At 34.5% G+C, this 576,716-nt stretch overlaps 1 protein-coding gene across 4 annotated transcripts; it reads left to right on the plus strand.

The window, feature by feature from the left end:
* Nucleotides 1-79,168: 79,168 nt before the first annotated feature.
* On the plus strand, nt 79,169-339,749 carry KHDRBS3 (KH RNA binding domain containing, signal transduction associated 3). Of its 4 annotated transcripts, XR_004231106.1 has the most exons (11): nt 79,169-79,348; nt 174,172-174,290; nt 206,767-206,883; nt 214,984-215,130; nt 232,492-232,631; nt 260,202-260,391; nt 283,099-283,181; nt 315,392-315,450; nt 318,386-318,535; nt 319,922-319,980; nt 339,505-339,749. XR_004231106.1 is itself a non-coding variant. In XM_031947233.1 (9 exons), the coding sequence occupies exons 1-9, from the start codon at nt 79,261-79,263 to the stop codon at nt 318,475-318,477; spliced, it is 1,035 nt and encodes a 344-aa protein (XP_031803093.1). In that variant the 5' UTR covers nt 79,169-79,260; the 3' UTR covers nt 318,478-318,985. The 4 variants fall into 4 exon arrangements, 2 of the variants coding, with proteins under 2 accessions (XP_031803093.1, XP_031803094.1); XR_004231107.1 differs by lacking the exons at nt 319,922-319,980; nt 339,505-339,749 and adding an exon at nt 295,414-295,489 and having other exon boundaries at nt 318,386-318,443; XM_031947233.1 differs by lacking the exons at nt 319,922-319,980; nt 339,505-339,749 and having other exon boundaries at nt 318,386-318,985.
* Nucleotides 339,750-576,716: the final 236,967 nt, after the last annotated feature.

Consider the following 576,716-nt stretch of genomic DNA (forward strand, 5'->3'; position numbering starts at 1 on the left):
GGGGGAACAGAGCGGTGATGAGGTCCCCTGACTTTAGAGATCTCCTAACAATCAGTCTGTCAATGATTCTAAAGTCTTCTGGCCTTAGGATAGTCCTACAGACATTGCTGACTGTCATATAGAAAATCTGCTGGTCAGTGATAACCAAGTTCCTGAGACAATAATGAATAGACCCCTCTTCAGCTATACTTCTGGACCATAAAATTATCATATCAGTGGCACAAAGAACTGGATAAATTTGTCTCCTTGCTCCTGGTTCTTTGTTAAATCCTTTTGAAACTTAGCCTGTTTCAATTGGCTTTACAATTACAATAAACTTTGCCTCTTGACTTGGAGATGCGTTCAAGCCTGCAAATTCTTTTGAGGCACCTTGGGACACTGCTCTGTGACCCCAATCTTTTGGGGTCTCCTTCTGAATTTCATCTGAACATCATCTGAACCTTCTGAATTCTCTAGAGTCAAACTTACTCCCTTCCTTAATCAGTTGATATTTAGGTCCTAAGAATTAGTCTGTGTAAAATACTGTCATTGGGCAGAAGCTACAAGGAGAAAGGTTTTTAGTTTAGTATAAGGAAAAAATCTGTTCAATAAATGGAATTTTTTACAAAATGATAGTGCATCCTGATATTAGCAAGTCAAGAAATGAGACCCATCATTCAAAGTTGTTGTAGAAGAGTACCCAAAGTCTTTAATCATTCTTTCATTCAACAAGGTTTTTCCATTTCTTTTCTAAAATTTGAATCGATATATTTTGTTTTTACATTATTTCCCAATATTTTCTCTTTTCCCATCCATATGAAGTCAGCCATCCTTTATATCAAAGATTTTAAAAAAGTGAAAACATTAATTCAGAAAAGTTAATGAATCTACCAAGTTCAACAACACATGCACTGTTTCACACCTATAGTCCCTTATCTCTACAAGTCTGAAAGGTATCTGCATAGTCATATCTCTCATTCAATACTATAAACATGTGCATTATTATTTTTAAATGCTTAAGGTTTTTGTTAATAATGTTTTTATTCTATTTACATTTTTTAACTATGGTGTTAGTATATGTGTATACATATTCTTTATAAACTCATATATTATGTGTGTATATATGTTTATGTATAGTTTTACAAATTTGCTTATTTCATCTTGACAAAAATCTGCTTTTCAGAAAATATTTGTTAGTAATGTTAGCTAGCACATGAAGAACAGTGCTAGCTACTATGACAACAAAATCATACCTTTCTGTAATCTTCCATTGTCAACCATCCTCTTCTTGACATTTTCTTCCCCTTAGGTTTTCAGGATATTACCACTCTTTCTTCTGGTTCTCCTTTCACCTCTGACCATTCCTCAGTGTGCTTTACTAATTCTTCATCCAGATCGCATCCACTACCCCTAAATCTCCCTCAGAGCTCTGTACTAATCCCTATTCTCTTCTTCTAAAATATTTCATTTTATTGATTACATCAGTTCTGAGAGATACAATTATCATTTCAAGATTCTCATAATTTCCAGGTATTTTCCAATTTTAACCTTTCTATTGATCTTTGATTTTGAATTTCCAACTTCCTTTCAAACAATTCAAATTAAAGTCCAGTAGATATTTTAAACTTATAAGGTCCAAACTGAACTCATTATATTCCCCCAAAATCCCTTTCCCTGTCCAAATTTCCCTCTTACTACTTACTATCCTTTTAATTACCCAAACCTGCAAAATAGATATCATCTTCAACTCTCCTCACTATCTCTATTTCTCCTCCCTTTATGCAATACTAACTTCTATAACTAGTGCCTTATCCTTATTATCATTTATTTAGCTTGTTTATACTTAGCTGTTTGTATGATGATTCCCCATTATACTGTGAGCTCCTTGAGAGCAGGTATTATCTTTTTTTATTCTTTTTGTCCCCAGTCCTTAGCAGAGTACCTTGTATATACTGGACAATTATTAAATGTCTATTTACTAAGCTAAACAATAGTCTGTACTTTCAAAGAAATATAGACTAATAGGGAGGTGAAGCAAAAATAGAAACATATTGCAGTTGTTGTTTCAGTAATGTTCAACTCTTTGGGATTCCCTTAGGGTTTTCTTGGCAAAGATTTTGCATTTTCTTTCTCAGCTTATTTTATACACGAGGAAAATCAGGTAAATGGGGATAAGTGTCTTGCCCAGGGTCACCAAACTATTAAGTGTCTGAGTTTGGATTTGAATTCAGGTGTTCCCAACTCTAGGGCCTGTGCTTTATTTATTGTACCACCTAGCTGCAAATACCTAGTGTATATTCATAAACATAATACTTTAAGTATATCTGAAAGTTTAAAAGTTAAATGCCTTTTAAGGTCTGAAAAAGAAGTCATTTTGGGTCAGAGGAAACAAGGAAGGCTTCATGAATGCACTGATATTTCTTTTAGTTTTTAGAGAAAGAAAGAGACTAGATGCTTTCCACCTTTACAATTGTCTAATTGTGTAATTGGCACTTTCTAGTGAATCGACTTAATAAATTCTTTTCTATGAATTTTTTTATGTAGAAGAAGGTTCAAAAAGCTTAAATGAATGATCTTGCCTGAGGTGGAAAGGAGGTAGAAAGGTGAGCAATGGAGAATCTTGAAATCTTGAGATTGATTTTCCCAACTTTACAATTTTCACTAGGGCCAGCTCTGCTCAAAAGAATTAAGCTAAGCAAAATTGATTAATTTTCCTTCAATATAGCATTTCTTAATTTTTTTTTACTTCTCCATTTCAGTGTCTACATATGTCAAGACTCTGAAGCTATACTTAAATTACTATGAGCATGCTGGGTCCCCAGAGTGGGATCGCTTCACCTTTTCCTTAGGATTTTAAGAGAGAGTGACTTTCTTCTAATGGTCTTGGCTTAACTTGTCCTCTCCAAATTAATGGAATGTGATTTCCCAATATTAAATACTAGTAATTAGTGCCATGAAATAATTTGCCAATGTTGGTTGATTTTTCTGGGTAGTTATTAAAAATAATTAATAGAAATCAACAAATACTCAGAAGATATAGCAAAAATTGAAGCAAAAGCAAATATATCTGAACCAGGGAAAACACTGCCCTCTATTACCTTGGTCCCTGAAGAAAATGAGTTCAGACTTAAAGTGGTTATCACCAAATATTTATCCTACCCAATTTCCTTCTGAATATTAGCCTAGCCACTGAACAAGTAACGTCTTTGCCTGCAGGACACATTTCTGGGATGAGTAGTAGTCAATTTTCTTCTGGTCACTTACTCTTCAGAGATGTACTGATTTCTCATTCTGCTTGGGTGTGTCTGCCATGGCAAATTCTGCATTGCATCTTTAGTCCTTTCCAAGTTTACAAGGACACAGCCTCTTCCTTTATGTCTTTTTTTTTAAGTATTAATTATTAAAGCTTTTTATTTACAAAACACATTCATGGGTAATTTTTCAACACTGACGCTTGCAAAACCTTCTGTTCACAATTTTTCCCTCCTTCACCCCAATAGTCCAATACATATTAAATATGTTAAATCCCATATACATACACACACACACACACACACACACACACACACACATTTATACAGTTATCTTGCTGCACAAGAAAAATCAAATCAAGAATGGAAAAAAAAATACTGAGAAAGAAAACAAAATGCAAGCAAACAACAACAAAAAGAGTGACAATACTGTGTTGTGGTGCACACTCATTTCCCATGGTTGTCTCTCTGGGTATAGATGGCTCTCTTCATCACTGAACAATTGGGACTGATTTGAATCATCTCATTGTTGAAAAGAGCCACGTCCATCAGAATTAATCATCATAGAGTCTTCTTGTCGCCATGTATAATGATCTCCTGGTCCTGCTCATTTCACTCAGCATCAGTTCATATAAGTTTCTCCAAGGCCTCTCTGAAATCATCCTGCTGGTTGTTTCTTACAGAACAATAATATTCCATAACATTCATTTACCACAGTTTATTCAGCCATTCCCCAACTGATGGACATTCACTCAGTTTCCAGTTTCTTGCCACTACAAAAAGGGCTACCACAACATTTTTGCACATGTGGGACCCTTTTCCTCCTTTAAGATCTCTTTGGGGTATAAGCCCAGTAGAAACACTGCTGGATCAAAGGGTATGCACAGTTTGATAACTTTTTGAGCATAGTTCCAAATTGCTCTCCAGAATGGTTGGATCCATTCACAGTTCCACTAACAATGTATCAGTGTCCCAGTTTTCCCACAACCCCCTCCAACACTGATCATTATCGTTTCCTATCATCTTACCCAATCTGATAGGTGTGTAGTGGCATCTCAGAGTTGTCTTAATTTGCATTTATCTGACCAATAGTGATTTGGAACACCTTTTCATATGACTACAAATAATTTCAATTTTTTCATCTGAAAATTGTTGATATCCTTTGACCATTTATCAATTGGAGAATGGCTTGAACTATTATAAATGTGAGTCAATTTTCTATATATTTTTAGAGATGAGGTCTTTATCAGAACCTTTGAATGTAAAAATGTTTCCCAGTTTATTGCTTCCCTTCTAATCATGTCTGCATTAGTTTTGTTTGTACAAAAACTTTTTAACTTAATTTAATCAAAATTTTCTATTTTGTAGTCAATAGTGATCTCTAGTTCTTCTTTGGTCACAAATTCCTTTCTCTTCCACAGATCTGAGAGGTAAACTATCCTATGTTCTTCGAATTTGTTTATAACATCATTCTTTATGTCTAAATAATGTACCCATTTCGATCTGATCTTGATATATGATGTTAGATATGGATCTATGCCTACTTTCTGCCATACTAGTTTCCAATATTCCCAATAGTTTTTGTCAAATAGCGAATGCTTATCCCAAAAGCTGGGGTCTTTGGATTTCTCAAACAGTAGATTGCTATAGTTATTAACTATTTTGTCCTGCGAACCTAACCTATTCCACTAATCAACTTCTCTATTTCTTAACCAGTACCAAATGGTTTTGATGACCGCTGCTTTATAACATAGTTTTAGATCTGGTATAGCTAGGCAACCTTAATTTGCTTTGTTTTTTCATTAATTCCCTTGAAATTCTTGACCTTTTTTCCTTCCAGATCTATTTTGTTGTTATTTTTTCTAGGTCAGTAAGATAGTTTCTTAGGAGTTTGACTGATATAACACTAAATAAATAAATTAATTTAGTAGTATATTCACTTGATATTTTTCCAGTTGTTTAGATCTCAATTTATTTGTGTGGAAAGTGTTTTGTAATTTTTTCACCATACAGCATACATAGAAGAAACCATTATAAAATATTTATAGGTATGCTCAACATATATCATACATTTCTAGAAGTAGGATCACCAAGCCACAACATGGGCTCATAGCAGGAAAAGTCTCATACATATACTCTGAAGGCCAATCAGTTCCCCATTATAAGTGAATAAAAAGCAACTATTTTGTCCTCTCTGGTTCAACTGTCTGTTTCAGGGATAGGGAACCTTCAGCTGATTAGTGAGAATGGACAAACCAAACAGGAGTTGAAACAGTCTTTTGACTAATATTTACAAGGCTTCATGGTCTTTATGGCCTTTATCTTTATTATGCGTTTTATATTTTTATATATATTTATAACATATTCTGTTATATTTTATATTATATATATGAGTCATACAGAATTCTGTGAGGTATATAATTAAAGTATTATTCCCATCTTACCTGAAAGATTTCATCCACCAATATGGACTCTAACTCTTCCAAATTTTGGATGAATTTTCTTAAATTACTAAGTCACGATAGTCAATAAATAATAATCAAATTCTTGGTGATAAGACCCTCCAGATTTAGCTGGACTGGTCTCTGAATGATAGACTTTTTTGAGATTGTACTCCTTTGTACTCATTGTAGTTTGTTAGAAAGGACTAGAGCTTGGATTCTATTGAAATACCCTGTAAGAATACAGGAACTCCTCTGGGATGTATTGAGCTAACATAGAAGCACTTTTCTGTATACAACGATTTAGACTCAAAGTAGTTAAACCATTTGCTCAAGGTGATGTAGCTGGTAATTGTCAGGGTAAGAATTTGAACTCATGACTTTGGATGGAATCCTAACTTTATTCCACTGTTTAGGCTATCTCTGTAATTAAACAAGTTTTTATTAAGCACTGAGCTGGATGATAAGAGAGTTGTGAAAAAAAAGTAAATTTAGGAAATTCCCTTGTCTTTAGCAAGCTTAGAATTGTGCTCAAATACATTATTTTGTCTGTCCAACTACTTACTAAAAAACTGCCATAACTGAAAGTCTGCATTTGATTTGAGTTTTGTTCTGGCTCCGTATTGGTTGCATTAGTAGTATAATAATATCTATACCTGTTTATTCAGTGTTATGTGCTCTATACTTGATGGTGTGTATGTATTTATGTTTTTGTACTTTATATATATTTATATATATATATATTCTTTGTATTTATATATAATACTTTTATACATAATATATGGGCATATATTTATACACATATGGAGAAGCTACTAATATTTATATATAGTGCTTTAAGGTTTGCAAAGCACTTTTTAAATATTATCTCATTTTATCCCCATAACCTCAAGAGAGGTAAGTGCTACTATTATTCCCATTTTACAGATGGGTCAGACAATGGCTAAATGATTGACCCACACTCATTATATCATAAAAAATGTCTGTTGTTGAGTTTGAATTGAAGTCTTGCTGACTCCATACCTATATCTAGCTTCCTCTCTCTCCACATACACACATACATAAAGATGTACATATACATAGATGTATATATGTGTACATGAAATCCATATTCTTGTATAGACAATTGTTGCTCTCAAAAAATTTACAATTTACTTGGAAAATTCAATACGTACATAAATAATATTGATAAGAGTATAATGAAAGGGAAAGTGGTCAGTTAGTCAACAAACTAAGCTACTGGGGAAAGAAAGACAAATATAGTTCCTGCTTTCAAGAGGTTTACATTCTAATAGGAGAGAAAATATAAAAATGTAATGAATATAATAGGTGCCTACTTTTTCCACACATTTCCACCCACAGGTACTGCAGTTAATCTCTCATTGAGCAAATTTTTATTGAATACCTGAGTTAATTTCTGTAAAATTACAGAGAAGAAATGATAGTTTTGCTTTCCTCCTTCAACCTCTGATATCATTCAGAGAGCTTTAAATTTAATTAAATCCTATCCATGTTGGTGACTCTCCTAAAATTCTGGGTTCTCACATCAACACCCTCAACTCTCCTCTACTTCTCAACCACTTACAAGGAAAGTCCTTAATTTAGAACTCACCATCACCCCACACTGTTGTCCAACCAATATTGTGTTTTCTGGAATTCTCTCCCCTAGTTGTATTATCTTGTTTTTCTAAATCTTCCATTGTTTCATTCCTCCTGTATCTGCTCTTTGCCCTGATCATGATTTTCCTGCTCTGTTCCCCCAGTCCATTATCCAAACCCAATGCTTCTATCTAGAATTATCTACTTCAACAAATTATTTCTCTTAACTCAAAAACCTTACATTCCTTATCCTTTAATTCTTTTATCATGTTAGCCCTCAAGCCTGGATCTTATTTTTCATCTTCACTTTCCAAATGGTCTCTGAGGTCCTTTCCAGCTCTGAGGTGCTGTAATTTTATAACTCTATGCTCTCAAGTCACAGAGAACTGCTGAAGAGAGGCTTGATAGCATGCTGGCTGGATGCTAACGAATCTCACCTGGGTCTTCAGTAATTCATGACAATTCTTTTATAAATCTCTGATTGACTATCCTATCACATTCCCCACAATGACTCTTTTGTTCAAGCCTCCAGCAGTCTCCAAGCTCACCTCTCAGTAGGTGCCTTTTGTTGCTATTTTAATGATATTCAAGTAATTCATTATGAATTCCTTCATTTCTCAACTCCCATACCTCAAAATCTCCCTGTATTTTTATCCAGATTCCTTTCCTTCTTACTAGTCTCAGAGGATGATGTGGACCTAGAATTAATTTTTTTCATCTATTCTAGAATTTTGTTCCATCAATCATTTCTTCTGTCTCTCATCTTCAACACTTTCCTCACTAGTGCTCTTTCCCCCTGTCCTAAAAGAAAATCTTTCCCTAGACTGCACCATGCCCTCAATCTTTCCCTCTATGTCCTTCATGTCCTTTACAAGTCAGTTTCTATAAAGAGTACTTAGAAAAAAATGTGGAGGTGGAATTTAAAGGACTTGACAATAGCACGATATGGGCGATAAAGATAAAGAAAAGCCAGAAGTGACTTTACAATTTTAAGGACTCTGGAACCATAAAAATGGAAAAGAAATTTAAGAAAAGGAACAGGTTTGGTGAGTAAGATGAGTTAAGTTTTTGCTATGTTGAATTTTAAATCCTTCTATTTCACTACTAAATTATCCTCAAATCCATTCTAATTTCTGACCAAATGCTTTTCCTGAAAATTCTCTCTCCAAGGTCTCCAAAATTCTTTTAATTATTAAATGACTTTTTTCGTCTCTTTCCACTTACTACAATATTGAACATTATTGATAATCTTATTTTTCATAATCTCTCCTTACTTAGTTTCTATAATACTAATTTCTATTGGTTCACTTTCTATCTATCTGATCATTCCTTCTTAATATACTTTGCTCATTCATATTCCTTCAATTCTCTAAGCATCTGTTTCTCAAAATTCTTTTTCAACCTTCTCCTTTCTGTGTTCTTTCCCTTAGAGATTTCATTCTTCCCCATGGTTTCAATCAATGCTCCTGCAGAGATAAACTATCTATATCTATTTATCTAACTAGCTCTTATCTCTCATCTCAACCCAAGTTTCACATATCACCACTTGAATGTTCTTCTAGAACCTGAAATTCAATATAATAAAAACTTAATTCACTTTCATCCAAAAAAAACTCTCCTCTTTTCCCCCAAATTCCATATTATTTTTTTTGTACCACTAATCTATTAGTCATCATGGTTGAAATCTGGAATTACTGCCAAGTTAAGTCAAGTCAGGTAAACAAGTATTTATTAAGTGCTTACTATATATGAGAGTGCTTACTATTTGTCAAGGACCAGATCTAGTCAAAGATTATGTCTGTGATATAATTGCTTTATATTATGTTCCAAGTCCACTCATGAATTAAATCCTGTGGATACAAAAAAAGACAAAAGAAATCTTTCTTCTTGCTTTGCCTTACCACTACAATTAAAACATAATTTTAATGAGAAAGACAACTTTAAAATAAAAATTTACATATGAGAGTAATTTAAAGGTAATACCAAACAGAAGGCATTAACACCAAAAGTGGAAAAAAAGCTTTTTTCAGAAGATTAGATTCCATAAGTAGTGGTTTGAAGAAAGCCAGGGAAGTCAGGAGACAAAAACAAGGAGAGATATCACCTCAAGTGTGAGGAACAGCAAGTAAAGGTGCCCCCAAAGTGCTAGGAACATCAAGGAGACTAGTGGATTATGAAGTACATAAAGGACTGTAAATTAAAAGATGACTGGAAAACTATGAAGGATCATAAAGGTAGTTTTAAACAACAAACAAAATGTTATATCTGATGCTAGAATTATTAAAAAGAGAAATGGGGGAAGTGAAATTCAATTTAAAATTACTGCCAATAGTATAAAATATTTGAGGTATCTGCCAAGGGAAAGTCAGGAACTACATGAGCAAAATTACAAAACACTTTCTACAAATACAGTCAGATCTAACCAATTGGAAAAATATTAAATGCTGCTGGATAGGTCGAGCGAATATAATAATGACAATACTATGTAAACTAATCTATTTATTTAGTGCTATACCAATCAGATTCCCAAGAAACTATTTTAATGACCTAGGAAAAAATAACAACAAAATTCATCTGGAAAAACAAAAGGTCAAGAATTTTAAGGGAACTAATGAAAAAAAAATCAAATGAAAATGACCTAGCTATACCAGATCTAAAATTATATTATAAAGCAGCAGTCATTTGGTATTGGCTAAGAAATAGACTAATTGATCAGTGGAATAGCTTAGGTCCACAGGATAAAATAGTCAATAACAATAGCAATCTAGTGTTTGACAAACCCCAAAACCCCAGCTTTGGGGATAAGAATTCATTATTTGACAAAAATTGCTGGGAATATTGAAAATCAGTATGGCAGAAACTAGGCATTGACCCACACTTAACACCATACAACAAGAAAAGATCAAAATGAGTACATGATCTAGGCATAAAGAATGAGATTATAAATAAATTAGAATAACATGGGATCATTTACCTCTCAGACCTGTGAAGGAGGAAGGAATTTGTGACCAAAGAAGAACTAGAGGTCATTATTGATCACAAAATAGAAAATTTCAATTATATTAAGTTAAAAAGCCTTTGTACAAACAAAACTAATGAAAACAAGATTAGAAGAGAAGTAATAAACTGGGAAAACATTTTTTACACCTAAAGATTCTGATAAAGGCCTCATTTATAAAATATATAGATAATGAATTCTAATTTATAAGAAATTGAGCCATTCTCCAATTGATAAATGGTCAAAGATATGAACAGAGAATTTTTGGATGAAGAAATTGAAACTATTTCTAGTCATATGAAAAGGTGTTCCAAATCATTATTGATCAGAGAAATACAAATTAACACAACTCTGAGATACCACTACACACTTGTCAGATTGGCTAAGATGACAAGAAAAGACAATGACGAATGTTGGAGGGAATGGCGGAAAATAGGGACACTGATGTATTGTTGGTGGAATTGTGAATGACTCCAACCATTCTGGAGAGCAATTTGGAACTATGCTCAAAAAGGTATCAAACTGTGCATATCCTATGATCCATCAGTGTTACTACTGGGCTTATACCCCAATGAGATATTAAAGAAGGGAAAGGGACCCACATGTGCAAAAATGTTTGTGGCAGCCCTGTTTGTAGTGTCTAGAAACTGGAAGTTGAAGGGATGCCCATCAATTGGAGAATGGCTGAATAAATTGTGGTATATGAATGTTATGGAGTATTATTGTTCTATAAGAAATGACCAACAGGATGATTTCAGAAAGGACTGGAGAGACTTACACGAACTGATGCTCATTTAGTGAAATGAGCAGGACCAGGAGATCATTATACATTTCAACAACAATACTACATGATGATCAATTCTGATGGACATGGCTCTCTTCAACAATGAGAGGGTCCAAATCAGTTCCAATTGATCTGTAATGAACAGAACCAGCTACACCCAGAGAAAGAAGACAGGAAAATGAGAATGGACCACAACATAACATTTCCACTATTTCTGTTATTGTTTGCTTGCATTTTTGTTTTTTCTTCTCAGGTTATTTTTACCTTCTTTCTAAATCCAATCTTTCTTGTGCAACAAGATAACTGTATAATATATTGTATTTAACATATACTTTAACATATTTAACATGTATAGGACTACCTGCCATCTAGGGAAGGGGGTGGAAGTAAGGAGGGGAAAAGTTGAAATAGAAGTTTTTGCAAGCATCAATGTTGAAAAATTACCCATGCATATATTTTTAATATATAAAAAGCTATAATAAATTTTTGTCTTCATCTGAAAAAATGTCTATTCATATCCTTTGACCCAATTTATCGATTGGAGAATGGCTTGAATTGTTAAAAATTTAAGTCAATTCTTTGCATATTATATGAATGAGGCCTTTATCAGAATCTTAAATGTAAAAATGTTTTCCCAATTTATTAATTCCTTTCTAATCTTGTGTGCATTAGCTTTGTTAGTACAAAAACTATTCTACTTAATATAATCAAAATTATCTATTTGGTATTTACTAATGAGGTCCAGTTCTTCTTTGGTTACAAATTCCTTCCTTCTCCACAGATCTGAGAGTTACGCTATCTGTTGTTCTTCTAATTTGCTTATAATAATACTCTTTATGTCTAAATCATGGACCCATTTTGACCTTATCTTGATATATAGTGTTAGGTGTGGGTCAATGCCTAGTTTCTGCCGTACTAGTTTCCAATTTTCCCAGCAGTTTTTGTCAAATAGTGAGTTCTTATCCCAGAAGCTGGGGTCTTTGGGTTTATCAAATATTAGATTACTATAGTTATTGTTTATTATTTCTTGTGATCCTAACCTATTCCACTGATCTACTATTCTATTTCTTAGCCAGTACCAAATGATTTTCATGACTGATACTTTATAATATAGTTTTAAGTCTGGCACAACTAGGTCATCTTCATTGACATTTTTTTAAAAAATTAATTTCCTTGAAACTCTTGACCTTTTGTTCTTCCAGATAAATTGTGTTATTATTTTTTCTAGATTTATAATATAATTTCTTGGGATTTTGATTTGCATAGCATTAAATAAGTAAATTAATTTAGGTAGTACTGTTATTTTTTATTATATTCTTTCAGCCTACCCATGAGCACTTGATATTTTTCCAATTGTTTAAATCTGACTTTGTTTGTGTAGAAAGTGTTTTGTAGTTGTGTTCATTTAGTTCCTGACTTTCTCTTGGCAGGTAAATTCCCAAATATTTTATACTATAAACAGTTATATTACAGGGAATTTCTCTTTGTATCTCTTGTTGTTGGACTTTGTTGGTTATATATTAAAATGCTGATGGTTTCTGCGGATTTATTTTGTATATTCAACCGTTAGGATTCTTACAAGATGCTAAGTCAGTTATCTAATTTAGCATGGTACTTAACAGTTCTCTAGTTAACTAATGTACTTAGTACTCATTAGAGTTCCACAAGATTCACACCTTTAAGAGAGCATATATAAGGAAGAGCTCTCAGGGCCAAGGGACAAGCCCACTAAAGGACAAGCCCACTCTCGGAAGTGGAGACAGATTCATTCCATTTTTCACCTTTGTGCTGGCTGGTGGCTGAAGTACAAACCTTTGGATTCGAAGACATTTGGAGGGAGCTAGAAACCGAAGCTGGCAGAGGCAAAGGACTAGAGGCAAGATCCGGAAGACCTCCAGAAAACGAGCTGAGCCCCAAGTGAAGAAGACAAGACTTTAAAGGAGACAATAAAGGATTTGGACTCCTTGCTGCATTTGAGGTGATTATTAAACTGAATTGAAACTAAAGCTGCCTCCAGAAGCCCCCTAGGACACTTGCTCCCAAAGGACATTAGAGAATATTACACTCAACTTTACTAAAGTTGTAGATTATTTCTAATAGTTTTTTTTTTAGTTAATTCTCTAGGGTTGTCTAAGAATACCATCATATCGTCTGCAAAGAGTAATAATTTGGTTTCTTCATTACCTACTCTAATTCTTTTCATTTCTTTTTCTTCTCTTATTGCCAAAGCTAACATTTCTAATACAATATTGAATAGTAATGGTGATAGTGGGCAACCTTGTTTAAATCCTGATGTTAATGGGAATAGTTCTAGTTTGTCCACATTATATAGGATGTTTGCTGATTGTTTTATTTTATTTTATTTTAATTTTTTTATTATAGCTTTTTATTTACAAGTTATATGCATGGGTAATTTTACAGCATTGACAATTGCCAAACCTTTTGATCCAATTTTTCCCCTCCTTCCTCCCATCCTCTCCCCCCAATAGCAGGTTGATCAATACATGTTATTGCTGATGGTTTTAAATAGATGCTATTGATCATTTTAAGGAAAAACCCACTTAAAGAACATCCTTTCTTAACAAAGCCCCCCACTTGCAGTGGCCCCTGTAGGCCCCTACCACTGGACATCCTGTAATCCACTATTCTAGGCAAGCTTGGGGACATCACCAGATGCAGTACATCCTTGCCCACCTTGCCATAGCAGAGTGCTAAGCACTTGTCTCAGCAGTGCCTGGCTCCCAAACTCTAGCTATTGGGTGGTCAAGCCCCATGTCCAGTATCCTTTCGCCCTTCCATCAGAAACTACAACCAATGGGGAGAGCCTGACACTATTCTAGGATTACCATTCTGCATCTAATGCCCTCTGCCACATCCCCAAAGTGTCTCCAAGCCCTTAGTCGGCCTTTGCCAGCTGCTGCCCAAGAAGGATCTGGTGCCTCAGGCAGTGTCCAGCATATCAGTATAAGATGGGAAGGGGACAGAATCTTTTGCTCTTGATAAGCCCACTCTTCTCTGTTCAAATGCAGAAATTAATTAGCTGTATAATCTTAGGCAAATTTTCTTATCTCTCTTTACCCCAGTTTCCTGATTTGTAAAGAGAAAAATAATAAAGGTACCCATCTCCCAGGATTGTTGTGAGATCAAAATTATACAATGATTGTAATATGCTTACCATTAAGCACTGCATTATTACTATTTCTTTAATTGCATGTAATCCATACCTGGTAATGCTAAAGTGGTTTTAAAATGCTGAAGGTAATAAGATTAAGGATTTTTATATGAGATAACTTGAAAAAGCAGATTATGTCATCAGAAATTTTGTTTCATGTGGTAAATATATGGTATTGTTTGTATTGTTATTGTATTTCTAAATTCTCTTTTTTTGCAAAATTTGAGAGACCATTGTAATAGAAATGTTGCTAGATAAAACAACTTTTTAATCTGGATGCTATTATACGTGAATTGGTCTTTTTAATGGATGTGATTAAAAAACAGATATTTGAAAACTGTTAAATATTTAATGAAGTTTTTTGTTATAAAGCAGATATAATAATAATATAATAGCAAATAATCATTTGCAATTCTTGGCTATTATGAGAGTGTATAGGCTGCTTTAAATATGTAACCTCAGCATATTAGTGATGAGTCAATGAATCATTGTTATCTGTCTGAAGTCCCAGATTAAAGATAATTTTAACTTATAAATAAAAGATAAATGAAATATCAGTGATTAAGGAAACATTAGGAAAAATATCAACCCTTAAGTTATGGTTAGTTAAATTTTTCTATGTAAAAATTCCCTGGACTATATTTTATTATTTTTTGAGCTTTGATTACCAAACAACCAAGTCTGAATTGTCATGAAACCAACAGTAGAAAACGGCACGTGCTACAATTTAGAAACTGGTAGGGTGGTTGTCTTGCCTCAGAAAAATTTGGGGGATGACCTGGCCCAACTGGAATAAGCATATTTCTTCACTGTGATATTTCCTTCTGAAAAGGAAAATTTCCATCTGGTTAAAATTGAACCTTGCCCTGTAACTACATGATTAGCTGTCAGATATGAATCATGCCTGAAATCAAATAGAGCCAATAAAGTTTTTTTTCTCTGTTATGATATGTGACATTATTATAACTATGTTCTTCTTTTTTCTTTTATAGAAAATGTCTATAACCAAGAAGTTTTGTGATTACAATACTAAATCTATTAAATAATATATTGATATTGGAACATTTCTAAGCTACTATAATAGGAATACAAGTGTGACTATCTTACAATTTTAACCTATATTTGTGGTCAAATTATAATTTAGGGATGATATTCTCCTAAGGGGCAAATGATTAGACAAAGATGTAATATTAAAATTTTCTAATTAAATGGAACAGTAAATTTTAAGAAAAATAACAAAATTAGTCTGTTTTCTCTAAGAACTATGTCTATAAATATACAATTGGCTTTTGAATTTATTTATCATGGAAATTCATGCCTTGATTATGTTTTTAGTAATTTTTTAAATTGGATTAAGGAGTTACTAATTAAAAATTTAAGATTTTACACCTAAATTATGTTCATAATGGTAAAAACAGTGAAATTATTTCCCCATTATTAAGGTATCTGTATGATAATTTTTAAAAGGCAGAAGAGCTAATTTTGTTGTTGGACACTCATAATTTTTTTTAAATTCTTATATCAGGTATAGGATTGATATAAGGATACAAAAACAGTAAATGGTATATAAACTGAAATTTTCTGAAGTTTCAAAACTAGAGAACTAAATTTAAATAGTGTATTAAGCTATATTGAGTAAGAAGTACCTAGGAACTTCTAGATTTGGAACTAGAGGAGCAGAGTTCCCTTCAGAAATGTCCTGAGAATAAGCATATTGTCCAAAAAAGTTATCTCAGAACCAGAAAAGGAACTGAGACATCTGGGACTCAAAATGTACTGATTAAATGGACATTGAGAATGGGTTACTAAGACACAAAAACCCTTAATGCCAGTTAATATTGGTGATAACTATTTTATTCCTTCGTTTTGTTCTGTTTTGTTTCCAAATGTTTTTTGGTTAACTATCTCCCTTCTCAAAATTACTCTACTGTAAAATCTCTAAGTATTTTAATCCATACCTTACTTAATGTGATTATTCAATTATGAAAATTGTTCAAAAAACTTTATTACATTATCTGAACCTGATCTTGGGTATCTGGGAAATTGGACCATCTCTATGCATTGTTTGAGACTCTTAAAGGCCTATGCCAGAAACTCAGATTCAAATATTGATGTAAGTTTTCTCTAAGGTCCCTACCAGATACTTGTGACTACTCCCACAGCTGTCAAATCTGTCCATTCAAGAGCTGGATTATCTGAAAAAAAAATCCTGCTCTTGAATGGACAGAAGAACCTCCAGGGACCACAAGATTCCTTTAGTATGGACCCAGAAGCAGCCAACACCCGGATGAGACAACTATCCCAAGATTCTGGATGAGGACTTAGTATACTATTTTAGTTTTTTTTTTCCTTCCCTTTTTTTTCGGAACCCCTCCCTTTGGCCAAGAGAGGAAATGTCAAAATTTTAGGAGGCATTCTGTTTTTCAGAGGTAAGACCCAGAAAGCAGGACACCATAATAACAATGGTATAACAACAATCCTTTGCATTCATCCTCTGGATGATTTCAGCCACTGCAAAACCCCAGAATTAGGGTCCTTATTTCCCAGGGGATGTTGACCTGAGAGCTAGAACTGCAGCTAATAGACTACAGCAGAAAGTGATACATCACATCTCCTCATACTTTGACTACTTCCTGTGCTTGTAACCACTTAGTGAACTGAACCAGGTGCTGTGCTCCTATTATCATCATGCAAATTCTGGTTCTCTATTCCACTGAATGATCACAAGCCTTAACGACTTTTAAGATTTGAGACAATCACAAGGCTTAATGATTCTAATATTTTGGAAACTGTTCTCACAAGATCCAAAAATACCTACATTGTCACAAAAATGTCTTCACATATGGGCCTGCCATAGAAACTATTTACTCAAAACCTAAGAATGAATAGTCATTCTAACTTTTTGGGTTCTATCTTTTTATGATTTTCATTTTTGAAAACCCTACTCTTACCATAAACCATAAGCTCTCTTTCCTAGGAAGTTTTGCTCTTTTAAACATTTTCCTCCTTTGAAATTAAATTTCTATTTGAATGCTGACTCTCCTGTCTCTAACCTGCTTTGCTCAGTTGACCACCAACAGGTTAGAGACCAGTCCCTGTCTGATTGACAACTTAAAGGTCTCCATAATCTAACTTAATTCTATTTCCAATCTTATTTCTCTCCATTCTTCAACCATTCTGTGATCTAGTAAAATGGTCTGCTAAATGCTTTCTGACTTTATTGTGTTTGATATTGCTACTATGCATTCACTCAGATCATCTCACATTTCTAAAATACATTATCGCTTCTTTCAAGGCACTGGTCATCTGCCATTACATCCATAAAGCCTTTTCTGATCTCTCTCATCTCATTTTTCTTATTATTTTGTCAATATCTCTCCTTTCCTCTCATAATATACTACCTTTTATCATGTTTGCCCTTCACCTCTGACCTTATCATTAGATTGGTAAGCTACTTGTGAGTGAGATCTACATCATATACATATACATATGTTTGTATCCCCAGCATCTATTATATCCTATCTCTGTAGTGGGTGTTCAATGTTCAATAGAAGTTTTAAAAATGGAAAGTGAAGGATAGAAATAATAGGAATTCAAAGGAAACAGGAGTCCTTACTATTTGGAGGAACCAGAAAAAAGGCTTTAGAGTCTGATCAAAACTCAGTTGCTTGTATTTGTTTATATGTATTAGAATATATTCGAATGATTTTTTCCGTGAGTGAGATCTACATCATATACATATATATATGTTTGTATCCCCAACATCTATTATATCCTATCTCTGTAGTGGGTGTTCAATGTTCAATAGAAGTTTTAAAAATGGAAAGTGAAGGATAGAAATAATAGGAATTCAAAGGAAACAGGAGTCCTTACTATTTGGAGGAACCAGAAAAAAGGCTTTAGAGTCTGATCAAAACTCAGTTGCTTGCATTTGTTTATATGTATTAGAATATATTCGTATGATTTTTTCCATATCTGTCAACTGTCATGCAGATATAGCTATTTCCAATGTGGGAAATGTAGGAGGAAATATAAATAACACTTTTTTAGAGTCAGATGTTAGAAGGAGATATTGTTATATACCAGGGTTAAAACAGGACTCAACCCTGCTCAAGCACTATGTTCATATTCCCTACAAACTTCTTTGTATGAGTTCAGACTAGAATAACTTGTTTCTTGATCTTGTGCTTAGCATCAGACCATAATATTTCTCTCTCCTTTGGATCTCATTACTACTTCATCATTGACCAGTTGTCTATTTCATTAACACCTTCTGCCTCTTGACCATTTTTAAGTGTTTTATGCTGACTGACTCTTGCAAAAAAATGACTATCCTCTTGCTTCTAAATAAATTGCAAACTATTCTATCCATGCCAGATGAATGTCTTGCATATAGTGAGTGCTTCCTAAATGCTTGTGGATTTGACTATTGCATTTCACAGAAGTCTTCAACTTATGCCCTTGGCTAGTCTTAATCCTTAACTGCCACCCAAGACAAAATGGGTACTTCTGCCCATTTTCAGCCCTGCTACCTAGCCCAGTGCTCTGTCCAGTTCTACAATGGCTAGCTGCTCTCTCTGCTATTGCTCTCTATGGAAAAAAAAGTCCTATACGCAATCAAAAGTTATGTTTGCAGTGATATAATTGATGAATTTCATGTTCCCAGCTTACTCGTGAAATTCACTGAGAGGCTAAAATCCATTGAATCTCTCCCCAGAGAAGTAATTGTCTGAGATATTAAATATACTCTCCCTCCACTCAAACCCTGCAGCTAAATTCCATGAAAGAAAACCACAAGATGCTGCATAAGCTGCCCCATGAAGTCATGGAATTGTCAGATCTGGTATTTCTTGAATCCTTGGCAAGATCTTAATCTGTCACCAGTGAAAGGCACCCCAAAGATATTTGTTTTTTTTTAAATAACTTTTTATTGACAGAACATATGCCTGGGTAATTTTTTACAACATTATCCCTTGCACTCACTTCTGTTCCGATTTTTCCCTTTCCTCCCTCTACCCCCTCCCCCAGATGGCAAGCAGTCCTATACATGTTAAATAGGTTACAGTTGATTCTAGATACAATATATGTGTGCAGAAGCGAACAGTTCTCTTGTTCCTCAGGGAGAATTGGATTCAGAAGGTATAAATAACTCAGGAAGAAGAACAAAAATGCAAGCAGTTTACATTCATTTCCTAGTATTCTTTCTTTGGGTGTAGTTGCTTCTGTCCATCCTTGATCAATTGAAACTAAGTTAGATCTTCTCTTTGTTGAAGAAATCCACTTCCATCAGAATACATCCTCATACAGTATCGTTGGTGAGGTATATAATGATCTCCTGGTTCTGCTCATTTCACTCAGCATCAGTTCCTGTAAGTTTCTCCAATCTTCTCTGTATTCATCCTGCTGGTCATTTCTTACAGAATAATAGTATTCCATGACATTCATATACCACAATTTACCCAACCATTCTTCAATGATGGGCATCCATTCATTTTCCAGTTTCTAGCCACCACAAACAGGATTGCCACAAACATTCTTGCACATACAGGTCCCTTTCCCTCCTTTAAGATCTCTTTGGGGTATAAGCCCAGTAGTAACACTGCTGGGTCAAAGGGTATGCACAGTTTGATAACGTTTTGAGCATAGTTCCAAATTGCTCTCCAGAATGGCTGGATGTATTCACAATTTCACCAACAATGTATCAGTGTCCCAGTTTTCCCACATCCCCTCCAACATTCTGCATTATCTTTCCTTGTCATTCTAGCCAATCTGACAGGTGTGTGGTGGTATCTCAGAGTTGTCTTAATTTGCATTTCTCTGATTAATAATGATTTGGATCATATTTTCATATGGCTAGAAATAGTTTTAATTTCTTCATCTGAGAATTGTCCGTTTATATCCTTTGACCATATTTATCAATTGGAGAATGGCTTGATTTCTTATAAATTAGAGTCAATTCTCTCTATATTTTGGAAATGAGGCCTTTATCAGAACCTTTGACTGTAACAATGTTTTCCCAGTTTATTGTTTCCCTTCTAATCTTGTCTGCATTAGTTTTGTTTATACAAAAACTTTTCAATTTGATATAATCAAATTTTCTATTTTCTATTCAATAGTGATCTCTAGTTCTTCTTCAGTCATAAATTCCTTCCTCTTCCACAGGTCTGAGAGGTAAACTATCCTATGCTCTTCCAATTTATTTATAATCTCATTCTTTATGCCTAGGTCATGAACCTATTTTGACCTTATCTTGGTATACGGTGTTAAGTGACTCCAAAGATATTTGTAAATGGAATCTTAGAACCAGAGCTTCATGGATCTCCCTGAGAAGCCATCTAATTAAAATGCCTCATTTTGCAGATGATTTTGAGCCAAAAGGAACCTTGAAGAGCATCTTATCCAAGTCCATCATTTTACAAATGAGGAAGGAAACTGAGACCCAGTGACTTTTCCAGGGTCCTATAGATAATAAGTGTCAGAAATTTGAATCTTACTTCTGATTCCAAAGCTAGTACCATACTTTCTTTAAAACAAATCTACAGTCTGAATAATCATTATTACTATTAAAACTCTGACACAATCTTTCATGCATTATTTTCAATACTTCTAAGAATCTTTAATGGAAAACAACCTCAGATTGATAGTAACCTTCTCCCCATACTTATGTCTTCATGATCTATGCTGGCATCTTGTCTAATGATGCAGGAAGGATGATTTACCTTACCTCCTTTCAATTGTTTATCTAAATTTACTGATATATAGACCCTGAATTCAGGCTGTTACTATGATAATAATACACATTTTATGCAAGTCTTAGAATGGTTTTGGATAACAATCCTTGAAAATTGATGAATTAAATATCCAATAATTACCATACATTGTAGATACTTAATGAATTGTGATCTCTATTTGGAAGCTTTTCATTTGAAGAGTATAATTTATTCAGATTTGTCATACTGATATAATTGACACTTTAATGAATTTATGATTTCCATCAACTAATAAATACAGGTTTTACAATTCCAATGCTTTCTCATTCTTTGTGACTTTTGTCCATTTCAGAATTCCATAATCTCAGAGTTAAGAGGGACATGAATGATCATCTAAGCCACTCTATATGAAAAATACAAATGTTTTCTGAAACATTCTTAAGTGATCATACAGATTTTGTTTGAAGAAACTTAATAACAGGGAAACCCACCATTTCTGAGAGATCATTTTATGACAGGTCTGATAAACAAAGAGTTTCTTTTTACATCAAACCTAAATCTCAATTTCCCCCCCAACTTCCACACACATTTCTAATTTTGCACTCTGAGAGCATAAAAAAATAAATTAAATCTCTTATCCACAAAATACTTTTCCACACTTCACATACTTGAAAACTATTATATTGCTTCTAAGCATCCCTCAGTAAAGGATATACTTGATGCATTGGAAACCTTCCTCTCTAGTTCAGGGGTAGGCAAACTTTTTTTTTTTTTTTTAGCCAAAGACTATTTGGATATTTATAACATCATTCATGGGCCATACGAAAATCAGTGGCAGGTTGTTGTGCCTAATTTTCATTTGATTATTGCTTGCAGTTGCCTTAGCCCATGGGCCAGACATTCCATAGTCCCACTCCAGTTGCATAAATATTTCAGATGACTAGTATATCCCTTGCACTGTCCACTTACTCTATATTATTCTCATTCTAAGAACAACCAATGTAATTTTGCTGTCATATATGTTCTTGATAATGAATAACTTTTAATGTCTTTCTCATTTGCAAATGTTCATGAGTGTGGCATTTACTAATCTTTGTCTTAGTCTTTCTTTTGGCTTTGTTATGCAGAGATAACATATAGTCAGTTCTTAGCAATTGCCAACTGGTTGATTAACAGCACATTGAATACTATTTTCTGACTTGCATATTGCAATCTTTGAATTGCTTTTGCTTTTGCTTTTTCTCCTATACTATTTTTCCATAGTTTGTGGCCACATAAAAGTACCAGAAGAATTTTGAGTAAGACAATAGACTTTTGAGACAGAATGTAGCATGGGATGGTTACAGAAAGCACAATACAGTTTTCTAAATGCAATCCAGCTCATTTCCCCTTACCAAACCATTTTAGGTCTAATTATTCATGTGTGTCACCAATCAAAAGACATATATGGGGGAGGGGGTGCAGAACTAAGAAGTGAGAGAAAAGACAGGAACTTGCATAAGCTTTCCTAAATTGCCCTTCAAACTATTTTAAATAACACCTCAAAATAAATTTGAAGTAGTAGAGTGAACAAAGGAATGAGACAAAACAATTTTCCAGTCCAAAACAACTTAGAAGATTATCAGGAAAAGTCTGGTATACTAAGGTGAGAATGGACAATACCCCAGCATGCTAGCAGAAGGCTTTGGAGGGCAACTGAATAGACAATTAAGTACAATTCACACACAAATTAAAGCATCACCCTTGTGATGTCATTGGTCCTCTTAGAGAACAAAGAAGAACAAGAACAATGAAAGCAGCAGCTTCCAAAGCTCTCAGCACACAGATAGTAAGAGGGTCAGTCAACTGGTCAAAGATTATAGGGGCCCTTTTGTTGGCACTAAGTCCAGGACTCTATGGTATTGTGAATGCATGGATCCAGATCTCAATTCCAGGGTGTGAAGAAGCATTAGCACCCCAGATATTGCAGCACCTGGGGAGTCAGGATCCTGGATATGGCTCCAGGAAGGAAAAGAGAACTTTGTGATTTTTCACAGAAAATGTCATAGTCCAGGAGAATAGTAAACACAATTCTTAGATCATATCACTTTGGAAGAAGTAAAAACTTATCATTTCCAGAATCCATTATGAAATCTGCTTCAAAAACCTGAATTCTCAGACAGTACCCCAAAAGCAGAGGCAAACTTTGATATAAAGTTAAAAGTTAAGAGTTAGAATAGAAAAAATGCTAAACAAAATTGACTTAGTTATTATGATAACAAGGAAGATCAAAAGAAACTCAAAAGAAGACAACAAAGTAAAAATTGCTGTTCTGCTCACTTAAGGAAATATCAGTTCATGTTACTTTTTCCAGGCTTTTCTGAAATCAGCCTGCTCACCATTTCTTATAGAATAATAATATTCTATCACCTTCATATATCACAATTTATTCAGCTATACCCCACTTGATGGGCATTTAGTCAATTATCAATTCCTTGAAACTGCAGAAAGAACTTCTACAAAAGCTTTTGCATATATGAGTCCTTTTTCCTTCGGTAAAATAAAACTTGAAAGAATCCACTGATCACCTCCTGAGAGAGATCTCAAAATAAAAACACCCAGCAATATTACGGCCAAATTCCAGTTGTCAGGTCAAAGAGAAAATATTGCAAGCACTCAGAAACAATTCAGTTATCATAGAATCACAGGATAAAATAAAATTTAGCAGTTTCTACATTAAAGAATCAAAACAATTGTAATATAGTATTCCAGAGGACAAAGGAACTAGGATTACAAACAAGAATCACCTGCCCAGCAAAACTGAATATAATCCTTCAAGAGAAAAAAATGGAAATTCATTGAAATAGAATATTTCTGATTAAATACTATGGCTGAGTAGAAAATCTTCTTTCTCAGTACAAAACTTAAGAGAAGTATAAAAAGGTAAATGGGAAAGAGAAATTATAAGGGATTCAATGGAACTAAACTGTTTGTATTCTAACATGGGGAGGTGACATATATAACTGAAGAATTTTCTCATTATTAGTGCAATTAGAGGAAGTATATATAGATGTGAGTTGAGTAAGTTAAGATAATATCTTAAAAATTAAAATTAAAGGTGAGAAAGAGGAATGTCTGGAAGAAGGAGAGCGAATGTATAAATTATCTCACATAAAAGAGGTGCAAAAAAGCTTTTACAGTGAATGGGGAAAATGGGAAATGATGAGAGCAGTTCAACTGTACTCTAACTGTAATTGGCTCAAAGAGGGAATAATATACACACTCAAATCTATCTTATTCTACAGGAAAGGAGAATGGAATAGAATGATAGAAAGGAGGGCAAATTAGGGAAGATGATAGTCAGAGGTAGAATGCATTTAAGAATGGATAGGCTTAAAGGAGAAAGAGAGAAAGTGAATAAGATAAACAGAGTGGGAAATAAGATGGAAGGAATACACAGCAGTCACAACTGTGAAAAAAGATAAAAGCCTCATTTTTCAAATATATAGAGAACTGAGTCACATTTACAAAAATAAGAGCCATTCCCAAATTGATAAATGATCAAAATATATGAAAAAATAGTTTTAAGATGAAGTAATCAAAACTGACCATACACATGAAAAAAAATCTCAAAATCACTATTGATTAGAGAAATAGATATTAAAACAACTCTGGGCTAACCACATCTATCCAATTGCCTAATATGACAGATTAGGTAAATGACAAATTTTAAAGAGGATGTTGGAAAACTGAGACATTAATGTATCATTAGTGGAGTTGTGAAATGATTCAACCATTCTGGGGAGTAAGTTTAAACTATGCTCAAGGAATATAAAATTGTGCATTCTCTATAACACATCAATACCATTACTGGGTTTATATCACAAAGAAATTTTAAAAAAAGGAAAAGAAAAAAATTGTACAAAAATATTTATAGCACCTCTTTTTTGTAGTGATTGGAAATGGAAGGGATGTCCATCAATGAGGAAATGACTGGACAAGTTGTTGTATATCACTGAGATGGAATATTATTGTACTATAAGCAATGATGAGCAGGATGCTCTCAGAATCTAAAATGATATAAAATGATGATTTTACTTATGTGAAATGAGCAAAGTAAAATGAACATTGTATACAATACATTGTATACAACAGAACATTGTATACAACAGAAAATTGTATACAGTAATAACAATGTTGTATGATGATCAACTGTGAATGATTCAGCTATTCTCAGCAATGCAATGATCCAAGATAATTCTAAAATATGCTCTCCATCACCAGGGAAAAAACTTATGGAGCCTAAATGCAAATTGAAAGGGTGGGGGGTAGAGACAAGATAGCAAAGAACAGATAGATCTTTGTCTGAGTTCTTCCTGGATTCCTGCACATCAACACCAGATCAAACCTCCAAACTGATTTTGGAGTGACAGAACCACAAATATTTGGAGTGTAACAAATTTTCCAGTAGAAATATATTTTGGAAGAACTTCAGAAAACTTCAATCAAGCAGGAGATGGGGTGAAGAGGAAGATGGAAGGAAGAGGGGGAGGCAGCCCAGGGTGACATCCACACATTGGGGAAATCTCTTAGGAGGCTCTTAGCCAAAATACAGCAATGTTGGCTGCTCTGTCCTGGTTCAGAAACCAGTGGATCAGCAAACTAGTTGTGAGACCTCCAATGCAACTACAGAAGGCAAATAGTGAGCCACTGAATAACAGAATAATGTGGAACATGGCCACATCCACCCAGCACAGTAAGAACATCAGCAGCATTGGTCAATCTGAAGCTGCTATCCCCTGTAGAAGAAGCTTGGAACAATCTCCTCATTTGCTGCAAGAACACAACTCAACCTTTAAAAATGAGTGAAAAAAGAAAAAAGAACTCTTATCATAAATGGTTTTTATGGAGGCAGAAAAGAACAGACCTCAAACTCTGAGGACTCTGAAGGCAAATAGTCTCCAGATGAACCCTCAAAGAGGGATATGAGTTGCTCCCCATCTCACAAAGCTCTCTTGGAAGAATTCAAAAAGGATCTTAAAAGAGAGTTAGAAGAAAAATGGGGAAAGGAAATGAGAACATGGCAGGAGAGATTGGAAAAGGAAACACAGAAATTATCTGAAGAAAACTCCTTAAAAATAAATTTAGAGAAATGGGAAAAGCATATAACTACTTACAAAATAGATTTGATGAAATGGAAAAAGAAACAAACTCATTGAAAAATGGAATTTATAAAATAGGAAAAAAGCACAATGAACAAAACCACTCATTTACTAGTTCAATTGCACTATTTGACAAAAAAAAAAAAAATTGTTGGGAAAACTGGAAAACAATATATCAGAAACTTGGCATAGATCTATATCTTACCCCCTCATCAAAATAAGGTCAAAATAGATACATGATATGGACATAAAGGATGATTCCATAAACAAATTAAGAGAACAAGGGATAATGTACATATCAGATTTTTGGAGAAGGGAGGAATTTATGACCCAAGAAGAACTAGAGAACATTATGAAAGGAAAATGGACAACTTTGATTACATTAAATTAAAAAGGGACAAAATCGACAGAAACAAGATTAAAAGGGAAGTACAAAGCTGGGAAAAAATCTTCACAGCCAGTGTTTCTGATAAAAAGCTCATTTCTAAAATATATAAAGAACTGTGCCAAATACAAAATTGATTAATGTTCAAAGGATATGAACAGTTTTCAGATGTTGAAATTAAAGTCATTTATAGTTATATGAAAAAATGCTATAAATCATTATTCATTCGAGAAATGCAAATTAAAACAACTTGAGGTACCACTGCACACTTCTCAGATTGGCTAAGATGACGAGAAAAGATAATAATAAATATTGGAGAGATGTGGGAAAACTGGAACACTAATGTATAATTAGTGGAGTTGTAAAATGATCCAACAATTCTGGAGAGCAATCTGGAACTATGTCCAAAGGGTTATAGAACTTTGAATATCTTTGGACCTAGCAATATCGTTACTGGGTCTGTAATCCAAGAAAATCATAAAAGAAGGAAAAGGACCCACATGTGCAAAAATTGTTTATAGCAGCTCTTTTTGTGGTAGCAAAGAATTGGAAAAGGAGTGGATACCCATCAATTGGGGAATGGCTGAAAAAGTTGTGCTGTATGAAGGTAATGTAATATTATTGTTCTATAAAAAATGATGAGCAAGCTGATTATAGAAAGAATTGGAAAAGTTTACATGAATTGCTTCTGAGCAAAACAAGCAGAACCAGGAGTACACTGTACATAATAACAAGAAGAATATTCAATGATCAGCTATGAAAGGCTTGGTTCTTTTCAGTAGTTCAGTGATTCAAAGCAATCCTACAGGCTTTGTTTATTTTTTTTATTTAATAGCCTTTTATTTACAGGTTATATGCATGGGTAACTTTACAGCATTAACAATTGCCAAACCTCTTGTTCCAATTTTTCACCTCTTACCCCCCACCCCCTCCCCCAGATGGCAAGATGATCAGTAGATGTTAAATATATTAAAATATAAATTAGATACACAATAAGTATACATGACCAAACCATTATTTTGCTGTACAAAAAGAACCAGACTCTGAAATATTGTACAATTAGCTTGCGAAGGAAATCAAAAATGCAGGTGGGCATAAATATAGGGATTGGGAATTCAATGTAATGGTTTTTAGTCATCTCCCAGAGTTCTTTTTCTGGGCATAGCTAGTTCAGTTCATTACTGCTCCATTAGAAATGATTTGGTTGATCTCGTTGCTGAGGATGGCCTGGTCCATCAGAACTGGTCATCATATAGTATTGTTGTTGAAGTATATAATGATCTCCTGGTCCTGCTCATTTCACTCAGCATCAGTTCATGTAAGTCTCTCCAGGCCTTTCTGAAATCATCCTGTTGGTCATTTCTTACAGAATAATAATATTCCATAATATTCATATACCACAATTTATTCAGCCATTCTCCAACTGATGGGCATCCGTTCAGTTTCCAGTTTCTGGCCACTACAAAGAGGGCTGCCACAAACATTCGTGCACATACAGTTCCCTTTCCCTTCTTCATAATCTCTTTGGGATATAAACCCAGTAGTAACACTGCTGGATCAAAGGGTATGCACAGTTTGATAACTTTTTGAGCATGGAACTAAGTTCTTTTTAAAAATTTTTAATAGCTTTTTATTTACAAGTTATATGCATGGGTAATTTTACAGCATTAACAATTGCGAAACATTTCATTCCAATTTTTCCCCTCCGTTCCCTCACCCCCTCCCCTAGATGGCAGGATGACCAAAACATGTTAAATATGTTAAAATATAAGTTAAATACAAAATAAGTATACTGTCCAAACCGTTATTTTGCTGTACAAAAAGAATCGGACTCTGAAATATTGTACAATTAGCCTGAGAAGGAAATCAAAAATGCAGCCAGGCAAAAATATAGGGATTGGGAATTCTATGTAATGGTTCTTAGTCATCTCCCAGAGTTCTTTTGCTGGGTGTAGCTGGTTCAGTTCATTACTCTCCACTGGAACTTATTTGGTTCATCTCATTGCTGAAGATGGCCAGGTGCATCAGAATTGATCATCATATAGTATTGTTGTTGAAGTATGTAATGATCTCCTGGTCCTGCTCATTTCACTCAGCATCAGTTCATGTAAGTCTCTCCAGGCCTTTCTGGTTTCATAGTGTTTTCAATTTCGTTGTTCACATGTATTTTGTTTTCTTTTTCATTTTTTTTCCTTTTTGGTCTGATTTTTCTTGTGCAGCATGACAAATGTGGAAATATATATATAAAAGAATTGCACATATCTAACATATATTGGATTATTTGCCATATAGAAAAAGGGATGGGGCAAGGGAGGAAAAAAATTGGAACACAAGATTTTGCAAGGGTGAATGTTGAAAAGGATGAATATATTTTGAAAATAAAAAGCTAAAAAATACCACCCCAAAGACATCACCCTATTATTCATCTTCTAGCAAAAATCAAAGTATTTCTTGAAAGAACTGGGTAAGAAGGAGGAAACTCTACAGACATCTTTTCTTGCTTCCTTGTGAGTCCTATCTAGACAGATCCATGAAGACATGTGGCCTACATGGATAAAACAGAACAAAACACACATAATTCCATAAGGGATAATGATTTACTTCACCTAGTGTTTTAAAGAGTGTTACCTCATAAGCCTCATAACATTCCTGTAAGGTCCACACCAGATATGCAGGTAGAGGATTTAAGTTTAAATTCTTGAACTTGGACATGGCTCTTTTCAACAATGCGATAATTTGGGCCAGTTCCAATGATCTTATGATGAAGAGAGCCATTTGCACCCAGAGAGAAGAGTGTGGGAACTGAGTGGGGATCACAACATGACATTCTCTCTTTTTGTTTGTTGTTGTTTGCTTGCATTTTGTTTTTTTTCTCATTTTTTCATTTTTAATTTCAGTTTTCTTGAGCAGCACAATAATTGCATAAATATGTATACATATATTGAATTTAACATATATTTTTAATATGTTTAACATATATTATGATTGTTTGCCATCTAGGGGAGTGGGTGAGAAGAGAGTAAAAATTTGAAACACAAGGTTTTGCAAGGGTCAATGTTGAAAAATTATCCATGCATATGTTTTGAAGATTAAAAAGCTGTATTAAAATATTTTTATATGTGTAAAATATATATATATATAAATTATTGATCTTCTAGAAATAAGATGATATATGTGACCTTGTTGAAATACTTTAACTTTTCTGAGTTTCAGATTTCATTTGAAAATTGAGAATATTCAAATAGAAGACTTCTAAAATCACTTTCAGCTTTAAATCTATGATCCCATGAGCTTTCAATCAGTTATGAATGTTTGGCACATTGAACATTCAGATAATCTCTGCTGAGTCAGGCTTCAGATAGTGAATTTTTTGAGTTCAGAAACTCTGAGACAACATAGGGTTAATGCCAAATTGTTGTCTGCACTCAATCTGGCATTATTATAAGCCTCTTGGCAATACACTAGGCTGCCTGAAGAGGGACAAAACAGCCCACCTTGGAAACGCAAAGCAGATGAAAATTGCCATAAAAATCATTATTGAGTTAAACTAGTCAGTAGTCACTATAATTCCAATCTGGATTAGATAGGGATTCTTAAACTCAATAATAATAATAATTGTTATCCATATTTTACAGATAATAAACAGAGAGGGGTGAAGGTACCATAGTTATATAGAAATAAGATTTTAAGTCAGATCTTTCTGATTCCAAATCTTGCAATTTACCCATTATATAACAGTAATTCTCAAAAGCCTATTTACATAGCTTAAAGAAAAATGAGTTCTTGGATGGTTAAAGTGAGTAATTACTTAGTTAACTTCATCATTGTAGACAACTATAAAAGTAAATCCACTATGGAATTCAGATTATTTGTTATTCTTATTAGTACTAAGTAATTTTCCCAACAATGCCTCATTCATTATTTTAATAATGACTCATTTATATATTATTTTACAATGTGCTTTCTTCACTACTCAGTGAGATAAATAATGCAAGTACTATTGTCATAACCACTTAAAATATTTGGAAACTATAGCTTAAATTGGTTAAGTAACTTGGCTATCTTATGAAAATGAGAGGAGCCTGAATTCTCTATATTAAAGTCTTATGTTCTTTGAACTCTTCTTTCAATGAAAATTAACTTTAACGTATTTATTATTCTAGGCATGATTTGCTTTAAAAATACCAATGTAAAAATCCAACTCATTAAAAATAAAGATAAATCTACTGATTTTTCTTGATACAAAAGAATTAATTTCTGAATAATGCAGCCTGCAGGGTTTCTTTTGAACAATACATTCTTCTATGTTATTTGACTTTATTTTATAAAAATTCAACCCACCCACATTTTTGGAAACGTATTTCCTGAATAAAGTTTGTCACCACTTTATGGGGAGAAGGAGTAATAGTGGGGGTGAGGAGTGGGTAGGAGAACAAAGATACGAAGTTGTTATTCCTAAAATGACAGCACATTTTAGTCATTTGGGATATATTGACAATGCACAAAACAAAGCAAAGGTAAGTTGATTATTTTGTAATCTAAAGAGTGTAGACAGAATTTTCAAAAGAAAATTTGTTGATTCTGAATCACCCAAATTAGTTTTATGCACTAATGAAGGAATTTCCTCATTCTCTGGTAATATTTAATTTTGGAAGGGCTCTCCCCAAACACGTAGCATTGCTGTGTCATCATTGTATGGCTCAAAAGAAGACAGAATAAAAATTTCTAGCCTCTTCTCTCTCCCAACCCAACTACAAGGAAGATTTAATTCCCTCTGGAAGAGGAAACAGGAGGTTAGGGACTACAGAGTTTGTCCACTCTGCTCTCTTCTGAGCAGAGGGAAGGGATACTATACTAAAATTACTTTCTTAAATATTGTTAGTGTAAGACATGTAGTATTCAGGTTCAAACTAAATTCTGATTGAGGTTTCATTATTGGAGAGATGAAGTTTGCAAAAGAATTATATGGGGACTACACAAAGATGCTCCTTTAGAGGAGATCATATGACGCTGTACCACAGTGGGCACAAATGCTTATTATACCCAGACCATGATGAACATGGAAAGACAGGGTCCCTCTTGGCATGGGACTTCTAGAGAAACTCGTAGATGTTTTCATTATGGAAAAGTTGGACATCTTATAGCTCAGTGTAGATACAGAGATAGAGTGAGAAGACAGGATGAAAGAAAACCCAAACCCCCATGTCCAAAATGCAACTGAGGCTTTCACTGGGCCTGAGAATGTAGAGTGACCCAGGGACATGAGAGGCAGGGCCCAGCTTCAGGGCCCCAGGTGGGGTAAGATGGCAGCCGAGGTTACACCCAGAGTGTCTTTAGAAGGTCAGTACTCTAATGTGATCTATCAGGCAAAAAGCAATCAGATGAGAGAAAGGGATTACAATGGAAGAGAATACAGGCCTTTTAACTCAACAGGACAGTGTCCAGTGGAAACAGCTCCAATACAATAGCCAGGTGATGAGGTGAGAGCTAGAAAGTGGTAAATAGAAGGGACTAGAGAGGTTAACTACTTGGGGGAGAGTGTTTGCTTGTATCTCTGCAGGTGGAGAAGGAAATAGATGGGTGGCAATGAACATCTGAAGAGAGACAGAAAAGGAGAAAAACCTAGAAACAAAGAAGATCTAAGAAACATCTGACACTGAAAGAGCATGGCTGATAATGAGACTGTTGCAGGACTTGAAAACCAGCAGGAATCATTGGATTCCCTAACACAAGATGAGACTATTGCAGGACTTCAAAGCTTGCAGGAATTATTGGATTCCTGGCACATGAACTAATGGATAATAGATTGGTTTTGGACTATTTCTAGGACTTATAGACATGTATGATTCCTCATGTTGATTCATGTTATTTGTTACATCACTACTAGCCTGTGTTATATTGCCATGTGCTTATGTAATTTATGTAATTATGTGTAATACTGCCCTTATTGATGGATTTATGTACACCTTGTTTCACACCTCTTTTAAGAGTGAGCTCCTTCAGAAACCCACTAGTCTGATTTGATTTCCCATTTTCTCTGGTGTTTTCATCCCTTTCTGAGCTGTCAGGGAGGGCGTGATCACCTCCTTTTTATGGTGTTTTCACTCCTTTTTTGAGTAGTCAGGGAAGGCATGATCACCTTCTTTTTTGGGGTTCTCACCTCCTTGAGAAGTCAGGGAAGTCATGACCACCTTATGTTCTAAATCAAAAGAAAGCAGATGTTAGAATTCTTACAAGTCAGTAGAATTGATGGAGACAACGGTTGTTTAGCAAGGTGCTTAACAGGTCTCTAGATGTACTTAGTACTTATTAGAATTCCAGAAGATTCACACCTTTAAGAGATCATATATAAGCTAGGAGCCTCATCCAGGATTGACTAGGGGAGATTAACAAGCCAGGATTCAGTCAAGGAGATTCACAAGTCGGGCAGAACGAAGAAAGACAGAGAAGAGGTGACAGGCTGTCCTGGGGAGAACACTGAAACCAAGATCCGGAAGGCCTCCAGAAAACTAGCTGAGCCCCAAGTGAAGGAGACAATAAAGGATTTGGACTTAAACTCCTGGCTGCATTTGAAGTGATTATTACTTTGAGCTGAAACTAAGGCTGCTCCCAGAAGCCTCCGAGAAACCTACTCCCAGAGAACATTATATTTTAGAGAAGAACATTACAGGAAATGATGACCAACATGCTCTCAGAAAAACCTTGAAAGTCCTCCATGAGCTTGTGCAAAGTGAGATAGACCATGTACAAAGTAATAGCAATGCTGAGGGATAGTCAGATGTGAATGTCTTTGTTATTCTCAGCAATACAATGACCCAGAATTACTCTGAAGGACTATCCACATCAAGAGAAAAGACTGATTGTGTTAGAGTGTGAATTGAAGTATGCTTTTTCTTAAACTTTTTTTTCTTCAGGTTATTTTTAGGGGGAAGGAGTTTATGTTTTCTTTCTCTTTTATGGAAATTACTTCACATGTGCCTTCCCAAAGGGAGAGGGGAGAAGGAGAAAGGAATAGAATCTGGAACTCAAAATTTTAAAAACAAATGTTTAAAAATTGTTTTAAATGTAATTGGGAAGATAATTCTTACAAAGAACAGGATTATAGAATTTTAAAGCTCAGAGATAAATAGTTCCAAAGCACTGATTTTGTAGATGAAAAATTTAAGTCCTTTAGAAGCCAAAAGAATTCCAATCTATAAAGGAAATAAAAAGAAGAGGTAGAATTTGACTCAGGTGCTCTAACTCTAAAATTGGAACTCTACATACCACGCCAAATTAGTCTTTATTTTTCTTTTAAAAGAGAATCCTAATACCATAAAAGATGCTTAGTTTTCTCTGGCTTTAATTAGAGTACTATAACCTCTTTTTCATCTAAATTTAATGTGAAATCTGACCCTCACAACTAAAACAGTATCTAAAATTGTCCTATTGTGCCACAGAGTTCTACACTAATCAATTTTCAGATTTGCTGAAGTTGTCCTTTAAGTGTTATCAACAATTATTTGAAATGAAGTTGGCAACAATTTGATTATTGGATCGTTGACTCATATCCTAGTAGAATATAAAAAATAAAAACAATTTCATCTAGTTAAATATAAGCCATTACTGTCACTGTAGGAAAAAAGGTTTGGGAACTGGGACTGAGAACATGGGTTGGGAACAAATCTGCACTGATAGAAAACTTAGATTTAAAATCCTTCTATACCATTTTTTTCAAGTTAATAAGTCAATGTCAGAACGTTATTAAACATCAGACTTTTGGTCTTTCTCAATACAAGCCTCTATATCTATAGTTCTTACAAATTAATATTGAATATTTTGTGAATGTATTATAAACTTTCATCCACTGAATTCTTACTTTGATAATAGAATTGACCCCATATTCTTAAAGACCATGTCACTGAAGTACCAACCTTGATAAATAAATTGTAAAGGCATCAAGTACAGCCACACCTTGGATGACATCATATCTATTGTCCTAGAACCAGATAACTTTGGAGATTATCTTTAGAAGACTGATTACTAGATGACCCATAAAGATATCCTCAATGCTGTGAAAGTGATAAAATGGTGGAAAAGCAGGCAGAGGCTACAAGGCATCTTCTAGTGTTTAGACTGTCTGATTTTCCGAATATTATTCTTAATATGAGAAAATTAAACAAAAATTAGAGTCAATATACTGCTAGAAGAACTGAATCACTTTGATACTGATAGTCTCACTAAAAATGAGATCAGAAGACATAAAGAAGTTCCTGCTAAGTAGATGGACAGATCATAGTTTTTCTCTCAGAAAAGAATAAAAAAGAGTTGGCAGAGTTCATGTCATCATACCCCAAACATGATTAAAAAAATACTTGGTCATCTTAACCTTGATGAATTTATGTCAAAGCATAAACAAAAAGTTCACTAAAAAGACAATTACAACCTATGTTCCAACATCTCTCTAGGATGAAGAAGTAGAAAAATTTTATGCAAAATTTAAAAGTTCATTCAAATGAAGTCAACATTTAACTTGATCCTCAGTAACTTGAATATAAAGTTAGGTATAGAAGAGAATATTTTTAAAAAATGTTTGAAAATATGGCAATCTTGGGTTAAGAAATGAAATAAGCCAGAGGCTTACAAAGTTCTTGGAAAGATTCATGGTTGCAGATCATGAATACATTCTTTAAGATGATCATGGAAAAGCACTGAACATGGCAAAGGGAAAATAAAGTCATGAAAACATAAATTGACTATACTTTAACAGACAGAAAGTAACTGGTATCTGAGGAATACAGCTTTATATCTAGCTGTCTCAGTGTATGTGCAGTCAATTCATTAACTAGTCATGTTCCAGATTAGAAGCAAAAATGAAGATAAGAAACCCCATTGCATGCAATTATAATAGCTCTAATCCAACTTATCTTTGCAAATTGTTGACTGAAAAGTGAGATGGGGAAAAAACAAAGTCCATGGCTCTTATTATCAGCAGGTCTTAAATATGTCTAATAACTATAAAAACAACTGCTTAAAAAAAAAAGGCCAAAATAATTCAGGAAATGCCTCAGGAGAAAAATTCCTTTCTAAGCAAAGAAACAGCAGCTAGGGCACATGAATTTGGAGCACAAAGTCAAATTCAAAAAAAAAAAAAAAATCCAAGAGGAAGAAAAAGATTGGATGATTGTGTCATCAACTAATAAAACAGCATAATAATAATAATGGAGGGGGAAATGAATCTAAAATATGCTTGGTATGAGTTCACACTAAACTCCATTACCCCTATGACTTTTATAGGTTAAATAAAAAGGGGAAAATAAATAGACACGGTCTGTTTGAGAAAAATACATTGGTGGACTAGGTCTATGATTACCCAACCATATCATAGTTTGGAAAAATAGACATTTTTCATTCATTTCATTTTAGTCAAGTGAATAATCAGGCCAAAGTAATGTTTTGAGAAATATAATTCTCATTTAGGAGACTCCAAAACATCCTGAAGCTTAATGCAAAATGAAGGAAAATAATAACTACATCTGTGGAAGGAAGTTAGTCAGAGTACAAAGGCCTTTCATTGCCAATCACAGGACTTTGCACTTGAGGGAGCCATTGGAGTTTATTGAATATGGTAGTTACATAGATCTGTGCATTGGGGGAAATTACAATGATAGCTATGTGAAAGATGGATTAGAATTGAAAGAGACTTGAGACAGACACCAATTCAGAGTTTATTGAAATAATCTAAATGAAAGATTATGATAAAGAGTTAAACTAAAGTAATGGCCACAAGGGGAAAAAAAAAAGGATGTATAAGAAATATGTAAAGGTCATTAAACAAGTCTTGCCAGCTGATTGGATGTGAAAGATGAGAAAAAAAAAAAAAAAAAAGATATGAATTTCAATGACTAGTAGAAAGGTGGTAGAAATAGAGAAGTTCAGCAGAGAGAATTTTTAGGGAAAAATAATGACTTTAATTTTGCATATGTTGAGTTTGAGATGCCATTCAAAGACAGACCATTCAAAATGCCCAATAGGCAATCCTTGATACAGGACTCTATCATGATATGTGATATTATTTTAATGTATGCATTTGAGACATCTTGTTGGAAGAGAAACATTTTGTTCTAGCAAATAAAATGCCTTTTATAGATAAATTTTAAAATGAACACAATAGGATCTTGAATTCTTTGTACCTTTTAGCCAATTATTATGCAGTGATCTGAAGAGATATAGAATATCATTTGTGAAAATCTGCCATTCCTTTCTTATATTTTCATTAGGTTATATTCAATAAATTTACAAATTATTTTCATAAAGATTTTATAGAAGACAGGCTCAATACTACAGTATTTGTGGAACTGTAAATTGATTCATTTATTCTGGAGAACTATTTGGAATCTTGCAAAAAGGAGCCTAAATGGTTATCCCTTTTTGACACAGATTTCATTACTATGTTAAACAGCCTGAAGTCAGAAACAGAAAGAAAGCTTCTAAGTGTCTAAAGATATCTATAGGATTGCTATTTGTGGTAATAGAGAAGAAGACACAAAGTGGGTACCCATCAATTGGAGAATAGCTAAGCAAATTGTATTACACGGATATAATGGAACATGGGAGGTATGGATTACATAAATATTGTTGTACTGAAAGAAACAATGAATGTAGGGAATTAAGGGACCTTTTCTCAATTTTCATCTTCAGTGCTCTTTCTATAGCATTTGACACTGTTTCTTTCTACAAATTTCTCCAATGATAACACCTCAAAAGAAATGAATTATGTACCAAATATAGAAAAATCATATCTGAATCTTCAAGGTAAGAAGAGTTTTTTGCATGAAATAAAGAGTTTATCAATGTTACACACCAATTAAAACTCTTCTGATGACACAGCTTCCCTGGCTACTCTTTCTAGTACTGGTTTCATTTTCAATCATAATCCCAGACAAGGTGGTCATGTTGGAATAGTCCTTGTTCTCCATTGTGACTTCCAAATTCTCCTTCTACTGTTATTACTCACTAATCTCTCCTCTTTTAAGGTTAATTATCAGCCAATCAAGATTCCAGTGACTATTGTGTATGGAATTCCAGGATAATCTCTTCTTTCTCAATGAGTTTAATGGTTGATGGTCTTTCTATCTTCTCAACTACTGTCCTGATACTAGGGGGCTTCAATACACATTAATATTCCTGCAAATACCCTGAACTGGCCATTCTTTCTTCCTTTGGCATTAAAACCCTTTTGAAGAACCATTTTAATATTACACTGACCTCTTCTGTCAAGTTTTCAAGTTTCTTATCTCTTTGATCTGTTTAAAGATAATATACTAACCTTCAGCTTTAGATTACTTCCATCTCTACTGCTTCTATTCATGTTCTGTTGATTAAGCTGGAGAAAACCATGAAATTATACTGTCTGGGTTATGTTGCACAATCTGAACTGGGTCCTTACTGAAGCAAGATAATTATTTCATATCTCCCTGATCAATTTACTCTCCCACTCATCATGGTAACTTTTCCAGACTTTTTAAAATGCCTGCTCAAATTTCTCACAACATTTTCCTACCAATTTAACTAAGAATTTTACATCATTTTTCACTGAAAATGTTGAATCCATTAGTAAAGAGCTTCTTTTTCCCCCTGTTTCTCATCTCATGTCACTCAGGTAACTTAAGTAACAAATTCTTCCTTCAGCCCTGATTCATATGAAGACACAACCCTTCTGATTTCCAAGACTGACGTCTCTATGTACCTTTCAATCTGTCTTCCCTGACAATAGCCTCATTTATCATAATTACTCTTTCACTGATCTTCAATCACTTTCTATCCAATGGATCTTTCCCAACTGCCTCCAAAAATGCCTATGTCTCCCCTATTCTCAAAACTCCTTACTTGATCTGTTCATTCCCACTGTCATACTATATTTCCTCTCTTCCATGTTGAAACTACTTGGAAAGTTTATTTATAGCAGTATCCTTCACTTGCTTTTTTCTCTCTTTCTTCTTAAGTACACATTCTGGTTTCCAAGTTCATCATTCAATTGAAATTTCTTTCTTAAAAATGATGAATAATTAATTGCCAAAACAGAAATTGCCTTTTCTTAATTCTTATCCTTCTTGACTTGTCTGCAGCCTTCACATTGTCAATCACCCTCTTCTTCTTGAAATACTATGCTATTTCACTTGATGACCTTATCATTTGCAATTATTATTTCCATTCTAATGGTTTTTAGGTCTACTTGTCCAGCCCCAGCCTCTCTCCCAAACTCCCAGTCTCACATTGCCAACAGCACATTGAACATTTAGAATTGATCCATATTGCCAATTGGCACTAGCCTATTATTGCTCTTTGTTTGGATTTTGATGATTTAAAACAAGTGTAAATAGGTAGATTGAGTCTTTTGTAAAGGCAAACTAGGCCAGACTCTGGAGGAGAAAGTGAGACTAATGGTTTTGCATGGACCTGCCTCACTCAAACACAACTCACTTGCAAATCCAACTAAACTAAATATAGGAGGTCAATCTCCTGATGTCATTGGTCCTGACAAGTATGAACAACTGAAATATGAACAACCACTGTCAAATAGACAATTTAAATTCAACATATCCCAAATTGAACTTGTTATCTTTCATCCAAACCCTCCACTTTCAGGAAAAATAAAGGACATAGAGAGCGAGGCAGAGAAAGAAAGAGAGAGTGAAAAATGGAGAGAGAGAGACACAGAGAAAGAGAAAGAGAGAGACAGAGGGAGAGAAAGATTGAGAGAGAGAGAGAGAGAGAGGGAGAGAGAGAGAGAGAGGATGTTTCAATCTGTTTTCAGATACAATCAATTTTTTTTCTTTTTCATCATAAATCCCCCAGATTAGTCATGGATAATTGCTGAGAATAGCAGTCATTTATAGCTGATCCTCCCACAACATTGCTATTGCTTTGTTCACAATACATTTCACTTTGCTTGAGTTAATGAAGGAGTTTTTAGATTTTTCTGATAACATTCTGCTTATCATTTCCTACAGAACAATAATTTTCCATCAATCTCACATTTATTGAATCATTCTTCAATTGATGGGCATCCCTTCAGTTTCTATGTATTTTGTCCTGAGAAGAGAATTGTTTTAAATATTTTTGTACATATAGGTCCTTTTCCTTTTAAAAAAATCTTTTTACAATTAATGTCTAGTAAAAATATTGTTAGGTCAAAGGATATATATACGTGATTTTATAGTTCATTGAGAATAGTTCATATATTTTGATATTTATCAATTGGGGAATGGCTCTTATTTTTATTAATTTGATTCAATCCCCCATATGTTTGAGAAATGAGGCCTTATTAAAAAAACTTGCTTCAAAATTATTTTCTCTACTACTATTGCTAACTGTATTACCCTTCCCCCATTTAGTGTATTGCTCTCTCCTTTCATCCTGTCTCTCCTCAAAAGTTTTTTGCTATTAATCACTCCCTCCCCCAATATGCCCTTTCTTCTATTATTCTCTCCTTTCCCATATTCCCTTCCTCTTCTAATTTCATGCAAGGTAAGATAGATTTTTAAATCCATATTGAGTGTGTATGTTATTTCCTCTTTGAGCCAATTCTGATGAGAGTAAGATTTGACTCATTTTCTCTTCCCCTTAATTGTAAAAGCTTTTTTTTGTCTCTTTTAAGGCAGATAATTTATACCAATTCAACATTCCTTTCCCTTCTCCCAATACATTCCTCTCTCATCCCTTGATTTTGATTTTTTTAGATATTATCCCATCATAATCAGCTCCTATCTGTGCCTTCTGTCTATAATTACTTTTTCTAACTCCAATAATAATGAGAAAATTCCAATGAGGCACAAGCATCATCCTTCCATGTAGAAATGTAAATAGTTAAACACTATGAAGTCCCTTATAATACCACTTTTCTGATTATCTCCTTATGCTTTTCATGAGTTCTGTATTTGAAAATCAAAGTTTTTATTCTGGTCTGGTCTTTTCATCATAAATGTTTAAAAATTCTATATTTCATTAAATTTCTACCTTTTCCCCTGAAGGATTATTATATTTAGTTTTGCTGGCTAGGTAATTCATAGTTGTAATCCTAGCTCCATTGCTCTTCAGAATATCATTTTCCAAGCCCTCCAGTCCTTTAATGTACAAGCTGTTAAATCATGTATTATCCTGACTTTGGATCCATTATACTTCAATTGTTTCTTTCTGAATGCTTGCAATATTTTCTCCTTGACCTGGAAGTTCCAGAACTTAACTATAATATTTCTGAGAGTTATTTTTGGGATCTCTTTCAGGAATTGATGAGTAAATTACTTTAATTTCTATTTTATTTTCTGGTTCTAAAATATCAGGACAGTTTTCCTTGATAATTTCTTGAAAGATGCTGTCCAGGCTTTTTTGTGATGATGACTTAAAGGGTAGACCAATAATTCCAAAACTATCTCTCATAAGACTATTTTCCAGGTTGTTTTTTCCAATGAGCTATTTTGTATTTTTTCCATAAAATCATTAACTTCCATTTGCTCAATTCTACTTTTTAATGAATTATTTTCCTCAGTGAGTTTTTATATCTCCTTTTCCAATTGGTCAGTTTTCCTTTTTAAGACATTCTTTTCCTCATTAATTTTTTGTATTTTCTTTTGTATCCCTCCTATTTGTCTTCTGAATTTTTTTCTGTCTCTCCTACTTGAATTTTAAAATTCCTTTTGAACTCTTCTAGAACTTGAAACCAATTTTTATTTTTCTTGGAGACTTGGATGTAGAAGAGGAAGACAGATAAAGGCAGAAACTTGCTGTATTCTTCCCCAAACCACTCCAAGTTCCTTTAAGTAACGACTCTAAATGAATTTTAGCATCAGAACATGCAAAACAATGGAGTAGAACAATTTTCCAGCTGTTGACAACTTAGACCAGCAGGAAATGTCTGTGGCAACATGGTGGCAGTCCACCTGTGGTCCCAGTGCAGGGGTCCAGCTTTTGCTTCAGTTTTAGCAAAGTAGGGACTGAACTAGGCATCTCCAGATCAGCAGCAGTCCTAGTAGCTTCCAGACCTTTCAGCCCAGAGACATTCAAAAAGACTTGGAAGGTCAGAAGGAAAAGTTTGTCAGTAGAGTGAGAGGACTAATTTTAATGTGTTGCTGAATTGGGTTGAATAGACTATAATGAAGATTTGTATATGAGTTTGTAGCAGGAAATATCAATAAATAAATCAGCATTTTCTTTATATATAGATTTCCTGGACAATTCAAAGAACAATTAATACAATTTCCTTATTTGATAAATACATAATCAGAGCCCAAAAGAGACAAAGTTATTCCCAAGGAGAGGAAAGGAAGGATAGGAGTCATAGTTATTTTGCAATAATTAAACCTGTAGAAATCTCCCCAATCACTTGATGGCTTAAAATTAGAAAGTCCTCAACACATTCAGCAAAGTAAATAGTTTTATACACTGTTCTAACAACTTTGGATGAGACCCTTCAGGTATGTCTACAAGAACTTTCAAATTTTTAAAAAGTATTTCATCTGATGCTGAATGAAATGAGCAGAACCAGGAGATCATTATATACTTCAACAGCAGTACTATATGATGATCAATTCTAATGGACCTGGCCCTCTTCAATAATAAGATGAACCAAATCAGTTCCAATAGAGCAGTAATGAACTGAACCAGCTACACCCAGTGAAAGAACTCTGGGAGATGACTATGAACCATTACATAGAATTCCCAATCCCTATGTTTTTGTCTGCCTTCATTTTTAATTTCCTTCACAGGCTAATAGTACACTATTTCAAAGTCTGATTCTTTCTGTACAGCAAAATAACTGTTAAGACATGTATACGTATACTGTATATATTTAACATGTATTGGTCAACCTGCCATCAAGAGGAGGGAATAGGGGGAAGCAGGGGAAAAGTGGAACAAAAGGTTTGGCAATTGTCAATGCTGTAAAATTACCCATGCATATAACTTGTAAATAAAAAGCTATTAAAAAAAAGTATTTCATGTCTTTCCCTTATCTCTTACTTTTGAACAAGGATTATTTTGTTATTCTGATAACAAATCCTTGCATTCCAAATACTCTTCCTTTCTTCCTTGGCTGATTCTGCTCTTCCCTTTCCTGTGAAATGCTTTATTTAGCTTTTTTATCCTTAGCTGCCACAAAATGATGCTAATCAGATGTTTTTCTTAAGTGGATCTAAAAGGTTGTAAAAATCAGATCTCTAGGTTAGAAAGATGAATCTGCTGGTAGTGAGAGCAGACACCTTAGACACTCATAAATCTCTTTGCTTTCAGATTTTTTTTTTTAACCTTTGACCAATAGTCTCTGAATATACCTCTCCTGAGAGGTAGGGAGAATTGCTTGACACCTGATATAAGTCACACAGAGAATAAGTGGCAGAGTCAGGATTCTATCCCATGCTTTCTAACTCCAAATTTTGATATTTTTTTCATCATTTGTATCACTTTACCATTACTTTTTAGTAATCATAGAATCCTATGAATCATAATATTTAGAGCTGGGTAGGATAATTAAATGGCACCATAGTGCCTGAGGTGAGGAAAATTAATCTTCTTCATTTCAAATTCTGCCTCAGACACTTATTAGCTGTATGACTCTGGGCAAGTCGCTTAACTATTTTCTTCAGTTTCTTCATCTGTTAAATGAGTTATAAAAGGCAATGGCAAACCATTGAAATATCTTTGTGAAGAAAATTCCAAATGGAGTCAGGAAGAGTAGGTCATAACTGAAACATCCAAACAACAACAAAGGACCTTAAGGATCATCTACCCTAACCCACTTATTTTATAGATGAAGAAAAAGATGAAGAAGATGAAATTGTTATCCCAGGATCAAACACTCAGACATTTAATAGAAGCTTTTACTCTGAAGCCCAGGCTTTTTTCATAATAATTCTAAACTTTGATTATAGATGTTAAAACATAGGAGAAATGAAAATATTTATAATTTATGTCTCTAATTAAAATTTTCTTTTTACATTTAGGTGTTGGGTTGAAGAAAAGAATCTTTTAATAAGATCACCTATCGGAGAAATTCAGAAGCAATAAGTTCTTTTTTGGCATTTGGACCAGAACAATCAGAATGATTATGCTGAGCCAGGAATAAATTAACTAGGATATGGGGAGCCGAGTAGAGAAGTCAGAAAGAAGAGTCAGTGTACAAGTCAGCAGTGTCAGTGCTCGAATGTTGGTTTCCAATGGTTTTTGCTCTGTAAAATCCTTTCAACAATATCCAAAAAATGTGCTGTGAAACTCCCAGGGCAACTTCATATACTGTTCACAATATTATTTTAGATATATTCATTAAGTGCTCTTAATATCTATAATGAGAATTTTTGCCCCAAAAGCCACAAGTTAAAATTTATGTTTTATAATTATAAAATACAAACTTTTTTCTCCCTCTAATTATGAAAGCTCTAACTATAAAATTATAAAACTCTAATGATAAAATAATAACAAATATTTTATGTGAGATATTTTTTATAAATTAAAAGAATTAATCCAGTAAAACCTCATATGACTATGTTTTGCAAGTCTTCATATTAAATTTATATATTTTATAAATTTTGTTGAATATAAATACCGTTTTAATTAAGTAAATTATAACTTGGAAAGGGTTTAACATAATATAATAATCATATGGTTTGTGTATATACTTAATTACTATATTGGACTTTTCCAGTTGAACAAAAGTTTGAAATATTTGACACAATACTAGACAAAGACAGTTTTAAATTTGTTTCCACATCAATTTCATTTCTGTATTTTGATTTAAAGCAGACATAAAGTGAAAATACTTGCTCAAATAAACATGTGGTAGAAAAAATGGTAGGAGGATTTTACCAGATCTCTTGCTAATAGAAGGGTTTTTTTTCATTTTTAGTCAACTAACCAATGAAAAATTTTAGTCAACTAATCAATGAAAATGAATATATAATTGTGATATACTTTTCTAGTACTGTACTGCATGATAAATGTATTTCAGTACAATTACATATATTTCTTTTTATATAAACTAAACTTTGTTGAGAAAAATTTGAGAAGTAATTTTCTCAAAAAATTAAGATTTTAAAAAAAAATTTCTAAACCACTGGAATATTGACTATATTCTCACATTGTTGTTATTGCTGGTACTGCTGCTGCTTTATCTTTTGTTCTTGAAGAGGAGGAAGATGTCAGGAAAGTTATGTCATGGCATACAAGTAAATTGGATTGAGGTAAGAGAGGACTGGGCAAAGTAACCAGTCACACTTTTTCTTCCAGAACATCTGGGTCCAGTGGCAAGATCCAGATAAGCATGAATGAAATGGCCCCAGACGTACTGAGAGACTTTAGCCTTTTTAAACTAAATTAGACTGAAGCCACTAAAGTTTGATTTTCAGTGATTAAGGCTAGATAAAAAATAAGGCAAAGATTGATTTCCTTTACCAATTAAAAAAAAAATTCAGTCTACTGAATGACTAACCAGTGTTGCCAACCATTTCATTTGAAAATCTCCATTTCATTTGAAAATCTCCCTGATAGAAAAATAGAGTAACATAAATCTCCCATTTGACTGAAATCACACCATTTCAGTGATTAAGACTAGATTTTAAAAAATGAGGCAAAAAATGATCTCTTTGGCCAAGTCAAAAAAAAATTCAATCTACTCAATGATTAATCAGAATTGTCAACCATTTCATTTGAAATTTTCTCTGATAGAAATATAGTGACATAAAGCAAAACTAATTTTAAATCAGAAAAGAGCTTTACCACTAAAATGAGAGTCAATATAAGATTTATTTCTTCAAAACATTTGTGATGGTCAGTGATGACTTCAAGATGATTTATAATGAGCATATTCAACCACGATGTTTTTCAACTGCCTGCATCTATTCTTCAAGTATAAAAATATTAATCACATATGATTACAATGTAATAGGAATAAGAGAGCTATTTTGATTCAATGTATATAATATAAATGTAGTTATGTTTATGTGTGACTATCCATTGAGAATCAGATTGTTCTTGAATATCTAACTCTTGGGGCCATTTTATAAATTTTTTTTTCTTTTTTTTTGTTTTTGTTGGGGCAGTTGGGATTAAGTGACTTGCCCAGGGTCACACAGCTAGGAAATGCTAAGTGTCCGAGACCAAATTTGAACTCGGAATCTCCTGACTTCAGGGCTGGTGCTCTATCCACTGTACCACCTCGCTACCCCATTTTATAATTTTTTTTTTAAAAATTGGTGATAGATTGAGAAATTGCAAGAATACATTGCACTGTCATAAGTGATCTGGCTTTGATGTAATTACTGTACAAGCATGAAAATTGTTGGGTATCAGAACAAAATCTAACCTATAATGAATGCTTAAAATATCCACACATTTCTGTCACAAAGTAAATAATATATTTACAAAATAAATAGATAATTATTAACTGCTTAAATTATCATTAAATATTTTAACACAAACCCCATGTACCATTATTGCAAATGTTCTAAGAAGTTCCCAAATCACTAAATACGATTCACTATACTAGAAAGTCACAGTGCTTGAGGAAAATGGAAGGAAGCAAAGCCTGGGCAGTAAGAAGTTTCGAATACTAGAAAAAGAAAGAGAGTTTGAATTTCATGAGGAATATGAGGCATTGTTAGCATTTGGAGTCTTCTGGCTGCTTGCATGACACAACATAGTCACAAGTTTAGATTTAGAACTGAATGGTCAGTCAGTTTTTCAAAGCTTATTGAGAAGAAAGTACTTTATCAAATTTGTGCTAAGTTATGATTAAATTTTCTTCAGATATAAATTTACATAAATATATTTTGGATACACATTTATTATCAAAATAGATTTATTTATAACTAAGAATTAATTGTTAAAACATAAATATAAGGAAAACTGCTAATGAATATAGTCCTAAAATAAAAAATCACATGGATCTGTAATCTCATCAATTTGGTAATCTCATTTGATAGTACATAACATAATTCATCTCTAATTGAATATCCTATCTCTAGATTCTGATTTTTTTTCTTTTCTTTATCCTATGTCATTTCTCTAATCTACAATTTCTTTATGATTAAATTGAAAATTTTAGACTGAATGATTTGTAAGGTAATATCTAGCTCTCAATGTAGTCTGTTTCCATAATGCTGAAAAATAAACTAGTCTTTTTTCCCTAGATCTATACAGATCACCCTCAGGACCTGATGATTGAACTTTAGAAACTCCAAAACAAGATTATTTTTCTTATTCTTAATCTTTTGGTGTCTTAAGCTACAAACACTAAATGGGGATGATAAATTAGACCCAGGATTAGACCAAGTGTTATATTTAAGTATCTTTGCCAAAGCAGACCACTTACCGTTGGTTCAACATTCTGGCCTATAAATGCATATTGTTTGCTAGTTCATTATTTCACAATGAGGATCTAGTTCTAGGAATAGCTTTATGAGTCAGTGGAGAACATAGACTGTGTAAAGCATTCATTCCTCAGGTGGACTAGAAATTGTTCAATAAATCTGCAAGCACTGATTAAGTGACAGTCATATTCCAGGAATTGTACTTGGCACAAGAAATACAAAGAAAAATTAAACAGTCTTTATTCTTAAGAATCTTACATTTTAATAGGAAAGAAAAAATATTTGGGTATATAGAGGGTATCTCAAAAGTCTTGGTATAGTTTTAAGCTTTAATAATCTCAGGCATACATGCTATAAGTAATAAAGAAATTTGGGAGTTTTATTATTTACACATCTTTTATATTTATTTGACTATGAATTTTGAATAGAGTTTTATTTTAAAATTCCTTGTTTCGGTCTCTTTGATTGAAGATGATAAATTCTAATAAAAAAGTTAACTTCCTTCTCTGGTTAGTTAAAATTAAGTCCATAACTTTAGTAAAAAGAAAATTCATTTCCCATTATAAGGAGACTCTATATAGAAATTTAATTATCAACTGAATAAAAAAATAATCAAGGGAAGTGACTCAATTATGACTAGTCAAGAAAGAGGAGAAGCCAAGCAAACAAAGAGATTGACTAGAGTAATATATAGCACATGACAGTGCATATGGTAAATTTTAATAAGAAATACATAAATATTTTTACATTTAAATAAGTAACCTTTCAATTTTTTTCAAAGTAGATTGCTTCTATACTTTTGAAGTTATTAAGGCTTACTATTGCACTAAACCATTTTTGGACACTCTTTAAAATAACATACATGCCTAGTTTATATTCTATCCATGCTCATGGTGAAAAAATGTATGATTTGATGATAACTAAAGATGTCTCTTTGTCTAATCCTTTACTTAGCCTTGAAATTCCACTCTTTCTTTCTTTCATCTTTACTCTTACTGTTTATGTATTTCTTATAAAATATAATTATTCAGTGTTCTGTGAGCTGCAATGCTTGGGTCATTAATTGATCCAAAGGGTAGTAGAAGCTACTAAATTCAACCCCTTAGAGTTATAAAGACCTAGGACACAGCAAAGTTAAGTATCACAAAGTGTTAAATAGTAAAGGATTTGAATCCAGGTCAACTACTTCATATAGTAGAGTGCCCTAAAATGCATTTAACATAAAATTGAATTTAAAATACATTTTAATAAGTTTAATTAAAGTATAACTTTATAAATCTTAGCTAGTTCTTCAACAACACTATGGATAATTGCAGAGCCCAAATTATAGAGTCAGATGATCTGGGTTGCATTCTCAGTTTTGCTATTTAATGTCATTCCATCACACCTCTTCTTACATAAAATAAAAGTATTTAATTAGATAATTATAAAGTCACATTCAGCTTCTAATCTTGTAATCCTATCAACAAATAGTTGTCAAGGGTTAATATATGCTGGGGACTGTGCAAGGCTATGTGGAAGGATATAAAAAAGAATAAGACAACAGTATCTTTATTGACTTTGTTTTCTGCTTTTAAAAATCCCTGATGGTGGCAGAGGTCAAAATAGTGTGCATTTTAAAAGTTGTTGAATTGAATTTTTAAAATGTAAAATACATTGATGTTTATAAAAAGTGTATATGTGTTGATGACTTATGTCATCCCTCCATCTACATAGAGCTATAAAGTAAAGGAAACAGGAGAGGTAAATATCTTATTCTTCCCTATTCCTGACAACAAACAGGTAGAGCCGACTGAAATGCAAAGTACTCTGGGCTTTTGTTTTGTCTTCCCTGTCATCTCTTATTTAATTGAGTTATCTTATGTTTGTTAACAATAAAGAAGTTAAGTGAGTAAATAAAAAATATTGGCAATACTTGATAAGGGGTAGGGGTGGTAGAGAAAGAGTAAATTGATGAAGTGGCAAGGGAGGGAGTTCAATTTTGCAATGTTAAGTTGATATGTCTTTTTTTTCCCTTCCTATTCAATCTCTAAGTCAGTCAAGACTTTCTTAAAAGAAACAATGCTCACATTTTTACAATGTTTTAGGATTTATAGAACTCTATATCTGGGTAAATGGGGTAATATTAGCATCTCTTTTGCAGATCAATCAATTAGAAAACATTTATTAATTGTTCCTTATATATTAGGCCCTAGGCAAATTACTTGGAAAACAAAGACAAAAAATCCTAAATAGACTCCACTCACAGAACAGTCAGTATTTATATATATGAATATACAAGATATAAACAGAGTAGATATGAAGGCACTTGGAGCTGGGGCAACTAGGAGGGACTCCTGGCATTTGACCTAAGTCCTTTCCTGTGGTGCAAAATATTCCATTACCTTTCTGTACCTTATTTTGTTCAACCATTTCCTAATAAATGTGCACCTCCTGAATTTTCAAAGTTTTTCCAAAATAAAAAGAATTATTGTATGCCCAAAGAACTAGAAAACTGTGCTTACAATTCGATCTAGCAGTGCCTCAAAGCCTAGAAAGACTTGCATGAACTGATGCTGAGTGAAATGAGAAGAACCAGGAAAAAAAAGACTGTAAACAGTAACAGCATTATGTGATAATCAGCTGTAATGGACTTAGCTCTTCTCAGCTATTTGGTAATTCAAGACAATCTTGATTTGGTTTGGAAAATGCCATCCTCATCCAGAGAGAGAACTATGAAGAATGAATGTAGATTGAAGCATAGTGTTTTAATTTTTTTGTTTGTTTTTTTTTTCCTTTTTCTTCTGATTTGTCTTATACAACATGACAAGTACGAAACTATGTTTAAAAAGATTGCCTGTGTTGAACTTATATCTGATTGATATCTGTCTTAAGAAAGGTAGAAGTAAGGAAGAGAGGAAGAAAAATTTGGAACACCAAGTCTTACAAAAATGAATGTTGAAAACTATTTTTACATGTATTTGGAATAATAAAATACTATTAAATGCAGAAAATAAAATAAAAAGAGCTGCTATAAATAGTTTTGTACATAAAGAATCTTCTTTTTTTGATTTCTTAAGGTAGATACTTAGTAGGAAAATAGCAGGGTCAAAGGACATGCACATTTTAGAAATTTTCTGGACATAGTTCCAAATTATTTACCAGAACATCTAGACCAATTTAGAATTTCAACAAAGGAATTAATGTGCCATTATTCTATAGCCCCTCCAATTTTTTTTTCATTTTTCTCTTTTGTCATCTTTGGTAATTTAATGGCAAAACCTCAGAGTTGTTTTAATTTGCATGTCTGTCATTATCAATTATTTGGAGCATTTGTATGGCTTTTCATAGCTTAGATTTCTTTATTACATAACTGCCTATTCATATCATTTGACCAATTCTCTAATAAGAAATAGCTCTGATTTTTATAAATTTAAATTAGTTCGTTATATATTATGGGTACAAAATCTTTATCAGACAAACTCTACAAAGGTTTTTCCTCTTGTTTTCTTTTTTCCTCTAACTACCTGTTTTCCTTCTAATTTTAGCAACTTTGGTTGGATTTGCATTCTGAACTCTTAGCCATCTATCAAAAAGGTAATTTCTTCCTTGTTCCTCTAATTTGCTTATAATGTGACCTTTTATGTACATCATTCAACATATTTTTCATTTTCCCCCAGTTATAAATTAAATTCGCTGAATATAAAATGATGATTCAATATGGATGCCTTGCCCAGTTTTTCACAGAATATCTCTACCTTCCAATTCTTTGCAAAAACTATTGCCAAACCAATTGCAATTATTGTCATGGTTGTTTTTTGTTTGTTCATTTTGCTCATCATGAGTATTCTAGGACAAGATGGTCAATTGTTTTATTAACTTATATTTCTTGTTTCCTTTTGATGAATTGTAAAATGAAATCCATAAATCCTTTATTAAATCTCCAAGGAGAATTTATGAACAATATTTCCTTGTCCCTAAAATTTTTGATTTCACTTATAACATGGATATCAGTATAGATATTATTCAACTCTTCCAGTGTTATGTTAACAAGAATCTCGTATTGACAATACACTAAGTTAATGTTTCCAAGTAGTCTAAAAATCACTATTTTTAGAACCTTTTCCCTCCCACATACACACATTCCATAGGAGCAGAAAGGGGTTCCACAGCATCTACTGTTACCTTTTTCTACTTGTCTTTGTTCCAAAATCATATCTTTTAAAATATAAGTGCACACAACAAAAAATGGACCAAATAGTCAACAAATTCAATTTTTCCAAAAGTTCAAGGGCACGGTTCTCAGCACTAGAAATACAAAAAGAAAAAATATATATTTCTTTCTTTTAAGAAGTTTGTTGATGGACAGGAAGCATGGCAAAGAATAGGATTTAGAGTTGAGAAGGCCTGCATTCAAATTTTGTTTTCACCATTTATTAGCCATGGGATCATGTGAGGTAGGCCACATTACAAGGGAAGAACCAGGTCTGAAAGAGTAGCTATAATTACAAAGGAAAAATGTTTAGGTTTCATATGGGTAGAATTTCAAAGAAGTTGCCAGGATATAGATGGTGGCCAACGCTATACTAGCAACTAAAGCAAGACTTTTCTTTGTCTCATGAAAGATAGAATGGTTTGTGGTGTTGAATGATCCTTATCTTATCCCTAACCCTACAAAAGATCCTTCCCAAGGCAATTTCCCGCCAGCTGTGACCTGCTAAAATCAGTTTATGTTGGCAACATTCATTTGCCACCACTTAAACATCATCCCTATTTGGAGGAAAAGAAGCAAAAGAAGATCTTGACTTTCAATAAAGCAAGCAGCATAATATAAGGGCCTTGGATAGTTCTCTTCTGGCAATCTACTGGAGAACTTATTCTAAGGTGAAATGCAACAATTAATAAATATTTTGGCAGTTCAATCATTATAGACCAATTTTCCCTTATGAGATTGATGCAAAAAAATCTTAAATAAAATATTAGCAAAGAAATTATTGCAAGTTATTACCAGGTTAATACACCATGACCAACTAAGATTTATACCAGGAATATAGGGCTAGTTTAATATGAGGGAAAGTATTGTGATAATTGATTATATATAATATATATATATTATATATGCATATATTTATATATATATATATATTATATATAATCAATTATATAAAATTAGTCTATAATTTTCTTTCTCTATTTTCACCCTATCTGGTTTAGGTATCAGCACCATATCTGTGTCACAAAGGAATTTGGGAGTATTTCTTCTTTCCCTATTTTTCCAAATACTTTGCATACTATTGGGATTAATTGTTCTTTAAATATTTGGTAGAATTTACTTGTAAATCATCTGACCATGAAGATTTTTTCTTAGGGACTTGATTAATAGCTTGTTCAATTATTATATATTAATATTATATATTATTCAATTCTTCAATTATTGAATTGAACAATTAATTGAACAATGAATATATATATATATATATATTATGATAATTTTGATTATATTGAGTTAAAAAATTTAAAACCAATTCTGAGAAGAAGGGAAGCAGAAAACTGGGGGGGGAAACTTTTATATTCAATATATATTTATATTTTATACGAAAAGCCTCATTTTATAAATATATGGTGAATTGACTCAAATTTATAAGAATAAAAGCCATTCTCCAAATCATAAATGGTTAAAAGGATATAAACAGACAATTTTCAGACGAAAAAATTAAAACCATTTTAGTCATCTGAAAAAATGCTCTAAATCACTGTTGATTTGGAGAAATGCAAATTAAGACAACTCTGAGGTACCACTGTTGTTTGCCACAGTTTCCAGTTTCCATAATTATCCTCACCCAGTCCTGACTCAGTTTCCCTGCTTCTCAAAGCTCAGTTCTGCAAAACCTCCCCTCCCTCTTTATCAGAATATTTGATAAGGATAAAAAATTTTATGTTTTAGAATATCAGAATGCCTCTCCCCATCCCAAACTACCAGAATGTCAGATACCATCTTATCAAGATGCCTCTCCCCATTTCCAAGTTTCCTTCCCCCATGTCTCCCCTCACCCTGTCAGAACCTGATTGTCAGAGTCCCACTCTCAGTACCTGACTCAGCCCCCTCCTCAGTCTACCCCCTAAGTCTGAGCCACGTGTATATAGGTCATTGAGAGCTCTCATTGTTGGCTGGATTCTTGGAGACGATAGTCTCATTCAGCCCTGGGACCAAACCATGGATCCATTTGGTCCCAGTAAATCTCTCCCTTTCAAATAAAATATTATAACTCTCTAATCTCTATCCTTCTTCAGTTTCTCCAGGATTACACTTTACATCTTTCAAACTGGCTAAGATGACAGGAAAAGATAATGACAAATATTAGAAGGGATGTGAGAAAACTGGGCCACTAATACATTGTTAGTGAAGTTGTGAAGTGATCCAACTATTCTGAAGAGCAATTGGAAGTACACCCAAAGAGCTATCAAACTTGGATTCAACAATTTCTTTTCTGGGCCTGTATTTCTTTTTTTTAATTTAATAGCTTTTTATTTACAGGTTATATGTATGGGTAACTTTACAGCATTAACAATTGCCAAACCTCTTGTTCCAATTTTTCACCTCTTACCCCCCCACCCCCTCCCCTAGATGGCAGGATGACCAGTAGATGTTAAATATATTAAAATATAAATTAGATACACAATAAGTATACATGACCAAAACGTTATTTTGCTGTACAAAAAGAATCAGACTCTGAAATATTGTACAATTAGCTTGTGAAGGAAATCAAAAATGCAGGTGTGCATAAATATAAGGATTGGGAATTCAATGTAATGGTTTTTAGTCATCTCCCAGAGTTCTTTCTCTGGGCGTAGCTGGTTCAGTTCATTACTGCTCCATTGGAAATGATTTGATTGATCTCATTGCTGAGGATGGCCAGGGCCATCAGAACTGGTCATTATATAGTATTGTTGTTGAAGTATATAATGATCTCCTGGTCCTGCTTGTTTCACTTAGCATCAGTTCGTGTAAGTCTCTCTAGGCCTTTCTGAAATCATCCTGTTGGTCATTTCTTACAGAACAATAATATTCCATTGTATTCATATACCACAATTTATTCAGCCATTCTCCAATTGATGGGCATCCACTCAGTTTCCAGTTTCTAGCCACTACAAAGAGGGCTTCCTGGGCCTGTATTTCAAAGAGATCATAAAAAAAGAAAAGCAAGTATGTTCATACATATTGTGGCAGCCCTTTTTGTAGTATCAAGAAATTGGAAACTGAATTGATGCCCATCAAGTGGAGAATGGCTAAATAAATGATGGTATATGAATGTTATGGAATATTATTGTTGTGTAAGAAACAATCAGCAGGATGATTTCAGAAAGGCCTGGAGAGACTTACATGAACTCATGCTAAGTGAAATGAGCAGAATCAGGAGATCATTATACAAGGCAACAATAACAGCAAGATTATATGATTATCAATTCTGATGAACGAGGCTCTTTTCAACATTGAAATGATTCAGGCCAGTTCCAATGGTGTTGTGATGGAGAGAGTCATCTGCATATAAAGAAAGGACTGCAGGGATTGAATGTGAATCACAGCATAGTATTTTCACCTTTTTGTTGTTGCTTGCTTTTTGTTTTCTTTTTTACTTCTTTTCCTTTTTTTGATCTGATTTTTCTTGTGCAGCATAATTACAGAAATATGTATATAAGAATTACACATGGTTAACATACTTGCTGTCTAAGGGAGGTAGTGGGGGGAAAGGAGGAACAAAAAATTGGTACACAAGGTTTTGCAATAGTGAATGTTGAAAACTATGCATACATTTTGAAAATAAAAAGCTAAAAATGCATATGACAACTCCAAAGACATCAAAAATATTTGTGCAAAAATATTTTTAGCAGCACTTTTTATGGTGGCTAAGAATTGAAGGATGTTCATCAATTGGGCTATGGATAAACAAATTGTGGTATATGATTATGACAGAATATTACTTTGCTATAAAAAATCGCAAGTGGTATCATTTCAGATAAATCTGGAAAGATTTACATGAACTGATACAAAGTGAAATAAGAAGAGCCAAGATAATGTTGCATACAGTAACAAAAATATTGTATGATGAAGAACTGTGCAAAATTTACTTATTCTCAGAAATACAAGTGATCCAAGACAATCCTGAAGGATTCATGACAAAACATGCTAACTGCCTCTCTGGAAAGAATTGACACTGTCTGAATACACACTGAAACACATTATTGTTCACTTTATTTTTTTTTGACTCGAATTTACTTGGACAAAATGACTAATATGAAAATGTTTTACATGATAGCATGTGCACAAACTATGTTAAATTACTATCAAGGGGTAAATGAGGAGGCAAGATAAAATTTGAAAGTGATAATTTTAAAAATGTGCTTTTAAAATTGTTTTAATAGGTAGTTGGAGAAAAAGCAAAGTGCTATTTTAAAAATGCCTTTGACATATTTAACCTTTATCAAATTGCTTACTGTCTCGGAAAGGAGGGAGGAAAGGGAAGGAAAGAGAGAGAAAAAAATCAAAACCCAAAGTTTTACAAAAATAAATGTTGTGTTTAATATACATTAGATCATTTGCTGTCTAGGGAAGAAGGCGGGGAGTCAGAAGGGAGGGAAAATTAGAACACAAGGTTTTGTAAGGGTAAAAAAGCTTTAATTAAAAAATGAATGTTGAAAAAACTGACCTCATGTATTTGAAAAATAAAATACTATACTATGCTAAAATACTAACTATATGTTAATAAAATACTATTAAAATGTATAAAAGGAATAGTTTGAGAGAAGTTTGGTAAAATCTGTGCAAAGTGATATAGAAAGAAATGTGCAAAAAGCCAGGAGAACAATCTATACAATAAAAAGAGATTATAAAGACAAATAACCTAGAAAGATTCAGCATAATGACTAATCATAATTCCAGAAGCCTGAAAATGATACCTGTTATCCATTTCCTGACAAAGAAGTAACAGATTTGTGGTGCAAAATGAGACACACATGTGTATGCTCAATGTAGGAATGCTCCACTATGCATATTAGTTGTAAGGGTTTTGGTCCTCTCCAAATGTGCCCCACTTCCTCCATGGAACAGTGAGAGAGAAAGGAGGGTGAATGAATGAGAAATTAATACTTTTTAATTAAAAAGAAAAAAGTTTTAAATGACAGAATAAAACAGAAGGAAAGCCAGAAGGAGAGGGCTGTGAAAGTTACTTGCAAGCTGTACATAATCAAGATTCACAGTTTCAAGTACAATCCTTTCTGTGGTCTATTTTGTATATGGAAATGCTCATTTTATTTGGTGTTTGTTAAATTCAGAATTTCAAAAGTACATTTTTTTTTTGCAAGATGGGGAGGTTTATAAGAGCTATAGTGATACCTAAACTTCTTTAAACATTTGCAGTGACAGAAAAATCATCAGAAAGAATGTTCCATTGTACAGCAGTTGTAATGATTAGAAATCTCTTATAGAAAACTGAAAGCTGTCTCCCAGTATCTTCCTTGTTTGAATGTTTGGGACCAAGCAGGATAAATGCAATTCCTTGTCTACATACCAATTTAATATGTAGATCAATGATTTTATCTTTCATGTCTTCTCTTTGCTAAACATTCTTTCAACATGACGTGTTTTTAGGGACTCTGAACATCCTAGTCACCTTTCTGTGGCCATGGCCAAGCTTGGGAATGCTCTTTTTAAAAAGGGAAAAGTATTTTTACACAGTTTGCTTAACCTGAATAAATATTTGATGGGGCAATCACATCTATACCATTTGAAATATCTTCCTTACAAAAGGTTTTGCAATTGTCAATGCTGAAACATTACCCATGCATATATCTTGTAAATAAAAAGCTATAATAAAAGAGAAAAAGAAATATCTTCCTTAGCTAACTTTAAGATGTAACAAAAGATAGCAATTGTTTTAATGTAACAGACTGTCTCCTAATTAGCATGTGTGAAAGTATTATTGTAGGTTTTTTAGAAAAACAAAACACCTAAGTGACACAGAGATTAATAACTTTCTGATATACCATTAATTCATGCAAAGAAAAAAGAGTCTACCATAGTGATGATTTTCAAGGATGTCTTTTTGGTCACTGAAGTTAAAGGACTTGAATTCATTCAATCTTTTGTCTATCCATCTATCTATTCATTCATGCACTCATTAAACCATCAAAAAATTTTTTTTACTAAAAATGAATAAATGAATGAATGAAAAATGCATTGGACTAATCTTTATTGACTTTGTATATGAAACCAAAAATTCCAGGTTTGGGCAATGAATATATCCATTTGTCAAATTTTGTCAGGACTGGCAGATGCTGGTTTGATGCTTTAACAGCTTTTAATAAAAACAACAGTTATTAATTAAAGAAACTATACTTTTGGATTAGATACTGCCTGAGCCTTTGACATTCTTTGTTTTAGACTTTGTGACTCTTCAAATGTTGCCTGAAATTGTTAGTATTTTTACTCTCCTATCACATTGTCAATTTATATAAAATTTAGGATCCACTAAATTACCAGATACTCTTTTTGCCAAATCATGATTTAGCCATGGCTTCTCCATTCGATACTTGTGAACTTGTTTTTTTGAACAAAATATAGTACTTCACATTTGTACTTATTAAATTTCTTCTTTTTAGATGAAATATTAAATAGCAAAGTTCAAATTCCCTAAGACACTTACTTAGGGACCAAATTTCAGTAGGAATGACAACCTATTGCAGTAATTAAAAAAATCACAGTGACAAAAACATTTGTAACATAATTAAATATTTTTGCATCTATATAAACAAACTTGATTGTAACATGGTCTCACATTGCTGAGTTAAATCTAGCTTATTCCCTATCTGTGTGTAGGGTAATTTGACTCCTTTACATAAGTCATTCCCAAATGTGGAATATTTTCTCATTTGTACTATCCCCAGATTGTCTCAGGGCCAAGCTGAATTGCTAGGTCAACTCAAATATTAATTACACATACCAACTATCTTACTAATACTATAATTTTGCTGCCCGGGAAATATCATGTCACTATACTTATATAATAGTTTTTGCATATAATGTTCAATGGAAATCACCTTTTAGAGGGTCACTTCTTGTATTTTTTTATGTTTTAAATTTATTTATTTTAATATCCATTGCTTTATGAATCATGTTGGGAGAAAAAAATCAGAACAAAAGGAAAAAAAAAACATGGGAGAGAAAAAAAGAAATGAATATAGTACATGTTGATTTATATTTAATTTCCACAGTTCTTTTTCTGGATGACATTTTCTGTCCAGTCTATTGGAATTGCTGTGGATCATTGAACCACTGAGAAGAAGAACCAATTCTTTCATAGCTGATCATCACACATTCTTGCTGTTATTGTGTACAATGTACTCCTGGTTCTGCTTGTTTTACTCAGCATCAGTGCATGTCCATTTCTCCTGGCCTTTCTAAAATCAGCTTGTTCATCATTTTTTAATATAAGAATAACATCCCATTACCTTTATATACCACAGTTTATTCAGCCATTCCCCAATTGATGGGCATCTACTCATTTTACAATTTTTCGCTACCGCACAAAGAGGTGCTACAAACATTTTTGCACATATAGGTTCTTTTCCCTCTTTTATAATTTTCTTGGGATACAGACTCAATAGTGGCATCCTTTGGGCATAGTTCCAAATTGCTCTCCAGAATGGTTTAATCATTTCATAACTTCACCAACAATGCATTAGTTTCCCATTTTTCCCACATCTCCTCCACATTATCATTAACTTTTCCTGTCATTTTAGCCAATCTGAGAGATGTGAGGTATTCTAATTTGCATTTCTTTAATCAATACTGAATAAGAGCATTTTTTCATATGACTTTAGATGGTTTTAGTTTTGTCATTTGAAATTTGTCTGTTCATTTCCTTTGACCATTTATCAACTGGGGGATGACTTGTATTCTTAAAAATTTAACACAGTTCTTTATATATTTTCGAAATAAGACCTTTATTAGAAATGTCTGTAAAATTTTTTTCTCAGCTTCATTCTTCCCTTTTAATTTTGTTTCTGCAGATTTTGTTTATGCAAAATCTTTTTAATTTAATGTAATCAAAGTTGCCCATTCTCCCTTTCATAATGTTCTCTAGTTCTTCTTTGGTCATAAATTCCTTTCTTCTCCAAAGATTTGATAGATAAATTATACCTTGTTCTCTTAACTTGTTTATAGTATCAAATCAGCTACCCATTTTGATCGTATTTTGATATGTAGTGTGAGATGCAGGTCTATGCTGAATTTCTGACATATCATTTTCCAATTTTCTGATCCCTTCTTTATAGACTCTAGTTCAATCTTTTATTATTTGTAATAATATAATAATCACTTATGATAATAATCACTACCGCCTCTATCTGGGCTATCATTTCCTCCATTCTCTACTATATAAATTGGAAAGATAATTTTCCTAATGTATAGATTGGCTCATATGCCATCCCATTGCTCAATTATCTCCATGCAGATAATCTGAGAAACATTCTTGAATCACCAGCTGCCTTTGGAATATCTCAAAATGAAGGATCTGTGGGCATCCCAAACTCACCCTACAACAGAATTCATTATTTTTCCCTTCCAAACCTTTCCCTCTTCGCTGGGGGGACTTTCCTATCACTGTTGAGTCACTATCACCCTCCCAGTCACCAGACTCAAACTTCAGTATTATCCTTGTCTCCATATTCTTAACCCTACATATTCTTTTGGTTTTTTAAACTCTTCATAACTTGACTGCTTACTGCCTTTCAAGTCTACTTAGGTTTTTCTTTATTCCACCCACTTATGAGTCAGCTACATTGTTTCTCTCCCAGACACTCCATCTCCAGTTTTGTGTCTTTGTTTGCTGTTATTATCTAGAACATTTTGCTTTATCCCCTCAGTCTCTTCATTTGTCTGGTTTCCTTCAAAGCTTACCTCAAAGCTCACCTTCAGTAGGATACAATAAACATCCCTTTAAATGTTACTTCTCTCAGTGCTTTCTTTTACGCCTGAAATGATCGTCTCTCTATTGTGTACTTAACTTGTTATTTACATACAACTTCCCATATGAAAATGTAAGTTCATTGAGGATAAATTGGGTTTTTTTGGTTTTATTTTTATTATGTATGTCTAATACTTAGCAGGGAATCTGGTACACAGGAACTTTTTCACCAAATGCTTGTTTACGAATTGACTGATTCACATCACAGAAAATCTGTAGCTTATAGTTTTATATGTTTACTCTAGGTTCAAAACGCTAAATTGACATGCCCATGATATAAGAGCTAGAATGTCAGAGTTGGGATTTGAACTTTATTACAAATTATAAATTTAGCACTTTATAGACTATTCTATACTACCTCTTATTTTATTTTAAATATACACACATATGTATATATATACATATATATATATATATAAAATTATCCCTACAAGATTATAAACAAAGAATCTAAACATTATATTTCCCTTAATGCTGAGTATCATAATAATAGGTTCATAATAAATGTGGAATGAATGAATGAAATTCAATCACTTAAACCTGCATTCTACAAAATCTTGCCTACTTTTATAAAAACAAAAATAATAATATTGATGATAGGCGGTATTTATGCAATGCTTTAAGGGAGCCTTTTATATGTATTATCTCTTTTGATCCTTAGAAACCTAAGCAAGAGCTGAAGAAGCTTTGGAAAAGTTACTTGGGGTGCCAAAGGTTAAGCACTTGATTTTATGAGTTCTTAAGGTTAAGTACTAGGTATAGAAGGTTTTTTTTTTTTAAGGTTAAGTAATATATTTACATACTTGAATTCCTATTTCATCAATTCCTTTTACAGAAAGCTATTCCTTTGGAGTTTGCTATCTTTATCAATTGAGTTCTAGTCATTAGACATTCTGATAATAACATTAGGAAGAAACACCAGAGGAAATAAATGATCAAACCAGTTTGTTTATTGTCATTGACCTTAGTAATTTATTTTCAGAGAAAACATTTCTGTACCACTGAATCATTTGTTATTTTTTTCCTATTTAAAATGTTTTTGGATTGTCCTAAAAAGAGAAACTGAGAATTAGGCAAGAGATTATAATAAGTAACCACTACAATAGGACAATATATCAAATGTGAAGTTAAGAGAAAGATAAGATTCTTTCCAACTGAGAGGATTAGTGAAGATTTCATGTAGTTGTATATGAGCTGAGCCTTTAAAAATGGTTCAGTAACTACATGGACCTGATATATGCTTCTGTATTACTTCCATTCACTAGAAGTTCTTCTCCTTTGGTCTCCATTAAAAAAATAAGTTGTGTTTTTATTTCATAAAGATAAAGACAACTATCACATGTGTCTTTGCTTCCCTTTCCCTCAAGAATATTCTCCAGGTTAAACATTTCTAACATTTCTAGACACTTCCATATATTTATTACTTTTCATGAATAATCGTCATAGTCATTTAGTCCCTTCACCAACTTAGTCTCCCTTCTGTAGAATACTCTGGTTTATCAATGTCCTTCCTAATATCTTGCACTTATTTGTTTGGCATTTAAAGCCCTTTTGCAGTCTTCTTATACTTACTTCCTACCCATCCCCACCATATACTCTACAATCCAGTGATCCTGGGCCTCTTTGCTGTTTCTCACACATTTTATCTCTCACCTGTGTATTTTCACTCGCTGTCCCTTCATGTCTAGAATTCTCTCTCCTCATCTCTTGTCTCCTGTTGTATTTGACTTTCCTCAAGTCTCAGTTTCAAATCATCCCTTCTACAAAAAGTCTTTCCTGATCCACTTCAATGTAATGTCTTCCTTCATTATTTCCATTTTTCTTATAATTAAGCTTATCTGTATACAGTAATTTGCACATTATCTTTCTTGTTAGCCTATGAGTTCCTTGAGAACATGGATGCTTTTTTTCCCCTCTTTCCTTTTTTTTTTTTTCAGTATCCTTAGGACTTAACACATAACATGGAACTTAGATAGTGCTTCATAAATATTTTTGATGACTCAGAACTGACCACAGCTCTTCAGATGAAACCTTATTAGAAGAGTTCAGAAGAGTCCAATAATCAATAAACAATTATGACACATCTAGTATGTTCCAACTACTGTGCTAAATGCTGGGGGTACAGTCACTGCCTTACAGTCTAAAGGGAGAAAAACATCACACAAAAAGAAGCTGAAAAAGAGGAGTTGGAGGAAGATGAAGGAAGGTACTTAAGTGTGAGAAAAAAAAAATCTAAAAGGATGCAACCAGGCAGGAAATGAAGAGAAAACTAGCTTGGACATTCTCCTTAAATGGATGTTCTGGGAGGAGCTCTCTGTTCTGCCCTTAAGAGGGTCCAGAGACAAGGTACTGCTGAGATACAAATACCAGAGCTGATGTTACTTTACAGTAAGGTGGAAGACCTATAGCAGATCTCACTGTAGACAATAGGCATATATTGATTTAGGCCAGAAATTTTCAGTGAATTCTTCAAAGTTTTATTTCCATGCTTTATTGTGGCAGGGAAGTGAGGGATTCTGAAAGACTGTTAGTAGAACAAAAAATAGAAAGAAAATGTGTGGGCTCATTTAAAGTCTGTATGTTCTTCCTGATTAGCAGCCTAAATAAGTCTACTTGGAAGACATCACTAGAAAATGAGCTAGCACATGATTTTTTGAGGGCCCATGGCAACTCATAAAATTTTCTATGAAGTTATGATGGGGTTGAGATTTGTGCATCTTTTGAAATATAGAAGATTTATAGTAGGTTTTTTGACTGCTATTTCTTTTTTTTATTATAGCTTTTTATTGACATAACATGAATGGGTAATTTTTCAACACTGACCCTTTCAATCACTTCTATTCCAGCTTTTCCCTTCCTTCCCTCCACCTTCTCCCCTAGATGGCAGGCCATCACATACATGTTAAAGATGTTAAAGCACATCTTAAATAACATATAAGTATATCTTAAAAACATATATATTAAATACATGTGAAGACATTTATACAACAAGTTGCAAGATCTTGTTGCACAAGAAAAATCGGATTTAGAAAGGTAAAAATAACCTGAGAAGAAAAACAAAAATGCAAGCAGTCCACACTCATTTCCCAGTGTTTTTTATTTTGGGTGTAGCTTGTTCTGTTCATCACTGATCAATTGCAACTGAATCGGATCCTCTCATTGCAGAAGATAGCCATTTTCATCAGAATATATCCTCATATAGTATTGTTGTTGAAGTTTATAATGATTTCCTAGCCCTGCTTGTTTCACTCAGCATCAGTTCCTGTATGTCTCCAAGTCTCTCTGAAATCATTCTGCTGGTCATTTCTTACAGAAAAATAATATTCCATAATATTCATATAACGTAATTTACTCAGCCATTCTCCAATTGATGGGCATCCATTCAATTTCCAGTTTCCAGCCTCTACGAAAAGGGCTGTTTTGGCTGCTATTTCATATTGTTGACTCATTTTTACAATCTCTTAAAATGCCAGGTTTGTTTTCTGGCCACCTTTTCTAGGTCACATAGTTGCATAGTGGATTTTTTAAATTTAAATGTAGGATTTTTATGGCAATGAAAAAGGAGGCCAATGAATTAGTAGTTGCCTTTTTTGGTAGTGATCCTTTTAATAATCCATTTATATTCTTTTGGAATTTTAAACTCAATTAATCAGTAAGCATTTAGGAAGCTTCTCTGATGTGCCAGGCACTGTGCTAAGTACTGGGATAGTGTATAGAGCTATTAAACTCTTTGGGATATCTTAAAAAACTGATCATTGAATGTCTTCAATACTGTGTTCCAATAGCATGAATTTCTTCTTTATATATTTGGTCAGGAACAGCTACTTTACTCCTTTGAATCATGAGCCATTGATTTATAGTTGGAAGAGAACACAAAAATCACACAGTCAAACCTCTTCATTTTACGGAAGAAAGATGAGGGTCGAGAGATTAAATGGCTCATCCAATGTCAGATAGCTAGTAAGTGACAGAGGCAGGATTTGAAGCCAGGTTATCTGATTCCAACTTTACTGTTATGTTCACTATATCTTACTTCCTCTTTTATGTTCAAATTCCATTTTTAAAGGATTATACATTGTATTTTGAGGTGTAAAAATCTAAATATGGTGATTCACTATATTAATGATGAAAATGGGTTATTTAATATTGCAACACTTCAAATTTATTTTATGCTCCTTCCACTTGCATCTCTAAATTTTCAAGGGATAATATAGATTAATGGGGTCTCTTCCCATGCTTTCTGTAGAGTTGCTTTTCCCTCCATGGATTTTTCTTGATATTAAGAGCTGATACTTCTTACATACCTATCTATACACTTTTTCATCATAATGTTTTGCAGATGAACTAGTATTCTAAACTGGTATCTCTATATACTTTAAGGACTCTACTTAGCAAGAAGATCAAGTGTTTGCTAGCTGAGACAGTTTCTGGGCTCTTCTGTCCTTCTTGTTGTAGCAACTGTTTTAAATATGTTCAGAGAGAATTATTTTATATATATTGCTATGTTTTCATATTTTGCATAAGGTTTAAAAAGCATAGTTTGGTGGCATAATTAGTATAAGCAGTGTTTTCTCATCTTGATTTTTTCTCTAATTTGATATTGATTTTGATTGCAGCTAGCTGATAGTCAGATTGCACATACATAACTGATTCAGAAATGATTCATCAGAAATCAATTGTTTTCCTAACTGCTAAAACTAGAGTCAATTTAATTTTTGTAACTTTGGTCAGTGGCTGCCGTATCTAGTGATTTACTCTTTTCTTGAAGCATTTATGATTAATAAGCATGAAATCAGCTTCTGGGTAATTCACAAACTTTTAGCTTCTTTTATTTACTTCTCAAAAATTTTTCACCACAATACTCTCCTATGCCTACATTCACATTGAAGTCACTGATTACAAAACATTTGGTTTTTGGTCTGGATAATCCTAATTGTTCATAGTATTTATCTACAAACATAGTATTTATTTACAAATATCTGTGAGAAAATGAAATGTAGAAAAATGAAGCAATGTGTCCAAATATCAGAGGCAGAATTTGAACCCAGGTTTCCTGACTTCAGGAGTTTTTTCCCCCATCTATATCATTCAGTTTCTCCAGAATGTGTCAGCTCCCTAATAAATGGACAATGATGTCACAGAATATCAACAGTTACATAGGATTAAATATGTGGAATTTTTATCATCCTCTTCTTTTTTGGGTGAATATTTATGAGAATATTCCATTCACTTTTCAAAGTTATCCTTGGAGAAAATATAGGAAGGGACAATTGGGCTTTCTGGATCAATTTTTTTTATAGCAGACCACGTTTTCATATTCACATACCTAGGAGAGATATAGGGATTATAAGATCATCTTTTGGATAATAAAACTCTGCTTTGTTTATTGCTTAATGAATATAAAAAGCATTTTAAAATAACAAAGTCATCCTCAAAGACTTTCTTCAAGAAGATATACTTTATTAACATGTAAAAAGATTACACACCTCAGAAATCCTATCACAAAACTAACTCTGATAAATGCTGCCTGTGTGATCTTGCAGAAGTCATTTTATAGACATTGATTTTGTTAACTGTAAAATAAAGAGGCTAAACCAGATGGCCTTTGAAGTATTTTCTGTATCTAGGATCCTATGATCAAATTATTCTATTATCAATAACTAGTAAAGCATAAAACAGGAGGCACATAATCTTCAACATTTTTCTAATGAATATGAAGGATGTCTTGTGAACAGTCCAAACAGAAGAATGATTCCTTAAGTGAATGGTAAGTTTCTGTCAGTTATCTTATGGGAAACAATTCCTGTTGAATTCATTACAAAGATCCTTGCAACACTTCAAAGGCTCTTTAAAGATCTCAGTAATGACTACAAAAATACTAGTCTGGGAATCTTATATAAGATTTAGAGGTAGAAGAAATATAAGTCATCTAATCTGATCCCCTTATTTAATAAACAAGGAAATGGAGACCTACTGATCAAAGTGACTATTGAATTTTTTCCAAAGTTACCAACAATATTTAATTGCCAAACCCAATGGCCTTTTCTTGATCTTTACACTTCTTGACTTCTTTGGAGTCTTGGACAAAATCAGTCATTCTCTTCTAGGTGTTGTCTTCTCTCTAGATTTTCTTTCTAATGCTGTAACCTGGTATTCTTCCAATCTGTCCTCCCTATCTTTAGTATCCTTTCTTGAATCATCATCATCTGGGCTATAATCACATCCACTGTGGATGTCCACAATGGTTATGTCTCAGTCCATTTTCTCTTCTCCCTCTCTATTATCTCTTTTTGAATTCTTCCAAGAGACTCTTTTAAGATGGAGATAAGTTCATATCCCTCTTTGAGGTTTTATCTAGAGGCATTATGCCTTCAGTGTCTTTAGGGTTTGAGGTCTATTCTTTCTTTATATTATCTCACTTGATTTTCTAATGTGGTCCCCTAGTTTCTATTATTATTGATACAACTTTTCATATATCTAGCCCAAGTCTTAAATCATATAGACACCTCAAATTCAACCACAAACAGAACATCATTTTCCCCAATATCCAGCCCTCTTTTGACCTTTTATTACAAATGAGAGTGCCAATCTGCCCAGTTACTCCTGCTTGCTGTTTCTGTACCATCTTTTCCTCACTCACACTTACCTCACATCCCCAATCTATTGCTCTGTTTTACTATTTCTAATTCACAATATTTTTGTATACATCTTCTCTCTCTCTTTATGCACAAAGCTGCTATCTTAAAGGAAGCTCTCATCATTTGATTCCTAGACTACTGAAATCGCCTGCTTCAAGTCTCTTCTCATTCCAGGATATCTTTCATTCAATCATCAAAGTGATTTCCCCAAAGTATAGATATATATACATATATATATATATATATATATATATATATATATATATATAGAGAGAGAGAGAGAGAGAGAGAGAGAGAGAGAGAGAGAAATGGAGAGAGAGAGAGAAAGTCTTTTTTCTCTTTCTCTCTCTCTCTCTCTCTTTTTCTCTCTCTTTCTCATATGGTCTTTTTGCAACTGGTGTTAAGTGACTTGCCCAGGGTCGCACAGCTAGAAAGTGTTAAGTGTCTGAGACCACATTTGAACTCAGGTCCTCCTGATTTCAGGGCTGGTATTTAGCTGCCTAGCTGTCCTAACACATATATTCTTTATATTTATGTTTATATATTGATATATAGTCTTTATATCTATAGCTATATATCTCATTCACATCCATCATCATTATTAACACACACATATACATATATACACACATGGCACAATATTCAGACACTGCTGATTTTTGATTATTTCTAGGATCAAATATAAAAACCTCTTTTTAGTTTTTAAAAACTCTATATAGCCAGCCCCACCCTGTCTTTTCAGGCTCCTTATACTTTATTATTCTTTATATATTCTATAATCCAACAATAAACGGTATCTCATTCCTGATTCTACCTTTTAACTATCTGTCTTCTATATCTGGAATTCTCTCCTTCTTCCATTCTGCCTCTTGATTTCTGTGGTTTTATTCATGACTAAGCCTAAAACTTCCCCAGAAAACCTTTTCCCTCACCTCTCCACCCTTTACTGCTAGTCACAACCTCAGAGAATATTTCTTATTTATCTGGTATAGATTTTATATGTAGGTTTTTTTTAAAATTTGCTTCCCCCACTGGAATATGAGCTCCTTAATGAAATGACCATGTGTTTGCTTTTCTTTTTATCTCCAGTGCATATGCATTTTTAGTGCTTTATGAATGCGTGTTGACAACTGCCTATGGTCATAGGGAAAGTAAGTAGCAAATCTAAGACTTTGGTCTAGGTCTTTGCATTCCAAATGCAGAGTTTATTTCCCAATGTTCCGTAATGTCTCAAAAAGAATTTATGGGGTATTCAGAAAGGATTAGCACTTCTAGAGTGAGGGCATTCTGAACCCTTTCCAGGGATACTCATCCAACTTTGGTATACACCTGTCACCCAACTTTCACCTTAGCCTCTTAGACTCTGTAACATGCATAGTGGCCACATCTCAATAAAACCATCTCAGAAAACAAGCTAAACCAGATTGAGGGTAATCAACAGACTTCAAACCTGTAGAAGTAGGGAGATATCTGTTCCAAGTATGGGAAGACTTACCCTGGCAGAGTAGGCTGATAAGAACAACTTGTTCCAATGGCTATAAAGGCAGTTGAATCAGATGCTAAGGGAATCTTAAAGTTTGGACAAATATCAAAGAAGTCAAGATCATTCTCTGCATCCCTGGCCTTTAATTACTCTGGAAATAAGAATGATACTGATGATTTTGTGTGACTCTGCCTTACTTAAATGGAATTCATGAGCAAGTTAAGATATCATCCTGTGATGTCACTGATCCTCTTCAAAAACTACAGATAAACAACAATGTCTGAAGAATCAAGTGATGAAGAATACATGGTGTCTAGAGTATGACATACATTTGGGTGGGCAATCCATTGTATTAATTTACCATTATACATAGGTTGGCTAGACATGACATATGGACCAGACCCAGAATTGAACTGAATTGGAGGAGTAGGAGAATGGCTTGGATTGCTTTTGGGAAATGCCATGATGCTTTTGATCCATAATTATGTTTCCTTGAATATTTTTAAAATGTGAAAATTATTGTTTTAAAAAATATGATAAATATTTTCATAAATATAAATAACAAAAATTTCAATAAACTTTTAAAACATGAAAATATTGAAGTATGAAATCTATGAGACTCAGTGACATTCTTCTCTGTTTTTGAGAGACATACAAGTCCCCGTTACTTTTGGATTGACTTCCCCTGCCCCTCATGATTTCCTTTAGGATTGACTACTTGTCTCATGCATTAGGAGAGTTTTGTGTAAAATTTAAGAGGATTGGCTAGAAACACAGATTAGATATACATCAATAGTTTCCTGGTGATACAACTGAGTCATGGAACACCATGAAGACATCAGAATTACAATTGCAGGTCATTGTAAAGACATAAAAAGGATCGATGATTGGTGTGAAAAGGCTAAAACATATTACTAACGATAACTTACTTGTAAAAAGTGATGAAAAAACACCATGAAGACAATATGTGATCAGGTTTGATCAAATAATAGTGAGATGGGGATGTATAGTCCTGGTATTCCCAAAATAAATAAATAAATACAAATAAATTCCCTGGAATTAAGAAGGGTTAAATCATGTTGAGAAATATGCTTTGGAGGCTTTATGGAAAAACAGTAAGAATCATGCAGAATAAGAAGGCATGGATAGGCAATCATTTGTATCAATGAGTGTAGGGAGCACCAACACGAGGAAATTGTGGCTCCATCTAAGTATTGGTGTGTGGAGATCACTGCAGGATTTTTTCTTTCTTGCTATTCAATTTTAGGTTGTTAGTTTCTACTCAACGTTCTAGCCTGCTGAGATCTTTATGAATCTTGATTCTGTACCCTGTTGCTAAGTCTTATCCAAGTATGAGTTTGGCTGGCAAGGCAACAAAATTTTATTGAAAAAAGTCAGCCAGTATGTTAGAAGCTAGGTCTAGACATATATTCTGTGGTCTATGACCACATAGACATAGACAACCTTGAATCTTGGGCCCATCAAGATCATTTAATATCCTATCTCCCTGAATCCAGAGAGTTTGGGAAATAAAATAAATCAAAGCACAAAACTAGATGGAAGCTGATAAGGAATATGAATTGGTAATCTAAAAAAGATATTTATGAGAAGATTTGGTGCATATTAAAGTGATTCCCCAAGATTTGCAGATATTTAGTTTGCAAGTAGCTAAAACCAAACAAAGCTATCTCATTTTTTTATTTTGAGATTTTATCTAGTAATATAATGATCTCATAGAAGTTGTAAGCCTTCACCTTTCTTTTGAGTATCCTTTAGTGGTTTAAGCAATCATCTCTGTCAATTCTTCTTCCTCTCCCTCCCCCCCAACTTAGCAGAAAATAAGTGCAAGTTTGCATTTTTATATGAACTGGATATTTTTATTTTTGAAGTGTTTTCTGAGAATTTCATTACCCCCTAGGTAACCATTTCAATAGTGTTAGTAACTTGACATTGTAAAAAAAATGTTTTGTTTCTGATAATTTTGCAGAACTTCAATGTCTGTTGTTTTATTGTACAACTTCTGCTAATGTGGGAGGGATTGTTTTGTGTGAGACTCTGACAAGACACAGTGGGTTAGAAGTTGGACATATCTCACTTTATTACTGTTGCAATAATGATTTACATTTCTGCAGGGCTTTTCAAATAAGAACACTTTACAAATCACGATAGGCAGGGATAACTTGATTCATTATTGAAATACAGCAATAGCGTTTTAATGTTCCACAATCGCATATAACCTTTAAGGGCAGGAGGTAAAGGAATAGATTATTGTTCCAGGGGAAATAATAAACCATTTTACTTACAAGATGATTACTGCAGAAAGCTCAAATCACTTTCAAGGTTCTCTTCCACACTCTTCTTCAAATTTTTATTACATTCATCAGTCTGTTGCATAACAGGTAGAAGAGAGTCATTGTGACATTCCCAAACAAACCTGGAGAATTGGGTTCAGGAAGATTCTGATTTTGAAAGAACCTAAAGTACTCAATAATATGGCCATGAAATAGTTCAGGGTGTCTTTTGTCCCTGAAATTCCATACATAGAACCATGCAGTAGATAAGCTTATTTCTTGTAGATAGTCTAATTACTGAGAATTTTTGTTTGGTATTATTTAGTGAACATTTATTAAAAATTTACTATTATAGAGAACTGTACTAGTTGCTTGAGAAGTAAAAATTGTACCTGAGATAGTCTTTTCCTTCATGGAGTTTATAGTCTAGTTGGGAAAGATAATGGGAATGCAGATAACTATGATATTCTCAGTGTCCTTATTTGGATCTTTTTTCAGATTCACCCTCTAACTGAATGTGGGGGTCACAAAATTATGATTTATTCTTAGCAAATAGTTGATTTGCATACTCATTTTATATATCCATATATCTGGGGTCACATAATTTCTCTGGTGAAAAGGGTCAAAAGTGTAAAAAGTTTAAGGACTGTTTTAGAGGACATCAAACTCCCGTGGCTCCCTAACCTTCTAGCATAAAATAAAAAAATCCTTTTTTTGGTGTTCAAAGCCCTTCAAAATCTAGTTCCATTTTACTTTTCCAGTCTTTTTACATCTTTTACTGCTGCCTCTTACTCTGATGAGCATTAGTGATACTGGCCTGTTTCCTATTGAACATATAAAACACTCCATTTCTCAATTTTGGTCCTTTTCTTTAGCCATCCTCTACATCTTCTGGATGCCTTAGCTTTCTTATTTATTTTCTATTTATCCTGTCTATAGCTTGGTTTTGTGTGTGTGTGTGTGTGTGTGTGTGTGTGTGTGTGTCTGTATTTTTTTTTTACTTGTTGCATTCCCCCCTAAAATTGTGACATCCTTGAAGATACTGACTTTCACTTCTTTGCATGGCACATGCTACTTTTATTTCTACTGACTATAAAATAGTGTACATATTAAATTTCATTTGCATTCATTAATGCAAAGTATTCTTCCCCCACCTATGAAACCTGTTCAGTCACCAGTCTTGGATCTGGGAGACCTTGCAAAAGTTTTTTTTTTTTACTTATTTTTTTGGGGGGGTGCCAGCCATGGAAGTAGGGATTTATACTGTGAGGGGGAGAAAAGTCTTCTTATTGATTGTGGAACTGGAGTTAATGACTTATTGGATATTAATCTCTGAGCTCCTTAACAGAATGGACTATTTTTGTCTTTCTTTGCAATCTCAGTGTTGATCACAATATTTGGCACATAATAGGTACTTGACAAATGCTTGTTGACCAACTATTGACTGACTTGACATAGAAAAGCTAGCTACTCACCTCTTATGAGTGTTTCCTTTTCTTGTTGGGAGCACAATGGGACTGTGTTGAGCAGGTGCTTCCGAAGGGCCCCATCCGTAAACCTGCTCTTATCTGTCCTAGGCAAACTTAATTGGGGGTTTTCATTTCTCACTCTTGGTCTTCACTAGACTTAGGCAAGTAGGTACCGATCCTGAGAATGTGTAGGGACCAGAGGCAACCTCATGAGGAGGAAAGGTCCCTCAATTAGCAGGGCAGCAAGAAAAGTTTCTACATTCAAGAGGACTTCCATATAACAAATGTGATGGGCCCAAAGCACGTATGTTTGGCCACCTGATAAGTACTAAGTACTGCTTGTTAAGAGCCTAGCTAAAGTGAAATGTAAAAGATCTAATTAGTTGTCATGTACACTGCTTTATGTTCTGATGAATTGGGGGCATCCATCTCCCAGCTGATTGTAAAGGTATTCATGTTCAATTTAAAGTCATTCAGTTAATTTAGGCTAAGTTCTATATTCTTTTTGTGTATAATAATAAATTACCTGTTCCATATTTGATTCATATTGTACACTGAAAACCTTACTTTATTTCTTCTTTTGGAGGAAAATCTAGACACAAGTATAAATATAAACTTAAAGACTTTTCCTCTGGGTCCCTCAGATGAAACATTTATTGAACCAGTGAGTATGGAAAAGGAACATTCCTTTGCCCTCCATTAAGGGCAGACACCTGTAAGACTAAATCTGATCCAAGTTCAAGCTTGGGCATAGAACAGGGAGCTGGGGGTGTTCCAGCCTCTCAGTAGTTCCTCATTGTTAGATTATTTTGGTTTCCTGAGAATTTGTCTTTGAAAATTTGTCTCAGGAAAAAATTCCTGAGAATTTACCTAGAAAAGCAAATGGAGGAAAGGAATAAACACTAAATATCTACCATGTGCCAGGCCTTGTGCTCATCACTTTACAAATATTGTTTCATTTGATTTCACAATAATCCTGTGAGACAGGTACTATCCGTGTTTCCATTTTACAGTAGAGAAAATGGGGACAGACGGAGGTTAAATGGTTTGCCCAGGGTTTGAACTTGGAACTTCCTAACCTCAGGTCCGGCATTCTATCCATGAGGTGACCTAGCTGCCTCTGAAAGAAAAATTTCCATTTCTACTGTTAGCATTTCCCTCCCTCCTTCCCTCCTTCCTCTTCTTTTCCATTTCCCAAATAAGACTTGGACCACGAATTTTACAAAGTTGCACTTTTTCCACGCAATCCAATTCTACCCAAGTGGCTACCGTCAGAAATCACAATACAAGCCTCAGATCGACTGTCAATCAAAGAATGTCACAATGCAATAACGGACAAAAAAAAATTTTTTTTTAAGCTTTCAGGGTGTGTTTCCAATTTTGGCCACAAAGGGGCGTGTGCGCAATGCCTGTAGTTTCATTAGCAGCTGGAACAGTCAGTGAGATGCCCACTGCTTGTTAGCTGGAGGAGAGTGGCTGGAGCATTTAGATAGCCAGGCGTCATAGAGAATAAGGATGAAGTTTAGATTTATGGGGTGGGAGAAACTCAGGAGAAGAAGATGGGTGACAGACATGGGAAATGAAGAATAAGCTGGATATTGATCCAAGAAGGGCATTTAGGGTTAGGGCAAGTACTTAGCAAACCTTAGTTATCTATCTGGCCACATGACTCTTGTCTCTCAAATTCTATCCAAGATGTGGGTTTGTAGATTTGAGCTGAAAAGAACTTCAGAGGTTATCAAGTCCAACATTTTCATTTTTCAGATGAGGAAACTGAGGACCAGAGTGACGTGTCAAAATTCAAACAGGTAACTCTGAGAACTAGGATTTCAACTCTGATCCTCTGACTTCAAATTCATTGTCTTTCAGTTTTTTATTTATAGTAGGAATTTGATGAACTCTACATTATGTTCTCTTTCTCTTCCTCTCTCTCTCACTTCCTCTCTTTCTCTTTTTCTCTGTCTCTTAAATTTGCTGTTAGGTGAAAGACTTCGTCTTGCAATTGTGGGTTTTTTTTTTTTTTTTAATTTGGAGTACGATACACTCTTCTCCTGTATATGGAAGTATGACATGCTTCAAAGTGTTCAAGGGCAAAGTTCAAGAGATTGATGACCAGATTCTGGCTTATAGTTAATTTCACAATGAGAAGTTAAGCAAATTTCTGAATAATTCTTGGCCTTTGTTTCTCATTCTGGTGAGCAGGCTGGATTAGTTTGCTCAATGTCATTTCCAGAACTCTGACTCTATAAACTGAACATATGTAGCATTAAGAGATGTGGCAAATACAGTACAGGAACAGAGAACAACAGATCAATCGCATTAGTCCTTATTAAGGGAAATATTTATTTATGGAAGTTTTCTACTTTCTGAGGTTAGAGAACTTTAAAAGTTTTCTCAATGTCCCTCCTTAATCTCTTATAAAGCATTTTCAATTTTTTTTACTTGTCTGAAAAATAGTCTCTTTTTTACCAGACTGTAGTCAAAGATCTGATAGAACATTTCCTTGATTTCTTTCTTTCCTACATATCAGTGACTTATTTCTAGGGAAGGTTGTGCCATCTTTTGGTGTTTGTCCTGCATGACAAACTCATTTATGTCATGACTTTACTATTAGCCTGAAATATGTACAGGAAGGGGAACATCTCATTCTCTGACTCCCTGCTTAGCTCTTCAACCTTTTGGGATAGGTGTTTCCCATGACTTTGCCCTTGATCTTCTCTTCTCGATACACTCATGTCTTTTGTCACCCCAACTCTCTTTGGAGCTCCAGACCCATATCTACAATTGCCTATAGTCTTATAGCACCTCAAAGTCAAGATCCCAAACTTAGCTTATTAGATCATTTCTTATTCTACTCTTACTTTGTCAATGTACCATTATTTACAGAAGTTCCAAATCTAGCTGCTACCTTTGGCTCCTTCTTCCTTACTGCTAATACCCAATTAGTTACTAATTTTAAAGGATTCTACTTGTATATTTCTTCTTGCATATGTTAATTGACATCCCAAGTGTATCTTGCATCTCCTCTCTGTTTCTACTGCCAATAGCTTAGTAAGGCTGTTACTAACATCCACTTATACTATTCTAGCAGTCACCTTACAAGGCTTTCTTGTCACTGTTCTCTTCCTACTCCAATCCATTCCTTCTACTGTTGTTGAACTAATCTTCTTTATGATAAACTCTTAGATTTGGGCTTCATTCCTTTGTTTAAAAAAAAAAAAAGAACAAAAAAAACCCCACTTAAATGGTTCCCTATTGCTTACTAATTAAATTTCAAACACCCTAGCCTGGCATTCAAGGCTCTTCACAGTCTATTTAATCTTTCTAACATTTTATCAAATTAGTTTTTATACCATAAACTGCAGTCAAACTGTGTTACTTATATAGGACTCTTGCTTTTCTGCTCTGGTTCTTGATCCATGGAACACTCTGTCTCCTGCCTCTCAACTTCATCAGTTGCATTTCTACTTATCCCATAACACACTCAAGAGTCACCTCTTTGGAAAAACTTCCTTGGTTCTTTCAGATTCTTCTTTACATGTCACAGACTTTATATGTCATTCCCCTACCAACTCTTTTCAATCTTATATACATTTGTCATATATTTTTTCTATAGTTATTTTCTATAGAATCATAGCATCTTCCCAAGATGTATATACCTCTCTCAAAGGTTATAAGCAAAACAAAGGCAAGTTTTCTGTTTTATCTAAACTTTTTTATCTTACCTAGTCTCTAAGATAATGCTCTCTACATGACAGACATTTAATACTTAAAAAAATTGAACGGAGTTAATTGATTTCTGAATAGAATTTTAGAATAGAGTTGACAGGTTATAGGAAAATTTGGTTGGGGCTTATACATTTTTGAAATAGAATAAAAGACAAAAAAGGGAAGTATTTACAAAAATGTGGACAGTCCCTACTATAGTGCATTTTAGAAATTCAGCTTCTTCTTATTCAAATCATTAATTTAGAACTGCTGAAGTCATCTTTGTTCATGCCCTCACTTTACTGAGGAAACTGAGGAGCAGAGAGATGAAGTGATTTATTTAACATTCACACAGGTAGTAACTAGCAGGTAGTAGTATCAGAACCCAGATTTTCTGACAACAAATCCGTTATTTATTCCATTATAGGATGGTAAATAAGGAGTATAGTTTAATACATTAAACACACACTAGATTACAGGCAAGTAATCTGATGACTTCTGGAAGTAGAAGCAAATTCTCCAGTTAAAATCCAGGTGGTTTAATCTGTGGAGCATATGGATCCGAGGAGAATAAAATGGATTTTCTAAATGTAGTCTTTAGCATAGGGAAAATTCATTTCTAAACTAGGATTCATATTCAGCCTGGAATGGATACTCATCCTAGTATGGAGCCAATAATATAATCCTGTAAGATTCCAACATAGTGAAGTCAGAAATACCTTGTAGTGAGAAGGGAATTGCAGGGGAGGTGCCCCATAGCCAACAACTTTGGCAGGTTTGTGGGTGGAAACTATTTTCTGGCCATCTCAAGGAGACATTTATCACCTTCTCCCCCAAAGGGCTTGAGACTGGTCATTAACACACTGTTGGGTATCTGCCCTCTTGGAGGGAGCAAAGAGAAGGAGGGTCAGGAGCATAAGATTCAGTGTCTTTACTGACAGTTTCTCCATGCACAGCCCTCCTTCCCAGCTGCTTTCAGAACACTAATGCCAAATACAACGTGAAAATAAGAGAACAAATAGCCAGCCAGAAGTCTCAAGTACAACTGACTGAAATGTTCAACTGCCCAGTGGGAGTCAAGAATTGTTAAAAAAAAAAAAAAAAAAAAAAAAAAAAAAGCCTGCTTGGATGAGGTAGGGAGAAGGGAGGAAAAAAATGGGAAATGGTACTGGCCAGAGATGGGACTAGCAATGGCCCTGGGCAAAACTATGAAGCTGGAAAGACTATCATTAGTGCCCTTGACCTCTTTTTTGCATCTCTCCTTTCTTCTCCTTTCCTTAAGATACTTTGCCTTCATGCTCTCCCTTCTCTCCAGTTCCCTATCAAAACTTGCCTTGAAAAGATCTATTAACTGTCACTTAGACCTTATTTAGAGAGAATTGAAGTCATTGTGCTACTTTTCCTGGACATTAATATTAATTTACAGTATTGCAATACTCAGTTATTGCAGTACGATGAATGAATGAATAAAAAAAAAATTATGAATCAAGTGCTATGCTAAATACCAGGAATATAAATACAAAAGCAAAGAGATTCCTTGTCTTCAAGGACCTTACCTTTTAATAAGAGGAGTAACATATAAGGAAAGGATAACCAGGGCATTTTAGTCCCGATAATTATTAAAATAATGAGTGATAGAGGGTAAGAATGGCACACCTCATCTAGGAAAATGGGCAGAATTCCAGAACTGGATATTGGGGATCGTGAGGGAGGGAAGGGAGAGGTAAATCAGAGTCAGAAAGGCAATTAACTAGGCTACAGAATCAGCCTGAGAATAAGGAGTGAGGTGAAGTATGCTTAGTGTTTGTCTGAAACAGTGGGCCCTGAAGAAGAGGTTATCAGTCAGGACCGTAGGCCATAGTTCAGAGAGATCCTTCTCTGTTGGAGAGAGCACAGTGGAGAACCACTAGGGAAGGCATTATTCTAGGTTTGGAAAACTTCAGAAAACTAAGAAGAAGGTCAGGGATATTTGTTTTTTGTTTGTGTACATGTTTTTTAGTGAGGACCTCTCCCAGGAACAACTTATATTAATGATTCCTAGTGATGATAGTAAAGATGATACACCGATTTTCAGGGATAAGACTCTTTAAGGTCAATTTTTTTCTCTATATCCATGAATCCTCAGACATCCTTTAATTAGAATTTTGTGTTCAAAAACTGCTTCAGGTTATGGGAGTGAAAATGAGGGAGCAAAAGGAGAAATTCGCAAACTTTAAGAAATCTGAGCAATCTTGGGAGCTGGGAAGGGGAGAGGCTGGTCAGAGGCTGTGCTGGAGAAGCTATGCCCCAAGCATCTGGAGGAACGCTATTTCCGGATACAGGCATTTCAGCCCGGCTGTTATTCATCACACCCTGGACACATACAGTTCTATTTGTGAAACGAATGACAACTTGGGGTAATTTGAGAGATTCCTGTGGAGAAAGCCACCAACAAGGGCATTTCTCTTTACGGCGTTGACCTCCACAGTGGTTCTCCCATTATGAAGCCCACTACTATGGGGCTGGGGGGACTAGGAAGCGAGACAGAAAGCCTCAATCGTGCCCCCTGCAGGTACTGGGTGATTTCCTTGCAAACACAAGGGGCAAGCGATGCCATCCGACTTGGAGATGGAGCCGAGGAAGGACGAATAAAGGGGACTGCTCGGTACTCCGCACTCCATCACTATGTATGCTGGCGTCCCCCAGCTGCGTTTCCCTCGGCTTTCACTGGGGTTTACTCCCCAGGTTTCACCTGCCCGTGGGCTGGAGCACCTGGGACGGCCGGCCCCGGAGGCGGGGGGCAGACAGGGCTCCCCAGGTCACTCCCCCCGCCGTGGGGTGCTGGTCCCCGCGGGATTAAGGAGGCTTTCAGAGGAGGGGGGCCTTCTCAGTGACCACCCTTTTCTCTCAGGGCCCTTGTCCCCCTCCCAGCCCCGAGCCGTCCCCTGGCCCACCCCCCCTTCAGCGCCCCTCTCGCGCCTCCCAGTCGGCCTTCAGAACGCCAGGCCGCGCGCCCCCTCCCTCCGGCCCCCATTCAGTCCCACAAGGGCTGCGGGGAAAATCCGGAGCCCCGGAACGGAGCAGGGAGGCGCGCGGCCGGGCGCCGCGGCCGGGACTGGGGAGCCGGCGGCGGCGGCACTGAGCATGCTCCGTGGCGCCGGCGGCGGGGGCGGGGGAGGGGTAGGAGGAGGGGAGCCGGAGCACCCGGGCGGCCAGTTCAGTCTGCGCGGGGCAGGCGCGCAGGGTGGATGTTCCTGCTGCAGCTGCTGAGGCGGCGGCGGAGGCTGCAGCGGCGGCAGCGGCGAGCGGCGGCGGTCCCCCGCGCCTGATCGGGGGCTCCGGCTTGGGGGCGGAAGGGAGAAGCGGAGGAGAGGAGGGGGCTGCGGCGAGCTGTCATCCCCCGGGGGGCCGGCGCCGTCTTCTCCGCCCAGTGCTCCTTTCCTCCTCGCCCGTTTTTCGGCGTCCCTTGCCCCTCTGCCCCCCGCTCCCCCTGCGCCGCGCCCGCTTCACGAGCCGGGCCCGGGCTCCGGGAGGCGGCAGCGGTATCGCGCAGCCTCGGCGGCTGCCGCTGGCTCTCCGCCGCCGCCCGGACGGCCGCCCGGATTGAGCTCGGCGCTGCCCCTGGGGGCCGGGGCACTTTTCTCCCTCCCCGCGGGACGCGGGCTGCGGAGCCCAGCAGCGGGCGTCGGCGGAAGGGCGGGCGGGCGGCCGCCGCACTCCGTTTTATCCCGCTTCGGGGGTTCGATACTTTTCCATTTTCCGGAGGGGAGGGCGAGCGAGCTCGGAGGTGGGCGCCGCCGCCGCCAGTCCGGAGGTCCAGCCGCCTGTTCGGCCGCGCCGCCGTCCTCCTCCCACCCCCAGGGGCCGGCCCGGGAGCGAGCCAGGAGCCGAGAGGATGGAGGAGAAGTACCTGCCCGAGCTGATGGCGGAGAAGGACTCGCTGGACCCATCCTTCACTCACGCGCTGCGGCTGGTGAACCAAGGTAAGTATTCTGCGGAGCCGCTCCCCGACCCCCAGCCCCGCCCCGAGCCCCCGGGGGCTTGAGCTCCAGATCCTCGCCCCTTTGGGGAGCCCCGCAGGGGCGACCGTTAACGAGTGCACAGTGGCCGTTGAGAGGGGGATCGGGAACTGAGCATTTTGGGTTAAAGGATCGCAGAGAAATCCTGGGGGGACAGGAGGGGATAAGGGAGAAACTTGGGGGATGGCAAAGGACTCGGAGGCGGGTGGTGAAAATTTGGTCGGGGTCCTTGGTTTAATCTGGAAGACGTGACGGGAGGCGCTTAGGAAAGAGATAATCTGGGGTCGGCATCAGAGAGAAGGGCTTGGGGGGACTCTGACCAGGGAGAAATGTGGGAGATTTAGAAAATATTTGGATAATAGGCTAGGGGAAAATATGACACTGAGTCTTAGAACTAGGAGAGATGTTGGGTTGGACACGGGTTGGAGAATCAGGGTTTGGGAAATCTGGGTGATGGGAAAGAAGGTGCAAACATAACGGAGAGACTTGAATCTGGGATCTTGGTAGAGAAAACTGGAAAAAGATTGGGAAACTTGTTGGTTGGGGGTTACTGGCTAAAGGGAATGATGTGTCCCTTCCAGCCAGGAGATGGGAGGAAATGTTATGGTGACTGAAATTGAAGGTTCTTAAGGGATGAAGTTAGGGATTCCCCTAGCAGAGAGAGAGAGTTTATTTAATGAGGTTTAAGGATAAGGACCAGTGTTCTGGGACTGTCCAGAGTGGGGTGAAGTTTCTATCTCCGTTTCATTCCTGCCCGGGGTTTCCTGAATTGGGTGTAGAAGAGAAGTGAGAAAAGAATTTTTAAAGACCAAATCCTCGGGGGTGCCATTTAAAAGGGGTGGGGGGATGGGAGGGCAGGTAAAGGACAAGGAAGACCTTCTTGAGGTATCTTTTCCGTGCTTTGGGGGTTTGGGATATCCGGAGAGAAAATTTGTTTCAGGTATCATTTTAGTAACACTTCAGTTTAGGGCAGAATAATAATGGGACTTGGAAGGCAAGGGAAGGGGAGAAAAGGGGGTTTTGTAGAGAGAGTAACACCTGCTAAGGACAGAAATTTCCTTAGCAGTGTTCATCTCAAATGTTTTTTTACAGGCAGTCTGCAGGGATGAATGATGAATTAACCCTTCAGCAAGCAGTCCACTTCTCTACAGCCCTTTGTGCTTTCTAGTAAAATATACTGCCCATAAAGAGGGGTTCTGGAGCTACTGATTTTTCTTCTCAATGTGTTAGCATAAAATTTCTCGAAGTATTATATTTTGTGTGAGCTTTGTCATATGCAAAGGGCCATTAGAGTCCATATGTAAAATTGGATCTGTTGATTTCAAAACTGGTTTTGTTAATTTCATTGTTGTAACTGTTTCTAAGTGGGATTTCCCGCTTACATTACCATTTAATGATTAGGAATGTTTCAAGCAAACTGAAAAGAGAATATTTTATGAATTGAACAAAATTGGATTTCAAAATTAATTTCTGGTTCTTTCCAATGTATGTCTTCGTTTAAAATAAAAAAAGAGAGGGTGAGCATATTAAAAATGACGTATATTACATAAACATTGTAAAAGAAAATATATGTATCTTTTCAATTTATTAAGGTTTTTTTATTAAGGTCTGCAATTGAGTTCAGTACTCCTTACCCTTTGTGATTTACTTAAATCTTTTCTTGCCTCTTCTGGGCTGTCTTTTCTTTGAGAAAAAAATTTATATATTGTGTAAACAGAGGCATTAGAGATACATCTTGGGTTACACAAAATATAATTTTCTTAAGAAGGGTTGTTATCAATAAAAAAAGACAAGGGAGTTTAAAAGTAGAATGAATTAGTTTTTAAAGTTTAAATTTACTTTTCATAAGCTGTAGTCTAGATTACCTAAATTTTCAGTATTTAATATTTATAAACTTTAATTTTAATATGAAACTGTTTCTTCTAGATTGTCTTATAAATATAGCTATCTAGTTTGATATAGTCTTAGAGTTAACCAAATTGGTTAGCTTCCCTGCTAAAAATGAGACTCCAGTGAGAACTGCCGTTCTCAAACTGCATATTTAAATGAGGATGGTAGATGTTATTTCTCTTACTGTTATTAAGTATGATTTAGTCCATCACAGATAGGATAAGATATTTTAGAATATAGTACCCTAGATATATAATTTGCCTGAGTTGTATTTTTAAGTAAAATATGAATATGTTATCTAGTCAATTAATAGTCTCAAATAAAAATAAAAAAGGATATTGATTTCCAAAAAGTTAGAAAACCTTGACTTTGACCTCAGATAATCATTTTGTCATTGGCTCTTGGAAAATATTTTTATTTACTTAGCTGCTTGTGGCTTTCAGAAACAATTTCATATCAGTTGTTTTTAATCTCAGTGCTTGAACCTGTGACAGTAGAGAACCTGACCAGCAGTGATTGTACAGTCATGTAGAGAAGGAAAATGCCACAGGTTTTGTTGGTTGCTTGTTTGAAGGTTAAATCTATGACATAGGAACTAGTTTATGTTAATTAAAATTTAAACTTTTTAACGTTAGTTTTAACATGTCTTGGAAATGGGTGCACAACACTACTTGTACTGTTTATTTTGAAAAGTTTTTAATTTAATAACTTATTTTTTCCATGTCTTTTTTGGAGGACATAATGATTCATTAGGGACTTTGCTTAAAGAATTATAATTTGTCAGAGTATCGCATTAGATTTTTAGCAGTTGTTTGAGAATGTTTAATAACTTTTTAAAAATAGTCATTTATTCTAATGGAATTTATAAACAAGTTTTAGCTAAGTCAGATTAGACTAATTAGAACTAATAATTTTCATTTTAGTATTATGTTAGTCAATTTTTACAACCCCATTATGATCTTAATTCAGGTACCCTTATGGCCACTAAGTTAACTTCATAGGAGTTCTCAAAGAAGTGAATCAAGTCTGACCCCAAATCATGGAATTATATACATAATGGAGTCTTTTAGTATTATAGATAGGATCATCAGTCTTCTGATCAAAAGATGATGGACTTGAAATGCAGGGAGAGATAGACATTTGGTGGCATGACTGTTGTGGGAATTTGGTTTTGCTGGGCTATGTGGATGTTGAGGGATATTTTTTCCTCCTTAGTGTAGCAGGATAATGTTGGGAGGGATAGACTGATAGAAAAAATTGGTTCTTGTTTGAAAAGGGAAGAGATAATTAAAATATTTTACATGGCAGATACATATTGGATTTTGTGTTTCAAAGCATGTTAAATGGTAAAGAGCTGACTTTTAATACTTTTCCATTATCAATGATATTTTAGCTGAATATATTTTCTGACATTCCTTTTTTCCCCTCTGGGGGAAAATGTAAATATGTACCTTATAGCCTTTTCCTAAGGCATTCTAATAGCAAATCAAGAAAATGGAATTTTAATAATATGGGAAAACATGTATTTCATCAGCTTTTACGTATTTGGTCTTTCTAGGTGGACACATCCCACTTTCAGGGAGTAAAATGCTTATAGAATGAATAAAATATTGTAGGGGCTCCCTAAGGGAAAGAGATCTTTACATGAATGCTTTTATTTTATTTTATTTTTTTACTATTTTCAATAGAGCAAATAGAGATGGACAGTAAGTTGCATATTTTGTATTCTTTTTACTGGTGGGGCTGCTGATTTTTGATTAAAAAAATTAAATATCCCTTACATGTTATAATTTGAATCCAAATCTCCAATATTGCCAGTGATGGCTTTATGCTCAAGCTAAGTAACCATTAAATAAGATTACATAACCTCTTATTTCTAATTATCTAAAATAATCTATGGATTGGTGGCTGGTTCTCTGCCAATTTATACTCATTAGTTGTTGGTTGTTAAAGATTTAAGTGGAAAAATAGTTATGGTTAAATTTGTCTTTTTTTGTTTGATTGCAGGAAGGTTGTGGTTTTGCTTTCACAGTGGAAATTAAGTTGGTGTTATCAATAATAAAACCTTTTGCATTAATATAACAATTCATCAAATATTAGGATTCCTTAGATTATTTAGAATTCCATCTGTGTCATTTCTAGTTTAATATGGTTAACATATTTTAATGGTTGGAAGCAGTGTGACATAGTGGAGAATAAAACTTGAACTCAGAGAACCTGTGCTCAAATCCCTACTTATTTTGTTCTTTGAGTGAACTTGAACAGTCACTCAATGTATGTGGGCACAGTTTTCTCATGTATAAAATAAAGGTGTTGTATTAGATGACCCTCGGAGGTCCCTTCCAGTTCTCACTTCCCTTTGATCTTAAATTTTAATTTTAAAGGTGCTACTAATAACCTAATCACAGAATGTAAATTTACTTGGTCATGTGAGTAGGGGAAAGATGATTTTAAATCTTTTTGAATTAATAAATTTTTAGTTAAAGAATCATTGCATCTGTAAATAACAGTAAAGAATACAAATGCAGAAATATTGTAACAGGCTTAAAATAGCTTATGATTTCTCTGTATCATGCAATGTGGAATACTTAGGTGTATTCAAATTAGCAAAAATTGTTTTGTTAAGGTAGCTAACTTTGGTATTTTAACACAATACTACTTGATTTAGGTTTAAAAGGTATAGCCAGTCATATAACCTGTGATCACTAAGAGTTAAGAGTAAAGATTTAAAGCAACAATAAAATCATGACAAATTATCTTTAATCACTGAATATTGGTGATGTCATTTATTAAAGTTAGATCTTGAATTTATTGACTGTTTTCCTTTTCTAAGGAAAGGAAGCTTAATAGGGTTAAGTGACTGGCCCAGGGTCACACAGCTAGTAGTTAAGTGTCAAGTGTCTGAAATCAGATTTAGGTCATTGTGATTGCAGGGCCAATTCTCTAACCACTTCATAATCGAGCTGCCCTTGTAACTTACTTTCAGAAATGTCTTTTTGAGGTGAATAGTGGCCATTTTGCTTTTATAGAAATAAGATTGAAGTAATTAAGGACATGGTGGTTTTATAAAAATCAGCCTCCTCTCCCACCCCTTCTCGCCCCCCAAAATGGAAAGTGCTTGAAGGAATATTTTGTATTGGTCTTTTTATCTTTTATTCCAAGCACAATATCAGAGTAGAGTCAGTGTTTAATAAATCCTGAGTGAATTTGAATTAGGATCTGATAAATACATAGTCTAGCTTCTTTCTATTGGCATACAGAGTCCTGGATAGTGTAGTGCCCTTTTTATTGGGCTTTTTCAGGATTGATAAGCATTTTAATAATCATGATGAAGTTAGAAGAATGGTAGCAATACATACCACTAGAATGAAAATGGACAGCAAACAAATCATTTTTTACCTCTTTGTGGTATAGGATCATTTATTTAACATACATTGAATGTCTGGTATGTGTTTTATGCAGTAAAATGGAGTAGTTCAATTTCTCTTGGGGAAGAGTCTCAAACAACTGAAATAAGATTTTCTCAATAGTAGGTTTTTTGCTAAGGTGCAGTTTGTTAAACAAGCACTGTTACAATGCAATACTGTTTAAATGCAGTAGAACAGTAGGGGTTCTTCTGTAGGAAATAATGAGAAGATAGTGTCATATCTACTTTCAATCAGATGTTTATTTACTTTTTTCTTGAACTTCTTAAACCCATGCATTGTAATGCAATTAACTTTTGCTCAATAAAATCCTAATTAGATTTCAAATGACAGATTTAACCAGAAGCCCATCTTAACATGTAAAAAAGTAAACTTTCTTGAAAGAGTTAATCTATATACTTTTTTTTTCCTTTATGAAAAATCAAAACTCACAAACTGTCACTTGGAAATATAATTGACACAATAGTTTTTGTTGGCTCTTATTTTGAAAGGAACCTGTAAGCCAGGGGCTACCCAGCATTGTGAAGTGTTCCCAGAAGGCAAGAGAATGGAAGTTATCAAAGCATTTGGCGGGAATTTGAATGAAGCAATACTTGATAAAAATAATGCCAAGAAAGAGAAAATCAAGATTTAGCATTTTTAGAGTCGTGGAATCATAGAATGTTGAAATTGGAAGAGCTCAGAAAGATGATTTTGTCTAACAGCTTCATTTTATGGAGAGTTGAAATGACTTGCTGGAGGTCATACAAGGATTTAGTGTAATTCTGACTTCCAACCTAATCTGGCTTCAACCAAATCACACTGTTTCCTTTGAAAAGTTTTTCTTTTTCTTTTTTTTTTTTTTCCAGCTAGCTTTTTTTCCATTAGCAGTGATATATTTATTTTCTCTTCATTTCACAGGATCACTTAAGATCATAGATCAGCTAAAGTAGTGTTTCTTACATAGAACTGCCTTTGATGTGTGCTGGCAAGATCACCTTAAGGTGAAGTTTACTCTGGAAAGCCAAATATGTCTCTTGTTTTACTTGTGCACTGTTTTGAAAATTTGTTTGCCCTCCAATAGTGTGTAAGTAAGCAAGACTTTTTAATTTTGTGTTTCAAAAGGATAAATAAAAGTTCTCTATTTTAATTTAGTTTGTGAGTCTTACTGTCACTAAAACATTTTATATCCTTGTCCCCCAGAGACCCAATTGCAGCAATGAAGAGTATCTTTCTATTTTAATTAAAAAAAATTTCTATTATAGAGAATTGTTTTTTACTTCATCTAGGTGATTTTATGTAATCATTGTTTTGAACTTTGAATTTCAGTTTATATGATAGTAAATTTTCTTTCTTTCTCAGAATTACTGTAGGACCTGAATGTTTTTTATATAACAAAAGCATACCCCTTTGATTTCTTTTAGCATAACAATATCAGACTAAACTTGATTTCTTTTCATTGTGGTATATAAGATACAGAGAATCAAAAGCCAATTTTAAAAACTTGAAGAGTTTCAGAATTTAAAAGAACCCAGGAGATAAGGGGTAGTATGTAGCAAATAGAAGGCTAGATTTGGAATCAGAAAGATTTAGGTTTGAATACCCCAACTTATGACCAATGGATAGCATTTAATTTTCCCAGGGTTCAGTTACTTTATATGTAAAATGGGGTTACTAATAACTATGGTACTAATGTCTCAATGTTGTGATGAGGCTTAAATGATTGGATATTTGCGAGGTGGTGTACAGTATTATTGAGGTATAAGGTATATAGATCTAGGCTGGGAAAGCCCTGGAGGCTGTGGTCTCACTGAAGACTCAATTTTCTTATTGTAATGGAAGGACTGTCCTGTTTCTTGAAAGTTTCATCCCTTCCTCAGGCTCCCAGAGTCACTGCCTCCCTACCCCATACTGCATGTCCCCTTTCACAGAGGGCTCTGGATGTTACCTCTGCAATATCTCTTGAATAAGGTACTGACCCTTGCTGCTGGATCAACCTGCCATAAATCTCTTCCTCTTCCAGTCTGTTCTCCAACTGTTAACATGTAATTTTCTTTAAAAGTACAGGTTCTCATAACTCCCCTTCCCTGCCAGAGGCGCAGTAAACTCCAGTGGTTCCAAATGACCTTTAGGGTAGAGTTCATCATAAGCAAGCCCTCTCCTCACTACCTTTCTGGAGTTTTTACATCCCAGGTAATCTTCTGTCCAGCGACACTATACTCCTTGCTGTTCCATAAATAAGATATTCTATCTTTCAGCTTGGGACATTTTTGATATCCTTCTTTCTCACCTCTACCACGCTTCCATCAAGTGTCAGGTAGACTCTTACCTTTTAGAGGAAATTTTTTCCAAGACCTCTTAATTCCATTGGCTCCTTTTTGTTGATTATTTCTTATTTACCCTATATATAGTCAGTTTGAATATAGCTTTTTGTATGTTATCTCTCCCTCCCTCATTAGATGTGATCTCCTAACACGTAGCAATTATTAAATACTTAATAAATGCTTATTGGCTAAAACAGATACTATTTGTATTATTTTACTCAACAGTATTATTGGGAAGAAAATACATAGCAAGCTTAGAAAGGCTTGTAGATACGTGAAGTGCTATAATCAACATTTAGTTCTGTAACCTCTTCATTTTGCAAAGGAAAGAAACAGTCCAAAAGAAGGCACTTAATTATTCAAAATCACACATTGGCTGGTCTCCTGCCAAACCTTGTCTCCTGGTTCTTTCAGTCCAGGGCTTTTTTTTGTTAATTGACCATAATTTTGTGCTAAGGAAATAAAAGTAGTTTGGGGTTAGTAAAAAAGAGCAAATTACTTATTCCTATGGGATATAGTTTGCTAAAATCGTGTATTTATGCCTTTCAGCCATGCAAATTGGCATATATCCAGGGCATATAATAAATAAAGTAGCAGGTATAAAGGAAAACATAACTGAGGCTCTGTTTTCTATTTGCTTTTTATTAAGTTTTCATGGGAATTTTGTGTCTGCTAAAGAAGTCTGAATTTATGTGCTGCACTAATGCCTAGTGATCTAGTAATCACAAAGAAATATATTTCTCCAAAAGGAAGGAAAGTAATAATGCAAAAATTTGTAAAGAACCTTCACACTTTTGGCAGTCTGAAAAACTTTTCTTTTAAACTAGTTTTAAACTTGTTTGTAATACTGTGATATGTGTGCATGTATGTGTGTATACACCAGTATTATTAATGCTATTTAAATTTTATGTTGTGTAAATTTTAAGTTGTACTTTCTTATCAATAGAACTTCATTATCATTGCCCAGAAAATATTTAAGGAGAAAGTAATTGATTATTGGGTTATTGACTTTACTGTAGTTAATATCTGCATTAAATTGTCAAGAAATATTGATTTATTTTTATTATTCTATTTAAAATACAGCATATGAAATTGAAATTAAGAAATGAAGATTTTATGAATAGTTTTATGACTATATTCTAAAACTTCTCTGGACATTCAGTAGACTTTTTTTTGGCATTCATGAGATATTTTACACTGATTCTACTAGTGTTGAATTTTCCTAATTTTTTATAAAACTTTCTATAATTCTCTACCACTCAACCCTTCTCAGTGCTTTCAAAACTTTTTAAAGGGTGTTTTTGACAAATTGTTGATGTTACTAGTCATTATGATAGTGAGAATCTTGTGGGAACATCTTTTTTGAATATCATTTTTTGATTTAAATCATACACTTGAGGTCACTGTTGGTTCAGGATCCCACAGAGAAAAACATAATGCAGATGAGAAGTGGTAGTTTTTTAACCCTCATTTCTGTTCTTTTCCTTCTTTCTTTCTTTCTTTTTTGGGGGGAGGGGGGGGTCTTCAGTGGTTTTTTTCTTTTTATACCATATTTCCACTAGATGGCCCTCTTTGTACCACTTAACCATTCTTAAGGCAGAATTATAAAATATATACTAAAATTGGTGGTTAACAAAGTTATTTTGCAGTATCTAGATTTTGTCATATTTTACTCTTTATTTATAATACTTTAGATAGCCAGAAAATCAAGATTATCATATTTTATAGAAAATTAAGATTTTTATAAAAATTTTGTAGAAGCTTTGTGAAAACTTTAGTATTAATGATTGAAGTGATCCTTAAAGAGCAGGGAATACTTTTTTCTCCCTTGTAATGTCAGTGAAATAATAAATTTGAGACATTCAGATTTTCTATTAAAGAAGTGTATACATTAGTGCCTACTTTTCTATTGCTTCATATTATATTGTTATAAGTATGCTCTTCATGAGAAAAATGTCACCTAGTGGATCTGAAATTGACAACTTCCTCAAGTTTAGTGTAGCTCAAAACCCCTTAACTGCGAACACCATTGCCTTCACATTTGGGGACATATGTTGATGTGTCCTTGAATCCTGTGGCTCCCAGGTTAATCAGCCTCCTAAATGTTTATGAATTCAATTTTAACTCTACTTTAAGAGATATTCTTGGTATGACCATCAGTCATAATTGCTGTACCTCTATTTTACTGATAAATTCTTTTCACCATCCTTAGTTTCTTTTCTTTCAGTCATTTCTTGTTTCATTCTTCCTGAACCTTGAATCTATTCTTCGTCCTCACTGTGATCTCCACTCATTCTTTTTTTTACCCCATTATCCATGTTCCCTTTTCCCTTCACAGTATTGAATTATTGCCCTTGGCTTCTTTGATCTTTTGTCCTTTTTATGTCTTTTGTCAAACTATAAACCTGGATCATCTCCATGACTTCTATTTTTTATTTTTATATGTGTTTGCTGTTAAATATTATTTGAGAAAAACATGTAAATGTTGATTGGGTTCATTACAAATGCATGTTATCTGATCTCAAGCTGACGCAAGTTGCTGAATAGCAGCAGTCTGTTTTGTCCTTCCATGATTCATTGTCTAGCTCTTAAGAATAGGGAAAACCTTTTTTTCTCTTAAAACTGCTATAAAGACTTTCTCCACCTCCCTCTATGTATGTGCATGCACATGTGAGTGAGCATATGTGTGCATGTGTGACCATGTGTGCATGTGTGAGAGCATGTGTGCTTGCATGTGTTGCACATGCACACATGTATGTGTGTTTTATAATAAAAAGTTAAAAGTAAGGCCTCTGTTCCCTCACTCAAAATCTTTTTTTGATTCATTTTATTTCTGGTATTAAAGACTTGCTCCTCAGCTTACTTAACATTTATAACCTTATCTTTCCAAACTTTTTAAGAGTTAATCCTCTAAATGTACTTTGTCATCAAACTGGGTGACTTGTTTTCTGGACTTGCCATTAACTTTCCCCCTTCTAGTAGCTATTGACTTCAAGGCAATTGATTGATTTCACAAATGAGAATCTCCTAACAGGCACTTTGAGAGAACTAGAGGAACTAGAGCCTTCATCTTCCCTGGTAAGCAGTGGAAGTTCCACTTACATTGTATGTTCTTTTCTTGAGTCAAATTGCGTTTCCTTATTTGTGTATGTGGTGCATTACCCAATGAAATATAAGGTCTTTGAGAGTGGGGAATATTTTTCAATTTTGTTTCATATTTAAATGCTTGTTAGAGTTTATTAATTCTTTTTGTTATTACTCATTTTAGAGCTCTGCATGAAATTATCCACATCTTTCTTCTATGTCCATTGGATGGGTGTCCTTATTAACTCTTTTTACCAAGAGAAAAAACCTGTCCCTACTGACAGCAGAGTGGAATGAAGGCTAAGATGGAAGAAAGTAAGAGAGTAAGGAATGCTTGGAAAGGGATGCCTTGCATCTGAAAGCTTTGAATGGGATGGATCATCAAAAATAGAAGCAGGAGTTATTTACCTAGACATAGAATAAGGGCAGGGGAAGATTATGGGAGATTTACTTCCTGTGATGATGGATACAGGTGTTAATATGTCATTTATCAAATACTAGTAAGGAGGGAGATAAATAAATTGGATGTCAGGGTTGGTAAGTACTTGGTGATCAGATCCCATTGGGTCTAAATAAGCTCACATTAAATATTAGTTGTTTTTTATTTGCAATGATTGGGGATTATACCCTGCACATAAAACATGCTTTTGATGTTTGGTTGAGAATTGTGTCTGAGACCCTATTCCTAATTGAATTTCAGGTAAAAAGAGACTTTTGTCTGAGACTTTTTCTTAGCAGAATCCTGGGTTTTAAAGACTTTGTGACTGAGCCTTTCTTTGGTCCTACTTCAAAGTTGAGAGACTTAATAATGGTTACAGAGAATTGTAGGGATATATATAGTAAAGAGACTTATAAGGTTGTTTGTAGTAATTCAAGGCCAAGTAGCCATTGACTTTAAAGCAACTCATTCCTTTAGGGGGAATCTCCAAACATGCTTTTTGAGAAAGAGGTACTGGGGTATTCATCCTCCCTATTAAACTGTGGAAATTTCTCATGTGATTATGAAGCAAAGTGGAAGAGGCAGCAGATTCATATCTTAATAAATCCAATCTGTGGTTTTTTTAGTGGTAATGGAGAGATATTTGAGTTAGTCAGAATAGAGTAGCTGTCAATTCCATGGTAATAGTGTAGATCTAGGGAAGTTTAATAATTGATTCAAAATTACACAGCATACAAATTCAGCACTATTTCCCTTGAAATGTTTTTATCAAGATTGAAGTCTTATGTGTGCAGGGTACCATGAGGAACCAATCTTGGTTTATCAAACCTGATGGATTATATTCTTATTTGATGATAATTTGTGGGCACAAATATTACTTCCAGAAGTAAATTAATGCATTGAATAGCCTTAATGAATATTGAGGTGGGAAACTTGGGGGGGGGGGGAAACGATGGGGGGGGGGGGACATAAGTAGCATTTTCTTCATTGTTATTAAAGGCAATGACTTTAGAGATGAGAGATAATTTTAGAAAATGCTTGTTAGATTGAGTTTTGGATTTCCAGACCATGGTTTAGAATACAGGAATAATGAGCTTTCCATGAGTTAAGGGTATATTTTAAAAAAGGATTGATAAAAAGTTATATGACTAGAATCTCAAAAATATCATCAAAAGACTTTTAAACTTAAAATAAAAGGTGACAAAACAGTCTACAAAATTCTAGCAGATTAGACTCCATAGAAAGCAGCTACAGTTTAGTAAGAAGGGAGGTAATATAGCATACTCCATAGAATAGTGTATTTATATGCAGGAAAATCAGAGTTCAAATTCCATTTCTTAAACTTACAAACTGTGAACTTCAGCAAGTCATTAACTCAGCTTGTTTTCTCATGTTAAAATGAGGATAACAAAAATAATAATTATAGCATTTTATGTGAAACTTACTTTGTGCCAGGCACTATGCTAAGTGCATTATGAATAATCTTATTTTTGAAGATCAAATGTGATAAAAAAAATTTTGCTTTGTAAACCTTTATGATTGTTAGTTGTGTAGTACTAATTAGTGGTGATTATGATGATTAAGAAATAAAGTAGAGATATCCACAATTCATAAGAAACACAATCTTAATGGGAAGGAGGCCACAGTAAAATCTATATCTTCATATCCAATTGTGCAAGCTTTAGTAACAAGATAAACTAAAGATCTTAATGCAGGGAAGAAAATGTGTCCTCATAGACAGTGGATATCATTGAGAACTCAGTGTCATGGAATACAAAATGAGAATTTGATTCCAGAAAGGTTTATCTTTTTCAAAAGGAGTAAGTTAGGTTAAAGTCAGAAAGCAAATATCTCTTCAGACACAAGATAGAGAAAGCATAAAGTTCAGAGCAGTCTTAGATGGAAGGTACTAAGATCAAGGAGGACTGAGAAAAGCTTCTTGCAGAAGATGAGGCTCAAAGTTAGGGAAATCAGGAAGCAGAGATAATGAGGGAGAGAACTCCAAACATGGAGGATAGTGAAAATGCTTGAAGTCAGGAGATAGAGTGTCACAATCAAGGAACAGAAAGGAAGCTAGGGTCATTGAATTGCAAAGTAAGTGGAGGAGAGTTAGGTAGGTGGAAATAAGGGAAAGGCAGGTTATGAAGGACTTTAAAAACTAAAGTGAATATTATATATATTATATATTTAATCCTATAGGTAACATGATAGAACCTCTTAATGTATTGAGTTGAGGGATGGGTACAAAGTGACATCTATGTTTTAGGAAAATCAGTTTAATAGCTGAGTGTTGGAGAATGGATTTAGGGTACTTTGAGACTTCAGGCAAGGAGACCAATCCACAGACTTTTGCAGTATTCCAAGTATGGGTGATGAGGGCCTGCATTAATTAGGGTGATAGCAATTCAGAGGAGAGAGAGGCATATTTAAATGAGATATTATAAAAGTAAAAGCAATAGGACTTGACACCAGAGATTGGATGGGGTAGAGTGGTTTGAGAGTTAGAGGTCTAAAAGAAAAATCCAGGTTTCAAACCTGGATGCCTAACTGGGAGCTGCAAGTCGTGGTACCCTCAATAGTAACAGAGACATTAGGAAAATTATAGCATTTAAAGAAAAAGATAATGAGTTCTGTTTGGGATATGTTGAGTTTAAGATGTCTATGAGACATTCCATTTGAAATGTCCAATAAGTAGTTGGAGATGCATTTGATGTCAGGAGAAAGGAACAAGTGAAAGAAGATAATTATCTTTCCTTTTTTGTTTCTCTTTTTTTTTTCTCCTACCCTTCTGAAGAATTCTCCACTAGGATGACTCTTACACTACCCTGTAACTTGGAGAAGTTGGCTGTGGGGGTTATGGAGATTAAGTGATCTTCCCAAGATTCTAGCCACTGTGTATCAGATGCAGAACTGAAATCCAACCTCAGGAAAAGGAGTTGGGTTCCTTTTCTCCGCCACACTGCAGAAAAGTACATTCTTGTATTAATCCGTGTATATCCAACTTGTTTTTTTACCAGTAGTAAAATCCGATGATAGGAGGTTTTATAGAAATTGCAAGTGTGCTGCTGGTGAGGTATGGGAGGAGTTAGGTACAATGGAAAGAGAAATAGATTTAGAAGCTGGTGGTAATGAATTGGAATACCATCTCTGCTACTTGATCCTGTGATCTTGAGCAAGTCATTTAATTTCTCTTAGCCTTAGTTCATCATCTGGAAAGTCATGGGCTTGGACTTGATAACCTATGGCTAGAACTTAATAACTAGCTTTAGTAGTATTATGCAGCTTTCCATAGTGGGGAGCTTATACTGAGTTGTGCCTTCTATTTTGAATTTATATTCTCAGGAATTACTTAGTGCTTGTGGGAAAGTTTTCTGTTTCCAACTATTAGGCCATGTTTTCTTATATTTCCTGGCCATGGAAAAAATAGAAACTGGACTTGTGGAAGGGTTTTAGGAAAATGCACACAATTCTGGTGAATAAGTATTTAAGTAGGAAAAAAGGACAAAAATTTGAATTTTCAGTGCCTACCCACATCAGTACTACTTGTAATGTGAAATCTGTGATGTTCCTAATCTAAAATCAAAGGATGAGTTTTAAGTCTTATTTGAATATTTATTGTAATGGTCAATCTTTGCTGGGATTTTTGTTACTGGAGAAAAAGTGTTCTGGAAGTGTTCTATTTCAGCCACAAAGTATGCTAGATGATGCTCAAATACCAATATCTTGTTAATAGAAGTCTTATCTGCAAAATAATTTACACATAAGTTAACAGAACTATAGAAAGAGTTCTTTAGTTAACTCTGTCATTTCATTTATACTTGTCATTTTTCTTCAAAGACTGTATAGTATAGTATAATTGTGTATTTAATTGTTGCATTGAATCCAGTAGAACAGTGGAAAAGCACATATAATTTAATGTAGTACAACAATGGAAAGAGATATAATTGAATATAGTAGAACAATGGAAAGGCATGTATAATAAGTGTAGATATGTTTTCATTGATGATTTACTTATGAGAAATGTTGAAACACATTTCCTGAAAAATATTTGTTACTGGGAATAAAGTACTATTCACTTAGAGACAACATACTATGTGAGACTGAAAGTACCTGGGAAATACCTGTAATGTATTGGGTATGTGGAGAAACTAGGAAAAGAATGGACATGATCTCACATGATGAGAACTTATAGGGCAGCTGAAATCTACATTTGTGGCAGGAGCGTCCATATTGATGAGATCGCAAATGCATATTTTGGAGTAATTGTATAGGGTTAAGTCTTTTGTCCAGAGATTTATGAAGTCATGCTTGCATACAAGCCTACAGAATCAGTATCAAATAGTTATACCTTGAACTTTTTATATCTACAGGTTCCAGATTTGTTATACTTAATTTTTAATTAGAAATTTCTATGTGAGATGATTACATTTTACAATTAACTGCATTTTATTCTAGATTGTCCTTGTCTTGAATTGTTTGTCAAGGAATTCTCATTGCAGGAATTGATTGATAAATGTAGTCCATCACAAACTTGAGTTAATTCATTTAGGATAATTTTTATCCAGAAATGATTTTTTTTATTCAGAAGATGATCATGTTATTTTTATCACGCTACATGAAAAGTATATGCAGGAAATAATGGAGAAGAAATATTAGATAGAAGCAAGTTAGCCTGCACTTTTTTCCTGATGCTGAAAAGACTCTTAAGAGACATGTGACATAAGTTTGTGTGTGTGTGTGTGTGTGTGTGTGTAGATAAAAAGATAGCTAGAATTATAAACTGTGAGCAAAACTAGAAGCCATTTACACCCTAACAAAAAAGATACTTTTTAATGTTAAGAATCTGAGGCCCAGGGACACATTAAATAATGACAAATAGTGTAACTGATCTTATAAACATCTTTTCAATGTAAGTAACTGAAGGCATTTTAATTAAGAAATAATATCGGGGATGTTGTAGCACAATATAACCTTTTAAAAATTATTCTCTTTGAGTTCATAGGTTACATAGGATATATTCTATAGCTGATTTTGTAAGTATTTGTCATAGTTTAAAAAAATTTAAAGTTGTCACTTTGAAGGTTCTGGTAGTCTATTTTCTCTTCTTTATTACTAGTATAACAATGATTCTGAACTTGTCTTTCCCATGCAATTCTTTTAAAAGACTGTAGTTGAAAACAAAGTTTCCTGTCAGTGTTGGCTTTTCTTAATTCAACCAGCTTGTGCACTGAGCAAGTTCATCCCGGGTTTGTCTTGCTCCCATAAGTTTATGTCTCAGAAAAGTCTCTCTTTAACCATAATTGTATCTAATTCAGAATGATTTCATCTAATTCATAGGCCTAAGTTTGTACTTAATGAGTGATTATGACTAAATTTCAATACATTTTATTAGTTTTAATCCACTCTAGTGGATGGACATCAGAATTATATTCTGTTGGTTTTCATTTTCTGGTCTTTGGGAGGGATAGTAAAAGTAGGTAATTTGGGGCAGCTAGGTGACATAGCAGATAGCATCAGATGTAGAATCTGGAGGGCCTGAGTTTAAATGTGACCTTATACATTTGACTCTTAAAAGTTATGTGACCCTGGACAAGATACCTAATCTTGATTGTTTTACCAAAAAAAAAAAAATGCCTAATTTTTATGTTGGAGTTCTTTAAAAATATTATGTTCTACTTGAGAAACAGTTTAAAAAGCTATTATTTTTATGGTTTTGCTATCCCCTTGAAAATGACACCCCTTACCAAAAAATAAAACAAAACAACATAAACAAGCAATAACTTTAGCACAGTGATTTAGTTTTTCAGTCCCAACATCATTAGCCATAAGATGTAATAACCCCAGAATTCTAAAAACTAAAATAATCTTATATTAAAAAAGAAATGTGATCAGTTTGCAGCAAAACAATAATCCAATTCAGAATTCTAGTAAGTCTCAAACCAACGATGGTTTTTCTTGGCACACATTAGTATTTTTCTTTGTGTGTGGGGAAGATAGATGAGAGTGGTTCCTTGTGAGGGAGATTCCTCTGCCAATGAATTTAGGCAATAATTGTAGTCATGAATTGCCTGAAACACAAATTTTGGTCTAGTAGCCCATAACCACTATCAGAAGAGGGAATTGAATCCAGATTTTTCATTCTATCCATTGAGTCAAGATCTCTCTCATACTGTCTCATAATCTGTATCTAGACATATTCCAGAGAGGCATATATTTTGGGTCTTGCCTTTCTTTGCAAAAACTTAATCTTTAAAAAATTTCTTACAAAGTTAACACTAAAAAATATCTGTTTTTTATTGTTTTATTTAGCATCTTTGGTCCAGGTTATTAATAGCTAAATTGATGATGTTTTAAATCCTGACATGTTCTTCATAGGGAATTCCTGGGAATTTTTAGGAGAATAATATATATTACTTTTTAAAATCTATTGCATGCACAGAGATTAATTTAAAATGGAGCCATTTCCAGGTCCTACTTTTTTATTGCATACTAATTCAGATTTTAATTTTGACAAGTTAACTCTATGCAGACAGCTGTTTAAGGGATAACTCCCACTTACATCAGTAAGAAGTTTTTTCTTGTCAAACTATAATGTTTAAATTTTTTGTGATGTTCCTTGGTGATCTCTGTCATATAGAGGCAACTAGATGGTACAGTATATCAGGACTGGAATATCAAATCTGGCCTGAGACACTAGCACTGTGATTGATATTGGGCAAATCAGTTAGCCTTGTTTGCCTCAGTTTCTCATCTGTAAAATGAGCTAGAGAAGGAAATGGTAAACCACTCTAGTATATTTGCTAAGAAAACCTCAGATGGGATCACAGAGTCAGAAATGACTAAAAAAATGCTAAAGAACACTTGTAATGTTAATTTTTTTTCTCAAAGAAAGTGTTCAGGACATAAAGTGTGAGGCTTGTGTACAAGTCTTTGGCTTCTTTCATTCTTTCTTCCATAATCATAGTTTCTCATATTTATCCCTATTTTCATATTTACATACTTTTCCATTAAAATTACCAGGTTTTGTTAAGATCTTACAAGAATATCTCTACCTCTTTGGTGTAAAAGTCGATGTTATTTTTGTGGTGCATCTTTTGAAATTACATATCACAGTATCTCAGTAAGAAACATGAAATAATGATTGATATTTTTTGGCTTGCAATAAAGCATATCATGCCAACTCCTTTTTTTCCCATTTTCTCCAAGGAATACCTAGTAGCCTTTTAGCTGCAACTTCCTTCTTCCTTTGTTTATACCAAGAAAGTAAAAAAAAAAAAAAGTTTATGATTCACTTCTTCCTGTAATAGAGCCATTAGTTTGTTATTATATGAGAAGATAAATTTTAGAGTGCCAGTTTTCAAACAAAAATTTATGTAGCCCTCTAAAACTGGTGGTTTGTACCTTCTGTCTCCATTCTTGCCTCTCTGCTGCCATCATTACAGAATTAGAAGGGGACAAAACAGGTGGTGCAGTAGATAGCTCCTGAAGTCAGGAAGATCTGAGTTCATATGTAAAAGTCTCAGACACTAATGTGATCCTGGGTAACTCACTTACCCTTTTTCTTCAGTTTTCTTATTTGTAAAATGAGCTGCAAAAGGAAATGGTAAATCATTTCACTATCTTTGTTAAGAAAGTCCCCAATGGGGTTCTGTATGGACATTCCTGAAAAATGACTGAACAACTGGACAGGACTGAGGACTATATGTATTTGTTTGTTTGTTTGTTTTTTGCATTACCATGTTAATATTATTTTGATTCTCCTTAACTAGGCATTTTATTGAAAAATGAATTTGAACTAATTTAAAGGAAGTTCGACAAAATAGTCCCACAAGCAGTCATACCCAAACCACTTAAAAATGAAAATGGAAGGTTGACACAGTTAGAAAAAAACTTGATGATTATAAAAATGATTATTACACAGTTTTCTCTGTCACATACAGGGAAAACACTACAATTAAAACCAGTTTTACATGTATTATAGGAATGCAAAGATGAAAAAGCTTAATTAAGACAAATATAAAGATGATTTATGTTTGTTGTGATATAATTGCTAGGTCATTGAAGTATTGATCTACAAACATTTTTTTAAAGCAGGGAGAAAATTCTACGATCTTATTAATATTGAAAAAAAAATTACTTTAGGAATGCCAGTAGCTACTAATCTATATTCCTGCTGTCTCATCTATGTAGAATCTTTAAGAGAATAATCAGGTTACCAAAGAAAAAAATTTCTGGTCTTAAAGGTTATAAAGGACAATTCTGTCAAATTTTTAGAGCAATTAAGATCATGCTTATCAAGAGTATGAGGAAGCAGCTAACTACAAGCCTTTTGCAATTGATATTCAACAGTGGATCACATCTTTATCATTTTACAATTGTCTAAAAAATATAAAGAATATATAAAATCTCACTGTTTTTCTTATTCCTGAAGTAAAACTATTCAGGATTCTTTGAAAGGCATAACAATAGACAGAAGGCTGCTACAACTGTGAATTACAAAACAGGGCAACAATATATACTCATGAAAGGAGTTCCTCACTTTGAGATTGGAAGTTGAGGGGAGACCAAGTGAGGTTTCCTGTGGATAGCACAGTGTTCAGATTCTCTTCTTTTGACAATACTATATTGATTATATCGAGGTCTGAAACCTTGCAGAATCTCCTGGCAGAAATCTAGTCATTCTGAGAAGTTTGGTTTCCCCAACACAGGAAATACTAAGAATATATATATATATATATATAAAAAGAGAGAGAGAGTGTGTGTGTGTGCATGTGTGTGTGTACATTAGGATTTCTAGGTCTTGTCCATGCCTCAAATGGAAAGCCAGCTGGGCACAGAATTGAATAAGAAGGGAAGAGCTGGATTGCCTAAATTGCCAAGCTTCTTTAATGACCCTGGACTTCCCTGAAAGAAAAGCCACATGTTTTTAGTAATAGAATTTCCATATAGCAGCTGGTTTCTACTAGGCCTAGCTCAGGTCAGTCTAGTGACTTACTTAATGCAATGAAACATGGACCATAAAATTCAATAAAAATAAAATTCATTTTCAGTCGTTAACTAGCAGATATTGCTAATAACCAACAAAAAAACGGGTTGGTGGCAGATTCTCTTAGATCATTCTGTCTCTGTCTACATATCTTGGCTTTAGGGTAACCTTCCATGTACTGGGCTTCCTACCTCATTTGCATTGAAAAGTAGAAATTGTTAGCCTCAGGCTCTTCTGGGGTCACCTGGTTTTCATTTACCCAACTACTTTGGAGAAACTTATATAAGATTGATTTTGATAGCTCTGAACTGAACCTTCAGGTGATTTCTAGTTTCCAGACCAGAGGTGAGATACAAATCCATATAATTGAATAACTCTCCTCCATTTGCATTTTCTTTGCAATAAAGACGGACATAACTGAGAACAGCTGCATATATTTCCAGGAAAAGTCAAAGTTGGGGTACTTGATGAAACAGAATTAAGGTTTAAATCTTTGCCAGTTTTGACAGAAAAGTGGAGGGCGGACAAGAGCCAATTAATAAACTGATTGGATTTCTTTTAGGAAAAACCATCCAGATCTTTCCTCGGGGTTTCCATTTTATACAGAGTTGCAAACTTTTGCAGGAGTCTACTTAGCACTTAAATCAGTTTGCATTCAAAATATCTTTTGTCCTAGCTGCTATGCAGCTGTTGCCTCCCCACCCCAAACTCCTGCATTGTTGTTGCCAGATCCCTTCCAGTCTCTCAGGCTGGCAACCCCTCCCTCCCATGTCTTATAAGACATGCAGTCTTGTCCCTGACTAGGAAGACTTTGATTTTTTTAGACATTGGGCTTCATTTCTTAGGGTTCTTAACTAGGGCCAGTCAGAACCCCAATTACAGGTAAATTCATAGCATAATTTAAGCCTTGACACTCTGACCCAGGGTTTCTTAAACTTTTTTCCATTTACTGCCCTATCACATGAGAACTTTGTGCCCAACCCTGAGTATATAGGCACAAAAATAGATATACTGATCAAGCATTTATGAATAATCATAATTTTGGAACCCCACATTGTTAAAAGATCCTATATCACGTCATGATCCACACTTTGAGAAATTAGACAACTTTTTCCACTAGTCAACCCTTAAGGCTAGAGAAATTTCAGTGTGACTCTGGGTAGGTAGGTATGTAAAATAAATATAAAATTGAAATATTTACTGATAATTACAAAGAAATTGATTTTTAAATAATTCTTTGCTGTTTGTGTATATATGTTATACACATATGTATATACACAAACATATCTATATCTTACTATATACAATTTTACCATTTAGTAAAAGACAAAGAAAATTTATATACTAATGAGATATGCTTCTTTATTTTTTACAATAAAAAATTAAATCTTTACAGAATATATATCTTTGTTCCTAAGTTTTTTAAGACTCCTATATTCAGTTGCATTTAAATTTAAATTAAATTGCATTTAAAAAGTATTGCTGTAGACCACCTTAACTACTAAGAATAGCCTCCTCATCTCCTTAAATGAAAGTCAACCCAGGTTATGTGACAGCATATGCAGCTTGTATTTTATTAAACATAAAGTAACAAATATGTATGAAAGATTTAGTATCACACAAATACCAGCAAAAAGATACATGGTGTATACGAGTAGGCTGCATTATTTTTTTTAAAAATTCATATTTATTTCATTATATATTTCCCAATTATATGTAACAATTTTTTTAAATTATTTTTAAAATTGTGGGTTCCAAATTTTATTTCTCTCCCACGTGCCTCTCTCCCTTTCCTTGAAAAGGCAATTATATTTCAATTATAGATGTGAGGTCATGCAGAACATATTTCTATGTTAGCCATTTTGCAAAAGAAAGCACAAACAAAATAAAACAATTAAAATAAAGTTAATGAAAAGAAGTGCGATTCTGGAGGTGGATACATTCTCCATTATAGTTTCTTTGAAATTTGCTTTTGATCATCATCTTTATCAGAACAGCTGAGTCTTTCACAATTGATCAGCCTTGTAATATTGCTATTATTCTGTACAGTGTTCTTGTGGTCCTATTCAGTTTATAGTTTTTTTTTTTTTTCTTAAGACCATTCTGCTCATTATTTCTTAAAGAAGAATAGTATTCTATCACCTTTATATTTTCCAATTGATGGGTATTCCCTTAATTTCCAATTCCTTGCCACTCCAAAAAAAAGCTTTTATAAATATATTTGTACAAATAGGTCCTTTTCCCTTTACTTTGATCTTTTTAATCCCTAGAAGTGGTATTTCTGGGTCAAAGAGTATACACAATTTTATGGCCCATTGGGTGTAGTTCTAGAATGGTTGTACTAGTTCACAACTGCACTAACAGATTATTAGTGTCCCCATTTTTTCCACAGCTTCTCCAACATTTCTCATTTTCGTTTTTTGTCAGGTTGGCCAGTCCAACAGTTGTGAGGTGGTATCTCAAAAGTTTTTTGAATTTGCATTTTCCTAATCAGTGGAGATTTAGAGCATATTTTATTTGACTATTGATAGTTTTGATTTCTTTTTCTGAATGAAAACTGCCTATTTATATCCTTTGATCATTTATGGACTGAGGAATGCTGCTTATTTTTATAAATTTAGCCCTCTTCTCTATATATTTTATAATTCACACCTATATCAGATAAACTTGCTGTAAAGCTTTTTTCTTTTGCTTTACTCCTGATGTTATTGAAAAAGTTTTCTTCAAGTTTATCCCTTTGACAAATGTTTATCTTGGTATTAGATAGATAGAACTTAATTTTAAGAAAAACTCGATTAATTGGTTTGCTTCATAGTGCTTTTTAAAATAAGTATAGTTATTTTTCCAAAAGCTTTTTTTTTGCATCTGTTAGTGCTGTGAGGTTTTTTAAAATTGTTATTGATATGGTTAATTATGATAATTTTCCTAATTTTAAACTAGGTCTGCATACTGGTAAAAACCATATCTGGTCATAGTGATCTTTGTGATATATAGATGTAATCTCCTTACTAATATCTTTATTTAAAAATTTTGCATAGATATTCATTTAAAAAATTGGTCTCTAGTTTTCTCCCTCTAGTTTTGCCCTCTCTAGTTTAAGTATGAAAACTTAAAAAAGGAATTTTTGGAGCACTTCTTTACCAGTTTTTCAAAAGAGTTTATATAGTATTGGAATGTTTCTTAAATGTTTGGTAGAATTCACTTGTGAACCTATTCTGGTCCTGGAATTTTTTCTTTATTGATGGCTTGTTTACGGTCTTTTTTTTTTTTTTTCTAAAATGGTATTATTTAAATATTCTATTTCCTTTTTTGTTAGTCTGGGCATTTTGTATTTTTATTAATATTTGTCCGTTTCACATAGATTGTTAATTTTACTGGCTTATAATAGCTTTTGGGTAAAATAGTTCCTCATAAATTCTTTATTTTCATGGTGTTGAATTTACTCTTTTCATTTTTGCTAATAGTACCTTTTGTTTCCTTTTAAAAATAAAATTAAGCAATACTTTATTCTTTTCTCCTTCCCTTCCGAGAAACAAAACAAAACAATTCTTAGTTTTGTTTATTTTTTAAAATGTTCATTTCCATTTTGGGGTTTAATTGGGGATTTAAAATTTATTTTTAATTGCATGCTTAATTCACTTTTCTGCTCTTTATCTTTTTTATTGGTGCACTCTTTTTGAGAGAGAAACTTTCCCCTAACTACTGCTTTGGCTGCATCATCAATATTTTAGAATGTTGTCAATTGTTGTCATTCTCTTTAATAAAATTATTTATGTGATTTATTCTTTGACCCACTTATTCTTTAAGATTATTTAGTTTTCAATTATTTTTATTCAGTACCTCTATAGCTCTTTAATAAAGGCAGTTTTTATTGTATTATGGCTTGAAAAGGATACATAGTATTCTGCTTTTCTTTATTTTTTATGTAGTTTTTATGCCCTAATACATAGTCAGTTTTTGTGAAGGTGCTAACTACCACTGAGAAAAAAGTATGCACCTTTCTATTCCCATTCAGTTTTTTCCAGATGACTATATACTTAATTTTTCTAAGGTTTTATTCATCTCTCACTTCTTTCCTATTTATTTTACATTTAAGTTACATCTAACTCTGAATGGGGAAAGTTGAGGTGCTCCACTAGTAATTTTACTTTCTTTCTCTTACTGTAATTCATTTAACTTTTCCTTTAAAATTTGGATGCTATGTCATTGTGAACACATATGGTTAGTTTTGATATTACTGTTACTTCATTGTATATGCTTACTTTTAACAAAATGTAGTTTTCTTGTTTATCTCTTGTAATTAGATCTGTTTTTACTTTTGCTTTTTCTAAAATCATTATTGCCATCTCTGCTTTTTTGTGAAGCATAATAGATTCTGTTCTCTTCCCTTATCTTAACTCTGTGTGTCTTTTCAAATGTATTTCTTGTAAATGATATATTATTTAATTCTGTTCTCTAATCTATTGTGCTATTGCTTCTATTTTATGGTTGAGTTCATCTAAGTCACATTATTTTATTTATAGACACACACACACACATATACAAATACACACACACACACACACACACACACTAACTGCAACTTCAATTTATTCTGACCTTTCTGTACAGTCTTTTTCTTCTGACTTTTGCCTCTGTTTGACTTCCATCCCATTTATTAGTCTCATTCTATCTCCACTGCTTCTTTTGTTTCATTCCTACTTCCATGTTTAGTAAGATATATTTCTACTTTTAATTTTAAGATACATTTTTTTCTTCTTTGAGGCATTTTAGAGGTTTAATAAATAACATTTCCTCATCCATTGTAGAAGCTTTTACACGTATACCTCTTTATATGAGATACTTTCCCCCATTTTTTCTTTACCTTCTCCTGGGCATCCTACTTTCTTGCCTATCCATTTTTTTTTTAACAGAATCCCAACATAATTGACTCACTCCCTTAACTTTTTATGTAGAATCTTTCTAATTTCCATAATAATGATAATGTTCTTGTATGTTATCTTCCCATATAGTAAGCTAAGCAGTTAAACCTTATTGAGTCCCTAATGATTTATCTTTCATTTTTTACTTTTTTATGCTTCTTTTGAATTTTCTGTTTGAAAGTCAACGGACTACTTGTAGGTTTTCTATTTCATTGGTAATCTACTTTTTCCCTTAAAAGATTGTATTCAGTTTTGCTGCATAAGTCATTCTCAGTTGCAATACTAATTGTAGAGGGTCACAGTCAGTGGGGAAAACTCTGGGTGAGGTATAAGATCCATCAGCCCAGAGGGAACCTGCTGACAATGTCTGGTTCGGCTCCCATCTCCTCTAAGGGCTCTCGGCCTTCCTGAGAAGTCAAGGGGTGGTGACAACCTGTGTTGAGATTGAAGCAGAGTGATACTAGACAAACTAGGTTCAATAGCAAGTTGTTTATGTGGTCCCATGTGCAGTGTTGTTTTTGTTACATTAAATAAAGGGGAAAGTCCTTGAAATAAATTGACTCTATTTTTCCACCATCCTCATCACTTCTCCACTAGGGAGGTATATTTTAATCACCCTGGCATGGGGGCTTTAGAAAGCAATGGTATGTTTTATCACCCCAACTTGGGGGCTCTAGAAAGCAATGGTATGTTTTGTCACCCCAGCTTGGGGGCTCTAGAAAACAGGACACAACAACTAATTTTTGCTCTCTGAAATACCTATTTATTCCAAGCCTTCTGTTTTTGTAATTTGCTAAAATTTTGTGTCATCTTGACTGTGACTCCATGGAAATTATTTTCTTGATCCTTTGTATTATTTTCTCTTGGACCTTGGTGCTCTGGAATTAAAACTCATGGGAGTTTTAATTTGGGGATCTCTTTTAGGAGTGATTGGTGAATTCTATTTCTATTTTTACCCTCTGTTTCTAAGCTATTGGGAAGTTTTTCTTGACAGTTTCTTGAAATATGATGCTTAGGCCTTTTCTTGGATTGTGGTTTTCAGGTAGTCCAGTAATTCTTAAATTATCATTCCTGGATCTATTTTTCAAGTCCATTCTTTTTCCAATGAGATAATTTACATGTTCTTTCTTTTCTTACTTTTCATTCTTTTGACTTTGATTATTTCTTAATATCTCATGGAGTAATTAGATTCCACTAACCTAATTCTAATTTTTATGGAATTATTTTCTTTTGTGGGATTTTGAACCTTTTTTCCCATTTGGTCTGTTCTATTTTTAAGATTTTCCAGAGGGTGTGTGTGTGTGTGTGTGTGTGTGTGTGTGTGTGTGTGTGTGTGTGTGTTTGTCTGTCTGTCTGTGTCTTTTACCAAGTTGTGAATTGTCTCTTCATAATTTTCTTTTTTTAAACTTTCATTTCTTTACCTATTTTTTCCTGTATAATTTTTATTTCATTTTGAAAATAATTTTTAGCTTTTTCTATGAATTCTTGTTGGGCTTATTTATGTCCAATTCACTTTTTTCTTGGGGTGGGGAAGAGTTGCTTTTCTTGGAACTTTTAATTTCATTATCTTCTTTTGAGATTGTGTTTTGCTCTCTATGGTCAAGTGTTGTTTTTTTTCCTCGTTTTATTTTAACCTTTTTTCTTGATTTGGAACTTTATGTTAATGTTGAATGAACTCTTTTTCTGGCATGGAGGAGAGGGACTCTCTTCAAGCCTACTGTATTTTTCTGTGATCTGTTTTCAAAACTAATTCTGGATGTTTAGAAGTTTTGGGTCCTTCCCAGGTATTGTGATCTGTACAATATAGATGTGTAGACAGATGTTATAACTATTCTCTTAGTCTTCATTCTGGTCCTTAATCAACAAGGAACTCTGATTTACTTGGGAGGGAAATGTCGGGAACACTCTGATTTCTGTATTCTACAATCTTGGCTTTAGTCCTGTGTAGGTTGTATTATAAGATTAATGTGGAATTTAGAACAGGAATATAAATAGTCTTAAAGAAATTGGGGGATAGTCTTAAAGAGAAAGGGAACTGCTTACATGATTAAAAGGACGGCTGATTGGTGTGGGTAGCTAGAGTACTCCAGTATCAGTCTTGTGGTATCAGGAAGGCCTCTAGTGCATTGGGGGTAGTCCTTCTGTGGTCAAGTTATGGAAAGTCTTTTATAAAGAGTCTCCAGGAATAAACATCCTTCTTTGTTGTTGTTATTGTTATTATTGTTGCTTCCTGAACCATTGGAGGGAAGTTCCAAATTAATGAGATCACAGATCCATATGAATTATGTACTCATGGAAGAAATGAATAAGAATTTTTTCTTTGTGTTGAAAGTATTTATTCTGAAATTATTGAATTTAGAATTGGAAGATATCTTAGAGGTCATTTGCTAAAATGTTTTACTGTGTAATGAATAAAGTCCAAATCACTTAGCTTAGTACTCAAAAATCTGTGTACCTTGTTGTCCTTCTCACTGTTCTTTTGCTCCCCAACATTATTGTTCATTATTTATATCCCCATTCTACACATCAGTTAAAGAAAGTGGACTAGTTTTGTCCCTTGGCTTCTTGCCATTCTCTACCTTTTTTGTTTCTTGTGGAGTTACTACTCATCCTTCAAGCTCCAAATCAAACTGTTATATAATTAGTCAGTTTTATGTATGTACTGTCTCTCCACTTTCCCAGGAAACTCTCAAGATACTCTTAAAGATTCTTATGTCGATTAAAATTTTGACCCATTACACTTGGCCACAGAGATCAGAGGTAGGTTTAATGTATCAGGACTGCAGAAAGCCAAATTATATAGTGGTATGGGCCCTGAAGTTGGAATCAGATGTTATTTTGTACTTTCTAGTTGCTTGATTTTGAGAAATTCACTTGACTTATCTGTGATTCAGTCTCCTCTTCCATTAATAAATAAATAATACTTTTATCACCTTGACTAAGGTTGTTGTGAGGCCTAACTGAACTAATCTAAGAGAAGGCACATCAGAGAACTGTAATTATAATAATGTTTCATAGTGCTTTAAGGTTTGCAAAGCAGTTTACAACTAACATTTAGTGAATAGTTATTTTCATCTTATGCTTATGATTCTGCAAGTTAGACTTTGGCAATTTATGAATGGAGAATTATACTTTTCAAAGATGCAGAGGGATTAGAGACCAAATTGCCAACATTTCCTGTATTATGGAGAAAGCAAAATAGTTCCAGACAAAACATCTACTACTGCTTCATTTTAAAGTCTTTGATTATGTACGTCACAGCAAAATGTGGCAAGTACACAAAGGGATGGGAATACCAGGTCATCTTACTTGTCTCCTTAGGATACTGTTTCTGGATCAAGAGACAATAGTGAAAATTTAACATGGAACAATTGATTGGTTTAAGATTGGAAAAGGAGTATGACAAGGCTGTACAGCCTACAAAATACCAGGCTGGATGAATAAAAGCCTGAAATTAATGTTGCTGGGAGAAATATCAAAAGCTTCAGATAGGAAGAGACAATAGCAGAAAATGAAGGAGGATTAAGAAAACTAGTGTAAGGGCAAAAAAGGAGTGTACACGTTGACTTGAAGTTTAACAAAAGACAAAACAAGACAAATGCTCCATTCCTCAAAACAACATATGAAGAATTAAGATCTTGTCAGTAGATCCCATCACTTCTTAACAAATAGAGGGAGAATAATTGGAAGCAGTATCAGATTTTATATTCTTGGATTTAAAGATCACTGCAGGTAGTGAATGCAGCCAGGAAATTCAAGATAATTGCTCCTTGGAAAGAAAGCCTTGAAAAATCTGGATAGCATACTAAAAAACAGAGACATCATCTTTTCAACAAAAGTTTTATTAGTCAAAGCTATGATTATTCCAGTAGAAATGTATGATGGGTAAAAGTTGGACTATCAAAAAAGCTGACTGCAATAAAATCAATACTTTCAAATTGTGGTGCTACATACAGCAAAGAGATGAAATAAGTCAAAACTTAAATTAATTCAGGGTATTCCTGGTAAGGGTAAATACTGGAGCTGCAACTTAAAATACTTTGGCTCCATAATGAGAAGAAGGAATTCATTGGAAAAGGACCTGACATTGGGAAAAATTGAAATCAAAAGGAGAAAGATAGAAGAGGATGGAATGGATTGATAGTATCATGGAAACAAAAAACATGAAGTTGGACAGACTTCAAGAGAAAATGGAGAATAGATGGTACTGGCATACTATATTTTCTGGAGTCATGAAAAATTAGTCAAGACTGAATGACTAAACATTTTTGGATAGGTTTTTTTTTCAGTGATTGGGGCCTTAGTACTTAAAAAAATGTGAAATAGTATGAATGTCAAATTCAGATCAACATAAATGTCAACCATAAATATTATTAAAAGTTAGTATTAAAATTAGTATTATTTAAGAGATCCCTAGACTCATATTATTAAAAGTAATTTGAGTCTAGGGATCTCTTAAAATTTTGAGATTCTGTTATTCTAGCTTAATTATCTTTGTGTCTGATGCAGCTTTCTAGAACTATACATAAAATAACAGTATTGAGAAGCCTCATATAGTAGTGCTTTGAAGTTTGTAAAGTCTTTTATATGTTTCATAATAAGATCCCCACAATCCCCACAAGATCTATTATTTTTTTTATTTAATAGCCTTTTATTTACAGGTTATATGTATGAGTAACTTTACAGCATTAACAATTGCCAAACCTCTTGTTCCAATTTTTCATCTCTTACCCCTACCCCCTACCCCCTACCCCCTCCCCAGATGGCAGGATGACCAGTAGATGTTAAATATATTAAACTATACATTAGATGCACAATAAGTATACATGACCAAAACATTATTTTGCTGTACAAAAAGAATCAGACTCTGAAATATTGTACAATTAGCTTGTGAAGGAAATCAAAAATGCAGGTGTGCATAAATATAGGGATTGGGAATTCAATGTAATGGTTTTTAGTCATCACCCAGAGTTCTTTCTCTGGGCGTAGCTGGTTCAGTTCATTACTGCTCCATTGGAAATGATTTGGTTGATCTCATTGCTGAGGATGGCCAGGTCCATCAGAACTGGTCATCATATAGTATTGTTGTTGAAGTATATAATGATCTCCTGGTCCTGCTCATTTCACTCAGCATCAGTTCGTGTAAGTCTCTCCAGGGCTTTCTGAAATCATCCTGTTGGTCATTTCTTACAGAACAATAATATTCCATAATATTCATATACCACAATTTATTCAGCCATTCTCCAACTGATGGGCATCCACTCAGTTTCCAGTTTCTAGCTACTTCAGAGAGGGCTGCCACAAACATTCGTGCACATACAGGTCCCTTTCCCTTCTTTAGTATCTCTTTGGGATATAATCCCAGTAGTAACACTGCTGGATCAAAGGGTATGCACAGTTTGATAACTTTTTGGGTATAGTTCCAAATTGCTCTCCATAATGGTTGGATTCGTTCACAACTCCACCAACAATGCATCAGTGTCCCAGCACAAGATCTATTATTATCCCCATTTTTAGATGTGGAAATTTATAGGCAAAAGTTAAGTGACTTTCTTTGAGTCACATAGGTAGTGTCTTGAGACAGTGTTCAAACTCAGGTCACAACTTCCAAGTCTAGCCCTCCTCTGCTTAACTACAAAGTTGTCCTAAAGTAGAAACTTAATTAGTGTTGTATTCTGAATAATAAATATTAGCCTCTCTTGAGATAGGTATTCAAACCAAATGAAACATATATAAAACTATTCAATGGTGGTATTGTATCTTATATGGGGCTTTTGAAATTAGATTAATGGTAATCTGTATTGGTGTAGTTTGTATTGTCATTGCCCAAGTGGATGTATTGGGAGTAAGTATATAGTTAATGTCTTTAGTTAAAACTAGTAATAAGGTTACAGTGTGTCAGTTAGATTTTTTTTCCTCCATCCTGTTTGTAAGTTGCCTTTTTTATTTATGATTTCAGGTTTCTTGATTACTAGGATAAATAGATATCTTTAATTGACAAGATTAATACAGTAATAGGCACATAGTATTAATAAATCTTTGGAACCTGTAGACTAGAGTTCAAAAAGAGGTGTTAATTAAAAATGCTGTGCATAAACTCAAAGTAACTGGATGTATTTGAAGTTGTTAGAGTGGAGAATGTTAATCATAAGGAAGCTAATTAGTCAAGGTGTGTGTGATGTGGCATTTGGGGGTTTTAATTTAAAACAAGTTGTGACTAAATTCTAGAATTTGTCTCATTCTCTAAATGTATGTAACCTAGTTATCTCATACTAGGTATGGGCACTGATCCCCCCAAAAAAGGTTTAAAAGGTTCCATATACATTGGAATATAACTATAATAACTTTTTTGGATGTAACTTAAGAACTGGAAATTAAACAGATGCTCATCAGTTGGGAGAATGATTAAATAGATTGTATTGTATGATTCAGTGTTTTGCTGTGTAAGAAATTATGAATATTATGAAAAATATTAGACATAAGACTATATAAACTGGTGCTAATTCCCGCAGAGTAAGGAAAAAAAAACAGCACAAATGGGCTACAATGGCAGTACTATTTTATAGCACTTACTATGTATCAGGCACTGTGCTAAGTATTTTACAAATATCATCTAATTCTCACAACAAACCTTAAAAGTGGTTGCTACTATTTCTCCCATATTATAGTTGAGGAAATTAAGGCAAATAGGGTAAGTGACTTGCTCAGGGTCACAAAGCTAGAAAGTATTCCAGATTGGATTTGAACTTGGAAACAAGATGTTATATACCCGTATCAATGAAGTAGAGCAATAATATAAATGGAAAGAACAGCAACAGCAGAACAACTGAACATGAATGTTGTGGAGTTTCAAAGACTCATCTTGACTTATAAAAAAGATGGGTCAATCTATTTCCTTTTTGAAAAAGTAAAAGAACGTGGAGGTGGAATATTGAATATAAGGATATACTTTTTCTTTTTTTAAATAATGGCTTTTTATTTTTCAAAAAAAAATGCAAAGATAATTTTCAGCAATCATCCTTGTAAAACCTTGTGTTTCAAATTTTTCTCCCTCTCTAGATACTAAGTAATCTGGTATAGGTTAAAATGTGCAATAATAAACATATTTCCACATTTAATAATATACTTCTTTTTTCAAATAATTTTGAGGCACAGATGCTGTCACTGAGGAAGTCATATGAAAGGCTGTGAGAAAAGTGTGAAGAGAATGGTATAGGACCTCATTACCTCTTGGCTGATCTATTGAGATATATTTTTCAAGCTGGTCCTTTTGCACCCTTTGTGCAGTTGTCAAAGTAATCAAAAATTATGACTGACCACATCTCTTTCCATTTCATTCACTAAACTCTGGGGATCTCTGTTACCACCATTATTATATATAAAACTTGTTCAGCTATTTTTCAAGCTTGTATAATGAAATTAATTCTTTGTGACATCATTTGGGATTTTCTTGTCAGTGATACTGGAGTGGTTTGCCATTTCTTTCTCTAGGTCATTTTACAGATGTGAAAACTGAGACAAACAAGATTTGTCATACAGCTAATAGGCCAGATTCAAACTCAGGAAGATAATCTTTGACCCCAGACTTGGCTCTTTAGTTGTCTAAACTATTGGTTGACTGAAAAAGAAATAGAAGGAAATAGCTCTGGAACTAAGGCACTGTTGTGCTGTTCCTAGTTCCCTGAGTTTGCAGACATGGAGACTTTCCCATACTCATTTGCTCACATTAGACATTTAGCATTAATTCAGCAGAAATAATGTAGGCAATAAGATTTTCTTTTACCATGTCTGTTGGTAGTCTCACACTTTGAACTTCATACTTACCTGCCTTACCAGCCCATTAAGATCTTTTTCTTTTCCCATATTGGAAGTCATGGCTGTAGGTAGGATCCTGAAGTTTCTTAATGTAGTAGAAAGAGAAATTTGAGATCTAGACTTGTATGTGTATATAAAAATAAAATAGCTTAGCTGTTGCTATTACCTTTTTTTGGAGGTATCCAATGATTGACTCTTAACTGCTTCCTGATCCCCATAGATTCAGTGCTTGATTTGCAGTAGCAAACAGCTATGGCTAGGCCTCCCTTAGCAACCATGTATCATCATGGTATTTAGACTATGACTGTGAAGTGTTCATGGCTTAATACTACTATTATCCTTTCATTTTTCTTTTTAAGTAAATTAACTTTTTTGCCCTATTATATGTATGAAATTAATTAATACATAAACACGAATATGTATGTAATTCAGTCATTCCATATGGCCAATGAGAGAGCATTCAGAGAAGGAAAATGGAGTGAGAATCTGAGATTTGAACAGAAAACTTGGAACAAATACATGGAAATACCATGAAGAAGTATTATATTAATTTATCCCAAGTTAAATAGAATTCTAAAATAATAACAATAGCTAGATGTTTTATTTTTATACATATATACATATGCTTAAGGATTGCAAAACATTTTACATCTGGTATCTTTTTTGATTATCATTATAACCCTCTGAGTTAGGTACTATTATTATTCTCATTTTATAGATGAGGAAAGTGGGGCTGAAAGAGGTTAAATGACTTATCTAGGATCACACAGCTACAAGTGCTTGAGGAGGAATCCTAACTTGATTCCAACACTGGCATTCTGTCTAGGATGCCATATAGTCTATGAATTCCCTAGACCTTGATATGCAATTCAATGCCCAATCTACAGATCTTGTTATTAGTTTTATATCTAATGACTAATGAGTGAACAAGAAGAGAACAGACATGATTCCCTTTAGGGAATTTAATTTCTTTTTTTTAAGTATCTTTAGCTTCTCTAACAAAGTTTCATCTTTTTATATAGCAATAATCTTAAGGTTTTTGGATGGCTGTGAAACATGATAATTTTCCTAAAGGACAACATCTAAACTGGTCCCGGAATATAGTTTAGATCTTTTCCCTAGATATCTTAGTATATACTTCATTCTGCTTCCACAGGCTCATTCTCCTGAACTTTCAAAACTCAACACATTAGAGTTTATGGAATAATCTCTTTCACCTAAAACAGAAGAACAAACCTTAAATCAAAGGGTGATTCTACATTTTAAATTCTGAGGCTGTGGGGAGTGTCTAGCCCTTTCTTTTTAGGGGATCGTCTCTAACCTATACTCTCAATAAAGAATTGAACGTCTAGATAAGTAATTTACAAAAGAGAATGAAGGAAAATGGCCTTTTAAAAGTACTTGTCCTCCCTCCCCTCCTCTTTCTGATCAAAAATGTTGCTTTTCACCATCTGGTTAGCAGAATACAAATGGTTATAAGATGTCTGCAAGTTTTAAGATACTTTTGTTGGGGTGCAGGAACTATGAACCCCCCAGAATACTAGGGTTGCAGATTAATGTTGTGAGGTATCTTTTAAAAAATTGTTCTATTAGACTGTCTCCAAATGAAGAGGGCAGAGAGTTTATTATTATGTTGTTTTCTGGTGAGCTAAGTTTGAAAAGGAGAATTAGTGAAGAAGTGGGGGACAAATGGTATTTGTATAGAGCACTGATCTTAGGCATAGAATTAGATTGGTTAGGTTAGGCATTTTACTACTGTTACACATTAGCTTCAGGACAATAATTTTTATGGTTTAGATTAGAGGCTAGTTGTAGTTAGAGGTTAGGCATCTAATACTTTACTATTGCTCTGATCACCAAAATGTAAACTAAGGTATGATAGCTATAAATTAAGTATATATAACTGACTTTCTTTTGGAATCAGTATCTCAAGAATAAAGTTACAGCATTCCTAAGGCAAGACAACTTAGAGCCAAAAATATGAATTAGGATACTCTAAACGTAAAGGTAGGTAGTGTATTCTTAAAATAGACAACTTGGAATCTCTTCCTAAGGTCATTATTTCCCTGGCCAGTTAGGCTGGTACTTATAATCATATCACTTTCATTACCCAGCAATAATATTCTCCCAGGAGCAGGTTTAGAATCAGGCTTTCCAGCATCTTTGGCATGAGGAATAACTTTCTAGTTGCTTTGAACACGTACCAGTTTCTTTCTCTCTTCTGGCCCTTTACCCACCACACATACAACCATTTGAAACAGACATGACTTTGGAGAGCAGTAATAAATTTAGACTGACACAAGGCATATACCCTAGGACTTAGGATATAAATGATATTTACCTATGCATGGAATCTATAAAATTGTTAAGATCTCAGGATAGAACCAAAAGGCCTTCCATACCTGCATTTAACATGAATTCAATTTTATGTGGCCAAATAAGTGATGCACAAATGACTGAGTCATACCTATTTGTTGAAATGCAGAGATTTAGCAGTGTAAGATTAGGTGATGACCAGTGGAAATGATAGTTCATTTTTAAAGATTCTGGGTAATTGAATGATGTTGAATTTGCACGGTAAGAGAAGAAACTATTCAACTTATAATTGCAGAATTTGGCATTGCAAAATTGCAAAAATTTGGCATTTATTGAATACAGTAGAAAAACATTTTATTGGCCAAAATTATACACTATCCTATGTGAATTGAACAATTCCTGTTTGTACAACAATAAACCTCAAAATATTCTTGATGAATTAACAGATTATACTGGACAAAAGTGTTATCCATAGTTTTATGAACATAGCATTAACCTATAAATATCTTTTAACCATTCATTTTAAAAAATTGACTCCAAAATTTCTCCCTCATTCTGCCTCCAACCCATTAAAAAGGCAACCAATATGATAAATTATATATGTGAAGTCATGCAAATCATAAACTCATAAATACTTAAGAAAAATACCTTAACACATGTTTACTACGTATTTAATATGTGTTTAATTATGAACTCATAATTTCTAGATTATGTGGAATGAAAAACCTTTCAACATAGAGAAAACTAGAGGATGAACTCAAAATCAGATGAGAACAAGATGAAGTATGTATCATCCCTGTAATCTTGTCTACTATTGGGAATGTTTTCAGAACTTTGAGCATATAGCACTGTAATTTGCCCCAAATGAGCATATTCCTGCTCAGTTATAAATTCTGGCTGAGTTATTTTCCACTTGGACAATTATCTAACGTTAAAACATAACATTAAAAATAAAAGAACAAGAATAAGATGATTTTTATCAGTATTTGTCAGAATTCCATTGAATATAAGGTGACAAGAAGGTAGCAATAATAATTATATATAATAAACATTTATTTAGTATTTTATTGTTTTCAAAATCCTATGGGTATACATATTACATTCCTTCTTTTAATCATCACTACAACTCTGAGAAAAATTAAATAATTTGCCCAGACTATTAAGTGTTTGAACTCCGATTTTACCAAGTTTTTTGCCCTATCCACAGTGAAATCCTTGCCATTGCATATGCATATAATTGTCATTACAAAGCCAAACTTTGAACACTGATCTTTTTTCTATCACAAGTACATGATGTCATTTTTGGTCTACTTGAAAAGCTAAATTGTTAATTTTCAGAAATATGTGGAGGATTTTTATGGTCATGGAAAAAAGTTTTTGTTTTTGTTTTTTAATTTTCTAATATTCATTATATCTAGTACTAGATATCTGGGACAGTGAGCAGAAATAAGGTTCTTAATATTCTAGTGATGCTTCAATAAATTATAATTTTAATTACTGGATAATCATTTCAAAAATATAAAAATTCAACTATAAATACAAAACCTTTTAAGATCAAAATATCTTAATAATTTTGAGTGAATGGTGGGGGTAGTTGTTTACAGACAGTAGAAATGATGATGATTAAATTTAATGCAAGGACCTCCTACTGTTAGAGATAAACTGTGTTTATTGGATATTTACTTGGTAAGCCAAAGTAACTTCCTCAGAAAATATCTAGCTTGTAGGGAGAACTTTGAAAACCTATTTGACTGTTGAGTTTTAAATAAATAATAATAAAGCCTCTATTCTTTTCCTTCTCTGGCACATAACTTTAAAAAATAGTTATGACTGTAACATATCTTTCCAGCTTTATTAAATGTGAAATGCTTTCATGCATGTTTCTGTTCTGCCAATCTGGCTTTCTTACAGTTTCTCTCAAATGATAATCTGACTCCGACCTCTTTATTTTTATGTGATCTTTCTTCATGTCTAGGATGCTATTCTTTCTCAAAATATCAGTGCTGTTAAACCTCTTAGAATCTCTAATTTCCTTTAAAATAGATCAAATTCCACCCCATGTATCTATTCCAAATCTTCTCAGATGCTAATGCTATCCTACCAAAAATGATTTTGTATTTTTATTGTATATATTTTGTATATACTTATCTAAAGAGCCAGAGGTTCTTCTCTTGGATAGAAAAGCCACTTTGAAAATTAGAGAACACTATACACCTGGCAAGGACTAATATTTTACTCATTGGTTTGGATTATTTCCCTATCCCATTCTCTTAAAAACTTAGTGAAAGTCACTTAATTGAATCTGCTCATTCTGAGTTTGGACAACTAATTATGAGGAAATTTCCAATACACTGAGACTATGGGCCAGAAGAACTACTTTAATTGCTTTTTTGGATGACCAACATTCATATTTTGAGATAGTTACCATGGCTTCACTATATATTCCCTAGGTTAAACATTTCTATTTTTTACATTTATCCTTTTGTGGTATGATCTTCAGTCACTACCCTAGGATCCCGCTTTTGGATCTTTTGTAGCTTGTTAATATTTTTTCCTAAATAGGAATGAGAATGAGGTGGGGCTAGAACTTAGATGTATTCTTTCTTGAGGTAATTTAATGGCTCTGACTGTTAAATTCCTGTGATATCCTTATAGCCCAGGAAGTTTTTAAGAGGTAGTACTTCATTACTTTTCCAGACATAGGGGAAATATGAACTATAAATACACAGGATATTTTAGAAAAAGATTTGAGAGGAAAACTCAATTTCTTTAGTTCTTTCTGTTACTTCTGAAGTCGCTGCTCTTGAGCTTTTCAACTACACTTGGCTGATGGAATAGAATTGTAAGTAAGGCAGTAGAATAATAATAGAAAATTTATTTCTGTAGAGGCAGTATTGTATGAACACTGAAGAATCACTTCAGATGGGAAGCCCAATTTATCAATTTTTAGGCATAAATTTGGAGTTTTATTTTTAAAACAATTGAAAAATGCTAATGTTATTATAATAACAAAAAAAGATGGTAGAAAATGTTATATTCCGCTACCTTAAAATGTAGACTACACAGATCTGCTAATATCTTCTCTATTTCATCATAAATAGTAAAACTATAAATAGTGTCTATCCCCAAATTATGTTTTTTACATTGTGGCTTCATTAATTTCAAATATTATTATCAATTTAAAAGGCATAAAGAAGTAACTTAAATTTGCTTTAAAAATTGCTGCCTTATCTCATAACATTAATCACACATATCTTTATCAGATTGCTTCCTTTAAAAAAAACTTTAAGGATTTGAACATTTATCATTTTCTATATGAATTCTCCCTTATTGACATTAATAATAACAAGCTTAGTATTAGGTTTACACTTTAATATGAGATCAGTCCTACACATGTAAAGCATTTTTGAACTTTAAGTGTCATATAAATTTCTTGTGTTATTGTTGCCCCAAATTGGAAGGGACATAACTAAACCCTCTGTAGTCTTAAGAGAAATGTTTTAAGATAACACATGTAACCCTTTCATAATTGAGTAAGTCATATAAGAACAAAAAGTAGTAGGCCAAATTTGTGCAATTAAAATAAACAGTAGATTTGCTAATTAAATTTTATTGGTTAATTTTTGAAATGATTTTTTAGAAACAGATTTAATTCTAAATACTGAGATATATTATTTGCAATATAATATTTATTTTGGGTCTGGATGTGATTTGTTTACAGCCTGATATTCCTTTTACTTTGTATGAGTATATGAGGAACATACTTTATATTTGGAAGGCATGTATTTGGATATTTTTGTGATTAAGTAATGGAAAAATTATCTAATTATACACTATATCCTACTCCTTTAATTTCTTTTTTCTAAATTTTTTAACTTACTGATCTTTGTACATATTGTATCCCCAGGGAAAACTGCAACAAGTTCTGAATGAAGTCAGAGGACCCAGGTTCAAATTGAACCTCTGACTTTGGATAGTCTATATCTAATATTTACTTTCCTCCCCCCACCTCCCCCCAGGCAGGCAGTTGGGGTTAAGTGACTTGCCCAGGGTCACACAGCTAAGAAGTGTTAAGTGATCAAATTTGAACTCAGGTCCTCTTGACTTCAGGGCTGGTGCTCTAGCTACTGCGCCACCTAGCTGCCCCCATCTAATATTTACTTACTGTATGAACTTCGTGAAAGTCACATACCGGATCTCTATTCATTGTGTTTTTTTCATTGAACTATGACCTTTGAGGTCCCTTCTTTTCTATGGTCAGACCATTCTAAGAATACAGTATAATGTATTGACTTTTAATAATAGCATGTTCATTTATATAGCACTTATAAATTTTACAAAATATTTTCTCAATTGTCTTTTGAGATACTGTAGTATTAAACTAATTCTATCTTATTGATATTATAGTGAGGCTAAGATTGATTTGAAATAACTTGCCTAGGATCATACAATTGATAAACTTGCCTAGGATCATATAATTAATAAGTAGTAGAGCTGAATTTGAAAGTTCCAAATTTAAAAGGTAAAATTACATTTTTTTTTTAAATCATGCTTTTTTGAATGCTATTTCATCAGGATGAATACTCTTTCCATTGTCATACAGCACTGTGGATTTCTGGTGAATCATTCTATTTCTACCAAGTTGATAGGTTGTAATGCCTTTTAGGGTGGTGACTCTTAATCATAATATTCAGGATCAGAGACTTTTAGAGTTGGAAAGGATCTCATTTTAAAATATTTATTTATTTTTAATAGACATTTCTTTGTGAATCATATTAAGAGGAAAAAAATCAGAACAAAAGGGGGAAAAAAAACTTGGAAGAGAAAAAAAATAGAAAAAAGTGAATATAGAATGTGTTGATTCACATTCAATCTCCATAGTTCTTTTTCTGTGCAGATGGCGTTTTCTGTGCAGTCTATTGGGATTGCCTTGGATCACTGAACCACTGAGAAGAACCAAGTCTTTCTAGTTGATCATTGCACATTCTTGCTGTTATTATGTACAATGTATTCCTGATTATGCTTGTTTGACTCAGTATCACTTCATGTAAATCTTTCCAGATCTTTCTAAAATTGGCTTATTTATTTATCATTATAGAACAATAATATTCCATTACCTTTATATATCACAATTTCTCCAGTTGATGGGCATCTACTTATTTTCCACTTGTTGGCTGCCACAAAAAGAGCTGCTACAAACACTTTTACACATATGGATCCTTAGACCTCAGCATCAGTGTAGTTCCAAACATATCTCTATAAAGTGAATTGTCATTACAAGACCCCTGAAAAGCAATCATTAATCTCTGTTTGAACTGCTCTATAGAGGATGGAACCTATGTTTCTCAAACCTAAATTTCTCTTGGCAACATCTCCCTGTGTTGTTCTTGCTTCTCTTCTCTCAATGCAGGGGGAGAAATCTAATCATTTTCCTCTTCCTCATCTAAAGGTTTGAAAATACTTATTTTAGTTCATAAATGTTTGTTAAATGGAATTGATTTAAGATGTATAAATAGTGGACTCTACAATGCATGATTATCTGCAAAATTCCAAGCTCCACAATAGCCTGACTATAAGAAATGCACCAGGTATATAGTAATTAAAATTACATCAAGTAGAGGAGATGGAAAATACCTGCACAGACGACGTAAAGCCTTTTAAGAGTAACACTGGATGGGACAAGTGAACAAGGCACTCCTGCCCTTTTTGACCCATCAGACAAGCGTCTGTTTAAAGCTTGTATCAAGGGAATTTGCTGCTAAATGATTAACTACTAGACTGGGAGAGGGAGTGGGGGGACGGACACACTTTTAAGTTTATTCATCATTATTAATACATAATTTATACATCATTATTAATAATAAATAATAAATCTAGACAATTAACAAAACAGATTAAGCCCTGAGTTACATATGATTTAGGATTTCTGAGGTATAGATACTCATGCTGAAAATTTAATAATCATTAAGCCAGTTAACATTAATTCTAAGATCTCTCCTATTCCTCCTCTCTTAGCAGAGTTGAAACTGACAAACAGTTTTATAGAGAGAGAGACCCAGTGGTGAAAGTTTATTTTTGTTAATATCAGAAACAGAATGCAGTTAATGTAGTGAAAAAAAATACTGGATTTGAAGTCAGGAGACTTGTGTTCAAATTCAGGCTCAGCTACTTGAGAGAAGAGAGGAAATGTAGGTATAGTCTGTTTTGGGAAAGCAAAATTCAAGCATTTGGAAAGAGATCTAGACTATCATAGGCTAACATACTTTGGGAGAAAGGTCAACCCAAGAGGCAAAGAAGAGTCTTAAGAACAAACTTCTAAAGACTCAAAAAGGAAACAATCCCAATGAAGAGAAAAATTTAGATTTTTTTTCCTGAAGATTTCTTTTGACTCCATTGTAGATATACAGAAAGGATTTTAGTTACAAAAAGAGAAATATACATGGAAAATAGGACTAAGGCAAGGTAAAAGTAGGTGAATATGAGTATGATATTATCCTGTAAAATGCATTATGAATGCTAAGGTTAAGAATGAGCAGACTGGTGAGAGATGCTAAGGACCACAAAAATGTATTTTCTTTTTCAATCTATATGAAAAAAAAAGAAGAGAATTAAAGAAGAGAGAACTTTTGCTTGGGGTGAATAAGGCAGTAACAGACAACAGAGATAATAACTTTTTATAGATAAGAAAATAACTTTTATATTAGGCTTGAATAAACAGGGAATCGATACTCATAAAACATTTAAAGAAAAGGAAAGAAAAAATGTTTTCTTTGTTATGTTCATGTTACCTGGGTAAGATGACTACAGATAAGATTGCCAAGTCACTGTCAGTCATAATTGAAATAACAGGAAAATGTAGAAGACATGTTATAAAATTAGAGAATGGGGAAAATATCCTGTTTTTCCAAAAAGAGAAGAGTCTGCAAACTTGAATTTCATTTCTGGGAACATTCTAGATTATGAAACATTTAGGAAGGTAGTTAGAGACATACATCATGCTTCTATCAAGAATACTTATTCTATCCTAGTATAAAGTTTATTTTTTTGGATAAGGATCTCAGAAATAGTAGATAGGAGAGATAGTGTGGGTCAAGATTACAGAAACATTTGATAAAGTATTATTTTTCTTATGGAGAAGATAGAAGAATATGGATGAGGTAATAATACAATCAGGTGGATTCAGAACTGGTTGAATGATTAAAAAGTTGTTAATAGTTGAATGACATGGTATTTACAGTAGAGTACCATGGGGATCTGTATTTGCCATGTGTTGTTTAATATTTTTGTTGATTAATTGGATAAAGACATTTTCTGGGAAAGTCTAATTTAGGTTTGATAGTAGATTGCTCAGCAATTAACAAAAGTTGATAAGTAAATCGCTTAGCTTAGCCATAACATGAGAATGATATTCAATAAAGATAGGCAGTGATGACACCTTAAGTTGACTGAGCTCTCAGAAACTCCCATTGTGATCCACTAACCAAACCATTAACATTTATTCCTCCCATCCAGGTCTTTGTGGCTCATCCTTGAGGAAGTGATGTCAGCAGTCAGGGCCATTCTTCTAAATGTTTAATTACCTTTTTAGGAAAAACTCCTCTTAACAGCCTGGTGACAGAGGGTGAAGAGGATTAGAGGAAGGTTAAGATAGTATTTCTACCTCAAGCATAGATTGTAAGATTTTTCAAATGACACAAAACTGAGAGGAATATTGAATACTGATGGAATTAGGATTCTGAAGGATCCCAATAGGCTAGAGTAGGACTGAATTTAATAAAGTAAAATTCACTGGAGATAAATATAAAGGCTTAAGCTCGGCTATTAAAAAAATTACACAAATATAAGATGGGGGGAATCATGGTTAAATGACGTTATTAAAAAAAAAAAAAAAGCAACCTTAAAATGAGTTAGAAAAAGGTGTGGCAATCAGAAAGCTAAAAGTGACATTGGGCTGCATTAGCCATTGCATGTATTTTAGAAAAAAGAGATACCATTATTTTGTTGTTTTCTGCCTTTGTTAGACCTAATGAATTATAGTATTGGGTCTGCAATTTTAGGCCTTACTGTTTAAGAAGCACATTGGCAAATTAGAGAATGTCCAGAGGAGAAATAGAATGCTGAAGGAGACTTGAATTCATTTGCATGTGAATTGGTTGAAGGGACTGTGCATGATATTTGGGTTTTTTTGTTTTCTTTTTTGGGGAACAAAAGACTCATAGGTTTTGTGATAGCTCACTTAGAGTATTTGAAGAGTGATGGTATTAAAGAGAGATTACATTTATTCCAAGGGGAGCTAAGTGGTGCAATGGATAAAGTACTGGGCTGAGAAACAGGAATACTGTTTTTTCTGAGTTCAAACCTGATCTTACATACTTCCTAGCTTTATGACTCTGAACAAGTCACTTAAATCCTCTTTGCATCAGTTTTCTTATCTGTAAAATGAGCTGGAGAAGAAAATGGCCAACCAGTACACATTCACACTCTCACACTCTCTCTCTCTCTCTCTCTCTCTCTCTCTCTCTCTCTCTCTCTCTCTCTCTCTCTCTGTAGTGTATGTATGTATGTATATGTACTTTTGGGACTATTGACTATAGTGTCAGCATCAGGAGCCAAGAACAGACTGGACCTAGACTCAGGTCTACAAAACGCCTATTAGAAAAGCCACACCATAGATAAGGAGAACACATTTTTCAGGTCTTTAATCAGAGGACTTCTGAGTTATCCTTTTGCCATCTCTACCCTACTCAGGTCGGACACAACAGATCCCTTTTCCTTTAACTAATTGAAACACACATTCTTGCCAGTTTAAAAGACATTTTTATTCCATCTCTCTGACTTTTCACCTGCCTCACTTATTTATTCTTTTGTCCTTTCCCCCTTTCTTTTAAAGAAGCAGAGAAAGTTGTATATGCTTTTCCCAGATATTTTATAAAACATATGTTTTTCTTTTGTAAAAAAAAAAAATTATTCACATTAAATGATTTTATAATCTTATGATTGATCAAGTCAAACTTTTTTCAGCATTTCAGTGATGTCTTGTTACAATTTGTGAAATTTTTATCATTTCATATCAGCACGTTTTCTGTTTTTGCAAAAATATTTATGTAGTGTCTAATACAAATGTATAAAGTGATTTTCTTTGTAATCTTGTTTTTTTTTAAACATTCAAAAGTTTATTCTGAAAAGGGACTAATTGAGTTTTACTGTATTGGCAAATGGAAAAGGTTTTGTTACAAAATTTAAGAAGTTTTTTTGTTGTTCAGCATTTTCTTTTTTTTCCACTTGCTACTTTGGTTATTTACAATGTGCCATCCAACAAGAAAAATAACAAATTCAAAATATTTTTCTCTCTTGATTGGTCTTTATTAATATGATTTTTATTCATTTCCATAAATAAATTGTGTTACTATACTTGTTTTTCCTTAAACTGTTAACAAACAAAAAATACTATTGTAATCTGTATATTTAAGAATGTGATCGAATAGACTGACTTGTAACTTAGATGCCTTCTATATTGAACTTAGAACCACAACCAATATTTTTCCAATGCTTCTACTATAAATGACCCTTCAGAGAGATGGACAAAATATTTAGTAAATGATATGTAATATATAGTTTCTTCATGAAAATAAAGGATCATAGAATTTTAGATTTTTTGGGGGGTGGAGGGGAAAGCAGTACCTTTTTCAGCCTTGTAAAAAGTAGTTGAGCCTGTACTGAAACCCATATGCTCTTTTCTCCAGTTCCAGTTCTCTTTCCTTCATATCCTGTGGTCCCTCATATATATGGTATTCAGTCTCCTCTGAATGTGTACATACACACTCACTCTCTCTCTCTCTCTCTCTCTCTCTCCTAACTGTACTAAAAATGAGGTAATTAAGAGTTGCAAGTATCACTTTCCATAGGAATGTAGTTTTTAACCTTAAGTCCTTTTTGATTTCCTTTTCCTCTTTACCTTTTTTTGTGTGTTTCCCTTGAGTTCTATATTTGTAATTCAGAATTTCTATTCAGCTCTAGTTATTTCATCAAGAATTTTTGAAAGTCTTCTATTTCATTGAATATCCTTATTTTTCATCTGAAGGATTATACTCAGTTCTATTGGGAAGTGATTATAATCATTTTCCATACCCTCTGATCCTTTAATGTAGAAGTTGTTAAACCTTGTTATCTTGTCTGTGGCTTCATTATACTTCTATTGTTTCTTTCCTGAGCCTTGCCTTGCATAGTTTTCTCTCTTGTTTTGAGAGCTCTGGAATTTGGCTAATCTGGACATTTTCATTTTGGGATGTTTTTCAGAAGCTGATTAGTAGATTCTTTCCATTTCTGTTTTACCCTCTGGTTCCAGAATTACCAAGGCAATTCTTTTGTTTGATAAATTCTTGAAAGATGGTCTCTAATGCCCCCCTCCTTTGGATCATGGCTTTCAGGTAGTCTAATGATTTTTAAATTATTATTTCAGTATCTGTTTTCTAGGTCAATTGTTTGCCCCCCGTGAGTTTATTAGCTTTCATTTGCTCAATTCTGATTTTTAGGGAATTATTCTACCCAGGGAATGTCTGTACCTCCTTTTCATTTTAGCCAATTCTGGTTTTCAAGGCATTCTTTTAATTTGATTTTGTACTCTTTCCATTTGACCTATTCTGCTTTTTATGGTGCAATTTTCTGTAGTTTGCCTCCTTTACCAAGCTGTTGACTCTTTTTTTTTTCATGCTTTTCTTGCATCACTCTTATTTATCTTCCCAATTTTTCTTCTACTTCTGTCCTTGATTTATAAAATCCTTTTTGACTCTTCCATGCCTTAGAGCAACTCATATTTTTCTTTGAGGCTTTAGATGTAGCTGTTTTTATTTTGTTATATTTTTAAAATTATATTTTTATATTTCTTGCCACTATAATAAATTTCTATGTAATTTTTTTTTTTTGCTCTTTTCCTAGCTTGTTTTTTATTTTCAACTCAGCTAAAGTGGGAGTCTGCTTCCAGTTTTGAGGGTGCACTATCTCACGCCTCAGGGGTTTTGTGCAGTTATTTTCAGAGATACTTATAGGAAACTTTCCAGTTCTTTCAGGGTTAGAAAAACTAAGAAAAGGTGTGTTTACTATTTTAGCCTTTGCTCTTGTATGTGAGCAGCCACAAATAGTCTATTCTGCCCTGGAACTATGATGAGGATCCTCATTTCAATGTAACTCCAGGCTCTGGTGTATGTGAGGTCCGGGCTAGCTCTCTAGAGGATCTCAGGAGCAGCCTGGGTCCTTGGTCTTTAGGTGGAGAAGTGAAGGAGTCATGGGAGCTACCACATGGCTGGTCAGAAGTGGAGTCTGGAGCCTGATGTCTTCTTTGTGTCTGTGGCTGAGAGCTGCGGCTGAGAGAGCCTTCTGTATCTGAGACCTCCCTTAAATACCTCAGTACGATTACATCACTACCAGCATACTGAGCATGCACAACCATGACATCACCATAGAGAACCATTATCTCACATTGGTTAGGTGCTTAAGTATAAGCACCATGCTGACCTAGATTCAAATATACCTTTTCAGAGTTCTGACCCTCTACAGGTGAGCTATTTCACAGCTTCTGTTCCTAGGGCTGCTTTTGAGGATTGCAGTTGGAACTGAATATGGACAAAGCAACAGAGTCCTGTCCCTAGTGTCAGCAAAGAGACCCTTGTGGCCACTTATTTGGCCCTCTTACATGTGTGGGCTGGAAGCAACTGCTGTCCCTGCTGATACAGTCCCCTGTCCTCCTGTTGTCTGGCTGTGGCCTGGTCTGCACTGTGTTCCTCTCACCTGTTGAGGCAAACCTTTCTCAGTGACCTTCCACATTGTGTTTGGTGGGAAATTGTTTCACTTGTCCTTTTGTGGGTTCTGCTGCTCCAGAAATAAAGATTACTAATACTAGTTACAGGCCATCATACTAGCCACTATAAGAAAACTGGTAAATATTTCCAAAATTCTTTTTAATCTTATGCTGTAGGTAAAGTTCATATGGGGAAAAAAAAAAAAAAAAAAAAAAAAAAGATCTACTCTTCTTGCTGGTTGGTAGGATCGTTTTTGTGTAAGATTGAAGATTGATTACATGACAAAAAAGAATAGGATTATTCCAGGATAGTTCCATTAATAAACAGCTGTGGTCTCTAAAGAGTAATATTCTTTGGGTTGCTGGAATTGACCACATCATATAATTATCATAATTGTTTTCTTTTATCACTTGAGCAAATTTGTTACCAAAAGTAATACAATAAAAAAGAATATAGGAGTACATTTGAGAGTCATTCGGGTTCAAGGTCTCTCTGTTAACTAACTAGCTTTGGCAGAGTCATTTGTTCTCTCCAAATTCTGTTTCTTCCTTTATAGAATGAGAGGTTTAAGAGCCGTGCTTTTTAAGATCCGTTTCAGGGAATTTACTTCTTCCTTTCGGTTTTAATAAAATCACTATTTGGACATTTGATAAAATTTCCATTTCTTAGTATGTTTTTTCCCTTTTTTATGGTATTCAAAATACTTGAATGAATATATGGTAAAGCACTTACTATGTATGATCAAATTAACAATACAGATACAAACAAGTCAGTCATTGCCTTCAAGGATCTTCCATTTTAATGGGGAAACATAACATAAAGAGAAATTTAAAAGTGGGGGAATACAAATGCTGGGCCCTGATTTCATAATGATTTAGTTACATGAGGTGAAGCCTGAATGAAGCTGTTTTTTAGAAAGTGGAGTCTCCCAGAGGCAGAGCCCAAGGTTCTGAGGAGATGTGCAGAGGCTCAGGGCAGATGTGGAAGACTGCTACATGACAGTCAGTATAGTTTAGCTTTATCTCTCCATGGCTTTGAAATGATTGCTGAATAATTATTTAAACTGGGCAGTTAGGTTAGCTTTGTGGTAGTTAATGTATTTACAAGTGGTTATGTTGTTTCGATGCTACTTTAGGTAGTTTAATTTTACCTTATTTTTGTCTTTGTTGTTTGGCTTGTCTTGGTTCCTTACTTTAGATCTCTGAATTTAGAGCTCATGTGTGTAGGTTACAGCATTTGTATGTGATACCTGTAACATCATTTCCTTGTCAGAGAGATAATTACCAATATGATTTGTACATATAGTGCCTTCTGGTATTCACAACACAGTTTGTAAACTTAATTAGTTCTTTGAATAGCAAATGTTTTGAAGATGATAAACACCTTTCTTCTGAATAATACGAGGAATGGTTACATATTCACAGACATTAGACTTGGTATTCAAATTAAAATACTGATAGATGTATTTTTAAAGGTAAAAATATATCACATCTTATGACATTTTTTTGAATCACATTGTTTTCTAGTGTTCTAATTGGGAAAATAAAAAAAAAAACTTAATTCAGGTAATTCAATTTCCAGGTTTATTCATTTTTTTTTTTACGTTAGCATATATCTACTTGATGGTGTTACAATGGATAATGTTAGAATTTAAATTGAGATCATAGCTCAATGATGATGATGCAGTAACATCCTATTAGGAAATTATTTATCTAGTAATAACAATCCAGAGAAAACTTAGCTAAGAACCAGAGAGAGAAAGACCTCTGGAGATATCACAATTTCCACACACTAACTGTTTGTACAGTTTGCCTATCATGTTGCTTTTCAGTTTCTCTTAAATAACCGTTTCTTTCTTAGTTGACACAAAATGTTGTGTTGGACAAAAAAAAAGTGGTCTGAAAGTACAAAAATAAGTTGGGAAATTTGCCAAAAATCAAGGCACCCTATCCCCACTGGAAATCTGAGCAAGATGGAGATATCTTTGGAATCATTTTTGTGGTTGTGTAAACGAGCTTCATAAGTGGTAAACAAGTGGTGAATGCTGGATTAAAGTTTATTTTAATTTAATTTAGGATTTTTTTTTATTTTTTTCAATCTGGTTTATATAAAATATCAAACTACCTAAAGCTGATTGAAATAGGTTGGAGTCCAAATGAATTATTTCTCTGAGTACTGTGTAACAAACTATGAAAATACAAAGATTCTGAATTAAATTTTTGCTTCTCTCGAGTTTAAAATGGAAGTAGGAGAATATGACAGAAGCATAAATAATTATCCCAGAATTCATAAGAGAGAGAAAAAATACTTTGCATACCTGAATGACAAGAAGATAATTTGTGACTGATATTGGAATAGAGTATCACTGAAGGGAAGCCTTCTTAAGTGACATTTGAGCTGTGTCTTGTAAAGGCAGATTTAGTATGCATAAAGGAAGGAGCAAGGTGAATAACAGTTTTTAACAGGAAACAGATTGAGCATAGGCTCCAAAGTAGGCAAGCTTGTGACAAGAGTAAGGCAGGGTACCAACAAGGGGTTCTTGTGATTGAAGCACAGAGAACACAAATAATAACTTGACATTAGACTAGTTTTGGTAGTGAAAAAATAGTATAGAATTTTTGACATGTTTAGTGGTTTGAACTTTATTTCATAGGCAGTTGGTAACAGCGTTTTGAGCAAAGAGGAGACACAAGAGACAGATTTATCTATAAAAGATTAATTTTTGCAGCATGTAAAAGTTGATTGAGCAATCTAAATGTATTGATTGAATGACTTTTATGGGCCAGTCACTATGCTCAAAGTTTAAAATGAAAAAAAAAAAAAGGAAAGAATTTTAACTTTTTTGGGGGGAAAGCCATTACACACACACACACACACACACACACACACACACACACACATACACACTCCAATATATAAAGAAGAAATTTAAAAAAGGCTACTAGTTAAGGAGGAAGAGGGTGTCAGCAATTGGGGAGAAATCTTTCATCCATGAAAGACTTCATGGAGAAGGTATGCTTCAGTTTTATCTTTAAGAATTAGAATAAGTAGAATAATTATAAGAATACATGAGTGGGAAATACATTCTCTAAGCATGGAATATGATTAGCAAGCAATAAGAATGGTGTATAAGGTATATCAGGGTATGTGAAGAACAGAGAAGACCAGTTGCCTCAAAAGTGCAATGCTAGGAAGTGAATAAGAAGATTGGAAAAGTCCTTTGGGATTAGGTTCTGAAGCCATTCCATTTGTTAAGTGTGAAGCAAAATTTGCATTTTTCTTACTATTAGCAATTTGGAGCCATTTTATAAAAAGTTTTCCCCTGGATCCCAGTTTCTTTTTTTCAAAAATAGATTTTTATTGATATCTTCTATAAGTTATACTTGCTTAGGTTTCCACTTGTATTCTTGCTCACCTTTCATTTCAGCCAAGTATATTTTATTTAAAAAATATATTTAAAAGAAAGAAAAAGTGAAAGAAGAAAAAATATCAGCATAATTGGGTGGGGGGGTGTTAAATTGGGTGGGGGGGTGTTAAAAGTTCAGATCTTTTATTGTGTCCTTCAATATAGCCCTGTTAGCTCAGGCCTATCTCTCTTCCTGGCTCCAAGAGATCTTGCAGCTTTGTCCTTGGCTTTTGCCTCTGCTTTCTTCAGCCTCCAGCCAGCACCAAGTTGGAAGATACAATGAATCTCTTGCCTCGAAGATAGGCTTGTGGGTTCCAAGAGCTCTCTCGCACTCCAAGTAAAACTCTCTCAAGCTCCCAGGAAAAACTCTCCCAAGAAACCTCTCTCAAGTAACTAACTCCCAAGCTCTAAGAGCTTCCTGTTATATATGATCTCCCAAAGGTTAACTCTGCCTTCTGGAAGGAGAGGGATTCTGGGTTATCTCCCAGAGTGCTCTCTGGCCCTAAGGGAGGTGTGAATTTGGCATTTCTTTCTAAACCCTGAACTCTCCTAAACATGTGAACTGCATTGAGTACTTAGATACTTATGAGCTCTCTAAAGATATGAACACAAGCATTGTTTCCATCAGTATTAGCAACTTATCACCTTGTAAAGATTCACTTTAAGATGTGAACCAATAATTGAGTTAACACCAGGATTCTGATATCACCCTTGAGTTTTCACCTTGTTTCAAGTTGAGTTGACACTAGGATTCCAACAAGTGGAATATGTCTAGCAATGGAATCTCTGAGTTTTCATGAAACTACTTTTCCATGATTTAATTATCATTTCTCTGTAAATGAGTCACAAATCTATATATGCAGTTCTTTTCTCTCTTCTGTACTTTAGTTACCTCCTGGACATCTTCTTCTGGATGTTTCATTGGCATCTCAAATGCAACATATCTAAAAGTAAAATTATTTTCTTTCCCCCATAAACATTCCTCATATTGTTACTTAACTTTTTCTGTTGAGCGTGCCAGTGTCATTTCAAGTGCCCAACTTCATAATGTAGCAATCATTCTTTTTTTTTTCCATATTCTCCCTTGTCAGTTAAATTACATTTTTCTGTTCCATACCCTTTTTTCCATTCACAAGATGGCTAATTAGTTCACAGGCTCTCATTACCTCTTTCCTTGGCTATTCTAACAAACCTCTCAAAAGAGACTGTTTTCCGTCTCTCCTCTTTCTAATCTATAATCCATCCACATAGCTGCTGAATTGATATTTCTGGTGTCCATTGGTGTCATTCCTCTGCTTAAAAGCTTCCAAAATCCCCCTTTTGCTTTTAAATTAATCAATAGTGTTCTCCTTGACAACTAAAGCCTTTCACAATACTGGCTTTAATCTCCCCAGATTGATGGCATATTACTGTCTTATTTCATATTATTATATACATATTTGCATACTTTGTGTTTCAGGCAAACTAACCTGCTTTATTCCTGAACCCAAAATTCATCTCTTTATTCTTTGCCTTTCTATAGGTTGTTCCTCCTGCCTGAAATTAACTCTCTACTCACCTTTTTAATACCTCTAGATTTTTTTCAGGCTGTGCCCAAGTACTACCTCCTTCAAAATGCCCTTTTCCAATATTCCCAGTTGATGGTTGCACCACCCAGTCACTCTCCATTCCTGCATCATTATTTATTTATTTGAAAAATGTACTATATCTCCTTATCTAGAACATGTTGCAGACTTTCCCTGTAGCATATTGTAGGCTAGCACCCAGCACCCACCTTAGCTTTTTGATTGGTTAATTGCTTATGAGATTAATTAAGGGAGACTTTTTATAATGATAATGTTAAGTACCCACAAATAATCAGATGAGGTCAGTGAGAATAAAAGGAGTAAAGTAGACCTCATGTTGCTGTCAGTTGAAGTGAATTGATAGGGAGCTCTAGAGTCTGCAGGCTCTGGAGTCAAAGTGGACATGACAACACTAGATCTTTTTTAGAGTATTGAGAGCTGGTACATGGAGGTCCGTGGAGTAGTAGTCACTATCACCAGAGTCTTACTTGTGTCTCTAAGAAGCTGCAATATCAGGGACAATGAGCACAGCCTGAAAAACTATCCGACCACCCAGGCAAAATTTGGTGGAAGTTAACCAGTGTGACTGAAACACTTTGGTGAGTTAGGGGGATATCTACTCCAAACATCTGAAGGCTTCCATGGCAGAATAGGAAAATGAGAAGGCAGCTAACCAGGCACTGTGGAGTACTTAGAGCTTGATTTTTGCCTTGCCCCTGAGATTTGATGATGCTGGAAGGGGGAATAAAGTTGAATACTTTGTGCAGTTCTGTCTCTCTTCAATCTGATTAATAGGCAAGTCATATTATTGGACCTTTTAAAAAATAAAGAGAAGCACATATAGCCTCCTAAGTTGGTATGGGGGCCTATGAAGATACAAAAGACACTGGCTACAATAAATTATTTGCTAAGTCCTCTATAACATGAACTGTTTGTTTGTTTTTGCTGCTTAAGTTTCTAGATTTTTGTAATATTCCACTTTGAATTCTGATTCATTTACATTAACTTTTACAAAATTGGTAAAATTTTACTAGCTAATATATAATCATTGCTTCTGGATTTTCTCATAAATCCTATCAGTTATTCAATTGTTATTGAACATTGATAATTTATTTCCATGAGATAATTCTTCAAATATTGAGGATTGAGCAGGGAATATTGCTAGCCTGTTAATGATGCCTTTGTATGTTTCTCCAACCAGATGACTGTTATTTAGGCTTTGTATACCAATTATACTTTGATGAGTTTTAAAATTATGTTGGGAACATTTGAGTTCTAGATGAGGGACTTAAATATTTTTAAAACAGCAAAATTTCCAGGGGCAGAGCCAAGATGGCAGAGAAGGCACACATGGCTTTCTGAGCTCCTCTCCCTTTGACAAAGAATAAAAATCAAGGACTTTTGCTTATACTCCGGCTGATTTTAAAGTATTCAGAGTGCTAACTGGGTCTTCATGTCAGTATTTGATCTTTTGTGTTTGTGTTGGATGTTTTATAACTTCTCTGATGATCTACTAGCTTTCAACTAGGGCAGAGTGGCCAACACTGTGGAAGAGTCCTCCCCCTTAGATTCTCTGCCTGGCAGAGTCAGCACCACCCCTGGCCAAGTCTGTACCACCCTCTCCTCGTACAGCCCTCCCCCTCAATTGAAACAGAGCTTTTCTGGTCTGGTTCATCCTATAGATTCTCTACCATGCAGAGTCTGCACCACCACATGGAGACTGAACAGTCCTGGGACTCTGAGCTGTATGTACTGCATCTGTGCTCAGCCTGCTTGCTCTTGACTGTCTCTTTTCCCCTTTCTAATTGAAACAGACCTTTTCTGGTGATCTTCAAAATTATCTTCTGCTGATAATTTGTTGCACTCCCATTATTTGTGGGTTCTGCTGGTCCAGACCTAATTCAGAGGCTGGATTTCATAATTAATGTGAGGTTTGTAGAGAAGGTCAGAGAGATGTGTATTGTCTTCGCCATCTTGGTTCTGCCCTCAAAAGTCCTATAATATAGTTTTAGGTTTGATACTGCTAAACTGCCATTCTTTTTTCCCATTAATTCTCTTGATATTCTTGATCCTTTGTTCTTCCAGATGAATTTTGTTATTTTTCTAGCTCTATAAAATAACATTCTGACATTTTGATTGGCATAGCACTGAACAATTAGACTAACTTAGGCAGAATTATTTTTCCATTGCAAAAAGATAAAAAACAGTTTTTGACTAAATTAAGTTTGTTTAAAATAATTATGATTATTTTTTCTGAAATTTACTGTTATTCAGTTTTTTTTTTTTTCACTTGTTTTTAGACTGCCTCAAAAATCACTTTTAGTTGGTTCTTTTTTCTTACAGCCTTAGGTTTACAGGTTATAATTTTGAGGTATTTACTAATTCCTTCTCTTCTGCTCTTTCTCATGACTGCATTATAATCTTGAATAAATTGACTTTTCTTTATTTGGAAATCTTTTTCTCCAGACCTCATTGAACAATTTGTTCTTTGTTATTAAACTTGTAAAAATTTAATGTCATATATATTTTAGCATTTGTGTGTGTGTGTGTGTGTGTATCCTTTGTTTCATGATTTGTTGTTTTAATGTTTTGTTTTCTGCCTTCCCAATTTCTGGGCATTTCTCTTATATTGTTCATTGAATTTTGATTTTGATTTTAGAATTTTTCTTCTTCTAGAAGACCTATGATTATCAAGATTCTCTGCATATTCGGCTTTCTTAGTCAGTTGCTTTGACTTGTATAGAAATCTCTCTATATCTATATAAAATGTGTGTGTGTGTGTGTATACATAGCAGTTTTTGCTTCTTGTCAGTTTTTCTTTATTTCCTTACTTTTGTTTTTCAACTCTAATGTCCTTTATTTCTTTACAAACGTTGATTTTCCCCCTCAGTCTGTATATCTGTATATTTTACTTTTGGATATATTTTGATTTTTCATATATTTTTGTTCCTAATTAATTTATTAAAAATTTACTTTTTTTTTGTCATTAGGGAGTTTTTGTTGCTCCATGCTTTCTTGGAAGTCTAGCAAGTTTTGTATTTTATCAAACATTGGTTTATTGTACTTTTCTTATATTACTGCTAAATGAGAGCTTTTTATGTTCTTTGGGCAGCTGCATAAAGCAATGGATAGAGTACTGTGCATGAAGTTAGGAAAATGTGAATTCAGATCCTGCCTCAGTTATTAGATGTGTGACTGATCAAGTCACTTAATCTCTGCCTTATTTTCTTCCTTTTTCTCTCTTTTATTTTCAACTGTTCTGGTCTTTTATGGGAGGCTTTTTCACTTGAAATCTTTAATGTTTGAGTATTTTTATTTTTTAAACACTCTTCCCCCTCCTCTTTTTACTTTCTGTTAATACCCTCCCTGTGAGTGAATCCTGATTCCCACAATTGTTAGTGCTTTCTTAACCTCTCACCCTTGAAATTCTTTAATTTTATTTTATTTACTCTGAATTTACTTACTTTTGGGAATATTTGATTCTTCAATTAGACCTGCAAACTTTTTGCCAGCAGAGACTTTATTCTTTTTTTTTTCTTTGCATTCCAATTTGCAATTTCCAATTGCAATTCCTTGACTTAAAAATAAAGATTAGCTTTTTTCCAGAATTTTGCATATTTGGAATGTTATTGTTTTTAATTGAATGCTGTAAAGAATTCTTATTTTGGTCATGATAAATTCTCAGCAAGAATTAATTAAATAATGGGAGAAATTTATGCTTTTAGACAGATAATATGCCAATTGTATGCATATACATTTATAGGTGTTTTATCTTTATATTTGTGTATATCTCAGTACTATGCTTTTAGTCATTCCTGTCCTAATTAGTTGTTCTTTTTATGAAAGTTTATCAGCAAATCATAATACTTGCATTTTTGTTAGTATCTAATTGAATTCATGAATATTTAATTTATTCTTGGGAGAGTGGCAAAAAAAAAATCTCTGGACAATAATACTTCCATATTATGATTAGATTCATTTATTTTCAGTTTATTGATAGTTATAGTAGTTATCTCTGGTATTAAAGATTGTTCAGAAAATTCAACACATATAGATAGGCATATGACTTTTTTGAGTTCTACTTAGTCTCCAGGAATTTGACATATGCTCTGTTTTATCATAGAATTATCTAAAGGATATTCATTTTTCTGCTGATAGATATTTACATAGATTACAGTTAAATGAATTTATTATATGATTGTTATAGAATATCATTAGAACAGTCATATTTCTGTTTCATAATGTGATAATGCCAGCAGGACAAATGAGAAAGACATAGAATCTTCATACAAAGGAAATGGGTTTTATAATGAGTGCAATCTGAACAGAACTAATCTCTTTTTTTTTGGATCATTACTTCACCTAATCACAAAGCCTTTTTTAATTCAAATCCTTGCAGGGTTCTAATTAGTGACCTCTGGAGCCTGATAAATTGTATAAGATAGCTGGTCTTTTGCAGTATTCCTAATTTTGTTAGCAATTAAAAGTGAGAAATGTAGCTTAACCCTTAGGTCAGTAATTTGAAAGGTGAATTCTGGCTTAATTTTTCTAGCTTTAATAATACAAATTTACCCAAATAATTAGTTGTTACTGACTTACTGATTCTTTTAGTATGTAGTTCTATATGATACTCATTTCATAAATGTTTTGAGTCTCTAAAATGCATTAGAAATCATTAATTTCATTTAAAAATATGTTTCAATCAAAGAGAAAATTTGGGGGCTTTCATGTTTCATGTCATTCGTGTGAAGGTATTCTTCCTCAGATCACAAATATGTTTCTGAGACCATAGAGTCATTTAAGAATTGGGGATTTAAAACTCAATATCTGAGTCTGAATCCTTTCTCAGATTTGCCAAATATTCTGTGGCCCTGGACAAGGCAGTTCATTTGCTAATTTGTAAAATGAGGGAGGTGGTCTTGATACCAAAGATCTTATGATCTTATTATCTGTTGTATAGGATTTTGTGACCTAATTTTGATGTGTTTAAGCTTTATGATAAAATAAGGCATTTTTTGGCATCAGAAACTGCCAGTGAATATTGAAGTACATCTGTAGATAGAAAGTCACAATGATTTTTACCTCTCCTTTTTCTCCTCAAGAAAGTCTCAAGTGAGTCCTCTATTTTAGGAATTTAAACTCACATGTCTTTTTTTTTTTGGACAATCATAATATTGATTCTTTTTAAGAAAAAGTTGGGAATTCCTAGCCTATTAAGTTGTTTATCTCTTGCTTATTCTAAACTGTCACTAGTTGTCATATGTGAGTTTCTCATATATCTTAATTTCCACATATAAATAGTATAAAAATTTGTATTTAAATATTAGATGGAGAAAACTATCTTTATGTTATGCAAGAAGAATATGTTAAGTTGTGGAGGATCAAGAAGGTCTTTAGTATCCTGCAAGAATAGTCACCATTGTTGGACAATCCTCCATTTTTGGCAGTTAATTAATTTGTGTCCCTGTGTATTTAAAAAAAAAAATACTTATCTCTATCACAGTGAATATAGTAAGTGTATAGAATATATAGTAAATTTATATATGGTGGCATATTCAATAAATAAACAGTATATTCACTATAATAGAAATGAGCATTATTTTAAATATATATATATATATATATATATATATATGCTACTACTCCATCATGGCAGAAAACTATGTAATGTTCTTCTATTCTATAGGATATGCTTGATCAGCAAAATTACATATTTGTTAGGGTGTTTCTGTCCTTTGCTATTATATTGTTGTAGTCATTCACTTTTATTGCTTTTTGTTGTGTTTTTTTAAATGCTGCATCATTGCAAATAAATCTTACCATGCTTCTCTGTGTCCAATATGCATAATATTTCTCATAGTACAGTAATTGTTTATTAAATTCATGTAATCATGATTTAGGATTTTTCTTATCAGTAGTTTTTCTAGTTCCCCACTAGTTCTTTGCTAATTTAAAAGTATTGTTTTGAATATTTTGCTTTATATGGACCATTCACTTGTTTGTTTTTTTTACTTTTTTGTGTTTTAAATGACTATTCAATATGTGTGAATATTTAAGTCATTTATTTAAGGCAAGTGTACATTGTTCTCCAAAATGGTTAGATAAATGTTAGTAAATAGTTTTAAGATGTTTTAAATTTAATTTCAAACTTCTTTCAGTTTTAGTAGCAGTTTTTAGTCACATGGCAAATTCTTATGTTCTTGGGTTTTTTGAACAGTAGGTTATCTAGTTCACTTGTTTCTGGGTTTTGCCTTACTTAGTAGGTTCCAAAAATCCACTTTTCTACTTTTTTATCCATTATCAAATAATTTTGATTATAGTTGTATAGTATTATTTGAAGTCCAAATTCCCCTTAATTTCTGTTTAAAAAAACTGAATTCCAAGCCCATTGTTCTTCCCAGTAATTTTATTGTAATTTGTCTTTTTTTGGAGTGGCAGACATGGTTTACTTTACAGAGTCAACATGCTTGCTCTGTTATGTATGTTGTTCATGCATTGATCAAAAAGTATATTTGCCTGTGGAATTATTTGTTCTTTCTATTTTCATAAACTTTGTTCACTGTGCTTATTTAATGAAAAAAAGTTAACGGATATTATCTTTACAAGGCTTGTTAGAATTGTGTGTCCCCTTTACCTGTCCCCTGGTTTTCATGTCTCTTCTCTTGTTCCCCTCCCCGTTCTCCAATTCATCTTACAGATGATTGCCAGAGTAATTTTCTAACCAATCAGTGAAATGCTTATGAAACGCCAACTGTGTGCCAGTGTTACAGATACCATGAATAAACAATTTCTGTTTGTAAGGAGCTTATGTTCTATTTATATAAATTCATTATGGATGATAAACTGGATGGGGGAGAGATTTGGAAGAGAGGCAAATTAGGAAGCCCTTGAAATAATGTAGGCAAGAGGTGATGAGGCTGAAGAGGGCCTGCTCTGAGGAGGTAGCTGTGGGAAGTGAGGTTTGGGGTGCAAGAGCGTGGGTGGAGAGAGCTGGCAACACCTGGCAACAACCCGGATATTGGGATGAGGGAGAGCCAGGAGTTAGGGTGGTGATGACAGGTGATGATGATTTCCTTAGGGGTGCCCCATTCTGAGGGCATGTTTCAGAGGACAGGGGGTTCTGTTTGGGACCTGCTGAGTTCAAGAAATATTAGTTTGAAATATTCAGGAGGCAATTGTTGATATTGAATTGAAACTTGAGGGGAGAGACTGGGACAGGGGATAGAAGCAGCTAATAATTGGCATAAAAGAAGTAATTGAACGTATAGAAGCTGGCAAAGTCACTGAGAGATTGTATTTAGAGAGATGAGAAGGCGGCTTAGAGATCTGGGGAACATTCACATTCAGGGACATGGTACTGAAACAAGAGATGGAATAGAAACAATATAATCATATTGTACAAGTAGCAAAGTTTATTGTTACCAGAGCTAAAAGAATGTCTTAGTAGAGAGGGTGGGTGTAACAGTGTGCAATGCAATGGAAATGTTGAGGATGAAAACTGGAAAAAAAAAGATTTTTCAGTTTTGAAATCATTAATAATTTTGGAGAGAGATGTTTTAGGTGATTGAAGAGGGAGTAAGTCAGATTGCCAAAGGTTGATAGTGAGAGGAGAGTGATAGAGGAAGTAATAACTAAAACAATTTTTTCTTATAGGAGTTTGAGAAAAAGAAGAGAGATGAAGGATGATAATTTGAGGGAGTAGTGTGCTCTAGTAAATATTTTTCATGAAAGGAGGAGACTACACTTGAATATGTTAGAAGGCAATAGGTAAAGAATCATTAGTGAGAGGTTGAAGATTAAAGGGAGGGATCCAGTTATCCCACTGGAGAAAAATAAGTGAGGATCAAATCTAAGGCCCTTTATAGAGAGGTTTGCCTTGGACAGTTAAAAAGTGGGGTAGACAGATATAAAGTAGGGAATTATTCTAGGCAGAGAGAGATGAAAAAAAAAGGCAAAAGGGGCACTTAGGTTAAATGTTCTCAAATTCATAAATACAGGGAGGGATTATTCACAATTGAGAAGAGAAATGGTGCAAGTATTAAGAGATCTGTGTTAGAAAACAACATATGGAAAATTCTTCAGGGAAGTAAGAGAAGAGAATCATTTAGGGATGGATGAAAGGATTATTTTGCTGTAGTGAGAGCACAAAGGATCAGTAACAATTATTTCCTTGCCTGGCAATCATAGACTTTTGGCTGTCCAAAAGTCTTAGTGCAGTTTTAAGTTTTAACAGCTTAAAATAACCTGAGAATTTCATTACAGCCTCTATGTATGGAAGGGCAATGAATTCAGGAGAAACTGGCCTAAGAAAGGACTTAAAGACTGGAAGGGTTGGAGTTCTGAGGGGCAAAAAGAATAGCAGTAAGACATAAGAGTGATAGGAGCCCATGCTCAGATAATGTATTATCAGAGTTTAATTAAGGAAGTAGAACATTTAGGTGTAATAACAAATTCTGATATATGTGTGGTTTTAATTAAGGAAGTAGAACATTTAGGTGTAATAACAAATTCTGATATATGTGTGGTTTTAAGAAATACATATTCTGTGTATTTTATCCTTCTACTCAGTACACTCCAATGGTTCTTATTATTGAAGAGCAAAAGAGCCAGTCATATAGTGATATTGGGAGACATCACAAATGGAATATTGGTACTCGACAGCTGCTAAAATTATAGTTATTAAAAAAGAGGTTGATTGGGTAAATCCTGTAGAATATTTGTAGGAGATCAACACAAGACAAAAGGAGTAGAGGAATTGCAAACTTCAACAGTGAAAAGAGTATCCAAAGCAATGAAATATAGACTCTTTGAATGAATTAAGTATTGCAAATTTTGGCAAAATTTGGCAACTGGACTGTTTGGGATTTATTGCAGTAGATTCTGATTTTGGTAGAATTGGTGGTTATCATTAATTTAGATTACTTAAGCAAAATAATCCTATAGTCAAAATATTTATAATTTTAGTTAAAAGTTTCTTTTCTTAACAACAGTAGTACCATTTAAGCAGTATTTGCAATGACTATGCACACTTGATTTATCTTTTGAGTTATATTTAAATTATATAACTAGAGTATTTTCTTAATTTGAAACTGGTTTCAAGATGCCAAAAGTGCTAAAATATTCAAGTATAAACAATTCACTTTATCATAGAATTAAGGCAAAAGCAGCCCCCCAAGAAGGAATTTGTTTTGAATATATGAAGTAGAGATGGCAGCAACAATCTATTCTCATACTAATTGTACTGTTATATTGCTCTTGAATTATTAAATTATCTACATTTCAAAAGGCATGTGGATTTTATCAAATTGTTTATTATGATAGACTAGCATTTCTTTTTTTGCTTGCATTTTTTATTATTATAGCTTTTTATTTACAAGATATATGCATGGGTAATTTTTCAGCATTGACAATTGCAAAACCTTTTGTTCCAATTTTTCCCCTCCCCAGATGGCACATTGACCAATACATGTTAAATATGTTAAAGTATAAGTTAAATATAATATATGTATACATGTCCATACAGTTATTTTGCTGTACAAAAAGAGTCGGACTTTGAAAAAGTGTACAATTAACCTGTGAAGGAAATAAAAAATGCAGGCAGACAAAAATAGAGGGATTGGGAATTCTATATAGTGGTTCATAGTCATTTCCTAGAGTTCTTTCGCTGGGTGTAACTGGTTCAATTCATTACTGCTCCATTGGAACTGATTTGGTTCATCTCATTGTTGAAGGGAGCCAGATCCATCAGAACTGATCATCATATAGTATTGTTGTTGAAGTATATAATGATCTCCTGATCATGCTCATTTCACTCAGCATCAGTTCATGTAAGTCTCTCCAGGCTTTTCTGAAATCATCCTGCTGGTCATTTCTTACAGAACAATAATATTCTGTAATATTCACATACCACAATTTATTCAGCCATTCTCCAATTGATGGACATCCACTCAGTTTCCAGTTTCTGGCCACTATAAAGAAAACTGCCACAAACATTCTTGCACATACAAGTCCCTTTCCCGTCTTTAAAATCTCTTTGTGATATAGGCCCAGTAGTAACACTGGAGGATCAAAGAGTAAGCACAGTTTGATAACTTTTTGAGCATAGTTTCAAATAACTCTCCAGAATGGCTGGATGTATTCACAATTCCACCAACAATATATCAGTGTCCCAGTTTTCCCACATCCCCTCCAACATTTCACATTATCTTTCCCTATCATTCTAGCCAATCTGACTGGTGTGTAGTGGTATCTCAGAGTTGTCTTAATTTGCGTTTCTCTGATTAATAATGACTTGGAACATCTTTTCATATGGCTAGAAATAGTTACAATTTCTTCTTCTGAGAATTGGATAGATTTCAAAAAAGTGAGTAGTAATATTTTCTTGAGAATATTAGGTTTAATTTCTAATATTCTCTGAGAAATTATTTTTCATTCAAGTTCTAAAGCATTAATAAGAATTTGTTATTTATTAGCATTTATTTTTAGACACTGAAAATTTGAATTAGATATTTGGTACATGACAAAAATATATTGTACATATATGGCTCTGTACATTCCCATTTTACTTGTGCGGAAACATGCTTCAGGTATCATTGACTGATTCCAGATCTACTTAAATGCCAGAATTATAACTTAAAAATACTTCTCTCATTTCAGAATTTGAAGAAGTTACTCAGTTTTTGCTGGATAGCCTTCTAGCAATTATTCTTCCTCTCTACCTCCAACCAAATGATAAATTATTAACAGAAGAGGAACATAAACTTAGTGAGATTAAAATGAAGTACAGTAGCAGGATAGCCTAAACTTATACAATACTAAAGATATACACAACAGTGATAATGTGTAAGCTGGTGATATGCCATAAATGTCACTTTTGAAATTTTGAACACTTTTAATATGTTGTGGACAGTTTTTGAACTGTGGAATTAGCTATTGGTATTAGGAATGAGGCCTTTGACTGAATTGTTGGTTTTGATTCTTTTTGCAATTGAGATTGATGGAAAACATTTAAATAGATATTAAAATAGTTCTCTGAGATATTCATTTTTGTACCTTGTTCAGGATGTATTGAAGTGGGAAAAGATTAGGGATGGAGATGTCAACCAGGGAATTATATAGTGTAGTATGCTGAAAACTAGCAAAATGTTATTTGTAGGAAGTAAGAATATTACAGAAATCTTTGTGATATTGTAGGTTATTTTTGAGAAGATGTTTATACTAGTTTGGTTTGTTAGATACTACAAACACTCTTTAAGAGATTTGTTATCATGTTTGAAAAACTTTAGATGTCATTTAGATCTTTAATATACTTGATAGATTTATGAAAAGCCATATGTGATATATTAGAAAGGATGGAATTGAAGGAATTCTACTTTTGGGTTACAATTGCTAATATGTGCATTGCAGGTGGCACTCATGCAAACTTTATATATGCATATAAAACAGGTGTATATGCCTATCATCTATCTATATAACATGGTGTTTCAAGAGTCTATTCTGCTTTATTCCTCTTTTTTCTCAAATTAATGTGAATTTCTAGCTGTAATGAATAATTTTGCCATAGATTAAAATGTGAACTATATGTTTTTAAAAGTGATATCAGGCAAAATATTGGCCACTTAGCACAAAAAGGGACCCTAAGAGGTCAAATTCTTTATCACCATTTAAGGCTTCATATTATTCACATTTGGATTTTGTAGAGTACACATGTATCTTTGGCTGTCTTTTTGAATCATAGAATCCAATTATGATAGGACAAATTTATTTGTTAAATATGGTTTTCATTATCCTCAGATTATCCTCTTTTTATGACATTTCAAAAAGAATTATGCTAAGGATTTTGGTGCTTTAAAGTAAACACATTTACTATTTGTTATTTGGCCTTTCTCAAAGAGTACCATGCTATCAGGGAGATGATTTTATAAAATGCAAGTGAATTGGATTTAAATGAGGGAGGACTGTACCAAATCACCAGCTTTACTTTCTCCTCCAGAGCCATCTGAGTCCAATGTCAAAGTATAGCTCAGGACAACTGGAGATAGCTTTGAATATAGTAGGAGAAGTTGGCCTTTTTAAAATTTAGGTGTTTAACAAACACCTTTGCAGCTTTAACAAAGCTGTCTTAAAGTACTTGTATCATATGTTATTTTTGAGTAGTTATTCATGTTGTTAACTGTTTTGCACTTGTATTCATATTTAGTGAAAACTTGTATAGTGAAAACTCTTCATTGAGTGATAATCTACTTCTATAATTCTGAGTCCTAAATAAACAATGGAAAATGAATTGAATTATTGGTGATTAGAAAAGTATAGGGAGGGGCAACTAGGTGGTGGGGTGGATAGAGCAAAAGCCCTGAAGTCAGAAGGACCTGAGTTCAAATTTGGCGTCAAACACTTAATACTTCCTAGCCGTGTGACCCTGGGCAAGTCACTTAACCCTAATTGCCTCAGCAAAAAAAAAAAAAAAAAAAAAAAAAAAGTATATGGGAGCCTAATACATTGAATTACACTTCTTCCCTTAATTGAGTATTTAATTTAGACAGCTCTTAAAAAAAAATTAGCCTTCCGGCCAAGATGGCAGAGAGGACACACACACCTACTTAATCTCCGTCTTTGCTCTCAGAATTTATTTCATGACAAGCTTCGGAAGCTTGACTGGAAAAAAAAAAAAAAAAAAAAACTCCACAAATAATTACCAGCAGAAAACATCCTTAGAAATTTGCTAGAAAAGGTCTGTTTTTGCTTGTGGGCATGGATGGTTAGATCAGGCACAGACTGAAAGCAGTCAGCGAGAGCATGGCAGACAGTGAGAGCATGGGAGGCACTTCACACTGAGCAGACCTGAGGAGGAGGGGGGTGATTTCTGCGGGGAGAACTTTACCACAGTGTGGCTACTTTGCCCTGGCAGCAAGCCAGGGTCACCAGAGAAGCTGAAAGACAGGGGGTGAAGACTAAAACCCAGAAAAGCTAGGGTCTCTCAGGACCTGGCCACAATTGCCCATAGTGTCTCAGCACACTCTCAGAGTCTCGGAGCACAGATGCAGCACAGCCATTGCTGCCCCCTGCAGTCTGTAGAGGAAGCTTGGTAATCCCATCCAGTCTCCTCTTCCACCACTCCCCCCCCCCCCCAAAAAAAAAAAAAAAAAAAAAGAGACTGCATTTGTTTTTTTGGGAGTTTGTTTTCTTTGATTCTTCTCTGACAAATGAGCAAAAAAGTTACATTGGACTCTAACCATTGATAACTACTATATGGATAGAGAGCAGACTTTAAAGCCTGAGGAGACTGAAAACAGATTGTCTCCAGATGAATCCCCAAAGGGGGATATCATCTGGTCCTTAACACACAAGACTCTCATAGAAGTAATTAAAAAGGCTTTCACAAGAGAGCTAGAAGAAAAATGGGAAAAGAAAAGGGAAGCTTGGCAAGAGACTCTGCACTTAAAGATAGAGTGAATAAAGAAATCAAATCCTTGAAAAACAGAATTAGTGAACTGAAAAAAGAAATTGGCTCTCTAAAAAATAAAATTAGTGAAATGGAAAGAAATTCCATAAAACAAAATAACTCATTTAAAAACTCAATTGGAGAATTAGAAAAAGACATTAAAAAAGTGAGTGAAGAAAATACTTAATTGAAAATCAGAATTGAACAAATGGAATTAAATGACTCAAGGAAATACCAAGCAAAACCAAAAAAATAAAACAATGGAAAAAAATGTGAAATAACGTTCTTGGGAAAACAACAGACCTGGAAAATAGATCTAGGAGAGACAATCTGAGAATTATTTGACTCCCTGAAAAATATGATGAAAAAAAGGGCCCGGATACCATTTTCCAGGAAATTATCAAAGAGAACTGCCCAGATATTATAGAAACAAAGGGTAAAATAGACATTGAAAGAATTCATTGATCACCTACTGAAAGGGACCCTAAAATCAAAACTCCAAGAAATATATTGGCTGAATTCCAGAACTATCGAACCAAAGAAAAAATATTACAATCTGCTAGAAAAAATCAAATATAGAGGAGCCACAATAAGGATTACCCAGGATATAGCAGCGTCCACATTAAAGGATTAAAGGGCCTGGAATCTGATATTCCTTCTGAAAAACTAAAGAACTTGATATGCAGCTAAAAAATAACTTACCCAGCCAAAATGAGCATTTTTTTCCAGGGAAGAACATGGACATTTAACGAAATAAGTGAATTCCATCTATTTCTGATGAAAAAACCAGAATTAAAGAAACAGTTTGATCTCCAAATGTAGAACTCAAGAGATAACTAAAAAGGTAAAAAGAAGTCTTGTGAACTATATTTCTGCTATAAAGATATATAAAGAACACATGTATAAATTTGTTCTAGAAACTAGAGGTGGAAAGGAAATTGTACCAGAAAAAAGGGTAAAGTGTGGGTACTACATCTCACGAAGAGACAAAGGAAACCTATTATATCTGAGAGAAAGAATGGAGGGGGGTGGACATAGTGTGTATCATACTCTCGTCAGAATTGGCTTAAAAAGAAAAATATTAGACATGTTTGATTTATGGTGAAACTCCTCCCAATGAAAAGGGAAGGAGTAAGCTAAATGGAAGGGAATACAGAAATTGTGAGGAAAAGGGGTAAGATAGGGGGAGGCATATTAAAAAGGGAGGGCAGGGAGAAGCAAGTGGTGCTTACAAGTTTAATACTGAGGAGAGGGATAAGGGAGAAGGAAAGGAGAAAAGCATAAGCAGAGATTAACAAGACGGAAAGCAATAAAGAATTGGTCATTTTAACCATAAATGTGAATGGGGTAAACTCCCCCATAAAGAGGAAGAGGTTAGCAGAATGGATTAAAAGCCAGAATCCTACAATATGTTGTTTACAGGAAACACACCTAAAGCAGGGCAATACACACAGAGTAAAGGTAAAAGGCTGGAGCAGAATCTACTATGCTTCAGGTGAAGTCAAAAAAGCAGGGGTGGTCATCTTTATCTCAGATCAAGCAAAAGCAAAAATTGATCTAATTAATAGAGATAAGGAAAGGCACTATATCTTGCTGAAGGGTAGCATAGATAGTGAAGCAATACCAATATTAAACATATATGCACCAACTGGTGTAGCATTTAAATTCTTAAAAGAGAAATTAAGAGAGTTTCAAGAAGAAATAGACAGCAAAACTGTAATAGTTGGAGATCTCAACCTTGCACTCTCAGAATTAGATAAAACAAACCAAAAAATGAATAAGAAAGAAGTCAAAGAGGTAAATAGAATACTAGAAAAGTTAGATATGATAGATCTTTGGAGAAAACTGAATGGAGACAGAAAGGAGTGTACTTTTTTTTCTCAGCAGTTCGTGAAACCTATATAAAAATTGACCTCACCTTAGGACATAAAAACCTCAAACTCAAATGCAAAAAGGCAGAAATAGTAAATGCATCCTTTTTCAGACCACGATGCAATGAAAATTACATTCAATAAAAAGCCAGGAGAAAAATAGACCAAAAATAATTAGAAACTAAATAATCTCATACTAAAGAATGATTGGGTGAAACAGCAAATCATAGACATAATAACTTCACCCAAGAAAATGACAATAATGAGGCGTCATACCAAAATGTGTGGGATGCAGCCAAAGTGGTAATAAGGGGAAATTTTATATCTCTAGAGGCTTACTTGCGTAAAATAGAGAAAGAGAAGGTTAATGAACTGGGCTTGCAACTAAAAATTCTAGAAAAGGAACAAATTAAAAAACCTCAGTCAAATACTAAACTTGAAATTCTAAAAATAAAAGGAGAGATTAATAAAATTGAAAGTAAAAAAAAAACTATTGAATTAATTAATAAAACTAAGAGTTGGTTCTATGAAAAAACCAACAAAATGGACAAACCCTTAGTAAATCTGATTAAAAAAAGGAAAGAGGAAAATCAAATTGTTAGTCTAAAAAATGAAAAGGGAGAACTCGCCACTAATGAAGAGGAAATTAGAACAATAATTAGGAGTTACTTTGCCCAATTTTATGCTAATAAATTAGATAACTTAAATGAAATGGAAGAATACCTTCAAAAATATAGCTTGCCCAGATTAGCAGAGGAAGAAGTGAATAGTCTAAACAGTCCCATTTTAGAAAAAGAAAGAGAACAAGCTATTAACCAACTTTCTAAGAAAAAATCCCCAGGACCAGATGGATTTATATATGAATTGGTCTATCAAACATTTAAAGAATAATTAACTCCAATACTATATAAAGTATTTGAAAAAATAGGGATTGAAGGAGTCCTACCAAATTCCTTTTATGACACAGACATGATACTGATGCCTAAACCAGTGGATTCAGTGGATTAAACCAGGTAGGTTGAAAACAGAGAAAGAAAATTATAGACCAATCTCCCTAATGAATATTGATGCTAAAATCTTAAATAAAATGTTAGCAAAAAGATTACAGAAAATCATCCCCAGGATAATATACTATGACCAAGTAGGATTTATACCAAGAATGCAGGACTTGTTCAATATTAGGAAAACTATTAGCATAATTGGTTATAGAAATAACCAAATTAACAAAAATCATATGATCATCTCAATAGACACAGAAATAGCATTTGATAAAATCTAACATCCATTCCTAATTAAAAAAAAAAAACACTTGAGAGGATAGGAATAAATGGACTTTTCCTTAAAATACTCAGGAGCCTATATTCATCAGTAAGCATCATATGTGATGGGGAAAAACTGGAACCTTTCCCAGTATGTTCAGGAGTAAAACAAGGTTGACATTCATTATACAATTTTTCAATTCAATTCAATTATTTAATTCAATTCAACCATTATCATTCAATATTATATTAGAATCGCTAGCCTCGGTAATAAGAGTTGAGAAAGAGATTAAAGGAATTAGAGTAGGTAATGAAGAAACCAGACTTATCACTCTTTGCCGATGATATGATGGTATACTTAGAGAGAACCCCAGAGATTCTACTAAAAGCTATTAGAAATAATTCACAATTTTAGCAAAGTTTCAAGATACAAAATAAATCCACATAAATCTTCAGCATTTTTATACATCACCAACAAAATCCAACAACAAGAGATACAAAGAGATATTCTATTCAAAATAACTGTCAATAGCATAAAATACTGGGGAATCTATCTACCAAAAAAAAAGTCAGGAATTATATGAGGACAATTACAAAACACTTTGCATACAAATAAAGTCAGATTTAAATAATTGGAAAAATGTCAAGTGATCTTGGATAGGTCAAGATAATATAATAAAGATGACAATACTCCCCAAACTAATCTATTTATTTAGTGCTATACCAATCAGACTCCCAAGAAAATATTTTAATTACCTAGAAAAAATAACAACAAAATTCATATGGAAGAACAAAAGGTCGAGAATTTCAAGGGAATTAATGAAATAAAAAAACAAATGAAGCTGGCCTAGTTGTCCCTGATCTAAAACTATATTATAAAGCAGAGGTAACCAAAACCATTTGGTATTGGCTAAGAAACAGATTAGTTGATCAGTGAAATAGGTTAGGTTCACAGGACAAAATAGTAAATAACTATAGCAATCTAGTGTTTGACATATCCAAAGATCTCAACTTCTGGGATAAGAATTCACTATTTGACAAAAACTGCTGGGAAAACTGAAGATTAGTATGACAGAAATTAGGGATGGACCCACACTTAACACCATCAATTTCTCTAGGAAAAAGTAAGCAACCCTGATGGCAGAGGCTACTTACTGTTAATTGATCATTCAGTAAGTATCTATAATGTTGTAGACAATTATACTTAGTGCTAGGATACAAAGTAAAATAAAAGAGTCTAATCTTTGAAGGGCTCAGAATCAAATGGATTACTAACAAAGTAATGCTGACTTACATAGTAATCAGTTATCATGTCTTTGTCAAAACGAAATTAATTCTGTTAACTGTTTAGAATTTTAAACAATATTAATGGAATTGGTCTAATTAGATTTGCTTTTGAAAACAAAAGCACCTCTTGTTTGGCAATTGTCAGTTCTGTAAAGTTACCCATACATATAACCTTTACAGGTTAATAAAAAGCTATTAAATAAAAAAAAAGCACCTCTAAATGGTGGGCAACCACTCAGCTAAATTCTCTCAATATTCCCCTCCAAACAATTTAAAAATAATCCTTTAAATTAAATTTTAGGAGTGGTAGAGCCAACAGAAAGATGAGGTGAGATTTTGCTGGTCCAGGAAAATGTACCGGGTAGGTAGAAGAAGTCTGTGATACTGGGATGGAAGTTTAATGAAGAGTTATCTGGAAACCAAACACAGTGGGGACAACAGAAGTTGCAGAAGCATCTTTGGGAGTTCTCAGCCCCAAGACGGTGAGAAGGTCAGAGCTACTCCAAAGGAGATGATAGGGGACCCTTCCGGGTCAGGGTTCTAGGGCAGAGAGGAGTTCTGGGAGATGTCACATGGGAATAGGGGTCCCAGGCACAGTGCCAAAGCAGAGAGGGTAGCTAGCGAGTGTACTGCAGAAGACCAGCAGTTCTTCCTCAGTAAAGACCAGAGGGCAGACCAGGGATTACAGCTCTCCCAAGATCACACTACCTTAGAAGCTTCAAAAACTTGCAGACCCCCTAGAATGAGCTCTGAAAGTAGCAGCAGAAAAAAGGCCGACATCCCAAAGTGATCAGAGCCCAGCTTTACCTAAAATTCAAAGTCAAGAAATAGGCTACAAAAATGAGCAAACAAAAGAATTTGATCATAAAAGCAGCTATGGTGGCAGGGAAGGCCAAGACATAAGGCTGGAAGAAGACAAAAATGTGGAACTAGTTACAAAAATCCTCAAAAAATGCTAACTTGACTCAAGTCCCAAGAAGAGTTCCAGTAAGATTTAAAGTGATGAGTGGTAGAAAAAAAACTGAGGAAAGAAATGAGGCTAATGTGAGAAAATTATGAAAAGGGAACTAGCTTTATAAAAGAGGTACAGAAGTTCTGTGGAATAAGAGTGAATACGCCCAGTTAACCACACTAATTCGTTGGGAAAAAAAGATTCCTCAAGATGAAGAGATTAAATGCAAAACTACATACAAAATTTCACTGAAGGAAAAAAAAAGCACTTCTTCAAAAGCAGAATTAGCCAAACAGAAAACTCAAGAGGAACCTAAAAAGATAAATGTGAAAGTGTAATCATACAGGACTCAATAAAGTAAACAGTCCTACATAGGAAGATGATACATGTAATTCTTATAAACATCATTATTAGTAAAAAGAAAAAAAGAATTTAAACATACAAAGAAACTGAGTTTGAGTATCAATAACATTTTCTCTTTGCTGGCATACCTCACTGCCTCAGATAGAAGAGGTATCTGATGGTGGGACATAAAAGGAATATTAAATGAAGAGTGGGACTCTGAGGTAGAAGGAATGCAAAGCAAGCATGGAAGGAGACCATTTAAAAGGGACAGAAACATGAGATGGAGAGTCATGAAGGAACAATGAAGAAAAAAAGTTTAGTTGAGTTATAGAGTGAAGAAAAATGTCCAGTGAAGTTAATTAGGAGCAGATTGTGAAGGGCTTTAAAAGTTAAAATATGAATTTACATTTTATTTTAGATGAGACAATAGGAAGTTGGTTAAGTAGAGGAGTCACAGGATCAAATCTATTCTTAGTGAAAAAATTACATTGGTAGAAATGTACAGCATGGACTGGAATGGTGAGTCTAGGAGAGCAGCTATAGACTATTGCAGGATTATTATCCAGGATGAAAGGTGATGAGGAACTAAGTTTGTGAGATGAATTTCAGAGTTCTTTCTGAATCCAGGTCAAGGTCTAACCAAGCAAGTAACTCTGCCACAATTTTATGCTATTAATATCTTGAAGTTCTGATAATGTTTAACCTAACTAAAAAAATAGACATTGACAGAGAAAATTTAATAATAATTTAATAGAAGAGAATATATAATTATATATTGTGTATATATAGAAATAATATATAAATACAATATAACTTTATTAAATCAAAACTGTCATGCTTCCATGCTGCATAAGCTAGTATTGTCCTCATTTGTACATTTATTGAACCTTAAAGCCATATAAAAGGGAGCATCCATTCTATTTTAGTTTGAGTGTTACATGTGGTATAGGTTACGTATTTTTTTTGCCCTCTTAATAGCAAATTTATATACAAGTCAACTAGTAGTCTATTGACTCAGTACATAAAATCCAGTACAAAAATTATTTTTACTTTGTACTGAGGTTTTCTTGTCTTTGTTTGAAGACTCAGTTTAGAAGAATAAATTGTTTCCTGAGTCAACTGGTTCTACTTTTGAATAGTTGTGATAGTTACGTCCTTGTTCTATACTACCTGCATTAAACTTTTCCCACATATTGCTCTTAATTCTGTCCTCTGAGGCAAGCAAAATTAAGTCCATGTTGTTTTTATTTAAGTACTTGATCAGAACAAGAAAATTATCATCTTATTCTCCCTCTTCTTGTTAAATATAACTGTTTGCTTTATCTTTTCTACCAGCAATTTGGTCAATTATTCTGGTTTTCTTAGTAGTTGCTTTTCAGTTTGTTGATGTCTTTGGTCAAATTTATCACCTAGAATACAACCTATTTTCCTAATTTTGGGCTTACTGAGTAGAATGAAATGAAAATTGCACTTTTATATGTGGGCATATCAACATCTCTTTTATTGAATCTTAAACTCCTTATGTATTTCATAGTTACTGTACCGTATGGTACACTCATATTGAATTTAAAAGGCCTTTAAAATTCCCAAATTATTTTCTCTTCTCATGAGAAGTCATGTTTCTGATTTGTTGGACTTATGGAATTGATTTTTTTGAACTTGTTTATAAGATTGTATACATTTATCCCTGTGTATTTTAACTAGAATAAAGTTTTCTTGAAAGAGAGAGTATTTCATTTGTGCCTTTTCATTGTCAATGAATTTAGTTTTTCCTGTATAATACGCACAAAATAAATGTTTGTAAATTGAATTAGTTGTTTTCGATTTGAATTCAAACCTGTCTTTAAAAGCCTGTTAAGGTATTATTAACTGGAGACTTAATCTTAAATAATTAGTGGGCCAATGACTTATCTTATAAATGGTAATCTTATGAGCCAATTTTTGAAAAAAAAATGCAATCAGTGCTGCATGTTCGTCCACCTAAAGGAAAATGAATTATTTCTAAACATCTTTATCTAGAATGGAAAGAATGATTAACAAATTGAGCATATAATTTTTAAAAATTAGTACTGTATGTTAAACACTCAAATCCTGAAAACTTAAAAAAAAGATAAATAAAATTTTTAATTAGATGTAGTTAAATAATTGAAATCAATAGTAGTTTAAAAATTCATTAAAAATAAAAGTCAAATTACTAGCATTAAAAATTAAAAAATGAACAAAAAAGAATATTATAATATGTTTTGCCCTACTATGTACCAGCAAAATTAACAATTTAAATAAAATAAGCTAAATTTTACAAACCCATAAAGTAGGTAGAACAAGAAAGAGAAAATTTAAAGTCTCTTAAAAATAGAATAAGTGATCAGTGAAATTCCAAATGTAAAAAAGACATCTAGAATAAGATGGTTTTACAGTGAATTCTATCAACCATTCAAAAAATCAGTTCTAGTATTATACAAAATACTTGGAAAAGTAAAAAGGAATCCTGTCTTATTTTTTCCATGCTGTAGAGTTATTTTTGATACTTAAAACAGGGAGTTTACAAAGGAAAACAATAGGAAAGTACCCATAATTAAGATGAATGCAAATTTTTAAAATTGTGTTAACAAAAAAGCTAGATATCACAGCAATTATATATTATGATCTCCCCAGTTGGATTTCTACCAAGAGTACACAAGGTTGATTCAGTATTTCAAAAATTATAAATGTAATTTGTCATTTTCATTTTATGTCATAATGTGCAGAAAAAAGGCTTTTGTACATATATAACATAAAGTTGCTTGCTGTCTTGGGAAGAGAGGGAAGTAAGGGAGAAAAATTATGGCATGAACTCAAAATACTACAAAAAAAAATGTTGAAAACTATCTGTGTGTGTAATTGCAAAAATAAAATACCATTGAGGGAAAAAATAATATTTGAAAGGTATATGCTTTGTTTTTCTTGTCATTTTTAAAATAATCTTGAGTATAAAAGATATGTAATAGAATGTATTGTGGAATATGTTGTAAGGCGTTTATTCTAAGCATACTTTGCCATATATGCTTTCTGCCATATATGTTTTCCTAATAGTTGTTACTGAATAAGGAATTCCTACTTTATCACAGGCTTTTTACGAGTACCATTGTTTCTGATATTTCCTTATCTCATTTCATTGATAAATCTCTTTCTTTTATTATTGTTGAGTAGTTTCAGTCCTGTTCAACTATTTATGTTGACCCCATTTGGAATTTTTTTGGCAAATGAAGCAAATAAGGTTAAGTTACCCTTACTCTAAGTTAACTTACCCAGGATCAAGTAGCTAAGTATCTGGGGCCAGATTCGAACTTAGGTTCTTAAGACTCCAAGCCCGAGGTTCTCTGTTCACTGTGTGCTGCCATTGTGCCACCTAGATAACCTACGTAGTATTGATTACTACTCTGTCATAATGTAGCTTAAGATTTGAAGGATTCTTTTTGTCCATTTGTTCTTCAGTTGTGTCACCTCTGGGCCATACATAACACATCAGTACTGTTTAGGGGATTTTCTTGGCAAACATAGTGGAATGATTTTCAATTTTCTTATTGAATAGATTAAGGCAGAGTTTGAGTGTCTTGGCAAGGTCATACAGCTAATAAAAGCTGAGGCTGAATTTGAGCTTAGCTCTTCCTGATTCCAAGATGGGTGCTCTGTTCACTGCACATCTAGCTACCCTCTGTATAAATACTACTTTTAATTATTTCCTTTGATATATTCTATATCTTTTTGTTTTTCCAAATGAATTTGTTATATTATCATATAAAGCATAAAAATTACGTATTACTTTTATCCTTGGTATTTGATATAACATAAAAATGTAATTTAACTTTTGAGTTTGATTTTTCATTTTTAATATGTTGACATGGTTCAGACATGAGCACAGAATATATTGCTTTTAATAATTAAATTGTTCTTTATTTCTTGAAGGAACACTTTGTAAGTGAAGTCTTTTGTGTGCTTTGGTAGCCTCATTCAGGTACTTGATGAATTTTCTAGTTAATTGGTATGCTTTTCCTTTCTATTATTGCTTCTTGGATTTTATGTTTACATAAAAATAATTTATTTTTGAAAATTGAGTTTATAATAGTTTACTAAAGCTACTAATAATCTTGATTGGCATTGTTGTTGATTTTCCAAGATTTTCCAAATATATACTCTCTAATCAGCAAGTAAGGATTGTTTTATCTATTCTTTACCTAGTTATATGCTTTTACTTTTCTTATTTTATTGTCATTTATAGAATTTTGAAAACTATATCAAGTAATAATGAGTATGCTGTCTTTACTCTTATTTGAAAAGGTTCTAGTATATTGCATATGATGTTTCATTTTGGTTTTAGGTAGATTCTTTTTATGGTATAAAAAAAAAGCTCACTATGTCTTTATAGGATTGTTTTTGTTTTAAGCACAATAGAGGTGTATTTTTTCAAATGCTTTTTCTGCTTCTATTGAAATAAAAGTGATTTTGGATGTTTGGGTTTTTAATATGATAAATTATGTTGATTGTTTTCCTATTGTTTGAATTATCTTTGCATTTCAATTTAAGTCATAATGAATGACTTCTTGGATAAATTGCTATAGTCAGAGTCTTTTGTTTAAATTTTTTGAATCAATATTCATTATTGATCATGGTTTAAAGTTTAGCTCAGTTTTTTCCTTTAATGTTTTAAATATGGACAAAGTTAAGGAAGGAGATAGTTGAGCAAGATTTTCAAGTGATATGAAAGGAAGAGGAGAGAAAAGGATGGCTTCAATATGGTCCTAGAATTGTGACTCAGGGTTTTCATTTGGTCAGCTATGTGGCCCAGTAAATAGAAGTAAGACCTTATGTCAGGAAGATCTGAGTTCAGATTCAGCCTCAGATACTTAACTAGCTTTGTCTCTGTGCAACTCCTTTAATCTTTTGGTTTTCTCATCTGAAAAACAGGCTTATTGAGATATATAATGGGGTAACTACCTCCCAAGGATTGTTGTGAGGAACTTATTCTTGGCTCATTGCCTAGCAAAAGCAAACACTATGTTAACATTAGCTATTATTGTTGTTATTGTTATTGAGCATGTAAGAATTTTTTTTTTTATTTAATAGCCTTTTATTTACAGGATATATACATGGGTAACTTTACAGCATTAACAATTGCCAAACCTCTTGTTCCAATTTTTCACCTCTTACCCCCCCCACCCCCTCCCCTAAATGGCAGGATGACCAGTAGATGTTAAATATAATAAAATATAACTTAGATACACAATAAGTATACATGACCAAAACATTATTTTGCTGTACAAAAAGAATCAGACTCTGAATTATTGTACAATTAGCTTGTGAAGGAAATCAAAGATGCAGGTGTGCATAAATATAGGGATTGGGAATTCAATGTAATGGTTTTTAGTCATCTCCCAGAGTTCTTTTCTGGGTATAGCTAGTTCAGTTCATTACTGCTCCATTAGAAATGATTTGGTTGATCTCGTTGCTGAGGATGGCCTGATCCATCAGAACTGGTCATCATCTAGTATTGTTGTTGAAGTATATAATGATCTCCTGGTCCTGCTCATTTCACTCAGCATCAGTTCATGTAAGTCTCTCCAGGCCTTTCTGAAATCATCCTGTTGGTCATTTCTTACAGAACAGTAATATTCCATAATTTTCATATACCACAATTTATTCAGCCATTCTCCAACTGATGGACATCCATTCAGTTTCCAGTTTCTAGCCACTACAAAAAGGGCTGCCACAAACATTCGTGCACATACAGGTCCCTTTCCCTTCTTTATAATTTCTTTGGGATATAATCCCAGTAGTAACACTGCTGGATCAAAGGGTATGCACAGTTTGATAACTTTTTGAGCATAGTTCCAAACTACTTTCCAAAATGGTTGGATTCGTTCACAACTCCACCAACAATGAATCAATGTCCCAGTTTTCCCACATCCCCTCCAACAATCATATTTTTTTCCTGTCATCTTAGCCAATCTGGACAGGTGTGTAGTGGTATCTTAGAGTTGTCTTAATTTGCATTTCTCTGATTAATAATGACTTGGAGCCTCTTTTCATATGACTAGAAATAGTTTCAATTTCTTCATCTGAGAATTGTCTGTTCATATCCTTTGACCATTTTTCAATTAGAGAATGGCTTGATTTTTTATAAATTAGAGTTAATTCTCTATATATTTTGGAAATGAGGCCTTTATCAGAACCTTTGACTGTAAAAATATTTTCCCAGTTTATTGCTTCCCTTCTAATCTTGTCTGCATTAGTTTTGTTTGTACAAAAACTTTTCAGTTTGGTATAATCGAAATTTTCTATTTTGTGATCAGTAATGATCTCTAGTTCTGCTTTGGTCATAAAACTCTTCCCTTCCACAGGTCTGAGAGGTAAACTATCCTATGTTCCTCTAATTTATTAATAATTTCATTCTTTATGCCTAGGTCATGAACCTATTTTGACCTTATCTTGGTGTACGGGTAAGTATGGATCAATGCCTAGTTTCTGCCATATTAGTTTCAATTTTCCCAGCAATTTTATCAAACAGTAAGTTCTTATCCCAAAAGCTGGGATCTTTGGTTTGTCAAAGACTAGGTTGCTATATTTGTTGACTGTTTTATCCCTTGAACCTAATCTATTCCACTGATCAACTAATCTATTCCTTAGCCAATACCAAATAGTTTTGGTAACTGCTGCTCTATAATATAGTTTTAGATCTGGTACAGCTAAGCCACCATCATTTGATTTTTTTTTTCATTAATTCCCTTGAAATTCTTGACCTTTTGTTTTTCATATGAACTTTGTTGTTATTTTTCTAGGTCATTAAAATAGTTTTTGGGAGTCTGATTGGTATAGGCTAAATAAATAGATTAGTTTAGGTAATATTGTCATCTTTATTATATTTGTTGCCTCTATCCAAAGAGCATTTAATATTTTTCCAATTGGTTAGATCAGACTTAATTTGTGTGAAAAGTGGTCTGTAATTTTGCTCATAAAGTTTCTGATTTTCCCTTGGCAGATAGATTCCTAAATATTTTATATATTATCAGTAGTTACTTTAAATGGAATTTCTCTTTGTAACTCTGATGTTGGATTTTGTTAGTGATATATAAGAATGCTGATGACTTATGTGGGTTTTATTTTATAACCATGCAACTTTGCTAAAGTTGTGGATTATTTCTAATAACTTTTTAGCAGAATCTCTGGGGTTCTCTAAGTATACCATCATGTCATGGCATAAAGAGTGATAATTTGGCTTCCTCATTCCTATTCTTATTCCTTTAATCTCTTTCTCAGCTCTTATTGCTATAGCTAGCGTTTCTAATACAATATTAAATTGTAACGGTGATAGTGGGCAACCTTGTTTCACTCCAGATCTTATTGGGAATGGTTGCAGTTTGTCTCCATTACATATGATGCTTACTGATGGTTTTAAATAGATGCTGCTGATTATTTTAAGGAAAAGTCCATTTATTCCTATACTCTCAAGTGTTTTTAATAGGAATGGATGTTGGATTTTATCAAATGCTTTTTCTGCATCTATTGAGATGATCATATGGTTTTTGTTAATTTGGTTATTATGGCAATTATATTGATAGTTTTCTAATATTGAACCACCCTGCATTCCTGGTATAAATCCTACTTGATCATAGTGTATTATCTTGGAGATGATTTTCTGTAGTCTTTTTGCTAATATCTTATTTAAGATTTTAGCATCAATATTCATTAGGGAGATGTAAGAATTTTTTCAAGATTACTAATACCTCCTTGTGCTCTTTCTCTTCCATTATTTTTGCATGCATCCTTGACATCCACGATGTTAGGATCTGATACGATGATTGCCCATATCAGCTTCCAGAGCTTTCACTCTGCCCGCCATAGTCATTGCTGTTTGGATTGTGCATCCAAACTCAACTCCAGTCTCTGGAAAGTTTTGTGGGAAAAGAAAGTAAAACTCTGACTTTGTATTCTTAAGTACTATTTCAGCTATGTGTTGATTGCAGTGTTAAGATTCAATCTGTTGGTTTTCCTCTGTTAATTTTCTCAATTTATCATATCATGTCATGTCATATATTAACCTATCTCTAGCTACTTATTTATATCATATTTGTACATATTTGTTTGTATTATGTTTCTCCCATTAGACTGTATAAGCTTCTTAGGAGAAAGGATTTTTTATTTTGCCTTTCTTTGTATCCTCAGCACTTATTTTATTTTATAAAATGCTGCTTGTTGAGTGATCCATTGACCGCCTTCTATAACATATATAGTTATCTTCATGATGTTGGAATAGTTGGATATATAATTATTTTAATAATGTTATGATACTTAAACTTATCATGAACACTTCAAGATGAAATTGTTTCATAAAATGATGTTTCTTTTTGCTTTCTGGCACATGATCAAACCAAGGCTTTGTCACTTCCTTTTGTTTCATTCTGAACAGAAAAACTGGGAGTCATTCTTTTGTTTAGTTTCAATTTTTCTTTTTTCTTTTTATTATAGAAATTTCAATAAAACTATATTTTGTTCCAAAAATATGCTAATTTATGACTATTATTTAAATGCATATTTAGAGTGTCTAGCATGAAATTAATATTTATAGAATGGTTTAAAAAGGCGATTTTTCTGTTGCCTTTCCTTTCACTCCACCATTATCTCTTTCTGTTGGAATCTTTACAAAGTGTGAAGCCATTGGAGTTGATTTGATCTTAGAAAGAGCCAGAACTTTGGGCCAGAACTTGAAACAAGGTACTAGGTGGAACTGATAGAAACAATGCTTGTGTTCACACCTCTAGAGAGCTCATAAGTATCTAAGTACTCAATGGAGTTCACAAGTTTGGGAGGATGCAGGGCTTAGTAGGGCTTAGTCCGAATTCACACCTCCCTTAGGGCCAGAGAGCACTCTGGGAGATAACCCAGAATCCCTCTCCCTCCAGAAGGCGGAGTTAACCTTTGGGAGATCACATATATAGGGAGCTTTTGAAGCTTGACCTTAGTTCTTCTTGTGGGACTTAGGAGACAGAGGACTCTGGAAGAAAACCCACAAGCCCTGTCTTCGAGGCAAGAGATTCATTGCATCTTCTATCTTAGTGCTGGCTGGAGGCTGGAGGCTGAAGAAAGCAGAGGCAGAAGCCAAGGACAACTCTGCAAGATCTCTTAGAGCTCAAGCAGAGAGTTAGGCCTCAACTAACCAGGCTATTTTGGAAAGAGAAATAAACGTTTGCATTTTTACCAGCTGGCTGCGATTTTGGAGTAATTATTTATTTTAACTGAGATTAAGGCTGCCTCCAGAAAACCTTCACATCTTTCTAAGTGGAAGATCACATCTGAATGAGATCGGTTTCAAGATTTCAGTATTTCATAGCTTATGACTCCAGAACATATTATCTAATTACTCCAACTTTATATTGATGAGCTTCTTTGGCTGCCTGAAGACATAGCTGGCTTATTCTATTGTTTCAAACACATTTGACTGTGTTTGAAGTGTCTGTGTAGGGAAATCTGGGAAAATTTCTACATTGTACCACCTTTCTCAGGAGCATTATGCAACAGAAGCAGGTGTTGGGGATTGGACTTCGCACATATCCTATAACCAATTGGGGAATAAGGAGATCATGTTTAGTAATCCTATAAAGATGCTTGGGAAAGTCTTTCCTGAGTTAGCAAAGTATTTTCTTTGGAAAATGTCATTTTCATAAAAGAATTCTAATGTATTTCGTCTGAGCCTTAATAGGTGCTGTCTGCCAGTTTGCCCTTTGGTCTTACGAACTTCTTGAGTGCAGGGACTGGTCTTTCTATGCCTGGTACATAGAAGAGTGCTGATTGAATGTTTGTTAGTAAACTTTCTAAAGGATATCTACTCCGTGAGAAAATTTGGAGAAATTGACAGGAAGAGTTGTCTTGCAGGATAGAGAATAGTAGCAGCAAAACAGCATGAAATCATAAAATCAAAGAAGACTTAAGAGTTAGAAGACTTGTGTTTTATTCAACGCTTGACAGTCAGTATTGGTTTCAACCTGGAGGAGTCACTTAACTGCTGTGAGCCTCATTTTCCTTATTTGCCAAGTCCATATAAGAGGATTCCCTGTTGCAAAAAAATTTTTATAAGGCTCAAATGAAATATTCCAGGTGCTTTGCAAATCTTTTATATTGTTTCATTTTTCTGGTTATACATGTAGATTCACTTTTTAAAAAACACATTTCCTTATCTTATGAATCATGTTGGAAGAGAAAAAAACATAAAAAGAAAAAAAAGTGAACATAGCATGTGCTGATTTACAGTCAGTCTCCATGGTTCTTTCTCTGGATGCAGATGGCATTTTCCATACAAAGTATTGGGATTGCCATAGATTACTGAATGGCTAAGAGCCAAGTCTTTCATAGTTGATCATTGCACATTCTTGCTGTTATTGTGTAAAATGTATTCCTTGTTCTGCTTGTTTTGCTCAGGAAAAGTTCATGTAAATCTTTCCAGACCTTTATAAATCAGGCTATTCACCATTTTTATAGAATAATAACATTCCATTACTTTCATATACTCTGACTTATTCAGTCATTTCTCAATTGATGAGCATCTACTCATTTTTCAAATTCTTTATTACCACAAAAATTGCTGTTACAAACATTTTTTGTACATGTGCGTTCTTTTCCCTCTGTGATTTCCAGTAATGGCACTGCTGGATTAAAGGATATGCAGTTTTATAGCCCTTTGGGCATAGTTCCAGATTGCTTTCCAGAATGGTTGTTTCTTTTCACAACTCCACCAACAATGCATTGGTGTCCCAGTTTTTTCCATATCCTCTCTAACATTCATCATTATCTTTTCCTGCCATCTGAGACATGAAGTGGTACCTCACAGTTGTTCTAATTAATTTTAATCAATAGTGATTTAGAGCATTTTTTCAATTGACTATAGATGGCTTTAATTTCTTCATCTGAAAATTGTCTGTTCATATGCTTTCCTGTATTTTTGCCATTTTATCTTTCACTGTATGTCTTGTTTTTATACTTAATTGTTTGCACATCTTTTTATTAAATTCTGAATATCTTCAGAGCAGGGACCAGATTTTGTTTGTTTCTTTTAGTTTTGTTTTTGTATTGTCACACTTAGCATCGTGCCTCGCTCATGGTAGGCATATAATAAATAGCTGACTTGATTTTATTAATTCTATCTATAAACTAACACTCCTCAAACTTCAAAATCTAGATTGTCCTTGAAAATCTGTATTCATAGGGAATTTACAATCACCAAAACTAGCCCATTCTGATTTTACACATTTTACTTTTTTAGGGAATATTTTTATATAATGAATTCATGCTTTCCTATAACTTATATCATTGGTCCTAATTCTAGTTCTATGTCCTAATTCCTACTTAGATTCTGTTTCTTCTGTATAGGGCCAAATAAAACAAATTGATTCTCTCTTACTCTTTGACCTTCTTTCACTGTTCCTCCTTCACTCTCAAATACCTTTTTTTTTTTCTTCAAGTGATGAGTTCTCTTAAAAGACAGTAGTGGAATCAAAGTATGTTGGCTTGTATTAATGAAACTTAGGCTATTTCCTTTGCCATCATTTACTAGTTTTGCTCTCCTGAGAACCTTCTGAGCTTTAAATCCTTATTTGTGAGATGGCAATAATGATGCCATTTTCTTCATGATATTATGAGTGGAACACCTATAAACCTCATAGTACTTTACAAATAGAAGGTGATATTTTATTTTACCCTTCCCTGGATCTGCTTAAATTTGTGAATATGACTTCAGAAGTGTTTCATTCAGACCCAGTAGAGTAGACCCAGTCTGATTCATAGAATGCCCTTTCTTACTTCTTATCTCTCTTAATATATCCTAAAATCCCATTTGTGTTCCTGATTCAAATATAGTGTTGGATTACATTGAACTTTTATGTAAGTACATGGGGATATGATTGTCATCCTTTGTGTGGATTTCTTTTTCCAGCTGCTGATCATCTGTTTCTTAGTTGTACACTTAATGTTTGAAGTCTGTCATTTATGTAGAGCTTTTTGTTTTGTAAAGCATATTACTTTTGTAATGTCATTTGAACCTCAAAATTGCTCTGTAAGGTAGGTACTGTATTTTCCATTTTATAGGCTGGAAATGAGGCTTATCAGAGATTGAATTGCCCAGAAAAAAAGTAATAGAACTGAGACAGATTTTGAACTTGGGTCTTTCTGATTAAAAGCCCAGCACTTGGTCCGCTGAATCACCTAACTTTATCATGAATTTCTAAGAAATGACAATTGTGAGGAAATCAAAACAGTGTAGAGATGTATTGTGACAGATGGCCAGCCTAAGTCATAAAATGATATTCATAAAATATAAAGACCTAGTGAAAATTCTCAATCAGGTATGTTCTAAGAGGGGAAAATGTAATGGACCAGAATTCTGTAATTGAAACAAGGATTCTTACAAGGTGCTAAGTGGAATTGATGAGACAATGGTTATATAGTTTAGCATGATGATTAATAATTCTCTAGTTTAGTATGATTGATTTAATCTTACAACAAATAATGGTTTCCTAGTGATATAATGATTGATTTATACTCAGTATAGTGCATATAAGTTGAGACAAACTCAGCCACAGAGATTTATTTCATCTCCCACCTTTGTGGTGGCTGGAGGCTGGAGCACAAGCTCTTGGACTGAGACAGACTTCAAGACAGAAGCCATCATGGTGGTCCTCTTGCCTCCTTTACAAAAACCAAGACATGTTCTGTAGGACCTCGAGAAAGCTAGCCTGGACCCCAGGCAAGGAAACTACATTGGGCAGGAGATAATAAAGAATTTGGACTTTAACACCTGGCTATTCCCCCCGGTGATTACTCAACTGAAACAAAGGCTGGTCCAGAGACCTCCAGAAAACCAACCAGAACACTATAGGAAATTTTATGGAAGCACAGGGCACCGAACTTGTACAGGATGTGAAAACATGAATGGTCCTTTGTTTTCAGTCTGCAGTAATAGAGAATAGTACTCTCAGATGAAGAATTCATTGGTAGATTTCATCTTTGCCAAATAGTTCTGAATTTTGTTTTATTTTGGTTTTCAATTCTTGCTTCTTGTACATTTATCATATCTAGGTTCATGGAACAAGAAAGTTGGAATAAGAGTACTATCCATTGTTTAGATAATCTGACTAATTGATCTATAAGCTTCTTTTTTTGCAATATTTATATTAGTTCTCCCTTTATTATCTAATCCATTCATCAACACTTTTAAGGTTAGCTAGTTTTGAACCCATCTAACTATATACAATCATCTTGTCTTCATTTCTGGATTGTATCTTTAATATCATTATGAGAGTATTTGTCAGATTCTTTTTATTTTGCTTATTCATTATTTACTTTTAATGTTATGCATATTTCTCTCTCTGGATATTAATGGCATTTTCCATCCAAAGTTTATTGGAATTATCTTGGATCGCTGAATTGCAGAGAAGAACCAACTTTATCATACTTGATCATCACATAATCTTGTTGTTGCTGTATACAATGGTTTCCTGATTCTGCTTGCTTCACTCAGCATCAATTCATGGAAATCATTCCAGGCTTTTCTAAAATCACTTTTAATACAACAATTCACCATTTTATAGAACAACAATATTTCATTACTCTCATATGTAATAATTTATTCAGCCATTCCCTAGTTAATAGGTATTCACTCCATTTTACAATTCTTAGTCACAACAAAAAGAGATGCTATATTTTTGCATATGTGGGTCCTTTTTCCTCTTTTATATTTTCTTTGGATTACAGAGCCAGTAATGGCACTGCTGGTTCAAAGGGTATGCACAGTTTTATATCCCTTTGGGCATAGTTCCATATTGCTCTCCAGGATAGTTGTATCATTTCACAAGAACAACAATGCATTAATGTCCCAGTTTTTCCACATCTCCTCCATCATTTATCATTATCTTTTCCTGTCATCTTAGCCAGTCTGAGAGTTGTGGAAAAAGAACACTGTGTGTATGTGTGTATAGTTGGTCAGAATAACTTTATTGCTTTAATTTCTTCTTCATTGATGGTTAGTTCACCATTAATTCAGCATTTCATTTTTAATGCCATTTTTGTGGTTTTCTTTTTCTAATCTAATCAACTGGAGGTATATCTATTTTGCTTATTTTTATAAAAATCAGCTCTTAAGTTTACTAGTTGTAATAGTTTTCTTTCAATTTATTAATCTCCTTTGATTTTCAGAATTTCTGATTTGTTATTTAATTGGGGGTTTTTAATTTATGCTTTTTTTGTTGTATGTCCAATTCATTGATCTCCTCTTTCTCTATTTTATCCATGTAAGCATTAGAGATATAAACTTTCTCCTAAAAACTTCTTTGGCAGCATCCTACAAGTTTTGGTATATTATCTCATTATTGTCATTCTGTCAGATGAAATTATTGATTATTTTTGTGATTTGTTGTTTGACCCACTATTCATTCTTAGGATTAGATTATTTAACTTCCAATTGATTTTTAGTCTATCTTTATCTGGCCCCTTATTGAATGTAATTTTTATTGCATCATGATCTGAAAAGGAAGCATTTACTATTTTTTTCATTTCTGCATTTGGTTTTGAGAATTTTATGCCCTAATACATGGTCAGTTTTTGGGTAGACATCATGTACTGCTGAGAAAAAGGTAAGTTGTTTTGTATTGCCATTCAGTTTTCTACAGAGGTCTTACCATATCTAAGTCTTCTAAGACTCTATTAGCCTCCCTAATTTTTTTTTTCCTAATTTCTTTCATGTGGTGTTTTTCTTCTTTATTATAATATAATGATTCTCTCTGAGAGCAGGCTTCTTGGGGAGGTAGCCCTAGTATCAGTTCAGAAGTTCAGATCAATAATCATCCCAAAGGCAGTCAGGGATTCAAGTACAGTCTTTTATTGTCTCTTCCAAAATCTTATCTCCTTCACTTGGGGCTCGGCTAGTTTTCTGGAGGCCTTCTCTTTCCTTGGTTTCAAGAGCTCTTGCCACTAGTCCTTTGCCTCTGCTTCCTTCATCCTCCAGCCAGCCCAAAAGTGGAAGATGGAATGAATCTTTTGTCTCCTTGCCTGGGGCTGGGCAGCTTTCTGGAGAGCCTTTCAGACCAACCTTGGTCTCAGTGGGGGAAGTGCAGGAGGCCTGCCACCACTGTGAAAGTTGGAATGAATCTGACTCTACTTCCAAGAGTTGGGCTTGTAGGCTTCCTCCCAGAGTGCTCCTGACTCTCAATCTCCCAGAGTGCTCCGTGGTCCTAAGAGCTTCTTGCTTATATGCGCTCTCTAAAGGTGTAAACACAAGCATTGTTTCTATCAGTTCTACTTAGTACCTTGTTTCAAGTTCTGGCCCATAACATCTCCTTGTAAGATCAGATCAATCATACTGAATCATGCTAAATTAGATAATTATTGTCTCTATCAACTCTAATGAGTTAACACTTTGTAAGGATTCCAACACTTCCTTATTTATTTTGGGGCTAGATTTATCTAATTCTGAGAGAAGAAAGTTGAGTGTAATTTTTCCTGTAACTGATTTAACTGCCCTCCCTAAAATTTTGGATGCTGTACTACTTGGTACATATATTTTTGTATTGATATTACTTCATTGTCAGTGGTGCCTTTTAACAAGATGTAGCTTGCTGCCTCATCTCTTTTAATTAATTCTGATTTTGCCTTTTCTTTGTCTGAGATCATAATTGTTACTCCTTTATTTGTTTCAACTGAAACATTAATATATTCTGCTCCAACTTTTTACTCTTACTCTATGGGAATCTCTGTTTTGAATTTGTTTCTTGTAAACAACATGTTGTAGGATTCTGGTTTTTAATCCCATTTTGCTGTCTGCTTTCATTTTATGGGAGAGTTCATTCCATTCACATTAATAGCCATGGTTAGCAGCTGTTTATTTCTGGACTCCATCCTATTTTCTGTCCTGCATATATAGAAATCCAGCCCTTCCTTTTTCTTTCTTCTTCCTCCTTCTACCAAGTATAAAATTAATTCTTATACTCTACTTAGTATATGTGTAATTCCTTCTTTGAGCCAAAACTGATGAGATGAAGCTTCAGACAATGCTGATCCCCCTTCCTTCTTTCCTTCTACTCCACTAGGCCTTTTGTGCTTCTTCATATGATCTAATTTACCCCATTTTACCTCCACCTTCTTCTCTAAGCACCATACTTTTTCTACCCTTTAATGTCTTAAAACACACACACACACACACACACATACACACACACACACACCTGAGTTAATTGATATATACACCCTCTCTTTATATACACCCTTTTTAATTGCCCTCATGAAAGATACATTTCTCAAGAGTCACAAGTATCATCTTTCCTTGTAAGGCTGTAAAATGTTTAACCTTTAAATAATACTTTTTTTCTTTGCTCTTTACCTTTTTATGCTTCTCTTAAGTCTTGTATTTGTAGACCAAAGTTTCCTGTTTCATTGAAGCTTCATCTCCTCCCCTTAAAGATTATGTTGAATCTCCCTGGGTAGTTATTTAATTCTTGATTGTAATCCAAAATCTTTTGCCTTCCCAGAATATGGTAATCAAGGCCCCTCTGATCCTTTATTTTAAAAGCTGTCAAAATCCTGCATAATCCTGAATATGGCTTCTCAATATTGGAATTTTTTTTCTCTGGTAATCTATAGTATTTTTAACTTGAGCTTATACATTTTGAGTTTTGCAATAATATTTCTTGGCATATCAAGAGGTCATTAATGGTTTTAATGACTATTTTGCCTTCTGATTCTAGTATATCAGGGCAGTTTCTCTTCATGAGTTCTTTTTAATCTTTTACTTTTTTATTTGATTTTTAAAAAAAAAATACTTGGTACTGTTTTTTGAATGATTTCTTATAGAATGCTTCCAACCTCTTTTTCAGATCATGACTTTCAGATAATCCAGTGATTTTTCAATTGTCTCTCCTGGTTTTATTTTCAAAGTCAGCTATTTTTCCAATGAGGTATTTTACATTTGCTTCCCTTTTTTTTTTTTTTTTTTCATTCTTATTAGTTTATTTAATTTGATGTCTCAGAATCATTGGCTTCCATTTGCCTGGTTTTACCTTTTAATGTATGATTTGCTTCTGTTAGCTTTAGTATCTCATTTTCCATTTGATTACTTCAACTTTTCAAGGTGTTTTCTTCAGTGGATTTGTTTTGCATTGAGCCAATTGTATTTTTTGAGGAACTGGTTGTTTTTTTTTTTTTTTTTTTTTAACTGTTTTGAGGCTGTTGACTATCTTCTTCATACCTCGTTTTGTCAAGACACCAAACACAAGGGGGGCCCCTGTGCTCAAAGACTCAAAGGAGCACAAGAAGCTTGCGACAGCACCCTCTGCATGCAATCCAGGAGTAAAGCTCTTTGAAAGTCACAAAACAGGGAGGAAAAAAAGAAAGAAAATAAGCAAGTAACAAAAAAAGAACCTTGACCATAGAAAACTACTATGGTGACAAGGAGACCAAAACACAAACTTAGATAAGGTCAAAATGCCCACATGAAAAGCCTCAAAAAAGGATATGAACTGGTCTCAAGTCCCACAGAGCCTTCGTAGAAGAGATATTAAAGGATTTTAAAAATCAAGTAAGAAAGAAAATAGGAGAAAAAAATGAGAAGTGTGCAAGAGAGAGTCAACTAGCTTGGAAAAGGAAAACAATTCCTTATAAAATACAAAGAGATACAAAAACTAGATCTCCATGACAGTTGCCTGACTAAAAATAGAATTGATAGCCAAATAATCGGAACATGTACATTTAAAAAAAATATATGGTACATTTGATAACCCTGTATCATATGTACCTAAATTTCAAATATCAAAACTTTTTATAATGGTGAAGATCTAGGATTGTCTATGGTATTCTATACTATAATCACAAGGATAGCCAAAAACAACAGTGATGTCAAACTCAAATAGAGCAAATAAAAATGTATCCTTTCATGTTTTTACATACATATGTATATATATATATATATGTATATGTGTGTGTATATATAATTTTCTGGTTTTTTTTCTTTTAAAAATAAAGACAATAAAATAAAAATGATTAAAACTTTAAAAATAAAGAAAATATATAATAGTAGAAGAAATTATATTCATGAGTATTCATCTTTTCTTTGTTTCCTTGTAGGTTGTTCTTTTTCTCTGCTGCATACTCTTTTTTAATTTATTCATTTTTTTTCTCTTTCATACCCCTATCCCAGGTCCCCAAGCTGACTGTAGTTAAGCACAGATATATTTAATATATAAAATAATTTGGTAGGGCTCCTTCTTTCCCTATTTTCCCAAATAGTTTGTAAAGCATTGGAATTAATTGTTTTTTAAATGTTTGGTCTTGGAGATTGTTTTCTTAGGGAGTTGATTAATAGCATGTTCCATTTCTTTTTCTAAAATGGGACTATTGAAGTAATTAAAAATCTGAAAAAGATGCATTTACAATATCTGACTTTCTGCATTTGATTTTGAGTTTTTATGTATTATGATACATGGTCAATTTTTATGTCAGTTCTCTACCACAACAAAACAGTATATTTCTTTCTGTCCCCATTCAATTTTCTCCCAAAGTGCTATCATGCCCAATGTTTCTAAAATTCTGTCTATTTCTTTCTTGTTTATTTCGTGATTTGATTTGTCTAGTTCTGATCAAGCGAGAATGAGATTCCTCTCTATAGTTTTTTGGGGTGTGTGTGTGTGTGTGTGTGTGTGTGTGTTGGCCGAGGCAATTAGAGTTAAGTGACTTGCCCAGGGTCACACAGCCAAGACATGTTAAGTGTCTGAAGTCAGATTTCAACTCAGGTTCTCCTTACTTCAGGGCTGGTGCTCTATCTAGTCATCACCCAGCTGCTCCTTCTATTATAGTTTCGCTGTCTTCCTGCAACTCTCTTAACTTCTCTTTTAGAAATTTGGATGTTGTACTGCTTGGTACATATATGTTTAGTATTGATATTGCTTCATTATCTATGATGCCCTTTAGCAAGATATAGTTTCCTTCCTAATCTCCTTTACTTATATCTATTCAGGATTACTGTCCCTGCTCTTTTCTTAACTTCACCTGAAGCATAATAGATTATGCTCCAGTCATTTACTTTCACTCTATGTTTCAAATGTGTTTCTTCTAAACAACATATTGTAGGATTCTGGATTTTTATCCAGTCTGCTATCTGCTTCCATTTTATGGGAGAGTTCATCCCATTCACATTCACAATTAAAATTACTACCTCTGCCTTTCCCACTATCCTCTTTTCCCCAAGGTATATTTTTCTTTTTCCTTTCCCCCTTTCTCTCTTCATTAGTGTTTTGATTCTGACCACCAGCTCCCTCAGACAGCCCTCCTCTTTTTTCAGTCCCCCCTTTCTTATCCCTGTTCTCTTCTATTGCTGTTTTCCTTTCTATTAACCACCTCCTTTTCTTTTCCTTTTTCCCTCCTATTTCTCAATAGGGGAAGACAAATTTCTATATCAACTAAATATATATCATATATAAGCCAAATATATATATTTGGCTCTTTGAGCCAAATTTGATGAGGATAAAGTTCACACAATGCTCATTTTCCTCCCTTCTTTCCCTCAACTGTAATAGGACTTTTTTGCCTTTACATGTGATATAATTTATCCCATTCTACCTCCCCTTTACTCTTCTAGTACAATCCCTTCCCCCCAGTTTTTTTTATATCATCAAAATAAAGTCAAATTTTATTTACGTCCTCTAAATATATCCTGAATACTGATGCAGTTCTTAAGAATTACATATATCATCTTCCCATGTGGAGATATAAATGTTTTAACCTTTAAAAAAAGGTTTTTTTCTTCCCTTTTTAACTTAAGCTTCTCTTGAGTTCTGCATTTGATGATCAGATTTTCTGTTCAGCTCTGTTCTTTTAATAAAAAAAGATTGAAAATTCCCTATCTCATTTAATGTCTGTTATTTTTCCCCTTAATAATAATTAATATTAGTTTGTTTGGGAAGTTAATTCTTGGATGCAGTCCAAGCTTCTTTGCTGTCTAGAATATCATATTCTAGGCCCTTCGATCTTTTAAAGTGAAAGCTGCTAGCTCCTGGGTAATGATGATTGTGCCTTGATGTTTGAATTGTTTCTTTCTGACTGCAGTATTATCTTCTTGATCTGATAATTCTGGAATTAGTTATATTCCTTGGAGTTTTCATTTTGGGGTTTCTTTCAGGAGGTAATCAGTGGATTTTTTCATTGACTATTTTATCTTCTACTTCTAGGCTATCAGGGCAGTTTTCCTTCCTGATTTTTTACAAGATGGTTGTCTAGGCTCTTTTTTTCATTATGATTTTCAGATAGTCCAATAATTCTTAGATTGTTTTTCCTGAATTTATGTTCCAAGTTAGTTGTTTTTTAGATGAAATATTTTATATTTTCTTTTTTTTTTTCTTTTTGGTTTTATTTGATTGATTCTTGATGACTTATTGACTCATTCACTTTCATTTGTTCAATTTTCATTTTTAGCAAATGAATTTCTTCCGTAGTTTTTTTTTACCACCCTTTGAATTTGGTCAGTTGAACTTTTAAATGAGTTGTTTTGTTTATAGGATTTTTTTTTCTATTTCAACAATTCTATTTTTAGGGAGTTGTTCTTTTCTATGTCAACAATTCTATTTTTCAAGGTGTTTTATTTTTCTATTTCACCAAATCAATTTTCTTAGGAGTTGTCTTCAGTATATTTATTTCCATTTCACTAATTGTATTTTTAAGGAGTTGTTTTCTTCAAACAATTTCTGTGTTTCATTTTTCCAAAGCTCTCATGTCCTTTCCCCATTTTTATTTCCTTTTTAAAGATTCGTTTTGAATTTTTCCAAGAGAGCCTTTTGAGTTGGAGACCAACTCAAATTCCCCTTAGAGGCTTTATCTGGAAATGTTTTGCCTTTAGTGTTCTCCGGTTTGATGTCTGTTCTTCTCTCCTTAACAGATCTCTAGAGTGCTTTTGCTGTTTTGCTCATTTTAAAGGCTGGGAGGGTCTGCTCCTAGGGCAAAAGGGAGATTATCCCAAGCTTTCTCTACAGGAGAGGGCTTCCCTGCGTTGCGACCAGTTCTGCAGGCTTTCCCACTGTGCTGAATGGTCTGGCCAAGTCCCAACTTATGCGGGGTCCAGGGGCTCTCTGTTGCCTTCTGTAGTTTCATTGGAGGTCTCACAGGTAGTCTGCGGACCCACTGGCTTCTGAACCAGGACAGAGTATTCAATATTTGGGTAAGAACCTTGCACCCTTTGCCTGCGGGTCCTCTCTACCCTGGCTTCCTTGTGCCTGGCACCAGTGCTGGACTGTGTTACCTCCTGCCCAATTGAGACAGAGCTTTCCTAAGTCCTTCCCAGATATCTTCTGCTGGAAATTTGTTACACCCCCTAATATTTGTTATTTTATCCCTCCAAAATCCGTTCAGAGGCTTAATCTGGTGTTGATCCTGAGGGAAGCCAGAAGAGTTCAGACCAAGTCCTGTCTACTCTCTGCCATCTTGGCTCTGCCCAATTTTTAAAAATAAGAACCTCTAATCTTGTAAGTTGCTTGTCATTGTGGGTTGGACAGATGGGGCTTCTAGCTTTCCTTGGGCTCTTCTCTCTGACCAGAAACACCAAAACCAAGAGTTCCCCCCTCCTGCAAGTGCCCACAGCCAGGAGCTTCCCTGCCCCAGGGCCTCTACACTCCCAGTGTGTTGGCTCCTTCTTGCCCAGGGCCGCTGCTCTGTAGTACAGCTGAGTCTGGTGTTCCTAAACAGCCAAGACTCCATCAGTCTTCCAGGACTTGAACTCCTCATATAGTCCAGGAGGAGAAAGTTCCATGCTTCTTGCTGAGACTCCAGTCAAACCCAGATCACACCCCAGGGACCCCTACTAGCCAGAGATGTTTACAATTTACCCTGGATAATCCTCAGTCTGGGGTCTTTCTTCAGCTCTAATTAGGTTGTGATAGCAGGACCCCTGTTCTGTCCCAAGTCTTGATTTTTCATCAATCTGTCTTTCCCTGAGGCACAAATTTCTTCTATTTCTGAGAGAAATCTGCAGAGCTTGAAATTTACAGGTCTACTCTTCCATCTTCTCAGAATCCTTCCCTCCTTTCAGATAGATATTGACTTACAAAAATGTAACATTTTGCCATGTTTATGCTTGTTTTATAAAAACATTTCCTAATTACAGTGTCATGAGTTTGGGAACCATTGGAAGTTTTGAATGTATGATAGCTCTTTATTAGAGTAAAATCATGGAAGATTCTTGTATTATTGGTGAGAAAGTTCTTTAAGATCTTAGGATCTGTGAACACCATTCTGGAGAGCAGTTTGGAATTAAGCTCAAAAAGTTATCAAACTGTATTCTCTTTGACCCAGCAGTGATTCTATTGGGCTTATATCCCAAAAAGATCATAAAGGAGGGGAAGGGACCCACATGTGCAACAGTGTTTGTGGCAGCCTTTTTTGTAGTGGCAAGAAACTGGAAACTGAGTGGATGCCCATCAGTTGGAGAATGGCTGAATAAGTAATGGTCTGTGAATGTTATGGAATAGTATTGTTCTATTAAAAATGGCCAGCAAGATGATTTCAGAGAGGCCTGGATAGACTTACATGAACTGATGCCGAGTGAAATGAGCAGAACCAGGTGATCATTATACATGGCAACAAGACTATAGGATGATAAATTCTGACGGACCTGGCTCTCTTCAACAATGAGATGATTTAGGCCAGTCCTAATGATCTTGTGATAAAGAGAGTCATCTGCACACTCTCAGAGAAAGGACTGTGGGAACTGAGTGTGGATCACAACATAGCATTTTCACTCTTTCTGTTGTTAATTTGCTTGCATTTTGTTTTCTTTCTCAATTTTTCTTTTTCTTCCTTCTTGATGTGATTTTTCTTGTGCATAAGATAACTGTGTAAATATGTATACGTATATTGGATCTAACATGTATTTCAACATATTTAACATGTATCAGACTACCTGCTAGCTAGGGGAGGCAGTTGGGGGAAGTAAGGAAAAATTAGAAACAAAAGGTTTTTCAAGGGTCAGTATTGGAAAAATTATCCATGCGTATGCTTTGTAAATAAAAAAAGTTTTAATAAAAATAAATAAATAAAAGTTTTTACATAAAAAAAGATCTTATGATTAGCTAAAAGATTGGAAATACATTTTTAGGAAGAGTTTTTAGGTGTGGATATGTTACTTATCTTCAGCTATTTTGAATGAATTTTGAATTGAATGAAAATACAAAGAAGAAAAATTATCACCGTGCAAAGGCACTATTGTAAGTGCTAGAAATACAAAGAGCAGAGATAATAGACTAATTCCTTTTTTCCTTATAAGGCATATCTAAGATCAAGTCCTAAAAGTTTAAAATGTGGGCAAATTTATAGATTATGGTTCTTATGGTTCTGATTTTCTATATATGAAATTCAGGAAATCCCTGGAAAAATAATTCCACATTACTTGGGTTAATATTGTTCGTTATAATGAATAATTGCAATTTAACTTTACTGGTTCATGTTCTTTGATATTTTGAAAGTTATCATTGAAATTAAGTATCAAAATAGGCATTTTCTTCCATATCCATTTCACATTTTGTTTTCTGTGTATTTTGAGCCATGATAAAGATGATTAGGTTCTTAACTTCTAGAATATAGATAGTAAATTACCTATTTCATCATATGGGTTTTTATCTCATTTACCCTACAGAAATTGAAAAGTTTCAAAAAGGAGAAAGCAAGGAGGAAGAAAAGTACATTGATGTTGTGATTAATAAAAACATGAAGCTGGGGCAGAAAGTTTTAATTCCTGTAAAACAATTCCCCAAGGTAAGTGGTTTAATTAATCTTAAATGAGCTACTGTTTCTTGTGTTATTTGAAATATTTTAATTTATTTTATTTCAGAAATGTTGAAGCTGTTCTTTGTATTTTGACATCAAAAGACACAAATAACTTTAGAAATCTTTAAGCTTTTTATCATTAATAAAATTATGAATCATGACAACTTTTGCTACTAAATTACTCAAAACAGCTAACATTGTGTTCTAAATGGGGAGCTGCATGAAATAAAGTTTTAGAAATCTATATTTAGAGTCTGATATTTCATTTTTGGGTCCACTTTTCCATTTCACTTTTTAGATAAGCATGGGGATTTCATAAGAGTTACAGGGATAAGGCTTGGGTCGTTATATTCCCACAAGAACTAATTTTCACTTCTCTCTTTTTTGAAAAGCAGTACCTAGAGATTCTTTGCTTAATGATTTAAGCCATTGAATATATTGAATTGTTTATTTCTGTTTCTAATTATTCTTCATGAAAGTTACAAGTCAACTTTGGATAGAAAGTAATATAGTTGCCTAAAAGCTGCTCAGCTAAACAAATAAATGAAAAAGCTTTGGTGTTGTTAATAAATAAATCTTTGCCTACAGGGTACTTTGATAGTGTAAAACTGTGCAGAGGCTTTTGGGATTCCTTTAATTTACTAAACATCTACCCATTATATTCCAGGAATCATGTTAGATGCTAAAAATTAAAGGGAAAAAGCAATCTCTCCTAACAAATAGCTTAAATTCTAATGGGAAAGTTATATATTTAACTACAAAGTGAAAAATACAATTATGTCCACTGTTAAATGGACAGTGTCGTTTGGAATGAAGGAATTAGACATTGGAGGAGTTATATACAAAATACTGCTTGAATTTTATCTTAAAAGATGAGAGGAGCTATGAATTTCAGATAAGGGAATATATTTCAGACATGTAGTGTGACCATTGGCACGTCACAGAGATATGAGTATACTATGTGTTTGAAATAAAAGAGAATATAGCTGGGTTGATCCAAGAATGCAAGAGTCCATTTGAGAATTGAAGGCAAAGTTGTATAAAGATGTAAAAAAATAGAAAGATGTGAAGACCAAATTAGCACCCTGGATACCTTAGAATCAGCCAGAATCAGGATAAGCAAAAGTCCTTGATTTTTAATTCTTGGTCTTTAGGGGTAGAAGTGAATGGATGGATGCAGAGTCTCCACGACCTCTCCTGCTTGTCTCCTGCCCAAAAAATGACTCTGGCTAGTCTTAACTCCATCCCCTAGTTCCCCCTACAATTCTCTGTAAACAACAATTATTGAGTGAGCCAAGGATAGTGGGAAGGGCCATTTTCCAAGCTTATGCTTATAGAGTATTGTCCAATCGGTAGTTAGTCTTAAGTGCTCGGTTGTCTGGACCTCAGTGCATCAACTCAAAAGTTTCAGCCCTCTACATCTCCTGCTTTCTTTTGTTTTAGAACACAGGGGGTCACATAATACCTGATTTCTAAGGGAGGTGAGAACCCCAAAAAGGAGGTGATCACACCCTCCCTGATTTCTCAGGAAAGGAGGTGAAAACACTGAAAAGGAAGTGATCACACCCCCTGACTTCTCAGGAAGGGAGGGGAAAGCACTAAAAAGGGCAATGATCTCGCCCTCCCCGACATCTCAGGCAGGGAGATGAAAAGCACCAAAGGAAAGTGGGGATTGCTAGCGGGTGTCTGGGCTTATTAGAAACAGGTATGCACAAACCCATCAGCATGGGAGGTATTACACAAGCACAGAGCAATAATGCACAGGCTATTAGTGGTGATTCTCCCCACAGCCGGTGTAGGCTCAATGTGGTATAACAAACATGAATTGTACATGAAATTAGTGATATAACAAACAATATAAATCAACATGGTGTTGTAAAAGACTTCCAGAAGTCCTAGAAGGAGGGTATGTAAACAACAGTCACATGCCTTCTTCAGCATCCAAGAGATAGTCCAAAATCAATCTAGTGTCCATTTCTTCATGTGTCAGGGAATCCAATGATCCCCCCAAGTTTTTGAAGTCCTGCAAAAGTCTTTTTATGTATTAGGGAATGTGGGAAATCTATTGTCAACTCAACGTGAAACAAGGTGAAAACTCAAGGGAGATGTCAGAATCCTGGTATTAACTCAGTGGAATTGATACAGTGCTTATTGGTTCACACCTTAGAGAGAATCCTTACAAGGTGATAAGTCGCTAATACTGATAGACAATAATGCTTGTGTTCACACCTTTTGAGAGCTCTTATAAGCAAGAAGTATTTAAGTACTAATTGGAGTTCACACGTTTGGGAGATTCCAGGGTTTAGTATGAGATATATAAATTCACACCTCCCTTGAAGCTCTTAGGGCCAGGGAGTAGTCTGGGAGAAACCCATAATCCCATTCTCTCAGAGGAGGAGTTAACCTTTGGGAGATCATATATATAGAGGAAGCTCTTAGAGTTTTAAGGAAGTTACTTCAGAACATTGACTGGGGTCAGAGAGGAGCACTCTGGGAGGAAGCCCACAAGCCCTAGGTCTCTGAGGCAAGAGAGATTCATTGCATCTTCCACCTTGGTGCTGGCTGGAGGATAAAGAAAGCAGAGGCAGAAGCAAAGGACAAAGCTGCAAGAGCTCTTAGAACCAAGGAGAGAGAGAGAGGCCTATAAGAAAACTAACCAGGCTATATTGAAGACAGTAAAAGATCTGAACTTTTAACACCTGGCTGCATTTGGGGTAATTATTGATCTGAACTGATACTAAGGCTGCCTCCAGAAAACCTCCCCAAGAAAACTGCTCTACCTGAAAGAACCATCTTATATTTTAAAGAAGAAGAACACCACAAGGGAATCCAATGATTCCAGCAGATTTTGAAGTCTTGCAACAGTTTTATCATTTCATAGAAAATCCAATAATCCCTGATGGTTTTCAAGTCCTACAACAGTCTTATCCTGTCTCAGAGAATCCAATGATTCCTGAGGGTTTTCAAGTCCTACATCATCATTTCTCAGAGAATCCAATGATTGCTGAGGGTTTTGAAACTTCAAAACTTCAAAAAAAAAAATCAACAATTCTTGATGTCCATGAGTCAAACGCCATAACTGCCATGCTCTTTCAGTGGTTGGCACAATCAGCAACAGAACCACCCGATGTTTCTTGGGTCTTCTCCTTTGTTTCAAGGGTCTGCTCCATCTCTCTGTGATGGACAAGGCGAATATGGCTCGTTGGCACCCATCTGATTCCTTTTCCACCTGTAGAGATACAAGCAAACCCTCTCCCCCAAGCAGTTAACCTATCTGGTCCCTTCCAATCACCACTTTCTGGGTCTCTCCACATCACCTGGCAATTATCTAAAGATAGTGGAGCCGCTTTCACTGGACACTGCCCTTCCGGTGGATTATAAAACCTGTCTGCCAAAGCCAGTGCATCTTTGTCAAAAATCAAGAAGTTAATAATATAAAGGGCTAGATTTAGAAGTTCTCTAGGGTTACCTGTGGCTCCCCCTTTCTTTTGTTTTTGGAGGGGCTTCTTAATATCTCTGTTTCTCCTCTCTACTTTTGCCTGTCCTTGAGGATTAAAAGGTATGCCAGTGGTGTGTAAAATCTTATACTGTGCACAAAAGTGTGTAAAATGTTTAGAAATATATTCAGGTCCATTATCTGTCTTTATTGCTTGTGGCAAACCTATAATTGGAAATGCTTGTATAAGGAATTCAGTAACCATTCAGGCTGTCTCTTTTGCTGTTGGTATTGCAAAAGTGAATCCTGAAAAGGCATCTACCACAACGTGGATAAAAGACAGGTGACCAAAAGATTTATAATGGGTCACATCCATTTGCCAAATTTCATTGGGTCTCAAACCACGAGGGTTCTTCTCTGGAGGAAGCATAGGAGCATGGAAAGGAATGCAAGCTATACAAGCTTTTACTATACTCCTAGTTTTCTCTCTCATTATTCCAAATTGTAAACGTAAAGCTCGAGCAACTTGATGATATTTAGAATGAGATGCCTGGGTTTCCTGAAATAAAGGAGTATTGGCTAACATAGAAGGCTATCTGCCTTTGAATTACCATCAAAAATAGGACCTGGAAGTCCACTATGAGAGTGGACATGCAAGGTATAAATCTTAACTGGACGTTTTCTCACTTGCTCTTGAAGTTCCTTAAAGAGCTGATATATATTGGAAGCTACAAATTTTATTTGGGCTGTGGCAATTCTTTGTACCACACCTACTGAATAGGCCAAATCAGATATATTTATATCTCCTGCACAATAAGTAAGAGTTAGAATGATTGCATACAATTCATTTTGTTGAGTGGACTTAAAAGAAGTTCTGACAACTCTCTTTATAGTTAAGTCACAAGAGTATACAGCACAAATATTATGTTTGGCTGCATCTGTAAAGATAGCTGGTCCTTTAAGAGGAACTTTAGAAATCTTTTCTTCAAGAATCCATTGCCAATTATATAATAGTCTGATTATTTTTAATGGAGACCCATGTGTAAAATTTGGAGCCATGGCTAATAAAATTTGCCACTCTGGGATGGTTTCACAGCATCCATTAATTTGTGCATTAGTATAAAAGGTGTATATCTTGTCAGGTCTTATCCCAGATAATTGTACTGCTTGCTTAATGGCCTTTAATAAAATTCTAGCCACAAGCACTGGGTAAGGAATAAGGTTTTGTTCTGGTTATGCTGGGAGGTTCACCCACTCTATCACACTGTCTCCTTGATGAAAGACTGCTGTGGGTCCCTCTTGTGTAGCAAAAACTGATATTTCCAAGGGTTTTTGAGTGACTTTTTCAACCACATTGGATGAAGCCAGTTCAACTTCTCTCAAAGCCTTTTGAGCTTCTTTTGTAAGCTGGCGTGGTGAATTTAAAGCAGTCTCCCCTTAAAATGTCATATAACGGTTGTAACTGATAGGTAGTCAAGCCTAACACTGGTCGCATCCATTGGATATCTCCTATCAATTTCTGAGTCATTTAAGGTGTTTAGCTTCTCTGTTCTTAAGGAAAGTTTTTTTACTGTAAGCACCTTAGGGTTGAAAAGGAACATGTCTTTGAATTTTTTTTTTCTGGAGCTATGTGCAATTTGTAGTTCCTTAGTGTTTCTATGGTCTTTTGTAGACATGCTTCTATTATTTGCTGCTCAGGTGCACATCCCAATATATCATCCATGTAATGTAATAACACTACTTTTGGAAATGCTTTTCTTACTGGAGTAAGAGTAGCAGCAACATACATTTGATATCATAGTAGGGCAGATTTTCATTCCCTGTGGCAAAACTGTCCATTCATATCTTTTATAAGGCTCAGCTAAGTTAACGCTGGACACTGAAAAGGCAAATCTTTTCATATCTTCCTTATCTAGAGGGATAGAATAGAAACAATCCTTAATGTCTATAACCCAAAAAGGCCATTCTCTAGGCAATTGAGTAGGAGATGGAAGTCCACGCTGAAGAGTTCCCATAGTTTCCATCTGTTCATTTATTTACCTTTCTTAAATCAGTCAACATCCTCCATTTTCCAGATTTCTTTTTTACAACACACACTGGGGAATTCCAAGGACTTAGAGAAGGTTGTAAGTGTCCTTGGTCAAGCTGCTCCTGTACTATATCTAATAAGGTCTGAATTTTATTGCTACCTAAGGGTCACTGTTCTATCCACATTGATATATCCGTTTTCCATTGAATAGAAACAGGTGAAAGTGTTGGCAGGCCTTCAAGAGCAGCTCTGCCTAAAAAACCAAAGTACACATTTTTAATCCTAATTGTTGTAAAATATCTCTTCCCCACAGATTGATAGGGATTTTTTTTCCAGTATAAAAGGAACAAAAATTCCTGTTTCACCTTCAAATATCCATCTCAAAGGGGTAACATTAACTTCAGCTGCTATTGATCTTCTTACACCAGACCAGGTGTCTACCTTAATCTTTGGCCAGTGACTGGGCCAGTTGGCACCTCTAATGACTATATGATCTGCACCTGTGTCTACCATAGATCTACTGTGTCAATGGTATGCCATTTATATAGATAGTGAGCATAGGACAGTCAGCTGTCCCAGCTGCTCTCCAGTATATTCCTGGATTCTGTTGCTTAGATTCAGAATCTGGGTGACTATCACCAAGTTGCTTATTGGGAGTCTGCTCAGTAAATCTGATGCTACTACTTCTCCTGGTTGATAAGTCACATATAGTCTGCCTGTATTAGTGACTGGGATATTATCTACATACCCCAATTTCCCACATCAGTGTATTGATGGACACTGTTTTGTATGTACTCTCAGGAGGTGAAATGGTCAAGCCTACTGTGCCTGGAGGCAAGGGATCCATAGGCTGGAGAAGAATAGATTTCACCTCTCCAGGGGGTATCTCAGTTTTCCCAGCTGCATACAGCTCTATTCTTCCCTTTTGTAATTCCTTTCTCCCAGCAGATGGCTTCCTGGCTGATTGGGCATGTCTGGGTACTGGACTTGTAGGTGCTCTCTGGGTGTAGCATTGGCTGCCATCATGCCCCAAGTGTTTCTTCTCTTGGGGTCTGGGGCTGTGCCCCTCATCCTATTTCCCTGAATCAGTGTATATTCTCATGCCCAGTGACAGCCTCCGTTGCATTTAGGACATGGGGTACTGGGTCTTGTTCTCCCACCCTGTTTTTTCACTCTGTCTCTATACCAACATTGAGCTTTCAGATGCCCTACTTTACCACACTGAAAGCATTGACGAGTCTCTCTGGAAATTCCTTGCCAGAAGGGACCCTGTCTTCCCATGTTGGGATCTTGGGAAGTCTGCATCATAGCCTGGCTATAAAAGGCATTTGTGCCCACTGTGGGCACAGCGTTTTATAATCTCCTCTAAAGAGGAGCATCCTTGCATAGTCCTAATATAATTCTTCTACAAACCTCATTAGCCTTTTCTTTAGCAAGTTGCCTTATCATAATTTGTTACTGCATTTTCACCATTAGTTCATATGACAGCTGTCTGCAAACGTCCCACAAAATCAGCAAAGGGTTCATTTGGTCCTTGTGCAGTTTTTGAGAAGGCCTCACTCTTGTCGTTTTTATCGTGGAGAGAATCCCACGCTTTGATAGTAGCAGTAGAAATTTGCTGATATGTTGCTATGGAGCAATTAATCTGTACTGAGATGTCTGCATAAGAACATGCACCTGTTAGTTGGTCACAGGTGATTGGAGCATGAACTCCATTTTGACTATTTTGTTAGGCTTGTGTCCTACAGAGTTCACTATATTCAGAAAGCCACAAGTTTTGTTCAGATTCTAAGCATGTCCTCGCTATAGATTTCCAGTCCCTAGAGGTTAAGACTTTATGCACCTTTTTCAAATCTTTGAGGATTTCTATATCAAAAGGAGCATATTTTCTACTTTCTTGACCTGAAGAGGTAAAGTGTTGAATCACAGGTTACAGTCCTATTTTAAAATCAGCTAAATCCTGCCCTTCTTGTGTGACTTTAAGTACGACCTTTTGCAATCTAGTCATAGGAGTGGTTGGATGCTGGGGGGGGGGGGGGGGGGCTGATGGTATCACTGCCCCTCCCACTACTCCTCCTTTCACCATCCAGGAAGGTGGAGTTGACACGCCAGGAAGGCGGGTCAAGAACCAGTTCTGGTTTAGTTCGGGTTGAAGCTGCCTTGTGAGAGCCAGAATCACCATGCCCTTCACCCTTCCTCAACTCTTCATGTCCTCCAGTGATGCAGCCATTAATCTTTTCATTGTCTTCCTCTTTTTCCTCACACTTCCTCATCTGGCTGTTCTTAAAACTGTTCTTTTTTTTTTATAACTTGCAGGATTCTTTAAGGCCAATTTTATTATGTTGTATGTATAGAATGTTTCCTTGGAAATTGAATGAGGATCTTTATCAGTTTAGTACTCACATAGTTGTTGTCCTACAAGCTTCCAATTATCTGGTGAAATTTCTTCTTCCTCTAAGAACCAAGGGGACGTGCGTTCTAATGTACCCAAGCGTCTAGCAATCTGTTCCCAAGTTATAATTAAGCTTTGTCCCTTGATCAATTTAAGTATGCTTTGTATAGTGCCCCCTTGGGGCAGGGGTGGGAATGGGGTTGGGGATGGGGGGAGAGGGAGAGAATCTTTTCCTAATATCTATCCCATTTCAGCTAGAAAAGGTTACTAGTTTAGCCCTTAACAAAGTAAGTTCCCTGTTTTTCTATTAAAATATTCACCCTATTTCCTTGTCACCAGGGACTTTTTCAGTGAAATTAGGGTTCTTGGGCTACACATTGGCACCAAATATCCGAGTTAGCACCCTGGATATTTTAGAATCATATGGAGTCAGGATAAGCAAAAGTCCTTGATCTTTATTCTTGGTCTTTAGGGGTAGAAGTGAATTAGATGGACACAGGATCTTCACACCTCTCCTCTTTGTCTCCTGCCCAAAAAGTGACTCTGACTAGTCTTACTCCACCCCCTAGTCCCTCCTACCAATTATCTATATACACTATAAGATTGAGCCAGCACAGAATGGTGGGGCAGGCCATTTTCCAAGCATATGCTAATATGAGTATTGCCAATCGGGAATTAGCCTTAAGTGCTCGCTTGTCCGATCTCAGTGCATGAACTCAAGAGTTTCAGCCCTTTACAAAAAGGGAATTCATTTTTTTATCCTAAAGGTCATGAAGTCATTGGAGTTGGTTATATAAGGGTGTCAAAAGGCCAGATCTGCTGTTAAGTAAAATCACTTTGGCTTCACATGGGATAAACTGGAGTGTTGAGTAACTTGAGGCAGGGTTACAAGTTAGAAAACTATTGCATTGCTTTAAGTGAGAGTTGATGAAAGTTGTGTCTTGAAAAAAAAGCAAAAAAGGTTCAGATGCAAGAAATCTAAAAGTAGGTCAAGATTTGAAAAGGGAATTGATATGTAAAGTTAGGAAGAATTAGGAATTAGCATAATTCCAAAGTTATGCATCTTGCAACTGTATGGTAAGGTTTTTGGTAGAATAATAATGGTGATAGTGAGCAACCTTGTTTCATTCCTGATCTTATTGGGAATTATTCCAGTTTAAAACCATTACATATGATTCTTGCTGATGGTTTTAAATATATGCTCCTGACTATTTTATGGAAAAGTCCATTTATTCCTATACTTTTTAGTGTTTTTAATAGGAATGGATGTTGGATTTTATCAAATGCTTTTTCTGCATCTATTGAGGTAATCATATGATTTTTGTTAATTTGATTATTGATATAGTCATTTATATTAATAGTTTTCCTAATATTGAACCATCCCTGCATTACTGGTATAAATCCTACTTAGTCATGATGTATATGATCCTGGAGATGATTTTCTGTAATCTTTTTGCTAGTATTTTATTTTAAGATTTTTCCATCAACGTTCATTAGGGAGAATAGTCTATAATTTTCTTTCTTGGTTTTCATCCTACCTGGTTTAAGTATCAGTACTATGTCTGTGTCATAAAAAGAATTTGGTAGGACTCTTTCAATCCCTATTATTTCAAATAGTTTATATAGCATTGGAATTAATAGTTCTTTAAATGTTTGGTAGAATTTATATGCAAATCCAATCAGTCCTGGGGATTTTTTCTTAGGGAACTGATTAATAGCCTTGTCCTATTTCTTTTTCTAAAATGGGACTGTTTAATCAATTTACTTCTTCCTCTGTTAATCTGTTAATATTTTTGAAGGTATTCATCTATTTCATTTAAGTTATCAAATTTGTTGGCATAAAGTTGGGCAAAGTAACTCCTAATTATTGCTGTAATTTCCTCTTCATTAGTAGAAAGATCTCCCTTTTCATTTTTAAGACTAATAATTTGATTTTCCTCTTTCCTTTTTCTAATCAAATTTACCAAGTGTTTATCTATTTTGTTGGTTTTTTCATAGAACCAACTCTTAATTTTATTTATTAATTCAATAATATTTTTTAATTGTCAATTTTATTAATCTTTCCTTTTGTTTTTAGAATTTCAAGTTTAGTGTTTGACTGGGAGTGGTTAATTTGCTCTTTTTTTAAGCTTTTTTTTAGTTGCAAGTCTAATTCATTGATTTTCTCTTTCTATATTTTATGCAAGTAGGTCTCTAGTATAAAAATTTCACCAAAACTGATGGGAAAATTGGAAACTAGTATGGCAGAAAATAGGCATAAATCTGCACCTGTTACCGTATACCAAGACAAGATCAAAATGGGTTCATGATCTAGACACAAAGAATGATATTATAAACAAATTAGAAGAACATAGGATAGTTTACCTCTCAGATTTGTGGAGGAGGGTGGAATTTGTGACCAAAAAATTTGTGACTAGAAATCATAAAATAAGTAATTTTGATTATATTAAACTAAAAACATTTTGTGCAAACAAAACTAATGCAGACAAGATTAGAAAGGAAGCAATATACTGGAAAAACATTTTTATATCCAAAAGATCTGATAAAGGCCTCATTTCTAAAATATATAGAGAATTGATTCAAATTTATAATAGTTCAAGTCATTTTCCAATTGACAAATAGTCAAAAGATATGAACAAACAAATTTTCCAATGAAGAAATTGAAACTATTTGTAGTCATATGAAAAGGTGCTCCAAGTCATACTGATCCGAGAAATTCAAATTAAGAGAACTCTGAGATACCACTACACACCTGTCAGATCGGCTAAGATTATAGGAAAAGATAATGCTGAATATTGGAGGGGTGTGTGGGAAAAGGTGAAGAACTTACAAATTCTAAAGTAGATCAGGCCTTATAGGCCTCATTTTCGGCTTTTCCCGAGTCACATGATTTTAGATAAGGCCTGGACTATGCAGCCGAAGAAGCTGTATATCACCTTGTCTACTGCATTCCACTGACCAACTAGGGGAACAGTAGATTTAAGTGGCCAATCACAACATATAGAGGGTGGGATTTTGGAGGTTCTTTGTCTGATATGTATAAAAGCTGTAAGCATTTTCAAGGCTCTGGCCCTATCCTGCTGTGAAATTTTGCTTGCAGACCAGGATGGGGTCCGCCTCTCGAGATTCTAATAAATAATTCTGCTTTCTATGAGTGATCTCTGTAGTAGTCAATTTGGGTAGGTCTTTTTGTCCCAAACAAGGGGATGCAAGAAAACTGGGATACTGATACATTGTTGGTTGAGTTGTAAATAGATCCAATCATTCTGGAGAGTAATTTGGAGCTATGCTCAAAAAGTTATCAAACTGTGCATACCCTTTGATCAAGAAGTGTTAGACTGGGCTTATATCCCAAAGAGATCTTAAAGAAAGGAAAGGGACTCACAGGTGCAAAAATGTTTGGCAGCCCTGTTTGTAGTGTTAAGAAACCAGAAAATGAATGAATGCCCATGAGTTGGGGAGTGGCTGAATAAATTATGGTGTATGAATTTTATGGAGTATTATTGTTCTGTAAGAAATGACCAACAGGATTTTCAGAGAGGCTTGGAGAGACTTACATGAACTGATGCTGAGTGAAATGAGCAGAACCAGAAGATCATTATACATGGCACAACAAGAGTATACAATGCTTAATTCTGATGCATGGCTCTCTCCAACAATGAGATGATTCAATCAGTTGCAACTATTCAGTGATGAAGAGAGTCATGGACACCCAGAGAGAGGACTGTGGGAATTGAGTGTGGTTCACAACATAGCATTCTCACTCTCTCTGTTGTTGTTTGCTTGCATTTTTTCTTTCTCAGTTTTTCTTTTTCTTCCTTTCTTGAATTGATTTTTTCCTGCACAACAAGATAATTATATAAATATGTATACATATATTGGATCTAGAATGTATTTCAACATACTTAGCATATATTGGATTACCTGCAAGCTAGGGGTGGGAGTGGGGGAAAGGAGGGGAAAATTTGCAACAAAAAGTTATGCAAGGGTCAATGTTGCAAAAATTACTCATGCATATGTTTTGTAAATAAAAAGCTTTAATTAAAAACCAAAAAACTGCAAAACACCAAATTAAATGGCCTGAAGCCTGAGGCCCTGAAGTCCTGCCTGCCATGTTTTCCTATTATTTGGGGGTGTCCAGGCTGACATTCAAAATCCAGGAAATCTAACCCAAAAACAAAAGGATAAAAGTCTATATTAATAAACTCTAAATTTAAATTTCCCTAGAGAACTGCTGTACAAGGTGATATCCTCAGATAAAGAGAATTCAAAGCCATCATCACCTTTAAAAGAAATACTTAAATGCTAATTAAGAGATAGTGGGAGTATTTAAATGCAAATTAAGAGGTAGTGGGAAACTGGTGGGGACAAAAGCCTGCAAACTTTTAGCTGTAGTTCTATTTGTTATTATAAAGTCTCAAGTTACAAAATATATAGTTTAAGGCTATATTCCCATGTGTCTTCACTCAGTTAATTCCACACAGAGCCATAGTTGTTTTTTATAATTTTGCAGTATTCAATTTTGATTATTTTGTGGTTCTTTCCAAATGCATTGTTTTCTTGGCTTTGCTTACCTTAGTCTTCCTCAGTTTATATAAATCTTTTCATGCTTTTCTATTAATATTTACCATGTCTTTCAGCCCAGTAATATTTCATTACATTTATGTGCCATAATTTGTTTAGGCATTCCTATGTCTATGCACGTTGACTTCATATTCCAGTTCTTTGCGATCTCAAAAAGTGATCATATAAATATTGTCTTCTTATTGACCTCCCTTAGGTATATGCCTAATAACTCATATCTGTCATTTTATCTACATAATTCCAAATTATTTTTTCTAATGGTTAGATTGTTTCCATAGTATGAGTGTTTTGCTATAACTCATCTAAGATTAACTATTACCACTTTATGTAATCTATGCAATTTTTCAGGGTTTTAGGTAAAATGTCAGGGTTGTCTGATGTGCATTTCTCTTATTATTAATGATTTCATTGATAATTGCTTACGATTCTTTTTAAAATAAGATTATATTATTTTCATTCTAAGTTATCTTCTTTTTTCCTTCCCTCCTCCATTCATTGAGAAGACAAGAAAAACAAAACCAGTTGCAACCACACATGTGGATATATTTATGTATATAGTCAAGTAAACAAAATCCTACACTATCTATTGTTCTTTTCCCAATTTCTCCTTAAAAATAAAAGAGAAAAGAAGAGAAAGAAAATAGGCTTCAATGTGTATGCTGAGTCTTGAGTCTATCAGCTTCCTATCTGGAAGTAAAAAATGTTTCATTTTGAGCCTTTTGTAATTGTGATTAGTCATTGTGTTGATCAGAGATTTAGATAATCTGATCTTTATGTATCTCTGTTATTGTTGTTACTATATAATTTGTTCTCTTGCTTCTGTTCACTTCACTTTGCATCAGTTCATACAAGTTTTCTCAGTTTTTATCTCCATAATCCTTTCATCCTTCCTCATTATTTCTCATAGCTCAGTAGTATTCACATATCATGACTTGTTCAGCTGTTCCCTAGCTAATGGCTCCTCTGCTCCTTCCCTTCTCTCCTCCTTTACTCCCCCCTCTTTTTCACACACACACACACACACACACACACACACACACGGGCACATACAACATATGAGTTAAAGTATCTCTTTTCCTATAATTTCTCTATTTGCTGTTTTCCTTTTTTGTTAACTTTGCCAATCTGATAGGTTGGAAGTGAAAACTCAATATTATTTTAATTCAGATTTTAGTAATTATTAGTCATTTGCAGTTTTTTTTTTTTTTTCAGAATGCTATTATTGGTAGCTTGGATTTATTCCTATGATAAAAATCTTTTCACATTCTTTGACCATATATTAGTTGGCAAAAGGCTCTTTCTTACTCTTGTAAATCTTTATTTGTTCCTATGCATCTTTTTATCACTTCTCTTTTCCTTTATCTGTTTTTACTTTTGTTCTTTGAATTATGACCCTTCTTTAGTTTCTCTATTTTTTCGTCATGAAAGTAAAGCTACTAAAGTACTTTTTTGATTTTTCCCTTTTTTAAACACTTCTTATTTAAATTTTACTATAAGTTTTTGGCTTTTCACATTATGGGGACCTACCTATAACCCTTAAAGGTGCTTATCATGGCATTGGTTTTGCTTATATGAAAATCATAATCCCCCTTCTCATTTAAAAAAATATTTATTTAGCACTTTAAGCTTTGCAATATATTGTCTGTATGTCACCTCGTTTGATCCCCAAAATAGTCTTTTAAATTGGTGCTGTTATTAACTCCAATTTACAGATAAAGAAACTGAAGGTTAAATGGCTCATGCAAAGTAACAAGCTAGCAAGAGTCACAGGAAAGGCCTAAACTCAAATCTTCTGTCTCACAAATTAAGCAGTCTTACCTACTAGCCAACTAGATACCAAAGTGGCAGAGTGAATGACCTTATAATTTAGATATATTTTCTTATTTAAACCTCAGTTTGTTGAGAAGACCTTTTCGCAAATCATGAAGCAATAGAAGTTACAGATAATAAAGGGCCAGGGGAAAATAGAACAAAAATTAATTTAATTAATTAAATTAATAAAATTAATAATTAAATTACTTGATTAAATAATCTAATCCTAAAGAGCGAGTGGCTGAAACAAGAAATCCTAGACACAATTGATAATTCATGCAAGAGAATGACAATAATGAGATAACATACCAAATTTATGGGATCCAACCAAAGCAGTTCTTTTTTTTTCTTTCTTTCTTTCTTTTTGTTTTTTTTTTTATTATAGTAACTTTTTATTGACAGAATCCATGCCAGGGTAATTTTTTTACAATATTATCCCTTGCACTCACTTCTGTTCCGATTTTTCCCTCCCACCTTCCACCCCCTCCCCGAGATGGCAAGCAGTCCTGTATTTGTTGAATATGTCCTAGTATATCCTAGATAAAATGTATGTGTGCAGATCCAAACAGTTTTCTTGTTGTACAGGGAGAATTGGATTCAGAAGGTAAAAATAACCTGGGAAGAAAAACAAAAATGCAAACAGTTTACATTCATTTCCCAGTGTTTTTTCTTTGGGTGTAGCTGCTTCTGTCCATCATTGATCAATTGAAACTATTTTAGGTCTCTTTGTCAAAGAAATCCACTTCCATCAGATTACATCTTCATACAGTATTGTTGTTGACGTATATAATGATCTCCTGGTTCTACTCATTTCACTTAGCATCAGTTCATATAAGTCTTTCCAAGCCTCTCTGTATTCCTCCTGCTGGTCATTTCTTACAGAACAATAATATTCCATAACATTCATATACCACAATTTACCCAACCATTCTCCAATTGATGGGCATCCATTCAGTTTCCAGTTTTTAGCCTCTACAAACAGGGCTGCCACAAACATTTTGGCACATACAGGTCCCTTTCCCATCTTTAGTATCTCCTTGGGGTATAAGCCCAGTAGAAACACTGCTGGGTCAAAGGGTATGCACAGTTTGATAACTTTTTGGGCATAATTCCATATTGCTCTCCAGAATGGTTGGATTCATTCACAACTCCACCAACAATGTATCAGTGTCCCAGTTTTCCCGCATCCCCTCCAACAATCATCATTATTTTTTCCTGTCATCTTATCCAATCAATTTCATCATCTGAAAATTGTCTGTTCATATCCTTTGACCATTTGTCAATTGGAGAATGGCTTGGTTTCTTATAAATTAGAGTCTGTTTTCTATATATTTTGGAAATGAGGCCTTCTGTGAAGATGTTTTCCCAGTTTGTTGCTTCCCTTCTAATCTTGTTTACATTAGTTTTGTTTGTACAGAAGCTTTTTAATTTGATATAATGAGAATTTTTTATTTTGTGATCAATAATGATCTCTAGTTCTTTGGTCACAAATTCCTTACTCCTCCACAAGTTTGAGAGGCATACTATCCTATGTTCCTCTAACTTATTTATGATCTCATTCTTTATGCCTAAATCATGGACCCATTTTGATCTTATCTTGGTATATTGTGTTAAGTATGGGTCCATGCCTAATTTCTGCTATACTAATTTCCAGTTTTCCCAGAAGTTTTTGTCAAATAATGAATTCTTATCCCATAAGTTAGGATCTTTGGGTTTGTCAAACACTAAATTGCTATATTTGACTATTCTGTCTTGTGAACCTAACCTGTTCCACTGATCAACTAATCTGTTTCTTAGCCAATACCAAATGGTTTTGGTGACTGCTGCTTTATAATATAGTTTTAGATCAGGTACAGCTAGGCCACCTTCATTTGATTTTTTTTTTCATTAATTCTTTTGAGATTCTTGACCTTTTATTATTCCATATGAATTTTGTTATTTTTTCTAGATCATTAAAATATTTTCTTGGACGTCTGGTTGGTATAGCAGTGAATAAGTAGTTTAGTTTAGGGACCTATCCAGGAGCACTTAATATTTTTCCAATTGTTTAAGTCTGACTTTATTTGTGTGGAAAGTTTTTTGTAATTTTGCACATATAATTCCTGACTTTCCTTTGGTAGATAGATTCCCAAATATTTTATGCTGTTGACAGTTATTCTGAATGGAATTTCTCTTTGTATCTCTTGCTGTTGGCTTTTGTTGGTGATGTATAAAAATGCTGAGGATTTATGGGGATTTATTTTATTATCAGCAACTTTTCTAAAGTTATGGATTATTTCTAATAGCTTTTTAGTAGAATCTCTGGGGTTCTCTAAGTATACCATCATATCATCTGCAAAGAATGATAGTTTGGTTTCCTCACTGCCTATTCTGATTCCTTTAATCTCTTTCTCGACTCTTATTGCTGAGGCTAGTGTTTCTAATACAATATTGAATAATAATGGTGACAGTGGGCAACCTTGCTTCACTCCAGATCTTACTGGGAAAGATTCCAGTTTTTCCCCATTGCATATGATGCTTACTGATGGTTTTAAATATATGCTCCTGAGTATTTTAAGAAAAAGTCCATTTATTCCTATACTCTCAAGTGTTTTTATTAGGAATGGATGTTGAATTTAATCAAATGCTTTTTCTGCATCTATTGAAATGATCATATGGTTTTTGTTAGTTTGGTTATTGATATAGTTGATTATGCTAATAATTTTCCTAATACTGAACCAGCCCTGCATTCCTGGTATAAATCCTACTTGGTCATAGTGTATTATCCTGGGAATGATTTTCTGTAATCTTTTTGCTAATATTTTATTTAAGATTTTAGCATCGATATTCATTAGAGAGATTGGTCTATAATTTTCTTTCTCTGCCATAGCAGTTCTTAAGGGAATTTTTTATCTTTTTTATTTTTTATCTCTGGATGCTTACTTGAATGAAATAGAGAAGAAGAAAAACAAAGGGAAGATCAATGAATTGTGCATGCAACTAAAATATAAAAAGGAAGAGTGATAAAATCAAAAGTAAGAAAACTATTGAATAAACAAAACTTAACAATTGGTTTTATGAAAAAAAAAACTAACAAAATAAACCTTCAGCTAATTTGATTAGAAAAAAAGGAAAGAAGACAATCAAATTGCTAATATTAAAAATAACAAGGGTAAAATTTCCATCAATAAAAAGGAAATTAAGGCAATAATTAAGAGCTGTTTTGCCCAACTGTATGTCAATAAATAAGAATCTAAGGGGAATGGATGAATACTTACAAAATATATAGATTGGCCAGATTGGAAGAGGAGAAAATAAATTACTTAAGTAGTCCCATTGTAGAAAAAGAAATGGAATGAACTATTAATCAGCTTCCTAAGAAAAAAATCTCCATGGCCAGATGTTTTACAAATGAATTCTACCAAACATTTAAAGAACAATTAATTCCAATATTATGCAAAAATATTTGGAAAAATAGGGAATGAAGAAGTCCTACCAAATTCCTTTTATGATGTAAATATGGTGCTAATACTGAAATCAGGTAAGATCAAAACAGAGAAAGAAAATTGTAGACCAATTTCCCTAATGAATATTGATGCAAAAATCTAAAATAAATTGTTAGGAAAGAGATTACAGCAAAATTTTACCAGGATATTATACCATTACGAAGTAGAAATTGTACCAGGAATATAAGTCTCGTTCAGCATTAGGAAAATTATTAGTATAATTGATTGTATCAATAATCAAGGTAATAGGAATCATATGGATATCCCAATAAGTGCAGAAAAAGCATTTGACAAAATCCAATATCTAGTCCTATTTAAAAACAACAACAACTAGAGAGTATAGGAATAAATGGAGTTTTCCATAAAGTTATCAATAGCATCTATCTTTAAATATGCTTTACCAGCAAGCATCATATACAATGAGCATAAACTAAAAACAATCCCCATAAAATCAGGGGTTAAACAAGATTACCCAATATCACCATTATTATTCAGTATTGTATTAGATATGTTATCTTTAGCAATAAGAAAAGAAAAAGAAATTAAAAAGAATTAGTTTTATTTCCTTATTGCCTATTCTATCATTCTTTGCAGATGATATGATGGTTTACATAGATAATCCTAGAAAACTACCTAAATAACTACCAGAAACAATTAACAACTTTAGCAGAGCTGCAGGATACAAAATAAATCCCCACAAATCATCATCATTTCTATGTTGCCCAGAAAGACCCAGGAGCAAGAGATACAAAAAGGAATTCCATTTAAAATAACAGTAGATTAATATAAAATATTTGGCAACCTACCTGCCAATAAACTATATGAACACAATTACAAAATACTTTCCACACAAATAAAGTCAGATCTAAACAATTGAAAGAATATGAAGTGCTCATTGGTCGGCCAAACTAATATAATAAAAATGACAATTTTATCTAAATTAATCTACTTATTCAGTGCCATATCAATCAAACTGCCAAGAAATTAGTTTACAGAGCCAGAAGAAATAATAACAAAGCTAATCTCGGAAGAACAAAAGGTCAGGAATTTCAAGGGAATTAATGAAAAAAAAATGCAATTGAAGGTAGCCTAACTATCAGTCCTAAAACTATATTAGCAAAGTAGCAGTCCTTAAAATCATTTGGTACTGGCTAAGAAATAGAGTAGTTGATTAGTGGAATAGATCTGACTCAGAAGACACAATAGTCAATGACTATATTAATCTATTGTTTCATAAAACCAAAGATTCCACTTTCTGGGATGAGAACTCACTGTTTGACAAAAATTGCTGGGAAAATTGGAAAATAGTATGGCAGAACCTAGATATTGACTAACCTTAGACAAAGACAAGATCAAAATGGATTTTTTCTCACTTTTTTCCTTTTTTTGTCTGATTTTTCTTATGTAGCATGCTAACTATAGTAGTAGTTTAGAAGAATTTCACATGTTTAATTTTGTATCATTATTAAAGCTTTTTAATTTCAAAACATATCCATAGATGATTTTCAACATTCACCCTTGTAAAAAACCTTGTGCTAAAACTTTTCCTCCCTCCCTTCTCCCCCACTCTCTTCCATAGATGGAAAGTCATCCCATATGTTAGACATGTATTTTTTCTACGCATATTTCCATAAATATACTGAACAAGAAAAATCAGACAAAAAAGGAAAAAAATGAGAATGCAAAATCTAAGCAAACAAAAAAAAAAGTGAAAATGCTATGTTGTGATCCCCACTCAGTTCCCCTAGTCCTCTCTTTGAGTGCAGATGGCTCTTTTCATTACAAGGTCATTGGAACAAGTCTGAATTATCTCATTGTTGAAAAGAACCGTGTCCATCAGGAGGGACTAGGGACTAGTTTTACTCCCCCCCAGTCCCTCCTACAATCCTCTGTATATACACCAATCATCGAGCCAGCACAGGATAGTGGGAAGGGCCATTTTCCAAGCATAAGCTAATTATTGTATTGTCCAATCAGTAGTTAGCCTCAAGTGCTCCGCTGTCCTGACCTCAGTGCATCTACTCATTAGTTTCAGCCCTCTACAACTAAGAATATATGTGAACCAGAGAACCATTGTCTCATCAATTCCTCTGCCTTAAAACACCTTGTTTCAAGTATACTTCTCCAGAGTTCTGGCTGGCTCTCTACACACCTTCATTTGCTCTTTTTTTTTTTTTTTTTTTTTTTTTTTTCTCTCTCTCATTAATTCCCTTGAAATCCTTGCAAGACCTTTTGTTCTTCCAGATAAGTTTTGTAAAAATAATTGTGTAAGTAACTTGTTAAACTAGGTTCTTGGCATTGTGATTGGTATGACACTGAATAAAAGTAGATTAATGTGGTTAGTATTGTCATTTTTATTATGTTAGCTTGGCCCATCCATGAGCACTTGATATTTTTCCATTTGATTACATCTGACTTTATTTGTCTGGAAATTGTGTTTTATAATTGTGTTCGTACAGTTCCTGACTTTGATTTAACGGGTAGACTCCCAAATATTTTATATTGCCTCCCAGTTAAATACCATTTCTCTTTTTATCTCTTGTTCTGGACTTTATTGGTAATATATAAAAAATGCTTATGATTTCTGTGCATTTATTTTGTATCCTCCAACTTTGCTAAAGTTGTGAACTGTTTCTAGTAGGTTTTTAGTTTATTATATAAGATTCTCTGAAATATACCATCATAACATCTGAAAAGAATGCCAATTTTGTTTCCTTATAAACCTACTCTAATTCCTTTAATTTCATTTTTCTTCTTTTCTTGCCAAAGGTAACATTTCTAATACAGTATTGAATAGCAGTAGTGACAGTGGACAAATTTTAAATAGCTGGAGAATTATTCAGGGATCAGAACTAGATCTTGCAAATAACAGTCAAAATAACAATGTTATCAAATTTAACTTACAGTTTGAAAGTTCTGTCAATTAAACTATTAAATAAATTATAGATTTAATAAAAAAATTTTAATTTATTTGGAGAACAAGAGATCTACATTATCAGTGCAAGTGATGAAAAGAAACAATGATAAACAACCTACCATTTCAGAAAATAACTGGAATTATTCAAATTAAGTGATTAAAATGTTTATACCCTTTGATCCAGAGATTTCACTATAAGGCTTAATTCCCAAAAGGCCACTGAATTAAAAAAAGAAAACTTGTAGATACATACTAAAACATGTATAATAATATTTTTATTGGTCATAACAAAGAACTGAAAATAAGTGGATATTCATTGATTGAAAATGCCTGAAGAGATTATGGTATAATAATATAATGGAATATAACTATGATTTAAGAAATTATATGAGAATCATGGAAAAAATACTTATATATGACCTGATGCCAAGTGAAGAAAGTAAAGGCAAGTAAAGAATATAAACAATATGTGAAGCAGTATAAATGGAAAGAATTATTAAAATCAATAGGAAGTAAAGATAACTAAATTACAATGAATATAGTGTCAAGGAAGATATATGAAGAAATGCTAAATGTATTCATCCATTTTACTGATTTTTTTCCTTGTACCTCTTTATATTATTTAAAAATATTCTTTGCTATATGGGATACCTCTCTGGAAAAGGGTAAATAGAAGAAGAAAAGTAGATACCTAGGAGTGATAACAAAAATAAGAAGCATTGACTGGAAAAAAGAAAAAGTACTTTCCAGTTTTGTTTTTCCCAGAAGCACTCTAGGTATATATACAATTATATAACCTATTTTAATGCAATGAGATATTTCATATTTTTTTCATTTTGTTTTGTTTTGTTTTATCTTGATTTCTTATAAAGTTATTAGCTTCTATTTGCTCAATTCTAATTTTTAAGGAATTAGTTTCCTCAGTGGGCTTTGTGTCTCCTTTTCCAGTCAGCCTATTTTGCTTAAGACATTCCTCTCATCAGCTTTTTGTATCTCCTTTTGTACCACTTTCAATTGTTTTTCTAATTTTTCCTCAGTCTCTCTTACTTGGTTTTTAAAATCCCTTTTGAACTCTTCCATGACCTGATCCCAATTCTTACTTTTCTTGGAGAATTTGGATGGAGGAGCTTTGATTTTGTAATCAGCTTCTGAGTGTGTTTTGATCTTTCTTGTCACCATAAAAAATTTAAATGGTCAGAAACTTTTTCTGTTGTCTGCTCATTTTCCTAGTCTATTACTTGGCTTTTAACTCTTTGTTAAAGCAAGTCCCTGTTTCCAGGGTGGAGGGTGCCCTTTCCCTACCTTTGGGGTTTGATGCAGCTACTTTCAGAGATTTCTAGGAATCTGATCACATTTGTTCTTCCCTGGAGCTATGAGGAGGGTCCCTGCCCCACTGTGACTATGAGATCTCATGTGCTAGCTGGGGCTGAGGCTGGGGCAGGAGCTGGGCCTAGGATTGGGTGCTGGCCTCCCATCCTGGTTCTATTTAAGGAATTTGGAGCAGTTTGAGGGATAGGTTGGGAGAGTCCCTGCCTTTACTCCTCCTTGCTCTATGAACCTGTGATTTTCTGCAAGGCTCAGTTCATGTGCTATCTCCCAAGAGGATTCTTGTCTGAGTTTTAGCATTGCTTACCTCCTCAGAAAACTTTTATATACACACATACAGACACACACACACACACACACGTGTGTATGTATGTATGTATGTATATATATATTTGTGTGCTTAATACATCAAAATATATACATATCTATCTATAATTTTTATTTATATAAACACACATAAATATATACATACAAATATTATATCTATATATCTTATTAAGTATATTGTTTATCTTTGCACATGTCATATCTCTCCAGTGCATTGTAAGTTCCTTGAGGACAGGGACTGATTTTTGCTTTGTTTTTATGTATGAAGCATAATTCTTTTCTTTTGAATAAATACTTTTATTATTTGATTGATGCTCCTTTTTACTAAGCACATTGTCTATGGCAAATAACGTGTTTGCGACAGGGCTCAGGGCTCAGTGCTCAGTCACTAGGGCTTCCAATGAAGTTTAGTTTATTTAGGGAAGGCTTCCTGCTTCTTTTGATGATGGGGTGGATAATTTGTTCAGCTTACTTTAATTGGCAGTTAGAATGATCCAACTGTACCCTAATGCAAACAGAATTCAATTGTATTCATTAGTTCAATCCACCTTATTTCTCTTTGTTCTTAATCTCTAAATATCTCCTTGGGTTTATAAGTTAGAAATGGCAGAAGTATTTTTAGTATATGAAAAAGATGTTTGTCTTTTAAGATATTTGAGCATAATAAATTCAGTGATTGGGATATTAAGACAAAACCTTCATGTTATGTTGTTATGTTCTGTAGGAGAAAGAAGTACTTCTTAGTCCCAAGTTAAATCTGTTTGGAGTAAATAGTAATAGAAACTCAGAGTTTTAGATATAGATGAGACTTGTTTTGTGTAGTAGAACTCATTTCCAAAATAAGAATGCTTATTATAGTATTTAAAGCAAGTTCTTGGGGTCCAAGTAGAATCTTAGTGAAAAATATTAATGAGAATTATGGTGGGATAGTAGCCTTTCCTTCCACAGATGCAATACTTTAGGTGGTGTAAGAGTTCTCTCTTGGTAGACTAATGGGAGATTCTGAGCTTTTAGTAGAAGAGAGGTTAAGCAAATTTTACTTACATAAATTATGCCTTGCCATTATCATGGAGATATAATAATCTCTGTAGCATCTGAAAAGCTTTTAAGTGGGAGGAAAAAAAAAAACAACTAGATAGATATTAATCATAAATGTTTTCTTGAAAGAACAGAAAATCACTTTTCCTTCTTTTCCTGTAGAAGCAAGGAAGTAATGATTGTCTGAATTAAAAGTAATTCAAAATTGGAAACTGGTTTTCATTGAGTACAGAGTAGAAATTTAAACTCTTAATTTAAAGTGTATACTACCTTAAGGATTTCAAAAGGAACTTCAGAGAGACCTTAGATGTTTATTTGATCTATTTCAGGAAGATATTTCTTGATCATTGAGTGAAGATGTTAGTAAAGTATTCTAGAACAGGTGGTAGTTTATTTTCTCCTTTGAGATTTTAGGAAAATAGACTATATCAGATGAAAAGGCATTTATGATATCCTTAAATTGTACCATAGGACAGTTAAATAGTACCGTGGATAGAGTGCTAGACCTGGAGTCAGAAAGACTTGTCTTTGAATTCAAATGTGGCCCCTAGATACTTACTAAGTCTGTCAGGCTGGTCAAGTCACTTAACCTGTTTCCTTTGGTTTCCTCGTATGGTATCTTTGTCAAGAAAACCCCAAATAGGGTCACAAAAAGTTGGGGATGATTGAAACATGATTGAACAACAACAAAGTGTATACTCTGTACTAAGTACTTAGGAAGATAACAGAAAAAGAATGCAGTTTCTGACCCCTAAGGAACTCACACTATAATTGAAAAAGACAACATGTGTAAGAGAGATCTGATAGAGCTTCTTGCCTTGGAGTTCAAATTTAGCCACATTCATTTATTAGTTGTGTGATTTTGGGAAAGTCAGTTAAGCTGTGTGTTCTTCAGTTTCCTAATTATGAAGCAGAGATAATATATACTGTCTCGTGGTTGTTGTGAAGATAAAATCAAATTCTTTGGATGCATCCTACAGTGTGTCTGCTGGATCAGACCAACCCTTCATAGAAGGTCAAAGAGGGACACTGATGGGAAAGTCTGAGTTGGTTAAAAAAGTGAAAAAAAGGCAATTGACAGGAAAGTTAGGAAGGGTTAGGTAGTAAAGGGTAAAGGCAGTCCTATATTGTTTGAGTTCAGTTTCTTGATTTATCACAAGTTATTTCCTTTGATGCAGCCAACTGCTTCAGTGTTTCAGTGGATAAAATTTATTATTGGGTTTTTTTTTTCATAAATATGAATGTCCTTTTTCTATAATCTTGCTTCCGTTATTTTTTCCCTAAATATTACAATTAAAATTCATATAGCTATACTTGGAAAATAGTCCTCTTTTTCATGACTTTATGAACATTAGTTATTTTAATGTGGAGCATGCATTAAACTTGAACAGCTGATATACTTATCTCTGAAATGGCATTTTAATTTTAATTTTCCCCTAAGAACTGGTATTATTTTGTCTTCAGTATAGTATGTCATTCAAACCAAATGAAGTATAGTCACACTTTCAGGTTTACTACATATTTAACTATCTTTAGAAGTACTCAAAGAAATCTTCCACTGATATTTCATTTTAGTTGTATAAATGAAGCATACAAAACAACAAATCTGTGCTATTGAATATTTTTCTATTTTTATTAGACTTGATATATTTAATTTTTTTTCAGTTTCACCTTGTGATTCCTTTATTATTACTTTTCTTAAAATTAAGTTTTCCATTTATTAAAAAAACAGAATAGGAAAAAAGATAGAAAAGGAAAATTAAAAAAAGCAAAAGAAACAGAACAGAATATTGTCGTGTGCCCATCAAAATATCAGGGAGGATTCAAAATATATAACAATAAGTTTCTACTTTAATAAAGGATATATGATGGTAGTAGAAATTATATTCATGGGTGTCCATCTTTGCTTCCTTGTGAGTTTTGTTCTCTGCTGTGAACTTTTTTTTTTACTTTATTCTTTTTTTTTCCCTTTTCATCCCTACCACTTCCCCCAAGCAGACTATAGTTTAGCATAGATATATTTTCTCTCTCTTTCTCCCTCTCCCTCTCTTTCTCTCCCCCTTCCTCTCTCCTCTCTCCCCCCCTAAATTTTCTACTTCAATTCAGCTCCTTAATTTGCCTTGCTAATAACTTCATTTCTCTCCCACCCATGGATCCCACCCTTGTCTTCTTACCCCCAACCCTTTGCATCTCCCTTTGCCCAGCCCTCCTTCCTTATGTCTTTATGGATTTTGGGAGAGTGCTATACCCTTTGTAGTATATATAAATTATGTTGGCTTTTTAACCCATCACCTCCAAATGAGGTACAGAGGAAGAATAGACACAGAGGTTCAGAAGTCTTCCCCACTCTGAAACCTCTGTGTCTATTCTTCTGCACTTCATTTGTATCTTTCTTTTGAGCTATTCAATTACTGATGTTAATCTTACACATATGGAATACATTTCCTTATAAAAATTATAAATGATTTGTCTGTGTTAAGTTCCTTGAAATTAATATTGTACATTGACACTTAACAGGTTAAATTTTTTAATTAATTCAAGTTTGGTTGAAAGAAAGTCTTAGAAAGTTCATTGAATGTCCTTTTTTTTTCATTCAATATTATGCTCAATTTTGCTGGATATGATATTTTTGACCAAAGGCCTAGTTCGTGTGTGTGTATGTGTGTGAGAGCGAAGGAGGGAGAGAGAGAAAAAAAGAGAGAGGGAGAGTGAAGGTGAACGTACTGTGAGAGCAGCATTTAAAAAAAAAAAAACTTTTAATAATAGCTTTTTATTTTCAAAATACATGCAAAAATAGTTTTCAACATTCACCCTTGCTTTTGTTCCAAATTGCCTCCTCAAAGTTGGATGAGGGATGAACTGGAGGGAGAGAATTTGGAATTTAAAAATTTTTAAATGCATTGAAAAATAAAGTGAATCTTAAATTTTTGAAAGTAAGTGTACAGAATGCCAAGTAAAGAAATTTCCTCTACCAATTTACTCTACAAATCTGAGTTTTATAAGTTGCCTAGAAGAGTGCATTGAGAGGTTAAAGTGACTTGGCTAGATCTTAGAATTAATGCATCAGTTAATGAACTTCTTCCTGTATCCAAGGTTTGGTTTCTACCAGTTACCTTAAAAGCCTGCCTTTTTTGTCTTCTCTTTTTCTTTTTTTAAATAAAAGCTTTTTATTTTCAAAATGTATGAAAAGGTAGTTTTCAAAATTCACTCTGGCAAAACCTTGTGTTCCAAAATTTTTCCCTCCTTCCCACCCACTTTCTCTCCTAGGCAGCAAATAATCCAACATATGTTAAATATGTGCAATTCTTTTATACATATTTCCACAATTACACTGCAGAAGAAAAATCAGATCAGAAAGGGAAAAAAATGAGAAAAAAAAAAGTCAGCAACAGAGGTGAAAATACCATGTTGTTGTCCACATTCTGTCCCCTCAGTCCTCTCTCTGTATGCAGATGTCTCCAGCACAAGACCATTGGAACTGGTCTGAATCACCTCATTGCTGAAAAGAGCCACCACATCCATCAGAACTGATCATTGTATAATCTTGTTGCTGTGTACAATGATCTGCTCATTTCACTTAACATCAATTCATGAATTCTTTTGATTGTCATTAGATGTGATTCCAGGACCTGTGGTCTTTGATTGTAGTTTGCCAATAAGTCCTGTATAATTACAAGGATAGTGTTAGTATATTTAAATTGGTTTTTTTTTTTCTTTTTCTTGAAAAATTTTCTCTTTGATCTAGGATTTTTGAAATTTTGTGATACTATTCCTATGTGTTTTTCCATAAAGGAACTCTCTGAGGTGATGACTGATGGATATATATATATTAACTTTCCCCTCATATTCTATCACTCCAGGACAATTTTCTTGGATTTTTTCTTGCATTATTGTGCCAGAGTCCTTCTTTGGGGCATAGCTTTTAGGTAGTAAAAATATTCTTATATTTTTTCTTCTTTATTCTTTAGATCTGTTGTTTTTTCTTTTAAGTTGTTTCACATTCTGTTCTATTTTTTTCATTCTTTATATTCCGTTTTGTTGTATCTTGACTTCTTATAGCTTCATTGGCTTCCCCTTGCCCAGGTCTACTGTTTTCATCTTTAAAACTCTATCTCCTTTTGTATTTTTTTTTAATAATCTTCTTGGAATTTTTTTGGATGGGTCTTTAATTATTAGTTTTACTCAGTGTCTCACTTTTTTTTTTTTTTTAAACTTCAGTGTTCTCTTCTGAAGATTAACCCTGGTCTTCCCTATTCCCATAGTATGTTTTTATGGTTGGATTCTTTGTTTTTTGCCAGATTTTTTCTTTCTTTCTTTTTTTAAAATGAGAAGTATTAGCTAAAGCACCCCTAATGGAAGGATATGAGGATGATACCTATAGCTTCATTTCAGCTCTCCACGCTGACCAGGAAACCCAAACCAAGAGCTCCCCCCACTGCAAGTGCCCACAACCAGTAGCATCCCTGCCCCATTGCTCCTGCCCTCCTAGTGTGCTGGCTACTTCTCGCCCAAGTTCTTAATAAGCCCAGGTTATTAAGTCTTCTGGTGCTTAGATTTCTGACTCCTTTTGTTGGGGAGGTAAAAGTACTGTGACTCCTGCTGAAATTAACAGGCAAACCCATCTCACAGCATGGATCCCCACTTGTTGGTTCTGCGGACCTAGCCTGAAAGTGTTTGTACTTCACATTGGTTAAACCCTAGTCTGGCTCTTTATTCAGATCTTCTTAGGTTGTACCAGGAGGACCCCTGTTCTGCCCCAAGTCCTCTGGATTTTTCACCAGATTATATCCTTCCTGAGGTGCAAATTTGTTCTGTTTGTGGGGGAAATATGGAGAACTTGAAATTTACAGACCACCTCTACCGTGTTCTTGGAACTCTCACCTAGCTTTAATCTTTTTCACTCCTAATAATAGTTGAAATAAGAATTGCTGTGAAAAAGTGAAGGCAACATTGACTAATAGAAATTTGTCAAGGTTTGAAGCTCAATGGAAAGCAGTAGGTTAGAGTATGCTGTTTAATACCTTATCTTTGGGGTTTTCTATCCCCTCTCCCCCCACTTTTTTTTGGTGTTTTGGCTCTCTGACAGCCTGGGAAAATCTATGAAATCTTTCTCAGAATAATATTTTTATCTGCATAAAACATAAGATTACAAAAGAAACCAGTTATATTGAAATATTGTTATATCTATATTTATCTAGAAGTTCACAAACTGAAGGTTAAAAATCTCTGATCAACCATAAAACATTTATTAACCCCTCTTCTTTGTCCTAGGTATTGTATAAATGCTAGACAATATAAAAAGAGGCAAAAGACAGTTCCTGCTCTCAAGGAACTTATATTTTAATGAAAGTGACAATGTGCAAACAAATAAGTAAAAAGCAAGCTATATACAGGATAAATAGAAAATAACAGAAGGAAGGAGCTAAAATTAAGATGTTAGAGAAAGTTTCTTTAGGAACAGAAATTACTTAGAAAATATAATGCATTTATGTACTTTATACTATTTAAACTCTTATCTTAAACAAATCTTATTCATTAAAACTCTTGAAATCATAGCTTATTTAATTGTACAATTTTCTTTTTTTCTTTTTCTTTTCTTTTTTTTTGGGGGGGGTGGAGCTGATATCTTAACATATTCTCAGTCTGTATTTTATAGTGTAGTGTATAGGATGTAGTGCTATAATGTCAATTAAAAAATTGTAAGCTCTTTGAGAGAATGAGCCCATGATTTACTCTTTTGTATCTTTGACAGCCCCTCAACCATTTCTGAACATGTGGAACACACTCAAGATATATTTTGTTGAATTACTTTATCCAACAGCATTATGTAGATTGAAAAACAAGATGATATTTAGCTTTAATAGAAAGGATAGATCACTAAAATCATCTAAATTATTTGAAATAAAATCCAATGATTGCAAATTCAACTCAATATCTATTTGAGACCTACTGTAGACAAGACATTCATTGTAATAGGGTCAATGAATACAAAATGAAAAACAAAGTAATACTTGTATTTACAGGGGGGTTGTAATGTAATAGGGAGGAAAAAGTAGCTATGTATACAAACATATATGATAATAATAGAATGTGATGGAACAAAGAAGAAGATTAGATTAAGAGCCATATAAAAATTTAGAGTCAGGAATGAGTACTTTCAACTAGATGCAATGAGGGAAAGATTTAAGGAGTAGCTGACACATAAATAAATAAAAAACACTTCTACCTTGAAGGAAGAGCAAGGTTCCAATTTGGAAGAGCATTTCTGCAAATGAAGGTCTGTTTGAACAGAAGAAAGAGGATAAGATCAGCAAGACATTTTAATGGATAGGGTGAGCAAATACAATAAAAGATGACAATACTACCTGAATTAATCTATTTATTTAGCTCTATATCAATCAGACTCCCCCCAAAACTATTTTAATGACCAAGAAAAAATAACAAAGTTCATATGGAAAAACAAAAGGTCAAGAATTTCAAGGGAATTAATGAAAAAAAAAATCAAATGAAGGTGGCCTAGCTGTACGAGATCTAAAATTATATTATAAAGCAGCAGTTACCAAAACCATTTGGTATTGGCTAAGAAATATATTAGTTGATCAGTGGAATAGGTTAGGTTCAAAGGACAAAACAATCAATAACTTTAATAATCTAGTGTTTGACAAACCCAAAGACCCCAGCTTTGGGGATAAGAATGCATTATTTGACAAAAATTGTTGGGAAAATTGGAGATTAGTATGTCAGAAACTAGGCATTGACTTACACTTAACATCATACATCAAGATAAGGTCAAAATGAGTTCATGACCTAGGCATAAAGAATGAGATATAAGCAAATTAGAGGAATACAGGATAGTTTACCTCTCAGACCTATGGAAGAGGAAGGAAATTATGACCAAAGAATAACTAGAGATCATTATTGATCACAAAATAGAAAATTTTGATTTAAAAAGTTTTTGTACAAACAAAACTAATACAGACAAGATTAGAAGGGAAGCAATAAACTGAGAAAACATTTTTACAGTCAAAGGTTCAGATATAGGCCTCATTTCCAAAATATATAGAGGATTGATTCTAATTTACAAGAAATCAAGCCATTCTCCAATTGATAAATGGTCAAAGGATATGAATGGACAGTTCTCAGACGAAGAAATTGAAATTATTTCTGGCCATCTGAAAAGATGCTTCAAGTCATTATTAATCTGAGAAATGTAAATTAAGATAACTCTGAGATACCACTACACATCTGGCAGATTGGCTAGAATGACAGGGAAAGATAATGTGAAATGTTGGAGGGGATGTGGGAAAACTGGGACATTGATGCATTGTTGGTGGAGTTGTGAATACATCCAACCATTCTGGAGAGTAGTTTGGAACTATGCCCAAAAAACTATCAAACTGTGCATACCCTTTATTCCAGCAGTGTTTCTATTGGGCTTATATCCCAAAGTGATCTTAAAGAAGGGAAAGGGACCTGTATGTGCACGAATGTTTATGGCAGCCCTCTTTGTAGTGGCCAGAAACTGGAAACTGAGTGAATGCCCATCAATTGGAGAATGGCTGAATAAATTGTAGTATATGAATATTATGGAATATTATTGTTAGGTAAGAAATAACCATTGGAGAATGGCTGAATAAATTGTGGTATATGAATGTTATGGAATATTATTGTTCAGTAAGAAATGACCAGCAGGATGACTTCAGAAAGGCCTGGAGAGACTTACATGAATTGATGCTGAGTGAAATGAGCAGGACCGGGAGATCATTATATACTTCAACAACAAATACTATATGATGATCAATTCTGATGGACATGGCCCTCTTCAACAATAAGATGAACTAAATCAGTTCGAATAGAGCAGTAATGAATTAAACCAGCTACACCCTGCAAAAGGATTCTGGGGCATGAATATGAACCACTACAGAGAATTCTCAGTCCCTCTATTTTTGTCCGCCTGTATTTTTGATTTCCTTCACAGGTTAATTGTACATTATTTCAAAGTTTGGTTCTTCTTGTGCAGCAAAATAACTGTATGGACATGTATACATATATTTTATTTAACATATACTTTAACACATTTAACATGTATTGGTCTATGTGCCATCTGGGGGAGGGGGGTGGAGGAAGGAGGGGGAAAAAGTAGAACAAAAGGTTTTGCAATTGTCAATGCTGAAAAATTACCCATGCATATAACTTGTAAATAAAAAGCTATAATAAAAAAAAAAAAAGACATTTAATGGTGCAGTTTGACTAGGTTATAGACTATATGAAGTGGAGTCACAATGATTGACCTTAAATTTGAGACTAAATTATTTGCATTTTGTCTTATAGATTTTAGGAACCAATAATGGTTTCTAAGAAAGGAATACATTGATAAATATTAATCACCACCTATGATACATACTACACAGATGTACCGTTAAGCTATCAATTCTAGATTTATTTAAAATGCTAGGGAAAATGAATTTTAGATAGCAAAGTAAAAATTGCTACATGTTGATTTTTTTGATTCTGTAGTATTAATTTTAATCAAGATGTTTAAATAATAGCTTATTTCTGTTAAAGGGTAGATTGGAAGAATTATTTTCTATATCTCTTGGATTTGTTTTGTTGTTGTTTTTTAATCTTATTTTAAATAGTGTCTCCCCATTGTTTATATATTACATATTAATATAATATATATAACAGAGAGTGAGAGAGAGAGAGAAGGAAGGGGGGAGGTTTTGCAGAGTAATAGAGAAAGAGATGAGAAGGGAAAAGTCAAGTGCAAAATTAAATATAATAATATAGAATGTGAATAAGACCAAAAGTGAGGGCAAAGTAAGGAACTAGATAAAATTAAAGGAGGATGAGAGTACCTCCAGCTGCAGTGTATAAACTACTGGAGGTGGAGTCAGCAGGAGTTGTGATATGAAACATTTAATATGTGATCCTGAGAATTCTTTTAGTTTCTCTTTGTCTTTTTCATCTGTAATATCTAGACAATGATAATGCCTACCTTCTAGGGTTGAGAGGGAAAAAATGAGAATATTTAGATCATCACATAACTTTTTATCTTAAAAATATTTAAGCATATTTTTGCATATAAATTATAGTTTATTCTTTCTTTTTTTCCTAGTTTAACTTCGTTGGAAAACTTTTGGGTCCACGTGGCAATTCACTGAAGCGTTTACAGGAAGAAACTTTGACCAAAATGTCCATTCTTGGAAAAGGTTCCATGAGAGACAAAACAAAGGTAATAGACTTAGATAACTAAAGTATTAATAGTCACATGCTAAGTAAATAATGGAGTAGGTTTTTCATACTTTATATTTTTAATCTATAAATTAAATTTTTGACCAGAAGTCAGGAGTTCAAATCTGGCCATAGTCGCTTACTCTTAGTCACCCTAAGCAACTCACTCAGTCTCTGTTTTCTGATCTATAAAGTGGGCATGATAATGGCACCTACCTTTTAAGGTTTCTGAGAGGATCAATTCAGATATTTTTAAAGTGCTTTTCAAATGTTAAAGTTATATGAATACCAGTTGATATTGTTCTTATTATGTTCTGTCTTTCTGGTCATTTCTCATTGACCATTATCACTGTTAGAATTTTGTATCCCTTTTATTAAGATAATATAAAAGATCTTTGTGGTGCTTATATATGTATGTGCATATAAATTCTGAATGATTTCTGAGGATTAAATCTGAATTAATTAGAAGAAATTGACAAAGATGGTTTGTCTTTTGTGTCTCTTTTACTCAGGAGCACTTCTAACACTTTCTGGGGTGTAAAGCATTTACACCTCTGATGTGAGGGGCCCCCAAACCCTTTTCAGAGCTTGTTTTCCAACTTTGGTGTCACCTTCCACCCACATCTCACCTGTGGTTCCAAGAAGCTTTAGGATATGTAGCACTCACACCCCAGTAAACTATTTTGGCAGATAGACTAAACCTTGAGGATGATAACTAAGGGGCTCAAACCCATTGTTGAGTTAAGGGGGTGTCTACCCTAAGCAGATAAAGGTTTCCACAGTAGAATAAGTGGATTAAAACGATTTGTTTCAATAGCGCATGTAGGCAGTGGAAATAGATGATAGGTATTCCTTAAAGCTTGGTTAGATATCAAAGATATCAAAGTCATCTGCTGCATCCCAAGTTGTTGCCAGTCATTTTTATTTTATTGCTGAACTGATGACTCTGGGAGGGAGAATGAGAGAGAAGTGAGTCACTTCATGCAACTGCCTCACTTAAATTGGACTTATGCATGAGTCAAAAAACTCCACCCATTCCATTTTACCAACCTGAGAGTCCTGTGGTGACAACCAAGTGACAAAGCAGCAAGTGCAGGTACACTAGGATCATCTTCTCTTTGGACCGAAGCAGCAGAGAGATTTGGCAGCCCCCTGGAGTAGCCTTTTTAAAGGATCATACTGCTGAGCTCCTGGCATGAGGAAGGAGCTGGAAAAACTGCCCTAAAAATGGTCTGCTTCCCCTAGGCATTCTGTGCTCTGCTTGCTGCCACAGGCAGGGGTCCTACACTGTGGCTGAAACAGCAAAACTTTTATGCAGATGATAGCATATATCACCAATAGCTGGAATGTGCATAGACTTGTGGACAACCTGAAATCTGAGTGGACCTGAAAGACAAATAGCGCTTGTTGCAGGAGAACCTAACAGTATTACATCCAAACAGTGGCTCCAGCTGAAATAGGCTAGATAGATGAAGGCCTTCTTACCAGTCCCAGAGGTAGACATACATTGTTCTTGTATGGCTGCAGTTACAGAAAGTACCATGCAATTGGCTTGGGTTTCATAATCAGAAGTAATCCATCAACAAACTTGTCTGCCTCCCTCGAGGCACATGGCAGTGTGATCTCCACTGGCAAGAAAGAGCCCTGCCACCATGATGAACCCTGATGTTGCCAACGAAAAGTCTTATGAAGATTGAAGAGCCTCATCATCAATGTTCCAAAGGAGATAAGTTTGTAATATTGGGTGACTAAAAAGCACTTGAGTCAGCATAGACTCTCAGACATGGCAGAAACCACTTGGGTGGAGTGGACTTGGCAAAAGCAACAGCAACAATCACTTACTTTTGAAGAAGGCATGTGTATCTCATGACCTTCTCAACGGCAACACAGTCTTCCATTTATCTAAACACTTTCAGCTTTGTGAGTGCACCCTCATAGAAAACATTGACATTTAATAGACAGTGTCATTGCAAACAGAACATAGACTTATTCTCTGGAAAAGGAAGCATTTGCATTCAACAAAAGCAGCAGCTCCAAGGCAAGATGACTGCTAAAATACTTAATGTGAACTTTAGAACTCTGCTCTTTGGATGAACAGTATGTTACTTATTTGGAAGGAAAGCTTATCTAACAAACAGCTGACAACAGTGAAGTCAAAGAAGAGTGGGCAAGTTTCAGAGATTTGATGTGTAGCACTGGTTAGAGCATTTGCAAACATCAAGACTGATTTGACAAAAATGGCAAGGAAATTCAGAAACTGCTAAATAAAAAAAAAAATAATTGCACAGTTTACCAGCAGCATAATTTAGCCATCTCTAAGAAGGCAAAGTTTAATTTTTATCAAAAGTGAAATGTGTGTAAAGACTAGAGAGATGCAGGACTCCTGAAAGCAGCAAATTGATGAAATTCAATTTTACACTGAGGGTAACAATCCAAAGTGATTTTATGATACCCTGAAGGCTATGTAGGGACCAAAGACTTTTGGTGTATCTCAGCCTCTCATTGATAGAGCCACAGTGATTAGAGATAAGGACATAATACTGAAGAGATTAGCTGAACACTTAAAACAATCTTATCAACAGATTGTCATCAACCTATACTGAAGCCATTGACTATATACCTCAGGTTGAAGTCAGTCTCTCTTTGGCTGAACTTCCAATTGAAGAAGTTTTTAGTGCTATTTATTTGACTCCTCTCCTGTAGCAAAATGCCTTGTACAGTTCATTAGATTCTAGCTGAGCTTTATCAGGCAGATATCCTCTGCTGACCAAAATCTTCTGAGTTTTATCATTTCCTTGTAATTAAGAAATGCCTTCACTGGGGTTATCTTGTGACAGTACTGGTGGTGGTGATAGGGATAAAGGAAGGTCTCTCTTAGTCATTGTTGGCAAGATTCTTTCCAGAGCCAGTATGATTTCAGACTGAGGAATAGGCAATACAGTATTTGCTTCCCAACTATTCCAAGAGAAATGTCAGGAGCAGGACAGAGGTCTATATGCGCTACATTCGTTGATCTCATGGGAAAATTTGATTGCCTAGAGAAGTTCATCAGTATTATATACCACTTTCACAATGAAATGCTTGATTAGGTTCTGGATAATGGATGATGCTCTTGAACTCTCTTAGACATCAATATAGAGAATCACAGTTATGTGCTTGCTCCCATGCTTTTTAGCATGATGTTATCTGAAGTATTGCCAGATGCCTTCAACAAAGAAATGACATCACGATCAGCTACTGCACTGACAGTAGGTTATTTAACTTGAAAAGGCTATAAGTAATGACTAAAATAGGGGGAGACATCAATTGGAATATAGCTGAATGAATTGTGGTACATGATTATGGTGGAATATTATTGGTTTGTGAGAAATGATGAGAATGATACTATCAGAAAACAAAACAAGCCAAACAAACAAACAAAAAAATCCTAGTAAGTTTTCCATGAACTCAAGCAAAGTAAAATGTGCAGTATCCAAAATAATGTTATGGGATGATCAATTGTAAATGACTTTGCTGTTCTCAGTGATTCAATGATCTTTCATATGCTAATTTTGACCTGCTAATTAACATCAAGAAAACACAGCTTTTTCACTAGCCAGCAAATGGAACCATTAGAATATCAATTATAGAAAATGGAGAGATTTTGGATATTATGGACAAGTTCACTTACCGAAGTAATATATTTTCTGTGGATATTCACATAGATGATGAGGTTGACATTGTGCTCCAAAGGAAAGTGGGAGAGAAGAGATATTAGGGTGTCTACCAAACTGAAGGTTGATAGAGCCACAGACCTCATTGCTATATGCCTGTGCGACCTGGATAGTCTACAGAACATTGTCAAGAAACTGAATTGCTTCCAGTTGACTTGTCTTAGGAAGATTCTGAAGATCACCAAAGTAGTAGATGAGAAAGTCCTTTCTCAAGCTGACCTGCCAAGTATTCAACCTCTGCTGCAAAGATCACAACTCCAACTCCAGTGTCCGGTTCCATCGTTTGAATGCCTAGATGACTTTTTCTTTCTTTCTTTCTTTTTTTTTTTATGGAGTATTCATACAAGGCCACTGTCACATGATATTAGAATAAGCCATAGTTTTCATTGTATGAGACATAAGAGACACTGGCATAGGATTGTCCAATATAACATACCTACATCAAAGAAGGCACTGTGCTTTATGAACAAATAAGAACAGTTTAATTTAAACATGAGATGAACAAATTAAGAACATCTTTATCCCAAATGTTCATAGGGGCTAATTGTGTCTGACCTATGGTAGAGTCTTCTAAGCTCATATTTTGAATAACCACATTTGGACACATTGTACTAGGAGTTTGACAGAATGGTGTTATTTGGTTCTTTTTGAGCACAAAGAACAACTAGCTGCCTTCCACTGTCTTTTTGATGGTATATCTTTTCACCTTCATAGGAAATGCTCTAATGATTTTTTTCCTTCAAATTCAAATGCTAATAACCTGCCAGGCTTTATCTTGAAGTCCATCACTAGAGATATTCATGTAAACCAGATCACCACTTGTCAGTGATGATAGGCTTTAAGAATTAAATAAATATTCAAGATCAATAGTTTAATATGACTATATATCATATAAGGAAAATGAAACTCATAGAGTTTAGATAATTCAACCAAGGTCACACAGGTAGAAAATACCTCAATTACAGCTAAGGTCTTCTGACACCATAGGTAGTATTTTTGTTGTCGTAGAGGGGATTCTTATTTCTGATAGAAGATAAACTAATAAATATAAAAGTAATAGAGATTGGCATTTCATGGACTTTCAACTGCTTACCTGAGAATTCATCCTATATCTTATCTAACAAGCTGTCATCCAGCCCATTCTTGAAAATATCTATACAAGGGGAAACCACTGCCTGCTAAAGCAGACTATTCCACATTTATAGACAGAGACACACAGAGAAAGACAGAGACAGAGAGATGGGCAAAATCTCTTTTTGGGACAAAGCACATGAAATCTAGTTGCTCTTCAAAGCACATGAAATCTAGTTGCTCTTCAAAAGGAGAGTCATTCAAATACTTAATAGTTTTTTGTTTGTTTGTTTTTGTTACCACCGACTTCTCTTCTCCAGGCTAAATATTAGTTATTTCAACCTAAATTTGAACGAACAGCATTATCTTGGTTCCTTTTGCCAACCTGATTGACCTTCTCTGGCATCAGTATCATTCCTAAAATGTGCTACCCACAGGTATATTGCTATAGATGTTTTGTACAAAAGCAGAGAATAGTGGAATAGTCATTTCTCTGATTCTATTTAGCCTAAGGTTCCATTTTCTATTTTGACTCATATTTGAATTCACTGATTCCACTTAGGATTGTTATTTTTGGATTCTGACTCAGTTGTCTAATGTTTCTAGTATTGCACTGTCTCCAAATTTGATCAGTTTTCATCAAAATCTCTATATATGTCATTGTTAAGCAGCACGGATCCTCCAAGGCTTTACACTAGCAGCCTCCAAGTTTTCATAAACCATAAATGGTGACTTTTGGGGTGCAGCCATTTAACCATTTCTAAACGCTCCTAAATATACTATCATGAAAACTGTACTCTGCCTTTTGTTTATCAGGGTAATATGAACATCTGAATCAAATTGACATTTATATGGTGTTTTTATGTTTGGATTGCAAATTGTTGGATTTAGTTATTAAACTTGAAGTTGGAAAGACCTAGTTTAAATCCTTAACTATTTATTAGCTGTGTGACTGTGCAGAAAAAGTCACTTAAGCTCTTCTAGTCCTACTTGCAATTGTACCTGCTACATCAGTTTATTATGAGGAACAAAAGAAATCATATAATATAAAGTGTTCTCCAAATATTAAAGCTCTGAAAGATGCTATTATTATATGAATTATATAATTATTAAATAACTAATTTCATATATTAATGTAGTAATATGACAATTTTTGAAAATTATTCTGTGATATATTTTGTTTTGTGATATATTTTAAATGGTGAATTCTCATGCAATATTTTTTTTATCTCTTTTAAAAGAGCTATCACTTATCGTTTAGCAGGTAGGGCAACTTTAGGTGAGAAGTGAGGAAATTGGACACCTTTTGTTGTGTAATGCCAGTAGACCACAATTTAGGTGCTCTGAGTGAGTTCAAATGAATAAAGCCCCTGGACACTGAAAAGAACGGGTACTTATGATTCTCAATCTGCTATCCTTTACCTTTGAAATATTGGAGAAATGGAAAATTCCCATTGAATTTGGGATTAAAAATCCTGATTTTTAATAAGTAACAGACTGGATCCTACAAATTATAAACCCAATGACCTTGCCTTTTATTTCTAACAAAAATTCTTCACTATATTATTTAAAGGAACACTAGGGAAATAGTAATCAGTTAAAGATGGAATTGTTTCATGAAAACAAGTCATACTAGACCAACTTTATTTCCCTTTTTAATTGGGATACTAGTCTTATAAATAGTTGATACTATAGGCATAAAACAGTATACTTCTTCAGTTGTTTCACTGACGTTTGACTCTTTCTAACTCTGTTCCGGATTTTCTTGACAAAGATACTAGAGTGGTTTGCCATTTCTTTCTGCAGTTCATTTTACAGGTGGGGAAACTGAGGCAAGCAAGGTTAAGGACTTGCCCAAGGTCACGTAGCTATTAAGTGTCTGAGACTGGCTTTGAACTTGGGTCTTCCTGATTATAGATTTGACACTTTATTCTCTGTATCACCTAAGTGCCCCAACAGTATTTCCATATAAGCATTTCCAAATTTCCTTAAAACAGTTCCAGATTCAGACCCAATGAGTAGAAATTAATTTTTCATGTTACCTTGGATAGAAGTGTCTAGTGGATTCCTCCAGTGATGTGTTCTTGGACCTTTGCTGTTCTATATTTTTGAAATGACTTCTGTCCTCTTAGAGAATGGCTGTTCATCAGGATGTTTTCAGCCTGAAAGAGAAAAAAAAGTAATAACAAATGGCAGAATCAGGATCCAAAAAGTTCTCAGTAGGATAGATTGATGAGTAGATTTGAATAATATGAACTTCATGGGGATAAGTGTGAAGTCTTATACAAAATAGATATGACATAGGACATATAGTAGGTAACATATAATCTATGAAAGGTCTCTAGTCTTTAGTTTATTTTATATTTAATATTTATATTTAGTAAATTTTATATTAATAGAAGTTGTACGATGCCCACAAAAATTGCTAATGGAAACTTTTAAAGTACACCAAGAAGCATAGTATACAGAGAAAAGAAATAAATAAATCTACCAAGTCAGATTGTATTTGGAATTCCATATTCCAATTTTTGACACCACTTTTTAAAATAAGAATACATTAGATGAAATATACTCACAGGTCTGGACAAGATGCCATGCAAAAATCAGTGATTATTGAGAAGAGCAGCAGACTTAGGAAGTGCACATCTACTCTCCTGAAGTGTTTGAAATCACACTAGGATTAACTTGTTTTACACAGACAGAGTGGGATAACAGGAGCAGAAATAAGATGCAGAGATAAAGGCTCAAGTTTGATACAAGGAAAAATTTTGTCACTAGAATCACCTTTAAGTAGATAGGGCTGTCTTGAAGATTCCCCATCCTTGAAGGTTTGCATTCAAAGAGGAAAGCTCTTGGTCAGGGATATAGAAGTGATTCTTATAATTAGTGCTTCAGCCATATATATCATGCCTGGCTAATGAAAAAGAGTCAATTTGATCTCTAATAGGCTGCATTTATTTTACTGTACTGTGATATGATTTCTGCAGACCAATATTTTCCAATATTCTCCCTTGAGGGTTCAACTTTAAAAAAAGATAGAGAATAGTGGTAAAGTCAACCCCTCATCCAATTTCTTTTACTTCTCTTTATATTTTACTATTTCAGTTACTTTTTTATGGTTACACAAAAAAGCCTTTGTAGGAGTACTTAATTTCATATATCCAACTCTTAATTTAATTTTAGTAAAGATTGTGTTAGGTATTTAGGTTCATTTTTCATTTAAACTTTTGTGACACATCCCAAAATAGACTCATGTATTTTAATCATTATTTTTCTCATAATTGCACATTTTCAAGAATGATTTCTTTTTTCTTCAGGAAGAAGAGTTAAGAAAAAGTGGAGAAGCAAAGTACTTCCACCTAAATGATGATCTGCATGTTCTCATTGAAGTTTTTGCCCCTCCAGCAGAAGCATATGCTCGAATGGGACACGCTTTGGAAGAAATTAAAAAGTTTCTCATTCCTGTTAGTATAGTAATTTCATTTCTTCTAAATAATATACTTTAAACAGTTACATATGAAATTCCTTCCTCAGTTTCCTTGTATCTTTATTTGCATTTTATACTGTAGTATCTTTGGTTAGCATAACTTTCTAAGTTTCATGATAGATGATTATGGAAAATAAGAATTTGATAACTTAAGCACATTACATTGAGAGGGTTGGGGTATGGGGAAGGGAAGCTGGCCATTCTTAACAATCAGTTTCTCTAGAAAAATGGTTCATCATGGCTTTTTGGTGTCTATATTCTATGATACTGGTATCTGTAATTCAATCCAACAAAAGTTTATTGAGTACCTCCTATATATTAGGCATTGCATTAAAAACTGAGAATAGAGATGAATACTAGACCTGTTATATCATTGGTATAGAAGACTCCTAAATGGGAAATAAATGCCCAACAATGTACACCTACAATTTTTTAAAGTATCTGAGAGTTTTCTAGAGCTAGTTCTCTGTCTTCTAGTGATGTCATTGGAGTAGAGAGGTAGAATGATAAGTCAAAGTAGATCTGTATATCTTAATAGATAGCTAATCTGTCAATCAGAAAAGGAGAAAGATAGAGACTAGATTAAGGCTGAAGAAGCAATTAGGAAATACCTTCAGACAGCAAAAAAGTTAACATAACTGTATGTTAGTATGGTTCTGGGAAATCATGTCAGAAATGCTAATTCTAAGAATGTGCAAGCTAAGGACAATGAAATGAGAAGTTTTTACTTTAGTATGTATGCTGTACTACTTTATTATTATTATTGTACTTATTTCTGTTTATATTTATTTTTATAATTATTATATATACTTGTATAATATATATATATAATAAGTATGTATTACTTATATATTATATCATTATTATACTGATATATTTTATTATTATTGTTATACTTATTTGTTTTTCCTTCCCATCAACTTCTACCTAACTACAATCTATCATATTGCCACCATTTGATTCTTGGACTTCCTCACGTGTATGCGTGTATCGTATGGGTTTGTTTTTACTTTTCTTATTATAGGAATGAACTTGACAAGCACCAACAAATATTTCTCTATTTAATAAAAGGATAAATGGGACTCTTATGAAGCCATGAATCCTTATTACCTATGACTTTTTTAAAAAAAGTACATTTCAAATTTAATTTAGTATAGTCATCTTGCTGTTCAGCTTGACTTTAATTTCTTTCTGAATTTCCTTTTGAAATTTTGAAGAGAATTTCCTTCTCTTATATATTTTAAAATATTTCAGTGACACTTTTTTCATTTTTGGAATCATTCTTACCTCTTTAATCTTCTCATAACTTTAATCATGACTCCCAAATAAAAGCTCTTCCTTATACTTAGTAAATATAATCGGTTAGATAGAGAACTAAAAGTACAGAATGAAACACATATACAAGATGTCTCAAATATCATTAGCTTCAAGGTTTAAAATGGCACTAAGACATTTGTGAAACCCTATAATTTTGTATGGAGGTAATACTGGAATTTTTCTTTGTGCATATTTGTTATAAGAGGATTTTTTTCCCCCTTGAATGATGGGTGGGTAGAAAGGGAGCAAATACAGGTTTTTGAAAGAAAGAAGTAGGTGTAGAAGGATTTAACAAGGCTTTCCATTAAAAGGGAAGAGTCAGAGTGATTCAGATGATAAGCTGAGATCCTTGAGACACTCCTGGTATCATAAACAAAAATAAAGAATCCAAGAAAACACATATTTTAGGGACGCCAAATGAGATCAATTTTGAACATGTGTTTATTAGGCAAATAGAAAACAGATAATACCTTGTTAGAAATTTGTGACTATAATGAAAGATAGTTGTAAATTCTTCTTTTTTTTTTTTTGTGCTCTTAGCTACATATTTTTCTATTGCTTATAAATTACCTTCTTCGTAAACCCTTAAATTTGCTATACTGAAAATCAGTAAGATCTGAATTTGAAATCTGCTATATGTACTTACTACCAATGTGACCCTGGCCAAACCATTTGACCTCATCTACAAAATGGTATTAAAATAGCACCTATTGCCCAATGTCCACTTACTAGGTAATAATAGTATCTACTGTCCAGGATCAAAGAAGTAAGATTGCCTAAGAACTCTGTAACCCCTAAAGTACTATATATGCTAGCTAGATTATAAACTTTACCATCATCAATTATATGCATGTTTTTAATATTTCTGTAAAAAAAAATCTATGAAGAGAAAAAAAAAAACCCAAGCCTATAACAACAAGCATAATAAAGCAGAGCAAATTCCTCTATCTTCCCTGTGAAAAATGTCTTGTTCGTTATCTTGAGGTTCTCACTCTGTCTCTGTCATGAAGATAGCATGCTATCTTATCACATTTCACAAGTCATAGAAGTTGATTTTATTGATAAGATTCGTTAAAAAATCTTTCAAAGTTATTTTTTTTTTACAATATTGTTACTATTAAATAAATCACTTTCTAAGTTCTGCTCACTTCACCCTCAATCACTTCATACATATCTTCCCAGGTTTCTCTGAAACCATCTCTTTTCAACAGTTATTGAAATTGTTGATAATTGACATTTCTTTTGAAAATTATCTGTCCATATACTTTCATCTCCTGGAAAATACTTCTGTTTTGTCATCAGTCCCTTTTATATCTTGAATATCATCCTATCTTTGGAGAAATTTTGTTCCAAGTATTTTTCCCTTGTTTACTATTTCACTTCGAATTTGCATTGATTATTTGTGTAAAATCTTGAGAACTTTTTCTCTTTAAAAAATGTTGAACTTCTCTCTGTCATTCTCCTTTCCTTTGGCCAAGAACTTTGCCTATTACTCTTAAAGGTCAAGTCCATATAAGCATTATTAAATATAAGTTTTCTGTTATATTCCAGGAAAGTACAAAGAAAGACCTTCCCAAAAAATAATGTTTACTTTCAAGGATTTCATAGTACAATGGAGAGACAACATGCAAACTTAAGCTTAAATGAAAGGCATTGTTGTTAAGAGAGTTCTGGAATGTTTCTTGTGGGAGCTAAGATTTTAGTTGGAATCTGCAGGAAACCAGAAAGTTAGAGATAATTTGGGAGAATAGGACAAGAATGGCTAATAGCCTGTGAAAACACATGAAGTCACAAGATAGCAATGTCTTTGTGAAGGAATAGCAAGTCAGTATCCCTGGATCATAGAGTGTAAGCAAAAGGAAGTATAAGAAGATCAAAAGTAAGAAAATTTCAGATTATGATGGGCTTTAAATGCTAGGATTTTTAAATATTTGATCCTAGAGGTGATAGGGAGCTGATTGAATTGGAGGAAGGGGTGACATGGTAAAAACTGTTTCTTAAGAAGGTCTCTTTTACAATTGAGTGGAAGATGCACTGGAATTTGGCAATCCTTGTGACAAGTGGACCACTCAGAAAACTTGCAGTATTCCAGGCATGAGGTATTCTAGGCTGGAGAGACTGTTCTAGTCTCAATATAGGAGGGTATTGAAAAAGTCGAATCTCTAGCTCTTGGCCAGAGGTGGAAGGCTGAGATGAGTTCAGTTTTGGAAGTTGAGTGTAAGATGTTCTTGGGGACATCCTATTGGCAAGGTAAGACTAAAGGGCAGGAGAGTGGTTAGGGCTAGACAAGATTTAGTGAATATCTGATAAAGAAGATGATTAAACCTTGGAAGATATATCAGATCAGCAAGGGAAATAATATAGAAGGAGAAAAGAATCTTGAGGAATGGAATACCTGTGATTAGCCTGCAAGCATATGAAGAAAAAAGATCCATCAAAGGTGTTATATAAATTTAGACAATAATGAGAAAATAAGGAGAGAGGAGAGGTCAGTGTCACAATACCAAGAAAGCATTAAAGAGAAGACAGTTTTTGATTATGTCAGAGACTACATATAGATAACCAAAAATGAAAACTGAGAAATAGTCATTATTTCTTACTCTGTTCTCTAATACAAGGCCTTTTATACTTGGATCATGCATTCATCTCAAGCTTACTTTCCTTTTGCAATGTTGGTTTATACCTAATTTCTCCCAGACTTCTTTTTCATGTGTATATCAACCATGAGTCCTTACTCTAGGAGTTTGTAAAACATTGTAACTGCTGTTCAATCTTTTCCAGTAATCAATGTTAAAAATGCCATATAGTTTTGATTATTACTGCTTTATAATATATCTTAAGATAGAATGTCTCATCTTTTCTCTGCCATTTTTCAGGGGTTTTTTTCCACTTTTTGTTTTTTTTTTTTCTTTTGGTTTAATAGATAAATTTTGTTTTATAAATTCTAGTTGCTCATTTTCCCCCTCTTCCTTCAGTCCTAATATCACTTTGGTTATTTGATTGCCATGACATTTGTATTGGTAAAGGCCACAGTTTGCCTTTCTTCATTTAGGAATTCTTGGCCATGGGATGATGGGCTCTCTGCTTTTATCTTATCTGTTGAATTGTTTGTACTGGTCTGTCCCCCTTTTATTTCTTTTGGCTGCTGCATTTGTTTTTGATTTTGTTTCTTGTTTTAGTACTCTTTATAACACTTGTTTTCTTAAAAAGAATGTTTGAGCTCATTCATACATAAAAATTATCTTTTTTATAGAATAATGCATAATTTTGAAGGGCACATGATGTTAAGAGGCATGTCATTTCATTTCCTTTTTATTATATATATATATACATATAATATACTATATATTACATATATGTGTGTGTATGTGTCTATATATGAATTTTCTATTTTTTTTCTTTCAAGTTGAAAAAATAGTCCTGAATAATTCTGACTCTGGAGTTTCTTCTTACATAATCTGATTTTTTGAAGCTGCTTGACCTGAAATCTCTTTGCAAACGTTTTTATGAATGAATTAAGTTTAATGTTCTTTTCTAGTGATGTTCTACAATTTCTGATAATTTCTATTATATCTCCTGAGAATTATAGGTCTGTCCTTGAAAACGAACTCAGAGGCTGTCTCTAAGCCTTTCATTTTAAAGATGAAGTAATATAAGCTAAGTGACATATCAAAAGGTATTAAGTTATCTGAAATTTGATTTGAACCCACATTCTTTGACTTCAGAGATAGATTTTTTTTCTATTGCATCTTCTATTTAAAATATTTGTGAGTAATGTTTAAAAAGATTCCCTTGTATATAGTAAAGCCTTTTTTTCTCATCATAGTTTTCTGGGAAGTAAATGATTATTATTCTGTCTTTGAGAACTGTCTTACAAGTCAAGTGATAATATGGCAATTGGTAATAGTGACAGTATTTGTTGTAGCAATAATTATTGTAGCAGTAATTTTTATTATTATTGTCTACAACTCATCTTTTCCATTTTCCCCATATTTTGACTTTGCTCAAATAAGTCTTGGTTTCTTCCTGTTTTTTTTTTTTTAATTCTGCCTTAATTTGTATCATTTTATTTATTTATTTTTTATTTAATAGCCTTTTATTTACAGGTTATATGCATGGGTAACTTTACAGCATTAACAATTGCCAAACCTCTTGTTCCAATTTTTCACCTCTTACCCCCCACCCCCTCCCCCAGATGGCAGGATGACCAGTAGATGTTAAATATATTAAAATATAAATTAGATACACAATAAGTATACATGACCAAAATGTTATTTTGCTGTATAAAAAGAATCAGACTCTGAAATATTGTACAATTAGCTTGTGAAGGAAATCAAAAATGCAGGTGGGCATAAATATAAGGATTGGGAATTCAGTGTAATGGTTTTTAGTCATCACCCAGAGTTCTTTCTCTGGGCGTAGCTGGTTCAGTTCATTACTGCTCCATTGGAAATGATTTGGTTGATATCATTGCTGAGGATGGCCAGGTCCATCAGAATTGGTCATCATCTAATATTGTTGTTGAAGTATATAATGATCTCCTGGTCCTGCTCATTTCACTCAGCATTAGTTCGTGTAAGTCTCTCCAGGCCTTTCTGAAATCATCCTGTTGGTCATTTCTTACAGAACAATAATATTCCATAATATTCATATACCACAATTTATTCAGCCATTCTCCAATTCATGGGCATCCACTCAGTTTCCAGTTTCTGGCCACTACAAAAAGGGCTGCCACAAACATTCGTGCACATACAGGTCCCTTTCCCTTCTTTATAATCTCTTTGGGATATAAGCCCAGTAGTAACACTGCTGGATCAAAGGGTATGCACAATTTGTATCATTTTAAGTGGCACTGGGCATGAATTCAAATCTGGTTTTAGACATTTGCTAGCTATGTAATCCTGAGTAAATCACTTAGCAGTTCATTCATTTCCTCCAACTATAGTATGTAAGTAATAATAGCACTTAATTCCAGAGAATTGTTTTAAGAATCAAATGAAATCATAATTGTAAAGCTTTTAGTAAATCTTCCCTTCGTGGCTCATTCTCTGCTACCCTTTGTGAAGTTGCTTGTTTTTATTTTTCTCGTTCTCCTGGAATTTATTGTCTTGTATTCTTTTTTCGTTCTGCATATTCAGGTCACTATAGTCACTATGCCACATTATTAGATTATTGTTTGCTTATTTTGCTCCAGCTGGCATATATGGTTTTAGTTTAGGCATATAAGATTTATCTTATATCTAATTGAATTGTTCTCTCTCAGTTGATATCTTAACCCCTTTTTCATTGAGAAAAAAATTGAGATATAGGCTTTAAATACATATTGTGTATGTATGTGTGCACATGCATGCACACATGTATGTCTTTCCAATCATAAATGACTCCTTTTTCTTTTCAGTATATAGCTAAAGAACTTTTAAATAATTTACCTTCTGCCTACTTGGATGAATGTTGCTTTTAACAGAAACTAGTTATGGGAAAATAGTAAGAAAAATTTATTAGATGTCACAATGTATCATTTTCTTGCTACATACTCCACATTTATTTAGGCAATAATTATCATGAAAGGAAATACTCTACTAAATTCTTGCTGTTCCTTCATACTGACTTTCTAGTCTCAACCTTTCTACTCTTCCTTTTTTTTCTTGTCTTATGTACAAGTTGTTGCATGCAAGTTATTTGTTCTGAGAACTTTCTTTTTGATTTATCAGTTAAAAATAAAGGTTTAAAGTGTTGACAACTGCTTTGATCTATTGAAACCTTCATATAATTTGAATTTAATATACAAAAAGTCCAAGTATGGTTTTTTTATTATTTTAAATAGCTGTTCTCAGATGGAAGTAATTCTTGGAAGCATATACTTTTTATATTAGAAGGTTAAGGTTTTTAAAAAGTAAAGTTATGCTAATTCACTACTATAACTCACTTTAGATTCAAGCATAGTTTGTTTTCCCTTTTTTTAAACACTAGATATTTCCCTACCTCTATTATTATGTGAACTCTCCTTTGTAAAAAGAGAAAATGTCTATTCAATTTCAGCAAAAACAACAATGCTTTTGACTTTGATAATGTGCTCCAGCATTCATATTTACCACCACTCTGCTAAGGATTAGAATATTTTCTTCCTCAATTTTAAAAATCTAAGATAGAGTGTGAATTTATTAGATTTTTAACTACTTTTTAGTGTTCTTGTTTTTAATTTTGTGTTCATTATAAGTGTTCTCTTTGTTGGCTTTCTTTATATCATTTAATAGAAATCTTGTATTTCCTTAAAATTCTCCTATCCATATTTTCTTATGCCAAAATAACCCATTCTCTTGTTAAAGCACAGATTGTTCTGTTATTCCTCATGTGACAAAACACTCTTTTTAATAGATAAGACTAGAAATTTCTTATTTTTCTTTACTTTGGTGAACTATTTTGTTATTGAATAAAAATTACCAGAAAAGTATTCCTTAGGTGCTTTCACTATGTTAAGCACTAGAGTTACAGATAGAAAAGTAAGACAGTCCCTGACCTCAAAGAGTTCAATGGGAGAGACTACAGCAGTCAGAGAAACATCCCATGGTTCTTTGGGTGCCACAGCCATGAGGTAGAGGTGCTCTAGGCAGTGTTGTTCCCATTGATAAAATCATGCCTGTTTTTGATGAAGAAGGGAAGCTTGCCAGGGACTCTGATGCAAAGTTTCTTTTCTGGGTCTTCAGTGGGAGTGTGCTGGTCAGGCTGCATCTCTGCAGGCATGGTGCCAGAGGCACCCGTTTGCTGCTGAGTTCTGGGACTGGTAGGTACTCTCTCCCCTGATTTTGGAGGGCTGCCTTTGGGCATAAGGTGATAAAGGTGTTTTCACTTCTGGCACATGCTTGCTCCCGTCTCTTCCTTGGGATACTTTGCTTCTTGGGCTGGGCTGGTTCATTGACCCTTTGCATGTTCAGAGGAACTGCTTACCTGGTTAATTGACTACAAAGGCTGAGTTTGAGTTGGAGGCCTGACTGGTATTGGGGATCACTGCCACTCCCAGAGCCCCTGGGGTTGTCTGCTAATTGAGGCAGTTGGTCAGCAATTTTAGCTGATAGTATGAAAAAGACAGGCTCCTTCCCCCCTCAAGGGTACATAACGAGTCTGGGCTGAAACACACCAACACAGTCTGGAATAATGTCTGAGACAAGAAGATGCTTAATAAATGCTTATTAGGGGATTAATTGTACTTGTTGCAGGATTGATCAAACCAGTCTTGCATGTGTGTGTGTTTTTTGTTTTTTTTTTTTAACATTTTGCATTTCTTTTAAAAACTGCTCAATGAATAGAGTGCCGACCCAAATTCAGATTCTTCCTTAGACATTAGCTATTTGACTTTGGGCAAGTGATTTAGCTACTCTCAACATTAGTTTCCTCATCTGTGGAATAAAATGTTGAGAGGATCAAATGATTTTGTACAAAGTTTTGCAAATGTTTAGATTTATATAAACACTTATTATATCATCATTAATTATTATAGTTATTTTCTGATATCATTTGACCACAAATATTAGGAAATGGTATGTGTGTATATATATATATATATATATATATATATATATATATATATATATATATATATATATATATATATTTGTGTTAGGTTTTTATATATGTTAAATGTTAAATTAGGGTTAAAGGACTTGCCCAGGGTCCCAAAACTAGGAAGTGGTAAGTATCTGAGATCAGATTTCAACTTGGGTCTTCCTGTCCTCAGGGCTGGTGCTGTATCTACAGTGCCAGCTAGCTGCCCCCCTTTTAAATGTTTTTGATGCACATATTCTCTCTTCTCCCATTTATTGAAGAGTATCTCCTCTTATCCTAACTATTATTTTTTGTGCCTCTTCATATAAACTGATTATCCCCTTTCCTCTTTTTCCGGTACAAAATTCTTCCCAACCCTTAATGTCTTTTTCTTTGATATTGTCACAATAGAGTCAATTCACCACCACACCCTCAGTCCATGTGATGTCCTCCTCAGACTGCCCCAGTGACAGATACAGTTCTCAATAGTTACAGAGATCATTTTCCCATCTAGGGGTATAAACAGTTTAACCTTTAAATAACATAAATTTTGCCCCTATTTAAACCATTCTATGCTTCTCTGAAGTCCTGTGTTTATAGATTAAATTTTCTGTGTTGGGTTTTTTTCCCAATAAAAATGATTGAATCTCTCTTAGTTCATTGAAGCTCCCTCTCCTTTCCAGAAATATGATGCTGAGTCTTGCTGGGTAATTAATTGTTAGTTATAATTCTAGGTCCTTTCCTGCTGGAATGTGGTATTCCAGGCCCTCCAGTCCTTTATTGTAGAATCTTATAGAATTACCCAATCTTGGGTAATTCCGAGTGTTGTTTCTTGATATTTGAGTTGTTTTTGTCTTGTCACCTTGCAATATTTTTTCCTTGAGATTGTAGTTCTGGAGTTTCACAACAATGTTCCTTGGGGTTTTCCTTGTGGGATCTCTTTCCGAAGGTGATTGATATATTCTTTCAATGAGTATTTCCTCCTCTGTTTCTAGAATAGTGACACAACTTTCCTTAATGATCTTTTGAAGCTATCCAGACTCTTTTTTTGGTTATGGCCTTCAGGTAGGCCAATACTTTTAAAATTCTCTCTTACTATTTTCCAGGTCATATGTTTTGTGAATGAGGTAGTTCACATTTTCTTGCATTTTTTTTCATGCTTTTTACTATGTTTGACTGATTCATGCTGTCTCATAGAATCATTAGCTTCCATGTGCCCTGTTCTAGTTTTAATGTGTGATTTTCTTCAATTATCTTTTATACCATTTTTTCCATTTGGTTTATTCTACTTTTTACTTTTTTGGTTTCTTCAGACAAATTTTTTTCCTTCCTTTTCCAAGGTGTTGACTTTTTCATGTATAACTTTCATTTCCTTTCTCATTATTACCTTTTAAAGTCTTTTATAAGCACTTCCAAGAAGCCTCTTTGGGCTTGAAATGAATTTATCTCACTCTTAGCAATTTCTTCTTTTGACATTCTATCCATGTCTGAATTTGTGTTTTGGTCTGCCCTGTCACCATAGTAGCTTTCTATGGTAAAGGTTCTTTTCTGTTTCTTGCTCATTTTCTTTCCTTTTCTTTTTGTATTTCCTCTTTTTTTAACTTTTAAGGGGGAGCTTTGCTCTTGGGATGTAGATGGTGCTGTCCCAAGCTTCCTGTGCTGCTTTGAGCTTTGGCTTTGAGCACAGAGCCCCCTTGTGTTTACAGGCAGTAGCTTTGCCTGCTCTGTTCAGGAAACAGCCTGGTTTCCCATAGTTTGCCTTCTGATCTAGATCTAGAGACTGCCCCCCCTGATTTCCCAGGATCTGTGATGGGCTAAATACCCTTTTCGCTCCAGTCACACTGACCTTTATTGAAATCCTTCTAATCTATCTTGAGCTGGAGAGGGATTTCATTCCCTCAGACTCTGTTAAGAGGTTTGATTTCATGTGGTTTTTGAGGGAAACTGGTAGAGCTCAAGCAACTTCCTGAGTTTACTCCATCATCTTGGCTCCTGCTTCATGTTTCAGTGAAAAAGATTAAAGCTATTAACTGAAGCATTTATACACCTTCTATACTTTTCCTTTATCTCCTATCATTCAGATGTCATCTTCAATTTTCTCCTTTGCCATAGTCTCATGTAAAAATACCCCTTTTATTTGCTAAGTTTTAAGCCTCTATCAGGCTTGTTGTTCCCTCTGCTATCCCTCCTCTGACTAGTCTTGAATCTTTTATCTAGTGGTTATTTCACTGCTTTCTTTTTTTTTTTTTTTTCTTTTTTTTCTGGGTTATAACTTGATTCTTTCATTTATTTCTTGTTTCATATTTCCCTGCTTTCTACAAGCACAACCATGATAAAGAAAATCAATCAAAAACTTTTATGTGTCCTTGCCCACTATCTCCCCATATACCTCTTCCATTCCATGACTAAATTCTTTGTTTAAAGTTGTCCCCTAAACTTATGTATGACTCTTCAAGACTATTGGTTTGGAAAGCTGGAACATTACTACATCATTGGTAGAGTTGTGAAATGATCCAACCATTCTGGATCATTATTTGGAACTGTATCCAAAAGGCTATCAACTGTGCATACCCTTTGATCCAGCAGTGTCTATACTGGGCCTGTATCCCAAAGAGAGGGAAGGGGACCGACCCGCATGTGCAAAAATGTTTGTGCAGCCCTTTTTTGTAGTGGCAAGGAACTGTAAACTGAGTGGATGCCCATCAGTTGGAGAATGGCTGAATAAGTTACAGTATATGAATGTAATGGAATATTATTGTTCTGTAAGAAACAATCAGCAGGATGATTTCAGAGAGGCCTGGAAAGACTTACATGAACTGATGCTGAGTGAAGTGCATAGAACCAAGACAATATTGTACATAGCAACAACAAGATTATGTGATGATCACCTCTGACTTGATTTTTTTCAACAATGAGGTGATTCAGATCAATTCCAATAGACTTGTGTTGGAGAGATCTATTTGCATCCAGAAAGAGGAGCATAGGGCTGAAATGTGGATCAAAGCATAGTATTTTCTCCTTTGTTGTTATTGTTTGTTTGCTTTTTTTTCTTTCTCATGGCTTTTTCTCCTTAGATCTGATTTTTCTTGTGCAAAATTAAGAATATAGAAATGTTAAGAATTGCACATATTTAACATCAGATTGTGTCTTGGGCAGGGGCAGAGGGGGGAGAGGGAGAAAAAATTGAAGCACTCAGGGTTTTACAAAGGAGAATGTTGAAAACTATCTTTGTATCTATTTGGGAAAATTATTATTAGAAATAAAAATAAACAAACTATACTACTTAGTGATCTTATTTGAGTCTATAGATTTAATTATCAACCCTTTGCAAATATTTCTCAAATTGATTTGTCCATTCTCACCTTTCTCTTGAATTCCAGTATATCGTCAGCTGACTGTTAAACATTTCAAACTTCTCAAACTGAATGTCCAGTTGACATTTTAAATACCATGTCCAACACACTAATCATGTTCTTCCTGCTCTGCCTCCCAAAAAAACAACTTTCCCTTCTCTGTTGCCAAGTACCATCATTTTAATTACCTCATTTTGTAACCTAGATGTCACCTTTACCTGCCCTTTCTCATACCACATGATCAATTCTCTTTCCACCCTGGTGCAGGCCTTCATTGCCTTATATGTGGATTAGCTATTGCAATAGCCTTCTCATTGACCTCTATCTCAAATCTTTCCCCACACTAGTTTATCCTCTACTCAGCTGCCAAAGTGATCCTTTTTTTTAAAAAACAGAGGTCTTAATATGTATGTCAGCCTTCCCTTTCTTGTAGCCCCAAAGTCTTCCCCTTCTTCACTACATAAAATCCCTACTACTTCAGGATCATATATAGAATCATATCTGTCATTTAAAAATCCTCACAACCTGGCCTTCTGCTTTTCCACTCCTTTTTATCTTTATTCCCCTAGTTCCTTCCATGTTTGTCATTTTCCTTTTTTTTTTTTTTTAACTTTGTCAGTCCTATGGTTATAAGGTGAAACTTCAGAATTACTTTAATCATACATTTCTGCTATTCATGATGTAGAATATTTTTTTTTAATTTGGTTATAGATAGTTTGGATTTCTTCCACTAAAAACTACCTATTTATATTCTTTGACCATATATTAGTTGAGGAATGGCTCTTATTCCTATCAATTTGAATCAGTAACTTCTATACTTTGGAAATGACACATTTATCAATGAAAATTGCTGCAAGGATTTCCTTCCCTTTCTCCCATTTTACATCTAATCTTATTGAATTGGAATTGTTTGAAATGGTTTTTTGGGTGAAAATGGGACCTTATATTTTAAAATAATCAAAGTTGTTCATTTAAAAATCTTTTATGATATCCTCATCTTTTTTGTGATTTTCATCTGTTCCCTTATCCATACATCCATGATTCTTTGTTTAAAAATGTGACATGTTATAATTAGATTAGGAATCCATTTCAGTCATGGCATATGATGATTGTTGGTCTAAATCCATAGTTTTTTTTTCATACTGATTTACTTTTCCCTTTCATTTTTGTCAGAAAATGAGTCCTTAACTCAATCACTGAAGTCTTTAGATTTATCAAATATTTGACATTTGTTTGCTTCTGTATATATTTATTCTGCTATAGTGATCATTGTTTCTTTTTTGTTAACCAGTAGCAAATCATTTTTTATTATTGTTTTATAGGGTAGTTTGTAATCTGGTACATCTACAACCTCTTTTATTCCTCCTTTTATTTTGTTATTTTCCTTGATGTTCTTGATCTTGCATTCATCCAAATGATTTTGTTGTCCTAGTTCCATAAGGTTTAACTGTTTATGCTTCCTTCAAAAGTACTCTTTCTCTGTTTATCTTTCATGACATTTAAGAATTTTTATTTTTCAAGTTATTTCAATTCTTTAAAAATTAGCCTGATTTCAATTTTTTAAAATAATTATAACTTTTTATTGACAGAGCCCATGCCTGGGTAAATTTTTACAACATTATTATCCCTTGCACTCACTTCTGTTCCGACTTTTCCTCTCCCTCCATTTCTCCACCCTCTCCCCCAGATGGCAAGCAGTCCTATGCATGTTAAATATGTCATAGGGTATCCTAAATACAATATATGTGTGCAGAACCGAACAGTTCACATGTTGCACAGGAAGAATTGGATTCAGAAGGTAAAAATAACTCGGGAAGAAAACAAAAATGCAAATAGTTTACATTCATTTCCCAGTGTTCTTTCTTTGGGTGTAGCTGCTTCTGTCCATTGTTGATCAATTGAAACTGAGTTAGATCTTCTCTTTGTCAAAGAAATCCACTTCCATCAGAATACATCCTCATACAGTATCGTTGTTGACATATATAATGATCTCCTGGTTCTGCTCATTTCACTTAGCATCAGTTCATGTAAGTCTCTCCATGCCTTTCTGAAATCATCCTGTTGGTCATTTCTTACAGAACAATAATATTCCATAACATCCATATACCACAATTTACCCAACCATTCTCCAATTGATGGGCATCCGTTCATTTTCCACTTTCTAGCCACCACAAACATTTTGGCACATACAGGTCCCTTTCCCTTCTTTAGTATCTCTTTAGGGTATAAGCCCAGTAGTAACATTGCTGGGTCAAAGGGTATGCACAGTTTGATAACTTTTTGGGCACAATTCTAGATTGCTCTCCAGAATGGTTGGATTCATTCACAACTCCACCAACAATGCATCAGTGTCCCTGTTTTCCCACATCCCCTCCAACGTTCGTCATTATTTTTTTCCTGTCATCTTAGCCAATCTGACAGGTGTGTAGTGGTATCTCAGAGTTGTCTTAATTTGCATTTCTCTGATCAATAATGACTTGGAGCATCTTTTCATATGGCTAGAAATAGTTACCATTTCTTTGTTTGAGAATTGTCTGTTCATATCCTTTGACCATTTATCATTTGGAGAATGGCTTGATTTCTTATAAATTAGAGTCAATTCTCTATATATTTTGGAAATGAGGCCTTTTTCAGAACCTTTAACTGTGAAAATATTTTCCCAGTTTTATGCTTCCCTTCTAATCTTGTTTGCATTAGTTTTGTTTGTACAAAGGCTTTTTAATTTGATGTAATCAAAATTTTTTATTTTGTGATCAATAATGATCTCTAGTTCATCTTTGGTCACAAATTTCTTCCTCCTCCACAAGTCTGAGAAACAAACTATCCTATGTTCCTCTAATTTATTTATAATCTCGTTCTTTATGCCTAAATCATGGACCCATTTTGATTTTATCTTGGTATATGGTGTTAAGTGTGGGTCCATGCCTAATTTCTGCCATACTAATTTCCAGTTATCCCAGCAGTTTTTGTCAAATAATGAATTCTTATCCCAAAAGTTAGGATCATTTGTGAAGGCTGCATATTTTAAAATCAACCGGAGTCAGGAATTCAGGTTAGGGGAAAATCTTTAATCAGTCTTTATTCTCAGTGAAGAAGGATCGGAGGTGGAAGAGAATCAGCGATAGCAATGTGTGCAGCTGAGTCAAGAAGCTAGCTCGACCAGCAGCCACACGACCAGCAGCTACAAGCATGCAACCCAGGCCAATCTCTCCCAGCTTCTCTTCCTGTCTCTCTCTGCCTCCACCCCCCAAAATCGTCATTTCCAATACAACACATCAGGACTTGCAGGGAGAGTGGGCAGGGACCATTCTTTATCCAATCATGTATATTAATAGAGTATAGCCCAATTACTATTTAGCCTCATGTACTTGGGGCCTCAGTGCATCAACTCAAACTTCAGCCCATTACAATCTTTGGACTTGTCAAACACTAGATTGTTATAGTTGACTATTTTGTCTTGTGAACCTAATTAGCTGTTCCACTGATCAACCAATCTATTTCTTAGCCAATACCAAATGATTTTGGTGACTGCTGCTTTATAATATAGTTTTAGATCAGATACAGCTAGGCCACCTTCATTTATTTTTTTTTTTCATTAATTCCCTTGAGATTCTCAACCTTTTGTTCTTCCATATGAATTTTGTTATTATTTTTTATAGATCATTAAACTATTTTCTTGGGAGTCTGATTGGTATAGCACTAAATAAATAGATTAGTTTGGAAAGTATCGTCACGATTTCAATTTTTAAAAAAATCTGATACATAATATATTTTATTCCTCTTCCTCTTTTTTGATTTTGCATGTGTATTTTTTTCATGGTGTTGGGTTTGTTTTCTTATCCATTCTGTTACTGACTTTCATTTTATTGTATTATTTAATCCTTCCACGTTAATGCATTTGTCTCGTGTGTGTGTGTGTGTGTGTGTGTGTGTGTGTGTGTGTGTGTTTATATATGTGGATGTTTTCAATATATTTCATCTTATAATTAAGTTCTATGATTAGTTTGGGGTATGGTACTTTCAAACATTATTCTATTCCTATAGATTGTCTCCCTTTACAACTTCTGATGATTTATCCAACTTATCAGATTCATTGAATTAAATAAATTACTCCTTTTTTAACCTATTCAGCATATTTGTATGTATTTCTCTCCTTTAATCTTTTCCTTTTAAATGGATAGTTCAAAAATCTTCCCTTCCTTCTCAATTCCATGCTCTTATTTTTAATGATTTTGTTTTCCTGAAGCATTTCCCAAATAATTTTCACTTTTGTTGCCCTCATTCCTCTTGTCTTTTCCATGATTTTTAGAGAATTTTATTTTCTGAAGCATAGATTACAGCCTTACTGTTTCTTCTTTGTCTGTTATGGGGTTAAACCTTTTGAAGTGCCAAATTTGAGCATCCTTTTCTATGTTTTCTTTGTAAATCTTTCTGTTCCCGCATGGAAGTGTCATATACTGTGACTTAGTCATGAGGCCTTTCCCTCTCCTCCCAACCTTCTGTCTTTTAGTCCACATCCCAGAGGGTTCTACCATTCACTTGTCGATTTGCTATTTCTTCAACTTCATGTTTCAACTGGATCTGACAATTCATATATCCCTTTGTCTAAGCCAATTTATGCTTAGATGCTATCCAGAGATACAGAGTACTCTCATAGAGAAGACAGCTACTCAATTTTCATATCTCTTCACAATTAGGTAGCTCTTTCTCCATGGGAATCCTCCTTGAATAATCTTTATTGGTATGAACTATACTTAAGTCCCAGGATTCACTCTACCCTGCTCCCAGCAAGATGCTGATTGTTGAAATGTAAAATTCTCAAAGGAGAATATATGTAATTGCAGAGCAAAGTGTGAGAAGACTTAAGGGTGTTTGATCACATAATTACATAAAGATAAAGGAGTTCTACAAAGTTAGGCAGCATGCCATGGTTAAGATTGGCTTAGTTTTGCAAATTATAATATAGAACCTTTTCATTTCACTAGAAATGATATTAATGATTTCTGATTGTATTTTATCTTGTAAATTCTTCATCAACTCTCTTTAATGTATGAAAAAGTACTTTTTAAAGTCTTTCTCACAGTGAAAATGAACAGAAAAATGATTTGTTAAACTTCTCTTTTGTTCAGGATTATAATGATGAAATCAGGCAAGCACAGCTCCAAGAATTGACATACCTGAATGGTGGTTCAGAAAATGCTGATGTTCCTGTTGTTCGTGGAAAACCACCAATGAGAACAAGGGGAGTGCCAGCTCCTACATTATCCAGGTTGGTGCTTCCAAATGTCACCTAATTTGAATTAATATTTTTTGGGCTATTTTTAGTATGTGTCATGCAATTCTAATACAGATTTTAATTTTTTTTCTTGTTAATATTAATCAATATTGTCCTTGTCCTTTTTAATGACTATGCATTTTATAAATACTGTATTTGACCTTCATAATATCCCTGGAAGATAGGATTATCAGATCCAGCCTTAGTCTCTAGCTCTGTGTCTCTGGGCAAGGAATTTAGTTCTGTTTCACTTTCCTCCAATGTAAAATGGGAATAATTGTAACACCTATCATCCAGGAATGTTATGAGGGTCAGATAAAACAATATTTGTAAAGCTTTTAGCATAGTGCCTAGCACATGATAGGCACTTAATCAATAGTTATTCCCTTCTCTTCTGTCTTTGGATTAAACATCTTTAATTTCTTTACAATCTCTTCATAAATCCTCATATGACATGAACCTTCCTGGTTGTCATCCTATATATGCTTTCCAGTATATCAGTATTCTCTGATAATGTGTCATAGGAATTGAACTGAACGAATGTGTTTTTTAAAAATTAAATGTTTATTATATTTTAAACTGGAAATGTAGATATAAAATTGAAAAAGTCTGTGCCCTCAAGGAATTTATAATGCTTTGTGCATTATGAGAGAATGGATAGGATTGCTGCTCTATAGAATATAAAATATATCCTAGTCTTGTCTGAGACTGACTAGACATTTTGGGCTAACTGTATACTACCTATATGGTTTAAATGGTGTAAAAAAAGGACTCATTTATTTTTGAACACTAAACATCTTTTTTAAAAAATTAATGATCTTTTTCATCTTTACATTGCTAAATTTCCCTCTGAATTTCTTCCCTTTCCTTCTCAAGTGATCTATTTTATATTACAATTTTAAAAGCAAAAAGGAGGGGAAGACAAAACAAAATCAGTAAAACTAGTCAATACGCTGAAAAAAAATCTGTTAAGCAGTATTCGAAACCTAGGGAACCTCTACCCAGCATCTTCCACACTCTCTTCTGTAAAGCTTTTGTTGTTCTTTGTGTTATTCTTGTTTGTTGTTATTCCTCATCCTTCCTTCTCAAAAAAGACTAAAGACATTACCATCTTGACTTGTGTCTCACGTGGTTTTGAGTGAGGTCAGCCTGTGCAGAATCATCAGCCTCGCTCTCTCCTCTAGAGTCATCACAGTCTAGTGACAAAACCAAAATCAAGAATACTCCCGATGGCCCAAGATGCAATGGGTGACCTTGGCCTTTGTAAGCTAAAGTATTTTTCTGGTCCCCAGTTTGTCTGCGGTAATATCCATTCAGTGATTTTGTCTAGATAAAAATTGAGACAAAAGATGGCCTAGTTTGTCATCACAAAAGGAGTCTGAGAGTAGAAGACCTTAAAAGCTTCTGGCCAGAACAGAAAACTATTGCTATATACACTCTGAGCCATTCAAATCCGGCTTTGACTGGTACCTATTATTGGGCACTCTATGAAAGCCATTGTAATTGGGGTTTAAAAGAATAGTCAGGTAGCTCCATTTGAATCACAATAGACTTTTTCAAAGCAGGTTTTTTCAGATCAATATTTTAAGGAGTCATAAATGAAAACTGTACAAGATAGAATTATTGTCCCAGCTTTTTGAAAATAAAAAGATAAATAGGAAATGTAAAAAACAAAATTATCTCCCAAATCCCAGGATCTTACCAAATATAAGTAACCAAAAATTATATTCCTTTGAACAGAGGACCCACATGTATAAGGAGTATAAGACTCCCCATATGAAGAGAGGGATTATATAAAATGAAGGAAAAAGAGGAGGAATAAGAGGAGGATAGGAAGTTATAAGTCAAGTAAAAAAATACTAATAGAACGGAATATGACTTTCAGATTAGATAAGAGAGCACTGAAATATTTCAAAACAAAGGAAAATAGAATAAACCCTTGATGAGGCACAGGACTTTGAAGATTATCATGAGAACTTGATACTTCTGAAGAGCAAGATACTCCTGAATGGACAGATAAATAAAAATATTCTGAAAGAAATAATTGGCAGAATAGAAAACTTGAATCCAAAATATCAGGTCTTACCAAATAAAAAAGAGAGAAACTGATTAGAAATGCAATTAGGTAAAAGTAAAAGTGAAAATAAAGAACCATAACTGTTGTTTATATTCTTGAAGAAGGCCATAATATCCAGAATGTGATTCTATGACTTAACAAATAAATTATATTTAAGTGAGAGAGGGCTGTACAAAATCAACAACCTCACTCTTTCCTCCAAGGCTATCCAGTGGCAAAATAATAGATCAGAGCAACTAGAGATGACCCTGGTTGTAGTGGGAGACCTTGCCCTTTTTAGGCTAAGGTCTTTTAACAGGTTTCAGGTTGACTGAGGCAGTACCCACTTAGAGAAGTAAAAAACTAATGTTATTAAAGAAAATAGGACGTCTTTTCAAGCAGAATATGTAGATTTTGAAACCAGGATTTGTAGAGACAACTCAAAGATTATATATCCCAGGGAAAAAAGTGATGAATAAGAAAACTTATACTCTGTAAAGAAAAGTGCCTCTGTTGCTTAAAACCCCAAGGCAAATAAGAAATAAACAAAAATCCATTAGTCACTCCTTCTGAAAGAAACTACAAAATGAAACTATCAAGAATGTCATAGCCAAAACCCAGAGCTTTCTATTGTGCTACCTAGCTGCCCCAATTGACATCATTATGGAATGTTTAATGCCCCTAGTTGTTAGTATAAGATTAATTTCAGCCACTATTCTCTTCTAAATTGTAGTTTCTCTTCATATTCAGAATATTATGAAACCTTCATAACTTAAAGCCATCTTTCATAAGAGTATATACACACACATTTATAAAGATATTTCCATATATTTCTCTTTGTCTTGTAAAGTATTATCTCGAGACAGTGTAGTTATAGAATGCTACTCTGATTGTTATATACCTGATATTTGTATGGATATGCCCCAATGCCACTGATTTAAAGAAATTAATTCATTTGACCATTAATTACATAAATTACAGATTTTTGATCAGAGACAATTGAATTTCAGAATTTGTATACAAATAGTACATTTTTGTGGGTAACGTCAAGAATCTGGGTATGTCCATCTTTAATGGATAGTTGAGGTGGGAAGAATGAATAAGTTGAGGAATTAAAGGGTTGTAATATTTGAGAATTTGTAAAATCAATTTTCAAATTGATCAATTTATCAATTATTCATCGATTAAAAAAAGGAATTCCCCCCATGTAAACATTTAAGTAAATAGCAGTTTTTGTGTTAATAAGAATGGAGGGGTAAGCATCCACACTTGGGAAAGGGTACATGAATTGCATTATTGTGATAAATAAATATTGTCATATCCTTAAGAAATTATGAATATGATTAGTATAGAAAAACATGGAAGGATTTGAATGAGTGATAGAAATTCGAAAACAGTATATACACCAGTGATTCTCAAACTTTTATTATCAGTATCTTTATATTATTAAAAATGATTGAGGATCTGTCCAAAAAGTTTTTATGTAGATTATATTTACCATATTAGAAATAAAAACTAATTTTGAATTTGTAGATCCTCCAAAAGGATTTCAGAGGTTCCCAGAATTCTTTGAATCACACTTTGAGAACCACTGATATACACAATGATTATAATAAAGAAAATGGAAAAATAAACACAAAAACATCAAAAGAATGTTTTCCAAAAAGATACTAGAATACTCTTCCCTACCCCAATCTGTTTGAAGAGGTAGGAGGACCATAAATATACATTGTAAATGTAAGTTTTTAAAAAATAATTCTGTGGGATGGTTCACAGTGAGGGGAATAAGGAATAATACTGAGGGAAATTTTGCTGATTTTTTAAGTTAATAAAAATTATTTAAAAAAAAAAGACAGTCCAAGAATTTAAGTAGGAGAGTGAAATCTCCTCACTGCTCTTTTCCAAGTATCATTTTGATATCTTAGTGTCTGTTACAGATTAATGGAGAGAGATTTAAGGCAGGTAAAACAACCAAAGGGCTTTCTCTGTAGTTTAAGCATATGGTGATAGTTTTTCACCATGTGGGCCCCCATCTCAGAAGAAAAAAAAGAGGTTTATAGAGGAGATTTTGTGAAAGTTGAATTTATTAGACTTATTAACAAATTAGATAGTTAAGGTGAGAGAGGATGAGGAATCATGAGGAAGATGGTATTAACCTTCTATTGTAACAGGAAAGATTGAAAGAGGGAAGGGATTACAGGGAAAGAGAGTGAGTTCAGTATACTAAACATAGAATTTAAGATGTCCACAGAATGGCCATTCAATATGAAACTGAACATCAGGAGAGAGATAAGGATGTGACAATTTTAGATCTGAAAATCATCTGAAGATAATTGAAAACACCGAGAAGAGAAGGAAGCTCAGGTTAGACTCTTAAAGGACACCTATGTTGGGTAAGCTTGATTTGGAAGGTTCTGCAAATGAAATTTAGGATTGATCAGACAGAAATAGTACTAGCAAGTGGGCACTGTCACAAAAACCTACAGGAAAGAGAGTGGTTGACTGTGGCAAAGACATTCAGAAAAGTTAAAATAAATTTGAGAATTAAGAAAAAGTCATTGCTTTTTTTTTAGTGTATTATTTTCTTCAGTTGCCTTTTTTAGTTCCTTTTGTATCTGGCAATTGAATTGCTTTCTTCATTGCATTTTTTTTTCCAGTTCACAAATTTTGTTTTTCAACGAATTGTTATCTTTTTCATATCCATTTTGTAAAGACTTATATGCTTTTCCCATCCCTTCTTGTAAAGATCTCATTCCCTTTTCCCATTTTTCTTCTAACTATCTTTTAAGATCCTTTATGCATGCAGTCTTCCAAGAAAGCCTTGTGAAATGGGGACCTGCTCATGTTTCCCTTGGGGCTTCATCTGGAGTTGCTTTACCTTTAGGAGCCTCAGGATTTGAGGCCTGTTCTTCTTTTTCTCTCAAGGGTCCTCAAACTACTGCCGCGGGCCAGATGCAGCAGCTGAGGATGTTTATCCCCCTCACCCAGAGCTATGAAGTTTCTTTATTTAAAGGCCCACAAAACAAAGTTTTTGTTTTTACTGTAGTCTGGCCCTCCAACTGTCTGAGGGACAGTGAACTGGCCCCCTATTTAAAAAGTTTGAGGACCCCTACTACATAAATGTGTCTGTGGTGAGACTTTTTTGTTTTTTTGCACATTTTTTAACCTTGAGGTCTGCTCTTAATGCAAAGGAGCAACAGCTGTTTCAGTTTGCCCTGGGACAGTTCTGCTGATTGACTTATGGTGCTGGGTAATCAGGCTAAGTCCAATGTTCTTCGGGGCTCAGTGCTTTACAATTAGTCCTTTGCACCAGTCTTCTAATGCTTGCAACCAGGACAGAGTGGCCTGAGAGGCCCACAGTAGATTACCCAGCAGACACTGCAAGGCTCTGATTCCCTGCCCCAGCTCCTTGCTCTCTGTGCTGGGGTCTGGGCTCCGCACGCTGTCCCCCTGCCCAACTGAAACAGACAACGTTCTGAGGTTCTTCCAAGGTATCTTCTTCTGAGAATGTGTTGTACTCCAAATATTTCTGGGTTCTATGATTCCAGAACCAATTCAGAGGCTTAATCTGCTATTGGTCTGAGAGAAGGTCAGAGGAGGTCACAGAAAGTCCTTTCTGCTCTCCGCCCCCAAAAGTGATCATATTTTGCACCTAAGAAATCATTATGATTTTGGAGTGTCTTTTTCAGTTGAATGATGAAATCAGAACTATATAGCAGAGTTAAGAGAGAGGAAAGGAAGTGGAATTATACATTTTATATGGATTCAGGAAGTTAAACCATGAAAGGGATATAGAATAGTTAGTAGAAATAGTGGGATTAAAATCGCTTTGGGAGGGAGAAAGAGCCATCTCTTTATGTGGGATTAAGTAGGAGGGAAACTGTTCCCTTTACTGAAGCTGTGTTCTCTTTAAGATTCCCTTTATTGTGTCCTCCTTTCTGATCTCAGAGATTAGGATCTCCTAGGCTCCAAGGAGTCTAGAGACAGGGCCCATCCTCCCAGGATGAGAGAACACTATTCAGAGCTAAATCAACTCCCAAAGAAATTCGCATTCAGTTTGAGAAATCCTGGTATGATCAGCTTAGGCTGTCTCAGCCCCCACCAAGATACCTATATATAACAGGTTCCCTTAAACTTAACTCCTTTCAGAAGGCAGGTAGTTGGTCAGCTGCTAGGACTCTGCCTGCTGAGAAAGCATTCTCTCAGTGCCAAAACTCCATTTCCCCAATGCCACTATAGAAGCCAGTCTCTTAGCAAATGGGTTTCTATCCAACAATAAACTTTCATTTTGTAATTAATAATTCAGGAATAAGTGAATTATTTCACTTTAATACCTGTGGCTGATTAAAAGGGGATTATAACAACTCTCTTTTTGCCACCAACCTCATCACCACCAGGTATTGAAGGTATTCACACCTCATCAAGACACAGGAAATATGTGGAGATAAAAAGAATTCTTCTTGAGTGATCTTGAAGTTTTGTGGTTTGTTTTTTAGTGAAATATGAAGCAAAATTTTCATATAAGTTTGTTAGGGGTAGAGGAATAAAATAGGAACCACGGGAATTTTAAGGAGTGAAGAGAAGATTTAGAAGTTATGACAAGTGAAACAGTGAATCAGATAAAGCTATATCAAGTGATTGCCTTACTGCTATTGAAATGATGTAAAGTAAATTTGTAATGGATCCTGCCAGTACTGTTCCATTGCTTTCTCCAGTTCCTTTTAGCTTCATGAGAATCAGGACAAAAGATAGTAGGTTGTGGAAGTATTGGGTGTTGACCCTGCAGAATCAGATAAATGATACAGGGGTAAAGAAATACAGAGAACCATGGAAAGAATTACATGATTGGATACAAATTGAAGCTGAATCACACACATACATACTTACATACATATATATGAGTGTGTATACACTCAATGACTTTGGTAATGCAATTGTGAAGTTTTGATAACATAAAAATAAAACAATCAATGTTTTATTTTAAAATTTAAGAATGTAAATAGTATGAAATAATACAGGCTTAGTAGTATAGAACTTCTATGTAAAAATGGTTTGAATGCTAGACTAAAGAACTAATTATTCACTCTGCTTTGCAGAAGTAAATGATTTTTGGAGTTATAGAAATTAATTCAAGAAATTGTGTGGTTCAGAGGTTTGAAGGATCATCAATCAACAAACATTTATTAATCATCTATTATGTGCCAGGCACTATTCTAAGCCATTTCCAAGGACAATATCAGAAAAAAAGACAGATAAACAAACAAACCATGAAGTACCAATGACATAAGAGAAAGGAGAGTCTCCAGGTGATCAAGAGATATTTTCTGCATTAATTACATAGAAAATGGCATGAACTTTCCAGGAGGAAAAGTTAAGTAATAGTGGGAAAATTTCAGTTTGGAGCAAGGAATGCAGTAAATAAACTATGAGATTTGTGGAGTGGGAAATGGGAGTAGCAACTAGAAATTAGTAGTTCTCTCAGGAATAGGTAAATTTCAGTTGATGAAAGGTAAAATGAGTTTTACCAGAGGAAGCTCCAGGATGAAGGGAATTATATTAATAATGCAAGGGGGATTTTAATAAAAGGAATAGTGAAAGTCAAGAAAATTGAAGAAATTCGGTACAGGAGAGGGAGAAATTTTACCATTTGTCTATTGGCATTGGTATGGTAGAGGAATGAAGCTTTTTTTGTCTAGGTCAATATATCAAAATAACGATTTCACAGTTGCATTACTCAGAATCATTGTGGTGCCCAGCATCGTGAAAAGCGATTGGGTTAATTACCCATTAAAGAAAATAAGAGTTCAATTTCACCTATCTTCATCTCATTTCTGTAAAATGTAGAAGTTAAAATTGTACTATCTCAAACTATCCTTTATGTTTAAAGTTCTGAGTTGATTACTGAGTTGATTATTTTGCTAGTTTTACACAGATTTGGCTAGGTAAACTTGTGAGTTATGAGACAGTCTCTTATTCTTTACTACACTAACACATTCATCTTTCTAAGGAATTGCTTTAATTGTGTACTCTCCAAGACATTTTCTTTTGCCCACCAAATAAAGAGAGTGCTTAGCCTGACATTCAGGGCCCTTTATAATATTCCCTAAAGTAAAATTTACTATCCTAATCTTGCAGTTTTTACCAGCATACAAACATTTCTTAAATTGTGCTTAGAAGAAATAATTTTTGATGTAATGTAAATAGAAGTTTTATGAAAATGTTAATGTCAGTGTTACATTTCTTTTTAAAATATGTCATATCATTTTACTATAACAGATAAAATTCCTAGACTTGAAGAAAAAATTTCCATTCTTATGCATTGGCAGCAGTTAATATTTCTGGACTTCAATCTTTATCTGTTAAATGAAAGGGATGGATTAGATGAATATTTAAGCAGCAGATATTTATTAAGTGCCTATATGAACTCAGGCATGGTGCTAATTGATACAGCTACCAAAAAAATGAATTATGCTTTATTAAGGTAGAACTTGAAAAGTTATAGCTTAACCTTCTTATTCCAAAGCAAAGATTTTTTTTAAAGGGTACTATAAAATAGTGATCAGTAAAACCAGTGGGAAGTAGTTATACTTGTCTCACTGGACAAGAAGATCACTAGAAGCATCTGGTCATTCTGAACAGGGGCATACCAGGGAAATCTGAAGCTAGTCCAAATTCTTGTAAATGGAGCCTGAAGTATGTGGGATCTAGGCCCTGACCTGTTTGAAAGTGACTGTCCCACTAAATAACTGTTCTGAGAAAGGGAGACTGCAATTTTCAAAGAGGGGCCTTTACCTTGTGTTAAACTAGTCTTCAGCAAGCTAGTTGAGGCTTATCAGGACTGCTGATGGAAACATAGCTGACTTGTAGTTGGTGATAATGCAACAAGTGATACATGAGAGAGAGTTAAGGATAACATCGGTATTGGATCACCAGGAATGAAAGGCAAAAACCTAGTATTTGGGTCCCATTCACTTTCTCAAACCAGGACTTCAAAAGAGAACATTGGGAAAATTGAGGAACCACCCAAACTGGATAGGACAGCCAAGTTCTAAACTCAGAATTTAAGGAAGAGATGTAAGTAGAGAAGGAAATTAATGTTGTGGATTAAAAGAAACTGAGAAGGTAAAATAAGGAAAAGAAACTAACTTTACCATATATTCAAGTAGATTCTCAGGGTGGAAAAAATGTGGATAGAAGGAATGAAGGAATAAATTTAAAAATGAAATTGGAACTCTTGAGAAAAAAATGGAGAGTATTAATGTTTTGGGTAAAGATTTTGTAGTAAACTCCCTGAAAAAGCAAATGGAACCACATGAACTTAATCCAAGCAATAAAAAGTAATATTATCAAATATGTGTTTCTGCATACATGCATGCATTCACATACATAAAATAATGTTAATAAAATTTAGAGAATCAAGTAATCCCAGAGGGGGATGTAATTTGGAATTTAATATGTACTTTAACAGAATAAAATATATAACAATTTTAGTTTTATGCAGTCTTCTTTGAGTAATGAATTGTTCAAGTCTGTTAACATTTAATAAATTAATAATTTTTTGAAAAATTACTAGAATGAAATCTTTCCTATTCCTCTCCTAACTTTTTCTGGAGAGACACCCTGTATGCCTATAGGAATATTTCAGTTGTTCAACTATATCTGACTCTTCATGACCCCATTTGGTTGTTTTTGTTTGTTTCTGTTTTTTGTTTTGTTTTGTTTTTGGCAAAGATACTGGATTAGTTTGCCATTTCCTTCTGCCACTCATTTTCCAGATGAGGAAATGGAGTGAATGTGACTTGCCCAGTATCATACAGGTAGTAAGTATGTGAGGCCAAATTTGAAGTTGGAGAAGATGCCTGGCACTCTAGCCAGTGAGATGTCTAGCTATCCCATAAGAGTATATTAAATAAATACAAATTATTAGATAGTTTGGGGAGACAGGATTCTAGCAATTCTGCTCATTCAATAAAATGTTCCTATACTGAATATTGTAGTGCTTGAGTTATTTTTGAAGGAAGTTTTGGCAACTAATTTTAAGAAATAAAGAATGAGGGTAAAAAAAAAAAAAAGAGATAGGGAATGAGAACATTCCAGGCATAAGAAATGGGCAGAGCAAAGGAAAAGAAATAGATCTCAGAAGGTGCTAAAAGGGTTAGAACTGGACTTACCATAAGGGTGTATGAAGAAGAGCAAAGGAAATCTACAAAGTTTTATCAACACCAATTTACGTTAAGGTAGAAGAGTTTACATTTTTTGTCTTAGGAAGAACAGCAAGTCATTGGAGTTTATTTTGTAGGGGTATGTATGACTTGGTCAGTCTTGTGCTTTAGGAAAATCATTTTGGCAGTGGAGAATGATAATGAGGGTTGAAGACCATTATGGGAGATCTTCAATGGAAATTGAATATCCATTTCTTTGGGATATTGTTAGGCTATGGTTCTGTGACAAATAAAATGCTTATCTGTTTAATTTTACTAGGAAAAGAGTAAAAGGGAAGGGAAAAACATTTATTAAGAGCCTGCTCTGTGCCAGTCACTGTACTAAGTGCTTTACAAGTATTATCTTATTTGATCTTCACAACAATCCCATAGGACAATAGGTGCTGTTATTTTTTATATTGAAGATACTGTAGCAGACTTGTCTGCTGTGGCTTATCGAGTATTACAATTTGTAAGTATCTAAAACTGATCTTGAGTGATTGAATCTACTAAGCTTTACCTAATCATTTTATTTTTTTGGTTTGCTCTTTAAGGGTTTTTCAGTAGCTTTGAAACATGACTGTCTACCCTTAAGAGTTTGTGGATTTTAGAAAAAGTATGATTACTTTGATATAGTATTATGTCACCTCAATTTTCATATATATCCTTAATCCATCCTTTATTTTTCTTTCTTTTTATTTTTTATTCATAGTTCAACAAAATGAACCAATTCATTAGCCGAGTTGAACTACCTCATGTTACAAATGTGTTGCCTCTGAAAAAAGAAGCAGGTGATTGATCTTATTTCTTCTTCAGAACCAAGTGTATTCACAATAAGAACACAATGTTTAATTTGAATTTATGGTGTATGAGGTTTTCCTGGGTATGATTTCTTCCCTCTTTATTAGTGCTTTTAATTATCATATCTTGAATTTTTCAAATCCATTATTTTTGAGCTAATACTTACACATCATATATAGTTTCATATATATATATACTTCCGTCTCACAATTTATTTAGCTATTCCTCAGTCAATAGTCATTGACTTAGTTTTCCCTTCTTTGCTATCCAAAGAAGTCCTAGGTTGGTGAGTGTGATATAAGTCCTTTCTGACTCATGGGGTCCCTAACCCTATAATGGGGGATCTCTGCTTCAAAAGGTAGAGGCTTATGACATATGGTGGTGGTAGTGGTGATAGAAGTGTTTTTATGGCAGCACAAATTGGAAGAGTTCCATTTTATTAAATATTTATAAACATTAAAATAAATTGCTTTAGGAATTAAATACTTTAATAATAATAAAAGTGAAACAGTCTTGATTCAAAAGTGTCTAATACATTGTGCCATACACTAAGGACCTTCAAAAATGACTTGTTGACTACTAAATTACTGAAATATTTTGAGATCCAGCACAGTGCTACTTTGTACAGTAAACCATAAAGACTTTTGTCTTTTTTTTTTTTAATTTTTGATAGCAGTAGTACAATAACAAGAAAGCAATGGCTTAAAACTTAACTTGGAATAGCAGTAACACTCTTGTTATACCGCAAGTGTACATCTCTAACAAATCACAGATGTTTTTGGGTGAGCCAAAGGAAATAATGTTCAGGGAAACATTTAGTCAGACATAATTGAGCAGTAAGTAACTGCCTTTATACCACTTAGTGGACAATTAAAGGATATATGCTATTTTCTTTTCTAATATTGTTATAAACTTGTGAATTATTTCACTGTAATCGTCATGCATCTACATTTATATTTTAAAATAATGCTTTTATTAAAAAGGATGTTTCTCAGACATTTTTCAGGTGAAGAAATTAAAACTATTTCTAGTCATGGGAAAAAATGCTCTAAATCACTATTGATCAAAGAAATGCAAATTAAGACAACTCTGAGATAACACAACACACCTCTCAGATTGGCTAGGATGACAGGAAAAGAAAATGCTGAATGTTGGAGGGGATGTGGGAAAACTGGGACACTGATACATTGTTGGTAGAATTGTGAACACATCCAGCCATTCTGGAGAGCAGTTTTGGAACTATGACCAACTATGCATGCCCTTTGATCCAGCAGTATCTCTGCTGGGCCTGTATCCCAAAGACATCATAAAGGAGGAAAAGAGACTCACATGTGCAAAAAAAGTTTGTAGCAGCTTTTTTGTAGTGTCAAGAAAACTGGAAATTGAGTGGATGCTCATCAGATTGAATAAGTTATGGTATATAAATGTTATGGAATATTATTGTTCTATAAGAAACAAAGTCAGCAGGATGATTTCAGAGAGGCCTGGGGGTGACCTACATGAACTGATGCTGAGTGAAATGAGCAGAACCAGGAAATCATTATGCATGGCAACAGCAACATTATACAATAATCAATTCTGATGGATGTGGCTGTCTTCACCAATGAGATGATTCAGGCCAGTTCCAATGATCTTGTCATGAAGAGTCATCTACACCCAGAGAGGACTGTGGGAAGTGAGTGTGGACCACAGCATAGTATTTTTACCTTTTTTATTGTTGTTTGCTTGAATTTTGTTTTCTTTCTCTTTTTTTCTTTTCTGATTTTTATTGTGCAGCAAGATAATTGTGGAAATGTATATTGAAGAATGGCACGTGTTTAACATATATTGGATTACTTGTAGTCTAGGGAAGGGGATGAGGGGAAAGAAAGGAAAAAAATTGGAACACATGGATTTTCAAGAGTGAATGTTGAAAACTACTTTTTGCACTTTTGAACAAAGATATTATTAAAATAGGATGTTCCTTTTCATGTTGTTTAAAAGTTCTTAATACCTTGACCGTTTCATACCTTTTCTTAAAAATTATTTTCATTTATTTTATTGTAACTTTTTATTGACAGAACATATGCCTGGGTAATTTTTTTTACAACATTATCCCTTGCACTCACTTCTGTTCTGATTTTTCCCTTCCCTTCTTCCACCCCATCCCCTAGATGGCAAACAGTCTTATACATGTTAAATATGTTATAGTATATCCTAGATAAAATCAATGTTTGCAGAACCGAACAATTCTCTTGTTGCACGGAAAATTGGATTCAGAAGGTAAAAATAGCCTGGGAAGAAAAACAAAAAGTGCAAACAGTTTATACTCATTTCCCAGTGTTCTTTCTCTGGGTGTAGCTGCTTCTGTCCATCATTGATTAATTGAAACTGAGTTAGATCTTCTCTTTGTCAAAGAAATCCACTTCCATCAGAATACATCCTCATACAATATTTTTGTTGAAGTGTATAATGATCTCTTGGTTCTGCTCATTTCACTCAGCATCAGTTCATGTAAGTCTCTCCAAGCCTCTCTGTATTCATCCTGCTTGTCATTTCTTACAGAACAATAATATTCCATAACATCCATATACCACAATTTACCCAACCATTCTCCAATTGATGGGCATCCATTCAGTTTCCAGTTTCAGGCCACTACAAAAAGGGCTGCCACAAAAAATTTGGCATATACAGATCACTTTCCCTTCTTTAGTATTTTTTTGGGATATAAGCCCAGGAGTAGAATTTCTGGATCAAAAGATATGCACAGTTTGATAACGTTTGGGGCATAGTTCCAGATTCCTCTCCAGAATGGTTGGATTCATTAACAATTCCACCAACAACGACTCAGTGTCCCAGTTTTCCTGTATCCCCTCCAACATTCGTCATTTTTTCCTGTCATCTTAGCCAATCTGACAGGTGTGTAGTGGTGTCTCAAAGTTGTCTTAATTTGCATTTCTTTGATCAATAGTGATTTGGAACACTTTCATATGAGTGGAAATAGTTCCAATTTCATCATCTGAAAATTGCCTGTTCATATCCTTTGACCATTTATCAATTGGAGAATGGCTTGGTTTCTTATAAATTAGAGTCAATTCTCTCTATATTTTGGAAATGAGGCCTTTATCAGAACCTTTAACTGTAAAAATGTTTTCCCAGTTTGTTGCTTCCCTTCTAATTTTATTTGCATTAGTTTTGTTTGTACAAAGGTTTTTTTAAATTTGATATAATGAGAATTTTTTATTTTGTGATCAATAATGATCTCTAGTTCTTTGGTCACAAATTCCTTCCTCCTCCACAAGTTTGAGAGGCATACTATCCTATGTTCCTCTAACTTATTTATGATCTCATTCTTTATGCCTAAATCATGGACCCATTTTGATCTTATCTTGGTATATTGTGTTAAGTATGGGTCCATGCCTAATTTCTGCTATACTAATTTCCAGTTTTCCCAGAAGTTTTTGTCAAATAATGAATTCTTATCCCATAAGTTAGGATCTTTGGGTTTGTCAAACATAAAGATTGCTATAATTCTTGACTATTTTGTCTTGTGAACCTAACCTATTTCATTGATCAACTAATCTATTTCTTAGCCAATACCAAATGGTTTTGGTGACTGCTGCTTTATAATATAGTTTTAGATCAGGTACAGCTAGGCCACCTTCATTTGATTTTTTTTTTCATTAATTCCCTTGAAATTCTTGACCTTTTGTTCTTCCACATGAATTTTGTTATTATTTTTTCTAGGTCATTAAAATAGTTTTCTTGGAAGTCTGATTGGTATGGCACTAAATAAATAGATTACTTTAGGGAGTATTGTCATCTTCATTATATTCGCTTAGCCTATCCAAGAGCACTTAATATTTTTCCAGTTATTTAAATCTAACTTTATTTGTGTGGAAAGTGTTGTAATTTTGCTCATGTAATTCCTGACTTTCCTTGGTAGATAGATTCCCAAATATTTTATGCTATCGACAGTTACTTTAAATGGAATTTCTCTTTGTATCTCTTGCTTTTGGATTTTATTGATGATGTATAAAAATGCTAAGGATTTATGTGGATTTATTTTGTATCCTGCAACTTTGCTAAAGTTATGAATTATTTCTAATAGCTTTTTAGTAGAATTTCTGGTATTCTCTAAGTATACCATCATATCATCTGCAAAGAGTGAAAGTTTGGTTTCCTCATTACCTATTCCAATTCCTTTAATCTCTTTCTCTACTCTTATTGTCCAGGCTAGTGTTTCTAATACAATATTGAATAATAATGGTGATAGTGGGCAATCTTGTTTCACTCATGACCTTACTGAGAGGGGTCCAGTTTTTCCCCATTACATATGATGCTTACTGACAGTTTGAATATATGCTCCTGACCATTTTAAGGAAAAGTCCATTTATTCCTATACTCTCAAGTGTTTTTATTAGGAATGGATGTTGGATTTTATCAAATGCTTTTTCTCCATCTATTGAGATGATCATAAGTTTTTTGTTAATTTGGTTATTGATATAGTCAATTATGCTAATAGTTTTCCTAATATTGAACTAGCCCTGCATTCTTGGTATAAATCCTACTTGGTCACAGTGTATTATCCTGGGGATGATTTTCTGTAATCTTTGTCATAAAAGGAATTTGGTAGGACTCCTTCACTTCCTATTTTTTCAAATAGTTTATATAGCATTGGAGTTCATTGTTCTTTAAGTGTTTGGTGGAATTCACATGTAAATCCATCTGGTCCTGGGGATTTTTTCTTAAAGATTTGGTTAATAGCTTGTTTTATTTCTTTTTCTAAAGTGGCACTGTTTAGATTATTTACTTCTTCCTCTGTTAATCTGGGCAAGGTATATTTTTGAAGATAATCTTCCATTTCATTTAAGTTATCTAATTTATTGACATAAAGTTGGGCAAAGTAACTCCTAATTATTGCTCTAATTTCCTCTTCATTAGTGACGAGTTCTCCCTTTTCATTTTTACGACTAACAAATTAATTTGATTTTCCCATTTCCTTTTTTTAATCAGATTTACTAAGGGTTTCTCCATTTTGTTGGTTTTTTCATAGAACCAACTCTTAGTTTTATTAATTAATTCAGTAGTTTTTGGTTTTTTTTTTTTTTTACATTCAATTTTATTGATCTCTCCTTTTATTTTTAGAATTTCAAGTTTAGTGTTTGACTGGGGTTTTTTAATTTGTTCTTTTTCTAGAATTTTTAGTTGCAAGCCCAGTTCATTAACCTTCTCTTTCTCTATTTTATGCAAGTAGCCTTCTAGAGATATAAAATTTCCCCTTATTACCTCTTTGACTGCATCCCACACATTTTGGTATGATGTCTCATTATTGTCATTTTCTTGGGTGAAGTTATTAATTATGTCTGTGGTTTGCTGTTTCACCCAATAATTCTTTAGTATGAGATTATTTAGTTTCTAATTATTTTTGGTCTATTTTTCTCCTGGCTTTTTATTGAATGTAATTTTCATTGCATTGTTGTCTGAAAAGGATGCATTTACTATTTCTGCCTTTTTGCATTTGAATTTGAGGTTTTTATGTTATAATATATGGTCAGTTTTTGAATAAGTTCCATGAACTGCTGAGAAGAAAGTGTACTCCTTTCTGTCTCCATTTAATTTTCTCCAAAGATCTATCATATCTAACTTTTCTAGCATTCTATTTACCTCCTTGCCTTCTTTCTTATTTATTTTTTGGTTTGATTTATCAAATTCTGAGAGTGCAAGGTTGAGATCTCCCACTATTATAGTTTTGCTGTCTATTTCTTCTTGAAGTTCTCTTAATTTCTCTTTTAAGAATTTAAATGCTACACCACTTGGTACATATATACATTTAATATTGTTATTGCTTCACTATCTATGCTACCCTTTAGCAAGATATAGTGCCCTTCCTTATCTCTTTTAATTAGATCAGTTTTTGCTTTTGCTTGATCTGAGATCAGGATGGCTACCCCTACTTTTTTTTTTTTTTTTAACTTCACCTGAATCATAGTAGATTCTGCTCCAACCTTTTACCTTTACTCTATATGTATTGCCCTGCTTCAGAAGTGTTTCCTGGAAACAGCATATTGTAGGATTATTCTGGTTTTTAATCCATTCTGCTAACCTCTTCCTCTTTATGGGGGAGTTTGCCCCATTCACATTTATGGTTAAAATTACCAATTCTGTATTGCTTTCCATCTTGTTAATTCCTACTTATGCTTTTCTCTTTTCCTTCCCCCTTATCCCCCTCCTCAGTATTAAACTTGTGAGTACCACTTGCTTCTCCCTGCCCTCCTTTTTTAATATGCCTCCCCCTATCTTACCCCTTTTCCTCACAATTTCTGTATTCCCTTCCATTTAGCTTACTCCTTCCCTTTTCACTGGGAGGAGTTTCACCATAAATCAAACATGTCTAATATTTTTCTCTTTAAGCCAATTCTGACGAGAGTATGATACACACTATGTCCATTCCCCTCCATTCTTTCTCTCAGATATAATTTCCTTTGCCTCTTTGTGAGTTGTAGTACCCCCACTTTACCCTTTTCCAGGTACAATTTCCTTTCCACCTCTAGTTTCTAGAACAACGTATACATGTGTTCTTTATATATCTTTAGAGCAGAAATATAGTTCCCAAGATTTCTTTTTACCTTTTTAAGTTTCTCTTGAGTTTTATATTTGTAGATCAAATTTTTTGTTTAATTCCGGTTTTTTCATCAAAATAGATGAAATTCACTTATTTCATTGAATGTCCATCTCCTTCCTGGGAAAAAGATTCTTATTTTGGCTGCGTAAGTTATTTTTGGCTGCATACCAAGTTCCTTAGCCTTTTGGAATATCATATTCCAGGCCCTTTGATCCTTTAATGTGGATGCTGCTAGGTCTTGAGTAATCCTTATTGTGGCTCCTCTATATTTGAATTGATTTTTTCTAGCAGGTTATAATATTTTTTCTTTGGTTTGATAGTTCTTGAATTTAGCCAGTATATTTCTTGGAGTTTTGATTTTAGGCTCCCTTTCAGTAGGTGATAGATGAATTCTTTCAATGTATATCTTACCTTCTGTTTCTATAACATCTGGGCAATTCTCTTTGATAATTTACTGGAAAATAGTGTCCAGGTTCTTTTTTTCATCATATTTTTCAAGGAGTCCAATAATTCTCAGATTGTCTCTCCTAGATCTATTTTCCAGTTATGTTGTTTTCCCAAGAAGGTATTTGGAATTTTTTCCTGTTTCATTTTTTTTGTTTGTTTGTTTTGCTTGATTCTTGGTGTCTCCTCAAGTCATTCAATTTCATTTGTTCAATTCTGATTTTCAATGAAGTATTTTCTTTACTCACTTTTTTATATCTTTTTATAATTCTCCAATTGAGTTTTTAAGTGAGTTGTTTTGTTCTATGGAATTTTTTTTCCATTTTGCCAATTTTATTTTTTAGAAAGCTATTTTCTGGTTCCAACTCACTAATTCTGTTTTTCAAGGATTTGATTTCTTTATCCACTCTATCTTTAAATGAGTGGGATGACTTATCCAGACTGTCTTGCCAAGTCTCCCTTTCCTTTTTACCCATTTTTCTTGTAGCTCTCTTGTAAGAGGCTTTTTAATTTCTTCTATGAGAGTCTTATGTGTTGAGGACCAGTTGAATCTCCAAATGGGGATGTCATCTGGAGATAGTCTGTTTTTAGTCTCCTCAGGGTTTAAAGTCTGCTGTCTATCCATATAGAAGCTATCAATAGTTAGAATGTGCTTTAATTTTTTGCTCATTTTATCAAAGAAGAATCAAAGAAAACAAACTTAACAAGAAAAACAAATGGAATCTGCTTTTTTGGGGGGTTGGGGCTGGTTGGTATTACCAATCTTCCTCTACAGACTGCAGGGGGCAGCAGCAAAGCAATAGCAGGACAGTAATGACTGCACTGTGCCTGCTCTCTGAGACTCTACAAGCCTGCTGAGATACTGTGGGTGGGTGTGGCCAGGTCCCAAGAGACCCTAGCTGTTTGGGGTTGTATTATTCACCCTCTGTGTTTTTAAGCTTCTCTGCTTGTCTAGTGGCTTGCTATCAGGGCAAAGTAGCCAATGCTGTAGTAAAGCTCTCTTCACAGAAATGGCTGAGATCACACCCCACCTCTCTCAGGTCAGCTCAGCTGTGAAGTGCCTGCCTTACTCTGTCTGCTTTGTGCTGCTGCCTGCTTTCAGTCTGTGCCTGATCTATCCACCCCCATCCATGAGCAAGAACAGACCTTTTCTGGTGAATTTCGAGGATATCTTCTCTTGGTAATTAATTTGTGTTTGTTTTGTTTTGTTTTGTTGTTGTTGTTGTTGTTGTTTTCAGTCAAGCACTAATTCCAAGGCTTGTCATGAAATAAATTATCCTAAGAGAAAACTCGTAGCTTAAGTAGATGTGTGCGTCCTCTCCGCCATCTTGGTCTATTTCATACCTTTTTTTTTGACTTTTTATTCCTTAATCTACTCCCAGGGGTTCCCTAATCCAATGACTCTGATCTCCTTACTAGTCCGCTCACAGGTTACTTACTCCTTACTGTTCTTTCCCAACTCCATGAAGTTCATTCGCTTTCCCATTTACCTGAAACTATTTCCGTCTTCATGTCTCCTTTTTGGCTTCTTTTGCTTGTGTTCGGGTTCCAACTCAGATTTAACCTTCTCCAAAAAGCCTTTCCAGTCCTTAATGCTAGTTCCTTCCTTCTAAGATTATCTCTTTCTCTGTGTTTTTGCACATAATTATTTGTTCTTCTACTAGATCATCACCTCCTTGAAAGCAGGAATTTTTTTTTTTTTTTTGCCTTTCCTTGTATCTCTAGTATTTATCATAGTATCTGACACATAGTAGGAATTGAATATATGTTGACCATATTTGACTTACTGATAGCTGTAATAATGTCATAAGAATGTATCCGTCTGGTCCTCAAGGGAGCTATAATTGCTAATCACACACCCCTCCTTATTAGTTTAAACTTATGTAAATCAGGGAACATTCCAGTTCTGTACTCTAATCCTCCTTTAAATAGTTGCCATACTCAAAAATTCCTAACCATAGGTCTAAAAGTAGTTAGCAGATAACACATTGTTCTTTATTAATCACCCTCCTGTAACATCATTTAAAAAAAGTAATAATTCTAACATGTCAGAAATGGTACTTTTCCTATTTAAAAGAGGGGAAAAACTGGAAAGCCATTTTTAGAGCTGCCATGCCATTGCAGTCTGAAAGGCTGCCACATCATCTCCTAAATCAGGACCCAAATTTGGAAGTCCACAGTATCTACTCTCATCTCTTGCTGGCTTACTAATAAAATACACTTTTAAAAATCAGCTGTGAGTACATTAAGTCTTGTATGTAGGGTTTTTTTCTCCTTATACAGGCATATTTTATTGCCACAAAATTATTGAACCTAGGGAACATATTCAGCCAAATAAATTAAAAAAAGTGTATGGTAGGAGAAATTGATCAAATCTCATAACTTATGCATTACTAAAATTTAGGGAATTCTCAAACCAAATACCACATACAGTGCATGACAGTGATTTAATCTTGTATCTTTTCTATTTGAAATGATATTTTATGCTCTCCTTTAAATAATCAATTCCTTGAGGGATGTAACTTTTTTTTTGTGTCCTCAAACTATTGACAAATCATCTCCCATTTAATGTGTTTTATATTTGATTTGTAGAAGTGTCATCTAATTAATTCATCATCATCTTTGGTTTTCTAAGTCACCTGTTACTTTAGTAAGATTTCTTGCAAACAACTATGTAAACTACAAATAATTACGTGTATTGCTCTAGTAACAAGGGTATATCTTCACTCTGTCTCATATATATAACAAGCTGAATTTTCCATTATCTCTCTTAGCATTTACCTAGAACAAAAATAAAAAATAATATCTGGAGTTCATGTGCAGTTAAAAAGTTCAGTTACAAGAAGTTAAATGACATAAAAATTCATATTCCCACTTGAAAATACTATCTAAGTAGGCATATTAATATCTTTTTTTAAGATTTAAATTTGTGGGTTCTAGGTAATGTATTATACATACATCAATAGAAGTAGGTGAAGGCTAGTGAGTTTGATAAGCCAGATTCTGGCCAAGTTTTCAATTATATCTTTACTTAAATGCTCTAGGAGTAAACTACTTTCATTCAATAAATGTTTATTATTTTCTTGCATTGCAGACCAGTGCTAAGTGCTAAAGATATAAAAATTATCTTTTGATAATTCCCTTAAGTGATCTACCATTTAATGGAGGAAAACAATATAAAAACAAATATATACAAAGTAAGTTGCAAATAGGATAAATAGGAAATAATACAAAGAGGCAAAGTTATGATATTAAGAGGGACTAAGGAAAGCTTTCCTGTATTGGCTTTTTAGTTTAATCTTAAAGGAAATTGATAGAGAGGAGAAAGGTTTGAGGTACGAGAGTAGGGGGGATAGCCAGAGAAAATTCTTGAAACTCAGAGCATAAAATATTTTGTTCTTGGAACAACCAGAAGACCAATGTGACTGAATGGATAAGATGTGTCAGAGAGTAAATTGTAAGAAAACCAGAGTAGGAGGCAACTAGGTTAGGAAGGGCTTTGAACACCAAATAGCATGTTTTTATTTAATCCTGAAGGTGACAGAGAGCCATGAAGTGAGAGGGTAGGAGGCAGGAGGAGGGGAATGGTCTGATCAAATCTGGTACCGTCATTTTAGTGACTTACTGGATTGAAGCAAAGAAGGAGTTGAAGCTGGCAGACTTACCAGCAGGCTGTGAGGGGATGCTGGCAGGGTCAGAGGAGAAACAGGGAGGGAACATGGGGGAGGAGATATGGCAGAGATGGAACTGAGAGGCCTTGGCAATGGTCTGATTAGGGGATAAGGGGAAACAGTAAGGAATATTGAATCAGGCCCAGACTGTGAGCCTGAGGACCCAGGAAATGATGTCCTCTGTAAGAATAGGGAAGATAAGAATTATGGGCAAGTTTTGGGGGAAAGGCAATGACTTCTCTTTGGATGTACTGGATATCCATATTTGAAATGTCTAAGAGGCAGTTCGCTATGCAAGATGGGAACTCAACAGAGAGTTTGAAAGAGAAAGGCAGATTTGAGAATTACCAGTATTGTTGTTGTTTGTGCCTTATTCTCAAACAACCATGACATCAGGGAAGTGATACTATGACATGCAAGTAAGTTGGATTTGAGTGAGGAAGAGTTGTATAGAATGAAGAAGGTTTTTATTGTTGAACCTTTTACACAGGTATAAAAGATGAGTACTTTGTTTTTCTATAAGATAATTATGAAGAATTTCCTATCCAAGAAATAAGTAACAAAAATATGACAATATCCATTCCCTGAAACAAAAGGAGTCAGAGTATCTGAACTTACCTCAAAAAAATTGTAAAACATTAACAACTATGTTAATGTTTCAAATCATTAATAACAAAAAATGCAAATCAAATCAACTCTTAGGATTCCCTTACTATCTAATAAGTTAAAAATGATATTAATCAATACTGTGGTGGTTATGGTCAAATAAACACAGCATGCTTTTTATTTTCAAAATCATGCAAAGATAGTTTCCAGTATTCATCCTTGTAAAACCTTGTATTTAAAAATTTCCCCCCTCCCTTCTCCCTAACCCCTACCCTAGATAGCAGGTAATTCAATATGTGCCATTCTTCTAAACATATTTCCACCATTATCATGCTGCACAAGAAAAATCAGATCAAAAAGGAAAAAATTGAGAAAACAAAAAGCAGGCAAACAACAAGAGTGAAAATGCTATGTGATTCACCCTTAGTTCCCACAGTCCTCTCCCTGGGGGCAGATGGCTCTCTTTATCACAAGACCATTGGAACTGGCCTGAATCATCTCATTATAAGAAAAGAGCTAAGCCCATTACAGTCGTTGCTGTGTACAAGCTTTCTTGGTTCTACTCAGTTCACTCAGCATCAGATCATATAAGTCTTTCTAGACTTTTCTCAAATCATCCTGCTGATCATTTCTTATAGAACAATAATATTCCTAGATTTATATTCCATAATTTATTCAGCCATTCTCCAACTGATGGGCAATAAACTCAGTTTCCAATTTCTTGCTACAACAAAAAGGGCTGCTACAATTTCTTATAATTTTTAATTTTCAAGTCTTGTGTCGCTTATATGGGTTTATATGGTATAAAATGTTAGTATAAACACAATTTTTGTGAACAATATGCCAGTTTTCCCAAGGTTGTTCAAATAGAGCAAACTTCCCCAAATAATTTATTTTTGTTGTTTATTGACATAAAGTGATTGACTTCGTTTTTTAAAATTCTGTGTAATGTTTTAATTACCTACCTTTCTATTTTTGAACCCAGTACAAATACATATTATATTTAGTTTTGATAGTATTATCTTATGTCTAGAGGTACTATTTTTCCCTTGAGAATCTAGATTTTTTTTCCCTCTGGAATAATAGTGTAGTATAATGCTAATTGTGCAGATGAATTTAGGTAATATTGACATAGTTATTATCATGATGCATCTATGAGCAACAGAAAATTACTCCAGTTATTTAAAATGTTATTTCTTTAAAGAGAGTTTCATAATTTTATCTATAGTGGTTTTGAGTAAGACTGGAAACATAGACTCCCTCCTAGTATATGTATTTTGTTATTTTTGAATGAGATGCCCCTTCCTATTATTTTCTCCTGATTTATAGCTATATATCAGTGATATGGAGAAAGGGAATGTGTGATCTTTGTGTTCATCCTTTATAGCTTACATTTATATGATACTTTAAAGTTTCCAAAGCAGTTTAAATTCATTTTATAAAATCCCCTATGTAAATACTAGTGTCGTTGATATAATCTCGTTGATATAATTTTGTATATAATAATTTTTATATATAATAATGTCATTGATATAATTTTGTAAATGAGAAAACTGATGCTAAGATGTTACATAGCTTAACACCAAAAAGTTGTTAAGTGTCAGACCAGATGTAGAATTCAAATTCAGGCCTTCCTGTGTGACCTCTAGAAGTCTGTTTCCTAATCTCTAAAAATGAAAGAAATTGACACTTTCATTTCTGAGGTCCTTATATGATTCTCAAATCCTTTGAAATATATCTTACTAAAATCTGAGGTACTTGTCAGAATTTGGTTTTTTTGGTTACAAATTCTAAAATGTATTTACTCATTTTCCCCCTAAGGTTCACATTATTTCTGTTTCAACAATGAGTTCTTTTTAATATTTATCCTAGAAAGAAATATCAAAAAGTAAAGTAGGTCACCTTGGAAGAATTGTGTTTTTGATTAAAGTTCTTCAAGTAGGAGCTAGGTAACTTTAGGCAACCCATTATTGGAAATATAGAGATAATTGTTGTTCAGGTATATGACACTTTAGAGACCATCTATCTAAGCTTTATACTCTGTATTTTATATACTATATGATCACACTTAAGTCATAAGATTCAAGATTGAGAAATAGAACCATGCTCATTATGTCTAATTCCCTTATTTTGTAAATGAAGAAATTGACTCCAAGAGATTAGCTAATTTGTTGAGTTCACAAAGATAGTTCCTTGACTCCAAGTGTTTGTTCTGTCAAGCCACATTTTCTGAATAATAATTTGTAGCTTTGTCCATTTTTAAATAAATGATAATATCATTGACGTGTCAAGAATTTATCAGATTCTCTTCATTTTACTTGAAGACTGCCAGTTAGCAGGAAGATGGTGCAGCCTGTTTCAATTTTGCCACTCTTTTAAAAAGTTTTCTTTGATTTTTACCCCAAAGGGACTATTCTGTAGCTTTCTGCTTCCTACCTCAACCGTATTAGACTAATCAATATGCCTCTACATCAAATACTTTCTAACAATTTAGTATCTCTCCCCCACTCCAAATATTCTTTTCACCTTGGCTAATTATCTATATTTCTTTCCCCATATCATAATAGCAAAATCTCTAGGTCTCTCATTTTTTTGAAGTTTGTTTAACACATACATTGGGGGCATCCTCCATTGAGGAATTTGTAAGGGACTAAGCCAGCTTTTATAGGTAGTGTTTTAGAGTGGATCACATCTTCACCATCATGCAACTGATTAAATTTATTTGGCATAGGAAAATGTTTTGGTCTCTTTAAGGCTTTATTTCAAAAACAATAAGTATTTCATTGTTTCAGTATTTCAGTATGTGCAAGGTTTTAGAAAAAAATATGTTAAGCTAATTTTATAATTATATAAAAAGAAAGCATAAAACAGAGAGATGTAGGCATATCAAAGTGTATTTGCTATGGTGATGGAGGGGATCTATTACTGAGCTTAGCTTTTGCAGTGGGATCCCTTAGGAATAATGAGGTATTTCATATGTTCCTGTTTGCCGATTTTTTTTGATTCCATCAAGCCCTAAATTCTATAAGAGATCCATGACTTCAAAAAAAAATGGTAAAGATAAAAATGTCTCTACCTAGATTGTTATATGCATAACATATAAACAACTTTTACATTATTCATCTTTGCAGAGCAGGCAGTATGGATCAACAGTGAGTTGGGCTTGGAGGAAACTATACTGTATTGCTTTCAGGAAGAAGAAAAAAAACTCCTTTAATGACCCAAAACTTTCCCCTGAAACAAAGGTCCATATCATTAGTACCAGTATTCTACTATTTATGTTTATTTTTTAACTCTGAATCTTGGAGCACAACAATCTCCAAAGAATTAATAAACATGGGTGGCCAGAGCCAAGATGGCAGAGGAAAAGTAGAAAGTTATCCAAGCTCTCCCAGTTTCTATCGATAAATTTAAACCATGCCTTAACATAAATTCTAAAGCATGTGAACCCACAAAAGGATGGGGTGAAACACTTTTCCAGCCCAGGATAACTTTAGGATTAAGGAAAAGTCTGTCTTACTTGGATGAAAGGGAAGCAGAAGCAGCATACGGACAAGCCTGCAGGGAGTTCCTTATCCCTGCACAGTTTAGCTGAGGCCCCACAGCTCCTGCACATCAGACTATTCATCAGGCTTTGCAGGTAAGAAGGCCCCTGTCAGCAGACTGGCTTAGGGCAGATGACCTCAGCATAAGTAAGCTACCAGCCTCGGAGACTCTGGCACAGGAAGACAGTGACACGGCCCCTGCTATGAAAAGCTTGAGGCAGCGAGGCCCCCATCCTCATCCCAACTCTAACCCCAGAAGCAGAACTCAATTTTATAAGTCACTAAATAAATGGGGGTAAGCAAAAGCAAAAACCATAGAAAGCTACCATGGTGTCAGGAAAAATCAAAACACAAATTTAGAAGAGGATAACAATGTCAAAATGCATACATGTGAAGCCACAAAGAGAAATATAAATTGGTGTCATGTCCAAAAAGTCTTTCTGGAAGGGCTCGAAAAGGGTCTTAAAAATCAAACAAGAAAAGTAAAAGAAAAATTAAGAAATGAGAGTTAAGCAAGAGAATCATGAAAAGAGTCAACAATTTAGTAAAGAAAGCACAAAAAAATGAAAAAAAATTATCAAGAATCAAACAAAATAAAAAAAAAAAACTGGGGGGGAAAAAAAACTAATCTGGAAACAGATCCAGGAGAATATAATTTAAGAATTATAGAACTATCTGAAATCCATGATCAAAAATAATTTTTGGACAGTGTCTTTCAAGAAATTATCAAAGAATATTGCTATGACCGAATGCAGTTTGAAACATACTATTGTTTGTTTTTTCTTCCATTTTTATTTACTTTTGGTCTGTTTCTTGTTTCACAGCATGATTAATAGGGAAATCTGTTTTGCAGATTATCCATATATAACCTATATCAAATTGCTTACCCTCTTGGGAAGAGGGGAGAAGGAAAGGAAGCAGGAAGAAAATTTGGAAGTCAGAATGTTAAAAATAAATATTAAAAATTAGAAAAAAAGTATTATTTAGAAAAATATAAAAGAACAAAGAATTAAATATGAATATATATGAGAAAGGGTATGGTCTCTGGGAGCAAGCCTCAAATATGAAAAGGCAAATTCATAGAAGAGGCAGAACTAAGAGTTACTATCCCAGATGTATAACAGAAAAATAAAAGAATATGGTAAGGTCATGTAAATACCCTAATACTTTACTGGGAATCTCATGGTTTCAGAAGAAAGAAAGATCTCTAGATTACTATTGCAAGAACCTCTTATAGCTAACTCATGACAAGAAAAAGATAAGAGCACTAGAGGAAAGCTAACCATGAAAGGGTAGCAATCTGTACTGTTAGGGGAAGACATTCAAATTAGAGTTTTGCAAAATTGCATTGGTTTGCTCAGTTGTATATGAGTTATATTCCCACTAAATTGATATCTCACTAAATGTCAAGTGTAGTTATATACACACATAGAAAATTAGTAAATAATTACTAAATGAATGAAATCTCATTTGTTTTGGTGGAAGGTAATAATTACTTGTTTCTTTTTCAAAAGCTGGTTACCAACATGTTCCTACTTTTACTTCAAAAGAAGTGAGGGAGAATAAAATCTGGATGTGCTAGGATGTAGTATTGTGATGTAAGGATTAAAAAGTAAGCCAATCATCTTGTTCACAGGGGAAGAGGAGGTATTGCCCCCCGACCAGCAGGTGTACCAAGAGGAGCACCAGCTCCCAGAGGAGTCCCTCCTACTCGGGGTCCAGTCAGCCGTGGTAGAGGACTTCTTACTCCCAGAGCACGAGGAGTTCCCCCAACAGGATACCGGCCTCCTCCCCCACCACCAACACAAGAAACATATGGTGAATATGTAAGTAATATATTTCATGTGACAAATTTCATAAGCCACTAGAAATTGAGTTCTTATAAAATTCAGCCAAAAAGAATATGTTTTTATTGTTTCTCCTCATCTTTCCTTTAGAATATTGTTTTTAAAGGATTATTACTTTTGTTTTAGAAATTAGAGAATGTTCTATACACAAAGAGAAGAGCATAGCGCAAGTGTTTAGTTTTCTGTGTTACAAAAAAAAATTCCTTATGAAAATATATTATCAGTAATTTTTCTCATTATTCATAAGGAAACAAATCATTTGAAATTTAGTAATTTGTTAGTATAGTTAAAAGAGTTATTTTACCTAGATGGAAATGGAAGGAAAGATAATAATATCAGTGGGTTTGCATTCTTATAAAATTAATATACAAACCTAGTTAATTATAAATGAGAAAAGAAAGTAGTATTGAATGAATCATTCATATTATGGAATAAGAACTGTTAGAAACAAAAGTAAAGCAGTAACAATAAGGTAAAATAATACGTCTTGCAAGTCTTCATAATAACTTGCCTTAATTTGTATAACAACATTAAGAAATAAAAGTTAATAGACTTAGTGTGACTCATAACAATCTACAAGATAAGCTGAGCAAGTAGCTTTATTCCCATTTTATAGATGAAGGAATTAAATCTCAGGAAAGTAAGATGACTTATTAAAGATTATACAGCTAGTCAATACTGATGTGATCATTTGAACAAAGATCTTCTGAATCCAAATTCATTGTTCTTTTTGCTATGCCATGCTTCTTTCATTTCTTTCTAAAACTTATATAAATGGCTTACAAGTGTTTACACTTGTACTACAAACACTTTACAAGTGTTTATACTTCATTGCCATATTTCTTCATCTGGGGTTCATTTTGGGGATTGAGTCTTCTGCTTCCATTCTTCTATTCTGTTTACTTATTTCCAAGAGAGGTTCTTTTCCTAAAGAAAAGAGATTTTTAGAAAAGTAAAATTCATCTCAATGAAAAGATGAATGACATGAAGAAAGATATTAAAGTAAATTGCATGAGTGCTAGTGTGGTCTAGAACTCTATGAAAAGGACCTTTATTATTACATGGTCTCTTTTGGTAATCTCATGTGTCTGTGGTCGCAGTTATAATCTTTTACCAAATGATTTCCCAATCTATATACCAAGCCCTAATATCTCCCCGACGTCCAGTTCAACATTTAAATTCCTGCTGCATCCTTTATCTGGACATCCTTTTATATCTCAGACTCAAAATCTTCCCCCACTAAATCTGCCTTTTCTTCTACTATTCAATTCTTGAAGGCATCATTGTCATCATAATCTCAGTTAATCAAAATCTCAGTCATCTAACCCTTACCTTTCCTTAACTCACCCCCATCCAAACCATTGCCAGATTCTGTTTATATTATCACGGTTATGATCTCGTATAGTGGCCCCCTTTTTATTTAACAACACTGCCCCTATCTCAATTCAGCTTCCCTTTATTTTTAACTTAAACCATTGTAATTGTTTCCTAATTAATCTTCCTGTTTACAGTGTCTGCCTAATTCAATTCATCCTTGATACAGCTGTCAAAATGATTCTTATAGTGTAGGTATCCAACCATGTTCCTTTCTTGCTCAAAAACCTTCAGTAAGTACCTTCTTTGTATAATATACAAAGCAGATTTTTTGTCCTGTCACTTTAATACTCTCCATATGTCTAGCTCTCTTAACCTGCCTTTGCAGGCACTGCCTCTCCCTGGCCCCCTCTAATTATCCCCCAGTTGCAGCACTTCTACAACCAAGGGAAACTGTGCTGCTATCTATTCTCCAATCTGGTGGATCATCTGCCAATAGATATTGACTTAGTAAGTAGCATTTATGTAGTGCTTTGTAAAATTGGCAATGGGTGTTAAATGTCATCTCATTTGCTATTCATTTTTGCCTTCTGCATAAGTTGCTATTATCTCTGTTTTACAAATGAGCAAAGGTACAGAGAGTTTATATAAATAGCTTACCCAGATTCATCCACTATGTATCTGAGGAAAAAGTTGAAATCAGTCCTGTGCTCTTATCCATTGCACCATTTAATTATATAGTGCAGGTATACAATGGTATGTTTACAATACACTAGCTTTTACATTGTTGTTTATCTTTAAATGCTTCTCTGACTTAAGATCCAGCTCAAGTGTTGTGTAAGAAGTACTGCCTTCTCTCTTACCATATGACTACTCTACAACCAAAAATGTTCCCTCATCAAATATTTTGAGAGCACTTTGATCTGAATTTACTTTAATTGTATTAGGAGAATAATAAAGCTTATCTTGCCAAACTTTTCTATAAAATTAGCTTATAAGATATTTTATCAGATGTTTTTTCCAGTCTAGCAACCTTGTCAAAAAAGCTGTCAGAATCTTAAGAGCTAGTTCTTTCCTTTTTTATATAAAATTCCATTAGAGATAGCTAATAGTATATAGTTTTATATAGTATATAGTATATAATAATATATAAATTTTATTTTTTTTTTAAAAATTAACTATATTGAACTTGATTGTGAAAAATTTTTTTTAATTGTATGTAATTAAAATTGTTTATCTTCTTTGATTTCCATTGTATGGTCTGTAAATTCTTTCTCCAATTTATAGATCTGAAAGATAATTTTTCCTTGTTCCTCTTAAATTGTTGACATTGTGACCTGTTCAGTCTGTCATATATCCATTTAGAGCTTAACTTGGAATAAAAAAAATGAGGTATTTATCTAAGTGTAATTTCTTCTCTACTACTGTTCAGTTTTCCCATAATTTTATTTTAGTGATAATTATTTCTTCCAGTAGCTGGGTTCTTTGAGTATATGGAATACTAAGCTACTAGGTTTATTTGTTTCTTCAACATTGGGTACCTAATTTGTTCCTCTGATCAGTCCATCTCTGCATTAATTATTTCCCCTAGGATTCCTGACTCTTTTTTGCCTCCAGATGAATTTCATGATTATTTTTCTTCTAGCTCTGTAAAATAATTCATTGGTAACTTGTTTGGTAATTTGATTGGTGTGGTACTGATTAAGCTATTTAATTTATGCAGAATTATAATTATATCATATTAACTTATTTTACCCATGAGCAATGAATTTTTCCAATTTATATTTCTGTAAACTATGTTTTAGTTGTATTTATATAATAAGTGTTTTGAAAATGTTTGTGATATGTTTGTGTGTGATATACACATTCATATTTATATACACATGTGTTATATATACATATGTGTATATAAAATGATTCATTTATTAGAAAAAAGCCATTCTCCAATTTTTGAAAAGGTTCAAAAGATATGAATAGGCCATTTTTGAAAGAAGAAATCCAATCTATAATAAAGCATATGAAGAAGTGCTACAAACAGCTAGCAATTATAAAAATACAAATTAAAACAAATCTGATTTTCCATCTCAGACCCATTAGATGACAGAGAGAGATTTTGGAAGGGCAGCAAACTAAAAATGAGCTTACATTTTCATGAAGAAGACATGTATATAATTAAATATATACAGGATACCAAAGAATTCCTGTGTTCTGTTTTTGATCCTTGAAGTTATAGGGAGTTTATTGTGTAGGGAGTGGTATGTTCAGAGGCTATGTTGAAGAGAAGAACACAATTAATAGTCATAATGATTATGATGGGGGGGGAAACTCAGTCATAACTTGAAAGTGTTTAGCAAAATAGATTAGAATGCAGAATGCAATAATATACTTTTTATAAGAGATACACTTGAAACATCACAAATCGACACAAAATTTAAATGAAGACTTAGAACAGCATTTATTATGCTTTAGGCAGACTCATATACACAGGTCACAGGCCATGATGTCACCTAAAGCTACATTAAAAATAGATATTGTTAAAAGAGATGAAAACAATATTATACTTAAAGACATTATAAACAATGAAATGTCAATACATCTCTCACACCCGCATGCACATGTGTGCGCGCGCACACACACACACACATATACCCAAAATATGGTATGGCATACCAATGGAAAATAATCAAATTGCAGGAAGAAATGACTAAAATTTTAATAATTGGATAATACAATATTTGCCCTCTCCAGAGCAAAACAGCTATCAAAGAGATAAACTGTCTGAAGTATCTGAATAATATTTTTGCAAAACCGTGTATGTGTATAATAGATGTAAAATGATTACTGACTGGTAATAAAAAGTAATGTATATATTTTAAAGTTTTGCTTGTATAAAGTATAAATACTTTATACAAGTATACTACATACTAGGTTATGAAAACCTCATAAATATAAGAGAGAATCCTTTATTAGCAATAACACAATGTAAATATATTTGTTAATGGACATTTTGATAAACAGATTCAAAGTTAATTAGAAACTAAATAATCCTAAATAGCTAATATTTGCAGCTATGTCATAATTAATGCAAATTCAAGGAATGCCAAATTTGATTAAATGAAAATTATAAAATGATACTAGGTTACATTAAAGGTGGGCCAAAATTCAATAGTTGCCTGTAATCTGGTCAAAGGCTTTAACATGTAATTATGTCATGAGTTTTCACTTGCTTTTCTTTTTTTTTTTTTTTTAATTAAAACTTTTTATTTTCAAAACATAAGCATGGATAATATTTCAACATTAACCTTTGCAAACCTTGTGTTCCAATTTCCCCCTCTTTCCACCATTCCCTCCCTTAGAATGTCAAGTCATCGAATATATGTTAAACATGGTGGAAATATATGTTAAATCCAATATATACATACATATTTATACAATTAATCTTCTTGCACAAGAAAATCAAATCAAACAGAAACAAAAAGGGAAAGATAATAAAATGTAAGCAAACAACAGCAAAAAGAGTGAAGATGCAATATTGTGATCAACACTTGGTTCCCACAGTCCTCTCTCTGGGTGTAGATGGCTTTCTTCATCATAAGATTATTGGAACTAGCCTGAACTATCTCATTGTTGAAGAGAGCCATGTCCATCAGAATTGATCTTTGTATAATCTTGTTGTCTACTTTCAAGTTCAATAATCTGGACCACATTTGTCAGCTTGGTTTCACTCAGCTGAAATTTGGTTGTGATGTCTATTGAGCTCTCTCATAAAAGAGCTTTCTGCCTTTCAGAACTGCTGGATTTCTCATTGTCCATAAGTGTGCACACCTTCCATGTATATCAATAGAGAAATTTTTGTATACATATTTTTGTGTTTCAACTGTAGGGTTGAACCTGCTGTTGTAACCAGGCCAGGGTTAACTAGTGAAGCAAGTAGTTTTTAGGACACCTTTTCTAGCCCCTTTCTCACTCCAAGAAGATATATGTCCTTAAGAATGCTAATCATATACCTAGGGGGCTGAAAAGATGATCCTAAGACCTGGGCTGCTCATATACTAGATTGTAACTGTAGCTTCCAGTTTATCTGTATTTGCTGCTTCATAACTAACCCACTGCCATAGGACTTTGAGGCAGGCAAAATAGTAACATATAAAATAATAGATAATAAATTAGCTAAATATTAAAATAAGAAAATGATAAAATTGTAGAATTCTTGAATAATTCTCTGTTCTGTCTATATAGGCATATTAATGGTTGTTGATGTTTGTCCAAATTCAGAATAATAAAACAAAATTAAAACCTGAAAAAATAAAAAGACCAGTGTTCATTAGTGACCCTATGTCTTGATAAGAAGTCATTTCAGACTATCCTCATTTGATTTGACAGTATTATTTTAAATTTTAATCAATATTTTTTTTTATTTCTTGTATCACCAGTTATTACAATTACACCTTCACTTGTCCCTCCACAAAAGCCATCTTATGTGACAAATAGTAATTTTTGGAGAGGAAGAAAAATCAGTATACTTGATCAATACATTGAAAAAGTTTAAATGTTTAAAAATTTGTGCAATGTATAATACTTGTGGACTTCCCATCTTCCCAAAGGGTAATTTGAGGATGTCCTCTCATTCAAGTCTTAATTGATTTTTATATTTGTGCTATATCTTATTTTGATTTTGGCAGAGGGAAGAGGGGACCACAATTGTTCTTTCTTTTCATGTTGTTGTGTTTATAGTATTTTTTTTTCCTCTGCTTATTTCACTGCATCAATTTATATAAACTTTTCCATATTCCTCTATTCATCTTGCACATTATTCTTAGCAGACACTCATATTCATTATATTCATGTACCATAATTTAACTATTCCCAAATTACTGTTTACAATTCTTAGTTAAAAAAAAAAAGTAGTAAATATTTTTGAACATATAAGGACACTTGGAGCATAAACTCAGTAATGGAGTTTCTGGTTCAAAGGGTATGGACATTTTAATTACATTTTTTTATATTTCCTGATATTTTTTCCAAAATGGCTGCACATTTCACAGCTTCACTAAGGATATGTTAGTGTGTGTATCCTTGAACAACCTTCCCAACACTTGACATTTTTTTGTAATTTTTGCTATTTTGCAGATATTAGATGAAACCATAATGTTTAGATTTGGGTTTTTCTTATTATTGGTGATTTGGAGCCTTGTTTCTTGCAGTTCTTTTGAGAACTATTTATATCTTTTGACTATTCATCTACTAGGCAATTGGGAGAGAGAATAGAGTATATGTACTTTGAATGTCAAGCCTTATAAAAATTTGGTACAAAATTGTGGAGATTTTCCATATTTGACCACTTCCTTTCTTATGCTGGTTGTATTAATTTTGTCTGTGCAGAAGTTTTTTAATTTCTAGTAATCAAATATAGTTTGTTAATTGCGTCTATCACTTAGTTAAGAATATATCTTTAACTCATAGCAGTGAAAGATATCTGATCTGTTTCTTGTCTAATTTTCTACATTATGATATTTAATACCAAGATTGCTATAATATATTTAGAAAATATTATAGAATAAGGTATAAGTTTGAATTTGTGTGTAATTGCTGCCCAATTGCTTTTGTTTTATTAAAAAAAGTTTATTTTGTTTTTTAGTAATTTATGCTTTCCATTTTATGAAACACTAGATTGGTGAGTTCTGTTGTATTTGCATCTCCCTACTCTAATATGTTTCATGGATCCTATTTCTATTTTTTAACCAATACCCGGTTATTTTTATGACTACAATATTGTCATGTAGTTTGAGGTTTAGAAGTGCCATTTCCTTTTGATCTCTACTTCTTTTCATATTTTTAAAATGATGTTTTTACTATTTGACAGAATTATTTAAAATTTTCCATTGGTTATTTGAATGGTATAGCATTAAAAATGGAAGTTAATTTTGATAGTGTTTGGTAGTGCCATTTTCATTTTATTGGCACAGCCTAGCTATGAGCACTGAATATTACCCCAGTTATTTAAATTATTATGTAGTTACTTTAAGGAATATTTTGAATGTAAAACATCTTTTTAGGAGGCTTTGAGAGGGTGAGCTCAGTACATGATGCATTTTATAGTTATTTGAAATGAGTTTTTCCCCTGTCTTTTAATGCTTCCTCATTTTTGTTAAAATTATAAATTAATTTTTTTTTATTTTTGAGTATTTTGTAGCCTGCAACTTAGTTCAAAACATTTCCTCAGTATCTTTGCAAATTCCTTAAGGATTTTCCAAGAAAACAATATTATAAGTCAACAAGAATGCTTTTATCTCCTTTTTACATATCTTTGTTCCTTTAATTTCTTTGTTTCCTTTTATTGCTATTGCTGTTATTTTCAAAACTATCATCAAATACTATTAGGGAGAGTATGCATCCAAGTTTCATTCTTAAATTATTGGAAAAGGTTTTAGTGTTCTGCCCATTTCATATTATGGCTGCTGTTTGTTTTTAAAAGATGCTTTTTTTTGAGGGTTGGAGCCAAGATGGCAGGTCTATCTAAGCTTTTTCTTGCCCTTAGACTACTACTTTTATGAAACAGCCTCGTAATTATTGCTTTACTGTCAAAACTCAAGAATATTGGGAGTGTAACACATTACCAACAAAAGATAATCCCAAAATTCACCAGAAAAGGTCTGTTTTTACTTGCAGGTGGGGAAAATTAGACCAGGTGCAGACCTCAGGCAGGCAGTGAGAGCACAGAAGGCAGCCAATGATGAATATACCAGAAAAGGGTCTGGTGTGGTCTCAGTCAGCAGAAAATTTGTGGGGAGAGCTTTACCCAGTGTGAGTTACTTTGCTCTGGCAGCAAGCAAGTAGATCAGCAGAGAAGCTATAAACACAGGGGATAAAGACTCTAACCCCAAAACACTGGGGTCTCTCAGGACCTGGCCACACACACCCAATACCAGGAGGGACTCAACAGTATCTCAGTACACAACCACTCACAAGCACAGCTATTGCTGTCCCATGCTACTTCACTACTACTACCTGTTGTCTGTAGAGGAAGCTTGGTAATACTACACTGCCCTAAAAGCAGACTGCAGGCGTTTGTTGTTGTTGTTTTGTTTTGTTTTTGTCAAAATGAGTAAAATTTAAAGCGAGCTCTAACTATAGATAGCTTCTATATGGATAGAGAGAAAACTTCAAACCTGGAGGAGACTAAAAACAGACTGTCTCTAGATGAAACCCCAAAGGGGAATATGATGTGGTCCCCACCACATAAGGATGTCATAGAAGAAATTTAAAAGGCTCTTACAAAAGAGCTAGAAGAAAAATGGGAAAAGAAAAGGGAAGCTTGGCAAGAGGGTCTGGATAAGTCATCCCACTAATTTAAAGATAGAGTGGATTAAGAAATCAACTCAACTCCCTGAAAAACAAACTTAGTGAATTGGAAAAAGAAAATAGCTCTCTAAAAAATAAAATTGGCTAAATGGAAAAAATTCCATAAAACAAAACAACTCTTTTAAAAACTCAATTGGATGATTACAAAAAGAAATAAAAAAGAAAATGAAGAAAATAATTCGTTAAATTGAAGAAATTGAATTGAATTGAAGAATTGAAGAAATGGAAATGAATGACTCAAGGAGACACCAAGAATCAATCAAGCAAAACCAAAAAAATGAAAAAATAGAAAAAATGTTAAAAACGTACTTGGGAAAAGAATAGGATTGTTGAATATTTTGTAACCTGGAAAATAGATCTAGAAGATATAATCTGAGTATTATTAGACTTCCTGAAAATCATGATGAATAAAAGAGCTTAGACACTATTTTTTTCAGGACATCATTAAAGAGAATTGCCCAGATGTTATAGAAACAGAAAGCAAAATAGATAATGAAAGAATTCATCAATCATCTATTGAAAGAGATCCCAAAAACAAAACTCCAAATAATATTGTGACTAAATTCCAGAACTATCAGATAAAGGAAAAAAAATACTACAAGCAGCTAGGAAAAAAACAATTCAGATACAAAGGAGCCACAATAAGGATTACTCAGGATCTAGCAGTGTCCACATTAAAGGATTGAAGTGCCTGAAATCTGATATTCCAAAAGGCTAAGGAATTTGATATGCAGCCAAGAATAACTTACCCAGCCAAAACAAGCATTTTTTCCAGGGAAGAATATGGACATTCAATGAAATAGATTAATTACCTTTATTTCTGACAAAAAAAAAAAAAAAAAAAAAAAACACACAGAACTAAACAAAATGTATAGGATTCACGAGAAACATCAAAAGGTAAAAAGAAATATTGGGAACTATCTTTCTGTTATGAGTGTACATAAAGAATACATGTATAATTTGGTTTAACTCTTATAAAAAAGGTTAGAGGTGGAAAGAAAATTGTACCAGATAAAGGGAAAAGTGGAGGGTACTACATCTTACAAAGAGGCAAAGAAAACCTATTATATCTGAGGGAAAGAAGGGAGGGAGATGAACATAGTATGTATCTTACTCTCATCAGAATTGGCTCAACGAGAAAAATAGACATATTTGATTTATAGAGAAACTCATCTCATTGAACAGTGGGACGGGAAAAGTGAAAAGGAAATGAATAAGCTAAATAGAAGGAAATACAGAAATTGTAATGAAAAGGTTTAAGAAAAGGGGAGGGACTCTAAGGTAGGGGAAGGGATCCTAAAGAAGGAGGGCTGCATGAAGTAAGTGGTTCTCATAAGTCTAATATTGGGAGGGGAGCAAGGGGGAAAGAAAAGAGAAAAGCATAATCTGGGGTTAACAAGATGGCAGGAAATACAGAATTAGTAATTTTAACTATAAATGTGAATGGGAAAAACACCCCCATAAAGTGGAGGCGGATAGCAGACTGGATTAAAAGTCAGAATCCTAAAATATTCCGTTTACTGAAAATACACTTGAAGAAGGGTGATACATGCATAGTAACGGTAAAAGGCTGGAGCAGAATCTACAATGCTTCAGGTGAAGTCAAAAAAGCAGGGGTAGCCGTTCTGATCTCAAATCAAGCAAAAGCAAAAATTGATCTAATTAAAAGAGATGAAGAAGGGCACTATATCTTGCTGAAGGGTAGCATAGATAATAAAGCAATATAAATATTAAACATATATGGACCAAGTGGTATAGCATCTAAATTCTTAAAAGAGAAGAGAGCTGCAAGAAGAAAAAGACAGCAAAACTATAATAGTGGGAGATCTCAACCTTGCACTCTCAGAATTAGATAAATCATACCACAAAATAAATAAGAAAGAAGTTAAAGAGGTAAATAGAATACTAGAAAAATTAGATATGATAGATCTTTGGAGAAAACTAAATGGAGACAGGAGTATACTTTCTTTTTGGCAGCTCATGGAACCTATACAAAAATTGACTATATAGTAGGACATAAAAACCTCAAATTCAAATGCAAAAAAGCAGAAATAGTAAACGAATCCTTTTCAGATCACAATGCAATAAAAATTACACTCAATAAAAAGCCAGAGGAAAATATATCAAAAAGTAATTGGAAACTAAATAATGAGATTAGAATGGGCAAAACAGCAAATTATAGACACAATTAATAATTTCACCCAAGAAAATGACAATAGTGAGACATCATACCAAAATGTGTGGGATGCAGCCAAAGCGGGAATAAGAGGAAATTTTATATCTCTAGAGGCCTACTTGGATAAAATAGAGAAAGAGAAGGTTAATGAACTGGGCTTGCAACTAAAAATGCTAGAAAAGGAACAAATTAAAAACCACTAGTCAAACACTAAACTTGAAATTCTAAAAAAAAAAAAAAAAAGAAAAAGGAGAGATTAATAAAATTGAATGTAAAATAGCTATTGAATTAATAAATAAAACTAAGAGTTGGTTCTATGAAAAAACCAAAAAAATAGATAAACCCTTGGTAAATTTGATTAGAAAAAGGAAAATCAAATTTTTAGTCTTAAAAATGAAAAGGGAGAACTGCCACCAATGAAGAGGAAATTAGAACAATGATCAGGAGTTGCTTTGCCCAACTTTATGCCAATAAATTTGATAACCTAAGTGAAATGGATGACTACCTTCAAAAATATAAGCTGCCCAGATTAACAGAGGAGGAAGTAAATTGCTGGAATAGTCCCATTTTAGAAAAAGAAACGGAACAAGCTATTAACCAACTCCCTAAGAAAAAATCCCCAGGACCAGATGGATTTACATGTTAATTCTACCAAACATTTAAAGCACAATTAACTCCAATACTATATAAATTATTTGAAAAAATAGGGATTGAAGGAGTCCTACCAAACTCCTTTTATAACACAGACATAGTACTGATACCTAAATAGGATGAAAACAGGAAGAAAATTATAGACCAGTCTCCCTATGAACATTGATGCAAAAATCTTAAATAAAATACTAGCATAAAGATTACAGAAAATCATCTCCAGAATAATACACCATGACCAAGTAGGATTTATAACCAGGAATGCAGGATTGGTTCAATATTAGGAAAACTATTAGCATAATTGACTATATCAATTACCAAATTAACATCTCAATGGATGCAGAAAAAGCATTTGATAAAATCCAATACCGAATCTTATTAAAAACATTAGAGAGTACAGAAATAATGGACTTTTCCTTAAAATAATCAGTAGCATCTATTTAAAACCATCAGTAAGCATCATATGTAATGGTGATAAATTGGAACCATTCTCAATAAAATCAGAAGTGAAACTAGTTTTCTCATTATTACCATTATTATTCAATATTGTGTTAGAAATGCTAGTTTCTGCAATAAGAAATGAAAAAGAGATTAAAGGAATTAGATTAGGTAATGAGAAAACCAAATTATAATTCTTTGCAGATATGATGGTATACTTAGAAAATCCCAGAGATTCTACTAAAAAGCTATTAGAAATAATCCACAACTTTAGCAAAGCAGCAGGATACAAAATAAATCCACATAAATTCTCAGCATTTTTATACATCACCAACAAAATCCAAAAGCAAGAGCTATAAAGAGAAATTCCATTTAAAATAACTATTGATGGTATAAAATATTTGGGAATCTATCTGCCAAGGAAAGTCAGGAACTATATGAGCAAAACTACAAAAGACTTTCCACACAAATAAAGTCAAATCTAACCAATTGGAAAAATATTAAATGCTCTTGGATGGGTTGAACAAATATAAGAAAGATGTCAATAATACTCAAGCTAATCTATTTATTTAGTGCTATACCAATCAGACTCCCAAGACCTAGAAAAAATAACAAAATTCATATGGAAGAATAAAAGATCAAGACTTTCAAGGGAACTAATGAAAAAGAAATCAAATGAAGGTGGCCTAGCTGTACCTGATCTAAAACTATATTATAAAGCAGCAGTCACCAAAACCATTTGATATTGGCTAAAAATAGACTGGTTGATCAGTGGAGTAGGTTAGGTTCACAGGACAAAATATTCGATAACTATAGCAATCTAGTGTTTGACACCCAAAGAACCCAACTTTTGGGATAAAAATTCACTATTTGACAAAATTTTCTGGGAAAACTGGAAATTAATATGGCAGAAATTAGGCATGGACCCACACTTAACACTGTACACCAAGATAAGATTAAAATGGGTTGATGATTTAGGCATAAAGAATGAGATTATGAATAAATTAAAAGAACATAGGATAGTTTACTTCTCAGAGTTGTGGAGGAGGAAGGAATTTGTGACCAAAGAAGAGATAGAGGTCATTATTGATCACAAAATAGAAAATTTTTTTATATCTAGTTAAAAAGCTTTTGTATAAAAAAAACTAATGCAAACAAGATTAGAAGAGAAGTAATGAACTGGGAAAACATTTTTATAATTAAAGGTTCTGATAAAGGCCTCATTTCCAAAATATATAGAGAATGGACTCTAATTTACAAGAAATTAAGCCATTCTCCAACTGATAGTCAAAAGAATATGAACAAATAATTTTCAGATGAAATTTAAACTATTTCTACTCATATGAAATGGTGTTCCAAATCACTGTTTATCAGAGAAATGCTAATTAAGACAACTCTGAGATACCATTACCTGCCTGTCAAATTGGCAAAGATGACAGGAAAAGATAATGACACATATTAGAGGGGATGCAGGAAAACTGGAACATTGATGCATTGTTGGTGGAATTGTGAATACATCCAGCCATTCTGGAGAACAATTTGGAACTATGCTCAAAAAGTTATCAAACTGTGCATTCCTTTTGACCCAGCAGTGTTTCTACTGGGTTTATATCCCAAAGAGATCTTAAAGGAAGGAAAGGGACCTATATGTGCAAAAATGTTTGTGGCAGCCCTGTTTGTAATGGCTAGAAACTGGAAATTGAATGGATGCTCATTACCCAGAGAATGGCTGGGTAAATCGTAGTATATGAATGTTATGGAATATTATTGTTCTGTAAGAAATGACCAACAGGATGATTTCAGAGAGGCCTGGAGAGACTTACATGAACTGATGCTGAGTGAAATAAGCAGAACCAGGAGATCATTATACATTTCAACAACAATAGTATATGAGGATCAATTCTGATAGAAGTGGTTATCTTTGGCATTGAGAGGATCCAAGTGATCAGTGATGAACAGAATCAGCTACACCCAGAGAAAGAACACTGAGAAATGAATGTGGACTGCTTGCATTTTTGTTTTTCTTCCCAGGTTATTTTTACTTTTCTAAATCCGATTTTTCTTATGCAACGAGAACTATATAAATATATACACATATATTGTATTTAAGTTGTACCTGCCATCTAGGGGAGAGGTGGAGGGAAGGAAAGAGAAAAGTTGAAACAGAAGTGATTGCAAGGGTCAGTGTTGAAAAATTTCCCATGCATATGTTCTGTCAATAAAAAGGTATAATTAAAAAAAAGGGACAGGTTGAAAAGAGAGAGAGAATAGAATAAACAAGTTATATACAATTAGCAAAAGTAATTATTGAAATAATTTTGAAGCAAGTTTCTCTGATGAAGGCTTCATTTCTCAAATGTATAAGAAGATGAGTCAATTATACATACATACATACATACATACATATATATGTATATAGATAAATAGATATAAAACCCTTCTCCAATTAACAAATGATCAAAAGATATGATCTATGCCCAAAGGTTTATAAAATCATGCATCTCCCTTGACCTAACAATACTACTACTAGGTATCCAAAAAAAAGATTAAAAAATTCTATAGGTATAAAAATATTTTTATAGCATCCCTTCTTAGTGCAATATAATGGAATTGAGGGTCTGTTCATCAATTGGGGAATGACTAAATAAATTGTTCTATGTGATTTAAAAAAAAAAAGAAGATGCTTTTTTTCCCTAATAAAATGGTTCCTCAGTGGCTATACTTTGTAGTATTTTTAGCACAAAAGTCTTATACTTTTCCAAAGAATTTTTGTGCATTTTTTGAGACAGTCATGCGGTCTGAATTGTTTTGGTTATGTTGTTTGTTGAAATATACTTGCATTCCTTGTATACGTCTCATTTGGTCAGAATGAATGATTTCTTGAATAAACTGCTACAATCTGATTAATAGGCAATTTTAAAAATTTCTTGATTCAAATTGGTGGCATTGAAAGGACATTGGATATATGTTCAAAAGATCTAATTTCAAATCATGGCTTCTCTTTAATTTTGAAATAAGTTCAGTCTTTAGGCCTCATGTTTCTCATCTGTAAAATGGTTAAACTGATAGTCACATTATCTGCTTTAGCAGGTGACTGAGAAAACCACTTTGCTATCGGTAAAACCATTATCTAAATATGACTTAGCTTTATTTCTTTTGTCAATAATAATGATGGATATAAGATCATATAAGATCCATCATTATACCAGTACTACAAGTGATTGCTTGTGACACATATTATCAGTTGAATTATTGTTTTAAAAGCCAGATACCTGAATTTCGAAAAAAGTTTAATTCTTAAATATGCCCCACATAGCTAAAGTGAGTATATGCTTTTGGCCTCATGTTTTATTTGAATTATGAGCTATTGGGATATCATGGAAAGAATCCTTAATTAAGGGTAAGAAAAACTTTTTTCCTCTTGCCTACATAAGTGATCTTGAGGAAGTTATTTCATATATCTGGGACCCCAGTGTACTTATTTGTATGATTTTCCACTTTTCTTCCAAAAGCAATTCCTGTGAATCCCTAGCTTTATCAGCAACAAATAAAAACAAATAAGTATATGGCACCAAATTTGGAGTTGGAGGACCTAGGTTTGACCCCAGTTCTCCTACAGTGGTTAGAGAGCCTGGAAGTCAGGAAGATTCATTTTCTCAAAGTCAAATCTGGCCTCAGACACTTACTAGCTGTGTCACCCTGGGCAAGTCACTTGACCCTGTTTGTCTGTTTCCTCATCTGTAAAATGAGTTGAAGAAAGAAATGGAAAAGTGCTCCAATGTCTCTAACAAGAAAACATCAAACGGGGTCACAAAGAGTCAAGCATGATTAAAATGATTCAAAAAGAACAACTTATATTGCTCTTTATGTAACTTTTGACAAGTTTATTTTACTGGACCTTAGTTTGCTCACCTATAAAATGAGCATATTAGACTAAATGATGACTCATGTTCCTCCCCACTCTGACTTCTTATTCATCCTGATTATATCTTCCCCTCTTTACTATATGTTGTGTTCAAATCTTCACAAAAATTCTTTTATGTTAGGCTTCACAAAAGACAGAAAGTGACTTGAGTCAAATGTTATTTTAATAATTATCTTACTTAATTGTAAAATATGAAAAGTAGCTGTTTATTAATTCATATAGCTAGTGACAATGAAGATGGTTTTTAGTGGGAAAGGTTATGGCCCAACAACTACTTTTTGAAAGATAGAAGTTTCACAAATGAGCCCAACCAGACCAATGATACTTAAGATACAGTAGGTCTTTCTGTGTGTGATGTTATATGACCCTAGAGTAAAGTGCTTAATTTCAGGGTGAGGAGGAAGGAACCAATTAAAAGAGTTGGAAGGGAAGAAGAGAGCAAGGGGCACAATCAGAATTACAGTCACCAAGAGATAAAATACTACTAAGTTTCTAGAGGGACAAAATACATCAACAACTTCATACAAGTTAATCCAGTAGAGTCTGGGCTTTGGGCGAGATCATCTTGATGCCATAACAAGAGAAAGAAAAATAATGTTAGTGTCTGCTGCCAAGTTCAGCCCTCAGATGATGGCACTGTCTGCAGCTCATCAAGTTATTTCATTCTGAGTTTAACCTATACAACAGGGCAACTTTACAGTATGGTAAGAGAGCCCAGAGTTTGATAGAAAGGGGGGGTAGGGTATCTGATTTAGATACATTTGATTACTTTTCTACCATTGATGTCACAGATAAGAAAGTGTCAGAAAGAGCATTCCTAGGGTTCAGCAAGAAAGGTTGTATAAGGCAGCAAAGCAGTTTTTTACTAGGCAAGAGACAAAGGGGCATTTGGAGCAAATGCAGGCTGTCACAAGAAAGACTAATCCCTAGCCTTCTTAACCCCCCAACTCCCACAAAATACTAGAGCCTTTTTGGCCTACTACCACAAAAAATGAAATTTTAAATGTCTGTGATAATTGTTAAGTGTAAATTGTGCTTAAAGTAATTTTGAAGCCATCCCCCTTTTGTGTTTTCCATTATTCTGTGAAAACTACAACATACCTGAAGATGTAATTATATGCTTTTTTGAGGTTTCAATGTAGCTAGGGGTTTATACAAGAGTTCTACTGATGGTAGATTTTCCCAGTGCAATAACGATTGGCATGATATTTGACAATTAACTAATCTCTAAACTGTTGCAATTGGATTGTTTTCCATAGTGGGAAATTTAATTAAGATAGTGCAGAGTCTGGGAAAAATGTTTGTGAAAATGTGTTTTAAATGTGCATTTAGGGACCCCTTTTTATTGTAAATAAAAAGATAGTTCCACAATTCCTTATCTAATGCAGGTATATGGATTGATTACAAATTATTTTAAATATTTAATATGAGTCACAGAAGGAATTCACTTCCATAATTTTTTAAGCTCAACAAAATGTGTCCTATTATAATGAAAATCCCAAATTTTAGCTTTGGTTCCTACTTTTTCATTTTTACAAAATAGTTTTGAGCCCACCAATTTTACTTTCACATCCTAAGTATATTATGGTATTTTGTTAGTAGTGTTTTAATATCCCATATATCTTGCATTAGAAATTAAAATGCAATTCATATTATAACACTTTTATATTTCCAGAGAACATCTAGCGCAGCATACCTCCTTGTTTTTATTTCTTTAGATCTGCGATTTCATTGATATAAGGTGCTCCCTTTGGAGGAACTTACTCTACCAATGCTTTCTTTGCAGTTTTTATTCTTGGGGAGTTTCCTGGGAAACTGAAAGGTCAAGTCACCTGCCCACAGTCATAAAATAGTATGTGGCAAAGGTAGCATGTGAGCTCATGTAGAGGTGGGCTGAAAATTCGCTGCCACAGATGCTGCTCTTTGCCATTAAGTAAGGAAACAAGCATAATAGACTTCAGAGCCTAAGGAAAAAGCTTCTTGATTCCTGTGTGGCTGAGGCCAGTACAGTCCAGGCCTTTCCCTACTGGGAAACTTCATTTCCACCAGCTATCATCTTGCATTTCATAACCATACTTTGTTTCTATCTAGTGAATAGTGCTTTGGGTTAAATAGGTATTGTTTGAGGGGAAAAAAGGAGTAGATGATTGCCAATCTTTCTTTACTACATCTTAAAGTAGTATTGGTGAAATGAGAGTTTTGTTTATAGGTCAACATATACAAGAATAATTGGTTTTCTTGAGAATTATTTTTTAAAAGCTAAATGTGTTGGGATATATTCTATTCAGCAATGTGGTGATCATATTTAATAATTTATGTAAAATTCTTTGTTAATATTAAAGTACTATGTAAATGCTAAATATTATCATTTTATAGTAAAAATTATTTTTATATGTTTCCTATACACTTAGTAAAGGAAGTTTAATTAAATGAAACACCCTGAAGTTCACAGAAGACAAAAAATCCAAGAAAAGAGTCAGTAGTAAAAATTCATATCTTCAAATGTCAGTGGCATAAATGTCCAGAGTTTAAGCAACAAACAAGAGGAATCAGAAGGGGGTCCTAATATATGGAACACAAACTTGATGTCATAGGTATCACAGATACTTGATGAAATGAAATCTATGACTTTAGATGGATATGCCATATTCAAAAGAAATTGAGTCAGAAAATTTTGGGAAAGAGTGGGGTGGTCTTTGCTGTTTTTCTTTTTTTTCATATTTGTGTCCTCAGCATTTAGCACAGTGCGTGGCACTAAGTATTGATTGATCAGATGAACAAAAAAGAATATAATCAGAATTATTACACGTATAACAAAGATTTATGATATCAGCTGAATCCTTTATGGTTGGTCCGATGGGGGAAAATTCAGTCAGGCTAGGTACATTTCTGAATGGGGGAAAAGAATGAGGCAAATGTCCATCTCAATTACACTTGTAGTTTTGGCTGTCCCTCATGTTGCCTTCATACACAGATGTTTCCCCTTCCATGTTAATTATTCTTTTTCTGTAGCTGATCATAGTCATTCATTATTCCATTTTTCCTTTTGTCTTAAAAGCTTTAATTCCTGTTTTTTGTCTTCATCACTACTTCCAGTTCCTTATCTTTTACAGACCAGTCCTACACTGGCTGTGGTTCTCACTTTCTTATCTTAGTCACTGAGAATTACTTCATCTCTATATACTGTTTTGACTCTTGTCTTCTTCACTATTTTGATCTTTTGGTTATCACAACTTGATGGTCCTCAACCCTACCATACATATGTTGTCAAATGAAGCTAGAGAAAAACAAGAGAACCACACTGATTGGATACACTATATATTGGTCTTACATAAGCTCATCTGCATTTGCTCATTACAGCAAAACAGTGCTTTTGGTACCTTTGAAATCATTTTCCTGTCCTATTCACACAGGTGATTATCCAGAACTTTCTTTTCTCAAATCCTTCAGTACATCCTTTCCCCAGTGCTCTGTCAGCAGAGAATTTTGCTTCAGATTTATCAAGAGCTATCTTTTCTTCACCCTTCCTCACTATCTTCTCCTTCACTCCTATCTCATATAAAAAGGGGCTCTCCTTGTCAAAGAAAGCTTTGTTATATGCACCCTTGAGCCTATCCCTTTCCTTCTCTTGTAGATTGTCCTCCCTTATCAAACCACAGTCTCTAATAATCCTCAAACTCCCTGTGTGATGGTTCCTTTTCCTTTTGCCTACAAAGATATTTATATCTTCCTAGCCTTTAACAAAAACAACCTCACTCGATCTGACCATCTATTGTCCTATGTCTTTTCTTTTCTTCTTGTCTAAATGCTTTGGAAAGATCATCTATAATAAGTGCTCCCAATTCATTTTCTCCTCAAACTCAGTTCTAAACCCTTTGCAATCTGAAACTGTACTCTCAAAAATTGTCAGAGATCTCTAATGGTCTTTTTTTCATCTTTATCCTGTCCTTGACTCTGTTGATCACTCTAGTTTTCTGGATACTCTTGTCTTTCTAGGTTTACTCTTAACACTGTTGTATGCTAGTTTTCCTTCTTTTCAGTTTCCTTTGCTGGATGAATCTTCATCAGTGTCATGCACATTAACCATGAATATCCTTAAAAGGTCTATCTTAAGCCTTCTTTTTTGTCTCAGTATTATCTCTTATCTGCCTTACCAGCTCTCACTGGTGTAATCATTGCCTACATGCAAATGATTTTTGGGTCTATTTAACCAGCCCTAATCTCTCTTCAGGGCAATAGTTTTACTTTACCAGGTGCCTTTTGGTCTTTGGAATTAAATGGCTCCTGGGTATTTTAAACTCATTGTGTCCCAAACAGAACTAATTGATTTTGGGGGGGCCTCCTCAAATACTTTCCTCTTCCCAACTTTCTAATTATTTCAAAGTTACTATCATACTCTGGGGTAACTCCCACCGCATTAATGTGGTCCTTAGCTTCTGTCTCTCAAATACCACGCATATCCAGTCTTATGTTGAGTTTTGTGATGTCTGCCTTCTCTTTTTATAAACATCCCCTTCTCTTTTCTTACACATGTGCCACCTATATGCAGGCCCTTACCATCTCAGACCTGGGCTAATTCAGTTTAGTTTCTTCCCATTCCATTTCCCATTATATAACTAAAAGTGATTGTTTTGAAGTATGTAGTCTTACAATCAACACTACTTACTACTTAATAAACTACTATTCTACATTACCTCCAGTATTAAATATAAAATTATCTGACGATGGAAAATGTCCTCTTACCACCTCCTGTCCTTCAGAATTAACCTTAAAATTCTGAAAAGAGATGTAGCTCTTAGTTCCCAAACTGCCACTGAGAGAGGATGGTTTGAGAAGTAGCTCTAGTTACATGTGCTAGATTTCAGAGTACTGTGCTTTCCATAAGTAACTAAGAAATATTTTACATAATAATAAATTTCAGTACAGTGATTAATTTGGGAATAATGTGGTGAAAGTTGGTATCATTTATGTTCTATGAAAGTAACATCATATGGAAAAATATTGTTTTCCAAGCATAACATAGGTATAAATTCATCCTAAAGCAAAACTTATTGAGGGGTCATCATAAAATAAAATCTTGGAAAAAGCTGATTTCCACTTCTAAAAAAGTTAAATAGGAAGAAGTCAGATATCCAGTGAGCAAAATAATCTGCAAATTCTAATTAAATAATGCCATGTACACATGACATTAGTATTTAAAGGTCTAAGATTTTGCCCATAAAGCAACTTTACTGTATCAAAGCAAGTTAGTCTTTCTATGATTGTCAGAGCTACTGTTATAGATATGAGTTCATTTACATCTCTTTTTCTCTATTCACATAGTCAACACTAGAACAAATCCTCATTACCTCTTTTATTTACTACTATAATAGCCTTTATATTGGTCTTCCTACTTCAGCTGCCTCTCTATTCTAGTCCATCCTCCCTTCACTTGCCCAAGAAATTTTCCTAAATCATCTCACTATTTCACCCCCATACAACACACACACACACACCATGATTAATAGACATATCTGTCCATGTCAGGGCATTCCACTTCTCAACCAATTCAGAGAAATCTCCTCGGGTCTCTCCTCAGAATCAGCTGGGTCCTATCTTACCTCTTCCAGTTTTTCCCATTCTCACAAGATCTCCTACCTCAGGAGAATGAAGATTAAAAACAGAAAGTAGCCTTCACCATCACACAGGTTTTGCTCATGAAGAGAATGCTGCTCCCCTGTCCCAGACTTAGGTTCATCTTCATATTGCACAGCCAAAAGAAGAAGAGACTTATTTCACTTGTACTTTGGTGTCACACACTCAAGTTATACCTGACCAGAATGTATTTGGTCAGCAAATAGTCATATCATACCTAAATTACATGCTCTGAGGAAGGCACAGAGTCCCCCACTACACAGAATTACTGTTTTCATGCATTTCTAGAAGGAGGCTTAAAACCTCCCAGGGTTGACTGCAGAGTTTTTTGAGCTTGCTTCCAGGACAGTTGCCCATTACACAATATAATTATAAAAGTCAAGGGTTGTGAAATGGAAAGATCCCTAAACTTGGAATCAGGAGCCCCACAAATCAACTAATGTTAGTTACCAGTCCATGTAATAGCTGTTTGACTCTAAACAAGCCAATTTACTATCTCTGAACCTCATTTATAAAATGGTTGTAATATTTGTACTATTTGACTGTCTTATACAGAAAATGCTTTGTATACTTTACAAGTACATAAATGAGAGCTGCTATTTTGATATTTTTATTCTCATGCCAATCACAATCTAATACATAATAATGGGCTTTAAAATAAACATAGAATCTAATTTTTGCAAAACTAATTTATTTTTCTTATTTTGTATAAAATACAATTACTATATAGTAATTTTGTTTGTTTGTTTTGGGCGATTCAAAGTAAAATTCTTCTTTTGAATTCGATTATATATTCCAAGATACAAAAACCTGTCTTTTCTTTATAATCATTATGCATACTCTTGATCTTAATATAGTATCCCTTTGTTGAAGTGATGCGCAAAGATTTTTGACTTAGATTACGATTCCAGATAGTAAGATAGAGCTTTTGGAATGGATAAGTTGAAAGTAAATCTAAAATGAATAACTATACAATAAAAACCACTGATTCTTAAATTTAAGTGTATTTGGCAATATTTTTTAGTGTCAGAATATCCTATGTGATCCCTTTATAGAGGTGCATTTTGAGTCCTATTTGTTTTATTAAATATCCAGTAAGAGCCAGGTTATTTTGTTTTTTTACCTGTGTCTTTTTCCTCCAGGATTTTGTGTTAAAATTTTACTTATGTTTTTCCTGTTAATATTTTAGGAGTATGATGATGGATATGGAACTGCTTATGATGAGCAAAGTTATGACTCCTATGATAACAGCTATAGTACCCCAGCACAAAGGTAAGGATAAATCCTTATTTATTGTAACTGAAACAGAGTAATTTCCAAACCATATTTTTTGTCTGATGTAGAAAATAAAGTAATATTTCAACCACAGCATATTTAACTAGACCACCATCTTTAGAATTATGATTCCTGTATGGTATTCCCCATAAAATAGAGGTAATTCAATTTGATGTGTTTCTTTTAAGTTTTTTTTTTAAGTATACTAAACTCATCAGTCATTGTACAAAGATTCATTAAGTGTTTATAATGTTGAATTTTTTCTAAGAAAAGGGAATAACAGTCTCTCTGCCCCTAGCTAGAGATAATAGAAGATTTATAGGGGTAAATATATTGGAAGAACATTGAAAAGGTAGGAAAAATGCAAATTAATAAAGAACTTTAAATACCAAATGATTTATATTTGATCCTGGAGATAATAGGGAGCCACTGGAATTTGAGTAAGGAAGTGACATAGCCAGATTTACTCTTTAAGAAAATCACTGGTAGCTGAGGAGAGGATGGATTATAGTGAAGAAAAACTTGAGTCAAGAAGACCAATCACAAGTCAATTCACAACAGCAAAAGGCTGGCTGTGTTTTGAGAAATGGGTGGGGGAAGAGAGAAGAGAGACTGTGAAAACTGAAATGAAAGGCTTTAATCACAGATTGGACCTGTTGGGTGATTTCAAAGTAGGAGTCACAAGTCACATCTAAGTTGTGAGCCTGGATAACTGAGAGGATGGTAGTGCTGTGGCCTCAAATAGGAATTCAGAAGAGGAGGTGATTTTTCAGAGGAAAAGTCATGACTTGTTTTGTACTGAGCCTACAAGAACATCCATTCCAAGGTGTTTAATGGGCAAATGATGATTCAGAAGTAGAGTTCAAGAAAGACAAAGCTGAATTCATGGAAACTGATAAGAACACCAAGTGAGAATTTATCAAGACTTAACAATTTACTGGAAGTCTTGAGACTTGAGAGAAGGGGACCTTTGTCCTCATTAAGAATTTAACTAGGGACTAGAAATTTCTTCAACTCTAAGGTAGTTTTTTACTCAGTGATCAGTCAGGTATGTCATTAAACATGTATTAAGGACCTACTATGTGTGAGGTGCTGTGCTAAGTACTGAGGATACAAAGGAAGACTAGGGATAGCTTCTGCTCTCAAGGAGCTTATAGTCAAATGGTAGAGATAGCACACAAAAACCTATGTACAAATAAACTAGGAAAATTAGAGATAACCCGCAGAGTAAAAGCCCTGGAGTTATGAGTGATTAACTCTAAATGAGATGAAAAAATCTTATCAAAATTAATCTAGACCTAAATAAGATACATTAAGCTATTAAGTGATGCAGTGAATTGAGTGCCAGACCTAGAATCATAAAGACCCAAGTTCAAATCTGGCTTCGGATACTTGCTAGCTATGTGACTCTGGACACATCACTTAACCATGTATGCTTTAGTTTCCTCATCTATAAATGATCTAGAGAAGGAAATGGCAAACGACCCCAATATATTTTCCATGAAAACCCCAGATGGAGTCATGAAGAGTCAGAACTGAAATAACTGCAATAATTAAAATATACAAATAACCCTCTAGAAGCTCTGCCGCTTTGAAAGTGTTGTGAACTTTTATCAAATGATCATGTGGGCTGGTGAAAATATTAATTAAATGTTTTGATGAAATGTTTTTATGGCATTCCCCTTTGCTATCATTTTAGTAAATATATTTTTAAAAGAAAGAAATAATGTTTATTTGGCATGACACTGCTTCCTTAAAGATTGTTAGCCTTCTAGAATGTAATCAGGAATCACAGGGCTATGAATAGCAGGTTCTTTTTTCTTCCCTTTTTTGAAAACCAAGACATAGATTCACTTAACCAAAATTCTTGATTCCTTGCTCTTCCTCCATATACAACACTATATTTACTCTCTTCCCTATGCCTGAACTACTATTCTCAACTCCACCTATTGACTTCCCAGGTTTCCCTCAGTATTTAGTTATATGCTGTCATCTGCAGAAGACCTTAAGAAGTTCATCAGTTCCTCAGCCTCCCATCTCTCAGTTCTCATTGCTAGAGCCTTCCCTCTGAGATTATATTTTATCTACCATGTGTGTGCATGTGTGTATTTTATATAGGTATTGTTTATACCTTATCTTTTCCATTAGAATTCGGGCATTTTGAGGGCAAAGATAATTTTGCTTTGCTCCCCCCCTTTTTAATTCCTAGAATTTAGCATAATATCTAACAAAAACCAAACATGTTATATTGACTGACTGAAATTCTTATCCCCTAAATCTCTTAATTGTCATATTTCATAGTCTTTTCCTAGTTTGCATCCTTTTAATCTTCCTTGCTGCATGTAACATGGTCAACTACTTTCCTTATACAAATTCTCTCTGGATTTTTCTGACATCATTCTTTCCTAGTTTTTGTTTTTTTTTTTTTTTTCTGCCTAACTACTCTTTAGTTTTCTTTCTCTATTTAGTAGAAATGGAAAACTTTTAGAATAAAATGTCACATATGCTAAGATTAGTTATCATGTTGATTAGTTTTGTTGAAGTGTTTTTCTTTCTTTTATTTTTTTTTTACCAAAAAAGTTATTTTTGATATTTTCCAAAACTAAAAAGACTATGATTTTTAAAAAAAGTTTCATGATCTTTATGTGGTCACTTTTTTAGGATGAAGGAGAATGTAGTGTCTTATAAAGATGGAAAGCTAGAACTGGAAGTGATTTTGGAAATCATTTAGTCTAGGACACTCTCATTTTATATTTGAGAGAAGTTAAACTCAGTGTGGTGACTTGCTTGATCATCTTAGTTGTTGATGTTCCTCAGAGTTCTTCCTAAACTCCCTTCTATGTTCTCTCAATAACTTACTTAGGTTCCATGGTTTTTATTTATTTATTAACATCTCTATATACATTTGATAGCAACAACTGATATTTATGTAGCATTTTATGTTTACAAAGAGTTCTGTTATGTTTACAAAGAGTAACATGCATTAACTCAGATGACTGATACACATATCTAGCCTTGGGCTTTTCCATTGAGCTTTAGTCTTACATCCCAAATTTGACATTTCAAACTGTCTTGAGGACCTCTCAAATTTAGCCTGTCCAAATCTGAACTCATTATCATTATCTTTTCCTTTTCTCCAAACTTTCTCTCTTGAAATTTCTTGATGCCTTTCCAAAGCCACACTAGTATCCTAAGTTCATAACCTTCATAACCTCCCTCACTTCATATATCCAGTCAGTTGCCAAATCTTTGGTGTTTATACCTGGGCCAAGTCTCATATATCCTACACATTATTAGACCACTCAGCTAAACACCTTAGTTCTGACTCTCAGGACTCCTAAATGATCTGCTTTCCACTTCATTCTAATCCATTCTCTTCCACATAGTAATCAAAGCAATTTTCTTTACATTTATCTCTCACCATGGTATTTCTTTACTCCTGCAATTCCCAGCTGCCTCTAGGAAAATGTTTTCTGTATACTATAAGTATCTTTGGAAAGTGGGTCATTAGAACTCTTCTGCCAGGTGTGAACTATATTTTTGATTACTAAAAAAAAGTGACAAATGGTATTGCCAAACTATTATTAATTCTCAAAAATTCATACTTTAGCCCCAGCCTTACTTTTCCGCCTTTATAAGTATTACTTTCCCACTCTGTAGTCTAGTCGTACTGGTCTTCACTTCTTCCATGCTCATGACTCTCCATCTCCTGTCTCTGGCTTTTACAGCCACCATTCTCCCATTTCTCATGCATTCCCCATCATATCTGCAATGCATTTTTCTCACCAGTTACTCGGGATCCCTTTCTTTCTAGATGCTTTTAAAGTAATACCTTTTGCAAGAACGTCTGCACCTAATTTCCCAAACTGGGAAAGATGTTAATATTCTCCTCCTCGTACTACCTTTTATTTAATTAGTTTGCCTTTATTTGCATTCATCCTCTTTATTCACATATACTGATGTATGTACTTCTCTCTCCTACTAATATGTAAGCTCCTTGTGAAAAAGGATTTTCTTCTTCATGTTTATATCTCTAGCTCTTCATACAATGACACATTGTTGATTAAGTCTTTCCTTTATAATGCAAAGATCATTTTTCTTAGAAGAGAAAATAAAAGTAAGAATTGACTAACTCTGCCTTTTCTCTGTAGTGAATTATCATCATTGTATCTGTCTAAAGCAGGGGTCCTCAAACTACGGCCCGTGGGCTAGATGCGGCAGCTGAGGATGATTATCCCCCTCCCCCAGGATTATGAAGTTTCTTTATTTAAAGGCCCACAAAACAAAGATTTTTTTATTTTTACTATAGTCTGGCCCTCCAACAATCTGAGGGACAGTGAACTGGCCCCCTATTTAAAAAGTTTGAGGACCCCTGGGTTTTCTTCTTTGACCATTTTTCTCTCAATAGAGTTTTATTTTTAAATAAAAGAAGCAAAACATTTTATTATACTTTGACCACTTCTGCTCGTTATGACCTTTAGTACTACAGGCATCATTCTTAATCTTACCATGCCAAAGTGGAAAAGAGAAAGATATGTAAACAATGACCATAACAATGTAAATGCAAACTGACTAGTATTAAAATAGAATGACAAATTCAGCCTTGTTGAGGAAATATTTCATATTAGAATGAAGTCTTTTTCTTCTTAATAGAAATGGAAAACATATATATTAAGATTAGTTGGCATGTTGGTTAATTTTGTTTGAAGTGCTTTTCTTCCCCTTTTTATTTTTTTTCAAAAAGTTTCGTTTTTAATTCTTACAAAAGTGAAAGGACAATGAAATTTTCAAAGGATTACTTTTTAGGATGAAGGAGAATTACTGTGTTATAAATATGGAAAGCTGAAATAGAATTGATTTTTAGAAATCATTTTGTCTAGTACCCTCCCTCCTTTTATATTTGAGGGAAATTAGACTCAGTGTGGTGACTTGCTTGACTTATTTAGGGTCATAGAACTGTAACTAGAACCCAGGTTTCTTGTTCTTTCACTACCATATCCTTTCCTTTCACCAGGATATATAGACATAAGCAATATGGAGTTATAGTGCAAAATGACTTAAGAAGAGGATAGAATGGACCTATGGTTCCTAAATCTTAAAAAGTAAGCTTGCATTTTTACATCAAAATACATTTATTTTCCAAATATATCTCATACCCTATTCACCTATCAAGCAAGCTGTCCTGTATATCAGAGACAAAAAAAAAAGCAAGAAATAACAGTTCAGCCAACACAATATTCTATCATTCCCATTCTACCTAGGGAACTAAATTGTACATGGGACTAGCAATACCTGAGATTGCTTCAGATAACTATGTGACCCTGGACAACTTAACCACTTTCAGCTTTGGTTTCCTTATTTGTAAAATGGGATTAGTAATATCAGCAATCTTGATACCGTAAACAAATTAGGAGAGCAAGGGATAATTTGCCTATCAGATCTTTGGAAAAAGAAGGAATTTATGACCAAAGAAGAACTGGAAAACATTATAAAAGACAAAATGGACAACTTTGATTATATTAAATTAAAAAGGTTTTGCACAAACAAAACCAGCAGAAACAAGATTAAAAGGTTAACACAAAGCTTGGAAAAAAATCTTTACAGCCAATGTTTCTGATAAAGGAATCATTTCTAAAATATATAAAGAACTGTGTCAAATTTATAAGAATTCCAGTCATTCCCCAATTGTTAAATGGTTAAAGAATATGACCAGATAATTTTCAGGTGACAAAATTAAAGCCATCTATAGTCATATGAAAAAATGTTCTAAATCATTCTTGATCAGAGAAATGCAAATTAAGACAACTCTGAGATACCACTACACACCTGTCAGATTGGCTAAGATGACAGGAAAAGATAATGATGAATATTGGAGGAGATATGAGAAAACTGGGACACTGAAACATTGTTGGTGGAATTGTGAACGAATCCAGCCATTCTGGAGAGCAATTTGGAACTATGTTCAAAAAGTTATCAAACTGTGCATACCCTTTGATCCAGCAGTGTTTCTACTGGGCTTATATCCCAAAGAGATCATAATGGAGGGAAAAGGACCCTTAGCTGCTCTTTTTATGGTAGCAGAGAATTGGAAAATTAGTAGATGCCCATCAATTGAGGATGGAGTCAATAAGTTGTGGTATATGAAGATAATGGAATATTATTTTTCTATAAGAAATGATCAGCAGGATTATTTTGAGAGGGTTGGAAAGGTCTACTTGAATTGATGCTGAGCAAAATAAGTGCAGAACCAGGAATACATTGTACACAGTTAACAGCAAGAATGTGTGATGATCAGCTATGAAAGGCTTGGTTCTTCTCAGTGGTTCAGTAATATAAAGCAGTCTCAATAAACTTTGCACAAAAAATGCCATCTGCATCAGAAAAAAAAAGGAGATTAAATATAAATCAGTATCCTCCCCCCTAAAAAAAAAAAAAGTAATGTCATTAATCTTAAAAGGTTATTGTGGGTATGAATTGAATTAGCATATAAAGTACTTTGCATATCTTAAAGCCCTCTATAAACAAGCTATATTGACTACACACACACACACATATTGGGGAGGAAAGTATATATTCACTGCTGTTCTTAAGGGCCTACTTTGGTCATTGTAAGTTTGCAGTCTTTCAAACATTCTTTATAGTCATCATTTCTTATAGTACAGATATTTTCCATTATGGTTGCGTGCCCCAGGTTTTTTATTCATCCCCAAACAGTGGCATTTCATTGGTTACCTCTCTCTTGTTGGGCTGAAAACTGTTTTTAGAAAAATTTTCATGTAAAGAGAACCTTCTTTTTGATTTTTGTGGGATATGTATGCCTACTAGTGACTTAGACTAGCTTAACAGCTTTAAGCCAAAAGGTATGCACATTTTAGGTACTTCTTTAGCATAATTCCAAATTTTGTTTGAAAATGATTAGACCAGTTCATAACTTCACTAACAGTATTTTAATGTGCCTATCTTCTACAAAAACATACAGTTTATTAACCAACACTAAATCTGTTGCCAGGTATTGTACTAAATACTTGGTTTACCAAGATATAAATGAAACAGGTTCTTGTCCTCATGCTGTATTATATAGCATATAATCTATATACACATAAGTGTGTATTCAATAAATACAAAGTAGTCTTGCAGGTTGGCACTGGCTGATGGAAGGGCTAGGAGGGGCCTTCTCACTTCTTTATAGCCATTATTTATTTTTATGGCTCAGTTTTATGATTATATGGTTCAGTTCATTTTGCATATGTCTCTATAAGACTTCCCATGTTTCTTGAAATTTTTCATTTTCACCCTTTCTTCAAAGCCATTAACTAGTTCCATCTTTATCAGTTTGCTGGATATGAAGAAGTACCTTAGAATAGTTTGACTTTCATTTCTTTGATTGTTATTGATTTACAGAAGACTTTCTTCTGGTTTTTAATTGTTTTCAAGAAGGAAGAGGAAAATGCTTCAAGAAACCTTTGATCCAAATCTTTTCCTTGGACCCAATTTCAGTCAATTTCAAACCATAAGCTGAGAGCATGATAGAAAATTGAATGATATTATGCCACCAAAAACTAGAACATAATAAGGTATGATAGTGGGTTTAATTTATTACATTTGAAAATGCCCTTCTTAAAACTTGAAATATAATTAATTGTAAACTTCACAAGATTTATTCCACTTTATAAACCATTTAGACTTGCTTCTGCTACTAGTTTTCTAAAATTTTTTTAAATATTTGAGGGCCATTTTCCCCTAATTTTAAATTACCAACACTAAAGTTAAATTGAGATTGTCATAATAACAAGAGCAAAGAATAACCAGTGGACAACCTACATACTTCCTTACTGTTCACACACAGTAGGTAAACCCCTTATAAAGATAATAGTCAGTAACCATTTATTTAGTACTTGCTTTATGACAAGCACTGTGCTAAGTGCTAAGAATGCAAAGAAAGGCAAGATAGTTACTATTCAAGTTTGTCTGCCAATATATATATTCATATTTGTGTGTTCCTAAAAGATCTTAATGTAATTTGGTAAACCCTTCTGGTTTCTGTGAAAGCCATGTATTTAGATCTGTTAGTACTATTTTTTTAAATGAGGAAAATATATCACTTAATAATTCTAGTTTCCAATCAAAACTAGCATGTAATAAATCATCTTGTTCTACACAGCTCCACATGAGAGTAGGAGAATGAAATCTCCTTTGAGGGTTTGCTTTTGATTTTCAAAATAGAATCTAAAGGATTAAACTACATATGAAACAGAAATTAAAATTATCCAAATTTGAGAAAGGGGAAAAAAAAACTAAAAAATCTTAATCTTAACTGGGAAATTACAGTATCTGTGGAAATATTATAGCACAGTTAAATTTAAGTATATAATCTGAATAGGATAGAAATTATCAAGTTATGATCATTCTTAGTACGTATCAGTGCAGAGCTAATGAAAAGCGAAAAGAACAAAATTTCATATGCTATTATATGTGTTCTACTGGAAGTTTTAGCATTTTATTATTAATTGCTTTTAAAAAGCTCTTATTGTCATATGTGAAAATATATTACTGTGAAAATAATCTTTTTGTATTAGGGAATTATGGTCTATTGTTTAATTCAAATATATATGTCAATTTATTTTTTTTCAGAGTTTTAACATATGTGATGAATTCTTGTGCTTTTAAAATAAAATCATATGGTCATATTTATATTGAACTTTATAGTTCAATATAATTCAAAATTCTTTCCTAACAATGACCTTACTAGAGTCTCTAATTAACCATCCATTTTATATGCACATTGAGATTCAGAGTTCATTAAAGTACTTGATCCTTAATAAAACACCTAATAGATGTCAGAGCCTCATTTAATTTATTACATTTATTACATTTTGAACCTAGATTTCTCCCGATTGCAAGTTAGAGACTTTTTTTTTTTTTTTTTTTTTTTTTTTTTTGGCATTTCACCTCTGAGTCACTATGGTATATCAAGAAATTCTCTGTTAACATGTATCAAACAAGGATTTTTTTTTTTTAACCATATCTGCTTTTCTGATTTGCAGCTATTTTGATCCATGTGTCAATTAAAGGCTTTCAAGAATGTTTTTTTGAAAATAAATTTTGCTTTACATGATCAGACAAGGCTGCTCAGACAACTCTCTAACTTTATTAGAAACTTTGATGCTTCTTTGCAAATGTTAAATGCTATGTAGATACTAGCAGTCCACAATAATTGAATTGACTAAAAGCTTCTGGTAGAAGTACTATCATAACTGCTCTGGTGCTTATAGACAAAGCTTTAATTTCCCTCAAATTTTCTTGAGCCAGAAATTCAGAAATAGTCCTTAGAGCTTAATTTTAGAATTGAAGTAATTTTATCAAGAAAATCCTCGTAATTAAGATAGCCTATTATAGACAGGTAAGGAAAAATATTTCACTAAGGTTTATTTATATCAGGATTCTTATCTTCAACAAAGTTCACTTATTTATGAAGGGTATCAAGCTAGATACTGAGGAGATACCAGACATTATAAACAAAGCATACACTGTCCATAAGAATTTTGTGTTCTCAGGTTGAAATATATTTTGAGAATAAATAGTATTAATTTCATTCAAAGCATTACATCAGAATACTAGACTTGCTTCTTTTACCACTTGGAATCTTCACGCATGATCTACACAAGTGTTTAGGAAGACAATAATAGGGCAAAGGCAAGTGAGTACTAATAAATCAATTGCCACTGTCAGTTCCCTATTTAATGTTCTCTAGAATACATGAGATTTATCACTAAGGAATTGTAGAATAATGGTAGTATATGGAAACAAAGTCCACCAGGGATGTGTACTACATCATTTGGATTTAGCGCTGCCATCTGCTTAATAGCATCAAGATGACTACAGAGGTACTTATGATCAACCATTCATAGCAGTGACAGATGCTGCCGAGAGTTTACATGCCAAGGAAAGAGGTTTGTTACCAAAATTCAGATTGTGTGACAAGGTTGCTGAAAAGAGGAAGTTTTTTTTTTTTTTAACCTGTCCAACAGCTAAAGTTTTTTTTTATTTTGTTTTGTTTTTTTCCCTTTCTTTCAAGGGTCCTATGTTTAGAAGGTATTTATTGAACTATCGAAGTATATTCTTTTCTCTATCGAATTTAAGATTGCTTCTAATATGAGAAACTACTTACTAAAAATATTGGTTCAAGCATATGTCTGTTTGGTCTTATCTTCCAAACAGAATGAAATAGTATTTATGTAATTTTTGAACCTTTAAATGTACTTCTTGGCTGGATCCATAATAATAGAATCTGTGAAGGCCTTCCCTGAGTAATAAATGATAATAAACTTAGTGAATTAATTCACTAATTAATAATTAACTCAAGTTAATTATCATAGGTTGATATTCCAATATACAAATAACATTCAAAAATAATATTATTGAGAATTCATTTAGATGAGAAGTATGATTTTTAACTTAGAATAGAAAGGGACCTTAGAGGTCATCTAGCCAAAACCCATCATTTTACAGAAAAAAACCTGCGACTCAAAGTTGTAGTCTCACAGTTAATGAGTAGCAGAGCAAGGTTGTGGAACCTAGCTCCTCTGATTCCAAATCCAGCACTCTTACTGCCTCTGAGGAAGGTTATTAGCTGGGTTCCAGGGTTTGATTTCCTCTTCTGCCATTTGATTTCTCCATGATAAATAGTAAAGTCATTTAACTTCTCTCTAACAAGGCACAATAACTTCATGGATTGTCTTTTAAAAATGCTTTGTAAGTTATAATGTATTAAAAGAATTCAAGCATTTATTATCCTGAAATCAATTTTTTTTTCAATGTTTAAAGGCAGACTAATAGAAGGAAAGTTGTCCAGACTTGTGGTCAGAAACTTAGGCGTTTTATGGCTCATGTTACTTTACCTATCAGAGACTAACTTTTCTCACCTCTCAAATGGGTTTAATGCTATCATAGTACTTATTTTGCTTTTCTGGAAGAGAAAATTCTCTGTGAACCTTAAATTTTGCTATGTAATTGTCAAGTAATCACTAAAATATATCCTTATATAAAAAAAATTATGATGTCATATGTGTGGGTTTCCTTTCACTTGATTTTCATTAACTACCTACTGTATGCCTGACATTCTTTTAGGCACTACTCATGCAAAATCAAAGATGAAACAGTCTTCTAAGAAGGCATACACTGGGTAACAGACAATGCAAATATGTAGAAAGCTTAAGTAAATACATTAAAACAAAGTGATTTCATGGAATAAGGGGAGAGCACTAACTAGAAGGATCAGAAAAGATCTTGAGCTGTACTTGGAAGGAAATATCTAGGGAGCCGGACTCTGGGAGGTAGAGGTGATAGCATTCCAGGTATATGAAGACCCGTTGAAAATACATGGAGGTGGAAGATAGAATATTGTTTGTGGAAAACAGTAAGATGGCCAATTTCATAGCACTATAGAGTAAAAGAAAGGTAAGTAATGTAAAATCAGTCTAGGAAAAAAAAATGAAGTCAGGGAAAGGCCTTTAAAATGTTTTCTTTTTTTTTTTTTAAGGATTATATATTTTATCATAGAGGCAAATATAGAGTAACCAAAGCTGCTCTATGAAGGGATCAATATGGTCCCATTTTTATTGCAAGAATATCAAGTTGGTAGCTGTGTGAGACTGAATTGGAAACAGGAGGACCAAGAAGGAGGAGGGTCTTGAATAATCCATTTTGGAGTAAAGTAGTTCCACCAGCATAGGTTATAGCCCCTGCATGCCATCTTATCCTATGGGATTTTCACTGGGATAGTCTATAAGTCTTTCTTAGAAGTAACAGTGGCTCTCAAAAGGTTGGCCCTGGTAAATTTAATAGATCATCATTTTCACTAGATGTATCACAAAAATTTTAATGTTATGTTATTAAAGATAAAATTTATGCCTTAAATTTTAAAGTAACTGAATATTACATAAAACTAAAAGACATGGAGGGGCTATGATGTGTATTGGAATTACCCTCATTCTCAATTCAATAAAAATAGTTTCTCTGTATATAGAAGAGAAACAACATGTACTCAAATCTCTGTGTTCAGTGTGCCTCAGTTCCTCATAATAAAAGACACTGCAAAAATTTGGGAAACACTACTGTGGAAAATATACCCAACAGACTAGAGGCCTTCCTCTGTTTCTTTAGAATATCTCTAATGTACCAACATGGCATTCCACCTAATAATCTATTGTCTCTGATTCTTACTATATAGAACCACAGAACTACAGTATTTGAGAATGGAAAGGATATCTAGTCCACCTATACATCAGAGGAGTCCCTACAAGAATGTACGTGAATGTGCCAGTCTCCATAGAGGTGGAACCCATTACCTCTTGAAACAGCCCATTACCCTTTTTAATAGCTCTATTTGTGAATAAGTGGGGTTTTTTTTTGTTTCTCCTCCTCTAATGTCTATACTAAATTTGTTACTGTTCAATCATTTTTTCAGTCATGTCTGATTCTTTATGATCCCATTTGGAGTTTTCTTGGCAAAGATACTGGAGTGACTAGCCATTTCTTTTCCCGATCATTTTACAGATGAGGAAAGTAAGGCAAACCAAGTTAAATAACTTGACTAATGTCACCTAGCTACTAAGTGTCTGTGACCAGATTTGAATCAAGAAGATGAATCTTTCTGACTTCATACCAAGTGCTCTATCAGACCTGTACTACCTAACTGTCTATCCTAAATTTGCCTCCTTGCAACTTGACCCATTGTTGCTGGTTTTGCCCTCTGGAACGAATCTAATCTTATTTCCATATGATAGGCCTTCAAATACTCGCAATAATCATTTCAATCAGTCAACAAGTATGAAGTATCTATTATGTGTAAAACAATGCCCTAGGTACTGGAGATATATAATGAATGAATGAAACTCCTTAAGAGATTACATTTTAATGGGAAAGAAAAGTTCTTAAAGAAGTATCTTCAGAGTAAATATAAAGAGATTATAGACAAATAGAAAGTAGTTGCATACAAGATATATTTAGAGCTTTTGAGGGAATAAGGAAAGATTTAGTGTAGAAGTTGGTGGGTTTTGAGCTTACCTTGAGGAAAGAATGGGGGAGAATAAGGCAGATGATCAGAGAGAATATCATTGTTCCAGGCATGGAACAGCTAGAATATAAGCATAGAGAAAAGATTTGGAATATTGTACATAGCATAGTTTGCCTTAACTCAAAAGAGTGTGAAAGGGACTTACAAAAAGAATGGAAAGATTGTGAAATACTTTGATCACTAAATAGGATTTTATGTTTTATTTTAAAGGCAATAGGAACCTGCTTTCTGATTGACTAAGAAAGTAACAGTCACATGTTTTCCTTTGAGTCTTCTTTAGGGGACAAAAATTTTCTTCAAAAAAATAATTGTGACAAAAACCGAGGTCCTTTCTCATTCTGTTTGCTTTTTATCTACAAAAGAAGATTAAAAACAAGTGGCCAAACGAGTAGAAAAAGAACCAATAGAAATGTTGCTAAAAACTAGGAAATACAGAACATGAGAATAGTAGTGTTACATTCTTCAGAAAAGTCAAGAAAGATGAAGCCTGAATTAGTCCCTTGGATCAGGCAATTAAGATTTTATTGAGAACTGTGTAGAGAGTAGTTTCAGTTGAGTAATAAGGTTAGAAGCCAAATTGCAAAATATTGACATCAGAAAAAGAAGACGAATGGAAGCAGTGAATAAGTACAATTTATTTAGAGGAAAATAGATAATTTATGATAGCATAAGAAGATGGTTAGACTCCAATGAGGGTTTTGATGAGATTGGTGTAGGTACCAATTGTTGGTGTAGGCCATGGGTAGATTAATAGGGGAAATTCAATGTTTGATAGTTGACATCATACTTGGCCATACTTACACAAAACTTCTACAGAGAGTAGGACTGTTAGGTGTAGCTTATCTCCCTCAGAGCACTTAGCCATTTGCCCTAGGGAGAAATCTTATCAGTACTTCAGCCTTTCTCTGCCAGCCCTATATACTTTTCCAGGATCTCATCAATTTTTATTGTTTTTAAGGAGAGATCAGATTATTTGTAGGCAGCAGGAAAAGAATACATAGAGATTTCAGGTTCGAATATAAGAAGGTACATATGTGCTAACAATATGCTGGAGAATGTGAAGATGTAACATCAAGGGAAGGTGTGACAGTGATTAGCAGATCATAATTATAGCAATAATAATAATGATGTTAATGATAATTGGTATTTGTATTATACTTACTATATGCCAGCACTATATGTAAGCACTAACAGAAATATTATGTCATTTGATCCTCATAATAACCCTGGCATATAGCTGATTTTATTATTCCCATTTTAGGACAGGCTCAGTGACTTGTCACAGTCATACAGCTGTTTAGTGTTTAATGTTGCATGTCCAGAGATCTTCCTCATTCCAAGCCCAGCAATTCTTAAGTCAAGATCCCTCTTTGTAAGAGATTCTAGATTAAAAGATTGGAAGAAGGATATCAAGGAGTTTTGAGATGTTGAGAAGTGAAAAATAGGGAGATCATGTTATATGGGATTTGGGGAAGATTTTTTTTTCTTTTTTCCAGTAGAGTGTAAAAACAAGGACTTCAGCTAAGAGGTGGAAGGCTTCAGAGGAAAGAAGAGGAAAAGAAATTTGGAATTGTTTCTGTGAGTAGTATAGAGATTGAGTTAGGGGAGGGATAAAGTCAAGAGGATGGAGTAAAAGCAGCATTTCATCAAGCTCCTCTAACACACACCCTCCAAAACAGCCAAAATAAAGAGTCAAATTGAATCCTGGACAGGAAAATCAGGGAAAAATCACAGTCCTTTTTTCACTTCAATGTAACTTGTAAAGACAGAAATGGTTGGTCAGTTTTTGTCTTTCATTTTTGACAAGGACCAAAATGACATCCTTGATAAGGTTAGAGTCAAATCACAGTGTGTCTAACTGCCGATTAGACCAGTAGAAGCTCCAAATGCTCCGCCACAGGCTTAACACAAATAGTCCCTATGAGCATTGGGAGTGAATTCTCTTAACTGCACATCCCACTTCTCTTCTCAGCTCCTTCAGCTCTGCTTTGCTCATAAAGCACAGCACCTTCTCTGATGAGGACATATCCTTCCGGCTCATCCAATGCCAGATGTCAATACTTGTGTCCTATAATTAATTCTAAAGTTCTTAAGAGAGACCTTGAGAATGTCTATCATTTCTTTCTGATCACCCCGTGAGTGCTTGCCATGTGTGAATTCTCCACAAAAGTGTCTTTTTGGCAAATGTATGTTTGGCTTTAGAACATGTGGCCAAGCCAACAGATTTGCAGTCTCTAGTACAGAGTCTATTTGAATGCTTGGAAATTTAGTTTAAGAAAGGACTCCATTGTTTGGTATCTTATTCTGTCAGGTGATCTTTGGAATCTTCCTAAAACAATTCAGATGAAAGTAATTCAGTTTCCTGGCATAGCTTTCTATACTATTCTGGTTTCACAGACCTACAAAATGAGATCAGCACAATGGCTCTTCAGAAGTCTGTGAATGATGGATCAGGAGCTGACTAGAATCATGGGCCTGCAGAAAAGGCATTGGAGTGGGTAGAAACACTTAGCTCTGTAGCTGTCAAGAGCAATAGTATTGGAGAAGGTCCTCTGCGAAGAGACAATAAAAAAATTGGACATCTGGTCAGAAAGAGATCCCAGGAACACTTTTACCAATAGTGGCATAAGGAATGACTGCCGTCTGACAGCTCTGGTACCTGTTACTCAATTCTGAATCAGTTCTAGGGCAGAGATAGGAGACTCATGAGGACGCAAAGGCCCGACCTGTGCAGGGATCAGAGAACAGGACCAGAAATCTCTCCAGATCCTAAGTAGTTTGGAAGCATTGCAAAGTTACCAGGTACCCAAATACACACCCCACTGAGCTATGAAAGCTGCTAAAGGACAGAAAAGAAGGTCTAACCAGAAATATTCTCTACCATCAGAGGTAGGGAAAGCTCAACTCTAATATAAAAAGTCTAAAGTCTAGAAAGGGTAAAAGTGAGCAAAGTACAATAAAGGATCTTTCCATAAATTTTTTTATAATAACAGGAAAGTTCAAGATAGAAACTCAGAAGAAGACAATGACTTGAAATTCATATAAAAGCAAAACTTGAAAGAAAATAGTAGATTGGATACAAGCCCAACAAAAATTTCTAGAGGACCTAAAAAACAAGAGCTTAAAAAATAAAAAGGAGCCAAAAAATAAAATAAGAGTAGTAGAGGGGGGGAAATGGGGGAAAAAAAGTGAGTTATGCAAGAAAATTAAGAAAAGACAGTTAACAGCTTGGGGAAAGAGTCATAAAAATGCTGAAGAAAATAACTTCTGAAAAATCATAATTGGATAAGTAGAAGTTATTGAATTCATTGAAGAAAAATAGAAGAAAATAGTTACATCAGAGTAATAAATAACTAACCTGGAAAATAGGCTGAGAGAAGATAACTTAAGAATTATTGGACTAAGTGAACACCAGTAAAAAAAAAAAAAAAATCTAGACATTACATTTCAAGAAATCCCGTATTGAGAAGCATTGCTCACCTATCTTAGAACTGGCCAGCAAAGCAGAAATTGAAAAAAAAAATCCACCAATCACCTCCTGAAAAATATCACCAAATGAAAACTCAACATGAATATTATGTTCAAGAATTCCCAAGTAAAGGAAAAATATTTCAAACAAAAAGAAGCAGTTAACATACAGTGAAGGTACCATCAGGACCATCTAAAATTTAATAGCTACCACTCTCTTAAAGGAAAGGACATCTAAGAATATATTTCAGAAGGCAAAGGAGCTAGGATTGCAACCAAGATTATCTACCCAGCAAACCTACAGGGGTGAAAAAAGACAATAGAAAACTTCTAAGGCATTCCTGATGAAAAAATCAAAACAGAAAGTTTGACATTGAAACATGAGATTCCAAAGAATTAAGCTAAACATTAAGTGAGAAACCATAAGGAACTTAATAAGATTAAACTATTTACATTCCTATATGGCATGATGATAAATGAAATCCCCAAGAATTTAATCATTAGCGCAATTAGAAGGAGTCTATTTAGATAGAGAGTATGGATGTGGGATTATTATGTTGTTTTGATCTCAGAATAGGAATGGAAGGATGAGAAAGTTGGATGTACTAGGAGAAAAGGGAGGGGAGAGGAAGAATGGGGAATTAAAGAAAAACATTCAAGAATGTTTATATATCAGTGGGGAGTAGACAACACTTGAACTTTAATGTCATCTGCACTGTTTAAAGAAGGAAAAAAGTATATACATATACAAAGAATTGGGTACAGAACTTCATCTTACCTTATAGGGAAGTAAGAAGGGAAGGGACTGAGGCAAAAGGAGAGAGGAATTAAGTATTCTTGAAATGTAATAGTTATATACAATGCTTAAGTAAGCATAGATTAAAGGAGTCTGTGTTCAGAAGCAAAACAGGATTTTGATAAGAGTATAATGGGTAAAAAAGGATTTAGAAAAAAAAGGATTTAGAAGGATACACATTTAGCAGTTATAACCATTATTGTGAATGAACTGATCTCCCCAATAAAATGTAAATGGATAGAAGAAAAATTTTGAAACTAGAATCCAAAACTATATTATCTACGAGACATGTTTGAAATGGAGAAACACATAGAGTTAAATAAGGGTTGAGGTAAAAATTTATGCTTTAGCTGAAGAAAGGTAGGAATGAATAGCAATTATGTTTTCAGACAAAGCAAAACCAAATATAGACCTAATTAAAAGAGTTGATCACTGAAATTACATTTTGGTAAAAAGTACCATATAGGCAACATCAGTACTAAACATATGTACACCAAATTCTTACAGTAAAGCTATATTAGTGGGTACCCTCAAATTGCATGTCTCAGACTTAGATAAATCTAACCACTAAAAAAAAATGCACAAAAATAAAATTAAGAATGTGAATAAAATTTGAAAAAGTTAGATATGGTAGCAACAGAAACAAGACAATAATCGTTTATTAAGTGCTTTCTATGTTCCAGGTAGTGTTCTAAGGAAGAATCAAGCACAATTGGAGTGATACCAGATATCCCACGCCCTTCTGTCCCTCCTTTTATCTGGAATCACTCTAATCTAGAAACTTAAAATACATGTCTGGAACTATTAGGTGTTTTGGAAAACAAATATATTGCAAAGACATAGAGCTATGAGGACCATTTTTGAGACCACCTCTCTAAACAAAATAATTATAAACTCACTTAAATAAGAATCACATAAAGAAGGGCTTTTGGGAGAATGTCAAATGTAATTTGATGAATTACATACTCAACTTGATAAAAATATTTCTTTCCCACCTACTGCCTCCATGAAGAATATAGGTAATAAGCTTTTGGTACTTTTTTGAGAAAGATATGGTCTCTATTATTAGGATCTCAAGTTCATTGGCTAGCCAAGACCCTTAAGAGAACAGACTCTTGTCAAAGGAACCATAAAAGAGAGCCAGAAAACTACTCTTGAGCATCTCATGTCTTTTTTTTTTCTTTTTACATTTTTCTTGTTTAGAGGACAGAACAGATTATAACATAGTGGATCTATATTGTAGTTTAGGGGTATGTAGAGGATGGATTTATGCAATTTCCTCAGCAACTATCACTGGTTTCCTTTAGCATATAGAAACATGAAGGGTATATGTGTTGTCCCACAGCTTTCTTGTCCCTTCTCAACTCAATAAAGAAGTACTTGACATTTAACTTTTTTAAGATAATACAGTACTATTATCAGTTGTGGAGTATCTTAGTGATCTACATAGAAAAATTCCTTGTGCTTGCCCACAAGTTCTTATGAGTAAGAACTTTATCATAAAGAAATTTATCACTATTCCTTAACCAGCTCATGTTGTGAACCTGTGGGATGTCCCAGATATGGTGGTCCAGATCTAGAAAGAATAATTTCCTGGATCTTGATAGCTTTAGAGGCTTCCTGGATAATAAACCCAAATTGGAGATTTGAAAACTTGAACCTTTTAAAGAGAAATTATTCCTGAGCAGATTGTCTTGGAGAAGAATTATATTGATAACTTTCACAATATAGGTCCGATTGGAAGGATGTTACCTACCTAGCAGTCCCCAAATTTGTTTCTTTTCCAAACAATAGAAATCAGTATCAGTTTAGGAGAGATATATAGGACTGTGGGATAATAATGAATTCATCAAAATGTTGGAATTTTGCCCTGCTGCTGGAGACTTAAGTTTAATGCCTTCTAAAAAAGCAGTATTTCAAATGCATTTTTAAAAAATTTTACTGAGATCCTGGAAATTTGTATCTTCTTTATATTTTTGTATATTCATTGTAACTTCTATATTTCCAGTGGGGTAAAATGAAAACACTGCTGTTGTGCCTGATATTTGTTACTATAAATAAGTTTTTGTATGGGAGCCACAGCTGTATTCACCATATTTGTAGAAACTTAGGAATTCTATTTGGAGATTTCAACTGGTATAAACTACAATTGATGGAAAGGAGCTGGAGAGCAAAAATGCCATCATGGGTCAACCCTTATGACTAGATTCAGTCCATTTAAGTCTCTAGTTGGGAGGAGGGTTCAGCAACAGGAAAGATAATGAGAAATTATTATTAAAAAAAATTTTTTAAGGAGAACAATATAGTAAACCTCAATATGTAACATCAAGTAAGGTAACTCCTCTTGAAGCTTACTTATTTATAAAAAAGTGGACTTGTGTTTACCAGCTACCAACCAGTCTGTGCAACTGTCTGCTAAAATGTTTTTTAACAGTGTGGAATTTTTTTACTACTCAAAAATCTAACTTTAAAATATGTAGAGGTTTTTTGTTTTTTTTTTTGTTGTTGTTGTTGTTGTTGTTGTTGTTGTTGTTTTAAATAATGAACTCTCCCTTGACTCTGTGCCTTTCCTCTCCCTACCATCAGAACTTAAGGATGGAAACTTAAGAAGCCCTGGGTCAGAGTACAGTATTTAGATATTTTACTCATCAGAAATTATTGTAAATTATTGAATACTTATTAGATCCATCTAAAATAAATTAATATTCTTAAATTGAACTTGGTTTAAAAGCAGCCTGAATTAGTTTTAAAAAATTAAATTCTAGATTTCTGTATAATTTTAATACTTGTAAGTGTATAGATGAATTGAAATTAATTTATTCCAGTTTGTTACCCATTTTAGGGTTTTCTTAGCAAAAGATAGTGCAATGGTTTGCCATTTCCTTCTATAGATCATTTTATAGATGAGGTAATTAAACAAGGTTAAGTGACTTGTCCAGGGTCACACAGCTAGTATATAAGGCCAGATTTTTAACTCAGGAAAATAAGTTTTCTTGACTCCAAGCCTAGCACTATATCATTGTGCCACTCAGCTACCGAATATGGAAGTAAATTGTCATTATTATTGTGTAATTAGTAATTATTAACTTATTTGTAATAATTTCCTAGGTAAATTAAGAATTCTAAAGCAATTATAAGTTTATATACTATAATTTGGAACATAGAATAAGTGCTTCTAGCCAATTTTTTTACGTATTGATTTTCCTCACTTTTTGTTTAAATAAGGACCTATTTATAGAATTAAACTTTTCTTATTAATAAAAAATATCATTATAACTTTTCTTTGTAGTATAAAGCCAGATGACCCTTTGATGGAGTCACTTTAAATTAAGAATTTAACATGCATGAATTAATAACTTTTTAATGAATAAAGTTAAACATTTACTCTGCAAAAGTTATATCCCACTACCTCAGCATGTAATATTCAATTCCCATCAATGCCATCTCTTTCTCTGCTATTCTTCTTTCAATAAGTTTTCTATGCCAAATTCTCCCATTATATTTAAAATCTTCCTCTGGTTCTTCTAATCTTTTGGCTACACCAGCATACTACTCTTGTCTATTCATGTTTTTGTCTTCCATTTTTGATAAACAATACGCTTCATTTGGAAGTGTAAGACATCTTACATTGTCTGTGACAATGTATTTTTCTTTCACATATTATAAAAGTCATGATAATGTGTGCAGCCTAAGTGTGCCACCATGACCCTTTATGCTTTGAAATTATTTATAGTTTTGATTCTTCTAAGAACTTAGTGTATTCTCATAACACCGCTTGGAGAATATTGTTGTTGAAAAGACATGCTTTTGCTAGAGGGACTAGTCTAGCACCATTAAAAACACCGCACAAGGATCCAAATAAAGCTGAACCTAATTTTTTCCTCTTACTGAATTATGGGCCAGCTTACTGGCTTTATACAAGTCAATAAAATTTATAGCCTATACATATTTTAGACTACTGATCTATTTGTGTAAACATTATTCATTTTTTCTCTTTATTTTTTCAGTATATGATAGTTAAGTCTCTTATTGATATTGATTTTGAACAAGCTTTGTGGTGATTTGATGATCATTGCAAATATTACAGTGTTAATTAACCACCATTTGGAGTTTTGGGGGGAATTGTGCCACCAGTAGGGAAACTGAAGAATTAAAAAAAAAAAAAATTCTTCTTGTGGCCCATAAGACAAACAAAAAGGGATCTAGATTTATAAGAGATAAAGGTAAGGAGGGAACATTCCAGTTGGAAATGAAATTTTGAGTATGTGGAACATCAAGAGGGCCAGTTTGGCTGGAACACTTGAAGAGAGAGCCTAAAGCCAGAAAGCCTATAAATGTTGAAAGGGATATTACTGACTTTCACAACTAATAGATTTAATGACTCTTAAACAATATTAATCTGGTTCTTTTCCATTTCATAGGATTTTGAATTAATAAAACATTAAAAACTTGTTTACAAATAAAAATTACAACTCATTTACTCAGATTCTCTTCTATCTGAGAGTGCCAACTAAGACTTAGATTATGGGGTCATGTGATTTATAAATTAGGAGAAAAAAATCTTTAAAATCATCATGTCCACCCCCACCCCCCTTTATGGATGATTAACTGATTCATAAATAAAATAGGTCACTTCCCTCAAGATCCTATAAGTAATTAGCAAAACCAGAAGTTTAATGTAGGTCTTTCTAATTTCTAAGCCCCATTATAAACTCTTCTATCCTCTACAACCTCCTCAGTCTGCCCTCTGTTAGATTTAACATTTGGATCAGAATAATTCCAAGTAGCAGAATTACAGAATGGTATTCCATGAGCTTAAATTTCTAGCATGAATGATTGAAGTTACATGTAAAATCAAAGCTTCGTGTCATAACTGTTAATTGTTATTATCTTAGAAACATATTTTATCTGTCTGAAGATGTTATTCTTGTTGAAGGATGAGAGATTGGACTTCATGATCCCTCAAGATCCTTTCCATACTATGAGTCAGATAAATGAGGAATAGTACATTCGTATAATGTATCATTAGAAGTAAACTTGAGCAATATTCCATAATGCAGAAAAAATATAATCATCCAAAAAGAAGGAAAGAGCATATACCTAATGATCTCTTGCTAGCACTTAAAATAATCTTCTAGTGCAAAAAATGATATCAACTTAGAGATTTTGTTGAGGAAACCTGGGCTCAGAAATAGAAGTACTTCATTTTTGAGAGATTTATATGATAGGTTCGGAAAGCATTCAACCTTTTAAGACCATTAGAAAACAGGAAAGGAAGAATGTCAGCTATTTATTGTGAACGTGTGTTAAATACAATAATATGTGATAATAAAACAGAAATATTTAATAACTATCCTTTGAATTGTAAGGCAATAAAATTGCTTTTTGTATTTTACTATCACTTACCAACATTAATTTTACAAAATAAAATTGGTAAAATTATTTTTTTTAATATCTGTGATCATTAGGGATAGAATTTCCAAGGTAGAAAATAACTTGGTGATCTGCAAATCCTACATCAACTAACATTTATTAATTACCTGTCTGTCATGTCTGTGTTGCTGTGCTTTGTTTTAAGGATATAAAGACAGAGATGATACAATGTAAGAAGCTTACATTACACATAAGGGGTTATTTATATATATATATATATATATGTATATATATATATATATATATATATATATATTTATATCCATATAAGTATATTTAAGATATATACACAGTAATTTTAAGATGGAGAGTTGGTAGGTGTTTAAGAAACGCTTGATTGATGATTAATTTTCCTTTTTATAGTATTGATCTGTTCCATAAAACATTAAAATGTTTTAAAATTATTAGTTATCTATAATAATGGAGAAAATCATTTTAAGTATTCATTTTAACTTGTTCTACCCACCAAATATTACATCACTGCATTGTAATATATTCCAATTAATAATTTGAATTTTCTTTTCCTTCCTCTTCTAATAATATGATAATGTTACCAATTTCCCTTCCTCTAAAAATAATATGATAGCTAAATATCAGAAATACAGTTAGGAATAAAACGAAATAAAGTATGCATAATTTGTAATTTAGAAAGTCATCATTGTAATGGTATTTGGGAAGCGTAACCTGTGATTTTACCTGTTTTAAATTGAAAATATTTTAATCTTACTTAATTCATTGCTGTTTTTACTGCTTGACAAATTTATGTAAATTTTCCAATTTTTAAGGTCAATTACTTTATACAAATCAAATTCATTATTCTTCATAGATTTCTTGAAGACAGAAAGAAAACATTATCAGAGACCTTGTCTAGATTAAATAAATTCAGACTTGATTACAAAGAAAAAAGGTTTCTGGATTCTTAAAAAAAAAAAAAAAAAAAACCTCAATTTTATTGTTGTTGAACTTGAGAGGTACATAGCTGCAAGCAGTAAATCAGCCATGTTTCTGGTTTAGTTCTGATCTAGTTTAGCTGAACCAATGGACAGGGAGAAAAAGAATTTTTAAAATGTCTGTAATCCAGTTAGGTCCAGATAGCCTGACAGAATTAATGCTATTATAATTAGATAGTAAACAACTCTGGTAAAAAGCCCTAGAAAAATAACTCCAAAAAGATCATAAGAGTTGTAGATTCAGAGGCAAAATAATGACCTGGGAAATTCCATTAAATTAACAGACATTTTTAAGCAGTTATGTGTCATGCGCTATACTGACGGCTGTGTATATTATTGTTGGTTGGTTGGTTTTAATAGTCCTTCCCCTCAAGAAGCTCAAGTTCTAATGGAAAAAACAAAACATGTAAATGAGTAGTTACATAAAGGTAATCTTGTGTTCTTTATGTTCCCAAACAACTACTATAATTTATTGATTAAAGATTAAATTAACTAGTTTCCTGTTAAATATATGTTTAAACATATTAATCAATATTACAAATATTACTTCTATTGAAAATAATGTAACTCAGTTATAATAACTGGAAAGGAACTTAGAGATCAAGTCCTAATTTTAGAGATGAAAGTCAGAGATGTTAAGCAACCTTAGTTGTGTAGTTTCAGAACTATAGCTCAAACTACCTTTTTTTTTCCCCCACCTCCAAGTTCAGGTCTATTTCTATTCATAGTTTTGTTTATTTTAATAAAGGTTAGTAATAAAATTGGTTTACTAATAAAATTCATTGCTCATTCTTTTAATTAGAAAATGTAGAAGTCATTTTAAAAGTGAAACCACTTAATTATGGGGAAATGGAAATTAAGGACACCTGGTTATAAAAATTTTCTTAAACAAAAAAGAAAAATGGTGAGAAATACTCAATTAGGACATTGCATTTTGTGATATTATGATTAGAGATTTTCTTTAGAAGAATAGTACTAGTCATTCAGCCACATCATCACAGTTTTATTAAACCCAAAGGCTACATAGCTTACTCTCACCTTCAAAAGCTTTTCATTATGGAGGTTGTTATGACCAGATTAACAAAGAATTGATTTTATGCTACATCCATTAGGACATAGAATGTGTTTTTCTGTTTGGAACCCTTCATAATAATGGGATGTCATAGATTTACAAGATTTATATAACAAAATCCTAGATTTGAAATGGGTTTTTACTGGTCAGTTGCCCCAAATAACTCTCTTACCTCTGATTTAGTTTCTTCCCTTCTACACCAGTCCTGAAAAAAAGGACCACTCTCGGAACATCTCCACTTAATGAATAGCAACTGTTCAGTAATGAAAACTGTTTCAGGCCTTCTTTGTTCTCCTTTGAGGACATAGTGTTATAATAGGAAAAACTGAACTGAACATCCATATCATATCATTAAATGCTATTTCCAAGTTTAATAGTTCTTTTTTTTTTTCTTTTCTGCTTTAGAATAGTTTTTTATAAGAGCTTTGCTCTTCCTTACTAGCTTACTTTTTGCCTTGGACCATGTCACTTTACCTTTCTTCAGCCCAGCTTTAACTATAAGATTATTGCAATATTTCTAACCAGTTTGGATCAGGCACCTTTATTTTTCCTCATTTAAAAAAAATGAGATATGAGAGGTGTCCATTAAATAGAGATATTAACATATTTTATTGTCAATAATAGGTTCTTTTTCTCTTCACCACATACAACATATGTTTGGCTTGCAAGTTTATATCTTGAAAGAAATGCCTCTTTGTTTAATAGACATTGAAAGTCTATGAAATGAAATGCTGCAAAAGCAATTCAGACAGAACTGACAGGTACAAGAATGGGGCTCAGCTGTTCTAAGCTTCCAGACTTGATGACAGTCTTGCAATAAATAATCAGAAACTGGGTGAAATGATAGCAAATGTCAGTTTAAAGTTTTCACTTGTCAAAACTAAGATTGTCTTATCACTAAACTGTTACCAGACCAAATTATGCTACTTTTATCCTTGAATTTTGGGGGAGGGGTGAGAGGAGGCAAAGTTTCCCCTTTTTATGTTCTCTATTAAATGAGTCCAAAGATGGAAATTTTCAATATAAATCTACGTTACTTCACAGTCAGTTGCTTGAAATGTTTAATAAAGGAGGCTTGGTTTAGCCAAAAAGCAATTGTTGTATTCCCATGTGTTTATTATTCTCAGCACCTGTCATTTACTGTACAGTGTTAAACAATCAAGAGTCGTTTCCAGAGAGACAGATTTTACCTTCATTGTTATGAGTAGGTTACCTCATTTGATCTGAAGGACAAAGATAAAATTCTCAAGAACACTAAAGCTTTATCCAAAGAGCCCTTATGATGAAAGTGTTACATTTTGCTAGGAAGACAGGTTCATTTTCTCTAATACTAGGTTTTCAGGTAGCATTTCCTAAATTGTTTTGTTTTTTTTTTTTTTTTAAAGCACAGTGCCTTCTAATTTTAACTGTTTTGTGACCAAACACTTTTTTTGGTGACATGTTTATGTTTTAATGGACAATACAAAATTTTTTTTAAACATTAAGGGGAAAAGATCACTCTAATAATCCTTCCTTTAATATCTAGAATTACAAAACAATTCATAAGGAATCATTTTATATTAGACATGTAATGAGATGGAAACTAAAGTCAGTTTAAAGTTTTCCTTTGTCAAAACTAAGATTATTTTATTATCATATTAAGATACTTTTAATTCCCTAGTTCAGAGGTTAGTATTAGAATGACAGCAAGCCTCCATTTTTATTCTGGCCTGTGTAATAGACAATCCCAAAGGGAAATTTTCTTTCTTTACTCATAATCATATGAGGATAAATCCTACAGTTTCCTGGTCTTTTTGACTTGGAATAGATCACCTCTAGCACCTTGAATGTAGTAGGCAGCTAATGTTCAATCAATATATTTCTTTTCTGAGTTTCAAAGTCCTATGATAATCTTATGTAAAGTAGATCTATGATCTTCCTTGATTTTCCTTTCAGAATTTTCTCATCATATTTGCCTGGAGCACTTAATCCAGATCTCTGCTTAGTCTCCATCGCATACAATTTTAGATGGTATTTGTCTGTGCCTGTCATATTTCCCAGAACAAGTCATCATCTTAATAACAGTGACTGTCACTTTTTTTAATCTTTGTATGCATAGTACTGTCTTTGCAAATAATGATCATGTAAATGTTACATGATTTGAAGCTAATGAGAAAGGTATTTTAGTATAGAGGAAAGATAAGACTAAGAAGACAGAGGGACCCTGATGGAAATCCTGCTTTGGACTCTTCAGTTTTCTGACAGCAGAGAGTATCAGTTTCCTTCTGTGTAAAATAAAATAACAACATAATAATCCGAAGTCTTACTATGAGACTAAAATAAGCTGATATTTAGAAAACATTTTGCAAATCTTAAAATGCTATACAAAACCCAATTAAATCTAGTGTTTTCTTCCATTTTTTTTCATATTCTGCTCCACTTGCTCCCCTTTCCCAAGTTTCCTATAAGAAGTCATTCATTCAGCAAATATTCTAGCCCTGCTTTGTGTAGTGCTCTGTGTCAGGATAGCATCAGACACAGAAATAAGTCCAACAGGGTTCCTGTTCTGAGAATTTAGAATCTAATTGTATATTTAATGTTTGAACAAAGAGTAATAGATTGTGGCTATATATAGTTAGAATAATGTTACTTGATCTTGAGAAATTGAAATAAAAATTTGTGTTTATTTCCATAAAACAGGAAAAAAATAACAAATGCAAGATATTATTACCTTTAAAGTTAAGTAAAGGGATTTAAAAAACACTGGGAAAGTAGGTGAGTGAAATTACTAGTTATCAATGATAAATAGAAATTACAATTACAAAGATGATCATGTAATGATACCTTGCCTATATGTTTATAATGTTTAACATAAATTTGATCTTTTGCTCTAAACAATTCTGTGTTTTGAATATATATGTATATATACATGTATAAATATATATGTATACGTGTGTGTATATTTACATATATATAACAAACTTTGTGCACAATTTCATCATCTGCAAAAGGTAAAATACACTACCCCCTTGTTTTCCTAAAGTTAGAAATATAAGGTTTCCAGTGATAATATTATAAAGTTAGGTTATATCAGTTAAATAATACCCACCCATACCTTTTATTGGTTTAAATCTCATGCTGTATGACATTTTACTACTTATGAGATCTTCTGAAGAAAGTAAAATGACTACAAAATAAAACTGAGATTACTAAAATGGTATTAGCTGATAAAGCAGGCTTCTGGAATCCCCTTAGTCCTGAGGACTAACCCCACCATCTTTCCAGACTCCATCTCAAATTCCCTCATCTCAAAAATGGTCATAGCAATCCTTGAACTATCTGCCTCAGGAGAACAGTAGAAGAAAGCACTTTCTAAACTGTAGAACACTGTATAAACATTAATTCATGGTATCCTTTGTACTTAAAACTCAGTCCATTTGTGAAATGTCTACTGTATATATAGCACTGTAGTAAGAACTATGGATTACATAGGTAATAGGTACATCTCTATATAGGTAGAGATTTCCTACTAGGGATGTTGGTTACCTAAACTAGCAAAACTTGGAAGTTTGCAGTAAAATATTGTTTAAGAAATTCAGGGAAAACCCATACTATGTCTTCTTATACTCCAGAAATGCACAGTGTTAAAAGATCCCCTGAACTTACCTTTTTGAGTTGCTTTATTTTTCCAGAAATAATATTTTGAAAGTTCTGAATGTGTCGAGGATGAAACAACCCCCTCCCCCCAATGCATAAGATGACCTGATTTGTTATTTGTATCGCAAGATTACCATTGAATTTTGGGGAGGCAAGACAGGTGGCTTTTGGCTTTGTGCTTGGGGAGGAGTTGCTGCACCTCTCCTTCCATGCTGTGCCTCTGTCCCTTTTCTCCTCGTGTTGTACTGCCATAAAGACACACAGTCTGTAAAGATCAGAATCTCTGGCCTCCACATGCAGGTCATGTCTCGTGGAATAAACCTGGGCTGCACATCAGCCTTGGGGTGTGAGGGTCCGAGAAGGCAGGCATCCCCTGCAGGCCCCAGTACAAGGGGCCTACAGACCACAGATGTCTGGGGAGGTCAGCAATCTGCCAGGCACTGGATCCCTGCCTTAGAAGTGTAGAGTGGAGGTTCTCAGAGTCTGCTGGAGCAATGGTGACTGGGCCACATGGAGCTGCTTGGCCTGGCCCAGCCATCCCCCAGCTCCACCACAAGGTGTTTAGACGTCGTTGTTATTTGTCCTTTGTCCTCAGAGAAGACCAGGGCATTGGATGTGACACCATGACCTGCAAGCAGATTAGATTAGAGAGAGGGAGTGGGCAAAGTCGTCCGCCCCATTTTCCCCTCCACAGCATCCAGGTCTAGATATAGATCAAAAAGAGTGGAGATCACCCTGGATGCAGGGGGAGTCCTGGGCCTTTTAAAGGAACGTCCTCAGCAGGTCTCAGTGTGACTGCAGCCTCCTTCATTCAGTGATTAAAGCCAGGTAGTAATTGAGGCAAAGAAATTCCTCTTTCTCCTGGTCCAAAAATCTAAATAAATGATGAATGAATGAATGAATGACTCTGGGGTGGGAAAACCACTGGGTTTCTGACCACAGGAGAAAGGACTACTATTTACATTCAATCTGAATCATATCAGGACCTAAACAGTGACATGAGGTGGGGGGATTAGATTTTTGGACGAGGTGAAAGGATTTTTTGCCTTAATTGTTACCTGGCCTTAATCACTGAATGGGTGAGACCCCAATCAAATTGATACCTGTTGAAAGCCTCTCTGCTTTTAAACACTAGAGGAGACCTTGAATATGTAGAAATGAAAAACTCAAAGTTGGGCAAGGGGAATTATAAAGGCCAGAAGGCTGAAACTCAGTGGATAAATAAGTCAGGCAAATGTGGACAACTAGAAGACACCAAACTGAAATCAATGACTCTTTGAGACAGCTATAAATATTAGAAGAAAATTAAAAGATTAATAAGCCAAAAAAAATGCAAGGTTCTCAAAATCAAAAACAACTGATCAAATAAAGGTAATTTTAAAATCATTGTAGACCATAATCACATACCAAAAAGAGCCTGGGTAGTATATTTCATGAAATTATAAATAAAAACTACCCAGATTTGTTAGAACCTGAAGGCAAAAGTAAAGAGAGAATCTAAGAAAACCACAATCCAAAGATCCCATGTCAAGAGAGATTTAAAAAAATATATTTTTTTATGTTGCAATTATAACAAGGAACTACAGACAGGATCACACAATGTATAGCAGTATTTTTCTAAAAAACTGAAGATGTTTCAATATTCCAATAGACTTAACAATCAATAATAAATCTTATAGGAGGGGTGGGGGGAAAGATACAGACTTTTAATAGTATTAAAGAATTTAATTCTTTCAAAAATTTTTAAAGAAAAGACCAAAGATGGTCATAATCTCTGCAGTCTGTAAGAATCATAAAAGGTAAATATATTTAATATATTTGAGAATTAAAATGGTAGGTGAGGGAGGATATGTTTTCTTACATTATGATAGGGAGCAAAGAAATGTGTGTCCCTTCAAAATCAAAAACTCTTCAAATATTATTGAAGGAATTAAATAGGAAAAAATAATTTTTCCTAATGCTTTTAAAAGAAAAAGAGGAAGGAAAATAAAAGTAGTAAAGAAAGAAGGGACTTGGTCTTTTTCATAATTAGGATGCCAGAGAAAATATACAAAGAGATGGGTAGAAAGGATATAAAGTGGACCAAAGAGTATTGAAACACACATACACACACACACATGCAGGAATTTGGTGTCAAAACATCAAATTCTAGGGGGAAAAGAGAGTAGGCAGGAGGTGGATGAGAAGGAATGTAACACAAGGGAGAAAATAGGCACAAACTATGCAAACATCCTGATCCAAAAGAGGGGAAAGGAAAAGAACTATATAAAGGGATGCCCTGGATGACCTCCTGGGCAGTTGAGAAAGAGTTGAACAAATTGTAGCATATAAATATAATGGAATTATAATGAAATAATGACAAGGATAATTTTGGAAAATCCTAGGTAGTATGAACTGATTCAAAATGAATAACCAGAAAAGCAATGTATACAAGGATAGCATGGTAAAGAAGGAAAGAAAAAAACAAAACTTCACAATACTCAAGAATTCTGATCAGTCCTTCCACCAACCATATTTTCAGAGTAAAGGGGATGGATGCAAGATGCAGAGATACACAATTTAGACAGTATCATGGATTTATTTTGCTTGAAAAGATAAAAATCTTCTCTTTTTTAATTAATGGCTGGAGAAGGAAGAGAGGCAGTATGGGAAGTAGGCAGTGTGTATTAGAAAGACCATTGGAACTTTAAGTCAGAAGAAGGTCAGAAGGAAGCACAAGCAGAATAGTTTTGGGGGGAAATATTTAGAATTTATTATGTATTTCATGAAAAAAGTAAGCACACAATGAAGAGTTGCAGTTTTATATAGAGTATCATAATGTTTTCTGTAATTGTAGGTAGAAATATTCTTTTTTGATGTCAAGTTTTGAATTTCAAAATAGTTTTTTTTAATCATATAAACAGTTTTTTTCATTCAAAAGTAGTATAGTTGGTAGGAAAGTAAAATAAAAAAAAATTTATAAACCCATAGTTTATTAGATTACCATGTGTAAGTCTATAATTTCTGTTTACTCTTAGGAACATGTGAGGATCCTACATCTTAATGTTTACACTCCCCTGCAAACTTCACTGTAATTTGCTGGTTGATATATGCCATGGAGAGAATTTTCAGGCTTTAAAATATGTTTGATTATAAAAATTTCATGTTAAAAAAGCATTTGTCATTGTTCCTCTAATATGTTTTTCCCCCACTTTTTTCCTTTCTTAGAAATGCTAATCTCTCACTAATAATCATTTTTATTTTGCTATCACTGTATTTCCCTCATATTCTCAGACAAATAGTGAAATATAACAGAGCACAAGATTGCATTTGCTCTAAAAAAAAGTCTCAAACTAAGAATGATGTAACTGCATAGCACTTCTATGACAAATGTATTTCTAAAAGGACGTGAGGATTAGTGTATTACATGCCTATGCAATGGACATCCTGCTTTGCCTATCCCTAATTCTGGTTTTGATCTACACCTGCAGAAGAAGTCAGACAACTCATTCTGTGAATATTTTTTGTTAAGATTTATTTGATTAGATTTGGGAGAATGAAAAAAGTAGAGTTTAGTATTACCCAGGTCTTCGTGCTCTAGTGTAGATACTCTCTCTCATATGAGCTAGGGAAACCCTTCACCCTTTTTTAAAAAAATCAGTCTCCTCTATAATCTGAGTTTCTATTGAGTCAGAGTAAATAATTTGCTATACTTAAACATTCTATAAAACAATTTTTACTTATTTTGAACTTTGTTCTTTTTATGTGTGTGCTTTGTTTTGTTTTTGTTTAATACAGTGGTGCTGATTACTATGATTATGGGCATGGACTTAGTGAAGAGACTTATGATTCATATGGTGAGTAACTTGACAAGATGGAACTATGAGTAGAAAAGGAAAAGAGAGTAAAAGCAGACTATTTTCTAAGAGCAAATCTCTAAAACCTGCATTAAAATAAAAAGCAGAGTCTCCTATGAATTTATTTATACTTACCTAGATATTTTCACAGAGCCCTTTAATATTAAAAAAATGACAAAATCTGTGCTAGGTTGTATATGAAATTCTAGCTCATAAAATTCTATAAATGTAGAAATAAAATTTCTTCTTTTGATGACATAAAGATGTATAATAGTATAGATCCTTTGAAGTGTCCTTGCCCCCTCAATAATAAAAGTGAAATGATGATACTGAGTTGAAAGTATCTATGTTCCTTTTTTGTTATGAGCTAGATTGGGGGGGGGGCGTGTATTGTGTGTGTGTATAGATATAGATAAGAGATATATGCAGGTAGATGGGTATGTCCATTTATTTCCTGTTATAGATTTTTTAAAAAAGCACACTGGTAATCATCAAATGTCTCAAATTCATTTAGAAAGATAGTAGGCTTAAGGATATAGACATACTGATGTAGAAACAACTAAACCCATGGTAAAAGTATAATAATGGTGGAGATTACATCTCAGAACCATCTGTAAGTGTAGCAATGACAGGTTTAATTAAAATAATCTGTACTTACAGCAGAATGCCCATTAAAAAAACACCTTTTCTTAAAAGATGAATTTTAAATCTTTGGCTAAAGATCAGAGGACAATGAAGTCTTCAATTAGTTGAGAAGTTCTAAAGCCCATGATTTTCTGGTAAGCAGTACAAATGAATCAGGATTGCAGCTAATGGATGTTATGACATTTTTCTGAACATAACTGGAAAACCATTTTCTGGTGTTCCTTTTGAAGTGCATTTTGTTATATCTCCTGCCTGAAGCAATGATGACCTCAACTAGGATTTTTGTTTGTCGTAACAAACACTTATAAAAATACATTGGTTTGCTGAATGCTGTCTACTTAAATTGATGCAAGTTAACTTGAGGGGACGTAGCTGATTGCATGTTTGTATCAAAAGAAGAGGTCATTCTAAGCATTTTTCCCTTACAGCTTTTTAAATTGGTCTCTGTGGACAGCATAGCTTTTAAATTGCTGTATGTTGCAGCACAGAAGTTAACTCTTTGATGCACAAATCTGAGATTCACTAAGGAAATTGTTGAAAGAGCTGTGGTTCACAAACAATTCGTTGGCAAAGCCATCAATAAGTCTATTACACTTAGTATCAGAAGGTATAAAATATACAGCATCTCATTAACCACATGAATTCCTTCCAGTATAACTTTGTTCTTCATATTTATCTACAAAAAGATTCATTAAAAATACTATATTCCTTCTTCACAGATTACCTGACCATATTCTTTTATTTTTTTTGCCCATGAGTTGAAATAGAATTTGTTTTTTCCCCTACAATATATTCCCTTTATAAAGATAATGCCAGTGTTTAGAGACCTGGCAAAAGTTTAATTCTTAACATTTAGACTCCTCTTAAATGAGTATCTATGAGTAAGAGTATAGTTGTAGAATTAGTTGGAAAAGGTTTTGTTGTTATTTGGGTATAGGGTTTTTGTATTTTTTGGTTTATGCTTTTTTTTTGTTTGGGGTTTTTTTTTGTGAATACTTAAAGTTCTGGTTACTGCAGCTGTGGATCATCATAGTATGGTAGTAAAGATACTCCCAGTCAGGGGAGTTGTTTGTAAGGCCCAGCATTGTCACAGCCTTATTACATATATGTATGGATGTATAGATGTATATGTAGAAACATACACAGAGAAGTAATTCCCCCCCATTCTGAACTTCACCTTCCTTATCTGTCAAATCAGAACATGATGAGCTTGTAAAGTCCCTTCCAGCTCTAATATCTGTTATTTTATTTACATTGAAATTTTGTTTGTAATAAATTGACATGGAATTTCTAAGCAAACATTTATTTAGCACTATGCTGGGTGTTAACAGAGATCAAAAGATAAAATTATTGCTCCTAGGAATTCCTTCTAGTACCCTGGTACAAGTTATACACAAAAGACTGTCATACTGTCATGCATTCCTCCCTTCTTCCCTTCTTCCCTCCCTCTCTCCCTTCCATCCTTAGTAAACTCCTATGGGCAACATACTGCATTGGGTGTTCTACGTAATGACCACAGTAATTAAATACTTCCCACTTTCAAAGGAGTTTATACTCCTCATGGTCAAAAATATGTACATACATACATGCTCATGTACATGTGTATACATCCACATATAATGGTCAGCAATGTTACGGGTTACAAGAACTTTACAAATGTTAATTGGTTTCATCCACATAACAACACTATGAAATGCTGTTATTATCCCCACTTTCAGTTAAAAAAAAACCTGATGTTGAGAGAGGTATAATGTCCAGGGGTTATACCAGTTAGTAAGTGTAATTCAGGATTCAAACTCAGATCTTCTTGATTTCCAAGCCCTTTACTCTGTCCACATATGTATTTCAATAAAAATCTTACAGAAACAAAATTAAAAAAAAAAACAAAACACCCATAATATCCTGTCACAGCAGGGGCTAACAACAGGCAAACAGGAAAGTAATCATGGTGATGGTGGCACTGAGCCTTGAAGAAAGGCAGGGGATGACTGAGAAGAGAGTGTGCCCTGAGACCAGAAAATGGGACTGTCCACTTAACTATCCAAGACAGGCACCAACCAGAAGGTTTATTACCAGAAAAGAGAATTATGCAAGAGGGGCATTAGAACCAATCTAAATAGAAGCAATAGCATTTGAATTGGGCCTTAAAGGACAGATTTACTCTTCAATAAAAAGACACATTCAAGGTGACAGTTATCCACTGATTCAATGCTAAGTTAGACTCTGAAATATTAAACTATACTAGCATCAATAGCAATGATCTAATTATGATTAATCTTACCTTTTTTAGGACAAGAAGAGTGGACTAATTCAAGACATAAGACACCTTCATCAAGGACAACAAAGGGAATCTACAGAGACCAGCCATACGCCAGATACTGATTGTACTGTCTGATGTTGTGAAATATCCAATCTCCACCAGTCCTGTATACTGTTCAAAGTAATTTTTTTCTATGAACAATCCCTTTTTAATAAATCAAAGCGCTTAAAATCTGAATGGATGGACTGAACTTAAATTACTTTGTTGAAACAACAAACTGGGCAGAAAGACATGTAAAATAAGGAACTTTGTTATTGCCAGTCTGTATATGAAAAATAGGAGATCAAAAGAAAAAAATAACCTTTGATTAACTAGTGTTAAACAAAAATTAGGTTTACTAAACATGTTAATCCATTCTCTTAACATAAGCCTCACCTTTCCTTTTAAAGGTTGTCCACAGAATTTAGTTCTTTCAACCATATGCTAGTTTTTTCTCTTGCAAAGATGTGTAAAAAGGGAAGCCAATTACAAATGCAAATAATGTGGTATTCTTTTGTAACTCAAGTCTTGAAATGTTCTGTAGTGTTAAGCAAAGTCTCTTCTTGCTTGATACTAAATAAACTTTTGAAAGAAAAGCCTTGTTGTGTGAGCTAATAGTTTTTTTCTTATTAAAAAAAAACCTTCATAAATAGTAGTAAACAGGGAAAAACATCCTTTAACCATGATTGTCATAAAAGGGTCACACTAAACATTGTACACCGTTTAAAAAATGGTATAAAAATTAAATGTACAGTCATATTCACAGTAGATTTAAATGCTGTTTAAAGACTCCAAATGCTATTGCTCTGCCTGAGTGCCATATTAAAACCAAATCTTGTTTAAAACTGGTTTTAAAATAACTACTGAATTTTCTGAAAAAGATGTGATTAGTTTTCATCTTGTTGAGCATTTTTTCACTAGTGCAACTTTGGAATTTTTATGAGACTTTTGGTACCTTAATGAACACCTCGCTCCGTGCTGGAAGTAATAAACACAAAGCTATTAAAGACATTCTGACTTGACTAATTGAGGTCGCTTTCGTCAGAGGCTGAGGATGTGTAACCCTTAAAACGGTCTTCATTTTCAAAGGTAAATAAATCAAATCAGATTTTAATCTCACTTAATTTATCTTAATATAACTAATAAAACCAGGAAGAATACAACTTAGAAACTTTTATGATCCATTTTAGAAAGGCTTGAAGTTCACCTAAATTATCATTTTAAAAAGTTTAATTTGTTTTAGTAATCTAAAAAGCCTTAGTTGAGTCCATTTAATTGGGGCAGATTATTCCCTATTAAAAAAATGTAAAACCTCATAACTAGTAATTTGTAATACATTATTTGTTCATAAATTTTAGTAACTAAGGGCAGTACTTAAAAATTACAGCTGTTTGACTTTTTTTTTCCTTTATTCATTCAGTTTGTCTTTTTTTTTTTTTGCTGTAGATTTACAACACAGAATGTTTAAATTTTATTTTCCTTTGTTTCTTTATTCTGTTTAATTAAAAATGTCTTTTCTTTTGTCAGGAAATGCCAACCATCTTGAGGAGTAAGAAGAATCCTTCGCAAACCTGATGAAAACAATGGTACGTAATCTGTTTGTTCCCAATGTTTTTGACACTTAATGGAAGATGAATATAATTTCATGCTCATCTAAAGCCGGGTGGAAAATTTCCCATGATGTTTTCTTATTATCAAGGCTAGTGATTATGGCAAATTAACTCCTAAGGTCATAAAGAGAGCTTCTGAAATGTAAACAAGTCAGGGTTAGCAAGTATTATTATAATCTCTACTGATGGAAGTTTCATCCACCCTAAAAAAAATAGTTTTTATTTTGGTCAGAGTTACAATTTAATAGGTTTTAGTATTAAATATCTAAATATCTCCAAGGGAAAGATACTGTTAATGTTGATTTCATTTTCTTCCATATGCATATACTTTTTAGGAGCACCAAATTACTACCTTGTTGGGCTTTTACAGTTCTAATAAGACTAAAAATGATTTACAAAATAACACAAAATAATTTAAAGTTTTCAAAACACTTTATATCTTACTGCATTTATCTTCAAAATATTGCAATCACATTTTAAAGGTATGATTTTATAGCACTGACGAACAATTTAAAATAATTTCATTAAATACAGCTAATTTGTTCATCAGGAACTCAGAATGTTTTTATGCTGTGTACAATCCATACAAAGTGTCACAGTATTTACAACAATATCATTAGGGAGAAAAAAAAGGCGAACTGGAGTGGGTCTAAAGTAAAATGACAAAGATAATGAGAACTAAAGATACAAAATAGGGGCTGAAGGAACTCGGGTTATTTCACCTAGAGAAGAGAAGATAGGGTAGGAGATGGGGGAAAAAAAAGCAATAAAAAGAATGAAAATTTATACTATGTGCCAGGCACTGTACTAAATGTCTCATAATTATTTGTGAAATTCATTTGATCATCACAACAACATTGTGTAAGCTAGATCCCATTATTCTTTTTTACAGTTGAACACAGACATGTTAAGTGACCTGTCATACAGATAGTAAATTTCTGATGCCACATTTGGACTTAGATCTTTTCTGATTCCAGGCCCAGGGCTTTATCCACTGAAGAAGCTATGTTTTACTTGATTCCAACTTGTAAAAGCTTTCATTTGTATGCTGACAATGAAAGCTCTTTCAAAGTAACATGAGATATTTTAGGAGGTGGTGAGTTCCTTACTATACATGATGATGGAAGAGTCTAAATGACTATTTATCAGGGAATTCCTATTCAGGTACAAGTCCACTGAGATCATTTCCCAGTTCTGAGATTTTGTTGAGAACATGTATAGTCATGAAATTTCATATTGTAACAGATCCTGTTGATTATCCTTCATCTTCAAAGAGAATCAGTGTCATTATGGGATGAAATCTGGAATTGCAGATGAAATGGATGTAAATGAGGCAAAGTTGCTTAGTCTCACTCTTACGTCATCAAAGTCCAGTGACAAGACAAAAGTCAGGATGATGGAGCAGCTGAATGGCACAGTGCTTTGAGCACTGACTTCAGAGTCAGGAGGATCTCAGTTCAGATCAAGGGTCAGACATTTAATAAATACTAGCTGTGTGACTCTGGGCAAGATACTTAACCCTCATTGCCTCACCAAAACAAAACAAAAAACTATCTTTGGTTTCTGGCCAAGATTTTTTTAAATTATTTACTTTATTTGTTTTTTTTTTTTTCACAATACTGTTCTATCTTCCTAAATACATGTAAAGATAGTTTACAACATATACTTCTGTAAGAGCTCATGTTGCAAACTTTTTCTCCCTCCTTTTTTCACCTCATTCCCCAAGAGGTAAACAATATGGAATAGGTTATACATGTATGATCCTCTTAAACATATTTCCATATTTGTCATGTTGTCCATGAAAAATCAGACCAAAAGGGAAAAAATCCATGAAAGAAAAAGCAATCAAAAAAAGGTAAAAATCCTGTGCTTCATGCAGTCTTCATAATATCTTTCTTAATGTGAATGGCATTTTCCATCCCAAGTCTATTGGAATCTCTTGGATCACAACATTTCTGAGAAGGTCTAAGTCTCTCACAATTGATTATCACATCTTGCTGTTATTGTGTACTATGTTCCCTTGGTTCTGCTCACTTCACTCAACATTATTTCGTGTAAATCTGAAAAGACTTTTCTGAAATCAGCCTGCACATTATTTATTATAGAACAATAATATTCTATTACATTCATATACCATAACTTATTCAGCCAATCCCCAATTGATAGGCATCCACTCAATTTCCAATTTTTTGCCACTTCAAAAAGAACTGCTGCAAATATTTTTTGTACTTGTGAATCATTTTCCCTCTTTTATGATCTCTTAGGGATAGAGTATATGTACTGTTTTATAGCCCTTTGGACATACTCTCTTGAGAATGGTTAGATCAGTTCACATTTCCATTAATTGTACGTTAATTTCTCAATTTCCCCACATCACTTCCAACATTTATCATTTTTCTTTTCTATCAATCAGTTAATTTGATAGGGGGGAGGTGGTACCTCCGAATTGTTTTAACTTGCATTTCTCTAATCAGTAGAGTGCTTTAGATCATTTTTTCATGATTATAGATAGCCTTGATTTCTTCATCTATAATTTTCTTGTTCATATCTTTCAAAAATGTATCAATTGCAGTGACTCATTTTTACAACTTTGAGATCCCTATATAAGAAACATTCTGTAAAAACTATTTTCCTTAGTTTTTTGTTTTCCTTCTAATCTTAGCTGATTTGGTTTTATGTTCAAATTGTTAATTTAATTACCCATTTTGTAATTTTCTCTGTCTCTTGTCATAAATTCTTCCCTTATCCACAGATGTGACAATTAAACTATTCCATCCTCCCTTAATTTGCTTAGGTATCACCTTTTTTTGTCTAACTCATTTTGACCTTATCTTTATATATGATATGTGATGTTAGTCTATTCATAATTTCTGATAAACTGCTTTCCAGTTTTCCTAGCAGTTTTTGTCAAATATCCCCAAAATATCCCTTGCCCGAAAAGCTGGTATCATGGAATTTATTTAACACTATGTTACTGTGATCATTACCCACTCTTTATTGTGTGGGGTGTTTGGGGGGTGTGAGGGAAACTAGCCCCTCTGGTATGAGGGCTTGCTTAGCCATTTGCAGGGCTGCTCATGCACCTTTGGTATCTACCTGGTTCTCAGTCCTCACCATGGACTACAGGAAGCTGTAGTGTAGTGTGCACAGTGACCATACCCTGGTAAACAGTTTTGACAGGCTAAACTATGTTGAGGATAACTCATGGGCCTCCAGTTATTGAAGAGTTAGGGAAATGGCTCCCTAGGCAGTGGAAGCCTTTCCTGGCAGATTGGGCAGAAGGTAGCCATGAAGGTGGCTGAAACACGGAGCACGTGGTCAGACATGGAATATGCCGAGGCTGTGGGCTGTGTCCTGGGCCTTGGCCAGCCCTGACTTTTGTCTTGTTTCTGAACTTCAGTGCCTGAGAGAGCTACTGAGGCTGAGCCTTGGGCAGCCCTACCTCCCTTAATTCACCTCATCCCTAAGTCGGGACCTCTTGGAAAACAGAGGACATACAACAAGAGGGTGTGCTCTGTCAGTTGCATTGCTCCACTTAATGTCTTTTAGATTGTTTTGATGATTATGCCTTCTTTATACTAGTTTGAGATCTAGTTTGGCAAAGTCAATTTCCCTCACGATTTTGTTTTTCATTAATTCCCTTGATATTCTTGACCTTTTGTTCTTCCAAATAAATTGTTATTATATTTTCTAGTTCAGTACAAATAATCTTTGATAGTTTGATTGGTATGGCATTAAATGAGTAAATAATTTAAATAGAATTGTCTTGTTTATTTTATTGGCTTAGCATACCCACAAGCAATTAATATTTTTCCAGTGTAGATCTGATTTTACTTGCATGAAAAATGTTTTGTTATTGTGTTGAGACAGTTCTGGCTTTCTCTTGGCAGATAGACTCCCAAATGTTTTATATTATATCCAGTAATTTTAAATGAAATTTCTCTTACTATCTCTTGCTGCTGGAATTTCTTGGTAATATAGAGAAATTATGATGATTTGTGTGAGTTTATTTTATATCCTCCAACTTTGCTAGTTATTATTTCAACTAATTATTTTAGTAGATTTTCAACAACTTAAGTAGTATCCTCTGCAGAGATTGATAATTAAGTTTTCTTATTGCCTATCCTAATTGCTTGGGGTTTTTTTTATTTTTTTATTTCTATGTCTAGCATTTCTAGTACAATATTGAATAATAATAGTGATAATAGGCATCTTTGCTTTATGAACCTGGATCTTATTGGGAAGACTTTTAGCCAACCTCTATTACAGATAATGTTTATTAAGATAGTTTTAGATAAATTCTACTTACATTTTAAGGAAAGTTCCATTCAATACTAAGCTCCCAAGTGTTTTTTTTTTCCTTAATAGAAATGAATGTTGTTTTGTCAAGACCTTTTTTTGTTTTTTAAAAATGTTTTCCATATTGCATATAAAGACAATTTTAATGTTCCATTTTTAAAATTCCAATTTTAAAATTATTTTCTTCTCATGTATTCCTCCCTCCACTTGGAGATGGTATGCAATTTGATATAGATTATACATATGGAAACCATTTTCATATTAGTCAATGTTGTGAAAGGGGACATGGACCAAAGGAAAAAAAAAACTTTAACAAAGAAAATGAAAAATAGTAGCATTTGTTGTCTTATCTCTTCCTTCTCTGGTTGTGGAAAGCATTTTCATCATGAATCCTTTGGGATTGTTTTGGATCATTCTGTTGCGGAAAGTACATAAATCACTCACAATCGATCACTCTCCAATATTGATTGCTATTACTGTGTACTATATGCCTTCCTGATTCTGCTCACTTCACTTTGCATCAATTCATATCTTTCCCATTTTTTTTTTGAAATCTCTTATACCAAAATAGGGTTTTATTGCAATCATATACTTCAAGATCTCCAGATATTTCCTACTTGATGGGAATTTCAGTTTCCAATTCTTTGCCACTATAGAAAGAGTGACTATATTTTTAGACAAATAGGTCCTTTTCTCTTTATTTTTAAAAATCTCTTGGGTATGGACCTGACAGTCGTATTGAAGGATCAAATGTTTCAAACAGTTTTTTAACCTTTTGGGCTTAGTTGCAAATTACTCTCCAAAAATGGTTCATAACACCACTGATGTTATTGTCCCAATTGTCCTGCCAAAAGCCTTTTCTGCATCTTTGAGATAGTCATGATTTGGAGGGCTTTATTATTGATATGGTAAATTATACTGATAGTTTTCCTAATAGTGAATCCACCCCTATATTCCTCATATAAATCCTAACTGATCATAGTGTTTGATCTTTGTAATATATTGCTGTAATCACTTTGCTAATATTTAAGTCTTTATCTTTTCATGTCATTTTATTGATAATGAATATAATTTTTATTACAACATGATCTGAATAGGATATATTTAAAATTTCAGCTTTTCTGCATTTGATTGTATAGTTTTTAATGTCTTAAGTTAAGACACGGTCAGTTTTTTATGGTAAGTGACATATACAGCTGAGAAAAGGATATATTCCTTTCTTTTCCCCTTCAGTTTTCTTCAGAGGTCTATCATATCTAACTTTTCTAAAATTCTATTTATCTTCTTTATTTCATTCTGAGAAGGGAAAGTTGAAGTCACCTACTATAGTGTAATTTTATTGTCTTATTTCCTGTTTTAACTCATTTAACTTTTTAAGAATTTGGATGCTATATCATTTGTTGTATATATGTCTTAGTATTGCTATTATTACTTCATTGTCTTAGCAAAATGTAACTTCCTTGCTCATCTCTTTTGATTTATTCTATTCTTGATTTTGCTTTATCGGGAATCCTGATTGCTACCTCTGCTTTTAATGGATAATAGCATAACAGATTATGTTCCAATCCCTTATTTTACTCAGTGTGTGTCTCTGCTTCAGACGTTTCTTGTAAATAATATAATGTGGGATATTCTGGTTTTTAGGCCACTCTAATATCTGCTTCCACATTATGGGTTAGTTTTTTCCATTCACATTTATCCTTCTAATTATTAACTCTTTTTTTTCTGTCTCTGTTTTTGTCTCTCCCTGTATCTGTCTGTCTTTATCTTCTTTATCTGCTGTATCTTCTATGAGTCTCACCCCTTTTCTTATCTCTCTTTTCATCTCTCCTACTTTCCTATAGAGTAAGATAAATTTATCTACCCAACTGAATGTGTATATTATTTCATATTTCATCCAGTTCCAATGAGAGGAAGCATTAAATTTTGCCTGCTACCACCACTCCATCTTGTACTCTAGTATAAAAGCTCTTTCATATATCTTTTATGTGAGGTAATTTGACCCATTTTACCTCTCCCTTCCCCTTTCTCCAAATGCAAACCTTTATCATCCCATAATTTTGGGATTTTGGGCTATGATCCCAACATATTCAACTTATAACCATGCCCTCTAATTATACTTCTAACTATTCAAAAATGATAAAATTACATAGGAGTTGCAAGTATCACTTTACATAATAAAGTAAACAAGTTAAACATTGAATCCTTAGTAATTTTTTTCTTTTTTTCTTTTTTCCTTGCCTTCTTTTTCCTTAGGTTTATCTGTTTTTTATCTCTTGCATTTTAAAATCATATTTTTTGTTCAGGTCTGGTATTTTCATCAAGAATACTTAAACATTCTCAATTTCATTAAATATTCATTTTCCCCTGAAAGATTATGTTCAGTTTTGCTCTGTAGACATTCTTGTTTGTAGTTTTAGCTCCTTTGGGATGTTATGTTATGTTATATTATGTTACATTATATTATATTTATATTATATTATATTATATTATATTATATTATATTATATTATATTATATTATATTATATTATATTATATTATATTATACTATACTATACTATACTATACTATATTATATTATACTATATTATATTATATTATACTATATTATATTATATATGTGATCCTCTGGGATATTAAATTCCAAGCGCTCTGGTCTTCTAACATGAAAATTTCTAAATCCTGTTTTATCTTGACTTTGACTTCACAATATTTGAATTATTTGTTTCGGGTTGCTTGTAGTATTTTCTCCTTGACCTGTTAGTTATGGAATTTGACTGTAATAATCCTGGGAATTTTCATTTGGGGATTTTTTTCAGGAGATAGTCAGTGAATTCTTTCAATTTCTATTTTACCCTCTGATTCTAAGATAACAGGGCATTTTTCCTTAATAATTTCTTAAAATAGATCTAACTTCTTTTTTTGATTGCGATTTTCAGGTAATCCAATAATTCTTAAATTTTTTCACTTTGATATGTTTTCCTGGTAATTTTTTTCAGTGAGCTTTCACATTTCTTGTATTTTTTCATTCTTTTGTTTAGTTATTTCTTATTATCTCATGGAATAATTAACTTCCATTTGCCCAATTTAAATATTAAGTAATTTTTTCATGAATTTTTATATATCTTTCAATTTTTGTGTGCTTCCTTTATCAAACTCTTGACCTTTTTTTGATGATTCCCATATATCACTCTCATTTCTTTTCCATATTTTTCTCTATCTCTTTCATTTCATTTTTAAGATACTTTTTGAGATCTTCCAGTTATTCTTTTGGTGCCTAACACCAATTCAGATTTTTTATCAACACTTTGAACATAGCCATTTTGGCATTGTTTTTTTTTATGAGTTTGTATTTTGATCTTTCCTGTCATTTTAATAATAATTATTTGTGATCAGATTCTTTTTGTTTGTTTGTTTGCACCCAATTCCAGCAAAGTTTCCCCAGGAGTCTCCTTCTAACCAGTTGTCTAATCTCATTACCATCTGTGATGTGAGAGCTCCAGAGATCATTATGACCAGTTTGTCCCCCCCCCAACACCTGGGCTGATTGTTCAGAGTCCAGCCTGTTGCTGACTTGGTGGAGCACTCTCTGTACTGAATATTACTCCACTCATTACAGTCAGAGAATTTTGCTGTGACCTTCTAAATTTTTGGACTAGTGTTTCACCCTTTGTGTGTTTGTGTGTGTGGGGGGGGGGGTTCACCCTTTTGTTGGTTCTGCCACTACAGAAGTCATATTGAGGCATTATTTTAAAGATTTGGGGAGTAGAATTTGATGTTCTACCATCTTGGCTCCTTTTTCACTTGTCTTAAATCTTTCCTGATTTCCCTTCTGTTTCTATACTACATACAAACATTTCCTTGTCTCCCTCATCCTCAAAATATATATATGATTTGAATGTAAAGGGTGATAATATAAGCAAATTAGGAGATTAAAGAATATTTTGTCAAATCCATGGAGAAAAGAGGAATTTATGACCAAACAAGAAATAGAGAACATTTTAAAGTGGAAAATGGATCATTTTGATTATATTAAATTAGGACATTTCTTCACAGACAAAACCAATACAACAAGATTATAAGTAAAGCAGAAAGCTAGGAAACATTTTTCAGCCAGTATTTCTGATAAAGGTCTCATTTAACAAATATATAGAGAACTATGTCAAATTTATAAGAACAGAAGTCATTCCCCAATTGATAAAGGGGTCAAAGGATATGAACAGGCAATTTTCGGATGAAGAAAATAACACTACCTAGAGTAATGTGAAAAAATGTTACATATCATTATTGATTAGATAAATGCAAATTAAAGCAACTCCTGAGGTATCAGCTCACACTGATCACATTAGCTTATAGGAAAAAAATGTCAAAGAAAATGATAAATATTGAAGGGGGTGTAGGAAAACTGGGACACTAATATACTGTTGGAGAAGTTGTGAACTGATACAACCATTCTAGAAAATTTGGAACTATGCTCAAAGCACTATAAAATTGTGCATACCCTTTGATTCAGCAATACCAGTACTAGGTTTTTATCCAAAAGGAATCATAAAAAAAAGGAAGATGACCACTTGTACAAAAATATAAGCTCTTTTTGGGGTGGCAAAGAACTGAAAATTGAGGGGATGTCTATCAATTGGAGAATGGCTGAACAAGTTGTATTGTATGAATGTAATGGAATTCTTTTATTCTATAAGAAATAATGAGCAGATGGATTTCAGAAAAAAACAGGAAAGACTTCCATAAACTGATACTAACTGAAGTGAGCAGAATCAAAAGAACACTGTATGATCAATCATAGATTTAGCTTTTCTTAGAAATACAATGATCTAAGACAATTCCAAAAGACTTGGGATGAAAAATGCTATCCACTTCCAGAGAAAGAACCATGTGGAGTCTGAATGCAGATTGAAGCACTCTATTTGTACTTTAAAAATTTATTTTTTTACTAGGGTTTTTTCCTTTTCTTATTCTTTCACAACATAATATGTAAATATTGTGTTTAATGTGATTGTACACATATAACCTAAACAGATAAGAAAGAAAGAAAAAGGAAAAAGAAAGGGAAGGAGGGAAGGAAAGAAGGAAGGAAGGAAGAATAAGAGGGAAGGAAGAGGAAAAAGGAAAGAAGGAAAGAAAGAAGGGAGGGAGGGATAAAAAGAATTATGGATTACCATGAAATGTTAAAGAGCTTCCAGTAGAGTACAATCACAATGGTGAAGGTCCTTGAATTCATATCTTATGAGGACAGTTGTAAATAACTGAGTCTCAGGGGACATGGTAGTTGTGCGTAAGCTTGTGAAAGATGGTCATGTGTTGAGATTGGAATGTTCTTTTTTGATCCCAAAGGACAAAAAGTAAGGGAAGAAGTTTGAGAGTTTTGAGGATTGATGTAGAAAACACATTTCTAACACTAGAGTTAGATAAAAGTATAATGGGGCATTTGGTTAGGACTTAAGTTCCACATGGATTCTAGAGTTCAAAATGGTCATTCATAGAGTAATCAAAACTGAAGAGAAGGAATTATGGCCAGAGATGAGTAGAGAAAAATGAAGTCAAGATAACAATAGAATAGGTTTAAAAATAAGAATAAAGAATAATTGTGATCAGAAGTATGTATATTGAAGTACCTGTTTACATCAGACAGAGATTCTTAATCTTAACCAGGATTCATGGATATCTACCCCATATACACATCTTGACCTCTGTGGATATCAGGGATCTGTGAACTTGCAGGAAAAAAATTACATCTTTATTTCCACTAACCATCTAATCTGCTTTGTAATGGTGAATTTTTTATGCATTTACAAATAATCACATAAGTGTCTGTGGACTTCAGCAGACTACCAAGGAGGGCTCTGTGACAAAAAATGTTAAAGAGAGAGCACCCAACATAAGGGATGCACTTAGAATGGAGAGGAACACTGAAACACAAGTACTGATCATCTTAAGAAAAGAGGGAAAATGGCATATAGGCTAGTAAATGATTGATTAGAATTTTAACTAGGTCATAAAGATAAATGGAATAAACCTTATAGATTAAAATGTGATTGAGTGATGATAACAAAGACACAATCTGGAAATAGTTTAGCTTTTTTAAAAACCAGATTACAGGAACTTTAACTTTTTCTCTCCTTTTTATATCCCTTATTTTTTTGATTGCTTCTTTTTTAAATTTCTCATGTATTCTCCACAATGTCTACAGCCTGTTCAAAATAAAGGGACCCAAACCAACAAAGCTCTCTAGGAAGGGCTTGGGTATTATGTTTACTACTATTTTCTTTATTAGTAAAGGACTTTTGGAAAAAAGAATTCATTTAAAAAAGAAAAGGTATCCTTCAGCCTCATAACCAAAATTCATCACATATTTCTTTTTTTTGTTTAAATTGCATGTGAAATGTCTTAAAAATTCTATGTTTTGCAGATACTTGTATTTCTTAAGAATTTTATATATAATTTAAAAGAAATAGGCAAAAAATAATATCTACTAAGGATCTTCATCTGTAACTCTTGCCTGACTTTAAAGACCTTTATATTTATTAAGTGTTCATGCAGAACAACATTCCTTGATTTAAGAAGCTAATAATCAAGTAGAGGAGCTAAATGGATGTCCACATGCTGACTTAATGATATGTGTGTATGTATGCATACATTTGTGTCTATATTTGTATACTCATACAGGTTGATGTATGACAGTATATCAAAAGGAAGAGGACACTAATTTCTTTTTTACAAAAGTAACTGCATTAAAAAAATTAGTGTCCAGTTCAGTATAAAATAAGTCACATCTGACTCTATATTTTGCATTGTTTTACTCCAGATTTAAGCGAGGCCCACTAAAAGATTGCTCTTTGTCTTGAACCCTTGAGGTCTACAACAGACTAACATTAGGAATTTTCGGTACCATCTCCAAAATAAGAAGTTCTGCCCAAAGCCAATGACTTAACCGTTTGTGAACCCAGCAAAAATATATGTTTTCTGTATATAATAAGTATTTTTGGAAAGTGGTTTATCTTTAGCAGTCTCCCGCCCAGTTGTGAACTACATTCTTGATTACTCAAAAAAAAAAAAAAAAGACATGTTATTATTGCTAAATCATTATAAATAATATCTGAATATCCTGAGAAATGAGAGGTATTACAAGACAGGAAAAGGGCAACTGTTATCCATTATCAAAAAAGGAAGAAAACTATATCTAAATATATAAAATCATTTCTTATATTATTGACCTGTAAGCTTGAATTCAGTTATGGAAAAAAAATTCAAGCAGGTCATTAAAGATGTAGTTACTGGACATCTAGAAAAGCAAGTATTAGAAGAACCAACATACTTTTAAAAGATCATGCCAAATTACCCTAGTTTCTTTTTTCTCAAGTCTACCAAGCTATTAAAAGGAATGTTATGGATATTTTACCTAGGTCTTACTTAGCAAAGCATTTCATGAAACAATTCATTCAGTTCTTTTGGAAGAGATGTATACTAACAAATACTACGATTAGGTTGATTCAAAAAGTCTTAATGGTTCAATGTTAATATGGCCCTCAAATTCTAAGGAAGTATTCCTGATGTGCTTTACCTTGTATCAATCATTTAACATTTTTATCAGTTACTTGAATAAAGGTACTGATAGCATGCTCACCAAATTTGCAATTGTAACCAAGATGTGAGGTAGAATTAATAAACTAGATGGCAGAATTAAAATCTAAAATTATCTAGATATATATTAGAATATTTGGTTGAACTTAAGATGAAATTCAATAAGGATAAAAGACTACTCTTTGAGTTCTAAAAATAAGTCTCACAACTAAAGGACATGGGATCTAAACCTATAAACTTACAATTAATCAATCATGTGATATGACAATCAAGAAAACTAATGGTTATATTAAGAGGCATAGTTTCCAGGAATAAAAAGATGATATATTCCTCATACTTTACCCTACTCAGATCACATTTAGTTTATTGAGTTCAGTTGTAGCCACGATAGTTTAAGAAGGCCATCAGCAAGATGAAGATATCTAAAAGAGGAAAATAAGAATGATGAAAAGCCTTGAGTCCCATGTCCAATCAGCTTCAGTTAAAGGGAATTTTATTTAGCCCAGAGAACAGACTATTCAGGGAACACAATAAGTTTGCTTATGTTTTTGAAGCATTTCCATATGAAAGAGGAATTAGATTTAAATTTTTACCCAAATGGCATAATTGGGAGCAGTGAGTGGAGATGTCAGAGAAAAATTACATTTGATATCAGGAAAAAAATGTTCCCTAATTAATAGATCTTTCCAGCAATAGAGCGGGCTGCCCACAGAGTGTGTGAGTTTCTCATCACTAGAAATCTTCATGTGAAGGACTAGTAGATGACCATTTGTTAAGTACACTACAGTGAGGGTTGCTTTTGTGCAATCTATCAAAGCTTCTGAGTCCCTTCTAAGCCTCAAATTCTATGATTCTGTGATGTCAGTAGTTACTCCAAAAGTTCAGATGATAGCCCATTCTTGCCTAGTCATCTTCTTATTTAATTATTTAAAAATAATGATGATAATAGTTCATATATATATATGTACATAGCTAAACTTATGTGCTATGAATAAATTATATAGTTCATAATATATAGACTATATTATATGTTTGTATCTATAATCATTATAAAATTTACAAGCATTTTACGTATCTCATTTGATCCTCACAATAACCCTGTGAGGTAGATGCTCTTATCTCTCTTCAGAGATTTTCACAAGGGCTACTCACGTACTGAGGATCTTAATTAAATTTCCTCAACATGATAAGGATAACATTGAAGCAATCAGGCTATCCCTTAGTTACTCCTTGACTATTATGTGAACAACTCACCTTTTTCACTTAACCATGTCTTTAATGACATTCTTTTTGTTACTTTTTTCCTTTGTAATTTATAGATTTATTTGAGTGTTTCTTCTAACAACATGCCTCTTCATTGTCCTTGGAGTAATCTTTTAACTTAAAATTCCTTGGAGACTGAAGTGCTGTATTATTCATAGCCCTACAATATCATCAAGAATATTGTTATTAAACAGATGGGCCTTTGTTTCATGGAGAAACAGGGTGTCATTAAAAAAAAAAAAAAAAAAAAAAAACTTTGCAGCTTCCCAAAGGTAATTTACCCCCTGTCCTCTTGCCGTCCAATTCAGGGGACAACTCATAGTTTATTTGCATATATTTCCTGTGAGTATAGTTAATCCAAACTGTTTTGTGTGATTATATATCTCATTTAAAAAACTTGGCAATCCTCCAGAGTTTGATGTAAGTAGCGTGATGTCCTGTACAAAACTAGACCTCAGTATCCCTCTTAAATTTGAATTCACTGCATCTCTTCCAAAATTGAAAAATAACCTTTTTGGACATATTTCTTTCTGGTTTTTGCTTTATTTGATATAATAATTAGAGGACTATTATATAGGATTATCTCTGTTGCCTTTCAAAGGATCAGATCCTTTATAATTTTGACATATGCATGAAATACCTGGTGTGTAAGAAATGGTACTTTATGCTAACAAATATTTTGTAGTCAGCAAAAGATAATCATTGTGGGTAGTTATATATTTTCTATATCCTTTTATGCAATTGGGTCAGAGTAAAGACATGATCTACTGATGTGTTACTTGTGAAACCTTAATGTTACTTCTAATGTTCTCATCTAGAGTGCCTCCTGAGCATGTATAGAATATTCTAATAAAAATTTGGAGATGGGAAAGTAGGCTAATGAATCAGTAGTTATTGATGCCTATTTGGACATTTTTTTGGATTAAAGTCTGAGACTTTTAAAAAATACCTTTTAAATCTTATCCTCTTTTCAGATACCTTGAGAACCCCTCAGTGCCTTCAAAACTGCATTGCCTCCATCAGCTTCTTCTCTGTAGTAGACATGATCTAGTTGCTTCATTTTCATCTGTTTTCTTCAGCAATATTTCTTTCATCTACAAGCATATCCGGAGATATGCCTTATTTTAAATAAAATTTGTGATATTAAGTTCTCAATGTTGTGACTCCACTGAACTTCGTGGTGAAAAGGCTTTGTTGTTAAAAGTCTTTAATGATCATTTTCATCTTTTATCATTTTATGACGAATTATATACATTAGTAGTCTCAGGATGACTGCTTGGCTGGACAACTCACTGAGGATTTCTTCTTTCATTGCTTCTAATTTTTTGAGGTAGTACTTCTAGTAATTGTCCATCAGCTATTAGAATTTTAAAAAGAATTTATTTTAAAACTTATGTTACCTTTGGATGTTATCTCCTTCCTTAGCAACTAGAGTCTAGAGAAAAATCTCAGAGTCCTCTGGTCTTATTATAGCAATGGATTTATTTTAGTTGAACTTATATGTGAAACTGACATAATTATTGTTGATGTCCTTAAGTGCACATTCACTTCACATTTTCTTCTAACAACTTTTTGAAATACTTAGAATTGATTATTTTAACTTCATGGCATAACTTTTTTCTTTTTGTTTTGTATTAATTTTTATCTTTGTTCTATCAACCTAATGATGTAAAGGTGTGATTCAGAAATGATGCCCGCATCAGTTGTTTCCTGTCTGTTATAATTTAAACAGTTATATATTTTTTTGTCAAATAGAGTCAGTGAAAATTTATTCAGTACTTACTCTAAATTCAAAGCACTTGGCAAAGTTCCAGGAATACAAAGAAAGTCAAAAACATTCTGTAGCTCCAAAGAGCTTATGATCTGGTTGAAGAGACAGCATGCAGGTAACTAGAAGATATATACTTGGAGATATTCTCAAGAAAAGCCATTAGCATTAAGAGAGACCCATGAAAGCTTCTTACAGAAGATAGGATTTTATCTGAAATTTGAAGTAAATCAGAGAAGCCAAAAGGCTAAGAGGAATTATTTACTTCTTAATATGAACAGGGCTTTTTATTTTTTAAAGTACACATGGTTTTTCCACTTGAGGCTTCTAGACAGGTTCTAGAACTTAAGTAATTTTTCATCCTTTATTCCTGAACTGCATTTTTTTCAACATACTTTCCCTTTCCATCTATACTCAGCCTTTCCATTGGAATCATTGAATATCAAAGTATGTATTTTTATTTTCTTTGAAAAATCAAAACAAGTTCTGTTGGCAGTATAAGATGATCAATTGTTTCACAAAATGATATTTATTCCTGCCTTACATGCATCATACAAACCAAGTCCACCATCTCCTTTATTTTCCTCTACAAAAAGGAAAATTCCATTTATCTTCAGTTTCCTTTTTCTAGTTTTACTTATAGTAAAATGTAAAAATTGATGAAAATCTTTTCCTCTAGTATAATGTATATTTGTTGACCAATAGACAAATATCTCACATTAAGAGTATTAACAGCAAAGTTATTGATTGTAGATGATTCTAAAGCCCTTGTGATTTATAGAACCTTTTTGCCACTTTTGAAACTAGAAGCAGAAGGGAGCTACATAAGACTGAGGACACTGATGAATTTTTTTTTTCTTTTATGGGTTACCTTGGCCAAAGAATTTACCCCTAACTAATAAGTTTACTAGTGAATGAGCCTTTCTGTACTTAATTGGATTTATTCTTGAAAAGGTGACTCAGTCTGTTCCTGGAATAACATATTTGAAGTCTTTTCACCTTAGTTTGACGTATTTGAAGGCTTTGAGATGTTATGCTAAGACTTTGAGAACCAAGGGTCATATTCATGATGAGATGAGGCATCAGAACAAAAATCCTTGAGGATGCCTTGTCCATGCCAAAAAAAAAAAAAAAAAAAAAGTTAAGCCAAAATTCAAGACATTTCAGAGTTATGTTGCATGTTGTTTATTACAAAATATAAGCCTCAGGATAGTAATTTTCCTTAAAGCTTGTCTCACCTCCCTCTCCCTCCATAATAGCCACTATTGAAAACTGAATACTAGACTTATTTCATCATCCCATGTAATCACAACATTTTTTCCCTTAACAATGCATTTAACATCAATACAAAGGGTAGAAAATATTTTCATCGTTTATTGAAAGAGGCTGAGAGTTTTTAAAATGAGTTTCTGAAATGAACCAGTTGAAAAAAAAAATCTGTATCCTAGGAAAGATTATTGTTATAAAAATTTTAGCCACTTTTAACACTTGGTCTTATGCTATTTTCATTAATTAACATAAATTGATGGTACTGTTTCTCAGATTTTTAAGTGAGGCTTACAAAAGTTAGTTTTTTGTTAGTTTATTTAATTGAACTTCAAGTATGAAGTTTAGAAAAGGAGGTAAAAATAGAGCATTTGTTCCCATGCAAGGTAAAATCTAAGCAAGTTAAAAATATGTCCCCCTTTGCTATATGTATGGTTGCTTAAACTTTGAAATTTGAAAGTGAAATGTAATCTTAAGTCTAATTAAGTATATTAGTTTATTATTATATCAATTTGCATTTACTTGGTATATTATTATTGAATTAATTTGCATTAGAATATTAAGGAATAGATAGAAGTATTTAGAAAACTTGTCTCTTAAAAGTCATTATTTTCTAGATATGAAAAATAAATGTGTACCTTACTAGAATGATGCATTGTAGTATATGTGTCAATGTATCTGACTTCTCAATGAATACTAAATATCCAAGTACTTGTACCTAGTGCAAAGGAACAGACGTAAAAAGAAAAAAGCTTCAAAGGCCCTTGATTGGCCCTATAGAAGGAAAAATTCACTAGCAGCATCTGTATTACTGAACTCTGAAAGTGGTAGTTGTCCCTGAAAATTAAATAAAATCTCAACTTTGCTTTTTCAATCAGACTTAATTGTTTCAGAAAGCAGCCACTTACTAAGCATCTGCTGAGTTACTCAAGAAGGATGGAAAAGCTTAATTAATAGCTGCCATATAAGTAACATTTTAAGTTTACAAAGTACTTTACAAATATCATCTTATCTGATCCTCACATAACAGCACAAGGTAGATGCTATTATTATCCCTATTTTATAGGTGAGCAAACTGTGGCAGACAGAGGCCACCTAATTTGTACTAGAACCATGCGGCAACTAAGTATTTGAGGTTAATTTGAACTCAGGACATCCTGAATGTAGGTCCAGCACTTAACCTTTGTTCCCTGTAGCTGCTTCTAAATTTGTCCTCTAAATGCCAGTATTTCTGTTTTAGGAAATCACCCAGGTTTATAACCTCAGAGCTCCCTTTTACTCGTCACCTTCTCTCTTCCCATCAGTTGACACATCCTGTTTGATTCCAATCCCTCAGTATCTTTTCAGCCCCTTCTCTCTTCTTGGAGGTCCCTAATCCAGGTCTCCATCACCAGACTGGCCTTGCTGAGGGGGAGCTTTCTCTCCAAGCCATGGCTCCCTAACTTACAAAAACTGTCTCCCTGCAATGTGCTGCTGCCACTGAAGGATGGCCAGCCCCCGCCCCCAGTTACCTTGCCAGCCTTGTGGGGGCACCGTTGGCCCACCACACAGTAAGCACCTGGCAAACCCTGTCAGCCTCCACGACCTGCTGCCCTGTGCTGGGCGGGCAGCCTCAGTCTGTGCCTTAGGGCAGCCAGCCCTGGAGCGCCCCCCCTCCCTGCCCCTGGCAGGAGGCCGCTTTCCTTCGGGCTTGGCCGCTTGGCCCGCTCTGCCCTTCCCGAGTCTCAGCTTAAAGCCCCTGCGGGCTCCCCCGCGTCCGTGCGCAGCGGCTGTGCTGCGGGCGGGCACTTCTGGGCCCCAGAGCTGCTCCCTTTCGTGGGCCTGGAAGTTCTGCACATCACTTTGGGCAAGTAAAGGGGTCAGGACCGGTGCTAACGGTTTGGGGAGTGCTTGTGCGCAATCCCTCAGTGACGGCGACCTCGGGGGCTGCCAGTTATGTGTCAGAGGCCGAGACCTCCCCTCCCCGACCCTGCACCATGTTGTCCCTAAGGGTTTGTTGCATCCCTGACCTGCAGGAAGGCTGGAGAACGTTTTACAAGAGAAAACTGGGAGCAGAGATCTGCTTCCCTCGGAGTTCAGAGGCTTCCTGGGGGATGGAGCGTTGGCCACCACATCAGCTTTTTCCTTCTTTTAGCCTCCATAGTGACCTTTATTGCTATGACTCATTTCCCCCTTGCCATCGCACATGTATCATTCTTTTCACTTATAGATGGCTTAACCCCCTAACTCACTTTCCTCCTCTTCAAAATGAAGAGATTGAATTACATGATTTCTAAATTTCATTTCAGCTCTAAACCTTTAATTCTATTCATTTTTATTGCAGATTTATGTTTTAAAAAATAATCTTTTCCTCTTTGTATCCCCCACAATGTCTGGAATGCCATTAGATAGGAACTCATTTAGCTAAAATTGAATTTTGATTATTTAACTAATTGGTGTATTGGCTGTCATGAGAGTAGCAATGTAGCTTTGCTTTTTTATTTTCATTTTCATATTTCTTTAAAAGCCCAGAGCTCACTATGCTAACAAATATTAGAGACTCATAAAATCTTAGTTGGAAGAGGCTCCAAGAATGCCATCTATCCTCTACCTGGACAAGATCTCCTCCCTACAAAATCAATTATCTCTCTTTTTTATATCTAGTCTCTCTGTATTTTACAAATACAATCATACAAGCTCATGGAATAAGAACTTATTTAACAAAGACACCATATAGAAGAAATGTGTTTTAGAATGTTTCCCATCTTATATCAAGATAATCCCCAAGTAGATACATTTAAAGTTTTAATCATTAACTTTTTTTATTATTATACTTTTTATTTACAGAATATATGCATGGGTAATTTTTCAGCATTCAAAATCATCTCTTAAGGAAACATCAAAAAAAGATAGTTTGAATGAAATGAAATCCTAAATGTTTAGAAAAATCCCAGGAATTATATAGCTAGGAACTAACTTTGTATTTTGATATTAGATGTGCCATGGGCAAAGAAAGTTGTGTTACCATTTTGGATTTGTAAATTTTCTCTGTAATCAACTCTTTAAATTTCCCATTAAATAATCTTTCAGTTGCTGGTTAATTGCATAAGCATGCATTCGTTTTTGTTAAAAATAAATATTTTTATTTTGTGTACATTTAAACAATTAACCATGGTGGTTTTTTGTATTTTCCATAAATTCACCCAAATCTATTTAATCTTTTTAATTGCTGCGATCTTTTCTCTGTCACCAGCCAATCCCAGAGGTTTCATAGGAATTATTCATTTCCAGATACATACAATTTTTTTTTACTCTTTTCTTTTCCAGGGACTTCCTGTTCATTATGGATTGTTTACGAGTACTTAATTCACCGGAGTGCCTAAGCAGTAATGAGATTCGTTTTGGAACTCTACAGCTTCTATTGTCGGGGTCTTTTTATTTTGTTAAGCAATTTATAAAATGATATGGTTCTTATTTAGAACCACTGTTACAAAAACCCTTGTTTTAACAGTTTGACTGGTAATTTAAAAAGTGTGCCTATCCTAAACTACATTAAACAAACAAAAAATGATTCTTGTGTTTTCCTCTTCTGTGTTTTGCCCCAATTATGGTCATATCTGAGACACAAACCACTGCATGAAGTCAAAGTTTTTTCTTCAATTCCAAAAATGATTTATCCATCTATGTTATGGACCAATAAATATGATAACATTTGGCTAAAATGATTCTGTCATGTGAAAGGTTAATTGTAACTCTTGTGCCTGAAGCAAGAATTACTGGCAGAAATTGTAGAAACCTGATTTTCATTCCTTTCTATAATTTGTTGTAGAATACAAAGGTCATAATCCCCATGGACCATATTATACTGTCATTCTCTTTTCAATGTTTCCCAGTGCATTGTGGTTTTAATTTAATAAGCCCCGGGAGGCTGTGTTTTATTTCTTTGGATAGAAACTCACACAACATGTTTTCCAATCTTGGAATTTCAAGATAGGCTACGTGCATTGTTAAAACGACACTTTTATACCTCTAACACAATTATTTCCTGAGGCATTCACATATTTCTACCATATCCTGTTTTAGAAAATTATGTTAAACACAGAAATAATTTCTGATGGTTTTAGTTTGTTCTTATCCTCTTATGATATGGCCTGAAACAAACAGTTCTATGCTCTTGCAATTCATAAATTCAGTTTTATCCAAAAGACTTTCTTGATTGGTGAAAGCCAAGAACTGCCTACATGATATTTTTTATGATAGATATAATTAAAAATGTATTTGGGAAAAAATCCATCTGTTCCAAATTCAGATAAATCTTATTATGCTGAAAATGGTTTAATTGTGAAAATTTTAGCTTCAGATTCTATTCATCTACTAATTATTTGTTTATTTGTGTAATGTGAATTTTGTATCTGTTACTTGTGGACCAGTTCAAGGCAGGGGTTTATTACTCAAACACTGGTCACAAGAAGTCAGAAAACTAGTGTTGGAAGTGTTGGAAACTTCATCAATGAGCAGAGTGGCCACATGAATGAAATCATGAAACCCTTTGAATTACTGAAGTATGAATTTTGTACCATAGTTTATTTAGTTCAAGAGTTAAAGTCTAATTTTGAAATTTTGTGATTCTACTGGTGATTCTACAATAGCATTATTAACTATATCTCAGTTCATAATGGATCAGATTTCTCCTACCTTAAGCATTTCATAAGTACTTTATGTATCAGGGACAACAGGTGTAGCAGTGGACAGAGTGCTGGGCCTGGGATCAAGAAGACCCGAATTCAAATCCAGCTTCAGACACCTTACAGCTGTGTGACCCTGAGAAATTCATAAGTTCCATCTGCTTTGGTTTCCTCACTATAAATTAAGATAATTCCAGCCTTTGCTTCAAATGAGATAATATTTGTAACAAAAGTTACATTATATAAATACATATTTCTTCCCTCTTCAGGGCTGGAAGTTCAGCACCAACTGTTTGAAATTTCATTTTTATTTGTGAATAATAAAGCTAAGGACAGGTGGCAATGAAGGAAGTAGTGGTACAACACTGGTCTCTTACTTAATCCCAACAGCTTTTGTAGAAGAGTGTCTATGAAGTAATCATTCTGTTGTTTGATTTTTTAAAAGTCTATATGGCATTTTAAGTTAAAAAATTCCTACTGTATGATCAGGTTTTGATGTATTGAAGACAAGATTCCCCAGGCTACTTTCAGTGTGAGTCCTTCAATTTGGCATTGTCAGAATCGTGGTTGCTAGAGAGTCAAAAATCTCTCTAATGGGTTGAACTATCATTCACCCTAGATTTAAAATCTGCTGCTTTGCAGCCCAAGTAGGGAAACAAAAAGTAATTATTTTGCATGAACATCTGAGAGTATTGACAAAATAGTGTCATGAAGAGGAAGAAGAATAGTTTACCTTACAGGGAATATTTTACTTACACAACTATAATCACATTTGATCTTCACAACTGAGGCACATGGGACAAACATTATTACCCTTATTTTATAGTTGAAGTATAACTGATAAAATCCAAAGTTACTCTGCTAGTGATATTGGGCAGAAGTAGGACCAGTAAGTGGAAATTACATGAACATAAATTTCAACAACATGAGAAAAAACTTCATTATTCAAATGTTTATGAAAAATTATCTGTAACATATTGTGCATGAGTACCATGCAGAGAAACTCCTCACATTTATGTATTTAAGGCATTTAATGTAATAAAGCGGGCTGGATAAGTACACAAATAGGACAAGCAAGATAAGTACAAAATGAGTCTTGGGGACAATGTTAAGAAAAAAAAATCACTAGTGTGTTGGGAGAAGGGGGAGGAGGTATTAAGAAAGAATTCATGGAGGAGTCAACTTCTGGGTTGAGCCTTGAGATAGAAACTGATGAATCCAAATAGAGAAGACTCCATAAACAAAGACAAAGAGGTAGAAGAGCAAGACGAGAAGGGAAGCTGGCCTGACTAGTTTGAGGACTACATCTAACTTAGCACTTTCAACAATGGGTTGGACTCTTCTCGGGATGAGTAAATTCCTTGTCACTGGAAAATTTCAAGCACAAATTGTAAAAAGGATTAATTCACAATATACAGGTGGGATAATGTGATCTCCAGGATAACTTTCAAGTGAACAATTCTCTACTGATCTCTATTGGCCAGCACAAAGAAATCTTGTTAGAGGTTTTCCAGAATTTTAACACAGGCCACTGATCTGCATCATATTTTCACAACCACAGGAGTGATAAAAACCTTACCCAGATTCAGCTCAGAATATTAATGAGTAGCAATTTAAGGCTCGGGGAAAATGTTGAACTAAAAAGCAATACTTAAATATTGGAGATGAAATTGAGTTCTAAACCCCACACACTTGATGAAAACACTGGATTTGAAGTCAAAGCCTGGGTTTAAATTCCAGCTCAGCTGCTGTGAAGTTACCAACCTAGCTCCTAATTCCTATTCTGTAACATAATGTCACCTAGCCCACAGAATCTTGGAAGCCATCTGTATTAATCTATACCTGAAAAATAAACCTTTCTACAATGTCCTTAAGTATTGACCCATTCATTAGTGAGTGATTCAGCAATGTGGGACCTGGGAAACTGAGGATGACCTTTTTCCAGGCTACTTTCTTCTAGTTGTAGGTGACTAAGCTCATAGAATGATCAAGCATACGCTTATTGGCCACGGGGCATGAAAAGTTATTGACACTTATTGAATTTTTCAAAGGACAAGTAACTCTTTTCCCTGACTTTCCCACTCTTTCCCTGGATTTCCCATGTTGTTTATTCTCAAAGAAACCAGAACATCAGGGAGGTGATGGTGTTATATGCAAGTGAATTGGGTTTGACTGAGGAAAGCTCCAGGCCATCTGGGTCCAGTGGCCACATATAGATCCCAATAACTGGAGATGACCCTGGATAGAGCAAGAGACAAGAAATCACATAAGGAATTCTCACAGATTTCCCTAGGAAGCTAAGTGCCTGCTGTGTAAAGGATCAAAAATGGTCTTTAGAGATCTAAAATTGAGAATTATAATGAGTTTTTTTTAAAGAAGAAAAATCCTTGAATTCATATCCATGAATCAAAATCACAAGATTTTAGCGTTTGAATGGATCTCAGGAATCATCTAATCAAAACCCATATTTCAAAGGAATCCTTAGCATAATAATAATAATGAAGATGGTCATCCAACCCCTCCAATGAGAAGGAATTAACTACATCCCGAGGTAATCAAATCTGCTTTAAAAAAAAGTAATTACTAAAAATTTGTGGGTTTGTTTGGTTTGTTCGTTTTTTTGGGGGGGGGTCTTAAATTCTCTTAATTTCCTCCTTTGTAGCTTCCACCCATGGCTTCTGGTTTGGTCTAACAAGGCCAAGCAGAACAAGTCTAATCCTTGCTCCATATAACAGCTTGGGGAATACCCAAAGACATGAACTAGTTGTGTAAACATGGTCAACATGTTTAGGCTCCCTAGGCTCCCCATCTTTAAAATAAGAGGTTTGGGATAAAAAGTACTTTTCAATACCAGATTAATGACTTTGGTTATGAGTATGTGTTATTACTCTCTCCAAATACACTCTTATCCGGACTAAACATGTCTGTTTCCTTCAAAGTGATTCTGATATAATAGGGACTCTAGACCCTTTATCAAATCTGGTTGATGTCCTCTTAAGTACCTTCCAACTTATCAATATCTTTCTAACATTACGCTAAATAGCCCATGAAAGAAGTTAATACCTTGGAATGAAAGGTATAGAACATCTCAAACTATTGAATGTGCCATATTCTAAATTAAAGACAAATTTTTAAAGTACTCATTTAAAATAATAAACCTATTACATATTAATATAAAAAACCCATTCATGAAAAATAGATATGTATTCTAAATTTAAAATGTAGCAAGAATAGCATTGTTTACATATTTTTTTACAAATCTCTTTAATGTCTGGTTTAGTAGAAGTTGGAGTGAACTATCTGTTTCTGCATCTAGTCTATTGCAATAAAGTGTTTCAAGTTTATGACGAAAATCTTGCCTAATAGATATGCAATTGGAAAATGGAGTAGTATTTTAATAAATAATTTTAGTAGCATTATGGAATAATACTAAGTAATAATACCATAATACTAAATAATACTTAATTTCTAAACTGATAAACCCCATGAAAATGTCTTGGGAATCCCTAAAGTTTGAGGAACACATTAAGTACTGCTGATATTAAAAATGAAGTGAAAATGGTAAACTAAACAATGTTTCATAGTCTTAACTGATGTCCTAAGTTTTATAAACTTAGGCCCTGCATGATAGCCACTTTGTCTTAGGGCAGTATACAACCACCTGCTGAAATAAATACCTTTAGGCTCTATCCTGGGAGAAAACAAGTGTGAGATACCTACTCAAGCACCTCCTGTATTCCAGGAAAATCTGGGCATAGTGGAAGTGCAAATTGATTCTGTCAAAACAGGTGGGGGTGTAGACCAAATATGCTTTTCCTGAAACTTTAATTCATTCACTCTCGATTTTACACAAAATTACTTTTACTTTTAATCTACTGTGTAGCTGAGTGTGTGTGTGTGTGTGTATTCTTCCTTTGAACAGTTCAGATGAAACAGGTTCAATTTTTACCTACCATCTTCACCTCTTCATTGTATAGTCCACTTTGACACTCCCTATCCCAACCCTTTCCCTGTGCTGTTATCTATCTTTTAAGATCATCAGAGTTTTAAAAAAATTAAAACGTTGCAGACTCTCTATTATTAGTCTCCTTTTACAACCCAACAACGATAGGGTTGTGAAGATCTATCATCTATCTACCTATGTCCATCCATCCACTTTTCTTATATTACAATATAAAAATATTTCCATATTAAAACTTTGTTTAGTCTCATGATTGCTTTATAATATTTCTCTCTTAGGTTTCTCTTGATTTCTGTACTTTATTTGTATTTAAAAGTTTCTACAAAGCTCTGATGTTTTCATTTGAGATGCTTAAAAAAGCCTTCATAGAAGTCCTGCATTAAAGATCTACCCACTCCCCTCCTACCATCTAAGAGTTATATTCAGTTTTGCTGGATAAATTATTCTTGCTTGTAAGCCTATAAATAGGCTTGTTTTACATAATATACTGTGTGTATGTGTATATGTGTGTGTATATATATTTATATATTCCTTCAAAGAGTTTTTATTGCAGAGGGGCTGCCTATATTTAATTCAGGTCAATATGGTGCTAGGTAGCACAATAAATAGAGCTTTGGCTACTTACCAGATGTGTGACCATGGGACAATTACTTAAATTTTCTCAGCCTCAGTTTCTTTATTTGTAAAATAAGGGGATCAGGTAAAATGTTCTCCAGATTTATTATTCTATGATATATTCAGATAGGTATTCCCTGACTCAGAATTTCAGAAGTTATAAATCACAAATCATCTGCACCTTTGAAGACAAGTAATTCTTCATGAATTTGTGTGAACAAAAAACAAAGCAACAACAACAAAATCCCTCATCTTCTAGGGCAATCTTCTGAGAATGAATGCTTTCCTATTTAGTAAGGTTGTTTGGGCAATAACCAATAATTTAGGGCCAAGCCTATATTCAAAAATCCTCAAGATTCTAGAACTTAATGCAATTCAATTCAATTCAATAAACATTTATTAAGCACCTACAATGGAACAAAAAGTGGGATAAGTGTTGAAGATAGAAAACATAATAAAAAAGTCCTTGTCCTCAGTAAGCTCACCATCTGATAGGGGAAAGCTGGGAAGGAGAGGGGCAAATAGTAAGTACCAAATGAAACGAATCAGATATGTATTCTAACATTGGTTTGGTTTTTTGGGGGGGAAGAAGGTGGTCTTGAATTTCTCTTTATTTGCTCTAGGACTTTATATCCCTAGATAGAGCTAGAAAATTTATATCCCTAACTTCTCTAAAGGAAATCTTTGGAAGGAACTTGAGTGCTTCATCCTCCAGCCCTCCAATCCGAGGAGAAAATACCAAAGATAAAGGAAAATTCTTGAGTAGCTAATCAGCATGATGAAGGAATTGCAGGTGATCAATTTGTCCAAGGGGTAAGGTTTCATGTTCCATGGAGTCCAAGTTATGAAGAGCAAGAAACATCAAAGAAAAAATATAATGGTAATTTTCTGTGTCTTGACCTACTTTCTGTTCTGCCTGTTCCCGGTTCTGAATCACCCTCTATCTTCTGCCTTCTGGTCTCAGAAAAGAGTTCAAGAAAAATACCAATCCCTCAGGAACTATTTGATTCCTTTCTTATCAGCCTTGGGGAATGACCCCTGATAGCTACTCCAGATGTTCCCCCAAGCACCCCGATTCTCTTTCACACCTCCTTCTTCACTGATAAAAGACCCATTGCACCAACACTCTGCAGAGATGCTGTGGGAAAAGAAGATAACCAGGCAATGTTCTGCAAAACTGTCATTTAAAATCAGATATTAAATGGAATGTAAGTTCCTTGAGGGTAAGAATGATTCCATTTTTGTCTTTGTAGTCCCAGTGCCTAGCCTAGTGCTTCACACATAAGACATACTAAGAGCTAACATTTAGATAAACTTTAAGATTTGAAAAGCTCAGTGTAGGTATTGTTTCATTTAAAAAATATATGCTTAATAAATGCTTATTAAATTATATAAAATCTAATTCCTGTTTTTAGTCCAGATACTCAGGGCATATCATGAATATCAACTAAATTCTGTGTTTCCCTCATCTTCTATCACAATGTTCTGAGCACAGTTGTTAATTAACAAATGTTTGTTGAATGAATGAATGAACAAAGAAATTAATATTAATCTTGTTTTCTGGAGTGCTCTGTGCATATAACACATTATAACAGTTGTTCAATATGGATTTGTTGGATAAATGAATGGATGAATGGATAAGTGGACCAATATATCTCTGTCTATAGAATTAATCTGTCATCTCCTTTTGACTGGGGCCAGAAAAGGGCTGTCTGTCTTCCTAATATCAGAAGTGACCAAACAAAAGCTGGATAACCAATCATCATATTGTAAAAGGGGATTACTGAACAGAAAACAACAACAACAACAATAATAATAATAATTACTAGAATATACATAACATTTAGGTTGTCAGAGCATTTTACAAATATTATTTGGTTCTCATAAAAATCCTAAAAGGTGGTCATCCGCTTAAATTCTTCCTTGGGGGACCTCAGTCATCCCAGTACAACCTGTTCTATTGATGTCAGTTCTAATTTATACTTAGTTATTCCTTCAGGTAAATTGAAATCAATTCCCATTTTACTGATGATAAAATTGAAGCAGACAATGATGAGATGACTCATCTAGCCTCACCATGTTGGAAGCTAGAATTAAACTATTGGGTCAACCAGCTTCAATAGAAGTAAATTATGAATCTGGAAACGATAATTAATACACTGGATAATAGAATTATAATTTAATAATATCTATATAAGCTATAATCTAAAGAGATGAAACTTAAAAGCACTTCAATGGAAAAGCCTTTCCTTAGATGAAAAAATACATTGTATAAGTATTAATATATCTCTTTGATTAGTATGGAGATAGTATTGAGTTTTATATAGATATAGATATATATACACACACACACATATGTGTATATATGAGCAAAAATGTTACATAAAAGGACACATGTGCATATGGGAGATAACATAGCTCTCTATCTGAAGGGCTTCTGATTCTAAATCCAATATTCCCTTCCATTGTACCTCAATTGCCTCTGGATTTACCATATTTAAGTGTATTGTTGTCAAGTGTATTGACTGGGGAGTTTGGGGATAGGTGAGGCTGAAGCTGGGACTTGAGATGGGGTATATTTCAACTTAATAGAAGGAACAACTAAATCTAATTAGAATTGAGATCAATAGAACTAGTTATCCTGGAATGACTGAGTTCCCTCAAAAGTAAGAATTTAAGCAGATGACCAAGACATTGTAAAGGAAAATCATGATTTTGTCCAGATGGCTTGGACCAGCAAACTTTCTGAGTCCCTTTTTGACTCTGAGATTCTCCAACTCCATTATTTGTGGGGCTTTTTTGTGAGAAGGGGGTTGAAGTTAAGGAAGAAAGAAAGAAAACAGAAATTGTGCTCAGACCTCACGGCATAAACTCAGACACCTGTCTGATCCATAATAGCTTTCTATTTTTAGATGGCAGGTCTCTCTGTTTGTGACCTAGTTTGTAAATAGATGCTTTGCAGAAATAGATTGGGGAAAAGAAAAGTAGGAGGGAAAGGAAGGGGAAAGAGAAAGAAGAATAAATGAGAGTAAGAAAACTGATTAAGTTTCTTTCTTTTCTTGTTTAAACAAAAACCCAAACCAAGTGAACACCTGCATTGACAAATGAACTTTTGGGTGGAAGGAAGGCTTTCAGTGTTTTACCTTTTTTCTGTCTATCTGTGAAAATTACATGCAGAGAATTTCTCTGCCTTAAGAGTATTTCTATAAATGAAGAGTACAAGAAATACATGGGTAGGAGAGAAGAACAGAGAACCTAGAGAGATCCAGAGTGGTAGTTCCCATTCTGTAGTCCATTACAAAGCATGTTGTAACTACTGGAGGGTCAGGCTACAAAAGACCTGTGTCAACATCATGTCAGAATTCTTCATCATTACAGACAAGAAAATATGATGAAAGTCAGTGGCCTGGGTTACATTCTACAAGTCCTCCAAAAAGATTCCTATGTGTTGGTCAGTGGAGATCATCAGAGAATGATTTACTTGGAAAATGCTTTACTCTTTGTAAAGTATACTTATCCTTTTTACATCTTGTGCTCAAATTTTTCCTGAGACAATAAAATTCATTAGCCCCCAAAGAAACCTATTCCATTGTAGAATACCTCTAAGATAGATGCATTCACCAGCAACCTGGGTTAAATGGATTATTTCCAAAACATTTTCTGGGTCTGTTTTAGCATTTAGTTCTCAGACCTATTCAATTCAATTTTAATTTGTCAAACATTTTATTAACTATGATGTACCTGACATTGTGTGAAATGCTGGGGATACAAAGACAAAATGAAGACAATCTTTGTGCTCAAGGTGCTTGGGGACTAGTGGGGAGGGGGAAGAAGTAAGGCACCAATGTAAATAATGCAAAATGTAAGCAAAGAAATATGATGAATTAGGGAGGGAGGAACAGAATAACAAACAAGAGGTTTAAGAAAGGTCATGTGGTACTTGCCAGGAGCTCAGTTTTGACTCAGTTCCAAAAGTCTAGAAAGAGAGTATTCCAGGAATGAAAGAGAGCCTATTCTAAGTAAAATTGACAAGAATTGATTGTTCATGGGGGATGAGAAAAGATAGGGGTTCTAGAATGATTACAAGGTATTGAACCAGTGGGATCAGAAATATGGTGATGTCTTCAACAGAAACAGAAATGTTCAGTGGGAGCAGAAGAGGCTCTCTGAGGGTGCAGAGAAGATGAAAGAATAAATTGTGTTTTGAACCTATTTTGTCTTGGATATTTATACAGGACATCCAAGTGGACATCTCCAACAGGTATTTCTAACATTCTATTTTCTGTGATTGAAAATCATTTCTGGCTGAGACAATCCATGTTCTATGTGGAATAGCTAAAATCAAAACTAAAAACCCAGAAGGAGAAAAACAAAACCCCAAACTAAGTATATTATGACAAATAAATAGAAAGCAGTGGACTCATGTGGTAAAGATATTTGCAGCAATCAATAAAATATTGGCTTGACAGTTTTAACTCTGGGTGCTGTTATATATTCTAAGGCTTTTGCCTACTTTAATATTTTATGTTCAAAACTTTCTGTTGTAAGATGTATTTGGGGGAAGGGATTTCTTAATACATAAACATGGTTCAAGAATGGAATGGATAGATAAAAACTTGGTTTTGGTCTGACTTTGCAAAGGATAGCAGGAGGAGCTGGCTGGTGTTTAGGTGTGTTTGGCTGGATGGCTGATAGAAGAGGAAGCAGGAAGGATACAGGATGATTCCTCCTCTAGTCTCCAAGAGTGGAATCACAAATATATCACACCAGAATAACATCTCACAACCCTCATATATTTCTCTCCTCTGGTTACAAAATTTTGAGGTTCAGAATGAAAGCTGGTTTCCCTGATTTTTTTGGGAGGGGATATAATATCAGTTTGCAATCTAGGGTGAGTTATTATTTGAGTGTTTTATTACCTCCATTTTATAAAAACTAAAACTGAGGCAAACAAAGGTTAAGGGTAGCCTTTTTACATTCACCAAGTTAACTCTTCCCATCAAATGATAGCATAAAAGGCTTTCAGTAATAGCTAACAAACTTTTTAATCAAAGAAAGCAGCAAGTAAAAATCAGTGAAGTTATACAAATCAGATTATACCAACAATCACATAAAAGTAAAGGCTGGCTTCAGCCGAGAGCAAAATGAAACATCTTTGTTTAATCAAGGATAGACCTCATGGACAGATAGATCATTCTCTGAGGCTGTGAGCCTACAAGTCAAAGGACATAATTGGAACAAGCTTATCCACAGTTGGGACCTTGCCTCTTTCCATTTCACTCTCCTCCTCTAAAGAGAAGATGCTGAAGTATATCTCTGATCTAGTTTATTCTCCCTCCTGACTGTTCCTCCAGGAAAAAAGGATGTCCCCAGGCTTGGATGAAAGGAGAGTTTTACTGTATTCTAAGGTCCCTTACAGCTCTAATATTCTAAGCCTTTATGATTCTATGACATACTCCCTGGTCACTTCTTCCTTGTAACAATTTGCAGCAGAAGGGAGAGAAGACACCAGCTGTGGTGCTTCCTAATAAGCAAAATAAAACAGGAGTATAAAATCAGCAGGACACAAATCAAATAGCTTCTTGGTAAATAAAGGTGCTTCCTAATCGTGGCTCTAAGTCTTTTGTGTGGTAGGGAGAAGCTAAGGAGAAGGTTGCATTTCCAATTATACCTCAGGTCTGATTCTCTAATAGGTTTTCAGACTTATTTAAGAAGGGAGGTAGGGGTGGGGTGGAGGGGGAGATGACTGCAATTTATTATTTGCTTCTCTTAAATACTGGGAGTGCTTTGCATTCTATAAGTAACAGAGAACCACTTGGTGTTATTTCATAGCTGGAGAAATGTATCGTTCCTATTAGCTCAGCGTAATGGGCTTTAAAAATCCTTTAGATTTTCCTTACCTCAGCTCTCTGTAAAAGGCCTCAGGGGCTGATCTCTTGAGAATGATAATATCAGGTAAAAGGTTTGTTTGAGTCCACTGTAGTCCAGTGAGGGAACAAAGACCCAGGTCTGAGATGGTAACTAAAGCAAAAGTTAAAGTGCAGTGTCTGCCCCTTCCCTTTTGGTTTTTTTGGTTTGGCAAGAGAAAATGAGAGGTGATGGGGAAACGTTTCCAAAGCAAGCTTTTAGGCTAGGTTTTTAAATAGTACACTCTAACCAGAGTTTACTCCATTTTTTGGAGACAATTTAATTTTGAGTCTAAGAAAAAGTAGGGTTAAAAGAAAATATAAATGTTAAATATATGTTAAAATATAAATATTAAATGTTAAATATGTTAAATGTTAAAATATAAAATAAAAGAGCTAAAAGGAACCTTAGGAGATAGAATAATGCTAATTATGATGATAATGATGAAGCACCAGGTTCTGGGAGAGCAGTTGAATATGTAAAAAACTCACAAAGGTGTTATCAGAGCCACAAGGCTATTCAGAGGACAAAACAGGTAGATCAAGATGATCTGGCTACCAGCCACTTAAGAGTCAGAGGTGAAGAGGGAGAGGGGAGGCAGGCACTTGGAGAGTTAAGGAAGGCATATTATGTATACAGCGGCAACTGCATGATGAAAACACAGGAAAAGGGATATGCTGGTACAGGATATGAAGATGCTTTGGTCACAAAGATTACCTGAAGTGCCAGATTATCTCCTGCCCAAGGAAAGGAAGGGTCTCTTATCTTCAGGGTCCTAACTGATTTGATGTGTTGGGCAAGCCTTGAACATGCTGACAAGATAAAACAATGCCAGGAATGAGACTTCCCCTTGTGTGGGATAAGATTGATAATGGGAGCAGGGTTGGCTCAAGTTAGAGTTCATATAAATAATAATAATGACAATAATACCTAAAGTTTATATAGCATTTAATATCTGACAGACTAAGCACTTTATAAATACTATCTTATTGGTATTTATAATAACTCTGGGAGGTAGGTACTACTATTATCTCTATTTTATAGATGAATAAGATACTAAGCATCTGGGACTGCATTTGAACTCATGTTTTCCTGACTCCACACCCAGCTGCTCTACCTACTGTTCCACCTAACTGCCCTAATGCTAATAGTATAAAAACTTTTAATAATAAATAGCACTTTAAGGTTTTGAAACATGTATTTATGTGTATTTTTATTTGATCCTCACAACTAACCTAAGAAGCATGTGCTATTATTATATAGATTTTACAGATTAGAAAACTGAGACTGAGAAAGAAGTTAATGATTTGTCTAGGCTCACTCAGTAAGTGTCCCGTTAAATATTTGAATTAAGGTCTTCTTGAATGCAAGTCTGCTGGCTGTACCAGTTGGCTGCTGGAACATTGAACTCTGGGCTGGAAAGAAATCTCAGAATGCCTCTCCTCCAACCATCCCATTTGACAGATCAGGACAGTAAAGTCTGGCAAAGTAAATAAAGTGATTTACCCAACATGAGTTGTGAGCTGTTTTAGTTATTTAGCATAAAGGCTCATTCACTCAGACAATTGGGAGTTTTCCCTTTGAATTTTTCTGGCTCTTAGAGATACTGAAATCAAAATTTAAAACAAACAAAAAACTATAGCCGTAGCGTAACAGGTCAGTAAATGGTTACCAACTTCTGTAATGACACATCAGGTACCTCTAAGCTAGCAGGGAGATGTTGGGCAAATAACTTAAGTTTGCCTCAGCTTACTCATCTATAAAATGGGGATATTAATAACATCTATCTGCCATTGTTGTCGTGAAGATCGAAGGAGTTTATATATGTAACACAGTACAGGGTCTGGCACATAGTAAATGCAATATAAACATAACTATTATTGTTGTTCTTATTATCATCATTATCATTATTTTATGTCCTAAAGTCCCTGTGAGCTCTTATATTTTGTCTAAAATTCTACCAGCTGAGATCTCTTTCCTTTCTACTTTTCTATAAGTTACAAACTATATTGTTTCAAAACAAATAAACTCTCTGGTGAGAATTTCTTCCCTGCCAGGGGATTCTAAGGGTAGCTTAGCTGTCTCTCTCGTGGTCTGACTTGAGTTCCTTCCTCTGCCATAGCTTCTCTTTGCTCCTGTCTGGGATCTAGCTCTTTCGATCATCTCCCTCATTTTGGCCATGAAAGGGCTGACCAGCTGCAAATCTGGGGTTTGATGCTCTTTTCTGCCTATGAAACAATGTTCCTGTGGAGTTGCAAATGCTCAGAGACAGGAAGTGTGATGGTGGGAGACAAGACAGAGTTCATTAAGACATAAATCTGGAGAAGAAGGTTGGAATTATGTTGCACAGGGTCTTGACTTTCAAGACTAAAAGTAACTTTCCCAGATCCCACTTCCTAAAGGCCAGATATGTTCTATTTCATTCTTCTATCAAGATTCCCCAGGGCTTTTTAGGGGGATGCGCAGTATTTTTGCCATGGCCTCAAGACACCATTGATGATATTCTCCCAATTTTAATGTCTCACATTCCATTTTACTCCAGTTCTACTTAATCTTTTTTAGAAAATAGTTTTTTTTTTTAACAAAGGAGTATTTAAAAGTTTAACAAAAATAAACATACAAATAACTTCTCAACTCTTGGGGAGGGTAAAAATCTCCCTTTGCTACTCTCAATTGTGGGGAATGGGGTGGGGAAACATGTATATTCATATATATCACATAGTTCCACCAAGTTCCAAGTCTAAAGCTCCCTTAGGCTCAAGTCCTGGACACTCTGGCTGCTCAAGGATTTTCTGCTAGGCTGGCAACAACATCTGCCTAGAATCCGGGTTCTAATGTCATAATGAAGTCAGCTTCCAGGTCCAGGGACTCTGTTGCCTATGGCTAGAACTGAAAGGAACCCAAAACCTGATTGTCAGGGCCACAGGGACTAAGGGGAGGAAGGAGGAAAGTAGCTCTTCCTGCCATCCGGCTCAATTCATAATGTCTGTGCTATGGATAAAGAGATTCTTTATTTTCCAGAACCTGCTTGAAAAAGAGACATACAGAGAGAGGGAGCAAGAGAGAAAAAAGAAAGGGGGAAAGAGAGAAAGAGAAATAGAGACATACAGAGAAAGAGGAGCAAAGAGAGACCGGGGGAGAAAGAGAGACAGAGAGGGAGAAATAGAGAGAGAAAGAGGGAGGGAGAGAGGAAAAGAGAGAAAGAGAAAGAGAGAGAGAGAGAGAGAGAGAGAGAGAGAGAGAGAGAGAGAGAGAAAGGAGGGAAAAGAGAAAGGGAAATAGAGTCAGAGAGAGAAGAGAAAACAGAAAGATAGAAAGACAGATGGAGGAGAGAGAGAGAGAGAGAGAGAGAAATAAAGAGAAAGACAGACAGAGAGGGAGAAAGAGAGACACACAGAGAGAGACAAAGAGAGAGGGGGGTAGGAGAAAGACAGAGACAGATAGAGGGGGAGAGTGAGACAGAAGGGGAGAGAGAGAGAGAGAGGGAGGGAGGGAGAAAGAAATAAAGAGAAAGGGATATTAAGGTCTAGATTTGGGGCCCCTAAATGAAATTAGGGTTTAGTTGAGGTCTAGTGGCAGGTTCAGGGTAGAGGGAGTCAAATGGATTAGGCACAAGGATATGGCAGTAAATGAGGTCTAGTAGTAGCACAAATCCCCAATAAAGGCATTTATCAGCCCAAAAGCTAGATTGATAAAAGAGGTTTATTATGGGGTTTGGAAGCAAGGTTAAAGCATAGTTAAGGAAATAGGCAAAGGTAGAGATAAGGAGGGCACTAGACAGAGGGTCCAGTGGACAGAGGGTCCTCACATGGCTGGCATGTTTGAGACCTCTGCAAAGAGGGGGGTCCCAGCGTGTCCCTTTTATAATTGGAGACTTAGCTGAGGGACCTGGGGGTGTAGCCTCAAAGTTGGCTCAGATACAGATGGGGCTGGGGCAGGTCCGGATCTTCTATTGGAATTCAAAGGGAGCAGAATTTGTGAGTCAAAGGGTAATTACACTCACTAGAGGGGTTTGGGAATCTTAAAGAAAGGAATCTTTCCCACATCAGAGAGACAGACAGAGAAGGAGAGAGAGACACACAGAGCCAGGGCCAGAGATGAGAGACATAGAGAGAGAAACAGAGAGACAAAGGCAGAGAATGAGAGAGAGATACACAGAGACAGACACAGACACAGACAGAGAGACTGTCTCTGCTGACAGTTTTAAAGGCCCAGCCTTGTCCAGCTGCACAGTCAATGAGCAGAGGCCGGTCAGAATTTCTCTCAGAAGCTTCTCCCCCATGGTTGCCTCCATTTTACCCTTTCTGGGCACGCACAGAAGTCCCGTTATCCACTATAATGATTTTGTATTTTGCCCTGGAGGCAACAAGGACCTACGTGATCACGCAGGCACCTTGGGGATGATATATTTTGCAGGATGGAGAATGGATTGAAGAGATGAGAGGGTTTGATCAAGGAGACCAATTAGTGAGTTCCTTCATCTGGAAATTTGCTGTAAAATGAAACCAGTCCAATCCAAATCCTGTCCCTCCCCATTAAAAAGTCCACTCTTGGAATCACGTTGTTGCTGCTCTTCCTGACTCTTTGTGTCCCTTTCCGGGGATATTCTTGGCAGAGCTCCTGGAGGGCTTGGCCATCTCCTTCTCCAGCTCACCTTACAGATGAGTTAAGTGACTCGTACAGGAAGTATCAGGGGCCAGACTAGAACTCACACGGTTGAATCTTCCTGCCTCCAGCCCTGGGGCTCCACTCCCTGCCCTCCCTCCTGCCCCAGCCAGGGCATCATGGCGCACTTTTTCCAATAACCTTATGTGCTGGGGAGACCTTTCCCTCCCTGTCACTCAGAGACCTAAGTGTGGAACAACACCCTCGCTCTGGGCTCCTTCCTCAAGCCACTGGCCGAAAGTTAATGGGCTCTTTGGGCAGATGTTTAAACCTAGGAGGGTGGTCAGGAGCAGAAAGATGAAAGAGCTGCTGAAAACCTGCAGAAAATCCTTCCTGAATGAAACTCAGAATCGTGGAGCATCCTGAATTTACTGTCCTGCCGACGCTTCTCACAATTTCCCAAACTGGAAATCAAGATGGATCTCTTTTGTCTCTAAAACACCTGCCCTGGTTGAGTCTACTCACCATTCCTGTAACTTTCCAAAACAAAATTCCTTCTTTGACCACCACTTCCCTCTCTATATTATTATTTTTCCCCACTCTCTTTGAAGACTCCTTGGGAGCAGGGGCCATTTTTGCTTTTGCCATTGTATCCGTTATATACAGTGCATGGCACATAGGAAGTACTTAATAAATATTTGTTCATTTGATTTATCCATCTTCCCATATGCTTCCTTGCAGACTGATAATTTGGTCAATCATTAATTTGTTCATTCATTCAGTCGGTTTTTTCATTCCTTTATTCATTAATTCTTGCATTTATTCAACAAATATTCAAGTGTTTATTAAAGGCAATTACTTATGTAAAATCAGAATTTTACCCAGATTCCTTCACCTAAAATCCTACCTCCTACTTGCTGTAACTACAGAAACAATCAGACCTTTCTGTAAAGGCTGGAAGTCTTGAGGGACATCTCAAAACAGGTGCATGGCCAAGGTTGAAAAGCTTGACACTGGATTTGACACTAGGGAATATTTCAGCAGAACCAATGAACAAAAACAAAACAAAAGAATAAAACAAAAACAAACAGAAACAAACAAAAACTCCATCTAAAAGTCTGAAGAAGAGAGAGAGAGAGTTGAAGAGCCAGGACTGAAATAGGACATACTTAGCAGGCAAGATGAGATAGAATAAGGTTAAATACAAATTAATGTGGTTGTCTAAGGAATGTAGCAATAAAGCAACATTGTCCTACCTAGGGATACCTGGACTCCCCTAAAAATCATCTACTCCTTACTTTGTCTCTTTTCCAATTATTCACAAAATAATAAAGCATTTTGCAACAATCACCATCTCCTCTACTCAAAACATGTTCTTGTAACAAATAAATGCAATCATGAAAATTAAACACTGCCTGTGTCTGAAAATGTACCTTTCATTTTGTATCTAGGATCCATCATCTTTCTGTTAAGAAGCAGGAAGTGCACTTCTCTGCTGAGCCTTTGAAATCACAATGAAAAAAGGGCTTCTGTCTTTTCCACACCCCTCCTGGACCTTCAAGGCCAGAGGAGGAAATCATAAACTTCAAAAGGTTGGAGAATATGGATTTCTCCTTGATATTCTAGCAGCATCTTCAGATGGCAGTTTTTGCATCAGAAGCTCAAGGACAGACAGGCATTTTGAGAAAAGAGAACTTCAGGAATCTACAAGGAACCAAAGGTGGTGGAGGGAATGCTATGCTGTGACTTGAGAGCTCCATAAAGGAGGGGAAGAAAAAGACTTCCAGAAAAAAAAAAAAAAATATATATATATATATATGTGTGTGTGTGTGTGTGTGTGTGTGTGTGTGTGTGTGTTCTGAAAAACTCTGCAGTCTAAGAGTATTGCAGATGACAAAGATGGTGGAAAGATTACTACTACCTTTGCCTATTGCGAGATTTTAACAAAGCTGACTGACATATGAAACATTAGAAGGAAAGTATACCATTTACCTTTCCACTACTCAAACAGAGCCAAGTCCTTGGGCACTCTTGAAAGAACGTATCATCTGCCACCTTCTCATTTTAGAAAATCTTTCCAACTCTATGGCTTCTTCTGATTAGTCAGTTCCTCCCAGAAATTCTATTTTATGGAAATTCCCAGACCAGAGAAATTCATGTTCATTCTTTCATTGCTCTCTGGACTCCACTCCTAAGTCTCAGAACTTCTTTTTCTATTGTGCTCTTTCTCCTCCATTCCCCACCTTTCCACTTCTTTTAATTCCATTGATTCTTTCCCCCATTAGAATGTAAACTTTTTGAAGGCAGATATTGTCTTTTCTTCTGTTATTTGTATTCCTAGATCTCAACAGTGTCTGCTCCTTAGAATCAATTTAATAACTGCTTTGATCCAATTTGACCCAGATCTCTTTGATTCTAAGAGAAGTGTTACTACCACTATACCATGCTATCTCAGGTAACACACTAATCATAAGTAATCTTCACGTGGGGCCAGTACAAAGGCATTATTATTTAATATTTCCAAATATGAATTCTTCAGTTTCTGATTGTGTATCTCACTTTCCTTTTTCTGTGGGAAAGGGCCTCATCTGCCTAGACTGTCTCAGAATATTATGTGTTGTTTTCCTCAATTTACAGGTTTGGTTTTATACTTCATTGCTCCATTTTAGAAACAATGAAATTTAGAGATTGAGTGACTTTTTTAGAATCACACAGACAGTATTTGTTAGTTCTGACACTCAAACCCCTGAGGATTCTATATTTTTCTAGTCATATTCAAGATATTCCAGAACATCAAGGCACACTTCATATCTCAGGCTCTGTCCAGGAGTTGCTTCTAGGGTTGAATCAATCAAAGGGAAAGGTGGGAGGATTGAAAATAATCTCTGGAATTCTTTCTCTCATGGACCCACTTAAGTGCCTTCTGCTCCCCCAGCCCACCAGAGTGGTATATATAGTCTTCCCTTATTGGAATGTAAGCTCTTATGCCCAAAGGGCCATCAAACTGTGCATACCCTTTGACCCAGTAGTGTCTCTATTGGACTTTTATCCCAAAGAGATTTTAAAAAAGGGTAAAGGACCCACATGTGCAATGTTTGTGGCAGCCCTCTTTGTAGTGGCCAGAAACTGGAAACTGAATGGATGCCCAGCAATTGGAGAATGGCTGAATTAGTTATGATATATGGATGTTATAGAATATTATTGTTCGGTAAGAAATGACCAGCAGGATGATTTCAGAGAGGCCTGGAGAGACTTACATGAACTGATGCTGAGTGAAATGAGCAGGACCAGGAGATCATTGGCTCTTCTCAGCAGTGTGGTGATTCAATGCAAGTCTGATAGATTTGGGATGGAAAATGTCATTTGTATCCAGAGAGAGAACCATGGAAGAATGTGGATCAAAGCATACTCTTTTCACCTTTGTGTGTTTGTTTTTTCTTATTTTTTTTTCTTTTTGGTCTAATTTAATTTTGTACAACATGACAAATATGGAAATATGTTTAAAAGAATTGTACATATTTAATCCATATCAAATTGCTTGCTGTTTGGGGAAGGAGGAGAGTTAAGAGATGAAGGAAGAAAATTTTGGAATATAAAGTCTCACAAAAAATGAATGTTAAGCTATTTTACATGTATTTGGAAAAATGAAATACTATTGACAATAAAATAAAATGTAATTCCTATAGGGAATACTGTCCTCCAGATAGGATCTGTCTGAAGATTATCTTCTCCTTCATTGATTGTCACAGAATAAAAAAGATATTGTCCCGTTTCTTAAGGAGTTTACTCTCATGGAATGTGAGATGTATAAGAATAAATATGATCAATCACAAAATGTGATTAGCACATTTGTGAAGTCGAGATAAATTCCTGTAAGAAAATACTTTTAGCAAATGGAACAAACCATTTCTTGTCTAATAACAATTCCTCACATTTATACATTTTGAAAAGTGCTTTTTACCCATCATTTCATTTGTTCTCTACAACAGCCTTATGTGATAGTCAGGATAGGGCTCATTATACCCATTTTACAAATAAGAAATGCAATGAGTTGCCCATGAATACACACAGAATAATAAAGCTAAAAGGATTATAGCAAAAGTGTCCTGATATCTAGTGCTCATCTCTTTATAACAAAATGTTTCAAAAAAGATAAAAAGTAGTCCCTAAGAAATAATCAATGCGTATAGTTAAATTGGTTAACTATGTGGTCAAAATTGGTAAAGGGAGGAAAGAATTTGGAGCAGATAAAGATGATAAACTGAGAGATCAAAAAGGGAGATCTAAGATACCATGGAGATCAGGGTATCTTAGAGACATATCTAAGGTCTTTTTCCAGTTGATTCTATGGATACTAAGCCTTAATGAAAGGTATAAGATAGTGGCTATTATCAGCTCAATATCAGTTAACAAGCACTTGTCTACTTTGTGCTAGAAATTGTGCTATATTTTGGAGTTGCAAAGGCAAGCCTCCAATACCTACCAAAACAAGATCAAAATGGATACATGATTTGGGCATAAAAGATGATACCTTAAACAGTTTAGGAGAAGAACAGATAATTTACTTATCAGATCTTTGGAGAAGGGAGGAATTTATGACCAGAGAAGAACTAGAGAACATTATGTAAGGTAAAATGGACAACGTTGATTACACTAAATTAAAAAGGGTTTGCTCAAATAAAAGCAACAGACGTAAAATTAAAAGAAAAATACAAAAGCTGGGAAAACATCTTTGCAGGCAATATTTCTGATAAAGGCCTTATTTCTAAAATATATAAAGAACTGTGTCAAATTTATAAGAATACAAATCATTCCCCAATTGATAGATGGTCAAAGATATGAACAATTTTCAGATGACAAAATTAAAGTCATCTATAGTTCTATTTTTTTAAAATGGTCTAAATCAGCATTGATTAGAAAAATTCAGAGTAAAACAGTTCTGAAATACCACCACACATCTCAAGAGGGAAAGTTAATGATAAATGTTGGAGGGGATGTGGGAAAACTGGGACATTAATACATTCTTGGTGGAGTTGTAAAATGATCCAACAATTCTGGAGAGCAATTTGGAACTATGCCCAAAGGGCTATAAAACTGTATATATGCTTTGACCCAGCAGTACCATTACTGGATCTGTATCCCAAGCAAATTATAAAGGAGGGTTCTTTTTGTGGTAACAAAGAATTGGAAAATGTGTAGATGTCCATCAATTGGGGAATAGTTGAACAAGTTATGGTGCATGAAGGTAATGGAATATTACTGTTTTATAAAAATGCTGAACAAGCTGATTTTAGAAAGGCCTGGAAAGCTTTACATGAAGTGATGCTGAGTGAAACAAGCAGAGCCAGGAATACATTGTACACAATAACAGCAAGAATGTTTGATGTTCAGCTGTGAAAAACTTGGTTCTTCTCAGGGATTAGTGATCCAAAGTAATCCCAATACACTTTGGACAGAAAATGCTATCTACATCTAGAGAAAGAACTAAAGAGACTGAATGTAAATCAACACATGCTATGTTCACCTCTTTTTTCCCGTTTTTTTATCTCTTCCATGGCTTTTTTCTTTTGCTCTGATTTTTCTTTCTCAACATGATTCATAAAGCAATGTGTATTGGAAATAGATTAATTAATTAATTAATTAATTGATTAATGATTAAAAAAGAAACAATCAACAAAATGATTTCAGAAAGGCCTGGAGAGACCTAAATGGCCTGATGCTAAATGAAGTGAATAGAACCAAAAGAACATTATACACCACAACAAGATTATATGATGATCAGTTCTAATTGACATGGCTCTTTTCAACAATGAGATAAGACTGAAGTCAGTTCCAATGGGAAAGAGAGGATTGTGGGGACTGAGAGTAGATCATAACATAGTATTTGTACTTTTTATTGTTGTTGTTTATTTGCATTTTGTTTTCTTTCTCCTTTTTTCCTCCTTTTTGATCTGTTTTTTCTTGTGCAGCATGATAATTGTGGAAATATGTATAGAAGAATTGTACATGTCTAATATATATTGGATTACTTGCCTTCTAAGGAAAGTATGGAGGGAAGAGCGGGAAAAAATAAAAATGACACACAAGGTTTTGCAAGGGTGAATGTTGAAAATTATCTACAAATGTATTTTGAAAATAAAAAGCTATAAAAAAGACTAAAATACTGTTTTTCTTCTTCTAATGTAAGTTTTTCTTCTCCTAAAATAAGCCCTTAGCTATACTGTGGGGATGGATTTGCCATCTTTAGCTCTGGGGGATGGGTGATAGATTCCTTTGTTAAACTGGTAGAAAGAGTGGGTAAGTGTTTGCTGCTTATTATAATTCCCCTGGTATTTACCCTACTATCCACTTGAAGTAAATAATCTTTATGCAACACTGCAATGTATTCATTGTGAATATTATCAACTTGCTATTGGCATAATGGAAGGAAAATATTTATAGAGGTAAAATAATGAGGCCCAAAGCAATAATTGGAATATCTATGAAGCTAAATTAGGATACAAAAATCAAAAGCTAATGGGGGGGAATCTGGTTTATAGTTGCATTTCAAAGTTCATTTTCTTTAGCAGAGAGAGGAGTTCAAATATCTTAGTCTGGTGATACCCATCCCCCAACCCTGAACCCAAAGCAATCCAAGGAAACCACAGGGATCAATAGCCAGGAGAGTAGTGCTATGGATTCATTTAATTATCCCAGTTACATTGGAGAACTCACTTTAAACACGGTCACTCAATATCACTTAGCAAAATATGAGCAGAGGACAAGAGAAGGTTATAAACCCTCTGCTGCACTAAGCCACAAAGAAAACTCCATATAAAAGTAGTCACTCTGATTTATGATCTGGTAACAACCAAGGCAGGTAGGCCCAGAGGCCTGTTTCTATTTCCTATTGTATTCCCATTAATAAATGTGTAATTGGAGAGGAAATAAGCATTTTGATTTGAACAATATCTATAGAATGTCAGGGTCAACATACAATTCAAAGAGTTTTAGGTCACTGAATCTGAAGCTCCAAGAGACCTTAGAATATAGAATATAAAATATAGAGAGAATATAAAATATAAAATAAATTTGAGGTTTCATTGGGACAGCCAATTGCCCTGCCGGGCTTTGTTACACTACCTTACAGAATTAGATGAGAGCACACCCTTTGGAATAATTCAATCAGAGGTGTGAACTAGGTGCTATTGGTCCAGATTGGTCCAGGGACTTGCTTATGTCCTATGGGGCCTGTGTAAAGCAATTCTAATCAAGACTCTGTGAAGGGATCACTTGAGAGGCAAGGAGAAAAGCCTTGGATTTTCTCCTTCCTCACCTCCCTCCACTAAGCAGAGTAGAATCTTATGAAATTTGGAAAGTGAAGGACTTTTCTCATTAATATTTTTGTCTAAACAACATGCCTGGAACAGTGGGTGTGATGTCTGCTTTGTGAGACAAGATCCATTGAAGAAATGGATAGTCAAGATTCTCCAAGGATCCATGTTGTACCATGGACAAGGAGAAATTCGTGAATATACACAAATCAGGAAAAAGCATTTCTAGTAATTAGAAACTATGAGTAATTCCTTTGTCACAGGTACCCTCTAAATTTGAGTCCATTTTCCAATGGACCTCATATGTACTGCCAGGGCAATGTGTCATAAACTTTTCAGGGATGTATTATACCAATCATAACAACTATATTAATATATTTATATAAATTAATATACTATTTGTAACAATAGTAAACAGCAGACTCTAATAGCTAACTACATCTGACTGGCTAAATTATTGTATTGACATGCACTATGTATTGCTTTATTTGACTAGACTTAGAGTTCAAATAGAAATTAGAATATAGAAATTAAAAATAAAAAAGCTCTATCTTTGCCCTTATCTGATATATCGTAATATACAACTTCATCATACCCTCATGGCTTAGCTATAAAGTTTTTGATAGGATGTCTATGGATCCTTATAAACCAAGCAGCAAAATGACCTTTCTTTCATTAGAAAAACCAACTGAATAAGCATATTTCAGATGCTTAGGTTCAAACCTTCCAATCCCAGCTAACTGAAAGATGAATCAGAATTGGAAGGGAACTGAGCCATTTAGTCCAACCCATACTTGAAAAGTATATCCATTTTAACTAATTTGGTAAGTATTCTTGAAAATGCCCAAGGAGAAGGAACTCACCACTTCTAAAAGCTGCCCATTTTTAAAAAGTACTACCTATTGGCAAGTTTTTCCTCCTATCAAGTCTAAACTAGCTTCTAACGTAACAAATCTAACTCTTCTTCCACATAAGAATTCTTCAGATACTTCAGAAGACAACTATGACACTTCTCCATTCTGAATCTTTTCTTATCTATGCTAATCAGAAAAATTAAAGCATTTATTAAGTTTCTACCCTATCTTAGTTATTGAACTTTGTTGGAATCCTTACAAAGTGATAACTTATTAGAGTTGATAGAGACAGTAATTATCTAATTTAACATGTTCAGTATGATTGATCTGATCCTACGAGGAGATGTTATGAGCCAGAACTTGAAATAAGGTACTAAGTGGAACTGATAGAAACAATGCTTATGTTCACACTTTTCAAGAGCTCATCACAAGTATGGGAGATTCACAAAGTTAACTTGGTAACTTTGTGAATTCACATCTCCCTTAATCCCTCACTCAGAGGAGAAGTCAACTTTTAAAGTCATATATAAGAAGCTGACAGAGACTCAGTTAGAGTCAGTTCGGAACATTGCCAGGAGTCGGAGAGAAGCACTCTGGATGATTGAAAGCCACAGAGCACTCTGGGAGGAAGCCCACAAGCCCATTCTCAGAGATGGAGTCAGATTCATTCCAACTTTCACCTTGGTGCTGGCTGGAGACCTTCGGAGTTGAGCTAGAGGCAAAAGACTAGCAACAAGAGCTCTCAGAACCAAGGAAAGTTGAGGCCTCTAAGAAAGCTACCCAGGCCCAGGGAAGGAGAAAATAAACATTTGAACTTTTATCACCTGGCTGTGTTTGGAGTGATTATTACTTGTAACTGAAACTAAGGCTGCCTCCAGAAACCTCCCCAAGAAACCTGCTCCCAGAGAACAATCTTATATTTTAAAGAAGAAGAACACCACAGAACTTAAGTGTTGGTGAATAAGGAAAGGCAAATTACAGACCCTACTCAAGGAGCTCACAGTCTAACAGAATGTGACAATATACAATCATGTACAAATAAGATATATACAGGATAAATTGGAGATAACCATAAATGGAAGATATTAAGGCGCACTTGGAAAGGCTTCTTGCAGTCAATGAGATTTTATCCAAGACTTGCAGAAAGTCAGGAAAAACTGGAAATGAGAAATATTTTGTAATGCTGGAGAAACTAAGACAAGATAGAGATTAGACAGTTTTTTAAATAATTTATTTGACAAGGAGAGATTTACTGGCACCAAATGGATCCATGATTTAGTCCCAGGACTGAATGAGACTATTGTCTCCAAGAATCCAGCATCCAGCATCCAGCATCCAGCAGTGAGTTCTTAATGACATATTTATACACAGTAGCTAAACAAAGGCAGGGGGGTAGATCCAAACTCTGGTCATCTGGAATCTCCAGGCAGGGACCATCAATCCGGTTCTGACAGGTTGGGGGGTAGGATCATAAATTTTAACAAACTGGGAGTTAAGAAAGTGTCTAGCTAGAGACAGAGAGTCTGGACTCCCCCTTTCTGAGTTTACACATTGACAATTTATAACCTCTGAGTTAATACCAGTCTTAATGAACTGCAGGGCAGGGAGGGGGGGGGGTTCAACTAAGGGGATTAAGACAGAACAATTAAGGAAATTGAGGCAGAACAATTAGGGAAACTAAGAACTGTGGCACAACAATTTCAGATATTTATCATTTCAGAAATTTTGATATCCAGCGGCAGGTCTCAGGTCAGGAAATAGAGTGGCTTGTGTAAAGAACAGCAACCATTCTGTTACTTCAACTGATCCTCTTATGAATGACTTGAATTCAACACCTCTCACCACTGTGGGTGAGGGTTTGACCTTTAAGATCAAGATCAAGGTTTGACAACCTCTTCCTATTCACTAACCCATAACCAGCCAAAGATAGTCATGGGTGATGAAATACTATTGAACTTTAAGAAAAGATGAAGGGTATAGTTTCAGTGAAACCTAGGAATACTTTTATGAATTTATGCAGAATTAAATCAGCAGAATTAGGGGAACAACTTATGCAATACCTTTTTATGACAAAGACAATCAATTTTAGGAGCTCTGATCAAGACAATGATCAACCACATTCCAAAGGCTTCATGATGAAATGATGATCATGAATGCTTCTACATTTGCAAAATATTTTACAAATGCAATTTTGCTTAACCTTTACAATGATTTCAGAGATAAATGCTATTAATATACTCATCTGTGGGTTGAGGTAACAGAGGCAGAGTTTGAGGGACTTATTTAAGTTCACATAGTAAGTGTCTGAGAGCAAATTTGAAGACAAATCTTCTTTTCTCCAGGTCCAGTATACTCCACTGCTTAGCCATATGAAACATCCCATCTACCTCCAAAATAGAGAGGTGATGAATTCAGAGTAAAAATTAATCATAAGTGTGTATATACACACACATGTACACACGCACAGAGACACTTGTTTTGCTTGACTACATATTTTTGAAACGTTTTGTTTTTCTTGTTTTATCAATGTGTTAGGGGAAATGGGAAAGAATTTGAAACTAAAAACAAAAGGAAATTGAGTTAAATAAGGGAATTCAGGTACTAGTTCTATGTCATGTATCATTTCTGCTTTGGGCAGAAACTATAGGATTCCATGAAGATTCCCCTTTCACCAATGACCTGCCCTCACCCTAGAGCCAAACATTGTGTAGGTTTTTTATTTGTGTTTCTTTAATATGTCCATCACTGTTATTATGCTTACTTATGTCTTTTCCATATATATATATATATATATATATATATATATATATATATATATATCCTCTGAGTTATACCAGCCTTAATAAACTGGAGAGGAGATGGGTTTGCAACTAAGGGGATTGAGGCAGAACAATTAAGGAAACTGAGGCATGACAATTTTATTTTATATATATACTAGAACATAAACTCTGCAGGGGCAGGGATTATGTCACAAATTTCTTACTTTCCACTGTACTTAACAGGATACTTTGCATACAGAAAGTCCTTAATAAATGAGTGTAGAAGTTGTAACAGACCATGTCTAACCTGACCTCAACAGTAGATCAGATTCCTGGGGGCAAAGCAAAAGCAGGAATTCAAATCAAGGTGACAGAGAGGGAAAGAAAATGGATTTTTAAAGTTATCAGGTGATAGATGAGAGAAAGAGGAGAGAGGAATGAATTAATGAGGCGGAGCATAAGGTGAATGATGTTCTTCTAAGTGCCTGCAATATTGACCTCTTCCTTTAAAGCAGGCTTTAACAAGACAATTGAAGAAAAAATATGGAGACAATTAGGATCCAATGAAGACTTTGCAAACGCAGACTCAACGGTTGTCAGGTGAGGGAATCTCTGGCAGATTTGAGTGGTATGTAAAGCGGCAGCATGAACTATCAGGCATTCTGCAGGATGGGAAAAGTTGGATAAACAACAAGCATTTCTTAAGCATTTACTGTGTGACAGGCACTGGGCTTCTGAGCTAATAAATGGCCTTTACCTCGTTAGAAGGGCCCAGTCATAGAATCAGAGATGTTTCAGATCCCAAGGTCTTAAGATTTAAGTGTTACAGGGAACAGACATCATCTAGTCCAATTCTCACATTTCCCACAGCTTGGATTCCCAGCTGACTACTGCTCCCTTAGCTTTCCAGGGGATAATCCTAATGAGATGGGGTCTCTAATACTCTTACTTAACACTTTCCATTTGGTGTGTATACCAATATTGATAAACTAATTGACTGGAGGAATGGAAATGTTTAACCTAGGAAAAAAGGCTCACTCTGGAGATGGTTGTGAGAAATGAATTGTATAAAACTTAAAATATTAGAAAAATATTATTAATATATTGTCATCATCATTATAATATTATTGTTGTCTTCATCTGTGTAAAGTGATATCACATGGGAGAATTATTTTTCCTGATTGACTTTAGAGACCAAATAAATGGGTAGACATTTCAGGATGGTGATTTTTATCTCAAAGGAAGAGAGTTTGGAGAGTTGTGCAAAAAATAGGATAGTGTACCATATGCAGCATGAGCTCCATAACACTGGTGTTTAAATGATCACTTCTTGGGATAATTTAGAGGTGATGCTTGTATTATGGGCTCTCCAAGACCTTCTCCAACTCTATATAAGATATTCTATATTGATTAATGAGTTAAGCAATATATAAGCAAGCATCTATAAAGCATTATTCATGATGCACTAGGTAAATAGCTAGGAATCTGGATGATGAAATGGATAGAATACTGCATCTACTGTCACACATTATTAGTGTGACCTGAGCAAATAATTTCATTTCTGGCTACTTCAGTGTCTTCATTTGTGAAATGGGAACAAATATACAACTTACCTCCCAGGGTTATCTTGAGGATCAAATGTGATAGTACTTACCTAGCTTTTTGCTAATTTTAAAGTGCTATATAAATACTACCTATTATAGATGTGAGGCACAAAGATAAAAATAAAACATTCCTTGCTTTCAAGAAGCTTAAATTCTAATGGAAGAAAAAAAAGCATGAAAATAAACTAAGTACAGTGCCTAATAAATAGTAAATGCTTATTGCCTATCTACAAGAGGTGAAAGGAAGAAGAAAGAACAAGGAAGAACGTAGAACAGCATGGGAAGCTGTCAATACAAAGACAACTCAGAAAAAGAAGATGAACATTGTGTATTTAGAATGGCACGTAGGCTATTAGCACTAGTCAGACTGTGAGAGAGGTAGAAATGTGTAAGAAGACTAAGAAAGTAGCAAGACACCAAGTTGTGAAGAATTTAAACATTCAAATTAGGAGTTTATATTTGACTCCAGAAGCAAAAGGAAGCCAATGGAATTGATTGGGTGTGAGCTGTGGGCTTTAATAATTTTGGCAGGTGAGTGGAAGATGGATAGAAGAAAGAGAGACTGATTGAAGGGACAGCATTAGGAAAGTATCACAGTAAGTTCCGATGTCTGGACCATGAAGATAACTATATAAGTGAAGAGGAGAAAATGTATTGGAGAAAATGTTGGAAGACAGAGATGATGAGATTTGGCAATTTATTGACTGTGGAATGTGCCAGAGGGAAGAATGAAGGATACACAATGACTATGAAACGGGGTGGCTATGAGGAGGGGATGACTTTGACAGTAATCAAGAAGTTTGAAAGAGAAGTGCATTTAAGGGGAAGGAAAATGACTTCCATTTTGGATACATGGAGGTGCTTATGAGGCATTTAATTGGAAACATATAATAGTTTGTGGGAGTGAAGTTTGGAATGACTAGTGATATATATCTGAAATTCATCTGCAGGGGATGGGCAATGAGCCATCTCAATTTAATTAACAAAAATTATTATTTTTAAAATTATTATTATAGTTTTTTTATTTACAAGATATACGCATGGGTAATTTTTCAGCATTGACAATTGCAAAAACTTTTGTTCCAATTTCCCCCTCCTTCTCTCCATCCTCTCCCCGAGATGGCAGGTACACCAATACATGTTAAATATGTTAAAGTATATGTTAAATAAAATATATGTATACATATCCATACAGTTATTTTGCTGCACAAGAAGAATCGGACTTTGAAATAATGTACAATTAACCTGTGCAGGAAATCAAAAATGCAAACGGACAAAACCAGAGGGATTGGAAATGCTATGTAGTGGTTCACACTCATCTCCCAGAGTTTTTTCGCTGGGTGTAGCTGGTTCTATTCATTATTGAACAAATGGAACTGATTTGGTTCATCTTATTGTTGAAGAGAGCCCTGTCCATCAGAATCGATCATCATATAGTATTGTTGTTGAAGTATATAATGATCTCCTGGTCCTGCTTATTTCACTCAGCATCACTTCATGTAAGTCTCTCCAGGCCTTTCTGAAATCCTGAGTTGTGTTAATTTGAATTTTTCTGATTAATAATGACTTGGAGCATCTTTTCATATGGCTAGAAATAGTTTCAATTTCTTCATCTGAAAATGGTCTATTCAGATCCTTTGACTATTTATCAGTTGGAGAATGGCTTGATTTCTTATAAATTAGAGTCAATTCTGTATATATTTTGGAAATGAGGCCTTTATCAGAACCTTTGACTGTAAAAATATTTCCCAGTTTATTGCTTCCCTTCTAATCTTGTCTGTATTAGTTTTGTTTGTACAAAAACTTTTCAATTTGATATAATCAAAATGTTTTACTTTGTGATCAATAATGATCTCTAGTTCTTCTTTGGTTACAAACTCCTTCCTCCTCCACAGGTCTGAGAGGTAAACTATCCTATGTTCTTCTAATTTATTTATGATCTTGTTCTTTATGCCTAGGTCATGAACCCATTTTGACCTTATCTTGGTGTATGGTGTTAAGTATGGGTTGTTATTTTTTCTAGGTCATTGAAATAGTTTTTTGGGAGTCTGATTGATATAGTACTAAATAAATAGATTAGTTTAGGTAGCATTGTCATCTTTATTATATTTGCTCGACTTATCCAAGAGCACTTAATATTTTTCTGATTGAATTACCAAAAATTATTTTACTGAATTAGAAAAATAATACCAAAATTCATTTGGAAGAACAAAAAGTCAATAATATCAAAGAAACTAATAAAAACATAAAGGAAGAAGATTTAGCAGCACCAAATCTTAAACTAGACTATGTGGTTGTAATTATCAAAATTATCTGGTACTGACCAAGAAATAAAAAGTGAGATTAATGGAACAGAGGAGACATAACAATTTACAGTAGCAAATAAATATAATAATCTTGTATTTGACAAGTGTAAAGACTTAAAATTTGGGGATAAGAATTCATTTCACTGGAAAGTATTATGACAAAAAATGAGCATAGATCAATATCTTTCCACCATGTACCAAGACAAAGTCAAACTAGATACATCACCTAGATATAAGGAGAAGTATTACAAGAAAATTTGAAGAACATAGAAGATATTATGTATCAGACCTAGAGAGAGGCAAACAATTTATAAATAAACAATAGATAGAGAGCAGAGTGAAGTATAAAATGGGTAATTTTGATTACATTAAACTAAAAATGTTTGGTACAAGATCAGCAGGAAAGCAGAAAATTGGGGAGATAGATAATTTCTCAGATAAAAGTTTTGTATTTCAAGTATATAAAGAACTTTTAGTAAAAATCTATTAAAAATACAAATCACTCCTCTATTGATAAATGGCAAAGGATATGAACAGGCAGTTTTCAGATGAAGAAATCAAAACAATTTGAAGTCATGCTAAAAAATGCTAAAAAATCATGGATTAGAGAAATGAAAATTAAAATAACTTTGAGATATCATCTTACACCTATCAGATTAGCTAAAATGATTCAAGGAGAAAGTGACAAATGTTTAGATTAACTAAAATGATTCAAGGGAAAAGTGACAAATGTTGGAGAGGATATGGAAAATTGGTACAATAATTCATTGTTGATGGAATTGTGAACTGATCCAATAACTTTGGAGAACAATCTGCCCAAAAGTTATTAAACTGCCTCTATTCTTTGACCCAACAATACCATTATTTAGGAAAAAAAGGAAAAGAACATACATGTTCCAAAATATTTAGAGCAGCTCTCTTTGGAGTAGCAAAAAAGTAGAAATTTTAGACATGCCTGTCAACAAGGGAATGGCTGAACATGTGGTATATGATCATGATGGAATACTACTGTGCTATAAGAAATGATGAGCTCAATGATCTTATAAAAATATGGATAGACTTGTATGAAGTAATGAAGTATGAATTGAGCAGAAGGCAACAATAATACTATTTTAAGAACAACTTTAAGTGATTTTGACTGTTATAAATACCCAAATTAACATCAAAAGATATATGTAGGAAGATGCTGCCTGCATCCAGAAAAAGAACCAATAAAAAGAAATATGTATAGAATGGTTTTACATATATACATATATATGTACATGTTTGTGTGTGTGTGTAATGGTAGCCACATCTTAGGAGGGGGTAAGGGAAAAAAGTACATTATAACTTTATTATATTTTTTAAGAAAATAGCATGCTCTATATAATAGATTTGAAGTTTCATGGGCAATTTTTAAAAATTATGCTATGTTATGGAAAGGCTTGTTTGACTTTCTAAATTAAAAATTAAATAAATTTTAAGAATAAAATTAATTAATTTAACAAAAAAGATGGGCAATGAAATTCATGGGAGCTGATGAGGTCACTAAGTGAAACTACACAGCATCAATGTTTGCTCAAGGGATGTTTGCTCTGTTTAAGATATGAATGTTCTCTTGAAAATGGAAGTGTTCAATCACTGCCTGGAATGATCTTCTTGCTCTAAGGGGAGCTCCCTTCTACTTCAGGGAGCATAGTAAGGAGGGGAGAATTTCTCACCTAATCTGTCAGAAGCCAATACACTTACTTTGGAATGGAATTTGGCAATACTTTTCATTTTTCACAGTTACTGGCCCCGAAATCATAAGCTAAGCATGGCCCACTGTACTGGGAACCTGGACACCAGCCTCACTCCCCAGTCAATTTCATCAAGCCCTGCCTGCTTCTTTTAATAAGAAAAATGCTGTTTGAAACTGAATCTGATATTCTTAAAGACATTATTGGCTTTTTGAAAGGTGTGCTGGATTATGATGAATAGGGGAACTTGGGTAAACCTAATAGAGCCCATGTTTCTTTATAATCTGTAAAAAGACCCAGAGTAGAAAGACAGGAGTAGGGAAAATGTGTGTGTGTGTGTGTGTGTGTGTGTGTGTGTGTGTGTGTGTTTATAAAGGGTATCAATTTTATATCTGCTACAGAGCATTCTTCTGGTAGTCAGAAGTATTGTGGGCTCATATACCCCCACTTCAGTGGGAGCAAATTAACATGAAACACAGTAACATCTTATTTATCGGAAACTGAACTTTTCACCAACTTCACTAATTCAGAAATAGCTGAAAAAGATAAAGTCAGCAAAAAAAGCTTCTGAGAAGCCAAAATCCTCTATTTGGCATTCAAAACTCTCATCATTTAGCCCCTCTTCTGTTTCCCTTCTTTTTCTATATTATTGATTTCTTTCTTAAAAACCATATCTTAAACCCAAACCATTCTCGCTCTCATTGATTGGCCAACAATTGGCCCAGGCCAAGCCCCGCTTGGTCAGTGTTTAGACGTGATTGACTCAGACTGAATGTAAATAGCAATTTTTTCAGGTTTGACCAGAAACCCTGAGGATTTTCACCTGCCATAATGACTTTTTTGGGCTGAATGAGTCTAACTTCAGTCAGACTGAGACCTGGGAGAGACCTTAGCTTTCAAAGGTTCTGCTTTCAGGGCCATCTCCAGTCCTCCTAATCCATATCTTGCCATTAAATCCAAATGTTCCTGGAGGTTTTGCCCAGCCCTCCATCACTGAAACACAGTTCACTTGCAAGTCACATTATGATCCCTGATGTCATAGTCCCCTTTGAGAATGAAGGATGAATAATAACAACAACCTTATTCCCCAGTGTGTACCCTTTAATTCAGTGACCCTGATCTCCTGGTTGTTGCAAGGACAAGATAATCCAGGAGCAGAGCCAAGATGGGCAAGATAAACAGGTCTTTGTGGGAGCCATATCAAGCTTATGCACTGTTTGTGCAGTGACAGAACCCACAGGTATTTGGAGTATAACAAATTTCCAGCAGAAGATTTTTTGGAAGAACTTCAAAAAAAGTCTGCTTCAATCAGGCACAGGGAAAGATGGCTGAGTACAGGTGCAGCCCAGGGACTCAGGTAATGTAATGTTCCTATGCTGGGAAATCTACCAGGAGTCTCTTAGCCAAAACACAGCATCTTTGGCTACAATGGATCAGCTACTGGACCAGCTACTGAATCAGCAGAATAACTGTGAGACGTCCAATGCAAATACAAAAGGCCAATGGTAAGCCTCTGAACCCCAGAATAATGGGGGACCTGGCCACACCTACCCAACACTGGAAGGAAGTCAGCAACCCTGGCCCAAAGTAGCCTAAAGCTGCTATCACATGTAAAGAAAGCTTGAGACAATCTCCTTTGTCCCAAGACAAACCTCAATACTAAAAGAAGAAGAAGAAGAAGAAGAAGAAGAAGAAGAAGAAGAAGAAGAAGAAGAAGAAGAAGAAGAAGAAATAAATCTGACCATATATAGCTTTTATGGAGAAAGAGAAGAGTAGACCTCAAACCCTGAGTGTTCTAAAGGCAAATTATGTCCAGATTAAACCCCAAAAGGTGATATGAGTTGCTCTCCATCTCATGAGGCTCTTAAAAAAGAATTAGAAGAAAAATGAGGAAAGCAAATGATGCTTTGCAAGAAAGTTTGGAAAAGGAAACAGAAATTATCTGAAGATAGTTCCTTAAAAATAGATTTAGTGAAATGAAACTCCTTACAAAATAAATTTGAAAAAGAAACCAAAATGTTGAAAAACAGAATTGTGAAATGAAAAAAAAATCCAATGAATTATCCAACTCATTAAAAAATTTAATTGGCCAAATGGAAAAGGAGATAAAAAAGCTAACTAAAGAAAATAATTCACTAAAAATTAGATTTAAACAAGTAGAAGTGAATGACTCAATGAGAATTCAAGAATCAGTTAAACAAAACAAAACAAAAAAGAAAAAAACAGAAGAAAATGCAAAATACCTCATTGGACAAACAACTGACTTGAAAAATAGTTCTAGAAGGGAAAATATAAAAATTATTGGACTTCCTGAAAACCATGATGAACAAAAAGAGCCTAGACATCAACTTTCAGGAAATCATCAAGGGAAACTGTCTGGATATCCTAGAATCTGAGGGTAAAATATCCATCGAAAGAAATCACTGATTATCTCCTCAAAGAGACTCCAAAAGGAAAACTCTAAGGAATATCATAGCTAAATTTCATAATTATCAGATCAAGGAGAAAATATTACAAACAGCCAGAAAGAAATAATTCTCGAGGAGCCACAATCAGGATTACTCAGGACCTAGAAGCTTCCACTTTAAAGGATCAAAAAGGTTGTAATCTGATATTCCAAAGAAACTTGGACTGCAGCCAAAAATTAACTACCCAGCAAAATTAAGCATTTCAGGGAAATGCTTTCAGGGGAAAATATGGACATTCAATGAAAGACGTGAATTTTATCTATCTCTGATGAAAAGATCAGAGCTGAACAGATAATTTGATCTTCAAATACAGAACTCAGGAGAAGCATAAAAATGTAAAAAGGAAAGAAAAAAATAACTTTCTTTTAAAAGGTAAAATGCATATATCCCTGTTGGGAAGATGATATGTTTAACTCTTGAGATATGTATCTCTGTTTTGGGTATACTTAGAGGGTGCAGGTATAATTTAATTTTAATATGATGATATAAAAAAGAAAGTAAAGAAGGAAGCGAGATTCTACTGGAAAAAGGGGGAAATGGAATTAAAATGGGGCAATTTACATCTCATGGAAAGGCAAAAAAATCCTATTACAATTGATGGAAAGAAGTAGGGAGATGAGCATTGTGCAAAGCTTACTCTCATCATATTTGACTGGGAAAGAGAATATTAGACATATTTATCTTCACAGAGAAACTTATCTTACCCTATTGGGAAGTAGGAGAGGAAAGAGAAATGAAATAGGAGACTAATGAGAATAGAAGCAGAAAGGGAAAGATAGAAGAAAGGGGAAAAGGCTATAAAAGAGGTGGACTGTTTGAAGGAGGTGGTAGTCAGAAGCAAAATATTGGGGAGGAGGGAGAAGAGGAAAGAAAAAAGAAAAAGTATAACTTGAGAAAAACAAAATGGTGGGAATAAAGAGTTAAACATTTTAACTGTAATTATGAATGGGATGAACTCCCATAAAATGGATGGGGATAGCAGACTGGATTAAAAGCCAAAATCCTACAATATATTTATTTAAAGGAAACCCATTTAAAAACAGTGATACACTCACAGTAAAAGTGAAAAGCTGAATCAGAATCTATTATGCTTCAGCTGGAGCAAAAAAACAAAACAAAACAAAACAGGGGCAATGCAGATGAAAGCAAAAGCAAAAATAGATATAATTAAAAGAGATAAAGAAGTAAACTACATCTTGCTAAAGGGTACCATAGATAATGAAGTAATATCAATAGTAAGCATATATGTACCAAATGGTAAAGAATCCAAATTCTTAGAGAAGTTGCAAGATGAAATAGACAGTAAAATTATATTAGTGGGGGATCTCAGTCTTGCTCTAGCAGAACTAGATAAAGCAAAACACAAAATAAATAAGAAAGAAGTTAAGGAGGTAAATAGAATTCTAGAAAAGTTAGGTATTATAGATCTTTAGAGAAAATTGAATGGAAATATAAAGGAATATACTTTTTCTTGGCAATACATGGAACATATACAAATATTAACCATATATTAGGGCATAAAAACCTGAAAATCAAATGCAGAAATGTAGAAATAGTAAATGCATTTTTCAAATAATGATGCAATAAAAATTACATTCAATAAAAGCCCAGAGGAAAATAGAGGAAGAATTAATTGGAAATCAAATAATCTAATACTAAAGAATGAGTGGGTCAACTAACAAATCATAGACATAATCAATAATTTCATCCAAGAGAATGACAATAACAAAATGTGTAGGATGCAGCCAAAGCAGTTATTAGGGGTAACTTTATATCTCTAGCTGCTTACTAGCATAAAATAGAGAAAGAGAAGATCAATGAATTAGACTTGCAACTAAAAAAGCCAGAAAAAGAACAAATTAAAAACCTCCAATTAAATACCAAATTTGAAATTCTGAATATAAAAGGGGAGGTTAATGAAATTGAAAGTAAGAAAACTATTGAATCAATAAACAAAAGTAAGAGTTGGTTTTGTGGAAAAAACAACAAAATAGTAAACCTTTAATTTGATTAGCAAAAAGAAACAAGAAAATCAAATTGCTTAGTATCAAAAATGAAAAGAGAGTACTTTCCAACAATGAAGAGGGAATGAAAGCTATAATTAGGAGTTAGTTTGCCCAACTATATATCATTAAATCTGATAATGTAAATAAAATGGAGGAACGCTTACAAAAATATAGATTGTCCAGATTAACAGGAGGAAATAAATTACTTAAATAGTCCCATTTTAGAAAAAGAAATCAAACAATCTATTAATCAACACCTTAAGAAAAAATCTCCAGGGCCAGATGGATTTACATGCGATTTGCATTCTACCAGACATTTAAAGAACAATTAATTCTAATACTATGCAAACTATTTTGAAAAATAAATAATGAGTCCTACCAAATTCCTTTTATGAAACAGATATGATGCTGATGCTTAAGCCATGTAGGGTCAAAATAGAGAAAGAAAATTATAGTCCAATTTCCCTAATGAATATTGATAAAAAATTTTTTAAATCAAATATTAGCAAAGAGATTACAGAAAGTAATCCTTAGAATAATACACCATGACCAAGTAGGATTTTTTCCCAGAATGCAGAGCTGGTTTAGTATTAGGAAAACTATTAACATAATTGACTATATCAGTAACCCAACTAACAAAAAGCATATGATTATCTCAAATAGATGCAAAAAAAGCATTTGGCAAAATCCAACACCCATTTATATTAAAAACATTAGAGAATATAGGAATAAATGGAGCTTTCTTTTAAATGATCGGCAGCATCTATTTAAAGTCATCAATCAGCAAGCATGATATGCAGTAAGGATAAAACAAAACCATTCCCAATAAGATCAGGGGTGAAACAAGGTTGCCCATTGTCCCTACTATTCAATACTGTATTAGAAATGTTAGTTTTGGCAATAAGAGAAGAAAAACAGATTAAAGGAATTAGAGCAGGTAATGAAGAAACTAAATTATCACTCTGTGCAGATGATATGATGATATACTTAGAGAATCCTAAAGAATTAACCAAAGAAGTACCAGAAACAATTCACAACTTTGGCAGAGTTGCAGGATATAAAATAAATCCTCATAAATCATCAGCATTTTTATATATTACTAACAAAGTCCAGGAGCAAGAGATACAAATAAAAATTCCATTTAAAGTAACTGTAGGTAATATAAAATATGTGAAGTCTACCTGTCAACTCAAAGTCAGGAACTATATGAACACAATTACAAAACACTTTCTATACAAATAAAGTCAGATTTAATCAACTGGAAAAATATTAAGTGGGTAGGGTGAAGTAAAATGACAATACTACCTAAATTAGTGTATTTATTCAGTGCCACACCAATGAAACTCCCAAAAATTACTTTACAGAACTAGAAAAAATAGGTGCAGCTAGATGGTACAATGGATACAGTGATAGCCTAGAAGTCAGGAAGACCTGAGTTCAAATCTGACTTCAGACACTTAATATTCTTGACTATGTGACCCTGGGCAAGTTACTTAACCCTAATTGCCTCAGCAAAAAACCAACCAACCAAACAAACAAACCAAAAAAAAAAAACCAAAAAAAAAAAAACTGGAAAAAACAACAAGAAAGTTCATCTGGAAGAACAAAAGGTCAAGAATTTCAAGGAAGTTAATGGAAAAAAATGCAAATGAGGGTGGCCTAGTTGTACCAAACCTAAAACTATATTATAAAGCAGTGGTCATCAAAACCATTTAGTACTGGCTAAGAAATAGAGTAGTTGATCAGGGGAAAAGATTAGGATCAAAGGACATAATAGTCAATGACTATAGTAATCTAATGACAAAACCAAAGATCCCAGCCTTTGGGAGAAAAACTCACTACTTGACAAAAACTGCTGGGAAAATTTGCAATCAGTATGGCAGAAACTAGGCATTGACCCACACCTAACACTGTATACCAAGATAAGGTCAAAATGGATTCATGATTTAGACATAAAGTTTGATATTAAAAACAAATTAGAAGAACAAAGGATAGTTTACCTCTCAGATTTGTAGAGGAGGAAGGAATTTGTGACCAATGAAGAACTGGAGTACATTGCTAAATACAAAATGAATAATTTTGTTTATATTAATTTAAAAAGTTTTTGTACAAACAAAACCAATTTAGGCAAGATTAGAAGGGAAGCAAGAAACTGGGGAAAATTTTTTACATTCAAGGCTTCTGATAAAGACCTAATTTCTGAAGTCATTCTCGAATTGATAAATGGTCACAGGATATGAACAATTTTCTGATGAAGAAATTGAAATCATTTCTAGTCATATGAAAAGATGCTTTTAATCACTATTAATCAGAGAAATGAAAATTAAGCTAACTCTGAGACACCACTACACAATTCTCAGACTGATTAAGATGAAAGAAAAAGATAATGATAAATGTTGGAGTGATATAGGAAAGCTGGGACACTGACACATTGTTGGTGGAACTGTGAACAGATCCAGCCATTCTGGAGAGCAATCTGAAACTATGTTCAAAAAGCTATCAAACTGTGCATACCCTTTGACCCAATAGTGTTTCTACTGAGTTTATATCCCAAAGAGATCTTAAAGGAGGGAAAGGGACCCACATGTGCAAAAATGTTTGTGGCAGCTCTTTTTGTAGTGGCAAGAAACTGGAAACTGAGTGGATGCCCATCAGTTGGAGAATGGCCGAATAAGTTATAGTATAGGATGTTATGGAATATGATTGTTCTGTAAGAAATGACCAGCAGGATGATTTCAGAGAGGCCTGGAGAGACTCACATGAACTGATGCTGAGTGAAATGAGCAGGACCAGGAGAACATTGTACACAACAACAATAAGACTATATGATGATCAATTCTGATGGACATGGCTCTTTTCAACAATGGGATGATTCAGGCCAATTCCAATGATCTTGTGATGGAGTCATCTGCACCCAGAGAGAGAAATGTGGGAACTGAGTGTGCATCACAACATAGTATTCTTACCTTTTTGTTGTTGTTTGTTTGCATTTTATTTTCTTACTCATTTTTTTCTTTTTGATTTAATTTTTGTTGTGCAGCATAATAATTATGGAAATATGTATAAAAATTGCACATGTTTAACATATATTGGGTTACTTGCTGTCTAGGGGAAGTGGTGGGGGGAAGGGAGAAAAAATTTGGAACACAAGGTTTAACAAAGATGAATATTGAAACTAATCCATCGTGGCTCTCTTCAACAATGAGAGGATTCAAACCAGTTCCACTTGCTCAGTGATGAAAAGAGCCATCTACACCCAGAAAGAGAACTGTGAGAACAGAGTGTGAAACACAACATAGCATTCTCACTTTTTCTGTTATTATTTACTTGCAATTTGTTTTCTTTCTCAGTTTTTCTTTTCCTTCCTTCTTGATCTGATTTTTCTTATACAGCAAGATGACTGTATAAATATGTAAACATGTATTGGATTTAACATGTATTTCAACATATGTAACATATATTGAACTACCTGCCAGGTAGGGGAGAACGTAGGGGGAAGGTGGGGAAATTTTGGAACAAAAGGTTTTGCAAGAGTCAATGTTGGAAAAATTACCCATGCATATATATGCTTTGTAAATAAATAAATCAATCAAATTTAAAAAAAGAGAAAATTGTCCATGCATATATTTTGAAAATAAAAAGCTTTAATTAAAAAAGAGAAAGAATAAAGACCTTCCTCCAAAAGAAAAAAAAAAAAAAAAAAGAACAATACAATCCATTTCTCACCTCTGGGCTGTCCCCCATTCCTGCAATTCTCTTCCTTCTCATTTCTGCCTACTAGTTACACTGGCTTCCTTCAAGTTCCAACTTTTAACAGTACACCTTTTATTAAAAGCCTTTCCGAGTACTTCTTAATTCTAATTAGGAATTTCCTCTGTTAATTACTTTCTATTTATGCTGTATATAACATTCTCTGTATATATTTTATTGCATGCTAGCTCTCCTATTAGGTTGTAAGCTCCTTGAGAACAGGAACTATTATTTGCCTCTTTTTTGTAACTACCACTTAGCATAGAATCTTGAGACATATTAGCTGCTAATGTTTATTGATTTTTATTTTATTTTATTGATTGTCAAAAGGCAATGTTCTTTATTTATATGAGAGCTCTACAGATTCTTACAAGAAGCATATTTCCTCAGATTTCACACAAGGGTCTAACATAATTGCAAATTTTAATTCAGAGATTAAAACCAGGCAATTAGAAGGAATACATGCCATCACAAGTATACTAATAGTGTGAAGAAATGATGGTAGACTTGCTGATAGCCAAGGAAGAAATAGAAAAGTTATTCTAAAAAATGAATTTTCAAATTCAGGTTATAGGCTTTGAAGTAATTTAATGGATATTGTTATGGAAGCATTTGCAAAAATCATGTATGTGATTTTATTATTAATTTTATATTTCCTTTTGCCTTGGCAACTACACATATTCTGGGTGTTGTTTAGTAGAGAAAAAGAGGCACAACATGGGCAAGTTTGCAAAGCATCTGGCATCACACTAGAGAATTCACTACTATTGTAAAAAAAAAAAAAAACCTCTTGTGCATTCATTGCAAATTTTTCATTGTTTGCCTTTAAAACTCAAGTTTTCTACAGCTTTTATTGACAGAATATATGCATGGGTAATTTTTCAGCATTGACTCTTGCGAAAACTTCTGTTCCAACTTTTCTCCTCCTTCCCTCCACCCTCTCCCCTAGATGGCAAGTAGTTTCATCATGTTAAATATGTTAAAGTATATAAAACTTAAGTTTTGTGTTGCAATTATGTCGCCTAAGTATTGTACAAGTTCATTGGGCTTTAAATATGCAAAGTTAGTTATGCGGCTTAGTGAGAAATAAAAGGTGTGAGATAAACTTTGGACTGGGATGTCTATAGTCCCTGTCAACCTAATTAACTGTTGCGGCCTCTACTTGCCTCTGCTATGTTCCCATACTCTGAGACTCTTAAGTATCTCAAGTAGTGCAGGAAGCAAACATCACTGATAGATTATTTCAAACAGATGTATCCTTCATAATCTCCAATGTCATCCGCCAACCATAAATAGTAATGACTAAATCCCAGTAATCTCTTCTTTGGTTTTTAGAGGGCAGCCAAGATAAGGAGGTTTACAACAGAATAGCAGACAACTTAATTCCCCTGCACCACCATCTGACACAGTACCAGATAATACCCAGATTAAAAAATATGTTAGTGTTAAAAATTTTATTTGCCATAATTTATTTTTGGTACCATAGATTTCATGTGTTGTGAAAAAATGAATATTGTCTGAAATCAATGTTTTCTAATTTTTAAAATTAAGATATTAATACAAAGTTCATCATATCTAGGAGAGACAGATTGTGCTTCTTTTATCAATAGACCCTGAGTTTGTACATATATTGTAGTCCAATATCATAATTATTGGTTATAATCATGATCCTGAAAAATTGGTAAAAGATTAAATGATTGCCAATGTCCTGTCCTGTTTATCAAGATTGGGAAGTGTGGGATATATTTGAAAATATATATTTATAAAAAAAGATAAAGCCTCAGCTTTTCAGAAACATTGCTACCAGAAATAAGTAGAATTTATTTTGTATTTTTCTTGACCCCCGAATAAGGACTTGTGAATAATAGGAGATCAAGATATATTGAATTAACACATAGATGAGTGAATGACTCATTTCTATAGGTTTGAATAGTCAAAAGTTGGAAAATTTTAACTAAGACAGAAGAATTTGCTACTCCATTGTAACTAACAAAACAAACTGTAGTATAAGCATATAGGGAGAATTCAGACAGGGAGTCTTGACGTGCTCAAGAAGAAAGAGATCACCAGATAGCTGGAGATATCAGGGAATGCTTTTAGGCTAAAAGGGATCTAAACTGGACTCTTCTAAAGGCAAAAGGATTTTAGATGAAAGTATAGAAAGGTGACTTTAGACATAAGGTACCATATGTCAGGGAGGTCAGGGCAGGACTGGGAAATCTGCACTCTGGTTCATATAAATATACATACATACATATATACATAAACTGGAAAAGCAGATTGAAGACAGATAGTGGAAGGCTTTGAATGTAAGGCTTTGACTTAATAACATGGAGAGTTATTTTGTAGGCAGAAGTGCTCTCCTGAATGATTTTAAAAAGAAAAATTGCATAATCAGACCTGTGAATTAAAAACATTTGGGCAGCTATGTTAAGTATAGATTGGAGAAAATAAAGTTGGATCCAGGGAGATGAATTAGGAAGCTATTAAAATGCAATAGCCCAAAGGTAGAGGCTCTAAAGTATGGAGTTGGCTGTCAGTAAGAGTGGAGAGGGGGGGGGGCAGTGTCAAAAATAATGTAGATAGGATTGACAGAACTTGGAACTGACTATATTCCTAATATAGTGTTGGACCCTAAAAGTGGGGCAAACTGCAGGGAAAATAAAATGACCTTAGCAGAGCACATAAAATATTTATTCAAAAACATATTTAGAGAAAAAGAAATCTAGGTAAATGAATGATAATCAGATTTTGGGGTGAAAATAGAGACTAATATTTAAGAAAAGATTTCTGAAGGAGGTGGACCTGGAAAATTTGAAGTATAGGAGTACATATAACAGAGAAAAAGAGGAAAAATAATTAATTTCCTTTGGATCATAATGATGAAGGGTTTGAGTTAGATTGTAAACTCCTTGAGACCTTGAACTATATTTTACCTCTTTTTGGATCCCTAATGCTTAACATAGTGCTTGTCATGTAATAGACACTTAAATGCTTATTGATTGATTGATGTAGGCAGTTAGGAGGCACAAAGTATAGAATACTGGGATAAGAGTCAGGAAAACCTACATTCAAATCCAACTTCAGAAATTTGCTAGCTCTATGACATTGGATAAATCACATAATTTTTCTCTGCCTCAATTTCCTTATCTGTAAGCTAGGAAAAATAAAAGCCCCTTCCTCTGATAATTGTTGTGAGAATCAAGTGAGGTGATGTTTACAAAAGACTATATAAATGCAGACTACTATGATAAGGTACTAACTTTCAACTTACTTGTCTAATTCATGCAGTTTATATTGAGTTTCTTGGTGGGGCTCAACATTTCTAAACTTTATTCATGAGCTCCCATCAGAAGTGGTCTCCAAATCATCGAGAGATCCCAAGCTATGATCCCATGTTAGATTTGTTTTGGGAAACCTACACAAGTCTGAGATTTATCTGATCTTATTTTATTTCTTATTGAATTGATATTATTTTATCTCTGGAACAATTTTGGATTCTATTCAGATTTCCTTTTCCATAGCACAGATACATTGGAGAAATTGCCTAGAGAAACTTTTGGTGTCCTATTTAGGGAAAAAAAACACGTAGAATTTTGTTCAGAATGGCCATATGCATTGAGGAAATTTTGGAAGAATTTTCACTCAAGAAATGAGCAGGACCAGGAGATCATTATATACTTCAACAACAATACTATATGATGACCAGTTCTGATGGACCTGGCCATCCTCAGCAATGAGTTCAACCAAATCATTTCCAATGGAGCAGTAATGAACTGAACCAGCTATCCCCAGAGAAAGAATTCTGGGAGATGACTAAAAACCATTACATTGAATTCCCAATCCCTATATTTATGCCCACCTGCATTTTTGATTTCCTTCACAAGCTAATTGTACAATATTTCAGAGTCTGATTCTTTTTGTACAGCAAAATAACGGTTTGGTCATGTATACTTATTGTGTATCTAATGTATATTTTAATATATTTAACATCTACTGTCATCCTGCCATCTGGGGGAGGGGGTGGAGGGTAAGAGGTGAAAAATTGGAACAAGAGGTTTGGCAATTGTTAATGCTGTAAAGTTACCCATACCTATGACCTGTAAATAAAAGGCTATTAAATAAATAAAAAAAAAAGAATTTTCACTCAAGATATATATTTTCTCTTCTAAGAGGGCAACTTCCAGTCATATTCCTGGAAATTTCTAAATTCCTGTAGGAATTTCTTCTGATATAGGAAAATTGATATTCTTTTCTTTTTTCTTTTCTTTTCTTTTTTTTATTACCTTTGGCTGAAGAAGGTTTTGAAAAACAAGGAGAGAGGACCTTTTAATGTACTCCTGACAAAATTGTCGATGCCGCTAGATCCAGATCCAAGAACCGAAATTCCAAAAAAAAAAAAAAAAAAAAAAAAAAAAACATAACTCTCTGACATAAATTTAGGAATCAATGAGTTTATTAAGTTTGCCAACAAGGTAGAGACTCTCTTAAGAAATAAAAGGGCAACACTTTTGTGGGTTTCAATTTAGAGAAGAAATGAACTGATTTTGAATTTAGGATTGCACATTGCTGTTCCTGGAGACTTGTGGGGGTAAAAATGAGGGATTCTTTGATTGGACAGGGTATGTTGCTGGGCAAGTAACAGGAAATACTCTTCGAGTTAGCTAGTTCATGTAATCTTGCATTAAGGAAGGTCTTTGTTGTTTCAGAAGGAAGGAAGGTGAGAATGGAGAGGGCAGGCTATAATACAAAAAGGCTCAGAGGCAAGATAGAGGAACTATGGACAAAGTGGAATTGCTGTAACTTTCAATGCTACCAGTGGTTCCCTGTTTTGAGATCATTAGTAGCCACAGAACCAACTTCCAAGTTAGTATCAGTTCAATTAAGAATGATAGGGAGTTTATGGAACACCAAGCACACTTAACAATAGGATGAATAAAGAAATTTAATATAGCTGTAACTTTAGGAGTTACAATTTTTTGGTAGCATGCATAATATTCAAGTGTTTGACAAGCACCTCCCATATTTTTCAAACATCTGTGACCTACTCAAATTTGTGGAGGTATTTCTCCAACCCTCTTCAGGTTCCAGGTCATTTGTGGAAATTAAATAATGTTTGCTAAATCTTGCTAGTGATAAGACAGCAAATTTAGTAAAACCTGAGAAAATCAGGTTGGTCTTCCAGTACTTAGTTCATGTAGTAAAAACCAGTTCAAATCATAAGAAGCTACAGAAAGAGCATCAAATAGGCTATGAATAAAGTACATATACTTTTATCCTATTATATCAATTCAGAAGTGCTGGCATATATATAATTATATTTTAAATATTACAGTTTTACCTTCCATTCTTAGAGAGATTTGCTATGTAAGGAAGGAAGGACTGCAATAATATCAAGACTGGTTCTAAGGGTGAAGAGTGACTTAACATTGATATAATAAATATAGTAGATTTAACATTGATATAATAAACTATCCTTCATTCTTTGTTTTCAGATAAGCATCCTAGTTAAGTTTTTGGAATCATCAATCATAAAACAAAGTTCCACATTATTCGCAGGGCATAATAACCAGGATCAGAACTAACCACATGAGCAACATTCCTGTTCAAAAAGAAAATAATACATTAGGAGAAATAAGTGAAAGAGATCCTACCTTCACCTGCACAAAAATCATCCCCTAAACTTTCCTAGACATAGATGTGACAGTAGTCACATGTATAGTAGTTCTTAGATCACACTTTATCTTAGAGTAGCTCATGAAATTTCCCTTAAATGGTGGATTAATGATAATTCAGGCATAAAAAGTTAAGAATGGAGTCTCTTGAGACTAAATTAGCTTAAGAAGTACTTCCAATATATACTATTATTGGTATAACTCAATAATTTTTATGATTTTATAATTTACTCTCATCTTCTAACTTTGGCTATGAATGTTTATGATGGATGAGGGGATTCCAATTTCTCAGTAAACCAATTCACTATTTTAGAATTTTATAACATTTACCAAGTTCTTTCACAGGTCTAGTAAGATTTTATTAATTTGTCCAAGGAAACTGGAAAATTGTTAAAAAGAAGATCTTATAAGGTCTTTCTTTTCTCTTTTTTCCACGCAATAAATATTTTTCCCTTTTAAATTATACTTAATTAAATATTTGATTGTTTTCAACATTATTACAATAGTCCCTAAAACTCAACTAAAATTCCAAAGCATCTAGATAAAAAATATTTAAAATTTCCAGTGATTTATTTGCATCATTCTCTTAACAATATTTCTTATATAATGGTTTTCCAAAATTCACATACAACAAAATTTAGAAACACAAGAATAGTGTACAGAATATCATATATTTAAAATATGAAACAAAAATTATTGGCAAATAACATCAATTCTGTTGTTTGCATCTGCAAGTTATCTCATATAAAAAATATTTTATTCATTTTATTACTTGGCATTCTATACTGATTGCACTCAAGATTAACAGAATAGTTTTTATCCAACTATATTCTTAATGAAACTTGCTTTTATAGTTTCTAAACATACTGCTTTAATTTAAATAGCAACTGTCTTTTCTATTTAGGCTTGGTTATTTATAAAGAGTCAAAGATCACAATTATCCTAATAGAAGAACATACCTCACTTAAAATTAGACTAAAATAAATTCAGTTACATCTGGATCTATATGTACAAATGGTACCATACAAAATCTCAATTTTCCCAAGGGTCATTTGCTGTTAATCCCTTCAAAATAGAGTTCCCTTACTTTCAGTTAGTCTGCTATAAAATATTTAACATGGCAGTGTTTTTATTCTCATCTCCTCTTTAGTGCCCATGAAGATGTTCTATTTATACATAATGACTAAAATATATCCTCTTAAAGTTCTTTCAAGGACAGAATATGAGTATACAATCCTCATATGATTTCATGCCACGTGTATTTTTCATATCATAATCCTTATCTCAATGGCATAAAAAAACTTAGCTCAAACTTCTCTTTCCAAAATTCCAGACCTTTGACTTTCAAACTCTCCATTGAGAGTCAATGCAAATAGACTACAGCTTTCTTTAACTTTCCACACATTTTATTTCATCTCTACTTTCTTAAATTTTTTCATTCTTTCTTTTGTATCCCCTTCCAGTGGACTTTGACTCAAGTCCTTCAAGAATGCCCCTTTCTTGTTTTTTTCATGTTGAGATCTAATACTTCTTTTTCTTCTACTTGCTTAATTCCTCTAATTTTTATTTTCCAATTAAATCCCAGACCATCTCTAGATATATGTTCACTACACTGAATTTCTCCTTTGCAAACTTTATATAAGTTTTATTATGCAATGTCAATTAATTGTAATTATTACATTTCTAAGGTTCTTAAAAGCTTATAAATATAAGGTAAATTTCCAAATCTTTAGCTGACTTTGCTTCTCATTTACCCTTCCTTCAATTACAAAAAATAGTTTTACACAGAACATTTTTGTAAATTAAATTTTATTTATTTTTCAGTTGCTCTTTTAAAGCAAGCTTTTCTCTTTTCATGATCAAGAGTAAACAGTAAGTAATTCTTAAGTGCCAGATAAATTCAAATTCCAAATCAATTTTTTCCCTTTATTTTGGAATTTCATTGATACTACTTTCAAACTAACTTTAGTTCCCTAACATCTAAGTATTGTTTCCATATGATTTTAACAGTTTTCTTTTTATTTTTTCCTTAAAATAAAATATACAGAGTGGGTAATTTAAGACTCACCAAAATGTATATTCAAAAAACAATTTAGAAATTCATAGCAGACAACTTACATTTCAATTACATATTTGGTCTCTAATTAAATTACAAGGTCATAAATTTCTGCAGATTGGGGGAAAAATTCCCTTCCCTTTTTTTGTATGTTTCTCTTATTTGCCTCTCCAACTTCGGAAAAGAGAGAAAGAGACATACAGACAGAGAGAAAGAGAGAGCTGGAAACAAAGAGACACACACACACAGAGAGAGAGAGAGAGAGAGAGAGAGAGAGAGAGAGAGAGAGAGAGAGAGAGAGAGAGAGAGAGAGAGAGAGAGAGAGAGAGAGAGAGAGAGAGAAGCTTTTGAAAATTCTGAAGATAAAGTTTTTACTCTTTATATTATTTTTCCTTTGGCTGATTAGACCATAGGAAAAATTAATTAAGCTTACTAAGACACAAAACACAGACAATGCTAACCACATACTGGACATTACACAAATAGAAAAACTGAAACTGAAACAAAGACAAGACAGACACAAAGAAACACTTGCTAGTGAAGTCTTTTCCGATTAATTTAGAGAAATTGATTTCTAAGAACCAAGCCAAACCAAATCATACCAAACCACCTGACTGATCAGATGGAAGAAGGGAGAATTGCCATTTACCTAATAAGCTAACATTGTCTATCCTCATCTGAGTGCAAATACTCATCAAATTCTCAGCTTCATCACTTGAGGGATATCCTGAGTAGAAAAACCTAAGACATTCCTAAGTTGTGAATCCTAGGATTCCATAGATCCATCTATCTGGGAGTCTCATTACCTGCCACCATTTATTGTTGCTAACGTTGCTACAGCAAATAAGAACCAAAACCAAACACAATACTATCAATTTAAAAACCAGTGAGTATTTATTGAATTCACTAACAAAGGAACCTCAATCATTTTAGTGGAGACTCTCCTAAGGAACAAAAGGATAAAACTCATTAGGTTTCAATCCAGACAGGACATGAATTAAATATGGGATATTGTAGGACTGGACATTGCTTTTGGTGAGGGAAAATGTGATGTGATATCCCCTGATTGGACAAGGCCTTTTGCTGAGTTACTAACAGAAAAGGGTCTTCTTCAGGTTAGCTATTTCTTATAACCCTGTATTAATAAATAGGACTAAACTTGCTAAACATAATGGAGTGGATGGAGTGGGCTAAAATAGAGAACATCAATATAAATAGAAGCAAGACAGAAGAAGTACTGAGAAATTGGAATTACATTAGCTTTTTTTTCTATCAATAGGTATGTAAGTTGTAACCTCTAATAAGCCTTGTAATATATTCTTTTTTAAATAGCTTTTTATGTTTTCCAAATTCATGCCAAGATAGTTTTCAACATTCACTTCTACAAAACCTTGTGGTAAATATCTTTCTCCCTTTCTCCCTACCATCACTCTCTTCTAGACAGCAAGCAATCCAGCATAGGTTAAACAGGTGCAATTCTTATTCATCATGTTGAGCAAGAAAAATCAGAGCAAAAAGGGGAAAAGCCCAAGAAAGAAAAAAAAACAAGCCAAGTATGAAAAAGGTGAAAATGCTAAGATTTGGTACACATTCATCCTCCATAGTTCTTTCTCTGGAAGCAGATAGCTGTTTCTATCATAAGTGTAAAGGAATTATCTTAAATCACCTCACTGTTGAAAAGAGCCAAGTCCATCACAATTGTTCGTCACATAATATTGTTGCCACTGTGCATAATGTTCTCTTGGTTCTGCTTATATCACTTAGCCTCAGTTCATGTAAGTCTCCTTAGGCCTTTCTGAAATCAGCTTCCTTGTCATTTCTTATAGAATAGCAATATTGCATTCATATACCATAACTTATTCAGTTCCCCAGCTTATAGTTATCCACTCAATTTCCAGTTCCTTGCCACAACAAAAAGGGCAGCCAGAAACATTTTTGCATGTGGGTCCTTTTCCATTTTTTATGATTTCTTTGGGATACAGACCCAGTAGAGACTCTGCTGGATCAAAGAATATGCAGTTTTACAACTCCTTAGGAATAGTTCCAAATTGCTCCCCAGACTTGTTGGATCAATTCAACTCCCTAATAATGTATTAGTGTTCCATTTACCTACATCCCTTCCAACATTTATCATTATATTTTCCTGTCTTAGTCAATCTGAGAAATGTGAAGTGATACCTTAAAATTATCTTAATTTACATTTCTCTAATCAATAGTAATTTAGAGCAGTTTTATGATTAGAAGTAGCTTTAATTTCTTTGCCCAAAATTGTCTATCTATATTCTTGGATTATTTATCAATTGGAAAATGACTTGTTTTCTTATACATTTGAGTCAATTCTTTATATATTTTAGAAATGAGTCTTTTATCAAAACCACTGGATGTAAAATTTTGCCTCTCAGCTGTCTGCTTCCCTTTAATTGGTTTTGATTGTGCAAAAAAATTTTTCCTAAACATATTTCCACATTTATCATGCTGCACTAGAAAAAACAGATCAAAAAAGAAAAAAAAGTGACAAAAGAAAAAAAAGCAAGTAAACAACAACAACAAAGGTGAAAATACTATGTTGTGATCTACATTCAGTCCCCATAATATTCTTTCTGAATGCAGATGGCTTTCTCCATTCCAAGTCTATTGGAATTGATCTGAATCACATCATTGTTGAAAAGAGTCAAATGCATCAGAGTTGAACTTCACATAATCTTGTTGTTGCTGTGTACCATATTCTCTTGGTTCTACTCACTTCACTTAGCATCAGTACATATGGGTCTCTCCAAGCTAGTCTGAAATTATCCTGCTGGAACATTAATATTCTATAACATTCATATAGCACAACTTATTCAGCCATTCTCCAACTGTTGGGCATCTACTCAGTTTCCAATTCCTTGACATTACAAAAAGGGCTGCCACAAACATTTTTGCACATTTGGGAAGTTTTTCCTTTTTTATGATCTCTTTAGAATACAGGCTTAGTAGAGTCACTGTTGAATCACAGGTTATACATAAAATGTGTTTTGTTTGGTTTTTGTAAACAACATATTGTAGGATTCTGGCTTTTAATCCACTCTGCTGTCTATTTCCATTTTATGAGAGTTCTGCTCCTAGGCTATTAGGGAAAATGTCCCAAGCTTTTTTGTGGGGGGACAGGGACCTCTCACTGACTATACTGGGGTGGGGCTGGTAATGCTTTTCCATTGTTGCTGAGTGGGCTGGGCCAAGTCCTGCCTATTGTGCTGGGATTAGAGGGATAACAATTTGCTTTCTGTAGTTGTACTGGAGGTCTCACAGCTGTATGCTGGTCCACTGGCTTTCTGAACCAGGACAAAGCAATCAATGCTGTAGTACTTTGGCTAAGAGCCTTCCACTAGATTCCCTGTGCCAAGCACTGCACTGTGCCTGCATTGGGCTATATTTCCCTCTGCCCGTTGAGACAGATCTTTCCTGAAGTCCTTCCAATATATCTTGAGCTGGAAAATTATTACACTCTGAATATTTTTGGGTTCTGTCACTCCAAAATCCATTCAGAGGCTTGATCTAGCATGGATTCTGAGGGTAACTGGGGAGAGCTCAGGCAAGGTCCTGTGCACTCTCTGCCATTTTGGCCCTGCCACATTATATATTTTTTATTTGTTGAATCTGCATAACTCTGTATATAAGGGACAAATGTACCAGTGCATTTTGGAACTTTATGTGGAATTGTATATGACCTGAGCCATTTTTAATATTATGAATTTTTTCTTGTATAATACTAAGAAAGTGAGAGAAAGGACAATATTTAAGTTTCCTCAATTTCTAAAATTATTGTTTTTCATTGAGAATATGGCCAATGAATTTTTAAAGCAATCAGTTATTTGATGAGGACAAGAAATATTGTAATAAGTTAAGATGTAAAATATAATCCCTTTTCCATCGCATCACCCTCCCCCAACCCCAATTTAGGACATATTCATCTAAAATTTCAGCAAATTATATAGAAACTTGCAATAGAGGTACATTATAAGTCTGAAGGCTTCCCAACACTTCAGGACATACACAATATTGTCTATCAGCTCTGCTGTGGTAGCTTGGTTAACATTTTTGAACTGAATAGTTCAAGTACTAGAAAGTGATCAGAAGAACTACAAGAATTGATGTTGCAGAGGAGGCTGAACTAGAACTAAATGTGCATACAAAATGTTCTAGGAGAGGATCTGAAACCTCTTTTCCTTGATGACTTTGAGAGGGATATGCTAACATAAGCTGAAAAGTGGGGGAAGCACAGTGTCATGATACATTTACCTATCTGGTCACTATGTATCTATAAACCACCATGACTCTTTTTATTTTGTATTGATACTTTCCTGAACCTAGGTGACTGAGTGTCCACTAATGTGAGAACCTAAGCAACTGTTAGGACTGGGAGATCCATCATAACTAATTCCAGTGAGGAGCCAGCCAGCACAGCAAATGAGTACCTTGCTTGACCACATCTAGCTCTGAATTAACCTGAGACTATCCTACAAGGAGATAGTTAAACTGAGCAAAGAAGTCTCTCATTCTCAAGTAAATTTGCTTAAGTGTTTTCAAAGGAAGAAAAGAATTCCTAGAGTAAGAAATGTTGAACTTGAGGAAGGTTGAAGTTCCCCTTGACCTTCCATGTTCTCTACATGCATGTTTCAGTAGAATGGTATTTTTGAGTTTCAGTCCACTCTTCCCAGGGACTATGTGTATCTAAGAGAAAGTTCAACACCATATAACCTTGTCTTGGGTGGATTACTTCATATTTATTATTGCTCTTGGTATGTCTTCTTATTAATACCTCCTTGTAAAAGCTAACTGATACCATGTCTATTGATTGATAGATATTGATGAACAACACTCTGGATGAGAATTTTTGAGCAACAAATTATATGATTATATGATGATAAAATTCTGAGAGAAGGATAGTTAGTTATCTATTAGCATTTAGCCTGCTCATATGAGCAGGAATTTAGGAAATAGCCCCAAAGGGATTGCTACAGGTAATAGTAACAACAATAAAGGACAATACAATAATTATCTTTTACAGTCATCCCTAACCAAAACCCCCCCCCAAAAAAAACTGATATACAGATGTACCACATCAGCCTTGATATTACCAACACTAAATTTGAATCAATTGTCATAAATGGACAAAGACCCAAGGTGCCTAGAAATAGCACAATCTTAGTCCCAGTGCAGACTATGGCACCATGATCTGAGGAAACAATCTTGGTGGAGATTCAGCCTGATTGACTTCAGCAGCCCTTATCCTTCTCAGGAACTTAAACTATTAAAAATCCAAAGAAGAAAATTCTTGTCACCAATGTCATTGGTACGGTCCGATATCTCATTTTAAGAAATAGATATTGTCTTATTAAAGGAAAAAGCACTCAAGAAAATACTTTATCATCAGTTTTGCTGTTGCACCTTGAAAACTGGAACCTTTCCATCTAACTCACAGAAGATATCAAGTTATCTGCTCCATTAGAATATGAGCTTTTTGAGAGTGGAGAATATTATGTTTCTATTTGTATCCCTAGTACTTAGTATATATAATGCATCACACAAAAATTTTTATTCACATATTAATTTTAAATAGTTTATATGTTTTCTCAGAACCTTACAACAAACAGTGTGATAGGTACAAAAGGTAAATTCCCAATTTCCCCCTATTTCTATCTGTGGAAATTGAGAAAACAGAAGTACCACATGTCTTGTCTGTGGTCATACAATTTGAAAGCGAAGAATGATTCTGTTACAAGCCCCTGAAGAGGTCTGTGAAAAGAAAAGACTGGATATTATATGACTGTGACCTCTTTTAGCTCTTACCCTCTGTTTTTGCCAGTTTCCCAAAGAGCACAGTTTTCCCTATGCTAGCCTTGTGACTGACAGCCTTTGTGGGACAAGTAACTTATTTTATATTTATAGTGAGACCTGCTTGAAATTTCCCTTTATTTAATAGTTTCTAACATTTTTGGACTTTTTTGCCACCCTGGATTCCTTGAAGCATGCTAAGAGTCATTTCAATGGGAGCCTGCGAAATGTTCGGGTATTTTTATTTTAGTACATAGGAAACTAGCTTTTTGATCACTTTCTCTCACTGTGGAATAGAAGCAATCCTTTTCATTGTGTAGTGCTTAGATTATAAAACACTGTTCTCAGAACAACCTTTTGGGAGAGGTAGTGTAATTTTAAGTATTATTATCCCAATTTTACAGATGTAGAATGAAAACATAGAGAGGTAATATGGCTTGTCCATGGTCACCACTAAAAGGTGTTCGAATATAGAGTGAAACCCAAATTTCCTAACCTGTTTTTAATCTCTTAGGGTTTTTAGAAAAATTTTAAATTTTTAAATCTAAACTACATGGAGATAGATTCTTGGCTACCTTTTTGTTGCTGCTCAATTAGTTTGTCATATCTGACTCTTCATGATCCCATTTAGGGTTTTCTTGGGAGAGATACTAGAATGGTTTGCCATTTCCTTCTCCAGTTCATTTTCCAAATGAAAAAAAAAAAAAAAGAAAGTAAACAGAGTTAAATTACTTGACCAGAGTTGCCCAACCAGGAAGCATCTGAAGCTAGATTTGAACTCAGGAATTCTGACTTCAGGCCTGGTCATCTAGCCACTTTATTACCCAGCTGACTTTCACCATTACCTATTTTTGAAACCAGGTTTTTTTTGTTTGTTTGTTTGTTTTTTTGTTTCAATTTTCTTGTCACTCTTCACTTGAACTTGGGTCTTTGAGTTCAGATTCAGCATTCTTTTCATTTTTCTGGTTTTGGGGAATCCAAATAAAATCCCTCATATAGCCTCCAGAACAATATCCCTGAAGCACAAGTCTAATCAAGTCTACTTGTCAAAAACTTGCACTGATGTCATTACATGACTTATAGGTTCATAGTCATGAAAGTTGAAAGAGACCTTTGAGAGCATCTAAACTTAACCCCTTGCTTTTCAGATGAACAACTAGAACCCAGGAAGGCCATATGATATATAGTTAAATGGAGGTGGAGGTGAGAGGGAGGAAGGGAGGGAGAAACAGAGAAAGAGAGACAAACAGACAGACAGAGACAGAAACAGAGACAGACAGACAGGCAGACAAAGACAGGCACAGGCAGAGACAGAGAGACCAAGAGAGAGACTGTGAGAGACAGGATAGAGTACTTATTAAGCATTTAAAAACGTAAGCATAAAAAAAGACAGTTCTTACTCTCAAAGGAATTACAACTTAAGGGAAATCAAAACAAAAGTGAGTTGAAAAGAAGTGGATAGATTCAGGAGGGACAAAGGTTGCTAATGAGAAGGGGGAGTGCTTGGGAGAGTAAACTAAACTGAGAATAAATAAGGTTGATTTTCAGACCAGGGATTTACAAATGAGGTCATATAGTAGACAAAGCACTGACTTTGAAGTAAGATGATTTCAATTTGAACATAGATCCTGCTTCCTGAGCTTGAAGAAGTCAAAAACCCCTGGATTTCTCTTTCTTGGAAAGAGAGGCTATATATAGTCTGTTGCTGACTTTGTTTTCAAAGCCTTCCCACCTTGGCAGGACTGGACAGGATTTGAACTCTACTGCATTAGAAAAGGACTTTATTGGAGTTGATTACTTCTTATCCCATATGAGTGGGAAAAAATGTTTCTTCATTGTCAATGATTCACAAGGTATCTAAGTTTAATCACATCAATGACAACTTCCTTCAAAGATTTTTTTTTGACAGATGAAATACTTAGCATCCCAAAACATGAAAAGAAATGAAATATATGACCTAAAAGTTATAACTAAGTGTATGTATATGAATATACAATATATAAAAGCATATACATACATATATACACATACATAAATATATATGTACATTAAATGTTTAAATTGTAGTTATTTAACAATTATTTGTTGATTGATGGTTGACTTTATTGAAGAACATGGACAAAAATTTTATAGAATGGTAGATCATGTATAAACTGTATCATTGGAAGGAGTAGAGTACCCACATCAGTGAGTTCATAGATTTACTGAAATACTTGAGACTCAAATGTGACCAATGTATTTAAAAAGTTTTTCAAAGCTTTCAGTGCTCTATATGTATCAGTTATTGTTATTACTATGAATAAGTTCCTATGCTTTGTTACAATGAAAAGGAAAAGATTAATAGCTGATTCTTGTGGCCCAAAGCAGCTGTACTTTTCCTCTAACATTGGTGAAAGCTAAATGGGACAAATACCATTTCATTTCACATTTATGGAAACTGATACTCATCATGATAAAATTACAACAATGGTAAAGTACTGCTGTTCCCAAACTGTGTGTTGCTTAAATTATTAGTTTGAAATAGTCCACAGTTTCAATGTAAGATCATACTACATTCCTTTCTATGATGTTCTTGAATGTTTAAGACATATTTTTTTTGTTTGTACGTTCAGCTACACTAGGAACTTATCAGACTTTCTGGATTTGTTATAGCATAGCTTTTTGAAGTTGGCTTTTCAGTAATTATGATTAAAAAAATAAGGATCATGCTAAAATCAGAGTGGAATAGGAATGAGGGTGACATTGTTTAATATGTTCAAGAGATACAAAACTGTGCTTTGATTAATAAGTGGACACATCTCATTTATAATTGTGGCTGTTAATAAAATAAATATAATATTTTTTCTTTCAATTTATGCTATTTTTAAAATAGCTATGATGTTGTTAGGATGTAAATCCTTACTAAATTATGGGGATCTGGCTGCTTAATAAATGGAACTATTAATTATTTCTTTTGGCTTAAGGGCAGTATGAAGAAATTACTATATTATAGTGCCATTAGCCAAGGAAGTCTAGAAGCCTCTGCTGTAGTGTCAATTGCACTTAGAAGCCATGGAATTAGGTTCAAATTCTAACTTTTGATTACTGCTTACTGGGTGACTGTGGGCAAGTCATCATACCTGTGTGGGTCTTTGTTTCCTCCTCTGTAAAACTAGAAGATCTATCATATGATCATAAATCCCTGTCTTATACAAACATATTTATTACATACTAGTAAGTGATGGAGATCTTTTTATTCCAAGCCTGGTTTTTTTCCTACACCACCACTTTTCTGTAATATTTCTCTACTCATAAGAAGCTTATAGTCTACTAAGTGGGATAAAGTAAACACATATCAAATTGTTAAACAATTCTGGACATTTAGCTGCATTCCAAATCATACTTTCTGATGTTTCCACCAACTCTAAGATGATTTGCTTCTATGACCTTGGTAGACAATAAATGGCATGTGAGCTCACCACCAGCCACTTCTGATATATTCATGGAAACTTAATGAAGGAGTTTGAGTTTGATAGTGAAAGAGAAAACTGTACCTCTAACATGAAGACAAAGGAGTAGAGAATTTTGTAGCTCCCAATTTGAGTCTTGTTCTCACGGCTGCCGCTGATGTTTATGGTCATTATAGATCCAGATCTCATCTAGGATTGGCCGGCTGCTGTTCTGTTAGCTAAATGATAGAGTTCAGCAAAATGGTAATATAGTAGATACTTCTACTTCATTGTTGAGAGGAGAAGGTAATAGAGGTAAGATGTAAAAGATCTAGTAACATTTAGCTGTTTTTAATGGTACAGGTGAGAGGAGTGAGTTAGATAGCCATGAAAGATGAATTTCTGCACAAACTTTGTTGGGGAAAGCGAGTTGTTAAATTAGTGATAACTGTCACAGAAACTTGGTTTTGACTAAATGTAATAAATTCAATTCAATTCACTTTCATGGATTTGCTTATTGTAAACAAGATAATGTATTGAGAAATAGGATATGGAGGGGGAAGGGAACAACTATTTATGAATTGTCTACTGTGTGCCAGGCACTATGCTAAGCACTTTACAACTATCTCATTTGACCTTCACAATAACACTGGAAAGTAGATGTTGGTATGATCTCCAGTTTTTCATTGAGGAATCTGTGGCTGATAGCACTTAAGTGACTTGCCCAGGTAATTCACACAGCTAGAAAGTGTCTGAGGCAAAAATAAATGACTCCCTCACTGTAAAGAGTTTATATTCTATGAGGTGATTATAAAATGTATGTAAGTCAATAAATTTGTAGTATATACTAAAATAAATTGTCATAGATTAGGGCTGAAAGTGAAGAGCCATGCTTTCTCATTGTTGCTAGTGAATTGTTTAGCTGTATGTCAGAAAAACTAGAAAAACTGAGGTTTAATGAGTACTCAATTAGTAGGAATCCTCAAATAGAGGCAAAATGCTTATCACACATATTGGTTGTGCAGAGGATAGTTAATCAGGTATGGCTTCTATAATTAAACAACTCTTCCAGCTTGGAGGATCTGTAGCATGAATGTATCCAGATATGAAAATCCAAGTTACTTATGGTTCTGAAAGATGTTGCATGGGTTCCCTGAAGTCTGACAGGAAAGAAACAAGGCTATTATTAAATAATAAAATTAATTACCACATTATTCTCAATACACTTTTGATGTCCACCTGATTCATCCAAATCTCACCTATGGTTCCAAGAAGTTTCTCATATTATTTTCTAATTATTAATCTTATGGGGAAAATGTAGTATTCATATAGTATACTATAAAGTCCTTGAGGACAATAACTAATTTTTATTTTGTCTTTATTAAGTTGAATAAATAAAAAAATAATGATCATAAAATATTGAGCTCTCAAAGACAACAAAAACCAGGTATTATAGTCCAATGTTTTCCCTTCAATTTGCAACTTCTGACCACAAAAAGTTCTTATTGGAGTTTTTCATAAATTACCCCTGCTTCCCCTTGCATTTTGTTCCCCTGGCCCACAGTTCCTGCTTTTACCCAAAAGCTCAATACTCATCCATAAGACACCTCCAGTAATTCCATGAAAATTTTAGGATGATTTATGATGAAGAATTTAGGCATTTTCTAGCTTACAATGTAGTTTGAGTTGAAACATTGAGTTATTATGACTTTCTTATTTAACAAATAAGGAAACTAAAGTCTAGGGAGATGTGGCTGTCCAAAAAGCCCAAAAAGATTTGTGTATCTATAAAAAAGATTTAGGGATCTTTAGGGTCCCCTGATTCCCAGGTGAGTAGTGACTGGTCCATTGCACTGAACTGCTTTAGAGTATTTTTTAACTTGTAAAATACTATAAAAATAGGCTTGCCTGATTTTTTCCCTGTCTTTCAATTGCCTGGTAAAAACCAAAGGCATTGTAGAAACAAATCTTGTTTCTTCTGAGGGAAGCTGAAGCACTGAACAATGAAGGTTAATTTGGGAGACAGTGGGTAACCAATCAGGACAATTCACAACAAGCCAACCTCTTTTCTTCTGATAACAGGAATTTGGACCCAATCACCTAGAGAATTTTTCTGTGTATATTCTAAAAAGCTGAAAAAATCCCAGTATTATTACCTGTAGTTTTATTTTCTTGAAAGAAAACTCATGTTGTGCTAGGCAGTCTCAGAGCTACAGGTGACCTGGGTTTAAAGACCAATCAATCAATTAATCAACAAGCATTTATTAAGGCAAAACTATATGCCAGGCTTGGTCACAAAAAGTAATTGCAAAACAGCTAAGTGGTATATTAGACAGAGTCTGGGTCTGAGTTTGAATCCTCCCCTGGGTCTTTCATAGCTATTGTAATGCTAGACAAATCAATTACCCTCTGTTTGCCTCAGTTTCTTCATCTATAAAATGAGGAATCAAAATAGCACCTACTTCACAAGGTGAAGCATTAAATTCAATAATATTTATAAAGACTTTTGAAAATTTTACAATTTTATATAAATTCCGACAAGGGAGATATCATGTATAAATTTAGTTACATAGAAATTACATAAAGTAATTTGCAAAATAACTTTGTGTGTGAGAGCACTAGCATCTCTGGGGCCTAGGAAAAGCTTTATACATAAAATAGTGTTTAAGCTGAATCTTGAAGGAAATAATGGATTCCAAGAGGTGAAGGTAAGGAAGAAGTACATTCAAGGGATGGGTACAAAAGCCCCAAAATAGAAAGTGTGGCAATGTGTTAAGAGATAACAAGAAGGATAGTTTGGTTCAGTCATAGAGTTTATGGACTATAGTAAGGTACAAGTCAATAAGGCTGTGAATAGATTCAAGTACAAAACAAAAGAGTTTTCATTTGATTTTAGGAGTTACAGGGATCCATTGACACTTGCTGAATAGGGGAGTGAATGTTTTTGCAAACACTACGAAGATTGCTGTGGCAAGGGAGAATGAAGAATAAGTTGGAGTATGTTGAGATTTGAGACAGGTAGACTATTTAGAAGGTTGTAATAATTAATAGTAATAATGATGATGATGATGGTGTAATAATGAGAGAGAGAGAGACAGACAGAGAGAGACAGACAGAGAGACAGAGACAGAGACATTGAGACAGAGACAGAGGAGAAAGGGAGACACTCAGATAGAGACACCCACACAGAGACAGAGAGAGAGAGACAGAGAGACACAGAAAAAATAAGTACTTGGACTAAAGTGGAGGTGACAAAAGTAGAGAGATAATCGACATATAAGATATGGAAGTAGAATGACAAAACTTGGCAGTTGGGTGATGTGATGTGAATGTGAGTGTGAAATGACAGTAAGGACTGTAAACCTGGATGTCTGCAAAGTCAGTGGTACTTGTGACGGAAGAAAAGGATTTCAAATGAGAAGTGAGCTTTGGGAGAGAAATAATGAGTTCAGCTTTGGAAATGTTGGGTTTGACATATCTTAAATGGACATTGGGTGATGGGGACTGGAATTCAAAAGAAAGACCAGGGGTAGTATGATAGATCTTAGAGTCAACAGCATAAAGATGATAATTAAACCCAAAAGTTGTAGGAGATAATGAGGTTATTAAGAAAGAGAAGAAAAAAGGAGGAGAAGAAGGGAGAGAGACAGAGACACAGAGAGAGAGAGAGAGCAGTGTCAAAAAAAAAAAAAAAGCCTAGAGAGGCAATAACAACAGAGAAGAAAGATTGGTAAACATTGTAAAAAAACTTCACAAAGGTAGAGAAGAATGAGTAAAGGACTATTGGACAATTAAAAGATCATTGTGAACCTTGGAAAAATTCCATGTCACTTGTTTCCAAAATATTCCTTAGAGGTAAATTTCCTGAATGAATCCTCAGTAAGTCATTTCAGGTGAGAGACACATAAAAAATGTTTCCTGATTGATTACTACTGAGGTTAACTTTTCACAAAGACCCTTTTTTCTTTCCTGTCAAGCTATATATATATATATATATATACACATACACATGCATATAAGTGCTTCTGACTAAACTAAAAGAATCCAGTTTCCTGATGCATTCAAACTGTTCTGTGGTCAAGGACTAGGATGACTCACTTTCTCTTATTTAATTCCAGCTATATAGATGCAAGGCATGTTACATAAAGAGACTGGTTTTGTCTCCAGCATTTCCCTAATGTTTGACCTTCACTCATCAGAACTTCAATATCCTCATATATAAAGGAAGAGGGGTAATTTTATATATACTACATATCTCCCAAGGCTGTTTTGAAGAAAGAACTTTGTAAACCCTAAAATGGTATAGCAACGTGAGTGATCACACTCAGCCACCTTCATCACTTCTGAAGTGCTCATGTTCAGTGGATGTTAATATTCAGTCAACCTGTCAGGGGTCTCTGGGGAAGTATTATAGGAGTCTTTGATTGACTCTTTGTTATTTAAGAATATTTTTATCAATGGCTTGAATAAAGGTATAAGTAGCATATTCCTCAAATTTGCAGCTGGCAAAAATCAAGAAAGATGAATGAATTTTCTGAAATACAGGACTAAATGCACAAAGATCTTTACAGGTCATATCACTGGACTGACTCTATAGGCTGAAATTAATGAGGGATCAATGTAAAGTTTTGCATTTGGATTCAAAATATCAGCTTCACAAATACAGGATGGGAAAGGTAGGATGAGTTATCTATTTTTCTAAAAACAGACCCAAAAGATTTTAGGAAACCAAAAACTCCATATGATTCTATTTTCATAATTTCCATTCCTGTGACACTTTAAGTACATGAAATTTTTTCTTGTAACAACCTTGAGAGATGGATAATGAAAATGTTATCATCTCCATTCTACAGATAACAAAACTGAGGTTTGAAAGCATGACATGGCTTCCTTAAGTAACACAGTTAATAATTGGTGCACTTATTTGTGTAACTTAGGACTTCTCACCAAGTCTGGATGAGATGGAAATTATAAACACACTTGACATATGAGGAAGTAAAGGCTAAGAAAGAAGTAGAGTAAATACTTAAGGTCTCCTGATGGTAAATCCCGTGATTTTCCCATTAAACCAAACTACCTTTTGTAAGCAGAGGCAAGCAAAACTTCTTTGCAAACCTTTGGCATGAGATCACAGCCTCTCATTGGGATGCAGGGTAAGCCAGTGGGTGATTATTAAATTTTTAATTAGTGGTAACAAAGTATGACAGAGTTCAAAATATTGACAGTGTCTGTAATACTTGAACCTGAAAGAACATGAGCAGACTGGATGTTTGCAGTTGGTGTTAAAAAAAACCTGAGAAATCCCATATAGGAAAAAGTCCTATAAATCTTTTTGAATAGTCCTATAAATCTTTTTGAATAGCAATAATGATAATAATAATAATAATAACACTCTAAGTGCTTTTGCATCACCTGTGGACTTTTACAAAATGGTTTTCACAGATTATCTCATTGGATCCTCCCAATACCTTTAGAAGGTACATAGTACAAATGCTATAGTTTTCATTTTACAGATGTGGAAATAGAAGCTCAGAGAAACTGAATTATTTGCTTAAGTTCACACAACTATCAACTAACAGAGTAGAACAGAAACCATGTTGTCTGGCTCTGAGGCTGGTGCTTTTTCCTCTCCAAAGACCCAAATCAAAATTTTATTATTATTGTAGTAATACCTCATTTATGGAGCAGAGTAAGGAAAAGAGCTATTCCATATAAGCGAATTTACCAGGTGACTGAAGTTTATACCTTGCCATACTAAGCCAATTTAATTTAATTCATTTTGAATTGATATATTTCTTTTAAAAATATTTTATTGCTATATTTTGCTTTTACATTAGCTTCATTTCTGACTATATTTCTCATCACTTCTTACATGGTGAGACATTCCTTGTAGCAAAGAACAAAAAAAAGAAGAGGAAAAAATTAGTTTACCCAAATCAATCAATATATCTGACATATCTGTCAGTATAGACACCATTCCACATCCACGGACTCATTTTTGTAAGGAATGGAGGAAGGTGAATGTTTTCTATTTTTCTTTAGCAAGTTTACTCATTATAATCACATAGCATCCAGTTGAATTTTGAGGAAATTCTTTAGTATCCAGTTGAATTTTGGGGAAATTCTTTCCCTTTACATTACTGTAGTGATTGTGTATATTCTGAATCTACTTTTATGAGTCCTATTCATGTTTTTCTGAATTCTTCACTGATATTTTTCTAGGATAGATAGTCAAGTTTTCCACTTTCTTAAACCAAGGATGCTGACCATTATTTCACTTTTCCTTTATGACAAAAGATCATTATGACTACTAAATATTGTTCTGATTCATGACATAGTTTATATCTTTATTTTCTATTATGGTTGGTGAGCCTTTTTGCCTGTACCACATGGTATGACTTATATTGTTCTGCATTTTAAGTTCTTGTGTCTGGTTCTTAGATATTTTTTTCATATTTTCTGGCTGCTGGTTGTTATTCCTTATTACAATCAATGTGCCTTCCTTTAGAAACCTCTCATCACCATATTTGTTAACCTCTCCTGTAGAAAGCAGGATGATTGTACTAAATCAAGTGGATTCAGAATCAGGAAGACCTCATACACATACTAACGGTGTAATTCTGTTAATGCCATTTGACATCCCAATGTCTGTCAACTTGCTAACATTTTAATTTGCTGAGCAGTTGCTGCATGGCTTGAGAAATTTCCCTAAAGTGTAGATCTGAATGAGTGATCAAAGGATCTTCCAAAAGGGCCGATCTGCTTATCTTACTTCCCTAATCAATAAACTCCAGTGGCTGTTTGCTAACTCCAGGTCAACAAAAGAAAACAATAAAACAAACCAAAAAACCAAATCCTTTTTTGACCTTTAAAGTTCTCACAATCTGACTCTTTCTTATACTTTATTCTGCTCCATATACTCTTTAATCTACTCCACTGTTCTTCTCATCCTTTGACCCAGACATCTTTCAAGGAATCCATCAATCCCACCATCTGTGAAAAAGCCTCTTTCCACCATGCTCAAAGCTAGTGCCTTCCTTCTGAGATTACTTCCAATTTACCTTGTATATGTTTCATATGTGCATATTTTGTTATCATTCTTTGCATCAATTATGCTTAGTACTATGTTTGGAACATTGTAAACACTTAATAAATACTTGTTGATTTGACTTGACTTCTCCTGACTTGATTTGAGGGAGTGTGTTCAATTTGCTCATTTGACTCCAGTGAAATTGCAGGTTCAGGAAAAAAATTCTATTGTGTGGTTGGTGAAAGATGAGGTCATTTTATCATAAATTAAAGACCCGTAATCACTCCTGCATACGGTTTACCTCAAATTCTCATTTTCACTTGCACAGTTTTAATGCAAACATACCCTATGATCTTTGGTAAGCTACTTTCCGTTCTGGGTGGGGCTATTTGATTTCAAAGGTTCCATCTTATTTCAATATTCTATATTCTAAGGTCCCTTTCTTTCTTTAACATTCTATGTTCTCTAGTTCTTGGCAGCTCTAACATTCTCTGATTTTATGAATCCACTGGAGTCTGACATGTCTCCATAACAACAGAGGAACATTGAGCAGGATAGAATTTCAACTGAATAATTGCAAAGTAATAAAATCATCATAAAACTGTAGAAGCTACACACATAGAGGGCTCCCAGGTAAATTACTTCTTCCTCGGTATAATAAAAGGTGGCCAATGGCAGCAAAAATATATTTGGACCCAAATACAAAATTGTGGAAATAGACAATTCCATTCCTTTTTCAAAAGCCAAAAAGTCAGCAGAAAAGCAAATAAATAATTTCAGGAGAGTAAGAGTGAATGTATTATACATACCATAGTATTATACATTTTGAAAACTATTTTTCTTTAAAAGCCAAATAAGAGGCTTCTTTCCTGCATGAAGCCTTCCATGATTCCCCTCATTCTGTTATGATCACTCAATTAATTCCTAAAGCATTTCCTTTTATACATGTACCAGTTCTCTCCAGAGTTCTTGCACATTTTTCATCTTTGAGGATATAGGTTGTTAGTAGAAAAAGACCAGCATGTAAAGGGCATTTTGAAACAAATTCATTAAGTTTTAGACAAGTGCATGACACTTGTACATCACTCTAACCTCTCTAAGTCTCATTTCAGATCTTGTAACAGATAGAAAAAAGCCATTGCAGATAAAGTTGCTTATATCCTGAGCAGACAGTAATGAAGGCACTTAATACTTATTTATTCAACAAGAATTTAGCCTAATATAGTGGGGAAAGTTCTGGATTTGGTGTTTGATAAGCTGGATTTGAAAGCAGACTATACTATGTTCTACCTGGTTTTCTTGGGCAAAGCCCTTTAGTTCTCAAAATGTCAATTTTCTCATTTATGAAATAGAGTCAGAGGTGGATGAGGTAAAATCAAAGATTCATTCCATCTCTGCATATGATCTTATGATTTTGATTCTCTATGTTTAATGCAGTTGGAGTTACACAGAATCATGGATCATGGTTCTTGACCTCATTGTTCTCACCCTCTACTAGCAGCTTCAATGGATACTCATATAATAAAGATTATTGTACCATAAGAAATGAAGAATATCACCAATTTCAGAGAAATCTGAGAAGACTTATATGAATTGAAGGGTGAAAAGAGAAGAACTGGGAGAACAATTTACACAGTAACCACAAAAACAATATCAAGAGAAACAGCTGTGAAAGAGCTGTGAAACAGCTGTGCATCTTCGGAAGAGTCACACATTGCAGAACCATATTGGTGTACAATTGAACCTCCTTTCTCTCCCATTTTTGTAGCAAAATATCTGTGGTATGTGGGGAAGCTAATCAATTAATATAATATTTTACCTTGATTCAGATGCTGCATGTTTATCTCCTAGACTGGGTAAAGATTGTGTTAGTTTGGAGGGAGTCATGTAATTGCCAATCTTTGGGGGTCATTTATTCAACAGACATTTATAAAATGTTTCTTAATTTTGATGCCTTCCCTCTGTTGATTATCCAAATTTATCCTGCATATAACTTCTTTACATATAGTTGTTTGCATGTTATCACCCCATTAGACTGTGAGCTTCTTGAGAATAAGTACTGTTTTTTTTTTTTTTACCTTTCTTTGTATACCTATCAATTTGCACAGTATTTGAAAGTTAGTGAGTATTTAGTAAATATTTATTGACTGACTTGTGCATAAGGCACAGCTAAATGATGCAGTGGATAGGGCTTTAGACCTGGAGTCAGGAAAACCTGGATTCAAAATTGCCTTCAGATACAACTGTGTGACGTTGGGAAAGTCACTTAATTTTGGTTGCCTCAGTTTCCTCATCTGTAAAATGAGCTAGAGAAGGAAATGATGAACCACTCTAATGCCTTTGCCAAGAAAACCACAAATGAGATCATGATGAGTCAGACACAACCAAAATGAATGAACAACAACTATGTGCAGAGTCACATGCTTAGTTTGAAGAATTTTATAATTTCAGAAAAAAATATAATCCTTTCTCTTATGGCACTTGTATTTAATGGCAGATATCATCTATTATACACATATAGTTGTTATATATGTAATAACCATATTTCATATAATAGGTCTTAGGTGCATATTATGAAATGTGTCAGAAGAAGAAGCTGCTATGCTTGAGTTGTGTTGAATCCTTTCAGCAGATTATTAACTCAAGCTGAGCTTGTAGCTATTATGTTTGTGATTCCCTTCTTCCCTCTCCCTGACCCTGAATTTTTAAATATTGGCTTTTAGCCTAGCATTTTCTGACCCAACAATTATGTGTATAGTTTATTTTTTATCTTAAATTCTGGAATTTTAATTTATGTCTATTAAAGTTAATCTTTTTGGATCTGGCATATGCTTCTAGCCTTTTGAAATCTTTTGAGATCTTCATTTTGTTATTTAATGATTTAGGGTCCTACTAAGTTTTATGCTGTGAATATTTCATAAATATGTCATCTGTGCTTCCATACCCCCAAAATACACTAAAAAATGGGGACTGAATTCTAAAGCACTTCCCTAGAGAAATACCTCTGGATTAACATGAAATCTTAATTCTTTGAGTACAGTTCGACTACCAAGTCAATGAAGTTTATGTTTCTATATTATCCAACATGATATTTTCTTCTAGATACACTATAACTTTTCCCTAATCTTCTAATTTACTAATATTATTATAATACAAATTAGTTCAGTCTTGTTGAAATTGTTCATAGTATATCCATACTGTCTATTGGTGATTATTGATTCTTCCCAAGATGCTTACAAACCAATAATTTATTAATTTGTTTTAGAATTTTGCTGGAATTATATATCAGATTTACTGGTTTCTAGTTTGTGAACGCTACCTTCATTTTTAGAAAAATGAGAACTATATTTTTCTGTTTTTAATAATCTTCTATTTCCCTTATTTCTACAGGATTCCAGAGAATAGTTTAGTGTTTTTATCTGCAAATTCTTTTAGCTTCTGAGATATAAATTTAAGTGGGCCAAATAACTTGAAATCATTCAGGCCAGCAAGGTAGGTTCTTGCTTTGTCGTCATCTCTCTTGGGTTTCAATGTTTGTTTTGTCCTTTACAATCTGAATGTCACTTTCTCTGACATAGAGACAGATGTAAAATAGGAACCATTTTCTAGCCTCCATGAACATTACATTTTATGCCCTAAGCATCTGGTCTATACTTTTCCTACTTTCTCTTCTTGTCCTTAACACGACTTTTAAAAAATCCTCTTAGATGCTGTTAGTATTCATCTCAAATTTTAGCTCTATTATAGTTTAAAGCTCCTGATATTATTTTGGAAGGGGCCAGAGAAGAAGGTGAGTCTTTTAAAATTTTATATACAAGTCTCATAGGTCTGAAATGGATCTTTTAGTTGAGTAGATCAGATAGTTATTTGAATCCCAACAAATTGATATCCAGAGCAATCACAAAACCCAAAATCTATACATCTAATTTAATACAACTTGAAGTAGTCTATAATTTTTTGTGTGTGCCACTGGAAGAACAATTGTTCTGTGCCAAGGCTGTACTTGCAAATCTAACTGTATTGGTAAAATAGCTACAACACCATAACAGACTAGATACCAATAACAGATGAAGTGTACAATTTTACACCTCTGAGATACTAAGTTTCCAAAGCCTTGATGATTCCCCCATGTTAACCTCTGTCCTAAGAAGAATCAACTGACACTATTCTTACAAAATTTATCTTCAGTTATCTGCCCTCAATTATATCTCTTAAACAAGCTTTTTTTTTAATCTTAGTGCATTAGAGAGCATCTTGATCAACTGTATCATCCTCTTTAACTTCTTCCCCATCTACTTCCTCACTGGATAATTTCTGAATGTAGGGTAGCTACTTCCTTCCTGAATTCTGCTCATCCTTCTTTATCCATTTTCCTTTTGTAGCTCATCAGCAAGGCTTTTGCCTACTTTTTGTTTGAATTTGGTGAGATCTACAGGACTTCCCAAAAGCATATTCCCACTTTCCAATTGTACTAATTGCATGTTAAGTGTGTTTCTGTTGGCAATTACCTAGCCTAATTATGTCATTAATTGCTCTGCTTGCATGCTTTGCAGAATATTAAAAAAATGAATGATAACAATAGAGCCCAATGTCTGGCTATCAGTCCTCTAACTAGGAAGAATTTTTAAAAAGCATAGAGAATGGGAATAAGTTGGGTTGTGTTATTTTTGTCTCCCCTTTCATTTAAGGGGTTGGTTGTTCATAAGTGTGTATGGGAAGGAGCTTAATCTGCTACTCCCTCACTAAATGCCCATATACATTATCTAACTGGTACAACAAAAGTCATATACATTCAAAAAAGAGACTTAAGATATAAGTGATTTGCTGCATAGTTTCCCACAATTTACAAGATATTCTTGTTTCCATGCTATCATTTTTAGAACTGTCAGAAAAAAACAAGGAATAAATAATTAACCTTGTTTGCTATAGAAACTAAGGTTTATAAAAGTGAAGACATCATGCAAACTCACATTTATATAATATCTGAGATTTATAAAGTAGCAAAGAATACCTATACCATATAATGAATGTCAACTTTGCAATCTAAAGTTCAAGTTTAACTCTTTACTCATAGGGGCTGTGACAAAGGTTAAGTCAATTGTTCAGCATCGCACAACTTGTGAGACCAGATTTGAATTCAGCTTTTTCTGACTCCAGGCTTAGCACACCTAGTGTGCTAATTGGAAGTCTCAAAAATCCCTTTCTGGCTTTTTAATCTATGACTCGATGATCTAGGTACCCCAGGTCACTTTATAAGTTGAATAGCAGGTGGATCCTATATTGATGGAGAGAACTTAATCACTGGGTATTTCTAGTACCAATGAACTCTCAGGTCAGATTCCAAACAAAACAAAACAAAGCAAAAAAAAAAAATCTGGGTGTGTATTTTAACCTCTTTTAGTCCCAGTTCATCTGGCACATAGGGATAGTGCTACCTGTTATCTTACCTCTGGGGCTGGTATTGAAGTTCAAATCAGATAATTTGGTGAAGTACTTGGGAATCCTTAAAATGTATAAATATGTATATATATATATATATAATCATTATTATAATATGTGTTAAAACACTTAATAAACCATCAATAACTGATATATTGAGTCTTAGGATCATAGATCTATACCTGAAAGAAACCTCAGAGACCATCTGGTGAAAATCTTTCTTTTTTCAGTATAGGAAAATGAAGTTTAGAAGAAATTACTTTCCCAAGAGCATCTAGATTGAAAGAATCAAAAATGAGATCCGAACCCCAGCCTCCTGATTCCAAAATCAATGTTCCCTCCAGAGGGCCGTTTCATTTGCTCTTCTTCACAATACTGTGGATTTGGAAAGATATCAACCTCCAAGTTACATATAAAGAATGAAAAGCTAATCATGGTTACCTATCTGTGCATATATAGCAAAGACAGAACTTGACTCCAAATCTTTCCACTTTAACCCTCTTGCCCCAATATACCACTATACTTTTAAGTAGTGAACTAATAGGAAGGACTCCATGAGTCTGACCAATAGCTGCCATTTATTCCCTTTTGGAAAGAAGCTGAGTCCTGAATTTCTCCTTGGTATGAGTATCCTGTAATTATTGGTATAGGTGATGAGCACAATTCTTAACCTATATTAGGGAGATCAATTAGCCAATCTCTATGGCTTTATTTCTTTTCAAACTTCAATCATATGCCAATTAGTGAGTCTTTCCGTCTTTTAATTATTTTACTTGCTCTTCTCTTTCATTTCCCCAGGTTGCCTAAAGAGGCCATGTATCAGTATGGTGATGAGGTCACATGAACAGATATTAAATTTCATCTCCCTAAGGGCATGAGTGAAGCAGATTCAGACATGAATTAGAAGCACAACTAAGTAATATATTCTCACTGTCTTTTCTCTCCCTAACAGAAAATATGTATGACCTCGGAGATAGGGGGCTAGATTTGGAAGTTGGCAATCTCTGTGTGGTACAGTAATCCAGGAGGGCCTTTCAGAAAAATTGGGATTGGGGCTTATGCTATATTTAGCATTTTACTCTTACAAGAATTTTTATTCTTATTCTTTATTTTGGTGATTCCATGTCATATAACAATAGTAAAACTTCTATTTGTAGTATGCTCATAGTTTACAAAATACTTTTGAAGTCCCCCGTGAGATGGTTACCTTCTATCACCTCATTTCTCATCCATCAACACTCATTTTAGAATTATTTGATGTCTCTAACAGGCCCCCAGTAAACTCAACATTGGGAAATGCCATCTTGGAAGATCCAATGAGCCTTGGTACTCATACCTTATTAGTACTTCTTCAGATTGGAGGATGGAGTCCATCATGATCTCCTTGACTTTCATTTAAGGAGGGGAGGGTGGGGAGAGATGCAAAACAGATAATTTCTCAGATGTATTATTTCTCACCTTCCTGCACTCATTTTCTACTTTCCTTCTTACTTTATGGGGGTTTTTTGTGTGTGTGTGTTTTGTCTTCACTCATTAGATTGTAAGCTCCTTGATGATAGAGACTGTCTCATTTTTTAATTCTTGGTACTGAGGATAGTACCTGGCACCTAGTAGAGATTAATAAATATTTCTGACTATTGACTGTACCCATTTTGTAGATGAAGAAAATGAGAATCAGAAAAGTCAATAGTCCCCACCAGTTTATACAGCTAGTAGAAGTCAAAACCGGGTTCTGACAAGTCTCCCTTATTTCTGAATCTAGTGTTCTTTCTACCAGTTGACTGGGAATTAAGAGATTTGGGTTCTGGTCCCAGATATGCAATTTACTACCTAAAGAAATTTGTGCAAGTCAATTTTTTTTTGTGATAAAGAAATATAATACCACATGGAGGGAAGTAGAAGAAAGATTTAGATAGCATAGGATAACTCTATCAAAATGTTTGAAGGATAGTCATTTAAAGAATTCTTTTTCTCTGTGCCAGAGAAAGAATTTGACTGGAAGTTTCAGAGATGTGGGTTAGAATTGATGTAAAGAAAAACTTCCTAATATTTCAAACTATCCAAAAGTTTAGTGGGATGCTGCAAAAAGTCATGATTCTGCCTTAGTAGACTATAACCTAATTGTGGAGAAGGGACTGTTTGTAGATAGACCATCATTTTAGAGCTAGCAAGGGCTTTACAAGTTATATAATTCATATATAAAGATTAAGTGGTTTTTCCAAGGTTTGCTCACACAGCTAATAAGTTTTGAAGATAGAACTTTTCTTATTTGACATTCTGAATTTTGTTACAGTATAGGAATGTTTTTCACTGTACAATTCTAACCACAAGTCCTTTCTCATAGTAAAAGCTCAAATGTTTACTTAATAGAGGTAATTTAGTAGAGAGGGATGAATATTGAATTTATAGTCAAATTCTAGCATAGTTGTTGAATGATTTGGACAAATTCCTTCTTTATTTCTGAATATCAGTTTACTCATTTGTAAAACATTATAGGGAGAGATTAATGTTCTTTAGAATCCCCATTACTGTAAATCATAAGATCATATAAATTGAATAAAATTGAAGTAGATGGTCCTTCAACTGTGAGATTTTATGAATCTAGAATTCTGTCATCTCATTTGTATTGTTTTATCCCCAAATAGTTAAACTAGTTTGGCTTAAATAAAAATAATAATGGCATGTTTTTGGATAGCATTTTAATGCTTGCAGCACATGATATATGTAAAATCATTTTAGATAATGTTTATAAAGGAAACTTGAAAGAATTCCAGATAAACGTCTCAACCAAAAATGTTGTGAAAGAGAATTCCTTACAAAATTTATGTGAACTGATGTAAACTGACATGATCAGAACCAGGAGAATATTACATGGTAACAAAAATATTGTAATGACAGTCAACTATGAACACTTAGTTTGTCTGATCAAGACAGTTCTAAAGGACTAATTATGAAAAATGCTGTCTGCCTTGAGAAAGAGAAATAAACACAGATTGACAAACTTTTTCACATAATTTTTCTTTTTTGTATCTAAAATGACTAATATGAAAATGTTTCATATACCTTTATATACATAACTGATGTATTTTTTTCTCAATGGGTGGAAGAGGGGCTGAAAGAAAGGGGAGAATTTGTAACTCAAATTTGAAAAAAATGCATTTAAAAACATAATTACAAAAAATAAAACACAGAGAATCCCTTAGATCAATAGGAAGACTTTTAAAACTTTTAAACCTTTAAAAACTTTCTTAAACTATTAAATTTGGAGTTATAGGAGGACATAATATAAAAGTGGGATAGTTCATATACACATTTAATTATTACAAAGCAGATTGGGATTAGTTGAAAGGAGAGGCCCAAGGAAAGTATATGTGAGAAATCTAAAAATGGAGAGATCACTTTCATATGGGGATATCAAGAAAACCATGAAAGAGGGAAGACTGAGTTGGGTCTTAAAGGAAACAAGATATTTTCAAAAGTGAAGATAAGAGTGTAGTCCTTTCCAGAAGTAGGGAAGAGGGCAGAAGCAAAGGCTCAAATATAGGAGATGGAAGGATGAAAGCAGGAGATAGTAGCTTAATGTGTTTGAAATTTATATTACATAAATGGTAGTTAGTGATAGAGAAGGTTGGAATAGTGAGTTGAAACCAAATTGTGGAGAATCTGAAATACCAGGATTTAGAAATTATGCTTTATTCAGTAGACAATGTTAATTTGTTAATGCTTTTGAGGAGTGCAATGATCAGAGCAATGTAGTAGGAGGATTATTTGGATATCTATATGAAAGTTTAATTGGAGAGAGGAGTCTCTGAAAACAAGGAAAGAAGTTATTAATAGGGGTGAAAGGCAATTTCATACATCTATTGTATGAATATAGTCAGAAGAGAGAGGAAAGGATAGATGGAAAGATTGCTAAGGTAGAATGAACAGGGTGGACCTTTTGATTTCTATGTTGATCTTCGTTCGACTATGTCTCAGTGTCAGTAGTCTAGAATGTACATGATCTCTTCATCCTCTGTTGGTTTTTAAATCCAATCTCCTATTTCTATCCTATGCAATAGAACATAATAAATTGTGATGTGATAAAATATGATATGATATGATACGATACAGTACAATATGATACTAAACTATATTATTCCATACTATTCAATGCTCTGGAGCAATTCAAAAAGGAAGTGTGACTAGCCTGGAGTCCTGAAGACTTATTTTCTTGAGTTCAAATCTGGCCACAGACATGTCCTAGCTGTGTGACTCTGGGCAGCTCATTTCACTCCATTTGCCTCAGTTACCTCATCTGTAAAATGAACTAGAGAAGGAAATGGCAAACTTCAGTGTCTTTTCCAAGCTACCCCAAATGAGGTCACAAAAAATCAGATATGACTGGAATTACTGAACCACAGGAATGCGAGATAATAAATAGAACAATATTTATCAGGTACCTATTATGCCTTTTACTGTGCTAGACCCTATGATACAAAGATTATATAGGAGGATATGTTCCTTGTTCCCAGAAACTTATAGTTAAAGGGACATGAGACAACTGCACAGATGGTTATAGTCAACAGCTTTTCATTAGGAAGAGAACTCTGGCCTCATGTTTAGGATATATTGGAAAAGTGATAGATTGCAAGTAGGGAGAAAAGCTAGGAGATCCCATGTTTATAATAGACTTGGCTTGAAGTGAGGCTGCTGTGGTCTTTACTAGAGGAAAGGCCACTAAATTTGGAATCAGTATACCTTTATTTAAATCTTTGTTCTGTTACTTACTACTATACATGTGACTATACACAAATCACTTCATCTCTCTGGGTCTCCATTTCTCCATCTGTACAACAAAAGTATGGGATTACATGACTCTGGGGAACCTTTCATTTATGTCTCTATGATACTATTACCCTTTCTTTATTTCATATTTGTGAAATGAGGAGATTTGACTAAATGATTTCTAAGATGGTTCCAGCTTAAAATCTATAATGAATGACTGAAGATGTATGTATTAAGTTCCTCTTTAGAGTCAGAGACTACTTAGGTGCTGTAGATACAAGTGAAAACCACACTTCTAACTCTAGCAAGTACTTGACAGTAGCTGCTCTCAAGGAGCTAACACATTTAGAGGAAAAACAATCCAGGGGAATGAACTTTGGTTTGGGGAGTTACATGGACAATCAATGTATTCAAGAGACAGGTACTTGTCATGATTTTCCCAGTGGTAAAAGTAATTCTAATAATTCAATTATTAGAGCGAGTACAAGGTGAAAAGTGGAGAGAAGAGTGTAGTAGGGCAGGAATTATGGGAGATAGAGAATCAATCAACCAATAAACATTTATCTAGCACTTACTGTATGCCAGACACTTTGCTAAGCACTGGATACAGAAAGAGGCAAATGATAATTCCTGCCCTCAGTGAGCTCACAATCTAACAGAAGAGAGAATTTATAAGCAAACTATATCTGTGAGTGTGTGTGTGTGTGTGTGTGTGGAGAGAGAGAGAGAGAGAGAGAGAGAGAGAGAGAGAGAGAGAAACAAAGACACAGAGACAGGGGGTGGGCATATAAACAGAAGAATTAGGATATGATTAAAGAAGAGAAAAAACTGAAATTAAGATGAGTTAGGGAAGGCTTCGTAGTTGGAACTTAAAGTCAGGGATATCAATATTTGAAATGGAGGAGAGAGAACATTTTAGGCATAGAGGAGAGTCATGGATTAAGCAATGGAGTGTCTTGTTCAGGAAAGGTCACTGTCATTGGAACAAAGAATATATTTTGGGGAGAATGGTATAAAAAGACAGGAAAAGTAGGGGGAGCTAAGTTATGAAGGGTTTTGAATGCCAAACAGAAGATTTTGTATTTGCTCCTGGAGTCAAATAGGAAGCCACTGGAGTTTTTTGCAATGGTGGTGGTGGTGGGTGATAAGATCAAACAGCATTTTAGGAAAATAACTTTAATGGATTAATAGAAAATGGATTGATTTGATGGGAGACTTGAGGCACGTGGACCTGCCAGCAGATTGTGTAACAGTCCAGATGTGGAATGATAAGAGCCCCGATGGTGGCAGAGGAGAAAAGGAAGCATATTTGCTGATGCAAAGGTGAAATGGGTCTTGGCAAGCACTTGAATACGGAGGGTGAGAAGTGAAGAGTCCAAGAATAAGTCCTTGGTTGTGAGTCTTAGAGACTGGGGAGATGGTATTGCCCTCTATTGTAATAAGGGAGATGAGAATGGGGAGAGGGAAGATTTATGAGGAAAAATAAAACATTCTCTTCTATCCATATTGTTTAAGATGTTTACTGGACATACAGTTTGAGGTGCATGAAAAGCCGTTGGAGTTGTGGGACTAAAGGTCAGCAGAGAGACTGGGGTAGGTTAGGTAGATTGAAAATTTTCAGATAGAGATGACATTAAATCCAATTACCAAGTGAAGTAGTATAGAGGGAAAGGAGAAGCTGGTCCAAGAAAGAACCTTGTTGACAGACGCTTACAATTGGGGGATGTAATCTGGAGGCAGTTGCACCAAAAGAGGTGGTGAAGATAAAGAAGATGGGAAGATGAATGGAGAAGTTTTGTTCTCTGATTGGTGGCTCAATCAGTGATATGACACATGGTCTGGGGTCAGCTGACGGTATTGGGCAGAGATGAATTTTTCTGACTTATCAATGAATCCCAAGACAGTATCACAGATTTAAGTGAATTAGTTACCTCCTCTAGGCATGGAAGGCAAAGAAGTAGATCTCTGGAGGGTCGATAGTCCAGGAAAGAAGGATGTGGGTAGTGGCAGGATTTTAATATTATAGAGAATAGAAAGGAGATTATAGGTAACATTCAAAATCCAGCAAAGAAAACAACAGAATATTGTGACTGACGGTCAATAATATATTGATTTCTGTTGCTTTGAAACTCCATAACACAATATTTGCGTGATGCACCTTTCTTTTAAAATTATTTCTTCTTCTATTCTTATGATTTATAGATTTGACTGTTGCTTAGGGGCTTTATGATTCAACTTGCATTTGAACTAGCACTTTTAATGTAACATACTTCAAATGGCCACTAACTGCTTGCTTGAAAATTTCCAGTGAAAGTTTGATCATTATCTTCATTTCTACTTTTGGATGACTCTTTTTCTTAGAAAACTTTTTCCTAATAATTAATTTAGGGTATGGAATTAAACTAACAATTAGATTTAGAGATGGTAGGGTCCATAAAGATCATCCAATCCAACACTCTCATTTTATAGAAGAGCAAACTGAGACAGAGAAGGAAAATGACTCCTGTGGTCTTATTTTTCTTTTCTTTTCTTTTTTCTTCATTTTTAAGGGCTGTTCAAAGTTTATTAATTTCTATTGAGTCTAATGTAAAACAAGTATCAGTATGATTCTGATAATAAAAGCCTAAACAAAAACAGTGTGGTTTATTTTACTCACTTTAAAAGTATTTTGCTTTTGTTTTCCTTTTTAAAAAAATAACAGCACATACAAAGCACAATTACTTCCACAATTTAAATGACCTGTCTATTCTAAGAGAATGGGGGAGATGGGAAGGGGAAGAAAAAAAGGGGAGAGAAAGAGAAAATGGCCTCTGATACCTAGTACACTTCAGAAGTGGGGAAGCAGCAAGTGGGTACTGTTACTCATGAAGAATACCGATTTTTCTGGGTGAGGGAAAATGCCTTTTCCTCATGGCCTTTTGAGTCAGGCACAAGTGACCATGACATTAGCCAACCTGGAAAGTTCCTGAGGGCTCTGGGGATTCCAATGCATTTGTCATAAATGGATAACTAAATTTCCCAAAGAAGAAGCTTTGGGAATATCAGGATTGTGGGGGGTCACTGCCCCAGAGTGCTCAGTGTTTCCACAGGAGTTGTTGCTGGAAATGGAACCCAGAGGCCTTCAATAGTAGTTATGGATTGCTATTAGTGAACCACTGGATGAGATTGCTGCCATGTTGTTTGTCCTTTTTGTGATGATGTAAAACCTCAGTGGTGGAATCTGAGCGGTCCCTGTCAGGCTGTGGGCTGTGGTGGAGAATCATGGGTGACCTGGCTCAGGGGAAAGGGCTATGAGGTCACAAAGCCCATTTATAAAAGAGATCACGTTGGCCCTAATTTTTCAAAGGACTCTTTCTCTCTTTCTAATCCTGAGGCTTTTTCCACAAATGGAAATGTGCCTTCTCTCCGATGGGATATTTTTGATGTTCTCATGTATAAATGCATCAAAAAAAAGGAGAAAGAAAGAAAAAAGAAAAAAGAGGATCCTTTTCATACTTCATCTACTTTCTTGTCAATCTCAACTTCATTTTCAATTCCCTCCTTCAGTGTCCTAATTTCTACCTTGATGGATTGCTTGATTTTTCCCTTGTATTGCTGCTGAGGGGAGAGTATTTTCTCTTTGGGTTTTTGTAACCCATGAACAGTGGAAAAAAGTGGTGAATTTGTGCTGATTGCTGGAATCTGGGCTTGAGGCTGCTTCAGGCTGGAAAGGAAAGGGTTGTTAAATCATGTTGATGATGATTATGTTAATGAGAAGGATGGTGAGCCTGACAACTAGTGTTTGTTAAGTACCTACTATGTGCTGGGCATTGTGCAGAGCACTAGGAACACATATATAAAAAAAACAGAAAAGTTTCTTTTATCAAGGAACACACAGTGTCACGGAGGAGAAAACATTTAAACAGCTAGGTATACACAAGTTCTCATCTGTGCTTCCTGGAAGCTGTAGCATGCTCAAGGATCACACCCTGGTTAAACTGTCTCAGCAAAAGGGTGGAGGGCAAGTGATGGGTCTCAAACTGTCTGTGATTTAGGAGGACGTCGGTCTCAAACATGGAGAAACTTTTCTCAACAGAAAAGATGGATGAGAACAATTTTTTCCAGTGACCACAAAGACAATTAAAGCAGGTTCTGTGGAACACTTAGAACTTGGTTCCTCTGAGATGCTAAGGACATCCTGAATCATTGATAATTATCCTGACTTTTTTCTTGCCACTGGAATTTGATGACTGAAAGAGAGAGTAAGGTCTGTCCCACTTAACACTAATTCATGCACAAGTCAAGACATTGCCATCCACTAGTTTTCCCCAACACAATGAAATCCCTGATCTTTGGAAATGAAGGATGGCTAACAACAAACTCTATGTAAGGTAAACTGCAGATAATCCTAGACATAAAGGAGTAGCTTTAAAAGGACATAGGAAAGTCTTCTTGCAAAATGTGGGATTTTAGCTGACACTTGAAGGAAAATCTAAGAGACAAAGCTGCGGAGGAAGGGCATTCCATACATGGACAACAGCCAGTGAAAATGCTCAGAATGAGAAAATGGAGTGTCCTGTTCAAGGGGCAACTAGGAGGTCAATGGATTGCAGAGTTCATATAAGAGAGTAACCTTTAAGATTGGAAAAATAGAAAGCAGTTAGGTTACAAAAAACTTTAGAAGTCACATAAAAGGTTTTATATTTAATCTTGGAAGCAATACGGAGCCAGCAAGTTTTTTGAGTTGGGGATATGTGTTGACATGGTCAGACTTGCACTTTAGGGAGATACCTTAACAGTTGAGTGAATAAAAGATTGATGTAGAGAGAGAGACTTGAGGTAGGAAGACCAACCAGTAAGCTCTTGCAATAGTCTAAGCATGAAATAATAAATATCTGTAGTAGGATGGTGATACTGTCAGAGGAAATAAAGGGATATAGATGAGATATTAGGAAGTTAAAATCAATGGGATTTGTCAACAGAATAAATATGGGTGTGAGAGAGATGAATAGGATTGGTGCTTAACATTTATGTAGTAATATGTGATTTTAAAAAGAATGTTGCATGCTTCATTAACTAATCAATCAATCAGAATTCATTTGTTATCTACTATGTGAAAAGTTCTGAAGACATAAAAGAATAAAACAAAATAGATCCTGTCCCTAAGGAGGCTGTATTCCACTGAGGTCAGTAGTGTATATGAAATTATAAACGAAATAAATAAAAAATGATATAATTTTTTGAGAAAAGCACTAGCAATTTGGAGAACAGAAAAAGCTTAGTGTAGAAGGTGAGATTTGAAGACAATTAGAAGTGCTAAGAGTCATAGGTGATGAGAGAATGACTGGAAGTTTCAGTAATGATATAGAAGTAGAAGATCATATCATTTGTTCCTAATAACAACACTATGAAGTAGATAGTGAAGATATTATGATTCCCATTTTGCAGATGAAAAAAGTGAGGAATAAATTAAACTATAAATGGTCACTTTACCAAAACCGACTTTCTGTTTCTATGGTAGAGTATTGGGGATCTCTTGACTCTATATTTGTGGTAATTTTGTCAAAGAATGCTCTTCCCACTCCCAAATTACTTTGTGTTTAATTTGATCTGTATATGTTATTTCTTGAGGTAGGATAGAAATGACTAAGTTTATGTTTTTGTACTTCTAGGATATAACACAATATCTGGCACATAACTAAAATTTCATAAATGATGGTTAAATTGAATTGAGTTTTATTAAATTAAATTGTACTTAAATGGGGCTGTGTTGTAAGGGAAAGAAGGTTGGATATGGTAAAAGGGGATTTATATTTGAATTCTGTTTCAGCAAGTTAGTATATGACTTTTGGCAAATCTTTGGCTCAGTTTCTTCATTTGCTAAATAATGACATTTGTAGAACCTAAATTACAGAGTTGTTTCAAGGCAAATTTCTGTAAAGTATAAAAACACCACAGAAATATGAATTAATGAGGTAACTAGGTGGTTCAATGGATACACTACTAGTCTGGAATTGGGAAAACCTCAGTTCAAATCTGATCCAGACATTTAATAGCTTTGTGACTCTGGACAAGCACTTATTGTCTCCAAAAGAAATATGAGCTAATGTTAAATGTCTCTCCTTGCCTATCCCAGAAACTTTTTATACTATCCTTTTTTTTAATCTGAGCTTGTGAATAAGGCAAACTTGTACTTGGTAGAATAATAGTAATAATAATAGTAACTCACATTTTTAGTGCTGTAAGGTCTATAATGCCAATCTCTCACAATAGCCCTTGTGACAGAGGCAGTGCATATATTACTATTTCACAGATGAGGAAATTGAGGCTGAGGAAGGTTAACCCATAGTCTTCCTGCTAGTGTAATTGTACGATGAGGGGAGTGGGGAAAAAAAAAGAATTGGAGTAAGAAGACCTGGATTAGAATCTTGGTTCTTCTATTGATTAGTTGTATGCCTTGGGTGGGGGAAAAGAGGGAAATCACTTCACCTTTCCAAGTTTTAATTTCTGTCTCTGTCAAAATAAATGGTATTTGTTCTAGTTCTAACTTTATTAGGACCATAAATCTAAAAATGGAACAGAACTCAAAAGCCACTTAGTTCCATCACTTCATTTTACAGATTTGGAATCAGAGAATCAGGAAATAATAGGCACACATAGTAAACCCTGAAGTTGGGATTCGTACCCACATCCCCACAAGTTGAAGGCAGCAGACATTCCCCTGACTAAAGATTAAATAGGGTCTTTCTGAAATTGAGGTTTTATTGGATGGATGGGGAAACTACTTTCTCTAGTGTGTCTGTTTTAATACCAGCCAACCAGTTTTTATCCTTAGCTGTCTAACGATGGTAGCCTTTGGATGTCTTGTGGCTATTTTGTGTTTGTTTCTTTTTTGGAGGTGGGGAGGGACAGTGGATATTAGTTTCCTGGCAGTTGCAAAGCAAACACTTTTCTTTGCAGTGTGGGAGGAAAAGGAACGCTCTGCCCTAGTGCTTCCAAAATGAATTGGAGTCTGGCATTGCAAGCCAGCATCTGCCTCCTTGAGGATCTGATCCTGATGCCAGAGATGCTGTTAGTACTGGGCCCCCCACAGCATCACCATTAGCTTTCCTTCCTCCAAACCATAGTGGAGTGGGAGAGAATTAACTACATGCTGGCAACATGGCTTTGAGAAAACTCTCTAATGATCCACATGCCTGGTTGCCCAGTATTTCTGGGAAGCTGGAAGAAGGAAGGGACAGAGGAGACCCTCTGGGTTATTTATTATTGAGTAGTGTGGCTGGGTTTTTCTTGCTGGCTTCTTCCTCCTGGCAGAAGTGCCCCCAGTTTAGAGAGCTTGGGGCAGCAGATCCCTGCCAGCCTCCCTGGCCTTCTCTTGCTAGTTCTAAAACTTTTTCTGGTCCTCCTATTTCATGTTAGTAGGGGTTCTTTCTAGGTTGGAACCAACTCTGCTCATATTTTTCATACTTTAGGAATATGGGTTGGGCAGATGAGAGGGATCTCTGTTTATCTAGTCTACCTAGACATTTTTAAAATAAGGAAATTGAGGCTAAAAATAGCCAAATGACCAGTCCAGAATCATATTAGTATAATGAAAACAAAAGAACAATAATTGTTATAATTCTAATTGCTTAATTTGCATAGATTTTAAAGTTTATAATTGACATTCAGGGTATATGGAAGGAATGTACTTCTGAACTAAAACAATTGATATACTCTATATGTTCTCGCAATAATCCCTCTTCTTGAGATTCTTTTCATTATTTTTTTATTATTTTATTATTAGTTTTTGTTACTAGTTATTAATAGTGATTAGTTGTGATTAGTTTTAATCCTCTTCTCCTACCTGTCTGACTATTCTTCTTATCCTTCTTAATGGAATATTCATCTATCTTAGGCCCAGGAAGAATGAACACTACCCACGCTAAGTTATTTTCCTTCTTCTATTTTCCTTCTATACCATTCCACGGTTATCTCATCAGCTCCCATGGATGCAATGATGCTTTCTGTGGTGATGATTTGCAAATATACTTATTCAGTCCCAAACTCTCTCCTAGCCTCCATTCATATATCTCCATTTGCCTACCGGACATCTCATAATGGATGTTGTAGATATATAGTTATCCCTTCCATATCATAGGAATTAGGGGCACAGTACCTCCATGATCTGAGAAACCCTCCCTTCATACTAGACAAGAAATCTAGAGTATTATAGTATCAAAAGATAAACTATGTTCATCTTATAAAATATTATATATGTATTTTATGCATTTCAGAATTTCTAAACTTTTTCATGTCATCTGTACATTTAGAAAAATTGCATGACAAGATTAGAAGGGAATCAGTAAACTGAGAAAACATTTTTACATTCAAAGGTTCTGATAAAGGCTTCATTTCTAAACTACATAGAGAATTGACTCAAATTTAAGAGAATTCAACCATTCTCCAGTTGATAAGTGGTCAAAGGATATGAACAGACAATTTTCAGATGAAAAAACTGAAACTATTTCTAGTCATATGAAAAGGTGTTCTAAATCACTATTGATCAGAGAAATATAAATTCAGACAATTCTGAAATATCACTATACACCTCTTTCATTGGCTAAGATGACAGGAAAAGATAATGATAAATGTTGGAGGGGATGTGGGAACACTGAGACACTGATGCATTGTTGGTGGAGTTGTGAACAAATCCAACCATTCTGGAGAGCAATTTGGAACTATGCTCAACAAGTTATCAAACTGTGCATACCCTTTGATCCAGCAGTGTTACTACTGGACTTATATACCAAAGATATCTATCTATCTATCTATCTATATAGATAGATAGATAGATATCTTAAAAAAAGAGAAAGGGACCCATATGCGCAAAAAATGTTTGTGGCAGGCTTTTTGTAGTGGTTAGAAACTGGGCACTGAGTAGATGCCCATTAATTGGAGAATGGCTAAGTAAATTGTGGTATATGAAAGTTATGGAATATTATTGTTCTGTAAGAAATGACCAGCAAGATGAATACAGAGAAGCTTGGAGAGAATTACATGAACTGATGCTAAGTGAAATGAGCAGAACCAAGAGATCATTATATACTTCAACAACAATACTGTATGAAGATGTAATCTGATGGAAGTGGATTTCTTTGACAAAGAGATCTAATTCAGTTTCAATTGATCAATGATGGACAGAAGCAGCTACACCCAAAGGAAAAAACACTGGGAAATGAATGTAAACTGTTTGCATTTTTGTTTTTCTTCCCGGGTTATTTCTACCTTCTGAATCCAATTCTTCCTGTGCAACAAGAAAACTGTTTGGATCTGCACACATACATTGTATCTAGGATATACTAGGACATATTCAATATATATAGGACTGCTTGCCATCTAGGGGAGGGGGTGGAGGGTGGGAGGGAAAAATCGGAACAGAAGTGAGTGCAAGGGATAATGTTGTAAAAAAAAATTACCCTGGCATGGATTCTGTCAATAAAAAGTTACTATAATAAAATTTAAAAAAAAGAAAAAAGAAAAACTTCCCATGTTTAACCCATGTTACATTGCTTTGCTGTCTAAGAGAGGACAGATGGAGAAAAGTTCAAAATACAAGGTTTTGCAAAGGTGAATATTGAAAACTATCTTTGCACATGTTTGAAAAAATAACATAGACTGTTAAAGTAGACTTCTGATTGGTCTACTTCAAGTTAGATGCTGAATTGATCTTAAAACATACATCTAACTATGTCACCCTCTTATCCCCTATTTAATCAACTGGAGCAGTTCCTTATTGCATCTAGGATCAAATATGGAATCATTTGTAGCTCAAAGTTACTTTACTTACTCACTTCTTCCACTTCTTTGCAAAGCGTTGACCCTAGCCTCCTTGTTATTCCTTATCCAAGACACTCCATCTCATAAATCCATGAATTTTTCCCCATCCTTTATTTCAGGACTAATCTCCCTCTTTATCTCTGTTTTCTAATTTCCACGGATTTCGTCACATTTCAACTGAAGTTCCACTTTCTGCAAGATGCTTCTTCTCAGTCTTCCTTAGTACTTACCTCTGATATTATGCCCAATTGATCTTATCTATATATTATTTGTACATAATTGTCTGTATACTATCTCTTTCATTAGACCAGGAGCTCTTAAGATCAGAGACTTTTATTTTTTGCTTTTCTTTATACTCTCAGTGCATATAATAAGGCCTGATATATAGTAGGCACTTAATAAATGCATATTAATTGGTTGGTAGAATTATTGTTCCTCCCATTATACTGTCAGTCCATTGTGAGTAGGTGTGTACAACACAGTGTTTGACACATAGCAGTGATGAGGTTTGTATCCCCTTGATTCCCAGTGGTGATGGACTTAGTGGCAATAAGAGAGTTTGTTAAAATCTCCTTTTGGTCAGCCACAGGCTCAAAGTGAAAGAATTCACTTATCCCGAAATATTAATTGGCAAAAATGAAAGTTTATTGTTGGATAGAAACCAGTTTATAAGAGACTGACTTCTATAGTGACAGAGTCCTATTAGGAAAATGGAGTCTGGCACTGAGAAGAGAATGTCTTCTCAGGGGGCAGGGCCTTAGCAAACTGCTTGGGCCTCTGCAAGGAGTAAGTTTAAGGAAACCTGTTAGATGATAGCTCTTAATGGGGGGCTGGGACAGCCTGAGCTGATCAGACCAAGATTTCTCAATTGAATGAGAATTTAGAATTTCAGAAAGATCTATGGGAATTGATTTGCCCTTGAATAGTGTTGCTTCTCTCATCCTGGGAGGATGGGCCCTCTCTCTAGACTCCTTGGAGCCTGGGAGATCCTGATCTCTCAGGTCAAAAAAGGGACACAATTTAATTTTTGAAGGGAACATTTTCCCTCCTCCTTCAGAAGCAATTTGATAAATACTTGGTTAGTTGATTGATTACTTCTCTTCATATATCATATACAATCCTACCTTTTACATCAGCTGCTAATATCTCCCTCTTCTCCTCTAATTACCTTGCATTTATGTTGCATAAACTTATACATTCTTGTTATTGCTCAGTCATTTCAATTGTATAACTCTTTGTGATCCCATTTGGGGTTTTCTTGGCAAACATACTGGAATAGTTTGCCATTTTCTTCTGAAGCTCATTTTACAGGTGAGGAATTAAGGCAAATAGACTAGCTCCCTTACTAGATAGGACAAGATAACAAACATTTATTAAGCACTTATTATATGTTAGACACTGTGTTAAGTGCTGGAAATATAAATATAAGGAAAAAGAGAGACAGCTCTTTGTTCTCAAGGAGTTTATACTTAAGTAGAGAGAAATGACACCTAAAAGGAAGTAAAAAAGTGATGGTGTTGGGGGAGGTAACCAAGATGCTGAATGTCAGGAAAGTTGGAAGCAAAGTTGAGGAATGATCTATAGCTGAGCTCAGCTACTCTTCAGAAGTGGAGACATTCCCTAAAGGAATTCACTAGTGGGATAAGGAGTACAGAATGATGGATCTATGTTCCTGGATGAGGAGACAACTGAAACATGATGACTAAAGTCCACAAAGTCAGAGGTAAACCTGAGAAGGAATGAAGGATTTGGGGCTTGCTGGGGCCTTCTTAAAAAAGCAGGCCCTGGAGGAGCTCAATAAGAAAAGAAGGGTGGTTTGCATGGTGACAGAATGTTCCACAGGGAGAAGTTCACATGAATCAATGGCTATCTATACTCGGTAAAGAAGTCTCAGGTGCTGAGACAACTGAGGCATGATGGTAAAATCCAGAAAAGCAAAAGAAAGGAATGCTAGATGAAATATTAATAGAATGTCAATTCTTGAAGATATGGATCTCATTCATTTTTGTTGTTTTATTCTCATATTCTAGAGAGAGTAGCATGAGGTAGGTACTTCATACATTTTTGGTTATTGATTAATTAATGGGAATTAAATTATTAATTAATTAATTAAATTGAAATTAACTTAAAAAGGTAAGCAGTGTTTAGGAGCTTATACAGTTTCATCAAGAACCAGTTATCCTATATTAACTTCATTTACTTTTTGATAGGATCCTCAAAATTGATAATTTGTAGAAATCATTTTGCTATAGTATGTCTAGATTTCAGCAAAAAATTGGACGAAGTCTCTTATAATAACTTTGCATATAGGAGATGGAGAGACATAAGCTCCCTAATTAGTTAGTAAGATGAATTTGGAATTTGTAAGATAAGAATCCAATGAATGACTTAAGGATAGCCTGAAGATAGGCCTTTGGCAGAGGGTAGCAGGGATTTGTTTTTGGCCATATCCTTTGTAGTATTTTCATGATTGATTTGGATTAAAGCACAAATTGAAGATATCTCAAAGTTTCGGATTACATTAAGCTAAGAGCAGTGACTAGAATTTTAGAACAAGTCTATTAAGACGAAATTTAATAGTGATGAATGTAAAGTTCCACCCTTGGGTCTTAAGAAATCAAGGACAGGATGAGCTTATGAAAAAGAACTAGGCTCAAATTATGTCAGAAGTGTGACATGAAAGTCAAAACAACCAAGTTGGTGTTAGATTGTGTTAAAAAAAAAAAAGCATAATGAGCTTCTGTGAAATAATGGGAAATAGAGAAGAGTCCTGTCTTACGTTTCCCCCTTCTGCTTTTGTAGTAACAATTGCAATGACAGAAAAGGGGGCAAAACGATATTAACATTTGGATAGTTTTCAGACTATTGATAGGCAAATTTTAGATCCTTTTCCAATGACCAATAAGTAGACATGTTAAGAAAGCTTTGGATAATAATATGGATCATATGCCTAAGAGGAAATCTAGGCTAATTCTTTCCTTTTATAGATGTGGAAATAGCAAGAATTTAAATAATTTGCTTAAAAGCTGAGATTTGAACGTAGGTCCTGTGACCTCCAAATTCAGTGGGTTCTCCCCCCAAGACAAAATACTTTAAGCAGTTTGGTGTTCTTGTTGGCTATTCTGTACAGGTGTCTGGGGAGATACAAATGTAGTTAGGACAGGAGCATGTGTGAGGATGAGCCTGCATTGGCTATCCCCATGTACTCTAAATAGGGTGTGCTCCAATCCTTTTTTAAAAAAACAGGGTCCCAATCCTAAAGGAAATCCATGACACTGTAAATCTGAATAATGCTCTAAGAAGCATTATTCTTAAGAATATTATCTCTTCAGAAGAAGTTATCTCTTCAGAATAAACCTGTGAATTATGTTATAATAATAATAGTAGTAGTAGGAATATTGTTGTTGAGTAGTCATTTGTCGTATTTTGTGACTGATTCAAAGCTTTGTCATCTATTTCTTTAGCTCATTTGATACTTGAGGAAACTAAAGCAAACTGGATTAAGTGATTTACTGAAGATTATACAGCTAGTAAAATCATAAGTATCATACAGCATAATCAGCATTTGAAGTCAGATATTCCTGACTCTAGCTGCAGTGTACAACCCAGCTGCCTTAATAATAATATTAGCTAACATTTATACAATGTTTCCTATGTGCTTGCAATATGTTAACTGCTTTACAATTATCATCTCAATTGATTCTACAGCCATTTAATAGATGAGAAAACTGAGGCAAACACAGGTTAAATTGACTTGCCTGATGTCAGCTAGTCAATGTCTGAGGATGGATTTGAACTTGGGTTTTCCTGACTCCAGGTCCATTGAGCCATATAGCTACTCATGCATATATTTCATATTCTCATTGATAAACTGAGATTGAGAGATTAAATAATTTACCCTATATCTCACAACTAGTATTAAAAGTGAAATTTGAATTTAAGTCTCTGCATCAGTCCTCTTCCATTACTCAATGTGTCCTCTTAGTACAATAAGGACTTAGTAAATATTCAGTGTTGAATAAATCCAGTTTTGACCATAGAAAATACAAGAATTTCCCAACAGGAAATCAAAGCACTTATTCAATTAACCACAACATTTCATTATGCTAACAGGGACCTAAAAATGTGTATTTTTGTGTTGGGTTTTTATTGGTTTCATCATCTACTCTCGTTTGTAAATGGAAAATGTGATTGTCAATTAAAGCTTAGTAAATGCTTCTTTTCTTTAAAAAAAAAAGCATCATATTTCATGCAAAATCAGAGCTGCTGTTGGGCTACCTGAAATTTACAGCCGCCTGTCCCCGGAGTGAAAATTTGCAATGAGATTAATGCCCCTTTTGCTGGCACTAAATCAATTTCATATATATGCTCGTATTTTTACTGAAGTGACATGTAGCAAAGGCTGCTATTTTGTAGTCACTCTAAGAAAACCCAAGGATATTTTCTGAGCCTCATATTCTCTCTCCTCCTCTCTTAACATTATAATTTCATAGAATTTTGGAGTGGGGAGGAACTGTATACATCAGCTGGAACAACCCTTATCATTTTGTCCATGAAAAACTGAGGTCCAGAAAATGGAATTTATTTGTCCTAGCTTATCTAGTTAATTTCTCTGTAATTAAAATCCTGACTTTCCATGGCTAGACCACCTCTAGAATACTGCATTCATTTTGGGGCACTGAGTTTTAGAAGGGATATTGATAATCTATAGGAATATCCAGAGAAACAAATAACAATGGAGGACCTCAAATCCATGTCCTATGAGGATTGGCTGAATGAATGATGGAATAAAGGAAAACAGAAATATTAAGCACTTATTATATAAAAGCAAAATACTTTTATGTAAGTGTTATACAAACACTTTTTGTAGTGTTAAGTGTACAAAAATAAAAATAAAAACAGATCTCTGCTCTCAAAGAGTTCACATTCTAATTGTGAGAAATAGCATACATAGGAAGTTTCAGTTGCAAATCACAATGAAAGATATTCTTTGGTCCTTAAGGTGCAACAGCAAAACAGATGGTAATGCATCTTCTTTAATGTAATTTCTATTAACAAAACCATATCTGTTTCTGATGTGGAATCATTTGATTGTGCCAAGAATTTTGTTGGAAAGAGCTTTCTTCTCCAGGTCTTCTGTAGCTGTGACTGCTGAAGAGGCAAAGGCTACAGCACCTGCAGAGACAGTTGCCAGGTTAAATCTCCACTGGGATCATTTCCCTGGATGATAACTAGGTAGCTGGGCCAGATGCTGAACTGATGGATTGAGAAGTTTTGTTACTTTCTATATTGTTGGTCTTACTAGTCCATTGGCATCAGTTACTTAGTGGTTGATTCGGTGATGGCAAGACGAAGGGCACATTTTCCACAGGAATTACTCCCCTGGATGGTGACTTTAAAACTGGCATAGAAATAGAAAGGACCAGTGTCTGGAGACACTGTTATTCTCAGTGATTTTAGTCCTAGGCTTTCTCTATTGGAGTATTATAGAAGGTATTTGTGAATTTGGTGATGGCTTCTCTCACCTAGCACATATCACTTTCAGCTTTTCCCTCAGGATGCTTAATTTCTTTAGCTAGGCTGGGTTTCCTGCACCTTAAGTGACAGTTGAGCTGCAATTGGAGTTGAAGAATCTAAAGATTTTTAGATTGAAGAAGACACAGAACTAGAGCATTATAGCTGTCCTCAAGGGTTTGAAGGGCTGTCATAGACAAGAGAGTTTAAACTCATTTTGGTTGGCCTTGTAGGTCCAAACAAACAACACAGGTGGATGTTTTATAGGATAAAAATTTAGCTTATTATCAGAAAGAGCTTCTTAAAAATCAGAACTATTGAAAAGTGCAATGCATTGTTTCAAGAACTAGTGGGCTCTCTTTCAGCAAAGACCTTCAGACAAAGGCTGGATATCTGCTTGAGAATTAAAGGAGACTTATTTTTTTTCAAATATGAGTTAGAATAGATCAGACGAGGGTGTTTTCAACTTAAATAAAAAACATTTTTACCTTGTGGGTTCTACAAAATCAGGCTGTGGAACAGGATTTGGCTTGTGGGCTGTAGTTTGCCAGTGTTTAGACTTATTACTCTAAAATTCTTGAATTCTGTTATTCTGAACTTTAGATCAATGCTACTTTCTGGATACAGTTGCTTATAGCAGAATCATGGCATTTCGGCTATTGGAACTCAGATGTCTTGATCTGAACATCACCTGAATAGCAACACATCAGGTTTCATTTACTCATTCAAAACCTTATTACCCACCAACTCTATGAAAAGCACTGTGCTACCTTTAGAGCCTATTTTTAATCATTAAACAGTTCTCTCAGAGCAGTCCTGAGGGCAAATTGAATTGGGGCCATGAGCTCTATATAGTACCATGAATGTAAATGCCCAGTTGCCTACAAAGGTGAGTCATATTTTTATGAAGATCAACAATTTCATCCCTCTGGAAGATCAAGTTAAATCATAAAAAGACAGAAAGAATCATAATTTTAGAATTATATGTACTATAACTCCTAGGCAGACTAAAAGATTCCAGCAATCTGTACATGACCCAGTGCTGTTAAATATTTCTGTCAGTAACTCTGATGAAGACAGAAAGGTTATCGTTATCAAGATTACAAATGAAACAAATCTATTTGGAATAGTTAACATGATAGTGGAGTCAGGGTACAAATATATCTTAAGAAGTTAGAATATCTGGATGAATCTAATAAGATGAAATTTAAATGTAGCCTGGGACAAAGTCAATTTTGAAAATAGGGAAATGGAGAAAGTGTAGTCAACAGGCAGCTAGATGGTACAATGAATAGAGTACTGGGTCTGGAGCCAGGAAGACTAATTCTTCTGAGTTCAAATCTGGTTTCAGACACTGAATTCATTCGTACTGTATGACCCTGGGCAAATCACTTAATTCTGTTTGCCTCAGTTACCTCATCTATTTTAAAAAATGGGCTGGAGAGGGAAATAGCAAGCCACTCCATCATTTTGCTAAGAAAATCCCAAATGAGGTCAAGAACAGTTGGACATAACTGAAATGGCTTAAAAAAGTGTCATTAAAGAAAAATGGTTTTGGAAATTAAAAAAATGAAAGTTTTAGTGGATTACATCTTAACAATATGAATCAGAGATGTAATGTAACAAAACAAAACAAAAAAACATTAACATTTCTTAAATTGGATTAAGAAAGACATGTGAAAGAGTAAGGAGATGGAAGCCCTGTTGTTGTTGTCTGCTGTTGAGTCAGACCACATTTAGTATATTGTCTTCAAGAGTGGGTCTCACATTTTAGGAAAGACATGGATAAACTGGAAAATATCTGGAAGATGGCAACCAGGATTGTGAACAGACATAAAAACATATTATGGAAGAAATTATTTTTTCTCAATAGAATTTTATTTATCCAAATACATGTAAAAGATAACTTTCAACATTCATTTTTGTAAGATTTTTTATTCCTAATTTTTCTCCCTTTCTTCCTTATCTCCCTAATCTCCAAAACAGCAACAATCTGATATAGGTTAAATATATGCAATTCTTTTAAACATATTTTCATATTTGTCATTTTGTGCAAGAAAAGTAAGAACAAAAGGGAGAAAACCAAAAGAAAGAACAAACAAAAAAGAGTGAAAATATTATACTTTGATCTATATTCAATCTTCATAATTCTCTCTCTGGATGCAGATGATATTCTCCATACCAAGTCTGTTGGCATTGCATAGGAAGATCCATTGAATGAAGTAAGGATGTTTAGTTTAAAGAAGAGAAAACTGGGAGGAGGGGGACAAAATAGTTGGATTTAAATATTTGGAGAACTATTAATGAAGGAGAGATTAAAGTATAATCAGGTATTATAATAGGGATTTTAGTCCAGGATACACCTCTTATACACATATACATAATACTCCATTCATCCCTTAATCCATCTATCTATCTATCTCTCCATTCATCTGCATACCTACCTATCTGTCTGTATATCCATCCATCTGTTCCGTTGTCTGTCCATCTATCTACATATCTATTTGTCCATAGAATCTCAGAGTTGAAAGAAAAATCAAATCCATATCTAAACAAGGATTACTTTCATATTCTACAACCAAAATGGACATACAACCTTTGTTTGAAAAGTTCTAATGAAAAGTAGCTTATCATCTTTTGGGACAACTTGTTCCATTTTAGGGTAGATCTAATTGATCAGATTTTTTATTTACATCAACCTTGTATTTCATTTTTGTAACTTCTTCCATTTGTAACTTCTTCCATCTGTGCCAGCTCTTTTCTCTAGTGTGAAAACAAAATAAATTTAATCTTTTTTCCCAGCCCTTGAACACACTCTTCATGTCCTCAATAAGTTCTATCTCTCTCCAGGCTAAACATTAGTTCTTTCAACTGATTCATTATGTAGAACAATTTCAAAACTTTTCTCCACACAAGATGTCTTCTTCTGAATATTTTCCATCTTATTAATGTCACCTAGCTGTCCACACTCTACTACCTAGGCTTCCAGAAACTGGGCTGATATCCAAGTCAAAATAATATGTCTGAATATCTACTTTAAACAGGATTATCAAAAGATATAGGGCAGCTAAGTGGTCTAGTTGAGAGAATACCAAGTTTGAAGTCAGGACAATTCATTGAGCTCAAATCTGGTTTCAAATGTTTATTAGCTGGGTGACCCTGGGTACTTAATTTTATTTGCTTCAGTTTTCTTATTTTTTTTTTAATGAAGTAAGTAAGAAAATTGCAAACTACTCTGATGAAAACCCCAAATCAGGTGACAAAGAGTCAAATATGACTAAAAATTATTAGAGATCAGGACTAATTTTCTTATTTTTTGTTCTCAGTGCAGGATACAACTATCTGCAAATAGTGATTGTGCAATATGTGTTTATCAAACAGAATTGAATCTGTTTATGGAGACCTTAGCTGACAAGGGATTTCCTGGTACAACATCAGACTAGTGGGGAAGATATTTTTGGTGAGTGCATAGGGAGAATTTTAAATTTCTCATTCAAACTACATTATATATGTGGTCTCTTGCAGAACCAATGGGACAGAGAGAGTGCCTATACAAAGTAAAATAACTGGTCAGTTTAAGAAGAAAAAACAATTAGTCAAGTTTTTTGATCACATGTTGTCATATGCCACTGGATTATATCTTTATTATTATTTATCATCAAAATCAGTCCTCTTGACTTCCAACCCAACACTCATAGCACCTACCTTACAAAGTTCTTGTGAAGTTCAAATAAGACAATATTTATTAAAACTCTTTTCAAACATTATGGTGATATGTAAGTTCTAGCTATTATTGTTATTATTTTTAATCTTTTACTAGTATTCATCAAGACTAGTTGAACTAATTGTTAAGTTTTCAGTGTGAGCATTTATGCCTCAGAAATTGGCAAATGCTACAAAATGAATGTTAATTTATTATTGTGTTGATTGTCCAGGTTTAAGAAAATAACAGAGGAATATTAATAATGAAAATTAAACTTAAAAGTGTGTTATGTGTATTTTTTGAGATTCATTGGTAATTATTTACTATCACATCTTTGGCCAGTTCTATTTGGAAACTTTAAAGAAAGAAACCCAGGAGCAAATTTTTCAGAAAAATTATCTTCTCATTTTGTTTTGGTGATAAAAAATAAAAACCTTCTGGCCATTTGAAATGAAAGATCTTAATCTAATTTTATATCTTATTGATAATTGTAGTTAAATACCGCTGCCTTCTCAGTAATGAAGCTGTCTGTTTTTAAGAGTTTTCTGCTCTGTTCTCAGAAACATGAATATCTTGGAGCCTAGGAATCCTGGGGAAAGAGCTGGGGGCTGTCTCTGGAATTCCATGGTTTTTAATGGTATTGATTCGAAATATTGAACTTTCAGTTTCATATAACTGACATCTTACAGCGCCAGATAATTAAGCCTTTTCAAATGGCAACTAAAAATTTACATTTTCAATGTGGCTTTTTTCTAAACCTTGGAGAATATATAATGATATTACATGGACCTGAATGATCCTCCTCAGGGTTTGCCCTTTGCCAGTGTCTTCTTGAAAGCTGTTTCATCTGGCATGTTTAGCTTTTAAATAGGGCCTGAGTAATCATCTGCTAGAAATAGTATAGAGGAGATCTAGTAAATCTCTAAGACACCTTTCAGCCCCAATCTTTTAGGTTTCATTTTCCAACATTCTATCCAAGGACTCTTCTACCTTTAGGATTCTATCATCTATATGTTAAGCTATCAAGAAGCAGTCATCCCACTTAGACATGCTACATATCTTCACTGTCTTCTCCAAACATATTAGAATGAGGCCAAAAAAGAACAGATTCATATATACTTTATGAGGAAAAAAAATCTGATCAAACAGCATTTTATCACTGCTCTGTTAGAACATATGTTGTATGGAGGGTGGGGTTAGGAGGAAAGATAGTACTAAAATCCAAACCACCTTATTATATTGTTATTTGATCTTATTATGCCTTATTTGATAGTCGGTGTCAAACCAGGATTTAATACACACATTGCCATGATATTGCCCTTTCTCTCTTATTCCTTCTTTCCTTCCTTCCTTTCTTCCTTTCTTACTTCCTTCTTTCCACTTCTCTCTTTCTTTCTTCCTTCCTTCCTTCCACTATTACTTACTTACTTACTTTCTTTCTTTCTTTCTTTCCTTCCTTCCTTTTTCCATAGTGCCTGACATAGTAGGTGCTTAATCAATGCTTGTTTTTTTCTCTGTTCCTTTCTTTCCTTATTCTCCTCTTCTCCTTTTTTCTTTCCCTTCTTGTCTTTCTTTCTCTCAACTTTCTTTTTCTCTTTAATAACTCTGTGATATAGTTAGTACAAGTTTGAGCACACCTACTTTACATAAGAAGAAATCAGAGATGTTAAATATTTTGTCTATGATCATGGAGGTAATTAGACTTAAAGTAGGACTTGAGTCTGTTTCCAATTAGAAGTCCAGCACTTTATACTATATCTTTCTTTAATACCCTAGGTTCTAAGAATCCTTTCACTGCTAATGTTTCACATATTTAAATTCTAGATTTCTAAATTTTGAAGATTCTTCAAGTTTTAACAGTTTAGAATAATAAATGACATTTACACAATGATTAATTTTTTCAATGCAATTTATATTTTATTCTATTCAGTCCTGTGAAATATTTGATCTTATTGATCTTATTTTATAGATACCAAAACTGAGATCAAGGTTAGATAATTTGTCCAGAGTCATACAATTAGTTTCTGAAATAGGATTTGAACTCGTCTTTCTGATTCTAAATCCATAGCTATGTCCTATATTCTACTAATCTATGCTTTAGATTGCAATCCAGTTATAATATTCTGTTTTAATATATTCCTTCTGTTGCTATGGTTCTAAAGATGCTGTCTCTATAAGTCAATGAATTGGAATGATAATATCCACTGGAGGCTATCATGCAGAATAGTTTGTTTGTTTATTTGTTCTTAATTTGTAAAACTCCAAAAATATGAAGGAATTTATCATGTGATTTTGTGAAATAAGCAAACAGGAAATCCAGACAAGACAGAGGGCAATATTGTATATCAGGAGAAATATTAGATTAGAGTCAAATTTCATTTGGAAATTTGATTCTTCTACTACATGTGTACTCTTAGACCATTGCTATAACTAGGAATTCTTGTACCTGGCAGAAAGGTTAGAGGGATGGCAGAAGTCACTTCTACTAGGAAGCATATTCTAGGATACTCTGAGCTTTTTTACAAGCTGAAAGATTCTTAGGGAGGGGGTCGGTCAGTGGGTTAGGGGCCAAGGGCAGATCCAGTGAAGATCATGAACACTATGAAATGAGATTTCATCATCAGGTAGAACAAAATTCTCTCAGGGTAGGGAGGAAAACTTAGGAAAATGTTTTAGACACTTTTTAAAATTGCATCTTGGGGCAAAATTTCAGGCTTTGTTTTGCCCTAGTTATGGCCCTGAGGTAGGAAAGTAATTTTCCCTCTTTCTCGATGTCCTCATTTGTAAAATCATGGGAGTTGAACCATATGATCTCAAAGCTTTAACATTTGGTGATACTTGGTGGTATCAAGAGGCAGCGTCGTATATTGCAAAGTATAAAAACTCTAATGTTATAAGTTCTGCATTCAAATCTTACAAAATGGCCATATTTATTACTGGGAAAACTTTAGTCAAGTCACTTAACTAAATGTATTATTATGCAAATATTAGGTACCATCATATGTTAAGACATGCATAAATCATAGAGAGGACCTAGTCCAACTTCTTCATATTACTATTAAGAAAGTAAAGTGAAGAGAAGTATAATGACTTGATCAAAGTCACAAGCATAATTTAATGTGTTCAAGTAGTGTCCCATTAAAATTTTCTATCAAGAAAACATTTCTCTAAGTCATTTCTAAATGGGCAGTCCCTGAGTCTAGAATCAGGACAGACCTGAATTCCAATATGGACTCAGATACTTAGTAGTTTTGTGACCCTGGAAAATAACTTAATCTCTGTTTGCCTCAATATTTTCATCTGTAAAATGGGGATAATAGTAACATCTATTATCCAGTGTAGTTGTGAGAATCATATGAGATAATTATTATTACTCCTCAGTAAAAATAAGTCCTGTGTCAGGAAGAAGCATTCTATGTGAGAACTGGAATATCTCTTAGGACAAGGGAATGGCTGGGACCTTAGAATATAGGATGTTAGAACTTAAAAAAACAAAACAAAACAAAAAGGACATTATGGAACAGATAAGGTCTTATGACTGGAAAGAAACTCATATGACCCTGGAATCAAGACTTGGGAATTTGCATAACACTCTCTTTATTGGGAGTTGTTACTAGAATTTGGAAGAGAAGAAACTTTTTTCCTTCTTCATTTTTCAGGAGTTTCAGACCCTTTTGAGGAGAAATTCAGTGAGAAAGAGAATAAGCATTGTAGATGTATAGGGGAGCTGGTATGTCAACATATTCCTGATCAGCATGTCCTAGAGACTTTAAAATTTGAGATTTCCTCTTGAGGGAGACAAAGGACTCGTTCTCTTTTCTCACTTCTCCCCCACCCTCCTGTATTTTTCTGTTTCTCTGTGTCTGTCTATCTCTCCTCTCCCTCTCCTTCCCCTCTCTTCTTTTTTCTACCCCCAGCTGCCTCAGTTTCTGTCTCTTTTTCTCTCTGTTGCATTGTGACAGCTTATTCTTTGGAGAAGAATTCTTCACTTTGTTATTGCACAGTTCATTCAAATCTGTATACCTCCTCTGAGTTTTATTTGCTCTTTACTGGGTAAATGAATACTTCTTATTCATGATTTTTGATTGTAATGTTCTTCTCTAAAATGTTCTCTGAGAGCAGGTTTTTTGGGGGGGCTTCTGGGAGCAGCCTTCGTTTCAGTTCAGAGTAATCACCCCCAATGCAGCCAGGTATTAAAGTCCAATTTCTTTATTGTCTCTTTCAAAATCTTATTTACTTCACTTGGGGCTCGGCTAGTTTTCTGGAGACCTTCTGTAGTGTTGGTTCTGAGAACTTGAGCTCTGGCTTCTGAATCTCCTCAACTTCCAAAAGTTTGTGTTTGAGCCTTCAGCCACAGCAAAGGTGGATGATGCAATGAATCTATCTCCTCCCCAGAGAGCTTCTAGTGGGCTTCTGCTCTTGTGGGTTTGTCCTTTAGTGGGCTTGTCCTCTTTGGCCCTGAAAGCTCCTTCTTATATATGCTCTCTTAAAGATGTGAATCTTGTGGAACTATAGTAAGTATTAAGTACATGTAAATTAGAGAATCATTATCTCATCAATTCCACTGACTTAGCACCTTTTAAGAATCCTAACATATGATGGTCTTTTGTGTAACCAGCATTTGCTGGGAAGGAGTCAAGCCTTCCAATATAAGCTTCAAACACCCTTTCCGTCTTAAACGATAGTGACTGGCAAAGCAGATTGAACTTGACTTTTCTTAGGTTATTCTTCAGTTTAGCAATCTTTGAAGGGGTGGATTGGGGAAGATTCATTTTCCTGAGATAAAATCTACCCTCAGACATTTACTAGCTGTTTGACTTTGGGCAAATCACTTATCTGTTTACCTCAGTTTGTACATCTGCAAAATGAGCTGGAGAAGGAAGTGGTAAAACATTCCAGTATCTTTGCCAAGAAGAGCCCAAATGAGGACATGAAGAGTCAAACACTAATAAAATGAATGAATAACAGACAGAATTACATTCTGGTACCTATTCTCTGGGTAAAGTAGAGTGATCAGGCATGTAGCTTCTTGTCTTGCTCTGCCCTAGGTTGGAATCAAAATCTCCCTTGGGGAGGAGTGCGCAAAATCTAAGGGATATATATATATATGGCTCCTATGAGCTACAGTTAGACAAATCCATGAGGACATACACATCATCTACATGGGCAACACACATACTTTACATTTTAGAATAAAAAATAAGTCCTATATAAAGGTTTTTTGAAATGCTAATTAGCATATTAATAAGAGAGATCACTGTAGCAGAGATGTTGTTGTGCTCAGTTTCCAAATGAGGGCAGAGAAGAGCTGAGGGTGCTGTATAATCAAGGAACAGGAGACATCAGCTTGTGATGTAAAACATCAGATCAAGAAGTGGGTGATCTCTTTGGTGCTTTTAGTTGTCATTAGGCTTGATTTGGATTGCTGTGTTGTTGAATTAATTAATTGTGCTGTGTAAGCAGAGCGCATGTCATGACTAGAGATAGAATGCTGTCTGCTGACTGAAATAGGAAGAAAAATTAACAAATCCATGAATTAGGAGCATGTTTTCCCTTCTGCTGTCAAGAATTGATTATTCATTTGCTTTAAGTAAAATGCTCTGTTTCTACAGATCCACTCCAGCCCATGAACAAATGGCAATGTGTTCAAATAGCTACTTATCTTGAAGGATGCAGGATCAGTAAATACTTTCAGGGACTGATATGTCAACTTAAAACATAGTGAATCAATGATTATCCTTCTCAGAAGTAGGGAGTACAAATAAATCCATGCTTCATTAATTTGCCTATTGTTTTTGCCTCCTGAAGAAAGCTACAATTCAATTCAACAAGCATTTGTTAAATACATAACCTTGCCTCTGAGTTTTTTTTTTTTTTCTGTGTGCTTTTGGGTAGGTCATTTGACTTGATTTCGGTTTCTTCATCTGTAAAGCAAAGTCATAAGACTAGATGGAATCTAAAGTTCTTCTCAGCTCTAAATTTATGATCCTCTGATTTTAGGTACAAGGTATTATGCTAAATGCTGAGTTATGAAAACAGAAAGAAATAGATTCTGCCCTTAACCTTCCATTCTACATTGAAAAGTAAATGACCTTAATTCCTATGGAGCAAACAATCTATGATTCACTTACACTTGTAGCCAATGATACAGCTAGTCTGTGTCTGAGTCTACATTTGACCTCAGTTCTTCCTAGGATTCTATTCACCATGCCATCTAGTGTTTAGGTAACTATTCCAACTTCTTTTTAGATCACATATTTTTGAGGGGATATTTTTATTCCATTTTTCTAGTAGAGTTCTTAATTCTTAATATATTTTAGTCTATAAACACCCACTATGTGTTGCTCCATTGCTCTTTGGATGAATTTTAGCTGTAGTTCTTTGCAGATTGTGGCATTCTATTCTATGCTTTCTAGGCATGTAAAACCAGAGAACATTGTGTTTTTTGTTTTTTTAAGATTGATATTTGTTTGTTAGAAAAGTATGTGGTTATCCAAAATACTATATGATTTTGTAGTATGCTCTCTTACTGTTTGATTCTATTTAATTCATTGTGCATTTGTAGTATCTCTCACAGATATTGGTACTGATCTATTAACTCCAAACACTGCTATCCAACTTAATTTTATAGGTCAATAAGCTTTCCCTATCTGTTTGGTTTTTCTTTGTAGATAAATAAAGTAGGACAGCCTCTTTCGAATGATTGTAGATTTAATTTAGGAGGCTTTACAGTGTTGTGAAGCTTTAGCACAATAATATCTAAACAGGTACATTTGGACAATCTCATCATCTTTGGGGAATCCCCTTTTCATTTGTACTTGGCTCCTGTTATCTTCTACGATAATAGCAAACATTCTTTGTAAGTATAGATAGGTCTCCCTGTTTTATGATTTGATATTTATAATCAGAAGAACATTGGACAGTTATCTGCTGCTGCACCTTTCAAAGATTGATACATATTTTCAAAATTTTCATGCCTTACAGGGGATTCTTTAAGTTAGTAGGTTTTTTCCTATCAAATTAAATGAATTTGACATAGATATATAAAACATAAAGTGTTTAATATGTGCCATGAATTGTGTTAATTTCTAGAGATGCAAATTTAAAAAGAACTCCAGCTCCTCCCATCAATGTTACACTGTAATGAGGAAGATATTTATTGAAGAATTGAAAAGGGAAGAGACAGGAGAAGACTGTCAGATGAGAAGTATGAAGAGTGAATGGAAACATGAGTGAAGTGATACATGATGGGGCTTTCCTGAAAGAGCAGTCCTAGGAGCTGGGTTACCAGAGATTATTTATTATTATTATTTAAGTACTTTTAGGAGAATATGGCTTAATTAGATTCCTTGCAAAAGTGTCTGTAAACTTGTTCCTCCATTGCTTGCTGTTTTATAAAATGATATTGTTCATAATCTTCTACTATTTTGTCTATAAAAATTTATAAAAGAGTTTACATTCTACATTAGTGTCCTTGGCTGTTATTAAGTTTTATAATAGGACTTTGGTGTCCTTAGCTATTATGATTTAGGATATCAATATATATATATATATATATGTATATTATAAACATATACATAATATCCCATTCATCCATTCATCCATCTGCAGGCTCATCCATCTATCTCTTTATGTATCCATTCAGCTGTTCAGGTGTCTGTCCATTTATTTGTCTGTATGTCTATCTATTTCTTCACAGAATCTAAGAATTGAAAGAAAAATCGAATTTATATTTAAACAAAAATTACTTTCAAAATCAAAATGGGCATCTAACTTTTCCTTTAAAAGTTCTAATGAAAAGTAACGTCTTATCTCCTGGGACGACTTGTTCCATTTTAGGATAGATCTAATTGATCAGAATTTTCATTTATATCAAGCTTCTATTTCATTCTCTGCAACTTCCTCCATCTGTGTCAGTTCTTTCCTCCAGTGTGAAAAAAAAGTAAATTTAATCTTTTTTCCAGCCCTTGAACACAATCTTCATGTCCTCAATAAGTTCCATCTCTCTCCAGGGTAAAAATCAGTTCTTTCAACTGATTCATTAAATGTCATGATCTCAAAACCCTTTACCATTGTAGTTGCTTTCTTCTCAACATTTTCCATCTTGTCAATTCCCTTTCTAAATATGTGATCTGGCCAGGAAACAGCATTTCCTATAAATTCAGGGAAGACACCTGGATAGATTTCAAGATTCATTAAATTACTAATATCATAATATTATTTATTTTAGTACTGTCAACAGTGAGGATCCTGTAGCAAAATGGCTGTCAATCACCCAAAATTCAATTCCTCATTGCTAAATTTGGGGATGTCCACTCAGGAGTGCATAAAAATAATAACCTAATTTATATATAGAAATGCATGATGCATCACTCATAAAGCTCTGTCCCCTACTTACTGACATGCCCTTTCCTTTTCAGAACCAGCATTTTGCATCAGTCACTTAATTCCACTAAAGGTCACAGATGAGCAAGAAGTTTAGTCAGATTAGACAGAAAAACAGTAAATTTAAAACTATGGTTACATGCAACATAAAATGCAACAGTCTATTCGCTTCTTATTTGAGCAAACAACAACAACAAAACTAAATTCAGCAAAAAAAATAAAAAATCGAAACCTCTATGTTTGGAATGTCCCTCTTAAATAATCATAGCGTGGAATTAAAAGAGAAATATTTGGGGAGAGACACTTATTTTCTTAGTAAAACTTTTCTGCTCCATTGGCCCAAGCTTCCTGGGTGTGATCTATTTGATATACAAATTTCTGTGTCCTATATGAGGGGCTGCCTATCATCTATACACCTCATTATAGTCTGTTGAAACAGGGATCTTCCCAACTTGATGGAACATGCTTGCAAATAAAGAAGATATGCTTTGCAACTGTTGTTTCTAAGTATTATCTTTATTCCTTAAGAACTCCTTGTGATACTGTTATTCCTTTGCATAAAATCAGTTCTCTTCAGCTGTCATCCGTATCTACTCAGCACAGATACTATCCATTTCAGAGAAACATTAGGCAGATGAAGTTATATCAGCATCTCAGCTTCCTCTCATATTAATAATAACAATGATAATATTTGGCTATTATTTTATCTTCTCAAAGTTTATTTTCATCTATTCAACAAGAATTAACAAACATTTATCAAACACCTAAAATGATCTCATTAATTTTTCACAACAGTATTCTGAGGTAGGTAGGATGACACAGGTATAATGACCAACATTTTACAGATGAGGAAATTGAGGGACAAAGAGTGATTTGCCCATGGAACCAGAACTCATCATTGCCAGAGCCTGGAGTAAAATAAATATCTTCTCTCTCTCAGTCCTTCTTCCATTAGGCCTTCCTGACCCTGTAGCTCTATGGGAGATAGCTAGTGAGATCACTGGCCATTGAGCTTTGTCTGGATGACAGGTTGCCCTTTCCTTCTGTTGGTGCTAGAGATTTATTGCTTTAATTTGTTTCAGCTTTTTATCTACAGGGGCCATCGTATTTTCCTTTTTTCTACCTTAGTTTGAACCCTCCCTGAGGGTAGTAAAAGATATTTTTATATTTTACTTTTTACATTTTTTCCTTGGCTAATAACCAGTGGTAGCCACATAGAAGATTTTCTCTGGGAACTAGTATCTGCTAATGTAACATCATTTGTTTGTTGAATTTGTATATGTAGCTGCAACCTCAGGCTTGAACCCATTTAACTGGCTTCACAAGCCATGGCTTGCCAAGCACATAGAAGACTAGAATGGAAGGGAATCTGGAAGTCACCTAATGTAATCTCTATCCCAAGGTTAAATCTCCTTCACTGCCCCTAATAACTTATCATCTAATTGCCACATCAACACTTCCAGGACAAGGAAATACTATAGCTAGGGGACAATCAACTCTATTGTTAAATAGCTGTCATTGTTAGGTAACTTAAAAAATTATATTGAGCCTAAATGTGCTTTCTACACATTTATTATTTCTAGTCCTAGAATCTGGACCCACACACAAAACTAAGAGAGTACCACTTGTACATGACAGCCCTTCGGAGGGATGAAGTCAGTTTTATGTCACACCTTGTGTTCTCTTCTCCAAGATAAATATACTCAATTCCTTTAACTAACATATTTTGCAGTTCTTTCACATTTCTGACAGTCTCTGCCTAACTATGCTCATCAATGTCTATCAAATATGGTGTCGAGAACTGAACCCACTCTGTTAGATGTGCTCAACCCATGCAGTAGAAAGCTGGGCTATCTCCTTTGTTATTCAAGAAATGGAATCAAATGAAGTCTATTAGATTTGATTTTTTTTCCTGATGTATAACAAACATATTTCAGTTGAGTATAACATCGTTCACAAAGATTTTATTTGATTATGTCTAACATAACATAATATAAACATGATATAACATAACATATAATATAAAATGGCTCAAGGTTAGCAGAATAAGAGAGAATTTATAGCCAAAATATATTGAGAATATGGAGAAACTCCAAGAATGGATGAAGACAGATAAGGATGGAGGGAAAATGAGAGGAAAAGGAGTATTCATGTAAGCAGCATAAAAATTTGGGCTTTTCTCGTTGTGTCAAGAGCGGCTAGGTGGTACCATAGTGCATAAAGTGCCAGACTTGGAGGCAGGAAGTTCATTTTCCTGAGTTCAAATCTGGCTTCAGATGCTTGGTAGTTGTAGGACCCAAGTCAAGTCACTTAACCCTGTTTGCCTCATCCTTATCTACAATATCTGGAGAAGGAAATGGCAAAGCTCTCCAGTATCTCTGCCTAGAAAAATCCGAATGGGGTCGTGATGAGTCAAACATCATTGGAAACGACTAAACATGAACATTGTGTCAAAATCAGAAAATCTCAGAGTTTGGGGGATCTCAAAGGTCATACAACAGAAATCATTTGTACAAGGTTAAAGAGTCTTCTAGACTCCCTCTGAATACCTCTAAGGATGAAGAACTTACTGTCTCTCTCAAAGCACCTCATTTCATGATGGAAAAGCTTTTATTTTTTTTCCCCCGCTTTCTTCAAATTGAACCAAAATCTGCGTCCTTGAAATTTCCATACATTGAATCTGGGTTTGCCCTCTGGATGAAACAGAGGACTCTCCCTCTCTCCCTCCCTCCCTCTTTCTTTCTCTGTCTCTCTGTCCCTCTCTGTGTGTCTCTGTCTCTATGTATCTCTATCTCTATCTACATGTTTTTCTGTCTCTGTCTCTCTTTCTCTCTCTCTCTCTCTCTCTCTCTCTCTCTGTCTCTCTCTCTCTCTGTCCCTCTATGTATGTCTCTGTCTCTCTCTTCTCTCTCTTTTCCTCCCCCTCTCTCTCTTTCTCTTTCTCTGTCTCTCTCTCTTTCTGTCTCTTTATCTCTCTTTCTATCTCCCTATCTCTCTCTCTTTCTCTGTCTCTCTCTCCCCACAATGCAGCTCTCCCTCTTTCTTCCTCCCTCCCTCTGTTCCTCAGGCCTCCCTCTCTCCCTCCCTCCTTCCCTCCCTCTCTCTCTTCCTCCCTCCTTCTCTCCTTCTCTCCCTCCCTTCTTCTCTCCTTCTCCCCTTCCCCCGTCTCTCTCCACAATGCATCTCTCTCTGTTTCTCTGTCCCCACAACTGGACAATTAAAATATCCTGCTGGTTGGTCTGCTTGCCATAAGCCTCTCCACTCCAGCACACTTTTCTTTCAGTTGCCAAACTAATTTTCTGAAAGCACAGATCTGACCATGTTACTCTGCCTTCCTCCAAAGCCCCTACCACTGCAATAGACATAAATTTAATAACTCCAGTAATTCCAGGATCAAATCCAAAATCCCCTGACATTCAAACCTTTCACAACCTATCCCTTTACCTTCCAGTCTTCTTAAACCTTATACCTCTCTGCCATCCCAACCCATTATTCCATTCAGTGACATTAGCAGCTAGCTAGAGGGTTCAGTGGACAGTACTGGAATTGGATCCAGGAAGATCTAAATTCAAATTCATCCCCAGTTGAGGACTAGCTTTGTGACTGAGCTTTGTTACTGCCTCAGTTTCCTCAACTATAAAATTAAGTAATAATAGCACCTACCTCCTAGGGTTGTTATGAGGATCAAATGAGATATTTGTGAAAGCATTTTGTGCAATGCCTAATATATAATAGATGCTATATAAATGCTCACTCTCTTCCCTTCACTGGCCTCCTTGTTGCTGTTGGAATAATACAAACCATCTCTTGGCTTGGGACATTTTCTCTATTTCCCTTGCTAGGAATATTCTCTTTTCTCATTTCTTTTTTCTGTTTTCCCCTGCTTCTCTCAAGTCCCAGAAAAAAATCCCATCATCTACAGGAAGTCTTGTCAAATCTCTCTTAATTCTAGTGCCTTCCTCCTGTTGATTATTTTCTATTTATTCTGTATATACCTTATTTGTACATTTATTTGCATGTTATCTCCTCCAGTAGACTGTGAACTCCTCAAGGGCAGATATGTATATTTACTTTCTTTGTACTCTCAGCACTTAGAACAATGACTGGCACACAGTAGGTAGTTGATAAATGTTTATTGATTGACTGAATGATTATAACAAGACCATATAAATTGACCTGAGGCTCTAAGAAGCTTCTCATTATCTCTCGAGTTGGGAGGATTGAAAACAGAACAATATGCTTCTGCTGCAAAAACAAATGCTTATATTCTCATGGCAGCTATAACGGGAACACAGAATGTTAGCCCAGAAATGGAATTTAGATCTGGAAGGTCAGCAATCATCTGGACCAATCCCATCACTTCACTGGAGAGGATGCTAAATTCCAGTGAGGGAAAGTAATTCTCTAAGTCTTTCAGTGAATCAGCTGCAAAACTGGGTCTAGAATCTGGGGACCTAATACAGTAGATTCTGAGTAAATATTTCCTGACTGATTTATTGAAATCCAATATTTTCCAGGGACTCTCATAATTTCTCCGGCATAAGAGCAGTTGCCACCACACTAGGATTGGGACAGATGTACCTCCCACCCCAATTCACGACCAACACTCCCACCCCCTCCCACCACAGCTATTTTTGGTTCCTCTTCTGTTCAGTTTGGAGGCATACTGATGGAAAGTGAGGTGAAAAGATAAAGTTCTCATTTGTCTGATAGCCACAGTACAATACACCTTATGCTTAGTCTGAAAAGGTTTTTAATAAAGCCTTCTGGGATTAGAAAGTGGCAAGAAGGGCTAGGGCTGGGGAATCTGATTCTATCTGAATCGATTTAGGTGGCTGTAATTCTCCTTCTCTGATTATAGACTTTTTATCTTGGAGTGAGTTTTCCCAGAAAAGGTTTTTAAAAGAAAGGTCTAAAAGCTCTTTGTGAAAACCACACCTAAAAACAGAAGGCTTTGACTGGCTTCTTGGTAAAGAAAAATAAAAGACAACAAAAAGAAAAAAAAGAAGAGAAAGGAAGAAAAGACAAGGAGGAAAATGGTGTTTACAGGAGCAGAAAACATTGGTCATGAAGCAGGAGATGAGTTCTATCTGAGGTTTGTGGAACTAGAAGGAAATGAAGGGGAAGAATAGTTGAAGCTATCTTTGAAATTGTGCATTATGTTCCTCTGTTTCTGAGTGGGTTCAGATATTTCACAGCACTCTTCCCAGCATACATCCTTTTTTTCTCCTTTTATTCTCCCACTCTTTTCTCCTTCCATTTCTCCACTCCTTTCCAGTTCCCTCCTTTTCTTTCTTTTCTCTCCATTCTTCTTCAAAGGCCTAATAAAAATATGGATAAAAATATGAATATAAAGTAGATAATGCTATGACTAGAAAAAAATCTTAAAGAGTCGATCAAGTCCAGTTAACAAACCTTTATTAAGAGCTTACTTTGGGCTAGGTAGTATACTAAGTCCTAGGAATACAAGGAAAGATTAAATTAATACTTGCCCTCAAGAAACTCACAATTCAAATTATATACAACAAAATATTTGCAGAGCATATAATTAATCTCAGAGGAAAGGTTATTAGCATTCAGGATGAGCTTAGAATAGAAAGTGTTAGAACATAGAATCCGTCAAGATAAAGCTTAGAAGTCACATGGTCAAAGAATCATGAAATTTTGGATGGAAAAACAGAATAATTTGATGAAGGACAAATATTAAGGTCTTCTATGTGCCAGGTATTGTATGCTAAATCTTTGGAATGTCAATATTTATGAAGGAGGGAGCGAGGGAGGGAGGAAGGAAGGAAGAAAGGAAGGAAAGAAAGAAGGAAGGAAGGAAGAAAGGAAAGAAGGAAGGAAGGAAGGAAGGAAGGAAGGAAGGAAGGAAGGAAGGAAGGAAGGAAGGAAGGAAGGAAGGAAGGAAGAAAGAAAGAAAAGTCTCAGCCAGCTTTCCAGTAAGATATTTACACTTTAACGGAGGAAAATAATATAAACAAGAGAAAGAAGTTTTACTCTGGGTTACGTAGAGAGGGGTTGGAGCATGAGTGAATATTGCATGCCTCTGTCTGGCCCATGCACCAAAGACTGGTTAAGATATGAAGCTGAGACATTTTGTGATATCTAAGGTCAGCCATTAGACACAGTGGATTTTGTGGGCTAATATGCATGCACTCCAATCAACTGGTTGAGCTTCAGGGCAACAGTTCCAAAGAAGAGTAAATTAATTTCCTCATGGACTGTGGAATGAATTTAGGAAGATTTTGGTATGGAAGTCTCAGGTTTAGCCTGAAGGGTGCTGGTCCAGGGGGAAAGAGCAGTTAAGAAACAGGAGGGAGGTGAGGAGATATATTGTGAATGAATGACTAGATTGAATATGAAAATAGACTGTGAATCTAGAGAGGATAAATTCTAGGTTTGTAATCAGGGTTAAGTAAAGGAAGGGAAGATATTATATTCTTCTTCACTATTCCCCTTTTTAAGCCCTTGTTCAATCTAATTCATTAATTCACATCAGTAGTGACTGGAAATATTGCTTCTGTCTCTCTTGCATGCATCTTAATAAGCTAATGTTAATGGAAACAAGTGAATTCCCTAACATTTCTGTTACTGCAGTGTGTATATGAGCTTTGCTATCTACATGGTAGAAAAACAATCAGCTTGGTTTCTTTTTCTTCAGAGATCTATTTTCTTTGTCTCTGTATCTGTCCCTCTTCATGCCACTCAATTCTTAAATGCAAATCTGGAGTTCTTTAGTCTAACCTGGTCTTATCTAACTTGTCCCTGCTCAGGTCAGCACTAAAGCAGGACAATTGGATGAATACTCAAAAAATAAAATAAAATAAAATAAAATAAAATGTTTCTTTTTATAATGAAATGGGTATTCCAACCCAGTGGAGCAGTGCTCCTTCTTAGCCAATAAATATTAATAAGAAAAATAAACCAATCTTTTAGCCCTCCTCCCCCAGCAGCCACCCAAGGGTTATAAATTATGTACTGCTTGAGTCTGTTTTGACAGTTATGATAAAGTAGGTTTCAGATATAAAGAGAGTGTTTCTCCTGAAAGAATATGCCATTGTGCTTCTTGGATAATGTCTTTTTCTTTCTTTCTTTCTTTCTTTCTTTCTTTCTTTCTTTCTTTCTTTCTTCTCTTCTCTTCTCTTCTCTTTCCTTCCTTCCTTCCTTCCTTCCTTCCTTCCTTCCTTCCTTCCTTCCTTCCTGTTTTCTTTCTTTCTTTCTTTCTTTCTTTCTTTCTTTCTTTCTTTCTTTCTTTCTTTCTTTCTTTCTTTCTTTCTTCTCTTTCCTTATTTGAAGATATATAAAATGGCATTCATATTAAGACCTGGTGATGTCATTAGTAAAAGAAACTTTTCAGTGAGGAAACTTTCTCTATAATGTATAGTCTTATGAAATTGCCTAGAATACTGATAGGTTAAGTGACTTTCCCAGAATCATACAGTCATTATCTGTTAGAGACAGAGTTTCAGTCAAGGTCTTCTATCCAGACTACTTACATCATGCCGATTCTTAGGAAGATTTAGAGGATTGTCTTTATTAGCAGGATCCAAAAACCAAATTCAATTTAATTCTAGTCTATTCAACTATTCCATTTAATTCCATTCCACTCTAAACCAATGTTTTAAGAACTTGTTTTGTATTAGGTTTTTTAATAATATAAGAAATAGGGGTTATCCCAATTTGATAGCATGAACAAAGGATAACAAAACAATTTCAGTAGATGGACAGCTAATTCCTGGGAATAAGGGATCATAAATAAAGGCTTCATTTAGGAGAAATAATACAATCTCCAAAGGATCAAAGTTGAAGGCAACTTAGAAAACTGGAGAGATACGCAGTGGATGCAAGGAATTTCCCCCTCAGGGGGATCATATCTGTATCATAACTGGTCACTATTCTGTGAATGTCTACCTGGATATAAGTGACATACAGGATATCATCATGATTTAAAAAAGAGATGGGGCATTAATATAGAGTAAGTGAGGGATAATAATATTAATGGTGCACTGATACCCACAAAAGGTAAAAAAAAAATTATCCAGGAGAAGGCCTGGGACCATAGATAGATGTATAGTTTGACATGGACAAGAATGACACAAGTTGAGAAGGTATGACACAAGTTATGGAAGAGCTTCACTTTTTATGCAATCTAAACTGTTTTCCCTTCAATGACTTGGGCAGGCAGAATATCTCTAAGTTTTGATTGGACTAAGGGATCAGAAGTTCAATCACTGGGTTTTCCTTGATCTCTGAGGCATAAAAAACTCAATCTATGGGGAATTGGAGTACCAAGTGAAATTCTCACTTTTCTGCAGGGATGCTTTTCTGACTTAGTACTGTGATTGTGGTGAATGAGAAGGCATAGTGAAATAATATTTTATTTGAATCATTAACTAAGAAATGTAGCATTTTACATTTTTTTCCTAAGTAAGGCTCTTATTATTTTTTAAAATTGCAATTTATGGTCTGCAAGTGTTGCATTGCATTTCAATCCTAAATTGAATCACTCTCCTGGCCTAAGCTAAGTCTGGTCCAGAATAGGCGACTAGGAAATACTCACATCAATGAGATGACGAATCCCTTGAGATATTAATCTATGTCAGTTGTCTTCTCAATTAGAATTTGTTTGAGGAGATCTTAGAATTATCTGCATCAGTTTCCAACTTCCAAACATGTATAAGAATGTAAGGGATAACAAAACCTTGATAGATTAAAAAATTATGTTCTCACTTCCCTACTTTCTAACTTCAAACACCACAGAGGAGTGATCTATGCTAGAACATCTCTACAGGAATCAGTCAGAGAAAAAGCCACAGAACTTCAATTTTATTTTTTCTGATTAAATCTGATGTATTCAAGATTAGGAATACCCTTAACAATATCATTTATTAATGAAAAGCTAGTGTCTGTTTCACATCCTCCAGTGATGGAAACTGATTACTTTAGTAAACAATCCATATACATTTTAGAATGGTCTAACTGCTAATGGTCCTTTCTTCCTAGGGCTAGCCTTTGAATAACAAGGGAGACATGATGCTCTTTTGCTTCTGTATGAATAGGACACATTGCTACTCTATGCAAGATGAAAGAGAAGGGGTAGGACTTTGAAATCTTTATGTCCAGAGACACAAAGTGATTGAAAGAAGCAATTTTCAACAGCACTTTCTTTTTTTTAATTATAGTTTTTTATTTACAAGATATATGCATGGGTAATTTTTCAGCATTGACAATTGCAAAATCTTTTGTTCCAATTTTTCCTCTCCTTCCCCCCACCCCATCCCCCAGATGGCAGGTTGACCAATACATTCAACAGCACTTTCTAAATGGATTTCTTATTGTTTATTGATTATCATAGAGCAAGACTATCTACCTCCCACCCCCCCCATAAAGTCATAGTTCTTTTGATCAAAAGATACAGCAGAGAATTTAAGCAGGGCATTCATGCCAATATAAATAGTCATATGTTTCCTTTCCTGTACTTTCTCCAATTCAACCAATGTTTAGTCACCAAGAAGGTAAGTCAACAAATGGTACACCTGATAGGGACCACCACGCTGACAGGAATAAGGGGCAATGGAAAGAAGGCTTAGAGTCAGAGATTTGGGGCTTGAGCTACTATTATTACTAAGGAGCCATGCAGCCTGTCTATGAGTAAAAATAGCTCTGCCTTATTTTTCCATGCAGCATTGGGTGATGAATACACATTACAAATGGCTGTATGCCTATTTCAACCTGACAAAAAATAAAGTGTTTACTCACCTGTGTACCTGTGAGCACCCATTCCCTCTGTGCAGCAGGTGCTCAGGCAATGACGTATGTGCAAACAGCCTTGTTTTCTTGATCTTTTAAGTGCCATTTCAAATTCCTCATATAGCACATAAAAGCCTAAGGTGTTATGGTCCAAATATGTTGGTCTCAGTGTCTCGGAAGATGAAAATAGATCAGTATATGAATAGAAATAGATTTGTTCCATTTTCCATATATTTATTGTCCTTCCAGTTTTACCCATGAAGGCTTTTGGGGTAAAGGGATTTAGTTGTTTCTCCTATCAAGGTTTGTATAATTTGTTTTAATTTCTAGTATTTTGTATATTTTAATGAGATAATGCAATGAAGATTACCACATCATCTTCTTCAGTACTTTTTTCACAAATGATTTTGCATTCTAAAATGACATCAACTTTGGCTGCTCTATATCTCCAAGTAGCAAGATTGTTTGTTTGTTAAGAGAGTTTCTGATTTCTGGTCCTCCTTATTGTGGTGACTGTGGTATAAGAATCATCATTACATCAAAGAGTATTTCTTGGATATTTATTGTGCTGGGAATTGAAGAGGATACAAAGAAATATGAGATTTATTTCTCATTCCTAATAAACTCAGTATCTTATTGGAGAGATGGGATAGGCTAATGTAAGTCCCATTTTAGCCTAGATAACTGGGTGAGAGAATATCTCAATCCATCAATATCATATAGACCTTAGGCTAAATGCTAAAAAGTCTTTGAACTAAAAATGATCATTGGGAAAGAATCACATGAAGACAGGCTGAGGAAAGCTGGCCAACACCTTAGGATTGTCTATAAATTATAGATAACTTAAAAGAAACAAGTTGAGTTGATTTCCAGAAATCAGACCAAAATATGACTTTCTGGCACCTCTCTGAAAAGGAACTGCTGGGGGAAAAGAGGGATGGCTAAGGCGTCTTTTTTTTTGACATTTGCTGATCACCTCCAAGGTCCCCCACATCTTGACCAGAGGGATTTTGGGGGGTGGGGTGTCTGGATATATGTTTCCATTGGCATAGATATTTCCTTCTACTGAGGAAGACTGGCAAGTATTCAACAGTTTTGAAGAATTTTGAAGAGTTTCCGGGACACTGGCATATTAAATTATTTCCTCATGGTCATATAGACAGCAAGTGTCAAAAATGAGACTTGAATCCAAATCTTCCTGCCTCTGAAGGGAAAGAGAGGAAGGGAATAAATATTTATATTGCATCAACTATGTGCTAAGTGCTTTTACAAATATCTCATTTTCTCCTCACAACAATCCTGTGAGGGAATTACCATTATTCTTTCAATATTTACAGTTGCAAAAACTGAGCCAAATAGAGGTTAAATGGCTTGCCCCGGGCCACACAGGTACTAAGTGTCTGAGGTTACGCTTGAGCTAAGATTTTCTAGCTAAATGCTAACTATTGGGTGAAGAATTCTCTTCAGAGATAACATTGAACAGAAGCATGGGCCTGAGTTCAAATCTAGCCTGAGACACTTCCCAACACTGTGACCTTGAAGAAGTCACTTAAGTTCTATTTAACTCAGTTTTTTCCTACTGTAAAATGTTGATAATAATTACATTTACTTTGCAGGTTTGTTGTGAAGATCAAATGAATTAATATTTATAAAATCAAGTGTTTAGCACTCTGTATGGCATATATTAGGTGTTAATGAATGCTCTTTCTTCCTTTGTAGTATTATATTTCATTGCTTCTTACCAAAGTTACTCACAGTTACACAGTTAGGGTTTAGAATCTATCATGTTACCTGACCCCTAGCCTGGTGCTTATTCCCTATCTTCTATTACAAACGCGTGTACCTTGGAAAGTTCCTAAGTGGATCACAGACAATAATACTTCTCTAATGGCCTAATTACACATTGCAAAAGCATACTTTTTCTCTGGTTATTAGATCCTTTTTCTAGGAACATGAAATACTTTTATCCAGCCCTCTATATCCCCTTCTTTGTGTTATTTATGTATAGTTATTCTAAGAAAATAGTAAGTATAGGCTCTTTCTCTCTAAGGACCAAGAATTGTGTAAAGAGAGGAAATGAAAAAGGTGTTTTGTTTCCCCAAGGGCAGCAGAGTCCCACACTGATATGAAACATCTTCTAGCAGCTGATCTATTTACTATCAGGTAGCTGAGGCCTGAAACTTCTGCAATGCTCCTTTTATAACCAGAAGCTCTCAGGGCAATAGGTGAGAAACCTCTTCATGATGATTTGAAGGAGGTAATAGGGAAAAAAAGACAAGTATGTACTAGAAAAATTGGGAAATAGGGAAGGAAGAAGGTAATGAATTACAGGAAAAAGAAAAAAAAGAAACAATGAAAAAGTCAATATGAGCAAAACATCTATTTTTTATAATAATATCTTTTTATTTTTTTCAAAACACATGCAAAGACAGTTTTCAACATTCACCCTTGCCAAACCTTAACACTTACATTTTAAAGAATTTTTTATCTATTTTTCTAATTTATTATTTGTTTTTAGCATTATTTAATTTTTTCTTTTAGTAGTATTTTGTTTTTTTCCAATTACAAGTAAACATAGTTTTCAGCTTTTTTTTTATATAAAGCTTTTTATGTTCAAAACACATATAATAGATTTCAACATTCACACTTGTAAAACCTTGTGTTCCAATTTTTTTTCTCCCTCCCCCCTCTCCTTCCCCTAGATAGCAAACAATTCAATATATGTTAACTATGTGCAATATTTCTATGCATTTTTTCACATTTATCATGTACAATTCTTCTATACATATTTCTACAATTTGCATAAGAAAATTCAGTTCAAAAAGGAATAAAATAAGAAAAAACAAAATGCAAGCAAACAACAATTAAAAATGTGAAAATACTATGTTGTGATCTATTATATTCAGTCCTCAGTCTCTCTCTGAGTATAGATGGCTCTTTCCATCACAAGACCATTGGAACTGGCCTGAATCATCTCATTGTTGAAAAAAGCCAAGTCCATCAGAATCGATCATCATATAATCTTGTTGCTGTGTGCAATGTTCTCTTGGTTCTACTCATTTCACCTAGCATCATCAATATTTATTTCTGTAAGATTTCAAGTTCCAAATTTTTCTGCCTCCATCCCTTTCCTCTCCCCTTTTCAAAACAGCAAGTAATTTGATACAGAGAAAACATACCAATAAAGAAAAAACACCAATAAAGAAAGATAGCTCTCAGAGGTAAGAAAGTCAGATTCTCTTCTCACAAACATTGTAGAGTACATATATGGGCCTGTATGTCTGTAGCACTTCCAAAAATACCTGTTCCATCTTTATAGTTTATTCCCCTACAGAGTCAAATTGAGACTCCCTTCACATGTTAGTCAATGGTATTAGTGAATTGCTTTGGGAAAAAAAAATAAAGAAATGTCATTACCATTGCTGGAGATTCTAGTGGTCAGCACTTTTGAATTCAGCTGGCCTCATTCACAGTAACAGACTCACAATTTGTTATTAGATTTATACTGGAAGCCTTTCCATATTAGTAAAAAACCTACGAGGGCTTGATTTCCTCAGCCACTGATTTCAAGAACCCAGGATCAAGTCAAATAGAGATATTGCAATAGGATCATTGATAGAAGAGACTTGCAAAGTGGTTGCTTAATAATCTGAGAAGAATAATCACATGTTAGCTGCTGGATATGATGGAGACCTTATTATGTATGTTCCATCCTTGCACATAACAAAAATTACACAATTATTAGACCTTTCATATCTGGCATCTCCGTTCTTTTTTGCTACTGGATAAGTACTCTTTGCCCTGACCCTGTACCCTGTATTTTTTTAAAACTAGTTTGGGAACAATTATCAGGGCAATATGGTACTTCCTTTCTTGGCCATTACTCTTCTATATATGTTGTCTCTCTCATTAGAATATTTATTTCTGAAGGGTAAGTATTGTCTTCACTTTTGTATTTATATTCCTCGAGCATGGTACAGTGAGTATAGAATAAGGTCTTAATAGATGCCCTTTCATTCATTCATTCATTCATTTATAGAATGATGATTATAATATCAACAATAATGATAATTATTATTGTTAATAATTATTGTATTTATATAATTTGAAGGTCTGGAAGCACTTTGCAAATATTGTTTCATCTGAGTCTTATCACATTTGGAGACTCCTGATGGGAGGAGAATGCTAGAGTGTGAGCTAAGTTCTAAAAGTATCCCTTCTTGGACTTCCCAGTAGACCTTGAACTTCTTGAAATCTTGGACTGCATTTTACCCTTTTTTGTATTCTTACCCTTAGTAGGTACTCAATAAATGTTTGTAGATCCATTTCTTTAGCAGATAAGGTGACCAAAAACCTGAGAAGTTAAGTTCTTTACCCAGGGTCACACAATTTGTCAATGTAAGAGGCAGAATTTGAATTTGGGCCTTCTAAATTTAATGCTCCATTCACTATACTATGGTATGGATCCATGATGAACAATTAGAGAATAGGTTTATCTAGGAAGGAAATTAGTTAATTCTCAATACCCTACATTCTTTTTCTTGTTTCTGTTCCCTTGTTTTTTTAACATCCAGGCAGGTGACGAGCTTGAGGAAAAAAAATTTGAATGACTCAATAAAATTAAGTGTGTAGTTACAAAAATACTCAAGTTGCAATCAAAAGACCTGATATTGAAACTCAGCTCAACTATTTACTACCCATGGAACCTTAAACAAATCCCTTCATTTCTCTGCACCTCAGTTTTCTCATTTGTGAAGTAAAATAAGGAGGAGGGGCTACCTTTTCTCTCAGATCTCTTCTAACTCTCAATTTTATGAAATTAGGTTTTAAGGTGGGGAAATTAGATAGGACTTTTAAGAACAACAAGCTTGCAATAATACAATGTACTCTCCCTGCCTGCCTCTTGTTTATTAAATATTCTTATTGACTCTAGCTTTTCAGTGCTTTGTGTTTTGTAGGCACTAAATTACAGTAACTGGATATCTTGCCTACACATGCTGACTGGCTATTTGAGGAATGATTGTACTTCAAGAAATACTTTCCCATGGGCTGCATATCATTGCAAAGCCAATTGTCAGAAGTACTGATGTGGCAAGGCCTTTTTGTGCAGAATAGCATTTATTTGGGAAAAAGCAAAAGTGCTTCCCCTTTCCTCATTCGCTACAGCTTTAATCTTTTTTTTTTCCCTGTTTAATTTTGCTTTGTTTTGTTTTTGAAAGTGGTCTCATCTCTCCCAGGCTGGACATACAGTAGTGAGTCACTACTGATCAGCTCAGAAGCTTAGTCCCATTCTATTTTCCTAATCAAGACCCATTGTTTTTTTTGCTAGTTATATCAGAGCCAGACTTAAAGCTAAAACCTGCTCGGGTTTAGTCCTGGAAGCTCAAAATACCTGACATCAAATGATCCATGAACTTCAGTTTCTCCAGAAACAGGGACTACAATTGTGTGTCATTAGTCTTGGACCTTGGTCTTTTATCTCACTCTACCATGGAGTGGTAGGGGGCTCCCCTGGTTCCCCATGGAGGCTCACTGAAATAGAAGCATTTAGGTTATGAAGGTTTTTAAGGGTTCTTTAAAAGTGGCTTCTTGAGCTTCTTGGAAGGTGGCTTGATTGAGGGTCACAGATCATAGGGTGCAGAACTGGATGAGACCTTGGAGGTCATGTACTCATACCCCCATTCCATCCCTCCATTTTTTTTTAACTGAAGAAAAAACAAAGACCAGAAAGGAGAAGACTACACAAAAAAATTTCCAAATTACACAAGATGGAAATAATAGAGTTCGAATTTGAACTCAGGTCTTCTTATTCTAAGATCAGCCCTCTTTCTACATACAAAACGTTGATGCAGAATATTTCTATCCCTGTATTACAGTAGAATGTTAATTTTTTTTGAGGGCAGGGACTATTTTGGTTTTGTATCCTCTGGAACTTAGTTCAGAGCTTGTTGTATAGGTTACTGAAGTCCTGCTGAATTGAATTAATATTAGAAAGAACTGGGTTCAAATCCTGATTTTAATATTTTCTGGTTGTGTGGCATTGGGCAATTCATCTCACCTCTATGAGTGTCAGTTTTTCCAAATTGTAAAAGGGGGATAATCATATTTGCAACCACTTTCCTTATGCGGTTGTGGAAAGAAACTATGAAATACTTGAAAAATGTGAGCTATTTTTGAGGGTCAGTTGAAAGATTGAGGGAATTTTTAGCCAGAAGAAGAAAATGTAAGTTTCTTCAGGGAAAGGTCTATTTTTTATTTTTTCTTTGTATACTTAGAACTTACCCCTAAACTTTGTATATATACTAGTAGATGCTAATAAATTCTTTTTATACTATATTGGATCCAAGAAGATGGTGTTTAACTTATAGCCATGCTTTAGCCACTTTACAACAAAGTATACAAAATTCCTTTAAATTAATTAACTCATTTCAACGTTGGAATAATCTCGTAGATTATTATTCTTGTTATCTTTATCATTATTAATAATAATGTCATTTTCACCATTTTTCTATACAGTTCATATAAAATTATCTTAGGGCAAGTTGCAATATTAATATTTTCTTTTCTATATTTAATATTTTGAACACTATTATACAGGTAGGTTAAATGACTTTATTGCAGCAGAGTAAAAAATGTTAAAATGTAACTCTTTTTGTTGGCTCAATGAAAGCATGCTCATTTCCATTACCATAACAGACAGTATGATGGGAGTGATGTGTACTATATCCTGTTCCCACATGATTTTGATTTCTTCTTGTTGTTATCTAAAATTGTTATTATCTTCTTGTTGTTATCTAAAAAGCTTTTTGCTTCATACAGCTTGGAAATTAATAGTAATTGGCTTGGTAACATCTTTGAAAAGCCTTATTCTTTTTTCCCCCCTGAGGCAATTGGGGTTAAGTGACTTGCCCAGGGTCACACAGTTAGGAAATGTTAAGTATCTGAGATTACATTTGAACTCAGGTCCTCCTGACTTCAGGGCTAGTGCTCTATCTACTGCACTACCTAGCTGTCCCCAAATGATTATTCTTAAATTTTTATGTATAAATGTTATATCTGAGTAGTTATGGGCAACAGTTCAACTTAGGGAAATGATCTGGTTGCAATGCAATTTTCTGGTGAGGCTGAAGGATATATTTAGGTCAATATTTATTACATGGAGATTTGTAGCTGGTTGTAATATTTAATAATTGATAAATTCAACTATGGAATTCAATAATCGTTAAATTGATTTAAAATTATTCTTTTAAGCACTGGGACATTTTGGTTCAACCTTCATTTTTTTTCCTTAGCCAAAATATTGTTTCTGGTGTTTATAAATTCTTAGAAGATTCAAAACCATAGATGTATTGTATAAAGTATACATAAATGCATAACTGTTTTCTATTTGAAGGGAATCACCAGTGTGCACATTATTTGATAGTAGATGTATTATATTTAGAATTATAGGACCATGGTGAATGGGTAAATATATAATGGCATATGAATATTATTGTGCTATAAGACATAACAAAAAGGATAATTTTAGAGAAACCTGGGAAAATTTCTATTAATTAATATAGTGAAGTGAGCAGAAACAGAACAATTTATGCCATAAAAATAACACTGTAAAAATGAACAATTTTTTATGACTTAAGAACTTTTGGTACACAATGATTAACCATGATTCTATAGTACTGATAAGAAATAATTTTACTAATTTTCTGAAAGAGACATAATAAATTCAATATGCTGAATGAGGCAGTTAGAAAAAAAGTTAGTATGGGAATTTGTTTTGCTTAACAATACAAACATATAAGTACATGTTTTATATATCCATACACATATACATTTATTATATATGCAAGTATATGCATATATGTATATATAAAGTTGTTACAACTATTTTGTTTTTCCATTAGAGAGAGGAATGAAGGGAGAAAAATAGATGCTAATTAAAAACATATTTTAAAAATTAAAATATAAATATAAAAATGATGGGATTAGGATTGCATCTGAAAGGAAGCCAGCAAAGCACTTTGCTAGTAATCAATATTGAAGCATTTGGGCCAATAATTATAGAATTTACCCAGCTTTTCAACTTTTCAGTTTTACAGAAAACTAAGTTTCAGTCATCTTTCTGATGTAACTTTAGTTGATCATAATGTTAACAGGACCCTAACTTTCTATTCCTTTTTTGATCCAACCACTGGTGTGTGTGTGTGTGTGTGTGTGTGTGTGTGTGTGTGAGGGGGTGCGGTTCTTATCATTAAAGAAATAATGAGACAACCAGACATTTTCTGTATTCTTCTTTGGAGATTGTTTGCCAGCTTGCTTGTCTGTCCATCTCCCTCTCCCTCTGCCTGTTTCTTTCTCTCTCTCCCCCTCTCCCTCTGCCTCTCTCTTTCTCTGTCTGTCTGTCTGTCTCTCTTGTTTGCTTGTTTCTCAAGGCTCAGCAATAAAGTTTCCAATTGAGCTTGAATTGTTCATTTGACTCCTTGTATTACCTTAACTTTTTGACTTTTGTTTTGATGGAATCTAATATATTGAATAGACTTTTATTTTCTGGATTCAGCTTTTCCCTGTTTTATTGTCTTTAAATTTGGTGATATGATATTCATGTTGTATACAACATGTAACAGCTAGATATTGATGTAATTTCCAAAACCTATATTACTTCTGCCATGATGTTATTTGGCTTCTGTAATTAAGCATATTTCTGGTTAGCTTCATCTTCCCTCTAATGATTCTTACTGCAGAAAAGGTCACACTGCATATAATGCTATGCATAAATTTTCAAATATTTCTGTATATTGTGAAATATCATAAGAGTATGTGCTCATCAAGTTATGGTATATGAATGTTATGGTAAGAAATGACCAGCAGGATGAATACAGAGAGACTTGGAGAGACTTACATGAACTGAAGCTAAGTGAAATGAGCAGGACCAAGAGATCATTATATACAGCAACTGTAATATTATTTAGTGATCAATTCTGATGGATGTGTCTCTCATCAACAATAGGTGAGTCAGACCAGTTCCAATGGTCTTGTGATGAATAAAGCCATCTGTCTCCAGAGAGTTTTGTGGGAATTGAATGTGGACCACAATATAGTATTTTCACTCATTTTGTTGTTCTTTTTTTGCATTTTGTTTTCTTTCTCATTTTTTCCCCTTTTGAATCTGATTTTTCTTCTGCAGCATGATATTTGTGGAAATAGTATGGAGGAATTGCACATGTTTTATATATTGGATCACTTGTTGACTGGGGGAGAGAGAGGAAGGGAGGAAAAAATTAAAACACAGGGTTTTGTAGGGATAAATCTCAAAAATTATCCATGTGCATATTTTGAAAATAAAAAGCTATACTTTTAAAGAGTATGTGTTCATTCATAATGGTTATAACAAAAATCAGCTTTCTTAGGAGCTATAACCATTGTACTACCACCCGTACTTCAAGAGAACTGATAGTAAAGCATGAGTTTTTATTTTTCTTTCTTTTTCAATGGGTAAAGGAGGAAGATAATTTGGAATTGAAAATAGAGTAAAATTGAATTTAAAAAAAGAAATATAATGTCATAAAGGAGTAAGTAAATATTGAATTGATTATATATTTAAAAAGAAAAGCAACTTGCATATAGTAGAAATTCAGATCTTCATACACAAATTCTCTATTCCATTCTGTATTTATGTAAATGCCTGTTTCATTTGGTTTTTGTGAGGTTCATAATGAAAAATAAATTTAAAAATGAAAAAAAGCAAATGGGAGCCTTTTTGAATTTCTCTGTTTTGGTTTACTTGGCTTGCTAGTTGGATTCATTCCATTATGCTTAAAAGGACTTTTGAAGTTCCTGTGTAAATATGTCCATTTCCTTTTAGAAATCATATGAGATATGAGTATTGTTTTTGTCACACATTTCACTTTTAGATAGATTTTCTGAAGTTTGTATTAAGTAAAGGTTTTCAGCGGCCTTAAGTCGTTAAATTTTTCCTTCTCTCTTCAGATTTTAATAACTCCTGGTTTCATCTCTTATTTCATCTAATCCAGACTTGTTTAGGGATGAAGAAGAGTTGTTTTTTTTTTCTATTTTTATTGTCTTGCACTAGTCAGCAATGTATTGTGGTACAACTTGGATCAGAGAGTACTATTGACAAAAAACAGTATAAATCCCTTGTCTATAATTAGGAAGATGTTCCGATTTTGTTAAAATACTGAACTGGTACATAATAAAAACATTGATATATTCAGTCCATTTTTTGTTCATTTGTGGTTTGTCTATTTTAAGGGTCACCACTATCTGCATTGAATCATTTCTAGTAGGTAGAGTATTAATGCTTCTGATTCATTCTGGTTTAATCTTGTCTTTTTTGTGGTACTCTAATAGAAAGGAGCATTATTATATTCTCTATCATGTGTCAAGCTGATTATTAGGCTGATTTCAAGTAAGGTCAACCTGCAAACCTATACTATCTGTCTGTTTCTTTTCTTCCCAGAAGCAGTCATATCCCCACTGAGTGTGGTGTGAACTCAGTCACTAGACTTCTCAGACACTAGTTGCCTAAAGTCTCTGGGTTCCTCCCAAACCTTCACTATTAATCTGAAGGTTGGGGGTAAGTGAATCTGGCCTGGAAGTAAATGAATTTTCTGCTTTATTTCATCTTGGTTGACATACCTCCACTTTGCTATTCCTTTCCTTCCACCCATTCCTGACAATGGCTTCAACTTTGTCATCAATATGATTTACATTTTGGAGAGATGGAAACATAATAGCCTTCTCAGCATATAAAGGGTGGCCACATGTGAGAAAGATTAGACTTATTTTACTTGAGCTGAACTAGGAACATGTACAAATAGCCTTGATATTATAACATAAAGTGCATGTGAGTGATATAGAAAAATAGTGAAGTACTTCAGAAGAGCAATTCTAAATTTCAACATAGAAATCAATTACTGTAGTTTTCTTGGTCTCCCATTTTATTTTGAGTTTGTTTTTCTTTCCTAGAAGAGACATGGAAAATGTAGTGCAAGAGAAAGAATGCTAGACTTGGAACCAAATAACTGTAGAACTCTGAATTTACTATTTATGTGACCTTACAGGTTGCTTAACCTCTCTGGGCCTTCATTTCCTCAAGTATAAAGCAAACTATTTGGGGTTTATCTTCTTTGAGGTCCCTTCCCAGCTCTAAATATATACTCTGATGAATTATTTGGCATAGATAAATGCCAACTCCTTCATCTGCTTTCATAAAATCAACATCACAAGTGCAGGATGGAAAGATGTTGCTGGATAACTAGTAATAAGAGGGTTTTTATGTACTTTATGCTTAATACAAGACAACAGACTTAACAAGGAAGGTAAAAAAAAAAAATAACAAAGCCAATAATAGTTTAATCCTAGACATCATTAATAGAAACCTAATTCTGACTTTGGGCATTTTCACTGTCTATATTCCATATCTGAAATGCTCTCTCTCTTTACCTCCAACTTTTGGTTTTTCTGACTTCCTTCAGGTCTCAGCTGTATTTCCATTATCCTTAAGAAGCCTTCAACAATCCCCATTAATTCAAGGGACTTCTATCCAAGATTATTTCCTCTTTATCTTGTTCCTACATAATTGGTTGTAGGTGGTCTTCCTGATTAGACTCCCTCAGGGAAGGGAGTTTTGTCACCCTAGTGTTTAGTTCCTGATAAATGCTTGTTGACTACTGTAGTCAGAAAAAATAAATTTGTCTAATCTTTCTTTCATACAATTTCTTTTATGCATAAAGATAGGCTCCTGGAGCCTGCTTTTATTAGAGTTTTTCTCCTCTTGCCTCCATACTGGTCTTTCAAACAGTCCACATAAGGGATGATCTCAAGGTCGTTTTCCATCAAATTGATCCTATGTTGGGGATCTTATATCAGAAACTCCTTTAACTGTGGGAGATAGTCTTAGGTTGCTTCTGAGAGTCCATGATAAGATGTTATGATTTTAGCTTTAAATGAAAACACACTTTCTCTTCCTCCCCTACTCCCTTTGCTTCTGAAGGAAGAAAATGACCATCTGAAAACCATTTACAAAGCTATGAAGTGCTAGTTTTGATGCTGGTCAGTTTATGGCAGTAATTTCAAATGGTGCCTCCCTTCCAACTAATCTGTCCAGTGTAATACAGGTAAGATGGACTCCCACTTCTCATTTCTTTCAGGGAGGGGAGATAAATTCTCTCCTCAGTACATAATCCCACGGGAAATTTTTCTTCACTAGTTTCTAGCAGCTTGACCTTTCCATAGGCCAGCACATCCCACTGATCCTGGGATGATGCTAAAAGCACTAGGATTAATTAGCTCTAAATCCTCAAGAATAGCAGCACTGATGCCAGGAATTGAATTTAATGATCAAGCTAGTTTGTGATCTGCTAAATCATTGGTGATTTAGGGTGGGTGATGGGATATAACTCTTAGGACAGAGCTATGATTGTCAACTCTCCAAAATGCATCCACTATAGGGGAAATCATATTTAAAGTTGCCTTTTTAAAAAAAATAATTCAGCAGGTAATAACATCTTGAAAAGAACAGGAAAAAATGTTTTCTAAAGCAATTCTTTACTTTGTGTTAACTGGCTATGATATCACAAGAGTCAAACAGCTTGCTCATAACAATATTGCTATTAATTATGATTAGCATTTACATGGCACAGTAAGGTTTACAAAGCATTTAACAAATGTCATCTAATTTTGATCCTCAAAAAAATCCTGAGAAGGAGGTGATATTATTCCTGTTTTATAGAAGAGGAAACTAAAAAAGGTAGAAGTTAATAACTTGACTAGGGTCACACAGCTAGTGTCTGAACTAGCCTTTATCTGGAAACTGAGCAACACTTGTAATTTAGTTAGGTGCTGAAGTGGGAAAGAGAGCTGGATACAGAGTGTTGTAGGGACCAGTTCATATTCTGCCTCAGGCACTTCTTAGCTTGATCACTTTGGGCAAGCCAAATAACCTTCCTTAGCTTTGTTTTCATAGAATAAAATTTTATACCAGGTTTTACAAATGTTAAAGTACTATATAATGTTAACTATTATTATTATTCTAGTTTTAGCTCATTTACTAATGAGTTGTATAACTTTGAGTCACCAAAATTCTGATGGAGCTTGAAAACTAGTCATATTAGGATATGATAATTAGAGGTGATGCCATTTATTTTGGAAAAATTAATCATAAAATTTCAGTATTTTAGAAAATGGCCCAGAATTCAGGGGCCATCTAGATCAGATACTTGATCCTGGATAACTGATTCTTTGATCCCTGGATAGTTGAAAAAAAAAAATTCTTATTACAAGATAACTGATAGGTGATCAACATCCGGGAAATGAAGAATTTCTATTGATGTAATATACCTTCTAGGGAAGATGGGAATAATTTTAAGTCCCTTGACCTTGGGGGAGTTTCTGTTCTAACAATCTGTCAGTGATTCTAAATCTTCTGGTTTTGGATTCTGTGATCCTGAGGCCCTCTGTTCTAAGAATGCTATTGTTCTGTCAATGATTATAAAAGTCCTCTGGTCCAGGAATATAATAATATTTGTTCCCTTAGACTTTAGGGAACATAGATTAGTCATCCTGAGACTATTGTTCTAACAATCTGTGTGTCAATGATTTCAAGTCTTCTGGCTTTAGAATAGTCCTACAAACATTACTGTCTGTTGGTCAGTAATAAACAAATTGTCAAGACCATTCATTGGTGCTACCATAGCCATAAATATGGAAGTCAATCTTAAAAATGAATATTGAAATTTTTTTTGCATGTAATTGGGGAAAAATCAAATACTAAAAATATATAAAAAAGAAAGTAGATGTGTGTATGTGTAGTCTCATTCCTAGTAACAGAAAAAAACAAGATAAAGGAAGGGGAGAAAATGCTAGAAATCACCATTCCTTTTTCAGTGTACCAGTGCAACTCAAATTACAATAGCTAGAAGTCTCAGTACCAGAGGTTCCCTGTCATGAACCCCTTCATCAGTGTCCCAGTGGCAGGATCATGATGTCCTCTGGATCTCAGGCAAAGAATGCCTTCCATCACCAATGGAAATCTTAAGACCTACATGCTCAAGAAGGCAGGAAGCTAGGACAAAAGTTAGAGAGATCTGTGATATGCACATGAATATTCAGAATTGGCTGCCTCTTTTTCCTTCTAAAATCTTTGAGATTCAGATTCCCATTGCTGAAGTCTTCCCAAAGACTGGGTTCTTTTCAGTGGTTCAGTGATTTTAAAGCAATCCCAATAGATTTTGGACAGAAAATGTCATCTTCATCCAGAAAAAGAACTAAGGAGACTTAATGTAAATCAAAGCTGTTTCCTTCTTTTTTCCTGTGGGCTTTTTTTTTTTTTATTGTCTCCCATGGGAATATCTTATCCCATTGATGAGATTCAGATTCTCCACCCATGTGGAGAGCAACATGTGTGTATGTGTGTCTGTGTGTGTGTGTGTGTGTGTGTGTGTGATCATCACAAATCACCTTCCCAGTCATTTTCTCTCCAAATCATTATTCTTCAGGCCCTACCTGAGGTCTAGAGTTACAGGAGACCATAATGAATTCCCTAATCTTATTTTTCTGTCGCCTTGTGTTATTATCTTAACACCTGTCTGATCTACCTTATTGAGTTATTGTGAAGCAAGAATTTTCTAAAGTGTAAAGGGCTATATAAATGTGAACTATTATTAGTATTTCTATTTGAGAGATGGGAAAACTGTGACTTCAAGAGTTTATCATTTGCCTATGGCCCTCTTTACCTGAGGATAATCCATAGAATTGCAGAATATTAAAATTAGAAGAGATCTTAATAACCATCTAGTTGAGCTTCTTCTTTATACAAATATGAAAATAGAGGCCTACGGGATCCAGGGATTTTGGATAACCAAAATGATAATGAGTACCTAATGCCAGAATGCCAAACGAAGTTTTTTACAAAGGAGAAAGTGATTTATTAATAGCATTTATTAATATAATCATCATTATTATCAAGAACTATCTTCAAAATTAGTAAAGTCTGAGTTCAAATCTTGACCCTAACACATAATAAGTAGATAATCTATCCACAGCTATCCACAGTCACTTAAATTCATGCTGTTAATTAGCATCTCTCTAAGTTGTAGAACACTTGCAGATCTGCATCAGTAGAGAAAGTACTTCTCTACATCAATGAAATCACAGAACTGGAACAACAACAAGAAGAATTATTATTATACAGTAGCTAAAACTATAGCTTAATTCATTTTCACAGAGTGTGAATGAACACTGAATAAAATTTTCATGTATCTACAAATGCTATAAAGGGATTTTAATTATGGTTAATTTTTTCTCTCTAAATAAACAGGTCTCAAATCATCTGATTCTTTTTCCTCCTTTTCCTTGCTCTTAAATCAAAGAGGCTGCTTCATTGTATCCTGCTGCATGAAGGTCAGAGACTAGCGGAGCATGGAGTTTGGCGGATCTTTATATCGATACTTGCTGAAGCCCTCTTCCATTCTCCATGTGTCGATGGTTTCCAGCTCTGGCTCCATGCAATTACATATCAAGGTGACCTGTGCTTCTCACCTCCCCCAGATCCTCATTGTTCACCCTGAACACTTTTTGTCAGCTCTTAGATAATTAAAGTTTGGAATTCACTGGCTCTTCAAGGCCAGAGTCCCAACATAGAGAGAAATTTCACAGAGGGACAGTAGGGACAGTAGGGTTTAAGGCAATGTTTCTCATTCAAAACACTACTATTAATTCGTAAAATATCCCAGGTCTGTAAATATTTCTACACAAAGACTTTACTGGGTTCAGAGGATGAACACTGGAAACTGGGGCAAAGTGGGGAGCTTCATTTGGGAATGAAATGGCAGGAATAGGATCCAGAATTTTAAGTTTTATAGTTTCTAAGAAATAGAATCCCTCAAGAGGCAATGTGGAAGGTGAAGAGCATTAAAGTTTTCAGCCAGAAAAACCTGGGTTCAAATCTTGTTAACTAGCTATGTGACTTATTACTTTAATTTCCATGAGCCTCAATTTCTCCATCTGTAAAATAGGAATAACAAAGCATTTATCTTTCAGGACTGTTTTGATAATCATATGAGCTAATATATGTAAAACACTTCAGAAAAACCTTAAAGCATTATGTTTAAATAAGTTATCCTTATTATGAAAGATTTGAATGAATAGTAACAGCTTATAGAATAAAATGACTGGGAGAGTTGCTGTTAAATTAGCTCTGATCTTATGCAAGATGGTAGAGAATGCTTCTTTTTTCCCCTCAAATTATTTCCTTCAAGCCTCGGTGTATGGTAGAGTTAGAATTAGGAACACAAGTTTTCCAACTCTAAATGTACTTCACTTTTCATTATACCAAGCTGCAGAGGCCTAGGAGGATTCAATTCAATAATATTATATACATTTTTAAGCACTCATTGTTTGCTAAGCATTGGCTAAGTGCTGGAGATATAAAGCCAAAAGCAAAAATAATAATTCCTCTCAAGGAAAGTCATTCCCAGTTTATTTTTTTCCTTTTTCTTTTTTACATGAGAGACAGGATTGCATAGTGTCTACAAGGTTGACCTCTGAATCAGGATTCAAATATTGCCTCTAACACATACTAGCTGAGTGATACTGAACAAGTGAGCATCTCTCATTCTCTCTAAATACATTTTAGATGGGTTTCTTAATCTTTTTTTTTTCTTTAGTCATGGATTCCTTTGGAAGTAGGATTAAAGCTATAGACTTTCTCAGAATTATGTTTTTAATTGTATAAAATAAAATACATATGAATACAAAGGAAACCAAGCATGTTGAAATTTAATTATAAACATATTAAAAAAGAACAATAACAACAACAAAATGCAAGTTGATGGAGTAAAGGTTATAAATCCCTACTCTAAGAATATAGATTGCATTTATTAATATCGGTGTAGGAAATTTCCTTATGAAAGCTTCCAATTAAATGACAAGTCTGATCCAAACAACAACAACAAATTCCACATCACCAATAAAATTAAAACATGCCTTGCTTCTGACCTAAAAGGGATTTGAACTCTGGACTTTCATTTAAAACTGAGTAGTATAGACATCTCTTCTGGAAGGTTGAATGGCTATGTGATAGATAAGGGCTAAGATTTGGTGACTTCCAGGTTTCCTTTAGCTTTCTATCATCAGCTTAGAACTATTTCTATTCTAGGTGCCCAAAATTTTCCAGTTGGAGGTCCACAACTATGATGATGACATTTTTTGTGAAGTACTTTGAAAACCAGAACAAAGAGTCCCAGAAGAGCTCAAGCCTCAGTGTATTATTTTTTCTTGCCTGATGAGATTTCTAGAAGATCTAAGAAGGGCTGACAGCACTATTCATGATCAATGAACTCTGCACCCAGGTTTAATCTCCTATCCAGCTTGGCTTTGCAATAATATCTGCCTAATGGAAACCCATCATCAGAATGCCCAGTCACCCTTCCATTGCACAAGAGATGAAGCTAATCATGTTTTAAAGAGACTAAATATTATAGGGAAATAAAAAGGTTCATTATGTCTTAGTCAGGAATATTAAACATCTGTGACCTGGGAAAGGGAAAGCACAGAGATTAAGTTTGACGTTTGAATGAGAACCCAGCAATAAAAACAATTAGAACATTAATGGAAGAAGATTCCACATTTTTTAATATCATTGACCTTTTAAAGCCCACTGTGTCTCTCTCCCTCGTTCAATTCCAGAGTCTTGTAAAAAGCCCACTAGGGAAAAAGGGTAATTTTGAAAATGAAAAATGAATTTTTTTCCTTTGGTTTAGCTTAACTGCAGCTCCACCATATTACTAACAGGAGTCTATTGCTGGAGGCTCATTCTCTCTTCGTGGGCTTTCTGTCTTAACTTGATAGAAAGCTAAGACACACAGGCTACGTGGTCATCACAGAAACCTGACTAAGGGGTCATAATGCAGCCCTCTGCTCCTAATGTTACCCAGCAAGATGAGGTATGGTTTGCATAGAATTCAAGGGTGATGACCCAAGATATTAGCCATACCTAACCCAGAGGGAGGCTTAGTGGGGACCCTAACTACCAGTTTGGATGTCACTCTGACTAAAATGGACTTTGCTTAATATAGGTTCAGTGACCAACTATCATTGCACCCTGTAATCCAAAATGTTCTTGTAGGTTTGGGGAAGTATCCCCTTCATAATAATAACAATCCATATTTACATTGGGCTTTAAGTTCTGCAAAAACTTTTTTTTTTTGGCAAAGAGGACCAATGACATTACAGATGATGCCTACATTTGTGTGTATTGATTTTAAGTGAAGCAGAGTTTCACAAAGCCTCCCTCTCTCTTCCAGTGTCAATGAAGCCAGTGGCAACATAAAAATCAAAATGACTGGAAATGGCCTGGGATTCAGCGGATGAACTTCTGGTCTTCAATGTCTGACCAAGCCCTAAGTGCTCCATAGTGCCTGCTTCAGCCACTTTCATGGCCATTAGAACAAAATAGTGGGTGGCCACCATTCCACAGACATCCCCCTAGCATCCCCCTGCAAAAGCGCTTTCCCCCCCCCAGAAATCCCGGAAGGTTGGTAGTCAAAATATTATTATCCCTATATTTCAGAAGGGAATACTGAGGTTTTGGGAGATAAGGGACATCCTCATTTGTCATCTAACTGTACTATATCCATTGTGAAGCAATTTCATAAAAAGTCTGCTATCTTTTATCAAAAGTAATGCCTTTTGGTTTTGAATCACATACATTTCTGAATGTATTTTATCTAAGCTTTCACCCCACTGACCACATTACATAACAAAAATCTGAAAAAAAAGGAGGGGGGAAAAAGCAGTTTAATAAAAGTAACCAACACATCAACCAGGTCTGGTGACATATAAAATGTTACATAGTCTTTCACTTCCAACAGAAAAGAGAAGGAAATATTAATTCTTTTTTCCTTTTTTTCTCTCCAGGTACTGGAAAATGCAAAGATATAAACTAAAAACCCTGAGTCTGACAGAAATGCAGTGCTCCATTCTCATAGTTTCCCATTCATCTCGTCAAATAAAAGAAGAGAATATATTTTCTCAATTTCTTTCTGAACCGTTTAATCACTATAATTACTAAAATTACATTTTTCATTTTTATTTTTGGTCCTTTTGACTTATATTGTTGTGTCATATTTCCTAGATGTATTTACTTCACTCTGCATCAGTTCATATAAATAACTCTTGTGTTTCTCTGATGTATTCCTATTTACAATTTCTTATAGCACAATAATATTCCATTAGATTTACCTATCACAGTGTACTTAGCCATGTCCAAGTTGACAGACATCTACTTTGTCACCAATTCTTTGCCATCTCAGAGAGTGAATTCTACCTAGTTACATTATATCAAGTACACAATTCTTTTTTCTGAGCTATTTAGGTTATAAGAGAAAAAAAAAACTGCTTCACTGTTTTGCCATTTATATGATATAATTTTGATAGATCACTGAGGAAATAGAACCAAATAGCAAGATCTTAATCAGTTTTGCTTCAACATGATTGGGATGCAGAGGGGAGCTCTGATTTTGGAAAATTAATAAGAACCCCTACTTTAGAACAAGACATTTTTTCAAGGGGCAATGTAGAACAGTAGACAGCAGCAGCTCTGGAGTTGGGTTCTAGTTCTGATTCTGTCACTTAAAAGTTATTTGAATTTTGACTTTGCCTTTCTGAGTTGTTTTCCTCATCTATAATTTGAGGGTAATTTTATATATATATAAAATCTCAAAACATTGAAGCAGTGGGATATCCCTTACTTAGCATAGTGCCTGGCACATAGTAGCCATGTAATAACTTTTATTAGTTGACTGAACATGTACTGTCTATAAAAATATAAGTGATTATTAATTCCCCAAATTGGCAGAAATATACCTTAAGATTATTCAACTATTCCTAAGAAATCTTACTTTGTAATGTTGTTTTCCTAATTTGACTTGAATTGCTAGGAAGATGTCCTATACATATCTTCATGATAAGTTCTGGATAGACTGGATAGATTGTAAAACAGAATACAAACCTAGTTCATATATCGACTTCTTGTGAGTTTGATTAACATGATTCCCCAGATCAACCCTTGATTCATCTGATTCATTGCATAGGGTCAATTATGACCTATTATCTACATTAAATCATTCATGCTGTAGCCTAGGTCAGTTTATATATATATATATATACAAAACATCACAGAATCTACAAAAGAATCATAGGATCAAGATGTAAGTCCTAAAAAAAATCACAAATCTAATATGATAACTTGGAGATTATCAAGTCCAATTTTACAAATGAGTAAACTGAGACCCAGAAAGTTTAAATTACTTCCTCAGGATCATACAGCTAGTAAGTGTTGTAGGGAGCAGGCAATTTGAATGCTTTTTTGACTTCCAATCAAACTGGACTCTATATACTATAACCTGTTGTCCTTCTTGTCCTCCCATCTATATTTGAAGCAAGATTCCCTTCTTTATAACATTCCTAATAGGTTTGTCATCCAGAATACACTTGGAGCTTTCCAGTGATATGGACCTTATTTGATACTGAAGTAGCTCATTTCCATTTTTTAGAAACTCTGATTATTAGGAAGTGTAATATATTGAGCTCAAATTTGCCTCTCTGTAACTTGTACCCACAGGTCTTAGTTTCATCCTTTGGAGACAAGTAGAACAAGCTCCTGGCAGCTCTTTACATATGTGAAGACAGGCAATCATGTACCTCCTAAGTCATTCTTGTTTCTCTCTTCCACAGAGCTGTTGAAAGGCTGACTTGTCTTTCAAGGGAAAGTAAGAAAAGCAAATTAAGCTACCTGGAAAAGAATTCCTGGATGGTGCTCTATGACTTCAGACTCAGGTATATTTTTAGATAGCAGATTCTGAGATTTGAGATATGAGAGAAAACTACATCTCCCAAGAGAAATGGTGGAAAAATCACCACTCATCTAACAGAACTGGACCCAACCAAAAACACCTGAAGGGAGCTGTCTTCTCTGGAACTGAAGAGAGAAGTCATGAGCAAGTCAGAAGAGACAGCCTTCACTGACAATCAGATGAGCTATTTTCACTTACCACTCCTGCCTCAGTATGATGTGAGTCATTAGCTACTATCTCCTTTTTTTTCCTCCCTCCCAAAGATAAGTACAGTAAAAGCTCTGACACTAAGCATATTGGCAGAGTGGGGCTTGCTGGTTAGTCAGAAAATCCAGTGAATTCCCATCATTTTTGTATCTCTATTATAACTGTCCTTTCTCTCCCTCCAGAGACCTATGAGGAAGTGAAAAGGAGGTGATTTATAGATATATGAAGGTTGTTCAAAAAGAAACTTTACAAGGTGTTTTAGAGAAAGTGGTTTCTTTACAAGGCAAGTAATTGTTACTTCAACACTTCAACTTCAAGGATATGTAATTTCATCAGTATGGGGAAATGCTTTCCACCGACCCAAAACACAATCTCTCCATGCCTTATTAGACAGTCTTTATGAGTTGGAATAGCTAACAACCCTGCACTGGGAAGGGATTTGGGGGCACACATGACTGATTTCTTCTCTTTCTTAGCCAGCAACTTTTAGAGTGGGCAGTGGATAATACCATTCTGTACTGTCTAAATCCCACTGAGGAAATAGAAACAATCATGCCAAAAGAAAAAAAGGGAAATATTTATTGGGGATTGTTATGCACACAAACTTTGGGAAATTTTCTAGCTCAGCATAAACATGTAAAAGCATCAAAATTGCTTCCATAAAATAGACATAATTTATTTATTTTTTTTGCTGAAGCAATTGGGTTTAAGTGACTTGTCCAGAGTCACACAGTTGGGAAGTGTTAATTGTCTGAGATCAGATTTAAACTCAGATCTTCCTGATTTTAGGGCTGTTCTCTATGCACTTCACTAACTAGCTGCCCTGAAATGGAAATAATTCTTAACAGGAGAGGTATATAGTCACACAGTAATCCCTGATGTAAAAGGATAGATTCAAGGTTGCTTTTCCAGGCCCAAGTTAGCCTTTCTTGACATAGCTACAAACTATGAAGAAAAAGAAAAAAATAATAATAAAGGAGCTACATGAGAGAGAAGCTATCAGAGAGAGAAGTATTGAAGGGATGAAATGAGGAGGGCTGCCTTCTGCTTCACCACCAACTGGAAAAGCAGGAATAGAGTCATTACCAACCAACCATTATAGCCACCAGAGAGAGAAAACTTAAAAAAACAAAAAAGGCAGAAGATCCTCAATTCTATTTACCATTTCTGTGATAGGTTATATATCTGTTCTCCTTCATGTAAAGTCACCTTATACTTTTCTTTAGCCTTTTATTAGGACCAATTCAATTTTAAATAAAAGAAGCACAGACTTGTTAACAATAGGAAAGCCTCCTGTTCAACCCCTCACAAGACTTATTGTTAACTTTCCCTTTTCTTCTAGACTCATTGTTCTCACTAGAGGTGAAATGGGAAGAGATAAGTTGTTGTTGTTGTTGTTGTTGTTTGCAAGTCAGAGATTCTGCATTTATATATCTCCATTTCAAGAGGCCAGAATGTACCAGGTTATCAACTTTGCCAAGAGTAGCTAGCCCAGTAGGCTTCTAATAATGTGCCCAAATATATTCATCATCTGGCAGCTGATCTCTTGGTGATGAGCCTCTTTCCACTTAACTAGGTTGATCCTCAGAAAGAAATATCCAGTCTGAGGTCTGGCCCACATCAGGAAGTTTTCCAGCTCACTTGGATTTGACAGGGCCCACAATCTGCTGCCCCAGGTCATCCCCAAACCATGATGAGGAATTAGAAGAGTATTCTAATAGAGGAAATAATAAAGTAATTTTTATTATTATTAAAGTCATACTCTTCTACCTAATGTCCAAATAGACATCATTTTGTTTAATATATTAAACTTTGATTTTTGTCAAATGAAATGTGGGCTCCACTTAGTGTTGGGATGGGTTGGGATGGGGTGTCTAATCCCAGTACTCTTACATGTTTTCTCAACTGAATTTTAAAATAATTACTACAAGGAAGGGTTTTGTTATTATTGTTGTTACTTACTTGTTTAATTGTTTGTTTATTTGATAAAAATAATTGTTTGTGTACTTTCTCTAGTGAGTGGTGATTCATAGCATTGTCTTGTCAGATAAGAAATCCTGTACCTCCAACACAACAGTGATACCCTGAGTACCACTAATAGCTATCTTCATCACTTCCTTCTTGAACAATTCTTTTAAAATATCATTTTGAAGAAAAATTCCATGAGGTTGAAGTCTAACAGTCTTCTTTACTGAGGATCCTTGACCTCTCAAAGGAAAAAGAATAAACAGCAACTCTGTAGAAATGTCTCCAAAGTTACAGCTTCCCAAATATGTACAAACATGTGATACCGATATCAAAATTTATATTTGAAATATCAGAAATTCCACTTTCTAGAGCTCGCAAGATAATCAAAGCCTTAGCAGAGTCAGCTTCTGCTTTATGTACAGCTGATCCTTCCTTAACAAAGCCAATTTGGGAAAATGGTTTTCAATTTCATTGTGGATGATTCTCCTTTCCCTCCTCCTCTGCATGGTCACTCTCTCTGCTCACCCCTTATATTATTCTACTGGAAATACAGAAATCACAACATTTTGAAGTTGAAAGAGGCTTTCAAAATCTTCTAGTCTAATTCCATATCTAATAGCAGATAGAAAAATCCCTGAGAAACGATGATTCATCATCCCTAGTGTGAATGTCTTTAATGAGGTAGTCCATTCCATGTTTGAACAACAATGACTAATTCTTTAGCACATTTGTTCTTATATGGAGAACCTATGAAAATTAGTCAGGATCTGACTCAACACCAATCTGAAAGAATTGCTTTGAAACTGACCAGGCTGATTTTTCTTACACAAAATGACAAATATGGAAATATGTTTAAAAGGATTACACACATTTAACCTATATCAGATTGTTTGCCATCTTGGGGAGGGGGGAGGAAGGGAGAAATAATTGGAAAACAAAGTCTTACAGAAATGAATGTTAAAAGTGTCTTTAATATCTTCCATGTATTTGGGAAAATAAAATACTATTAAAGATTAAGAAAAAAAATTGACCAGAAATGAATTCCAGATAGGCAATCACAGAACTCAGAGCTAAAACATATGGAAAAGATAAGGCAATGTAACACACACCTGAATGACATTCCTCTCTTAGACATCCTCCACAAATAGCCAACTAATTTCTGTTTGAAGTATTCCCTACTTTCTAAGACTGCTTATTTAACTTTAAGACAGCTGTAATTATCATAAAAGTTTTCTCATATTCTTAAATTGAATTAAATTTTGCCTCCTTGTTATATCTATCCACAGTTCTTAATTCAACCCTTGGGATCAAATCAAAGTAGTGCAATTTCTCCCTCAGTGAGATAGCCCTTACTATAGTTGAAGACAGTTTTTTTTTCCTTTTTTTTTTCTTATAAATTAAGAAACCAAATCCCAGAGAGATAATTTGTCCAAAATCTAGTTAGTGAGCGACACAGCAAGGACTAGAAGAATGCAAGTCTCTTGACTACAAGTCCAGTGCTAACAATGTCACTAATTTATGGAACATCTATCACATAGAAGAAGTACAGGATAATAAATTGTATACTAGAGGGTCTTAGTTCCCCAACTGATTAGAGGATAGTAGGGCAGAGAAGATAGTTATTTGAATTATTTGTGATATAAGTCTTCAGGTGGGGGATATAGGCAGATAGGTAGTGCAGTGGACAGAGTGGCAGCATTTTCCTGAGTTCAAATCCAATTGTAGACACTTACTGGCTGTGTGGTCCTGAGCAAGTAACTTAACCTTGTTTGTCTCAGTTTCTACATCTGTCAAATTAACTGGAGAAGGACGTGTCAAACCACTCCAATATCTTTGGCAAGAAAACCCTAAATACAGTCACAAAGAGCTGGACATGAATGACAGCAATGGATGCCATAGATAAATAATATTATAATAACAAAAAGGAAGGAGTCAAACTATGGCCTTGTTTTTCACTATAGGCAGAGTGTTACAATAGAAAGCAAATTAGATGGAGTTGAAGAGACCTGGATTCATAACCTGGCTTTGCAGGTGATAAAAAAAGAAAAAAAAGTGATAATCTCAGGGCATATAGCCCAATGTCTGGAAGGGATAGCAGTTAAATTTCCTTCTAATTCTTAAATACTATGAATTTCACACAGCAATGTCCTTTCCTGGTAGTTACTTGCTAACCATGCTCTTGTTCTTCTAGGATGATATTGCAATGAGCCCAGATTCAGTGTCCCTGTCTCACCTGTTCCTTCGCTCTGTTTTCTTGGGGTAATGGGTTGACTATTTGTTCAATCTGATCATCCTTAGAGTCAGATCTAAAGACCTTACTTGATGTGAATTCTTTGCCACATACATTATAATATGCAGGACCTTTGCCAATTCAATTAAGTTCTGAGTAGCAGCAAACTAAGTCCAAGAGCTGGATGGCTCTTGAGCTCAGTGCCCTCCATGCCAAACCATTCCAAAGTAATTACATGATGGCTTTATGGTCTGTGTGAAATATCAATTTGAGATGCTCACAGCCAAGAATTCAATTCAAGTCTCCTATCTCTGAGGAACAAAACACACTCACGCACACCCAAAAAGCAAAAACAAAACAAAAAGGCAAAAATACTCTAAAACACATTCCTCTAGAGGTAACAAAGATGAATTAGTATGGAGCTGTGAACACACAATCAGAAAGACATGGATTTGAACTTTTGTGAAGTCATGTAATCATGGAAAGGACATTTTCCCTTTGAATGACAGCATCCCCATCAGTAAAATGGAGGCAACCATAACAATTCCTTTACAACTTAAATCACTGCATAAATGTCAGCTGTAATACTCTAGAGAGGACTGCCCACTCATATATAACATGAGAATGTCATTGTATGGCTTTAAGCAGAGAGTTAAAGCTGTGGGTCACTCAGCTCTCTTCAGAAAGAGGAATTAGTGAGGCTAGCGTTCTATCTCTCTATTCACTTAAATAGTGTGAGTCCAGGGATATGTTCAGCTGCAGTCTGTCTTTGTTGGGAAGAAAGCAGGATCTCTATAAATTCTATATTTGGGACTTGACCACTTTCCTACTTAACCAGTTCAATGAAAACACTTAGGAAGTAGCAAAGAAACCCATTTATCCAAATCAGTAACAAAACAGAAATCCAAGAAAATAGACAAATGAAATATTGGACAATACAAGAGTGAAGTAAACTTTGTTGATCCAAGAGACACATATCTCACCCAAGAGAAAATTCCCTCGAGTCTTTGGATAGCAAACTGAGAACAGGGACATGATGAAGACTGTCAGTTCCTCTCATATCAGCTTTTCCCAAGAGTCTTTTCTCCTTTCAACAATCTGGAGTTGGTTGGGTACCATCCATCTTCTTTCTTAAACCTGGAAACTTAAAGCCTCTGAAGTGACTGCAGTTCCTTAAGTCCAAAAAGATTCTTAAAGACAACCAACAGCCTAGGAAAGACTGAAGAGATCTCTCTCCCACTCTTACCAACTCCTCCATGTACTTCATGTAGGTTTAGGGCATTCATCTCCAGAGAAAAGTGTTCCATTCCAGTGGATTTTGGGACATAGGTTATAGTAGGGCTACTAATATTTCATCTAAAGTGTCTTAATGTTGACTATATCCTTCTTGTCATAGTCATCATCCAAGTTAATTTTTATGATATCTCAATGTATCAAAACAGAAAGTAGCTTGTGCCACTTACCACATATGTGAAACTGGACAAATCATTTTACCTCTTTAGGTATTCATTTCCTCATTTAGCTTGAAATCCAATCATTCTTCATGTAGCAAAACTTGTACAGGAAGTTAGAGCCTCAGATATAGATACATGAAATAAGTAAGCATCACCAACATACATAACTACTAGAACTAAAAATTAACAGCAATCAATATAGAATTTGGCATGTGGATTGCACCTTACAACCATTAGATGGTTCAATTCTCACCATGTAACTTTCCTACAATTACAATCAATCACATACCTTTGAACTGTAAAATGAAGAAATTGAAATGAAAAATAGAAACTTGTCAATTAAAAAAAAAAAACTACTTTTTTTCCTGGGATCAGAGTATTCACTTTAACTTGAATCAAAGAGGGAAAAAATAAGGCACAAAAATCAAATTTCTTGCAGTCAATTTTCTTTGAAACAGCTGCTCACATTCATTATTCTATTGGATTATCACAAAACCCTATAAGCTAGGTTGTACAAGTTGTTTCAGCAGATGAAAAAATGGAACTTTAGAAAAATGAAATGATAAGCCGAAAGTCACACATTTGGCAAGTGCCAGAGAGAAAACTCAAACTTAGGTCTATCACCTTATGGGAAAGCTTCATTGATTGGAAAGATCAACATTTGAGATCTTATTGCTTTTTCATGATTTTGTGTTCACTTCTTCTGTTTTTTTTTTTTTTTTTTGTGTGTGTGTGTGTGTGTGTGTGTGTGTGAAGACAATGAAAATTTGCTCTCTGATCTTATATAAATCATTCAAATTCTCTTTACCTCTCTTTCAGCATCTGAAAAAGATAGATATCCCACTAACTCACCAGTTGTTATGCCAATCAAAACTATGTAATATATGGAAATATTTTATAAGCTGTATAATTTCATATAAATGAATTATCATTAGTAAATCAAGACTCTAAGCTTACCAATTTTAACATTTTATTGTTATTTTTGGATGACAATGAGATATGAAGCAACTCTGCTTCCCAACAGTCAGAAATGAGTATCAGTCAGACATGGAAAGACATCTGATTAGATCAGGTTGTAACACTACCAAAGAGGAACTCTAAAGAAGACTAGGCATCTAGGATGTCATCAAAGAATCAAATGACTAGAAGAAGTGGTATGTTGGTTACTTGGCAAGACTAATGGATACGGGTTCCCAGACATAGTACAGAAATCAAGGAAGGTACTCTACAAAAGAACAGAAATCAATAATTGTAGTGTTTCACTCCTGAAAGAGATTATTTACCACTGTGATCCTACCTGAGAGGAGTTAAGAATTCAGATTTTTCCAAGAGCTTACTTTAAAAGGAACTGATTCTTCTGATAGCCAAACCATCCAGATATTTTCCCAATTGATGGGGTGAATAAGGCTGCAGCAAAAAGACCCCAGGTCTCTGGTAGCTAGGTGGGCCATGGGAAAGGGCATTGGTAATAGAAGGCTTTTTTTGAAGTTAAGTGGAATTTGTTGCTTTGGGTCCTAGATGAATTCTGGAACCAGGTAGGGTAGGAGTTTGACAGGATTATCTTATCTTTAAGTGGGTCTTTTATTGCCTGTAAGTAGGCTTTTGTTGCAATGGCCCCTAGTTAAATTCTTTGTTGAATTCCTTGCATTGACAAAATTATTATGATCCTAGAGTTGCTTTACCAGTCAGAAGGCCAAACTAGCCTTCAATTCTCAACATTATCTTTCTTTTATAAAAGAAATTATTGGTACTCTATTTCTTTACTAATTCCTTAGATAGGAATTTAGCCCACCTTTTAGAGTTTTTCCTGCTCAGTTATAATATCTTCCCCCTGGCTAATAGTGAGTTTAACTATGAAACCTTGCCTGTCACTTTCCCCCGTTTTAGTGACTAACTTCTCTTTTGGATCTTTGCCTGACAAACAGTGATTAATAAATAAATCTTTACCTCTTGATTGATGGTCTAAGCCTGCGAATCCTTCAGAGACATTTTTGTGATACTGATCTGAAAACTTAATTTTTTTTTTGGGTCCAACCCCCACTCCCAACATTTGATGGCCTATACAAAGAGAATCCTGAAATGCAAATATATTTTGAGGAGTTCAGAACTTCTGAACTCCCAAACCCATTATAAGAAAGGAATTAAATTAAAGAGCTCTCATCATGTTTTCTTGTATGGCTATGGGATCTTTAACTGATCTGTTACACAGTATCTTGGGCCATAACCTCCTCTTGCTATATATTCTGGAAAATTTCAATCAGCTTTTGAATGAGCAATAGACCATCCACCTTAAAAATCTCAGCTAGAATAGAATCAGCACCAGAATTTTGCCACACAAAAGTAACCTAATAGCATTCAAAAGCTCTTCTTCAGTTGGAATTTCATCTAGGGAGTGATTGATTTCAACCACAAGTAAACTGTTAATGGTTTCAGCATTGATTGATGGTGAACACTATAAAAGCATTCAGCCCTTCTCTCTAGGATGATGTCCTTACCCCTAATCAATGTGGCTCCATCAACACTGAATAATTGAGATGTACCAAAAATGTTCGGCCCATGCATAGCCTTCAGTACATCACAAAAGTGCTTTGGATTGTTATTATCAGCATAAAACTGAATTCATGTGCCCTTTTAGTGAGCTAAGAATTCTTCATCTAAGTTTTGATTGTACTTAACTTTTGATGGAATTGAATACTACCTTCCTAGAGAATGAACTATCTTGTAGGTATACCCTGTGAAGTTCTCATTTTTCATTTGGCAGTTTCTGAATTTCTCCATAATTTTCACCAACTCAGTCTTGAGGTTTGCAAGTGTTCTCATCCAAATGAGCAAATGCAGGGCCAAGATGTCTGAAAGCTGTCCATTCCTTTATTGCTACTCTGTTGCCAACTGTGCATTGTCTCAACTTACTCTCCAAGTTAGCAATAACCTGTTTCCTCCCAGAAAAGCTCTCTAATCTGTTGACATTAATTCATCTGGTAGTCTATTTGCCTTGGGACTGCCACTTTTGATGAATGTGAATGTTTAGCTTGGGGAAGATAAGTCTATGATCATTCCAGCACTCTGTACTACAAATCGCTTTGGTCAGTTTCCCATCTTGTCCAATTCTTCTCCTAACAATCACATTGTTTATTAAAGTGAATGTTTGCTGTGAAGGTTCATTCATGAAGTTTTTTTGTGTTTAGGTAAATGGAATACAGTGTTGGTAATGATAAGGTTATGAGATGGCACAAATCTTCATTAGTAAAATGACCATTGCTGTTGTTTCCAATTCCATCCTCCCAAGGACGCTCTGCCATCTCTGCCATGTCAGAAGTTCAAGGATGCCTCAGGTGTCCATCTCTTTAAAAAGCATGATACCATGTGGACAGAGGGAGGAAAGGAGGGAAAGGGACAAGGAGAGAAGGAAGGAAGGAAGGAAGGAAGGAAGGAAGGAAGGAAGGAAGGAAGGAAGGAAGGAAGGAAGGAAGGAAGGAAGAAATTCAGAAGTTCTGAACTCCCCAAAATATAGGGAGGAAGGAAGGGAAGGAGGTAGAAGTTTCCTAATTGGCCAATTCCAGTTTGTGGGCCAAGTTTACTCATAGAAGATTGTTTGTCTTTTGTTCTCAAAGGGGACCATGACATCAGCGATATGATGCCATGACATACAAGTGAATTGGATTTATGTGAAGGAGGGTTGTTCAAAGTCACCTGCTTCACTTTCCTCTCCAGAGCCATCTAGATCCAGTGGCCAGATACTCAAAAGCAGTTTGTTTGTTTGTTTGTTTGTTTGTTTCTGTTTTGCACCTCTGAATCCTCCCAAAATATATTGGGGTTTACTGGCTACATTTCTTTCTTAAGGATCATTCCTTAAACCAAAACCAATCTGATTTAATTGTCCACCAACAGATCCTAGGCCAAGCCCCATTTGGTCATTGTTTGGGTCGTGATTGATTCAGATTGAATGTGAATAGCAATCATTTCTTCTTTGGCCAGAAAACTTAAGGGTCTTCCCCTCCCAGATTTATTCATTTAGATTTTTTTTTTAACTAGGTAAAAGAGGATATTTTTTGCTTCAATTGCTACCTAACCCTAATCACTGAATGGATGTGAATGTTGAAGACCTTAGCTTAAACAGGCCAAAGTCTTCCCAGGGCCATCTCCAGTCATCTTGATCTATATCTTTTCATTTAACCCAGATGGTTCTGGAGGGGAAAGTGAGGCAGGTAACTTTGCACAGTCCTCTCTTATATAAATCCAATTCACTTGCATGTCATGGTTCTCTTTGAAAATGAAACACAAACAACAATCTCTATAAAGGTATAGGGAATAGGTTGTCCTGTGATATTCACAGGGGGATTCTCTCTTAGTCATTGCTGGCAAGAATCTTGCCATAGTCCTCTTTAATAAACTGATCCTACACCTGGCAGAAGGTAAATTACCTGAGAGAGTATGGCTTCAGAAGGAGCTGAGGAACAATCAATATTGGGTGTTTGCTTCTCAAAAACTCCAGGAGAAATGCTAGGAGCAGATATTAAATATTAAATAAACAATATTTATAGATCTGACCAAGGTTTGTGATACTGTCAGTTGTGAGGGCTTATGGAAAGTTATATCAAAATTAGGTTTCCCAGAGAAGTTCATCAATATAGATCATCACTTTCATGACGGCACGCTTGTCCAAGTTCTGGACAATGGACAACGCTCTCAAGCTTATCCAATCACTAGTGGAGTAAAACAAAGCTGTGTGTTTGTCCCATTCTTTTTAGCATGATGTTTTCAGCCATATTGTCAAATGCTTTCAGTGAGGACAAACATGGCATCAAAGTCAGCTGTTGCACTGATGGCAAATCCTTCAACTTGAAAAGGCTACAAGCCAAAATTAAAGTGGAGGGAGTGTTGGTGTGTGATTTATTGTTTGCAAATGATTGTACACTCAATGCAGCTTTCAATTCTGAGAAGCAACAGAGTATGGATCAATTCTGTGTTGCTTGTGCTAAATTTGGACTAATAAAACCAATAAAACATAGGTTACTCCATCACCCAGCATCATACCATTCATAGGTGGAACTATTAATTACAACACATGGAGAAGTTTTGAATGTTGTGGATAAGTTTACTTCCCTTGGCAATATACATTTCAGGGATGTACACATTGATAATGAGGTTTATTCATGCGTTGCCGGAGTTCAATGTTTGGAAGGTTAAAGGAAAGTATAAGAGAGGAGAGGTATTAGAATGACTGAAGGAATGCAGAGCTGTTGTGCTGACCTTATTGTTATACGCCTGAACATGTTCCAGTGCTAGGAAATTGAAAAACTACCATTTAAATTGTCTTAGGAAGATTCTAAGATCACCTTGGCAGAATAAGATACCAGACACTTTCTCGAGCTAAACTGCCAAGCATTCAAACTCTACTTCACAGAGCTCAACTCCATTGGACTGAGCACGTTGTTCAAAGACCAAATGTACATTTGCTAACAAGATTGTTTTAAGGAAAACTCACACATGGCAAGCACTCATAAGGTGGTCAGAAAAGGCAATATAAGGACACTTAGAAGGTATCTCTTAAGAACTTTAGAATTGGTTTAGAATTAGAATTAGAATTTAGAAGAACATTAGAATTTAGAATAGAACTTAAGAAATTTAGAATTGGTAAACTAAGAAATTTAGAATGGGAGATACTGGCATAGGATCTTCCAGCATAGTATTCCCTCATCAGAGAAAGTCCTGTGCTATATGAACAAAGCAGAATTGAATTAGCTCAAAAGAAACATGAGATGTGCAAAGTTAGAGAATCTATTCCAAATGTTCACATATTTGTATCTGACCTATCACAGAGTATTCCAAGCTTGTATTGGTCTGATCAGCCCTGGTCAGATACAATAATTTGACTCTAACATAATTATGTCATTTTGGTTCTCTTTGAGAACAAAGGACTATAACCAACCCACTAATGAATCAGTATCTCCAGGCTTAAATTCCATAAATATTGTCAGAAATGAGTATTTTTCTCTTGTATTTAAAAACTAATTATTGAATTAGTGCCAAGGTTTTTCTTCTTTTCTGCTTCCTCATCCAAAAACCAACCAATGTGGATATTCTCTCTTAAAGATTTATGCAGGTCAACATTTAATCAGATAGTAAAATAAATTCTAAGTTTGGGCTAATGGGTATATTCCTGCTTATTGTATTTGATCAGACAGGTTTGGAAAATTGTTAGCTCTCCTTTTTTGTCAGTACAGAAGATATGGAAATTGATGTCTCTTTGACCAAGATTTGGGTATCTTAAAGCACATATCCCAAGACCAACATTTTAATATAGTCCACCTCCCATTGTGTTAATTAATCAAGGGATTAATTAAGAAATATAAACTGTGAGCCCACCACCATTGATCTAAGAGAGGCGACCAAATGACTATCCTTTTATTAATAATGGATTTATTCTGGAAACTGAGTAAAAGCCCATTAGTTGGAGAGTGACTGAATAAGTTATGGTAAAAGAATGTTATGTAATATTACTGTTCTATAAGAAATGATTAACAGGATGATTTCAAACAGGCCTGGAGAGACTTATATGAACTGATGTTAAGTGAAGTGAGTAGAACTAAGATAACACTGTACACAGCAAGAACAAGATTATATGAAGATCAATTCTGATGAACATGACTTTCTTCAATTAAGGCCCGTTCCAATGGTCTTGTGATAGAGAAAGTCATCTGTATCCAGAGAGAGGATGGTGGGAACTGAGTGTGGGTCACAACATAGTATTTTCACTTTTTTGTTGTCTTTTGCTTGCATTTTGTTTTCCTTCTCATTTCTTTTCTGATTTTTCTTTCTCTGTGTGTATCTTCATGATAATTATGAAAATATGTATACAAGAATTGCACATATTTAACATATATTGGATTGCTTGCCATCTAGGGGAGGGAAGGGAAAGAAGGGAGAAAAAACACTTGGAACATAAAGTTTTATAAGGGTGAATATTGAAAATTATCTATTCATATGTTTTGAAAATAAAAAAGCTTTTGCAAAAATTAAAAAAAAAGTTTATTAAAACAATTATTAAATTACCCGGAAATTATGTCTCTCGATCCTTTTAAATTATCACAGAATACTCTTAAATATACCTGGACCACTAACGATAGTTCTTCTTACTGCAAAGAACATTTTGAATGGACTATTAAGTGTTCTCCATTATACAACATCAGGTTACCTGAAGGAGATGGAGTCTACTATCCATCCATGATCATTCATTCTCCAGAGTTCATTTTGATCCTGTAAAATTTTGTAGGCTGAAGAAGAAAGCAGGCTAACTCCGTTCTCATTCATGTTGATACCAAGGCAACCCATGGAGCAGGAAAGCCCATTGCTAAAGTTATGGAAGAAGTCTCTGGCATGTTTGCATTTATAGCATGATGCTTAAATATAAATTGAATAAAGGGAATTCTCAGCTCCTATGGTATCCCCAAAATAAACCTCAAGGGCTTTTATCCACATTTACACAGTGGGCAGAGCACTTATATTTGGGAATACTTCCTACATCTAAGAACCACAGTTAATTCTTTCAGTGACCCCTGTGAGAAATAGGCTTCTCTTTTTTCTTTTTTATTATCATTCTTTGATAGTGGCTTTTTCTGTCATATTCAGACATATGTTTGTTTTCTTAAAGCATGTTTGGATAAATAGCTAAATTGCAGCAAACCCTGTTATGAATGCTTAGATTTAGAGTTTTAAAGTGGTAGTCAAGCTTCTTATAAAACCTCTTAAATGCTTTTTGCTCTTATGACCATATCGAAGTCACCTTGGATTAATGTAAGAAATGTGAAAATTTTTTTAACTACCAAAATAATTTTTATTTAAGAACGAGGGGAAGAGAAATCAAGCAAGATCTTCAGAAAGTTGAGTACTCCCCCATGACAAACTTTTGGGAGAATGTGGATGAGAACTGCACAGGCTAAATGGGCGTGGATAGATTAAGAGCTGCATAATTGGAGGCAACTCTTGAATCAAAGAAACCATAAATCTATTTGAGGATTTAAATATGAATTAGATTGCATATTTTTGCTCTTAATTCTACCAGTAGCAGGTAAATTAAGGCTTCTCCTCACTCAAGGAGTTTAAAAATTGCAATGATACTTGATAAGCTTCTACTATTTATTTTAATTTCTTTATGGGTTGGCAAGTGTCTCTACAAATTAATAATTATGTGGCAACTTTTTATCTTTATGAAGAAGGGAAAAATGAAGCCCATATACAGTTCTAATATATCCATAAAGATTTATTAAAGGATATGCTGGGCAGCCAACCTTGTTTTCAAGAGGATTAGGGAAGAGAGTGAGGTTATATAGTCTTCCATATCCATGTCAAAACTGGGATGGTAGTATGGTCACCCCAAAAGAAGGGTTTCCAGTTTTCTCTTTGGAAAGGTCCCATTTCTGATATGTTAATTATGTTTCCTCTTCAAGCGTTTCAGAATAGTTATCAATAAGAAACAATGTGTTTGTCTGGTTTTTATATTTCTACTTTGAAATCTTTATGTGTTGTAATTGGGTAAAGGGAAAGAGAATTTTTTAAAAAATGAATATTCGTCAATTTGTATGGGATTGGTTAAAAATATGGAGAATCTAATCCATGTTGCCAGCTACATATAAGTAAAGGCCAAGAAAGAAACTAGATCTATAATATTATTAGTAGGTTAAGAGGGAGGGAACCTCTTGGCTAATTTTAGCAAAAGGCAAGGTACAAAGAATATTTATAAGATACATTTCAGTGTCTGGAGCCAACCCAATCCCACTAAAAGGCAACTGTTAAAACTGTCATTGTGAAAATCCATGGATGCCATAAATTTCTGTATTGATTTTCTAAACTTACAAGGTAATGGAAAATGTGTTAATAATGCAGATTAAACTTAAACTTAAAGACATAGACTTTATTTGTGTGGAGGGGAGCTGGTTGTTAAACATTCAGCAGCACATCTCTTGATACATGTTAATTGTCTGGCAAGTCCTGATATATTTGGATTGCTCTTTCAGGTGAAAAATTAAAAAAAGCTTACAAAGGGACTTGCTTTCTCCCCCTCAGAGCTTCTGCATATGAAATGTTAAATCAGGTTCCACAGGAGAGGAAATAATAAAATTCTTATTCATAAAGTTTCTAACAAGAAGATGAGATACCATCTTATTAATGTAATATATATTAAATTCATTGCATATACAGTTTGTTTCATATGTTATGACATGCCATATTAATTCATTTACATTCTTCAAAGTTATGAATAATAGCATTTGTATTTACAAAATTCTAAGAAACAAAACCATATCCTTGAACACATAAAACATTTCTAAAAACTGTAAAGATCAGATATCATAGAAAGCATTTAGCATTTAAAGATTTTTACCTCCCTACAACTTTCTGTTAAGCTTTTGATAAGTCACTTTCCCTTACGTGGAAAATGGGAGGACTGTAATAGGTTATGAATTCTTACCATGTATTCTGTGAGCTATTTAAATATATATGTATATATATATATATATTTTATATATATGCATAGATATAATTGTATTTCAAAATATCATGTCCTTTGTAATGCTAGATATCTTGTTTTATTTATTTAAAAATAGTATTCTGAGAAAGGCTTCACTTGTCTTCATCAGACTGCCAAAAGGGGTCTCAACAAAATATTGAGAATGCCTGCACTAGAGACATGATCTCTTTAATCCCTTTCATTTCCAAAATTCTGTCTAAATAGGGAGTTAATCTGCTCCATTTACTCAGTTTATAGGGAAGTGAACCCCTCTCTGCAAGTTTACTGATCTCTTTCTAGAGGAGATATGGAAATGTCCCCTGATACCTTGTTGAGAGAACGGGTGGACAGAGGGGAACTCGAGCCTGAAAGATTTCTTGACACAGTTATATACTTCAATGAAGATGGATGATTTAGTCTCAGGAACTGAGGATGATTTGGTTGCTTGGGGCTGTTTGGGATGGGGGATCAGAGCTACCCATTTGTTCTTAGATGTTAAAAGGTAAAAAGTTTTAGTGGATGAGATATACAAAGGCAGCTGACTACTAACACTGCTAAGAATGTATCCACACAGTGTCTGTACCATTTTGGCCATCATCTCAAATTAATTCCCTCTAGAAACTTGGATTCTGCTCTTAGAACTACCCTGGCCCGGAGGAGGTCAGCTTTGGTTTTATCTAGCCAAAGGTTTAAGATTTCTATAGCATTTCTATGTCATGCTACCCTTTCCACCTCAAGCTACCACCCTCCAATTGTCCAGACCCTCTTAATGAATTGTCTTTTCCCATTAGAATGTAAGCTCTTTGAGGACAAGGCCAGGAACTGTTTTGTTTGCTTGCATTTCCATACTTAGTACTTCACATAGTTCCCAGCACAGAATAATGCTCAATAAATGCTCTATGTACCTACTATCCAGTTACTTACTTATCTAATTATCTATTCTTTCATCTATTTAGCTATTATCTATTTTTATAAATGAACTTTTTTCTGAGGTACCTATAGAAAACTCACTGAGGGGGCAAAAATGAGGCAGTTATGATTTTGGAAATGGCCCTTAAGGATGAACTTTGTCCATATAGGCCCAGGTCCAGGAATGCTGGGTCTTGGGGCACAGATAGAAAGTCAGCAGAAGGTTTTTGCTCTTGTAAGGACAGAAGACAAACCCTTGGACATGTTGCCTTTAATATACAGACAGAAGTGTATTTTTGTAAGTGAAAAAAATGTCAATAAGGATTTGATATGAAGACCATGTTTTCCATTTTTTTCCCCTTTTTGCTATTTTTTTTAGTCAAGAGTGAAAGTAACTGTATAGCAAAGAAAAATTACACCCAGCAATGAAATATGTTCCCACTGATGTTTTCTGACCAGTGCAATGCATACTAAGAGCTTTTTTGTGTGAACAGAGAGCCCATGAAGTTAGGCCCACATTTTGCCAGACTTTGGAGAGTATATTTGTGCATCTTCTGGCACTTTCTTGGACGCTATGATTATGTTAAAATCTCTGCTTCAAGTCACATTTCTATGGCTTATTAAATTCAGAAATAAAAAGACCTTAGCAGGGAAAGGGGGAATCACTGCATGAGGGTGAGTCACCTTTCACAGTTTCAAATCATCCTGACAACTATCCCACATGTGCTTTGACATACTACTAGATAAGTTTTCATGTCACTTCTCAAGTACCTTCTGTAGATCCCAAGTTCCTCTAATTTAAAAACCTTACCCTAGCATTCAAGTTCCATTTAGATTTGCCCTAACTTCTTACCTTAGTTCCCTTCATTTATAAAATGAGTAAATTAGACTTCACAATCTCTATTTTCTATTCCTACTTGAAAAATTAGGAACCCCAAGACCATCTCCACTTTTAAAGTTTGTTTTATGGTCCAACAGTTTATCTTTCAAGATCCTTTCCATTTCTGAACTTAGAATAAGAAAGGCTTTGTTAGATCAGTCTTAGACACTTGCTAGATTTCAATCATTATTCTGAGCCTGCATTTTCTCAACTCTAAAATGAAAGATAACAAAAGCACCTATTCCAGAGGCTTGTGAGGCTCAAATGAAATAATGTATATAAAGAACTTTTGAACCTTAAGTTTCTGTGTGTTAATTATTTTTGTAATTATTGTATTTCATCTTTCCAGTTTTGTTCCTTATTTTGCACAAATTCTAATCACTAACTATAGAAGGCATTACTTCAAAATTTCCTGGACAGTCTTGCCTCTTTATCTTTGTTAAGGATATTCCCCTCTACCAGATGTGCTGTCTGTTTTTCTCTCTAGGAATCAGAATTATTATATTTGTCCTTCACATTCCAGCTGAAAAGTCAATTTCTTCCAAAAAAAAAAAGCTATGTGGAACTTATGTGATATAACTCTTTTGGTTTCTATAACATTTATTGTTTATCCTACTCATTTGGGTCCAGATATAAAGTTTCCTGAACCATTGTACTATTTTCAGTGACTTTCTTATGTCAGTGCCATAAGACAATTCTTTGAAAGTGACAGGTTTTTTTTTGATAATATCTCTATACACACATAGATGTACACATAGATACATACACATACCATACACACATTTTTATCTATTTATCTAACTATATCTATACTTTTCTTCCCCAACAAATCATACATCTTAAATGACTAAGTGACTTGTTAGTAACAGGTGGCCAATGAATATTTGCATATTGACATTGGGAGGATAATGTTTGGGTTAGAAAAAATAGAAAAATTATAAGCACTTTTGATAGATAATTTCTAGGCTAACACAATGGGGGGAAAAAAACTAATGCTTTATAATTAAAAGCTGATGAAAAGGACAAACATGAGCTTTATCCTGCTTGCCAAATGAGCTTCTCCCCCATTGTGAGTTGGATAAATGATAGAAGGTTAGGAGCAGCCAAAAATCTTTTAGAGCAGTTGCTCAAGACATCTGGTGATCTCTAAGGCGTTGAGGCACTTGCAAAGTATACCTGAATCTGGTCACAGAATTCTGGAATTCTAGAATAGAAAGATTTGTCAGAGGTTATTAAGTCAAATCCATTCCCTTATTGATACTCACATGATCAGTATATGAGTTCTGTCTTTCAGCACTTCTCATTTAGACTAATATAATAATTTGGTTAGTTTGTTCTCTCTGCATCTAGTTTCTGCCCTCTCTAATTGATCCTCATGTGCTTACCTGATTAATATTCCTAAAATTTAGATATTGCTATATTGGTTCCTTGGCCTAAAATTTTCAATTAATTAATTAATCAATTTGAGATTTAGTGCAAAATAAAAAAAATGAAAAAAAAATAGAACATTTACATGTGCACAGCAGAACATAACAGCTGATACAAAATATAAAGCAATAAATTTCCATTTCAAAATCTGAGTAATAAATATTATATGTTCGGAGCTGTCCATCTTTTGTTTGCTTCTTTGTAGGTTTTCTTGTTTTCTGCCATGCACATTTTACTTTATTTTCCTTCCCTTTTTCCTTTCCCCCAAGAAGGCTACAGTTATACATGGATAAATTTGTATATACATATATCACATACATACATACATATAGTTAGATATCTTTATAATATAGTTTTAGGTCTGGTACTGCTAAGCCACCATCTTTTTTTTTTTTTTTTTTTTTAATTCCCTTGATATTCTTAACCTTTTGTTTTTCCAGATAAATTTTATTTTTATTTTTTCTAGTTTTATAAAATAATGTTTTGGCAGTTTGATTGGTATGGCACTGAACAAATAGACCAATTTAGGCAGAATTGTCATTTTTATTTTATTAGCTTGGCCTACCCATGAAGAATTGGTAGATTTTCAATTATTTAGATCTGACTTTATTTGTGTGAGAAAAGTTTTATAATTGTATTTATATAGTTCCCAAGTTTGTCTTGGCAGGTAGACAACCAAATATTTTATTTTGTCTATAGTTATTTTAAGTGGAATTTCTCTACCATCTTTATTTTCTTCTCACTCCCAATCCCCCAGCCAGCCTAACTCATTCCTGTTAATATACATATTATTCTTTATTGTGAATAAAGTAGTGTGAGTAGTGTTTCCTCTAAAAATCCCTTCCTTATTCTCTCTCCCTCGATATCCTTTTAACTTCTTATTTCTTTCTGAAATTAGAAGACTTTTATACCTGTCTGTCTCTCTATTATTCCTTCTTTAACCCATTCTTTTGTTCTTCTTGTTGTTATTGTTAATTTATTTTTAATACACATTGCTCTATGAATTTTGTTGGGAGAGAAAAATCAGAACAAAAGGGAAAAACCATGAAAGAGGAAAAAAAACAGAAAAAAAGAAGTGAACATAGCATGTATTGATTTACATTCATTCTTCATTGTTCTTTTTTCTCGATGTACATGGCATTTTCTGTTCAAAGTCTATTGGTATTGCCTCAAATCACTGAACCACTGAGAATAATCAAGCCTTTCATAGTTGATCATCAAATATTCTTGCTGTCATTGTGTACAATGTATTCCTGATTCTGCTTGTTTCATTCAGTGTCAGTTTATGTAAATATTTCCAGGTCTTTCTAAAATCAGCTTGTTCATCATTTTTTATAGAACAATAATATTCCATTACCTTCATATACCACAACTTATTAAGCCATTCCCCAATTGATGGACATTCATTCATTTTCCAATTCTTTGTTACCACAAAAAAGATGCTATAAATATTTTTGTACATGTGGGCCCTTTTCCCTCCTTTATGCTTTCCTTGGGATACAAACCCAATAATGGCACTGTTGGTATGCACAGTTTTATAGTCCTTTGGGAATAATTTCAGATTGCTCTAGATCCAAATAGAATAATTGCATCATTTCACAACTCTACTAACAATACTTTAATGTTCCTGTTTTCCCACATCTCCAACATTTATTATTATCCTTTCTGTCATATTAGCCAATGTGGGAGGTGTGAGGTGGTACCTCAGAGTTATTTTAATTTGCATTCTAATCAATAGTTAGAGCATTTTTCATATGATTATAGATGGTTTTAGATTCTTCATCTGAAAATTATTTGTTCATATCCTTTGACCACTTATCAATTGAGAATAACTTGTATTCTTATATATTTGACATATTTCTTTATATAGTTTAGGAATGAGACCTTTACCCGAAACACTGAGTATAAAATTTTGTTTTCCCCAGAGTTTGCACTTCCCTTTTAATCTTGTTTCTATTGGTTTTGTTTGTGCAAAATCTTTTTAATTTAATATAAACAAAGTTGTCTATTTTGTCTTTCTCTAAGTTATTCTTTGGTAATAAATTCTTCCCTTCTCCAAAGATTTGACAGGTAAATTATCCCTTGCTCTCTTAATTTGCTTATGATATCACCCTTTGTGCCCAAATCAGATATCCTTTTTGACCTTTTTTTGGTATGGGGTATGAGATGTAGGTCTATACTGTGTTTCTGACATATTATTTTTCAGTTTTCCCAGATTTTTTTTTTTGTGAAATAATGAGTTCTTATCCCAGAAGCTGGAGTTTAGGGGGAAGTTGTCAAATACTAGATTAATATAGGCATTGATTATTGTGTTGTGTGTATCTAACCTATTCCACTGATTCAACCCTCCATTTCTTAGTCAGTACCAAATGATTTTGATGACTGCTGCTTTATAATATAGTTGTAGGTCTGGTATTGTTAAGCCACCAATTTTTGTAGGTTTTTTTTTATTAATTCCCTTGATATTCTTGACTTTTTGTTCTTCTAGATAAATTTTATTTTTTCTAGTTCTATAAAATAATGTTTTGGCAGTTTGATTGGTATGGTACTGAACAAGTAGACCAATTTAGGCAGAATTGTCATTTTTATTTTATTAACTTGGCCTACCCATGATCAATTGATAGTTTTTCACTTGTTTAGATCTAACTTTATTTGTGTGAGAAGAGTTTTGTAATTGTGTTCATATAGTTCCTGAGTTTGTCTTGGCAGATAGACAACCAAATATTTTATTTTGTCTACAGTTATTTTAAATGGAATTTCTCTTTCTATCTCTTGCTGCTGGACTTTGTCAGTAATATATAGAAATACTGATGATTTGTGTGGGTTTATTTTATATCCTTCATTTTTAACCTACTCTTGATGAGAATAGGTTCCAGAAATATCAGTACTTTTCCTCCATCTAATTTCTCTGTCAGTTCTCACTCTTATACCTCATTTGTATTAATACTTACTCTTTTCACTTTTTCCTGCATGGTTTTTATTTTTAGAATCTCATCATCCTCACTCTACTCCAATCTTTCTTTTGAACTACTCAATTACTAATGACAATCTTAGACATATGATTTATATTTCCAAGTTTTAAACATAAACAGTTTGTCCTTATTGAGTCCTTTTTTCTATTGAGTCAAATTTTCTATTGAGTTCTGGTCTTTTTGCAACAAAATACTGAAAGTCTGGAAATGCCTTGGATGACCTTTTTTCATTAATTACTATGCTTATCTTTTCTTGGTACGATATTTTTGACTGCAATCACAGTTCTTTTGTTCTTTGATAGTGTTAGAAGACCTATATAGTCTTTTAGCTTAGCCACTGCCAGGTCTTGTGTGATTCTAATTGTGGCTCCACTTTGAATTTTTTTCTTGTTGTTCCTTGAATTGGGGGTTTCAGAATTTTGCTTTAATATTCCTATAGGTTTTCATTATGGTCCAAAATCTTTAGTAGCTCCCCATTTCTTTTAGGATAAAATAAAAGTTCCTCTACCTATCACTTAAAACCTTATAAAGTCTAACTACTTATACTCCCCATGGGTCTTTCCATTAACCTGGGATTACTTGTAAATGTGATTGTTCTGAAATTTTTATGTTCTATATTTGAAACCAGCTAGATTAGCTATGAGCATGAATTCTGCCTATATCACAGGTAAGGGACAAATCTGTTCCTGAGGTGTGATATAATGTTTAAGGTATGTAGAATAATAAGAGAATAACTAAAATGATACCTCAAGCATTGATTATTCATGTAATCCAGCTGCTTATTTTTCCATCCTTCTAGAAATGAACGTGACTGTTTTATTATTGTTTCTGTTATCTTTAGTGCTTGATACATAATATATACTTAATAAACACTTGTTTGTTTTATTGTTCATGATCCTGCATTTTGAATCATAGGATTAGAGTGACTCCCAGGACACATAGTACAAGTTAAGAAGCATTTGTTTAGCCTCTTCTATGTACCAAAAGAAGGTACTATGTACCCTCCAACTTCCAGCCAGTCATTACCCATAAGGGAATAAGGCCATCTTAAATGAATCCGTAGTGTTTCCTGATAGTGAGGTAGACAGAAGCATATGACAAGGAAGGTCAAACTACTACCTCTTTGACCATCATTTCCCTTTAGCTTCTGACAAAAATAATCCAGAACCCTGAGCTGAAGAAACTTGAAAATAATAGTGCTTCCAGTCAAGTGCCTCAAGCCATCATCCTGGAAGGCAATCTTTGTGGTGAAAAGCACAGCAGCCTGATAATTGTTCTTGCTAGTTCTGCTGAAGATTCTGAAAAGAAAGTCTTTGGTACTGTCAAAAACATCAAAAAGTGTCATAATTTTGTCAGAAGAAATTATATTAATGAGGAAGTATTACCATCTGCTTTGCCACTGCACCCTCAGGACCATGAGAACTTTTCATTTTACTTGTGGCTGAAATTTCTGGTAAATGTTGTCTCCTTCATTAGAATGTGGACTTTTTTAATAACAGATTTTCTTTCTTTTCTATTTGTATTCCAAACACTTAGCATAATGCTTTGGACAGAGTAAGAACTTATTAAATATCTCATTCATTCATCTCAAGCCTCACATTTTAAAGATAAAAGTTTTGATTCTCAGAGAAGAAAAAAATTACTTGTTTAAGATCACCCAGGAGCCTGTGTAGGTCCTGTATTCAAATTCAGGTTTTCCCGCTCCTCAGGATGCATATGTTATCATTGCAATTCTTATCATTAGATTAAAGAAGACAAGTAAGATGAGATGAAGTTATGGAATTTCAGATTTATAGGTTTTCAGGTATAGAAAAATATCTTAGAGGTTAACCTGTATCTGAAAAAAGAATACACAATGCAAAAAATCTCCAATTTTTTCTTGGAAAATTTAAATATTAGGCATTTCAACTCCTAAGGCAATCTATTCTGTTTTTTAATTATGCTAAGTAATAGGAAGTCTTTTTTTTTTTAAATCTGTTTCTTTGAATCTACCATGTGCTCCCAGTTGTGTTATTTTGGGGTCAAATAGGAGAAGGCTAATGCATCTTTCATGTGACACTTCAAATACTTGATGAGAATCATCTTCCTCCATTTTTCCCCACTCTCTCACCTTGCCTTTCCTCCTCTGCAGTTCCCAATCTCCTATTCTCCAGGTAGAATATCCCAGTTCCTTCAAAAGATTCATCTACATCATGGACTCCAATCTTCAAAGATGACCCTAAAATGAGCACATTGATTAGACTCTTCATGCTACCATTTGCTGCATTGCAATGTACTCATTTGTCTTCCTGTAGAACTATACAGCTACTTTATTTCATTTATTGTCACTGACTTGTCAGCAAATCCTAACCTCCCTTGGACTTTTAATTTACCTTGATAAATAAATAGATGCCAGGCAATACTTTGGAATGTGAAGATGGAGTGGGAAGACTGTTGGTAAGCTGTCCAAACAGCAAGAAAAAGTTGCAAGAGCCCAAAAATTTGAGAAATACTATTATAGGCAATCACAAAACAATTATTTATTGCAAAACATAACACTTTGCTAATGAACAGTGATCATTATAATGTTTCTAGTAAAGAGAAAAAGGAGATTTACTCAGACCTAATCTGTGAGTTAATTTTACTCAATTCTACTTATGGAAAGGTGGTTCAATGATTAAAGTGCTGGGTCTGAAATCAGGAAGACTCATTTTCCTCTATTCACCTTGGATGCTTACTAACCATATATGATCTTGGGCAAATCATTTCCCCCAGTTTGCTTCAGTTTTCTCATCTGTAAAATGATCTGGAGAAGGAAATGGCAAAACACTCCAGTGTCTTTGCCAAGAAAATCCTAAATGGGGTCATGAAAAGTCTGAAATGACTGAGACATAGTAACATGGAAAGGGGAAGAATAATAGAGAATACGTATCCAAAATGTAGGCAATAGTTAGAATCAATACAGAAATACCTAGAAGAACAACTAAGGTTACCAATAAGTGGTGATTTGTGGATTCATGGATATTAGGAACTAAGGAGTCTTGCTTCAGCTCCTGTTTTAGGTCAGAATTTCCTCACTCACTGTCCATGCCTCTATATACAAGGTTCCCTGAAGGACATGGATCCCTAGAGGGTGCTTCTGGCTATGCAAGTCTTGCTTCAGGGAATAGGGTCAAGATATGTATCAAATAGGACATAGAGATCATCCTGGTTGAATAATAGATGTGTCCACAGGCTCAGAGAAGACTGATATCTGAATAGAAATTTAATAATCTAAGGATGAGGATCAATAAAAGATAAAGGTATTTTAGCTGGGATTGTTAGAAGCCAAGGATATATTCTGAGAAAGAGAACATATTTCCAAATTTTAATGCCTGTGTGACCATGGGCAATTCACTTAACCTAACTTTCCTTCAGTTTCCTCAACTGTAAGACTAGATGTCTCACAGTTCCCTTTCCCCTCTATGATCCTGTGATCCTTTGATAATGGCAGAGATATAAAATAGGGAAAAGAAAAAGAAAGAGGGGGTGATTAAAGAAGTTGACTATAAAGTAGGTATTTTTTTCCCTTTTCTTTTGGCTAAGCTGCATTTCACTTTTAAGGGAGCTAGTATTTGGCTTCCTTTCATATCTATGTTGCTAGCAATTTCAGATATTGAAGAAGTAGCATATTTTAGAAACTGAAATGTCACTCCTTCTGTGAGGTAAGCAGTTGGCCATAGATCCAGAGACTTTTTTTACTCCTGTGCAGAGAGACAGCAGTCTCCCAGACATTCAGTCTTCAACATTTGCTCATGAAACATAATTAATTCCCTTTCCTAACTGGCATCTGACAACACTTGTGTTGAGAAGGCATAGTAGGTCAATGAATCCACAATCCCCCGGGAATGAAGGCAAAGGAAGAGGTAGTTTTATAAAAGAGGGCACAAATGATTGCTACTGATTCTAATTTTTAAATTTCCCTTATTTATTTATTTTGTGTTGTATTTTAATTGTCTTTTTTATTTTGATGACTTAATTCTGATAGGGAAGGGGAGGTTACAGAACTTGTGGGAAATGGCGATAGGATGAGGAGACACTCGGGAATACTGGTTTTGAAGGCAAGGCACAGAAAGTTTGGTCTGTCACCCCTCCACCATGCAGGTTCATGAACTTAAATAGATTAAACTAACTGGAATATGGTAGTGACAAATTTTTCAATGTCCCCTTTCACCTCTGGATCTCTGTCTCTGAATCTCTGCTTTTCCTCTGAAAGGATAAGCGTAATAGAACAGTCCAGGGGTGTGAACTGAATGTGAGCCTATAAATCATTGTCACTATAGTATAAATGGAGGCAACTGAAGGGAAGGCAAAAAATTCACACCTTAACAAGGAGTTTGCCTTGCAAGAGCAACTTTGTCTCTTGCTGGAGATGGCAAGAACTTTGCCCTTCTTAGAATTAGAGTTAAAGCACAAAGAGACCCAAATTATGATCTAACCACCCTCTTCATTTAATAGATGAGGATGTAAAAAATTTAAGTGACTTGTTTTGGGTCATCCAGAGAGTAAGTGGCAGGGCCAGTATTTAAGACTAACTCCTCTGACTCCAGATCCATTAATATTTTCACTAGACCGTATTGCAGCATTTAGACAGTACCAATGCCACAAGGAATGGGGTCAATGAGGATCCAGAACAATGCATGTGCGCATCCCCTATAGGTGCTCTGTAAACTTGTGCTAACATGCCTCCACCCCGATCCAATAAATCACTGAAGATAATGGGTCCTGCCAGGGTTGACACCATTTAATGAGAGTCAGAAGGGACTGGCGATAAACTACAGACAGCCATTAATGTGTTTTAGGAGCTCTCCAGTTATCATCACGCTATCCTCGGCCAAGTGGCCATGTAAAACAAATTCGGCTCCTGTAAATCCACTCCACTCAAAACTCCTATTTCAGGGGAAGAGATAAGCAGCCTTGGTCCCTGGAAGGCTCCGTGGCATGTCCTGGAATGTCTGGACCATATTTTCTTTCATCCCTCCTGCTCCCCCCTTGCACTCTGACACATCACCATCTGGTTGCTTAGCAACCACCCCAGCACTGCTGTGCATACTGGCATAATTTGCTGTTCCAGACTGTGAGGGCTTTTTCCCCCTCCCCCTATTCCCTTCTCTCTTTTTCTTTCCTGGTTGAAAAGCAAGGAACCAATCTAAAATAGGCCATTTTTTTTGACAGACAACTTCAGTATAAATGTTGAAATCTGTGTTGTCTGTCAAAAGCCGTCAATCTGAAAACTTTGCTGAGGCCCCATGTATATTTAGTAACAGAGAACAAATAGAAGAAGACATTTAGATGTCAATTATTCCAGCAAGTTAATGCAGAAACTGGATATTTAAATCAAGCCATTTAGAGAAGATAAAAGAGAAGTGACTTTAGGATACTTACTTGTATTTTAAAAATTCAGGGTTTGTGTGTGTGGTTTTTTTACCCTCCCACCTCCACAATAAGTTTGATGCCTATGGCACAGCATTAACTCTTTCAACATCTGTGGGACTTTTGTCTTGAGGGTTAGGGACCAGAGGCAAATACACATAGAATGTTAGAGCTGGAGTTTCATTTATACAACATTGTAAGATTTACAAAGTTCATTCCCTACAATAAGTAGGTGAGACAACAAATGTATCAGGTATTGTACCTATTTATGGATAAGGAAACTGATATTGAGAAGTTAAATACCTTGACCAAAAATCATACACCTATTATATCAATTCACATTTAGGTCTTATGACTCTAAATCCTATATACTATTTATTCTCTCTCTTTTAGGAATCAGAATAAGCCAGGCAAAACAAAAAGTTTTTGGGGGGTACTTAATATCTGCTGAGGGCTATGCTAAGCACTATACAATTATTATTTCATTTTATTCTTATATCAATCCTAGAAAGTATGTGCTTTTATTATTCCTGTTTTATTGATGAGGAAACTGAGGCAGACTGAAGTTAAATGAGTTGCCTAGTCACATAAGTAATAAAGGTCTGAGGGTGGATTTGCACTCAGGTCTTCCTGATTTCAGGCTTGGAACTCTATGTACTCTGCCACCTAGTGCTGCTATATTTGAAGCAAATAAGCAAAAAAAGAATGTTAAGGTTTTATTGTTGAGGACCTTACATTCTAAGGGGAAGGGGACAGGAGAAGAAAAAACATTAAAGGGAGCAGAAAATGTGGGTATAGGTGTGTGTATGGGGATTTGGGAGGTCTATATGTGTGAATGTGTATGTATGTGGGAATGTGTGAGTGTGTGGGTGTCATAGTGTGTGTGTAAGTGTGTGTGTATGGGGAGTGAGTGTATATGTGTGTGAGAGAGAGAGTGTGTGTATGGGGGTGTGAGAGTGTGTATGTGAGTGTTTGTGTGTCTGTGTGTATGTGAGTGGGGGTGTGTGTGTGGATGTGTGAAAAGGTAGTGGAAGGAATGCTGGAGTATGTTGTCAACCTCTGTAAAAGCAGAAGCAGAGTCATGGTGGGAATGTAGATAGTCCAGTCTCTGTTCTTTCCTAAAATACAACATCCCTCCAATGGGAAAAGAAGACTGGAATGAAGAAGGGACTTTGCAGGGAGGAAAGCCCTGGTACCAAGGAGACACAGATAAGTGAGATAGAACTTGACTGTAAGGAGTTTCCTTTGTCCTTATTATTGTTCAGTCATTTCTGTCATTTCCAACTCTTTGTGACCCAGTTGGTGCTTTCTTAGCAAAGATTGTGGAGTAATTTGTCACTTTCTTCTCCAACTCATTTTATAGATGAAGAAACTGAGGCAAGCAGGGTAAAGTGACTTGTCCAGAGTCACACAACTAGTAAGTGAGGCTAGATTTGAATTTATGAAGATGTGCTCCTGATTCTAAGGCCAGTATTCTGATTACTGTGCCAACTAGTTGCTCTAAGAAATTTCCAGGTGGATATACTATGCTCAAAGATAAGGAAACATGTGATATATGCAAAATAAAAACACTGTGATATAAGGGAACTAACGACTGCAAGCAATGATTCTTATATATCCTTAGATTTCTAAACCCAATTATAAAACATCATAGGGTACCTATAGTGGCACCTTAAACATTACCAACATCGTCAGAGACAACATAATGAAGTGAATAGACTGGCACTTTTGGAATACTGGAGAGCAAGAGCAAATAATTTAACATTTTGGTATCTGAAACAATGACTGAGATTATAAATTAGAAATGAGTTGTTGATTTCTAGCAGTTTATCAAAGTTTCATATCTGAGACGTCCCATATTGATTGGACTCCTCATTCCCAATAGGAAAAAGGTTTGGGATAATTCAAGTGGAACTTAAAAAGAAGCTAAGCCCACAATTTTGACCAGTTTAGGAAACCAGGTTCTTGTTTATCCAAGAAAAGTCATTAAGCTAATAAAGGATTATCATTAGTTTAGCTGTGCCATATGCCACATCTAATTGTGATCATATAGAAAGAGTAAGTCATCAATAATGCACAGTCTGCATGTTTTGTTGCTGTCCACACCCAGACAAGATGTCACAAGGGATGTCCCATCACATTAGGAATTTATGGGAGGACAAAGGTGAGAACAGAACGGGCCAGCCTGAATGGAGCTTGATTCTGTATTGTTCTAAGAAATAGTCACCTAAATGAGAATACCTATCCTTCAGATGAATAGAATACACCATCATTTCAGCTCTATCTACTGGTCCCATCTGGCTAGACTTAATTTCCCAAAGCTTCAAGTTTGTAGTTCCTAAAATGATTCCAAGTTTTGTGATATCAGGGACAATATTTTAGGCTTATTTTTATAGGGAACACAAAGTTCAGCATAGTAAGCCCTTTATAAACATTCCTTGATATTTAATCTTGAATTGGCTTGTCTTTTTTTCTTAAGTTTGCAAGTATATAGGAGACACATCTTTCTTTAGTGGAACTGTAACACTTGTCCAGGTTAGTAATTCCCAATCTTTTCAAAGTACTGACAAGCTATTATGGTGTATTTGATTTCATGACATCCTTAGCTTTTTCTCCTGGGAGTGTTGTATGCCAAACACAAAAGAACTGCCCTATAACCCTCTTTGATACTGAAAAACTTTTAGGTTCTGTAATTTCATCATTGTGGATACTCCTCTGACCAAAGCAGATCACAGTCTCTCTATAATTTAGTAGATGGTATTTGAAAATTGTCAAGGTGATCAAAAAAATTCATTATCCTTGGGCCAATCTGGTAATAGGTCTCTCTGAACTTAGATAAACTGGTCTTTACACAATAGAGATATAGTTCACTTCCAGGCCTCTCTTTGAAATGTTATCAGATTGATAAAGTCTGTCAGAACTTATTTTATACTAGTATAGTCTTCAAGAACCCAGGGAGACCTATAGGTCACAATGAAGATCTGAAAAGTTTCTAGAGTGTAAAATTTAGAGGGTGACATCGGCACTTGAAGTGTGGAGACAATTAAATTTATCACTTATTCAGCAAAAAAATAATAATAACTACTTAAAATAGTAGTTCTCCAATAGTCTCATCTCCCTGGGGAGGTGCCTCTTAGGTGGATTTCTTTCTAATCTATCCCCATCTTTAGCTTCATGGTCTTTAACTCCTTGGTGACTTTATTGCTGATAAAATCTTTTAAACATTCCCTTCTCTTTCTTGGATATTCTCATTCTCTCTCTCTCATTCTCTCTCTCTCTCATTCTCTCTCTCTCTCTCTCATTCTCTCTCTCTCTCATTCTCTCTCTCTCATTCTCTCTCTCATTCTCTCTCTCTCTCTCTCATTCTCTCTCATTCTCTCTATCTCTCTCTCATTCTCTCTATGTCTCTCTCATTCTCTCTCTCTCATTCTCTCTCTCTCTCTCTCATTCTCTCTATCTCTCTCTCATTCTCTCTATTTCTCTCTCATTCTCTCTCTCTCATTCTCTCTCTCTCTCTGTCATTCTCTATCTCTCTCTCATTCTCTCTATCTCTCTCTCATTCTCTCTATCTCTCTCTCATTCTCTCTCTCTCTCTCTCATTCTCTCTCTCTCTCTCATTCTCTCTCTCTCTCTCTCATTCTCTCTCTCTCTCTCATTCTCTCTCTCTCTCTCTCTCTCTCTCTCTCTCTCTCTCTCTCTCTCTTATTCTCTCTCTCCGCCCTCCCCCCGCCCCCCCTTATATGCATATAAGCAATTTGCCTCAGGTGCTAAAATTTTTATCATTATTGACTAATGGAAAACAAGATAATTCTATATAAAAAAAGAACAATAAAAGGCTGGAATCCTGGATCAGATTCTTTCTATCGATATCAGTCTAGGTCAGTAATTCCCAAACTTTTCAAATTATTTTTTGTGTTTGATTTTACACAACCCTTCCATTTTCCTCTTGGGAATGCTATCTGTCAAAAAACAATAGAACTGCCCCATAGCCCTATTTGAGCCCAAACTTATCTGAGCATCTTTTCACATCTGTAAAGTAGGAGTAATGATAATTAAAAATGAAAATTAAAAATGTAAAAACATTTAATGGAGAAAACAAGAGCTACAGAATTGGTGAATTTATCTGAAAGTTTTATGCAAAGGTGTATTGCTATAATTAATGCATAATCAGGAAAGGGACTCCAAGGAAGAATGGAAATAAAGGAAAAATGAAAGTTCAGATTTTAAAATGATGTTATATTAACATTTCCTCCTCACCCCTTAACCCCAAGAGATTGTTATTCTTTTCAGAGAATTTTCTGAGGCATGGAAGTGTTCTTCATCAATAGCTCTTCTTGTTTACAAGAACATCATGCTTCCTGACTCCATCACTTCCCCCCAACTTCCAATTAATCTAATCACCTAAAATCTTACCACCATAACTCAGATTTGGATATTCTATATTTTAATAACTCACCCCCACTTATGTCTCTGATTAGAGGACTGAAGGGTGAAGCACTAAACTCCTGCCAAAGTCTTCCTTTATAGGAGGATCACAATCTTCCTGAAACTTCCTTTCTCCAATGGCAACTCTTCTAATCATTTTTTTTTTCAATTTAATAGCCTTTTATTTACATGATATATGCATGGGTAACTTTACAGCATTAACAATTGCCAAACCTGTTGTTGCAATTTTTTATCTCTTACCCTCCCACCCCCTCCCCCAGATGACAGGATGACCAGTAGATGTTAAATACATTAAAATAAAATTAGATACAAATAAGTATACATGACCAAAACGTTATTTTCTTACAAAAATCAGACTCTGAAATATTGTAAATTACTTTAAAAATAAAAATGCATGTGTGCATAAATATAGGGATTAGGGAATTCCAAAATTAATTGTTTTTAGTCATCTCCCAATTCTTTTCTGGGCATAGCTTTCAGTTCATTACTTTCCTTGGAAATGATTTGGTTGATCTCTTGCGAGGATGGCCTTTCATCAGAATTCATCATATAATTATTGGAAGTATATAATGATCTCCTGGTTCTCATTTCCTCCAGCATCAGTTCGGTAAGCTCTCCAGGCCTTTCTGAAATCATCCTGTTGGTCATTTCTTACAGGTAATATTCCATAATATTCTTCCCAATTTATTCAGCCATTCTCAACGTGGACATCCATTCGGTTTTCAGTTTTTCCACCAAAAGGGCTGCCACAAACATTCTGCCCTGGGTCCCTTTCCTTCTTTATAATCTCTTTGGGATATAAGCCCAGTAGTCACTGGGATCAAAGGGTATGCAAGTTTGATAACTTTTTGAGCATAGTTCCAAACTACTCTCCAAAATGGTTGGATTGTTCACAACTCCACCAACAATGCATCAATGTCCCCGTTTTCCCATCCCCTCAACAATCATCCTTATTTTTTCCTTCATCACCAATCGACAGGTTTAAATATCTTAGATTGTCTTAATTTGCATTTCCTGATTAGTAATGACTTGGAGCATCTTTTCATTGACTAAAATAGTTTCAATTTCTTCATCTGAGAATTGTTGTTCATATCCTTTGACCATTTTCAATTGGAGAATGGCGATTTTTTATAAATTATTAATTCTCTATATATTTAAATAAGGCCTTTATCAGAACCTTTGACTGTAAAAATTTTTCCCAGTTTATTTTCCCTTCTAATCTTTCTGCATTAGTTTGTTTTTAAAAAACTTTTCAGTTTTATAATCAAATTTTTTTTTGTGATCAGTAATGATCTCTAGTTCTTCTTTTCTAAAGACCTTCCCCTTCCAAGGTCTGGGGGGTAAACTATCCTGTTTCCTCTAATTTATTAATAATTTCATTCTTTACCCATAGGTCATGAACCCATTTGACTTTATCTTGGTGTACGGCGTTAAGTATGGATCAATGCCTAGTTTCTGCCATATTGTTTTCAATTTTCCCACAATTTTTTATCAAACAGTAAGTTCTTATCCCAAAAGCTGGGATCTTTGGGTTTTTCAAAGACAGGTTCTATTTTGTTGACTGTTTTATCCTTTGACAATCTTTTCCACTGATCAACTAATCCTTTTTGCCAATCAAATGTTTTGGTAACTGCTTCTATAATAAATTTTAACTTATCTACCACTAATTTTTTCATTAATTCCTTGAAATTCTTGACCTTTTTTTTCCATTGAACTTTGTTGTTATTTTTTGGTCATTAAAATAGTTTTTGGGATCTGATTGGTATAGCGCTAAATAAATAGATTGTTTGGTAATATTGTCATCTTTATTATTTTGCTCCCCTATCCAAGAGCATTTAATATTTTTCAATTGGTTAGATCGACTTAATTTGTGTGAAAAGTGGTCTGTAATTTTTGCTCATAAAATTTCTGATTTTCCCTTGGCGATGATTCTAAATATTTTATATTATCAGTAGTTACTTTAAATGGAATTTCTCTTTGTAACTCTGACTGTTGGATTTTTTGGATATATAAGAATCTGATGACTTATGGGGTTTTTTATAACCAAACTTTCAAAGTTTGGTTATTTTAATAACTTTTTAGCAGAACTCGGGTTCTCAATATACCATTTCATCGCAAGAGTGATAATTTGGTTTTCCTCATTGCCTATTCTTATTCCTTTAATCTCTTTCTCAGCTCTTATTCTTAGCTAGCGTTTCTAATACAATATTAAATATAATGGGATATGGGGAACCTTGTTTCCTCTGGATCTTATTGGAATGGTTGCAGTTTGTCTCCAACATATGATCTCATGGTTTTAAATAGATGCTGCTGATTATTTTAAGGAAAATCCATTTATTCCTATCTCCCAAGTGTTTTTTAATAGGAATGGATGTTGGATTTTATCAAATGCTTTTCTGCATCTATTGAGATGATCATATGGTTTTTTTTTTGGTTATTAACGCCAATTTATTGTGTTTTCTAATATTAACCACCCTGCATTCCTTATAAATCCTACTTATTCAATTATTATCTTGGAGATGATTTTCTGTAGTCTTTTTTGCTAATTCTTATTTAAGATTTTACATCAATTTCATAGGGAATTGGTCTATAATTTTCTTTCTCTGTTTCACCTACCTGGTTTGGTATCAATACCATGTCTGTGTCATGAAGGGAATTTGGTAGGACTCCTTATTCCCTATTTTTATCAAATAATTTATATAGCATTGGGGAATTGTTCTTTAAATGTTTGGTAAAATTCACATTAAATCCATCTGTCCTGGGATTTTTCTTAGGGGTTGTTTAATTGCCTTTCTTTTCTTTTTGAAATGGGACTATTCAACAATTTTTTCCTCCTCTTTAGTTTGGGAAGTCTATATTTTTTGGGTAGTCATCCATTTCACTTAGGTTATCAAATTTATTGGCATAAAGTTGGGAAAATAACTCCCTTATTATTTCTCTAATTTCCTCTTCATTGGTGGAAAAGTTCTCCTTTTCATTTTTAAGACTACAATTTCATTTCCTCCCTCCTTTTTTGTAATCAGATTTCAAAGGCTTATCTATTTTATTGGCTTTTTTTAAACCAACTCTTAGTTTATTAATTGGTTTTTCTTTTTTTTTTCCTTTTTTTAAATTTAATTTGATTTTGGGGGTTTTTAATTTGGTTTTTTTTAGTTTTTAGTTGAACCTTTTCTTTAATTCATTCATTAATCTTTTCTTTCTCTGTTTTATTCAAGTAAGCCTCTAAGGATATAAAATTCCCTCTTATTACCGCTTTGGCTGCATCCCAAATTTGGTTGATGTTCTCATTGTCATTATCTTATGAAATTATTAATTGTATCTATAATTTTCTTCAAATATTCTTTAAGTGAATTGTTTAGTTTCAATTACTTTTTGGTCTATTTCCCTAACTTTTTGTTGAATGTAGTTTTATTGCATCATATCTGAAAAAAGCATTTACTATTTTCTTTCTTGCATTTTAATTTTGGGTCTTTTGTCCTAAATATGGGCAATTTTTTGAATGGTTCCTAACTGCGAGAAGAAATATTTCCTTTCTATCTCCATTCTTTTCTCCAAGTCCAACATACCCTAATTTTTCTAAAATTTTCTTTTACTTCTTTAATTTCCTTATTTGTTTTGTGCTTTGATTTGTCTAATTCGGATAAGGTTGAGATCTCCCACTTTAACAGTTTTGTTGTCTTTTCTTCTTGCAACTCTCTTAACCTCCTTTAGGAAGTTGGATGCCATCCCTTGGTGCATATATTTTATATTGATTTGCTTCGTTGTTTATGCTCCCTTTGCAGGATGTAGTTTCCTTCCTTATCTCTTTTTAATTAGAACAATTTTTACTTTTGCGTCTGAATAAGGATGGCTCCCTCTTTTGCTTCACCTGAAGCATAATAGATTTTGCTCCAGCCTTTTTACCTTTACTCTAATGTATCCCTCTTTAAATGTGCTTGTAAACAACATATTTGGGTTCTGACTTTTGATCAGTCTGCTATTGCCTCCTCTTTTGGGGGTTTCCATTCACATTTACGGTTAGAATTTTTCTGTATTTCCTGCCATCCTAATAACCCCAGATTATGCTTTGCTTTTTTTTGCCTCCCCAACCCTCTTTTCCCCAAACTTATGTACCCTCTTGTTCCCAATACTTATCCTCTTTATAATCCCTCCCTCCCCCCTTTGAGTCTTTCCCCTTCCCTTCCCTTATTATTTTTTTTTTCCTTTTCCTCTCCCCGTTTTTAATGGGCGAGAGAGAATTTTCTCTAAAAAAATTCAATTATTTTTTCTTTGAGCCAACTCGTGAGGTAAGATTCACACAATGTTCCTCCCCCTCTCTAAATTCCCTCAGATTGATAAGTTTCCTTTGCCTCTTTGGGGATGTGGTTTCCCTCTTTCTATCCCTCCTTCCCCCTTATTCTGCCATCATCCCTTTTCCAACCTTCCCTTTTTATGTTATATCAGTACAATCAAATTTAATTATTCTTTTGTATATCCACAACGAAATAAATTCTAAAGGATTTTACCTTTTCTGCATCTTAGGTTCTAGGTTTGGAATAAATTTTTTGTTTATTCTGGTTTTCTTCGAAACAAATAATTCATTTTTTCATTAAATATCCATCTTCTTCCCTGGAAGAAAATCCATTAGCTGGGTAGTTTATTCTTGGCTGCATCCCCAAGTTCTTGTGCCTTTAGAATATCATATTCCAGGCCCTTCTTTCCTTTAATGAGGCAGCCAGATCTTGGGTGATTTATTGTGGCATCTCGGTATTTAAATGGTTTTTGCTTTAAAATTTTTTCCTTAATCTGATAGTTCAAATTTGGCCACAATATTCCTTGGGGTTTTTTTTTTGGGGTTTCTTTCGAAGGTGTTCGATAATTCTTTCAATCTATTTTTCCTTCATTCTATTACATCTAGGCGTTCTCTTTGATGATTTCTTTAAAATAATCTAGGCTCTTTTTTTCATCATGTTTTCGGAAGGTCAAAATCCTCAGATTACTCTCCTGATCTATTTTCAAGTCTTCATTTTAAATTGATAATTATGGTTTTTCAGTTTGTCATTTTTTGTTTTTTAGTTCTTGCTGTCTCAATGAATCATTAGTTTCTATCTTTTCAGTTCTAATTTTAAAAATTATTTTCTTCATTAGCTTTTTTTTACTTCTTTCTTATATGTCAATTGAGTTTTTTAAATGTATTGTTTTGGTCTGGAATTTTTTTCCATTTCACTAATTTTTTTTTTTAGGTTATTTTCTTTCAATTCCCAAATCCTACTTTCTTGGTTTCTTTGTCTTTTTCAATTCACGGATCCTACTTTCTTGTGGTTCTTTTCTTTTCAATTCAAATCCTACTTTCTGTGAATTCTTTATTTTTTAATTCACAATTCTTACTTTCCGAGATTTTTTCTTTTCCAATTCAAATTTTGTTTCCCCTGCATTTCCTGGGAATTTTTTAACTTTTAATTTGTATTTCAGGAAGTTGTTGCTCTCTTGTAGGCTTCTCCTTTCCCCATTTATCTTCTAATCTCTTTTAGACTTTTAATGGTTCTTCTATGGAGCATCATGTAAGGAGGACATCTGATGCATTTTGTTTTGAGGGGTCTCTTCAGATTTGCTGGCCTGCTCTTTTTTTTCTGCATAGAAGCTGTGTCGTTCTTTTCATCTTTTTTTATTCATGTTTAAAGCCTTTGGGGTGGGTCTCCGGCAAAGGGGTTACCGCTTCCTCTGCAGAGCAGGGAGAATCCGATTTCCCACTCCGAGGTATGGGAGTGCTCTGGTGAGGTTTTCCCTTCCCCAACAGGAAGTGGATTCAGCACTGGCCAAGTATCAAAGGAGTGGGCTGTGTGGGTTAGCGATTGCCCTTGGCTAGAACTAATGAAATTCCTGCCCCAGGCCGGGCCTCTTGTGGGAATGTGAGTTTGGCAGCTGACCCGCGACCGCGGGCCCAGACCGCCAAACTCTGCCCAGTGTCTTGCCTGATGCAAATCGCCCTGGAAAAGCTCTATGGCCCCACCAGCCCCACTGGGCAGATTGGAAATAACCCGGGCCGCGCCTCCCGTGCGGATCCCAAGCTGCCCCAAGGAAAAGCCCTGCTGCGGTTGGGGCTGCGCATTTCTGGACTGCTTTCACTTTTTGGTTTGAGACCTCCTCAGAACCTAATTTCTCCCCAGTCTGCCTATCTCCCCCTGGCCCCAAAACCCTTTTTGGCGGACTGCAGATTTTCTTGGCCGGTGAGTTTTTACTTCTTTCTTTACGAATTGTAGCAGTCAAGACTATTTTTGAGGCTCGATATAATATTGATAAAGAGGGTAAGAGAAGAGCTTAGAAAGTTGCATGTGTCTTCTCCGCCATCTTGGCTCCGCCCCCCCTTCTAATCTGTTTTTATCTAGACAGATATCCTATGGTCCTTCTCTCATCCCTTTTCAGCTTCCTTTTATGTGTAGCCTTTCAGCATTAAAATATAAGTAACATCTGGTTAAAGACGTACTAGATAGGGTTGGAGACTTGGTGGATGTGGTAATAGAGCACCAATCAGAGATCAGGAAAGCTAACAATCTAAACCTGGTTATGCTAACTGTGTGACCCTAGGCCAATCACTTAAAGTTTGTTTGCCTCAATTTCATAAACTGAAAAATATGGATAATAATAGCACTTGTCTCTCAGGGTTGTTGTAAAGATCAAAAGAGATAATAATTGTAAAGTCCCTGGCAAATTGTAAGCACTATGTAAATATTAGCTATCATTATTATAGCTATTATTGATCCTGGTTCTACCATAAGCTCCAACATTTGGAATTCTCTCAAATATGCTCCTGAAGTAATAGTGAGGCTCAGGACATTTGCTTTTGCTTTTTGTTTGTTTGTTTGTTTTGTTTTGTTTTATTTTGTTTTTCCCTGGCTAAATATACTGAATTCAAATGACTGCTTCCTGACAACCTGATTTTAATTCACCTAGTTAAGGAGAGGAGGATAGCCAGGATAGGGAAGATCTTAGAGTGTAAGAGAAGGAGAAATAGCAAGCTGCAACTCTTCATTGTAGCCAGTAGATCAGCACCTTGGTGAGCACCACAAGACCCACAGATCAAAACCACCACTGTTGCCTTTTTTATGTGCAGGAAGTGTCTATGGGTCAATTAAACTCTCTCTGTTGATCTAGTTGGCCTTGCTGGGCTTCTTAAGCCATTTTTTTTTAATCCTTTGGAAATGGAGTCAAGCCTACTAATCCAATCCTTTGTTGGCTACATTTGTAATGGAAGGGAATGCTAAATTTTAGTTACAGGTTAGTGGAAATAAAGATGTAATTTTTTTTTTTTCCTTCACAAATCTTTGATATCTGTCCTTGAATTCTTTGGAAGTCTGTGGTACTCTAAAACAATAAAGTAGTAGCCAGGCTATATCCATTGTTGAAAATAATTGGCTATTATTTCCTCTAAATCAGAAGAAGCTCTTAAACTTTTTACATTTTTACATTCGACCCCTTTTAACCTGAAACATTTTTATGGGATCCTGGGCATAGAGACATATAAAATAGGTAGACAAAGCAAAATATCTAGTGATAATAAATCATAATTTTGCAACCTTCACATTCAGTTGCGAGACTTCATATGGGGTTGCAAACTACAGTTTGAGAAGCTGAACTTTAAATATCCCAGTCAAACAATGGTTCTTCACATTTCTGTTGGTATCATGGTTTCTCATGAAGTGACCTTTCCCTTTCCTTCTCTGTTGAACTTCCCTAATTACTATGCAAAGCTGTTTGACATTAGCAAACTCACTTCCAGTATCTGAGAAACTCTGAAGGTCTTCCCTTCCCAGATTAATACTTCTGTGAAGGCAAACTAGACCACTTTTTGCCTCATTTCTTACTTATATATTTGCTAGATTGGAATCATCTCATACAAATCTAGACCTGGGAATGACTTAGGTTAAAAAGGTCAAGATCTCCCATTGCCTCCTGAGCTACTGCCAGTTGTCCTGACCTATAAACTACAATGATTCTGGAAGAGGCTAATGACTTTGCTCAGTTCCCCCTCACTTAAATCCAATTCATTTGCAAGTCAAGATAACACCTGTTGGATGTCTTTGGTGCTCTTTGAGAAAGAAGAACAAACAACAATAACCATTCAGTATCTGAACTTCAGTTTTCTAATTTATAGCACTACAAATATAATGTGTGCCTTACCTACTTCACAAAGTTGTTGTGAGAAAAGCACTTTGCAAACTATTAAAAAGTTATAGAAATGGGAGTTATTTGAAGCAGGCAAAGACTCAGCAAGACAAGCAATTTGCCTTTTTCCAGGAAACCCTGAAAACACACCAGAGACCCTCAAGTGCCACAGGGCAAAGAAACGCATTACTCAGTCACTCAGGTTCAAAGGTCCATTTATATCAATAAAAAAAGCCCTATAAACAAAATGTAATTCTCATTATTTGTATGCCCAGCTGGCTGTGATAGTTGAATGAACACTTAAGATGAATGCTCTTATTATGCCCGATTTGTGATTTTATAGTTGTAGAAAGATATGGAGAAGAAAGTGAAATTGTTTTTCTCAACATTAGCTTGATGGGAAAAATACACACACACACACACACACACACACACACACACACAAAACCACATCATCATCTTGTGTTGTTTTTTTTAAACTGCAGAATGTGATATGTAAAACAATAAAGTTTCCATCTGCAGGCAACAAGAAATGCACAGAAATAAATTGTGCCCCTGGGTTTCTCATTTCCAATCATGTTTAACACATTCAGTGCTGCTTGGATATAGTACTCAGTGAATTGTTAATGAAAGAAAAAATAGCAACCAGAAAATAGACTGGTAGTGCAAATGAGTTTCTTGCTATTTTTAAGAAAGTCTTTTTTTTTTTTTTTTTTTTTTCTCTCTTTATGACTTTGGGCAGGTCATTAGCAATTGACTCTCTTTAGGTCTCAATTTCTTTATCTAAAAATGATGAAGTTTGATGAGATGATCTCACCTCTGTGTTCTCTTCCAGCTCCAAACCTAGGAATGTAGCTATGGTCTTTCATACTATGAAATACTGGCAAAGTATTTCCTACCTCTGATTGTTTATTTTCCTTTCCTAAGGTCCTTTCTAGATCTACTTCTGAAGTCCCATGCTCTGACATTCTATCTTCAGGACAATAAGGTCACAGAATCTCTACCTTCAAAGAAATATATGAGGAAACCTTTGTGAAGAGAATCTCTTGCTAAAGTATCTTTGATAAATGAGGACCAAGATTCTATTGGAAGGCCTAATGTAACAGGAAACTCTGCCTCCTGAAGCATCAGGTATATTTTTATTTTTTATTGGGGACAATTGGAGTTGAATAACTTGTCCAGGCTTGCATAGTATATATATATATTTAATTGCCATAATCAGGAGGTGAAATTTTCAGTCTTGAAATCATGGAAGTAAGAAGGCTTTTCAGTCCAACTTATTATACCTAAAAAAAAAAAAAACAAGGATAACAACACAAAATAAAGAATCCCTTTTAACAACATAAACAAGTGGTTATCAGCCCCATTTAAAGTCTTGCTGTGTGACTATCTCACTCCCTTCCAGTCAGCTCTTATTGTAAGGAAGATGTTTTCTTATCAAGTCTAAATTGGTCTATTTGCAGTTCATCACTGATTACTTCTACAACCCTGCCTTTGGTGGATAAACAGATTCATTCTAATTCCTTTTCTATATCCCAGAAGTTCAAATGCTTAAAGCTGTTACATCCAACCTAAGATTTCTCTTTTAAATTAATCAATCAACAAATATTTATTAAGCACCTACTATGGTTAGACTTCATGATATGAGCTAGATATACAAAGACAAATATGAAACAGGCCTGTCCTCAAGGAGCTTATGTGTATAGTTGGAGAAAAAAGTGATTTCTTTCTCTCTTTCGTGCATACACACACTCTTTCTTTCTCTGTCTCTGTCTCTCTCTTTCTTACACACATACTCTCTGTCTCTCTTTCTGTCTGTCTATCTGTCTTTCTGTTTTTGTCTCTGTCTCTTTGTTTCTCTCTGTTGCTCTCTGGCTCTGTCTCTCTTTTTGTCTCTGTCTCTCTCTGTATCTCTCTGTATGTCTCTAGGCCTGGTTACCCTTCCATAAATGGGCTCCTGCTTGTCAACATTCCTCTTCCTCCTTATAAATTGCTGTATGTTAGAAGTAGAAGAGTTAACTCCTCAGTACCATGGACTAGGAAATAATTCACTAAAGCCACAGATGAAAGTGCTGAAGTTTACAAGCTACCAGATGTCAAAGAGTTAAGGGTAATAGGAACTCACACTTTATTACTGTTGTCTGTTATGTTCAATATCATAAGTTATGAAATATGGAGCATCTCATTAAGCCTATTTCATAGTAATGAAATATTCATGAAGTATAAATTTCTTTCCAACGTAACTTTAATTTTTCTTTATTCATCTATGAAAAGGGCTAGTAAAAATCCCTCAGAATTTTGCCAAGCCACCTGTCAGGTCCAGCTCTTTGGAGAATTTCTTTCCATCTCTTTCAATATATCACATGAGTGTAACCATTTCTTGTCCATTGATCATTTTTAAATTATGCCAGCTCACAGAGATCTAACTGTACCCCAACATCCCCACCATAATTAGAGATAGCATCTGTGATTGGAGGACTAACAAATAACTGGTCATTTACTGCTTAATTTTATCTTCTAGGTCTTATTAAATGAGTTCCTGTCAACAAAATGCCTCTATATAATTTGACCAACTGTATAATATACAGGAAATTCATCCTTGTCTACTTAACTCAATTTCCCTATATGTCAAATGTGAGGTAAAGATGAACTTGATGATCTCTAGGGTCCAATTCAGCTTTAGAGGCTATGATCACTAACTAAAATGTGGCTCCCAAAAGGAAACTGTTTGGATCTGAATAGACCAGAACACATAGGAACCATTACTTTGTTAACTTTGCATACTATACTTCTATGAATGTGGCATTTACTTTTGTAGCTTCCACATTGCTAAATCACTTTAACCTTGTACACTACTAAGAGCAATCCAGATCTTGAGCAAATGAACTGCTATCTAGTCACACCTCTCCTCTGAGGATATAAACAGTATATCCCAGATAAGTTGTAAACATTATGCAGTTTTTACAAAAAGGCAATTTTTTCCCATTCAGATATGAGACATTATTTACATTTATTCTTCTTAAATTTCATTTTGTTTGTTTCATTGTGTTATTCTATTCCATACATATGGGTTTGGATCCCACTTCTGTAGTTATCCAACATGCTAGTTATCCTTTCAAGCTTTTAGGTCAACCACACATCTGATCAAGTATCCTATCATATCCCATAAATGCCTTCATCCAACCCATTCCTAAAGATATTGCATGGCAGGGCAGCTAAGTAGTGTAGGGGCAGCTAGATAGTACAGTGGACAGAGCCCTATCCCTGAAGTGAGGAGGACCTGAGTTCAAATCTGTCTCAGACACTTAACACTTCCTAGCTGTGTGACCCTGGGCAAGTCACTTAACTCCAAATCTCTCAGGGGAAAAAAAAAATTTTGCATGACACAAGACCAAAGGGTCAATGTCAAGGTGCTTTGTTAGAGTTCTCCCTTTATCACTACTCACGGATTATTGTTCGACTTATTTCAAAGTCTTTCAGAAATCTCCATATAATATCTATGGTACTTTGTTCATTTTTCTGGTTCTTTTTTGGCCTGGATTATCATTATTTTTTAAAGTTTGATACTATTCTGCAGCTACATTTGTATTCATTGAAAGTATTTTCAAGTTTAACATTCTACTACCTTTGTTCTAATATGCTATGTTTTAAGGTCCTTTCCAGTTCTCATGGTTCATGTTTTAATGTCTCTTCTAAAGTAAAATGACATGACTGAACCTTTGTCCCAGGATATTGAAGAAGACTCCACTCCACTTGTCCCTTGTAGTCTCCTTCTGCACCACAGACCACACTTTAATTCCAGTCTTGTCACCTGCTTGTTACAACTTCCCTTTCTGCCTCTTCCCAGAGAATTAAGGATCAATAGGTCATCAAAAGTCCTGCAAAGGTTGAGGCTGAAACCCGTGTTACAGAACTTAACAATGAATGGCTTACACAAAAACCATCTGTGAGTCAATGTGGAGCAAAGGTCTGACCTGAGTGCAGCAGTAGAAGTGAAACATTGGGGCCTTCCTATGCTCCAGGTGAACTCTGTTGTATCTTTAAAAGTTAACCTTGTCTCTTTATGTCTTTAAATCTGATCTTCATCAATAGCCTCTGAATTCTGATTGGAGAGTAGAGCCATAAACTCCTCCATTTAAGGAGGGGAACAGAATTGATATCTCCTTAGATATCTCATTTCCTCTTGCACTCATTTTGAACTTTTTGCCTTTTTCACCATGCTCTGGCATAGGACTATTGTTTCCCCCCACAGCCCTCATTTCAGCTTTCAATTGTGCATTTTCTTTCTTCATTAAATTATAAGCAATTTGAGGGCAGACTGTCTTTCTTTTTTGTATTTGTAGCTCCACTCCTTAGCTTTGTGCCAGACATATACGTAATTTAAAAATATTTGTTGACTATCCTAACATCTTATGTTCTAAGATCCTTCATAGCTCAGTGACAAGTTTCTGTTTTTATTTCAAATTCTAGAGTCCCCTCCTCTTTTGTGCAAAGAAATACTACACAATAAAATATGAATCTGAATTTGTAGAACTGGAAAGTCTGGTTCTAATTTTCCTAATATTTGTCCTGAGATGAAGAATAGAAAAAAGGTAATTTTGTGAATGTCAAGAAGTGATTTCAGAGAAAAAAAAAGACTTTATTAAACTCCTTCCTTTAATTTTTAAAAGTAAATTTTATTGATTATTCAAAAGCCAGGATTTCTTTTCCTTTGGTATCTTTATATATCTAATCTCTTAAATATGTTCAGATGCAGCAAGACTTAGTGGGAAGCATAATGCATCTAGAGTCAGAAGAATGAGCCAGAAAGAGACTTCCTCAAACTATTACCCAGTATCCTCAGGCAATTTATCTCCTGCTGAGCCTCTCAGGTTTCCAGTGTGTAAAATCACAGGGTTGGACTAATGTATCTTTAAGAGTTCTCCTTCCATCTCTAAATCCTGTGATGCAAAGATCATCTTGTGCCTTTTATCAAAGTTTTCCACAAAAGATTGGTTTGCATATTTTATACTGTCATAAATTTAAAAAAATTCAAAAACAAAAACTAAACCCAAACAAAAGAGCATCACAGTTGACAAATTTGTGGTAGAGATCAGGAAGAAAAGAGTTTTGTTATTACAAATCAGTTAGGGAGAGGTTGATTTGCTCTCTGAGAAATTTTGGGAAACCCAGTGAGTTTTCTCCACAAGTCATTTTCTAACAAATGTATATATGGATTTGTGTACAAACACATGTATGTATATAAACCTACACATATGTATACACATACACAATATGTATGTAAATGTTTGTTGACTGACTGACAATAATGAAAATATTAGAGTATAGATTACAGGACTTAGAATCCAATGATCTGGGTTTAGAATCCTGTGTTGGATATTTTCTGTGTATATATGATCCCAGGATAGTAATTTAATTTCTGTGTATTTCAAGAAAATCCCTCATACTTCTCTATTGTCAAAATAGTTGTAGACATGGAGGTAGATGTAATTGACATAATTGAAGAAATCACAGAGTCACCTAGAGCTAGAGTTCTTTCAAGACTCATTATAAATACAATCCTCCAAGGAGGCGTTTCCTTATTCCTGAGCTTCTAATACCTTCCTATCTGAGCTTACCTTGTGTCTTGTGATATATGCAAACCCTTAGATATGCATATACTTTATATATGTCTTACATATGGCTACATGCATTTGTATTGTCTTGCCTATTAAAATTAAGCTATTTGAGGGTACAGAACTGTTTGATGCAACTCTAGTGTACAGCACAGTGCTTGGTACATAGTACATGACAAACAAATGCTTGTTGATTACATGGTTATATAATGTGTGATTGATTGTAATTGTGTGTGTGTGATAGGGTGAGGGGGGAATGGAGAGAGAAAAAGAGAAGAGGAAAAGAAAAGGAGACAGACATACAAAGAAACAGAAGCATAGGAAGAAATAGAAAGAATATAGTAGAGAGAGTAAAAAGGAGATGGGAGAAAGACAGAGAAAGAAAAGAGAATGAGAGAAAGAGACAGAGAGAGAAAGAAAAAGACAGAGACAGAGAGAAAAGGGAATGAGAGAGAGAGAGAAAGAGAAAGAGAGAGAGAGACAGAGACAGAGACAGTGAAATAAAACAAGAGACACACAGAGAGACAGAGAAAGAAAAAGACAGACAGTGAGAGAGAAAAGGGAGAGAAATAGAGACAGACAGATAGAGCGAGAGAGAGACAGAGACAGAGAGAACAAGAGACACACAGAGAGACAGAGAGAAAGAAAGAGACAAAGAGAGAAAAGGGAATGAGAGAAAAAGAAAGACAGCGAGAGAGAGACAGAGAGCTAGAACAAGAGACACACACACACAGAGACAGAGAGAGAGACACACAGAGAATCAGAGACAGAGAGAGACAGAGAGGCAGAAAGTAGAGAGACCACAATACAAAGAGACAGAGTGAGATAGAGATAGACACAGAAAGATTGAGGATTGAGATGCAATTATCTTCAAGTCAAGACAGTTGCTTATAGAATTGGAGGAAAGGGGTTTAATAAATCGTTACCAGTGAAATTTAGGTTAGTTCCAGAAGGACTCCTTGTCACTGAAGGTTATTGAATAGTGGAAAAAGTTACTGAGTAGGTTATGTCATTCCTCCCCCAGAGATCTTTGAGAATAAGGAAGAAAATCACCAATTTGGGACAAAGTGTAGCTTAGAGATAGAATTGAGGCCTAGTGATGCATGTGAATTTGCTTCCAGTTCCAGGAGGATATAGAATTCTAATAAGAACAACTTATATTTATATGATACTTTATGGCTGTTACAGAGTTCCTGCTAAAAGTTATCTTACTAGAGCTTCACAACCATCTTGTAGGTTCAGTAGTGCAAATATTGCTATTCTCATTTTACTTACAAGGAAACTAAGCCAAGCAAAATGACTTAGATCACAGTATTATTCGGCAACGAACCCAGGTCTTTTGGTTCCAAATGAACAGATTGCAAATTGTCCTTACCTCTGTGTTCTAATCAAGTCCTCTCCTCAAATTGTAGTAAATTTACAAAATGTTTTAGGTGCCTTCATCTTTTTTCCCCCATATTGAGTAAGTCCCAGTGCAACAGGAAGACTGCCACTGGTTTCCCTCACTTTATTTAAAAAAAAAAATACATCATGGGTCTCCCTATTTCCATTTACATGTTTCCAGAATGTGAATAGCACTGATTCTTATGAGCCAATCAAGTCATTGTTTCCTAATCCTCTGCAGTTTTGTTAAATTCCCAGTTGTTCAATCCATTGTCTTTTTGAGTTTTCCAGAAGATTGGCCCTTTGAAGGTTATTGTTCTTAAGAGAAAGAAAGTTGTGATAATTAGAGAGCTGAACTTGGAGTGGGATGCTCCGAGTTTGAATTCTGCCTTACTTACTTAGAAATGTAACTCCTCTCCAGGTACTTAAGCCTTCTCAGCCTCAGTTTTCTCTTCTATAAAATGGAGATAATAATAGAACCTCTATTGTAGAGGTGTTATGGGGAATCAAATGAGATGTGATTCATGATCTATGTATTTATGTATCTTTTTACTCTTCTATATATCCATACTGTGTATGCCATATGATGTTAACAATTCTATTCCATTAGAATTTTGGCTTAGAAAAATGTGAATATGTGTGTGTGTGTGAGTGTGTGTGTGTGTGTGTGTGTGAGAGAGAGAGAGAGAGAGAGAGAGAGAGAGAGAGAGAAAATGAAAGAGAGAGAGAATGAAAGAGACAGAATGAAAGAGAGACAGAGAGAGAGTCTTATAATAGCTAAAAGTTTTAAGTAATTTATCAAATATTGCCTAATCAATTCTTTTCTTTCTAATCAATCCAATTCCAATACCTATCCATTAACTAAATGGACAGCCCATAAAATTGTAGGTCATAGCTTGGAAAATGGACATATCCTATTTGTTTGCTTTTACTAAATGAATTGTTGAGTAAATTGTGAATTTTCCCTGATTGTAAAGTTTCTTTTATGAATTTTTAGGTTGATCTCCTTTAAGCATTTGTGAATTTCTCTTTGCAACCAATACAGTGTTAACCAAAACACAAATATTTCTATCTCTTCCTGATCCAACAGGGAATTCCTCTTTCATTTAGACTCGGCACAGTATATGACAGTAGTGAATACCTTTGATAAATATATTTCTCTGTTTATGCCATATTTCACATTGATAATCAGTGGAGTTTTGAGTAAAGTTATCATTGTGTTTGCAACTATCAAAAGAATGTTGGATGATTCTGACACAACATAGATTTTTTTAAAAGAATATTTTGCTCTGCCAAGTCAAATGATTAAAAAAAAAAAACTAATCAACAAATGAAAACCAAGTGGGATCTTGCATTTGAAAATATCTTTTGTTATAGAAGAAACTTCTGCAAGCCTGCTGGTCTCATTGATGATCTCTTGCTCATGGATAGTTGATTCAAAAATGATTCCTACATCAATAGTGAGGGTTTTTTTAAATGTGTAAACATATTTATACAATTCTTTCTGTACAAGAAAAATATAAAAAAAGGAAATGAGTAAGAAAATAAAATGTAAGCACACAACAACAAAAAGTGAGAACTTTATGTTGTGATCCACATTCAACTCCTACAGCCCTCTCTCTGGGTGTAAATGACTCTCTTCATCACAATACCATTGGAAATGGCATAAATCATCTCATTGTTGGAAAAAGTCATAGTTATCAGAATTGATCATCCTCTAATATTGATGTTGCCATGTACAATGATCTTCTGGTTCTGCTCATTCACTTAGCATCAGTTCATGTGGGTCTCTCCAGACCGCTCTGAAATCTTCCTATTTCTTAAAGAACAATAATATTCCATAACATTCATATATCATAACTTATTCAGCCATTCTCCAGTTGATGGGCATCCACTCAGTTTCCAGTTCCTAGCCACTACAAAAAGGGCTGCCACAAATATTTTTGCACATGTGGGTCCCTTTCCCTCCTTTAAGATCTCTTTGGGATATAGACCCAGTAGAAACATTCCTGGATGAAAGGGTATGCACAGTTTGGTAACTTTTTGAGTAAAGTTCCAAATTGCCCTCGAGAATGGCTGGATCGGTTAGTGAGTTATTTTTTTGCCTAAGGTCCAGTCAATCACATTTGTGTGGGAAATGGGCTGGGGCTGCGGTGCAGTGTTGCACTTAGTCAGTGCCTTCTCTCTTAAAGAAAATAGTCATGATCTATCATGGTTGCATTTTCTGGATATAATTTAAGTTTTGATATATTTCCTTTTAATATGTTTTTCATTATCACTATTATCATCATTACCACTCTACCCTCTTCCAATCTTTATGATGTAGTTTCTGAATAAGAAGTTTTTTTTTTTTTCACTAGATGATCTAGTTCTTCATGTGACCCCTCTATCTTTATGCTCTACAATCAATACTGGTCCACAAGTTTCAAGCTTGTCTTCTTGTTTTGTTCATCACAAGTACTGTAAAAAATGATGAGTAACCGTTCCATGAAACTATTTCTTGTCTTTGGCCACATGATAAAACCAATGTGGACAGTTCTGTAGTTACCTTTTTCAGAGAGATCCTGTTCATTATCTTATTATTTAGTGACAATTATCTTATGGCTTCTATTTTCATTAAATGCAGAATGTCAATGTCAGTAAGGGTGAGTTTCTCTAGTTGTATGCCAGAAGGCTGCAATTTGTACAAGGATCTCCCATTGAGAAGACAACAGCTTAATTGAAGTTTCTGGTCAGTTTGAGATCCAGGTAATTCTTAGTACCTTCTTTCTCTTTTATATCAAAGATTTAGCTTTTAGTGATGCCATGGATTTTATTTAATCTAAATGTTCCATTTTATAGATGAGGAAATGGACCTGGAAAACTACGTTGATTTGCCCAAGGTCATCCTCAAATTAAATAGCAAAGTCAGAATTTTAGGGAATATTTATCTTCTGAATTCTTGATCTAGGGCTATTTCTACTAGATTATACTGCAAGCCCACAAACAAGTGTCAACACTTAACTGGAGAGGGGAAATACAAAATGAAGGTCATAATATATTAGTTGATAAATAATAATAATAATACTCATATTATGATCACCATAATAATAACCCATGCTTTAAAGCATCACCATTGGGTGGCCAACTGTGCACTTCATAAGAATTGTAGGATTTTGGATTTAGAATTAAAGCTCTAAGGAACCTCAAAGCATATCTAGCCCAGTTTTATAGAAGAAGAACAAGATTCAGGAAGGTAGTAAATGTTGGAAATGCAATTTGAATGAGAGTTAGTGAATTTTTTTTCTTCTTTTAAGATGATTGTCTTTTTGGCCCTAAAAGTCTTGGGGATAGGGAAGGAGTGTAAATTTTCTATTCCCCTCTCATCTTTCAAGTATATATATATATCATCCTTCTTCTGGCACAAAATATTAAAAGGACAAGAGGTCAACTTCTAGTATATGGAGATAAATTCTCTCTGGAGGATTTATGGAAGTATATAAACATGAGTCACGTAATATGAGAAAACACTAATGGGTTATGGTAGAGAGTGTTTATATAAAATCCAAATATTGATGTAAACAAGGAAAATCTTCTTAGATTTGTGAGCATTGTCTCTTTCCTCCTCCTCTTCCTTCCCTCCCTTCCCCACACACTCAAAGAGAACTCACAGAACAGCATGGATATTTCTTATGTAATTGCAACATTATATGTTTTATGATTAATTTAAGGCCTGAGACAATTCTTATCTTCCCTAGAAAGGATGGTCTTAGGGTTTAGGCCTCAAAAAGAATAGTAGATCATTTTTCATTTTGTAAACACAGATGCTTAATGCTTTGGAGGAGAGTTTGTGATTAGGTAAAGATCCATTTGTGGCTGATCAACTCGACTAGCCTAAATGCCACATTGTCAGACTTTCAGAAGGACCCTTCCATTCTGATTAATATGGGATATAGTTTTGCTTTAGATTGATCCCTATATCTCAAATGGCATTATTCTCTTTTTGCCTTGGATTCTTATCTGTTCTTCAAAGCCCAAGTCAGATACACAGTGGAGACAGACCAGGATTAAGAGGGACTTGGGTTAAAATTCTATCTCATATATTTAAAAGATGTGTGACTCTGGATGCTTTACCTTCTCTCTCTTGGTCTCACTCTCATTTGTAAAATGAAGCACTTGGACTTTACAATCTAAGATCCTTTCCAGCTTTAAGTCTCTGATCTTATACATAATGGAATTACTGAACCTTCATATTGGGCATCAGTACCCATTTAGTACACCTCTTACCTAAATATCAATTTACTATGCGAAAATAACTTCCTGGGCTAAACACAATTTTCCCTTTTGTCTTTGTTTTCCTAATAATTCATAAACAGCTACTAATAATGTCTGAAAAGAACTCAAAGAAAGAATAATCCAGTCTTTGCCTGAGGAAATTTAGTGTGAGTGACTTCACTGGTCAATTTGTGAAGCTGGGTTTTCTCCTTTTTAACAGCCCTAACTACCTGGAAGCTCTTTCTTTTCTCTCAGAAGCTTTCCCCCATGATCCCAATTCTGCCCTCTGAGAACAAGGAGAACAAATCTGCTTTCCTATTCACATATTGACCCTTCAAATACTTATAGTCAGCCATCATGCTTTCACTAAATCTCTTTTTGGAGGTAAATACTCTTTTATTGTTGATTCAAGCATTATTCCTACAGCATGATATCAAGGTCCTTTATTATCCTCTTACCCTCACAAGAAGGACCATCAATGTCCTTAAAAAGTGGCACACAAAATAGGGTACAATGTAGTCTGACCAATGTAGAGCATAGCCAGACAATCAACTCTCTCAGGTCTCTATGTCTCCCTTAAAGTAGCTAAGATCTCTTTAAATTTTTGCTGACAAGTTGCACTACTGAGTGATATTGAGCTTTGGGGACACTAAAAACTGTAGACCTTTTCTAGGTATACGGCTATATAGATATCTCACCCTTAACCCCCATAGTATATTTATGAAGTTTATTTTTGAGTATAAATGTGAGACATTTGTCCTTACTTAATTATATCTTATTAGATTTGGTTTAAAGTACAAGTTTTTTACCATTTTCCCCTGTCATTCAATATATCAGGGGCCTAGCTTTGTATCATCTATAAGCATGACAACTATCTTTATTTTTGTTCAATTGCTAAGAAATACCTAATCCAAAACTTACCTCTGGTGCCCTGTTTCTCCACAGTTTACACATTTCTAAAATGGCCATTATAACCATTAATGAATATTTTTTTGGGGGGGGAGGGAGGTGGGAGTTGACTATTCAACCAGTTAGAAATCCCTCTACCTATACTATTATCTACATTTATTCACAAGGATTGAATGAGCAACTACCTCAAAAACTCTGCTAAAAATCTAGGTCATCCCTATCTCTGACATTCCCTTGATCTAGCAATCTACTAAACCTGCCAGAAAAGGAAATGAGATTAGCCTGGCAGGCCTATTCATAATGAAGCCATAGAGACTCTTGGTGATCACAGATTCTTTTTCCTGATATTTCTTAACCATCTTACTTAAAAACAAAAATGTCACACACTATTTAAAGTTTTCTGTATCTATATTCTTTCCTCTTTTGAACATTCAGTTACTTCCTCTTTTCTAGTTCGTCAAGACCTCTTGTCCATAATACCATATTTCATAGATGACTGACAATGGTTCAGCACCTCCAGTTTTTTATTTGTTTGTTTTCTGTGATAAAATTCTTTGGGACTTGTTGATTGTAATTCATCAACGATAGCCAGAGATTCATTTTATATTAATTTATTTGGGGTATCTAGTTTCTATTGATCATTTTTGTTCCATCCTTTTCTCTCTATGGAAACAAAGAACTACAAAAAAAAAAAAAAAGATTTTAATTGTTTTGCCTTGTGTCCTTCATATGGTATCACTATCTCATATCTCACTTTTTTTTCCTTCTATTTCCATATTTAGCATTTGTTACCTATCTTGATTCATTATATGTTAATTATATTGACACTGTTTATTTTTACAGTATTGTGTCACATTTTAAAATTATCCTTCAATTATATGCCCTACCTTCTAACTTTTGTATTGCCTTAAAAAATTGGTTGGTATTTTTCTTGTGAATCCACACTGGTATTTCATACACTCCTCCCTTTTTGTCTTCTTTATAAGAAATATTTTCCTTTGCACCCTCAAAATTTAATTATTTTGAAACTTTTTATTTCTCCTTATCTAGCTTTCTCTGTTTATGATGGCCCACGGGGTCCCCAGTCTCTACCTTCCATTGCTTCTCTATTATAAATTTTAAGATGTAATTTTGATTTTCCTCTAATGAAACCAGTCCCTACATGTTGGTGAAAATGAACCAGATTCACAATAGATTTTTTGTTTTTGGTTTCTTCATCTTTTGAGGACTTTACATTTATTGTTAAGTGAAATCAAGAAATTATTAGCTCTTCTGTTTTGAGCATAAAGAAAGCTCTGGTAGATGTATGTTTAGTTGAAATTTCCCATTGCCACTATATCACGTCTTCATGTTAGTCTTGTGATGTGCTTAATGAAATCTTTATTTCTTCTTTCTGTCCTGATTCCCTTTTCTGTTTCGATTGATCTTTATTCAGTATTGTGCATCACACTCCCTTTATCAGTTTCCTAGATTTTCTTGAGTTATTTTTTGATACACTATGCTATATATGTTTTGTACACTCCCCACACCCACTCAATAACCACTGATATTTTTAAAAATCTTCCCAGAAAACATTTTTACAGTTAAATTTTCTGATAAAGGCCTCATTTCCAAAATATATATATAGAATTGACTCTAATTTATAAGAAATCAAGCCATTCTCCAGTTGATAAATGGTCAAAGGATACGAACAGACAATTTTCAGATGATGAAATTGAAACTATTTCCACTCATATGAAAGTGTTGCAAATCATTATTGATCAGAGAAATGCAAATTAAGACAACTCTGAGATACCACTACACACCTGTCAGATTGGCAAAGATGATAATAAAAAATAATGATGAATGTTGGAGGGGATGCGGGAAAACTGGGACACTGATGCATTGTTGGTGGAACTGTGAACGAATCCAACCATTCTGGAGAGCAATCTAGAATTATACCCAAAAAGTTATCAATCTGTGCATACTCTTTGATCCAGCAGTGCTACTACTGGGCTTATATCCCAAGGAGATACTAAAGAAGGGAAAGGGACCTGTATGTGCCAAAATATTTGTGGCAGCCCTGTTTGTAGTGGCTAGAAACTGGAAAATGAATGGATGCCCTTAAATTGGAGAATGGTTGGGTAAATTGTAGTATATGAATGTTATGGAATATTATTGTTCTGTAAGAAATGACCAGCAGGATGAATACAGAGAGGCTTGGAGACTTACATGAACTGATGCTGAGTGAAATGAGCAGATCTAATTCAGTTCCAATTGATCAATGCTGGACAGAATCAGCTACACCCAGAGAAAGAACACTGGGAAATGAGTGTGAACTGTTTGTAATTTTGTTTTTCTTCCCAGGTTATTTTTATCTTCTGAATCCAATTTTCTCTCTGCAACAAGAGAACTGTTTGGTTCTGCACACATATATTGTATCTAGGATATACGGTGACATACTCAACATGTATAGGACTGCTTGCCATCTAGGGGAGGGGGAGGAGGGAAGGAAGGGAAAAGTTGAAACAGAAGTGAGTACAAGGGATAATGTTGTAAAAAAAAATTACCCATGCATATGTACTGTCAATAAAAAGTTATTTAAAAAAATCTTCCCTTATTGCCAACAGGATTGTCATTTCATCAAGTATCAGTAATATGTATAAAATCCTATTATCTCTTATTCATTATTTGATTATTTCTATATAGTATCTGAAGTAATGAATTTAATTGTTCCCTCTTTTGAATTATTTTCACAGGCTTTCTCTGCTGCTTTCCCCCCCTTTGTCGTTGTTATTCAGAAATGTTAGTCTTCTCCAATTTTTCATGACCCAAATTTCAGATTTAGAATGGTCTCCAAAGATCATCCTATCTATCTTCTATCTAAATAATAATACAACATTTGGAACACCATCCAAGAAATCCCTTGTCCTCTGGACATAGCCCATCCCATGTTCAGAGAGCTCTAATCGATAGGAAGTTTTCCTTCCATTTCTGCAACACCAGTTTCAACAACCTTTCCCAAAGAGACTCTGGGTACTGTTGCTATAACTTTAAGAGAGACTGGAATCTTGAGGAGTTAGTTGACTGTCATCTGTGAGGAGTCTGTGAAAATACCAGCTTGACTGTCACTCTGGAGTCTGTTTTAATGTAATGGCTGGAGAGAGACTGATTAAGGATACATAGAAAGTACTGAGAGAACTTTTTTCCAGAGAGACTAAGTGATTTACCTGTCATGGAAAAAGAGTCTGAAGAGATGTTTCCTATGAGAACTGAGTTTAAATCTTAACTTGTGCAGAAACGTCACAAAGAGAATTCTTGAGAAGAGACTTCAGCAATCTGAAAGAACTGAATGGCTTGGACTGTTGTCAGAGCTTGCTTGGAGATGACTGCAGAGGTGATTGTTCTCATATCTGACACATTTAAAATAATTATTTCCATTCACATTGTTTTTTGTTACACTTGATAATAAGTTATATAGTTAGTAACCTTGATATTTATTTAAACCTAAGGGATCAGGGAAATTGATAGTGAGAGATGAACAAGGTTAATTTAAGAAACAATGTTAAATAAACTGAGGTTGGGATTCAGATGTAATTATTACTTAATGGGAGAAGTTGTAACTCTAACAATCCATAAGAAAATGCACAGTCATAAGAGCATGCACCTTGTCTTCATATCTTATTTACCTTTGGATTAATTAACTGGGGGAAGGAGCCAAATTGGGGAGATCTGACTTAAAATCTGACCTCAGACACTTAACTGGCTGTGTGACCCTATTTGCCTCAGTTCCTCATCTGTAAATGGGGACACACTAGAGAAAGAAACAGCAAACTACTCTTGTATCTTTGGCAATAAAACCCTCTGGATGAATTGAAAACAACTGAATGTCTAAACAACAGATTAAAAAAAAAACAGCAGACTGAGGTTGGTTGGGTGGTTTGGTGTGGTCCTTGAATTGCATAGAGACAGTTAATTAACAGAGTTGATAAAGTCCTAGCATCAAGAAGAATGAAATTACAATCCTATTCTCCTTAAACACTTATTAACTCTGTTTGTCTGGGCTTGTGTCTATAACTCTCTCAGCCTCAATTTCCTCATCTTTAAGATGGGAATAATAACAGTGCATACCTTAGACTTGTGAGACTCAAATGAAATATGTGAAGATTACTTAGAAAACCTTAAATCCTTAAGTTTCTGTTACATACACATACACAGAGATATATGTACATATATATTATATGTATGCTATATGTGTATATACACAAGCATTTATGAATGTTTTGTTGAAATCCGCCTTTGCAAGAACAAAGCAAAATATCTCCTTTTCCCATATGGCACCTCTTCAAATATTCAATTCAATTCAATTCAGTAAACTTTTATAAGCATTTGCTGTGTCTCAGGTGTGGTGTTAAGCTCTGTGGATACAAATTAAAAAAAAAGAAAAGGATGGTCTCTAGTCTAAGGACCTTGCAGTCTAATAGAGGGAGATAGCCCATCAAAAAAAATGAAATGGTTGAGGGGATGACATCAAGAAGGTACCTAGCTCAAGGGCATGGTGCTCCAGGGAGTCAGAACTAAGCTGAGCTGCTGATGGAAAATAGAGTTACATGAAAAGTTCTGAAAGTTCTGAGCTCTTTATAATGAAAGGCTTTGGGAATTTATCACTCCATGCTTCAGGCCTCCAATCAGTTGGAAGGGGCAACTATGAAAGCTGAGAGGTATTGAGTATCAAAAATTGAGCCAATTAGTAAGGTTTTCAGGTTATCACCTTATCCTGGGGAAGGCATGAACTTAGAAAATGGAGAGTTCCCACCAAAGAGTTCCTTAAATAAATTTATATTTGTCACTTTTGCCCTTCTCAAGATTTCACTTCTCCTGCTTAAATACTACCAATGAAAGTCAAACCTCATGTCCTCTCCTCTGACCATGCTTAGTTATCTGCCTTTCCTTTTGTTTGCATGCCTTTTTGATGTGTTCCAGTTTTACTATGTTGTTAAAATATAGTAGAAATATAGAATTTAAGTGTTAGAAGGGGCCTCAGTGGCTATAGCATAACTCCTATATAAAAGCAAAGCCTACTCTAAATACCTGACAAATGATCATATATGATCTCTACTTGAGAACTTCAAAAAGGGAGGAGCCCATCATTACTCCAGGTAGCCTATTCTACTTTTGGACAGGTTGGATTGTTAGGAAGGTTCTCCTAATAGAAAGTCTAAATTTGTCTTTGCAACTTCTATCCATTGTAGATGAAATAAACCTAGAAATGATTGCAATACTCCAGAAATGATCTCAGCAAGTCAGAGTTCAGTGTAACTATCAATCCACTAATCTCCCCTACCCCTACAACTTTTTCATATAAATTACTGTATATATCTTTACTTGTGTAGTAGATTCTTGAATCTCAAATATCAAACTTTACCTATTAAATTTCATTTCATTAGCTTGATCTCATCATTCTAATCTGTCAACACCTTTTTGGATCCTGATTGTCAGGAACTGTGTTAGATAGGTAATGTACATCTGCAAATTACATTTATTAGAACTCAGTAGAGGCAAAGGACACAGTGTAGCATGCTAAAAAAATTAAAATCTTTCTTGTGAGAATCTTTCTGTCCTTCAGATGAATAAACTCCTTCAGAAAAGAAATTGTGACTGTGCCTACAAAGTGCTCACGACTCAAAACATTTTGGACAGAGCATTTTTAATCTTCCTTTTTCTCAGTCATCAACATAGAACTACAAGAAAATGAGCTGGAGATGTAAATGGCAAACTTCTCCAGCATCTCTGCCAAGAAAGCCCCAAAAGGGGTCATGAAGAGTTGGATATGACTGAAAAAAATCACTGAAATTTAAAAACAAGAGAATTTTAATGTGGTAACTAAGTCAATGATACCAGGATAATATCAAAAAATTTCTCAAATGTTTTTCTTCTTTGACATTTCACATAGCATTTTGTATCTTTCTAATACTCTATTAGGACACTCAATTATGTAAAACAGTGGCTATATTATCACTAATTTTTGAATGTTTGTTTTCTATAAGTGTATGACATATCATATCTCTCTGCTAGCTTGGGACCTCCATGAAGACAGGTAGAGTTTTTTTTTCTTTATATCTTCTCAGTATTTTGTACATGGTGTTTAATAAAAGGTTGCTAAATTATTTTAAATTTCACAGAAGTGGGCTACATTAAAATGCACTGTGGAGACATATATTCCCTTATGGTACTAGAGGTTTCATAATTCAGTGCTGTAATTGGCCTACTCTTTATCAACTATGATTTTTTTTTCTTTGATGGGAACAGAAAGTATGTCAGCACCAGGAATCAATGAAGTGAGTTAGTAGGTGATTACTTTGAAAGATAGTGTATGTTCATGTAGCTGGAATAAACTATTTTGAAGCTATACTTAAGTCACTTTAGTAATGGACTCAATCTTAAATTAAACATGTCAGCTATGACTTGAGGCAATGTCAGGTTACCAGGACAGTTTATGTAATTCCCTTTCAGAGAAGAGAAAAAGCAGAACAAAATCTAGAATTATAGAAATTCAGATTGAAGGACCTCAGCCAATGGCTACCTGAACTGATATCTCTATGACAACATATTTACAAAGATTCTTTCAGTCTTATTTGGACCTTGATGATTGACTCAGAGTGCATGTAAATAGCAACTGTCTGTTTCCCCTCTCAGATTGAATTATTTTTTGCCTGAGTAAAAAAGAACATTGTGTTGCCTCAATTTTTATCTACCTTTAATCACTCAATGGATTTTATTTCAGTCAACCTGTTAAAGACCTTAACTTAGAAAGACCAAGGTCTCCTACTGCATCCAAGGCCATTTCCAGTCATCCAGATCTTGTCACTGGACCCAGATGGTTTTGGAGAAGAAAGTGAAGCTGATGATTTTGCATAGCCCACTTGCACTTAAATCCATCTCAGTTTTATGACTTTACCTCCCTGATGTTATGGTCCTCTTTGAAAAGGAAAGATAGACAACAACAACTTTAGGACAGCTAAATACAGTGAACTCATTGCTCCCCAAAACAACTAATTTTATTTGGAAGGAAACTTTAATACCTATAAAAATTTCCCCTGTATTGAGACAAAATCTGTCTTCCTGTGATCCTACCTATTGGTTATATGACCTGATGATTATATATTTGGTGACAGAATGAATTTGTAAAGTCATGTTGTCTAATCCTCTCATTTGGTACTTGAGGATATTGAGGTTCAGAGTTGTGAGATGTTTTTTCTAAAGTAACTAGAAGTAAGTGGAATTGGAATTCTCATTCCAAATTTAGTACCTCTTCTGATAGGTAATGCCTTAGGGTCAGATGAATGAATCTATTCACTCTTCTGATGGGGCTTCCCACCAAATATTGGAGTGAAGGCATATGAGCCCCAAAAGAATATTGGGGTTATAGACCAGTGTCTCAAAAAACTTGTAGGCTTAAACCATCTCCAAATCAAGAAACAAACATTTTTATTATGCTGCTAACAGCAGGCTAAATTCATATGGAGTTTTAGCAAAGAAAAGGAGATAAAGAAAGATTTTTATAGGAGTAAAATAACCTCAGGAGTTGTAATCATAACTTGTATTTCTGATTGGATGCAGTAACTGTGAAGTGATGTTTTGTCAATGTAAAAAATTCAACTAAGAATTCAACCAGGGGGTGAGATTATAATAAAAGTCCACTTAAATGTAACAAAAGACCCAAATTAAGATCAAAAGACCAAGATAATCAGTGCTCCTCAGGGAGAACCTTGGGCTCTAAAATTCAAGCTTTCTCTTGATAGTGTTATTCCTGTCTATCTGGTATCTTTTATACTCTCATCACTTCCACAAAATGGTTCTTAAAATTCTTGGACTATTTCTACATTTTGGTCTATCAGGATAGAATTGGATCCAAGAAAGTTTGGAACTGGTCATATTTGAGTCATGGCCATTTAATCAATCAATCAAGGATTACTTATTTACCATGTGCCAGTCACTGTGATAAACAATATACAGAGAAGGATAAAAAACATAGAGCTTGGCATCAAGAAACTGGCAATCAATTGAAAGAAACAATGTGCCATATATATTGTATGTATGTGTGTATGTATGTATGTATGTATATATATAATGTATATATGCATGTTTAAATACATATATACACAGATAATTATATATATTTTTTCTATATTATATGTGTATATATATATATATATATATATATATATATATATATATATACACAGAGTAAATCCTAGAGTATAAAACCCTTTATTGGGGGGGGCAAGGTAGATAGTTTCATGTAGAAAGAAGCATTTGAGCAATGTCAATTCAGTAAGTTAATAGTCATTTTACAATATTTACTAATGCCAAACACTGTGCTAATCATTGGGAACATAAATAGAAGCAAAAAGAAAGACAACCCTGCTCTTAAGGGAATTACATCTTTTTCAATAGTATTTTACTTTCCCAAATAAATGTAAAGGTATTTTTCAACATTCACCTCTGCAAAAATTTATGTTCCAAATTTTCCTCTTCCTCCCCTCTGCCTCTCCCCAGTAATCCGACAAAGGTTAAACATGTGCAATTCTTCTAAACATATTTTCATATTTGTCATGCTGCTCAAGCAAAATCAGATCAAAAAGTGTGGGGGGGAATCACAAGAAAGAAAAAACAATAAATATCAGCAAGACATTGAAAATACTATCCATATTCAATCTCCATAGTCCTCTCTCTAAATGCAGATGGCTCTCTCCTTCACAAGTCTATTGGAATTACCTTGAATCATCCCATTGTTGAAAAAAGTCAAGCCCATCAGAGGTGACCATGAAATAACTTGTTACTGTGTACAATATTTTCTTGTTTCTGTTCATTTACTCAGCATCATTTCATGCAAGTCTTTCAAAACTTTTCTGAAATCACCCTGCTCAGCATTTCTTATGCAACAATAATATAGAACAATAATATACCATAACTTATTCAGCCAATCCCCAACTGGTAAGCTTCCACTCAGTTCCAATGCCTTACCACTTCAAGAAGGGTTTCTTCCAACACTTTTGTACATGTGAAGGTTTTTCCGTTCTTTTATGATCTTTTTGAAATACAGACACAGTAGAGATACTGCTGGATCAAAGGACATGCACAGTTTTATAGCTTTGGGGGCATAGGAACTTATATTCTAACAAGTAAAGGCTACATATAATAAAAAGAAGTTTAAAAGCACTTGGGTAGATGGGTGGGGGAGCAGAAGGCCCTTAAGTTGGGGTGTGAGAGAAAGAACTCCAGAGAATCCCAAAGGAACCTAGACAAGAATAAAGGAATAAATGTGACTGGCTGGACTACTTCCTTAAAATGAAAGTTCTGGGAGAAACTGACCCAGAGAGGAAGAGTTCTAAGGGTTGATCTTGTGGGGAAAGAGAGTTGTGAATGATGGAGAAAGAAGTCCCATAATTCAGGAGTGGAGCTGAGAGAAGAAAGAATGAGGGAATCTTGATGGAAGACAGGGAAGTCCAGAGATGGAGATGATGCAAAGGAGAGCCAATGAAAGGCAGAGAGTTAGGAGATGGAGTGTTGTGCACAAGGAACAGCAAGAAATCAGTTTTCACTGTATAGTCTTTTGAGACACCTTGAGACACCAGCACATAATTCCAATATGCTTTTGAGAACCAACAGTCTGTAACCTCATCATTTAGTGGCTTTTTATGGAGAGAATTTAGCTTACCATCATGCCCCTGACGGGTGACATGATCAGACCTGTACTTTAGGAAGTCTATTTCAGTTGCTGAGTGAAGGATAGACTGGGATGAGGAGACACTTAAAGCAGGCATACTGACCAGCAGGAGATAGAGAGATTAAATGAATTTCCTAGGCAGGATTTAAACGCATATCTTTTTGCTTTGAACTTTAGTGTCTTGTCCATAGTATGTTGCCTCACTAGGATAGCTTCAGAGGATATAAAGGTTTTGAACTTCAAGTACATGGAAAGTGATTAGAGGAATGACTATTTATTTTGAAAAGACCCACAATTAGGTTGATGAGATTATGGCATGGACCTTTGTTTGAGGGAGCACCTCCCATGGAGCTAGCCACCTGCCCTAGCTTCTTGCTGAGAGAATATAAGAAACCCTTTTGATGGAAGCTGTCTTTAAGACAACTGTGCCTGAGAAAAGCTTCTATCTGTTGTCTTATAAAAATGAGCTGTGAAATGGCCCATTCTTTTGACCCTTTGCCCTTTCAGGCAAGAGACCAGAAAATGGCCATGTGGAACATATGGAACACAGCCTGTGTTTGCCTAAAGTCTCATATTGCACTTTAGGAGAAAGACAAGGCTTAGATGAGCAGTTCTACATAAAGAAGATAATTGAACCCATGGGAGCTGATGAAATTACCAAGAGATATTGAGGATAGAGAAGAGAAAAGGGCCCAGGAGAGAGTGATGGGATGCCCTCATGCAGAGAGGGAGTGACTAGAGTGACAGTAAAAGGAGACTCAGAAGGAGCAGTTAAATGGGTAGGAGGAGAGCCGGAGGGAGATCAGGGCTGCTAAATCTCGACTATTCTCTCCTCATCCTTCCTACAGCAACAGGATGAGACAGACAGACAGACACACACACACACACACACACACACACACACAGAGAGAGAGAAACAAAAACACACAGAGAAATGGAGGGGGGAAGAGAAAAGAAGGAAGAGGAGGAGGAGAAAGGAGAAAAGGAAAAGAAGGAGAAGGAAAAGGGAGAGAGGAAAAAAGGAGGAAGATGAAGAGAAAGGGATGAAAAATGAAGAAGAAGAGAGGAAGCAGTTTAGCAGTTTCAAGCATATGATTGATCTCTGTCAACAAGGAAGGATACCAGCAAAGGTTTCAATGGAAATTAAACCCTTGTTTGAGCTGGTCACTAAACAAGGGTACCAAAATAAAGAAAAGGAATTTCTTCCTTTTCCAGAGAGGTATATTTTCTTTGCCATATGTGTTTATTATATGTCTCACTACCACTTTTTTTCTTTCTTTTTAATATTCCTGTATCCTTACTTGATTAGAAAGGGTAGGTCCCAAAGATACAAATTACTTTTGTTAATGGACACATGTTTTGGATAAACCTTAAAAGACCTTGTAAGAAAATAATTAAACAAAGCAAAAAGGCATTACATTAGCATCTGGCATCACCCCAGCTCATCTTTAGGGATGCAGTTTTGATTTTAGGATAGACTCAGTGGGAAGATCAAGATAAGTCTCAGGATATTTATTTCTGCCATCTGATTCCTGAACCAATGGCAACTGATTTTTTACTTTACTGTTAAGCCATTTCTAGGGCTAGGTAGTTCATTGAATAGAGCTGGGCTATAGACTTTTTCAATGATGGTCTTTGTATTTGTTGTACATCTCCACCTGGATTGTCCTATTTTCATCTCAAACTCAAAATGTCTAAAGCAGTTTTCAACTGCTCTTCTTCTAAACTTTCCTATTTCTCCCAAAGGCACTGGATCATTCTAGTCATTCTGATTCATAACCTTGGAGCATCTGCAACTCCTCCCTCTCCCTTACCCCCCCTCCCTTGTCTAATCAATTGCTAAGTCTTATTGACTCCACTGTCACATCTCTCATATCTATTCCCTTCTCTGTACACTCATGATCACCAGCCTTTTCAGGACTCTAATTACCTCCTACCTAAACTAATAATATTTTCTCCTTTCATAAAATCTTTCTGTTCCCCAATACATCCTCTATGCAGTTGTCAAAGTACTCTGACCATGTTAATCCATGGCTAAAAAAATCTTCTGGGGCTCCCTATGGTTTTTAATAAAATACAAACCATTCTGACAGTGAAATATCTTCATGATCTAACTCCAATCTATTTTTAAAAAATATTTCCACTACTTCCATTCACATACTCTCTTTTATTCAAATGGACCTAATTGATACTTTCCATAGAGGACATTCTATCCACTGTACCCATGTTTTTGATAACAGCTAATCTCTATCCCTGGTTTATTATTCCTCCTGAGCACCATACACACACACACACATTATATCTATCTATCTATCTATAGATATATCTGAATCTCTATCTCTATATACATACACATATATGTATATTTATTGCTAGCTCCATTCAAGGTTCTGCTCAAATGTTATTTTCTACATGAACATGTTCCTGACTGATCCTTCAAGTGTTTTGTAACCTTTTCTCCAAAGTTATGTTGTATAAATTTTGTGTTGACTTCTCTGTCATTTTCTCCTATTAGAATTTAATCTCCTTTGGTTCTTTTCAACAATGAGATTCTAATAGACTTGTGGTGGAAAGTGCCTTCTGCATCCAAAGAGAGAACTACAGAAACTGAATATAGATCAAGGCATAGTATTTCCACCTTTTATTGTTATTGTTTGTTTGCTTGTTCTTTTTCTTTTCTTTCTCAAATTTTTTCCACTTTTAATCAGATTTTTCTTGTGCAGCATGACTAATGTGGAAATATGCTTAGAAGAATTGCACATGTATAACCTATACTGAATTGTTTACTATCTTAGGGAGAAGGGAGAGAGAGAGAAAAAAAAGAGAGAGAGAGAGAGAGAGAGAGAGAGAGAGAGAGAGAGAGAGAAATTTGGAACACAATGTTTTGCAGAAGTCGACGTTGAAAAGTATCTTTGCATATCTTTGGAAAAATAAAATACACTAAAAAAGAATGTAAGTTCTTTGAAATCCCAAACTGTTTTTATATCTATTTTTTCTTTAATCCCCTGTGCCTAGGACAAGAGAGAATATGGCCTGAGTTCACTCACTAGCTGTGTAACACTGCCACATCACTTGGCATCCCTATGCCCTGACAACTCTAAAATGATAGGATGTAAAAGAGTCACCTGTCTACTTAGGCTGAAGAAGTTGTTCCATTTAGAGGCTACCCAACATTGAAATTATAGGTCAGTACTTTCTTTCCTTATTCCTAATATTCGACTCCCCCAAATGATGTCTATAACAATGCCTTGTAAATAATAGCACTTCAAAAATTCTTATTGATTGAAATTTATAACGGGAGTATTTGCTTAGTGAATACTTTTCTAATCTGACACCTGATGGTGCAAATATTATTAGCCTCACTTTGTAAAGGAGAAAATAAGCTCAAAGAGATGTGGGCCTGGATTGTGAACTTCACAACTTTTGACTTCACACTCAGTTCTCTTCTCACTGAACCAAATAGTATCTTCTATATAATCAGGAGATAAAATTTGATTTAAATGAACACATGTACAGTATTTACAGTAAAATGATCAATGGGCCACCAATTTTCCTAATTGTGTTTCCCCCCTCCAGATATTAGGTTTTTTGATTTTTATTTGATTTTTATCCACAGGATCTCCTTTGTTGGGGTGATATAGGAATAAGGGAATATAGGGATAAGCTTGGAATCAAGCCCAGAGTTTAAATCAATCTCAAACACTCACTAGCTGGTGATTCTGAACAAGTCACTTTACCCTGTTTGCCTCAGTTTTCACATCTGTAAAATGAGTTAGAGAAGGAAGTGGCAAATCACTCCAGTATCTCTACCAAGAAAATCCCAAATGGAGCCACAACTGAAATGTCTGAACAACAAACGATCTTCTTTGTCTACAAATATAACTCTCCTTCATGCCCCTGAATTTCCTTGATCACAAGCAATGATGAAGCCCATGCTGTTCCAGAGATCTGCAGGGAAATCAAGCTTTTGGCTTTCTTTAGTTTATTACAAGTACTCTGAGCATTGGTGAGACCAGAATACAGCACAGCTGGCCCAGATGCTTGTCATCCTAAGGCCCGTAATAAAGGCAGATGCAGCAGAACAATTTGGTAAGAAAGTCATCTGTTTATGAAAACCCAAGAAAGCAAAAGAGAAATATTATTTATGTTTATGTCATTCATACCCACATAGGCCTTGGGAGAATGTTGATGGTTTATTGCTCTCATTGCAGCAGGAGTCTCCTAATCTTTCCTGTGGGAAGAGTGGCTGACTTCAGTCACAGTTCCAACCCCACCACTATCCAGCTCTATGACTTTGGGCAGGTTACTAAAATTCCGAGTCTCCTATCACTCATGTAGAAAATGAGACAGTTGGACTAGTTTATCTTGCATGTCTCTTGCAGTCCTGACATTCTGTGCTTATATTATTCTAATCAAGAAGATGAAGTGGTCATTCCTTGAAAAGCAAATTGATACGATTCTGTCTTCTATAGATTTCTTTCAATTCCCACTAGATTATGGGCACAAAGCATTCAATCCTCAGTCAATCATTTGAAACTATTATATGTCAAAATATCAGCCCAGCTGTTATCACACTCCCCAGATGCTGCTTCTGTTCCCCACCAATGCCTTCTTGCTTTGTGAGCATTAACTCTACTAAGTCTGAGAAACTAGTTGGGTTATCTCCTTTCCACAGATGGAGAAACTGGACCATGACAAGAGACCGGGGCAAGATCACAGATACACATGGTTTGTTCTGTGCCCTTCACACTCCCCCTATGCATTATTATGGGAGAAAACAGTGGCTTAGTTACTGAGAGGAAAGGAATCAGCCTTGGTTTTCAGTCAGGCACCAAGAGCTATTCTGGGCCCATCCTATGCATGACACATGGTGGTAAGGAGAAGAATAAAATAAAAAAGGAACAGACCTTTAACAAAGAAAATCATTGTAAGGGCGGAGTCAAATCAGTACTCCCTCCTGCTTCCATCTTAGATGATTGTTTATTGAGTGTGAACTTTACTAAGTTCCATTGGAGTTTGTTCAGTTTAGCTGAGGGACTTGACAGATCCTTTACTGGAGGGGATAGGGATAACATTAATACAGGCAGTTAAGGCTTTTATTCAGTTGTCTTTAACTGTTCCTTATTCCATTTGGGATTTTCTTGACAGAGATACAGGAGTGGCTTTCCATTTCTTTCTCTAGCTCATTTTACAGATTAGGAAACTGAGGCAAACATGATTAAGTGCTTTGCCCAGGGTCATACAGATAGGAAATGCCTGAGACCATATTTGAATTCGTGAAGTTAGGTCTTCTTGACTCCAAGTCTAGCTCTCCACTATATCACTTAACTCCCTTGGAGGTCAGAAGACCAGAGTTCAAATCTAACCTGAGACATTTACCAACTATGTGATCCTGAGCAAGTCATTTAACTTCTGACCCAGTTTCTTCAACTATAAAATGGGTATAGCTGCCAGAGTTGTTGGGCGGATCAAATGAGATAATACTTGTAAAAGCACTTAACCCAATGAATGGTACAAAACAGAACATATTTATTCCCTTCCCTTCCCCCTGTTTAACAACCATTAAGCTAGTTGGAATCAGAGATTTGGAGCAAATGGTGAGCCAGGGAAGATGCCCCTGAGAGAGAGAGAGTACTGTTTGGGAATGGGGATGGGGTTCTGAGAGACTGACTCAGCCTCAGCCCAGACTCTTCCCTGCCCTCTGGGATGAAGAATTTGGGCATTTACATCATCATTCCTGAAAGCATCTGTATCCAGAGTTAAACAAGAACAAAGGCTGTTTCAAGATGCTACCAGAAACCCTACAGGAAACCGGTTGTGCAATTAACTTTCCAGTGAAAGAGAGGAAAGGATTTCTAGTCACCAATGACTGTGAGTTGCCTATTTGGCACATATGCTATCTAAACTTGGGGCTGCTTTCCTTTGGACAATTAGTGACAGAGTAGCAAGTGCTTTTTGGGGGAGGGGGATGATGGCAACTAAGAGTTACTTGATGGCCTAGGATGAGCTGTGATTTGAAGAAATCTAGTGATTTATTATAAGAGGTGGAGATGAGAAGGAAATGCATTCCAGAGATGAGAGACCATTTATACAATGAGATTATAGGGCAATATTAGTGTAAACTAACCAGCAGACCACTTGACAGAAAGAGAGCTCAGAAAGAGGAGTATGAAATAATAGGGCATAATTAAGTAAATCAGGATCATATTTTCAAGACTTTAAATGCCAGATATAGGTGTTTGTGTGTTTTTTTAAGGCAATAAGGAGTCATTGACAATCTCTGAGTTAGTCATCTATGGTAGATAAATCTATGGTTAGAACTGTGTTTTAGAAATATTAATTAAGTAGTTGTGTGTAGGATGGATTAGAGGAAAGACCTTGAAATAAGGGAGAACAATTGAAAGGCAATTGGGAAGCAAGAATCCAGGTGAGATATTACAATGTTTGGAGTAAGGTAGAGCTTATGTGAATAGAAAGAACATTATAAGAGGTAAAATTGGTAAGATATTACAACTGATTGGTTCTGAGGGTTGAAGGAAAGGAAGAGATAAGTTGAGTCTAAGGTCGAGAACTTGAGTATCTGGAAGGGCAGTGGTGTTATCAACAGATATGGAGAAAGGTAAGAGACCTTCTGAATGAAAATGAGATGAGTTCTGTCAACATCTGGATAGAAATGTCCTTTTACTAGGAAGTTGGTAATTCCAAACTGAAGATTTGGAGAAAGCTAGTTTCTGTAGAAATAGATTTGACAGTAGTCTTCCTGGAAGTGATAATTGAATCCATGGGAGCTAGCGAGATAAACAAGAGATTATGTGTATAGAACAGAAATTCTTAACCCTTTTTGTGTCATGGACCCTTTAGGAGGTGAATCCCATGGACCTCTTCTCAGAATAATGTTTTTAAAGGCATAAAATAAAATACATAACATTAAACAAACCATTTATAGTGAAATAAAGTTAGTAAAATTAAAAATAAAAAGAGTTCAGGAATTTGGGGCTAAAAATCTCTGAATTGTAGAAAAATAAAGAAGAGCTAGAATAGAACCTTGAAACATAAAATGGTAAAATACAGAATACAAAATAGTAGAACTGGAAGTAATCTTGAAGATTGTCTAGTCCATTCTTTCCATTTCATAGCTAAGGAAATTTTCAATGTCCAGAAATTTTAAGTCACTTGTTCAAGGTCATGTATTTGATAGAGAAAAGAATCTATTTGTCATTAAGCCCATAATTTAAGCCTTTCCAAGTTATTAGTAATCTCCTGAAAAAAATATGGAGAATTCAGGATCACTTCTCTGTCATGTCATCTTTTCAAAGATGGAAGAAGAATTAAGTAGAATCACTCGCCTAGAATTAATTCAGACTAATAAGACTGAGAACTGATTGCTGAAACGGAAATGATAGGAATGTTGGAGTTGTAAAATACTGATTAATCTTAGAATTTGTGATAAAGAGAAAATATGAGCGTGATACAACATGCATCCTAACTTTGGGGAAACTGTTTTTTCAGAGATAAGGAAAAAGACATTGTAGGATGCACAAAACTAAAATTCTGCAGGGGAAGTTAGCCTAGAAAGAAGAAGTTTTAAGGATGAAATTCTGAAAAATTTAACAGAAATGATTCTGATGAGGAGGAAAGGTATCTAAAAAATCAAACCAAAGTAATTCATCACCCAAAGTAGATTAAAGGGTAAAAAAGTACAGGTGGTGGAAGTTTAGGATTTACAATTAGGATTAAATACAAGAGAACATTTTAAGGATAATGTCAGATATTGTGAAGTTCAGCATGAGTTGAAACTGGTGGAAAATGGTAAGGGTGTTAACAAAGTTGTTTTGCTTTACAAAAAAATAAACTTTATTTAGAGAAGGGTGAAAGATAAAAGAGGTGTTATAGCTATTGTTGGTAGCTGCACAGTGGATAGAGTGCTGGATCTGAAATTAGGCAGGCCTGAGTTAAAATCCAACTTCAGACACTGGCTGTATAAACTGTAAGTCTTATAACTTCTGCTGTCTTCAGTTTCCTCCCAGGATTGTGAGGATGAGATAATAATTATAAAACACTTAGTATGGTATCTGGAACACAGAAAGCTCTATATTAATGCTAGCTATTGTTATTATTATTAATGATAACAGATAATAGACAGAATATAGTACTACCAAAATCCTCCTTTGATTCTAATTTCTTTATCTAAGGAAAATGGTTTTTAGACCTTAAAAGCCAGGACAAAAAAAGAAAAGGAATCATAGGAAGTGGAAACCAAAGCTAAGTGAGAAGACCTTGTTGAGTTTCAGTTATCAGGTTTGTATGATTTAGTGTTAGGACATTGAAAGAAGTGACAAATGTTCTTACTCAGTTACTGTCATCAGTCTTTGGAAACAGTGTGGAAAAGAGGAGGGGTACTACAAAAGTTAATGCCTGATATAAAAACAGGTTTTACATGTAATGGGAATTGTTGTTACTTTTTCAGTAGATGGTAGAAAAGTGGAGGGAGGGTAAGAGCTCGCAACTGAAAATTAAAAAAATTAAAAAAAAACACAAAGCATCTACATAAAAATAGGCCATGTGTAAACCCCTTAAAATCAAATGTAGAAAGGAAGAAATATTAAATATATTCTTTTCAGATCATAATGGAATAAAAATTTCATTCAACAGGGCAGTAGAAAGTTGGATTAAAAATTATTTGAAAACTAAATAATCTAATCCAAAAGAATACGTGAGTCAAAGAAGAAATTGTAAAAACAGTCAATAATTTCATTAAATAGAATGACAGTGATGAGACAACATACAAAAATTTATGAGATGCAACCAAAACAGTATTTAGGGAAAAATTGATATCTCTAAATTCTTATATCAACAAAATGGAAAAAGAATAGATCAATGAATGCAACTAAAAATATTTGGGAAAGAATAAATTAAAAGCCTGAAAATCAAAGGTGAAAGTAAAAAAAAAAGACTATTGAGTTGTTAAAAAATAAAACAAAGAAGAATATTATAGATATCAATCTTTTAGCAAAACATCTGATAAAATCTTTCATGCTTTTTTGAAGATAAGTTGGAAACATGTGGACAAGACACCCAACTTCTTTAACTGTGATTTATAACTCCATATCAAATCTCATAACTAAATGTGGTTGTTGCAAAATTATGATTTATTATCAGCAAATGTTTAATTTGTACAACTATTTTAGATACATATATCCCAGAGACATGTAAACATTTCTCAGGTTAAAAATGGTCACAACTGGAAAAAGTTTAAGTCCTGGTCACTAAAATCTTATATAATTTAGTGGATTTAAAACTAGTTGAATGACCATGTCCATGGTTGTCATTAAAAGCAATCAGGTAGCTCAGTGTAAACAGAGTGCTGGGCCTTGAATCAGAAAGAACTGAATTCAGATCAGGTCTCACTTACAAGTTATATGACAATTGACTTAAGAGCTCTCTGGCTCAACTTCCTGATCTGTAAAAGAGGAATATGTTTCATTTTATCTTTGTTGTGAGGATAAAATGAGACAATATTTATATAGTACTTTGTAAACTTTAAAGTGCATTTAAAATGACAGCTATTGTTTTTGTTGTTAAATTATTTCAGTTGGATTAGGCTCTTTATGACCAATTTTGGAGTTCTTGGCAGAGATACTGTTGTGATTTGTTATTTCTTTCTCCAGCTTATTTTACAGATGAGGGGATTGAGGAAAATGAGGTTAAGTGGCTTGCCTAGGGTCACACAGCTAGTAAGTGTCTGAGGGCAGATTTGAACTCATGAAAATGGATCTTCCTGACTCCAGTCCTGGTGTTCTATATATATTATGATGCCATCTAGCTGCCCATGGTATTGTTATTATTAATGCCTATTTGAAAGAAGATTCCAGGTGACCTCTCGGGCAGCTTTGTCTGGGTCCAGATCTGTTTAACATCTTTATCAAAAATTTGGACAAGGCCATAAATTATTTATTTATCAAATGTGCAGATGATGCAAAGTAGGAAATTAGACTTAAGGTTTGATTGTTTTAAACTCCTCAGTGCCATCTCATCAGTTTTCATTTCCTCAGCATTTCCAAGGAAAGCCTCAGCAGACATATCATGATTTTTTTTTAAATTCATGTTTTATTCTAATCAAGGGCTGATTCTAGTATATTAGAGTGTCATTCTACCAGGTCAACAAAATAATTTAAGCTCATCAGGAGAATATTTATAGCTTCTATTTACAGAATAGATATAGTTTCCTTGAGCCTCCTCAGCATACAATTTCTAGTAACTTCAAAAACACCAATGGTCATAACTCTTAAGGAGAAAAGAATTATTGGGGTTTTGCCCCAAAGGTACAGAAAGTTTCAGGTCACTCATAGTTCTTGGCAGTCTTTCACAATTTAGAAACAATTAAATATAACTTATAGTAAACAAAAAAAAGTTAATAGAAAACTACCAGATGTTTTTTGTCCCTTAATTGCTATACTCTGAAGTGAGTTCTACTCTAGCCCTTCCTCACCTTGACATTCTTCCCCTGAGCAGCAGCCTTCTAACAATAGTCTCATTATAGTCCAGTTCTTTGCCATGTTCTGTTGGTTTTTTAAATCTTTATATCTCTAATAGTTTGCAATTTTTTTCAAAAAGTGAATTAAATTGAACAGTCTTGGTCAAGCCACAACATCTCCCTGAACCTCAGTTTATTTATCTGCAAAATGGAGATGGATGTTGAATCTTTACATTTTTTTCCAGCTCAAAATTTCATTTCATAAAATGTAGATTGCTATTCCTTCTTTCTCTTCCACCCCTACCATACTGCCACTCGGGTGATTTTCTGCACCAGCGACCGTTCAGTTACACTAAAAGATGGAGTTACCTTCTACATGAGTGAGTGGACCTCTGATCAAAAGGGAAGAGTGATTGAATCTGCCATTCTCAGTAGCACTGAGGAGGGCATTGTTTGCCAATATGCCTGATCAAGCGTGTGAGGGGAACACCTGTTTGGGTCTCAGAGACAGGTTTTCAGGGATGGAGAGGTAGCAGCTGCTGTTAGCATCATTAAAGCAGATTACTGTGGTTACAGATTTATTGCAGGAGGAACAGAGGAGTAGCTTAGAATGAGACACTTAACTCTGGACAAAATTGGTTCTGTAAAATCTGGGCCAGCTTATGCAAAACCATTGAGTGGGTGAAGATTTCCTACCCAGAATCTTATTTTCTTTTCCCCTTTCTCCTCTTGGTTTGTGTTATTCCTTTCCTTATTTCAGACTCTTAGTCTTATCAGGTCACTTCCAATATGAAACTTCCAATATGAAAGTTATTATGACTCCCCCTTCTCCCATAGTGCTTTGTATTGACTTGTTTATGAACACGTTGTTTTAAAAAGACTGACAAAAATAGAAGAAAATATAAGATACATCATATCCCAAACAATTGGCCTAGAAAATAGATCAAGAAGATATAATATGAAAATCATTGGATAACCTGAAAAGTATAACAAAAAAATTGTGCTTAGATATCTAACCTTCCTAAAAGGTATTAAAAAACCTGCTTAGATATATTAGAAAAAGAATATAGAATGGAAATATTGAAAGCACACACCAATCACCTCTCTAAAGAAACTCCAAAACTAAAACTACCACAATGACATAGCTAAAATCCAGAGCTTTCAGGTTAGTGAAAATTGTTCAGTCACAAAGAAAATATTCAAATACTAGGGAGCTTCAGACAGGATTATGCAAGATTTAGAAGCTACCACATAAAGAAGTTGAAAGCATGGAATACAGTATGATAAAAAGCAATATCTATGATCTCCAAATATACAATATATACGTATATACACACATGTGTTATTATATACTATGAAGTGTGTTTATACACTCATACACATATATACATATACACATTTTCAGGAAGACTAATATACCAAGAAAAATAATATTATTATACAGGTGGGGAAATGACTTTAAATGAGATAGAACATTTCCAAATTTTCCTCATGAAAATACTGTGGATGAGTAAAAGCCTTGAAAAATAAAATTGAAATAAAGAGAAGAATAAAAAGATAAATATAAATGATCATACAGAAAGGACTTTTTAAGAATGAAGTGTTTACAATGTATTGGGAAAAGATGATAGAAAATTTTCCTCAGAAACCATAAATTATCAAGAATTATAGAGGGATGTCAAATAGAACAGAGCTTCTAGATGTGGTTTTGTTATGTTTAGATGATCTTAAAAGAAGAAAGGAAAAGAAGAGGTGAGGGGAATGATATAATAAAGAAGAGGGTAAAATGGTGTGAACATATAATTTGGGAGCACAAGCTAAAATATTACTGAGGAAGTGGTGGAGCAACTAGTGTCATTAAAACCTTACTTTCATCTGAACTGGTCAAAGGAAGGTAGGCACAAAGAAAAGTAACACATACACACACAGAGAAAGAGAAAGACAGACAGAGAGACAAAGAGAAAGAGAAAGACTGAGAGTCAGACAGGGAGTTTGATGTAGACCTACATCAAATAGCAAAGAAACAAGAAAAAAAGAGAAGGAAAACAGGGAAATAAAGACAATAAAGGGGGATATAGATTTAGGGGAAAAATTACCTTAGACAAAATAAACCCTAAATTTAAAGAAAGGATTTTGAAGAGGGATATAAATGCAAAGAAAGAAAAAGCAAGAAAACATAATCAAAGTCCAGGTGAAGGAAAGAATAAAGGAACAAGGAAGTAGAAGTTGATTTTACAATAAATGGAAAGATGGATACTAGATAGTTGAGGTATCTATTTGGCACAGTAGATAGAGTTTTGGACCTAGAGAGGAAAACCTGATTTCAAATCTTGCCTCAGATGCTTTGTGACCCTACACATGTCACTTAAAGGACTTATAGCAAAATATGACAAAAATTATATACTAAGACTAGGTTAGATTTATACAAGGAGAAAAGGGCTAGTGCGGTACTTGGAGACAAGTAGATAGAGCAGTAAGTAAAGTGTGGGGCTTGTAATTAGGAATACCTGAGTATGAGTATGAGTATGTCTTGATAACTTACTAGCTGAGTTACCCTAGGGATGTTAATCTCTTATTGCCTCTGCTTTCTCAAACAGTATAAAATATATGAAACACTTTACAAACTTAAAAGCATTATGTAAATGTTTTCTACATTAAAAAATTATAAATAAAATTGACTGTATAAATAACAAAACAGCCAGGATCATACATCAATAGATATAAAAAGAACTTTTGACAACATACAACATCTATTTCTATTAAAAACACTGGAATGAACGGACCATTTCCTTGGAGTAAGTCTTCCTCCACATTGTCACCTCCCTACCCTTACTAACATCATTTAGTCACTTCTCTTTCAATATCCACTCCATTTATATAGAAGATTTTAATTCTGTTATCTATTGATTTTCAGGTCTCTCCCTTTCTTTCCTCTATGATTTAGTTTTTGGTTCACAGTCTTTCTTTCCTCTTCAACTTCTTCCATAACACCAGGGGACTTCAACATGCATATTGATTCTCCCTCAGTATTCTAATTTCTCAGTTATTCAACTTATTTCCCATGATCTACTCTTCCATCCCACCTCACCTGTACTGAGAGATGTTCATACTCTGGATTGTGCTATCCATCACCTACCAATGTTCCACTTTCAAGTTCATGAACTCTGAAATTCTCTTGTCTGATCATAATCTGTTCTTAGTCTACTTCTCCATTTGCCATGCAACACCAAACCCTGTTTTTCATCTTCATTGCAACCTCCAAACCCTTCACTCTTCAGATTATCATAATTTATTACCCATGTACTGCCTACACCCACCTCCTTTCCTTATCTTGAAATCTTGCTGCACCAATTCAACTCTATACTGCCTTCATCTCTAACGTTCCTTATTCCCTAAATGTATAGCTTATTCCAGTTCTTCCTAACTTTAGCTTTGGATTACTTTCACCATTTGCTGCTTTCCATCCTTTTACATTTCTAACCTTTCACAATGGGGAGGAAAGCATACCCCAGTTATGGTAAGGAGAGGTACATTTATTCCTGTTTTTTTTTTTATAGAAATGGATGATGTTGAATAGAGCTGAATAAAAATCACATAACTAAGTTGATTGGGTCCATTACAAATTTATGACGTATAATTTCAATGAGGCTTTCATTGTTGCAAGACAGTCTTTTTACACTGCCCTAACTGATTCATTATTCCACTCACCACATAAGCTCTTCCTAACCTTTTCATTCTTCTTCAAATCTCCCATGGCTCACCGGCCTCCCCTATGTCTTTAGCTTAGAATTTTGCCTCTTATTTCACTGAAAAAAATTAAGATCATTCATTCCTCATACTACATTGCCCAGATATCCTCTGCCACTATCCCCAACATCTCACATGATGAGGTGGCCTTTCTCATCAAAGCAAATGTTTCTGCATATACAAGTGATCCCATTCCATCTCATCTTTTCCACCTGATTGCTCCCTTTATCAAACATCTCTGTCTCTGTCTCTTCCTCTTTCTCTCCCTACTTCCCCTCTGTTTCTCATCTTCAATTTCTCCCTGTTACAGGATATTTCTCTATTGTCTACAAAAATACCCAGGTTTCTCCTATTTTCAAAAATCATTTCACTTGATATATCTATCCTTACTATCTTTTAGTCCATATTTCTTCTTCCTCTTAAGGCTCCACTCATTAAGAAGGCTATCTGAGAAAGAGGAATGGGGCCATGAACTAAAATAAAGATTAAGAATGTTCTATTTATTATGCAGGCTAAGGTTCCCTTGTTTAGGGTAAAACAGAAGACCTGAAAACTTCTATTTATGGAAGGGCAACAATTGTCTATTGTATCATGGAACATTAAAATGAATATCAAGGGAGATGTATTTGCTAAAATGAGGACAGACAACAGTATCTGGACTGGATCCTGATCAAAAACAGTGATGTAGAAGAGTCAATAAACTGGACTAACGAGTCAGATACCAGGATAACCATGAGACTTTTAATTATATGAAGTAGTTCCTTTTATTTACTGCACTCAGTTTTCTTTGAGAATGTGTACATTTTTATGGCTTGTCATAATTTTACACATTTCAGTTTTCTCAAAAGTAACTGAAAATAGAAAGTTGCTGCTGCCACCTTCAGTGTCTGCCCTACTCACATTGGAAATGGTCAGACTCAAAGTGTCAATTCGGTAATGGCCTCTATTCTTGTCTCCTATCTCTACATATCCCTTTTCAATTTCTTTAAAGAACAACTGTTTGATAATCTATTTAGAATTTTAATAGAGATTGTTGTTACATTTGCCAGTTTTTTCCCCTCCACAATCTATATTTTCCTTAATTTTAAATATCTGGAAAAATATTTTTTTTTGGTTTAAAAGAATTTTATTTTTCATGAAATCTCAAAAAAATATTGATTTTGTTGTGAAATCTAGAAAAAAATTATTACCTGGGTCTCAATGATTTCGACTTAAACTTTGATTTCATTTGAGGAGAGGAGATGCTTTCTTCTTCCATTAAAATCCAATTCTTCATGTTGAGTGAATAACCAAATATTCTTAAAGGCTTTGCCAAGTTAATGAAGGTTGGGGCAAGTCCATTCAAAAGTGAAATTAAGTATAAAATGACTAGAAAAATATGAAGGGACAAAATTGGGAAAAGTTTTAAATATGAAATAAAGAATTTTATATTTACTTTTAAATGTATTAGGGAGTTTATTGAAGTAGGGGGTGACAGTCAAACTTGCACTTGAGGAAGCTCACTTTGGTAGCTGAGTGGAGGAGGGATTGGAGTAGAGAGAAAGCTGAAACAAGGGTACTGAGTTAGAAAACTCTGCAACAATCATGTAAGAGCTAATAAGGAGAAGTGCAGGAGAGAACTATGAAGGTAGAAATGACAAAATTTGATAAGAGAGTGGATATGTGGGGCAAATAAGAATGACGATTGAAAATGATATTAAAGTCATGAATCTAAGTTACTTGAAAGAATAGTTTACCTGCTAAATCGGAAAGACTAGAACAGGGGACAGTTGGGGGAGAATGGAACAGGTTTTGTTTTGGACACATTGAAAATTTGATGAGATGCCCAAAAGACAGTTGGAAACTAGGAGAGCTCAGAAGGAAAATTAGGTCTGTGTATTTAGATTATCTGCATATCAATAATTGAAGCCAATAGAGAGCTGATGAGATCACCAATTGCTATAGAGGAGAGTATTTAGGAAAGAATCTTGGAACAGGGGTTCTGTGTATGTTTGGGGGAGACAAGCATACTAAATGGATATGAATCTGAAAATCTAGCAAAGGAGTTGCAACATATAAGAACCAGAAAAGACAAGTATTATAAAAACTCAGAGAGGAGATAGTTAATGGGGGCAGAGAGTAACAATGCTACAGAAAGGTTAAGGAGTCAGACTGAGAAAAGACATCAGATTTGGCCATTAACATCACTGGGTAACATTGGAAAGAACAGTGTCAGTTGAATGATGATTTTGGGAATCAAATCAGAGAATATCTTTTCTCCTAGGCCTTTCAGTTTGTTTTCATATTACTTGATATCTAGGACATCACTAAATGGGTCATTTGTCCTTATCTGTTCTAATATGTGATTTTTTTTGGGGGGGAGGAATACAATGAGATAGAAGGCAGTGTTATGGTATAGTAGAAAGATTAATAGGTTTATAGCTGGAAGATTTAAATTTAATCCAGCCTTGTCATTTAATTTCTCTGCAACTTTAGGCAAATAATTTAATTCTTGGACCTCAGTTTCATCATCTATAAAACAAGAAAATTTAACTCAGATGAATTTTAAGTTTTCTTGCAATTGTTAACTTGTTCTTAAAGAAGAGATCTTCCTAACTTCCTAAATTCTTCCTGATGTTCTCTCTACTGCACCACCTACCTGCCCTTTAACTCAATCTATGATCCTATTATTTATTCTAATCCTCTCACTCAATCAAAGAGGAATTCAAGGCTCAGAGAGGGTAAGAGAACTTCTATGAATATTATCCTGTTATGGTATGACCAGAACAGAGTATGATGGGAATATTACTCCATTGTCCTGGGCAACATGTTTTTATGTAACCTAATATAATATTCACTGCTTACTGTGTGTTTGATAATTAGTTTGAAGTCCTTTAAAATTATTACCTTTTGGTACATAAACTATTGTTTGGCACATGTTCTCTAATTTATTCTTGTGAAGGTTGAGTATTTTTTGGAATTCATTTTCCTAATTAAATTTCATCTTATTAAATTTGGGGCATTATTCTAACCTACCAAGATTTTTTTTTTTTTTTTTGGATTCTGATTCTATCATGAAACATGTTAGTTCTCCTATCCCAAAGTCCAATTTCTGCATTTGACAGAGAGTCAATTTGCATTTGACAGAGAGGCTAAATAACCTATTTAGTAGTAGATCTGGGACAAAAGCCCAGGTCTCTTAACATCTAGTTCAATGTTTTTTCCATGGAAGTGTGCTGATCTCTTATATTAGAAGGTAATTCTTAATTACTTGACTGAAAGGAAAAACATAGTATGAAAATGCCAAAAGGAATCAATAAATTTTGCCAAAGGTCAAATGTGCCAGAGTTTTTCATAGTTAAATAAGATTACAGTATTTTCAAGTTCAGCTATGTATTTAGAATCTTTCTAAGTGTATTGTTTGGAGAATCACACCACGGTTGCCTCATCATTCATTCTATGAATATGACAATTTGCTAATTCATAGCATCTCAGAGAAGCTGTGTGGTACTTAGCTTGGAATCACAAAGACCTGGGAATAAATCTCACCTCTGGCATTTAGTAGCTTTGTGACCAGGGGGGAGTCACTTAATTTCTGTGAACCTCCTTTTTTACATCTACAAAATGAATGTATCAGACTAGGTGACCTCTAATACATCTCTCAGCTTTAGTCCCTATGAGCTATAGGTTTAAGTAGTTATATAGGAAATAAGAATGTTCTCCCAAGAAGAGTGATAGATGCCATCAAAATGTGAAGCTGAGTAAGATTAGGGTTTTCATCCAATTTCAGTATAATTACAGAAGACTAAGCAGTTAGATTGAATTAATCAAAGTTTTAAACCAGGAGAAAACATTATTTAGTCAACTTAGAAGGAATAAAGTGTTTCAAATATCGAGGAAAAGCGGATGATTCCACACAGATAATATTTTGAGAGTAGATGAAAGAATCAGACACTTCTATTGGACCTATACCACAAACTAATTTGAAGTCATGAATTCTAGAAGCAGCTCACTTGCGTGGTGGTATTATGTAATGGTGAAGGATTCCTAAGAGGAAATTGGAGCAGGATGAGGGAGTTTTTCTCTTCTTTTCTCCCTTTTCCATCCTCTTTTACTTCTATGGACCAAATAATTATTCTGTGAACTTCAAAAGGTCAGAAAATTCTCAGTGTTTTGGGTAGCTGTGTTGCCTAGAGTGGATAGCAAAATCTCTGAGTGGCAATAAGCAATAAGCAGAAAAGCAAGTTGAATGAGTTACACACCAGAAAGAAATGGAACACACTGAATAAACTCATTTTAGGACTATACAAAAGCATCAACTCTCAGAGAAGAGCACAGAGCTACACCTTAGGGAATTTTTATGAGAACTTTCATGAGGACTATACTAAAGGAGGAAAAAAGAGGTTTCTAGTAACAAGGAGCTGTGAGTTTATCTTTTGGGCATATATGCTCTCTAAATATGAGACCACTTTCCCCAGGGATCTTGTGTGTGCAAAGGAAGAACATTCATCCAGTTTGAGGAGATGTTTCTGTTCCAATTTGTTTAAAAAAAATACCATTTTGAGAAGTGAATTGTTTGCCTAAAAATCAATAGGAAAGTATACTGCTGCTGGAGGGGGTGGTGCAGTTCATGAATAACAGAACTAGGAACCTCAGTCCCTTAGGATTACCCTTTTGAATTCCAAAGGAAAAGTTGTCATCTGCCTTTTGGGAATCTGTATCACCAATGTGAATGGAAGTTGGAAAAGAATCCTAAAGGGGGTGTTACAAGTGAAATTTGATTTATCTGAATTGTAAGTCTAGAGGAATAAAATCTAGAATAGGAAAGCAGAGTATTAGCTCTGAGGAAAATGAAGTTCATACTGATGAAAGAGCTCTGAATAAAGGTAGCATATGATGATTTCTGGGAAGCAAGGAGTGAATGGCCTCAATCCAGTTCTTTGAAATCCTTGTGGAATTCCTAGCATTTATATTGGCTTTTTATTTTTTAAAGTACATGCAAAGATAATTTTCAATATTCACCCTTCCAAAGTCCTGTGTTCCAAATGTTTCTTCTTCCTTCCTCCCTCCCCTAGATAGCAAGTAATCCAATATAGGTTAAACATATTTCCACATTTATCATTCTGCACAAGAAAAATCAAATCAAAATGGAAAAAAATGAGAAATAAATAAAAACAAGCAAGCAAATAACAATAACAAAAAAGATGAAAATACTATGTTGTGATCCAAATTCAGTCTCTATAATCCTCTCTCTCTGGATGCATATCTCCCCCTCTTCAACACAAGTCTTTGGAATTTTGATCATTATTTTTCCTCTCTCCTGATTCCAGAACCTTTGTTCATAAGGTTTGTTATGCTCCAAATCAGTGTATCCATATTTCTACTTAATGGCACTTGTGATATAGTAGGTAGAATATGAGAATTGAAATAAATAGATTTAAATGCAAATCCTAAAATTTTTTAGGATATACTAGTTAGCCGTGCAACTATGACAAGGTTATTTGCCAGCTCTGAATCTCATTTTGGTCATCTGTCAAAAGGGAATAATGTTTTAAATCCCTAATTCAAAAGAGTTGTTATGAAGTTAAAATAAAATAAAGTGTTTTGAAACTTTAAAGGACTATATAACATAATTAAATCCCACACATATTTGTTAAATACTATTCTGTACAAAGAACTAGGTTAGATCTGGTTATTTTTTGTTATTTATTTTTTAAATTGTTTTATTTTCTGTTTATACATATACATTAACTTTTTAAATGCATATTTCTTTATGAATCATGCTGGGAAAGAAAATCAGGGAAAAAAGGGAAAAACCACAAGAGAAAAACAAATATAAAGTAAACATAAGACATATTAATTTACATTCAATTTCCATAATTCTTTTTCTGGATTCAGATGGCGTTTTCTATCCAAAGTTTATTGTGATTTCTTTGGATCACTGAACCACTGAGAAGAACCAAGCCTTTCATAGTTGATCATCATTCATTTTTGCTGTGATTTTTTACAATGTATTCGTGGTTCTGCTCGTTTCACTCAGCATCAGTTCATGTAAATATTTCCAGGCCTTTCTAAAATCAATTTGTTCATCATTTTTTATAAAACAATAATATTCTATTACCTTAACATCCCACAGGTTATTTAGTCATTCCCCAATTGATGAGCATCTACTCCTTTTCCAATTTTTTGCTACCACAAAAAGAGCTGCTACAAACATTTTTGGACATGTAGGTCCTTTTTCCCTTTTTTATTATTTCCTCATATTCTACCTACTATATACAAACCCAGTAAAGGCACTGCTGGATCAGAGGATATGCACAGCTTTATAGTCCTTTGGGCACAGTTCCAAATTGTTTTCCAGAATGGTTGGATCATTTCATAACTCCACAATGCATCAGTGTCCCAATTTCCCCACACTCCCTCCAACATTCATCATTATCTTTTCCCATCATCTTAGCCAATCTGAGAGGTATGAAGTAGTATGTCAGAGTTGTTTTAATTTGTGTTTCTCTGATCAATAGTTATTTAGAGCATTTTTTCATATGACTATAGATAGTTTTAATTTCATCATTTGAAAATTATGTGATCATGATCCTTTGACCACTTATCAATTGGTGAATGACTTGTATTCTTAAAAATTTGATACATTTCTTTATATATTTTTAAAATGAGACTTTTATCAAAAACAATGGCTATAAAAGTTTTTTCCCCAGCTTTGTACTTCTATTTTAATCTTGTTTGTTTTGGTTTTGTTTGGGCAAAACCTTTTTAATTTAATGTAATCAAGGTGGTCCATTTTTCATTTCATAATGTTCTCTCATTCTTCTTTGGTCATAAATTTTTCCCTTCTCCAAAGATCTGATAGATAAACTATTCCTTGCTCTCCTAATTTCCTTATGGCATCGCCCTTTATACCCAAAACATATATTCATTTTCCACCTTGTTTTGGTATGGGGTGTGAGTTGTTTCTGCTATGAGTAATTTTTATTAAAGCTTTTTATTTTTCAAAACATATGCATGGATAATTCTTCAACATTAACCCATGCAGAACCTTGTGTTCTAATTTTTCTCCCTTCCCCTAACCCTCACCCCAGATGACAAGTAATCCAATATATATATATATATATATATATATATATATATATATATATATATATATAACATGGTAGAAATATTTATTAAATTCAATATATTCATGCCTATTTATACAATTATCTTGCTCCACAAGAAAAATCAAATCAAACCAGAAAAATGAGAAAGAAAATAAAATGCAAGCAAACAACTAAAAGAGTGAAAATTCTGTGTTGTGAACCACACTCAACTCCCACAGTCCTCTTTCTGGGTGTAGATAGCTCTCTTCATCACAAGACCATTGGAATTGGTCTGAATCATCTCATTGTTGAAGAGAGCCATATCCATCAGAATTGATCATCATATCATTTTGTTATTGCCACATACAATGATCTCCTGGCTCTGCTCATCTCACTCAGCATCAGTTCATGCAAAATCTCTCCAGGCTTCTCTGAAATCATCCTGATGATCGTTTCTTACAGAAGAGTAATTTTTTTTAAAATTAAAAAGTACCTGCCTTCCAGAAGCAAACATTAAATTTTGGGGTATGTAGCATACTACTAAGAACATAATATAAATTTATTAAGGTAGGAGAGAATACTATCAGCTAAGAGAATCAAGGAAGGCTGCATAGAGGAGATAATACCTGAGCTAAGTTCATTTCTTTACTCATTTAAATTCTAACCTGTCTTTTCTTTATATAACTTATCTTAACCCTTCTCTTTATAGAATCTGACTGTTGAAGCTTCTCTTTGATGAAAGGAACAATATTATTGAGCAATCTTTCAGCACTCTAAACAGGATTCTACACATAATGCATTGCTAAGTCCTATCAGTTGTACCTCTGAAATATCCTTCACAGTTATTCATTCTTTCTATATTAGCCTAATTCAAACTTAAAATATCTCTTATCTGAACTATGTTAATAGCAGTCTAACTAGTTTTCTAACCTATATTCTATCTGATTTCTAATTCAATTTTCACATAAGCATCAAAACAATTTTCTTATTGCATAGATCTGTTTCTATCACTTTGCCTGCTCTAAAACTTTCCGTGGCTCCCTATTGCTTTCAAAATAAAAAGTAAGGGTATTAGCTTGGCCTGCAATCCATGATCTGACTTGAAACTACCTTTTCAAACATTTCATTTTATTCTCTTTCAAATGTTCCATATTTCAGTGAAATGTGCACTTCTTCCTTTCCCTCCATTGAATCCTTTATTGCTTCCATATATCTCCACATATTCATTTCCTCGTGCCAGGAAATGGCTGTCTCCATCTTTATCTGTCAAAATTCTTTACTACAATTTTCAGCTTCAGATGCTAGAACCTCTCCCCCTCCTTACTCTTCTTTATCCTTAAATGATGATCTTCCCTCTTCAGATATCTCAGGCTACTGACTTATTTAATGGAAGTCATTAGATTTTAGTTATTTGCATACATATTATTATATTTATTTAATGTCACAGTCTTTGAGGGCAGCAGATGTGTCTTATTTATCTTTGTATTCCTAATTTGAATTAAGGACTTTGTACATATTATAGCAGAAATTTCTCTAGCCTTTTTACTCTAGCCCTCAAGTCCCATCATCCATTAAATTCTTCCCAGAGCCTCCATTTTGAGGAAATGCCCAAGCCAGCCATCGTTCACTCCTTTCCCTTGTACATACCTTTTTTTTCTGACTTCACTACCATTTTTGACAAGTTTTGACACAAGAGGACTTTGTCCTCTGTTCTCCTATAGTTTTCAGCATCTTTTGGTGTATTTTCTTCCTCTATTAGAGTTTCAACTTCTTGAAAGCTGATATTACAATAAGGACACAATATTTATAAAGGGAACAGACTACCCTGCCAGTTATTCCAATTGAAAGGATCTGATCTGGTCTTCTCTGATATAACGGTTCTCTGAAACAATACTGAGATACCAATAAAGGAGTGGCCCATGGCATCCTGATATTAAATATATGTAGATTTATTAGGGTTTGATAGGCTAATTAGAGTTTTAAAAGGAATTTACTTATGACACCAGTTATCCTGGGTGGCAGCGATCAAAATAGTGTGATGGGTCCTTAGACCAATCCTAGGTCAGGTTAGATATATAGAAACAGAACAAAAATGACATAGTGGCAGAAATGGCCTAGACTCAGGTGCAAGTGTTCTCATGGGATAGTTGGAACTTCTTTTGCCATTTACATTTACTCAAAGTACTTTGCAATCTTCGTGAGATTAGAGGACTCCTTCATATTCTTGCTACCAGCTTACAACTATCTTTCTCTTTGTTCATAATGACATTTTCAGAATTTACCTCAGAATCTGGAACATGGTAAGTGCTAAAGAAAGCTTGTTGACATGATTTGACCTGACCAGTGCCTCGGGGCTAATTTAAACAGAATTGAACTGACCTGAACTATATAAAATTTGTTGATTGAATATCAGGACTGATTACTACTATCAATAAATCAATAAAATAATGTTTTTCTCCCTCTTTGCTCCTTGATTCATCACAGAACAAAAATAACTGTAATTATGGTGGGCAGGAGTTATAAGAAAAATTGGGTAGTAAATAAGCATGTATTGGAATGGTGGCTTAGGAGAGCATCTTTGCATTTCCAGCCTTATGTTTAGCCCCATGTAGGATAAGAGAGAAATATGGTCTCTACCCCCAAGGAATTTACATTAAGAAAAACCTAAACTAAATTAAATAACAACACACACATTTTGTGCTAATTAGTGAGATTCTAATTATCTGTGTACTGGGAGCTCAGCAGAATGAGAGAGAATTCTAAGGTGAGGTAGTCAAGGAATACTTCCTGAAAGAGATGGGATTTAAATTGAGCTTTGAAAGATGAGTAGATTTGAGATAAGTAGAAGAAGCAATAGAGAAAGCTTCAGACGGGGTATGAGGGTATGAGCAAAAGCACTGAAGCTGGAAGAAGTGTGGCCTAGGAAGGGACTATGAAGAGTCTAGTGCTACTGGTATGTATTGGGAAGGAATGCTAATGAAATAGTATTGGGAAAGATTGTGTGGAGAAGGGCATTGACAGCCAGGCAGAGGAGTTTTACCACAGGTAAAATGTCTTAAAGTTTTATTCGGTTGTTTGTGGCAGCCCTCTTTGTAGTGGCTAGAAACTGGAAAATGAGTGGATGCCCATCAGTTGGAGAATGACTGAATAAATTGTGGTATATGAATGTTATGGAATATTATTTTTCTGTAAGAAATGACCAACAGGAAGATTTCAGAAAGGCCTGGAGAGATTTACATGAACTGATGCTGAGTGAAATGAGCAGACCCAGGAGATCATTATATACTTCAACAACAATACTATATGATGACCAGTTCTGATGGACCTGGCCATCCTCAGCAATGTGATCAACCAAATCATTTCCAATGGAGCAGTAATGAACTGAACCAGCTACACCCAGCGAAAGAACTCTGGGAGATGACTAAGAACCATTACATTGAATTCCCAATCCCTATATTTATGCCCACCTGCATTTTGGATTTCCTTCACAGGCTAATTGTACAATATTTCAGAGTCTGATTCTTTTTGTACAGCAAAATAACGGTTTGGTCATGTATACTTATTGTGTATCTAATTTATATTTTAATATATTTAACATCTACTGGTCATCCTGCCATCTGGGGGAGGGGGTGGGGGAAAGAGGGGAAAAATTGGAACAAGAGGTTTGGCAATTGTCAATGCTGTAAAGTTACCCATACATATAACCTGTAAATAAAAGGCTATTAAATAAAAAAATAAATAAATAAAAAGTTTTATTCGGTTCCTAGTGACCAGGGCTTTCTCTTGATGATTGTTGATCATGGTTCAGGAACATGAACAGTTGAAGGAACTATCTTTAGGTCATTGAAGACCTTTCTTTGCTTCTTGGGTGCTTACCTTATTGCTTGGCTTTTTGTCAGCTCTCTAAATCTTATTGACTGACTGTTCTTTTAAGTGTGAGCTATGATATACTCCCACCCATTTAAACCTTTGTTTTCTATTCTTTGGACTTTCAGTATCAAAGGCAGCAGGTGGTGGTCAAGGAGGGGATTTCTCTTTCCTCCCTTCTCTCTCTTCCTCCAGCAGCAGACTATGACCACTAGAAGGAGGATCATGTTAAACAGAGGCTATGCTTGCCCAAGTGAACCTGAGACTAAAGTTTCTAGACCTCCAGATCCTGCCGACCTCTAATTCCATTTCTGAGAACAAGCCATTGACAACTGAGACTGAGAACAGACATGTCTAGCTGGTGGAAGATCCATGAATTGGAGAATTCCTAAGCCTGAGTAAGGCTGACATAAAAATGAGAGATTTCCTTAAGAAGGACCACCAAGAATGGGATACTATAGTCACTCCTTGGAAGCCAAATCTGGACCTTAACAAACCTTAGTGTTATTTATTGCTTTTGAGTTGCTTAAATGGTGCAGTCCCAGATAAATGGGAAATGTTTGCTCGTTGTAAACTGCTTTTAAATTTCAGAGATATTCAACGATTCTACTGAAGTTAGCTGAGTGTTTTATATTTTCTATATTTGCACATGTGAACCCATGAGTTTTTTCATCTTATGTATTTTTTGTGATGGATAAAGGCTGTTCAATACCTGGTACATATGTTCATTGTGTGCCTATGTAGGAGTAAAAGCCTGCTATATACATTTGGGAACACTTAGACATGTAGCATATACAAGGATTGTCTTAGAGATTTTCCTGTAGTTTTACTGGGGGCAAAGATGGGACAGAATCAAAGAGACATATTGCCTCTGCCCTGGGTATCAGACTCTCAAGATCAAACTGGTTCGGTGTAAGCTCAGAGGGCTTTGTGGGGTAAAGGTATGATGATGGTCCTAAGCCACAGATATAATTAATGTTGTGTGCATGTGGTTTAGGACAGGAGGATTCATTTAAGAAGCATAAAAGAATAGGAATCAATCTTTGGACATCCTTCCAGTCACATAGGTTAGGATCTCCAAATCATTCTTGGACTTTATTCATATTATCTTAAATCATCACAACATTTTGGTGGTGAATAAAGAATAAAGAGATAGATCAATAGAACAGCCTAGAGACACAATATACTGAAGTAAATAGGCGCAGTATCCCAGTATTTACGACACCCAAAGATCGCAGCTGCAGGGTCAAGAACTCCATATTTGACAAAAACTGTTGGGAAAAAGACAAACTATTCTGGTGGAAACTAGGGAAAGATTAACTTCTCCATTTCTTGCAAGGGGACTACCACCCTTCCAAGCAAGGTTTATAACCACGAATTCAGGTTCAGATCTGCCCTCTCCCTCACCCTCCAAATCTAGGTAATTGCTAAACCTTGGAAATCCCACCATTACACTCTCTGACATCTCTTGCCTTCTTTCTACCACAATGCTATCACTGTGCACATCTATCCATTTTCCCAGATTTCTAGTGGCTTCTTATTTCTTCTACCATGACATGAATTCTCTCTAATATTTAAAATACTTCCTAATTTGTCTCAGGTCTAAGTTTCCAGACACATTACATATTATTCACTTTCCTCCTCTATTGATTATAATAAAATTTACTTGTTCTTAATACATACAAATATACCTCTTATCTCCATATCTTGTCACAATCTGTCTGTTTCCTATGCTGGGGATACACTCCCTGTTTTTCTTTGCTTCTGAGAATACCTAATTTCTCTCACAGCTTAGATTCCGTGAAATCTCCTGCATGAATCCTTTCATGAGAATCATCAGAGCACTTCCTCAACATTATGTCATAGTGTATCATATCATGTCATTATCTATTTACCTATCCAATATGTGTATATATTTGCATTTATTATATATCATATATTTATTATATATTATTATATATCACATATGTGTGTTATATCTACTTAAATTAATACCAATTATTTTCTCCAAATGAATGTGAGATTTTTGAGGGCAAAGACTCAGTTTTGTCTGTGGATCCCCAGAGTCTGGCATAATATCTAACATATAATTGGTGCTTAGTACATGTGTCTGGCATACAGTAGGTACTTAATAAAATTTTATTAATTGATTGCTTAGTTAATTCTTTCTGTTGGGCTGATGAAATATTAAAAACATGCTATATAAAAGCTCCAAAGAGACAAATTGGATTTGATATAAAACAAAACAAAACTTTCTCTCAGTCGCCAAACACTGAGGAAGTGTTTTCCTCAGGAGGCAATAGTTTCTTCCACACTGGGGGCTCTCAAGCATAGTTGAATGATCATTTGTCTTCTGTGCTGTAGAGATGATTGCTGTTTAGATTAAAGTTATAAAGGGTAATTTCTGCCATAGTTCAACTCTCAAAATCTGTGACAAGTTAAGATTTGGAAAGAACCTAGGAATATAAAATGCTAGAGCTGAAAGTTACCTTAGAATTTTAAGTGAAAGAATGTAGAATATAGCAAAAAGGTACTCTAAAACTCAGGTAGTCCAACCCTTCCATTTAGCACATGGGAAGATGAGCTCTTGAGAAGAGAAGTGATTTTGCTAAAGAATAGGGTGTGCACTAAGCTGCCGAAAACCCCTGCCAACTGCAGTTCTGGTTGTTGCACCACAAGGCCCTCAAATGACTCAGACTTAGTTTATTAAACACACTTGAAAATTGGCTGAATTACTTGATTTGGTAAATAAAAAAAATTATATGCTACATTTAATTAGGCCTCCTTTAAGGAACAAATGTCATTAAACACCATTTAATTAGTCCTTTTTGCAGCTGGACTGTGTGAAAAATTACATTCTTGACAACTACAAAACATTTTTAAGGTCAAATGTGATGAATAAAAATACCATTGGGTACCCTCTGGTAATAGACTACAGTAAAGTGGAACTCATTTCTATCCACTGAAAAAATTCATTCTGAATAACTGTTAATCAGACCCTCAAGACCATTTTCTTGGGTAACCTCATAAAGGACAGTTTGAGAGCTATACCTTTAAGGATAGAAACTAAACAGCAACAAAAATCCTGTACAAGAGCAGGCATGTGCATACACACACACACACACACACACACACACATACACACACAGAATTGTACAAAATTTTAGCAGCATATAGATTCATTATGTGGGAATAAAAAGCCTAATATATTATTGTATGTTATAGTGTTCAACTATGGGGGTGTGATAGGGATTTGAGAAAAGAATACAATAAAAAAGGGACAAAAGGCAGCTAGGTAATGAGTACATAGAGCACCAGACCTGGAATTAGGAAGGTTGATCTTACTAAAATGAAATCTGGTGTAAGACTGATCTTAGGCAAGCCACTGAACCTTGTTTTGCCTCAGTTTCCTCATTTGTTAAATGTGCTAGAGAAGGAAATGGCAAACCACTCTGGTATCTCTTCCAAAAAAAACCCTAAAAGGGTCCACCAGGAGTTGGACCCATCTGAAAGGACCAAAAAAACCACAACAAAAAGGTACATAAAAGTGACAAAGAGAAATTTATTGGGAAGATGACCTAAATACCAGACCAACTTTTTCTGCTAACTTGTTTTAGTGACCATGAAGAAATCACAGGATCATGGCACTTAAAGTTGGAAAGAACCTTAAAAGTCATCTAGTTCAATTCTTTCATTTTACAGGGAGTTTCAGGGATATACTGGAGCCAGGTCCAATTGGTTCAAGAGAGATGATAGTTCAATTTTTACTGTGATCATTCATCCCTTAGAAAATGTCCAACACCACAAATTAGAGCTTGATGTATTATTTTGTTGATGGACTAGACTTAAGAAGTGATAGGAAAATATTAATAGAGCAATTAACTTTAAAATTAAATTTAATAAATAATAAGAGTAATATGATTTAATAAATAATAATAGTAATATAATAATAATTTAATAGGTAATACAATTTAAAGTGTATTACATATCTTTTCCCTTCACACCTCTGAGAACTAGTTATTAAACATTTACCAATATACTCTTTGTGTGGCTACCTCCCCCCTACCTATACTGATCTCTGCATCTAGAGAGTGACTATCCCAGGTTCTAGGGACTCTGGTTCTACATAAAACAATAACTCATGAACCTGAATTGACTTTTTAAAATAATAACTCCTTTTTTTCAAAATACATGCAAAGACAGTTTTCAACATTCTTCTTTGTAAAACCCTGTGTTCCAAATCCTCTCTTTCCCTTCCCACCACTCTCCTCCCCTAGACAGCAAGCAATGTAATTATAGGTTAAACATATGTAATTCTTCTAAACATATTTCCACATTTATCATGCTGCATGATAAGAAAAGTCAGATCAAAAAGGGGAAAAATGAGGAAAAAAAAAAGCAAGCAAATAACAACAAAAAAGGTAAAAATATCATGTTATTATCCACATTCAGTCCCCAATGTCCTGTTTTTATATGCAGATGGCCCTCTCCATCGCTCATTTATTGAAATTGTTCTGAATTACCTTATTGTTGAAAAGAGCCAAGTCCATCACAGTTGACCATCACATGATCTTGTTGCTGAATACAATGTTCTTTTGGTTCTATTCACTTCATTTAGCATCAGTTCATGTAACTTTCTCCAGACTTTTCTGAAATCATCTTGGTGATGGTTTCCTATAGAACAATATATTCCATTATATTTATATACCTTAACTTATTCAGCCATTCCCCAACTGATGGTTATCTATCTACTCAAGTTTCCAATTGAACTGATTTTTTGAGAATCAGTAGAGATACAATTAATTCAACACAAAGATACTTACTGGGCTAGTAGGAAGTGGTATAGTAAGAAAAGTAGCAATAAAACATCTTTCCCTCCACCCGCACCTGGGGCTCTTTCTTCCATAAATACCCAGATTGGATATCTAGGGAGTTTATAAGAAGTTGGGTATACAGGTAAGGAACATGTGGGTCAAGTTGGGAAAGGTGGGGAAGAATATAGTGCTTAATATGGGCCAGGAATTGTGCTAAACACTACAAATATTACCTTGTTTGATCATTACACACCTAAGAAATAGGTGCTTTTATTATCCCCATACACTTAAGGAAACTGAGGCAAACAGAAGTGAAGTAAATTGCCCATGTTCATACATCTTGTAAATGTCTGAAGTAAAATTTGAAATTAGAACTTTCTGATTCCAGGTCCAGTGCTCTATCTACTAGCTGAAACTTACACTTCTGATACTGCCTGGATCCTTATCCCACCATAATGTACATATTTTGTTTCTCATAAGATGTATGATCTCTGTTAAGTGTTATTCTCTTGGGTCTTTTGATATATTCTCTATAGTGAGTGTGTGTATGTGAGTGTGTGTGTGTGTGTGTGTGTGTGTGTGTTTGTGTTGGGGTAAAGAAGTAATATTTTGTTATGTTTTTGCTATAGTTTTGAAGTATATGTTCTTTTGTAAAAGATAATCTGTTAACTAGAACTGGGATATAATTGACCCCTAGAATTGAGAGAACAAAATTGTGGGTGCTAGAAACAATGTAAAAGAGTGTATTCCCCTAAACTCCCTTAAGGGTACTGTAGAAATCTGGGGAAGGGAGAGAAATATAGCAATCTGACCTTTAGGCAATGGAGTAGGGCAGGGTATTACTCTTGTCTCTTATATTCTGCATCTTATCTAGTAGTCTTTCAAAAGAGATGATCAAGGGTCTCCATATCACCTTCCCCCATTCACACAAATGCATTTATTTTATCATCTGATTCTCACAACAGGGTTGTAATAGGATAGTATAAAAAGTGTTGTTCTCATTTTACAAATAAGAAAATAGCCTCAAAGAAGTTAAACCTTTTGACCAAGCTTATGTAGCACAGTTCTTCTGAATATAAATCCAGTGCTCTTTCCTCTGCACTATGTCTCATGTCCCTCCTCATTCCCAGAGCGTTCTTGTTAACTAGCCTGTGTTGACATTGCCTGATACATGAGGCCAGAGGTACCTCTAAGGGTTCTCCATGCTTCAGCCCCTACTGCTTTGGGGACTTGATGCAATTAGTATGCTGTGGTTACAGAAATCACCACCCAGGTTGTCACTGTAAATAGGAGAGCCAGGAAATTGAGGGCATCACTCTATTGTCTTTCAACAAGCAATATATTGTGATGAAGAATGGCATGTGGCATATGGTGTGTGTGTGTGTGTGTGTGTGTGAGAGAGAGAGAGAGAGAGAGAGAGACAGAGAGAGAGAGAGAGAGAGAGAGAGAGAGAGAGAGAGAGAGCACATCAGGAGGCAATTGTTATTCCATTCACTTTGAGAGAAAATTTTATATTTATATAAATTACATATAACCCAACATAGAAGATCTTTTCTGACAGGCAGACACATTAATAAATATGCATTGGGGAATCTGTACAGGAAGTAACCCACTGCAGGAGTCACAGACCTTAATCAAATGCCTCTTCAGTAAATGGAAATCATTCTTGGTAAGGAAAGGCGGAGGGGAAGGGAAGAAACACATTGGATCAGATTCTTTTAAGAAGGATGAGTTGAGGATAATTCAGAAGTTGGGGCAGGGATTAGCTAAGCCAAATGAAAACACCATTTTTATGGAGAGGTGAGAAGAGAGTCTATAAATTGTTTTGGCAGTTTATATTTTTAACCAATTGATTTCTATTTACAAATGTTTATGTTTTCATTCAAGCAGTTTGCCTAAGGACTAGGGTTATACATTTTTTGGGAAAATATATTTTGATTACTTCCAAGATTTTATGATAATAAAATTTGTTATTTAACATAGAACTCTGTCGTTTTAGAAAGCTTTTAATAAGTACTACATGAGACAGTCAGTGTAAGTATTAATAATAATATTCAACATTTATGTAATTCTTTAGGTTTGCAAAGCACTTCACAAATAGCTCATTTGATCTTCACTACAAACTTACAAGTTAGATGCTATTATCCTCTTTTATACATAAGCAAACTGAGGCAGATAGCAATTGAGTGATTTCCCCAGTGTCATACAGCTAATAAGTGTCTGAAGCCACATTTGAACTCTGGTTTTCACAAATTTAAGGTACAGTACTCTATGTACTGTGCCATACAGCTGCTTTAATATTATTATTAAAACTGATGGATGGAACTTAAGGAAAGGTAGATTTTTGGATCAACATAATGAATATACATTCTCGTAATTTGAGCTGTCTCAAATGGAAAACAAATCAAAGAGATGGAAGAAATAAAAAATGATCAAAGAAATGGAAAAGGTTTCTTCATTACTGGAAACTCTATGAGGAGGTTTCATGACCATCTGGCAAGGAAGTCATTTAGGGGAAACTTGTTTGACCTGAGTCTGGGCTGGATGATCTTTGAGATACTGTCAAACTCTCATTTTATGATTCTACTATGCCCATTGGATAGATTAGGAAACTGAGGCTCAAATTTTCAAATCTAAAAATCTTAGAGATCTAGTTCTTTTCATTTTACAATTGAGGAAGTAAATGCAGAATTAATTTTTTTTTCCCATAGTTATATGAGAGATGTCAGAGCTAGGATTGAAATCCAGATCTTCAGATCCCTTATTCATATCTCTTTCCATTATTCGTGTTACTTTATCTCTAAGTGAGCATACAAGTTCCCAAATGTGAGTAAATGAGTAAATTAGCACTTAAGTACAGTTTTCTGAAATTAGGTACAAAATTCTAAGCCTAAACACAGGACTATTGGTCTGTCATGTTGCTCTATTATAGTTGCAGTTAGTGTGTGTTTATAAGATCAACTTAATTAAAAAAAAAAAATCAGGTGCAATTTTGACATTTCACTAACTCAGATTGGTCTTCTTCTAATTAGTCTGAATTAGAGGGTATAAAATCCAACATTTTGTACTATAAATGGGGAATTGAGTTCCCAAGAAGGAAAACAAATTGTTTAAACCCTCAGAGAAAAAACTCATTTTTTATTTACTATCTGTATGGTCAAGATAAATCTCTTAATATCTGAGCCAAAGAACATGACAAGGTTAGATTTAGATGATCCTTAAGGTTCTTTCCAGCTCTGCATCCTATGATATTATGATAGGGTAGCACATCTTCAAGAATTTGAAAGAGTATTAATATGGAAAAGTGACTAGACATATTCATTTTATTCTTAGAGGATAAAACTAGTAACCATGAATAGGAATGATAGAATTTCAGATTTAAGTTCAATATAAGGAAAACATTTTTTAATCAATAAAATTATCTTGTTGCTGGAAGATATGGCAACTCAAAAAGACAAGTTTGGGGAACCCCTTTATGGTCTAAATGGAATGAAGGGCCTTGGGAAGTAGTAAATTCCTTCAGATTAGAGGTCTTTAGCAGAAGCATGAATAATGTCTTGGTCCTGGATGTGGGTTATTGATTCTGTAGAGAGACTCCTATTCATATATTGTTATGTTGTTTGATCATTCAGTCATCTCTTCACAACTCTATTTGGGGATTTCTTGGTAAATATACAGGAGTGGTTGGCCATTCATTTCCTTCTCTAGCTCATTTTACAGATGAGGAAACTGAGGCAAACAGGATTAAGTGACTTGTTTAGATTCATACAGCTAGGAAATATCTGAGGAAAACAAATCTTCCTGACTTCAGGACCAGCAGGTCCTGCTAGTCATATATGACTTTACTTAGATGATCTCTGAAATCTTAGCTACTCTGAAATTCTTAGATTCTATGCAGATGTGTTTAAATATTTAACAACTGGCTCTCCAAAAAATGTATATAGAACACAGTTTTAAGTTTAAACTGCATTAACATTTTAACTTTCCTTCCTTAAGTCTAGACAACCAGCAACAAACAACTACTACCACAAAACAAGCACAGATTCGTAGTGCTTATTTTCAGAGGAGTAATGGTCACATTTAAAATTCAACAAATGGATCTTTTTGGAGCTGATTTTAAGGTTAGAATTATGCTAAATAGACTCAGGTACTGACTGAGTCTGGACCAGAAGCCAGTGTCCCATCTCTCATTCCAGAATTTTTTCTGATATTGTTTATTGCTCAACATTAGGGGCAACTCAGTGCATAGAATACTGGGCCTGAATTCAAATCTAGTTTTAGATTCTTAATGGCTGTATGATCCTGGCCAACTCCCTTAACCTCTATTTCATCAATTGTGAAAAGGTTCAAACTACCAGACATGCCAGAGAGTCTTGGGGAGGATTGAAGATGGAAACAGCAACAGCAATGATCACTTCCTACTGAAGACTTGTGCATCTCATGACCTTCTCATCACTCAGAATGTATTCCATTTATCTAAACATCTGGCACATAGTAGGTACTATATAAGAGCTCATTCCCTTCTATATTCACTCAACTATTGAGATTTTTGTTCTATTTTTAATAGTGATTTTATCCAATGGAAAATTAATGGGGACAAATCTCTGGGCCTTTTGGGTAATTAATATAATTAATGTAATCTGAATTGCTATATAATCATTGTTGCTGATGTAAAAGTTATAGTCTTAGCTCTATTCCTGGTTGACTCAGGTTGGTGAAGGGGGCAGAGCAGGGTGGAGAGTTAGTTCTTATTAATAATTCTGTAACACAGACAGACTCTTCTGTGACAGACGTAGTTGATTTATCTTCAACATGCCAAGTTAAAGTCTGCTGCAGATTTAAAGACTGATTTATTTTCACTGTATTAATATGAGCAGCATCACTTGGTCTAATGATTAAGTATTCATGACTGGCTATAAATTACTCTTTCTTTGCTCTAGATAATAACAGATTATTTTTCACCACTTCTATGTGTGAATTATGAAAGATAGTTATTTCTTTAATCTCCAGCACATCTTGCCATGAAAGGGTTTATGTGTTTAATTCTCCTATTTCAGGAGAAGAGATTTTTTTTTCTAAGAAGACAAACTGGAGCAAATGAATTGCTATTTCAGCAGTGTAGAGTAGCAGAAAGAGGCCAGGGCTGGGTAAGAATGCCAGCTTCTCATTTTAACTCTGCCACAAAATAGCTGTACCACCTTGAGAAGTAAAACTACTCTGGGCTTTGGTTTCCTCATCAGTCATATGGGTACAACTTCTTCCAGGATGACAGAATGAAATAATGTTAAAACTAGCAGTCAGAGACAGTCATTAAGGATCAGAAGCCTTGGGTTCAAACCCCACTTTTGATGCTTAATGTTTCTATACCCAGGCAAGTTGATTGGATTTCTTTATCCCTTAAAATGAGCTCTTTGTGCTCTAGATTTTTCTGGCTTTCTCACACATTACTCCTTCCCATGATTCTGTTCTATGCTCTAGTATTTCTAGAGATTCTGGGCTCCTGGATGTTCCTGAACAGACTGTTCTCTCTTGCAGGTTGTTGCCTCTGAATGAATCCCTTCAGGATTCTCTAGCTAACTTCAGATCTCAGCTAAAATCTTTCTGTCTGCAAGAAGCCCTAATTGATCTTCCTTCCTATAGGCAAAAAATCTCTCCCTCCTTCCATCCCTTCATTACCTCCAAGTTATTCAGTATACAGCTGATTCATACATATTTGTTTACAAATTGTCTCCCCCATTAGATTGGGAATTCCTTGAAGACTGGGACTGGTTTTGGATTCAGCACTTTGTCTAGCAATAGTAGGTAATTAATAAATGCTTCTTGACTTAACTTGACCTATTATAGTTGCTCAGTCACTTCAGTCATGTCTGACTTTTCATGACCCTATTTAAGATTTTCTTGGCAGAGATACTGAAATTTCCTTCTCATTTTACAGATGAGGAAACTGAGGCAAGTTTCCACACACCTGGGAAGGCAAGATTTGAAGGCATGAAGATGAGTCTTCCTAACTCTAAGATTTTGATCTCTCCACTGCACCACGTAGTGACCCTTAACTTTATCCATGGCCCTATTATTTAGTCTAACCCTCCCATTTGATCCATAGGAATTTGAGATTTATTGTTTGTCCTTCCTTCTTGAAGAGGATCCTGACATCAGAAAGATAGTGCCATAATTTACAAGTGACTTGGATTTTTGTGAGCAAAGGTTGTGTAAAGTCTTGCTTTCTCTCCTGGAGTCATATGAGTCAAGTAAAAGAGATAGATCAGGATGACCAGAGATGGCCCTGGGTACGCTAGTCCTTGGCTTTTTAAATTAAGGTCTTTAAGAGGTCTCAGTTTCATTGAGGCTACACCCATTAAGTTATTAAGGCAAGGCAAAAAATGAAGCAAAGAATGGTGCCTTTTGCCTAGTCAAAAAAAAGGGGGGGTTGGGGAGGGAAAAATATCAGTCTAAGATGGAAAGACCTTCAGAGTTTCTTATCAAATCAGGAAACAATTGCTATTTACACTCTGGGTCAATCAGGGCCTCAAAATGACCTAGTAGGGCTTGACTTGGGACCTATTAGCTGGTCACTCAATGAGAATCAGAGTGATTTGGGTTTAAGGCATGATCCTTAGGGAAGTCATCTAGCTTGTAAACCCCAAGATATATTTTGAAGTTTCAGTGATCAAAACTTATATTCCTTTAGGAAGAACACACCCACAGGAAAGGAAAGAGAAGCAAAGGAAAGGGAAGAGAAGGGAAGGGAAGGGAAAGGAAGGGAAGAGAAGGGAAGAAAATTCTTCCTAACTCCAAACCTGATGTTCTCTCCACTGCACCGCTTAGATGCCCCTTAACTACATCCTATTACCTAGCCTAGTCAATCAATGAGGAATTTAATGCTCAGAGTCGGTAAGAAAACCAACCTACGGATAGGTTACACAGATAGTTAATAGCAGAATTTGGAGCAGATCTCCTTTTTCCTGATTCTGAGACCTCTTCCTAGGTTCCCAGTAATCTAGAATAATAGATGAGGCAAAACTTTTACAGTATTATAGGAGGGAAAAAATGAAGCTATTAGGGTACAGTGTCAGGCCTTGAATTAAGGAAAAAAACATTTTCCTGAGTTCAAATATGACCCTGGGCACTTAACATTGGGCAAGTCACTTAACTATTTGTCTCAGTTTCCTCATCTGTAAAAAATGACCTGGAGAAGGAAACGGCAAATCACTCCAGCACCTTTACCAAGAAAACCCCAAAAGGGGTCATGAAGAGTCAGACGTGACTGAAGAATGATTGAAAAGAAAGAAGCCTGGACCAAAAAACTGGCTTCTAATCCTAATTCTAATTCTAATTTAGTCTGCCACTAAAGAATTGTGGCTTTATTTAATTCTTATCTCTTCCCTGGGCCTTAGATTTCTTCTCTGTAATGTGATAAAATTAGTGTAGATTATCTTTAAAGTTTTTTTAAGCACACAGCAAGTGCTTAATAAATATTCCCTCTACCTACCCATCTACCTTATCTATCTATCCATTTATCTATCATCTAGCTTTCAACCCTGATGTTCTATGAGTCTATAAAACTCAAAAGTGTTGTGCTAACTTAAAGTGTCATTATTATTTCAACATGGGCCATGAATAAAATTCTCTAGTTTCACCATGTTGCCTGGGGCCCATCTTGCTTCTCAGAACTCTCTGGGCCCCATATGGGGGTTAAAAAAAAATCCTAAAATGTTGAAGAAAAGCTGACTAATGATGCAGCTCTAGCTTCTGGCCTGTTGGAATAGATTATGCTATTTATGTCTATCCTGAAATAACCTAGTTAGAATTCTGCCTGCAATCCCTAAATGAAGAATGAGCTCAATGTAATTTAAAACTAAGAACAAAAAAAGAAGGTAAGGATTGCTTTATTGTGATACAGTACTTGGCATTTCCTAAATCACTGGAATTGATTGATTAGTGATTCCCTATGAACATTCCAGAGTGGGTATTGGATCACCATCTTCTTTTTATAGCTTCAGAAACTGAGACCTGGGGAAATTAAAATTAAAATATTTCACATTTAGAGACTGTGTTTAGCTCACAAAGCACCTTCCTCACAATAGTTTCTTGAGATAGGTAATGGAAGTATAATGGGAGACTGGACAAGAGGGCTCAGTCCTGGGATCATATGCAGGGAAGGTGAAGTAGAAAGGTGCTGGCCCACATGGAGGAGGGGTGTGAGGCTGTTCTGGAAATGTGTCATTATATGGGATGGGAGGCCCAGCTCACTACTTCAGAGCTGTGAAGATATTCTCTATTGTGACTGTTCTCTGGGAGCTTAGGAAAGAAAAGCCTTTTGAATGACTGATGATCCAGATCTGCACATCCAAAAGGCAGGCACTGCCAAAATCTTTCTATTGCTTTGAAAGCATATGTTAATACTTGCGTTGTTCACAAATAAAAAAGAAAACAGTTGATTTTGGTTGGTTAGTACCTTTTGTATAATATTCAATCTCTTTCTTCCTCCTCCTCCTCCTTCTTGTCTTCCTCTTCCTTCTTCTTTTTCCTCTCTCTCTCTCTCTCTCCCCCCTCTTCCTTCTTCCTCTCCACCTGCCTCTCCCTCTCCCTGTTTTCCTCCTCCTTCTTCTCCTTCTTTCCCTTCTCCTTCCCCTTCTTTTCCTTCTTCTCCTTTTTCCCTTTCCCCTTCCCCTTCCTCAACCCTTCCTCTTTTCCTTCTCCTTCTCTTTCCCTTGTCCTTCTCCTTCTCCTTCATCTTCTCCTTCTCCTTGTTCTTCTTCTTGTTCTTCTTCTTTTTGTTCTTCTTTTCTTCACTCTGTCTTCTCTCTCTCTCTTTCTGTCTCCTACCTCTCCCACCACCTGATCAATAAAAGCCTCAAGGAATAGGGAATGAAGTCATCATCAGCTGAAGGCCTACTATAGACTACTAAAAACCCCCAAACAACTGGCATTTATATAGGACTTTAAGGTTTGCAATCGTGTTAGAGTCGTTATCTCATTTGAGCCTCACAATACCCTTGAAAATTAGTATGGATTTGGAGATTTGATTCCTAATCATAGGCTAGAACCATCAAATATTAGATCTAAAATCAATGAATATTAGGAATGCTTAAACTTAAGGCAAGTGCAACAAACATCTCTACAAGTTGGCACAACAGTCTGGTGGGGTATACACTTGCCTATGGGGGTGGTGGGTGAGACAGAGACACCAAGGCTAGGGAGACTATCTACTTTTTCCAGCACAAAAACCTTCTCCCCACCCTACCCCCACTAGAAAGCAAGACATTGTGTGACTTCCTATTTTAAGTCATTATTTTTTATAACTAGGTACTGAGATCAGTTGGCATCTTACAGTGCCTGATTACTGGAGGATGAGGGTTAGAATACTAAACCTTGTAGCAAATAGATGAATCTCTATGGGGAGGGAACTAAAAAAAGATAGAAACCAATTGTAATCCCTCCATAATTCCTGCCTCAAAAAAAAATCCTCAAAACATCATGTTAGATCTTGAAGGTATAGATCATTCTATAGAAATGAAATGGTCCAAGTCCTAAATTTTAGGGGAAAAAAAGACCAATGAACTTTCTCAGATTCACAGAAACTGAGTCTGAACCAAGGTGGAATCCAGTGAAACTCAAATTTCTTAGACTCATAAATTGTTAGAAATGAAAGAGATCTTACATTACCTTATTTGTGCCCCCTTTTCCCCTCTTCTTTCTTCAGAGAAGGAAAAAGATGCCCAGAGGGAAGGACAGAAAAGACCATAGAATCCCAGTTTCCTGGATCCTAGTTCAAAGAACTTTGAGCCAAGTTGAGCCTCTCTGGGGAAGTAGCTAGAAATATTCCTGCCTTGACTCAGGACAAGCAAACTAAGCTTGCTCACAACAGAGAGATGAAGGCATTTGGTTGATTAGCTGCTTCCCAGGGGCAAAAAAAAAAAAAAAAATACATGCAAGAAACACTTTAAAGTTTAAACTACTTTAATTAAAGTTTTCTTACTTATTTTTAAAGTCTAGACAATTAACAAAATAAAAAACCAAGCCCTAATTTTTATCATTGCTTGATTTTGGAAGTATAAATGCTCACCCTGAAAAATTTAACAACTGACTTTCTGAAGTTGTGACAAGCTGGCTCCAGCAATTCCCTGAACATGGACATATTTTCCTCATTAAAATTTAGTGATACAAGTGTGAGAAAAAAATAAAACAAACTTCATTGCTGGTCTATTGAAGTTTTAGAATATAATTTGGGGCATGAGCTTAACTTTGGGGATATAGGATTTGACTTTCTGCCTTAGACTCTTACTATCTGTGTGACCCTGGGTAATTCATTTAACTTCTCTCTCAGACTCCATTTTCTCATTTGTAAAATGGGAATAAAAATACAGCTTACCTCAGAGTTGTTGTGAGGATCAAATGACATAATATATTGAAAGTGGTTTGCAAGCTTTAAAGCATTATATCAATACTCTTACAAGCATTTATATAAAGAGGGGAGTAATTCCATTTGTGTATATTCATGTGAAGAGAGCACACAGCTCATTACTGAGCTAGATGGATGGATGAGATCAACTAAACGTTTTTCTCTCTGTCAAAAGAGGAGGCAAGTGAGACCCAGAGGGCAAAGTGAAGTGGCCCAAAGTCACATAGCTAATTACTGACAAAATGTAGACTTAAATGCATGTCTTGCGATTGAAACCCAGTCTCTATCATTATCATCTTTTATCCAAATTTGACTTTAAACATGAGATTGGAGGAGGGGAGGTTGTTATCCAAACTTATTTACCTCTTCCAATAATGCATTTTATGGAATCTCACATTTAGGGCCATCAGTGTTTACTTGAGCCCATTTCAAACTAAACAGGAATCCCTTCCAGGTGGATTATCCCCAATATGGGGGGAAAGGGAGGAAAAGAAAGGGAGAGGAGCTTCAGGGATCTTTCAAGTTTTACTTAGAATTCCATCTCCCTTGCTCTTTATGAATTCTCTCAAAGGATTAAGGTGGAGGATGGGTAAACACAAAAATCCACCTGCTGAAGGAACTTTTAGGGCAGTGGTTCAAGGTCACTCACTTTTCTTCAGGCCACTTTCCCTGCTTAACACTAGGGACAAGAAATAGGCAAAAATGCTGAGAGAGGAGAGTGATAGAAAGCCCTAATTAGGTGTCATTACAGAACAGGAAACGATACACTTTGCCCAGTCCAACCCTCTTATTTTTTCCTTTTCTTTTGTCCCTGTTCTTTTTTCTCCCTGGATATTCACAGAAATAGGAGATCTCTTTTTCCATCTGAACAAAATCCTCAGATAAAAGTTTCCCAGACCTTGCCTAAGTTTCTAGAGGACTCCTAAAGAATCAAGAATTGGGATCTATGAGAAGGCTTACTTGAAGTTTTTTGAAATTCAAAGATGCCAATTTAAGGGGGCTATGTACTGGAAAGTGCCATGGAATGAGATGCTGGACATCTGGGTTCTAACCGCATCCCTGTTCTTAATTCACTTAGTCTTCATTTTTTTTAGTTTTTTCTTCTTTTTTAAAAGAAAGTAATTTGAGAAAATTCCAGGCCTAATATTCTCTGAATCTAGAGATGTCAATCTCTCTCTTATTGATATCTATGTTCTGACTCTGGAATTCTTAAATTAAAAAATAGTTTTTATATTTTGGCTTCTGATCTCATCGTTTAAATGAAATTGTTCTTTCCAAAGTTACCAACATTCTAGTAATAAAAATCCTGGGGTTTTTTCTCAGTCCTCCTCCTTTTTGTTATATCCACATCCTTTGACATTGGTAATCAACCTCTTTTTGTTGACACCTTTTTCTTACTAGGTTATCATGACATTGTTCTCTCCTGATTCTCCTCTTACATGTCTAGTTACTCCTTTTGAGTTTTTTCCCTATATCTTCATCCAGATAGGCCCTGCTAATCATGGGTGTCCCATAAAGCTCTATCTGGGCTCTTTCTCTCTTTTCCCTCTGTTTTATTTGCTTATTGATCTTAGCTCCTATGGACTCAGTTTTCATTTTAACCTCACATTTGAACCCTTGTTTTTCATCTCCAATTGCCTCTTGTATATATAGAACTAGATGTATTATATACATCAAACTCAAGATGTGAAAAAAATGAATTCACTATCTTTTCCCCCAAATCCTTTTTTCTACTTAATTGTTGGTTGGTGGTCACCTGGGCTTACACCCTGTCATTTTTAACTCCTCTCTCTTTCTCACCACCCTACCCCCTACCACATCCACTCTGGCTAATTCCTGTCTAGGGTGGAAGCATAGGGGTGACTATACTGAGAATTAAGAATAATGTTCCAAATCTGATGGGCAAAAAATAATCTAAGCAATCAATATTTATTGTTTTTCTACTCTATCCAAGGTCCTATATTGGGGTACTGAAGGAAA

Source organism: Sarcophilus harrisii, chromosome 1 (assembly GCF_902635505.1).
Source record: "Sarcophilus harrisii chromosome 1, mSarHar1.11, whole genome shotgun sequence".
Taxonomy (NCBI): Eukaryota; Metazoa; Chordata; class Mammalia; order Dasyuromorphia; family Dasyuridae; genus Sarcophilus; species Sarcophilus harrisii.

Excerpts from the sequence above, each read along its gene's own strand:
- KHDRBS3 (XM_031947233.1), top strand. The coding sequence starts at position 79,261 with ATGGAGGAGAAGTACCTGCCCGAGCTGATGGCGGAGAAGGACTCGCTG. Across the intron at positions 260,392-283,098 it reads AAGAAACATATGGTGAATAT|GAGTATGATGATGGATATGG; the intron begins GTAAGTAATATA and ends TTAATATTTTAG. Across the intron at positions 283,182-315,391 it reads TATAGTACCCCAGCACAAAG|TGGTGCTGATTACTATGATT; the intron begins GTAAGGATAAAT and ends TGTTTAATACAG.